The sequence below is a fragment of the Antechinus flavipes genome, chromosome 4 (genome assembly GCF_016432865.1).
Source record: "Antechinus flavipes isolate AdamAnt ecotype Samford, QLD, Australia chromosome 4, AdamAnt_v2, whole genome shotgun sequence".
In the NCBI taxonomy this organism is placed as follows: domain Eukaryota; kingdom Metazoa; phylum Chordata; class Mammalia; order Dasyuromorphia; family Dasyuridae; genus Antechinus; species Antechinus flavipes.
The window spans coordinates 95,258,316-95,762,138 of NC_067401.1; the positions used below are offsets into that span (position 1 = coordinate 95,258,316).

Below are 503,823 nucleotides of genomic sequence, written 5' to 3' on the forward strand. Positions count from 1 at the left end.
CCAGGTCTTTCATACAACGAACTCTCCAAGGGAGGAAACTCCCTCTCTTAAGCAAGCGAACAGTCTCTGAAACTTAAAGAGAGCTCCTGATGACCTGCTCAGCTAATGACGTTAGAAGTAAGGCTAGAAATAAGGTCTTTTAGATTCTATCCACTCACAGTCTATTCCATGACAATCATGTGAGACACTGCTAAAGCAAATAGCTAGCAGGACTCAGAGAATCTGGGCTAAAGTCCTGCCCCAGGACAAAAGACTGGATTACACTGAGATCAATAAACCTCCTAGTGTTTTAGGGGATTCTGGAAAAAGAGTGCTGATCTACATCTGTAAAGCAAGTTTCTTTATCCAAGATCTCCCTACAGCTAGGAAATTCCAGATCCATTCCCTAACTCTACAAAAATGTACAGCAAATTTATTTATCTATTCCCCAGTCTACAGGTATCTATCTTCCTTACTAAGCTTCGTGTTCAGACCTTCAACTTTGTCTTAGAACTTAGAACTGAGAGACAGCAAGATCAGTCATTTTTGTAACTCAATCCTAAATCTTAATAGATAATAAAATGTAGTGACTAAACCACCCTTCCTCCCTCACTACCTTCCTTCCTTTCTTCCTTCCTTCCTCCCTTCCTCCCTCTTTTCCTTCCTTCCTTCCTTTTATCCTTCTGAGGAGGGGACTCAGAAACTCTAAAGCTCCTTGAAGGAGAGATTCTTCTTGAATGCTGCCTCTGTGGGACCTGCCCCAGGGAACCAAGATAAAGTAGTTTATCTAGGTGGGGCTAGTTGAGTCCAGAGCTAGAGAATTCTAACCCTATTGAATTAAAGAAAAATGTATTCAATTCTATTCAATTCCAAGTCAAGCTGTGCTGAACAGCCCCCATCAAGAGCAACCTCCAGCTTGTAGCCAAGGCTTATAAAATGAGCCAACTTGGGACTCAGTCCTTGCAGAGGACCTAATATGCCATCCCAAGGAAACTCTCTCTCCCTGGCATAGACACAAACCTCTGCCCACTGAAATGATATTCTCTTTCAGCATTACCCTCTCTTTATTTCCCTCACCTATTTCCCTAACAAGACTTTATACCTCTCTGTCGGAATTTATCTACTGGAAACTTTACTTCTCTGCCAGGACCTTACCACTAAGGAATTCAGTCTTTCTATTCATGCATAGTAAAGGCTGACGTCCCAATGTCAATAATAAACTTCTTTTTATCAGTCTAGCTTTTAGGGTTCATAAATTTCTTTACGAAGGACCTCTGTGCAGCCTGAAGGGGTTCCCACAACTCCCTACCCTGTGTCGAATTCAGAGGGGATTGAAGGGAGCCAAACCTCTTCATTCGGTTCCCTGAGCCCCAAACCTGACACTAATCTCATTTCTTTCTTCCTTCCTTCCTCCCTCCCTCCCTCTTTCCTTCCTTCTTCCTTCCTTGCTTCCTTTCTTCCTTCCTTCCTTCTTTTCTTCCTTCCTTCTTTTCTTCCTTCCTTCCTTCCTTCTTCCTCCCTCCCTCCCTTCCTTCTTTTCTTCCTCCCTCCCTCCCTCCTTTCTTTCTTTCTTTCTTTCTTCCTTCCTTCTTTTCTTCCTTCCTTGCTTTCTTTCTTCTTTCCTTCCTTCCTTCTTCCTTCCTTCTTCCTTCCTTCCTTCCTCCCTCTTTCCTTCCTTCCACTCTCCCTTTTTTCATTCCTAACAACCTCAGAGCTAGAAGAGAACTCACAAGTTATATAGTCCCCAGCTTCTTAAACTGTAGTTTATAACCCCATATAGAATCTCAGAACTGATAAGGACATCACAAAATTATAATCTATTATCAGTAAATGTTTGATTTGTATACCTCTTTTGTATCCCTATTTACCCAGGATCACAATATAAAGATCTCTCTGATGAAAAGGAGTGAAGAATGGGAAAAGTTTAAGAAGACCTGATTTAATCTATCCTATACCTGAATAATAATTATACCTCTAACAACCCTGAGGGAGAAGGCATTACTTCCCAAGTCTGCTCCTTTGCTCTTTTGAACAGCTCTAATTGTTAGAAAGTATTCTTTTCATCAAGGTTAAATCTGGCTTTCTGCAACTTCTATTCATTAAGCCCAGTTTTATGGAACTAAATGTATTCCAATCCTTTTCCCATAAAAGAGCTCTTCAAATTCTTGAAGATAATAATCAAGTAAGATCTACTATGAGCAAAGGCCAAAAATGAAAGTCCTTGTCCTCAAGAAGTTTATGTTTTTCTGGGGATGGGGAAGAACATAGCATGTAGAAGATAAATAAAAATTAGATTTGAAGGGGGAGGGAGTGTTAACAATAGGGAAGATCAGAAAAAGCTTTTAATAGGAGATTGAATCCTAAAGGAGTCTTGAGAAGTTAACAATTTCAAGACTCAAAGGCTGTGAATTTAAAACATAGGGGAACAACCTATGTAAAACCATGGAGATCAGAGTTGGAATAGATCAAAACTTCTTAAATTGTGGGTGATGAGTTTATATGGGTCTTGTAACTGAATGTGAGGACTGCAAAGTTATGATTTAGGTTCAGCAAATGTTTGATTTGTATACCTATTTTATATACCTATCTACCCAGTCTCTCTGGTGAAAAGGGATCACGAGCAGGAAAAGTTTAAGAACTCTTGGAACAGATAATGGAACAATTTAATTGGAAAATAGGATATATATAAGGGAGTAAAGCAAAAATAAATTTGAAGACTCAGGTTGGAGTCCAGTTATGGTATGTTAAGACCTTATTGAAGTCATGTTTTCCCTGACCTTTTCCCCTCAAATTAAACATTTCCAGATGCTTATATGATAAGATGTCCATTCTTCGCCTGCTTGCCATTCTCTGACATGCAGCCCATTGAGAGAAAAGAAAGTAGGTTGGAGCCAGATTGTAGGAAGTCTTGAATTATAGGCTAAAGGGCTTGGATTTTATCTTCTACGCAATGCAATGCTATTTAAGATTTTTGGTGAGTGGAATGATACAATAAAAGCAGAAGTTAGGAAACTTTAGCTATGGTGGGGGAGAGGGGGAAAGAATTATTTCTCCCATCCCTACTATAATGTACTATAGTGATTATTCTTTTTGAGGACAGGAACTATTTAGTTTTGTGTTTGTATTACCAACACCTAGCATAGTTTCTTGAAAATAGTATGCCATTAATAAATATTTTTAGTTGTTATTGTATTATTGGTGCTGTATTTGAGGGAGTAGGAAATATGCAACAGGGTTGCTATGAAAATCAAAATAAATCATAAAATCTCAGAGTAGGGAGAGACCTCAAGCATCATTTAATTGACTTCATACACCCCAAAATAAATCTACTCTATGATATTCCTGGCAAGAAATCTAGTTCCTAGTACTTAATAAGTGCCTAATAAATATTGTTGATTTATTGATGTAATCTCCAATTTAAGACCTTCAGTGATGGGAAGCTCATTCCTTCTGAGCACATTTTACTTTGACTTAGGCCTAATTGTTCAAAAGATTTTTCTTATGCAAGTATCATTCCTTTTGTGTACTTTCTAAGTTTTATTTTTATTTTGAGCTTAACAAACATCAAATAAAATTGGTATTTTCATATACAAAGTAAAACAAAGAAAAAGAACCAGATATGAAACTATAGATCTCTATCATGTATTGCTTCCTTTTCTTTTAAAATTTAAGTTCAGTTTGTAACTTTCAAAGCTATCTTACTTCTCTGTGTTTCTTTCTGACCTTTTCTTTTGTGTCAGCATTTAACAATTTTTGCTTCAGTGACCTCTTTTTTTTCCTGTCCTATTCTTATTGCTTCTCACCCTCTGACCCCTATCTTGCCCACTATCCCACCTCACAATGGAAAAAAGAAAAAGAAAAAGAAAAACCTTTGTAACAAACAATAGCTGTTCTCTTCTCTCCTACTTGAGGAACAACTTTGGCCCCAGCCACTGAACAGGAAAAACTAGAAGAATGAGGCATGTCATTGCTTGGTGGCTGCTCAGTCAAGGAAGACATTTCAGCAAATCATGAGATAGCAAACTGATTTTCGCCCTGATTCGTTGAGCTCCATTGGGAAATGACCTGATTAAAGTAACATGTCTGTACAGTTGAGAGGAGAATGGACTCTTAAAAAAAAACACTCATTTGTTAAGTTAGGGATGAACTGATGGGATGTGATTAAACTTTCAGTTTAAGGATGATTGCACAATGTTTAATTATGTGTTTCATTTATATGCCGATCAACAAGGCATGGTAGGGATGAACTCCCTACGCTAGTTATTAACAATGAAATTGCCCTATTCTACTATAGAGCCTGGAGAAACACAGAGAAAAACTGAAGAGAAATATCTCAGATTTTTATTATCAGAGGGTCATTCAGGCCCCATGATAATGGAGACTGAGATGGGTTCTTATGGTGAGTATTAGCTCATTCTGATTTTCTCTCTTGTGCTTCTCTGTCTGTCTGTCTCTCTCTGTGTGTCTCTCCCTCCCTCTGTCTCCTGTCTGTCTTGTTCTCTGTCTGTCTGTCTGTCTTGTCTTTTTCTGTCTCTGTCTCTCTGTCTGTCTCTCTGTCTCTTCTCTCTCTCTCTATCTATCTCACTAATTTTTTCCAGTCTTGGGCATCATCCCAATACTGATTGGTATGGAGCCTCCATTATTCCAGCCTTAGCTGATTTGCCCTTCCTTAGGAAGTCTGGTAGACTTCTACTTCTAGGCACTCACCATATTGATCCTGGGTTTAGGGCAGACACCCACTTGACTTTAACCTACTATTGCTTAGAGTTCCCAAACTCTATTAATCTACCAACCTCAGCAGGAACTACAAACTACAAGCACCATCATGCTTCATTCTCTAACAACTCTTCTGAGGGGGTTAAGGGATAGAATGATGGGAAGAAATAGATTCAACTACTATTCCATCATCAAATGGTCTCATAATTATTAATGTGTTCAGGGTTCTCAGAATTGTAAAATTTTGGCACCAATTCATCTGAGTCAGTGGATGATGCTCAAAGACCAGAAACACTAGTGATTTACTTCTCTGAACTTAGTGGTCCCTAGATGACAGGAGTCAAACCCACTTGGTAGACCCATACTCAAATTCTTTTCAGCTTGGTAGTATCTGCTAGGGTGTGTAATACACTTACATAGCATATTATAAAACTAGATCATTTCTTGGCCACAATGAATAAAAACTTGTGTGTGTGTGTGTGTGTGTGTGTGTGTGTGTGTGTTTAGCAAATAAATCCTTTTATCCAAATCAATATTAAAACAGAAATCACATAAAGTATACATAGTAGCAAAGATATTAAACTCATGGTAAGTATGTTTTTAAAAATTGGCCATAAAACTCCCCACTAAAATCCATCCCAGATTAAAACATAATTGGGAAATGTTTAGCAAAACAAATAAAAATATGTAAGACAACATAGATAATGTTGATTTGTGGTTTTCTAAGTCAACATGTAGACTGAACAGATCCATTTCTACTTGAGTGTGATACCATCGCATAGAAAGATATTAAGACTGTACTATATTTTTTTAAAAAGACATAACTTAATTATAGGCGCTGACATTTATATAGTGCTTTAAAATTTACAGAGTTCTTTATATATATAATTTCATTTGAACCTCACAATAATTCTGTGAGGTGGATGTTGCAAATATCATTATCCCTATTTTATAGGTGAGGAAATACAGGTTGGAAGAATTGACTAGGGTTACACAGCTAGTGTCAGAGGTGAGATATTTTTAACTCAGATTTGTAGACCTCAAAACCAAGTTGCTGTACCACTAAAATTTCAGAATGCCATTAGGAAAGGACCAAAAATTAGAATTTGTATTTACTATTGCTATAGTTAACTATCTCTTCTGTTTGCCAATAGATACACTCATCCATGAAAGATTTTCTTTGTCAATAGAAGAAAAACATGAGGAAAAACTAAGGCATGATTTGACCCTCTAAATAATCAATATATGCTATTTCCCTCCAGAATTGTGGTTTTCTTGAGGGCAAAAGTTTCAGCTCTAACCCTCTAGCATTTAAAAGATTCCCAGTTCATATGATGTTAGAGCCAGAAATGACCTTAGATATCACTTTGATCAAGTACTAATTTTATAGATGAGTAATTTCTGCTCCCACTTGTTATCCTACAGAACAAGCTTGTCAAAAGGTGAAACTGGGCAATGATGCATATTATGGGATATTTGGAGATGGCAGATGATGTAAATTAGGCAATAGGAACTAGGAAACCAGGAAATCTTAGTGTGTTATCTACAGGCAGCATTTTCCCCATTTCCCCAGTAAGGTAACTAAGGCAAGAATCAGGTCTGTATTTCATTTCTGACAATTGGATATTACTTCTTGGTGCTTGTTTCTTTTGTGACAGAAGAAACACCTGAATGAACATTTTATGAGTAATGGCATCTTAGAATATATGAACTAGATTTCATTCACTTCTTCAAATCAGTCATTTAATTCTTCTTAATTTCCTCATCTGTAAAATTGAGATAGTAATACCTGTTTTACTTGCCTTGGGTAGGATGATATTGGGGACAAAATGAGGGAATGTGTTTGAGAATGCTTTAGAAAGCAAAAAGCTATATAGGTCTGTTGTTGTTGGCTAGTCATTTTTCAATCTTATCTAATTCTCATGACTCATTTTGGAGTTTTTTGGCAAAGACTAGTTTGTCATTTCCTTCTATAGCTTATTTTTGCAGATGAGGAAACCGAGGCAAACAGTGCTCACTGATATGCCCAGAGTCACAAAGCTAGGAAGCATCTGAGGCCAGATTTGAATTCAGAAAGATGAATCTTCCTGATTCCAGGTTGACACTCAACTGTGCCACAGAGCTTCGCAATCATGTAGAGCTGAGGCATTGATATTGCTCAGTATTATTATTCAGAGAAAATATGGCAAAACAGATAGAATGCTGGGCTCAGACTTAGAAGGATCTGTGTACAAATTTTGCCTCTGGCATTTGTTGTGTAACAGTAGGTAAATCATAAAAACTCTGTGTATTTCAGGCAAATCTCTAGAATTTAGCTATTCAGTAGTAGGCTAGTTGGGAATCTGCTTTGAGAGAGGGAGGACCCACACTGGAAATTTACCCTAAACTGATGAAATTGTAGTTCTTTGCATATTATATATTCAGGGGAAAAAAAAAGAAGAAGAGAAAAGGTAATATGCTCCAGAGGGCTAGTAGCATAGACCCTCAGGACAAAATAGTGGAAGTCACAAAAAGGACTGCTTGAACTTGATGGCAAGAATTCCCTATCAATTAGAATAGTCCAAAAGCAAAACAGGCTACTTCAAGATGGGTTGTTCCTCCTTTGGGATCCTCAAATAAAAACTGGATGATAATTTGTCATCCATGTTATATGTTTTCTTTATACCACTAAGTTTGGCAAAGCTCTTTCCTCATAAAAAAAAAAAATTAAAAAAAAAAAACAAACCTTGTGAGGTAACTGGTGGAAGTAATCTTCTCCCTGCTATACAGATGAAGAAACTGAGAGAATGTCTCAGAGATTTGATCAGAATCATAAAGTTAGGTAGCAATAATGTAATGGTCTCATTAGCAGTTAACATTTATCCAGCTCTTTATGGTTTGTAAAGTGCTTGGCATATATTATCATTTGATTTCAGGCTCTCAACAACCATATAAGAATAGGTCTTACTATTTCCCCCATTTTACCAGTGAAGAAACTGAGAAATAAGTTCAGAAGCAAATAGTAGTTGAGTGGTTCTGACCCTAGGAGTAAAATGAGATCTGAGTTCCGGGTTCTAACATAGTCAGAATAACTACAAAGGGGAGCTTGCAGTTCTGCTGCTGTACACCAGCAAAATATTTTAGCTGATTAATAATGGTTGAGTCCAGCAAGTCTAATGGAACTTCAAATAGGGTAAGCCCACAGACCTGAAGCTACAAACCCAAAGATAGAGCTCAGACCAATGGGATGGAGATTAGACTTTGTCCTGGAGACTTTGCACTTTGGGAGCCCCAAAAGCATTCAGGTTCCTAGCCTAAACCATCCCCTAGATCCTGAATAAACACAATTGTCAATACAATAAGAAAGAAGCCAATCCAACCATTTTCTCCAGAAGTATAGAGTTAGGCCTTAACATCAAGTCTGAAATCAGGAAGTAGGCTGGAAGAATAAGCAAAGAAAAGAATCCCACCATTGAAAGCTATTATAGTGACAGGGATGCTCAAGACATAATCCCAAAAAAGGAAATAGAAACAAAAAAGAAACAAAAAAAGAGTATCTCAACAATACCTAAAAGCAAAGTATCAAATAAAAAATACAGTTTGGTTACAAATTCAGCTAGAATTTTTTCAAGAGATGAAACTAATTTTTTTTTAATTTTAAAAATATTTTTATAAATTAAAATATAGCATTAGAGAGGAAAATGGAAAAAACATACTATAACCTATTTAACATGTAAAGGACTGCTTGCCATTTGGGGGAGGGGGTAGAGGAAGGGAGGGAAAAAATTGGAACAGAAGTGAGTGCTGTAAAAAAATTACCCCTATCAATAAAAAGTTATTAAAAAAAGAAAAGAAAGAAAATGGAAAAAAAATGAAAGTTACATAAAAAGGAATTAAGACCTTGGCACAACTCCTTAAAGATTAAAGATGGGTCAAATAAACGTTAATAATTTCAGGAGACAACAAGAAATAGTAAAGTCAAAAGAATAAAAAAATAGAAGAAAATATAAGATATTTCACAGAAAAATAAACAGAAAACAAATCAAGGAGATAATTCAAGAATCCTTAGACTACCTAAAAGGCATAACTGAAATAAGTAAATAAAAGAGCCTACACATCATATTTCAAGAAATCTTAGAAAGAAACTTCCTAGAATTAATAAAAACCAAAATGGCAAAATGGAAATAAAAAGAATCAAGAAAGAAACCCCAGAATGAAGAATCCCAAGTACATTATGGAAAAAATTCAGCATTTACAGATTAAAACAAAACCCTACAAACAATAAGAAAGAAAAACATGAACCACATACAACTTAGCAGCCAGTATTGTAAAGAAATAGAGATTTTAAAATATGATATTCCAGAACAAAAGAACATAACCTTACAATCATGAATATACTCAGGAAAACCTGAGTACAATCCTATTTGTAATAATAGGGCACAGTGGATAGAGGGCATGGTCTAGAGTCAGGAACACTCATTTTTCTGAATTCAAATCTAGCCGCAGATGCTTACAAACTATGAGACCCTAAACAAGTCACTTATCCCTGCCTTAGTTTCCTCACCTGTAAAAATGAGCTAGAGAAGGAAATGTTGCAGCATCTTTGCCAACAACAACAGCAAAACAACTCAAGATAAGTGTAAATAAAATTAATATTTTATTAAAAAATTAATGTATTTTGAACTAAAGGGACCTTCAAAATTTTCCTGTTGAAACACCAGAGTTGTGTAGAAACTGAAGTGAAAAAACAGGAATTGGGAGAAATGTTAAAAGATAAACATGAACAATCAATCTTAGGGGACTAAAAAGAAAAAAAAAAAGAATGGATGAAATAAAAAAAAAGAATAAATTGCCTAATTCAAGTATGGAAAGATGATACTTGTGTCTCTTGTAAATTTATCATCATAGAGAGATCATAGAGAGAGTCTAATTAGACAGGAGGCTCAAGAGTGGTTCTATTATACTGTAATCTTAAAAGAACAATATAAAAGGAAGAGAATACACAAAGGAAAGAAAAGATGAGAAAAATTAGGGGAAATTAGCTCACATAATTGGGGTAGTCAAGTAGAAGTCTATACAAATAAAGAGGAAATGGGTTCAATATTTGAACTTCACTCACATCTAAACTGGTCAAAGGAGAAAAGAATACAAACACACAGTTGGGTACATAAATATAGTTGACTCAATAGGGAAATGAAAGAGAAAAGCAGGAATCAGAAAAAAAGCTAGATAAATTAGGAGAGATTAGTAGTAAGCAAAACAAATTTTAAATAAGGATGTACTTTTTTTCATTGACAAAGAATAAGAAACTAGAGTTGCCACCGATTGGAAAATGGCCAAACAATATAGAAAATATAAATGTGATGGAATATCATTATTCTGTAAGAAATGATGAAAGAGATGGTTTCAGAAAAATCATGAGAATACAAGTAGTATACTATCATTAGTAGTAGTATATTAGCAAATACTAGTAAAATACTAATAGTATGACTTGATGCAGAGTGAAATAAGAAGAATCAGGAAAACATTTTATATAATGACAATATTGTAAAGTGCTGCAGTTGATAGAGCACTGGGCCTGGAAAAGGAAGACCTGAATTCAAATTTGATCTCAGTGACTTTCTGCTATGAGGAACTTTAATCAGCATAATGATACTAGAGGTCTACAGATAATACATCCTCCCTACTTCACGAAAGCACGACTTAGAATTCAGAGTAATGCTTACCTTGAGTTGTTTTGCTGTTGTTGTTGGCAAAGATGCTGCAACGGTTTGACATTTCCTTCTCTAGCTCATTTTTACAGGTGAGGAAACTAAGGCAGGAATAAATGACTTGTTTAGGGTCTCATAGCTTGTAAGCATCTGCTGCTAGATTTGAATTCAGAAAGATGAGTCTTCCTGACTCTACACCATGCCCTCTATCCACTGTGCCCTAGCTAGCCATAGTGAGCACTTAATTCTTGTTGATTAGTTTATGGAAACTACCCAACATCATTTCCATTCCACAAATTTGTATTTGTGTTGTCTCGGTTAAGGTATCTTAAAAATTCGTCTCCCAATTTCTTTAAGGTTTTGTTGCCTCCAGCATGGCTTTCTTATGCATTTGTTCTGGTCTAGCTTTTTCTCCAATGATAAGACTAACTATTTGTATTTTTATACTACATGGGTTAGGGCCACAATTCCTCCTTCCCTCCAGTCTTAGAGATTAACTTTCCCTTTAAGGAGACAAAGTGGTCCCTATGATTGGCCCTGGCTTCAGAAAACATCTCAGTAAATATGACTTGAGTTAAAAAATGAGGATATAATGATCATCAATAATCAGTATTCTCCCAGTTCCCCATACTATTGTGCATACACACACACACACACACACACACACACACACACACATTCACTGGTCAGCTAAAGGCATAACACATCTCACCTGCTTGTCCTCTCAGTCTTGATGGACACCTGAGATTGTGCAAATTGCCATATTATGTAAGCCCTGATGACCTGCTGATGAGATATATTTCCATAAAGAGTTTAGGGAGACTGTGTCTACCAAAACTATGGATAAATGGCACTGAATCCTAGCTGTATATCTTTGCTGAGTTAAAATAGCACATAATGTAAATCCCTTTTTTCCTAACTATTCTGTAATTTATGAGTGCCTCTTTTCATCCTAAAATTGAACCTGAACTAAGAGAATGCTGGTGTCAGGCCCACTTCTAATACCTCCCAACTTCATATTCTTAAATTTCATTTCTACTTCCCTACATCACAGGCTAGAGTCAGAACTGGTGAAATTCAAATGTAGATGCTGACATTGTTGATGAGATCATTGTCACTGGCAAATCTACTTCATTTATTATCTTCTTTCTTCTAGTTTTACCTAAAAATGCTTTCAGGATGATTTTGGTTTGGCTAGATTCTTCTTCAATGCTTTTTACTGTTCTCTTCTGTCATCTGTCTCCATAATATTTTGCTTATATACTTTAAATTGGTTTTCTCCTGAAATCCTATATCTTTCCATTTGGAAAGAAAATCTAGTGTTAGCTGAAATATGATTCTTTCTTGGATTTTTTGGCCTCCTTAATGGGGATTGTTATACACTGTCTAAAATCCTATAAGAAAGTGAGAATCAGAATCATGTTCTGATTTATTATTCTACTTTAATGACAAATTATGTATGAGTATGCTTGTATGCACAGACACAAATGGTGTGGGGAATGGGAGAGTACTGATATTTTCTTGAGTTCACCTTTGAATTCAAGACATATTTATTGAGATGTTTTCTAAATTAGTGTCTTGTCATGTTTATGATAAAATTTCTCTTTTTATTTTCTGCAATGCATGCTGCTGTCCAGGCAGGGCTTATTTTCATGGTGGTATGTTTAACCATGTTTATGTTCTTCACACTAAGATTAAAAAAAAAAAAAAAACTTGCCGGCAGGATCACACTAGAACCCTTTTTAACTTTGTAGAATACTATGGAGACTGAATTTTACTGGCACAGACTTTGAGAACATAAGTGTCTCAGGAACAGGGGAGGGTCAAGATGAAGGGACAGATAGAACATGGAATTCAAAACTTTCTTTTATGATAATAGCTTTTTATTTTTCAAAATACATGAAAAGATAATTTTCAACATTCACCCTTGCAAAACTTTGTGTTCCAAATTTTTCTCCCTGCTCTAGATTGTAAGTATCCAACACAGGTTAAACATGTACAATTTTTCTAAACACATTTCCACCTTTATCATGCTGCACAAGAAAAATCAGATTAAAAAAGAAAAAAATAATAAGAAAGAAAAAAACAAGCAAGCAAACAACAATACCAACAAAAAAGGTGGAAATGCTATGTTGTGATCTACATTCAGTCCCCATAGTCCTCTCTCTGGGGGCATATGGCTCTCATCATCACAAGTCCAATGGAATTGGTCTGAATCACCTCATTGCTGAAAAGAGCCACATTCCTCAGAATTGATCATCTCATAAACTTGTTGTTGCTGTTTACAATGTTCTCTTAGTTCTGCTCATTTCACTTAACACCAGTTCATATAAGTCTCTCCAGGTCTTTCTGAAATCATCTCTCTGGTCATTTCTTACAGAACAATAATATTCCATAACATTCATCTACCACGATTTCATTTAGCCATTCTCCAATTGATGGACATCCACTCAGTTTCCAGTTCCTTGCCACTACAAAAAGGGCTGCCCCAAACATTTTACACATGTGAGTCTTTCTCCTTTTTACAATTTCTTTGAGATACAGACCCTGAGGAAACACCACTGGACTATGGTTTGGGCATAGTTTCAAACTGCTCTCCAGAATGGTTGAATCAGTTCACAACTCCACCAACAATGCATTAGTGCCTCAGTTTTCCCACATTCCCTCTAACATTTATCATTATCTTTTTCCTGTCATCTTAGCTAACCTGAGAAGTGTGAAAAGGAACTCAAAACTTTTTAAAAAATGTTTTAGAAATTGTTTTAACATGTAATTAAGAGAAAAATAAAATATTACATTAAAAAAAACCTAGAATTTCTACTACAACATAATGAAGCATCACTTTTATAGTGGTACAACTTTCATATTACTCATAAATTTATTTATTTATTCATAAGTAAATATTTAAGTATCTGCTATGTCTCTAACCTAATGCTAGTTGCATGAGGCATTATAGACAAAAGACAATATGACCTCTAAAAGAAATTGCAAAACTATTTGAGGAGACAAGATATGCATACATGGGACAACCAGAGAACTAACATAAGTACATGGTAACATACTACAAACTAAATTTATTCTATTATGGCTAAAACATCCCCTTTAACTCAGCCTCCCACTTTGTACTGTCCTGACAGGTTAAGTTCTCAGAAAGTAAAATATTCCATACACACGATCTCAACCTCGCAAAGGAGGAGCTAGGAGTGTCTTCTCATTTCTTTTCTCTGAGGCTGAACCTGTTTTTATAATTTCACAACATTCAGTTTCAATTGTTTTGTTGCTGCTGATTTACATAGTTATAATTATAGTGTATGCTATTTTTTCTGGCTTTACTTCCTTTATTTTTCATTAGTTCATATAAGCCATTCATCTCTTCTGATTATTAAAGCTGTCATTTATTGTAATCAGACTTTATGCCTCCCTCACAGATACTTGTATGTTGTGAAGACTTTGAATGAACTTGACTCTGGTTTTCAAGCCAAAATTCAAAGTTCAAAATTACATTAAGTATTATCCTCATCATCAGCAAGATATGGATTCAAGGCTGACACATTCTGATGGTGTGATCCTGGATAAATAACTTGATCTCTTAGCACTCCAGGCAATTCTCTGGGAATATAAATTTCATAGCAAGTTCTGTTCTGCAATTGATAGAGGCAGTTACTTAGCCAGAGTTTCCAATGAAATCATTGGTCTGATTAGAAAAAAAAAAAGTCATCCCCAATTTATAGATGAGGAAACTAAAGATCTAAGAGATTAAAATAGAATCTCACAGATTCCATAGAGAACTCTGACTACTGATGGCTATATTTGTATTTTCTGTTGAAGTACAAATAGAAGATAATTTGTGAATTTTCTCATTATTCATTGCTCTACCCCTGCCTTAGTCCATAGTCTTAATTTAGTATATACTAAAGAAATCAAGGTAAAGAAGGTAAATATGTGAAATTAATCAGAAAAAGCTTCTTGGAAGATCTGAAACCTCTATCGCTGAGTCATAGTTCATGCTGACTGCTCTCCAGGATATGTTCCAAGTGCTTTCACTTAATTCTTTGATGCAGAATGTACTTGAAAATAAAGGTTTTCTTCTATTTCAGAACTTTGTTGGATACAGATAGGTGGAATGTAATAGGGAAAAATAATGTTCCTGTCAGGTTGTAAGATGAGCAATTTCATTCCAGGGTATTTAAAGAAAGAGGTGGAGCAGCAAGATTTTAATCTGCAGAAGTCTGGGAGAAGTGAAGTACATCTATTGACCAGGTCCAATTCTTATCAGCAAAGAATAAGTAAATTCAGATATGTGCAATCAACATACTTGTTGGGGTTGCTTAGCAACTGCTTTTAAATTTAACTGACACACCTGAGACATTTATGTAGGTGACTTGCTTTAAATACAGACTTGCAAAGAAAGAAGCCCCCAGACCCTCAGAGACTACTAGAAAGAAGAGATTAAAAAAAGAAACCTGATAGCCAGGGGAAGTCTTCCTAGACAGAAGACTGAACTGTTGAAACTTCTGATCAAAATCTTACAGGAAACTTTGTGCCATATTTTACATTGATTGCCAATTTTGTACAGAACACTCTAGGTGTTATTGTGGAGTACAGAGAATATAGAAACTACCTAAGTTGTTTACAATTTAACTGGGGAAATCCTCCCATACACACACATACACTCAAGAAAAACCAACCAAAGATTATTCTTTCAAAGGAATATTTCAAAAAAATGCATATTTTGTACACTTTACTGCTGGCTAAATATAGCAATACCAAGGAGACAGAGTCCACTATTTCTTATTTTTACATATAAATTTTATTTTAATGAAGTAAGAAGCCACTGCCTTGACTTTCCTTCTATATAGGCTTTCTTCTAAATAACATTTCCCACGAAGAGGCTGTAATTCTTGAAAGGACTAGCTACAACTATACTCAAGATTCTAGGGTTTCATGATAGGTGGCTACTTTCCCAACATTGTCATTCCTAAGTCTCCACTGATATGTTTCTTGTTAGCACATCAGCCAGCTGACTCAACTCTTTAAAAAAAAATTTATTCAACAAGCAAAGCAAGAACAATAATCATACAACATTCTATCCCTAAACTCAGAGAACAATTCCCTACCAATGGACATAGTGTCCACTGGTGAGAGTGGTCACCCGCTTAAAGTACCACGCTAGTTACACATTTGGCCAGGGCATCCACACCTTTGGAAGTGCAGGATGTTTTTCTTTTTTGAAGTGGTTATCCTTAGTAAACTTAGTAAAGTTTACTGATGGGTGTGATCTGTGTTGAACAGGTGGTTCTGCTGCTAAACTGGAATGTTCTGCACTGGGCAGGGCTGGGCTGTACTACTACAAAGCTGTTCTGCTAGTGGGGTAAGGTAGCCTTGTTACTGGGCCAGTACTCTCCACTGACTGAATAGGGCTGCAGTTTTTCAAAAAAGGCAGAGATTCTTAGCCTGGGATCTGCAGAAGCTTCTTAGTTCTGCTCCATTCTTTGTTCTGAGGAGCTTCTATGTCCCAGCAACAAATAGGAGGGCAGGAAAGTGTTGTCTCTTTTGACAAGTTGTGCTTACAGGTCGTAACACAGAGAGGTATTAATTCTTTCACCTAATTCTGAGACATTTTCTTAGATCAATCCTTCCTGAATCAGATTTGGATATTTATAAACAAGAAATTTGATTTTAACTTATAGCCTTACCCTCATCTCTGTAATGTACATTCGTTCAATAAAAAATGTGCATTTATTCAATTATCACAAAAATAGCTATAGAATTCAGTATTTTCCAGTTGGTAATAAACAAATAAGCAGCAGAAAGATAGTTCACTGAGGCAGATTTTACCCTGGATAAGTATTCTCTCTCTTGATTGCCTTCTTAGAATTTTTTTGTACAAAGTGTCATATTCATTTTTATTTTTGTCCCTTTCAAATAATAAAGTTAACAAAGGGGCATGGTTTACTACCATTGGTAAGACCATGTATTCAAACATGTAAGTGAAAGCACAAGAAAAGGAAACAAAAAAGGACCCATAATGAAACAAAAAAGAGAATAAGTGATTGTATATATGATTGTAAACATCTGCTATTTACTTATTCTTAATCCCAATAAAAAAGCTGGGTATACTGACTTTTAATACTTGAGCCTGCTAATTTTTGCAATCTCTTAAAAATGTTTCTTTTGTGAGTAGTTATAAATTTGTTGTGTTATTTTCTTTATATAGTCAGTGGATCATTAATCTTTTGTTTCTTCTCTATGCATTTATTTATATGTCTTTCCATAGTTCTTTGATTCCTTGGTTTTTATGATTAAAAACATATTACATTCATAAACAATTCTTTGTTCAACCATTCCTTAATCATTGGACCCCTGGTTTGCTTCCTGTTTTTCTATTATAAATAGGAATATTTTATATTATTAAGACTATTAGGACTATATTGGTACATATAGTCCTTTTCTTCCAATCAATAAGCTATTTTACAATCCCAGAACTGGCATGTTTAGATCAAAAGGGATATACATTTTAGTAGTTTTGTTTTTTTTTTGTTTTTGTTTTTGCTTAGTTCCATACTTATTTTGTAGCATTCTTCTTAAGTATGTTCATTGAGGATTTTAGTAACTCTAACTTTAGCCTGTTTCTACCTAGTATGTTTTTCTATTGTAAGGCAAGCCAAATATATAGTTAATATTTATGAACAGTCTTGATCATAACTACTAAATCTTTGATGTCTACCACAATTCCGAAACATGAAAATGAAATGACTCTGGGTTCTTGAAAGATCTCAGTGTGTCTCAAGTTCTATCACAATGTACAAAGCTGAAATTGCTTATTGAAAATTTTGAACTGTATGTCCCATAGGCATTTCAAACTTAACATGTCAAAAACAGAACTTATTATTTCCTCCAAAAAACTCACACCATTCTCCCAAATTTCTCTATTTCTATTAAGAGCACCATTTCATTCTAGGTACCAAGATTCAAATCCTCAGTGTTATTCTCTACTAACTCTTTGTCATTACATAAACTCAGTTGGTTACCAAATCTTTTTATGTCTATCTCTATAATACCTATCATATCTGTCCCTTCCTCTCTATTCATAGCCACCAATTTGGGTTGACATCTCTTTCCCAGACTACTTCAACTACTGCTTCCAATTTTGTTTTCTTAACTCAAGATTCTCTCTATTCCAAACCAGCTTCCTTCTATATATCTGAAAAAGTTATTTTCCTTAAGTACAGATCCCCTACTCAGCAAATTCCAATGACTTCCTATTGCCTTTAAGAAGAATGTAAACTCCTTTATCTGGTTTTTTAAATCCTTCAGAAAATTAGAAGAGAAATAGATAAGCTGGGGTCAGGGGAAAAACTTATAAAAATTATAAACAAAACTGAAGTCTAGTTCTTTGAAAAGACTGACAAAATTAAGAAATAAAAAAGAAATATCAGAACTTACTATATACAGTTATTTACTAACAAAAATGAGAAACACACATATACACACTAATACAAAATAGAAGAATGCCTTAAAGAATATAAACTATCCAAACAAACAGAAACCTAAGTTAAATTTTAAAATAATCTAATCTCAGAAAAGGAAATAGAACTAGCTGTAAAGTAAATACCATAAGGAGGAAAATTCCTGGTCCTGATGAATTCATAGACGAATCTTCTCAAATAAAAAATATTCTTTAAAACTGAGAAATAAAATATTATATTAAGCTTATTTTATGAAACAAATATAGTCCTAATACCTAAACCAGGGAAGAATAAAGAAAAGAATGAGAATACTAGGCCAATGTCATTAATGAATACCAATTTTTAAAATTTCAATAAAATTCTTTCAGATAGATTATATTGATTTATCTTAGAAATCATCCATTATGACAAAGTTTGATTTAATAAATTTATTATGCCTTTCAGAGTTATGTATAATAGAGGTATTCTTAACAAAAGGATAGAGACAATTACTTAAGATGAAATAGATAAATTTGATTCCATTAAACTCAAAAGCTTCTCTACAAATAGAATTAATGTACCTAGTTTAAGAAGAGAAGCAATCAAATAGAGGAAAAGGGAGAGAAATCCTTTGTATCAAATTTCTCAAATAAGGACTTGGTGTTCAAGATATATATACATATACATTCTTTAATATTGTTCTTTTCCATCTCTTTAGGATAGAAGTGAGCATTGGAAAAAATTTTGGAAAACATTTAATCCAACTACCCTCCTTGTATAGATGAGTAAAGCTCAGAGAGCTTAAAGTCACTATAAACTATGTTGTGGAGCTAAGCCTATAATGCCTCCTTCAGAGTTATGCTATACCCATGACAGAGAAAAGAGATAGAGTAGAACAGGGAAGATGGAAAGTGAAAAATAATAAGAGAGGGGGAAAAATAATAGAAAAAGAAAAGAATTTTTAAAAAGAAATGGAATCAGGATGGTTTCAGAAAAGCCTGGAGAAAATTGATGCTAAGTGAAGTGAGTAGAACCAAGAAAACACTACACAGCAACAACAAGATTATGTGATGATCAATTCTGACGAACTTAGCTCTTTTCTATAATGAGGTGTTCAGGCCATTTCCAACAGACTTGGTGGAGAGCAATCTGCATCCAAAGAGAGGCCTATGGGGACTGATTGTAGATCACAATGTAGTATTTTTACTTTTTTTTTTTTTTGTTTGCTTGCTTTTTGTTTTCTTTCTCATTTTTTTCTTTTTCAACTTGATTCTTCTTGTGCAGCATGATAAATATGGAAATATGTTTAGAAGAATTACACATATTTAATATATATTGGATTACTTGCTAAGGGAGGGGGTGGGGAGAGGGAGAAAAAATTTAGATTAGGTTTTACAGGGATAAATATTGAAAACTATGCATATATTTTGAAAATAAAAAAGCTTTTAAAAAAAAGAAATGGAATGTTTAGCCTAGAGAAAATGCAGAAGAAATGTGACAACTGTCTTCAGCTATTTGACATTGACAATAGAGAGAAAATGCCAGAAGGAAATTAATTTTTATTAGAAAGACATCCCTAACCCTCAGAACTACTTCTAGAACTCTATGAGGAAGATATAATCACTCATCTTTGCAAGTGGAAATTGGGATAAGGATCCCCAGAGTTTTTATAAAGTTTGTGTAAATTATATACTTTGTTGGATTCAAAGGAATATGTAAAATGGAGAATAATTTCAGAAATGAGTGTACTCATTTATTTTGTGTATTATTAGGTGTACGTATTCTCATATATTTACTTTCTTTTTCTGTTTTGCTATCAATTTAGATAATGTTTTTATTTGCTATTTGCTATGTGCGTTCAGTTGTTGGAACTCTCATCCAATGGGAAGAGAGTGTGGAGCACTTTGCCATTAAAGTGGTGAGGAAAATAGCTAGAATCTAAAAATAATTTTCCCCAGACTAACAATATTTAAAGAAACAGACTGATATAATTCTAGCCCAGTACTCCTTCCTTCTAAGATAAGGTAGCAGGGTGGATGTTCCCTTCCTTGAAGAAGGAGGTAATGGGATGAGATTTTAGAGGTATTTCTTCTTCTCACATCTTGATATATCCATGTAGTCATACATAACATACATGGACACAGCACACTAGAGCAGCACTCCTTAGACTTTTTCCACCCATTTTGCCTGAGAAATTTTTACATGACCCCAGGTATATAAGTATACAAATCTAATATTTACTAGTAATAAATCATAATTTTGTGACCTCCACATTCAGTCATGTGAAACTCTAATCCATGTTTGAATTTTCATCAGGCAGTTAATAGAAAAATACTAGTCACTAACTGAGATTTTTGCTTAAAAATCACAGAATACCAGGACTAGAAGGAATTATTTAACTTTTTAGATGAGTGAACCAAGACATTTTAGAAACTTTGTGAAAACATGTGTTATTCAACACTATGAACTCTCTTCATATAAATATTTCCTGATTCTGGGGGAAGAGTTGGCAGATCCATTCAAAACCATAAGCATTGTGTGTGTGTGTGTGTGTGTGTGTGTGTGTGTGTGTGTGAAAAGAAGAGAAGAGAAGAGAAGGGAGAAGAGAAGGGAGGAGAAGAGAGAGAGAAAAGAGAGAGAGAGGCTGAGGACCTGAAACTAGGGGATCAATTAAAAAAGGCCAAAAGAGTCTATTTCCCAGAATGGTAGTCAAGATAATAAACATACTAGAACAATCTTCCCTCCATTTTTTACCTGGTAACAAAAAAAGAAAGTAGCTGATGGTCCCTGTATAGCAGATTCTACTGCTGGTGCAACAAAACCTAGTGCAAACTATCACATTGCATAAGACACTTCCTCCAAATTAAAAATAGTGAAAAGTCTAAAGACCACAATAGAGGAAAGAGAACAAAAGCTTGTTGCAAATGGAGTGCAAATGTGGCTCTCCAAAGCAGTCCCATTGTACTCCTTGTACATATCTGTAGATAACAATTTCTAATAAAAAGCAGGAGAACTTGTTCTAAATCCCATTTTCTCTTTGAAAACTTATACTGACCCTCCCAATTAGCCTTCTGGGGAAGTTCCAAAGCTATCATTTGATCTTAGCAGAAATGCCTTTAATTAACACGTGTTCTAATGATTCATTGGGTGGCAGATAGCATCAATGTTCTGAAACAGTATTAAGACTCAATGCCATACTGTTACTGTGTTTCACTTGTTACTTAGCCTCAAACTTCCTTTTAAGGAACTGAGAGAAAAGGGAAATGACTTACATTCATGACTACTTCTCCAGCATATCTATGATTTCCATCATCAGCACCTCTTAACTCTCTTCTTTTTTAAACCTGCTGAAAATAAAGTAGAAGGTTTGGCCCATTGGTCAGTCAGTCAGTAAGCGTTTTTTTAAGTGCCTACTATGTGCCAGGAACTGTGCTAAGTGCTGAGGAGACAAAGAAAGGCAAAAGGCAGTCCTTGCCTTATGGAAGTTTACAATCTAATTACAATCTAAAATCAATAGAGGCAAGGCACTAGAATGAAGGATTGGGAAAGGATGGAATTTTAGTTGGGGCTTGAAGGAAGCCATGGCAACCAAGAGACAGAGATGAGGAGGAAGAGCATTCCAGTCTTGGGGATGAGCCAGAAGTAATGTTCAATGGTCCATCCCATTGGTGGTGTAGAAGTCTTGCCTGAAGCTACTTCCTACTAGCAAGGAAATGCACATAGCATAGGGAATGGGATGACTGGTTTAAAATGAGGAATAGCAGCAGGTGATCAAAAAAAAAATCTTAGAATTGAGCTAGAAGAGAAGTTAAAAGTCATTCTAGTCCAGATGTTCTTAATCTTTTTTCATGTCTTTCCTCCATTAATTATTTCCTATTTACTGTATAAATAACTTGTTTGTACATAATTGTTTTCATGTTACTTTCTGCATTAGACTGCAAGTTTCTTAGGAGCTTGGGATTATCTTTTGCCTTTCTTTTTATTCCCAAAGCTTAGGAAAGTGCCTAACACCTAGAAAGTTCTTAATAAATGTTTATTAGCTAACTGTAAATTTTTTTTTAATTCACTGACTTCAAGATAAAAGCAGATATTTAATCTGTACACCTGATTTTATAGAATGCTCCAAAAAGCTAAAGGATCTTCCCCGGTTCTAACAGATTTTATACAAAGATCTTGGTCTTTTGAACAGTGGTCTCAGATAAGGTAGAAACAAAAAACTCATGCTCAGAGGCCAAAGAATAAAAGTCAAAGGAGTCTGGGCAGCAAGAGGTAAGACTCTTGGCAACAGGTCAGACTCTTTCAGGAAATGATGATTATAGAAACAGTGAACCAGCAAGAATGACAGAGCTCCTTTTTGTGGTGGCAAAGAATTGGAAAATTAGTAGATGCCCATCAATTGGGGAATGGTTGAATTAAGTTATGATATATGAAAATAATGGAATATTATTGTTTTATGAGAAATGATGAACAGGTTGATTTTAGAAAAGCCTGGAAAGATTTACATGGACTGATGCTGAGCTAAACAAGCAGAACCAGAAAACATTACACAGCACACAGTAACAGCAAGATTGTGTGATGATCAACTATGAAAAACTTGGTTTTTAGCAGTTCAGTGATCCAAGAAAATCCCAATAAACTTTGAATGGAAAGTGCCATTTAATCTAGAGAGAGAAATATGGACACTGAATGCAAATCAACACATACTATGTTCACTCTTTTTCTAATTTTTTTTTCTCTCCTGGTTTTTTCCTTTTGTTCTGATTTTTCTATCCCAACATGATTCATAAAGAAATGTTTTTAAACATGAATGTACATATGTAACCAGAAAAAAAAAGAAAAAAAAAGAATGATAGAGCTTAGTATTCAGATCATTGCTTTCTACAGCAGGGGCTTCTTCAATGCATTGACCTAAACTCAAAGTGTCAGCAGGAATAAAACTGAAAGGTAAAAACAAGTCCAAATATCTAGCTCCATGAGGAAATTGCAGAAGCAGAGAAAGGAAGTCTGCCACCTCCAGAGACAAGGCTGATGAAAGTCACACTGTAAAAGATACCACATAAAAGAAATTACATTCTTCTTCCCTTATATTTATCGGGACTCCAGAGGAGTTTTGTTGAGGCTACCTCAACCTCAGACTTCTAGCTAGTTAAAATTACTCTGTAGATATCAAGATGATAAATTCCTTCTTGGCTCATGAGTTTTAAGGTTTGGGGTTTTGGCTGTTTTTTTTTTCTTCTTTTTGTCTCAATAGGGAGTCAATACAAGGCTCAGTCATGTGATATAGCTGCTATTGCAAATGTACTCTCTCAGCTGTTCCCCATGACTATTGAAAAGCAATGTACAAAGCCTGGCTTCTGACCAAACACAATGCCAGTTAGTTTCTCATTGGCTCACTAAATGTATTTTTAGCTCCCTGTATAGATCAGGGTTCTTTGTGTATGTCTTCTTTACTTAAAATCTCCCATATTAAGTTTTTTTGAAATCCATCCATCTCAAGACTTTTGCCTTCTTTTTAGTTAGTTTGCTTTTCTGTGGCATGAGAAGTCATGGTTTGGGGGAAATGTGGCAATGTATTTGTTTTCTCCTTTCAAAAGGCATTCTTTCCACTCAGAATGAATTGCTTAATAAGCCATCACTTCACAGAAACTGAACAAAGAAGCACTGGCACAATCTCAACTGCTGCTGCGCACATGGCACCCAAATGATTACGTTGTGTTTGTTTTTGGCAAATACAATGGATAGGAAGAGGAATGATCAGCTGCAGTATTTGAGTTGCAGTTAGGTGCATTAGTCCTCTTAAGCCTAGGTGACTAACAAACTATGTTTAAAATTAATTTGGCATTAAAACACCCAGTTTATAGAATCATAGGATCATAGTTTTAGAGTTGGGAAGGAAACATAGTGGTCAAATGGAGTAAGAGATAAAAAACAGATCATAGGATCTTAGATAAGAGATGGAAAGTAATCAACCTTCCCATTTTACAGATGAGAAAAAGAAGGCCCAAGGAAGTTAAATAAATTGCTTAGAATCACAGACCTAGTATATTTGAGGTAGGATCTGAACTTGAGTCTTCTTGATTCCAAGTCCAATGCCCCATTCATATTGCCAAACTTCCTTTTCATTCAGAACAAATCGTGACAGTACAGTGATTTGAAATGTCTATTCAATGAAAGGAGTGAACATAGACAGATGGCATAATTTGTCCCACACTAGTTCTTCCTTACTCATTTTCTCTTTCCCATCCCTTAATTTGTTTTTTTCCTAGCTATCATTCCATCATATTCAACTCACACTCACACTCCCCCTTTTTTGAATACAACGAAATAGAAATCTTTCAATTACTTGATAAAAAAGATAAGAGCTGAATTTTGAATTTCAAATGCAAAACTCAAGAAAAGGATATGTTGAATATGACCAACTCCGCCTCCCCCAAAACAAACAAAATTAAGGGGTGAGAAAAATAATGCATGGGGAAAAGAAAGGGAAAAGTAGAATGGAGTAAATTGTCACACATAAAAGAGGCATAAAAATTTTTTTACAGTAAAGGGGAAGATGGGGGAGGTGGAACAGAGTCCTTGAACCATACTGTTGTTGGAACTGGCACGCAGAGAGAATAATATTTACACAAAGTTGGGTATAGAAATCTATCTAACTCTAAATAGAAGGGGGAGGGAATAAGAGAAGGAAGAGGTAAAACTGAAAGAAGAAAGGACAGATTGGGAGAGGCAATAGTTAGAAGCAAACTACTCTTGAGGATGGACAGGCAGGAGAGAGATAATAGGATAAACAAAGGAAAAGCAGGAAGAAGAAAAACACACAGTAATCATAAGACAATGTTTACAGCAAGTTTCTCTGATAACGGTCTCATTTCTCAAATACATAGAAAACTGAGTCAAATTTATAAGAATACAAGTCATTCTCCAACTGATAAGTGGTCAAAAGATGTAAGCAAACAACTTTCAGATGAAGTTATCAAAATTTTTTATGTAATACATAAATAAAATGAGGTATACCTATACTCTGTTGTGCCTAGATCACATTTAGAATATTGTATTCAGTTTTAGACACCACATTTAGGAAAGACATTGATAAACTCAAGAATATCTAGCAGGGTGTCCAGAATGCTAATGAGATTGTGATCTCATTTTAAGAATCAGGAAATATTTAGCCTAAAGGAGATAGGACTTTAGGGTAGAGTAGCATATGATGACTGTCTTCAAATATTTGATCAGGTTGCCATAGAGAAGAAAGATTGAACTTCTGCTGGGTCCTAGAAGGTAGAATAAAAGCAATGGTTAGAAATTCCAGAGAACAGTGGATAAAACAACAACCCTGAAGTCAGGAGGACCTGAGTTCAAATTGGCCTCAGATATTTAACACTTCCTAGCTGTGTGACCCTGGGCAAGTCCCAATTGACTCAGGAATAAAAAAAAAGAAAAAAAGAAAAGAAATTCCAGAGAAGCAAGTTTAGTTTTAATGTGAAAAAAAATTGCCTATGTGAAAATGAAACTATCTCAGAGATAATGGGTCCTTCTCTTCTATCCCTCCATCATCATTGTGATTCGTATAGAGAAGATTCCCAACTATATATGCGTTAGATTAAATAACTTCAGAGATCACTTTTGCCTCTTGAGATTTTATTATTTAGTGAAATCACAGAGTGAATCAGTTAATAGCAGAATAGACTTCTTGCTTCTTATCTCCATGTCCTTTCCACCATACCTCACTGTCTCTGAATTCTCTTTTTGTATTTGTTCAATTGAGTTTTTAAATGAGTTGTTTTGTTCTATGGAATTTTTTTTCCATTTCACAAATTCTGTTCTTCAGGGATTTGTTTTGTTTTTTTTTCATTTCACAAATTCTGTTTTTTAAGAAGTTATTTTCTTTTTTTATTTCACAAATTCTGTTTTTACTGGGAGTTGGTTTCTTTTTCCATTTCATCAAATCTATCTTTTAATGTTTCTCTGAATTCTCAAGAAAAATCAGTGTTTCTCATTTACTATACAGAAATATTCTTTCTTTAAATCCTGAAGACATATTGCTTCCCTTGAATACTGTCATAGTGAATAAAGGTAAACTTACAGCATTTCAGAATCATTTATGTTAAGAATGAAGCAATGAGCCATGATTTTAAAAAGATGAGTTTTGCTCTACAAAGAATATTTTTTCAAAGAGCAATTTGTCCTTAATTCTCAGTGTTGGGTGGCATCTAAAAACCTTCCACTTTTAAAGTATTCATGGCAGAAGCAAATTGCTCAATGGATAGAGCACTGGCCCTAAAGTCCTAAAGAACCTGAGTTCAAATGTGGCCTTAGACACTTAATACTTACTAGCTATATGACCTTGTTAAGTCACATAACCCCAATTGCCTCAGCAAAAAATAATTTTAAAAATAAAGTATTCATGAAGATTAGTATATCAAAAATCCTAGAGGGTTTATATAGAGAAATGTGGCTAAGTTGGAGAGGAAGACAAATGGATTCAGAAGAAAGGAAAAACAGATGTTTAGAAAAGAATGGACCTTCATTTTCATCTTTTTTGCCTTTTTTTTAGACTACACTACTACCTCATTCATCCTGAAGCTTTTCCCCAAAGCTTTTATATATCTTCATAGCTTATATATATTACACAATCCTGCTTCTCCTCCTTCCTTTATAGCAGCTCTTGCTTTTCTTTTTTTCTTTTCTTGTCCCTCATACTCAGAGAATTAATTACTTTATACAACTGACATCATATTTTACTTTGTATTATGGTCTTGGTGAAGTAGCTTGGTACAATGTAAAAAGCACTAGATCCAGACTCAAGGAATCCAAGTTCTAATTCTATTTCTGACTCTTCCTCCCTGAGTGACTTTAGCCAAATCACTTATCCACCACTGACCTTAGTTTCCTCATTTGTAAAAGGAGCTCAGACTAGATAGTGTCTAAAAATCCCTTCCAGCTCTAGATCTTAAAGAGTTTTGATCTATTTATGTATTATATTTTCCTATCTACCCCATCCCAATTATATGCTTCCTGAGGGCAGGGCTATGTCTAATTTAAGTTTGATATTTCAACACCACCAACAAAATCCAAGAGCAAGAGATACAAAGAGAAATTCCATTCAAAATAACTGTTGAGAGCATAAAATATTTGGGAATCTACCTACCAAAGGAAAGTCAGGAATTATTTGAGCAAAATTACAAAAAAGTTTTCACACAAATAAAGTCAGACTTAAATAATTGGAAAAATATTAAGTGCTCTTGGATAGGCCGAGCGAACATAATAAAGATGACAATACTCCCTAAACTAATCTATTTATTTAGTGCTATACCAATCAGACTTCCAAGAAAATATTTTATTGATCTAGAAAAAATAACAACAAAATTCATATGGAACAATAAAAAGTCGAGAATCTCAAGGGAATTAATGAAAAAAAATCAAATGAAGGTGGCCTAGCTGTACCTGATCTAAAATTATATTATAAAGCAGCAGTCACCAAAACCATTTGGTATTGGCTAAGAAATAGATTAGTGGATCAGTGGAAAAGGCTAGGTTCACAAGACAGAATAGTCAATTATAGCAATCTAGTGTTTGACAAACCCAAAGCCCCTAACTTCTGGGAAAAGAATTCATTATTTGATAAAAACTGATGGGATAATTGGAAATTAGTATGGCAGAAATTAGGCATGGACCCACACTTAACACCATATACCAAGATAAGATCAAAATGGGTCTATGACCTAGGCATAAAGAACGAGATTATAAATAAATTAGAGGAACATAGAATAGTTTATCTCTCAGACTTGTGGAGGAGAAAGAAATTTGTGACCAAAGATGAACTAGAGACCATTACTGATCACAAAATAGAAAATTTCGATTACATCAAATTAAAAAGCCTTTGTACAAATAAAACTAATGCAAACAAGATTAGAAGGGAAGCAACAAACTGGGAAAACATTTTCACAGTTAAAGGTTCTGATAAAGGCCTCATTTCCAAAATATATAGAGAACTGACTCAAATTTATAAGAAATCAAGCCATTCTCCAATTGATAAATGGTCAAAGGATATGAACAGACAATTTTCAGAGGATGAAATTGAAACTATTACCACTCATATGAAAGAGTGTTCCAAATCATTATTGATCAGAGAAATGCAAATTAAGACAACTCTGAGATAGCACTACACACCTGTCAGATTGGCTAAGATGATAGGAAAAAATAATGATGAATGTTGGAGGGGATGCGGGAAAACTGGGACACTAATGCATTGTTGGTGGAGTTGTGAACGAATCCAACCATTCTGGAGAGCAATCTGGAATTATGCCCAAAAAATTATCAAACTGTGCATACCCTTTGATCCAGCAGTGTTTCTATTGGGCTTATATCCCAAAGAAATACTAAAGAAGGGAAAGGGACCTGTATGTGCCAAAATGTTTGTAGCAGCCCTGTTTGTAGTGGCTAGAAACTGGAAAATGAATGGATGCCCATCAATTGGAGAATGGCTGGGTAAATTGTGGTATATGAATGTTATGGAATATTATTGTTCTGTAAGAAATGACCAGCAGGATGAATACAGAGAGGACTGGCGAGACTTACATGAACTGATGCTAAGTGAAATGAGCAGAACCAGGAGATCATTATACACTTCGACAACGATATTGTATGAGGACATATTTTGATGGAAATGGATTTCTTTGACAAAGAGACCTGAGTTTCAATTGATAAATGACGGACAAAAGCAGCTACACCCAAAGAAAGAACACTGGGAAACGAATGTGAACTATCTGCATTTTTGTTTTTCTTCCCGGGTTATTTATACCTTCTGAATCCAATTCTCCCTATGCAACAAGAGAACTGTTCAGTTCTGCAAACATATATTGTATCTAGGATATACTGTAACATATCCAACATATAAAGGACTGCTTGCCATCTAGGGGAGGGGGTGGAGGGAGGGAGGGAAAAAAAATTAGAACAGAAACGAGTGTCAATATAAAGTAATTATTAAATAAAAAAAAAAGAAGAAAAACAAAACAAAACAAAACAAATAAATAAATAAATAAATGGGGAAAAAAAAAAAAACAAGACTATTACACAATCCTGCTTCTCCTCCTTCCTTTATAGCAGCTCTTGCTTTTCTTTTTTTCTTTTCTTGTCCCTCAAACTCAGAGAATTAATTACTTTATACAACTGACATCATATTTTACTTTGTATTATGGTCTTGGTGAAGTAGCTTGGTACAATGTAAAAAGCACTAGATCCAGACTCAAGGAATCCAAGTTCTAATTCTATTTCTGACTCTTCCTCCCTGAGTGACTTTAGCCAAATCACTTATCCACCACTGACCTTAGTTTCCTCATTTGTAAAAGGAGCTCAGACTAGATAGTGTCTAAAAATCCCTTCCAGCTCTAGATCTTAAAGAGTTTTGATCTATTTATGTATTATATTTTCCTATCTACCCCATCCCAATTATATGCTTCCTGAGGGCAGGGCTATGTCTAATTTAAGTTTGATATTTCAACACCACCAACAAAATCCAAGAGCAAGAGATACAAAGAGAAATTCCATTCAAAATAACTGTTGAGAGCATAAAATATTTGGGAATCTACCTACCAAAGGAAAGTCAGGAATTATTTGAGCAAAATTACAAAAAAGTTTTCACACAAATAAAGTCAGACTTAAATAATTGGAAAAATATTAAGTGCTCTTGGATAGGCCGAGCGAACATAATAAAGATGACAATACTCCCTAAACTAATCTATTTATTTAGTGCTATACCAATCAGACTTCCAAGAAAATATTTTATTGATCTAGAAAAAATAACAACAAAATTCATATGGAACAATAAAAAGTCGAGAATCTCAAGGGAATTAATGAAAAAAAATCAAATGAAGGTGGCCTAGCTGTACCTGATCTAAAATTATATTATAAAGCAGCAGTCACCAAAACCATTTGGTATTGGCTAAGAAATAGATTAGTGGATCAGTGGAAAAGGCTAGGTTCACAAGACAGAATAGTCAATTATAGCAATCTAGTGTTTGACAAACCCAAAGCCCCTAACTTCTGGGAAAAGAATTCATTATTTGATAAAAACTGATGGGATAATTGGAAATTAGTATGGCAGAAATTAGGCATGGACCCACACTTAACACCATATACCAAGATAAGATCAAAATGGGTCTATGACCTAGGCATAAAGAACGAGATTATAAATAAATTAGAGGAACATAGAATAGTTTATCTCTCAGACTTGTGGAGGAGAAAGAAATTTGTGACCAAAGATGAACTAGAGACCATTACTGATCACAAAATAGAAAATTTCGATTACATCAAATTAAAAAGCCTTTGTACAAATAAAACTAATGCAAACAAGATTAGAAGGGAAGCAACAAACTGGGAAAACATTTTCACAGTTAAAGGTTCTGATAAAGGCCTCATTTCCAAAATATATAGAGAACTGACTCAAATTTATAAGAAATCAAGCCATTCTCCAATTGATAAATGGTCAAAGGATATGAACAGACAATTTTCAGAGGATGAAATTGAAACTATTACCACTCATATGAAAGAGTGTTCCAAATCATTATTGATCAGAGAAATGCAAATTAAGACAACTCTGAGATAGCACTACACACCTGTCAGATTGGCTAAGATGATAGGAAAAAATAATGATGAATGTTGGAGGGGATGCGGGAAAACTGGGACACTAATGCATTGTTGGTGGAGTTGTGAACGAATCCAACCATTCTGGAGAGCAATCTGGAATTATGCCCAAAAAATTATCAAACTGTGCATACCCTTTGATCCAGCAGTGTTTCTATTGGGCTTATATCCCAAAGAAATACTAAAGAAGGGAAAGGGACCTGTATGTGCCAAAATGTTTGTAGCAGCCCTGTTTGTAGTGGCTAGAAACTGGAAAATGAATGGATGCCCATCAATTGGAGAATGGCTGGGTAAATTGTGGTATATGAATGTTATGGAATATTATTGTTCTGTAAGAAATGACCAGCAGGATGAATACAGAGAGGACTGGCGAGACTTACATGAACTGATGCTAAGTGAAATGAGCAGAACCAGGAGATCATTATACACTTCGACAACGATATTGTATGAGGACATATTTTGATGGAAATGGATTTCTTTGACAAAGAGACCTGAGTTTCAATTGATAAATGACGGACAAAAGCAGCTACACCCAAAGAAAGAACACTGGGAAACGAATGTGAACTATCTGCATTTTTGTTTTTCTTCCGGGTTATTTATACCTTCTGAATCCAATTCTCCCTATGCAACAAGAGAACTGTTCAGTTCTGCAAACATATATTGTATCTAGGATATACTGTAACATATCCAACATATAAAGGACTGCTTGCCATCTAGGGGAAGGGGTGGAGGGAAGGAGGGAAAAAAAATTAGAACAGAAACGAGTGTCAATATAAAGTAATTATTAAATAAAAAAAAAAGAAGAAAAACAAAACAAAACAAAACAAATAAATAAATAAATAAATGGGGGGAAAAAAAAAAAAACAAGACAGAATAGTCAACTATAGCAATCTAGTGTTTGACAAACCCAAAGATTCTAAATTTTGGGGTAAGATTTCATTATTTGATAAAAACTGCTGGGATAACTGGAAATTAGTATGGCAGAAATTAGGCAAGGACCCACACTTAACACCACATATGAAGATAAGATCAAAATGGGTCCATGACCTAGGCTTAAAGAACGAGATTACAAATAAATTAGAGGAACATAGGATAGTTTATCTCTCAGACTTGTGGAGGAGAAAGAAATTTGTGACCAAAGATGAACTAGAGACCATTATCGATCACAAAATAGAAAATTTTGATTATATCAAATTAAAAAGCCTTTGTACAAACAGAACGAATGCAAACAAGATTAGTAGGGAAGCAACAAACTGGGAAAACATCTTTACAATTAAAGGTTCTGATAAAGGCCTCATTTCTAAAATATATAGAGAACTGACTCAAATTTATAAGAAATCAAGCCATTCTCCAATTGATAAATGGTCAAAGGATATGAACAGACAATTTTCAGATGAAGAAATTGAAACTATTACCACTCACATGAAAGAGTGTTCCAAATCACTATTGATCAGAGAAATGCAAATTAAGACAACTCTGAGATATCACTACACACCTGTCAGATTGGCTAAGATGACAGGAAAAAATAATGATGAATGTTGGAGGGGATGCGGGAAAACTGGGACACTGATGCATTGTTGGTGGAGTTGTGAACGAATCCAACCATTCTGGAGAGCAATCTGGAATTATGCCCAAAAAGTTATCAAACTGTGCATACCCTTTGATCCAGCAGTGTTTCTATTGGGCTTATACCCCAAAGAGATACTAAAAAAGGGAAAGGGACCTGTATGTGCCAAAATGTTTGTAGCAGCCCTGTTTGTAGTGGCTAGAAACTGGAAAATGAATGGATGCCCATCAATTGGAGAATGGCTGGGTAAATTGTGGTATATGAATGTTATGGAATATTATTGTTCTGTAAGAAATGACCAACAGAATGAATACAGAGAGGCTTGGAGAGACCTACAAGGACTGATGCTAAGTGAGATGAGCAGAACCAGGAGATCATTATACACTTCGACAACGATATTGTATGAGGATGTATTCTGATGGAAGTGGATTTCTATGACAAAGAGACTTAACTGAGTTTCAATGGATAAATGATGGACAGAAACAGCTACACCCAAAGAAGGAATACTGGGAAATGAATGTGAACTATTTGCATTTTTGATTTTCTTCCCGAGTTATTTTTACCTTCTGAATCCAATTCTCCCTGTGCAGCGGGAGAACTGTTCGGTTCTGCAAATATATATTGTATCTAGGATATACTGCAACATATTTAACATATATAGGACTGCTTGCCATCTTGGGGGGGGTGGAGGGAGGGAGGGGAAAAAACAAAACATAAGCGAGTGCAAGGGATAATGTTGTATACAAATTATCCTGGCATGGATTCTGTCAATACAAAGTTATTATTAAATAAAATAAAATTAAAAAAAAGTTTGATATTTCATCTAGCAGCTGCCATAATGATCTGAACTGAGGAGCTACTTAATAAATGCTAATTGAATTACTTGAATGTATCATGCAAGAGGCAAGTGAGATAATGACAGGGATTAGAAACCATATGATCAATTGAAGGAATAGGGTCATTAGTCTAAGTAAACTAAGGCTTAAGGGGATAATAGTTATTTCCAAATATTTAAAAGATTATGTGGAAGAGAGTTTGGTTTAGTATAGGTTTTTTAAAAATTATGAATCAGTAAAATTGATTAAAAAATCAAGAATGTTCAGTGTTGGAAATGCTGCAGGAAAACAGATATCCATGCATTTTTGATAGAATTGTGAACTGATCCACCCAATCAGGAAAGGCAAAAACTATACCTCAACATTTACTTAACTTTGACCAAGGGATATGACTACTATGGTGGTATAGAATTCAAAGAGAGAGAGGGAGGAGAGAGAGGTGGGTGGGGGTGGCAGGGGGAGAGAGATGGAGGGAGAGATGTCAGGAGGGATGGAGGGAGGGAGGGAGACAGAGACAGAAAGAGAGAGAGAGAGAGAGAGAGAGAGAGAGAGAGAGAGAGAGAGAGAGAGAGAGAGAGAGAGAATGTTTATAGCAGCTTTTTTGTGGTGTCCATTAACTGGAAACATCTGAACAAATTATGGTATCTGAAGGTGATGAAATACTATTGTGCTACAAGAAATGAAAGGAATGTTTTCAGAGCATTGGGAAGACTAGTTTGAATTGATGCAGAATGAAATGATCAGAATCAAGAGAACAATTTATACAACAATAACAATACTGTAAAGATATAAGAACTCTGATTAATACAGTGACCAACCATAATTACAGAGCAACAGTGATGAAGAATGTTACCACTTCCTGACAGAAAGGTAAAATGAGATACAATTTTAGATATAGACACCATGAGAATTTATTTTGTTTTATTATGCATATTTGTTATGAGGATTAAATGTCTTTTACTCATCAATAGTATCATTTTTACCATGATAAGAATAAAAAACAGATTGTATTCATCAGAAAATCCCCACATATTAAGAAAATTGCAAAATAATAATTAAAAGAAGACCAATCATGGGAAGATAGACAAATTTTGCCACAATATGGGGAGAACTTCTTAACAAAATCACCCCAAATAAAATGAAGTACTAGGTAAATCTTTTGGTAAAAGCTGTACACCTACTTGCGGAAGAATTTTTTTTTTTAATACAAGAAGTGTTTTATTTTTAATTAACCAAATTATTGTTGTATCTGTAGTTCATTCTTTTTAAAATAGCTTTTTATTTCATTTTAAAAATATATGTAAAGATAGTTTTCAGCATTCACTCTTTTTAAAAAAAATTTTTTCCCAAATTTTTAAATCTCCTGTCAAGTATTTTTTTAAATTAAAGCTTTTTTTTTTTCCAAACATATGTGTGGATAATTTTCAGCATTCACCTTTGCAAAACCTTGTGTTCCACATTTTTCCCTTCCTTCTTTTCATCTTTTCCTTTAGATGGCAAATAATCCAATATATGCTAAACATGTGCAATTCTTCTATACATATTTATATAATTATCTTGCTGCACAAGAAAAATCAGATCAAAAAAGAAAAAAAGAGAAAGAAAACAAAATATAAGCAAACAACAACAAAAAGAATGACAATACTATGTTGTGATCCACACTCAGTCCTCTCTCTGGGTGTAAATGGTTCTCTTCATCACAAGACCATTGCAACTGACCTGAATCATCTCATTGTTGAAGAGAGCCATGTCTGTCAGAATCAATCATCCTATAATATTGCTGTTGCCATGTATAATGATCTCCTGATTCTGCTCATTTCACTCAGCATCAGTTCGTGTAAGTCTCTCCAGGCCTTTCTGAAATCATCCTGCTGGTCATTTCTTATGAACAATATTATTCCATTACATTCATATACTATAACTTATTCAGCCATCCTCCAACTAATGGGCATCCACTTAGTTTTTAGTTTCTTGACACTACAAAAAGGGCTGCCACAAACATTTTTACACATATGGGTCCCTTCTCTTCCTTTAGGATCTCTTTGTAATACAAGCCCAGAAGAAATACTGCTGGACCAAAGGATACAGCATTCACTCTTGCAAAACCTTGTGTTCTAAATTTTTTCTCCCTCCCTTCCCCCCATCCCCTTCCCTAGACAACAAATAATCTAATATATGTTAAACATGTGCAATTCTCCTATACACATTTTTGGGGAGAAATTTTAAAGGTAATTCCTGTTTCTGTTCCAGCAATGTGTGTGGTGGAGAGAATAGGGATTTATAGTGATAAATCCTCACTTTGAACTCTGACTTGTTACAATCTATATAACCTTGAACAAATTACTTCACCACAGTTTCCTCATCTATAAAATGTAATATAAAATCACTTAATAAAGCTCTCTTTCAGCTCTGAATCCAACTAATAACTTATATTGTAACTTATATAACTTATGTTATATAACTAATAATGTACTTTCTGACAGCCAGAAAAGTCAGAGGTGATTAAAAAAAAAAGAGAGAGAGAGAGACCTGTGCATATCTAAAATGCTTTATTCAGGGAACCATATGCTGTCCAATTCCTCTTATTTGTCCTTTAATTTCCTTTTTTTCTTCCTTCTCTTTCCCCCTTGTTCTTTGGAGTCCTTCTCTAGTTGGAGGCAAGAGTAACAGTATCTTCTTGAGAAGTTCATTTTTAACATCCTGCCACACCTATTTTGTTCACAGCTATTTTCTTTCTCAACTGAAGTAATTAGTTTCTGATTGGTCCTTGTGACACTGCTGGTGGCTACATACTTCAAAACCCATAGACATGCAGGTGCTAAATATCTTCAAAGTAGCCTTTGACACTCTGTGAATAAAACCTCATCTACATTGAATTTTAGAAAGGATATAATTAGATATAAGAAGGTAGGAGTTAGAGACCAAAAATAGATCCTTGTTTTCAAGGTTCATTCAGCAAACATCTCATTTTAACCTCTTTTTCCCCATTTAGTTTGTTGGGTAGTGTCATCATGTAGCACAGGATCCGTATTCACTATTTCAACTACCAGGAGCATTGACAGAGGGATTGTAGGGGGAAGAGTTCTCTATTATTTAAGATTCTTCACTGATGAACTTCCTCTTTATTATCCACTTGATAGCAATTAACCAGGCCAAATTAATTAGCTTCTAATTAAAGAAATTTACTAAATAGCGTAATAATATTTGGTACAAAATATCCCTCCACCTAAAGTCTGACACCCATTCTCCCACAAGTACATAGAGCATTCAAGGGAAAGTGGCTTCAAGCTTAAAGAGCATATCCTGCATGAATAAATCAAGGAGGGGCAAGGAAGTGGTACTGAGGACAGAGATCCAGCCCTGGAGTCAGGGGCCTGAGTTCAAATGTAGACTCAGACATGTACTAGCTGTGTGATCCTGGTCAAGTCACAACCATAACTGCCAAAAATCAAATGGATAAACCAATAGATTATTGGGATTCCTTTTCCCCTTTTATGGAGTCCTCATGAAGGTCCCTTTAGGTATAACTTTCTGCTGGGCTCTTTTATAGAATCCTGAAGCTGACTTCCCTCAGACTCTACTTGGTTCTCCAGGTATACATTCAGCAATCATTTCGGAAATCCTGCTAGGATGATAATGGAAGTGCAAATAGTCTGACTTTTCTAAATTCACAAGGTCAAAGGAGAGTGCTAGAGATTCTCACTTCTCCCTCCAAGGAAGTTCATCTCAGAAGCTTGGCTGTAGCTACTGTATTTCTGGGCTGGGCCACTATTGGAAACCCTAAATTTCAAACAGGCTAGCAGTTTTTATCAGAGCCCCATAGGGTGTGACTGACTCTTCCCAACTAACCACAAGTAATTTCCTGTGTGACACCATGAGATTTTATCTATGGCTCAAAAAGGTTTAACTCCTCTTTTGATTTTTTTTTTAGTATTGAGTTTAGAATTTGCTTATTTATTTAATTCAATAGAAATGTCTAAACATGTTCACACCAATTCATACCTCTGCTTGACAGATTCAATTAAGAAGTCTGGGTCCTTTGTAATTTCTTTCTCTGACAAATTTAACATTTTTTATCCAGCAAAATTGTAGTAATTTTGGCAATTTTAGTTCCAAATCTTGATGTCTCTGTAATGACATGAAAAGTTTCAACAGTATCCTTTTTTTGATGCTTTCCCCAGTGCCTTGTACTAAAGTGTTTCAAAAAGAGTTTATGTGATGGCAGAGCTCATAATTTAATCCAATAATTGACATTCTTCCATCCTTTCAAATGGATGGCAATATAATTTAGCAAACATAATACAAATCTCATTCTACAAAGTTCTCATAGTTTATTGTCTGTCTTGATGCATGCAAAAAGCCATTCCCAACTCAAAAACAACAAAGAAAAGAAGCAGGCAAAAAAACCCAAATTGCCCTTTTCTAAAGGAAATCCTCTAAAGGATATCCTCTTGAACTTTTAAGAACATGTGGGCCTCTTCTCATAAGGTTCATGGCCCTGGGGTTGACTGGAAGGTACTCATCCTCTCAGCTGAGAAACCAAAACCATTTGTCTTGGTGTTTAGGTAGTAATACACCAAACCACTGTCTCTGGGAGCGTTCCATCTTTCTCTTTCTCACTGATTGCCCCTTCCACTGCTCTGGACTCAGTTGGATACCAAGTGCTACAACAAAGTCCCCTGGGAAGAGGAATTGGATGGAGTAAGGGTAGAATTGCAAAGTTGTGAACTGATTCAGCCATTCAGGAGAACAGTTTGGAACTATACCCAAAGGACTATAAAACTGTATATACCCTTTGAATCAGGGCTACTGGGTCTATATCCCAAAGAGATCATAAGAGAGGAAAGGACCCACATGTACAAAGATGATTGTAGCACTTCGATTGTGGTGGCAAGGAATTGGAAAATGAATGAATGCCCATCATTTGGGGAATGGCTGAATAAATGATGGTATATGAATGTAATGGAATATTATTGTTCTGTAAGAAATGATGAGCAGGTTGTTTTCAGGAAAGACTTACATAAACATGCTGAGTGAAGTGAGCAGAACTAGAACATTGTACACAGTAACAGTAACATTATGTGATGATCAACTAGGATAGACTTAGCCATTCTCAGCAATACATTTCCAATAGACTTGGGACAAAAAATGCTACTTGCATCCAAAAAGAGACTATGGAGATTGAATACAGATTGAAGCATGCTATTTTCACCTTTTTTTGTTTGCTTTTTCTTTCTTGTGGCTTTCCACTTTTCTTCTGATTTTTCTTTTACAACATGACTAATATGGAAATATGATTAAAAGGATTGTACATGTATAACTTGTATCAGATTGCTTGCTATCTTGGGAAGGGAAGGGAGGGAAGGAGGGCGAAAAGAATTAGAACTCAACATCTTACAAAAATGAATGTCTAAAACTATCTTTACATACAATTGAAAAAAAAGCTATTAAAAATTAAAAATAAAATATATTCCATGGTTTGCAGGTCACTTCTGGAAAGGAACTATTTCTTATTTCCATGTTGTCTACCCACAAGGTGTGTAGTTCAGTGCACATTTAATAATGAATGCTGGGGAAATATTTACTCACTGACTGATTAAATAAAAAGGTGAAAAATTATAATCTGCCCAAGGGAAATATTCCATGAGTTTCCTGGAGGGCTGTACAATGTTTGCCTCAGGTAGTAGGAACAGAAAACTCTCTGTAGTGAGGGATAGGTGCCACAGTAGCTTTGTGACTCATCTTTAGGAGAAAATGTTTGTCCATTGAAATTCTTTTGTATAGGTTGCTGTCCTATACAAGGCAGCAAGGTCAACAATAATTTATGGCATAATTTGGGAAGAAAGATAGAAACAGAGACAGAGACAAGACAGAGAGATAGGAACAAAGGAGAGAGGAAAGGAGAAGAAAAAGGAGGAGGAAGGAGAGGAAGAGGAGGAAGAGGAAAAGAAGAGGAGGAGAAAGAGAAGAAGGAAGAGAGAGACGCAGAGGCAGAGACAGAGAAGAGAGGAAGGGAGAAGAAGAAGGAAAAGGAGGAGGAGGAGAAGGAGAGGAAGAAGAAGGAAGAGGAGGAGGAAGAGGATGAGTGAAAAAAAGGAGAAAGGAGAACAGAGAGACAGAGACAGAGGAGAGAGGAAATGGAGGAAAAGAAGAGGAGAAGGAGGAAAGGGAGGAGGGGAAAGAAGAAGCAAACATTTATATATTGCCTTCTATGTGCCAGGGACTTTTTTTTTTAAACAAATATTGTCGTACCTGATATAGCAACCTTGCAAGGTAGGTGCTATAATTATCATCATTTTATAGTTACAAAAACTGGGACAGAGATTAAGTGACCTAACCAGGACTGTGCAGCTGGTAAGTGTCTAGTACAGGATCTAAACTCAGGTTTTCCTGTCTCCAAGCCCAACACTATCTACTGCATCACTAGTTGACCTGTATTTATTTGTAATATACATTTCCTTTAAGCAAAGATGACTCAGGCAATGACAATCAACAGCCCAACATGGAAGCAGTTTGATCTGTCTTAGGACCTGAAAAAAAGATGATCTTGTGGGCTCCTAATTGCCATGATTTTGGAGAGGAAAAGACTGACTCAAAAGACTGGCCAAGTGACTACTCAAATCAGCAAGTGGTTGGAGGGTAAGGGGACAATAGAAAGCACTTAATAACAAAGAAAGTGTGCCCTTGAGAAAGCAAAGCTCCCAAGAGGTTCATATCAGGCAAAAACAAGTACAGAGACTTCCCTTGTATCAAATGCTACCATCAGTCCCTGGAGAAAACTATCTTTTTGTTGTAATGTGAACAGGAGATCAAATATAGTGTCAGTGCCACACTAGTCAACTAGGCTCAATTGCCTTCATTAATTTTCTAAAGTTTCCAATAGTTCCTTGACATCAAAGGTCAAAGGCCACTCATTGGTCTGAAGTGTCTATTTACTCTCTCCTTCAACCTGCCCCCATCAAAAATGGCTAGAATGGGACCACATACCAGGACGGGCATCCAAGCAAATACCCGGGGCTAAAAAAATCTCCTGAGATTTCCCTCACAGTGGGAAAAGAATATAAGCCTGTTAAATTTGAGTCCAAGAAAATAGCTTTTAAAATTTCATCTGGGCAAAAAAAAAAGTCTTAAAGACTTATGTAGGAAGAACACAGTTGCCATACATTAGTCTATTCGATAACATTCATACATGTTTATTTAGGAAATAGAGATTTAATTATTGTGGCTCTTAATTTTATTCAATTCAATACCTCCCAACCCCTCCCTGAGAGAATGTAAATTCTTTGCAGGCAAGAATTCTCATGATGTTTCTCTCTTTGTCTCTCTATGTCTGTCTACTTGGCTGTCTTTTTCTGTCTCTCTTTATGTGTGTGTGTATGTATATACAAATATATATAGTGTAGGTATGTGTACATATATATACATAATATATATGTATATATGTATATCTGTCTTTTCTTTGTCTTGTCTGTCTCTCTCTCCATATATATATATATATATATATATATATATATATATGTCTCTCTGTCTCTCTGTTTCTCTTTCACTTTCTGTCTCTGTCTATCTCTCCCCTCTCTCCTTCTTCCTCCCTCCTTTTGTAACCCCAGTACTTAATATAACATTAATACTGCATTGGACCTCCTGTTCAAATGACAACAAAGATAATCTCCTGGGACCAATGGTAGCATTTGATACAAGTGGCACCTCTGGACCTATGTTGCCAGAAATGACCCTTAAGAGAGCTTTGCTTTATTTGTACTGAGACTCTCACTAGTCAGGTTTCACCTATAATAAGCACATTGGAGTAAGAGCTGAATAAACTCTTATTAAATTTCATTAAATTGAACTCAGTTCAATTCAATTCAAAGTATGCACTGAACACCAATTAGAATCCAACGCTGCAAATGATGATATAACCTTTATGGAACAGTCACCTTATATCTTTGTTTGTCTATATTTGTTCTTTTAAAATATGTGGAGAGGACGGGATCAATTCTTCCTCTGAAGGTAGCTAACATGCTTTATCATGAGTTATCAGATTACTTACTATCACAGGAGAGTGGAAGAGATAGAATTTGGAACAAAACTGTTTTTTAAAAATGTTTTTAAATGTTTTAACATGTACTTGGAGAAAAATAAAGTATAATATTAAAAATAAACAATTTGGGGAGGAAGAAGGATATAAACCTCATAATTGTGACTTGCTCCTTAAAGGTTTTTTCCTTAATAATAAACAGGTGTCTACATGTTGTCCATGTCTCAGTTAGGTGCTGGGCACTAACAAAATGATCATAGATATAATTGGGGGCCAGGAGGAATTTTTAACAAAATCTCTCTTCTTTATACCATTTTAGAATAATAAACCTCCTGAAAATGTTTCATTTCAGTTTTTCAAAAATGCCCATAGACTAGTAAAGCATGGGCTATAGGATAAATTTTACTTGATCTCAAAGCAGTGCAGAATGGATTTATACCTGAGTGTTTCAACAATCAGGAAAATTCCTTTCCCCTTTATGAAGGGTATCAAGCAATCTTCTCTTGGGCCCCACCTTCTCTAGTTACTGATACTATTTTATTCACATTTCCAGCAAAAGACCAAGTTGGTGCCCTCATTGTAGTTCTCTGTTACTTTATCTTACTTTGCTTATAAGCAATTCCTTGATGTGCTGATTTCTCTAGTGCAAGATCCCCAATATTTACTCCTTCCTATCATATATATATCATCATTTCATCATCTCCATCTGATTCTTTAGTTCTTATGGTAGTTTCTTCAAGAGACCTATTGAATATTCAGTCCTTTACCTAGATCCTATATACAACTTGACCTCTATGTCTCCCACTCTCCTCTTCAGGTTTCATGTTCTCTTATGTCCAGATCCTTTTAAGAATTAAAAACAGGTTGCATAAGTTATCTATGTAAAGGCTCAGCTTTTTAAAATTTCTTGAAGTTTCCTAAGTTGGGAAAGAAAACAGATTCAGCAGAGTATAGTGGAAAGAGCATTGAATTTGTAGTCTGAAGAGTTTTATCCAAATTCTACTTCTACTTATTATCTGTTAATAAATATTATCTACTTATTATTTATTATCAAGCCATTAAACTTCTCTGGACCTCAGTTCATTCTCCTGTTAAATGTGGGTTTTAAACTACTTAATGCGCAAGACTTGCCAGGTCTAAATCCTAGGAAATACTAATTTTAAGTGATTTCTTAGGAAGCAGCATTTAATGAATCAGAATCTGACAGATAGCAAAACTATTCTTTTCTTATTGGAAAAGGATCATTTCTGAAGATTTATACTGACCATGTACCTATACAGAGGGTTATATTTTCTCACTTTTTTTGGTTTCTTTTCCCAAGAATTATGGTGCATAAAATCAGGTTCTCTCATGTGCAAAGAAATAGATATGACAGTTAAATAGCAAGATTGCTTTTGAGGGAATGATTTTTAAAATAGCTTAATATTTTCACTTTAATAAGTAGTAAGAAAGCTATAGCATTCTCATGAAAGGTTAGACAAAAATTAATTGCAAGATGTTTTGTTGTCATGCTTCTCCAAAGCTCTAAAATTTCAGAACAAAAGACCTATTATCTATATGGTCTAAAGAACTTTTGATTATAATCTTAATTGCTGGGGTTTTAAAATATGGGTTTTTGTGCCACTGCTAATTGTGGCTATTTGGGTAGATCAATGTCAATCACTCTGGGTATGATGATGAGATAATAAACATGAAAATAGCCTTGTATTTGTAGTTAGAAATATTTGGATTTGGATTTATTTTTAGTGATTCGGATCTTTAGTATGTCATGTGTTACCAACTGCTAAAACTAATGGTTCCTGGTTCCTGAAAATTATCACGGCATTTACAAATAAGAAACAGTACAGCAAAATTAAAAATAAAACAATCATTAAAGCAAAAAAAAATATGATGAACTGAAACAATCTAGTTTGTTAAAGAGGAAATGAAAATGATTGACAAACATTTTATAAAAGAAATTATCAATCAAACATTATTGTTAATTATAAAACTCTTGCTTATATCAAACAATAATATCTTCCTGCCAGGTGGCTTCTACCCTTTCAATCATATTTCCAGCTCTTCTGGAGCTGTGCAGATTGGTGAGCACTCAGATCATCTCACTGGCATCAGCCATCCAATCGTTCAATCTTTGTACCATGTCAAATACCCTCTCTATCCCTTTCACCTCATCCTGGAAAGAGAAATGAAATCAATACTATAACTGCTTTTGGAAAAGGCATATTCAGTTGCCTTGGGGTTTCACTTACCATCCATGTTATTAGACCCTTCCCTGTCCATAATTTCCATATATGTCTTGTCTACTCGTTAGAATATAAGCTTCTTCAAAAAACTGGGAAAACATTTGTACCATCAAACGTTCTGATAAAGTTCTCATTTCCAAAATATATAGAGAATTGGCTCTATAAGAAATCAAGCCATGCTCCAAATGATAAATGGTCAAAGGATACGAACAGACAATTTTCAAACGAAGAAATTGAAACTATTTATAGCCATATGAAAAGATGCTCCAAATAATTATCAATCAGAGAAATGCAAATTAAGACAACTCTGAGATACCACTACACACCTGTCAGATTGGCTAGAATGACAGGGAAAGATAATGCTGAATGTTGATGAGATTGTGGGAAAACTGGGACATTAATATATTGTTGGTGGAATTGTGAACACATCCAGCCATTCTGGAGAGCAATTTGGAACTATGATCAAAAAGTTATCAAACTGCGCATATTCTTTGATCCAGCAGTGACTGGTATATCCCAAAGAGAGTTTAAAGAAGGGTAAGGGACTTATATGTGCAAGAATGTTTGTGGCAGCCCTGTTTGTAGTGGCCAGAAACTGGAAATTGAATGGATGCCCATCAATTGGAGAATGGCTGAATAAATTGTGGTATATGAATGTTATGGAATATTATTGTTCTGTAAGAAATGACCAACAGGATTATTTCAGAAAGGCCTGGGATGACTTACACGAACTGATGCTGAGTGAAACAAGCAGGACCAGATCACTTCAACAACAATACTATATGATGATCAATTCTGATGGACATGGCCCTCTTCAACAACAAGATGAACCAAATCAGTTCCATTTGTTCAGTAATGAATAGAACCAGCTATACCCAACGAAAGAATTCTGGGAAATGAGTGTGAACCACTTCATAAAATTCCCAATCACTTTGTTTTTGTCCACCTGCATTTTTGATTTCCTTCACAGGTTAATTGTACATTATTTCAAAGTCCAATTCTTCTTGTGCAGCAAAATAATTGTATGGACATGTATACATATATTATATTTAACATATACTTTAACATATTTAATGTGTATTGGTCTACCTGCTATCTGGGGGAGGGAGTGGGGGAAAGAGGGGAAAAATTGGAACAAAAGGTTTTGCAATATTTATCTCATACCCACAAACTGGCAGAGGTGACAAAATATGGGAATGTTGAAGGAATTGTGGAAAGAAAGGCACACTATTGAATTGTTAGTGGAATTGGCTTTTGATTCCATTCTGGAAAACAGAACTTCCAAACTTTTTCATCCATCCTCAAATCTCCCTGCTCCTTCTCCCTGTTCTCTCAGTTGAGAACATTTCCTCATATTTTACAGAAAGAATTGAAGTCTTTGTGAATTCCCTTTCTTCTCGTCTTCCTCATCTCCTATCACTCAGTTGCCTTCTGCTATTATCTTTTCCTTTACTGCCATATGTCACATGATGAAGTGACATTGCTCCTTACCAAGGCTAACCCCTTTACCTGGTCAAGCAATCCCATTTCATCTCTACCTACAACATGCCTATGACTCCCCTGTTCTGAAAATATCCTCTCTTCATCCTTCCATCTCCATGAACAATCACCTTCTATCTCTTCCATCCTTTGTTTCTAAACTCCTCAAAAAGGCTCTCTATAATGGATGCTTCTACTTTCTTTCCTCTTTTAACCCTTTTATCCAGCTTCTGATCATATCATTCCATAGAAACTACCTTTTTCAAGGTTACTAATCATCTCTTACTTACTAAGTCCAATGGCTCTTTCTCCATCCTCATTCCCCTTGATTTTAACCTTTGACACTATTGATCACACTTAATATCCTTAATACATTAGTGGAGGGGCCATTTATAGCAACTTACCTTGGATTGTGCCCTGGACTCTTTTTATAAAATTTATCATAAATGCTCTATTAACCTCCAGCTTCTAAACACAATTCCACTTTCTTGTCTCACTTGATGAACATCCAGCAAAGAACAGAAGATCTTAGAGAGGTCTTTTCACTTCTTCAAGGGACAATATGGCTTTAATAACTTGCTAATCCATTAGCATCTGTAATTGTGCCCTATATGTGCTTTTCTCCATGTGTAGCAGATGTGTAGGATGGAAGGGAAAGTGAGGGCCCACAACAGATAAAGTGCCAGTCCTGAAGTCAAGAAGATTCATTTTCCTGAATTTAAATCTGGCCTCAGACATTTATTAGTTGTGTGACCATCAGTAAGTCAATTTTTCATCTGTAAAATGAGCTGAAGAGGGAAATGGCAAACCACTCCCATTATCTTTGCCAAGAAAACCCCAAATGAGATCATGAAGAGTTGGACACAATTGAACAAGAGGGAATGCTAATCAGATAAAAGCTATCAAAGCAAACATTCACTAACAGATACAGTTTATTTAGAGAAAAAGAAAGAGAAAATATAGATCTGAATGATCTGAAATACATCTAAACTTAAGAATCACAGGTAGGCTCAATAAAACATAGGCATTTTAGCCTGGGAAAAAATAAAATATTGTAAAGAGTTCACTCAAGAAAGGAGTATTAACACTTTGGTGCCATTTCAATATCAAATAAGCCCTTCAGTACATCAGCCATAAAAGGACAACAGTTATCAATATATATTTAAAGGAACGAAGTCACTTTCAAATGACTTCTAGTAGGCCTGAATGAACCAAATTAGAGATGAGGAATTTTAGAGAAAAATCTAGTTTCATTTAAAAAGCAAAGAGAATAAAGAAGATCACAGAAAATAAAATTGAGAATTTTGATGATATCGAATTTTAAAATGTTTGCATAAAAAACCAATGCAGCAAAATTAGAAGAGAAACTGTTAACTATGGAGGGAAACTCTTTGCAGCAAATTGCCCTGATAAAGATCTCATTTCTTATATAGTGAACTGATTCAAATTTATATAGAACATGAACCATTCTCCAAATAATAAGTGGCAAAGTATATGGATAGTTGTTAGAGGGAAAACTTTATAATCTCCAAATTCCCAAATATTATACTGCTTTTAAACTTCTTTGACCTTCTCCATTCTGCCTTCCTTCTTCAGGAAACTCTCATCATTGGGGGTCCTCTGATCAGATCCTCTGGAGAGCAGAGCCATGGTCTCCAGGGCCTCTATTTAAGGAGGTCTTTACACAATTTTCCACTTGGTATATAACTTTCGGACTTCTTTGAATTCTTCCATCATGTAAACTTTCCCCAGTAAATTCTTCACCAGGAAATTTCATCATCCTGATAAATCATAAGCCTTGGTACACTTGGTACACTCAACTCATCAATATCTTCAATTCTGGGCCTGAAAATTGGAGGGCATAGTAGAATCCCAGAACCACTATTTATATCCCCTTGCAGCTGTCTCTTCATGTCTCATAACCCTGCTGTGTTCTTTTGGGCTTTATCATGCCCCTGTACTTTTTCTACCTTTTACCCTTTTCAACATCCTTTTGCTTGTTATTTTTCTCCATTAGATTGTAAGCTGCTTAAGAAAAGGCGCTATCCTTTTTTTTTTTTTTGGTATTTGTATCCATAGCACATAGCACAGTACTAAGCAAATAGTAGGCACTATTTATTATTTGTTTGTCTATTTATTTATAAATATTATAATATTGATATATGTATTTATTTATATGCTTATATTATATATATTTATTATTTGTTAATTAAGCTACCATTGACTATAAACAAATACTCTAGATCACTAATAATAAGAGAGATACAAATTAAAGTAACTCTGAGATTCCATTTGACACCCATCAGTTTGACATATAATAGAAAAGGAAAATGATAACTGGTGGAAGGGTTGCAGTTAGAAGAATAGTAAACTGATCTAGCCATTCTGGAAAACTATTTGAACTGTGCCCCCAAAGTTATTAAATTTACTTTTTTTGCCCCAGCAACATCATTATTCGTTTTAGACTTTAAAGAAATAAAAAAAAGAGGAAAAGAATCCATATGTACAAAAATATTTATAGCATCTCTTTTTGTGATGTCAAAAACTGGAAATTAAAAGAATGCCCATCAACTGGAGGATGGCTGAATATAGAAGAATATATCAACATAATGGAATGCTATTGTGCTGTGAGAAATGTTGAAAGAAATAGTTTTAGAGAAACCTGGAAAAACATGTGAGAAATGATGCAGATTGAAATGAATAGAGCCAGAGAACAAGTTACATAATGACATCGTTGTAAAGACAAACAATTTTGAAAGAAATTAGAACTATGACTATTGAAATTACCAACCACAATTCCAGAGAATTCATGATGAAATATACTAGTCATCTGCTGACAGAGAAATAATGATCTTCGAATACAAATTAAGACATATTTTTTAGCCAAGGCCAATGCAGAAAATTGTTTTGCTTAACTCCACCTTTTGTCACAAAGGTTTTGTTTTCCTTTCTTTTTTTTATTGAGGGAGGAAGATGGATTTATGTGAATTTTTTCAAAATAAAATTTAATAAATAAATAAATGTCCTGAAATGATAAAAAATAAGAGAAGCAAGGAAAGAGAATGGTGCCTTTGGGTTAGTTTAGGAAAAGGCTAGAAAAGTCTTGAAGCAGAGATAGAATGATACTCTCTTTTATTGCTTTAAACCCACCCAATACAGACTTCCTCCTGGTGACTCAGGGATATCCAGAAGACAGAACTCTGGCTTTTTCCATCTGTAAAAAGTAGAAGTAGGGAAAAATTGAGCAAATTAAAGGCATCTTGAAAATGCACACAGGAGATAAAAATGCTAGCCAGTTACTCAGCTAAGCCAGAGATAACTTTCCTATAAATTGTCCAGGAAGTTCCTACGAAAACCCTTCTGCTGCCTAAAAAAATAAAATAAAAACTAGAAGCCAGAGCCTGAAATTAGTAGACAGCATTCATTCAAGGCAGGGACTTCACCAAAACCAGAAGAAATGACAGGTCCTATTTTTATAGTATCTTTTGAAGTTCTGACTGGGGAAAAAAAATATTCTGTTTGTTTTTCCCTTTCACTAAAGATATCCAGAAGAATAATTTTCTGGTTGACACAAAGCCTTTCCCTCCACTCTTCCAAGGACCTTAAGCCATCCACTCCACTTCCTTACACACACACACACACACACACACACACACACACACACACACACGAATAGATGGAATTATTTTTCTAGTCACTGCCACAGTTGAAACTATAAGAATCTGCTCTACCCTCAGTCCCTGGTAAAATTCTGCATTCTCTTATTTTTGTTGTCAGACAAAAATCCAATGCTAATGCTGCTTTCTGCTAAATTTAGAACATAAGACGCTAGTCATAATTTTTGCCAAAGGATCTCTGCCTGCAGAAGGTACAAACAATATTTGAAATACTCAGTCTGGGATTTCTCTAGTGCAGGTACTGTTAAGTCAAAATTTGAGACCTGAACAAAGTAATAAACAAGAGACTTCCCTTCTGTGGGCCTCAGTTTCTCATCATTAAAAAATAAGTGATTGCATTTTTTGTCCCCTAAGGTTCTTTTCAGCTATAATAGTCTTTTGTTCTCTGAGTCTGTGGGAGGACAAATCATTTCACTGGTGTCTTAATCCAACTTGTGACTCATTCTGAAGGTTCCTACAACCAAAGTTGTCCTCGAGGAAAATACATTGGAAAAAAATGATAGTGATTCAATAGCTAACAAAAGAAGAAAGAGATCATTGGGGCCATATTTGATTCCTTGATTTTTTGCAGAACTAAGGCTTGTAATAAGAGTTTCCACCCTGCCTCATACCTCAGTTGACTATAAAGAAAAGAGGAAGAGATGGTCCTTGTAATTTCTGCTGGACACGTGGTCAAGCATACTCCTGAACCTGCCCTAAAATATGTAGATTGATTTCTTTGTTTTTCTTCAATAGTATTTTATTTTTCCAAATACACATAAAGATATTCATTTTTGTAATATTTTCTGTTTTCCCTCCCTTATCATCCCCATCCCAAAAGACAGCATAGGTTAAACCTATACAATCTTTTAAAACATATTTCCGTATTTATCATATTGTACAAGAAAAATTAGACCAGAAGAGAAAAAACCACGAGAAAGAAAAGGCAAGCGAACAAACAGGTAAAAATACAATGCTTCAATCAACATTCAGTCTTCATATTTCTCTCTGGATAAGGATGGCATTTTCTATCCCAAGTCTATTGAAATTGTCTTGAATCACTATATTTCTGAGAAGAGTTAAGTCCATCACAGTTGTTCATCTATATAGATTAATTTCAAGGAACTTAGAAAGCTACTGTTTCTGGACACATGGTGAAAAACCCTGTGATTCAAGCCAAAAATACTCCTTTGTAAACTTCCAGCTTCTTCCTTCCTGACCCTGAAGCCTCTTTGGTACTCTTCCTGTAATGCCGGAGAAACTGAGCAAGACAGAGATTAGAGAACAATTTAACAGTTTATTAAATCGAGAGATTTACTGGGACCAATGGATCCATGTTTGGTCCCAGGGCCGAATGAGACTATCGTCTCAAAGAATCTAGCCCTGAATGTCGGATAGCAAGATTCTTTTATAGGATAACAAGAACAATGACATAATGGGGGAGGTACCTGGATGGGGATGACCTTATGGGGGGAGGCACCTAGGATGACATAATGGAGGGAGGTACTGGAGAGGTTACTGATATTCTAATGATGTCTAAAATGGATAAAGACCTTTATCCTGTCAAACATTAAGAAGGAATGATTATAGCCTAAAGATATAAGACCTTTATCTCATCAAACATTAAGAGGGAAAGGTTATAACCTGAGGCAGAGTAACTAAATAGGACAATTAGAGAAACTGGGTCAGGACATTAAAAGGGAACTGTGGGACAACATTCCCCTGATTGGCTGATGCAACTGAGGGGAAAGAAGTTAGGGAAATGGAGGAAAAAAAAGAGATGGATTTGGGGACCTCATATTGCTCCATTACCATGGATTATGGCACTCAGGGGTGAAAGGAAGGAATACGCACAGTTATGGGGTTGTTTTCCCATTTTTTGCAGAGAATCGTGTATTTTCTTTCAAAGGAACTGCTGAGGAGAGAAGAAAGGAAGAAAGAAAAGAAGGAAGAGGGAAGAATGGGAAATTACTATTATTTCTATAGCAATCATTTATTAAGTGTCTATTATATACAAGATGTTGTGTCAGATAGTGGGACATATTGTTTGACCAGGAATATAACATGGATGGATGGATTTATGTGGTCACTAACTTTCTTTGGGTAGTGGATTGCTAACCATTTTGTTTAAGCCTATCAGATGCTCTTAATACCTCTGAGGCATGAAAAAATGGAGTTACCAAGGCAGACAAGATTGGATTTCTGAGTGATCTAGTTACTATCAAGCTGATAGGTTAGAACATAAGACGTTAGTCATAATTTTTGCCAAAGGATCTCAAGCTATTTCCTGAACCTAATCAGTATAATGAGGGTGGAGTGGGGGAGGGTGACACACAAAGAAATTTGAGAAACTTTGATCTTTAAGTGACTCAGGCACACACACTTACACTCACACTCACACATCCAGTGCTCTAGTGATAGGGTCCTGGATGGCTGGGTGCAGTTGGTAGAGAAAGAATGAAATATTTCCCTGAGGCTGAGAAGGACACTGATGGAGATCACTTTAACCTTATAGCCCCACCTTGCTGTATCCAGTCAAGAAATTCAAGTAATGTCAAAACCCTGAGGTCCATCCTTCCTGGAGGTTGTGAGCAGCCCAGCTTTGTCCCGTCAGAAATTTCCTCCTCTAAAGTGGCTCTTTAACAATGATTCAGACCAGTTCCAATGGTCTTATGATGAAGAGAGCCATCTGCACTCAGAAAAAGGACTGTGGGAACTGACTGTGGACCACAATATAGTATTTTTATTCTTTTTGTTGTTGTTTGCTTGCATTTTTTTCTTTTTGATCTGATTTTTCTTGTGCAGCACGATAATTGTATAAATATGTGTGCATGTATTGGATTTAACATATGTTTTTTGACATGTTTAACACATATTGGATTATTTTCCATCTAGGGAAGGGAATAGGAGGAAAGGGAGAAACTGAAACATGTAATGGGCTGAGGCTTGAGTTGATGCACTGAGGTCCCAAGCACATGAGGCTAAATAGTAATTGGACCATACTCTATTAATATATATGCTTGGAGAAAGAATGGCCCCCGCCCACTCTTTGTGCAAGTCCTGATATGTTGTATAGGAAATGACGTGTTTGGTGCGTGGAGGAAAGGGAGTGGAAAGGGAAGCAGAAAGAGAGACTGCTGGCTGGCATCTTGACACAGCTGCTTGCATTGCTATCTCAATCTTCATCTCCAATCCCCCTCTGCTAGCTGGCTTCCTGTCACAGCTGCCCATATTGTTATCGCAATCCTTCTTGCCCATATTGCTATTGCAATCCTTTTTCACCTCTTCACTTCAATAAAGAGTGAAGATTTTTCCCTTAACCTGAATTCCTGACTCTGGCTGATTTTAAATATGCAGTCATCATAGAAACACAAGATTTTGCAAGGGTCAATGTTGAAAAATTATCCATTCATGTGTTTTGAAAATAAAAAGCTTTAATAAAAAGAAAAGAAAAGAAAAGAAATCTCCCCTATAAAATCTGTCTATGACCCACACCATCTTTGCTGAATGGCCTAGGTCAGCCCATCACTCCCTCATACCTCTGGGTATCTCTCTTCTTATCCCTCCACTATGCTCTCCTATCAACCCCCACCATGCTTTATGGTATTTTTCTAACTAAATAACTCTTTTAGGGTGCTGCCAGCTAAGGGCACGCCCCAACCTCATGGTGTTTCCTGGCTAATTGTGGGTTCCACTAGGGAACTTGCCTCTTCCTTCATTAATTATTAAAACCCCTTTCTTGCTAACTATATGCTCTCCCACTCTATTTCATATTTACCATTCCTGGTGTCTATTATATCCCTTCATTTTTTTTCTGTAACCTCTCTTCCTAAATAGACCTATCTTTTGCTGAAGAGAATGGCTGTAGAATTCTTCGCATGACTGAACCCCAACATTTGGTGCTTCTCCTAAAGCACCTCACCAAGAGCCACATCATTTGCCACATCAGTCACTTCACTAGTACAATGGTAAAAACATTGGATCTGGAGTCAGGGAAGCTTCCTGTGTGGCCTTGACAAGTAGATTTCTTATTTGTAAAATGAATGATGAGCTCAAACAGAAAGAGATGAGATGACCTTCAGGTTTCCCTAATGCTTGACAAGTTGGGAACCTAGAAAAAAGAGGTTCACACTATTATCCCCCAAAAAATCATAAAAAGGGAAAAGGACATGTGCAAAAATGTTTATAACAATTCTTTTTGTGGTGGCAAAGATTTGGAAAATATATATAGAAGCCCATCAATTGGGGAATGGTTACATAAGTTATGACATATGACACTAATGAAATATTATTGCTCTCTTAAAAAAAAAAAAAAAAAGATGAGCAAGCATTTTAGAAAGGCCTGGAAAGATTTACATGAACTGATGCTAAGTGAAGTAGGTAGAACCAGGAAAACATTGTACATAGCAACAACAAGATTGTGATGAGCAACTATGACAGACTTGGTTTTTCTCAGTGGTTCAGTGATCCAAGGCAATCCAATAAAGTTTGTAAAGAAAATGCCATCTGCAGCCAGAGAAAACTATGGAGACTAAATATAGATCAACACGTACTATGTTCACTTTTTTTCCCCGCTTCTGTTGTTTTTCTGTCATAGTTTTTCTCTTTTGTTCTGATTTTGTTCTCTACCACATGTTTCAAATGGAAATACAGATAAAATGAATGTATATATATATATATATATATATATATATATATAATCAAAAATTATTTTTACAAGTAATTGCAGACAAACGGGGGAAAGGGAGAGAGAGAAAGAGAAAGAGAGTGAGAGAGAGAGAGAGAGAGAGAGAGTGCAAAAGGAAAGAAGGAAGGAAGAGAAAGAGAAAGAAAGAAAGAAAGTAAAAAAAAGAAAGAAAGAAAGAAAGAAAGAAAAAAGAAAGAAAGAAAGAAGAAAGAAAGAAAGAAAGAAAAAAGAAAGAAAGAAAGAAAGAAAGAAAGAAAGAAAGAAAGAAAGAAAGAAAGAAAGAAAGAAAGAAAAAGTTTGTTTGAAATTCATAAGAGAGCAGACTGGTAAAAGAATGGGGGGTTGGCTGGTTAAGGCAGTAGGAAGAAAGTGCATAGGGAACCATCTTTGTGTTACAAGAAATTGTCCTTTTTCATTGAGGTTTGGAGATTCTGAGTCCTTCAAGATCCTGAATTGCTTCTGGAATCTCAACAGTCGTCATTTGCATTAAGTGCTCACTATAAACACAGGGTGGGTGCAATCTTAGAAGGAAATAACTGACCAAGCTTAGGACTCTTGTCACAGCAGTCTACTGTCTTTACCATCTATAGCAAGGCTTCTTAAACTTTTTTCACTAATGATCCCTTTTCACTCAAAAAATTTTTATGTGACCCCAAGCATATAATCAGCATATAAACTAGATATACAAAGCAAACATTTACTAATACCAAATCATCATTTCTCATCCCCCACATTCAGTCAGAGGACCCCATATGGGATTGTGACCCACAGTTTAAGACACTAGTATCTATAGGTTCAGTTGCTTCAAGAGAATATCAGGTGGAACTAGCCTTAGAGTCAGATAAGGAGTAAAAAATATATATATTTTTTGTTAAACACAATATACCAGGCACTTTCCTAAGTTCCTAAATGTATTATAACTTTTTATATACAAAATATGTGCATGGGTAATTTTTCAACATTGTCCCTTGCAAACACTTCTGTTTCAACTTTTCCCTTCCTTCCCTCCACCCCTTCCCCCAGACGGCAGGTAGTCCCATACATGTTAAATATATTAAAGTTTATGTTAAATACAGTATATATATAATATATATACACACACACACACACATATTTATAGTTATCTTGCTGCACAAGAAAAATCAGATTTAGAAAGAAGTTAAAATAACCTGAGAAGAAAAAAAATGCAAGCAAACGATAACAGAAAGAGTAGAAATGCTATGTTGTGGTCCATACTCATTTCCCAGTGTTTTTTTGGCTGGGTGTAGCTGGTTCTGTTCGTTACAGATCATTTGGAACTGATTTGGTTCATCTCATTGTTGAAGAGAGCCACTTCCATCAGGATTGATCATCATATAGTGTTGTTGTTGAAGTACATAATGATCTTCTGGTCCTGCTCATTTCACTCAGCATCAGTTCATCTAAGTTTCTCCAGGCCTCTTGTATTCATCTTGTTGGTCATTTCTTACACAACAATAGTATTCCATGGTATTCATATACCATAATTTATTGAGCCATTCCCCACTTGGTTTCCAGTTTCTTGCTACTACAAAAAAGGCTGCCATAAACATTCTTGCAAATATGGGTCCCTTTCTCTTCTTTAAGACCTCTGTGGGATATAAGCCCAGTAGAAACACTGCTGGATCAAAGGGTATGCACAGTTTGATAACTTTTTGAGCATAGTTCCAAATTGCTCTCCAGAATGGCTGGATGTATTCACAATTCCACCAACAATGCATCAGTGTCCCAGTTTTCCCACATCCCCTCCAATATTCGTCATTATCTTTTCCTGTCACTCTAGGCAATCTGACAGGTGTGTAGTGGTATCTCAGAGTTGTCTTAATTTGCATTTATTTGGAGCCCCTTTTCATAGGACTACAAATCATTTAATTTTCTTCATCTGAAAATTGTCTGTTCATATCTTTTGATCATTTATCAATTGGAGAATGGACAACCCCTACTCTTAAGATGCATACAATCTAAAGGGGGAAGAACAGCCAAGCAACTATGTACAAACAAGTTCTGTGCAAGATAAGTAATATTCAAGAAAAAGAAGAAAAGAATTGATTTGGGGGAAGATGGAGAGTAGGGAAAGGCCACTTGTAGAAAGTGGGATTTTAGTTGGAACTTAAGCAAGCCAAGAGGCAAAGCATTTCAGGCCTGGGAGAACGCTAGGTAGGGGGAAGCTTCTGCTGGTAAAGAATATCCAGGTTCTGCAGCTAGAGGGCAGGGGATAAGGTGCAGGGCCTTGAGTCAGGAAATCCTGAGTTCAAATCCAGCCTCAGACATTAGCTGTGTGATCTTAGGCAAGCTCTTTAACCTCTGTCTGCCTCAGCTTCCTCATCTGTAAAATGAGGATGATAATAGCACCTTCTTTGGAAGATTGTTGTGAAGATCAAACTAGATAATAATCATAAAATGTTTAACACAGTCAGTGTCTGTGTATAGTAAATGCAATATAACTGTTATCTATTATTGTCATCTACTACTACCACTACTACCATTACAACTAATATTACCACTACTACCACTATTACTACTATTACCACTATCACTACTATTACCACTGTCACTATTACTACTACTATTAATTTTGTTAACTACTACTACTATTATTACCACTGTCACTACTATTACTACTATTATTAATTTTAACTACTACTACTACTATTACCACTGTCACTACTATTACTACTATTATTAATTTTAACTACTACTACTACTACTACTACTACTATTACCACTTTCACTACTATTACTACCACTATTATTAATTTTAACAACTACTACTACTACTATTACCACTTTCACCACTATTACTACTACTACTACTACTATTAATTTTATTTACTACTATTACTTTTATCACTATGACTACTATTACTATTAACACTGTCACTACTATTACTCTACTACTATTATTTTTATTACTATGACTACTATTACCACTACTACTATTACTACAACTACTACTACCACTCCTATTACTATTATCACTCCTATTACTACTACTACTACTGCTACTACTACTACTACAATTACCACTACTATTACTATTTCTACTATTACCATTGTCACTACTATTACTTTTATTATTGCTACTACTACCACTCCTATTACTATTATATTACTACTACTACTATTACTACTACTCCTCTACTACTACTATTTCTACTACTATTATCACTGTCACTACTGTTACTTTTATTATTGCTACTACTACCATTCCTATTACTATTATCACTCTTATTACTACCACTACTATTACTACTACTGCTATTACCACTGTCACTACTATCACTACTACTACTATTACTACTATTACCACTATCACTACTATCACTACTACTACTACTACTACTATTACTACTATTACCACTATCACTACTATTACTAGTACTACTACTACCACTACCACTCCAATGTTGTTAGCGTGAAGCGTACAGCAGGCTCTCACAAGACTCTGGAGTCTGCATGGCTTCTCAGTATGATACTGGCTCTCTGTGCCACTGGTTTTCAGATGATGCTGGTCAGATCTGACTGGAACAAGACCAGATCTTCTTCTCAGAGTACTTGCAGAGTAGCTCTGACACTCCAGGGGCTGGCCCAGCTTATGTTGCCTGAGCCTGTATAAAGCTTGGGCATGTCTGGAGATGCTTTGTGCTTCAGAGAATAGTTCCCTAACTGTTTTTAATCCTGGCTCACTATCTTTTGGAGATAGACACAAAAGTTTTTAAATTGGTGAGCCCTGAACTAAGAGAACAATCTATAATGTACCAATAACATTGTAAAGACAAACTTGAAAAATATAAGAATTCTGATCAACACAGCGATCCACAGAAATGGAAAATGTTCCCTCCAGAGGTCCAATGAAAAATGTTCCCTCCCTCCTGACAATACTCAATATGCAGAATGAGATATGATTTTGGACATAGTCAATTATAGAATTTTTTTTACTTCTCTATGCAATATTTGTCACAAGGGTTTTATTTTTCTTTTCAGGACTAAAGAGAAGGAAAGGAGAGAGAGAGGAAAAATAAGTGCTTAATTGATGAAATACATTAACTTTTAAAACGAATGGAGGCCACACACAAGAAAAATAAATCAGTCGGCCCAAGGTAATTTCTAGGATTGTAATAAGCCCATAATAGCTCACTTTTCTCTTTATTATTACTACTTTAATCTTTAGTACTTTAATCAGAGACCCCATTCATCTCATTTCCATAGCCCTAAGTAATATACAGTTTTTGCTTTTTAATCTAAAAAATAAATGAAATAAAATGGTGTTGACATCTCTACACTCCAAAAGGAGACAAAAACACACAAAATGAACAAAAAGTAGTTTGTGTGACTGGAAGTCTGACCTGCTTTTCACTGCAAATAGTAATCCTGCCCATGAATACCATCTGTCCATTCAAAGCTGCCGTGCCAAATCATATCTTCAGGGTTTACAGTTTTAATACTCACATGATCGGGTGCCTCATGCCTCTGAATCACAACATCAAATGATTTATTCAATGGCATGTGGTTTGGGTTTTTGAAAAAAATTTCCTACTCCCTACCACTCCTTTTCAAGTTTCTCAGGGCCCTGAAGCAACTGAGCTCAGTATCTTCTGCTGCTTTTTGTGGGGCAGGTGTCTCATTCTAGAAGCTGGATTTCTTGTTCTGAGCATTGGACACTTCTTACCAAGGACACTATAGTAGTGAAGATGGGAGTTGTGGACTGCAACCCAAATTAAAATTGCTTCACCTTAGTCAGAGAGGTACATGGTGTGCCAGTGTATAGGTTAGGTATCTTAACTAATCTCTGTTTTAATATTGTTATTGTGTATTTGGGAGGGAGGTGCAGAGAGAGTCAGGAGACAAAGGGCAAAATTGGTCTCTATATATTTTATATCCATTCATCTATCTATCTTGTAGATCTTCCCTTGAGAATGTAAGCTTCTTGAGGGCAGGGAGTATTTTGTTTTTCTTTCTGTTTTCCCAGCTATTTATTGGCTAGGGACTGCATACTATTTACCGGAATACAGTCTAGATTAGAAGCAAAACAATAAACTGGGAAAAAATGTTATATTTTGATAAAGGCCTCATTTCTAAAATATAGAGAATTGACTCAAATTTATAAAATTCAAGCTATTGTCCAATTGATAAATGGTCAAAGGATATGAATAGACAATTTTCAGATAAAGAAATTAAAACCATTTCTAGTTATATGAAAAGGTGCTCTGAATCACTATTGATCAGAGAAATGCAAATTAAGACAATTCTGAAGTACCACTACATACCTCTCAGAATGGCTAAGATGACAGGAAAAAATAATGATGAATATTGGAGGGGATGTGGGAAACCTGGGACACTGAGATATTATTGGTAGGACTGTGAACTGATCCAACCATTCTGGAGAGCAATTTGGAACTATGCTCAAAAAGTTATCAAACTGCATACCCTTTGACCCAGCAGTGTTACTACTGGGCTTATATCCCAAATATGTCTTAAAGGAGGGAAGAGACCCATATGTGCAAAAATGTTTGTAGCAGCTCTCTTTGTAGTGGCCAGAAACTGAAAACTGAGTGGATACCCATCAATTGGAGAATGGTTGAATGAAATTGTGGTATATGAATATTATGGAATATTATTGTTCATAAAAAATGACTAGCAGGATGATTTCAGAGAGACCTGGAGAGACTTACATGAACTTATGCTGAGTGAAATGAGCAGAACCAGGAGATCATTATACATGGCAACAACAAGACTATATGACAATCAATTCTGATTAATGTGGCTCCTTTCAACAAGGAGATGATTCAGAACAGTTCCAATAATCTTGTGATAAAGAGATCCATCTATACCCAGAGAAAGCACTGTGGGAACTGAATATGGATCACAATATAACATTTTCACTCTTTTTCTGTTGTTTGCTTGCATTTTGTTTTCATTCTCATTTTTTTCCTTTTTGATTTGATTTTTCTTGTGCAGCATGATATTTGTGGAAATATGTATGGAAGAATTGCACATTCTAAGCTAAAGTAGATTTAAGCTAATTGGTGTCCCCACTAAGTCTGGCACCAACCCAGGTCTGAGCCCCCAGAAGAAGAATAGTAATATGTATCAATAAAGATTTATTTTTTCATTCTATTCAAGAATGCTGAAAGAATACCCTCCTGCATATGTGTCCTGGTCTGCTGGTGACCTAGGTTCCTTTTGTGAGCATATCCTAAGTGGGGGGACCTCCTTTGAGCATAGAAAGGAGAAGGCTGGTGGGAACCTCTAGCCACTTATGACTCCCTGAGAGCAGAAGTGATGCCATTTCAACTTGGCAGCAGCAATAGCCAAGGCACAGGAAGAAGGATGTAATGGTGTTGACAAAAGCCTTCCTGCATGTACAACAGGTCATTTATAAGTGAAGTGTTCATAATCAGGAAACAGCCTGTACCAAAAAAGTCTGATAAGATGGTTAGTTTATAGGATAAGATTAAGCACTATTTCACAGCTCTAGGGTGATAAAGAACTTCCAAAGTATATTATCTTTACCATCTATGGGACATATAATACCTTTTTTTTCTTCATGCTTTTAAAAAACCTTTCAACAATTTATTTGTTTTAATTTAAATAATATTTTATTTTTCCTAATTACATGTAATAATACTTTTTAACATTTGGATTAAAAAAAAAATTGAGTTCCAAATTCTATCACTCCCTCTCTTCCCTCTCTGTTCCTGAGAAGGTAAGCAATTTGATATAGGTTATTTCTTTTATACTTTTTTTTTTTCCTGAGGCAGTTGGGGTTTAGTGACTTGCCCAGAGTCACATAGCTAGGAAGTGGTAAGTGTCTAAAGTCAGATTTGAATGCAGGTTTTCCTGACTTCAGGACTGGCACTCTATCCACTGCACCACCTAGCTGCCCCTATTTCTTTTATGCTTTAAAAAATGTAATGGGGAGGGAAGAATGTTGGACTCAAAGTCAATAGATCTGTATTATAGGTCTGGTTCTATCCCTCTTTCATCAAGACTTTTATTCCCTATTTCAACTATGACTTTGGACATGTAATTTTATTTCTCTGTTAAAAAAAAAAAAAAAAAGGGAGGGGAGATGTGATGACTGCATATTTAAAATCAGCCAGAGTCAGGAATTCAGGTTAAGGGGAAAATCTTCAATCTTTATTCTCAGTAGAGGTGAGGGGGGATTGCAATAGCAATATGGGCAGCTGCAACAGGAAGCCAGCTAGCAGAGGGGGATGGGAGATGAAGGGCCATTGCGATAGCAATGCAAGCAGCTGTGTCAAGATGCCAGCCAGCAGTCTCTCCTTCCACTTCCCTTTCCACTCCCCTACCTCCACCCACCAAAAACGTCATTTCCTATACAACACGTGAGGACTTGCACAAAGAGTGGGCGGGGGCCATTCTTTCTCCAAGCATATATATTAATAGAGTATGGTCCAATTACTATTTAGCCTCATGTGCTTGGGACCTCAGTGCATCAACTCAAGCCTCAGCCCATTACATCTCCCGCTTTCTTTTGTTTTAGAACACAGGTGGTCATGCCATCCCCGACTCCTCAGGGAGGTCAGAGCCCCCAAGGGGAGGTGATCACACTCTCCCTGACTTCTCAGGAAAGGAGGTGAAAGCACCGAAAAGGAGGTGATCACAATGCCCCTGATTTCTCAGGAAGGGAGGTGAAAGCACTAAAAAGAAGATAATCATGCCCTCCCTGACATCTCAGGAAGGGAGATGAAAAGCACCAAAGGGAAGTGGGGGTTGTTAGCGGGTTTCTGGGCTGAAGGGTCTTATTATGCACAAACCCATCAGTATGGGAAGTATTACACAAACACATAGCAATAACACAGAGGCTATTAGTGATGATCCTCCCCTCAGTCAGTGCAGGCTTGACGTGGTGTAACAAACATGAATTGTACACGCAAGTGACGGTATAACAAACAATATAAATCAACATGGTGTTGTAAAAGATTGCCAGAAGTCCTAGAAGGAGAGTATGTAAACAGCAGTCACACATACGCCTTCTTCAGCAGCCAAGAGATAGTCCAAAACCAATCTATTGTCCATTGCTTCACATGTCAGGGAATCCAATGATCCTCCCAACTTTTTGAAGTCCTGCAAAAGTCTTTTTATGTGTTAGGGAATCCAATGATTCCTGAGAGTTTTCAAGTCCTACAACAATCTTATCATGTCTCAGAGAATCCAATGATTCCTGAGGGTTTTCAAGTCCAACAATTTTCTATGTCCATGAGTCAAACGCCATAACTGTCACACTCTTTCAATGGTGAGCACAATCAGCAATAGGACCACCTGATATTTCTTGAGTCTTCTCCTTCATTTCAAGGGCCTGCTCCATCTCTCTGTGATGGACAAGGCAAATATGGCTCACTGGCACCCATCTGATTCCTTCTCCTCCTGTAAAAATATAAGCAAACCCTCTTCCCCAGGTAGTTAACCTATTTAATTCCCTTCTATTTACCACTTTCTGGATCTCTCCACATCACCTGGTGATTATCTAAAGATAGTGGAGCTGTTTGCACTGGACACTGCCCTGTTGTGTTAAAAGGCCTATATTCTCCCCAGCTGTAATCCTAATTGCTTTTCTGTTGGTTGATGACATCAGAGTTCTGAATTTCTAAAGACTCTCTGGGTGTAACCTCAGTTGCTATCATACTCCACCTATCTTTTGATTGATACTTTGGAGCTGGGCCCTACCTCTCATTTCTCTGGGTCAATTTGCACCCAGAGGCCTAGTGAAAGCCTCGGTTACATTTTGGACATGGGGTTTTGGGTTTTATTCTCTCACCCTGTCTTCTCATTCTATCTTCATATCTACAATGAGTTCTCAAATGTCCAACTTTTCCATACTGAAAGCATCTATGAGTTTCTCTAGAATTCCTTCGCCAAGAAGGACCCTGTCTTTCCATATTCAACATAGTTTGGGTATAATAACCGTTTGTGCCCACTCTGGCACAGCGCCTTATGAGCTCCTCTAAAGGAGCATCTTTTATACTGTAACCTATTCAACATGTAAAGGACTGCTTGCCATCTAGGGGAGGGGGTGAAGGGAGGGAGGGGAAAAATCGGAACAGAAGTGAATGCAAGGGATAATGCTGTAAAAAAAATTACCCTGGCATGGGTTCTATCAATAAAAAGTTATTTAAAAAAAAAAAAAGAGCATCCTTGTGCAGTCCTAGTATAATTCTTCTGCAAACCTCATTAGCATTTTCCTTAGCAAGTTGCCTTATCAAAATATCTGTTACTGCATTTTCCCCATTTGTTCTCATGATAGCTATCTGCAAACATCCCACAAAGTCAGCAAAGGGTTCATTCGGCCTTTGTGTTATTTTTGTGAAGGCCCTACCCTTGTCATCTTTATTGTGGAGAGAAGCCCACACTTTGATAGCATTAGCAGCAATTTGCTCATATGCTGCTATAGAATAATTAATCTGTACTGCAATGTCTGCATAGGGACCTACACCTGTTAGTAGGTCACAGGTGATTGCAGCATGAACTCCACTTTGACTATTTTGTTGGGCTTGTATCCTACAGAGCTCACTATATTCAGAAAGCCACAAGTAGTTTTGTCCATGTTCTAGGCATATCCTTGCTATAGATTTCCAGTCATTAGGGGTCAAGATTTCAAAAGCCAAATTCTGTAATAACATCTTAATATAAGCTGATGTAGCCCCATAAAGAGTGCAAGCCATTTTTCAGGTCTTTGAGGATTTCTATATCAAAAGGAACATATCTTCTACTTTCTTGACTTGAAGAATTAAACTGTTGAATTACAGGAAAAATGTAGTGTTAAAATTCTGATACATCTCTCCCTTCCACTTTGGCCTTAATTAGTCCCTTTTGCAATCTAGTCATAGGAGTGGTTGGATGCTGGAGTGGAGGTGCTGGTGCTGTCACTGTCTCCCCTCCCCCCACTACCCCTCCTCCCTCCATCCCGGAGGGTGGAGTTGATGGAGGAGAGTCAATTACCTGCTCCTTAGGTGGGGCTGAAGCTTCCTCAGATTCACCCCACCCTTGAGCCTCACTTAAGTCTCCATGCTCTGTGGGGATATGGTCATTAATCTGTTCTTTGTCTTCCTCCTTTATCTCAGGCTGCCCCATTTGGCTATTCCTAGAGCCTTTTCCTTTTCTTCTATAACTTATACGGTATCTTATGGCCAACTGTATTATATTGTATAAATAGAATGCCTCGATGGAAATTGAATGAGGACCGTTTTTGTTGTAATATGCAGAGAGCTGTTGCCTAATTAATGTCCAATTATCTGGAGAGATTTTCTCTTCCTCTAAGAACCAAGGGAAGGTGCGTTTTAATGTACCAAGAAGTCTAGCTGTCTGTTCCCAAGTTATAAGTAGCCCTTGATCTTCTATCAGCTTAAGTAGGCTTTCTATAACGCCACTCCTGGGTGGGGCTGGGGGTGGGGGAGTTGGGGTGGGGGATGGAGAATCTTTAGCTAGGATCTGTCCCATTTCAGCCAAAAAAGGTTACTAGTTTAGTTTTTAAGAAAATAAGTTCCCTGTTTGTCTATTACAATACTCACCTAAGTTCCTGGTCACTGGAGACTTCTTCAGTGAAAGTAGGGTCCTTGGTTCCCATGCTTGGGCACCAAATGTGATGACCGTGTATTTAAAATTAGCCAGAGTCAGGAATTCAGATTAAGGGAAAAATCTTCAATCTTTATTCTTTTTGAGATGAAGGGGGATTGCAATAGCAATATGGGCAGCTGTGATAGGAAGCCAGCTAGCAGAAGGGGATTGGAGATAAAGGGCCTTAGCGATAGCAATGCAAGCAGCTGTGTCAAGACACCAGCCAGCAGTCTCTCCTTCCCCTTCCTTTTCCACTCCCCTGCCTCCACCCATCAAAAATGTCATTTCCTATACAACACATCAGGACTTGCACAAAGAGTGGGCGGGAGCCATTCTTTCTCCATGCATATATATTAATAGAGTATGGTCCAATTATTATTTAGCCTCACGTGCTTGGGACCTCAGTGCATCAACTCAAGCCTCAGCCCATTCAGGGAAATTGATCTACATCAGAGATTCTTAATCTGGGGTCAATGAACTGTTATTATTCTTGATTTCTTTGTGATCCTATGTATTTTATTTTATGCATTAAAAACCTTATTTGGAGGAGGAATCCAAAGGCTTCACCAGCCTGCAAAGAGGGTCCATAGCACAAAAACAAGGTAAAGAATCTCTGGTCTCAATAATTTCTAGAATCTTTTCCCTAAAATACCTATGAATCTGTAATTTTCTAGCACAATATAATTTGAACATATGAACCTGAAGGTGAAGCTGTAATAGCAATTCCATATATATCAAACTGACTTGAAAGTTCCCTGTATTTTTATGCTCTGTCTCTTTATTCCTTGCTTCATCTTTTCTCCTTTGCCTACCAGAATGTTTATAGAAACCGACTAAGGAACCCTCAGTTCAAAGTTGAACATTACCTAGAGTACTAATGAGCATAGGCCCAAGGAACTATGAGAACTCCCCCACATTCAGTTGCAAAGTCTGCAGTGACAGAAAAACATATTTTGTTCTACTCTGCCATACTCATGCTGGAGGAAGACAATGGAAAATATGAGAGGCACAGTGAAGAACAAAAATAATATTTGAGGATTTGTGCGTATGTCAGGAATATGATTCTGATCATTCTTTCATATGTTTATAAATTCCCTTTTTTTGTTTTCCTTCTTCTAAACTTGCATAGATGCGTGATCTCATTGATGGAATCTATTAGAATATAATCTCCTTAAGGGCAGGACTGTATACCTTTTGTTTGTGTATTGCTAGTACTTAGACAAAAGAGATGTCTTTAATGAATGGGAAACATATACTACTGGGCTCATACCCCAAAGAGATACTAAAGAAGGGAAAGGGACCCACATGTGCCAAAGTGTTTGTGGCAGCCCTGTTTGTAGTGGCTAGAAACTGGAAAATGAATGGATGCTCATCAATTGGAGAATGGCTGAATAAGTTGTGGTATATGAATGTTATGGAATATTATTGTTCTGTAAGAAATGACCAGCAGGATGATTTCAGAGAGGGTTGGAGAGACTTACATGAACTGATGCTAAGTGAAATGAGCAGAAGGAGGAAAGCATTGTACATAGAAACAGCAACATTGTGTGACGATAAATAATAATGATTCAGATCTTCTCAGCAATACAATGATCCAAGGTAGTCAACAAAGGTTTCATGATGGAAAATGCTATCTGCATCTAGATAAAGAGCTGATGGACGCTGAATGCATTTTCACTTTATTATTTTATTTTATTATTTTAGCGAGATTTTTTTCTCCTTTGGGTTTCTTTCTTCTTTCACACCTGTGACTAACATGGAAACAAATTTTACATGATTGTATATACATAATATATATCAAATTGTTTAAAATTTTAGAAAGAGGGGAGGAAGGAAGAAAAATTTGGAACTCAAAAGTCTTGTAAAAGTGAATGCTAAAAATTGTATTTTACATATAATTGAGGGAAATAAAATATAAAATGACCAGGAAAATTGGCCAAAAAAATGAATGGGAAACATAGGAGTTAAGTTAATGAATGCTTGTTGATTAACTGAGTGATTGATGCTGATTCCCATCCAATGATACAAGATCCCAAACCATTTATACCTCTTAATCCAATAAAAATCTTATTCATGTTTATTCAGAAATCCTCCACAAAGAGTCAATTCAAAATGCTAGGGGCTTTCTTCTTGCTCTTCTGACGTCTGATGGATAGGAATGAAGAGAGCATGTAGGATTTCCATGATCATCATCATGATCAACCTACTTCTCTATTTGGGGTCATGTATCTTTCTTATGAAGGAAGTCCTTTTTTCCTCCTTTCCTGAGCAATGCTTTGTTGCAAATAATGTTGCAGTTAACTTACAAAAACCTGAAACCTCTTTATATATCTTCGTATATCTCTAAATTGCCTTGAATTTGTTTTGCATTATGTGCATGTATTTAGGTATTTGTACAAAATATGTTATTTTGTCTGATAGAACATAAGTTCCATAGATAGTCAAACAGGCAGAGCAATTACCAGGCATTGTGCACAAGCAACAGTAATTATGCTAAGCATTAGGGTTATAACACAAATGAGCAAGCAAAACAGTCCCTGTCCTCAAGGAATTTATATACTAGCAGAGGAAAATGACACAAAAAGGGGGAGGTAAAGGGATAAAATGTGCATGGAACAGCATGGTAAGGAGTAGGTAAAAAGTCTCTTGGAATCCTAGGTTGCATCAAGATAAGGCAAAAGCTGACTATCAAAGTCAGGGGACCCTGGGGCAGAGTCCAAATTACAGATTATGAGCTGGTAGTCTGAATAGAAATAGTTTGCTGAAGTAGATTAGGAGATGAGAGAAAGAACTATTTCTTCTTTTTTATTTTGTGACTCATTAGTCACAAACTCTTTTGGGTAATTATAAAACTTATTTTGGAGGCTCTGACATATGCAGGGGCATCAAATTTTCATCATTTTTCTCCATTGGAGTCTTCTTCATAGCTTCAATTCCTTTTCTCCTGGTATTCACATTTTCTGTATGTTTTCTAAATAAATCTTTGTTTTCTGAATTCCTTAAACTCTTCTTCCAAGAAAAAAATTCCTCTAATAAAACCTTCAAATTCTCAGGTACCAGAAAATTATAGGATCTGTCAAACATAGGAACAAAAGATCAAAAGATAACTTTCTTTTTCTGGAGCCATATCAGTATTGAGATTAGTCTAGGAGAGGTATGGAGATCTAACTTCCAGACTTCCTAAATCTTTCTTTGTGCTACTTCTTCTATTCAGTTCTAATTCCTAGTGGTTTTGAAAGTTTTTATGGGACTTCAGAAGTACCAAGAATATGTGATTTTTCATTAGCAATTTTACTCATTTATTTTATTTTTAGAATCTTGGCTGCCAGGGGTTGAGTTTACTTCTCCTCCCACAGCCTACAGCCTGTGCTTCTGATATCTTTTGGTGAAGGGAATACTTCTGAAGTATTAAAAGAAAAATTCATTTTTTCAATATTTCAATTCATTTGGCATACCTGAAATTAAGATTCAAAGTGGGTGTTCCCTATAGGGTAGGATTATTTGAATGGATGGGAGAAGATTGCTCTATCAATGTGTTCTTTTCACACATTCATTGTGAGAAGAGATAGTTTCATTTTTGTGTGTGTGTGTGTTTGTATTCCCAGGATCCAGCACAGTACCTAACACATTAAAGTAGATAAATATTTATTAAATATCTATCTGTTTGATTGGTTGCAATACCACTTGAAATGTCACTATTGGAATCAGAATTTTTAAGCCCTAAAATGAATCTTGAAATGTATCTAGTCCAGAATAACTCTTCTGAGTTAACATGCATCATTTTTTTACTATATAAATTTACCCCTGGGAAGAGATAACACATTAAGCTAGAATTGGAAATTCAAATCTTAGAGCGCACTATCTTACCAGTTTCTTCTTTAGCAGCTAGACTGGAGCAGGGAATGGTACTCATAATGGAAGAGGAAGAAGACATAATTTTGGAACATGGGAAATTGCGCAAGGAGATTCACTTTCAAAGCTCACAGTCTGAGAGTGAGCAGCATGAGAATACTGGATATTTTGGATAAGGATGGAAAGACTACCCAAAGAGGGAAATAGGACACTGTAAGTGGCTTTGGACAGCATTCCTTTTAACAATCCTTGTGTATTTACCATTTTTGACTTTGGTCATGTAATCACCAACTGAATTCTTTATGTAATCCTAGACACACAACTTGCTAACAAGGATCTTAGATTAACTGAACAAAATGAGACAGCTTTGACTAATATATGCCTCTGGCCTCTACCAAGATTTTAAGGGCCTCTTTTTCCGTTTTTATGTCCTAAGATTCTTCCTGTAAGCTTCACAGTCAGGATTTCAGTTCTTTCACAAGACCACCAGACACCACTTCCTTATCTTCTTCCTTTTCCAACTACCATTTTTTGTAAATACCTAACATTTTCCCCAACTACCTTTTGGTTGCAAATTTCTCAGGAAAACCACAATGGTTTGTGATCATACTGGTTATTTAAATGTTATATTCTAGTATCATCAACATCCTCTAGCAGTTAGTTGCATCTATTCATCCATCTAAGTGAAATCAAGTTATAAATCATTTATTAAGGGTCTATTATATGCCTGATACTGTGCTAAACACCGGAGATACAAAGAAAGGGAAAAAAACAGTTTCTGCCTTCCAGGAGTTGACAATCTTATAGGAGTGGTAAAATGCAAACAACTGTGTGCAAACAAGATGCATACCAAATAAAGTAGAAATGATAGCAGAGGGAAGAAACTAGCCAACTTTAAGGAACATTAAGAAAAGCTTCTTCTGGAAGATAGGTGTTTAGATAAGGCAGAAAGGAAGCTATAGAAGAAAAGAAGCAAGAAGGGAGAAAATTCCAGGCTTGGGAAAAGTCAGTGAAAAAGGCATTAAGTCAGAAAATAGAGTATTTTTAATGTGGAACAGCAAGAAAGCCAATGTCACTGTAGAGAACATGAAGGGGACTTCACATCATTCATTAAGCCCATTCTATGTAGAAAGCACTAAAATAGGGCATAGGAGTTAGAAATTAAGACCATTGAGACTTATTTCTTGCCCACCACTATTTCCCAACCATCTCTATTATGTTACTCTCTCTCATTCTATTTTCCAACTCTGAGAGCTATAATCAAATCAAAACTACCATTCCCTGTAAAGACTTGTCTATCAGTTTCCTATTACTCTAAGCGCTACTCTCTTTCCAAAACATTCTTTTATCTCTCAATTCCCTAATCAATGTTATGATCTCTTAGTAGAATACAAATTCCTTGAGGGGAGATTTTCTAGTTTGCTGTTATTTGTACACCCTAACATTTAGCACAGTGTTTGATATATAATAAGAATTTAATAAATTCTGCCTTTTCTTTTTCTTCCTTTTCTTGTTTTTCTTTCTTTCCTTCCTTCTATATCTTCTTCCCCTCTTTCTCTTTTACTTTCTTTTTCTTCCTTTCTTCCTTTCCCTTCAGTGAAATTTTGTAGTCCAGTTATTACCACATGAAAAGCTCAAATTTCCTGTCATCTCTCTACTGTCAATAGTTATATTCAGCTACGATAGCCATTTCAATGACTGAACCATCAAAAGAGTTTTCAAAATAATATGGATTTCCTGGTGGATGATTCTTTGATTTTCTGCTGGGGGGCTGGGGGGTGTGGGGCTCATAGTTTTATCATTCTTAGTAAAGCTAAAAGTATACCTGCCATAGGCATAAAAAAGTCTCTTGTCAAGCACAGCTCCATTCCACTTCCTCTAGGATTTAAGTCTTTTCTGATGATGTCAGTCCACATTTATCTCTTGTTTCTCTGCAGTCCTTTCTGGCTTATTATCTGCACTAAATAATGATGTTTCCCTCTCTAAAGAGAGTTTGAGGTTGCAGGGCAAAGTCTACTCAGTTCTCTTAAGGCACTATTGGACTTGGACAGTTGCCACCAGACAGTCAGTAGTGCCTGAACTTTGTGGCATATGGTGGGGTGGTTTTTAATATTTTTATTTTCTTACAACACTATATAACTACAGTGGGCAGGCTTACATGAATAACTGCGAGAAGCAAGGGTTTAAGGCACTCTAACTATATATGAGCTTTCTATCTTTAAAACTCCTCATTTATGCAGAATGAGACATACATTTTTGGACAAGGCCAATGTGTGGGTTTGTTTTACTTGGCAATATTTAGGTTTTGTGACAAATGCAACAAGGGCTATTCTTTGGAGCTCAGAATTGCTGGTCAACCAGGCAAATTGGCTCAGCACTTGACTACCAAAGGAATGGCACAGTTGTGTGGTTGACTCAATGCTTCTAACTTAACCCAATCAAGTAATTGACCTCCAAACCAGAGAAACATCAAGCAAGAGCAAAGCAAGGTTCTTCTTATCTTTCAGAAGTCACAGACTAGGTTGGAACTCTCTACTGCTTAAACCCAGGGGGATGGTAATCTAATGGGGATGGGGAGGTACATTCACAAATAAGTATGATAGAAAAAATAAATACAGCGAGCATTGAGGATTTAAAGAGTAAGACCTCACTCAGCTAATTTAGGGATGAAGGGGGAAAATGTCATTACAGGGGTTAAAATTTGATCTGGCTCTTGAGGAATGTCTACTAAAGCTCATCCTTGAAGGAATGGTGTAGGCAGGAAGTGAGATCTCTCAGTGAGAGAAGCCATAGAAATACTACTGCTTAAACATTAAATTGATCTTAATCTTTTTTTTTTTTTAATAAAAGCTTTTTATTTTCAAAACATATGCATGGATAATTTTTCAATATTAACCTTTGCAAAACTTTGTATTCCAATTTTCCCTTCCTTTCCCCCATCCATTCCCCTAGAGGGCCAGTAATCCAATATATGAAACATGGGGGAAATATATGCTTAATCCAATATATGCATAGATATTTATACCATTATCTTGCTGCACAAGAAAAGTCAAATCAAACAGGAAAAAATGAGAAAAATAAAATGCAAACAACAACAAAAAGAGTGGGGACTTCCAGCCAAGATGGCAGAGAGGAGGCACACAGCTGCTTAAGCTCCACATTTTCTCTCAGAATCCATTTCATTATAAGCCTCTGAATTAATGCATGACTGAAAAAAAAAACCCACAAATAGTTACCAAGAGAAGACATCCTTGAAATTCTCCAGGAAAGGTCTGTTTTTGCTCGAGGGCAGGGACGGTTTTAGATTGGGCGCAGGCTGAGGGCAGGCAGCTCACAGCCAAGCAGACTGCAGGGGGGTGGGGTGTGATCTCAGCTGTCTCTGTGGGGAGAGCTTTGCTACAGAATTGGATACTTTGCCCCGGCGGCAGGCCAGTAGCCCAACAGAGAAGCTAAACACACACCGGGGCAAAGAAAACAACCTGGAACAGCTGGAGTCTCTCGGGACCTGGCCATCCCTCCCCCACAGTGTCTCAGTAGCTCTAGGAGTCTCAGAACGAAGGCTCAGCACAGTCCTGCTAGTGCCTCACTGCTGCCCTCCTCCCCTTAATCCCTCCCCCCAGCAGTCTGTAGAGGAAGCTCAGTAACACCACCCAGCCCCCCCTCCCCAAAAAAAGCAGATTCCTTTTGAGTTTTTTTCTTTTTTTCTTTGCTAGTTTGTCTTTGATTCTTCTCTGACAAAATGAGCAAAAAATTGAAAAGGACCTTAACCATTGATAGCTTCTATATGGAAAGAGAGCAGACTCTAAACCCTGAGGAGACTAAAAACAAACTGTCTCCATGTGAATCCCCAAAGGAGGAGATCATCTGTTCCTCAGCACAGATGAATCTCATAGAAGAAATTAAAAAGGCTCTCACAAGAGAGCTAGAAGAAAAATGGGAAAAGGAGAAGGAGGCTTGGCAAGAGAGTCTGGAGAAGTCATCGTACTCATTTAAAGATAGAGTGGATAAAGAAATCAAATCCTTGGAAAATAGGATTAGTGAACTGGAGACAGAAAATAGCTCTCTAAAAAATAAAATTGGCGAAATGGAAAAAAATTCCATAGAACAAAACAACTCACTGAAAAACTCAATTGGACAATTAGAAAAAGATATAAAAAAGTGAGTGAAGAAAATACTTCATGGAAAATCAGAATCGAACAAATGGAATTGAATGACTCGAAGAGACAAGAAGAATCAGTCAAGCAAAACCAAAAAAATCAAACAATGGAAAAAAATGTGAAATATCTTCTTGGGAAAACAACAGACCTGGAAAATAGATCCAGGAGAGACAATCTGAGAATTATTGGACTCCCAGGAAAATATGACGAAAAAAAGAGCCTAGACACTATTTTCCAGGAAATTATCAAAGAGAACTGCCCAGAAGTCATAGAAATAGAGGGTAAAATAGACATTGAAAGAATTCATCGATCACCTACTGAAGGGGATCCTAAAATCAAAACAAGAAATATAGTGGCCAAATGCCGGAACTCTCAGATGAAGGAAAAAAATACTGCAAGCGGCTAGAAAAACCCAATTCAAATATAGAGGAGCCACAATAAGGATTACCCAGGATCTAGCAGCATCCACATTAAAAGATCGAAGGGCCTGGAATATGGTATTCTGAAAGGCTAAGGAACTCAGTATGCAACCAAAAATAACTTACCCAGCCAGAATGAGCATCTTTTTCCAGGGAAGAAGATGTTCATTCAATGAAATAAGCAAATTTCACCTATTTTTGATGAAAAAACCAGAACTTAACAAAAAGTTTGATCTACAAATATAGAACTCAAGAGAAATCTAAAAAGGTAAAGATTAACCTTGGGAACTATATTCCTGCTATAAAGATGTATAAAGAATACATATATACCTTGTTCTAGAAACTAGAAGTGGAAAGGACATTGAACCAGAAAAAGGATAAAGTGGGGGTACTACAGCTCACGAAGAGGCAAAGGAAACCTATTTTATCTGAGAGAAAGAATGGAGGGGGATGAATATAGTGGGTATCTTAATGCCATAAAAATTGGTTTAAGAGAAAAATTTTAGACATATTCAATTTATGGTGAAACTTTTCCCACCTCATTGAAAAGTGAGAAGAGAAAAGTGAAAAGGGAAGGAATAAGCTAAGTGGAAGGAAATACAGAAACTGTGAGGGAAAGGTGTAAGATAAGGGGAGGAACTCTAAGGCGGGTGGGAGGGATACTAAAAAGGGAGAGCTGTGAGAAGCAAGTGGTGCTCACAAGCTTAATACTGGGAAGGGGGGTGAGGGGGAAAGAAGGGAGAAAAGCATAAACAGGGGTTAACAAGAAGGCAAGTAATACAGAATTGGTAATTTTAACCATAAATGTGTACGGGATAAACTCTCCTATGAAGAGGAAGTGGTTAGCAGAATGGATTAAAAGCCAGAATCCTACAATATGTCGTTTACAGGAAACACACCTGAAGCAGGGAGATACATGCAGAGTAAAGGTAAAAGGTTGGAGCAAAATCTACTATGCTTCAGGTGAAATCAAAAAAGCAGGGGTAGCCATCCTGATCTCAGATCAAGCAATAGCAAAAATTGATCTAATTAAAAGAGATAAGGAAGGGCACTATATCTTGCTAAAGGGTAGCAGAGATAATGAAGCAATATCAATATTAAATATATATGCACCAAGTGGTGTAGCATCTAAATTCCTAAAAGAGAAATTAAGAGAGCTGCAAGAAGAAATAGATAGCAAAACTATAATAGTGAGAGATCTCAACCTTGCACTCTCAGAATTAGATAAATCAAACCACAAAATAAATAAGAAAGAAGTCAAAGAGGTAAATAGAATACTAGAAAAGTTAGATACAATAGATCTCTGGAGAAAACAAAATGGAGACAGAAAGAAGTACACTTTCTTCTCAGCAGTTCAAGGAACCTATACAAAAATCGACCATATATTAGGACATAAAAACCTCAAACTCAAATGCAGTAAGGCAGAAATAGTAAATGCATCCTTTTCAGACCACGATGCAATGAAAATTACATTCAACAAAAAGCCAGAGGAAAGTAGACCAAAAAATAATTGGAAACTAAATAATCTCATACTAAAGAATGATTGGGTGAAACAGCAAATCATAGACATAATTAATAACTTCACCCAAGAAAATGACAATAATGAGACATCATACCAAAATGTGTGGGATGCAGCCAAAGCGGTAAAGGGGAAATTTCATATCTCTAGAGGCCTACTTGCATAAAATAGAGAAAGAGAAGGTCAATGAATTGGGCTTGCAACTTAAAAAGCTAGAAAAAGACCAAATTAAAAACCCCCAGTCAAACACTAAACTTGAAATTCTCAAAATAAAAGGAGAGATCAATAAAATTGAAAGTAAAAAAAAATTGAATTAATTAATAAAACTAAGAGTTGGTTCTATGAAAAAACCACAAAATAGACAAATCCTTAGTAAATCTGATTTTAAAAAGGAAAGAGGAAAATCAAATTGTTATTCTTAAAAATGAAAAGGGAGAACTCGCCACTAACAAAGAGGAAATTAGAGTAATAATTAGGAATTATTTTGCCCAACTTTATGCCAATACATTCGACAACTTAAATGAAATGGAAGAATACCTTCAAAAATATAGCTTGCCCAGATTAACAGAGGAAGAAGTAAATATCCTAAACAGTCCCATCTTAGAAAAAGAAATAGAACAAGCTATTAGCCAACTCCCTAAGAAAAAAATCTCCAGGACCAGATGGATTTACGTGTGAATTCTACCAAACATTTAAAGAATAATTAACTCCAATGCTATGTAAACTATTTGAAAAAATAGGGATTGAAGGAGTCCTACCAAACTCCTTTTATGACACAGACATGGTACTGATACCTAAACTAGGTAGACTGAACACAGAGAAAGAAAATTATAGACCAATCTCCCTAATGAATATTGATGCTAAAATCTTAAATAAAATATTAGCAAAAAGATTACAGAAAATCATGCCCAGGATAATACACTATGACCAAGTAGGATTTACACCAAGAATGCAGGAAACATTCAACATGAGGAAAACTATTAGCATAATTGATTATATCAATAACCAAATTAACAAAAAAATATGATCACCTCAATAGAGGCAGAAAAAGCATTTGATACAATCCAACATCCATTCCTAATAAAAACACTTAAGAGGATAGGAAGAAATGAACTTTTCCTTAAAATAGCCAGGAGCATATATTTAAAACCGTTAGTAAGCATCATATGCAATGGGGGAAAAATGGAACCTTTCCCAGTAAGATCAGGAGTGAAACAAGGTTGCCTACAATCACCATTATTATTCAATATTGTATTAGAAATGCTAGCCTCTGCAATAAGAGTCAAGAAAGAGATTAAAGGAATTAGAGTAGGCAATGAGGAAACCAAACTATCACTCTTTGCAGATGATATGATGGTATACTTAGAGAACCTCAGAGATTCTATTAAAAAGCTATTAGAAATAATTCATAACTTTAGCAAATTTGCAGGATACAAAATAAATCCCCATAAATCTTCAGTATTTTTTTTCCTCACCAACAAAATCCAACAGCAAGAGATACAAAGAGAAATTCCATTCAAAATAACTGTCGACAGCATAAAATATTTGGGAATCTATCTACCAAAGGAAAGTCAGGAATTATATGAGCAAAATTATAAAAAACTTTCCACACAAATAAAGTCAGACTTAAATAATTGGAAAAATATTAAGTGCTCTTGGATAGGTCGAGCAAATATAATAAAGATGGCAATACTCCCTAAACTAATCTATTTATTTAGTACTATACCAATCAGACTTCCAAGAAAATATTTTAATGATCTAGAAAAAATAACAACAAAATTCATATGGAATAATAAAAGGTCGAGAATCTCAAGGGAATTAATGAAAAAAAATCAAATGAAGGTGGCCTGATCTAAAACTATATTATAAAGCAGCAATCACCAAAACCATTTGGTATTGGCTAAGAAATAGATTAGTTGATCAGTGGAATAGGTTAGGTTCACAAGACAGAATAGTCAACTATAGCAATCTAATGTTTGACAAACTCAAAGATCCCAACTTTTGGGATAAGAAATCATTATTTGACAAAAACTGCTGGGATAACTGGAAATTAGTATGGCAGAAATTAGGCATGGACCCACACTTAACACCGTATTCCAAGATAAGATCAAAATGGGTCCATGATTTAGGCATAAAGAATGAGATTATAAATAAATTATTATTAAAATAATAAATTAATATTAGTAAATACTAATTTATAATATAAATTATAAACATAGGATAGTTTATCTCTCAGACTTGTGGAGGAGGAAGAAATTTGTGACCATAGATGAACTAAAGACCATTACTGATCACAAAATAGAAAATTTTGATTACATCAAATTAAAAAGCCTTTGTACAAACAAAACTAATGTAAACAAGATTAGAAGGGAAGCAACAAACTGGGAAAACATCTTCACAATGAAAGGTTCTGATAAAGGTCTCATTTCCAAAATATATAGAGAATTGACTCTAATTTATAAGAAATCAAGCTATTCTCCAATTGATAAATGGTCAAAGGATATGAACAGACAATTTTCAGAGGATGAAATTGAAACTATTACCACTCATATGAAAGAGTGTTCCAAATCACTATCGATCAGAGAAATGCAAATTAAGACAACTCTGAGATTCCACTACACCCCTGTCAGATTGGCTAAGATGACAGGAAAAAATAATGATCAATGTTAGAGGGGATACAGGAAAACTGGGACACTGATGCATTGTTGATGGAGTTGTGAATGAATCTAACCATTCTTGAGAGCAACTTGGAACTATACTCAAAAACTTATCAAATTGTGCATACCCTTTGATCCAGCAGTGCTACTACTGGGTTTATACCCCAAAGAGATACTAAAGAAGGGAAAGGGACCTGTATGTGCCAAAATGTTTGCGGCAGCCCTGTTTGTAATAGCTAGAAAATGGAAAATGAATGGAAGCCCATCAATTGGAGAATGGTTGGGTAAATTGTGGTATATGAATGTTATGGAATATTATTGTTCTGTAAGAAATGACCAGCAGGATGAATACAGAGAGGCTTGGAGAGATTTACATGAACTGATGCTAAGTGAAATGAGCAGAACCAGGAGATCATTATATACTTCAACAACGATACTGTATGAAGATGTATTCTGATGGAAGTGGATTTTTTTGACAAAGAGACCTAACTCAGTTTCAATTGATCAATGATGGACAGAAGCAGCTACACCCAAAGAAAAAACACTGGAAAATGAATGCAAACTGCTTGCATTTTTGTTTTTCTTCCTGGGTTATTTCTACCTTCTGAATCCAATTCTCCCTGTGCAACAAGAGAACTGTTCGGTTCTGCACACATATATAGTATCTAGGATATACTGCAACATATTTAACATATAGAGGACTGCTTGCCTCTTGGGGAAGGGGGTGGAGAGAGAAGGGGGAAAAATCGGAACAGAAGTGAGTGCAAGGGATAATGTCGTAAAAAAAAAATTACCCTGGCATGGATTCTGTCAATAAAAAGTTATTTTAAAAAAGTGAAAAAATTGGTCTTAATCTTAAATGAGACAGTGGAACTGTGTGCTTCAGACAGCCACTAGTGGCAGGAATAGAAATATTTCTGGTATGACGACTTGCTAACCCCTTTTCAGGGCCACTCTCCACCTTTAGTGCCCATCTACCACCCAATGCTCTGCTGTGGCTCCAAGAAGCTCTAGCATGTGCAGTGGCCACATCCCAGAAAACCAGTTTGGCAGTCAGGCTAAACCAGGGTGAGAGTAACCTATGGGATTTCAAACCATTAGTGAGTTAGGGGAGTATCTATTCCAAGCATGTGAGGACTTCCTCTGGCAAAATGGGTGGATGAGAACTACCTGTTCCAATGGCCATAAAGGCTGCCAAAGCAGGCTCTCTGTAGCACTTGGAGCTTGGTTAAGCACCGAAGATACCCGAGGTCATCTACTGCATCCAAAGTTATCACTGACTATCTTGATTTTTGTCCTGCCACTGTACTGTAAAATAATGTCTGTCTCACTTATGTTCAGTTTGCGGGCTAGTTAAAAGACACCGATCTTCCATATAATTTTACTATTTTACCTACCTCAATGTCCTGTGGTGATAAGCAAAAAGCAGGAGCTGTAGTCACAACACTGCACACAAGCTACCCAGACCATAGGATTGTGTTCCCATTGGGCTGAAGCAGCAGTGGAATTCAGGGCATATTTATTTATTTATTTATTTTTAATTTTTTAATTTTTAATTTTTTTTATAAAAGCTTTTAATTTTCAAAACATATATATAGACAATTTTTCCAATACTGACCCTTGCAAAATCTTGTGTTCCAAATTCCCCCCCTTTCCTCTAACTCCTCCCCTATATGACAAGCAATCCAATATATTAAACAAGCATTTTAAAAGATATTTAAACATCCATTTGCTCACCTCCTGACATTAGGAAAAGGCTAGAAAAAATATCATAAAAATTGTTTGTTTCACCCAATCCTTGCTTGCTTACAGTGGCTGGCAGGGATTCCACCAAAAAATCAACATACAAAAACAAAGCACAAATTGTACAAAATCTTTTAATGAAGATGATTTTGTTCACACATGAAATGTGTGCATGTTTGTGGACAACACAAAATCCAGTAGACCTGAAAGACAAACCGCTCTTGTTGCAAGAGAATTCAACTGGCATCACATTCAAATGGCATCCCAGAGTGAAACAAGGCTGGCAAATAAATGCTAGCTTTTCAAAGTCAGAGCTGGATATATATTTTCCTGGAGTGGCCACAGTGATGGGAATCCCATAAAGTAGATGTGGGTTTCACAATCCAAACTAATCTAGTCAACAAGCATGTATGTGTCCCTAACAGAATGACATGCTCATGATAATGCAATTTCCACTTCTAGAAAAGGCCATCATTGATACTTCTACTTCCATCATAACAAGCCCTGATGAGATCAAAGAAAAATGTTATGAAGACTTGGAGACCCTCATTATCAATGTGAAGTCTTTTTGGTGCTCTTCAAGCACAAAGGGCACCGACCAATCAATGACAGGAATAAATAGAGAAAAACCAAAAGGGATGTGGGAACAAAAGTGGAATTGTTGTACCTAACCTAGTTGAAAACTTTTGATTTTTGAGGCTACAGCCAATTTGAGGCTACAAATTGGATTGCAAATAAGTACTATTATCAGTATGCTACTGATTAACTATAGAGTGGGGGTGTATTCAACCTAGGGCTGTATCCTTTGGTCTTAATACTAACTGGACAGTAAAATTGTAAATTTGGTCTCCTTTATCTTTCTGCCAATGAGCTGCTGCAGGCCATTTTCACAGCTTTCTAGCATCTTGTTTCCACTTATTTTCAAAAACTATTTAAAAGGTTGGTGTTAATTATCTCTTTCACACACCTCTTCAACTCATTTGGAGAACTAAAATGCTTTCTGCAGCTTTTAGCTTCTCCCAATTTAAGAACTTTCTTCTTTAGGCTAGTCTCTTGGAAAGATAATAATAACTAGCATTTGAGGTAGCTAGCTGGTGCAGTGGTTAGAGCACTGGGCTTGGAATCATCATAGACCTGATTGTTGGCAAGTCATTTAACCCCTATTTGTATTAGTTTCTCACATCTAAAATGGAAACACCTGAGAATGAAATAGCAAACTACTCCAGGATCTTTTTCCTACTTATCTGTGCCCTCTTCTGGATTTTCTTCTGCATATTTTAATAAATGTTTCATGCACTCTTTTGTCTTCCCCCACCCCCAAAAAATGTCCTGTCATTTCCTCTTTCACTCCTCTCAACATTTCTGCTGATAAATAATAGAAAAAAATTCTAACTTGTAATAAACCAGTATAGGCAACCAAACACGTTATTACATGAAAATGTGCATCTCATTTTGCAACTCTAGAAGAAGCTTCATATAATAAACAAGCATCTTACCAAGAACTCCACTGATGACTACAGGAAAGATCTTATTATCATCTTGCAATAGTGAATATCTAAACTAGTAGGCACATCTTTAAAGTACAAAAGTTCACAAACTCCAAAGTTTATTGGGATTGTCTTGGATCACTGAACTGCTGAGAAGAACTAAATCTTTTATTACACAACCTTCTGTTATTGTGCACAATGTATTTTTGGTTTTGCTTGTTTCACTCAGCATCAGTTCATGTAAATCTTTCCAGACCTTTCTAAAATTAGTTTGTTCATCATTTTTCATAAAACAGTAATATTCCATTACTTTCATACTGTATAACTTATTCAGCCATTCCCCAATTGATAAATCACATACCCATTTTAACCTTATTTTGGTATGGAGTGTGAGATATAGGTAAACACAGCTTTTTATTCCCTATTCCTTAAACCCTATCCTCTCCCCTCATTACCCCATTGGCTAGGCAGTAAAAATGCTGTAGCCTATCTAAAACATCAAATTCCTCCGAGAGTAAGTCTCCACCCCTGATTACATCTCCCTTTGGCATTTACCTAATTTGGGTATGTAAACATTCCTGTATTTTATTCTAATTCATAGCTTCCCTCCATAAGTTTCATTTCCTTTGCTCTACATCAGCCTAATGTTTAGGTTCTATTTCTTAGGTTTTAGTTTCATTATTGTGAAGTAAGTTTCATTTTTCTGATTTTTTTAAAAACATAACTGTGGATATTAAACCCTCATCCAGTTCTCACACTTCATCATCAGATTTTTAGAGTTGTGATTAGCTTTTGCATTGATTAGAATTTTAAAAATCTTTTGAAGATTATTTTCTTTTTTGATGTTGTAAAAGCTATTTTATTTTCCTTCAATTTCTCTTACATTCCATCTATTCTCCCATAGTACTGGACACTTAGGAAATTTTTTTTTTTCCCAGCATTGGTCAATGTTTGGTTTCAAATTGCATTTCTGGCTTTCTCTCAAACATTGTGCATCTCATCTATGATCCAAGCCAATTGGACTCTCAAAACACCAAACAATGTGCTTCTCACTCCCTTAGCAATTTCCTATTTCCATTTTTTCTTTCTCTAGTCTCTCTACAATTAGGATGCTGGATTATACAAGGACAAATCAGAATGCAAAAAAGCTAATTAGAAAGCCATCACAACAGTAAGAAGTAGTTGAGTACCTGAATTTGGGTAAACTATGCAGAAAGAGAGGAAAGTTAAAAAGATTAACATGAATAATTCACAACATCCTAGTGGAAACTCTGGTGCAATAGCACTATAAATGTTATTAGAGAGTGCAAAGTTAAGAATGATTCTGAAGTTAGAAGGATTAAAAGACTGATGGTGACCTGGACAAAAATAGGTAAAGAAGGAAGAGTTAAGTTAAGGAGGAAAGATAATGAAAACTATTTTGGATGTGTTTGAGATGCCTCAGGAACAATTGAGTACAAACATCCAGGGAAGAGTTGGAGTTATGTAACTAGAGATTAGGACAGAGATTTGAGGATTGCATCTGTCTGAATAGGATGAAGGGAGAAATGAAAAATTTAATCTCTGAGAGATGATAAAATTCATGAGAATAGAAGAGGGACACCCACAACAAGGATGAGGTACTTGGATGATGATCCTGAAAAGGAGACTGAAAGGAAGAGGAAGGAGAGGAAGGGAAGGGAACAGATATTTATTAAGTACCTACTAAGTACCTGGCACTGTGTTAAGCTCTTTTCAAATATGTCATTTGACAAGTCATCAGACAGGTAGGAAAAAGATCGAGAGAACAGTTTCACAAAAACCCAGGTAAAAGATACCAATCAGAAAGAATAAGTGATTAGTCCATCAAAAATATTTATTAGGCATATCTAATAAATGGTGTCAGTCTCCTTAAAGAAGTCAAGAAGGATGGCAACACAAATAAATCACTTTAATAGCTTCCTTACTTAGGGTAGGTCCTGGAGACAGTATCCAGTTTATGTATTAGGGTATAGTATAAGTCTGTGGGTCTGTAATCACTATTTTGTCATGTGAGAGCTCTTTTAAAATGCCTTTTTGAAGCATCTAAAAATATCTTTTTAAAAAGCCACAAAATACGTCACAGCTGGCCCACTCAGATAAATCAGATTCAAAAATAGGACTTTTGTTCCTGTCTTAAAAGTCAATAAATTCAAGCTTAGGATAACTGATCAGGAAGAACTAAGAGAAAATAATGAATTATCTCATTTCCTTTAGACTCATTCATACTTTTTTATTGCCATTTAAAAAAATATTATCTCCTTTTACTTATAGTTTTGCACAGCTATAATTAATAAGGTTTATACTGAATATTACTATATATCAACTATGTGTTCCCAGTGGGCAAAACTGAGAGCGATGAATAGGATTTGCAGAAAGTTGAATCTGGGCATGAAGTCAAGTAAAATTTCCTAATATCTATCTAAAAATAGAACAAGTCATTAAGAATATTTTGACAAACCTCAGCCCTAGATTACAACTGCTACTTACCATCTTCATTCCTATTTACCTGCTGTTTAATGGATCTAGAAGAAATCACAAAACCATGCTGACTGAATGAAAATAAATTTTGCTAGCTAATCCCAACTGAGCCCTCACTGCAGCAAAACAATTCTATTAGTTCTCCCTAATCGACTCCCTATCCCAAGACACTACAGTGGCTTTTCTAAACCTCACTCTTCCTCTCCTACTCTCTTCTCCATCCTCATTGTTCCTTCTACCTCACTGAGAAAAATTAAGGCCATTTGAAGGTAGGTCCTTTTTTCTTCCTTTCTTTACCACATGGGTTTCCAATACTATCCCCCAGTAGCTTTTCCTTCACTGAAATCTCTCATGAAAAGTTGTCCCTTCTGCCCAAGGTCAACTTCTCTACATGTTTCTTTGATTCTACTCAAGATTTTCTCTATCATTATCCCTACACTCTCTAATTTTTAGTCTGTCTATCTATTGTCTCCTTCCCAGAAACTTATACAAATAGCTGGAATTTTTTATTGTGAGTTAGCAAAATGCTTTATATTAGATCTGTACAATGAGTATTTGAAGTTGGTGCTGTTTTATCCCTCTTTTAAAGGGGAGGAAAATGAGACTAAGAAAGCTTAAGTGCCCAGACCGCACAACTAAGCAGGATTTGAACTTATCTTGCTAACCCCAAATCCTCTCTGTTTTTACTTTTTATTACCCTATCTTTACATTGTTGTTTGTCCTTGGTTCTTGAAGAGGATCCTGACATCAGAGAGGGGATGCTATGACATGCAAGTGAATTGGATTTAAGTGAGGGAAGTCTGTGCAAGATCACCTGCCTCACTTTTCCCTCCAGAGGAGGGGTCCAGTGGCAGAATATACATCAAGACAACTAGAAATGGCCATCGATGAAATGGGAAACCTTGACATTCTGAAGCAAAGATCTTCAATAAGTCTCAGGCTGATCAAAGTTGCACCCATTTAGTGATTAAGGGTAAGTAAAAAATGTGGCAAAGAATCTCCTCTTTTACTTGGTCTAAAAAAAATCTTGCTTCTCCCCTCCTCAGCTAAATTCCTGGAAAAAGCCATCCATAATCATTTCATCAATTTCCTATCTTCTTGGCTCTCTTCCAAATCCTAGGTAATATGGCTTCCAACATCACCCTTCAATGAAAACCATTTCTTCCAAAATTATTAATGATATATTGATTGCCCAATTTAATAAGCATTCATCTATTTCATCCTTCTTCACTATACTATGCAATCTGACATTATTGATTACTTTCTCCTACTAAGATGTCCTCTCCTCTGTAGATTTTGATCAATGTTCACTTTTAACTACTATCTAACCTCTTTTCAGTCTTTCTTTGTCTTTTCAGTCATTCCTACAATTCCCTTTAGTTATGGATGACCTGAGTCTTTGTACTGAACCCTCTTCTCTTCTCTCTGTTCTCTCATTAGTGATCTCCCCAGCTCCTATGAGTTCATTTATCATCTCTCTGCAGATAACAGATCTATATTTATGCAGCTAAAGTATCTCTCCTGAGCCCCACTTCTACATCACCAAATGCCTATTGGGTATTTCAAACTGGAAGTACTTCACCTCTTTTGAACTTGCCTATTACAGTCAAAGACATCACCATCCTTCCAATCACCCAAGTTTGCAACCTTGCTGTCATGTTTGACTCAGCTCTCTCACTCTTTCCACAAACACAATTAGCTGCCAAGTCTTTCTTACAACAACTTTTCTTACAGCATCTCATTAGTATGGAAGTAGCATTGTTAGGTTATTGGTGTTGGGAAGTACTTTTAAAAATTAAAAAAGAGGATTAAGTGTTTTCATTAACCAACATTGCTCTCAACTCGGAGAACATATTATAATCATTTTTAAGCTCCAGGACTGCTTTCACTTAGCAAATTGGCATGTAGCTTAAGCACACATTGAGACAACCTTGAACTTAGTATTCTGTGACTGAAAGATCTTTTGCAAATGAACCAGATCTTATTTCAAGTCATTATTTCAGGCTCAGCTATTGGATGAAAGTGAATAATATCATTTCCTGAGCTATCAATCCAACACCAGCAATAAATTCTATTTAATGAGAGAATTTGCAAGATAAGAGTGTTTCTTTCAAATCCCCTGGATGTCAAATAATTTATATGATTGATTTTTCCAGATGGTCTGTAACACAGTGAACTACTGGTGATCATATCTGCTTACCCTTAAAATATTATCTTAGGCATCTCTGGCTGATTTTAGAGAAGAGAGGTGCTTTTTTTCCCCTCCATGGTAAATAATAAATGATTTGGCAAATAAGTGTCTGAGACTGACATCCAATTAAGTGTTTGGATGTTTGGGCCCACAAAAAGAAGGGTATACAGCAAGGTATATCTTGAAGAGAGATTCTAATAACTGATTAACCCACATAAGTCTTTATAAATTTAACTGATGTCAAAATGTTTTAGCACTTGAATATTAAAAACATGAAAAAAGAATGAGCATTTTGTTAGGGTGGATGGCTTAAACAAGGCATATAAATAAAATATCTATCATACCAGTCCTCTTCTGCCTTTCTTTCTAGCTTGGTGACTGTGAAAAAATCTCATTTTTCCAGTCATAGATCAAGTGTTCCAATTTCCTTCTGAGGCAGACTGTCAGGCTTTATGTGTTTCACTTGTATCTACAATTTGATCTATACAAAAATTCATACATGCCAAAATTATTGTTGAGGCTAATTTGCAGAAGCTCTTGGCCAAGTTGCTATTGCCACTGTAGTCTCCTCCTTTCTGACTGAATGAGCCAATTGCCCCTGACGTCTTTCCCTGTCACAAAAGTATGAACACTGGCATAACAGTCAAACAAGTCTGATAATTTTATTATCTTGCTCCAAAATCTCCTATCTAAAAAAGTAGGTGGCTCACTAGTCTCTTCTCTATCTTTTTAAAAAATAAATGGTCAACCATCTGTGCTCCTTCCCTGTAGCACATTGGACCTGACATTGATTATAGACCAGTGGTTGAGAGCTTTTGGAATATCATATTTATTTTAAAAGTGAAGGTCTGCTTACTGTTTTAATACAAGTTTGTAATCATAAGTTCAGTAAATGGAGCACATCACAAACTGTAAAGCATGATAGCTTTATTGATGGGACATATTTATAGTAAATAGGGATAGGAAGAGAGGAATAAAGCAGGTCAAATCCGATGGAACCTTAGGTGGAATAAGACATTCTGCTGGGTTTCCAAATGAAATAGGGCTCCAAAACCAGTAAAGTTAGGTAGGTTTTTATAGTATTCTTCTCTGGGTTGAACAGAATCAGACAATGGAATCAGAGTTGGGATTCTGGACTTAGGATGCAGGTCAAAGTTCCAGCCAGAGTGATACTGACTCATGCTTGGGGGAGGATTACTGAAAAATTGGTGGCTAGCTGAATGTCAAACACTGGAAGGAAAGGGGGCTTTTGACTATCATACTCTCACTAAGTGACTCAAGGATTTTGAGCTTCCTTAGGGCTTTGTTTAGTTGGAGGGAAGAAAGAAGAGGCCCCTGTAGTCTATATATGGACTTTGCTAATTTGGCAAGAGAAGAATGGAATGATAAATAGGGAATCAAAGAACTTGTTGAGTTCATGATTTTGCCACCGACTTGACTTGGTGGTTGATCTTAATGAGTTTCCTCTCATTTCTGCATCTATAAAATGGGTATAATAATATTTGCCTCTCACCTTAAAGTTATCATGACTCTAGAAGACTTTGTCATTAAAAATTTTACATGAAAGATGCAGCATTAATGTAATAAAACAAAATAAGCTTTCATTTCATTTTAAAGCTTAGGGTGACTATGTAGCAGGTGATCTTCTGTTAAAACTTGAAAGTGTATTGCTGATTTAAGTAGGCTTCTCTGCTACAGGATTTAAACAAGGGTTCAATAACTTTTTAAATATCAAGTCATATGCTCCCCTGTGACAGCATAAGTTTATTAAGCTACATTTTTGTAATCGGTAAAAATTAATTTACTAAAGGAAGTTTTATACTTGCTGCTGTGAGGAGATGTAAAGAAAGGAGGAGACACAATCCTTGCTGACCTTGAGGATCTTATCTATTAGCAATAAGGATGTGTGGGGAAACTATAACTAGAAATTAGTGCAAAACATACAAATACACACACACACACACACAAGCACATGAACAGTCAGTTGAGTGGGAATAAGTTTGAAGGAATTAGGAATTAAGTGGATGCCCATTAACTGAATAAGTTATGGTATATTAATTAATTAATTAATTAACATATACTTAGCTCCTCTCAGCCATACAATGATCCAAGACAAGTCTAATAGACTTGTGATGGAATTAAGAGAATATTACTCCATAAGATTTTTTAAAATTTCTGGTTCATTACTATGAACTTTATAAATATCAATAAGCAGGAATATTTCCCCAGAAAAAGAACAGAAAAAGAAGATTATGAAACTGAATCTTTACTATATTAAGCTTTCTTTTTTTTTTTTAAGAAAAGAAAAAATAAAACCCTAAGTGCTATCCACATTCAGAAAAAGACCTATGGAGACTGTATGCAGATGGAAGCATACTGTTTTTACTTTGTTTTTGTTTTTTTTTTTTCCTTCTGGAGAGTTCCCCCTTTTGTTCTGACTAATATGGAAATATGTTAAAAATGATTATACATGTATAACCTATATCATCCATTTTGAGGAGGGAGGAGAAAAGGGAAGAGAAGGAGAAAAATCTGGAATTCAAAATCTTACAAAAATGAATGTTGAACATTATTTCCACATGTAACTGAAAAAATAAAATATTATTAACAAAAAAGTGAGGCATAGAAAGATAATCAATGTAAAATATAAATCAGGGAGAATGAAGCAGGTTATTTCCTCAATGCTAAAGAAATGCTAGACACAAAAATTCACAAGCTTTCTTTGATAGAGATGTAAAACTGTATAGTAGTGAAGTGGAAAAGCATCCCAGATGGTCAGTAGCTTATAAATACTATTATACTTTCCCAGGAAGTTTATATTTAAAATATTAAGACCTGATACAGTTTAAGTAGGAATTTTACATTTCACTTTTGTCTTGTGCTGTCTAAATAATTCCCTCCAGGTCCATCTCTTCTGGCAAGCCAAGGCAGTGCTTGAGTTTCTCCCTTTCAATATGGTGTTCCCTCTGATGCATCATACCAAAGTGTTGAGTCCTTCAGGACTGAGTCATACATGTCTCCAAAAGTTATCTAAGGAAACCAGAAACATATTCTTTGGAACTCAATTCCTGTTATATAGATAAACTCACTCATTCTAAGCAGTTAAGGAAATAAATCTGTTACTCCATAAGGATCTGATAATTTTTTTTCATTATTATGAACTTGGTAAATATTAACAGATAGAAAAATTTCCCCAGAAAAATAATAGAAAAATAGGATTTAATATAAAATTCAATATCCACTGGATTTTTAAAGTAGCTTCAAATTTAACATTTTCATTACATTTTCCTGCTTATCTGTGCCCCCTTCCAAGTCTCATTATGTGTATTTTTAAATGATTCATGAATACTTTTTTTTAATTCCTGTTTTTGGAATCACTATCAGCAGGCACCATCATTACCTCCCATCTCCATCACTATCATCCAAGAGAACAAGAGTTGCAAACCCATCTTCTCTATAACTTCTAGTTTGGGGATTGACTCCTGAATCTGTGGACAGCTCTCTACTTTCCTCAACCCATCTGAGGAAATTTCTGCCTAATGATCTAATCTCCAAACACTACAAAACCCAAACTAAATTCCATTTCTGTGTAAGTAAAAGAGCTCTTCATTCTAAAAAAAAATGACAGAAATCTCATGTTTTCTTATACAGGTTGCCTAAGAGAATAGAATAAGAGTTAGAAGTTAGCAAGGATGTAGCTATCATCAACTTTGTGACACTAAGTCATGATTCAGACATTTGGTGTGTTGTACACCTAACACACACACACATATACATATACACACACTCTTATCCTAGATAATTTATAGTTGTGTGACTCTGGGCAAGCCACCTCTCTGTACCTCAGTTCTTTTATCTATTAATTGAGGGAGCTGAACTCAATGATTTCTAATATCCCTTCTCAATCTATTATCAATAATACTCCTCTGGTCTATCTTAAAGAAGCCTCACTTGACTCTAATTCTTCTTTCTTTTACAAGTATCCTCTAATGCCCTTTGTATTTTCCTCTGATGTACTATTGGAATCATCTGATGCCTTCCTATCCTCACAAATCAATTAACTTGCTACCTTAAAGTTTTAACAGCAGAGGCTATTTCAATTAAAAGGAAATAGAGATTTCATCAAAATTGTTCATCTTTGTTTTCTAGCTACTTTAATCAGCATTACTTTAGTTTCTCCCACTCATTTTTTTTTTTTTTTTTTTTTAGTTAAAGATCTACATACGTTATAGAGACTTTGGGTCTTTGAATAGAAGATAATTAAATATGCCTCATAGCAAAAACAATAGGAAAACATCATTCTTCAGATGAAAAGAGAAAATAAATCAGAAAGAAAAATAACCTACAGGGATGTTGGCATAGAAAGAGAGTGCAAGAAATTCTCCCTGAGAAACTAACTAGTGATACCAATAATGGGAAAGGATTGACTAAGATCATTGCCCATACTGGAGGAGGAAAAGATGTATCAGTCTTATACCTAAGGATAGAAAGAAGAAAATATTAAAATAGATTCAGAGTCACTTGGATTTCATTATCAAAAACAAGGAAATAGAGAACAGGCTGTTTAGCAACCATCACTGGGCTCTGAATAACCCTGACAGAAAGTTGCATAGCAACTGAAAGTGCATATCCGATTCCAGAGTGTCTGAAAAAAACACTGAGCAAGGGACATTATGTCAATTTACAATCAAATATTGAACATCAGTACATATCTAGAAGCAAGTGGATTCCTAACAAGTGAAGCTTTAAAGATATCAATAATAAATCTAAAAGGGCAAATTTTATTGAATTGTTGAATTTTTCCAGCACCCATTTTTAGAGTGCTTAAGAAATTTATGCATAAAGGAAAGGAAAGACATCAATCTTCTTTTCTGAAAATAGCAAAACATTCCATGACTAGTGTAATGAGCTTCCCAAACCACTTTGAGTTAATTTTTAGATTATTACATGTACTAACTAACTTTATCTTGAATAAACATCTGCTATCTACGACATATAGGGAATCAATGCAAATGTATGATACCAATACCTATTCCTCAATAGACTATAAGCCCATAAATTACAATGAGGTTATGCTTCAAAAAAGCTTTTGTCTGGTTATCTTATTAATCAAAATATCTATTCTTTGCTTTGTATTTTTTCCCTAAAAATTAAAACCAATATTTGATGTCTTTAGTGATCTTAAAGAAGTATCTTAGAGTACAATAATAATACCAAGATCCCTTGTGAGGTGATAGACCAATAAATTTCAGAAAACTGATGCAAAATGAAGTCCAATAAGTAATATATAAATGGACATTTGAGTGAAAATAAGAGTAAACTCAGACATTCAGTGAAAAGAATACTGGATCTAGAGTCAAAATGTGCTGGATTTAAATCCCATTTACTCTATATGTGACCCTAATCAAGTTAATTTCTTTGGGATTTCACTTCTCTCATACAATGAAAGAATTTACTAGCATCTTTCAGTATGGAACACAATATCCCAAATACACACACACACACACACACACACACACACACACACACACACATATACACACACACAATAAAAGATAGACTCATTAAGTACCCAGTTCAGAGCCTCCCTATTATTCTGGAAATCACCACCATCCTCCCAGTCCCTCAGTTTTATCTTTAACTCCTCACTTTGACCATATACCCAATGTGTTGTCAAGACTTGTTATTTCAATCTTCACCACATTTCAGGTATAAGTCCCATTCTCTCCATTCACATAGCCACTACCCAGTTTCAAGTATTCATCACCTCTTCCCTGGAACATTGCAGTATTCTTCTAATTGATCTCTCTGCCCCAAATCTCTCTTCTCCACTACTCTACTCTTGACACCTTTCTACTCTTGACATACCCCATTTAGCTTCCAAGGTGTTTTTTTCCCCCTAACGCTCAAGATTAAAGTCATCTTCTTACTTAGTAAGTTCCAGTGGTTCCCTATTACCTTCAGAATAAAATATAAAATCCTTTGTTTGGCACTTAGCATATGATCACTGCCTATATTTCTCTTCAGACACTCCAAAATCCTGTCTGGAATGTCCTCTCTCTCTCTTAGTTTCCCTGTCTTCCCACCAGGCAGATTCTACATTCTACACAAATCTCTTCTTAGCCTCTGCAGCTGCCGGTGTCTACCATTCTTTGATATCTTCCCATCTATCTTATCTGTCTTATACCTAGTCATTTATATATTGCCTCCCCCTTGGAGTCAGAAAGTGACTGTTTTTCTTTTGACAGTGTCTGGCACATAGTAAACATTTAAGAAATGCTTGTTGACTGATTAAATAAAAGGAGACACCATTAAAAATATCAAATGAAAATTAGAAGAATTATATTTTACAGCTGTGGTTAGGAGGAGAATTCTTAACTAAACAAAAAGAAATGTTCACAAAAGATAAAAAAGATCATTTAAATTGAATGAAGTTGAAAGACTTTTGCTCAAACAAAAAATAGATTGAATTAGAAGAGAAATATTAATTGACCAAAAATTGCATCAAATATCTATAATAAATGTCTGATATCAAGATTAAATTAATAAGACCAAAAGAAATTCCTAAGTAGATAACTGAAAAAAAATACATACTTCTCCAAAGATTTTACCTCACCCTCTTTAAGTTGATGGGGCGGGGGGGGGGGGGGGGGGGGGGAGAGGGGGGGGAACAGTAGTCAATATTGGAGGGGTTGTTGGTGCATAGGTACAGTAATATAGAGAGCATAAGCACAGTAATACATTATTAATGGAATTGTGAAATGATTCAACCATTCATTCTGGAAAATGATTTCGAATTATGTGATGGGGGTGGGGTGGGAAATGACCAAACTGTTCATATCCTTTGACCCAGAGAGCTTCCAGCTGGGCATACATTCTGAGTAGATCTAAGATAAAAAACTTTCCTATTTACCAAAACATTTATAGCAAGCATTCTTTTTCAACTACCAAGAAATAAACAAAATAGATATTTGGGGAATGCCTTGACAACCTGAGTATACTGTACTAGATCCTGATTTTTACCTAAGAAACAATTATGAGAAGTTCAATCATAGAGAAATATATTAATTAAATCCAGTAACATTAGCAGAAGCAGGAAAATAATATACATGATTATATAAGCAATATACTTAATGGCAATGTAAACAAAAAGAGAAATTAAGTAAAACTGAACAGCTATATAATGATCATATCCAACAGAGGTTATAAAAGAAGATGAAGAAATGTATATCCTTTCTTTTCATGAAGAGAAAGGGGACAATGGTGAATTGTTAAGATGGAATAAATATGTTAGATTTATTATATTATATTATATTTATATTTATATTTTATTTATTCAGCTGAGGCAATTGGGGTTAAGTGACTTGCCCAGGGTCACACAGCTAGAAAGTATTGTATCTGAGGTCAAATTTGAACTCAGGTTCTACTGAATTCAGGACTGGTGCTCTATCCAAGTTTTTGAATGGATATGGAAGAGAAACAAAAAGTGTCTTTAAAGAAAGAAGGATAAGTATCCTGGAGAATTTATTAGTAATCTAGGATTGTGAGATACCTATTTAAGGGAAGAGATCAACCAGGAAACCTCTGAGTATTACTATAACATAACTCGATAGATTTTCCTTTTTTTGCTATTATTTCCATTCCTGTCTCAGTTTACACTTTTAATCAACTAGAATTTTGAAAATTGTGTCTATTGTAGCAAAAAAAAAAAATTGCCATTTTTATTTTGCATTTTAGCTGGGGTTTGCCATTGACAAAATTGTGAGATTTATCTTTGTGACATATGTGTGTGTGTGTGTGTGTGTGTGTGTATTTACCTGTGCCTGTGATCCTTGGTGCTTAGGCCTTGGCATTTGCAGCCACTGTATCCTTACTTCTCCCCACCCATCTTGTCTTAATAGTCACTGCAATCAAACTTCTCTAGTTACACTTTTGTTTTGGAGGATTCAGAGCTCCTTAAATACTTCCCATTGCCGTTGGCTTCTAATTTCCTGTTTAAATGTTCACATAAAAAAGCAAGAGTATCTAGATGCTGATTCAGGGTTGTTGCCTGCAGCATTCTGTGCCTTTGACTAGGCTAGAGTTTTTCTCAATCAAAACTAACACACTTAATTTAAAACAAAGACATTTAGAAATTGCAAAGTAATATAGCACACATAGATTGTGATGATGTGCTTTTGATTGATTTGATTCAAATCTAAAGATTTCAAATTCAAATATGATCAATCCATGTTCACATCTGGTTATTTTATCACATTTTATAGGAAGATGGGAGTAATTTGATCATCCCCTACCCTTACATTGTATCTCCAATGCCTGGCTTAGTACATGGTCCATTTATTGAATTCAATTGAATCCAGCCTCCTCACCAACTTCAAATATGATTTTCCCCTATAAGATGTCTACAGTGTCTTTAGATAGCCCCGCCCTCAGGTTGGTGATTTGAAAACTCTTTCTATTGCTTATTTTTTAGTCTGAGACTAGTGACCTAAAGATCAGCTTCCAGGTATTCTACCCAGTTGTTTAATCACCATAAATTTTAGCATAGTCTCTTGATTCAGATCATTTACAGAAAACAAACATGACCTGATTTGTTTCCTCATTTTGCTATTAACTACTTCACATCTCTCCAAAATAATTGCTTCATCTTGTAAGGTACTTTCATTGTCTTTTTCATTCATTTTATAAAATACTCCTTTAAATAACAGGACTATACTCCTGTGAAACTAGAAGCATTACTGTACATCAGTTTTCCAAGATATTTCATATCCTTTTTAATGTCATCATAGCAATAATGAACTCATTTCAAACTTAGCTTGATATAGAGTGTGAGATGTGGGCCAATGTCGAGTTTCTGCTATACTATTTTCTAGTTTTCCCAGCAATTTTTGACAAATAATGAGTTCTTGGCCCAGAAGCTGGAATATTTGGGCTTCTCAAACACTAGTTTACTGTAATCATTGACCATTATGTTTTGTATACCTAATCTATTCCACTAGTGCACTACTCTATTTCTTAGCCAGTAGCAATTTTTTTTTTAATTAAAGCTTTTTAGTTTTCAAAAGACATGCATGGATAATTTTTTTCAACATTAACCCTTGCAAAGCCTTGTGTTCCAATTCCCCCCTTCTCCTCCCTTCCCGTAGATAGCTAGTAATCCAATATATGTTAAATCCAATATGTGCATACATATTTATACAATTATCTTGCTGCACAAGAAAAATCAAATCAGAAAGGGAAAAAAATCAAGCAAACAAGAATAAAAAGATTGAAAATGCCATGTTGTGATCCACACTCAGTTCCCACAGTTCCCTCTCTGGATATAGATGACTTTCTTCATCACAACATCATTGGAACTGGTTTGAATTGGGTTTTTGCCTGCAAAAAGATCTTAAAGGAGGGAAAGGGACCCCTATGTGCAAAAATGTTTGTGGCACCCCTTCTTCTAGTGGCAAGAAACTGGAAACTGAGTGGATGCCCATCAATTGGAGAATGGCTGAATAAGTTATGGTATATGAATGTGATGGAATATTATTGTTCATAAGAAATGACCAGCAGGATGATTTCAGAGAGGCCTGGAGAGACTTACATGAACTGATGGTAAGTGAAATGATCAGGACCAGGAGATCATTATACACGGCAACAGCAAGATTATACAATGATCAATTCTGATGGATGCGGCACTTCTCATCAATGAGACAATTAAAACCACTTCCAATGATCTTGTGATGAAGAGAGCCATCTACACGCAGAGAGAGGACTGCGGGAACCGAGTATGGACCACAACATAGCATTTTCACTTTTTCTATTATTGTTTATTTGCACTTTGTTTTCTTAGCTTTTTTTTTTCCTTCTTGATCAAATTTTTCTTGTGCAGCAAGATAACTGTATAAATATGTGTGTATACATATATATTATATTTAATATATTTTAACATATTTAACATGTATTAGATTACCTGCCATGTAGGGGAAGGGCAGGAGGGAAGGAGGGGAAATTTTGAAACACAAGGTTTTGCAAGGGTTAGTGTTGAAAAATTACCCATGCATATGTTTTGTAAATAAAAAGCTTTAATAAAAAAATGAAAAAGAAAAAAAAATAGATCTCTTTGGGATATAAGCTCAATAGAAACACTGCTAGATAAAAGGGTATGTACAGTTTAGAAATTGGTTTTGTTGACTGCTGCTTTATCATATTGTTTTAGTCTGGTATGGCTAGACTACTTTCCTTTGTGTTTGTTTTCATTAATTCCCTTGATATATATATATTTTTACCTTTTTTTTCCAGATGAATTTTGTTACTTTTTTAGTTCTATAAAATAATTTTGTCAGTTTTATTGGTATGACACTGAATAAATAGATTAATTTAGGTAGAATTGCCATTTTTATAATATTAATTTGACCTACTCATGAGCAATTGATATTTTCCCAATTGTTTAGATTTGATATTTGTGTGAAAAGTGTTTTGTAATAGTGTTCATAAAGTTCCTGGTTTGTCTTGGCAAACATAGTTCCTGGATTTGCCCCAAATATTTTATATTATCTACACTTATTTTAAATGGAATTTCTTTTGCTGCAGGGCTTTGTTGCTAATATATAGAAATGCTGATGATTTATGTGGGTTTGAATATTTTATAACTTACAGCCATAAGCTTCAATATTTCAATGGCACATAAATACACAATAGTAAAATAATGATTTTAAAGCAACTAGCCAAAGTTGTAAAATACACAGGTATCCAAAAAAAACCTATTGTCCAATCATAGCTTGGAAAAATAATAACAATCATAAATGGGAATATTCTCTAATAGTCTCCTATAACACTATTCAAAATAGAAATCCTGAATTATCCCTTATAGTATACTATACAGGTCTACTTTCATCTGTATGTCCCCAGAAAGTTACCTATAGGTTTTAGATATACTGTAGATGAGAACCCTCTTCAAATACCCCTCATTGGTGTGTTTTCTTTTATTAATTAACCAGATGATACACTTTGTTCAAAATAAAGATATTTAAAAATAGCATAGTAATAAAAACCACAATAAAACATTTTCCACAAGCCTAAAGATCATTTCTCTCCAAAAACAAATGCCTTTGGGGAAAGAATAGACGTGGTTAGGTTTCACATGTGGGGCATAAAGACGTGGGCAACAGATGTGGCCAGAACACATTTGTGAAGGAGTAATTCACACTTCTTATGCTACAAAGTTACTTATGTCTTTAGGTGATGTCATTACTCTACTTTCTGCTGAATCTGCTACCCACTGAACATCCTGTCTTTTGTACTCTCGACTGGGTTCATTTTCCTTTCCTCTCTTCCAGTTATCATGTCTTTGCTTGATTGCTGACTATTTTCTCTCTGTTCCAGCTAGTTTTCAGTTCCAGCTCCAGCTAAACTGCTAAGTTTGGGGCCATTTGTTATTCTAGCCGCTATACTTTGGGATTGTTGTGATTAATAAGCATCATACTGACAGAAGAAGGTTATTTTCTTTCAGCCAATGGCTATGTACTACTTCCCCTTAAATAGCCTGCATCCAAGGTTAGAATATGCCAGGGCTAAGGTTATGTCTGCTTTTTAAAACTTTCTCCTCTAATTTCTCCTCTGATTTTTTTATTCAGCTGTCATCTGAGTTACCATCAGAAATCCATTTTAGTTGTCCCTCCTTATCTATCTTTCAGCTGGGTCAAGTATTCCCAGGACTCTATTTCCTTAAACAGAAAAAGAACAGACTGAATCTATAGTGGAGGTGGGGGAGAGAAAAAAACTGTGCTTGATCTCTCCTTTCCTCCAACCCAATCTCTGTAATGGGCTGAGGCTTGAGTTGATGCACTGAGGTCCCAAGCACGGGAGGCTAAATAATAATTGGACCATACTCTATTAATATATAAGCTTGGAGAAAGAATGGCCCCCGCCCACTCTTTGTGCAAGTCCTGATGTGTTGTATAGGAAATGACGTATTTGGTGGGTGGAGGCACCAGACTGGAAATGGAGGTGGAAGGAAAGACTGCTGGCTGGCATCTTGACACAGCTGCTCGCATTGCTATCGCGATGGCCCTTCATCTCCGATCTCTCTCTGCTAGTTGGCTTCCTGTCGCAGCTGCCGATATTGCTATCACAATCTGTCTTGCCCATATTGCTATTGCAATCCCCCCTCACCTCTACTAAGAATAAAGATTGAAGATTTTTCCCTTAACCTGAATTCCTGACTCCAGCTGATTTTAAATACGCGGTCATCACAAACCTCCAATCAGAAAATTATAAGGGATGGAATGCTTGGGGAAGATGAATCTGGTGATTTTTGTTGCTTTTTTTCCTCATCAGCACAGCCTGACATCTTAACTAATATTAACACAAGAATCTTTAGATTGTTGATGGACGTTGTAAAATTTCATTTTCTAGAAATTTTTAAAAACTGAGAATATGAATTCATCCATCTGGAATGACAAATGCCTAATAAGCTGGAAGTTGGATTAACTACATAATAAAATAATGATAGAACTGGAAAGGAAAGTATGTAATCCAACTTATTCAATTCAATGCTTTAAATACTTAACCATGTGCAAAGCATGACATGCATGCTGAGAGATACAGAGATAGGTGAGATAATCTGTAAAGTTAAAGAGGATGAAATCTAATAGAAAAAAAATTAAAATATTTACACAACTATAATACAAGATAAAACCCTGCTTTGGGATATTATTTATAAAATGCTTAGCATAGTTTCTGACACACAGTAGGCATTTAAATGCTTGTTCCCGTTCTCCTTTCCCATTGGATAAATTAATGTCCTATGAAATTTTGTAGTAGACCATTTTCAGGTGGGGGAAAAAGGAAAGTTGGTGATTTCTAACTTGGGCCTTGAAATATAGGTGAGATTTAACTCAGCATACATAGGGAAAAACATTGCAAGTATAGGAGGTATAGATGAGAACAGACATCCCCTTTACTACCTGTCTTGAAACTAATGTAAAGTATGAAATAGCCTAGCTAAGGAAGGGTTAAAGGCATTGCTAATAAGGGAATATCTGGAGAATGATATAGAAAGAGAGGAGATGTGTTTTAGTGGAGACTTAAAGGAAGCCAGGGAAGCTACTAAATAAAGATGAGAAGGGAGAACATTCAAAGCAGGGGAGATAGCTAAAGAAAATGCCCGGAGCCAAGAGATAGAGTGTCTTATTTATAGTTCAGCAAGGAGGCCACTGTAACTGGATCAAAGAGTATAGTGTGTTTGGAGGAAAATATAGTGGGAAATAAGTCCTTAGAAGAGTGAAAAGATAGGAGGGGGCTAGGTTATGAAGGACTTTGAAAATCATACAGCATTTTGCATTTGGTCCTAGAGGCAATGGGGAGATATTAGAATTCATTGAGTGGAGGAAGAGGGAAGTGACATGATACAGACTGCAATTTAGGGAAATGATTGAAGTGACTAAATGAAGGATAGATTGGAATAGGGAGACACTTGGGGCAGGCAGACTCACCAATAGGCTATTTGCAATAGTACAGTAATAAGGCAATGATGAATTGTAGTAGAGGGGTAGTAGTGTCAAAAGAGAGACTAGAATTAAATGTTACAAAGGTATTTGGTAACAATTTGGATATGATGGGGATAGGAGGAGATAGTTGAGAGATATTGAACAGATTGGGGCAATATGTAAGTTGTGAGCCTTAGGGACTGGGAAAATGATGTTCTCTTGATATTATTTGAGAAATTAAGGGGGAGGGGAAAGAGTTCAGGGAGAAAAATGATGAGTTCAGTTTTAGAATATTGAATTTAAGATGTGTCTAAGGGACACCCAGTTCTAAATGTCTGAAAGGCATGTAGAAATGCAAGATTGGAAATCAGTACCAAGTTCAGGGTGGGATAGTAGATTTGACAATGGTCAGCATAGAGATGGTAGTCAAATCCATGGGGGCTGGCAAGATCATCGAATGAAGTAATATAGAAGGAGAAGAGAAGAGATCCCAGGACAGAGTTCTGTGCAATACTTAAGTGCAACACTTAGAAGACATGATCTAGACAAATATCCAGAAAATAATCCTGAGGAGTGATCTCTTAGATAGAAGGAGATGAACAAGAGAGTGATGTTTTGAAAAAGTAAAGAGAAATGTATCAAGAAGAGAGTGATTAACAAAAAGCTGCAGAAAAGTTGAGAATGAAGATGGAGAAAAGTCTATTGAATTTGGCAATTAGATCATTAATAATGTTATAAAAAGCAGTTTTAGTGGAATGATGAGGTCAGAAGCTTGATTGTAGGGAGGTAAGAAGAGAGAGGAGAAAGTGGTGGAACCTATTATAAATCACCTTTTAAAAGTGTTTAGTCATAAAAAGCAAAAGATATTGTAAGATAGTGGAGTTGGAAGGATCAAGTTAGAGTTTTTTGAGGATGGGAAAGACACTGACATATTTGTAGGTAGCAAGGCAGGTGCTAGAATACAGGAAGAGACTGAAAATAAATGAAAGACTAAGGATAATGAGGGGGCAACCTGTTGGAAGCTACATGATGGAATGGAATTTGTATGTATGATAAATTTCTATACCCAGCTGAATGTGTATGTTATTCCCTCTCTGAGTCAAAACTTATGAGATTAAGCTTCAGACAAAGCTCATCCCTCTCCCTTCTTTTCTCAACTGGAATAAATCTTTTGTGGCTCTTCATGTGATCTAATTTACCCCCCATTTTACTTCTCCTTTCTTCTTCCACTACAAACCTTTTCCCATCCCTTAATGCCTCTTTTATTTAATATTGTCACATTTGAGTCAATTTATATTATTACATTATATATATATATATATATATATATATATATATATGCACCCAATTTACACTCACACCCTCTGCCTATGCATGCCCCCTCTAACTGCCCTAATAAGAGTCAGTTCTCAAGAGTTATAAGTATCATCTTCCCATGTAGTAGTGTAAATAATTTAACCTTTAAATATTTTTTCTTTCCTGTTTATCTTTCTATGCTTCTCTTAGGTTTTATCTTTGTAGATCAAATTTTCTATTTAGTTTTGGGTCTTTTCAATAGAAATATTTGAAATTTTCTTATTTCATTGAAGGTCCATCTTCTCCCCTGAAAGTCTCACTGGGCAGTTGATTCTTGGTTGTAATCCAAGATCTTTTGCTTTCCATAATATGGTATTCCAAGTCCTCCAATCCTTTATTGTAGAGGCTGCCAAATCCTGGGTAATCCTGATTGTGGTTCCTTGATAGTTGAAATGTTTTATTTTCTGGCAGTCTGCAGTGTTTTTCCCCTTGAAATTACAGTTTTAGAGTTTTGTAATGAAGTTTTTTGGAGTTTTTCTTGTGGGATCTCTTTCCAGAGGTGAGTGGATTCTTTCAATGACTATTTTGCCCTCTGGTTCTACTATATTAAGGCAGTTTTCTTTGATGATTTCTTGAAGAATGAAATCCAGATTCTTTTTTTTTTTTTTTTTTTGGTGATGACCTTCAAGTAGTCAAATAACTTTTAAAGTATCTTTCCTGGATCTGTTTTCCAGGCTCAGATTTCTAGTAAGGTATTTTACATTTTCTTCCAGTTTTTCATTCTTTTTAGTTTGTTTGATTCTTAATGTCTCATAGAGTAGTTTTTATTTACCCAGTTCTAGTTTTTAATGTTTTTAAAGATTTTAATTCCTTCCTCTTCCTCTCTCTCTCTCTCTTTTCTCTCTCTCTTTCTCTCTGTCTCTCTCTTTTTCTTTCTCTCTCTTTCTGTCTCTCTCCCTCCATCTCCATTTTCTTCTCTCTCTCCCTCTCCCTCTCCTTCCCCTCTCTTATTTTGTGACATTTAAGGTTGAACTCTGCTGTTGGGGTACCAGGGGACACTATTTCAAGCTTCTTGTGGTACTCTCAGCCTTGGCTTTGAGCACAGGGGCCCCTTGTGTTTGGTGTCTTGCTCACCACAGTGGATAGCTTAACCTAGTCCCACCTGTTGCTTGGTTTCCTAACCTGGCAATTTGCCTTCTGCACTGGGACTAGAGACTGCTCTGCTAGTCTGTTTCACTATTATTTTACTAAGCCAGAATTTACTGATCTACTGTGATTAAAACTCTGTCACTGGCTTTCCCAGATAAAGTCTGAACTGGGCTGTGAACCCCCTTTACCCCAGTGAGACTGACTTTTCTGAAGTTCCTCCAACCTATCCTGAGCTAGGAAGTTGTTTCATTCCATCTCTTCATACTCTCTATCATTCTAGATTCTGTTTGAGACTTTGTTTCATGTAATTTTTGAGGAAAACTGGGAGAGTTCAAAGAGCTTTCTGGCTTCATTCTGTCATCTTGGCCCCACCCTCATAACTCTGGAATCCATGTGTTTGAAGAAGAAGGCTTAGCCTTGGTAAGGAGTAAAGCCATTTCTTCAAGTGAGACAAAGATGGAGGAGATGGTGGCAGAAGGCATACTTAGGGTTACACAGCCTTACATGTCAGTTAGAATTTGAGCCAGGTATTATTGACTCTGAGATCAACTCTCTATGCATTTGGCTATATTACACCACCTTTTAATAGAATATTTATGCATTCCTGCTTTCATCACTCCATAACTCCACCTCCCAGTGCTCACTTTATTTAATGAGTGGAGGGGAAATTATATAAAAATCAAATGTTAAATGGATGTATAGTGACATTACAAAATTTTTAAAATAGAGAACTTTGTAGAAGTGCCATGAATATAAAATAGTTTAGTATTCAATCAAAAAATAATCAATTAATATTTATTAAACGTCAGGCACTGTGCTAAGTGTAAGGGATGCAAAGAAAGGAGGAAAAAAATGATCCCTGCACTTACAAAGCTCATAATCTAATGAAGGTAAGTCTACCATAAAAAAGAAGCTTAAAAAGGGGAAGCTCAAAAAAGAGATGGGGAAGGGCCCCAGCACTGAATCATAATGAAGTCTAAGGGGATGCAGCAAATGGGAAATAAAAAGATTTCTGCCCTAGGTCCTTAAAGGAAGGATTTGGGAGGAGCTATCAATTATCCATCCTCTATCCTCTCCACTTAGTAAAAGGAAAAACCCCAGTAATCTCAAATGTTTACTTTAACATCAACACAATATCCTTGTGTTTACTTATTACTTATTATAGACAGCTGGGTTATAGAAAAGGACAATTTAATCTATATCACTTCTCATACTATTTCTCCTTCATCTTTCAAAGAGCACTGTATTTGGGAATTAGTATGTGGGTTCTTTCTATTCCTGGCTCATTCTCTATCTGTGTGACATTTAACAAGAAGAGTCTTTGAACCCAACTTTCCCTTCTCAACAACTCAAATTAAAGTATATTTTGCATGTTGTTTTTTGGTAGTGATTTACTAAGTGTTACATTGCATGAGAAAAATTTAAGAGAGCATTTCCATAGGAAGTCAGGGTTTACTCACTCCAATTATTGTTCAGGAACATCAGAGCTGGGAGGGTCTATTTATTTTTTCCTAATCTTACAAAAGAACAATAGCAAAGAACAAAAGATAGGCCTTTTTTTCTCCTCAAAAGACTTTAGTCTGACCAACCAATTGGTGCCATTCCTTACTAAATTCACAGTAGGAGAGGGAAAAAAAAAAAGAAGATAGCTTCTCATGTGTTATATAGACCCAGCTTTCTTTCAGGCTATATATCTGACTTCATCTCTGTTATGAAGGGAGGGCCAAAAAAATTTAAGCAAATTTTCTAGATTGTGGGGGTACCTCTAATTACCAAAATGTAGAAGGGATTAATTGTATATACATGCTTTTATCTCCACTAACAAACAGGGAGAAAAATTTAAACAAATATATGAATAAATTTCTGGTTACTATTACCATAATCATAAGAAAAATAAGTTGGGCTTTAAGAACAACTACAATTCTGAGAACAGAGCAGGAAAGGAATTCATCCCTTTCTGGGTTTTGCATTTGCATTGCAAATCTAACTGTACATTGTGAGAGAAATGTATGTTGTTATTGCTTCTGCCTCTGCTGCTTTCTCAATCAAGAACAAAAGATTGAGTGAGGAGAGATGCCTTGGTGAAATTGCAGCCTTGTACTAGGAAGACATAGTAAATATGTAGTGTTAGTATTATTTGGAGCAAACCTCGGATATAAAAGTTGGGGTACTCTTCTCCCATAGTTGAAATGGTGACCAAAAGTTAGATTAAATCTGAAAATCATATTTCCAAAAGGAAGCATATCAATATAATTTTAGCTCCATAATCCTTCCCCCTGAGGAGAAGCAGAGTGGCCAAGTTGACCCTAACTTTCTTCTTCCCCTCCTAGCAGGAATTAAAGTTTCCCTAGGAGAAGGGCACAGAGAGACTAGAAATGTCTATTCAACCTCCCTTCTGGCTATATGATGACATGAATTGAATGGAAAAGGATTTTCCTCCTGAATTTTGTGGAGAGTTTGATGAATTTAGGATAAGATGGCCTCTGTTCTGTCAGTATTTGTATGATTTTAGAAAATTTATTTATCCTCTTTAAACCCTGTTTTCTGCACTTATGAAATGGAGGAAGGTCATACCAGATTATTAAATTCTAGAGAGAAGATAATAGATAGGAATTCAAATCTATGGTCCTAGAATGATGTGAATTTCTGAGCTCATGGACCAGTTTTCCTTGCTTACCGTCATCTGTTGGGGTGTACATGAGAGTTCCCCTTTGGGAGAAAAGAGAAGGGACAACTATCTTTCATACTTTGTCCAATCCTGATTGGATTCTTCTCTTGTTCTATAGGATTTCAGGAACACACAAACACCGTGAGCTTTTGGATGTTATCACTGTGGTCTTGTATTCCCATTATCAGATCGTCTACATCCATTTTCCTCTCCTTTCCAGCAACCCGTACATGAATCCAATGGGAATGGAATACTGGGGGACTTCTTCCAAATAGCACTTGCTTCCAAAGAATTTGAACACAAAAAACTCAGGTAATCTGAGAAATATGGTTTCTCTTGAGTTCTATAACGCTATAAGAAATGGGCATTCACCTTAGCAAAGACTAAAAAAAAAAAAAAAGAGAGAGAGACTACCTACTAGGCAATGATTCAGAAACTTCCATTTAAAGTGAGGAAGTCTTGGGTAAAGTTAATAAATATTCCAAATAGGAAAAAAGGATTGAATTTAGTGGCAACACCTTTCCTGCATAGACTGTCAGCTACAGAGCCCTCCAGAGACTACATTTGCAAGTTATAGAGCAAGGTAACATTTGCTAGCCAAAAACCTGTATAAATTCAGTTTTAGAGATCCAGGACTATAGTTTTGAAAAAGACTAAAAAAGGCCCATATCATTAAGTAGTTCAGGTAACAGTAGATAAGTCATCAGGTCATGGGATATCTAGGTCTATTCTATTTGTGAAAAGACCAATTTATAAGGTTACAAGTGAAGTTGGGAAAGAGGCAACACATTGTGCCATATAACAATAATAGTTATATTTAAGTATGTACAATGTGCCTTGTATGTAATTTGCACATGCCCACGGAAGTATGTAGTAATTGTTACCTATACATACATTATAGATACATTTGTATATATGTGACCATAGGTATGTATACATAGATATATAGCCTATTAAGTATGTATTTTACTATTTGTGATTTATGATATTCTGTTATGTAAACCTACTGGTGTTATATTGAATTGATTTGTATGCATTTTATTCATATGAATATGCATTTATTGTTGTGAATGTGTATGCAATATTTCCTATCTTCAATTTAGGTTTGTAATTACTAGAAACTATATAGACTTGGAAACTATGAACAAATGTGTTTAATTTCACAGGAGCTGATTTCCAAGAACAGCAAATATTTAAGTTCAGGGGAACATAGGAGAGTTGGTCTTTCACAGACCAAATCACAAAAAGGGGGGTGTATTTCTGAATTTTTAAAATGTGACCTTGTAAAGGTATTATTTCTTGAGTGAATCAGAAATGGAGCAACATGATAGAGGACCTCCAGGTGACCTTTAAAAATTAAGTCACTAAGTCCAAGACACATACTCAAAGAGGAAACAAGTGCTTGCAGGATGAATAGAAGACTTGTGGAGCTGGAGAAAGGGAAGCTGTATGAAGCTACATGGATTCTGAAAGAGTGGAAGCTGATGCAGCTGCTATTGCTATAATTGGGCCTAATAATCATATCTGGAAATATGAATGGAATAAATTCACTCATAAAATAGAAGCAGATAGAATGAATTAAAATCAGAATCCAATAAGATATTGCTTATAAGAGACACACAAAAGAGAAAGATACACAGAATTGAAATAAAAGGCTAGAGCAAAATGAACTCTGAATGCAAATTAAAATATAATTTTCTCATTTTCCTTGTTTTTCCTGTTCATTTTAGAAATATGATTATTTTACATGATTTCACATGTATAATTGATATCATATTGCTTGCTCCTCAGTGCAAACACTGAGGGAAGGAGGTACAGGATTTGGAACTCAAATTTTGAAAAAAAAAAAAAAAAGCATGTTAAGAATAAATAAATAATAAGCTTTTAAAACATAAGAAATAATTTTATTGATATCTTCTTTATGACATCACTTACATTTACCAAATTCCCTTTCCTCATTCCCTCCAAAGAGTCATCCCTTCACAAAGAATAAAAAAAAAGAGGAACAGAAAAAAAGCCCAATAAAACCAAACAATTTGAAAAAGTCTAACATCTATAGGGTTCCATAATTCTCCAGTTTTCAAGGAAGTGGTAAGGTAGTTCTTCATATCTCTTCTTTGAGGGCAACCATGGACATTCTTATTTTGCAACATTTAGTTTCAACTCTTTTTTGTTCTTTTTCACTTACATTATTCTAATCATTGTGAATATGGTTTTCTTCATACTTTTTCACATTGCATCTCTTTATATAAATCTTTCTGTGATAATTCTATATTCATTATATCAACTATTTCTTACAGCATGACTTTTGGGTCCTATCCTGCTGGCAAAATTCTCCAGATTTGCCTGAACCAGATTAAAATGTAATTGGAAAATATTTTATCAAATAATAATATAAATAAAATATATAATACAAATAAAAACATAATACAATAAATATGTTAATTCATAATTTTATAAGTCAATTTATGACTTGAATAGATCCATTTATATTTGAAATTGGCATAATTGTCTTCCAAAACATAATATTAAATTACATGTATGTGTCATCGTTTGATTAGTCATTCCCCAAACATTGGATGTCTACTGTTTCTAGTCCTTTGCTACTACTAAAAGTGTTGCGTAAATACTTGGTGTCTGTGGGGCCATTTTGTTGTTGTTGTTATTGTTGTTAACCTTCTCTGGGGTATATTCCTCGCTCTGGAATATCTGGGTCAAAAGGTATGGACATTTTTTGTCATTTTGCATAATTTCAAAGAGAGAAAAGCACTTTGAAAATCTTACAATACTATATATCTGTGAACCTAGTTAATATATATTTGCCATTAAATTTCTATTGTAATAGGACTAATTTATATTTTTCAAAAAAAGTTATCAAAAGGGAAATAACAAAAGCAGTAGGACAAATTCTGTGTTCAAAAACTGATTTGACATTCCATCTAATTTCACAATCATTGATTAAGTGTCTGATCCTTGCAAGTCAATCTTCTGGCTCTGGGGGTCCAAAGACAAATGTAATAATCATTCCAGCTCTCAAGAGGTTTCCACTGTATTGAACTGATTAAATGAAAAATAGTGAATGGAGGCAGGATGTAGCATAGAGTGTATATATTGCATCATGATGCTAATTCTTCACAAGGATTAAATATACTTTATAACCAGTTTGCTGGGTAAGAACCTAAAATGTGGAAGCAGAACATTTCAAAACAGAATAGCTCCTGGGGCTTTTTCTCCCTCAAATGCACTGATAGTGATTTTATCAGCTACAGCATTCAGGGAGTTTTTCCTGTTGTAAAAATAATATACTTTCTCTTAGGACTTTTGGACCTTCTTTCTTAGTATTAGATTCACTAAGTTAACTTATTGCTGATGAGAGGAGGAGGCAATTAACCTTTTACCCTACTCTGTTCCACAGCTTTTACCTGAGTAAAAGGCAGAATCAAGGCAGAAACACAAACTATGACTACAAGGATTATTCATTCAATTGAGTTTCATAAAATCATAGATTTAGAGTGGGATGGGACCTTAAGGGCATCTAGTTTTTTATAGTGGAGGAAACTAGGACCAAAAGAGGCAACTAAGTGAAATCAGATCCTCTGATTTCAAACATAGTACTCTTTCTACTGTAACACATCTCTTTTCTTTTTTTTTTTTTAATAACTTTTTATTGACAGAATCCATGTCAGGGTAATTTTTTACAACATTATCCCTTGCACTCACTTCTGTTCTGATTTTTCCCCTCCCTCCTTCCATCCCCTCTCCCAGATGACAAGCAGTCCTATATATCTTAAATATGGCACAATATATCCTAGATACAATATATTGTACAGAACTGAACAGTTCTCTTATTGCACAGGGAGAATTGGATTCAGAAGGTAGAAATAACCCAGGAAGAAAAACAAAAACGCAAACAGTTTACATTCATTTCCCAGTGTTCTTTCTTTAGGAGTAGCTGCTTCTGTCCATCATTGATCAATTGAACACATTGCTTTTCAAAGAATTATAATCAATCAAAGAGTCTTATCAACAAGCATTTTTGAAGCAGTTAGTATGAGCCAAGCACTGTGCTAAATATTGGGGATACAAAGGAAGACAAAAGACAATCCTTGATCTGAAGGATCTTACAGTATAATGTGGGAGACAAAGTGTATGTAAAAATGAAATATATGCAGGATAATTTGAAGATAGTCCACGAAGGGACTTATTTTAAGGGTATATCAGGAAAGACTTCTTGCATAATGTGGGCCTGTAGCTGAGATTAGAAGGAAGCCAGGGAAGCCAGAAAGTGGAGATATGGAGAGAGAGAGAGTTCTAGACATGGGAGATAGCAAATAAAAATACTTCAAGTCAGGAGATGGAATGTCAAGTGGAAAAGACAGGAAGGAGACCAGTATTATTCCACTGAAGGGCAAGAGAAAGGATGTAAGCTACAAGAAGACTTGAAAAATAGGAAAGGATCAGATTATGAAGGACTTAAAAAAAGCAAAGGATTATCAGGGGATTGCTACATAACCAGCAGTGCGCTAGATGCTTTAAGATATCTCTTAAGTAGCTTTCTATGGATACATGAAATGAGTGAAGATAATAACTAATTATAAGCATGACACTGTAGTACCAAGTGGAATTTTCTCTGAGTATCCTCAATTTTCCAGCTTTATATTCTGTGCAGAGAGAACATGGTGAACAGTAACCTCATCTAATGTATAGTACTATTATATCAAAATGAAGTATTGGACTATGTAAGGAACACACAAACACATACATACACACATTTTGTATTTGTGTGTGTGTGCGAGAGAGAGAGAGACAGAGAGAGAGAGACAGAGAGAGAAAGAGAGACAGAGAGAGACAGAGAAATATAGAAACAGTGTGTAATATATAATACTTAGAGCCACATCCCACATGAATTGTCTAATGTATGAATTGCATCTGTAAAGAAAGCTAAAGGCAGTGTCTGTACTGCTGCCATGTTAGCTTGAGGTGTGGAAGGAGGAGGCAGATCCTAGGAGCACACAGTGACTTGATATTCTTTCCTCTAGTCTCTGAAAGGGATATCTGAAAGGGAATTACATATATATCTGCTCTAGTCAAATATTAACAGTCTAGAGTTGAAAAGTTCAGAAGAAAAGCCACTTCCCTATTTTTTTTGTGTGTGAGGCAGTTGGGGTTAAGTATTTTGCCTGGTCACATAGCTAGTAGGTGTTAAGTGTTTAATATCAAATTTGAGTACAAGCCTTCCTGATTCCAGGAGCATTGCTCTCTATCCACTGTACCATTTAACAGTTCCCCTAATCATTAGTCCTTATGTTATACTTGCCACTCCTCATCAAACATTGGTTACATAAAATTGTACTATAAATAGTGAATACTGAATAAACTCATTTAAAATGATTCCAGTATGCTCTCTGATGAAGAAGCAAAAAAACCTGCTAAAATCTTCTTGGTTATCCTATTAAAGTAAGGACTTAGGTTAGTCAATAAACATTTATTAAGCACTTATTATATGCCAGGAACTATGCTAAATTCTGGGGATACAAAAAGAGGAAAAAGATATTCCCTTTCCTCAAGGAACTTACAAGTTAATAGGGGAAAACAATAAGCAAACAAATATGTACAAACAAGTTATAGATAGGACAAATAAAAGTATATGAGAAAGGAAAGACACTAGAATTAAGAAGGGTAGGATATTGTTGTGGAAGATAGGATTTTAGTTGGGACTTAAAGAAATACAGGGAAGCCAAGAAAGGGAAATCCCTCCGGGCATGGAAAATAGCATGGAAAATGCCCATGGTGGAGAGATAAAGGTTTATAAAACAGCAAAGAGACCAGTATCATTGTATGAGATAGTATCTGACAGGGCAAAAGAAATAAGATATAGAAAAAGCAAGAGGGTGATAGTCTATGAAGGCCTTTGGATATCAAACAGAAGATTTTGTATTTGATTCGTAAGCCATAGGGAAACACTGGAGTTCATTGATTGGGGAGAGAGTAGTGACATGATTGGATCCTGATTTAAGAAAATGACTTTGGTGAGGAAATGGAGGATGGATTGGAATTAAGAGTTGACGCAGGTAGACTCACTAATGGGCTATTGAAATAATGCAGGGGTAAGGTGATAAGAGCCTGCAATAGGGTAGTAGTGGTGACAGAGGAGAGAAGGGGAATTATATGAAATGTTATGAAAATAAAATTCACAGAACATGACATCAAATTGAATCTTGGCAGGGAATAGGTGGAGAAGAACCAGTAAGAAGTTGAAGATGACATCTGGATTCTGAGTCTGTGGAACTGGGAGGGTAGTGTTGTTTACATTAATAAAGAAGGTAGAGAGGGAAATGAAAAGAGGTTTGTGGGAAAAGATAATGAGTTCAGTTTTGGACATGCTGAGTTTTTTTTTAATAACTTTTTATTGATAGAACCCATGCCAGGGTAATTTTTTACAGCATTATCCCTTGCATTCACTTCTGTTCCGATTTTCCCCCTCCCTCCTTCTACCCCCTCCCCCAGATGGCAAGCAGTCCTTTACATGTTGAATAGGTTACAGTATAGCCTAGATACAATATATGTGTGCAGAACTGAACAGTTTTCTTGTTGCACAGGGAGAATTGAATTCAGAAGGTATAAATAACCTGGGAAGAAAAACAAAAATGCAAGCAGTTTATATTCATTTCCCAGTGTTCTTTCTTTGGGTGTAGCTGCTTCTGTTGGACATGCTGAATTTAAGATGTCTAATGGATATCAAGTTCATGATATCTAAAAGGCAGTTAGAAGTGCAAGGTCAGCAGAGAAAATGTCTCTGGACAGGAGGATTTAAAAGTGTTCTGCATAAAATGGTAATTAAATCCATGGAAACTGATAAGATTACCAAATAAAGGATGAACTAGAGAGAGAAGAGAAGAGAGCCCAGGATAAACCCTGTGGGACACCTATGATGATGAGGATCCAGGCGAGGAGGGTGAGAAGCAATAATAGTCAGGCAGGAGAAGAACCTTGAGAGAGTTGTGTCCCAAAAACCTAGAGAGAAGAGTATCAAAGCAAAAAGAGTGATCAAGTGAATTTAATTTATAGATTCACTTTTTAAGGATTTTAGCTACAAAGGGCAGAAGAGATATAGAGCAATAATTAATGACAATAGATCAAATGATGTATTTTTTTCATAATATAGGAGACATGAATATGTTTGTAGGCAGAAGGGAATAAACCAGTAAATAAAGATTGAAAATAAGTGATAAAGTAAGGATGACAGAGGGGGAAATCTGTTGAAGGAAAAAAGATGGAAGGTGATCATTTGAGAAGTTAGAAGGATTAGCTTTGGTAAAGATTTAAAGTCACCGTAATATGTGAAATGAGAATGAAGGAGAAAATAGTGGCAGAAGACACATGAGTGATATGAGATGAAGAGGGAGCTATTGGTAACTGGTCTTAATTTTTTTGGTAATCTATGAGGCAAAGTTTTCAGCTGAGAGAGTGAAGGTAGAGGGAACCATGGAAGTTCTTAGGAGGAATGAAAAATTTGGTGGAGCCACTTAGATTATATAATAGTGAGTTGATGAGGAAGACAGAGTAGGATTGCCTAGAAGCAGTGCCTAGAAGTTATATGCCACTTGAGGCATATAACATAAATTTGTATTGGATCCAGTCAGAATAGTTGTATGATTGTTCATCTGCATATGTGTAGGAATGAAGACAGTAGATGGTGGGAGTTATTCAAGCCTGAGGCTTGTCAAGATACAATGGATTTAATGACAAGAGGGTTAGAAGACTCAAGAAAAGATGTTAGTGTAGTGTTGAATTAGTTCACCAAAGCACAAGATAAGGAAAAGAGGAGAGAGTGTTTAGTGCAGGTGAGATGGCCTGGGTTTGAGGGTTCAGGGAATTGGATGCCAAGTACAGATGAAGATGAAGAATAAATAAGGGAAGGCAGATGGAGAGGTGGAAAGCCAATAGATTATAGTTAGATGAGGGAATCTCTAATTCTTGAACATGGAAGTGGTACATCTGTGGGTGATGGAAAGATAAAAAATGACCATTTTGTGTATGGTCGAGGCAGAATGAAAAGGGAGGAAAATGAATGGATTGTATGTTTGAGTGAGTATCAGCAAATATGCTGAAGTATGAAGAAAATAGTGTGAGGAAAAAAGTCAGGAAGGAAAGAAAAATTTTGAGCCATGCATGAAACTAATTGAAGAAAGAAGAGAGTAACCTGGAGATCTGGAGACAGCTTCTACCAGGTTTTTGATTAAGGGGTACACGAATAGCATGAACCTTAATTGAGGAAAGATTACTATAGGATGGAAATAAGGAGAGAATCTGGAAGCAGTAATAAGGAAGTAGCAGAAAGTATTCCAACTCCCTCTCTTTAACCAGTGAGTCAAGGGGAAAGAATCAGTACTGGAAAGTGTGGCCAAAGAGATGGTGTCATGGTGCAGAGATAGAAGTTAATTTTTATTTTAATGGTCAGACCATTATAATGATTAGAATATCAACTAGCTACCAGTTCCCTAGAAGCCTCTCTCTTCACTTCTATTTTGAATCAGTACCAGTCCTCAGATTTAGGTTCCCAATTTCCTTCTCCCAATCCTTAATTTTGCTTGACCCCAAATAAGAACACTATTAAAAACTCACCAATTTTTTTCCAATGCTAACATGCTTCCTTCCACACTGAACTGCTTCCATCATCTCTTACTGCTCCTTGCATATATGTCATTCTAATATCTGCCTCTCTTTCTATTCTGCTCCCTAGAGAGTAATTTTTCTAACTGCATCTCCAAAGTATCTCTGGAACCAATTCAGTAAGTCCTTTATATACATCATCATGTTCAGCATTCTCTCCACCATTAAAAGTCACATCTTTCTCTGCAAACAGGACCAAACACAGGATCACCCACAGATGTACCGCTTCCATGTTCAAGAATTAGAAATTCCCTCTTCCCCATCCTGCTTGAGAAGAATATGAGTTACATAAACATGTACACACTGAAAACTATTATAAATTGAGCAGACAATCTGTTGAAGAATGGAAGCTACCACATCATTAGATCAAAGAATCCCTTAATATGTATCTTGTAGACAGAACTCATGATCTGAGGAGAAATTGGATTCAGCCTTCTATTATTCTATGAGGAGCATTTAGTTAATATAAACCCTTCGTTGAAGAAGCCAGAGAAATTCATTCAGGAAGGAAAGATGTGAAGTCAGCTTTTGTTTTAATTTTTCAGATGAAGAAACAATAGGAAGAATGAGTGGGAGAGAGCTGAAATATGGGGGGGAAAGTAAGAAATTAGATTGGTAAAAGTGTATATCCATATGCCTGAATCATAGTGACCCAGTTCAAGAAACAGAATTTTAATGCCTTATGCAGGACTGTGCTATATTCATTCTTTAATTAAGAACAATTTTCTGTACGTGAATGATCTTAGATGTCTCCCCTACTGCAGAATAATCAGGAAGATATGAATCACCAATAAGAGTCGTGATGGGAATTATCTACTTGAAATCCTTGTTGCTGCTTTCACTGCAAAGGCATTGGAGTGGATTTGTCAACTTGCTGCCCATGTGACTAATGCTTGGCTGCCTTCCAAAAAGCAAAGACTTTTGGTCTTTGAAATGATCATTTTCCTTTCTCAGTGACCCTGAGATTTCCTGACATCATCCTGACATGAAAACTCTGTTGAAGACTGATAAAATGTAATTGCCAACAATCATTTTTTTCCTTTTGTTCTTAGGCTTTGGTACGAGTAAGCTGACTTATTGTGGATGGTATTGACAGTTAACCCATCACAATTTTTGAGGGTGCCTTTCTCTCTTTTTGTATCATTGAGGCATTTGTAAAAAGCGTTGGCTTGACTTTGCCCCATGTCAGTATAAGTGAGGGGGAAAGCTTTTATTCTGTTGCTTCACCATGTAGAGTTATTTCTCTGGCTTTCAGCCTTGCCTTTTAACACAGTTGCATCATAAGGATGCTGCAAAATTTGTCGTTGCAGTTCAACAGTAGTTCAGGCTGTTTAACTGAACTGTGGGCATTTCTAAAATGGTTAGAGAATAATATAATCCCGACTCAGCTGAACAGACACAAGAAGTTAACTACTAGCAAACTGCTGATCTTGTTTAATAGCATGATGACAGCAAATTTCACTGCTAATTGCATCTTCTCTGCTAATTGTCCTGCAGTGAAGGCAACACAAAGTGGCAATCAGAAAGGAGAAATCCCTGGCAATGTTAGAAGAACTTCTACTTGCTCAGGATTGTCCAGGTAACTTAAAATATAATCACAGTGAAGGTTTGGTGAAGAGTTTTTAAAATTTCATTTTAAAAGTCCTAATTCTTCTCAAAAGTGCCAGCAGGGAACTTTGGTAGCTTTGTGGAATAGATAGGACAGAGGAGACACAAAATGCTAATTAGAGTGAGGCAATAGGGTATTTGTCCCAGACTACTAAAATTTAAATGATTCTGACTTCAGTTATACTTTCTGCAGCCTAGAAACAACTGAGGTTGGTATATGTTTAGTGAGATTGATTAGTTTAAATAAGTAGCTACTAAACTGAATGCTTTGCCTCAGTTGAGTTCCTTGCCACATAAACTTTTCCCCATGATCTCAGTAACATTGGTTTTAAAAGGTATTTTGGGCTCTTCCCTCTTCTCCCTTCAATTGGATCGCTCTAAGGAATCATGGGTAAATTTGGCACCAAGTGAACTAGTTTGCTTGCCTGGTTGTAGAATGAAGTATCCATTTTGAGACATCTTAGATCAAGGCTTTTGGGAAAAGGAAAAAGTTAAGGCCGTGATCTAAGAGTTTATTTGGTAGATTCTGCCACTAGGTCTTATAAATTTGTAAAATCAATAGTTAACAACAAGGAGAGACAATGAAGACTCCCCAGATTAGTTTGAGATGATTGTGTGAGAGGCTATTAAACAAGAATACCCACTTAAAACAAATACCACTAGAACTCCATTATAACTGACTTCATTATTTGAATTCAATTAGTTGATTGGACAAATTGTGTCTTTCTAATTATAACAATTAGTCACAACAAAAATCTGATGAGATGAAGAATGATATGTAGTGAGTTGGCCTTGGAGTCAAGAAACCTTGAGGTCAAGTGCAACCTCAGAGACATAGTGGCTTTATAAGCCTGGGCAAGTCACTTAAACTCTCGGTTTTGTTATGGCATACAGTTTAAGACTATATAAATTATAGAGGAGGTAGGAACCTTCATTGATAGGAGTTTCCTCATGTAGTAATTCTCTATTCCAATGAAATCACAGGCTCAGTCCCTATCTCTATCATAACCTCATAACATGTGTGGTTCTCTTTAGTCCTGTCCCCAATACAAAAATTGAAAAGTTCCACTGTATTTACTTTCCAATGCTATTTAACAAAAACAAGAAAATTTTTTTAAAAAAATATTTTATTTTTCATTAAATTACATGCAAAAAGAATTTTTTACATTCATTGGTTTTTTTTTTAAGTTTTGAGTTCCAAATTCTATCTTTTCTTCCCTTCCCCCTCCTTTCCTGAGATGGTAAGAAATTTAATATAAGTAATACGTATGAATTATGTAAAACTTTTCCATATTAGTGATTTTGAGCAAGAAGACTCAAACAAAAAGAAAATGAAAAATAGTATGGTTCAGTCTGTATTCAGAAAATGTCACTTCTTTCTCTAAAGGAGGATAATATTTTTCATTAGGTCCTTTGGGATTGTATTGGGTTACTGCACTGCTGAGAACTAAGTCTACCATAGTTGATCCTCACATCATCTTGCTGTTACTACATACATTTATTTCCTAGCTTTGCTCACTTCACTTTGTACCAGTTCATGTAAGTCTTTCCAGGTTTTTCTAAAATCATCCTGCTAGTCATTTTCTATAGCACAATAATATAAAATTATATACCACAATGTGTTTAGCTATTCCCCAATTGATGGGTATCACCTCAATGTCCAATTCTTAGCTACCACAAAAAGAGCTCTTATAAATATTTTTGTAGAAATAGGTCCTCTCCCCACATTAAAAAAAATCTTTTTGGGATACAAACCTAGCAGTGGTAATCCTAAATGAAAGAAGAACAAAAATATTATCCTGAATGCTTTCTAGGAACACAGTAAAAAAAAAAATAGTATCTTACAGAGTAAGTGGAAGGAGAGTAACAATTTGACTGAATTATTTAATCCTATAATACACTTATTAAAGATAAGCTGGTAGTGGTAATTAGTAGTGCGTAGAAAATTGGACTTGGAGATTGGAAGCCCTAGATTCAGGTCCTGCCTTTGACTTTTACTAGTTATATGACCCTGGGCAGATCACCTAACCTCAAAAGGCTTCAGTTTTCTCATCTGTAAAGTATGGAGAGCCAACTAGATTGCCTCTGAAATCCATTCCAGTTCTAAAGCTATAGTCACATAATTATAATGTCTATATGCCTCAGAAGCAAAAATCCTATAGATGAGATCTATACTAGCAAAAAGAATTCCCAAAGCTGATGAAATCAGTCTTTTTTTTCTTGGACAATGTAGGCATGTTAATTTGTGATTTTGTACCATCAGATCAAAGTAGAAATATCTCTTTTAAAATACACTACAATCATAGTAGATAAATTTTCTTTCAGAAAATCCAACTTTTAAATTGAATCAATACTTCTAACCAAGGATCTGATAAATACAAAGATGTCTTGTGTTCCTGCAATGATTGATGTACTCTGTGACTCCTAAATGTGTAAATAGCATCAACACTGACCATACAAAGTTTATCTTCCAAAATTAATCACATATCTCAAATACATGTGTCCACTTAAAAAACTACAATCTAATTCCTTTGGTGGTTGGAATGAAGTTGGATACTTCTGACAGAAAAAAGATTCTGGAAGGAGCATGTAATAATAACTAACACCTACATAGCCTTTTGAGGTTTATTAAGAACTTTTTTAGAAGTTATCATATTTGATTCAGATAACAACCTTGTGAGGTAGAGACTCATTATCCCCATTTTGCAAATGAGCAAACTAAATCTGGGAGAATCTGGGAGAGATTAAATGATTTATCCCAGCTTACATAACTAGTAAGCATTTAGGAAGGATTTAAACTCACATATTCCAAATATAATATTCTATCTATTGTACCATCTAAAAGAAAAGAACATTTTTCTGGCAGAACAGAAGGAGTAGTTTCAAACTGAGTAACTATAACCATATGGTATAACAATTGAAAACAAAAACTAGGCTGTCGCTAAAATCTTTTCACTAAAAAAATGATTCTCAGCAATCCAGAAGAAATTTGTATTATTATTATTTTCTTTTTCTATTTTTGTAAGCACTTTATGCAATATTGGGATTGATTTTTCCTTGAATGTTGGGTAGAATTCACTTATAAATCTATATGGTCCTAAGTTTTTTTTTTTTCTTTGAGAGTTCATTTATGTTGTCCAATTTCCATTTCTGATGGTGTTTTAAATTTCTCATTTCTTGTTCTGTTTAATTGCTTTGTTTCTCGATTTATATTTCATCTCTCCCAAAATCTATTCATCAAAATTCATTAAAGTTCAAAGTTTTGACAGAGAACTGGACAAAATATTTTTAATAATCCTCCTTATTTTCTCTTCATTAATTATTTTATATTGACTTTCATTTTTTCTCTTTTTAAATCAGTCTAGCTAACAAGTTGGTTATTTTAATACATTTATTTTAAAAAGCTTCTAATTTTATTTACCAAGTCATTTTTGCTATCAATTTCATTAATCTCTTCCTTATCAGAAGTTATACCTTTGTATTTAGCTAGTTTATTAGTTGCATCTTTCTAGTTTATTAGCTAAACAACTAATTCATCAATCTATTGTTTCTTTTGCTGATGAAAGTTTAGAGCCGGGATTCTGAAAGTCTTTGTGGCATGAATCCTATTTTGTAGTCCAATGGATCCTATGGAATCCTTCTCAGAATAATATTTTAAATACATAAAATACAAAAAATAAAATAATAATATTTTAAATACATAAAATAAAAAAGGATGACAAAGAAATATGATTATATTGAAATAGTTCACAAAATATTTTTTCAGTTCCTAGACCCCATGGTTTAGAGATGTAAACATTATTTTAATAACTCTTTAGTTATATCCTTAAAAGTCTGGATTGATTTAAAAAATTTTTTTGAGAAAATCATCTATTATATTTATGATTTGTTTTTTGACTCATTAGTTCTTTAGGATTCAATTATTTAGTCTTTATTTTACTTTTAGTACTTTCTTTAAAGAATCTTATTAAATATGCATGTTGTATTGAGTTTTATAAAGAATGAATCTAATTGTTTTCGGTTTTCTGGATTTTTAATGCCCTAACACATGGCAAATATTTGTAAAAGTGTCATTCACAGCTGTGAAATATAAATATTCATTTTTATTCCAATTCAATAATTGCCATAGAATTATCAATCTGGTATTAAGCATCATGCCTAAGTGAAGTGTTAATCATAACACCTGAAGGAGTTGCAAAGCAGCCTTTACCAATGAAGATGTTCCATGTGGATTGGGAATGAAATAAATTGGAAGCAAGAGGAAAGAGTATAGAGGCCAGAGAACTCAACTGCCTTTCAGTCTCCTTGTATCATTTTCCTCTCACATGAAGAGTTCTACAGGTCTGAGTTAGACCTCCAGCAGCCACTGGCAAGTGGCTCCCATATCATAACATTCTGGTTTTCTAGAATTCCTTTAAGGGGCTTTTTAAAGATGACCTCTTTCTTGTTTTTTTTTTTTTTTTTGTTAAATTTGGCTAGGTGTAAAAAGGGTACATTAAATTGTGTAATCACTATTATTCCCACAATCTAAGAACTTTTCCTTTACTTAGATGTTGTGTGGCAATTACTGCATATGTATTAAGTACCAATATTATCTTTTACTGACTTATTTTTAAACATGTTTAATTATTTATTTACCTTTTTTTTTTGTTGTGGGCTGTGGATCATGATTGCTAATTTTCCTTTTTTGAATTTTACTGAAATATAATAAGTTCTCTTCTGGAACTTTGTTTAAATTGTTTCAGTTCAACAACTTTGATCCTTGCAATGACTAACTATGAATTCAGAGGATAGCTAATAATATATGACATCCCTTTGCTGAAAGAGAGATGATGGACTTAAGAGTGCTGAATGAGAAATACACTCCCACACACAAAAACACATACGTATATGACATAGAAAATATTGGAATTAATTTTGCTTGACAGTCCCTATTTGTTACAGGAGTTTTGTTTTTCCTTTCCTTTTTTCCTTTGGAGCGAGAGAATTTTTTTTTTAATTTAAATTAAATTTACAAGAAGAATATAAAAAATAAAGTCAATTATTTTATTGTATTTGATGTCTAATTTTACCCTAGACGAAGAATACTCAGTTTTTCATGGTAGTTACTCTTTTAAAAGCCTTTTTATTTTATCTTTTTGGAATATCCTATTCCAAGATTTTCTATCTTTTTAAGTAGTTACAGTAGAATCTTATGTGATCCTGACTGGGTTCCTTGGTGCTTGAACTTTTTGTTTCTGGTTACTTGGAGTATACTTTTTTTTTTTTAAACTCATGAGCTCTGGGTTTTGGCTAGGACATTCCTGATTATCTCCAACTTTAGGTTGAAAGTCTAAAACTTTTTTTTTTCTGGATGTGATTAAATGGATTCTTCCTATTTTCAGTTTGCTTTATAATCCTTATAGAGATTATTTTTCCTTTATGACTTTTGAAATATGGCATCCATGTGTGTTTTGTTTGTTTGGAAATAGTTATGGGGGGGTGTAAGATATGTCTTAAATGATCTCTTCTCAATTTGTTGTTTTGTTAGAAGATACCTACATTTTCTTTTTTATTTCTTTCTAAATTTTTTTAGTCTCATGGAATCATTGACTTCTGTTTAATCCATTAGAATTTCCAGGAAGTCTGACACATATGTAAAGTTTTTCATCTTTTCTAGATTATTTATTATCTTTCCATTTTTTCCCCTCTAGAGCTCAGTATATTTATGAATTCTCTTTTCTTCTCTTGTTTAAGTACATCCAAGTATACTTATAGTCTCTGTAATCAAGTTTTTTTCCCCCTCTGAGATTCTGCTTAAGTTTTAAAGAGTTACTTTTTTCTTTGGGTTTCTCACTTAGGAATCTTTTGACTCATAACATTTCTTCACAGCATTTAATATCTTTTGTTCACATTCATGGTCATATTTCCTAATTTGGGACTTTGTGCCACAGCCAGGTTCTACCCACTCTTGCATTCTTGGATTGAGTGATCAGGCTCATTTTGGAGTTGACTTCAGTTTCTTTAGTCCCTACTGCTGATTTATACCTCCCCTGAGTGGCTAGTCTTAGAGAACTAGAAGCTTTCTGATCTCCATGGATTATCCAGGTTCATGATACTGGGGTCTTCAGGAGCCTCTAGAGATTCTTAAGTCAGTGTGATTTAATTTTATGACTCCACTGACATCTTTTCATCTGGACACTACAGATTTCCTGCCCATCAGGAATGATCAAGCAAGATTCAGATTTCCCTAAAGTATCTTTGGACTATATGATGGTTGGCTTCTGGTTTGTTTGCTTATGCTTGAGCTGGCTTTTCCAGTGCTAATTGGCTAGAACTATTTATACATGAACGTTTTAATACTTTCAGTATCTATTATTCTACAATGTTAATAATGGCTTCAGATCATAACCCTTCTACCCCTTAAAAGATGTTCTTGAAAGCTGCTACTACAAAAAGTTCATTTCCCTGTGATCAACCTGATGACATGAATAATAACAGCTGGTAATGTTTATAGTGCACCTCATAATTATCTCATTTGATTATGACAAAAACCTTATGGGGTAACTACTAGAGGATCGTAAACCCTGTTTTTCAGATGAGCAAATTGAGGAACAGAGAGATAGACTCTTAACCTTGATGTAACTCAGTTTGTTCACCTCTAAAATGAAAGGCTTGTACTAGAAAGAGCCCTTTTAGGTCTAAATCTATGATTCTAAAGTGTTTTGACCACAATTATATAATTAGTATAGTAATCTTTGAATTTGGGAAGGGGAAAATACTTTTGATATAGTTTCATTTTGTGACAGCAATAGTAAGAAATGTGTATTCTACTGACACTAGGCTGACAACACATTTGATCTTGATGAGATGAAACCATTTGGAGATGGTTTTACTTAGTTCTGTACTAAGTTGAGTGCGAGATTTTGTGCCATATTAGTATTCCATTTCTTCTTTTGTTGTTTTCTTAAGAATGGAATGGATGTTACTCCAAGGAAATAGGCAGTGGTTGTCATTTTTAATTATGGTAGAGATACTGAAACAATTGTTGGTATAGGGAAATCAAGAATTTCAACAATCGATCAAAATCACAATGAAACAAATTCACTCATATTAAAGCACAAAGGAAATCATAAATAAAAATAAACAAAAAAGAGAAAATATGCAAAGAACTTACAAATTACTAATGCAAAAAATTGTAATCAATCCTTAGAAAACAATAAAAAACCTTTAGATAGACCTAGCAGTTGAAATAGCTAACAGCTATTATTATTAAATGCTTGTCATGGCAAGGCAATACAAAGACTGAAGGGGAATAGCAGTAGATAATGTGTTGCACTCAGAAAGACCTGAGTTTGAATCTTATATCAGATGGTTACTAGCAATGGGATCCTGGGCAAGTCACTTAACTTTTCTCATCCTAAATTTCCTCATCTTTAAATAGATAGTAGTATCTTCCTACAAGACGTGTTGTAAGGACTGAATGAGGCAACAGATGGAAGGTGACATGTAAATCTTAAACTTTTTTACATATGCCAGTTATTATTTATTACTGAAGATTGGGGAAAAGGTCATTTTTTTTTTACTTATGATACTTAGTTTTTTAAGATTATTCCAAAACTATTGTCAGTAGTTTTGGGTCTAAAGTTTAATTGAGCTTGTAAAGTTTTATAGCCTTTATTATATTATAAAACAATCAACCCAAAAGGTTCAGGATTTTTTACTTTGAGTGGGCTGAGAAATCTAGCCCCCATTGAGGGAAAAATGAACTCTGATAAATATGTCAACATATTGCAAAGCAAAATTATTCTGGAATTAAAGAAATTCCAGAATGGACAGAGAATAACACTACATAGTCTTTTTTCATGCCTTATGTCCAAAAGGTTAAAAAGTTTGTCCAACAGATAGAGATAAATGTGCTTCAGTGGTCTGAGAATTCATCTGATTTAAATCCCACTGAAAATATGTGGGTCAAAATTAAAGCTAGACTTGGAAAAATGTTTATGAAATATATATTTATTAACCATTATGTAAGAAGTATGACTTCATGATAAAGTATTAGATATATTGTCAAAATCTCGTGAATGTAATGCCAAATCATGTAGAAAAAGTAGTTAAAGAAAAGGAAGGCATTTTATATGAAAGGTTTTTTTAGAGTTATAAAAAGTTATAAAATGTACTATAAAATTAATTAGTAAATGTTATAAATTGATCACAATTCTCTCTATAATGGAGGCAGCTAGGTATACCACCTAGATAGAATGGTGGATAGAATGCCAGGTCTGGAGTCAAAGACTCATCTTATGTAAAAGATATTTAGAAACTTAATTTGAGGCTTGATCCATCAATCAGCAAACATTTATTAAGACCCTACTGTAGGCCAGCGAGGTGATACAGTGATAAAGTATGAGTCTAACTCAGAAAAACTCATCTTTCTCAGTTCAAGCTGTGTGATTTTGGGCAAGTCAAATTTGCCCACCTGAATTTAGATTTTCTTGATTCCAGTTCCAATCTTCTGCTTTTCACCATATAATGCTGTTTCTCTGAATTTATCTGTTAGTCCTTGGATAATGTGAGTCTATTGACAAGCAAATACTTGAAACCTATCCATCTTGCTAAAATCCTCCAGAATGTGTGTTCTCTTGGCATAGCCTTTAAGAAGCCCGGGTTATGTCCAGTGGAGTATGAAATAATCTCAATTTCATATACCGTATACATAAGTAATTATGTAAAAACAGGAATCTATATTTCTATCAGAGAGAAATAAATCTGAAAAGATACAATGTTTTGTATAGTTACATCAATACTTACAAAAATAAAGTAATGGAACAATATATGCTTTCTCTTTTTCTATTCAAGAATTAATAAAAGAAAACCCCAACCCAACCCAATACCAGATAATTCTGGATGCAGGTTCAAGGCATAGGACTGTCTTGGATCATAACACTTGTTATGTAGTATTAGATTAGTATTGCTTCATGAATAACCACTCTCTAAGGCCAATATTCCAGGCAATATATTACCAAACTATTGTTGAGTATATTGTATAATACAAAATCAATTGCCTTATTAATGTAAAGAAAAAACCCAAATTCAATTTATTACTCTGGATATAGTAGATTTATATCTTTATCATATCTAGATTACAAAGACAGAATATGTTCTTTACAAAGTCATGCTGTCATTAGTCTTTTTTTCTTTTAATGTAATAATAGCTTTTCATTTTCAAAATACATGCAAAGATAGTTTTCAACATTCACCCTTGTAAGTCCTTTTTTCTTAAAGGAAATAGTTATCATCAAGACATATTTTTTGAATGCTACAACCAACTATGTTAGGTTCTGTGAAAGTTTTTAAAGTGTCCATAATCTACTGTCCCTGTCTTTATGAAGCTAGATACTACGTAAAGCAAAGTAGATACATAGATATGACCTTCTGCTTAGGATTCCATAGAACATTTTGTTTTGAAACTCTCTAATTCACTTATATTATGCATCATAGTATTGGTAATTTTGTTTTATTCCCCCTATAGACTGTGGGGGTCAGGAACTTATCTAAAATTTCTATTTTTCTAAGCTCTACTATAGTGTTCCCTATGCAATAGGAATTTAAATGTTTTTCAAAGGGATGATAATTTCTGTCTTCTGGGAGCTTTCATATAATGAAATGACACCTGAATATATGTATGTGTGTTTGTATATACATATATACAGGAAGATATATGTGGTTATACAATATACATACTGCTATAATATACAAATATATATGTAACATATGTATACATATTTGTATATATGTATCTATACATAATACTATCAATAGAATTTTTAATATATCTGTATATACATGACAATGTGGTATAAATGATCACAGTACTTAATGTCAGAGAATCCTGATTCTGTTACCCATATGACTTTAAGCAAGTTATTTAATCTCTTTGAACCTTCTTAAGGATTTAAAAAAAGGCTCTGACAATGTTGGTATTTATGGAACCAGAATGATAGCATACTCTGGTCTTTGATTTTGGCTTACTACACTTACTGGGTGTGGCAGAGGTTATATTTACAGACACTGATGATTAAAAAAATAAATACAAAAGCACTGGTGTCAAATGGTGACATTTTATTGAGAAATAAAACAACATAGATTGTTTGGGAAGGATCCGCCTGGTGGTTTATTTCTAGCTGTCATACTTTCGCTGAAGTCCTACTCTTAAGCTTCATTGTAGAGTTCCAAGGACCCTAAGTTCTTAAAAAAGTTTTTTAGTGGAATACAACCTCTGGAAAGATTTTGAGTATGGGCCTAGTTATGTACTATCTTTCTATCCCTGGAAGACTTGCCTAATTAATTTTGAAGAGATTTTCACCAGACTTATTCCTCAGAGATATATACATATTTTTAAACTACAACAGAGAGGTTATAATCTGTGTCAATGGAGGAAGAATCAATTTGCATTCAAATCATAGTTTCTAAAAATATGGAGCTAGCCATCATAAAATGTGGATAGTCAGCCTCAGAGCCAGGGTAACCTGGGTTCAAGTTCTACCTCTGTTCTGTCCTTTTGATCCTAGACAAGTCACTTAATCTCTGTGTCAGAGCCAATTTTCTTAATATCCTAAGTTATAAAACAGGGGCTAACCTGCATTAGGAGAGAGAGAGAGTTCTCTCTTCTGGAAGTTCCCTATACTAATTAAATCACAGTCATAATTTATCTGAGATGTTAACCAAAGAGGTAACCTCTGGATAGGGAAACAAGATAACTTTGTCAATTTGCATATTATTTTTTCTAAAATGTGAATGTTATCAGCAATGCCAAAAGCTAGAGGATATCCTCTTTCATTTCTTATTCTTAACATGGCAGAAGTGGTCAAGAATAAATAGAGTAAAATTGCCAGGAAAAAGTATAGTTCTTGGGAGGAAGGACCCACTCTTAAAAATAGACAGAATAACAGAATTTATATGCCCATAATAGCAACTGATTTTCTCTCTCCTCCCAATTGGCCCCAAACTATTTTGCTTATTAATTGATTGATTTCTCTTCATTAAAAGTTGGAAACTACAAGAAGAAGGCCCATATTACAATAGTCCTCAGTGTTTAAGAAACCAATTTAGATACTTACAAAGTAAAATGAAATGCTCCCAACATTTTGCAAACATACGTCTGAATCCTTTGTGATAGATGGCAAACTTAGGGTTAAAAGCCTGCTTTCTGACAATCAGCAGAGGCCCAGCTGCCAGTAAATGGGATATTGCCTAGATTGCCTCAGGAAACTCTTGTTCTCTTATTAAGTCTAATTATCAGTCAGCAGCTGAGTCCCTGAAAGGAGCTAGAGGCTCAATAGAAAACGGGTTAAAAGAGGTTATCTTGAGTGGTAAGAAGCTTAAAGAGGATGTTTTTCTGTCCAATTCCATCACCTCTTCCCCTCATTTAGTGACCTTAATGTGGCAAGGAAACAAGGTCATGGGTTCAATAATAATAATAATACCATTCTCAACTTAACCCCTTGTTTCAAAGGAAACCTAATAGATTTCTCTAGACTAAAAGAGGCTTTCTTTTTATTTGGGGTATCAAACAAATACAAAGGACATAGCAAAGAGCTACTTTTTCACTTGAAATCAAGAAGGTGGATGGAGGTACTAACCTCATGGGAAGTGGATGACTAGGATTGTCGCTGTTGTTTTCCTTGAAAGTATTATGATGGATACCAGGAAAAATTGTTAACATACAAAATATCCTTATTAAATGCAATACTGAAACCGTACATTTATATATAGTACTTTAAGCTTTATGGAATTGTTCCTATTTTTTCCCTTGTGTGTTCCCTTTGTTTCATCAGTATAGGGAATTCCTAGAGACGAAACTTCTTCTACCAATGTAGATCAATCACTATTATACATCTCATAGCTTTAGAAAGTTGTCCTGGTCATTGAGAGAGAAATGGCTTTCTCAGAACCATACAGGCAGCATCTGTCAGAGGCAGGCCTTGCTTTTTTTCTACTCTGAAAACAAGCTTTCTATTCACTATAACATAGTGAATCCCTCAATTTAAAAGTTAAATCTCACACCCACTAGATATAACATAACAAAAAATCTTATAAATGTTGGCGGGCCAGTGAGAGGGCAGGTATTAATATACTGTTGGTAGAACTGTGAACTAACTCAGCCATTCTGGAAAGCAATTTGGAAGTATAACCCAAAAGTACTTAAATTGTTCATATCCATACACTAAGCAATACTTATTGCTTATATTATTGTGGCAGAGGTTATATTTACAGTCATTGATGATTAAAAAATAAATACAAAATCTATTAGACATTTACTCCAAATATCTAATATTAGACATATTATTATTAATATGTTAGACATAGACTATTAGACATATACTCCAAAGAGAACAAAGAAGAAAAACATCCATGTGCATAAAAATATATATAGCAATACTTTTGCTATGGCAAAGAAAAAAAAAAGCAACTAATGGACTGGCTGATTATTAATTATTTGGAGCATTTTTCATGCTACTGTTTATAGCTTAGATTTTTTTTTTTACAGGTTTTTCTGTCCATATTCTTTGACCATTTATCTATAGGGGATTGGTTAATTGCCCTAATCTAGACTTCAATATAGATATCATACCGGAGTGAGGTAACAGCCCTCTACTTTGACCTTAATGATACTACAAGTGTAAAAAAAAAAGGGAAATTTCTGTATCAGCTGTTTGTATTTCTCTAGTGCCCTAATAAAATACATAGAGCTAACATATTTTGTTTGTTCCTGGAAGAATTTCATTACTATCCTATACTATTCAGTCTATTAGGAGAATAGGCCAAATTAATTTTCCGTGTTTCTACATACATTGTGGTGAATTAATATACATTGAATCTCTATGTTTTGCTATATAAATTCGGACCTATTTAAGCAATGTACCAATTTTATGGTAGTGCTTTGTCTTTCAAAATACTTGGATTAGCCCAGTGCTTGTAAGCGTAGTAAGCACTTAATAAATGCATATCGACTAATTTCCATCCCCACCACTCTACTGAAATTGCTCTTCCAGTGGTCACCTCTGATTGCCAAATTTGATGTCAGTCCTTTTCCTCTTTTTCCTCTCTAAATATTGACACTGTCTACCACTATACATCACTGCATAATTGTTCCTCTCTTGGCTTCAAAAATGCCAGCTCTCCTGTTTTCCTGCTTTCTCTTTACCTATTCCTTTACTTTCTCTTTTCCTGATCCTTTGATTTCTTCAAAACTTCCCTTTCTCTCCTGGGTCCCCTTTCTCCTTAATATGTTTCCTTTGCAATATTAATCATTTTGATGGTTTCAGTGATTACTCCATGAAGATGATACTTAAATCTCTGCCTCGACTTTTGACATTTCTTGTGAGTTATAGGTTTTCATCTTTAACTGACTATAGGAACAATCAAAATGCTTGTCCCATTAGTATCGTACATTCCATATATGTGAGACTAAATTTATTATTATTCTCCAGAAATTCAGTAGAAACAGATTTAAAGAACAAAGGGGTCTAAAATGACACCTTCCCTTTACAGATGAAGAAATGGTGGACCAGAGAGATTATTTGTCAAAGATCATACAACTTAAGAGTGGCAATCCTATCCCTCCATAGGATGAGTAGGGAAAGCTCAAGCCATCTTTGATTCTTCTTTTTCATATTCAATTGCTATGTCCAGTCAAATCTATCTTTACATCTTTTGCTTTTACCTCTGACTCTCAATTCTCACTTCTATTGTCTTCATAGTGATTCTCCTAGATTTTACTCCCTTTTCTATCTTTTATTAGGTAGCTAGATTTTTTTTTTTAATACATAGCTTTGGTCAAATCATTGCTTTGTTTGAAAAACTTTACTGTTTTCCTATTGTCTACTAAAAAAAGTACAAATGATTTTCTGTTCTTCAAGGTTCCAAGCATGGCATGACTACCAATTTTACCAAATACTTTCCTCCATACATTCTACTCTACTCCCAAATTATACTTGTTATCCAAACAGGAGTATCCTTTGTCTTATGAGAACGTGAGTTACTTGAGAGCAGGGACTATCTCACTTTTTTATTTGTATCTCCAGCACTTAGCACAGAGTTTGACACTTTAATAAATGTCTTTTCTTTTTTTTTCATTCATTCACACCCTGTGCTTTCTCATATTCATGCCTTTCTCTTATACTGTTTCTATTGCTTATAATGTCATCCTTCCTTCTCTTTTATCTGTTAAATGTTTCAGTATCCTTTAAAGGCCTCCTCAAATGTTCTTTTTCCTGTAGTCTTTCCTGATCTCCACAATTAAGAACAACTTTCACCCCATATTCACATAGTTCATTTAGCAATCCTATAATTCACTTAAAATGTACTATTATATATTATCATTCTTTTTGTGTGTGATTTATCCCCATACTAGATCATAAGATCCATCTTTGTACAGGATAGATACAATAAGCATCAAATGAATGAATATTTTATATTTTCTGATTCTATTTTTCCTCTTTGCAATAGATCTTAGATTAATATCAATACATTTAAAAGATATCTCTTGAGACTAAACCAAGTAAGTCTGGTTTTGCTGAAATACACTTAGTCCCAATCCTCTATACATATTTTCGTACCATATAATCTCAAGAGATTAAACCAAGTAAGACTGGTTTTGTTGAAATTCATTCATATTTTTGTACCATATATTTAGATTTCCTCTTTTGCTCCCAATTTATTGAATTGTCCCAAATCACAAGTTATTTCAGTCATTTTTTTCTAATTGTCTTAACTTTTGGTCAAACATGGAAAGCATTGAAAAAAATCTGCTGTTCCTATATTAACCAAGACAAAGGAAATTTGGCACATAATATCTCAGAATGGTTACTAGCCAGTTTAGGATAAATTTTTTAAAATGTATTTTTACATTAAAATCTTTGAGACTGTTTTATCTATCTAATTTGAACTTTTTTTTCCTTTTTATTCTTCAGTTGAAGTCTAGGTTAGCAATAAGGGGAATTAAGGTAACTTGCTATTGTGCCATGTGAATTAGAATGAAATCACTTTCCTTTGAAGTGAAATCATAAAAAGATATTTTTTTTTGTTAACTGCCAGCTTCTGATCTAGACAGCAGTGAAGAACAAAAGGGAAAAGAAAAATACAGAAATTTATTCAAATGGTTAAGTTTTTGTTCTGATACTTCTTTCACAACATGACCAATGTGGAAATTAATTTTGGAAAAAGAGTTAAAAAATAATCTGAATTGAAATCACACAGTACTCACGATAGGAACACAACAACAAACATATATATTTTGTTCAGAGACAGATTAGTGAATCACAGATGAGGACTGGAAGGAACCTCCAAGGTAATGAAGTTCAATTCTCTTATTTTCACATGAGGAAACTTTGGCACAAAGAGGTTAAATGACTTGCTAAGGTTATTTTTCACAAAAAATCAAGTGGCAAAACTGGGAATTTGAAGTTTGTCCATTGATATGAATCCAGTTTTATTTTTACTTTACCATGACCTACGAGGGTTCAAGAGAAACTCTGTATATCAGAAAGATAGATACTTTAATAAAAATCCATGAACTAGAGAGTGAATGGGGTAAGGGAAACTATAAAAGAAAGGAACAATGGCAACAAGGGAGTAGTCAGTCAATAAACATTTATTTAGCACTTACATTTTAGGCATTATGCTAAATTCTGGGATTAAAAAAAATAAGCAAAAGACAGTCCCTACCTTTAAGATGCTCAAAACTTAATGGGGGTGTCAAAAAAAGCAAACAAATGTGAGCAATTCAAACTATATACAGAATGAATAGGAAATAATTAAGAGAGAAGGCACGAGCATTAAGAGGGGTTGAAAACTTTTTACAGGAAACTTCCTATAGAAAATAGGATTTTAGATAGGATTTAAAGGACATAGTAGTGATAGTGTTTTCTAATTCTACTGAAAATCTTGACTTATTCTGATGGCATTATATTCCTGAAAAGATAGAAGAAACGCGGAAAGGGTCATCATTTTGACCAACAAAGAAGAACTGGTTGGTGATAGGGAAGTGTGGAGGAAAAGTGATTAGGTCATCTTGGAGTTCATAACAGGAACAAAAGAGAACTGACATAGTCAGAAATTAGTAATATATTTTAGGAATAATTGTTTTTATTTTAGAGAAAAATAAGTGAGACCATAATGAAAAAGATTTTTAATAAAAAACAATGAGGTACTAAAAATAAATTTCTGACAAGAATAAGAACTGACATTTATATAGAAATTTTGACATTTGAAGGCTACTTTACATATATTATTTCATTTGTCATTGTACAAAAATATAACTGCAAAAAAAGAGGAAGGTGAACATTGATAAAGATACATACCAAAAGTAGCATGCTAAAGTATTTTGTATGTTGAATAAAAGAAAAAAAGCAAAATATAATATTCTCCATTTATTAGATACCTAGTGTGACAATAATCTAGAAACACAACTATAAACCTATAAATGAATGAAAAAAGATCTTTGAGTTACAAGGAAAATATATACAGCCTGCCAAATAATTCTCAGGTTAGACCACATTGAACTAATAAAATCTACAGTTATTGACTTAAGAATTCCTGACAGCCTTCAGTTATACCCTTGTTTATCATTGACAGTGAGAGCAAATAGAAGTAGTAGTGACATTGAATATGAGACAAAAGCAACATTAATTAGATAATCATAATTGCTCAGGGTTTCTTAGCATAGGAGTAAACCATCATTTTTACTTCAGTAACAACAAAGGCCAGCACTATATGATGCCATATAATAACAAGTGAGTGAATGGATATAACTAGAGAGTAGATAATTCTTTGTTAAGAATGTTGCATGGAAGAATCATTTCTAAGACCCATTCCAATTCTTTTTTTATTATTAAATTTTATTTTTAATTTATGTAATAAAACAATCATTCCCATAACATAATGCAACAAAAAAAGATGATTACACATAAAAATACACATGAAATCTACCTGGTACAACATGCCATTCCTTTTAAAGATATAACAAAGTTATCATGTAAATTTCTTTTTTTTTTTCCTTTTCCCTAACCCCATCTGGGGTTTACCTAACCCCATCTGGTAGAGATGTCCACAGACACCTCTCATTGTTTTTCATTTCATTATTTCCTTTGATATTCTTGACTTTTTGTTTTTCCCAATGAATTTTGTCATTTTTTCTATTCAGTTAAAAATTGATCATTTGAATTAAATTGAGGGCATTGAATATATAAACTGGTTTGAGTAAAATTGTCATTTTGATTATAAGAACCTTGACTACCCACGAACAATTAGTACTTCTCCAGTTATGTAGATCTGATTTAATTTGTATAAAAAGTTTTTTAAAATAATTTTATCTGGTTCCCCAGCTCTCTTGGAGACTAGAGGACTATACCTGAATCATCCCAGATCTTCCCTGTTCCCTTCCCCCCAACTTTTGTGTTAGCAGTGCAAGTATGAACTTTCAAAATAATTGTGTGAAAGATCCATTTATTCCAATGTTAAAAAAAAAAACCAACTATATGGGCATTGTATTTTGGCAAAACAGTTTTCTATATCATATGATGTTTCCTTTTTTGAAATTAACACTATGATATTTAAATTTTTCCTAATATTCAATGAGCCATGAATTTCCAGCAAAATCTAATCTCTACATAAGATACAATCCTTTAACATGTTGCAGTAGTCACTTTTGCATTGATAATCAATAGAGACATTGGTCTATAGATTTCCCGTAATTTTTCTCAATGCATGTGGTTTGGGTATCAAGACCATATTTATCTCAAAGAAGGAATTTGCTATTTGCTTTTTCCCCTCTTTTTGCAAATAATATATACAATATTGGAGTTAATTATTTTGAGTGTTTGATACAACTCCATTGATTATAAAACCTTTTGGTATCCAGATTTTTTTTTTATGGTAGTTCTTTTTTTTTTTTTTCTTTGTTTAGTCAATTTCTCTGTCTAGTGACTTGCCCAGGGTGACACAGATTTAAGTGTTAAATGTCTGGGGTTGGATTTAAATTCTGGTCCTCCTGAATCCAGGATAGTGCTCTGTCCACTGGACTATCTAGTTGCCCCTTATGGGAGTTCATTTTTGACTTGTTCAACTTTTTTTTGGAGACTGGATAGTTTTTCTATTTTTTGTTCCGTTAAGAACATTGTATTTTGTCCCCCATAGATTGGAAACAAAAACAACACTGAAGCTGATGTATCTATCCCACGGCTACTAGGATCAGTTGCTGCAAATGTGATAAAATCCACATTTGAAGCGTCAGCTTTTTAAGAAAAGAGATTGCATTCTGATCTTGGTTCATATACTTTTTGCCATGGGGAAATGGCTATTTGCAAGACTCCATTAAATTTCCTTAATATAGCACAAATCACAAAGAGTTGTAATAGACTTATTATTCCTGCTTATACCAGTAACAGACTTGAAATGATTCATAAATACATGGTAGAGGTAGATTTGGGCTAAATATATGAAAGAAATGTTTGTGTAAAATAAAAAATAATAAGAAGAAATGTAGGTAAAACTTGCTGATTCCTGACAATGGAAGTCTTTTCTTTCACTAATTAGTGATCTCCTTGCCTTTGACAACGAGATTTTTTTTCTAGGTCTAAAAACCAATTTCTCTTATTTCCCCTCTAGTCTAATTATTTTTACTTTAATAAGTTTTTCTTTCCATTATTCCTTTTATTAAAAAGAGCCACTAGATTAAAATAGTATTATCAATTATTAACAACAATGCTGAAATATTAAAGTTTTTCCTTTAAGAAAAAATTGATATGGGAATAGTACCAAGAAATTCTCTTAATAATACTAAAATGTTTTTTAAAAGATCAGTCCATGCAACAAAAGATTATGCAAGGGTCAATGTTGGAAAAATTACCCATGCATATGCTTTGTAAATAAAAAGCTTCAAAAAAAAAAAAAAAATCAGCCCAGCTCCCAGTGTCCTGTCAGAAACAAAATAGCCTTACATTTTGCTGAGAAGACAGCTCTGGAGTCTGTGAATACTTGATTATGTTGTCTAAATAATAATTGATATTCTTTGGGGAAATTATTTTCCTTATAACTGGTAAAAATATGAAAAAGAAAATTGTACAGATATTATCATTTAATCCTGAATAACCAATGCCATGAAGTCTTAGCTTGTGTATCTCTTGTATGCTTGGTGTACTTCCTGGTACTACATGGGTGTGGTATAAATAATAATTTAGACATTTAGACAATTTTAATAAGACAATATTTTCTCAATGGAAAGCAACAACACTCCAGCTAAAGACATGTCTTCATCTTTCAATACTCTAACCCTTTTTAAAATAGAAGACTATCTATTTTGATTTCTCTGAAGTGTCAGTGGAACCTATTATTAGAGTTTCAAAATACTTATTAATTTTCCCCATGAGGTACATATGGTACATATAAAACAAAGTGTACTTTAGAAGAATTCAAAACCAGTGTCTTTTATGGTATTCCTGTGGCACAGAATTGTCCATTTTAGTTTGGCGAGACATAAGGGAGAAGTGGAACCAAGATGCACTCCTCTCCAAAATTCCTACAAATAGATCTAGAAAATGCGCCAGACCAAATACTGATGAGAAAATCTAGAAAAAGTCCTACTCAGCCATTTGTCCAATTTAGCTCAGTATAGGGAAGATAGAAAGATCTGTTGACACTAGGAATTGCACTCCAGGACCCAAAGAGATTCTGTTCACCAGGGCAAGAAGATGTCCCAAACCCCTTACAGGATACCATCAGACATGGGGACACTGTAATAGGCATAGGTGCCAAAAACTGATAATTCTGTTACTCACTATTTGATTGGACCAAGAAAGGGATATAAGCAGAAGATAGCATTATTGATAAGGAGGCCTTGCATGCTAAACCAAAAAAGGAAGAAATTCAAAGGCAAGCAGTAGTGGTGTAGTTCAGACCTAGATCATGGTTCTGGCACCACGCTTAGCATTCAGACAAATAATCAGGGCAGGAATCAATTCCCCTCTCTCCCCCCACTTAAAAATTATATATTTCCTAAACTAATTCCCAATAAGACCATCTGCTTCAGGGAATTGCAACAGTGATTAAAGTCATATCTATTTTTTTTCCATTCATCCATTATAAATTAATGAATTGTCAATGAGAATTTTCATTCACTTCAAAGGTTGCCTAATTCCAATACAAATTAATAACTAATTGTATATTCAAATATACAACTGAATTTTAATCAACTGTGTCTGTGTTTATTTACATATTAAAATATTCAAACAGTAGAATTAAGTTTAAAGTACCTTGGAGTCATTAAAGTTTGTGCTTATATGAATCTTTTTTAAATGAAGTAGAATCATATAATTTTATGGGAACTTAAAGAGGTGAAGTTTAAGAATTGAAGAAGTAGGCCCAGAGTAGTTAATTCTACTGTTCAAATATATTCAAACCTTTATACTTATAACCTATTTTTAGAGGCAAATTATGTTAATTTCCATTTATATTTTCCAGTGTAAGAAGTTTATGATTTGAATTTTCATACTCCAATTTTTCATTTCCTTGCTGAAGAATTTTTTCAAGTAAAGTATTTTTAATAGCTGGTCATTTGAAAATATTTTTAAGATACTAGATCTAAAAGAGACTTCAGAAGTCATCTAGTTGAACCTTCTTTACAGATGAAGAAACTGAGGCTGGGGACTCTCTCAAAGACACTAGGTGGCACAGTGGAAGGAATACAAGGTCTGGAATCAGTAATCAAATCCAATCTTAGATACTTACTTGCTGTATGACGTTAGGTAAATCAATCTGCCTGCCTCTTTTTCCTCAATTAAAAAATGGGAATAATAATGGTATCTATTTCTCAGGGTTGTTGTAAGGATCAAGTGAAATAATATTTGTAAGGTGCTTAGCATAGCATAAAAGACTTAGTATAGTGCCATATAATAGGTACTTAATAAGTATTTGCTTCCTACTATCTCCCTTCCTTCTTCAAGATTACACAGATGATAAACATCCAAAAAAGGAATTATAATTCTGACACACTGAATTCAGAATTAATATTCTTTCCATTATATTGTGCAGCTTTATTTTTTCACTATTTATGAAATAATTAATATTTGTGGATCTCTGAAAACCATCTGTACTATTATATATCTTGATAATGAAATTAATGATAACAAAATAAGCAATTTACACAACATATTAAGATTTATAGAAAGCACTTTCCATACTACTACCCTATAGAAATATTTGCAAGTTATAGCAGTTGTATTGTTATCAAAAACATTGAAGTTATTGAAGAACAACTATGTGCTTTCTTTTTTGTACTTTATTTTTAAGGAAAATTTAAAGGTATTTTTTTCTTTTCCATTCAAAAGAAACCCAGAGACTGACTTAGATCAACATTTAACTTTTGTACCACTTAATTTCTTCATTTGTAAATATAGGCAGGCATCCACAACATAAATGAGTTGCATTTAAAAACTGCATAGAGCCAGCCTTTGATAATATGAAGATAGCCAATGCCTCTATATCCTTCTGGATTGTATATATGAATATATATATTCTGCATATATGAATATGAGAGTTGAAATTTGGAAGGTCTAAATTATCTGCCCAAGATCATACAATTGGTACTCAAGCAGTGGCAAGCTGTTTCCTTGTTGCTTTTTTTTGGTGGTCTGATCCTTTACAGACAAGAAGAAATTCAGCCTCATTTAACCAGCCTTAATTGTTCTTAAGGCCAGGGCCAGAAATCTTTTAAGAGAGAATAACATTTCTGGGGGAGCAAAGGGATAAAATCTTTGAAATAATACCTTTTAAAGGTCATATTATACTATAGATATGAATTTTCATTTGATGTAAAAAAAAACCCATCAAAATGCTATAGTGACTCCTTTTCTAGCATGAAATATAAACTTATTATCTATTACTTGACTTCAAGATACAATCAATTACATTGATGTTATCACTGTTGTTCTAATTATCTTTTTCCTTATTCTATATCACTTCATACAAATAATATCATATTTTCTTCCTATTTATTATTTTTTACTATGCAATTAAATTCCATTACATTCTTATAATAGAGTTGCCTTTCTTCTATTGATGGGTACCAATTTGTTTCCAATTCTTTGCTATTAAAAAAAGTGCTACTATGAGGATATGATAAACCTTAGGATTTCTATTCTTTTTAAAATCTAGACGTATATAGTCAGTAGTGGAGCTGTTGGGTTAATAGAAATGAACAATTACTTTTCTTATTGGCAGTATAATGGATAGAGTATTACATTTAGAGTCAGGAAGATATGAGTTTCAATCCTCTCTCAGACATTTACCAATTGTATGAACTTTGGCAAATCGTTTCATGTTTATTAGCCCTAGCTTTCTCATCTGTAAAGGGGGATTATAGTAACTCCTATTTCAAAGAGGTTGTTGAGAGGATCAAATGAGATAATATATAACATTGCTTTGCAAACTTTAAATTATTAAGTGCTATTATGTTCTTGCCTAATTCTAAATTGTTTCCTTAATGCATGAATCTCCTATATTAGAATCACTATCTTCTCATGTTATCTTTAACATTGATTCTGCTTTTCTGTCACTTTTACAATTTAAAAATTGCATGCAATACCCATGGTCTATACCAGCTCTTGTTTCATATTGGATTGTAGTAGTTTGTGAAAGGGCTAACACTGATTGTACAGCAATTCTGAATTAATCAGAAATACAGGAGGGGACACAAGGGATGAACAGGGGTGGTATTAACGTTTATTGCCCAAGCTAGAGAGTAACAATTCTTGGAAATTTTGACAAACATATGTTGATTTTGATTGGCAATTGATCCCTAGCATGTTGCTTAACTTTTATATTCTTGGGACCTCTCTCAGACAATCCCCATCCAGACTCTGCCTTCTCTGGCAACGGCAACAATGGGTGAACTATTGGGAGTTGTCTCAAAGGATTAGAGGATAGGGTAGAAATGCTGTAAATGCTTATCTATTACATCATCTAGCATTTTGGGTTCCAAACACAAATAGCTATACCAGTAATAATACATTTATTTAGTGCTTTAAGGTTTGCATAGCACTTTCCTTAATATTGCAAGGAAATCATGCATCTTATTTTATATATAAGGGAGATCTGACTGAAATATACCCCATAGAGCATATATGGATCTAAATTGAACTTCCTTGGCCACTCTCCAGGACAAATGTGCCCAGATCTAAAGGATTCTGAGGTTATGCTGCAGGCTGCTGGTTACTATGCTAGAAGCAAGAGAGAAGGAGCTTGGGTTAAAGAAGATTAGTCACTGTCAAGAAGAGCTGACTATTAAGTAGATTTTTAAGGAAGCCACTACCCTCTGGCACTCTCCTGCAATATGTTGTTCAATCGTTTTCATTCATGTGCAACTTTTCATCACCCCATTTTGAGGTTTTCTTGGCAGAGATACTCGAGTGGTCTGCCATTTCCTTCTCTAGCTCATTTGACAAATGAGGAAACAGGCAAATGGGTTAAGTGACTCGTCCAGGATCATAGCTAGAAAGTGCCTGAGGCCAGTTCTGAACTCAGGAAGCTGAGTTTTCCCCCACTCTAGGCCAGGCTTCTCCATGGTGGACAGTGAGAAGGAGGAATCTGTCCATCTAGTTATACTGTGGAATTGCACATGACATTGAGAACAATTGTGCTGAGGTGGACAGTTTTGAGACTTGACCTCAAGCCTTGGGCTGTCTCTTCGGTTTTGTGTTTCTTTCTATGTTGATAGAACATAATGTGGTGGCCAGTGTAGGTAGCCAAACAGCAATCATTAGAGATGGACTTTTCATGGTGACTACTTTTGGAGTTTGGGAGTTCTTGGGCTCCTCAGCCTTAGGTGATTGGTAGCTGGATGTGGTTTTTGGTTAGCTATACTCTTCTCCAAAAAAATGACTACTGACAAGAAGATGAGCCCAAACCATGCCCTGGCTTGCCAGGAGATATATAACAAAGATGATACGACTGGTCAGGAATCTTATGAAATGTTTCATGTTTAGATATTTTAAGTATCAACCTTCAAGGATAGTAAAATAGGAGTTACTGGTTACTGTTTCATAATTTAAGTTTTTTCTTTGTCAATGTTCATGTCAAAACCTTTTTGTTTTGTAGGCATGTATGTGTAGGAAATAAAAAGCTTTTACTCTGATTTTTGTGTGTGTGTGTTTAGGAAATAAAAAGTTTTATTCTAACTGAATTTTGTGTATGTGTGTGATTTTAGAAAATAAAAAGCTTTATTATAACTGAATTTTGTATGTGGGTGCATGACTTTGTTTAGGAAATTAAAAAGGTTTACTCTGAATTCCTGTGTGTGTATGTTTGTGTGTTTAGGAAATTAAAAGCTTTATTCTGACTGCATTTCCTGTTTGTGTGTGTTTAGGAAATAAACTTCAACTGAATTTCATATGTGTGTATTCTAGGAAATAAAAAGCTTTACTATAACTGAATTTCATTATATATTGAGTACCTTCACATGAAGTTATTTTTGAGAAGATCCTAAACGTGGGCCAAATCTAAGTTTTGTGATTTTTCCTTTGGGGTTTTGGGATGACTGGCATACAAAACCAGAGAGAAGAAAGATCTTGAATCCCCTCCCTTCTCTCTACCTGTCTCCCTTTCCACCCTTCCTCTCAAGGCCAGCCTCTCCCAGGACTGAGCTCAGAGATAGGGTGCCTTTAGTGGGTAAAACCAGGGCTTCTTAAACTTTTTTGCACTGGAGACCCCTTTTCACCGGAGAAATTTTTACATGACCCCGGGGTTTTTAGGTATATAAAACAGGTCAATAAATCAAACATTTGCTAATAATAAATCATAATTTCACGACCCCCACATTCAATTATGAAAGGGATTGGAACCATCGTTTAAGAAGCTGGGTTTGTGAAACCTATCCGCAGGCCCAACTGCAATCTGGTGTCACATCCAGATGAAGAATGGTCAAGCGATTTGTAATCTCACATTTAAGAATAGGTTTAAGGGGAAAGGCCTGGAAATCAACTGTAGCCGATGGGGTCTATGTCCTTCTAAGCCCCGGCGGTTCTGGGTGGCTTCATTTTAAGTTTCATGCTCAAAGTTTTTGCTCTTCGTTCATAGTAGGACAGAGATTGCAAACACTCCGCAGCCCTCGCCCAGAACGCCACAGGCTGCTTTGCAAACTCCTCCTCCTAGAGGATCTCGGCTTTCTTTTCCCGATCTCTCAAGCCCCTCATGCAGTGCCACGCTTGGAAGAGAAGGAGCCGAGGTCTGAAGGGGATGGCTCGCTTCAGTCTCTGGGATGGAAACTCCAAGACCGGAAACGCTCCTCCACATAGCGTTTCTCACCTCTTCAGGCCCCCCCACTCCGCGGCGCTGCATTCAGTGAGCCCCCGTTATAATCCCTCCTCCCTCGGCGCTCAGGCTCCGTGCGTCACGTCGCGAAGACGTCAGCTTGGATCTCCTCCGGGGGAGCCAAAGGAGGAAGAAGGGGGTGGGAGGGGTAGGGAAAGAGGTGGAGCCTCTTGCGCAGGCGCAGGAAAGTGGCTTTGGGCTAAGGAAGGGGGTAGCGAGGAGGAGGGGCTGGTGTTCCCGGTTTCCTGGGTTACTGGAGGGGGCGGAGGGATTGGGAGTCCGGCGGCGGCTGCAGCGGCTGAAGCACAGCTACGATTCCAGCGACAACAACGACGACGACGACGACGACGCGGGATTCTCCCAGCCTGGGGGAGGGGGAGCGCGCGGCGGCGGCGACGGCGGCGGCAGGCGCAGGTAAAAGCCGCTGTGCAGGCCCCCTACCCTGGCGTCCCTGGCCGCGGCAGCCCGTGTGCCCGTCGCTCTCTGGAGCCGGGGAGGGCTCCTGGGGCTGTAGCCGCGCGCGGCCGGCCCGGGATGGGGATCGGCCCCGACTCCACGGGGAGCTGCGGGAGCCCCGGCGTGGGAAGGGCGTCTTCCTGCCAACGCGGAGCCGCCTTAGGACGTTAAGCGCCCCGGCAGCATGGGGCGCACCGAGCTCTGGCTCTGGTCGGCTCTGGCTTGGTTTTCTTTGCCTTGCCACGGTCGCCACCCGGACTCTGGTTCGGTTTTTCCTATTTGCAAGGGAGGAGGTGGGATTTAGGGACGTGCTTTGGTGCCTTTCTTTTCGAGGGATTTGCATTGGCGAAGGGCGTCCAGCATCTTTCCCTTCCCTTCCCAGGGCCTTGGCTGGGGAGCTCGTGGCTGTAGGCAGAGGTCGAGAGGGAATTCTGACCCTGACCCCAAAGCTGGTGGGTCAGTCACCGCCCTCCCCCTTTCACTTCTCCTTTTCCCGGCAAGATCTTATCTACCTGTCATGTCTTTGACCTCCCCTCCACCCCCTGTCGTGTGACCGGCTTTGGCCATGGCACAAGGCTGCATCCCTTCCTTCTTCCCCGATGTTGCCCAGGGGAATCTCTCCTGAAAAGCCTTGGGAGCCGCGGTGGAGATGCTGCGGGTCCAGCGCACAACTAAGGGCCGAGGAAATCTTGCCGTGGGTGGGCAGGAGACTAGAGGTGGGGTTTCCACAGGACAACTCTGAAAAGTGTTTCCAAAGGGAGAAAAAACACACACACACACTTCTCATATGTTTCCCAGTTTCAGTTGTCACTGCTAAGCCATTCCCAGTATTCTCTTAAGTAACAAAACTTAGTAGCAGATGCATTTTTTTTTTTAAAAGCAGATTGGAAATTTGTATAGAACTGAAAGATTGACAGGCAGTTCTTGGCTATTTAACAGAATGGTCACAACGGAATGAGTTTTCTGGAAGTCATATAATTTTAGAGTTTAGAGTTTAAAGTTTGAAATTTAAAGTTTATCATTTTTCCAATCTCTTTTCCCTCTGTTTCTTTCAGATAAGGAAAACTAAGGCTCAATTTAGGGTGAGGAAAAAGCTTTGTAAATATATTCTTGTTTCAGTTCAACAGCTAATTAACATCAGAGCCAGAATAGAATACAGATCTCTTATCTTCTGTACAGTGTTCTTTTGGTCATACCCTCGTTCTCATTTTCAACATCTTAGATATCCGGATAGTCAGTGATTCTTGGCGTCTGTTTTAGTAATGTACTATTTTAGTAGCATCTTCTGAAATTATTTCTGTAATGTTTTGGAGAGCTTTAATTAAGTCAAGTAACATTTAATTAAGCACTTACTATGTGCCAGGCACTGTGCTAAGGGCTGGTAATACACAGAAAACTGAAAAATAGCCTCTGTTCACCACCAGTTTACTGTCTTTTTCAGTTGTCTAATAGTAATATTACTCTTGTTACCACAACCACTACTACTGTTACTACTCCTCTACTGCAATCACTAGTCCAGTGAGGTTAAAAATTTATTAGGTGGTTAAGCTTTATTTAGAGGGTAGTAAATAGAATACCAGACCTGGAATCAGGAAGACCTGATTCAAATGAGGTCTCAGACCTTAGCTGTGTGATCCTGGGCAAGTCATTTTAACACTGTTTAATTTCCTCATCTGTAAAATGAGTTGGAGAAGGAAATGGTGAACCATTTCAGTTATCTCTACCGAAAAAAACTCCCCCCAAACCAATGAAGTCATTAAGAATCTAAAATGACTGAAACAACTAAATAACAATTCTCTGCTGCAAATTTATATGCTCCTCCCCCCCCCCCCTTTTTTTTCCCTGGACATCTAAGTGGTTTTAGTGGATAAAGCACTGGGCCTGAAGTTAGGAAGATCTGGATTCAAATTTGGCTTTAGACACTTACTAGTTGTGTGAACTGGGCAAGTCACTTAACACTGTTTGCTTAAATTTCCTCACATGTAAAATGAGCTGGAGAAGGAAATGGTGAACCACTTCAGTTATCTCTCCAAAAAAGCCTCCCAAATAAATCATTAACTGAACTGAAATGACTAAATAACAATTCTCTGCTGCAAATTTATATATTTTTTCCCTCCTGGGAATCTAGGTGGTTTTAGTGGCTATAACACTGGGCCTAAAGTTAAGAAGATTTGAATTCAAATTTGATCTCAGATACTTACTAGCTATGTGACCCTGTGCAAGTCATTTAACTGTTTGCCTCAGTTTCTTCATGTGTAGAGTAAGCTGTAGAAAGAAATAGCAAATCATTCTAATATCTTAACTAAGAAAAGTCTGACATGACTGTTTATTTGACATGGTATTTTAAAAGTTTTATTGGTGTCTTTCCCCCAAGTACCCTTCAGAAAAACAATTAAGTTGAAATTAGGCTCAGGATAAGTAAAAGTTGAGTACTTTCATTCCCCTTTCTTGTCTCTCCTCTCTCACTCCTTTTGGGATGAGAAGTGTGTTCCAGCCTTTGTTTTCTGAACCAAGAAGTTTATTTGAGCTCACCTGTTTTTTCAGTGTTAATATTTTTATTATTATAATCATGAGCATGTTCTATTTGCTCTAGTTTCTTTTCTCTGCCTCATTTTAAGCAAGTAGTTGATAGTATTGATATGTAGCACTTTTCCAGTTATGTGGCTGTTGTACAATTGAGGCATTTAATCCAGATGTGTTTGTTTTTTTCATCTTGTCCATCTTATCCCTGTGTTTTTGCTGTTACTTCATTTTGGACAAACTAATGATCTCTTCTATATTTTAATGTTGTATTTTTTCTCTTAACATAAACATGAAATCTTGTGCTAACTTCAAGCTTTTGAAAATATCATCTGTGATACCAAAAGCTATAACATATTTTTGTACTCTTTATATACACACAAACATATACATAAAGTTATTTTTGAGAATCTTTTTATTCAACTTTATGTAAATTATTTCTATATTTATCAAGTTTGTTTGTTTTTGCTTTGAAATTATTTATTTTAACATAGGCTTCAGAATTCATGTTTCTTGTCCCAATAGTGTAGCTTTACTTATCCATTTAATAAATATGTAATAATATTTGTAAATGAGGTCTAGCAATTAATAATGATTTACTTAAATCAGATCTAGCTAATTGTAATGAGATATGATCAATTTGATTTCATGGAATGTTGCTTGAAATAAGTACCTGGATTTTTTTTTTTGGCAGTAACTTTTGCTATAAATCTATTTGGGAATACAGAATTTGACCTTGAGAAGTCAGCTCAAAATAATACAGTATCTGTCTTTGCCTTTTATAATGCAAAAAATGGTAAAGAGGCTAATATATTAAAGTAAACCTTCAATTAAAATACATTTTATTAACCATATTAGCATCTCAGCTTATGAACTGATAATTAGGTGATTTTAAATTGATTGTGGTTAGTCTAACCCCCCCCCCCCCCTTCCGATTCATTTGTAATTCCTATAATTTGTATATCACTTATATTTCCCAGCATAACTTTCTGGCACTACTTCTCAGGGAGCTGTCCCTTTAAACGGACTGTCAAAAAGAGCAAGAAAACAGTTAAGTAAAAATACCTAATATCTGTAAAGTCAGCTATATGCCACATTGATTCACTATTCCATTGCCCCTCCTTATTTTTTCTTTGTTTTTTTGTTATTTAATATTTTATTTTTTTTTCAATTACATGTAAAAACAATTTTTAACCTTCCCGTTTCCTTTCCCCCGTAACTCCCTCCAAATTTTGAGTTCTAAATTCTCTATCTGCCCCCCTCCTCGCTTTTTGAGAAGGTAGGCACTTTGACATAGGTTATAAATGTTTAATCATGCAAAATACATTTCCTTGTAAGTCATTCTATGAAAGAATCCCTAAGTTATTCATAGCAAATAGACATACAGTGTACAATGTTCAGGTTCTGCCCATTTCATTTTGTATCAGTTCATGCAAATCTTTCCAGGTTTTTCTGAAATCATTCTGCATGTCATTACTTAAAGCATAATAGTATTCCATCACAATCATGTAGAACAATTTGTTCAGCCATTACTCGAGTAATTGATGGACTTCCACTTAATTTCCAATTTTTTGCTACCACTAAAAGAGCTGCTATAAATATTTTTGAACATATGGGTCCTTTGCCTTTTTGGCTTTTTTAATTTCTTTGGGATATAGATTCAGCAGTCATGGTATTGTTTGATTAAAGTGTTTTAAAGCCCTTTTGGCATAGTTCCAAATTGCTCTTTGGAATGGTTTAATCGGCCAGTTTCACCAGCAATACATTGGTATTGCTCTCTAGAATGCTTGAATCAGCCAGTTTCACCATTGGTATTTTAGTTTTCCTACATTTCTTCCAACATTTGTCATTTTCCTTTTTTTTCATATTATCTAGTTTGACAGGTATGAGGTAGTAACTCAGTTGTTTTAATTTGCATTTCTTTCATTAGTAGTGATTTAGAGCACTTTTTTTTATATGATTATAGCTTTCTTTGATTATTTTGTTTGAATTTGCCTGTTCACATCTATCTTTGATTATCAATTGAGGAATGGCTCTTATTTCTATAAATTTAACTCAGTTTTCTATGTTTGAAAAATAAACTGTCAGAGAAATTCACTGTAAAAACTTTTTCATAATAATGATTTATTTCCAACTATGTATTTCCCTCCATCCTATTTTCCTATTTATCCTACTCTCCCTCTTTTTATTTTAATTATTCTCAAAAGTGTTTTGCTGCTGACCTTTATCTCCCCCAAACTATCCTTTCTTCTTTCAACTCTATTCCCCTTTCCTCCTCATCTCCTTCCCTTTCTACTTTTTTGCATAATAAGATAGATTTTTACACCTGATAATGTGTATATTATTCCCTCTTTGAGCTAGTTCCAATGAGAGTAAGGTTCTGTGTGCTCCTTTTCCCACTACATTGTAAAAATTTCATCCAAGTCTTTTTTTATGTCAGATAATTTATCCCAATTCACCTCTCCCTCTCCTCTTCTCCCAGAATATTCTTTCTTATTCCTTAATTTTTTTTTAAAATAATCATACCATTATATTCAGTTTATGCCTCTGCTTTCTGTGTATGTATACACCTTTTAACTGACCTAATAATGAGAAAGTTTTTAGTAGTCATATCATTATTCCAGATCGGAATATAAACAATTTAACCTTATTGAATCCCTTATGATTTTTCTTTCCTTTTTACCTTTTTACGCTTATTTTGCATCTTGCATTGAAAAGTTAAGTTTTCTATGTAGTGCTGGTCTTTGTTCAGGAATGCTTGAAAGTCCTCTATTTCGTTGAATGTATATTTTCCCCTCCCAGAAAGATTAGACTCAGTTTTGCTAGTTAGGTCATTCTTGGTTGTAACCCTAGCTTCTTTGCCCTCTGGAAAAATCATATTCCAAGCCCTTAATCCTTAAGGTAAAAGCTGCCGAATCTTGTAATGTCTTAATTATGGATCCATGATATTTGAATTATTTTTTTTAGCTACTTGCAATATTTTCTCCTTGGCCTTGGAGGTCTGGAATTTGGCTATTATAATATTCCTGAGAGTTATCATTTTGAGACCTTTTTCAGGAGGGGATCTGTGAAGTTTTTATTTTTCTACTTTATCCTCTAGTAAATAGCAGGGCTCCTTTTTTGATCATGAGTTTCAAATAGTTCAATAATTCTTAAATTATATCTCCTTGATCTATTTTTCAGGGCAGTTGTTCTTCCAATAATAGATAGTTTACATTTTTTATTTTTTTCATTCTTCTGATTTTGTTTCTTGATGTCTCATGAAGTCATTAGCTTCTACCTAACCAATTGTAACTTTTGAAGAAAATAATTTCTTCAGTGAGCTTTTGTTTCTCTTTTTCCTTTTGGCCAATTTTGCTTTTTAAAGAGAACTTCTCTTCAGTGAATTTTTGTGCATCTTTTTCTTTTTTTTTTTTCCTTTTTGGTTTTTCAAGGCATTCTTGTCTTCATTAGATTTTTGTGCCTCTTTTACCATTTAGCCTATTCAATTTTTTAAAGTGTTATTTTATTGAATATTTCTTTGTGCCTTCTTTACTAAGCTGTTGACTTTTTTTTTTCATCATTTTCTTGTATCACTCTCATTTTTCCTTCTAATTTTGACTCTGCTTCCCATATTTGATTTTAAAATAGTCTTTGAGTTGTTTCATGGCCTGAGATCAATTCATATTTTTCTTGGAGGCTTTGGATACAGGAATACTGACTTTTTTATTTTCTTCTGTGTGTTTTTTGATCTTTTTTGTCACCATAAAACTTTCTATGGTTCAAATTTTTTTCCTTTTGTGTACTTACTGTTTTGCAACCTATTTTTTTTTTTTTTACTCTTAATTCTATGTTAAAGTGGAGCTCTGCTTCCTGAGTGGAGGGGCCATTGTCCCAAGCTTCAGGTTTTTTGTGCAGCTATTTTCATAGGTATTTCTGGGAGCCTGTGAGTTTTTGGTTCTTCCAATGTGGTATGATCTAGGGAGAAGTGTGTTGACTACTCACATGAACTGTGCACTGGTTGGTAAGAGACCATAAACACAAATTTTTTTTTTTTGTTAATAGTTTATTTTTCAAAGTACATGAAAAGATAGTTTTCAACATTCACCTTTGCAAAACCTTGCATTATAATTTTTTCTCCCTCCCTCTGCCTCTCTCTCCTCTCCTAGATAGCAAGTAATCCAGTATAGAGTAAACACAGCATAAAAATTTTCAACCCTGGAACTGTGACCAAGATCCCTGCTATCCTCCAGCTGAAAGTTCTGTTCTGCTAGTGCTTCTTTTCATAGACCCAGGATTGCAACCCAGATCCAAATATAGACAATGCAAGAGTGTTCTGTCTCTAGCGCCAGCAAAGGGACCCTTAATAAATCTTCTTTTGACCTATTACCTGATCTCCTTACCACTGTGGGTGGAAAATGCTACTGATGCCACTGATTCAGTCACCCTGAGACTTGTTCGGTTTTTTTTGTTGTTGTTTTGCTGAGGGCTAGTCTATATTGGACTGTGCTTCATTCTTACTCAGGTACAACAGAACTTTCCTGTCACCCTCTAAGTTGTCTTGGGCTAGAAAATTGTTTCTCTTCATTGTTTTGTAGGTTCCAACACTCTAGAATTTGTTAAGTCTCATTATTTAAAGAAATTTTGAAGGGGTTTAGTGGAGAACTCATGCAAGCCCCTGCTTTTATTCTGCTTTCTTGGCTCTGCCTGCCTCCCTCCCCTTTTCAAGGAAGGGTAGAAGAAAATACTTTCCTTCTCATAGATCTTTTCAGCTAGGCTTGGGAATAGTTTCACAAGCATTCAGTTTTGATTACTTGTTGTTGTATTCATTTACATTATAATCATTGCATATATTATTTTATTTGCTCTTTCTACTTGCATTTTGTTTATATGTCTTCCCATGCTTCTATATACTCATAGTTTCTAGTAATAATCTGTTATGTTCACACACTAAAGTCAAAATTGTTGATCCATTCCCTATTTAATGGGAGTCTAGTTTGTAAGTTTGTTTCCAGTTATTTGTTTCCATACAAAATGCTGCTATAAATAATTTGGTTTACATGTGATCTTGATTTATCATTAATTTCCTGTGAATTTTACTGATGTTTATTATATACTTTTAGTGATCCTGCTTCTTAGGACCATAAATAAGAATGGAAAATGTTGATTAAAATTTTTTTTATTACAAGCTTAATTTTCTACCTGGCTGCACTCTTTTGGATTTCTCCATAACATTCCATCCAAGAATTTCTTCATTTTACAAGATCACAGTTCTGAAATTCACACCTCATCAGTACCCTGTACTCCTAGGGCTTGTCTGATTGGAAGTCAGAGGACATGCTTCTCCTAGAATCTCTGTTTAAGAAGGATGCCCAGAGCAGCCATCTCTTCATTTATCATAGTACCTCCTCTCTGGACTTCTCCATCATACCCCAAATTAGGTACTTTTTATCTCCTCACTTTTATTACTCCTTTTGTTTTCTATCTTCTTAGAATATAAGCTCCTTGAAGGAAAGAACTGGCTTCTTGTGATTTGTATTCTCATCATTTAGTACAGGACTTTGACAAATGTCCTTAAACAGAGAAACTGTTATTGCCTTTGGACTTTACTACTACTGCCCTAGATGTAATCTATGAAAAATGGCACTGAAGAAAAAGGAATAGGAAGACCAGATGAATTAGACTAATTATACGCAGAGTAGGTGATACAATTTTAAGGATTCTCAATTCTCAGTGTATCTGAAATAAGAGGAAAATAACAAAGACAAGGAAAAATCTTGATTCTTTTTGTTACCCTAAATCTCATTTTCTCATTTCTTCAAAAAAAGTATGAGAATAACCTACAGAGACATTGAGGGCATCTCTGATGAAGGTATGAGAAAAAATTAGGCAGTCTTTCTAAAATGATAGTCTATAGCAGACCACATATATCTTTATATCTTTCCACTTAGACAATTGGCTGAATGGTATGGAGAATACAAAATACCATCATATTACTGTTTGTTGACTATTAAGAATGTTATAGTTGGAAGGAACCCCAGTAACTAACTATCTAGTCCAACTTGAAAGAAATCCCTCATTTATCATCCAGTCTCTGAAGACATAGTATCTTTCTACTTTTGGATAGTTCTAATTGTTAGGTAGTTTTTTCCTGTCAAGCAACTCTCACTCATTGTTTCTAGTTCTACCTTTGGATAATTTAAGATCAGGTCCCTCTTGGAGCCTTCCACATGATAGACCTTCAGTGAGTTCCATCATAAGTTCCCTGAATCTTTTCTTCTCTGGGATAAATATCCTCAGTTCTTTCACCTGGTTTATGGGGCTTCAGAGCTTACAGGAATTATTAGATTCCTGGCACATGAACTAATAGACAATGGATTCCTTAAGGACTATTTCTAGGACTTATGGACATGTGTAAATTTTCAGGATGATTCTTGTTATTTGTTACATTACTACTAGCCTGTGTTATATTGCTATGTGCTATTGTAAATTATGTATAATGCCTCCCATATTGATGGATTTATGTGTACCCGTTTCAAGTGAGCCCCTTCAGAAACCCGCTAATCTGATTTGACTTCCTATTTCCTTTGGTGTTTTCATCTCCCTTCCTGAGGTGTCAAGGAAGGCATGATCACCTTTTTTGGAGGGTTCTCACCTCCTTGAGAAGTCAGGGAGGTCATGACCACCCTATGTTCTAAAACAAAAGAATTACATTGGGCTCTTAGATGTCCAACTTTTCCACACTGAAAACATCGACGAGTTTCTCTAGAATTCCTTTGCTAAGGAGGACCTTGTCTTTCCATGTTCATCATAGTTTGGGCATAATAAGCATTTGTGCCCATTGTGGCACAGCATCTTATGATCTCCTCTAAAGGAGCATTTTTGTCTAGCCCCCATATAATTCTCTTGCAAACCTCATTGGCATTTTCCTTAGCCAAATGTCTAGTCATTATTTCTGTTGCTGCATTGCCTCCAATGGTTCTTATTACAGCTGTTTGCAAACGTCCCACAAAATCTGCAAAAGGTTCATTGGGACCTTGCTCTATTTTTGTGAAAGCATTATTTCCATTTTTCTGTCCAGGGAGAGAATTCCAAGCTTTTATTGCAGCCTTAGAAATTTGCTCATACACTGTTATGGGATAAATCTGTTCTGAACTCTCTGCATACTGACCTTGACCAGCTAGTTGGTCAAAAGTGATTTGTCCAATAGTGCCTGTTTATCTATTGTGTTGGGCTTGAATCCTACATAATTCATGAAACTCCGAAAGCCACAATAAATTTCGTCCCGGTTCTAGACATGTTTTCGCTATGGATTTCCAGTCATTTGGGGTTAGGATTTCATAAGACAAATTATCTAGTAACATCTTCACATAAGATGATGTAGCCCCATAAGAGCTAAAAACTCTTCACCATCCTGGTTGCCCTTTTTTGAGCATTCTTCAGATTTGTTTGAGATAGAATGTCAGTTCCAAAGGCCTAGAGAAGAAAGATGAAGTGCTATGTGAAAGGAACAGTAAAGAGGCCAGTCTGGTTGGATCTTAGGATTTGGGAAAGGGAATAATATATAATAAGCAAAACAAGAGGTATGGCGCCAAGATGACAGAGAGTAGACAGGACTTTGTCTTAGCTCTTCCTGGCTTCCCTCAGAATCAACACTAGATCAAGCCTCTGAACAGATTTTGGAATGTAACAAATTTCCAGCATAAGTTATCTTAAAAGGACTTCAGAAAAAGCCTGGGGGTGGGGTGGGGGAAGGGAAGAAGAGACACAGTCCAACACAGGTACAATGCAGGGAGGCCCAGGGCAAGGAGAGGAAGGGGGAGGGGAGAAGGAGGAAGGAATGGGGAGGGAAGTCTAGTAGGAGGCTCTTAGTGGCTATTCTGTCTTGGTCAGAAGGCTAGGGAATCAGCAGACTAACTGTGAGACCTCTGACGTAACTACAGAAAGCAAATAGTGAGCCCCCAAACCCTCCCCCTTTCCCCTGCAAAATAGGCAGGACTAAGCCAGCCCACCCAGCATAGAGGGGAAGCCTGTAGCACCACTGACCCCAGGGCAGCTTGAAGTCCTTGTTGCCCTGTAGCTGAAGCTTGGGACAATTTCCCCTATGCTCTAGGACCAGCCCTCAATCTTTAAAAATGAGCAAAAAAGCAAAAAAGAACTCTTGACTGTTGATAGTTATTTCAGAGATAGGGAAGAACAGAACCCTAGTCCTGAGAACACTAAAGGCAAAGCACCTCCTGATGAAGTCTCAAAGGGGGATATGAATTAGTCTCCAACTCAAAAGGTTCTCTTGGAAGAATGCAAAAAGTGTCTTAAAAGAGAAGTAGAAGAAAAATGGGAAAAGAAAATGAGAGCTTTGCAAGAGAATTTAGGAAAGGCAACAGTAATTGAAGAAAACAACTTCTTAAAAATACATTTGGTGAAATGGAAAAATGTACTGAAGAAAACCACCTTTTTAAAAAAAATAGATTTGGTGAAATGGAAAAAGAGAACAACTTGAAAAATAGTATTGGTAAAATAGGGGAAAAAAAATCTAACAAACAAAATAGTCCCTTTAAAAGTACATTTGCAAAATGCAAAAGGAAATAAAAAGCTAACCGAGGAAAATAATTCATTAAAAATTAGAATTGGAAAATGGAAATGAATTATTCAATGAGACACCAAAAATCATTCAAACAAAACCAAAAAACAAATGAAAAAATAGAAGAAAATGTAAAATACCTCATTGAAAAAACAACTGATCTGGAAAATAGATCTAGGAGAGATAATCTAAGAATTATTGAACTACTTGGAAACTACAATATTAAAAACAAAAAAAAAAAAAAGCCTGGACAACATCTTTCAAGAAATCATCATGGAAAACTGTCCCTGTCCTATTATGCTAGAACTGGATAGTAAAAACAGCCATTGAAAGAATCCACCAATCATTTCCTTAAAGAGATCACCAAAATGAAAGCTCTAAGAAATAGTGTAGCTAAATTCCAGAATTATCATATCAAGGAGAAAATACTGCAAGCAGACAGAAACAATTCAAATATTGAAGAGCTATAATCAGGATTACCCAGGATTTTATCACATTCTACTTTGAAGGATCAGAGGACCTGGACATAGGTAGACATCGGTCCTTCTATGCCACAGTGCAAAGGAACTTGGACTGCAAGAATCAACTACCCAGCAAAACTAAACATTGTCTTTCAGGAAAAGATGGACATTTAATGAAATAGGGGGATTTCATTTATTTTTTATGAAAAGACCAGGACTGAACAGAAAATTTGATCTTCAAGCATAAAACTCAAGAGAAGCATAAGAAGGTAAAAAAGGTAGGGGGAAAAAAAAACTTTGTTTTTTAAAGGTTAAAATGTTTTCATCCCTACATAGGAGGATGATATATGTAACTCTTGAAAACTATATCTTTGTTAAGGGTATGCTTAGAGAATGTAGGTATACGTTGACTTTAATGTGATGATATAAAAAGGAAACTAGGGGTGGAAAAGGGATTGTACTGGAAGAGAAGGAGAGAAGAGGTAAAATGGGATAAATTACATCACATGAAGAGGCTAAAAAGACCTATTATAGTTGAGGGAGGTAAGAGAGGGGGATGAGTATTGTTTGAACCTCAATCTCATTTGGCTCAGAGGGAATATTATACATATTTAATTTGATATAAAACCTTTTCTCTCTCTAGAAAAGTAGCAGGGGGGAAAGGGAGCTAATAGAAGGGGGAAAAGATAAGGAGAGGGAGGGGCTGAAAAAAAGGAAGGCAGATTGAGGAAGGTGGTGTTCAGAAACTAAACAGTGGTGAGGAGAGAAAGGGGGAAAGGGAAAAAAGTATAATGAGAAAAATAGGGTGGTGGGAAATACAGAATTAGTGATATTAACTATGACTTTGAATGAGATGAACTCTCATAAAATGGAAACAGATAGCAGTCTGGATTAAAAGCCAGCATCCTACAATGTGTTGTTTCCAAGAAATACATTTGAAGCAGAGAGAACATACAGAGTAAAGGTAAAAGGGTGGAGCAAAATCTATTATGCTTCAGCTGAAGTTAAAAAAAAAAAAAGCAGGAGTAGTAATTCTGATTTCAGATCAAGCAAAAGCAAAAATTTAATTAAAGAATACCATTCTGCAACTTAAAAAAAATAAACAAAGCAGGAAAGTAAATTGGATCAAGGCTGTGGAGGGTTTTAAATACCAAATAAGAGTTTGATACTAGAGACTACTCAACATTGAATAGTTAACAAGGTCAGACTTTAGAAAAACTACTTTAGTTAATATGTAGAGGTTCTTTATCTTTTTCTCAGGTAACATTTTACTGATTGCAACAATCCCTAGAACATTATCCTGTTGTACAGTAAAAATCAAATCAAAAAGAAAAAAATGAGAAAGAAAATAAAATGCAAGCAAACAACAAAAAGAGTGAAAATGCTATGTTGTGATCCACACTCAGTTCCACAGTTCTATCTCTGGATGTAGATGGCTCTCTTCATCTCAAGATCATTGGAACTGGCCTTGATCATCTCATTGTTGAAAAGAGCCATGTCCATCAGAATTGATCATCATACAATCTTGTTGCCTTGTGCAATGATCTCCTGGTTCTGATCATTTCACTTAGCATCAGGTCATGTAAGTCTCTCCAGGCCTCTCTGAAATCATCCTACTGGTCGTTTCTTAGAACCATAATATTCATTATTGAACAATAATATTCCATAACATTCATACACCATAACTTATTCAGGCTTTCTCCAATTGATGGGCATCCACTCAGTTTTCAGTTTCTTGCCATTCACTACAAACAGGCTTGCCACAAACATTTTTGCACATGTGAGTCCTTTTCCCTTCTTTAAGATCTGTTTGGGATATAAGCCCAGTGTAAACATTCAAAAGATATGCACAGTTTTATAGCTCTTTGGGCATAGTGCCAAATTGTTCTCCAGAATGGAGAGCACAACTCTACCAACAATTTATCAGTGTCCCAGTTTTCCCACATTCCCTCCAATATTCGTCATTATTACTTTTCCTTTCATCTTAGCCAATCTGAGAGGTGTGTAGTGGTACCTTAGAGTTGTCTTATTTTGCGTTTCTCTGATTAATAGTGATTTAGAGCACCATATGACTAAAAATGGTTTTAATTTCTTAATCTGAAAATTGTCTATTTGTATCCTTTGACCATTTGGCAATTGGAAAATGGCTTGAATTCTTATAAATTTGAGTCAATTCTCTATTTTAAAAATGAGGAAAGACCCACCTTTTTTTTTTTTTTTTTTTTTTTTTAGCTGAGGCAAATTTTAGTTGTGCCCAGGGTCACACAGCCAGGAAGTGTTAAGTGTCTGAGACCAGATATGTACTCAGTCCTCCTGACTTCAGGACTGGTGCTCTATCAAGCCCATCTTTTTAGTGCTGGTATTTTTCTGATGATCTATAACTGTGAGTCACATTATACCATTGACTTTGAAGAACTGAAATTGAGGAGAGACATGTAGTGTAGGTATAAGCAGGCTATCACTATTACACATAAGAAGTAGAAGTAGCACTATGAAGGATGATAACTAAGGGAAAAAAGAGCTGATCACATAATGAGATTAGATAATTGATAAGTAGTCTGCATGCTGTTGTGTATACATCGGCACCACTCTAGTAGAGTGAATCTGAGGGGGTTTAGCAGTAGATAAAGCTACCCTCACCTGATTCTTCGCATTCCACTTTATTCTCCCTTTCATCATCATAGCACTAGCCATTGTCCACCTCCTTTTCCTCCATGAAACAGGTTCCAACAACCCTTCAGGCATCAACCCAGACTCAAACAAAATCCCCTTCCATTCATAATATACCATTAAGGACGCCCTAGGCCTAATCCTACTACTCCTTGTACTCCTCCTTTTAGCCCTATTCTCACCAGACTTGCTGGGAGACCCAGACAGCTTCTCACTAGCCAACCCACTAAACACCCCTCCCCACATCAAATCAGAATGATACTTCCTATTTGCATACACAATCCTCCCAACAAACTAGGCGGAGTCCTGCCCAATGACTTTAGAAGACACATTTTTGGGGGATGGGGTGGGGGTTATTAATAAAAATGGCAAAGAATGAATTGGCATGGATTAGTTTTGATTTTCTATGTTGAGTTCACTGGACTTTTGGATAATGGAAATAGTTTAAAATAGTGTGAGAAAGCTAGAAACATTAGACATATTGAATAACATTCAACATTAATTTCAGAAGAATTCAAGGGAAAATTCTCTTTTATTAAGAACAATATTAATGTCTCAAAATTATTTCAATTAACCAAAACGGAATAAAATCATTACCTAAGATAGTCATTTTAATTTTACAGTGTTTACTAGAATAGATGAGAAAAGATAAAAAGGGCACTTAGTCTCTAAGTAAAGTCAAAGCTTTTTTGATAACTAAATTATGTATAGAATAGACAAAAATATTTAAAATCAAGAATCATTCTCTAATAAGTAGTCAAAAGATCATGGAAGAGTTCTGAAAAGAATTGCAGACTTAATAAACTCCTGAAAGATTATTCATTAATCATATTTATTGGGAGTCAAATCAAGTCAAATCAACTCTGAGGTGTTACCTTTCATCTAGCAAACTGGTAAAGATGACAAAAGATAAGAAAAATCATTGCTGAAGGGACTGCAAGAAGACAGGTATACTAACACATCAGTAGAACTTTGGTAGACTTATTCTGGTTCAACTTGGATTTACTCTGAGAATATGACCACACTGATTCAGAGGGCCCATTGCTAGGGATATATGGAAAGGAGATCAGAGATAGAAAGTTCCTATATTCATCAGAAGATTCATAGCTGCACTTTTTTTTTTTTTTTTGGTAACAGAACAAAGTAGCTATTCATTGATTAAGGAGTAGCTAAGTAAAATGTGGTTTATGAATGCAATTATGTTATAAATATATGTGTTATATATGTATAAATTATGTTATAGTGATGCACATGATGAAGATGGGAAGTTATAACTGATACAAAGAAAATTAAACAAATCTAGGAAAATAGTATACACAATGATAATTACAATGGAAGTGGAACAAACGATAAATAAAACTGAGCAATATAATGACCAGACTTGGCCCTAGAGTTGGAGTTGAGAAAAGGTTCTTTGCAGTGGTAGGGGATTATGAACATGGAAAATTAACTATACTGTGAGATATGATTGATGTGCTGTTTTTGCTGAACTTTTTTTTTCTTTGTCAAATCTTTGTTGCAAGAGATGGTTCACGAAATAGGAGATGAAAAGGAGAGATATATTCAGAAATTATATTTTTAAAAATACCAGTGGAAAAATTTAAAAATTTGGACAAATTAGTTATATCATATAATTCATAGTAATAATATTACTTGTATTGTTAAGCTTAATATAAGATTAAAGTAGTGGATAAGACGGCTAGCATGAATAACCAGTTCAAGGTCTACCTCTGACACAACCTGACTGTGTAACATTAGGTAAATAACTTGAACTTTGAATGCCCCAGACAACTCTTTGAGATGATAAATTTCAGAATAGTTTTCTAATTTGTATTGATAAAGGCAATTTTCTTACTGGGAATTCACTATGCTTTGGGTCATGTGTTATGGATTTGATTTAATTAATCAATTTAATTAATAAACATGTTTGTGATGATCTTGCTGGTTGCAAAAAGCTTTTATGTATATCATCTCATTTATTCCTTACAACAACTTTGTGAGATAGGTATACTAATTTTATAGATGGGGAAATAAAGTCTCTTGCTAAACCTCTTGCAGTTGGTAGTGTGAGCTGGAATTAAAACCAGTACTTCTGGTTTCAAGTCCATTGCTCTTTATGAAAGAAATTGCAAATGTAATGAAGTGTTTTGGATAATTCTTTAAGGAATTTGTGGAAGATAGGAAAAAGAGTAGAGATGAGTAAATATCCTGGTTTTCTAAAAAAAGAAAAAAAAATGGATTATTTAAACTGAGACCTGTAGTCTTGAGATCATTGCATTTCAAAATTCCAGAACAGATTATTAGACCAAGTGTTGATCTCTTACTAAGTCTTGCTCACTAGGTTGTACAAACCTAGAACCTAGAATTATTGATTCCCTTTCAGCTTCCTTTTAATTATAAGATATATGATTTTTTTTCTCCTTTTCTTGACCATCCTCGCTGTTTTTGTCTTTATTTTTTTAAACTTTTTGTTTTCAAAACATATGCATTGTTTTCAATATTCATCCTTGCAAAACCTTGTGTTCCAGTTTTTTTTCTAGCAGCTCCTCAAATTTCCACTCATTTTCTCTATTGTATATAGCCATGAATGTCTGCCATGCAAAAGTGAAAATGAAGTTACTAATAATATCACATGAATGTTCAATTGTTGAAACTAAATTGTATGTACAAACAAGCTCTGTACAGGATAGATAGGAAATACTTTAGAGAGGTAAGGCACTAAAATTAGGAAGTATTGGTAAAAACTTCCAGTAAAAGATAGTATTTTAGTTGAGACTTAAAGGAAACCAGTAATAGGAGATTAGGAGGGAGAGCATTCCAGACCTGGAGGACAGTCAGAAAACATGCCTAAATCCTAGAGGTATGGAGTGTCTTATTCATGGGACCGTTCAGAGGCCAGGGTCATTGTTTGAGTGTATGGTGAGAAGTAAAGTGTAAGAAAAGCAGAAAGGTCAGAGGAGGAATAGGCTATGGAAGACTTGGAACACCAAGCAGCATTTTGTATTTGATTCTGGTAGTGATTGTATTTGTCATGTTGTGTGAGAAAAATCAAACCAAAAAGGAAAATAAAACCATGATAAAGAAAAAAACCAACAAGCAAAAGATGAAAATACTGTGCTGTGATCTACCTTCAGTCTCCATAATTCTCTCTCTGAATGCAGAAGGCACTTTCCATCACGAGTCTATGGGAATTGCCTTGAATCACCATCTTGTTGAAAAGAGCCAAGTCCATTACAGTTGATCACATAACTTTGTTGTTACTGTGTACAGTGTTCTGGTTCTGCTCACTCCACTCATCATCAATTCATGTAGGTCTTTGCAGGTTTTTCTAAAATCAGTCTGCTCTTCATTTCTTATAGAGCATTAATCCATTACTTTTATATACTATACTTTATGTAATCATTCCTCAACTCAGGGTTATCCACTCAATTTCTAGTTCCTTGCTACTTCAAAAAGAACTGCCACAAACAAACAAATTTCCATCCAGTCTTCCTGGCTAATAAACCTTGGCAATATCCTCTGCTGCTCATTTTGTTTAACTCTTCACATATAATCATTTGATAAATAAATCTTCTACCATTTTTACCTATAGCTTTCTTTGTATGATATCTAATTTTTAGTGGGATTTGATAGAGAAAAAGAAGATTGTCTCTTTAATCCTTTGTGTGTGTGTGTGTGTGTGTGTGTGTGTATCTTATCACAAGTCTTCCATTACTCTAGGGCTTTCAGATAAATCACTTGCCTTTTGGAAGCTATAGTTGTCTTTAGCAAAAATGAAAGTATTGGAGAGGGTGATGTCTTAAAAGTCCCTTCTATCATTCTGATTCTGAATTACTCATTTTTTTTCCCTTTATAGTCATTATTTACAAAAATATAGTTAAAGGAATGGCTGCCTCAAGGTAATGGTGGGTTGGCCCTCATTTGAAGTCTTCCAATTTCTCCTCAGCCCAATTTATCTTTCCATTACTTTTAGAATCAGATATAAAATGCTCTTTGGCTTATAAAATCCTTCATATTTTGATCTGTTCTTGCCTTTTGAGTCTTATTAGTCTTTGGTCAGTAGTATGGTGATGTACTGACTGAGATTCCTTTTAATTCTGAAGTTTTATGATACTATGAATTTTTTTTTTTGGGAAAAAAAAAAAGAGATCTGTTCTAAGCATGTTAAATTTAAGAATGACAGGAGAAATTAAGTTGTAAATGTTAGATAGGCAGTTGGTGATGCAGGACTGTATCAGTCTGTCAACAGATTGTCTATTGTGTCCCAGTATTGGAGATAAGTATAAAAAGAATTAACAAATCTTTACTCTCAAAGGAGCTCTCATTTTAAATCTGAGAACCATTTATGGAGAAGTAATAAACCAGAACCCTGAGAATACATGTAGCACTGAATTCATTTTTTGGTGAGGCAGGGTAAAGCTAAAATATGCAGAGAGAAAAATGTGAAATTACAAAATATTGGTTTATATCAAGGTAAATTAGATGTAAAAAATGTTTCATTTTTCTTACCTATGTGTCGTGGACAAAGCCTGTAACTATACATTTTGTTACCACTAGATGGAGTTCTTGTATCAGAAAGCTTAAATGTTAATTAGCTAAGTAGATTAAAATTGTTTAAAAATAGTTTCTGTTATTGAGTTTTTTGATTTTATATATCTTTAAGGTACTTAAGGCCAAGTATTAGTAAGTGAAATATATATGTTCTTTTAGGTGGTATCCTGAGTATTAGTCAAGAAATATTTATTAAATGCAATGTGCATTCTGTTAAGCCTTTTCCTCCCCTTCCTCACCCCCCAACCAAACTTAAACAAACTCCCCCCCCCCCCCCCCAGAACTAACCTAAACAAAACAAGAACTAGTCTCAGCTCTCAAGGAGCTTACGGTCTAATGGGGGAGATACAAACAAAAACAGGGTACAAACACCTTATACAGAGGTCAAATTAGAGATAATTTCTAAGGGAAAGCATTAAGATAAAAGAGAACTGGGAAAGGCTACACTTGGAAGATAGGAGGAAGCCATGGAATCCAGGAAGTAGAAATGAAGGGAGAAAGGGTTCCAGGCATGGAAAGTAGCTGTTGAAACTGCCTAGAGTTTGAAGTAGCTAGTTGGTATAGTGGGTAAAACACCAGCCCTGAAGTCAGGAGGACCTGAGTTCAAATGTGGCCTTAGACACTTAACACTTACTGGCTGTGTGAAAGAAAATGCCTAGAGTCAGGAGAATGGCAAGTGCAAGAGCCAGCAAGGAGGCCAGTGTCACTGTGTCACAGGGGATGATAAAGGGAATAAAGCAAGAGTGCAGAGGAAATGAAAGAGCTACATGAGGGAGGGCTTTAAAACTCAGACTGATCCTAAAGGTTATAGGGACCTACCGGAATTTATTGAATACAGGTGGGTGACCTGGTTAGATGTGCACTTGTGATCATTTGAACAGCTGAATGGGGGGTTGAACTAAGGGAAGGGGGGAGAGACATTTAGCAGGCCATTGTAATCCAGATGGCAGATAGTGAGGGTTGGTGCCAGACAGAAAACAGAAGGAACATAGGGAGAAATGTGAGAGCTAAAAATGACAGGATAATGAACGCTGTTTTGTGATCGTCTTGTGACCAGTCAATGCATTTAAAAAGTCTGAAAAATGTTCAGTACCACAATCTTGGTTCTCCCACCTCTGCAAAAGAAAGGAATGGTGGATAGCTTCTCAAATGCTATGGAGAGAAGACAACCAGCCGGAAGTCAGGAAGGCATGAATTCAAATCCAGACTTATTAGCTGTGTGACTGCTGGGCAAATTACTTAAACCTGTTTGCTTCAGTTTCCTCCTGGGTAAAGTGGAAATAATATCACCTACGTCCCAGAATGTTATGAAGATCAGATGAAAAATTATTGGTAAATCACTTAGTACCCAACACAGTTCTGTAGAAATGTTAACTACATTTTCTTGTGAACTTGTCTTTTGTCATTTTGCAACATTTCACTTTTGATTGGTTTGTGCTTGTTCTTTTGATTTATATTGTAGTCATACTGTTTTCTTGTCATTAACTTACCCTGCAACAGATCATGTAAATCTGTGATATTCTATATTCAATATATTGATTGTTTCTTGTAGCATGTTGTTCAGTCATTTTTTTCTGTCATGTCTGACACTTTATGATCCCATTTGTTATTTTCATGGCAGGGATACAAGAGTGGTTTACCATTTCCTTCTCCAGTTCATTTTGTAGATGAAGCAAATAGGATTAAGTGACTTGCTCAGTCACATAGCTACTACATGTCTGAGGCTAGATTTGAACTCAGGAGGATGTCTTCCTAACTTTAAGTCCAGCAATCTTATCTACTGTGTCATCTATTTGCTTCTTATAGCATTGTAATATTTGTTGCATTCAGGTACCACAGCTGATTTAGACATATCCCATTCAATGAACACCTATTTTATTTCCAATTTTCTATTATAATAAAAATACTGCAAATAAAAGTTTTTGTCAGGACTCTCATTAGGGTATACGTCTAGTAGTAGAATCTTTGAGTCCTATTATAAATTGCTTTTCATAATGGTTGTATTGATTCACCTCAAATAATTGTGTGCCTCTCTTTTCCCATAACCTCTCCAACATGTCTCTTGTTTGTCATCTTTGCCAAGTTGCAGGATATGGTATGGAATCTCAAGGGTTTTTTTGGTTTTCATTTATCTAACCATTGGAGATTGTTTTTTGATCTTGTCTATATATAGGATATATGCCTCATATATATGTATATATACATATAAATATAATGTTACTTATACATCATAGTTACCAAACCATTATCAAAGATATTTGATACAAATATTTTTCCCCATTATGACTTAATTTTCTTGCTTTAGGTACATGAGTTTTGTTTGTGCTGAAGCTTTTTAGTTTCATTTAATCAGTTATGTATTTTATCTTTTGTAATTGTCCTATCATTTGATTGGTTAAGAATATATTATAACTGTGAAAGATATATCATCTTTATTTTCTAAAAATTTTAATGTTACGATCTTTAATATTATAGTTATATAACTCTTCAAAATTTAGTATTGTGACACAAGGTGTTGACCCAAGCTTAATTTTTCCTAGACTGCATTCCAAATTTTCCAGCAATTTTTATCAAATAAGGAATTAAAAAATTTTTTTTTGGTTTATTGTGCTTTTGGATTATTGAATTCCATTGTTTCTGAGTCTCCCCTGTCTAGACTGTTTTATTACATCTTTATTTTTTAATCACTACCAAATGGTTTTGATGACTGTTGCTTTATAATAATGTCAGAATTTTTCATTTTTGCTTCAATTCATTATTTTCCTTAATATTCTCAAACTTTTGTTTCTCTAAATGAATTGTTACTGAGTTTTAGAAAGTGTTCTTTTGAGAATATGATTGGTATAGTATTAAGACTATAATTTAATTTGGTAGTATTATCATTTTTATTATATTGCCATGACTTAGCCAAAACTATTGAATACTATATTCCTTCATTTATTTATGATATTCTTTATTTCTTTAAGGAAACACTTAGTAATTGAATCACCTTTTCCTCTTGCCCTCATGTTTTTGTCTGAATTTAGAAGATTTTTATAACTTTTCATATATATATAAATATGTTGTTTCTTGTTGGAATACATGGGAGAGCTGCTGAAATACACGGGAGCCACCTAATAGTGGCTACTGGAGATCCAACCCAGAATGGATCTCCTCTTGTGAGAGGATGTTGTTGTTCTCTGATGTCTGTAATATTCTCTTCTCTAAAGTATAATCCTTCTCTGGGAGCAGGTTTCTTTGGGGGCTTCTGGAGGCAGCCTTAGCCTTCAGAGTAGTAATAATCACCTCAAATGTAGCCAGCTGTTAAAGTCCAGTCCTTTATTGTCTCTTTCAAAATAGCCCAATTAGTTTTCTTAGAGGCCTATCTCTCTCCTTGGTTCCAAGAGCTCTTGTTGCTAGACCTTTAGCTCTTTCAGCTTCTGCCTCTAGCTCAACTCCAACTTCAAAGCCTCCAGCCAGCACAAAGGTGATACATGGAATGAATCTGACTCCGCCTCTGAGAGTGGGCTTGTCCTTCCTGACTTTGAATCTCCTGGACTCCTTGTGAATTTTGTAGAACTCCAGTGTTCTACATGAAGATGTATTTAGAGATAAATACATTAGAGAGCTTGAGAACTGTTAAGTACCATGCTAAATTAGATAACTGACTTAGCACCTTGTAAGAATTTTTTTTTTAAATAGCTTTTTATTTACAAATTATATGCATGGGTAATTTTACAGCATTAACAATTGCCAAACTTTTTGTTTCAATTTTTCCCCTCCTTCCCCTCACCCCCTTCCCTAGATGGCAGGATGACCAGTAGATGTTAAATATATTAAAGTATAAATTAGATACACAATAAGTATACATGACCAAACCGTTATTTTACCGTACAAAAAGAATCGGACTCTGAAATATTGTACAATTAGCCTGTGAAGGAAATCCAAAATGCAGGCAGGCAGTAATATAGGGATTGGGAATTCAATGTAATGGTTCTTAGTCATCTCCCAGAGTTCTATCGCTAGGTGTAACTGGTTCAGTTCATTACTGCTCCATTGGAACTACCTTGTAAGAATTCTAATAGACCTCTCTGACTGAGAGGCCATTGTGTTATCTGACCTCTCTCCTCTTTGCTCTGCCTCCAATTTATTCCATTCCTAGTCCACATCATCTGTGTCAGCAAAGGCTGTCTTGCAAACCCTTAAGATCCACAGCTGTGGAGGCTCTCGGGAATTGACTTGTCCCTTAACAGTTTCTTCTTTATCCCATTCTTTATCCCTCCTGTCCAGAGGGTAAAAATTCCTGTGGATGCGATGGAGACTACCTTCCAACCCAACTAGAGACAAGGGTTGCCACTTTTATGTTTCAAGGGAGCTAATCTTGACATGTTTATATTTTATTGAGACCATACCTCCATTCTGGAATTTTTCATCCAGTCTTCTCTGGTTGTCCCAGAAGGACCAATGTTCTGCCTGAACTTTTATTTTTATCTGCTCTACAATTGCCCTGAGCTACTCTTTTGTCTCATTTGTGGAGAGCTTGAAAATTTTCTACTTACCTCTGCCTTCTTCCTTGAATGCTCTCCCGTATTTCCTTCTCCCTACCAAATATAGAAATTAAAGCAAACCCCAGTAGTCAAAGTCTTATTCATATGCTACCTCTTTTGTGAAGCATTTTCTTCCTTTTTGTCCCTTCATTGAGAAGTATATCTTATTAAATTTTTTTGTGGTATTCTTTGTATTTTATAGGATTTTAGGTAGTGACATATCTCAGGGTATTTGGTCTTATACTCTCTTGAAGTTTTGGATTAATATAAAAACTGGGAAGAATTTGCCAAATATTGGGATCCTCGTAGTAACCACTTGGCACAAAGTAGAGTACCATAAGCAATGTACTACTAAAAGATGAGATTAGATTGCTGTGAAAGAGGAGGATTGTTCCTCAGGGAGGAAGTACATTTACATTGGATTACTAGACTAGTTCATCAAAGTAATCCTTTCAATAAAGTTTACCAAGATTTGAACAAATTATTCCATAAAATTCCATGTTATTCCTGTTGAAGAAATGCACCAGCTGGACCAGACATGTCAAATACATGGGCCAGTAACATTTATGAGTGCAGCCTGAACCAAATTAATATGTATCCAGAAAATTGTTAATAAATAACATAGATAATATTAATTTTAAAATTAAAACATGCAGCCAAAGGATTCCTTATATACAGATTAGGAACTTCCATTGCTATTGGACTTTGACCCCACTGGGCTAAGTGAGAGTCTCAGTAGATAGATTCAGAACAAGATGAATAGTAATTTACAAAGAGTATTCATTTGTGGTAGTATGTCAACTTGGAAAGAATGGAAAACCTCAAAGCTCTCTAGTGTTTGTGCTTTGTGCTGCTTCACATTTTTATTGGTGGTTTGGATGTAGTCAAAGAAGCTGAGAGGGATAGTCAACATATTATATTTCAGAGATAGCATTCAAAAATCTTGATGGCCCATTGGCTGAATTGAAATTTAATAGGATTAAAAACAGTTTTACACTTGGCTTAAAAAATTTCCTTCAGAAGTACAAGATGGGTGAAGGATAGTTAATAGCTACTGTAAAAAAGATCTGAGGCCCAGAAAGGGTTAGTGATGTGCTTAAGAACACAGATGGGTTTCAAAGTAAACTAGAGTAAAGGCTCTTTCCATTGTGCTATTTTGGCACTTTTGATTCTTATAATAACCTTTTGAAGATAGGTACAATAGATATTATTTTTCTGTATTTTCTGATAAGGAAATAGGCAACAAGTGATAAAGTGAGGATGTCAAAGGCTGAGTTGAACCTGCATTGAGTGTTCTTTCCTTTGTATATTACTTAATTTTGCCTTCATTGTTCAAGTTTTAGAATTAATGTTTCTCTATATACAACCACATGTAAATAATTATAATTTTATATAATTTAGGTTGTAAGAATAGGCAATGGCAGAAGTGGTAAAGGCAGCTTTAAAAAATAAGATTTTAGGTGGCAGGCAAGTGGCTTGGTGGATAGACTGCTGGGTATGGCATTAGGAAGACGTGTTCAGATCCAGCCTCAGGTACTGTTTGTGTGACCCTGGGCAAGTAATCTCTGTCTGCCTCAGGATCCTCAATCCGTAAACATTTATTAAATACCTGCTATATTCCAGGCACTATGCTAATAAGCATTGGATATACCAAAGGAGTCAAAATACAGTATCTGCCCTTAAGGATTTTACACTTTAATTTGTAATATGGGTATCATAATTGTATCTACCCTTTTGTTGTGAGGATGACATGAGGTAATAGAAGTACTTATTTGCAAACCTGAATGGGTGCTTAATAAGTTTTGTTTTCTTCTTCCCTTCAAATAAGGATGATGTAGTATTTTAAAATTTAGGTACCACTCTATGTACATTTTTAAAATTTAAGCCTTATGACATTGCTTCTATCATATGCAATATCCATCTGATGTTAAATTTCCTTTTAGATTTCTCAGTAATTGTAATCATGAAGTGGTTTCCATGACTTATTGAAAGAAAAACTCTGGGGAGTGAACTAGATGAGCATTGATAGAGAAGTTTTCTAAAAGGAAGAACTTTAAAATTGAAATCTCATCATATATTAGGGAAAGCCTTGGTTGTGTTAAAAATGTGGAAATTATTGATTGGGGACTTGAAAATAGATTCCTTTTGAAAAACTATAATTCAACAGAAGCTTGAAGTATTTTTTAAAATGCACAAAAAGTGTTTGAGAGAGAAATACAGTCATTAAGAATAGCTTTTGCTGAATTTATATATTTTTTAAAAATAATTTAAAAAATACAAGCTATACTTAATAAGATTTGAGGTTTCATATATGGTACTCCTGTTATACTTAGAGAACATGTTGATTGATTGTTTTAAATTATCTTTTATACACCTCCTCCCCCCCTTTTTAAAGAAAAGATTCCTTTTAGAAATTGGGAAAAATTATGTGAATAAAATGATAATTGTTATTGGAAGCTTTCTCCTTGAAACATTTTTTAAAAATATGCTGTTAAAAGCATATTTTAAAGTGTCTATTTTGTGTATGAAATGTGATAGTGACTATGCTAAACTTTTAACACTGTTAAATAGTACAACGAAATGCTTGTGCCAATGATTATTATTAATTTGTTCTTTTATTTCAGGTGAAGACTCAGTCCAAGAATAATTCTTTATTTCTTTACCTAAGGAGTTCATTAAAAAAAAAAAAAGAATATAAATGTTACTGAAGTGTTGAAAATACCGGTTAGTATCTCATAATAATGTTATGTGTTTGTTGAATAGAATGTTAGTGGACCCTACTGAGATTTTGATGAGAGAAATTGGACTATGCAGTGTCACATGTAGATGTTTTCAGTAATATTTGAAACAAAAGGGGACCTTTTGAAGCATTCAAAGAGTTAATCACTCAGTATAAGAAGTTCCCTCCCCCAATTGTTTGTTTTAAGTCAGGCACTATAAGAACCTTAAAGGACTAAGGCTTGACAAGCTAAAGATATAAGAAAGGTAAAATTGGAATGGAGGGAGTGTAATTAGTAGTCATTGAAAACTTTTCTCTCAAGGCTTAAATTGGAACTCTCATCACCATCATTTTATATTTTCCCCTTGTTAAAGTTCTTTCCTCACTTGGGAAGGTGTTTAAGCTGACAAGTAGATAGATAGTTTTGTGATGATTTGTTTTGGGGAAATGTGCTTGTTTAAACTTTTTTTGAGTATTGTGAGCTCCCAAGATTCAGCTATAAAGTCCTGTCATATAGTGAAGAAAACCCTAGTTAATGATGTGATATTTATTGGAAAAAGTCATTTGTGAAGTAGAAACCTGAAAGTCCTGGTACATATTAAAAAAATGTATAGAAGAGAACCAAAGAGAGCATCTACAGGGTGCAGTGGATAGATTACCAGCCCTGAAGTCAGGAGGACCTGAATTCAAATTTGGCCTTAGACACTTAACACTTCCTAGCTGTGTGAACCTGAGCAGGTCACTTAACCCAATTGTCTCAGAGGAAAAAAAAAAGAAGAAGAAGAGAACCAGAGGTTCAGAGAGAATCACAGACAAGTAGGCAAGCTCATAGAAGTAATATGCTAAATTTAGTACATATTTTTAAACAAGAAAAAACTGAAAATAATGAGATTTGTGTTTTCAAATACAACACTTTAATGTTCTTTGTATTTGAAGATGTCCTTGTTTGTTGATATCTTTCAAGTTAAAATTAGTACTTATTTATAAATTACATTTTTAGAAAAAATTTAAAAATAATGTATATACAGGTTCCACATAGTTTTAAGGTAGGAGTAGGTGGAAATAATAAATCACAGGTTTTTAAAATATGGGGAAAAGATATAAATTGTAGGCAGCCCTAGCATGTTAATAGAATAGTATTTGCTTAAACTATTTCTGGTCATTTCCAGAAAAATATATGAACATTTAACACTTCTATTTATTTTTGGAATTGTAATTTAGGCTATGTATATATCTTAGTGAATTTGATCCGTTTTGTTGTTGATATCATTAGATATCGCCATACTAAAATAAATCTATATTCTTTTTCCTTATGTCTTGTGAAATCTTTTTTTATTTCCATTCTTTTTATGACCCATTTTATTTCTGAATTTTACCTTTTTTTTTACTCTTTATTATTTGAATTTCCTTTTTTCTTTTTTTTTCTTTACCATGTTATTTGCCCTAATGTGATAATCTTGCTACTTTTCTTCTAATTTTGATCTAGTTATAATGTTACAGATAAAATTGGTGCAGTTCTCACTACTGAAAACCTTTGCTTTTCTTTGAAACAGGAAAAACCTTCAGGTGTGTAGCTTAACCATTCCATGTTTTAAGGTCTCCCCCCTTTTGAGAAGTAACTCTTCTTTTGATCTGTGTCGGTTACAATATGGCTTTCTTTTTTGAATAAAGAAAGTTAAGATGAAGAGAAAGAAGGAGTTTCAGTTTAGTTAGAAATAAGCATAGTATATAAGCAGGAGTAATTACTCAAATGAAGATCTCAAGGAGGAGTTCAACAGTTAAGAGGAGGGGGCCTTAGAGGATGAGGTATCACCAGAAAGGGAAGGCTCCTGGGGTACAGGTGAAGTTGGCGGTAGAGTAGAGACTGAGCTGGGTGTGAGCATGACGGATGTGGGTACTTTCTCAACTAAAGATTCTCATAGGAACTCACCATCAAAACTCATTCTTCAGAGTGTAATGACAAGTGGTTGAGGGCAGATTGACAGGATGAGAAAGCTATTAGGGAATGGAGAAAGTAATAAACTTGTTTGTAAAATATTACATAAAGGTAGTGGTTATGAGCAGCATTATCTCATAACAGAGAAGAAAGCAATAAAGAGTAATGAAATGCCTTAGGACATTTACATATGAAAATGAAAGAATATCAAAGAAGGAAAATGGGGAAAATCTGCAAAGATTTTTTATAGAAGATTTTCAGCATATTTGTAACTTCCAAATGTGGTTTTAGTGGATGATGGTTGCTTGTTTGTCCATCATTCTCAGAGAGTTTGGCCCATTTTGGCCCAACTGTCCATTTTGGTACTCAATTGCAATTTTTCTGATATGGCTATATTCCATGTTCGATAGCTGGATAGCAACAGTCATAAATTTGCATAAATGTGCAAACTCAGACACTTATCTTTTTTAGCTTATTCTAAATTTTATAATGAAATGAGACACTAATAGGCATTTCAGCAACTAACAAAAGCTAATTTACTTAGCGATCACAGGAGGATATTCAATAAGAATATGCACTTTTCCCTTTATTATAAAGGATAGCTCTCTTCAGGGAAAAAGAGGACTGTATTAGAAAATGAAAGTTACATAAAAACAAAATATTAATAAAAAGAAAACAAAATTTTTATGAATAAAAATGCACTTTAAAAAGTATCTGTTTACCAATTTTCATATGGTACAAACTTAATAAATCCTTTAGTCATTTGGGTTTTTTTTTTAAATTCATGAACCAAAGATACTTCTGAGTGAGGTATTAGAGAAGAAACAGGCTTTCACATATTCTAGTGAACTACATTTTTTCCATTTCCCCTTTTCTTTTTCCTTTCCCCTTTTTTTTCTCTTTCCCTTTCCCCTTTTCCCCTTTTTCCTTCTCCTTTTCCCCTTTTGCCTTCCCTTTTCCCTTCTCCTTTCCCTTTTTTCTTTCTCCTTCCTTTTATCCTTTCTCCTTTCTCTTTTCCTTCTTTCCTCTTTTTTCATTCCTTCCCATTCTTTTCCTTCTTTTTTGAAATTGACTAAAAGATATGGATAATATAAAAATTTACTTTTCTTTATTGCTTGTTATGAAAAAAGCATTTGATTTAATTGAGCAAAATACCACCTTAAAGGTTCTCTTCTAATAAAATATCTTCTATAAATGCATCAAAATCATTCAAGATTTTTAAAAAGATTGTATCAATAATCCTCTTCAATAATCCTGTAATCTGATCACATAAGGCATAAAAAAGAGAGTTCTATATGGTAGCCAAAAATGTTAGTTGTCAGTGACTAATTTCCAGTGAATCCCAAGATCTTCCAGATGCTCCTATTTGCATATGACATTTGCATCAAACCCCAGAATATTTTAGGGCCTCTTGGAAGAGATCCATAACTAAGAGTTTGACCTGATCAATCATCCTTCTGGATGAATAGCCTGTAGAGCTATTATATCCATGTCTATACAGTATCTGGGATGGACAGCACAAATAGATAATTATTTGATCCTGGAGTTGAATAGGAGGGAATGTGGGTGGAATTTACTTCTAGAATGGTAAAACCCCATTAATAATTACAAGCTTTTCCTAAAGACAAAGGTCTGTCCTTTTAATACCAGAGTTCACTGGTAATGCCAGTAGATAGAATGCTGGACCTAGAGTCAGAATTGAGTTCAAATTTGTCTCAGACACTTAATAGCTGTGTGAGCTTGGACAGGTCACGTAACCTTTGCCTTAATTTATTCAGCTGCATAATGGTAATAATAATAGCATCTACCTTAAAGAATTGTTGTGGGGATCAGATGAGATTTATTTGTAAAAATGTTTAATGCAGGACCTGACACATAATAAGTACTATATAAATATTCATCCTTTCTCCCCTCTCCCCCCAAAAAAATTGTGATTGTTCCTGTTTGATTATGGGACATAGAATATAATTGTCTCAGAAAAATTGCAATTGAGTACCCAGTGGAGAGTGTTTTGGACTGGACCAAACTCAGACTCATACCCTCTTAGCTTATGCTAGATTTTTGGAATGAAATGAGACACTTTCTATTATTTCTGCAACTAACAAAAGCTAATTTACTTATTTATTACAAGAGATTATTATGTTTTTTTTTCCCTTTATTATAATGGACAGCTCTCTGTAAGGAAAAGGAGGGATATATTGGTAAATGAAAGTAATGTAAAAATAAAAAGTGTTAATAAAGATAAAAATTTTTATGAATAAAAATGAACTTTTAAAAAGTTCATTTACCATTTCAGCTTCCTAATAGCATCTTCTTTATATGTTTTCCAATCTGAAGATTTTCATTCTGTTGTCCCTCATAGTTATTCCATTTACTCCCAAGTGTCAGCTATGTTTTTTTAGCTTTCTCAATACTATCAGTCCTATTTCTCGGTGTGTTTCTGTTATGTCATTACTCTTTTATAAAAATTTCATTAATCTAATTTAAATTTTTCCTAATATTCTTTATATTGTGATTAAAATTTTTTTAAATTTTTCATAGCTCAGTCATGAGCAGCGACAGTAATTCACTGGCACGTGAATTCCTGACCGATGTTAATCGGCTTTGTAATGCGGTGGTCCAGCGGGCTGAGTCCAAAGAGGAGGAAGAAGAGGAGACTCATATGGCAGCACTTGGACAATATCTTGTCCAAGGTCGTGGCTTTATTTTGCTTACAAAGCTAAACATTCTCATTGATCAGGTAATGGTTTTCAACCAAACATTTTCATAAATGTGTGGTAATTAAAGGGGATGTACCCAGAGTGTCTTTAAGATGACGTCTACCCTTCACTGAAAAAAATTCCTAAAAGATTTTGGGAATAAGATTCTAATATCTGTGATTTCTCCAGGGTATTTTGCAGTTTTCATGTTTTATATTATTTAACTTCAGTTGTGATAGTGATGTTGATACATTTAGTAAATGTACATAAAAAGGATAATTTTTTTTTTTGCATTATGAATCTTGCTTTATACTCACAAATGTATATATTTTAAGAAATGCATAAACTTATAAGTTAATTTTAATGGTATTAGAAAGTTTTATGTTTTAAGAAAATAACAAACACCTCATTTATATTGTATAAATTCAGATTTTAATGTATAGTTTGTGTGTGGCAGATAAACCTCATCATAATTTTGTGGAACCTTTCTTATTACATTATTTACTCAGTTCCTTATTTTTAATATTCCTATTAGAATAAAGACTTTATCTTCATTTTTTTTAATAATAACTTTCTGTTTTTCAAAATACATGCAAAGATAGTTTTCAGCATTCACCCTTGTAAAACCTCATGTTCCATATATTTCTCCCTCCTTTCCCACTTCCCTCCTAGACAGCAGGTAATTCGATATAGGATAAACATGTGCAACTTATTCTAAACATTTCCACATTTATCATGATGCACAAGAAAAATGAGATTAAAAAACTAAAAGATGAGAGAAAAAAAACAAGCATAGCTTCATATTTTTACAGAAAGTTAATGTAAGTTAGGTGAATATGACAATATAATTATGTTACTATTTGTCATAGAAGCACTAAATTTTTTAAAACCTGGAAAGCACCTTGGAATTCATCTGATTTAAATTCCCCTCTTTTACAAGTGAGGAATCTTAGGTTCAAAGAGATGATGTGATTTGTCCAAGGTCACATTTAAATTTAGTCTTTCTTTTTTTAATGAAATAGTTTTTTAAAAAGTTATTCATGTGAAAAAAAGAAATCTCATAAACTATTTCCTTGCAACTATTTTATGTAATCAAATAATTATATTTCTTTTGCTAAAAGATAAATTGCAAATCAAATAACTTAATTCTTTTAAAAAATAATACCACCAAACTATATTTATATCAGTAAAAATAGGAGAATCTTTTATGTGTAGCATTTATACTAAAATCTGTAAAAAGTACAAGACAAAAAAGAACTATTGTTGGTGTGATTTTTAAAACTCTCTAAAACCAGTAGCTAGCATTGTTTGCAGTGAATAAATGTAAAAGCATCCAATGTCATATTTAAATTTAGTCACTTTTTTAATGAATTAAAGAAAGTTATTCATGTGAAAAAAAGAAAACTCAAACTATCTATTTCCTTGCCACTATTTTATGTAATCAAATAATTTTAGCATTTCTTTTGCTAAAAGAGAAATTGAAAACTAAATAACTTAACTCTTTTAAAAATAATACTCCCAAACTACATTTATATCAGTAAAAATAGGAGAATCTTTATGTGCAACATTTATTTATGCTGAAATCTCTAAAAAGTACAAAGAAGAACCATTTTATTGTGGTTTTTCTCTAAAACCAGTAGCTACCATTATTTGCAATGAATAAATATAATAGCATTTACTATGTACAAAAACATTTGCTATTGTGTTAAGCAATGGCAGTACAAATGGAAAAAGTGGGACATCTCTGCTTTCATTAACTTACTTTCAAATAAACATAGGAGACAAAATATAGGAGCTTCAGCAAAAAGCTTCCCCAGTTAATATGAAATGAAGAAAGGATGCAGTTATTTGACATAGTTCTAGATATGCTCTAGATATGAGAAAAATTAAAGGAGTAAATATTGTCTAAAAGTAGAAAAAATTAGCCTTATTTGCAGACAGTATGGTGTTTTAATGAAAATCTTAGAATCTGAGATAAATTAAGATAACAGGTTAAATAAAATAGCAGGATATTAAAAAATTTACAAAAGCATTAATATTTATGCTTAGCAACCAGAAAATCCAAGAGGAAATCACAGAAAGAGAAGTTCTATTTAGCATAACTACAAAATACATAAAATATCTGGAAGTTAGTAGATTAAGACACTCAGAAATTGTTCAGATACTATTACAAAACACTCAAAATAAAAAATTACTTAACCAATTGAGCATTTTCATTTCTCATGTTTGACCAATCAGTATAATAAAAATCATGATCCTAAATGCAAATAAAAATTGTGATACCTAAAAGATAGTAGAGGAAGAAGTACTTTATAGAGTGAGGCAAAGTAATGACAGAATTCCCTGAAAAAAGATCCTTAATCTTAGGGATATAATGAAAAATATAGCACTGAAAAGAGAAATAATACTTTTGACTTCAGTTATTTTGTAAAGTAAAAATGAAGTAATAAAGTAAAAATAATTTTGTAAAGTGAAATTATTTGGATTGAGAAATTTAAAAAGTACATCAGTTGAATAGTTCAGATTAGCAAAAATCAAAAATAATTGGATATAACCCAATGTTAATAAACCTGAGAACATAAACTTATGGAGGAACTCCATAAGTGACAAAAACTGTTAGAAAAACTGGAAAGCAGTTTTGTAGACATTAGTTTTAGACCTACATTTTGTACCATATCTTCCAGTAAGCTCAAAATGGAGATGTGGCTTAAATACACTATTAAAAAATTAGAGCTTAAGATGAGGGATCTTTTACAACTTATCCATCTCTATGTCTTGGGTCTTTTCTCCTCTCCAATCCATCTTGCATACTGTTGCCAGTGATTTTCTTAAATGCCAGTGACTTCTTCTTGCCTCAAAAATCAATGCAAATATCTACGTATAACTTTTTAAAGTCCTTCACCATCTGAATTTAATTTACCTTTGCAGTGTTGTGCAATAATTCCCTTCCTGTACTGTCCACTCCAGTGAAATTAACTTTGTTTTTGTTCTTCACATGTTGTCCCATGCTTCATGTCATAAGTTTTTGCACTGGTCATCCTGCTTCCCTAAAGTACACATTGTTCCCTCCTTTGACTCACAGAATCAATATATGAAGGAAGCCTTCAAGAGAGCTCATATGAGCTTGTTCTGTATGAAGCCTCTCCTGATTCTTCCATTTGCTAGTCCTTGCCTCAGAATACCTTGTACTCAACTACTTTGTGTTTATTCTTTCTATTTATTCTATATGGCTATGATTTGTTTTTTTCTCTAAGTATAAAGTACTTGCCAGTAAGGATTGATTTCTCTTTGGGTTTGTTATCTCCAGCACCTAGCATTGTTCTTGACACAGAAAACCCATTGAAATGAAAGATAGAGAGGATCACAAAAAATAAAATAAGTAATTTGTTACCTAAAAAAATTGCAGAAACAAAAGTTGGAAAAAAAATTTTTTTGAATTAAACATCTCTGAAAAGGGTCTAATATCCAAAATATATAGGAAACAAACACAAATATTTAAGACCAAGAGCCATTCTCCAATGCCTATCTATGTAATCAAGATATGGACACACTCTTCTAAAAAAAAAAAAAGAAAAGAAAAACAATAATCAGAAGAAAAATTGCTCTGAATCACAAATAATTTCAGTAATACAATTTGAAGAAACTGTTTGACTTCACACTATGCATATTAACAAAAATGATAAAATTTGGTAAAAGTCACTGGATGAACTATAAGAAGGGAGACACTAATAATACCCCACAGTTAGAACTATGAATTAATCTAACTCTTGTGGGAAAAAAATTGGAATTAAGTTTAAAAAATAACTAAAATGTCCATGTTCTTTGAGTCAGAGATCCCTAGGCAGACATGTATTCCAAGGAAATCAAATACAGGATCAATAAAATAACAAATTATTTATAGCATTAATTTTTATGGTTGCAAGAATTAAAAAACAAGAGGTACCCATTGATTGGAAATGCTAAACAAATTGTGATATATAAATGTAATAGAATATTACTGTGCTGTAACAAATAATGAATATAAGGAATTCAAAGTATCATGGGAAGACTAAATAACAACAGAATCTTCAAGCAGGACATTAGTATACACAGTGATTGTATCACTGTATTCACTGTAAAGGAGAGAACAATATATTTTTTTTTAATTTAATTTTATTTAATAATAACTTTGTATTGACAGAATCCATGCCAAGATAATTTTTACACAACATTATCCCTTGCAATCACTTATGTTTCGTTTTTTCCCCTCCCTCCCTCCTCCCCCCCCCAAAGATGGCAAGCAGTCCTATATATGTTAAATATGTTGCAGTATATCCTAGATACAATACATATTTGCAGAACCGAACAGTTCTCCCGCTGCACAGGGAGAATTGGATTCAGAAGGTAAAAATAACTCGGGAAGAAAATCAAAAATCAAATAGTTCACATTCATTTCCCAGTATTCCTTCTTTGGGTGTAGCTGTTTCTGTCCATCATTTATCCAATGAAACTCAGTTAAGTCTCTTTGTCAGAGAAATCCACTTCCATCAGAATACATCCTCACACAATATCGTTGTCGAAGTGTATAATGATCTCCTGGTTCTGCTCATCTCACTTAGCATCAGTCCATGTAGGTCTCTCCAAGCCTCTCTGTATTTATCCTGCTGGTCATTCCTTACAGAACAATAACATTCCATAACATTCATATATCACAATTTACCCAGCCATTCTCCAATTGATGGGCATCCATTCATTTTCCAGTTTCTAGCCACTACAAACAGGGCTGCTACAAACATATTGGCACATACAGGTCCCTTTCCCTTTTTTAGTATCTCTTTGGGGTATAAGCCCAATAGAAACACTGCTGGATCAAAGGGTATGCACAGTTGGATAACTTTTTGGGCATAATTCCAGATTGCTCTCCAGAATGGCTGGATTCGTTCACAACTCCACCAACAATGCATCAGTGTCCCCGTTTTCCCGCATCCCCTCCAACATTCATCATTATTTTTTCCTGTTATCTTAGCCAATCTGACAGGTGTGTAGTGATATCTCAGAGTTGTCTTAATTTGCATTTCTCTGATCAATAGTGATTTGGAACACTCTTTCATGTGAGTGGTAATAGTTTCAATTTCTTCATCTGAAAATTGTCTGTTCATATCCTTTGACCATTTATCAATTGGAGAATGGCTTGATTTTTTATAAATTTGAGTCAGTTCTCTATATATTTTGGAAATGAGGCCTTTATCAGAACCTTTAATTGTAAAGATGTTTTCCCAGTTTGTTGCTTCCCTACTAATCTTGTTTGCATTCGTTCTGTTTGTACAAAGGCTTTTTAATTTGATATAATCAAAATTTTCTATTTTGTGATCGGTAATGGTCTCTAGTTCATCTTTGGTCACAAATTTCTTTCTCCTCCACAAGTCTGAGAGATAAACTATCCTATGTTCCTCTAATTTATTTATAATCTCGGAGAACAATAAAATTAAACTAAACACTGTATAATTATAGTGACTTAAGTTGCCCCCAGTAAACTGAATTTAGATGTTCCTTTGTTGCCAATGAAAAATGGGGGGGGGGGAGATTGGGAACAGAATGTACTTTTAAAAGGCATGATCAATGTTTTGGGTGGTATTGATTAACTACTTTTGTTGCCTTTTAAAATCTTTATTATTTTAATTAACAGTTTCACTATTGTGAATTTTTCTTAAAAGGATTGACTCATTGGATAATCTTTTGGGAAGCATATATTTGGAAAAAAATGTGAAGTTACAATACATAGTGTTGATAAGAATTTACATATATTAAATGAGAGAACTTAAATTAGACAATTTTAAGCTTCAATTATTCTAATTATGATGACCACTTCTGTCTTCGTTGCTGGATGCTCTTCCACATCATGCCCTTTAATTGTAGGTGTCCTTTAGAGTTCCCTCCTAGGCTGTCTTCTTTTCTCCCTCTATACAAGTAGATCATTTTATCAGCTTATATAGATTTCCATTCATGCTTTCCCTTACTGTTCCAACCTTGATGAGACTTCAGTCTCACAACTCCATCTGTCTTTCACACATTTCTAATTGGATGGATGTCTAGTACACATCTTAAACTCAACATGTCCAAAACAGAATTCATTATTTTTCTCCTTAAACTGTCCCCTTCCTACTTTCTCTACTATTATAGAAAAATGTGATTCTCTCATTTCCTCAGGCTCACAATCTAGGAGATTCTGTACCTCTCATTCTCTTATCATCCTTCCATATAAACTTTGTTGTCAAAAGCCTGTTTATTTTCTGACATTGTTACCACTGTAGTGCAAATGCTTTGTTTCTATAAAGTTAATACAAGGAATAAATAGATAATAAAAAAGAAAAATTTAGATATATTCTTAATATTAATATTTTTTAAGTTTTAAAATTTATTTTGAACTTAAGTACAAAATAAGAAAAGAAAAAAATGTTGCTATGTACAAAACAGAACATAAAAGCGGATTCAATATAATACACTAAATTTCCATTTCAAGAAAACCTATATAATAAATACTTCAAAGTATTTTCAAAGCTGCCTAGCTTTTCTTTACTTTCTTGTAGGTTTTCTTTTGTTTTCTGTTGTGCATTTTTTTACTTTATTTCCCCCACCTTTTGAAACCTCCTCCCCCAAGAAAGCCACAATTAAATGCAGATACACATACACATAACATGTATACATGCATATATACATATGGATACTAAGCATACACATATATATTAAATTATATTTGCATATTTATGTTTGTTCTCTGTTTCTCAGAAGGTGAATAACATTTTATTTCATAAATTCAAGTCTCTTCATGTTTTTCTAAGTCAACCAGCAATCATTTCCTATACACAGCAATATCCCAACCCAATTATAGTCTGCCTAAGAGAATGTCTATAAAAGTTCTTTCCCCAATATTCTGCCTTCCTTCTGTTCTTGGCTGCATAGATTTTATTTATATAAGAAATTTTTTACTTAAAATAATCAAAATTGTCCATTTTATACTTCAATAATGCTCTCACTTTATAATATGGTTTAAGATCTGAGACTATTAAATCTGCTCCCTTTTTCATCTTTTTTTTCTCCTAGTTTCTTTGAACTTCCTGATCTTTTATTCTTCTAAATGAAGTTCATTATTATTTTTTCCAAATCATTAAGATAATTTTTTAAATAATTTAATTGGGATGACATTACATAAATAGATTAGTTAGGTAAAATTATCTTTTTAAAAATTATACTAGCTTTACCTACCAATGAACAATAAATATTACTTCAGTTATTTAGATCTAATTTTATTTATATAAAATGTATTTTATATTTATATTTATGTAGTGCCTGTGTCTGTTTTGGCAGCTATATTGTATTTTATGCTGTCTGGTTATTTTAAATGGTCTAAAACAGTATTGAATAATATGGCTGACAGTATCGTTTTCTTGTTTTTCTCTTTTGATTAAATGTATTTTAACTTTAACTTTGAAATCATGATTTCTTATCCTTTTTATGTAAAAATATTTTCATATAAATTTTTATATAATAAATTCTACTCCTGACCTTTATTTTGTGTTTGTGTGTCTCATTTTATAGCATTTCCTGAAGACAAAATATTGTTGAACTCAAATTTTTTATCTGTGATCAATTTCCATTGTATGGGTAAATTCATCCCATTCAATTCTAAGCAGATTACTTGTATATTTTTCTCCTTTTTTTTCTCCCTATTCTCTTCACCCTATTCCTATTCCTCTTTTCTCCTCTGCTTTATTTTAACCTGCTACTTGCCCTCCTATTCCTTAAGTTATTCATCCCTCCAAGAATCCCTTCTTTATCCTCTCCTCCCATCCTATCCCCTTGCATTATTATTTTGAATTTAGAACACTTTTATACCCTTATAATATTATATACCTCATATATTATACTCTCATATATATATTATGTGAACTTAAATGTATATATATGCATATATATATATATAATATGTTTTTTCCTTCTTTAACCCAGTCTTGATGTGAATAAGGTTTCAGCACTATCTGCTCTCCCCCTATTAAAAGTCAGTATTTTCATATATAAGAAGAAAATAATTTGGCCTTATTGAGTCCTTTGTAATTGGTCCTTAATGTTTATATTTCTCCTGTATCTTATTTTCCTTCATGTTCTGCTGTTTTTGTCACAAATACCTGAAAAGCCTTTCAGTTCATTAAATATCCACTTTCTTTCATTCAGGATCATATTTAACATTGTTGGGTAAGTTAGTTTCAGAGGAGATCAAAGTTGAGGTAGGGAAGAAGAACTCGGTGGGAAGGAAGAAATTAGGAAAGGGGAGAGGAAAGAACTTTTCATGTAATAATTGGCTTCTATCATGGGAGCACTAGATAGGCATACACAACGTGGTCAGGATACATTGATGAGTTGCCTGTTTTCCTTTTGTAAAATAAGACCTAACTGGCAAGCTGGAGAACAGCTTGCCTACATTATGACTTCACAGGGACTTGAGGTTTCTGAAAATTCTGTGTTATATTTTACCATGTCCTCTAGTTCTTAGTCTCCTTAGTTTTTTACCAGACCTCAAATCAGGTAGAATTTCACAGAATTTCATATCAGGAATTGTCATAGATTTGGAGGCTGCTTTTTGCTTTTTAAGGATTCAGGTATATTCTTAGTGGGCTCTAGTTCAAAGTTTATGAGGCATTCATGAATATATCCTTTTCATTGGTGATTTGCAATATTAATGATACTGTTTTGGAAATTTCTGTTCTCAAGGGTCCAGAATTTAAAGTTTTGTTGGGTTGAGGAATTGAAGATTTTTGCTTATTACTAAAAAAAAAAAAAAAAAACAACAAACAAAAAACCAACCCAACAATTTATACATAACCAATAAATTCTTCAGTTTCACTTTGAATTGGAGGAAAATTGCTTAGTAATTAGGAGTTGTCCTCTTGGTAAATAGTAGATTGTTGGTTGTATAACCACTCGTTGGACATGTTATTGTAAAGATTTTTGATTAAGTTATAGTTCAGACTAGGAAGACTTCAAGGTCCCTTTTTCTCTTGAGATTCCATAAAGGTGTTCCTGTGATGTTAACTCATATTATTCTTGTAGATTCAATCTTAGGGGTTCCAAGAGTTCACATAATAAGCTTTAATTGAATTCACAGTGGTAGTTATTGTCCTTATTGACAAATAATTTATTATATTACTATTATTACCTTCTTCTTAAAAAGATTCAAAGTGGAAATATTTATTTGACACATTTAAAAATATTTAATTCTTGAGTTTGGTTTTCTTTTAATTGTATGAATGTGATGAACTTTTTCTCATTTACATGATATTATTGGTCTGCGTAGTTAGCAAGGCTTAGTTAACTTTTAATTTTCACCTAATGAATTCTACCATTGGTGAAGAATTCTTTTGGCTGGTGAGGTGGCAATATCTGATGTTTGTGAAAACACCAGCAGGAATGTGCTAAATAAGTTTTTTGCCTTCTCAATGTGGTTTATATATTGAAACGCTTTCTTGGAGTAGTATTCAACAAACAGGACAGCTGTCTTGGATGGATTTAAATTGAAAGATTTGAGAGAGTTCATTTCTCCTCCACTATAGCTGGAAAGAAAGACTTTTTTTGGATCTACTTAAAGAAATTAAAGAATGATGTTTCTGGGGGGGTGTTTTCATAAAACTTCATAACTTGAAGAATTCTCCTGTTTCTGATACAGGCACTGACATGTAGAGAAGAACTTCTTACCCTACTTTTATCCCTCCTTCCACTAGTATGGAAGATACCTGTTCAAGAAGAAAAAGCAATAGGTATGTTTCTTTTCTTTGCTAAACCACTTATGTTCAAAGTTCCTGTTAAGATGATTGTTTCTGTATGAATGCTTATTAAAAAAAAAAAAGCACCAAGAAGATATTCTAAATAGGTTTGTAGATACAATTATTTTTTGCTTTAACATGATGAGAATTTTTCCTTTTGAGATAAATAGATTTCCCTTGGGCAAGAAAAGAACATTGAGACTACTTAAAATCAGTATAAGTTTAAGAATACTTAAATAAATTAGAAAACATAGTGAAAATGCTTTAGATGAAGTAAGTAAATCTAGATGTGTGTATGACATGAACCAATGGAAGAAGCACTTTTTGAAGAGAGAAATCAGAGATCCTTATACTCTTTTAAATATTGTTTTTTCTAACTCATGACTTAAAGATGCTTTTACTTGAATTACAGGTGAATTTGCTTTAATAATCTGTATACTTTACTTTTAAAAGATTTATGTGCATTAATATTATTTTAGTTCTGAAAATAAAAACTGTGAAGCCTGAGATGTTTTGGGTTTTTTTTTTTTTTTTTTTGAGTTTTGGAAAATCTTTCCAGTACAGATTTTGTGATAACTGAATAGAAATTTTATATCTAATTTTAAAGTTGCCCAACAATTTTCCACTTTCTTCCTCAGTGAATTATGAGTCTCTGTTTAAGTATCTCAAATATTTTAAGTGTACCATATTATATCTTAAATGTGCTCATTTTAAATATAGTAAGCCAATATATGATTGTTGATTGACACTAGTTGTTTTTAGCCCATAATATGAGTTCTAGAGATAATCTTTTACTCATTGATATGCTAACTTTTGATTAAAAAACAAATTAGAAAGACCTATACATAAGTAATTGCTAACTTGAATACTTAAATGAGCATTTAAAGAATTATATCTGATAACTACTGTTCCAGTTGTGAGTTAGACTTTCTGCATTTTTTAACCCATCTTAGGTTTGTCAGGCTCCAAATTTGCTGCTTTCCAACCTTTTTCTTCTGGGGAAAAAAAAGCCAGTCTTTTATTTTCTGATTTATGTTTCTTTCCAAATTACAACTCACATTCAAGTAAGAAAGTTTTTAAAAAGTTATACTAAAAGTGACTTACAAAAGAAAGGCTAGTAATTTTTTGGTTTTTATATGTTAAGCGTTTGGCAAATCTCAATGCTTCATATACATATCATCTATTAATAAGCTCATTAGTGTGGAGAGAGAAGACTAGAGGTGCTATGTTTAAATAGTTTATGATAAATAACCATTGAGATCTTATGTTGAAAGCATTTAGTATTATATATGTTAAATGACTACACAGGGTATGTAAATATTCAAATGGTAAAATTTTAAAATGACATATTTCTAAATAAAACATAGGGAGCCTAAAAAATGGAAGAAAACTGCTAGGGCTGAAAAATAGTAAATATTAATCAATAAAAAATTCATCTTCATTTGGCTTTGGAATACAGTATCCAATTTTAAAATTGGATATAAATATCCCTTTTCATATATCCTGAACCCAGCTGGTGTTTGGGCAGAATTTGTTTCAAAAGCTTGTATGACTAGAAGTAGCCAGCCCAAGATATAAAATGTATGGGAAATAAATCTTTAAGTTTTTTAAAGAAATTTCTGTAGAATTCTGTGATTTAAAGAAACTCACTACGCAAGTAATACTTTTCTAGATAATCTAGTGTTGACTAGAAAATATTTAAATTTAAGGTGTTTTGCATCTTTTTCCTTCCATTAGATTTTAATCTACCATTCTCAGCTGATATTATCTGGACCAAAGAAACAAATTCAAGTTCACTAAGATATACTCAGGAAAAAATACATTTAGAAGGAAGTACCCAAACTGGTCAGGTTTGCACAAAAGCAAGTATATCTCGAAAAAGTAGACGTCATCGTAAACCCAACCATCGCTATGCTGTAAGGGATGAAAGAAAATCTCAACTGTCCACCTCAGATTCAGAAGCCAATTCTGATGACAAAAGCATAGCAATGATTAAGCACAGGCGATCCAATCTACTGCAATGTTTTTTATCATCTTCACCTAAAGAACACCAATCTCTATCCAGAGAGACACCGAGACCTGATACTATGACATTAGAAAATGCACCCCCAATTATTCCAAGACATGAAGCAAACAGTGAAATATTAAATGAATCAGCTGCCTCTTCTATTATTAGCAATATGAACAACTCTCCATTTGACTTATGCCATGTTTTGCTGTCTCTGTTAGAAAAAGTATGTAAGTTTGATATTACCTTGAATCACAATTCTGCTCTGGCAGCCAGCGTAGTGCCCACATTAACTGAATTCTTAGCAAGCTTTGGGGACTGTTGTAGTCTTAGTGGTAATTTGGAAAGTGAAGTAGTTTCTACAAGTTGGACAGAAGAACCCATTGCTTTGGTTCAAAGAATGCTCTTTAGAACTGTGTTACATCTTATGTCAGTAGATATAAACACTGCAGAGACTATGCCAGAAAGTCTTAGAAAAAATTTAATTGATTTACTTAGGGCAGCTTTAAAAATTAGAGCTTGTTTGGAAAAACAATCTGACCCTTTTGCACCAAGGCCAAAGAAAACACTACAAGAAGTTCAGGATGATTTTGTATTTTCAAGGTATCGTCATAGAGCACTTCTTCTGCCTGAGCTTCTGGAAGGGGTTCTGCAGATTCTGATTTGTTGCCTTCAAAGTGCAGCTTCAAATCCTTTTTATTTCAGTCAAGCCATGGACTTAGTTCAAGAATTTATTCAGCATCATGGATTTAAATTATTTGAAACATCAATTCTTCAGATGGAATGGTTGGTTTCAAGAAACGAAGTTTCCATTGGGGCTTCAGAACATTTGAAAACATTAATAAATAGTGTTATGAAAATAATCAGCACTGTCAAAAAAGTGAAATCTGAGCAACTTCATCAGTCAATGTGTACAAGAAAGAGACATAGACGATGTGAATATTCTCACTTTATGCATCATCATCGAGATCTTTCAGGTCTTCTAGTTTCTGCTTTCAAAAACCAGATTTCCAAAAATCCATTTGAAGAGATGGCAGATGGAGAAGTTTATTATCCTGAACGGTGCTGTTGTATTGCAGTATGTGCTCATCAGTGCTTATGTTTATTAAAAAAAGTTTCATTGAACACTACTTGTGTCCAGATTCTATCAGGGGTTAATAATGTTGGAATATGCTGTTGTATGGATCCCAAATCTGTAATCATTCCATTGCTTCATGCTTTTAAATTGCCAAAGTTAAAACATTTTCAACAGCCCATATTGAACATCCTTAACAAACTCATTTTGGATCAGTTAGGAGGAGGAGAGATATCTCAAAAGACTAAATACGCAACTTGTAATATTTGTACTTTTGACCAGGATCAGCTAGCCCAATTAGAAGAGATAATGCACACACACTCATGTAAAGCCGATTTTGCTTCAGCTTTATCTAGTCCATCGTACAGATTTCAAGGAATACTGCCTAGTAGTGGATCTGAAGACCTCTTATGGAAATGGGATGCTTTAGAGGCTTATCAAAGCCTTGTTTTTGAAGATGACAGATTACACAGTGTACATATTGCAAGTCATGTTTGCAATTTAATCCAGAAAGGCAATGCAGTTGTTCAATGGAAATTGTATAATTACATATTTAATCCTGTGCTCCAAAGAGGAGTTGAATTAGCACATCATTCTCAACAGCTAGGTGTTACTTCATCATGTACTCATGCATATAACTATCATAGCCAGTATTTATCTCTAGAAGTACTTCAGATTTATCTACAGACTCTGCCTACATTGTTGAAATCCAGGTTTGTATATATTTTTTCTTATTGGCATAATTTCAGTCTTCTGTTAACTGAATGACTTAACCTACTGGACCTAATAATAAATGAAAACCTTCAGTAATTGTAGTTTACTAATGAGTACTCAGTAGTATATCAGCATTTATGTCAGTAAATGTCAACTCAGTAGAATAATCATCATTTATGTCAGTAAATGTCATTTTGACAGGTCCCTTAGCCTAAACATTTTTTACTTCATTCAGAAAATATTGTTATTGATGTTTTGTTTTTAACATCACTTCCATTTCCAAATGTCATCCCTTTCAAACCCCCTGGTTATATCTCATAACAAAGAATAAAAAAAGAAAGAGAAGGGAGAAAAGAAAGGTAGTTCAGTAAAATTAACCAAAATATCAATTAAGTCCCACATTAAATGCAGCTTTCCACATACGTCATCTTTCCTCAATGGAAAATAAAGGTGATGTTACATTTCTTCTACTCATTTTCTTTTTTTTGACAAGCTCAAAATTACACAGTATTTAGTTCATTTTTTTGTTTTCTTTACATTGTTATAAATTGTTTTACATTGTTGCTTTTTTCTAGACGCTTGCTTTTTTCAGTTCATATAAGTCTATTCATTTTTCTCTGTATTCAACATTTTTATAGTGTAGCAATATGCCATTATATTCTTGTATTATAATTTGTTTAGCCATTCCTCAGTCATCAGGTCCCTATTTTGTTTGCTGTTCTTTGCCACCTTAAAAACATACAGTATTTAACTTAAAAAGGTAAGCTTACAATTCAATTCTCTATCATTTAACAACATTAGCAATTTTTGACTTATAAAAACTCAAATGATTCGTATGTACAGTCATATCCCAGGGATAGAAATCCCACAGTTGATGACTCATTGTAAGAATAAGTAGCCTATGATAGTTATTAAATCATTTAGATTGGCATCCTAGCACACATTTAAGAATTCTTTTATTCAGGAAATGGAAATATTGATAAGAGGGTGGAGTAAATAATTTAGGAGTATGGAAAACTTTGGTGTGGGGGGGGGAGTGTAAATCAGGGCTGATAGAATGCCACAATGAAGGAGAAAATATTAGAAAAATGGTCATCTAAGAAGAAAGGGCACTAGGATATAAGAAAAGAAGTATGGAAAGGGAGATAGGAAAGTAACAAAGACAAATTTTGAGTACTTACAAAATGATTTGTAGCACAAGCTTGACATCCATGAAAGAGGGTTAGGAAATTTTCTTTTCCTTGTTATTTCATGGTCAGCTAGGATCCAGAACTCAAATTAATGCCATTCATATTATAGCTAAACTTTATTATGAACTGGACTTTTGTGGGCTACCCTAGATAGTTTTAACACCATTTCAAAATCATTTCTATGAGAGGAAAAAAGTGTTCCCAATTCCAAACAACTAACTTATAAGCATTCTTTTTGAACATAGCTCATTGGCATTTGGAGCTACCAGCATAAAATTTGGATTCCTTAATACCTTCAATTTTGGAATGGGCTCTTTTCGGCAACAGGATTATTCTTTTTAATTTCTAACCAACTTTTTTTTTTTTTTGTTGTTAAAAAGATATCACTTCAGAAGGTTAGTCTTAAAATCAGGAACACTTGGGTTCCACTTGTAGGCCTTTAACTTAACTTTTTAGTGATCCAGGCAGTTTTCTAAAACCAAAAGTTGCAAATAAGATTTCCATTTTATGTCAGTGGGAGTTCCCTACAATAAGTTATCCACTTATATCTCCTTCAATTTTGGAATATTAGCTACATAGATAATTCTAGATAACTGTCTATTTAATATATTAGTGCTTTAAAAAAATATATTTTATAATTATATGGGATGAGTGTTCCGGATGGTACTGATACAGCTTAATAGATGGTTTTTGAAATTCCCTGTGGTCAACCTCATGATAAAACTCTCCAGAGAGATGAGATTAGTACTTAGACAAATTATAAGTTCATCATTAGGTCCAATTTTGAAACCTTTCTGGGTCTACAAGAGCTTTGACTTGGTAAGAACCCAGTGACACCAATATGTTAGGAAGAAGTAGAATTTAGAAAACTAATATGGTTATAAATGCTATCAATTTTTGATTGCTTAATATGCCAATATAGTCCTTTGAATTAATGACACCTCTTATTTGCTCTGTCTTGCTATTGCTGTGAAGAAAAGTGTGTGTGTGTGTGTATATATATACATATACACATCATTTAATTTTAGAAAATAATATATATAGTGTAGTTAAAATTTTGAGAACAGTTCAAGATCATGAACAACTTGCTAAGTTAGAATATATTTAGTCTTCTGATTATATTGATCTAAATATGATATATGCATAAAGACAAATAGATATACAAAAACTTAAATTGCTGATGTTTTCAGGGTGCATCTTTGCTAATTGCTGTGAAATCTTATGTTTTTGTAAAATTTATTTTAAAAAACTGGGAAAGGAACCATTTTATATTTTGTGGGAAATATTTTTAAACTATACACCAATTTGAATTAATTTGATTAGTCATCTGTATGTTAGGGATAATAATAAGCACAATAATTTCATTTGCATAAGGAATTCTTAAATGAGAGAACTTCCTTGACCATTGCAGATTGGTAGTTTCTCTGCAACTTAGAGTCTTAGTATCAGTGTTTAATAAGAACATAAGTATTTAATTTTATTCTACATCATTATGCCAAGTTTTCAGCCTGCTTACTCCAGAGTTCTAATGTAAATAGTCTTCTAACAATAGGAAGTTAAATATAAATAGAAAGCTAAAAGACTAGAATCAAACAATCATATGTGTCAGAGGTGGTACTCTGAATCCAAGTTTTCCTTATCTAAACCAGCTCTCTCTTCATTGTGTAACACTGTCTTTTTTGGACGCTTACAGATCATTAAAAATTAAACTGAATACTCAGCACTTAAAAGAAAATGGTATTTGAGATTTAGGTTGCTTAGTTGTTGTTGGGTTTTTTTTTTAATCTCTAATGATATTTCTTGGTATTTTAATTATTTTTCCCTTTTAAGAATGTTTTTATTCTATAAAAATATTTTAATTGTTTATTCAATAAGCAATTAACAAGGTAGTTATTTAGAATGAAGTAATGTGTAATTTAATGTGGAAGCATGAAATTTTGCATATGTAACATTTTTGTGTATACTTTTTTTTATAGGGTTATAAGAGACTTATTTCTAAGTTGTAATGGAGTAAATCAAATGATTGAATTAAATTACTTAGATGGTATTCGAAATCATTCCCTAAAAGCATTTGAAACTCTAATAACCAGCTTTGGAGAGCAGCAGAAAGATGAAGTGATTCCAGAAATTGATGGAATAGACCATGAAAAGAAGATTTCATCTTTAGTTACTTCTTCACTTAAACAACAAGTATGCTCAGATTCTTCTCAAAGTCTTAGCAAATTTTATGCTGGCCTTAAAGAAATTTGTCCGAAGAAACAGAAGACCATTGGTCAGGATATACATATCAACATGATAAATCTATTCCTCTGTGTGGCATTTTTGTGTGTTAGTAAAGAAGCTGAATGTGATCGGGACTCCACCAATGATTCAGAAGATACTTCTGGCTATGATAGTACAGCTAGTGAGCCTCTGAGTCGTATGTTACCATATTTATCTCCAGAGATACTTATCTTACCTTCTCCAGAACATATCCACAGGGCAGCAGACATTTGGTCTATGTGTCGTTGGATCTATATGTTGAATTCAGTTTTTCAGAAACAGTTTCACAAACTTGGAGGTTTTCAAGTGTGTTATAAGTTAATTATTATGATAATTCAAAAACTCTCAAGGGACAAAGAACAACAAAGAAAAGAGAAAGGTCTTTTACATGTAAATGAAAACAAAGATTTAGAGAAAAATTTTCAATCTGAAATGGCAGTGGATGAGGATGCATTACATTTAAGTGTCACTAGTGAGTTAAGTTCTTTAGTGTCAGATAGTTTAGAGGAGAATACTAAAAGTTTAAGTCAACTAGATTCACAGGAAATTGTTTCTGAACCTTTAAGTGTAAGACAAATCTCAGCTTCTGTAGCAGCTCTTGAACCTAAAGTACCTTCAAGTCAAGAACATGAGTGCACACTTCAAAGTATAAGACTATTAGAAGCTCTTCTGACTATTTGTCTTCACAGTACAAAGACTAAAGATCAACAAAAGATGGAAGTAGAATTACCTAACCAGGTAATAACCATTTTTTTTTCAGTTATTTTGCCATGTAATCTTTTTATTTTTTTATTTTTTAATTTATTCTTTAAATAACTTTTTATTGACAGAACCCATGCCAGAGTAATTATTTTACAGCATTATCCCTTGCACTCACTTCTGTTCCGATTTTTCCCCTCCCTTCCTCCACCCCCTCCCCCAGATGGCAAGCAGTCCTTTACATGTTAAATAGGTTACAGTATATCCTAGATACAATATATGTGTGCAGAACCGAACAGTTTTCTTGTTGCACAGGGAGAATTGGATTCAGAAGGTATAAATATCCCGGGAAGAAAAACAAAAACGCAAGCAGTTTATATTCATTTCCCAGTGTTCTTTCTTTGGGTGTAGCTGCTTCTGCCCATCCTTGATCAATTGAAACTGAATTAGCTCTCTTTATCGAAGAGATCCACTTCCATCAGAATACATCCTCAAACAGTATCGTTGTTGAGGTATATAATGATCTCCTGGTTCTGCTCATTTCACTCAGCATCAGTTCATGTAAGTCTTGCCAGTCCTCTCTGTATTCATCCTGCTGGTCATTCCTTATAGAACAATAATATTCCATAACGTTCATATACCACAATTTACTCAACCATTCTCCAATTGATGGGCATCCATTCATTTTCCAGCTTCTAGCCACTACAAACAGGACTGCCACAAACATTTTGGCACATACAGGTCCCTTTCCCTTCTTTAGTATCACTTTTGGGTATAAGCCCAGTAGAAACACTGCTGGATCAAAGGGTATGCATAATTTAATAACTTTTTGAGCATAGTTCCAAATTGCTCTACAGAATGGCTGAATGTATTCACAATTCTACCAACAATGTATCAGTGTCCCAGTTTTCCCACATCCCCTGCAACATTCCACATTATCTTTCCCTGTCACTCTAGCCAATCTGACAGGTGTGTACTGGTATCTCAGAGTTGTCTTAATTTGCATTTCTCTGATTAATAATGATTTGAAGCATATTTTCATATGTCTATAAATAGTTTCAATTTCTTCATCTGAGAATTGTCTGTTCATATCCTTTGACCATTTATCAATTGGAGAATGGCTTGATTTCTTATAAATTAGAGTCAATTCTCTATATATTTTGGAAATGAGGCCTTTATCAGAACTTTTGACTGTAAAAATGTTTTCCCAGTTTATTGTTTCCCTTCTAATCTTGTCTGCATTTGTTTTGTTTGTACAAAAACTTTTCAATTTGATATAATCAAAATTTTCTATTTTGTGGTCAGTAGTGATGACTAGTTCTTCTTTGGTCATAAATTTCTCCCTCTTCCACAGGTCTGAGGGGTAAACTATCCCATGCTCTTCCAATTTATTTATAATCTCATTCTTTATGACTAGGTCATGAACCCATTTTGACCTTATCTTGGTGTACGGTGTTAAGTGTGGGTCAATGCCTAGTTTCTGCCATACTAATTTCCAATTTTCCCAGCAATTTTTGTCAAATAATGCATTCTTATCCCAAAAACTGGGGTCTTTGGGTTTGTCAAACACTATATTATTAAAGTTATTGGCTGTTTTGTCCTTTGAACCTAACCTATTCCATTGATCAATTAGTCTATTTCTTAGCCAATACCAGATGGTTTTAGTAATTGCTGTTTTATAATACAATTTTAGATCTGGTACAGGTAGGCCACCTTCATTTGATTAATTTTTTTATTAATTCCCTTGAAATTCTTGACCTTTTGTTTTTCCATATGAACTTTGTTGTTGTTTTTTCTAGGTCAACAAAGTAGTTTTTTGGGAGTCTGGTATAGCGCTAAATAAATAGATTAGTTTAGATAGTATTGTCTTCTTTATTTTATTTGCTCACCCAATCCAAGAGCATTTAATATTTTTCCAGTTGGTTAGATCAAACTTAATTTGTGTGGAAAGTGTTTTGTAGTTTTGCTCATAAAGTTTCTGATTTTCCCTTGTTTGCCATGTAATCTTAAGAAAAATAATTGATTTAACAATTTTATGAAAATTCCCTTTCTTCTGGGTATTGACAGTTATCAAGTGTGTGCTATGTACATAGCATTGTGTTTGGCACTGTGGAACAGAGTGAGAAGTGTGATATATAGGTTTTTTGCTCTAAAAAAATTTTAAATATAGATGGAAAAGCTATATATAATGATCATATATATGTTCATAATTCGGAAATCTATCAATCAGTCCCAACATCTCTCTTGACCTGTAGTTTCTCTTGACTTCAGATTGCCTATTGGGCATTTCAGACTGGATGTCCCCATACTTATCTTAAATTCCTGTCCAAAATGGAATTATTTTTTCCTTAACTCCCCTTCTACTGGGGACACAGTATTCTCCCAGGCTCATGATTTAGGTATCATCATTTCTTATTCTCTCTCACTGTACCCTGACATTCTATCTTTTGACAAGTTCTGTCCATTTTAATTTGTAACATCTCTTTACTACTTGTCCTCTTCTCTGACGCTGCCATCGCCTTGGTATAGATCCTTATACCTGGACTATTGCAATTGATCTCCCTGCTTCGATTTCCCCTCCCACTTCAGTCCATCTTCTACTCAGCTATCAAATTAATTAAAGCATATCACCATGTCATCTCCTATTTAGTAAATTACAGTGACTTTTGCCTTTGGGATCAAATATGAAATTATCTATTTGGGTTTTAAAGACTTTTATAAACTATCCCCTTCTCCCTGATCTTCTTATCCCACACTCCCTACAATGAGTTCTTTGATCCTGGGATCTGGTCTGCTTGAGGTTTTTCAGACAAACAGTATTTCTCAATTTCAGGCATTTTCCCTAGATGTATCTGTGTCTGGGATTTTCTCCCTTGTTAGCTGAGTTTGTCCCTTATTAACTCTGCCTCCTGGTTTTAAGTTCCACCTAAAATCGGCTCACTCTTTGTACATAGTTCTCTTCTCCATTTGAATGTGAGCTTGTGAAGAGCAGGAACTGCTTTTTGCCTTTCTTTATTTGGCAGTACTTAGTCTAGTGCTTAGCATATAGTAAGCTCTTAATAAATGCTTTTGACCTTAACACATGACAAAATAGGTAATAGTATCAAACAATGTACTACTGACAAATGATAGAGAAGTATAATCATTTAGTCCCTTGAATATTTATAGGAGTTACCTATAGGAAAATCTATAGAATATCCCAGGACAACAATGAAATTTCTAAAAAGGTTCAAGAAAATGATATTTGAATATTTGAACAGAAGTAATTCTTAATATTTTAAGGAGCTTTGAGAGAAGAGATTAGAATGATTTAAAGGGAGGTTAATTAAAGCCCCAATTGTGAAAATAATTTGAAGCCTAATATTTATAGAAAATGTTTTATGATAAACTGAAATTTATAAATAAAGATGATTAATAAAGTGATAGATTTTTCAAAGTTCAATATAAAGTATAGCAGAAGATATTTATCCATTTGTGATTTTTTTATCTTAATTGGTTAAGAAGTAAATCAGAATTAATTCTAATTTAATTTAATTGTAATTAAATGATTAAAAACATGCATACTTGATGTTCTATTTTTTTCCCTCCCTCTTAGAACTTGTCTGTGGAAAGTATATTATTTGAAATACAAGACCATCTTTCGCAGTCAAAGGTGGTTGAAACTGATTTAGCTAAACCTTTATTGGATGCACTGCTTCGAGTAGCTTTGGGGAATTATTCAGCAGATTTGAATCATTCTGAAGAGAAATTTGAAAAGGTATGAGTGGTTTTCGTTTTGCCAAGGTGAAGACCAACTATGAAGGTGAGGTATAATTACATACATGTTCAGGGCAATGATTTGGAGTGGAGGCAAGGCTAGGTTCTGTACAAGTAATATGATTAGGACCAAGTAATATGATATATAATATGCTAAGAAAAAAGGGCAGAATTTGCCTCTTTAAAAAATATTTTGTATAATGCAGAAGAATTGCCTTTAAACAAAGTAAAATTATCTTTTTGTATCTTATAACATAGAAAACTCTGCAGAAAAGTTAATTATCTTGGAATTCCTAATTTCTGTGTCCTTTGGCTTAGTCAATTTACTTCTTATAATACTTTAAGGATTTGTGGTTTCATTTGGTAGATGTTATTCATTAATTATCTATTATATATAATCATAGGTAGTTTTTCATGAAAATTGATTAACTTAAATCAGTTAACTAAATATGTACACCTGTACATATGCATATGTGATTGTTAAATTATAAAAATTTCACTTAATATCTTTCATTTTTAATAATTTCATGCTATGTGGCAAGGATGAATAAGTTTCCTATACAATTGTGTGTGTGTGTGTGTGTGTGTGTGTGTGTGTGTGTTATTTTTAATAATTCTTGGTTAACTAATGCTCCATTGTAGTGTTCTGGTTGGTTTTCTGGAGGTCTCTGGACTAGCCTTTCTTTCAGTAGAGTAATCCCCATGAAAATAGCCAGGTGCTAAAGTCCAAATTCTTTATTATCTACTTGCCTGGGTCCCGAGCTAGGTTGGTTTCAGTGGAGGAAATGCAGGAGGACAGGCCAGCCACTATGGCGGTGTGAGATGGAGTGAATCTCTCTTCTTGGCTCTGAGAGCTTGAGCTCCTGCTTCTAGTCCTCTGTCTTCTCCAAGTCTCACCCTGGCTGAGTTTGTCCCAGCTTATATGCTCTATTATAATTAGATTATTTATAGTATACTGAGTATAAACCAATCATTATATCACTAGGGAACCATTATTTGTGGTAAGATTAAATCAACCATACTGAATTAGCGAACTCACATGCTAAACTAGATAACCATTGTCTTATCAATTCTACTGAGTTAGCACCTTGTAAGAATCCTTGTTTCAAGTACAGAGTTCTGGCCCATAACACTCCATCATCTATTAAACCCATTTTTGGAGAAGTACTAATTCAGTTACATAGATTATATAATTTGTATTATTATATCTAGTTTTATTATGACAGATGAAGATTTGCTATGAGTTTTCCATAATTCTATGTTTATAAAGAACTATAACATTTTAGAGCATTAAGGGACCATAGAGATTATTTAGTTTAACTTAAGTTTAATTAATAGATGAAGTAATTGAATCCCTAAAAGTGAGAAATGACTTCTTACCCAATAAGTAAACAAGAATTTAAATCCAAATCATCTGATTATAAGTCTAGTTTGTTTTTCCCTCTGATATGTTACCTCCTACCATTGAATACAAGATCTTATTTCCTTGCTTTGCCAAAATTTCATAATAAGTTTTATAGTCCCTTTTCCTTAATTAACTTATTAAAGTATTACAGTGATGTTTTAATAACTTTTTCTTATGGTATATATTCTACATAGGACATGTAATATATAATTATGTTACATAATATAATATCACAGTATGCTGTTAAAGATGTTTTTTTTCAAAATCAGTATATTAATTTTGTTCAAATAAATGTAAACTTTTTTCAATAGTGAATAAATTATGTGCTGCATGTTTTTTAACAGCACATTCATCTTACAGATGCACCAGACTGAGTCAGATTCAGTATCTCAGCAAGGTGATCTCTCAGAAGAAACCGAGGAAAGCCATGGTACTTTTAAATTTTTTGATGAAGAAGAAGGTTATGAAGCAGACAGTGAAAGTGACACCGAAGATAGTGAAAGCCAAGATGAAGGTAGGGTAGGATTGAATTTGAAAGTCAATTTATATAACTTGTGTGAAAGTTCATAAATGATATATTATCTGACTTATCTAAGAATAAATAATTTAGGTAACTACATATGCTTAAATTTTACTATAATTATTTTCTGTAAAGGAGAATTTGGTGACTTCCTATATTGGAAAATTTTTTGCTAACATAGACATTTATTATCCACTAAAATTTTGCATTTGTGCAGGTGGTTGGCTATAAATGAGCCTGTATAAGAGGACCAGCTTTGAAATAGGAAACTTTAAGATACTATTCTCTTAATCCAAACTTTCTATGCTGCTTAAGTCTTTTATTTACAGTAATCTTATTTTCAGCATCATGGTTACATTGGATGCCTTTATTATTTAAATACATGAAACAATTTGGCAGTGGCATAGATCTTGATAATATTTTTTTTAAGTTTCAAAGGAAATATGTACCTACTAAATGGCAGACAGTGTTCTAAGTGCATGTAAATATTATCTAATTTGATCCTCACAACAGTCCTGAAAGTTAGGTGCTATTATCATCTTTAAGTTATAGTTAAGGAAACTGAGGCAGAAGTTAAATCACTTGCTCAGGGTCATACAACTGGTAAGTTTCTGGGGCTGGATTTGAATTAAGGTTTTTCTGATTCTGTGCCCGGCACTTTAATTCACTGCACTGCTTAACTTCTTTAGTAGTTTGCCTATATTTTAGAACTGATTTTTAAAAATTTTCTATTGAAGTTAATTTATGTAGACTTTTAGGGTTTTTTTCCTTTGAAGATGAAAATTTAGAGAGAAATTGGGAATTAATAGTTTAGTCTTCTGATTTTTTTTTCCTATTTTTTCTCATTGCTTATTGATTTTAGCTTTTTTAGCTCCCATTGAGTCTCAGCTTAAAATCTCACTTTCACAAGAAGCCATTCCTCATCTCACTTAAATGCTTTCCTCTGAGATTATTTTCAAGTTATCTTGTTTGGATGTCACTGTTTACATGTTGTCTCCCTTATTAGACTAAGAGCTTCTTGTAGACAGAAACTGTCTTTTGCATTTCTTTATATCCTCAGGGCTTAGCATGTAGTAGGTCCTGAGTAAATATTTTATGACTTGAATTTATACTAAGTTTCCAATTCTCATATGAATTTTACTTCTTTATTCACTATTTGTCATAGGATCAATGCATTTTTTTAAAAATACATGCTGAGATTTAAAAAAAATTTTTTTTTTAGTCAGTGTTTTTCCAGGGATACTTGTAACTGAAAAAATTCAGAATCATTCTATTTCACTTCAGTTTGAAAGTTTTTAAGTGCTTAATATGCACCAGATATATAATATCTTTGATACTAAAGATACAAAGATAAAATCAAAAGAAGACCCTGCTCCCAAAGAGTTTATGTTCAGTTTGGGACAAAAGACTTGTATACATATGAGTAAATACAAAATATATACATACAGAGTTCAGGATCCTGGAAAGGTGGGAAGCATAGCCAACGTAGCTGAAAGTATCTGGAAAGTCCAGAATAAGATACGCTTTGGAAAAAGCTTGGAATCTAAAGCAGAAGTGGAGGAAAAGTATGCATATTAGACACGAAGGTCAGTTTTTGGAAGGACACAAAAATTCAAGCTACACCGGCATGAAGAGCAGTTTATCTTGAAGTCAAGTAATAGATGATAAGTTTATATTTCATGCTAGAAAAGGAGTCACTGTAGCATTTTGATGTTTTTTTCCCTGAGGCAATTGGGGTTAAGTGACTTGCCTTGGGTCACACAACTAGGAAGTATCTGAAGTCAAAATTGAACTCAGGTCCTCTTGACTTCAGGGATGTTCCTATGTTCACTGTGCTACCTAACTGCCCCTCACTATAGCACTTAGAACAAGGCATTGACATGGTCAGATCTATGCTTTAGGAAAAGAACATTGGTAATTATGTAAGGGATGCATCGAAGAGGAAAGCATCTTCAGGCAGGGAGACCAATTAAGCAGCTCTTGCAGTAATCAAAGTGAGAGGTGATGAGGGCTGAATCTAGGATGATAATTACCAGAATGGAAGCTAACTTGCTGTTGTGGAGGTGATATTCATAAGCTTTTACCAATTGATAATATATGTGGGGTATGAGGGACTGAAGAATTGAATATGATTTTATTTCTTTATATATATATTAACAATCTTAGATGAGCTTTCTAGAACTTTGGACTCATGAGGATTTACAGTCTGGATAGTATACATAGGAAATGTTTATTGAAATCAAAAGGTTTCAGTATAGGCTGTAATTCAGCAGTACTGATTTTACATATGTAACAATATTGTCAAGTTTTTTGGTGCCCCAAAGCCCATGTTTTCTTTCATGTCTAGATGGCAGAAAAAATTTTGGTTTTATGATTTATAAAGATTTATGAGAGGTGTAATGATGGCTTTTCAATAGAAACATTCTCATATTTTCATGTCTTCCAGGAAAATTTTATTTTTAAAAACTTTGCTAGAAATGTATTTTATGAGTTCAGACATTTTTATAAATATCTTAGATTTAAAATCTATTGTTTAGAAGTTGGGCCAATTTAAATTGGATTAAACATTTATTAAGTATGTGCTATATACTAAACTATGCATTGAAATAGATATAAAATTTAGATAAAGACACAGACCTGCCCTCATGGAACTGAAAGCTTTAATTTGAGGATATAATATATATATATACATATAACTAAAAAACAAACTAATATCCAGTGAGTGCATGAGAAAAATGTAAACAATTTTAAGGAAAGTTAAAAGAGATCAAAGGTAATTATTTATTTTAAAGAAAGGGAATATTTTCCAGAAGAGTTGGTATTTGACATGTTCTATAAAGCATTCATCTTCAAAGCTCTAAGTATTCAAAGAAAATATCGAAACTGAAGAGAGCAGCACAAATAGTCATTGTGTTTGCCTTGATGCTTTCCTCAGTTAATGTAGTCAGTAGACATTCAACTACCTTGTGCTCCTTTCCAAAAAACCTGGAGGTCATTTTCCAACAGGCCCTAGCCTTTTCCCTCTTTCTATCATATGGGCTGTGCCATTAAACCATTGGAGTTCCATTCCAGGTAGTCAGAAAGGTGGACAGGCAATCACTCCTTGCTTGGCATCTTGTGCTTCTATCCTCCCCTTTTATTTTGACCATAACCTTAGTCACATCATCTATTTCCCCTAGTCTGGGCTTTCTACATTTTCTGGATGAATAGTATTTCCTAGGAAATTGTTTCACAGCCTGAATTTAAGGAAGAATAGAAGTTGGATGGGATGGATGCTTTATAGCCTTTGACATATGGGGGGGAAAAGAATCCCAGAAGTGGAAAAAGTGCTTCCCAAAGGTGCAGGTGTTAGCTCTTTGATGATTGCTCGAATTCTTCCTTCCTTTCCTTCTCTCTCTCCCCACCTTCCAGAAGAATAAAGATTCCCAATGAAGTAGGAGGAACTAGAGCAAAGAGAAAATGAGAATATTAGTAGCAGCTTATAAGCTCGTAAGTAGTGAGCAGTTAGTGGGTTTGAGGTTTAATGACAACTACATAACTCTCAAGTCTGCACCTCTAATCCCAAGATCCCACAAAACCCATTGCACAGGTTGGAAGGAAACGGTGAAGGCTATCCATCACCAGGAAATGATGGCCCAACTAACTGTTTTGCATCTTCTTGCTTCAGTCTTCTTCCTTTTCTTTTTCCACCAGCTACCTTTCAGATCTGGGAAGTGGGGAAAGAATTTGAGCAGTCAGCAAGGAGGTAACATCTCTACCTTTGGAAAGCATTTTTTCTACTCCTAGGATTCCCTCATCCCCTTGTCAAAGGCTGTAAAGCATGTCCCTTGCATTTTGCTCCCACAAGAGAGGAAATTTTCCTAGTCAAATTGTAATAAAAACCTTTGCAAAAAAATTTTAATGGGTTGAATTTTAAAAATGAGTATCTTGATTTAATAATAAGTATAGTCTATGATGTATCTTTTCTACTTGTTGCTACATACCTTTGTAAAGTATTATGTTCAACGAGGTTAGTTATTAAAACCAGGTGTCAAAATTAACTAACTTAAAACCAGACCTTCAAACTGTCGTATTACAAAATGTTAAAGCAAGATTTTAAAAAATAATGAAACATTCAGTCACATCTAATAAAAATACTTTAATGAGATCAAAGTTTTTTATATTATTAATACAAAGTTATTTTGTTTCATTTTATTCCATTGTTATTTATTTCTATTTTTATATGTTTTATAAAATATATTTTATATTGATATTTTATAATCAATACAGTAACAAGTATAAATAAATTTATATATAATTTAAACACATTTAAGGGATTACTTGCTCAAACTTTTTATTTGTAGATGTGTGCTAACAAAAAAAAAGTTGGAGGCAGCTATTCTGATTCATAGGAATTCAAAAGGCAGAGGAAAAAAAATAGGGAAGTGATTGTAGGTTTAAGGAATAACTTGTACAGGGACTTGAAGAAAGGAAGTTACATAGGGTTAATGAGTAGTCTGTTTTCATTGGAGCATAAAGGTACTTAAGAATTTTTGAAATAAGTCTGGAAAGATTAATTAGTGTGAGGTGTTAAGAACCTTGAAGGCCAGCTAGAGTTAATTGCTAGGAAGTAATAGACTTGTGATGTTGTGATGAGATCATGTTGTGAGTATGTATAATAGCAGTAGTATAAAGGAAGAATTTGATGGAGCATCAAGTGGAGCTGAGGATGTCTATGAAGAGGATGCTGCAGGTGGGGTAGGAAAGACACTTTGTCTAAGATCTGAAAGTTTGAAATTTTACTTTCCTAACCTACTTCTCCAGTGTTTATTTTCATACTAAGTCTATTCTTATTTCCCCTCATAATCTTTTTTGAATCTCTGTTTATTCCAGTCTATTTGCTGTGCTAACCTCCATACTCAGCCTTAATTCCATGATCGGATACTTTGATACTTTTCACTAGAACTTCTTTTCTTACTGACTTTCTTCCATTCTCAAGCTTTAACTCTGCATCTCTTAGTAAATCTACCCATGTAATTCATCTATTCCTGCTATAAGGCTTGAAATGTCCCTAGCAAAAGTTGCAGGCCAATCTGATTTCATCTGCTACAAATTCATGATCTATATATCATGGACTTGCTTACTTGTCGTGTTACTTTTTTCTACTCTTTATCTTAATTCCTCTAGGTGTTTCTTTGAAAACTCGCCTGTCACATTTAGATTAGATGACCAAATCTGTTATTTGACTAAAAAGATTGAGACTATCCAATGTAATCTTGTTAGTCTCCCTCCCACCCTGATTCTGAACATTATCATCTGTTTTTTTTCCTCTACTCATGGGTCACACAAATTTCCTTATTTCTAACTAAAGAGTCATTTTTTCCCTTGGGACTTTACCCTATGTAAGTAACTATAGCCTTGGATCACCCACACTATCTGCTGCCTTTGCTTCTTCACATGATTCTAACTTGTTGATTCTAACTGTGCAGGGCAATCCTTTTTCTACTTCTTTCATTAGCATGGTGTTCCATATAAAACAGTAGCTCTTCTAAACATCTTCCATCTCATACTTTCTATGGTTTCCTTTTTATGACCATCCTCTCTGTTAAGAATCTTGCCTCTTATTTTACCAAAAAAAAAAAAAAATTGTCCCACAAGGTTCTGTCCTGTACTTTCTTATCTCCTTTATGTAATTTCACTTGATTTTATCGATTCCTACAGATTGAGTTACCATTTTGCTCCCATGGTTCTCTCAGATCTGTTTGTTCAGCTCGAACTTCTGATCTCTAGTCTTGGATTTCCAGTTTCTTTTTTTAATAACTTTTTATTGATAGAACTCATGCCAGGGTAATTTTTTACAGCATTATCCCTTGCATTCACTTCTGTTCTGATTTTTCTCCTCCCTCTCTCCACCCCCTCCCCCAGATGGCAAGCAGTCCTTTACATGTTGAATAGGTTTCAGTATATCCTGGATACAATATATGTTTGCAGAACCGAACAGTTTTCTTGTTGCACAGGGAGAATTGAATTCAGAAGGCATAAATAATCCGGGAAGAAAAACAAAAATGCAAGCAATTTATATTCATTTCCCAGTGTTCTTTCTTTGGGTGAAGGATTTCCAGTTTCTTACTGGACATTGTGAACTAAGAGTCATCTTAAACTCAATATGTCTAAAACCAAACTCACTATTTTTCTTGCCAGACTCTTTCAAACTTTCCTATTTCTGTTGAGAGTACCACCATCCTCCCAATCCCAGGCTCATAACCTAAGTATCATTTTCAATTCCTCACACACACACACACACACCCTTAACCCCATATCCAATCTATTGATAAAGCTTGTCAATTTTACCTTTGTAACATCTCTTGAATATGCTTCTCTCCTCTGACACTGACACCACCCTGGTGCAAACAGGCTCTTATGTTGTTACTCCTAGACAATTATTGTAATATCCTATTAGTTGTTCTTTCTGCCACAAATGTCTTTACTTTAGTCCATCTTCCACTAGATTGTCAAAATGATCTTCCTAATGTGGATTGTCAAAATGATCTTTGTGCATGTCTAACCATGTCATCCCGTCACAAGAAACTGCATTGATTAGTTTGCTATCATCAAAAAGATGAAATAGAGAATCCTCAGTCTGGATTTTAAAATCCTTTAAAAATTCCTCACCCAAAAAAGAGATTATGCCACAGTGAAATTAATAGGTCTTTAGCAAATCAGAACTGAAAATTAAGGAGAAAAGAAAGTGAAAGATACCCCAAATTTCAAGTATAAGAGACTACATAGATGGTAGTGTCTCTAAGCCACTGATAGAAATGAAGTCATGAGTTGGAGATTTTGGCAAAGAAAAAAATATTTGCATTGGTATAGGAACTCCCAATGAGGAAATACCATCTACCCAAGACCCTGAAAAGTTAAGTGAATTGCCCAAGGTTTTTCACTCAGTGAAAGTTCTGAAGCAGAACTTTAATTCAGATGTTCCTGATTATAAAATCACCCTTCTTTCTACTGTACTGCGCTGGCTTTCACTGAAGAGTAGGTAAACTAGGTTTTTCACAGGCTGATTTTGAAATATTGGCTAAATGGTTAGGTTGAGAAATATTATGGACATTGAAAAAATTTAATTGTTTTACAAATATTAACTTTTCTTTCTTTGGGCCTTTAAATTGTTTTTATTTTATGTAAATATCATATTTTAACAAAGAATCACCTAGAAGTAAAATTAGTAAACACCTGAAATGTTCATAATGTTACTAGTAGTTCTGAAATAATAGTCAATATTAAAATTATATTTGTTACATTATGAATGAAAATTAACTTTTTTTAATTTTAGAGGACATAAGGGCTGAAATAGAATACATCAGTTCTTCAAGTTGTTTAAATGATGTGATTGAAAACCTTGCACAAGGAGAATTGGTGTATCCTGAGATTTGTATACTGGAATTAAATTTGCTTTCAGCCAGTAAAGTCAGATTTGATGTGCTTGGCCATGTCTTTGAGAGCTTTTTGAAGATCATCAGACAGAAAGAAAAAAATGTGTCTTTACTCATGCAAAAGGTAAGGTTTTCGTATGGTTAATATCAGATAAATATTGCTTATATTAATAATTCTTTATTTTCCATTCTTGTTTGTTATATTCTAATAATAATCATTATTATTAAGATTTGCAAAGCATTTTATGTGTTATTTTATTTTATCTTCACAACAACTATTATGATCATCATTTTACAGAGTATGTGAGGTTGTTAGATGGCACAGTAGAGAAAGTCTCTTGGGTCCGGACTCAGAAAACTAAAGTCCAAATCTAGCTTCAGACATTTACTGGGTGGCGAGTCCCTTAACTTTTGTTTGATTCAGTTTGCTTAACTATAAAATGGGGAATAATGAGATCCCAGAGTTGTGAGGTTGTAATCTGATAATATTTGTAAAGTATTTAGCACAATGCCTGCCACATAGTAGATAACTAGAGAAATTATTATCTTAAGTATTATTATCCCCATTCTGTGGACTCCTTTAGCTGGGAAGTGTTAGTGTCAGAACTTGATTATAAATAATTATTAAAATAGTAATTGTACTGAATAATTAAATATTTTTGCACTACTGCTTCTTAAAAATTTAGGTCAGATTTCTGATGACTTTTTTTTTCCCCTCCCACAAGCCACACAAAAACAAAATTGGTCATCTATTAGTGCAGATTAACAACTTCTCTGTAATTTATTTTATTACAGGACTCTCCTGTATTTGTCTCTGTAGTTGTTTTGTTTAATCAGGGGAAATGGGAAACATAATATTATATTTCTTTAGATTCCACAGAATTCTTCAGTACTTATTCTGGATAGATTTTAGCTATTCTGCTTGTCACTCAACAAAGGAAGTTAATTTAACAATATTTGCTATCTGGCAAATCTGACAAGCACGTTCTTTTTTTTTTTTTTTTTTTTAATGACTGACTCTAAAATAACCAACTTAAATCATATCTCTATTGAAAATATCAAAATGGGTGTCCCACATAAAACTCACTCAGTATGTTTAAAACTAAACTCATTATCTGTCCCCCACAAGCCCTTCTCTTTTTCTTTCCTTCTTATTTATTACTGTGGAAAGCACTGCCATCTTCCCAGTCACATACTAGCCTAGATAACTACATTCTTGACTCTTCCTTCTCTTTCACACATATGATCTCCAATATCCAAACAGTTACCAAGTCCTGTTTTTTCTTCCTATATAACATCTCTTCCATATGCTCCCTCTTCTTCTCCAAAACTGGCACCATATTGATGCAGGCTCCCATCATCTCCCACTTAGTTTTTTGGTTGGTCTCCCTGTCTCAATTCTGTCCCCATTTCAGTACTCAAATAGACCTCCCTAAAGTGCAGATCTGACTGTTTCCCCTATTCAATAAACTCATGTTGCTCTTTGTCATCTCCAGTAATAAAATATAAAATGCTCTGTTTGTCTTTCAAAGCCCTTTATTACCTGGCTCCCTGCTACATTTCCAGTCTTTTTATCCTTTATTCCTCTCTCTGCCCCCAACATACTCTGTTATTCAGTGACATTGACATTCTTGCTATTTTTCAAACATGATACTTCATCTCCTGACTGCATTGTTTGTGACTGCCTCCCCAAATTTGGAATGTTCTCCTCCCTCATCCCTGCTTCTTGGCTACCCTGAATTACTTTAAGTTCTTGTTAAAATTTCATTTTCAGCAAAAAGCTTTTCTTCCCTTCAATTTCATGCTTTTCCTTTGTGATTACTTATAATTTACCATGTACAAGTCATGTTTTTATTTGTCTTCCCCATTAGATTGTGACTTTCTTTAGAGCAAAGGCCACCTTTTGCTTTTATATCATTGTATCCTCAGCACTCAGCCTAGTGCCTGGCACATAAGTAAGGGATTAATAAGTGCTTGTCAATTTGACTTTTGATTTATATAATATTAAAGACACCTTTATGTAGGAAAGTCTACTATGCAATTATTATCCTATTTAAATATTTGTAACCAAAATGTCAGTTAACTCAATAAAGTAGCATAATTGTTTAGTGTATTTTTTTTTTTTTGCAAATTTCTGCATTGATAGCAGTTGTTTCATTTTAAACATTTTTTTTTTTTTTTTATGTTTTAATTCACAGAAAATTGTTAGAAATATCTTAGGAGGGTTCCTAAAAATATTTACTCGGAATGATTCTAGTTTACAAGGTAAGTTTGGCTATTTCATTTTCATAAACAATTTTCATCTTATCCTAATGTAATAACATTATAGCTCTGTATCAATGTGATAATAGAGACAATCAAGCAAAAAGTGCCACTTATCTGCTTCATGGTTAGCATTGTACTTGTGCAGTTCTGTAGGAGACACAGCAAGTGTGTTTCCATATATAACTCTTACAGTTTAGTTAGATTCTACAGCATTAATGCAAAGAACAACTGAAAAATTTCAGGAGTATGGCGGCAGGTAGGTGGTGCAGTGGGTAGAATACCAGCCCTGAAGTCAGGTGGACCTGAGTTCAAATGTGGTCTCAAACACTTAACACTTCCTGGCTGTGTGACCCTGGGCAAGTCATTTAACCCCAGTTGCCTCAGGGAGAAAAATTCAGGAGTATGTAATGGAGTTCTAAGTTATTTAGTAGAAAAACTATAGACACTAAAAAGAAGTCCTAATTCTTTATTAGATGACTATGGAATTACTTCCAAATTTAATATTGTATGTGCCTATGGAATGAAAATCAGTTAGAACTAGTAGTCATGAAATGCTTCATGACTTAAATTGAAAGATGATAAAATTGGGGCAGCTAAATGGCGCAGTGGCTAGAACACCAAACTTAATTTGCCTTTCAAGAAAAAAGAAAGGTGGTAAAATTTATATTTGGAAATTGGGAAGGCATTTCAGGTGAGTGAAACAACATAAATAAAAACAGGAAGATAATGTAAGAATAAATAAAGGGTGTGTCTTCAAAAGTAGAAGAAATAAGATTTTATAGGCATGGTTAGACTAGGTTATCTTGAGAAATAACAAGAAGAATTCAGAGTTGATGTGAAAGTAAATAAGAAACCCTCAAAGGTTTCTTTGAAGAGTGGAATAATCTTTTATGATGAGAATTTTATTTAAGATTATTTAAGATGTCTTGGAGGGGAAAAACCTAGAATCAGGGAAGCCAACTTAGGAGACTCTCATAGTATCAGGGGTGAGTCTGGATTGGAGATAGGATTGGAGAGGAAGAAATGTTGTTTTCACAACGCATTTCAAAAGAAAAATCATGCTAAATGGACTTTGCAACTAACAAGTTAAAGGGATTTAGGGGAAATGATGAGTAAAAGATTAATCCAAGAATTAAGTTTCTGGGAAAATTATGGTGACACTAATAGAGATAGGAGAACTAGTTTCATATAGTTTGTTTTTTAATGATTAAAGTTGAAGGAATTCATATTTAAGTTAGTTTTTGTTTGTTTTTTCCCTCTCTTCTATTGCCTTTCTGGCCTTTTCCTTCATCTTTTACTTTCCTAGGGATTTCGGAGATAGGGATTTGGATTAATATGGTTCTAAGACTCAGGAAATCTGGGTTTTGTTCTTAGTTCTATAAAAAAGGCACATGGAATCCTATTTTACTGAAGACCATTTTAACTTCTACCTTTATGTAAATGATTCTATTTTCATGTCTAGTCTGTAGCAAGGATCTCTTAATTTTAAGGGAGGGAGCTGTACTTTTCATTTTTTTGAAATCTTGACATTATTGGCAAGCAGTGTTAAAGATAATAATGTTACTTAGAGGGTTAGAATGAATAGCTTACCTTATGTACTGTGAGACAGATACAGAGGAAGGCTTTTATGGATATTATCATCTTCTGGTCACACAAATTTATTTCACATAAAAGATCTTGCCATGTAGAAGTCTTCCTCACTTTGAGATGACTTAGTGTTCCTTTAGAAAAAGAACAGTTAATAGTTGAAACTTCAAACATTTTTTATAACACATCCAACCCTGACCTCCAAATGTCTCAATAGTTTTTACAGTGATGCTTTTCTACTTCTATACTTCTCCATTTCTATTATATATTTGCTTTTTATGCCTTATACTTTATTTTTTAAACTTATTTATTTAAAATGAATACAAATTAGAAAATTGTCATGCACAGCAGAACATAAGATTCAAAATAGAAACAATATATTTATATTTCAAGAAAGCTGATATAATAAATATTATACATTATATTCAGAAATGTCCATCTTTTCTTTGTTTCCTTTGTTCTTAGCAGAGTTCTTTCCAATTTCCTGACTTAGATGTCTTGATTCCCCACACTGTCCAGAAGGCGAGAGTTCCTATGGCTGGGGCTAAAGCTACTTCCCAACCCAGCTAACTCTTGGGCTGGCAGCCTGTTGTTTCACAGGAGCTAACCTGAAGGTGCTTAGATTTCACTGGGGCCAGGCCTTCAAGTCATTCTGATCTTCTTTGATGGTCTCAGCAGAAGTACTCTTACTTGTTTTTAACAAAATTTTTAACCAAAATTCTCCCCGAGGCATAATCTGTTTGTGGGAGAAATTTAGAGAACTTGGAGCTTTCTGACTTTGCACCATCTTTCCAGAATCTTCTGTATGCCTGATATTTTGAGATTCCTCACATTTCTTGCTTTCCTCTTGCTCTGTCTTCACACCCTTATCTGAGATTCTCCATTCTTAAGTTGACTGAAGCCCCCTAGTCTTTATTTCACATTTCTTGCTTTTGCACTAGTCATTTTATTTCCTACCCTGACTTCAACCCTGTTACTCTCCCTGGCCCTGGCTGTCATCTGGAGCTGAGTTGGAGGATGGACATTCCAATATAATTGCCAGCTTGTGTGATTCACTGTTATGTAATATCAAGAGAGGTCAGGGAAAGCCTTGACTATGTTAAATAGCACCCCTATGTTGAATTTATAGGAGGTTGTGGTCAAGATTTACCTAGAATAAGCAAGTATTAATGGGTTGTGGTTTGAGTTACAGGAGGGAACATCAAATCTATGAGATTATAGGTCCATTTGAGTATTTCTGTTTTAATACCCCTGTGGTTCTCTTTTAAGCATTTTGTTATCTCAAAATCCACTCACCTGCAGTTTGAAAAAAAAAAAAATCTCCAATAGACCCTAACAGAATCTTTTGAAAACTTCATATTTTCATAATTTTAAAAATTCCATTCAGGATAAATTTGCTCTTTCAGACTTACCAAGCATTTATTAAGCACCTGCTATAAATTAAGTATTCTTAATTCTGAATCCAATACTCCCTGTGCAACAAGAGAACTGTTTAGTTCTGCACACATATATTGTATCTAGGATATACTGTGGCATATTTAACATGTAAAGGACTGTTTGCCATCTGGGGGAGGGGCCGGAGGGAGGGAGGGGTAACATCGGAACAGAAGTGAGTGCAAGGGATAATGTTGTAAAAAATTACCCTGGCATGTTGTAAAAAATTATCTGTCAATAAAAAGTTATTAAAAAAAAAACTATGGATATCTACTATTATAGTAGTCCAAGGGTCTACTACTTATTGAGTTTTTATGTAAACTTAAAGTAAAACGTGAACCATGTTGTTTGTGGGATTTTTCTCAGCAAAAATACTGGCATGGTTTGCCATTTCCTTCTCCATTGGATTAAGGCAAACAAAAATTAAGCGATTTGCCAGGATCACATAGCTAATAGGTGTCTCAGACTAGATTTAGACTCGAGTCTTCCTGCCTCTAGGCCCAGTGTACTATCCATTGAAACATCTAGTTGCCTCTATATCTGTATATACAGATACAGAAAGATAATGCTATATTTATTTGTATAGATTCACATAGATGTATAAATGTCTGTTTAGCACTATAGACTAGTTCTATATTTATTTTCATCTATTTATAGTATAATATTTTTAAAAGCTTAAACAAGTTTTGGTGAATTAAAATGATTACCACTTATACATAGTAATATTTTTAAAAAACATTTAATTTGTAAAATGATTTTTTTAAATAATTATAGTTATAAGCTAAATATTTGTGAGGTACTAAGAGAACAAAATGTTTTTTAGAATTAAAATTATTGTTAAGTTTTAAGTTTCAGTTATCAAATGTTACATTTATATTTTAAAAAATATCTTTGGTGTGTATATGATGCTAATGTTCTTTTTAAAAAATGTTACAGTTGAATTCTCTTAGTTACCTCTTTGTTTCTTTAATGAATTTATTAATGCACATTATGATAGTGATGGATTTGATTTTACTTGGATTTTATGGATGGATGGATGGATTTGAAATTACTTATATAGAACTCTTAATTTAGTGGTGTCTTTTTTCCCCTTTTCTTTGACTAATGTAGCATGTCAAATGGTACTGATGGATCTCTTGGTGTCCCTGATGAGTTCAAGAACATGTTCAGAAGAACTAACCCTTCTATTGAGAATATTTCTGGAGAAATCTCCTTCTACAGTAAATATGCTATAATTATTAAATGACTTGTGAGCTATTTACCAGAATGCATTATTTTGATATCAATCATCCATAGGCATTCAATAGTTATTTATATTGAATTTTGGATAATTTTGTCTGAATTATACAATACCATTGGAACTTCTCTACTTACATAGTTATGCTACATTTTCATACTACCATAAACCTGTGTCAAAGAAATTCAAACATTTCATATCAGCCTAAAGAACATAATTAGGAGCTTAACCATGACTTTAAAATTATCATGGTGAATTCTATAGCTAAATATAATTGACTTTTGAATTAGACATGGTTAAGATTATCCATATCACTATCCTTTTTTACTTTTTAGATAATCATTAATTGATTATATAACTATTAGATGTGCTTCTCACTTTTCCTCGCTTCTTTATTTAGTATCATTAACCACATCACCAATCATAACTATTTATAGAATTTTTATTAAAATATTATGTTAGCCATTAAAGATACAAATGTATAAAAGATATATTCTGTACCTGTACTCAGAAAGTGCAAATTCTGGCATATCATTATAATTATAGTGTTCTACATTTTCTCCTTCCCAGTGGTTTCCTTTGTTTTTCTTCTCCCATTTATTTATGTGATCTAAAGGAAGGATTCATTGATATTTTAAACCAAAGTTTTATTATAGACAGAGCTGGGATTTTGGTGTAAATATACCAGTTGGTTTTTATGAGGTGTGACTCATTAGATAAAAGATTCAACATTGAAAACTTTCTAATAATGCTTTTTAATAAGTGTGTATTATCATGTTTATTGTCAGAAAATTCTGTCCTCTGATACACATGAATATTTATTTCATATTATTTGAAATTTCATGTGTTAGAGTAAGAAGGCTCAAAAACTTCCATATGAGATCCAATTTTTGAAACTTGTTTATAGGAGTTCATATACTTTGTCTCAGCTCTGAATCTGTCTATTCCCCTTATGTTGCACATAGATATATTTAACCATCTCAGATGTGGAGTAAATTGAAAAGTCAGAATATAATTTTTAAAATGTTAATAATTATGTTATGAACTTAGCTAAGTTTTACTACTAGAAATGTTTCTTTATATTATAAATTCTTAAATTCTTAAGCTGGTTTATCACAAAGTTATGGGGTTATGTAATTTATAATCAATTTCTTTTTAAAGAATTAATTATATTTAAAAATATAAACATGTGCTCTATATTTCATACTAACCAAAATAATTACATAATGGGATAGCAGGTAATTCAGTAAGATTTCTGATTTGCATGCTGGCTTTTATTTCTTTAGTTGTAAATTTTTGTTTCTAAAGAATTTTTATATATGTGATAATATCAATTATAAATGCTCATTTCTTTTTTCTCTAGGAAATTCTTCTTAAGGGTGTCCTGAAAATTATTGAGACTGGTATTAATATGAGTCCATTACAATATCTAACCTTCCCTTTACTTCATATACCAAATATAAGCAGCAACTCCTTTTCACAAAAATATAGCAGTATTCTCAACAATAAGGCTATTGGGTTGCTAAAAAGGGCAAAATTTCCTCAAAGTAAGAAAGAAGTTGATAGTGAGATTTTCCCCCATCAACTTCTTTCGTCTTGGCATGTAGCCCCAATTCACTTGCCTTTGGTTGGGCAAAATTGTTGGCCACATATGTCAGAAGGATTCAGTATTTCCTTGTGGTTTAATATGGAAAGTATTCATGAAACAGAAAGTATCTTAGAAAAAGTAAAGAAGATAAAGAAAAGAAAAAAATCATCATTTATTCAAGATGACAGTCTTGATGATACAGGTATGAAATTCTTTGCTTTTATTTCTTTTATAAGATGAATGACATATGACTTGCATGCTAAAGAAATTTTTGAGGATTTTAGAAAAGTAATATGAAACATTCTGACTTTGCTGTTAACATGTTCTTAATATTTTTTCCTTATACAAGCAGTCTCTGACTTATGCGTACTCATCTTAAAAACAGATGTCCTTGCCAACTAACCATAAGAATTCTTTTCCCTTTCTATTTCATGACATTTTCTTACTCATTTTCTGTTTTTCTTTATTTCTGTATGTCCTGTTGCTGCCCTAAACTTTTCTCTCTTCCTCACTTTCCATTAGTCTCAGGACTAATTGAATGAACTGGTCTAGGTGTGATCTTTGTGGGAATGGTGCAGAAAAAAAGCACTTGGGGACAAGGGATGGATAAACCTCTGAAAATACTCGCTCTTATTCTGTCTTTAACTGTTGTTCCAGAATCAGGTTGCATCCATTTTGAAAATCATTTATAGCAGAGAAATTCCCTCCATAATATCTCTCGACAATCCATCTTTTGAAGACCTTTAGTAATAAGGAACCTATGGCCCTCTTAGATAGTTTGTTCTCCAGTCAAGTTACATAATTTGTTAGGAACGATTTTTTGGTTTGTTTTTAGCTCTTTATTTTAAAAAATGTGTTAAGCCCAAATCTGCCTCTGCAGCTTCTAGTTCTGCCCTCTTGTTCTTAACCAAAATAAGTTCATTCCTTTTCTACAGGATAATTTTTCAAATATTAAGCGATTATTTCCCCCCCAAAGTCTTTTTCAGTGTAAATACCCCCAGTTCCTTAAATCTGTCAATTCACTGCAGCACTCACCGCAGCAACTATTCCAAATCTTTTCATTCTTCCTCAAACTTCTTATAGTACTTCTTCCATCAGAAAAGTTGAGACCATTCACTGAGTCCTCTTTCTCTCTCTCTCTCTCTCTCTCTCTCTCTCTCTCTCTCCTACTCTTTCATCTCCCATCTCTCCTGTATCTTCCTCCATTATTTCTTCCTTCACTCCTGTCTCACACAAAGAAGTGAACTTTCTCTTTCCTAAGACATTTCCCTCAACATGGCTCCCCCCAGATCCCATTTTATCCCATTTTTTCCGGTAAATATTCTTCTGTATCATCAACTTCAGTCTTTTCCTGTCTACTGGTTGCTTCCCTGTTGCCCACGAATACACTATCTGTCTGTCTGTCTCTCACTCTCTGTATCTCTTGTCTCTCCCTGTCTTTCTCTGTTACTCTTTGTCTTTCTGTCTCTGTCTCTCTCTGTTTCTCTCTCTCTCTCTCTCTCTCTCTCTCTCTCTCTCACACACACACACACACACACACACACACACACACTCCAACTTAAAAATCCTTTATTTGATGTTTTCATCCCCACTACCTGTTTTATATTTTGTCTTCCTTCAGAGGCTAAATTCCTTGAGGAGGCCATCTATCACAGTAGTCTCCACTTTTCTCACTCTCCATAATTCTCCAAGTCCAGCTAGTGATCTCATCATTCACTGAAATGTTTCTCTCCTAAATTACCAGTAGAGATCTTGTAATTAACTAACCTAATGTTCTTTACAAAATCCTCTTTCTTCTTGATGTCTTTGTGTCCTTTGATACTGTTTATCAACTTCTCCTTGATAGGAGAACTATCAAAGAGAAGTTGATAGTCTTCTCTCTAGGTTTTCATAATACTGCTCTCTCCTTGTTCTCCTCCTTTCTCACTGACAAATTCTTAGTTTTTTTTGTTGAATCTTCATGCAGGTTACTCCCCTTAATTGTAAGTATCTTTCAAGACTCTTGATGATTTCAAAATCTATCATAGCTTACTGAAGAGTTTGTGACCTTTTAGTTATAATAGTTCAGACCTGATATTTGAAATTTCATCTGAATCTTAAATTATATCCACAAATCCTTCAGCAATACTTCCACAAGTACAGGGCACATATTTATAATTCTCTTTCAAGCCATGGTACTTCATTTATGAAAGGCAGAAATATTAAAATTCACAAATTACTTTAAAGGACTTACTTCTTTTTGTTAAAAGATAAGTATTTACTATATATAATATTCTGTAGGGAAAAAATAGTATTTTTAGAGTTTCAAAGCTCCTTTTATTAGTGATTTAAATGGTTGGATGATAAAGGCATTAGGTTTAAAATAATTTATTTTTAAATTTTTGTTTTCTAATTATTTTAATTAAATAATTTCTAATATCTGCTTATTGTTTTAGAAGGAAGCAAATCAGAAAGTTTGGAATATATGAATCCTGGGGAGAAACTTGTAGAAGAAGGTTGTATTCATATGATTTCATTAGGTTCCAAAGCATTGATGATACAAGTGTGGGCTGATTTGAGTACTGGAACTTTCATCTTTCGGTATTGATTTTTTTCCCTTTCATTATTAACATATTTAAATAGATTATTTTAAAATTTCATATTAAAAGCTACCATAAATTATTATTAGAATGACAGGAAAAAATCTAGAAACAGAGGGAAGTTCTACTCTCCTAGTTATGAATGTAACATTCCATAAAAATAATCTTGATGTTAAATTATTCTAGCTACATTTTACAAAGACCAGATATTAATGGAAGTATTATTTTATAGTCTAGGAAAATTCTTTTTCGAACAACTATTGGGATACTATTAAATACTTTTCCTATGTAGATTATCTTAAATTATCGCATAAGTTATATAAATTGGGGGTTTCCTATTTAAATATGGAAACAAAAACCAAATAGTTCATTAGAAAATAAATTAATTATTTCTACTATTGAAATATTCCTAAAGGAAGCCTAAAAATGAAAGGTAACTAGTATAAATTAAATACTGTATTAAAAATAATTTATGTATGAACAAAATGTGTACATCATTTAATAACTGGATTATACAAATTTTGCTTGTTTTAACAAAATTGATGAATGAAATTTATGAGTAGCCTAAGATAACATGATAGGATTTAAGATATTTAATTCCATTTACTTGTTAAAAAATATTTACTTGTAACTATTAAATTCATCTTTTTTTACATTGTCATTCTTTGCTTTATTTGTTTTTTTGGAGTATGTGCATGGATCCAAACGATGATATGAAAGCTGGATTGCTAGCACAAGTTGAATCACAGGAGAATATTTTCCGTTTGGGAAAATGGCAACATTTAGCATTAACATATATACAGCAGCCTGAAGGAAAAAAGAATATCCATGGGACATTCTCTATATGGGTCTCTGGTCAGAGGTATGATGTGTTTTAGAGAATGGCTTATTAAATGTGATTTTAATTTAAAACTTAATCTTTCATGTTTTCTGAAATATATTTTAAAATGAATTTGTTACAATTAACTTTTTTAATAAGCTAGGAATTCATCCTTGTAACTTTTTTTTTCCCTCTTCCTTTCATATTAGAAAGAAAAGTATCTTAGAGAATAAATCTTTGAAATATTTTGTTGAAAAACATTATTCTTTCCCATTTTATTGTTAGAGATATTTTATTTTGGAGGAGATTGTATTTTTTTTAAAAACAGTTGAACCACTTAGAAACTTAAACTGGAAATCAATATAAAAGAAACAGGAGACCCTGTCTTTGTCCTTTAGGATGTTAAAATTGAGAAAAATATTTAATATCTATGGGCATCCATTTATTCTTACATAATAACAATAAAAACAGCTTCTGATGTTACATTGTCCTATTATAGGTACAACTCTGTGACCTTGCAAATGGCAGCAATAATAGTAACAGTTCTTATTTATGTGATGCTTTTAAGTTTTAAAAAGTAGTTTGTATATCATATTTGATCTTCAAAAAATCCTATGAGGTAAATGCCCCAGATGTATGAATAATAAGGGTTAGAGGAAATATTTAAATCTAGTAAGTCTCTCCTGGCTTCTCACATTTTGCTTTTTCATTATACTGTATTACCACTTATTGAAAGTGAGAGATTTGAACTAGATGATCTCTGAGATTCCTTTGAACTCTGAATCTTACAATTCTCTAGAAGGAAAAAACAAGCTCAAATTAAAAATTTATTCATCATGATTGTGAACATTTCTTGGAATGTAGTAGAAGCAGAGATTAGGAGGGGAAATGAAGGATTATAGCATGGAGGAGTTAGATGAATATTCTCAGGGATGTTTTCAATGATTAGACCTTTAGCAGTTATCTGCCTTGACTCAAATGGATTTTATAAGAAAACACTAACTTGGGTAGGAATTTCCTTTGTTTCTTCTGGCTAGAGAAAGGAAAAGTGAAAGGATTACTCAGAATGATAGTCATGATGAGTTTTGTCAGCAGAAGGGGATGGTTATAAGAGGTGGGAAGAATTGAGGAATAAGAAAATTAAGAGGACTATACTATCATAGAGGGGAAGAGAAAGTGATGGACAATAGGGATACAGGCTAAAAGGACATATATAGATCAGTATGTGTTCAGTAAACATAGAAACACTTATCTCCTTTTCTTGCATCATGAGCTTTCCAGTCACTGCATTCAAAATCCCAAAGCTCTGTTTTCCTCTTTCTTTTTCTTTACCATCCCTATGCATCTGATTCTGTTTTTGCCACATCTCTCCATGTTCTTTGCCTCCATCTCAGGAATGCTCTCACCTGGACTTTTATGACAACCTCTCTCCACTTGCTCAATTACTAAGCATTTATTAAGTGCTTATCTTAATTTAAAAAAATTAAGATATAAAGAAAGGTATGAACAGTGCTTGCCCTCAAGGAGCTCTTGTTCTAATGGGAGATACAGTATGCAAAAAAGTCATACACATGAGATGAATGCAGTGTAAGTGTAAGATAATCTCAAATAGAAATGGAGAGGGTTTATGTTCACGTTCAGAGATGAGGAAGGGACTGATGTGGCCTACCCACACTTACCAAAAAAAAAAAAAAATCTCCTTAACAACTCTGTGGAGGATAAATTGGAGGGGGGATGAGATGTTAGAGCCATCTCAAACTAGCTTGTGACAGCCAGTTATTTCAGATTTTCATTATGAGTAATTATCCTCACAATAAATGAAATCAACAAATACGACACATCAGGGGTTTTGATGATTGTGTAGAAATAAGAAAATGATGGAGAAAATGAAAATAATGTAGGTTAAATTTGAGACTGGGAAGGTAGGTGGTAGAGGGGATAGAGTGCTTGACCTGGAGTCAAGATACCAAATCTGGTCTTAGAAGCTTAGTAGCTGTGTAATCCTAGGCAAAGCACTTAACCTTGTTAGCCTCAGTTTCCTCACCTGTAAAATAGACCGGAGAAGGAAATGGCAAATCTCTCTAGTATCCCTATCAAGAAATTCTGAAATGAGGTCATGAAGAACTGGACACAATTGAAAATAATTAGACAACAATGACAAATTAAAAGTGTGTTATAGGTCCTTTTCTTTTTCCCCAGAAAGCCAGTTGTATACCAGCATACTCTTGATTGGGAGCAGTTTGAAGCAGGGAGACAAAAGTTAGAAAGTTGTTGCAGTGGTTCAAAGAAAGTGGTTGAGATAAGATATGAGGAGGGCCTGGACTAAGGTTGTGAGAGACAGTGCAGAGAGAGAAATATAAGTAAGAGATGTTTAAAAAAAAGGCACAAGTGACAAAATTTGGTTACAGATTGGAGAGGAATAAGAGAAGAGTTTGTGAGCCTCTGTGCTCAATAGGATGGTGGATTTCTTGACAGTAATGGCAAAATTGGTAAGAAGAGTATGAAAGACTGTGTTCTATTTTTGATATATTGAATTTGAGATGAATATGGGACATTCTGCTTGAGATGTCCAGTAAAAGTTGAAGATTTAAAACTGGAGCTCAGGAGAGAGATATGGTCTGATTATATAGATATGATAATCTGCATAGAAATGGTAATTTATAATACAGAGGTAGTATTAAGTCAAGGAACCAGATTAAAATGCAATTTGGAAATGTTTAACAAAATAAACAAAAATATAACAACACAAATATGTTAATTTATGGCTAAGTCAGTATGCTGTCCATAGGAATCCTTTTCTGTTTGAGTTTGACACTACCGCATAAATACATGGGAGCTAATGAAATCAATAAGTAAGATAATGTTGCTGAAAAAGAAGAGGGCTCAGGGCAGACCTTGGGAGATATTATGGATGTGATATGGAAAAAGAACCAGTCAAGAAGAATGAGAAGAGAATCAGGAGAAGAGTGTCATGGAAGCCTAGAGAGGAGAAAATGTATAGGAGTAGGAGAAAGTGATCACCAGTGTCCAGTGCTACAGAGAGATCAGAAAGATCAGTATTGAAGATAAATCATTACATTTTGTGATTAAAAATAATTAGTAAGTATGGAGAAAAGTTTTCAGTTGAATGACAAGGTTAGAAGTCTATGGATTCCATAGGCTTAGAAGACTTATGGAATCCATAGAAGATTCCATAGAAGAGAATATGAGAAGAAGTGAAGGCAATGAGTGACTTTCTCAGTTTTAGTCAAGATCATCTAAGTAGATGTACCTTATAAGCTAGGTAATATGGAAATCTTCAACTTGAAAAAACTTTTGGAAATAAAGATATGTAATAATCTATATATAAAGATGATCGTCACCTTCAAGGTGTAGATAGGTAAAACAAGAGATTTAGACTAGTACCTTATCATTACAATATTTGATTGCAAAGAGGATCAGGAGCTACTGAATTAAAATGAAAGAAGGAAATTTCAAAATATAAAAAGAACAACTGACTTTTGACCACAGAAGAGTAATAGAAAAGGAAGCAAATTACAAGGAACTGAGGAGGTATTAAATGGTAAGGAAGTGAAAGTATTGGTTGTAAAATAGTGTGATGGTAAAAGGGAGAAAAGATAAGAATAATAATTTAATTGGCGGGAGAGGGAGGTAGAAAAATTTAAAAAATGCTCTTTCATGATTGAACAGATAATCCTGAAACCAGCTTTTATATTCACAAATGAGAGAATGAGGACTTGAACTAATGTTGTGGCTGTGTGAAGACAGGGGGGCCTAAACAAAATTTGATAAGATTGGCAGCATTGAATATTTAGAGTGAGAGTGAATACAGAATCAAGGATGACACTACAGTTTCCATTTTAGTACAAAGTTTAATGAACTGGGTCCTAGAACCTTATGTTAAGTGTTTGATCATAGATGAGGGAAGATACAGACACTATAAATGGCTTTCCTTTCTTTGAAATGGCTATATGTTCCCTGTCATATAAGTTACTAAGCCAAAAAATGTTGGTACACAAGTTTCTAAGTGTTTGCCTTTATTTAATTTCTACTCCCCTTTCTTCCCCATACAGTCCTATCTCTGAATTACTTCAAAATACACATTGTACACTTTACCATGAATGATTTTTAACTTTATACAACAGCCTCTAGAGTGTTAGAGCCATTTCAAACTAGCTTGTGACAGCCAGTTGTTTCAGATTTTCATTATGAGTAATTATCCTCACAATAAATGAAATCAACAAATAAGGACACATCAGGGGTTTTGATGATTGTGTAGAAATAAGAAAATGATGGAGAAAATGAAAATAATGTAGGTTAAATTTGAGACTGGGAAGGTAGGTGGTAGAGGGGATAGAGTGCTTGACCTGGAGTCAAGATACCAAATCTGGTCTTAGAAGCTTAGTAGCTGTGTGATCCTAGGCAAAGCAACTCTTAATTAGTTTCCCAATCTCCAGTCACTCCCTTCAACAAGCCATAATACCCAGATATGCTAAAATAATTCTTATTAAAACATACACCATTACCTGGTCAAGAAGGTACAGTGACTTCCTAATGCTTTCCTAATTCTAAGCTTTTATTAATTTGTGACTACTTTTATCAACTGATGATAGTTATTGGTTAAGATTTCCCAAATAAGGCATTTCATTGGGCAATATAAATGTCATCCTAAAGAATAATTGACATCATCAAAAATGTGTTGTCCATACTGTACAAGGTATTGTTTTATTGTTTTATATTATAGGACTAAAACAACACCAATAGCTGCCTGTGCTCTCAAGGAATTTATATTCTTCTTGGGGATATAACCTGTATACAGTGAAACAGATAGAAAACAAATGCAAAATAATTTTTGAGGGGAGAATTAACTAAGAGAGGAATTAAGAAAGACAACTTGTAGGTGATACTCTTCCATATACCGCTTAGCAACCCATTTAGCTAAAAGTTCAAGAAAATGAGGGACTCCAGGAGGTAGAAATTAGGTAGTGTTTTCTAAATGTTAAGGCACAATGTGGAATCTCAGATATGGTGAATAGCAAATAGGGGAGATTGTTTAGATACTGGTGTGTGAGGTACAATAGACAAATCTAAGTCTATATTGTTAGAGACTTTAAATATCAAACAAAGAAATTTATACTTTATCCTAGAAGCATTAGGAAGTCACTGTACCTTCTTGACCAGGTAATGGTGTATGTTTTAATAAGAATTATTTTAGCATATCTGGGTATTATGGCTTGTTGAAGGGAGTGACTGGAGATTGGGAAACTAATTAAGAGGTGATGAAGGCTAGAACTGAGGTACTAGTAATAAGAAAGAGAAAAGGATAAGTGGGAAAGATTTTTTTTTTTTTTTTTTTTTTTTGCTGAGACAATTGGAGTGCCCAGGGGTCACACAGCTAGGAAGTGTTAAGTGTTTGAAACCAGATATGAATTCAGGTCCTCCTAACTTCAGGGCTGGTACTCTATCCACTGTATCACCTAGTTGCTCCTAAATGTGAAAGATTTTATGTTAGAATTGGTAAGACTAATGTGAAGGAAAGACTGATGATGTGAATAGGGATGACTTTTTTAGAAATAGGAAAGTTAGGGTGAAAGGTGATTAGGAGAAATTCAGAACGAGTTTGTAGTTTTAGATATGATGTATTTAAAATGGAAATGAAACATTTTGATGAAGAGGTCCTGCAAGCAGTAGTAATATCTATGCTAGAGCTTATGAGAGAAATAAAAGCCAAAGACCTAGATTCAAAAGTCGTCTGTATAAAAATAATAACTGAAGTCATGGGAGCTGATAAGATTATTAGGAAAGAGCTGTAGGTAGGCTGAAGGACCCAGGGCAAAGTCTAAGCATGCCTGTTCATGGCTTAGGAGGTAGATTATGATTCAGTAGAAGACTAGAATGTAAACAAAAAAAGGTCATTAGGGAAAAAAAAATCATTGATTAAATACAGATTATAAGTATTCACATTATATAAATGAGGGTAAAAAATAAGAATTTTGTTACTGTTGTTGGAGGGAGCACTTAATGAACAAGTATTTAACAATCCTATTTCATGGTTTGCACTATATGAGGCACAATGACTTTGGGCCTAATCACATTGTTTTTATGGTGGAAATTATCTGTAAACAAAATAAATTACATACATAAAAACGGACAGAGTTTTAGAAGAGTTTTTCAACTTTGATTTTTCATATTACTAAATACTTGCTTTAATACTTGGAACTTTGTACTAATGGGCTAATTTAACTGACTTAATTTTAATTTTAGGAAGTCTGATGTAGTTTTGGATTACACACTTCCCAGGAGAACAAGTTTATCATCTGACAGCAATAAAACATTTTGCATGATTGGCCATTGCTCATCATCCCAAGAAGAATTTTTACGATTGACTGGAAGATGGGATCTAGGAAATTTACTTCTCTTCAATGGTATGTTCTTACTCTTTGAAGAATTTCTAAGAAAGTTTGGTAATTAGGGTCTATTTGTCTTATTTAAAAAAAATTTTTTTTTGGTGTCTTTGCTTTTATGCCATCTAAAATGCTGTCTTGTCATTTTTACCTTTCCCCAGCATCTTTCATATACATTGCTTTCTCTGCAGTCATTCAGCTAGTGTTGGTTCTTATCACTTTTTTAAAAAGATGAATGTATTTATTTAAAACTAAAATACAAAATAGAAAAAAGAAAAACAGAAAAAGAACATTGTTATGTACCCAGCAGAACATGAGAGGATTCAAAATGTGTAACAATAAATTTCTATTTCAAGAAAGCATATATAATAAAACACATTATATTCAGAAGTGTCCATCTATCTTTTGCTTCCTTATAGGTTTTCTTTTGTTCTTTGTGGTACACTTTTTACTTTATTCTTTTTTTTTCCTTTTCTGACACTTCCCTCAACCAGGTACAATTAAACACAGATATATTTATGTTTGTATGTATATATACACACATATATACAAATACATCTACATAGATACCTATAATCATACACGTATATGCACTGATACATGCACATACAGTCTATAGGAGGTTGTACTACACTTGTTTGACCTCTTGTTTTTTGAATGTGGATAATATCATCCTTCTTAGAGCTGAGTCTTTCCCTATTTTTCTATATTCACCAACACATCATCATTTCATCACCATCTCATTCATCATACCACAGCAATATTCCAATCTTACTCTATCTAGTTATTGTAAATGGTTTAAAACAAAATTAATATGGCTTACATATAGTGAAGTTTCCCTAATTTTTTGTCTTTTGATTTGAGATCAAAGATTACTGCCCCTAATTTTTTTGTCTAATAAATTTTAACACTGATCACATTTTTTGTTTGTGTGTGTTTCTTACTTCCTATCCCTGTCTATCTGGCTATTACTTGTTTGTGTATATCTCTTACTTCCTATCCCTGCTAATTCTTCTATTTCTACCTAATAACCTACCTGGCTATTCTTAACCTCTCCCCTCCAAGGATTCCATTTATTTCTCCCCTCATCCTTTCCTTGCCTCTTTATCTCGTTCCCATTAATCTGTTTTACCTTATCCCACTCCAATTAATCTACACATCTTTTTATCCCCCCCTTTTTTATTTTCCCTCTCCTTAATTCTTAAAAAATTTAGAAAACTTTTATACTTTTCTAGATATATATGTATTGTTCTCCCATTCTTAATGACAGTAGGGTTCCAGAACTACCAACCCTTCTCCTACAACTAATTCCTGTGTCAGTTCTTGCTCTTGCACTTCATTCATAAAATCTTACTAGTCTTTTTTGACCTGGTTTTGCTATTTAGAATCATATCATACTCCTTTCTACCCCAATATTTCTTTCAAAGTATCCATTTACTTGTGATAGTCTTAGACATATGATTTACATTTCCACATATAAAGCATAAAGTATGATGTTTGATATGATGAATATTTGATGTTTATCTGATAATTCTCTTAGATCTTATATGTCAGATTTTCATTTGAGTTCAGGTGTTTTATAGCAAAATCCTGAAAGTCTGACAATCCATTGAAAATCCTTTTTTTTTTTTTTTTTTCATTCAGGATTATATTTAATTTGTGGTATGATATTTTTGGCTACAATTCTAGTTCTTTGGCTCTTTGATCTATAGAATATCAAGATCTGTCGTCTTTTAATGGAGTCACTGCTAGGTCTTGTGTTACTTTAATTATGGCTCCAGTGTATTTTAATTTTTTTCTTATTGCTTGTAGTATTTTCTCCTTGATCTGGCAGATTCAAAATTTATCTATGATATCCTTATGGGATTTTCTTGTAGGATCTCTTTCAGGTGGTGATTGGATTTTGTTGTTGTTGTTTTTATTTTCTTCTTGTTTTAACACTTGGTGATACTTTTTAAAAATTATATTGGGTTTTAATATATCTATATGCTTTTTATTTGTTATAGCTTTCAGATAGTCCAGTTATTCTTATATTTTTTCTATTTGATCTGTTCTCCAGATATGTTGTTTTTCTTATGATATGTTTCACATTCTCTTCTATTTTTTTTCATTCTTTATATTTTATTTTATTAGTTCTTGATCTCTTGTAATTTGAGCAGCTTTCCCTTGCCCAGTTTAGTTTACAAGGAATCATTTTTTCCCTTAGAAATCTGAATCTCTTTTTCTACTTGGTTGAATTTCTTTTCATAATCTCCTTATTTTTTTTGAATTGTTCTCTATTTTTAAAAAAGTTTTTCCTCAGTCTCATTTGATTTTTAAAGTCTTTTTTAAAGTTCTTCTGTGAGTTCTTTTGAGATGGGGGTCCATTTGATGTTACTCTTTGGGATAAGAGGAGTTTTTTAAGTTTCAGTATCCTTTTCTAAATATGAACCCCATTTTTTCTTATTCCCATAGTAACTTTCTATGGTTGGGTTGTCTCACTTTTATTTTACCCTTTTTGAAAAAATAAGCTTGTTAGTGTCATGTGTCTCATTACTGTTACTGTTCTTTTTAAAATATATTTTTATTAATATCTTTTGGTTTTATGGCATCTGTTTCTTACCATACTCCCATTTAACTCTTCCCAAAGAACCATTCCTTATAATAATTTTTTTAAAAGAAAGAAGAAATACAAAATAATTCAGCAAAACCAACATTTTAAAAATTTGGTGTTATATATAGCATTTTATAAGGGGAAGATGTTTTTTCTCTTTTATTTTTCTTTTCCTGAGGCAGTTGGGGTTAAGTGATTTGCCCAGGGTCACACAGCTAGGAAGTGTTAAGTGTCTGAGATCAAATTTGAACTCAGGCCTTCCTGGCTTCAGGGCTTGTGCTCTATCCACTGCACCACCCACCTGCCCCTAAGGGTAAATGTTTTCTCAAAATTCTTCTCTAAGCTTTATATCAAAACATTCAGTTTAGATTTTTTTGTTGTTTTTTTCCATTTGATTTGTTTTCGTCATTATGATTTTCCTGGTTTTCCTTCACTTTGTAGTAGTTCATATAAATCTGTCTATGCTTCTCTGAATCTTTATGCCCATTGTTTCTTACAGCACAATAATGTTTCCTTACTTTTATGTCAGCCAGCAGACATTTATTAAACATTTACAGTGTACACATGGAGTTCCAAAGAAAGACAAAATCATTATTGCTGCCCTCAAGGAGTTCACAGTATTAATGGGGAAACAGCATATAAGCAATCATGTACATACAAAATACAGAGAGAGAAGGAATTAATTGTGTTATGATTCGTGATCATAACCCTTCCCCCCAAAAAAAAACTTAAAAAAACAAAAACAAAAGAAAATACTGTAACTTTCAGATTCATGCTTTTTATGAATAATTGTGGCTGGCACATTTTGAAGAACTAACTACTTGTTTTCCTCCAATGTAGGAGCCAAGATTGGTTCACAAGAGGCCTTTTATCTCTATGCTTGTGGACCTGACTACACTTCTCTAATGCCTTGTAAATATGGCAAATCAGGAAACTATTACTCCAAATATATTAATAAAGAAATTCTGCAGTGTGAACAAATTAGAGAACTCTTTATGACACAGAAAGATGTGGACATTGACCTCTTAATTGTAAGTTTGAAAAGTGATTAGAGAATTTCATAGTACTGTGTGTGTTTGTGTTTGTTTTGTTATAACCCAGAATTCTTTGTTTAAATAAGCTTTGGGAATCTTTCTCTTTTGTTTTCTTGATTTTTCATTGTTTAAATATGATTTCTATTGAAAAATGATACATTCTGATATTCAGCCCATTGCCTCTGTAGAATTTTTATTACTTGGGCTATTGGAATCATAATAACATTATTCTAGCACTTTGCAGTTTTGCAGGTCACTTATGAATTTGGGGGATAAATATGAGTCATTTATTAATGAGGCAATATTAATCAGGAAAAGTTTCATTTTGCATGTTAACCTTATTCTTTTTTTTCCTTGTGTATCTACTGTAGCTGGTGCAATTCCCTGTGTATAGTAGGTACTTAATATTTGTCATATTGACTCATTCTACCATAGGTCCCAAATTTTGCTGTTAAAATAGCTTTTCCTATATAAAAATGTTTATTTTTATTTTTGTGTTGTGAATAGATGTATATATAAACCACATTAATGAAACCTTTTGCTTTTTTAATTTAATATTTTATTTTTAACATTAAATTTTGAGTTCCAGATTCTCCCCCTTCCTCCCTCTGAGAAGGCACATATGAAATTATGCAAAATATTTTCACGAAAGTCATGTTGCAAAACAAAGTATAGATCTCCCTCCCCTCTCCCTGAAAAAAAAAATACCTAAAGAAAAACAAATTAAAAAAAAAAAAGAATACACTTCAATCTGTATTCAGACACATCAGTTCTTTCTCTGGTTATGGATAGTAGTCTTAGATCATTGTATTGCTGAAAATAGCAAAGTCATTCATGGCTGATCATCCCATAGCATTGCTGTTGTTTTGTACACAGTACGTTCTAATTTGCATGAACTTATGGAAGACTTTGCAGGTTTTTCTGAGAACATCCTGATCATCATTTCTCCCAGACCAATAGTATTCCATCACATTCACATACCACAACTTATTCAGCCATTCCCCAATTGATGGACATCCCCTCAGTTTCCCATTCTTTGTCCAGAAAAAGAATTGCTGTATTTTTGCATTTATAGATTCTTTTCCTTTTTTAAAAAAAAGTATCTTTGGGGAGATATATGTCTAGTAGTAGCTTTAAGTCAAAGGGTATGATTGATTTTTATGCCTTTAGGAATAGTTCCAATGTGCTTTACAGAATGGTTGAATCAGTTCACAATTCCACCAACAATGCTCTAATGTCTCATTTTCCCCACTTTCTCTCCAACATTTGTCATATTCCTTTTCTGCTTCATTAGTTAATCTAATAGGTGTGAGGTGGTAGCTCAGAATTGTAATTTCTCCAGTTAATAGTAAGTTATTTTTTTCATGTAGCTATAAATAGTTTTATTAGTTTATCTCAAAACTGTTCATGTCTTTTGGTCATTTTCAATTGGGGAATGGCTCATATTTTTTATAAATTTGACTCAGTTTGAGAAATTAGAGAAATTGAGGTCTTCATCATTGGAGAAATTTGCTTCAAAATGCTTTTTACAATTACTATTATTAACTGTATTTCCCCACATTTATTCTATTCTCTCTCTTCTTTCACTTTGTCCCTCCTTAAAAATGCTTTGTTTCTAACCACTCCTCTCCTGATATGCCCTCTCTTCTATCACTCACCTCCTCCTTTTCCTAATCTTTTCTCATCCTATTTTACTATAGAAAATAGATTTCTATACCCATATTGAGTATGACTGTTATTATTTTTTTGAATCAATTCTGATGAGAATAAGATTAATTCCTTCACTCTCCCCTTCACTGTAAAAGCTTTTTCTTATTTCTTTTATGCCATTCCACCTTTCCTTTTCCCTTTCTTCCAGTACATTCCTCTCATTCCATAATTTTTTTTACATATAATCCTTTCATATTCACACCTATACCTTCTGTCTATGTCTATTCTAACTGCCCTAAAAATGAGAACAATTTTATGAACTATACGTATCATCCTCTCATGTAGGAATGTAAACAAATTAACCTTATTGAATCCCTTATGATTTTCCCATCTTGATTATATTCTTATGTTACTTTTGATACCTATATTTGAAAATCAAATTTTCTATTCAGCTCTGGTCTTTTCATTACAAATGCTTGAAAGTGTTCTACTTCATTGAACATCCACCTTTTCCTTGGAAGGATTATACTGAGTTTTGCTAAGTAGGTACTTGGTTTTAATCTTAGCTTCAAAATATCTTATTCCAAGCCCTCAGTTCTTTTAATATACAAGCTTCTAAATCTTGTGTTATCCTGACTGTGGCTCCACTATACTTAAATTGTTTCTTTCTGGATGCTTGCAGTATTTTTCCTTGACCTGGGAGTTCTAGAATTTAACTATAACATTCCAAGGAGTTTTCATCTTGGGGTATCTATTAGGAGGGATTGATGGATTCTTTCCACTTTTCTTTTACTCTCTGGTTCTAGAATATCAGGACAGTTTTCCATGGTAATTTTTAAAAGATGATATCTAGGCTTGTTTTTTTGATCATGATTTTCAGGTAGACCAATAATTGGATCTGTTTTCCAGGTCACTTGTTTTTCCAGTGAGATTTCATATTGTTTTCTAATTTTTCATTCTTTTGGGGTTTTTAAAATTGTACTTTGCTTGTTTTTATTATTTATTGATTTCTTACAAAGTCATTAACTTCCATTTGTTCAGTTCTAATTTTTAAGGAATTACTTTCCTCAGTGAGCTTTTGTACCCTCTTTGCCATGTGGCCAATTTTGTTTTTTAAGGCATTCTTCTTATTGGTTTTTTTGTACTACTTTATGTCATTCTCACTTCTCCTTTCAGTTTTTTCTCTATCTCTTTTACTTGATTTTCAAAATCCTTTTTGAGCTCTTTCATGGCCTGAAATCAATTCTTATTTTGACTGTAGGAGATTTAACTTTGTTTTCTTATTCTGAGTGTGTGTTTTGATCTTCCTTGTCATTATAGTAATTTTCTATGGTCTGAATCTCTTTCTATTGTTTGCTCATTTCCTCAGCCTATTACTTGGCGATAATTCTTAAAGTAGGGCCCTGTTCCAGGATGGAGGGTTCAATGTCCCAAGCTTCTGGGATTTTGTACAACTATTTTCAGAGATGTTTTTAGGAATATATAATTTCTCAATTCTTCGAGGGTGATGTGAGCCAAGGAGAGGTATGTTTACTTTCCTTGGTCTATATTCTGGTCTGTGAGTGACCACAAAAACTCTTTTCTAATTTGAAACTGTGAGGAGGGTCCCTGATCCACGGTGGCTATAAGTTCTAGTGTGCTATTGCTTCTCCTTCCCCTGGAACTATGAGTTCCCAGAACTGAGTATGGGCAGAGTAAAAGTCTTGTTTCAGTGCTAGCAAAGAGAGCCCATAATATCCTTCTGATCTGTTCGGTCCCCTTAACATCTGTGGTTTAAGACTTCTGCCACTGCTGCTGCTGCTACTACTGCAGATTCAGTGGCTTATAAGGCCCACTCCTGGTTTGCTGTGTCTCCCCTCGAACCCTAATGTGACAAACCTTTCCTGCCACATTTCCAACTAATCTTTGGTGTCTGTAGGCTGAGAGGTCTGCAAACCACCCCTGCCGCCACTGATTCATGGTCCTAAGACCCACTTCTGGTTTACTGGTACTGGGGCTGAGATATACTCTCACCCTGGTGCAACAGACCTTTCTTGCTGACCTTTTAAGTAGTCTTTGCTGGAAAATTGTTTTGCTTCATCTTTTTATGGGTTCTGATGCTCTGAAATTTGTTGAGTTATTATTTAAAGGTATTTGAAGGCTTTAGGAGAGAGCTCAGACAAGTCCCTATCTTTATTCCTCCATCTTGTCTTCACTTCCGTAATGAAGCCTTTCTTAAAAGATTAATATTGCTTTGATAATTAATGTCTATAAAAATTTAATGAAATTAATATTTTGATTACCTTCTTATTGATGGTTTTGATTACTTCATTTTTTCATTATACTCACAAATTTTGATAAGGATATTCTTTTAAAAATTGTCCTATTTATTTCACATGTTTCTAGCACCATCGGTATAGCACCCTTCCTTACCTTAGTAGACTTTCTGCAGCTAAATACACTTCTCCCAAAAGAATCAAACAAAATTGAATCTTCTGAGATGAATCTTTCCAAGTTTATTTAGGCTGTTCCTCCATTGACAGATATATATTCTTTTCCTTTGCCTTTAAATTAAAGCCTTTTAACGTTGACAGAAACTTCTGTACTCTGCTATGATTCTATAAACCCAGAGTTAACGCCATACAATAATGGAGTGCTATGTTAGTATTTTAGTGGAAGAACATTAATATTACATGAGAAACAGAGAAAGGGAATCATGAGATGGAACTTGAAATAGAGTTTCTATAATTTGTAATGGAAAATTCTCAAGAATTAAAAAAATATTATTCACATATTGACTATACATTAATAATTCAAGAGAACTAGTTGGTATTTTGGATAGAGCTTTGTACCTGAAATCAGGAAGAGCTGAATGCAAATCTGGCCTTAGACATTTACTAGCTATGTGACCCTGATCAGTTCACTTAACCTTTATCTGTCTGGGTCTTCATCTGTAAAATAATGGCATCTCTTTGCCAGGGTTGTTGTGAGGATCAAACTAGATAATATTTTTGAATAAAGTAACCTTACAAACCTTAAAGCACTTATATAAATGCTAACTATTAATGTAATTAAGTATTAATATTTTGCTTTCATCTGTTTGTTTGTTTGTTTGTTTTTGAGAAAGAATAATGCCTTGGATTTATTTATTGTATGTTGTGCGGTGTCCCCAAAATTCCCAAAATCTTAGTGTAGTATTTATAAAGATTTTGTCGTCCATTCTGAATTCTCTCTTACCTTTTCACCTTTTTCTCTCCAATTGAGAAAGCATGAAATACTATATCTATTATACCTGTGAAATCATGATAAAATATATTTCCACATTAGTCATATTTCAAAAAGAAAAAAAAAACAAAAATAAAGAAAGTGAAAGAAAATATCCTTAAATTAGTACAATTTAAAGCTCTAAAAACTTGAAACTTTTTGGGATATTTCATATGATTTTAAAATAACTACCTTTTTGATGTTATATTGTGGAACTAGTAGGAAATGAAAATCTATCAAGTAGGGTGGATTCTGTTTTATATTATTTAACATATTTTTCATATATATACTTTTTCTTTTTTTTGCTGAGGCATTTGGGATTAAATGACTTACCCAGGGTTACACAGCTAGAAAGCATTGTGTCTGAGGCCAGATTTGAACTCAGGTCCTCTTGACTTCAGGGCTGGTATTCTACCCCATTGCACCATCTAGCTGCCCTTATTTTTCCTATATTTTTTATTTTAAAATGACTTTGAACTAAAACTTTAACATCCTCTTGCATTAGGAAAAAATAAATCTCTATTTTATTATAGTTAGGTTTGGCTACTTTTCATATTTTATTATAGTAAAAAGAATGAGGTATTTTGAAATAATCTTTAATTTGGTTGAACAACTCTAAAACAAAGGAATAGCTTTTTCTAAATTTATCACCATGTTCTTATTATTGTTTTAATTCCAACTAGGCTTTGGTTTTTTAATGTTTCTAGATGTGGTTGATTTTGTAGTCTTTGCCTCTCATTTCAAAGGTTGGTGTGCCTTGAGTGAAATAATTTTCTTCCCTTTATAGAAAAAAAATGGAAAGATTAATTAGAAATTTTATCACTGTTAAAAAGATTTGTCACTGAAGAAAATATAATTTATTTTTCAGGAAGCTCTTGCTGTAGTTTATACGACTTGCCATCCTACCCAGTACACAATCTATGAACCAGTTATTAGACTTAAAGGGCAAGTAAAAGCTGTACAATCTCAAAGACCATTCAGTTTAAAAGAGGCTCAAAGCTTCTTGTTGGAACCTCATCATTTAAAGTGTCTCCAGCCTACTGAATACAAATCTCTTCAGGGAATTCTGCATGAGATTGGTGGGACAGGTGCATTTGTCTTTCTCTTTGCTCGGGTAAGAATTAGAGATTGTAGAGTTACAAACTCATTTTCAAACTATATTCATCTCTTATTAAAGATGAAACTTGATGTTACTTTGTATGAACAAATTAAAGTGGACAAAAATCATATAATGATAAAAATGATCAGAACACAGATTTTGCCACAACTTAACTATTGACCCGTTAGATGATCGTCTAGTATCAAAACACTATTTAAACTGTTCTCTTATTATTCTATTAGCCTTAAAGGCTAAGTGAAATATTGAAAATGTTCGAGATAGTGAAATTTTTTTTGGCAGTGTAAAAAAACAACAGGCATGTATTATTATTAGAACTGGTATTATTTTCTATAAATATTCCTTCATCTAAACAAGAAATATCAATTTTCTTGATAAAGTATTTTAAATCAAGTGTTCAGATCTGAAAATCTTAATATGTTTTGGCTTTGAGTGAATAGAGTTCTTTGATTAATCAAGCAAAACAACACAAATTTTGCTATGTGACACATTTTGTGTAATGTGCGGGTTTCTTCTGTATTTGTTATAAAGGCAAAAATATATGTCTCAATTAGTAATTGAAAAAAGAGTCATAGGCAGCAGTGTCATCAGTAAGACCAGGTTTTGGGAAAGTACCTCCAAAATACTATTATAGTTATTTCATAATGTATAAGTATGCAATTTTAAAGAATATTACCAGTAATTAGGTACTTGGCTATGTTATTTTAATTTTATGTTTAGAACTTTTGTGTTTTTATAAGATTTTAATAAATTCTTAATTTTTAAAAAATAAAATCTGAGAGATAAGGAAAAAATACCAATAAAAGCAACTTAGTATTATTATGAATAGATTATTGGTCTTGGAATCGGGAACACTTGGAATTAAATTCCTTTAACACTTACTAATTTTGTGACTCTGGAGCAGTCATTCTTTTATGTGCTTTAGGATTTATCTACTAAGTCATAGATTGCAGAGATATAGTTAGAAAGGAAGATAATATATAAGTAAAGGCTATAGATAAAACATAAAAATAGGAAAATTAATTCAAGTCAGAATTAAAATTCAAGAATTTCTTTGTTCTTATTTTAATTTTTACTAAAAATAGAATTAGTACTCTCATACTTTCACAATACTACTTACAAGAACCTCCTGGGATTTGTAAAATTATCACTTTGGCACTTGAATGTAGGCTTACTTAATTTTTGTTTTGTATTGAGGAACTCAGGTTTTTTACCTTCAATTAAATATAATCAAGATTTGATAAAAAGTTATAGGTAGAATATAAATATCAGAATACATTTTCAAATTATGTTATATATTGTTTGGAAATTTTCCTCGTTAAAATATATTCTTAACAAAACATTTTTACCTACTTTACTTTTAGGTTGTTGATATCAGTAGTCGTGAGGAAACTCAGGCTTTAGCACTACAAGTAATACTTTCATTAACAAAATACAACCAGCAAAGAATGCAAGAGATGGAGAATTGTAACGGACTTTCCATGATCCATCAGGTGTTGATCAAACAAAAATGTATCGTTGGCTTTCACATTTTGAAGGTATGAGTCATTAAACTGTTTTCATACTTTTGAGTGTAGTTAAATCCATTTCTTCAAAAACTTTATATCAGTATTCAATTTTGTGTCCAATTGTAATTATTCTTATAGAAAAAGGGAAAGAATGTAAATGTTTTTTCTCTATTCAGAAGTAATCATCAGAATCCACTTATTTGTAATAAATTATTACATATGGGAATTTGGGTTTGAAATATCCATAAAAAAGTTTCTGATTTTTATAATGGTTGAATTTTTATATGTTTAATACCTTTCCAGCAACTTTTGTATGTTTTGAAAGAATCTTTCTTTAAAAAACTGGTTTAATAAGTGAATGATATTTAACATGCAATATTTTCTCCTTATCTTACTAAATTATTCAAAAGCTATTATTTTTGGCTGATCAGTGATTCTGGTAGAATGGAATAAATTACTATTGTTTCTTTGAAATTTCTTTAGAAATCCAAAGATAGAATGAACTATCTGTTCATTAGATTTAAGACAAGATTGACTTTTGGTTTGGTCTATTTAACATTTGGAAACTCGAATATATATATAGAGCTAGAAAATATTTTAAAGCTTTCATTTTTAAAAATTATTTACAAGCATTTTGTATAATGCTCTTAGATTGTCACTAATATTTTGAATTTAATATTATAAGTACCAATTTTCCTACTATGGCAAAGAACCAAACCTTTTTTAAAATAAAAAAAAAAATCAAGTAAATAATTGTAGTTAAGCTTTTTACAAAATACTTCTGGATTAAATTTTTCGATTGGATAATAAGTTCGTCTTTTTGCCTTTTCCATAGACCCTTCTTGAAGGTTGTTGTGGTGAAGAAATTCTCAGCATAAATGAGAATGGGCACTTTAAGCTGGATATAGAATCCACTGCAGTAATCCAAGATGTTAAGTTATTAGAAGAACTGCTACTTGATTGGAAGATATGGTCTAAAGCAGAGGCATGTACTTTTTAAAATTTGTCCTTTTTCTAAGAAGGAGTTCAGTGTGATATCTTATAAAGAAAAATATGTAGGTTATTTCTAGTTGTGAATCATGGACAGCTGTGGTCTGGGGCAGGTCTGAAAACTGGGCAGGATAGGTATGCACAGTAATTAGATCTATGTACAATTTAAAGATGAATGATGGTAGGAGTTAAGGAATGGGGCATGAAGTTCCTAAGTACTGAAAAATTACAATTTATAGCATCATATAAAACCAGAAGACATGAAACATATTATAAAGTTTATGATGCAGGGTATAGGTTGGTGTTTAGAGCTCAAAGCCAGAGTAATGAATGTATGGTCAAGGTATCTACCCTCTGGTTTAAAGATTAAAGGGTTAAAGTAGGATTGTAAAGGTAGGATATGAGTTGAAGTATCTAGGTGCTGATCAATGTTAAGACAAGTGTAAAGGTCAGGTAAGGAATTGAAATCAGATTGGCAATTAGAATCAGCATCTCAGTATGTGGAAAAGATTTTAAGGCAATATTTCTGGGCATTTTAGTGCTCAGATGACTGGGCATTCTGAAGAGACCATAAAGTTCCACTCCACAGTCACCATCAGAATCTACTGTGAGATCATAGGATGCATAACTCAAGGGTATCTGCATAATATTAATAGCTGGAGCTTTTTTATATCATTAGGAGACAAACCAGGTAAAGGTATGCTTGAAGTGAATAAACCAAAGTAGTAACATATAATAACATAATTATTTTATTCAACAAAGGTTAAGAGCTTACAGAACATTTTGTAGATGGATTATCTCATTTGATTTTCACTAAGCTCTGTGGTATAAACATCATTTTCCATTTTTATATATTGGGGAGGAAAAGGGAGTTACCTAAAGTCAAAGAGCTTACTAAGTTCTAACCATGCGTTTTCTGTTACTTTGTTGCTTCTGAGGAAGGTGCTGTGCTGAAGAAGATTCACATACAGTATTTGAGGCCCAGTTTATATTGTAAAGGAGGAAATGAGCCATACAAAATAGAAAATGAATACATTAAATGGTATTTAAAAAGATAGTGTGAGAGTGTATAATGAGCTGTTGTTTTTTTTTTTTAATGAGCTGGCAATTGTCTTGAACATTAATGAAAGATTTTGACAAACTAAAGGGAGGGTTATCTTCTAGACACAAAGAATGATCAGTGTATATTTAAGCTGCTTCATCTGCATATTGGCATATAGGAATCAGTCCAAATATAAAATATATTGAATATCAATTCAAGGCTTCATCTATCAGTAAACATTTATTAAGCATCTATTAGGGGCCGCTAGGTGGCACCATAGTGCACAGAGTTCTGGTTCTGGAGTCAAGAAGATTCAACTTCTTGAGTTCAAATCTGGCCTTAGACACTTACCAGCTGTGTGACCCTGGGCAAGTCACTTACCCCTATTTGCCTTAGTTTCCCCATCTGTAAAATGAGCTAGAGAAGAACATGGCAAATCATTCCATTGTCTCTGTCAAGAAAGCCCCAAATAGGTCATAAAAAGTTAGGTAGGGTTGAAAATGTCTGAACAACAATAACTGTTTCTCTGTACCAGGCGTTGTGCTGCACACAAGGGTTACAAAAAGAGGAAAAATAAATTCTCTGTATTCAAGGAGCTTTTAATATAATGGAAGAGACAACATGTTAAGCAAATATATACAAAGGAAACTATGGGCAGGTAAATAGGAAATAATTAATAGAAAGAAGGTGTAGAACTAAGAGTGATTGGGGAAGCTTTCCAGTAAAAAAAAAGAAATTTTATTTGGAAATTAAAAGGAAACCAAAGAAGTCATCAGTCATTGTAGTAGAGGATGAAAAACATTCCAGACATGGGAGAAAAGCAGAGAAAATGCCATGATGTAGGGCTTTGAATGCCAGACAGAGCATTTTGTATTTGATCTTGCAAATAATAAGAAGCATTGGATTCAATTCCTTGAGACAAGGTGGGAGATGGGAGGCTGTGATATGATCAGACCTTCACTTTATGAAAATCACATTGAGAACTGAATGGGGAAAGGCTTGAGACAGCAGTTCCCCCAGCAGGCTTTTGCAGTCATCAGAGTGTAAGGTGATAAAGGCCTGCCTTAGAGTGGTGACAATGTCCAAGGAAAGAGGGGGAAGGAAAGAGAAATTTGTGAATCGTTATAGAGATGATAATTAAATCCATAAAAGCTGATGAAATCTCCAGGTAAAAGGAGGAGATGAGAAGAAGGTCCAGGACAGAATCCTGAGGAACATCTGTGGCTAGGAGGCCTGATCTAGAAGATCCCACAAAGGAGGAGGAGGAGTTGTTAGGGAGCCAGTGGATTTTTTCAGTGGATGTTGGAAGCAGATGCTCAGATAGAAAGCCCTGCTTCTCAAATTCTCTTCCCTCCAAAGCGAAGGAGCACAGCTGGAGATAGAAGATGAGCCTGCACAGTTGGAGAAAGAATTCCCATTCCCCCCCAGGCTTCCTGTTTGACTTCCATCAGAGGAGAGGCCAGTGGTTTAGGGAAGGCCTGAAGTCAGGTTTTCACTTTCACCTTGTTTTGTTGTGTTTGAGACTGGTTCTTTCTATCATACCCATGCAGTACAGTAGATGCTTATAGAAGAGATCTTACCCTTGATTGGCACAGGAGCTTTAACCTGTTCTGTTTCTTACCTGTTCTGGTTTGCCCCTCCTTAACTAGAATGCTGCTCCTCTTTTCCCTTTTCCATTATTCTGGGAGGCTTACCAGATTGGTGTTGGACTGAGTGCAGTCACCTGATTAGTTTAGTATAGTGTGTCTCAGAACTTATGAGCTCAGTCAGTCCATCAGCTTTAGCCTCTCCATTTGCAGGAATTACAAGAATTCACCATCTTATATGGCCTAGCTTTTTTTCTTTTCTTTGAAGGCACATTTCTTAAATTCAACAGCAGTTAATTAATTAAAATTACTTAGAATCAGTTTCAGTAACATTTTCTCACTTTCTCAAGTGTTTTTTGAAAAGTGCTTTTATTGCTCAGAATATCTTTGAATCAAAACTTCTCCTATCCTTGGCATACACCTTTTGTTAATTTTCTCATAGTATGGGACCTTCATTTGAACAAATAGTTTTTAAATGGTGATTTTTAAGTTCAACAGATTTAAGCTTTTTTTTTTTCCCTGGTTACTTTTAAAGTCAACAAATGTTAGTATTCACCATGTGCAGTGTTTACTATAATTAATACTGGGAGAGTTAAAAAAAAAAAAAAAAAAAGCATGACAATCCCTACTATCAAGTTGTTTATATTCTCATTGGGAATTAAGAAAATTAGAATATGTGACAAGTGCACATAATTATTTTAGTGGACACAATGCTATAAATATTTCAAAGGGGGAGATATCACACACAGTTGGAAGAAGGATCAAGAAAGATTTCATTAAAGCTGTGGCATTTAAATTGAGCCTGGAAATAATGTGTTTATGACAAGTATAAATATGGAAAGATAACATTTTTCACTCAGAATACAGCAGGAGAATAGTCAAGGAGATGTAAAGATATTGAAATATATTGGGAGTAATTCTATTTTGTAAAGGTAGGAGGAGGAAGAAAGGCTGGAAAGATAATTTGGAATTCTGGTATAAAGAAACTTGGACTATGTAGACATTGAAGTTTTTTGAGAAGGGGAATGATAAGCTTTGAATTGTATTTTGCTGAATTTACTTTGACATGAATATATAGGATGATTAAGAGGAGGAAAGAGGGATGTGTTAGATGATTTGCATCAGTACATTTTAAAAGCAATGAAACTTAAGTGGCAATGACAGTGGGAAAAGTCATGAATTCAAGATAAAGCAACATGATAGAATTAATAATACTTAGCAACTAATTGAATAACAGCAAATTCAAAGAGAAATAGAAAAAAAATTTGACACGTTATAGTAGACTTGTTTATCTTTACTTTCAGATAAATTTGATCATTGTCATTAAGAATATGGCTAATTTGGTATGTAGAATGTATTTTTAGAAAGCCATTTACCATATTTTATCTTGTTCATTGGCTAATTGCTGTTGCTTATTTTTCCAGCAAGGTGTTTGGGGAACTCTTTTGGCAGCACTTGAAGTCCTTATTAGAGCTAATCACCACCTACAGATGTTTAATATCAAGCAATTATTAAAAGCTCGAGTGGTGCATCACTTTCTACTAACTTGTCAGATTTTACAGGTACTTTTACGAAATTTAAATGCTTTAAAAAACAGTTTTTCTTGCCACTTTCTTTAGTATTTAGGAATATAAGCTTTTGTAGAGAGATTAAAGTTGTTCTGCTTATACCTCAAAGGCAGAACTAGGTGATTTGTATGGGAATTATAGAAAAGCAAATATGGGCTCAGGATAAGGGAAAACTTTCTAAGAATTAAACAATCTAAAAGGAGAATGAGGGAAGCAAAGTGGCACATAATAACAAATGTGCCTGCTATTAGGAAGGCTCATTGTCCTGAGCTCAAATCTAGCCCCAGACAGGCAGTATCTGTGTGACTCTGAGCAAGTCATTTAACCCTGCTACCTTCAGTTTCCTCATCTGTAAGATGAGCTGGAGAAGGAAATGGAAAACTACTCCAGGATCTCTGCCAAGGAAACTCCATTTGGGCTCTTAAAACAGAACAACCGCCACAGGAGAATGACTTGCCTCAGCCAGTATTTGGTTTCATATTATAAATACTCACTAACATTTGCATAGCACTTTTGGTTTGCAAAGTTATTTCATATAATCCTGTTTTTAAAGTATTGTTATGTCCTCTATCCCCTTGTACTTTAGAAACTAGAATACTGTATCACTCCAAATCTCCTAGGAGAAGCTGAGAGGAAGGCTTAGGATACTTGCTGCTCTCCTCTCTTCTATTTCTAGATCATTCTTCTGTGAAAGTCTCCAAATGATCTTTTCTCTGTAGAACTTCATGCATTCCAGTAATACCATCATTTCCTTATAATCAATCATTCCATTATTACTTTCCAATAATTAATTAAATTCTCTTCCCTCCCCCTTGACCTTTTACCTATTTCTGCCTTGTTAATTCTCATTCCTAGTAATCCTTGATCCCCTTTCCCTTTCAGTCTTGCTTCCTGTGTGCTGTGCATAATGATGATCATCAGATCCTGATTAGCAGTTCTCCATTTTGCTTCCTTTATATTTCAAAGAAGAAATTAGCCCTAAAACAAGCCAAGAAATTATTTAACCACTTTGATTTTGGCAGAACGAGCTTTAGCAGCTTATATATAAGCCTGTAAGGCTTACATCATCCTGGATTACATGACAGAACGTTAGAATTGGAAAAGAATATAGAAATCATGTAATCCAGCTGGCTCATTTTGCAAATGAGAAAACTGATACTAACATGGTTAATTGATTTGCCTAAAGTTACACATCATGTTTATGGGGATAGAACTTAGGTATTCTTACTATCAATCCATTGCTCTTTCCATTATGTCATCAGTGAATTCTAAATTTGGGACCATATATATACATTGAGACAGGCAGCAAATATTTAGTAATGGTAATTATTCAATATAATCCAATTCTATATGTGTACTTTATGGTAGCCAGTAAATTCCTATTTGCAAAAGTTCCTTGATTTTTGTCAGCTTGAGGACCTCTTTTCACACAGGATTCCTGTTTTGGAACCCCTATATAACCTGTGAGTATCATGACAGGTTTTGAACCCAGTTCTCCTTTATTCCAAGCATTTATCTCCTCCATCATGCTCTCTCTAAGATAAATATTCTCCTTTTAAAGAAATGTACTATGAAGTGAAGATTGTTGTTATTTGACAGTTCTTTTTTAAAATAATGTTGTTGTTTCCAGGAACACAAAGAGGGGCACCTGACTTCCATTCCTCAGGAGGTTTGTAACTCCTTTGTGAAAATAATTGAAGAAGTTCTTGGTTCGCCCCCAGATTTGGAATTATTGACACTTATTTTCAACTTCCTCTTAGCAGTTCACCCTCCTACTAATACTTATGTTTGTCATAATCCCACCAACTTCTACTTTTCCTTGCATATAGGTAGGTATATTCAATGTTAGAGTATATTTAATTATCTGATTTTTTCCCCCACTTTGTTCAAAATAAAAGAGGGAAAAAAGAAATTCACATGATAATTTTATTTTATCTTTAAAAGAAATAGCAAGTTCTATATGATAGATGTGCAATTTCATGGGCAGTCTTTAATATACTGTGTTATGGAAATGCTTGTTTTATCCCATAAATTAAAAATAAAATAAATTTTTAAAAAAGATAACGTTAGTGTTCATTAAGTAGTTTTGTGGAAGGCACTGTGTAAGCAAAACATTCTCCAGTTCAAAAATTGTCATTAATGCCTCACAGCTTTTTGAATGAATTATACTTTAAAGCATATCCTTATTTTGCTATCCAAAGCCCTCCACAATTTCTTTCTTTCCAGTGGTATTTCTCCAGTCTTTCCCCTTACCTGTACACAACAGCTTTCAAAGTTTACAGGGAAAATCTGGTTTATCCTGCATGTTATAATGGGACATGGACGTGGGATTTTATAGATTTTACCCATACAATACAAAAGAATAAGCACATGCGCTTTTGCTGCATGCCAAGCACTGTGCCAGACTCTAGGGAAGATAGAAAATCTAAATAACACATGATTCCTTCTCAAGGGACTCATTCTAGCGGAGGAAATAATTACATCAGCAGAGATACATATAATGTACAATAAAATATGGTTAAGTGCATTGAAGAAGTACAAAACAGTGCTGTGTGAAGTCTGATGAGAAAAGTTGATAAGCATAGGGATCATGGAAGATTTCTTATAGAAGATGGCATTTAAGTTGAGCTTTTAAGGAGTGACAAATTCAATTCAGAGAGAAAAAGGGACATTCTATAGGAAACAACAGTAGCTTAGGCATAGATTAGCAAGAATTCAGTGTGTATTCAGGGTCAAATAGTAGAATATTTTAGCTTGGAGCATGGAATGTGTAAATAGGATTAATATGAGATAAAGCTAGTTGCCAGATTATTGAAATTCTTGTATGCCAAACCAAAGGCTTAAACTTCACTTGGAGAGAATAGTTATTCACTAATGCTTTTTGAGGAGCTGGCATGCAGGCAGAGAAGTGACATAAACAGATCCGCTTTTAAATTTAAAAATGTTATTTTGGCAGAGATGTGAAGATTGGGTTGGAAACAGAAGAGAATTGAGTATATGAAACACAATAAGAAGGCAATTTTAAGAGTACAAACCACTAGAAATGTGAATCTGTAGAGTGGTAGCAGTAGGAATTGATATTAGAAATTCTGTGAAGGCAGAGTTTGTAGGAGTTTGTAATTGCTTAGATATGAAGGGTAAAAAAGTAGAAACAATGAAAGCTACCAAAACATTGCAGACATAGATTTAATAAATGATTATCCCACTCAATAACATTTTAAAAAGAGAAATGTATATAGCAGGAGAGATGATGAGCTTAGTTTAACCTGCTTATATTTGAAGTATTAATGGGACATTCTACTAGAGATGACCTGTGAACAGAAAAGTAGATCTGGAATTCCAAAGAAAAGACAGAACTACAGAAAGTCATTTAGATGTCATCTTCATTGAGTTGGTAATTGTAATTAATCAGTGTTTGTTAAAGTAACTGTTTTAGGGATAGTTTAGGTCCCTTCTGGAAGGGGGGATGGGTTGTAATGATTAAATGATGAATGAGTAGTAAGGAAATAATACCAGTGAAGGTGGACTCCTTTTTCAGAGTTTAACTAGTAAAGAAAGGAGAGAATGTGTTGGTTTGAGAAGATAGCAGGATTGAGAAAAGGATGTTTAGGATTTTAGGATGTTTAAGAACTAATCAGATTCTTAGAGGAGAAAGATCCAATTAGAGAGAGTTGAACATATAATAAGAAATGATTAATAGTTCAAGGTCTGCAGGAAACAGGAGATCAAGTGTAGTGTAGTTAGTGTGGTCAGCTCTGGTAAGGAGACTAAGAAAACACTTGCTCTTAGAGAGAAAAGGAGAATACATAAAACATTTTGAGGTAGAGAGAAGAGTATGTAACAGCAGAGATGTGGGATAAGTAACCATGAAAGTTGAGATAATAGTGCATAATTGTCAGTCATCAGTGTTTCCTCCCTTATGAGAAGTACAGTAGAAAAGATAACCCAAGGTTGTTATTATTATGAAAAGAATAGATTGCTTGTGAAGGCATCAGGTGCCAAGTATTATTGATGTTCTTTCCACATTTCTTGACTCTATCCACTCATAGAATTACTACTCTAGTTTATCACCTCATCCCTACTCCCCAGTTAATCTTCTGAGTTCTGTTTATTTACTTCCATCATTCTGTCTTTTGCATTACATAAAATAATCTTCCTAAAGTATAAGTATGATTATGTCATTCCCTTTGTTGATAATCTTCAGTAACTTCCTGTTGCACCAAGGATCATTTATTTTGGAACTTGGCAGATGATCCTGTTGAGGATATGGAGAGGATTACATAAATTGAAAGTTTCCAAAGATATATTAAAATAACTAAACTAAAACAGTGGTCTCAATGATATTGTGGAAACACAGTAGGCTATCTTTGCTTACTTTCCTATTAATTACTTCCTCCATAATCTTTAAATAGAAATTTATTAAGCATCTGCCATTTATCCACCACTGTGAAAGGTCTTTGTGAAGAATATGAGAGAAATAGAAAATAGAATAATTTCTTCAGAATAAAGACTATATGTTTAGGTACATATTGAAATAGGTATGTAAATATCATTTTGGATGTTCCATCCAAAAGTGCAGATCCTAATCTATCCATGCCTGCCCATATGTGCAATAGGTCTGTATCCCTCCATAAATTAAGTATATCAGATGAATAAATAAGGGCTTTATCTTGAAAAGAAGTGCTAATCTGTAATTGTAACTATAAATGCAATAAAAAATTCTGTGTAAAAAAAAAAGAATAATATAATTAGCTCATATGTTCCCCTCAAATTTATATTTTTATTTCTAAGATTTATTGTAAATTTTAGATCCTTTATTAAAAATTAAATTTAAGGCATCGAGTTAAATGATTTCATTTAATGAATTCCCCTTTTTTATGATTCTTTTAAAGAAAAAATTTCTTAATGATTGAATTGTTCCTCTTGTTTTATTCTAGACGGCAAAATATTTCAGGAAAAAGTACAATCAATCATGTACCTGAGGCATTCCAGCAATGGAGGAAAGAGTATTACTAGTCCTGGATTTATGATTATAAGTCCATCTGGTTTTACAGCTTCAGTATCTGAAGGTAACATTGGCCACAACACTACTTCCTTCCCTTCCCTCTACTCCTTGCAAAAAACAAAACAAAACCAAAAAAAACTAGAATTACCTTATTTTTAGCCTTTGGTATATATGTAATATAATTTGAATAATTCCTAATAATTGAAGGCTAAATTGGTGAAGATTAAGAATATTTTTATGGAAGAGTACTTTTATTATATTCCACATGAAAAAGTAACTCAAAAATAGCCTACCAAATTTTTGTTCAAGTTAAATCCTCAGAACATCTGATAAAATGAGTAAACAAGAAGTAAATATTACAAATAGAGGTAAATTCAAATAATCTAGAGTTTTTGCCCTCACTCTGATCTCATCTATGCTCATTTACCTTAATTCTAAGTCCATTTCTCTTTCTTGTCTTGCCACTATCATTGCATCTTTCCTCTTCTACTTTTGACTTAGCCCTGTATTGATTGCTTTCCCTGTCTCTGGTTCTGTTCTAGTCCACTCCAGTTCTTTCATTACCTATAAATCCCCAAACCATAAATTAGAATAGATGTACAGTTGTTATTACTCACGTTTTTAGTTTATATGAGATTCCACTTTTGCTATACCACCAAAATACCTGAACAGTTTTTAACAGTTTCCATAGCTTGTAGTTAAAAAAATTAGTTTTAAAGCCATATTATATTAGTTTTATTAGTAATTTTTCAATAGCATGCATTTTTAAAAATTGTAGAACTTGGAACTTGTGAAGGATATCAGTGCTTATCTTGTCCTGCCTAAATACAAAAGACTCCTCAGTGCAATATAGCTAACAAGTGGTTTTCTAACCTTTTCTTAAAGATTCCAGAGGAGACCTCACCACTTATCTAGGCAGTTCATTCCACTTTTGAATACCTCCAGTTCTTTGAAAATTTTTTCTCTCAGTAAGACTAAATTTGCTTCTTTGCAACCTCTAAACAATACTTTTGATTATTCCTTCTTGAGCCAAACAGAGTAAGTCTCATCTCCCTTCCATGTGACAGCCCTTCTTAATATATCATGGACTCTAGGCCTTTCACAGTCCTGATTAACTTCATCTGGATACTCTTCTACTTTTATTATTTTAAATGTGGTAGCCTGACCTAAACACAGTACTCCTGATAAAATATGAAAAGAGTAGAACAGTAGCATTTCTTTATTCCTAGAAATTATGCCACAATTAATGTAGTCTTAGACAAAGTTTCTTACACTGTGGGTTTCAATTCCATATTGTGAATGTGAAGGTCTCAAAAAAATTTGACAATAGTAAAAGTATAAAATATTCCACCAGGATTTAAAGGCTTGATTTGCATACTAGTTTTTTCTATCTACATGCCCAGGGTTGTGTAAAAAATTCTCAGGCAAAAAAGCATTATAAGTGGAAAAAGTTTAAGAAGCCCTGTTCTAAGATTCCATTAATATTTTTATCTGATATAGCTCATTGGTAAGTCAGCCAATAAACATTTATTAAGTACTTGCTATGTGCCAGGCACTGTTATAAGCTTTATGGATACAAAAAGTGGCAAAAGATGATCCCTATCCTCTAGAAGGGAGGCAAGAAGCAAATATACATGATAAAAAGGAAATAATTAAGAAAGGCAAAGCCCCAGAATTAACACAGATTTGGAAAGGCTTCCTGTAGGAATTGAGATTTTAATCGGAACTTAAAAGAAATCATGGAAGCCAATAATTGGAGATGAGGAGGAAAAGCATTCTAGGCTTGGGAGATAGCTAGATAAAATGCCTAAGGTTGAGAGAATGGGATATCTTATTTATGGAGCAACAAGAAGACTGGATAGAAAAATATATGGTAGGAAGTAAAATATAGGAAAACTGGAAAGGTAGTAAGAAGCTACTGATAAGAAGATTATGAATGCCAGAGTATAGTAGGGAGTATCGCCTAAAGGTGATAAGGAATCACTGGGGTTTATTTGGGGGGTAGGGAGTTAGGAAAGGAAGGAGTGACATAATTAGACCATAGGAAGATCACTTTGGTGGCTGAATGGAAGATGGATTGGAATCAATAGAAACTTGTTGACTTATATTAACTAATTACTAGTAATTATACTGACTTATCTTAAACTTGAAGTCTACTACAAAACCTATATCTTTTTCAGAACAACTGCTATATACTATGCCTCCATCATCTTATGCTTGTGATGTTAATATTTTATTGTACCCAATATAAAATTTTACATTTTATATCTATTGAATTTCATCTTAGTAGGTTCAGCCGCATGTGGAATTATTCAGTGTCTTTCTTATAAGCATCATTTTAGATATTTTGTTGTTTTTATCCAAACTGTCACTAATTTTTAAATTTTAAAATTTTTTTAATCTAGTTATATTTAATGTTAGTAGATCCAGGTTTATATTTTCTTCTGTTTGTTTCTAACCTTTTTTCTGAATTAGGATTTTTAAAAACTCCTCTTCCTCTACAAAGAAATTACTTTGTCTCTTTTAATTTTTGCTCAATTTACTTTGACAACTCTTCTAAACAGGCTTTCTTTCCTGTTCCCAAATATCTCCATTTGTCACCTCTCTCTCTTGTTTTGGATCTTTGATCAATTTATTAATTCTTATATCTTTTTTTTCCCTTTTATCTAGTTATCGAGTTCTTTCCTTCCTTTTTTTTTCCCCCTTCAGTTAAGTCAGATAAAATTTTGGGTCCTTTTTGTGTCAAAGCAAGCATCCCTACAAGTAAGTCGGTAGCACAATTCCACAACACTACTTTATTTAGTAGTATAAACGCTGAGTAATCCAGAAAAGGTTAACTTAGATGCATGCTAAACCAGGGAAGGACAGAATTTAAAAATGGAAAAATAACGAGATTTGTGCTCAGAATTCCCTGGATGACAAAGCACTTAATTACCAGGCCTTTTTTCCCTCATCTCTAAAATGAAAACTTAGAGTGCATATACTCTAAAGTTCTAATCAGTTCTTAAATAATTCTCATAATGAACTGTAACATAGTCATGCATGTAATATATTTTAGAAAGAATTCCATCTTGGTTTTTAAGTGTTTTGGTACTTAAAAGTAATAAGCAGCAGATATCTAGAAAATTCCTTTATTCATCTCTTACTTAAATGAATCATTTTATTCTATTAAGGCAGCTGGGCAGATGAAGTGTTCTAGGTATAATCTAAAATGTTATTTCTTATTTGATCTTGTTAGGAAGCAGTCCTCCAAGCATTATTCCACAGCAGAATATAGTTCAAATGCTGCGCTCTAAAAGTGTACCAGCGTCACCTGCTTCTTCACCATTGGTGCATCAACGTAAGCTGTCAGGAAGTTTCGACAATTTACAAAATATTCCAGATAATGACATTTCTACTCAACCAGAGAAAGTTAACTCTGGGAGGAGTGCTGATATATTGAAAAAAGTCCATGAGGAGATATTCATCAGTAGTTGTGAATCAGCAAAAACTGTGTGTGAATCAGAAGAATCACCTTCCCCACAAATTTTTGTCAATGACGTTCCAAAACCAGAGTCAGAAGAATACCCATCGACTGTGTTGAGCAACAAAGATCCAAATGCAAATCTGAAATTAGATGGTAATAGTCCTGGAGATGAGTTCTCCTTACGTCGTCCTGATAACCTAACGGTTCTTTCTTCATTTCAGAGAAGCCATAGTATTATTGCAAGTTTGGGGCTAGCTTTTCCTTCTCAGAATGGATCTTCAGCTGTTGCACGATGGCCAAGTCTTGCTGACAAGAACATTGTTCCTGAAGATTGGGAAAACTTTACTTTTACTCCAGGTTATGAACAAACTTATAAGCAAACTACAAGTACTGATAGGTATGCAAATAATAAATTTTTCTGTGAGAACATTAATATTTCTTGAAATTAAATATGTCTTCTTTTGTTCCTTATATTTAGGATACATTTTAGTGACCAAAAAATTCTCTTATAATGATAGATAGTATTTATTTCTATTTAATCATTGGATTATTAGAAAATTCTTTCATTAGAGAAATCTTTTAAAAAATAGTTACGTATATTTAAACAATGATATTTCTATTAATTAAACTTGTGAATAAATATTAAGTCAGAAAACTTATAAATGTTAGAGACTCTATTCAATATTATAGGAATACACCGCTGTGTGATAAATATCTTTCTTACTGTGTAAATAATTTCTTTTTCTTATTTTTTAGTTCAGCTGAGGACTGCCTGGTTCTGATATGCTGTGGGTTATATGACCTGTTACGTGGAGTTCTTCTGATACTACCTGATATTATGCTTGAACATGTGATGGACAAACTTATTCAAACCGACACACTTATAGTTCTTCTCAACCACCCATCACCTCTTATACAGCAAGGAGTTATTAAAGTAAGAACAAATGTTACATGTGACTTTTAATTTAGAAAATATCTGTAAAATGAAATTGGATTTCAAATATGATTGTAAAATAACTCTAAAGCTTAATTCAGGAGTAGTAATAAATTAACAAAAAAACATAAGTCTTCTTTTACTCCATTTTCATTCAATTGTCAACCTCCATTTTCTCAAAATTCTAGGTCCGTGAAATATTTTTGACAACAAATTCATGGATCTGATTACTTTCAAATCATTTGCAATAGATTGGGGAAAACAGGAAATTTGTATATGGAATTCTAAATTAATTTTGTCATTGAGTGTTTCTCAGAAACATTACAAAATGAATATATCTGTTTACCTTTCACAAAATCACAGATTTTTCTAGAGTTAGAAATAACTTGAGGAACCATCTAGTTCTTCTAAAAAGAATCCCTACTATAAAAACAACAGTCATCATCCATTCTTTGAAAATTGATGTTTAAAACAAAAAAGCTTTTTTTTTTCAGCTTTCATTTTTCATATTTGGAATAAGATTTTATGGCTCACTTCCAAAGTTTATTATATGATTTAAAGCAATTATCTGATTGTTTTCTTCAGAGATAAAGAATGGATGTTCAACTTTTAGCTTTGCCTAAAGTTGTGATGGGGCAAAAATCATTTTCCCAGACAAAGGAAAAAGTGCTGTTTTTTTTTTTTTTTTCTGAGATCTACGTAAATCTGTCATTAGAAGTAAATTTTAATAGTAGTTTAGTTTGATGGCAGTGTTTTAGTGTTTCTCAGCTACATAACAAAATGAGCAGAAAGATTTATCTTTCACAGAATCACAAATTTTATAGAGTTGGAAAGAATCTCAGGAATCCTCTAGGTCTAAAAGGAATCCATTTTATAAAAATGCTTGTCAAGGCATCATCCATTATTTGAAACATAGTGCTTAAAATATTTTACATTTCTCAGCTTTTTAGGATAGGATTTAGTGACTCACTTCCAAAAAGTTTCATCATATTAAAGTAATTATATGATTGTTTTCTTCCATGATAAAGAATAGAGAGTCTATTTAGTATTATATTATACTTTGTTACTAACTCTGAATTCTAAAAATCATAGCAAATTTCTTTCTTACTATAGTGATGATATTTTCTCTTTAAGTTAATTTCTTTTTCTAATGAAGTTAATCAGAATAAACTGGAAATATATTTTTAATAACAAACATAAGCGACTAAATTGTCATAATCATTTTTTTGCTTAGCTTTTGGCTGCATATTTTAGTAGAGCATCTAAGGAGCAGAAAGATAAATTCTTGAAGAACCGTGGTTTTGCCTTGCTAGCCAATCAGTTATATCTTCATCAGGGAACTCAGAAACTTTTGGAATGTTTCATGGAAATGTTCTTTGGCCATCCTATTATCCTTGATGATGAGTAAGTGTGCTTATTTTTTCCCCCTTGATGATCTCTTGCCTTTTAGATTTAACAAGAATTTAGGAAATAAGTTAGAAGGCCACCTTCAGATAAATTAACTAATTTTTGTGGATATGATGTGCTTTAAGAGGTAACATAATGAAATCGCAAGAGAGCTGGAAGATTATCAGCTGCAGAACGATTGTTGATCTCCATTAATAGAATCAATTTCTTCGCCAGTTCTCTACACCAAGAAATCACAGGTCCAGACCATCTTGCCAGAATCACATTTTGATGTATTTTAATGTATTGTTAATATAATTTCTGTTCATTTTATCTGTTAATCAAAGAGCAAATATTGGCTAGCTACCAAACATTTATTAATCACATGCTGTGTATGTGCCAGGCAGTGTTGAGAAAATATTGGACCTTGAGTCAGGAAGATTGCACCCAAGTTCAAATCCGGCCTCAGAAAGTATTTACCCTGGAGTAAGAAAGATTCCTCTTCCTGAATTCAAACCTGGTCTCAAACCCTTACAGCTAGGATCCTAGACAAATCACTTCACCCTGTTTGCCTCAGTTTCCTCATCTGGAAAATGAGCTAGAGAAGGAAATGGCAAACCCCTAAAATATCTATGCCAAGAAAACCCTAAATGGATCATAAAGAGTTGGGCACAACTGAAAAATAAATAAACAACAAAAATAATAGTACCGGCCTCTCAGGATTCTTGTGAGGGTCAAATGAGATAATAATTTTAAAGAGCTTAGCAGAGTTCCTGGCACATAGTAAGTGCTATGTACAAGTTGAACATGATTGTTCTGTCTCTCAATGCTGCTTCTTTAACATTATATATAAAGTTGTCTTAGGTATTAGTGGCATAGACCCTTTAAAAATATATAGTCATTAAAATAGAGGAAATGTCAGATGTGTTACAGATATTTTTCTCACTTTATACTTTATTTCTAACTAAATGATGTTCATCATGTATTTTTTTTAAATAGACTTGATCTTGAAGAAGTGAAAAACATGGAACTTTTTCAGAAATGGTGTATCATTCCAGTCCTTGGACTAATAGAGACCTCTCTCTGTGACAACACACTCTTACACAACTCTCTTTTTCTTCTTCTTCAAATTTTAAACTCTTGTTCTAAGGTGGCAGATATGTTGCTGGATAATGGCCTCTTATATGTATTATGTAATACCATTGCTGCCTTAAATGGACTAGAAACAAAGTAAGTATTGTATTAATATATTTTTAATTGTACTTTAATAAATTGGAAAGAGGAAAATTGAATTTGTAGTTGGTCCTAGAAGTATTAGGGAACCACTGGAGTTTATTGAACAGGAAAGTGACATGGTTATACCTGTTCTTTAGGAGAATCGCTTTAGATACTTATGTGGAGAAGGTGGTAAAGAAGTGATACTGAAGATAGAATAATTAGGAAGATATTTAAGTAATGCCAGTGAGAGTTGATAAAGTCCTTAACTGGGGTGATGTGAATACAGTCAAGGGGATTGATATATAAGAAATTTTGAAAAAGGATAAATTAGCCAGACTGAGCAACTTAGTGACAAGACTGCATTGGAAGCATGGGATGATGGAGTTGAAGATTCAGGATAATATTGGATGATGGGAAGGACAATGATAACTTTAGTAGAAATATTACAGTTCAGAAGAGGGATAAATTTCAAGATTCCTTAAAAGATATAAATATAAAGAAAACTTTGATCTCCTAATTTTAAATATTAGATAAGGCTTAAGGCAGGGAGATGTATGTTCATTAAAAGTACTTGCAAGTATCAGGGAGAATGTGCAATACAAAATCCAAATGGAGTAGAAATTCCTTATAGATGATCAGTTCCTCCAGATAATTGCTATTTGTAAATGACATTTTGTTTTATCAACTGCTAGAACATTGAAAAACCTCCTAAACCACACAACATAGTTTGTCCCAACAACTACATGGGGAAAAACTAAGTGGATGAAAAGTGCCTATTATGATATGCAGCTATATAAAGTCTATACAGCTGGTTCATCAATATGTGTATCTTGAAAATAGCCAGTAAAATAGTCTCAAAATTGAGTAGAATGAAGACCATAACTTCTTAAAGCTGTCAGAGATCCTTATTATGGATGAAGAAACTGAAAAACAGAGAGATGAATGAACTGTATTATTGGGAAATTAATCACCCCAAGCTTCTTCCTGAAACAAATGCCCATCTTTTTAACATCAATATTTTTGCAGTGAAATCTCAGTCTTTGAAAAATTAATGTTGTGGATCACTTAAAGAACAGTGGAGAGATGCATGTGGGAGTGAGTAGGCTGTAACATGTTACCAAAGAATTGCATAGGAAAGTGGCATAAAAGATAACATTCAAGATGTGCAACTAGAAAAGTTAATAATCCAGGAAGGATAACTAATGGATAGGTTATGGTTTCCAGTGGTATTTACATAATTGCAAGACATCTAGAAAGGGACTACTAGCTTATTGGACAAACCTCTATATAAGAGTTATGGGAATGCACAAAACAGTGTTGCCTAGATTGAGAAAGCATGAATAAGAGTTTTCTACAACATTAGACTGCATAACTAATACTACTAAGTGTTGTGAGATTACAGATCCAATTAAAATATTGAGAAACCGTAGTACGTTGAAAGAACGATGGCCAAAATTGCAAGAGTCCTTGCAACTGTTATGTGAAGATTACTGAGAACATAGGTCAATCTCACTCAGATAAGAAAAAAGGTTAATAAGGAGGATAATCATTACCTTCAAAATTTTAAGCATTCTAGTATAATTCACAACTCAAAAATTTGTGTTTAAAGCTTATATCACTTTTCTCACAACATCCTTCAAGCCATGTGTAGTATTGAAGCCAAGAATTATCTTCACCTTTTACACTAAGAACCTGGGGCTCAGAGGGATCAGTGGCTCGCCACACAATTCTCATGTCTTGAAGTATTAAAATCCATGTTTCAAGACTTGAGGTTCAACACTCTTTACATGATGCCATGTTCCCTGTCAACGTAGAATTGAAATTGGACCTTGTCTGCTTGGTCTCAGATGATATAAATGAATGTAAGGGAAGATGGATTTCAGTTCAGCACAAGAAAGAAATTATGAAGAACTGGCTAAAAAAGGGATTGGCTGTCCTGCAGCACCATAGATTTCAGATTCAAAATTGTATTTTGAGAGACCTTAGAGATCATTGCCTGACCCCTTCATTTTATAGATAAGGAAACCAAAGCTCTGAGGAGTTATCACTTGTCAAGTGTGTCACAGGTGAGAGAACTGGGATCATGGTCAAGGACTTAGATCTGATTATATCCAGTGCTCCAGCTATGCCTTCACAGCTGAATGAGGCAGTTTCCTATATGAGAAAGAATCCAATATAAGTAGGGAAATGGAAAAGAAAAAGAGCGAGCAAAGCTGATGGAAAAATTAGAAGATCCTCTTGGACATTTCAGAGAGGTGAAGTCGTGTACCCACATTCACCCAGTTAGGTTGTGATAACCTGGGTCTTAGACATCAAATCTCTCTGGAAAGAGTATTTCAATTTAAAACTTCATCTTGGACCTTGTTTTACTTTTGATGCATCAAACTAACTCATCCCAGTTTATATTTTGTACAGTATTTTAAGGCATGCAAAGCATTTTTAAATCACAATACTTTTAATAGCCTAAGATATTTGTAAGAGGCAGATTGGCAAAGTAGACATCAAACTAGCCTCTCTCAAAAAACTTGAGCTTTGCTTTTGCCTCTGACACACACATGTAGCTGTGGAAGCGTGGGTGAATCTGTTAGTGTCCCTAGACAATTCTCCAAGACACTCAAGAGAATGTCCTAATGCATTTTGGCGGAAAGAGCTCTTCCCAGGTAGCTGTGGAAATCACAGGTCATATACATACACATAGATATTTTAGTAAATAAAATTCCATGTTACCCAATTTCAAAAATTTTATCCATATTCTTAAGGTAAACAATGGAGAATAGCCATATAAACTCTTCAGGCAACCTAGGAACTCACTCTAGGTTTTTTTTTACTTTTATTGAATTAATATAGGAATGGTAGAATTGGGGAAGAATTAATAGGATGCCAGAAGAAAGGCTTATTTATGATACCTTTGGGAAACTTAATGTTATCTTTTTTTTTTTTTTTTTTTTTTTGGTAAATCATGCTAAGTAGAAGTCCATAATGAGTCCTAAGAAGAAGAGTACTATAATAATTAACCCCAAATATTTGCTACTTCTTTTCCTTGCTTTTTCTTTTGATTAAAACATAATGGAGAAAAATGAGGTGGACTAAAGAATAATACTGGGACTACTGTGTGGCATAATAGATAGAGGACCAGGCCTGGGGTCAAGAAGATTCCCCTTCCTGAGTTCAAATCTGACCCCATAACACTTACTACCTGTGATCCTGGGAAAATCAGTTAATACTTTTTGCCTTAGTTTCCTCATTGGTAAAGTGAGCTGAAGAAGGAAATGACAAATCACGGCAGTATCTTTGCTGAGAGACTCTAAATGGGGTCACAAAAAGCTGAACACAACTGAAACAACTGAATGGCAGCAACAACAAAAAAAAAATGATATTTTATTTGGACAATGGTTGTCTGAAGAAAACTGACCTGGGCTAATGGAGTGGGACAGGCTGAGGACAGTGGATCACTTGGGTTGGGGCTTCCGAGTTATAACACTAAAGCCAACCAAGTTTCCACGCTAAGTCTGAATGAGAGAGGGGATGGGAGCGAGGGGAACTTGATTTTATAGTTGAGATAGCTTATCATTGATAGGAGTTCTTTCTAAAAATGTTCTGACACTTCTTTCTATTGGGGTTTTTGTTTGTTTTTTAGCATTCCTTTGAATGACTACAAATTACTTGTTTGTGAAATACAACAACTTCTTGTAGCTGTTACAATTCATGCTTGCAGTTCTTCAGGTTCACAGTACTTTAGGGTTATTGAAGATCTTATTATACTGCTTGGATATGTTCAAAGCAGCAAAAACAAACGGACACGAAGTAAGACTTAAATTTTACAAGAGTTATTCAGTATAAATGTTGAAAATATTTCATTTTGTAATCTTTTAAATTTCTTTTTGGAGATAAGTTTACTTAAGATTAATTTCATAGTTATATTAATTAGTTTTGAAATGGGGTTTTTTCAGGCAAAAATAAGAGTACTAGTGGCAACTGAGAGATCTTAATATGTCAATGAGAATAAAAATACCAATTTCCCTCATAAATCTGAAATTTAAATTCTTAGGTTTACTGCAGAAAATTTGATGCCCTTTCATTTTCTTTTGATGCCTTTTTTGGCGGGGAAAGAATAAGAAGTGAAGGCAACAGACCTGTAATTTTATTTCTTTATAACATCAAAAAACAATTTGTTCATTTAAAATAAGTTCTTTAATTATAAAATATCCTTTATTATAACACATTTACATAAAGAAAGCACTTTGTTGCAGTGAATAATTTTATCACAACTTATTTTTTGAAATTTGGTTTTAGTCTAAAAGTTATATTCAACAGAAATTCTTTGTTCACTAATATTTAAAAATATTTTTTACTTTAAATCTCACATTTTAATTTTAAAATTTATATATACTAAAATCTGAGTGGCACTTTCTTATGTTGCCTAGAAATAAAATTGATTCAGTAAGAATAAATTATTAATTATATAGCTTAAATATTTCACAGAAAGAACAATTCTTATTTAGTATTGTTTGTTTTTCTCAGATATGGCTATTGCACTACAATTCAGAGTTCTTCAGGCAGCTATTGAATTTATAAGGACGACTGCAAACCAAGATACTCAAAACCTGACAAATTCATTCCAATTTCCTTCTATTTCTCATCATGCAATATTTCAAAAGAGAAAAAGTATTGCTGGTGAGTAATGAAATAAAATTTTTCTAAACATTTTAAATAGAAAAGATAGCTCTATTTTCCCCTATAATAGTACCCTTTATAATTTTTTCCAGATTTGTTGATTAAGGAAGTAGATGGTTAATAAAATATTTTTAGAAATTTAAACTTATAAATTTTAAGAATATTTCTTTTTCTTAATGTTAGTTATTTTGCTTCTTTTTAACATTGCAGATTTTAGTATCAAATCATAGGTACAATATAAGTAATTTTTGAATTGTTACACATTAGTAAATATTGCTAGATTTCCCTGACATAAAATTCTAAAGCTGAATTGACATCATACCTATCTTTAGTCAAGATAAAGATAAAATTATAAATGTAGCTCCAAATACAAAGACTCCACAAGCTTAATTGATAAATAATTTTTTTTAAAGCTTTTTATTTTTCAAAACATTTGCCTAAACAATTCTTCAACATGAGCTCTTGCAAAATCTTGTATTCCAATTTCCCCAGTCTCCCCTCACGCCCTTCCCTAGATGGCAAGTTGTCCAATAAATGTTAAACATGATAGAAATGTATGTTAAATCCAATATATGCATACATGTTTATATAATTATCATGCCACACCAAAAAAATCAAAAACCAGTAAAAAGAGAAAGAAAGAGAGAGAGAGAGAAGCAAAATAAAATGCAAGCAAACAATCACAAATAGAGTGAGAATGTTATTTTGTGAACCACACTCAAGTCTTCTCTTTAGGTGTAAATGGCTCTCTTCATCACAAGACCATTGGAACTGCTCTGGATCATCTCATTGTTGAAGAGAGCCATGTCCATCAGAATTGATCATCATATAATCTTCTTTCCCTGTATAATGATCTCCCAGTTCTGCTCATTTCACTCAGCATCAATTCATGTAGGTCTCTCCAAGCCTCTCTGAAATCATCCTGCTAATTGTTTCTTACAGAACAATAATATTCCATAGCATTCATATATCACAACTTCTTCAGCCATTCTCCAGTTGATGGGCAACCATTCAGTTTCCAGTTTCTTGCCACTACCAGAAGGGCTGCCACAAACATTTTTGTACATGTGGGTCCCTTTCTTTCCTTTAAGATCTCTTTGGGATATAATCCCAGTAGAAACATTGCTGGGTCAAAGGGAGGGTAGACACAGTTTGATAACTTTTTGAGCATAATTCCAAATTGCTCTGCAGAATGGTTGAATCCATTCACTGTTCCACCAACAGTGTATAAATTTCCCAGTTTTCCCACATCCCCTCCAAAATTTGTCATTATCTTTTCCTGTCATGTTAGCCAATCTGACAGGTATGTAGAGGTATCTCAGAGTTGTCTTAATTTGCATTTCTCTGATCAATAGTGATTTAGAGCACCTTTTCATATGACTAGAAATAGTTTCAATTTCTTCATCTGAAAATTGTCTATTCCTATACTTTAACCATTTATTAATTGGAGAATAGTTTGACTATTATAAATTTGAGTCAATTCTGTAGATATTTTAGAAATGAGGCCTTTTTGATTTATATAATGTAATCAATCATTGTAGTCTAGAAATATGTTCATGTTTAACCTGAATTTATTTTTTTTATATATTACATACTGCTCTTTTCAGTAAACAAACCTTAAAAGCCATGTGAAATCACATTCTTAGATCAAAAACATAGACATTTATATTTTGGGGCCCATCCAAAACATTTTAGTCACTTCTACATATACATCCTTTTATCTCCCATGACACTTCAAAACTTCCATTTTCATTGGTTTGAGGATTCCTGTGTCTCTGAATAATCCCTAAAATGTCTATGCCTTTATGAGTTGCTACACACATTAATAACTTGAGAATCTGCTTTCTCATTATGAAATGCTCAGAATTTAGCCAAATTGACAGACGGATTAGCTACTGAGCTAAAACTTGTAAACTACCATTTTTGTTGGACTTTCCTGAACTTTCGTTCTATTGACATAGCCTTTAAGATCCTAGGGTTACCTCCATTCCACAGTAAAACATCAGAATTGAACATTAGTGGAGTGTTACATGTTCTTTCCTCCCACGTCTCCTCTCAAATTATAGTACTTCCAGTAGAATGTAGTTAATTTATCCAATCAAGCACAACATTTCTTTCTGAAGTCCTAGAAACCAATGGTTTTTGAGTATTTTCATTAATGTATCTTCCTGCCAAGTAAGGATTTGGTAGAATTTGCCTTTCTACTTATGTGGAAAGAGAATGAATACTCTTAAAACACTCTTAAAATTAGGCTTTTATTGGAACAAAAGTGAGTGCAAGGGATAATGTTGTAAAAAATTACCCTGGCATGGGTTCTGTCAATAAAAAGTTATAATTATTAAAAAAAAAAATTAGGCTTTTAGCTAGCCTTGCTGATTGTTCATTATAAATATTCATTAGTTATGTTCTTTCTTAAGATCACTACACAACAAGATCACTAATACAACCTTTTGTTTAAACCAAGAGAATACATTTTTACTTTCTCCCCTGTATAATTTTCCCACACACAGCAGCAAAAATTAGGTTTCTAAAAAATGTAAATTTGATCATATTCACATTGTCTAAGCTCTCCATGTTTTTTTGAATCGTATTACAATTTAATATGGACTTTGATTCTCTTCCTCAGTAAGCTATTCTTATCTTTTATTTCATTTAGATGTGTTCTCCTCAGTCTAACTGCTTTTACATGCTTCTATAAGGAAATTAGTATAAATTATAAAATCCTACTTAGAAATTTTTGCTAAGTAATCTTAACTGGACTTTCACTGCAGCAAGGCAATCAATCCTTTTTTACCTCCTTAATTGATTTCCTTGCTCATTAACCAAAACAACTATTCCAAATCTTTTCTTTTTTCCTCAAGCACTCCCATAACCTCTCAGATGAAGATCTTGCTTCATATTTCATTAAAAACAAGGACATTCACTGAGAGCTTTCTCTTCTCCCCTTCTCTTTCTCTAATTTTACTCAAATCCCTCTATCTACTATTTCTTTCTTTATCATCTCACAGAAAGAAAGGGTGTTTTCTCCTCTTTTCTAATTCCTCTGCAATTGACTTCTGACCTCATCATTCACATGAAATTTGTTTCTCAAAGTTACCAATAACTTTAAAATTGCCAAATATAACAGTTTGTTCAATTCTCATCTTTCTTGACTTGCCTGTAACCTTTGACACTATCCACCTTTCCCTTATAGTCTTTCCTCTCTGCATCCTCTCTGCAAGTTTCTCTCTTGGTTCTTCTACCAATTTGACCAATCCTCAGTCTCTTTTGCTTGATCTTCTTCCAGGTCACATCATCTAGTCATGGTTGTCTCCCTCTTGTTGCACTAATAGCCAGGGGTACTGGAAAAGAACTTTTGGGGAAGTGGGGATTGAGCTGAGTCTTGAAAAAAGCCAAAGAAGCCAGGAGGTGGAAAATAAGGAGTCAGAGCTTTCCAGGCATGAGATAATAGTGAAGGACACAAAAAGTGGTAGGTCTAGGAGTGTGTTGATGAAATTATTAGTAGGCCAGAGGAGTTAGATCAAAGTCCATATACTAGGGAGTAAAGTGCAAAAAGAAAGGAAGGAAGGTAGGAAGTAGCCAATTGATAAAGACTTTTCAGGAGGTCATATGGAGCTACCAGAGCTCTTTAAATAGAGCTGGGAGGCAATAAGGGGTTGGAATTAACTTTAAGAAAAATCATCCTAAGCAATAAATTGGAAAAACATTTTTACATTCAAAGGTTAGGATAAAGGCCTCATTTCTAAAATATAGAGAGAATTAATTCAAATTTATAAGAATTCAAGCCATTTTCCAATTGATAAATGAAAAGATGCTCCAAATCATTATTGATCAGAGAAATGCAAATTAAGACAACTCTGAGATACCACTACACATCTCTCAGATTGGCTAGAATGACAGGAAAAGATAATGACAAATGTTGGAGGGGATGTGGGAAAACTGGGACACTAATGCATTGCTGGTGGAGTTGTGAACGGATCCAACCATTCTGGACAATAGTTCAAAACTATGCTCAAAAAGTAATCAAACTGTGCATACCCTTTGACCCAGCAATGTTTCTACTGGACTTATATCCCAAAGAAATCTTAAAGGAAGGAAAGGGACCTACATGTACAAAAATGTGGGAAGAAACTGGAAATTGAATGGATGCCCATCAATTGGAGAATGGCTAAAGAAGTTGTGGCATGTGAATGCTATGGAATATTATTGTTCTTTAAGAAACAATTAGCAGGGTGATTTCAGAGAAACTTGGAGAGACTTATATAAACTAATGCTGAGTGAAATGAGCAGAACCGGGTGATCATTGTACAAGAAAAGAAGACTATACAATGATCAATTCTGATGGACATGGCTCTCTTCAACAATGAGATGATTCAAACCTATTCCAATTTTTCAGTGATAAAGAGAGCCATCTACACCCAGAGAGAGGTCTGTGGGAACTGAGTGTTGTTCACAACATAGCATTTTCACTTTTTTTGTTGTTTACTTGCATTTTATTTTGCTTCTCTTTTTTTGTATAGCATGATAATTATATAAATATGTATGCATATATTGGATTTAACATATTTCTACCATGTTTAACATTTATTGGACTACTTGCCATCTAATGGAGGACATTGGGGAAGAAGGGTAAAATTGGAACAAAGGGTTTTACAAGGGCTAATGTTGAAGAATTATGTTTTGAAAAATATGTTTTGAAAAATAAAAAGCTTTAATTAATAAAAAATAACACCCTAGCACCTCAATAGAGAAATTGTAATGGGGAGAAAGCTGCAAGTCTACTCTTATAGTAGTCTGGGGCAGAGGAGACCAACAAACTATTAAATCCATGTGAGAGATATTGTGAATATAGAAATGAAGGTAGATAGAAAATGTAACAGGTTGTATATGGGAGATTGAGAATTTAAAGATAATAACAAAATGGTGAGCTTGGGTGACTAAAAGGATGATGGTGCTCTTGAGAGTATTAGCGAAACTAAGGGATGATCTTGGGGATAAAGATGAATTTTGTTTTAAACTTATGAAGTTTTGTGGGGCAGGGAGTTGAGATGCCTATGGGATATCCAGTCTGAAGTATTTAAGAGGCACTTAGCAATGTATTTGTAGCACAAGAGAGAGAGAGAGTAGGATTGGATGTATAGATACAAGAATCATCAGCACAGATATAATTGAAATTGTAAATGCTAATGAAATCACCAAGTAAGATAAAGCAAAAAAAAGAAGAGGCCCAGGACAGAGCCTTGGCCTTCATCCACAGTTAGGGCTTGTGATTTGTAAGGGGATGCAGCAAAGGAGACTGAGAAATGTGGTCAGACAGATGGGAGATAAACCAGGAGAGAGTGGGATGACCAAATGCCTTTGAGCAGGGACTATTCAGGAGGAAAAGGTCATTAACAGGGTTTGATTCTGTAGACAAGTCAAGATAAAGGACTAAGAAAAGATTTAGTGATCAAGATTTTTGGTAACTTTTAGTAGAGCTTTTCATTTGAATGATGAATTCAGAAACCAAATCCTAGAAAGTTTAGAAGAGAGTAAAAAGAGAAGTGGTGGTTCTTATTGTAGAGAAATGCCAAAATGTTTTTTCTTAAAGTGTAGCTGTGATCATATCTCATTAAAATATAAGAACTCTGTTCAGAACAAAATATAAAGTCCTCCTTTGCTTTTAAAACCTTTCACAACTGATCTCTACCTTACTTTGCCAGAATTTTTATATGATTTCTTTTTCTATACTCTGTTCTAGTCAGACTGACTATCTTGCTGCTATTCCTTACATACCATTTGGCATCTATGTTTTTGGCATTGGCTGTCCACTGTTCCTCAGATATTCACTCAGTTCAGACACCACACAGAATCCTTTCCTGTTTCTCCCAGCTGCTAGTGTGTCATCCCTCTCAACTATCTTTTATTTTCTGTATATTTATATAAATTTATTTTTTTCCCTGATAAAATGTAAGTTACTTGAAGTCAAGGATTGTTTAATTTTTGAATGGGACATAATAGGTACTTAATAATTGCTTATTGATATATTAATTGATAAGATCCTATTTCATGATGCAGTAGAGTGATACTCGTATTTCAAATAAATTTCTTGATAATTTCAATGTTGAGGGCTAATTAGTTGGCAGATCTAATTAGATAATCATTGTTTGACTTCATGATGTGGCTGAAGAAGCTCTCATATTGGGAGTAGAAGGATCAACTCTGCCATTTTCCAGTTTGCTTTTTGTTCACATTCATATTCTTTATTTCCTGATATGTTCACTAGAATATTTTAAAACTTCTTACCCATTTTATGAGTTCATTTCCTTAAAACTAGATAATATAATCTATAAATTCACTTAATCCACAAGTAAATTATAATTCATTATGAATCTTGGAAAGTGAATGAATAAAAAGAGGGCATTGTCAACCTTTCTGTGTTGTGAATTTCCCACCCTTAGTTCAGAATACTTCAAAGTGACACATTAGTATGTGATATAATGACTGAATGAAGACACCAGTGACCAACTGAATTTTAAATAATAATAATTTTTTTAGATAATATATATAAAAGTTCTGATATTTTCTTCTTGCATTCCAGTGGGCTATCTTACACACACCCTTGGATATGCATCCTACTTAGAAAATCACTGTTAGAGACAATAAAGCAATATTGTTTTAAGTATCAATGACCTTGGTCTGTTAAGAATGCAGGCATTCCTTTTATGTAAACTCATTGTATATAATTTCTTTGGAAACAGTTTTATATAATAAGAGCTTAAGGAATTTTCAATGTTTATTTTTTTTTATTTTTTTATTTTTTTTGAGTGCCAAGTCTTTTTCTCTTTAGCCCCCTCCCTCATTGAAAAAAGCAAACAAATATAATACCCATTATCATGTGATGTCATGCAAAACATTTCCATATCATCCATATTGCAAAAAAACGCAAGAAAAATAAAAAGGCAAAAAATTGCTTCAATTTTTCTCATTAGTTCTCTCTCTGAACATGTACAGCATTTTTCATCATTCTTTGAAATTTTCATAGATTATTGTATTGATCAGAGTAGCGAAATTTTCTACACATGATCATCTGTACAATTTTATTTTACTTTGCATTAGTTCATATAAGTCTACTCAAGTTTTCTAATATTAAGGATTTTTTTTAAGCTGGAGTATATAATGCAAAACAGTATCTAGTGATAAAATGTATTTTAGAAGTCTAGTTCTTCTTTTTTTGACTTGAAAATTTTTATGTAAATCATTATATCCAGATTGAGTTTTTGCAAGAATATGCACACCTTTAAGAGGGGTACTTCAGAATCCTATTTCATCCAGAATAGGGTTAAAATGGACATATGCTGTGATGAAGAGATATAGTTATGTAATTTGATATATGATTACGATCATAGTATTATTATATTATATATAATAATTAATATGATATTTATAATTATAAAGTCATAAATGAAGTACTTTATTCTAATGTAAGGATAGAAACTAATTTATTCAGCAAAAGGATCTCAATCTGGAATTCTCAAACTTTTTTGTATCCCTATTTCAGTCTATGTACCCCTTCTGAGAATGATGTTTATTGCCTACATTCATATTTGAAGATGTAATTTTTTTCCCTACCAAATTCTAAAATCTATCCATGAATCTCTTTAGAACGCCTACATTAACCAAAAATTCAGACAAGTTGGAAGTAGGTTAAAAAGTAATACATACTACCTAAAAAAGTGTTTGCTTCCTACAAATGGTGGTCTTTAGAGCAAACAGGTTGGCCCCTCAAGAATAAGGGTATGATTCTGCATTTCCTTGCATCCCTTCCACTTCGCACAGTGTCTGGCAGATGATGCTTAGTAAATGCTTAATGATTGACTGATTAAAAACAATTCTGCCTAAAAGAATGATTCAGATATATGTTTAAAATGTATTTTATCATATCAAATCATTGAAATGATTTATGTACAGTCAACTTCATAAATACAATATTTGGGAAATTAGTATGATAAATTTTCATTTTTCTTTTTTCAATTTCTTTTTTTTCTTTATTCTTTAGGCAATAAGGATTAAATGATTTGACCAGGATCACACAGCTAGGAAGTGATATATATCTGAGGCTAATCACTGTGCCTCCCATTAATTTTCTTATAATTTAAAGCTTACCAAGAAAACCTTTCAGGACTCATTGAAAATCTTTCTTAAACATGAATATCCTTTCCTGTCTTAGTATAATACGTTATAATTTTGTCCTTGATGATTTAGGATATCATGGATTACCATACAGTCTTGTGTATAACAGAAGTTATAGAAAATTAGTCTGAGAGCACATTTTGGACATTTTTCTTCTGACATAGGTCATATATTTGCTTTCTAAAACATTTTTTCCTTAAAGGCAACTAGATTCAAAAGAGTTTTAATCAATTGAAGTATTGTGTGTATTTTACATTGGATAGTTCTGATCAGTCCAATTTGTTGGCTCTTGGCAGCCAGGAAATAGAGATCTGGACCTGAAGTCAGGAAGAGCCAGGTTCAGATATTGTTGGGAGTTCAAATGTGGGGTTCTTGTTCTTCTCAAAATATTATAAAAGTTCTCTCTGGGTGCCTTCCCTGGAATCAGGATTTTGTCGGTCCCTGTTCGGGCGCCAAAATGTTGTGATCTTTTTCTTCTCAAAACGCAGCCAGGAGATAAAAGTTCAGATCTTTTATTATCTCCAATATAGCCCGGTTAGCTTAGAGGCCTATCTCTCTGCTTGGTTCCAAGAGCTCTTGCCGCTTTGTCCTTTGCTTCTGCCTCTGCTTTCCTCAGCCTCCAGAGCCAGTACCAAGTTGAATCTGTCTTGCCTTGAAGAGAGGGCTTCTGGCGTAATTCTGCTGAAATCCCGACTTGTAGCTCCTTCACTCTGAAGAACTTCTTTGACTGGCCCATTGAAGCTCTATTTATGCTAGTGCTCTCTGGCCCAAAGAGCTTCAAGGGAGGTGTGAACTCATTGAACTCCAATGAGTAAAGGTGTGAACACAAGCCTTGTATTAATTAGTTCTACTTAGTACCTTGTTTCAGGTTCTGCCCAAAACATCTTCTTGTAAGATTAGATCAACTCTAATTAGTTAGCAGTTAGTAAGGATTCCAACAAGATATGACCTTGGACAAGTGATTTAATCTTCTTTTGCCTCAGGTTCTTCTGATATGAAGTGGGATTAACAGCACCTACCTTGCAAAACTGTTGTGAGGATAGTGCTTAGTACAGTGAGAGTGACATGATAGGTGGTATGCAGATGTTTCCTTCCTTCTTCATGTTTCACCAAGATTGTTACATATAAGTACCCAAACATATGTAATATGCAATATACAATGATATATGAGTATTTTAAAGGCATTTATAAAAATTGATGTATATTTAAAAATTATTTTTAAAAAAGGTTCAATTGCAATGAAAGGTTTCATTATTCCTCATCTACCAAGACGTCATTTTAGTTCCTATGGTCAACTTCCGATGCCCCTCTCCTTGAATTTGTTAAATCAGGAATCAACCCCTACTGGATTCACTTCATGTTTGTTTCCCACAGAAGCAGGTGCAGTAATAGTGGTTTCTCCTACCTATTCAAATTGAGAAATTCTCTCAAGAAATTCTTTTATAATATTGAATAAACAATGCATGTGTTCAAAGTTATTTTGATTACAGATAATTGGGATTGTAATCATTTTTCTGGTCTCTTCTATGTCAGTGATTTCTACTTTGTTACTAAATATTGTGCAAGAAAAAACCTTTATTGCAATTGTTATATTATGACTAGAGCACAGAAAAGTTGAAAATCTTTTGGTAAAGGTGAATATGAGGAAGTGAAACAGTAATTTTGTGAGAACTTTTTTGTTACCCTATTCAGCCCTAGTTTAATATTGACTTATAAACTCATTTTTTAAAAGAATCAAACTTTCCAAACCACTCTCTATTCTGCAGATTTAAAACTACATTTCTATTTAAAACGGGTTTTTATTAAACTTTTAAATTAAAAATACTGTTACACTTCTTCAAATACAGGAAAAGGATTACTTTCTTTTAATCACTTTTTAAATACTATTTAAATAAACCATTAAGTAAGCTTTTTTTTTTTTTTTTTTGGTTCTGGCATTATGTTTTTTAAAAGTTTTGGTAAAAGTAGTTTCATTGCTAAGAGTTTTAAATGTTTCCTTCCTTACCAACATTAGCATTTTCTCTTTTTCTTTTATGCATGAAGATCCCCGAAAATCTTCTCTTGTTCAGTCTGAATCTCTTCTGATGAAAATGCGTTCAGTGGCAAGTGACGAGCTCAATATGATGATGCAACGAAGAATGAGCCAAGAAAATCCTATTCGGGCATCTGAAACAGAACTCACACAGAGACTTCAGAGACTCACTGTGTTAGCAGTTAATAGGCTCATTTATCAAGGTAGCTACACAATATAAAGAATACTAGATGAATTCCTGAAATTATTTAAAAATGGTATTTTAATAAATTTGAATCATGTTAAAGGCTGGAGAAGTTCTTTAATGCCTAAGTAAACATTTATTTAAGCATTTTATATGCTGAAGTGCTAAGTTTTTCTTAAAGAAATCCTACAGTAAAATATTTTATAGGATGAAAGTTCTTTAATATAAAAGATTGTTCTTTAGTTTATCTGTTTCATAAATTGAAATTTCCCTGTGTGAACTTATAAGAAAAATAGCATAGCAGATTTCTATGTAGAAAATGAATAAAAAGTTCAAAAACAATAACTGTTGTACATTAATGCTATAGAATATTTTGATCATAACCTTAAAATATTCAGTTGAACCAATATCTCTTGAAGGTATATTATATAATGAGTCCTTGCTCTCAAGTAGCTTCCAGTCTAGTACAGAATGTAAAATTAATATACCTCACATAGTATAAAAGCTGCTGCTTGAGATAGAAGCCCAAGTGAAAATTAGATCATATTTGGATATTCTATTTATGAGATTTTAAAGCATTATTCTCCAGTAAGCCATGCTGTAAAGCAAACTGCGAGTTATGATCCCACAGGGGGTCTTGTAACCAAATATGGAGGGGGTCTCAAAAAATTTGGCAACAGTGAAAAGTATCAGATATTCCACCAAGATTTAATTCTTTATGTAAAAATAAACAAGCATATATATCTCATTAATGGGCAAATTTGCCTTTATCTTTAATTATATGTGTATCAAAGAATTGTTTAAAATAAATTTTTTGATGATTAATTATCAGTAAATGTTTGATTTCTATACCTATTTTTATATATCTATCTACCTCGGTCACACAAAAATTTCCCAGACAAAAAGGGAATGTGAGCGGGAAAAGTTTAAAAAGCCCTACTTCACTCAGATTTTGCAGAATTGTAAACTGCTTCCAAACTGAAAGAATGAAGAATTTTTTTATAGTTTACCATCTTGATTTTAATAGTTTCCTTACAAATAATTCTCTAGAAAGTTTTACTCTGTGGAGTTTTATTATAACAATTTTAATTTATATTGTGATAGTTTCTTTAAACAGTGTACCTTTTTTTTTTAAACCACTCACAGCATTACTTAATTTGATAGTGCTTTTGAAAATTAATGTGCCGTGTAAAGCTAGGGAAATACATTTATTGAAATTTATCAAGTACTCTTTGTAGTCTGTAAGCTTGATTTATACTATAATCATATGAATTCAACCATTTTAGTATTTAGCACATTTGAATAAGTTTAATTATATTTTAAATCAGAATTGTGACTTAAAAGAAATAAAATTTTTATTTAATATAACTTTAAATGAATCAGTTTCTAATTATTTAGCTTCATAGAAATGCTTTATTAAGTAAATTTCTAACCCAGCTAGAATATTCTAATACTAGCACTACATCTCATTAATATAGATTAGGTGTCAATGACTTAATTAATTTTTATTTTCTCTTTATGTTTATTTTTCTATTAAAAGAATTGAGTCCAGATTTTATTGATATTCTGAGTACACCAGGGACTACAGCTCAAAGCAGAACCTCAAATTCTGAGGCTGGAATTTCTGAAGAGGAAATTCATCATGAACACCTTTCCAATTTGAACCCATTTCAGAAAGAAATGTTAATGATTATGGTAGAAGGAATGAGAATAGCACTTGTAAGTAATTGTGGGGAAGGTTTCCATTAATTCTTAAGGAATGGAGGTTTTATCTTTATTATGTTTTCAGAACTTATTTCTTTTGGGATTCTCTTCCCTTATGCCTTCTGATTCTGAAGTTGGCTAGCTATAAAAGTAATAGGTACCTTGAGTTTCCATGCTCATTTACTCTCCTCTAAAAGAATATTACTAATGATTATTCAGGGAATTGTTTTCCCAAATTGTAGTTGAATGGGATCAGCAAAGTATGAAATAGCTGATCACTAATATAAGTATGATAATATGCCCCTCCTTTTTTCCTTAACTTTTCTTTTAAAAGTAGTTAAAAGCTATAACTGAAAATTCTATTCTTAAATCTTTTTTTTTTTTAATGTTAGTGATAAGAATGAGCTATTATTATACAAAGTAATTCACTGGTAAATTCTTCTCTTAAGGGCTCAACTAGAACCAGTGCTCCCAGACAACAGTGGAATAAGATTCTGTTGTCTTGTAAAGAAACCTTCCGCATGCAGCTTGGGAGACTCTTAGTACATTTATTGTCACCAGCCCGACCTCCCCAAGAGAGAAAACAAGCTTTTGAAATAATGCATCAACCAAATCATCAGGAAATACTGCGAGACTGCCTCAGCCCATCTTTACAAGTAAGTGTCTCAGTAATTAACATTCACAGAAAATTTCACAGTGAAATTACTGAAATCAAAAATGCATTGTCTAATATAGTAAATGGCTATTTTTTTAAATAAATAAAGACTTGAGATTAAATCTTGCTCATATATTTGCTAACAAATCATATTACTTCTCTGAGTTTTGATTTCCTTCTCTATAAAATGGGGATAATTATAGTGCCTACTTTGTAAGGTCATTGTGAGATCAAATGAAATATGTGTAAAATACTTTGTTAACTTTGAAGACCTGTATGAATGTTAACTAGTTTTATAATTATCATAATTCTTATTATTATTAAAGTTGAATTTTTAAGATTACAGGTACCCTAGGTAATATGTAGCAGGCTAAAAAATATGTATATGTGGATATATATGTTATTTTAGTAAAATTATTTTAATGTTAAATCATGTACTAGACAGCATTCTGCTTACATAACCCCTTCCTATGCCCAGTTAAGATTTGGGAATTTTTTAAGTACTAAATCTGAATTCTGTGAAAACTTATTTTATTCTGGAGATTTCTCTGAAAAAAGTTTTCATTTTTAACATTTGTTACCCAAGTATCTATTATACATAATTTATATTAACACTAAAATTGTGGCATATGAAATAGATTTTTATTGAATGTGTTCTTAAATATAGCCTGAAGTAGAATACTTGAAAGAATTTTAAGTTTACACATTCTAGTGAATGTCTTTATACAGTTTCCTGGAATTAAAACATACTTGAAAAGACATTGGAGAAGATTTGAACATAAAAACATTTCATCATATTTTATATCTGGGAACAACATGTTCTATATTAAAAGCCATGAATCAGCAATAATAGTAGTAGTCGCAGTCATAGTAATAATAGTTGTAATGGTAGTAATTATAAGAATGGTGGTGGTGATGTTTATTATAAAGATTGTTATAACAGTAGCAATGATAATAACAATAATAATAAGTTTACATTTAGGTAGCTCTTTTTAGGTTTTTTGAAGTTTTTCTTATAGAGACTCATTGACAAATATTAACATTTTAATGTTTAAAGAAATCCAATAAGAGAAGATTAAAAATGAAATCACATTAAATATGCCTCTTTACAATGTAAGCTTATTGAGAGGAGAGATTGTCCTTTTTAAAATAAAATTCCTAAAGACAGTACAGTTCTTGGCACATAAAATACTTTAAAATCTAATTATTTTTAAAGGTCTTTATTAAAATTATAACTGCCTTCTGTTCTTTTTTGTGTAGTCCTAAAAATGTTTCCTTGCTGTTTTTTTTCCTTCCTTTGTTTTTGCATGACTATCACTCTTCCTCTCTCTCTTTAAGCAAGAGGGAATGGCTTAGATTAGAATGCTGGACCTGGAATTAGGAAGATCTGAGTTCCAATCTCAGCTAGCCTGGGCAAGTTTCCTCAACCTTAAAATGGGGATCATTAGCCCTCATCTTACAAGGTAGTTGAGAGTAAAATGAAAAGTATGTGTAACCTATTTAATAGTGCCTGGCACATAGTTAGCATTTCACTCTGTCATTTCATATCTTCCTAGATTTCTCTAAATCTATCTTTTTTGTTATTTCTTCTGGTCCATTAGTATTCCATTTTATTCATATATCATAGGTTTTTTTTTAAACTGCTCCCCAATTGATAGACAACTACTTTGTTTCCAGTTGTTTGCTGCTCACCAGAAAATTCTACTATAAAATATATGAATTTTTCCTTCTACTCTTGATCTCTTTGGTGATACATGCTTTAAAGTGGTATCAATTGGTCATAGGGTATCATATCACTATTTGGAGATATATTTCCAAATTGATTTCATATGCTGCAGAATCAACTCAAAACTTTAACAACAAGGAATTAGGGTGCCTGTTCTCACACTACCTCTCCAAACAGTAGCTACTTTCTTGTTGTCATCTCTGCCAATCTGTGTAATAGTGAGCCTCAGGCTTATTTTAATTTTCATATCTCATATTGTTAGAGGTATGAAACATTTTTAATATGTATTTTTTTAGGTTGTACATGTACATTCGTTTTTTTACATATTTCAGCCTTGAGAGAGAAAAATCAGAATAAAAGGGAAGAATCAGGAGAAAGAAAAAAAAAATATGCTTCGATTTGCATACAGTCCCTATATGCTGGATGCAGATGGCATTTCCCATCTAGTTTTATTGAAATTATCTTAGATCACTGAATTGATAAAAAGAGATAAAGTTTCTTCATAGTTGATCATCACACACTTTTGGCTATTTCTTTGTACAGAATGTTCTTGTTTCTGCTCACTTCAGTTAGCATCAGTTCATGTAAGTCTTTCCAGACTTTTCTGAAATCAGCCTACTCATCATTTCTTATACAATAATAATATTCCTTTACTTTAATATGCTGTAACTTATTCAAGCATTCCAACTCTTTGCCAGTACAAAAAGGCTGCTACAAACATTTTTGCACATGTGAATCCTTTCCTCTCTTTTATGAGCTCTCTGGGATACAGACCTATTAATGGCATTGCTACATCAAAGGGTATGTACAGTTTGATAGCCCTTTGGGCCTAGTTCTAAATTGCTCTCCAGAATGGTTGGATCAGTTCACAATTTCACCAGCAATGCATTAATGTACCACTTTTCCCACATCCCCTCCAACCTTTATTATCTTTTTCTTTCATCTTAGGCAATGTCATAGGTGTGAGGTAATACCTCAAAATTGTTTAAATTTGTATTGCTTTAATCAATAGTAATTTAGAACATTTTTTCGTATAATTATTGATGCCTTTAATTTCATCTAAAAATTGTCTGTTTATATCCTTTGACCATTCACCAATTAGGGAATGATTTCTATTATTATCAATTTGACCCAGTTCTCTATGTATTTTAGAAATGAGGTCTTTATCAGAAACATTGACTGTGTAAAAATTGTCAGCTTTCTATATCCCTTCTAATCTTGGTTGCATTGATTTTATGTGTGCAAAAACTTAAATTTAATATAATCAAAATTATTCACTTTGCATTTCATAATGTTCTCTTTTTATTATTTGGTCATAAATTCTTCCCTTCTCTAAAGATCTTACAGGTAAATTAGGCATGAAACATTTTTAATGTGGTTGTTGAAGACTTGAGTTTCTTCCATAGAAAACTATCTGGTCAGTGTTCAAGAATTTTTTTTTTTTAATACGCAGAAGAGAATAGAAAAAGGTTTAAAATAATATACAAAGAGAATAACTGTGAAAATAGCATATTGGACTTATTAGATATTTGAAAAGAAGAGCAAGCTATATGTAATAATGTAATAGAAAGTCACAGTTTCACATGTGATCCCATTATCCTATTTTTATTTTGTGTAAGGAAATGTCCTCTGGGATATTAAAAGCAAAATTTTGACAATAAAGATAATAAAGAAGGAAGAAGGTAGTAGGGGATAGAGCGTATTGGGTGATGGGTTTTGAAGAGGGTCAAGGGAAGGGACAGGAAGAAAAAAAAGAGAATAGAATAAATGGGGTGTGGGGGGGGAGATACAGTTATCATTAGTAATTGTGAAAAGAATTTTGAAGCAAGTTCCTCATCAGATATATAGGGCCCTCAAATTTATTTTAAAAAATTGGGATCCAATCATCAATTGATGAATGATCAAAAGATATGAACCATGCCCAAAAGACTATAAAATCATGAATATCATTTGACCTAACAATACCACTAGCAGACATGAATCCCAAAAGAGATTTTTTTTTTTTAAGGGGAAAGAACTTATATGTACAACAATATTTATAGCATCTCTTTTCTCAGGTAAAGAATTAGAAATTGAGGGAATGCCCATCAATTGGGTAATGACTGAATAAATTGTGGTATGTAATTATGATGGAATATTATTGTTCTAAAAGAAATGATAAGTAGTCAGAAAAACTTCCATGTACTTCATGAGCTCAAGCAAAATGAAATGTGCTGCATACAAAGCAACAGCAATGTTGTAGGATGATCAATTATAAATGACTTTGGTGTTCTTAGCAATTCTCAGATAATTTTAAGGCTTAAAAGCCTAAATGCTATTATTTTGCATTGCTCTGGGGAGAAACTTTTTGGTCTTATACAGGGTAGAGTTACTCTCCAGGTTACCAAAAAATGAAAAAATATTTGAAGTGCTTTGTGCTATCCTTAAAACCCTGTATAAATGCAACCTATTAAATGCAAGTTAGTAACAGGTTTTGCTCCAAACATTCATTTGTAAGTTAGTTATTTGGTACTCAGAATAAATTTCCCCAAAGTAAAATTAAAATTGATGATTTTATTATGAGTCCTTCAAAGACTGCTTAATATGTAATTTAAGAGAAATACATTTTGCAGTGGTATTATTTTCTGTCACTAAAGTTTTAATGGGAAATATACAGTATTCCAACTACATTAAATAATCTTGTAAACTAGCCTGGGAATGTATCAGATATTACATCAATAATACTGATTTCTTTTATACACTTCACTATTAGCATCTGAACTTTTTCTTTGAACTTTACCCCACTGTTGGTGAATAGAGATAATAGCCATTTAGAATGTGAAAATTGTAACTTAGGTGTTAATGTCTCAATAGTTATGCATTTAATTTGAAAATTATTGGTATTTTCTTCATGACTCATTATGATAATTACAAACATTATTATACTTAGAACTATAGATTTAAAGCTACTACAGAAATATTCCAGAGGTAACTTAGTGCAATCCCATCATTTATATAAAAAAACTAAGGTCACTTAGTCTAATCCCATCATTTACATAAAAATAAGTCTTATTAAGTAGAAGTGATTTTTATATGCGGAGTAAGTAAAAGAATGGGGTCTGGTGGCTTTGTGCCATCCTACAGTATAATACTCTATGTTACTTACATTAATGTGTACTTAGCTCTCATTTCTCCCAGTGCTTGGAAGAACTGCTTGGACTTTGAGGTTGGAAACAAAAGTTCAGTATTACTTCAGAAGTTACTAGATGGTAACCATGAATTGGTCATTTAACCACTCAGAGCCTTAGTTTCAAACTCTGTGAAATGAGGTAATACTACATTATTATGAGTAGTTAACACTTGGTTATTTTTTTTCATCTGTTTACTCATTTGTCATCCTCATTATTGTGCCAGTTTTAATCTGCTGTCCATTATAACTAGGCGAGAGCTCAATGAAATAACTACATTTTTTATCCTGCAAAGTCGGACTCTAAAGACTTCTTTCCTCAAGAATGGAGTAAAGTTTATAGATTTCATGAAAGGTATTTTCCTGGCAGTGTAGTGTTATTTTTACTTCCTACTTATAATCTCTTTGCTGATGATTGATGTGGTGAGTGGTTTGAATTATAGAAAAATGAGTGTTTCTTTCTATAATTTTAGATTAATGTTTCAGTAGTATGGCAAAATAAAAATAAAAACTGATGCTTTAAGATTTTTAAAAATTATTTTTTAAATGTAGAATTTAGACTGAACTTAAAATTTTCTTTTTCAAGTTAAAAAATGTTTTTTTAAGAGACACATAGCTGAAAATATTCTAGTCATTTAACATTTTCTTAATTTGCCAACTTGGCAGGGCTTCTGCTCATAGTCCATGTGTCTCTGTTGGTCAGGTAGCAGCTGTCTTTTGCTTAATTCATAGTATTCTGTTAAACACTCATCTTTGCTGTTTTCACCATTACATATGCTATCTTATGCTTTGGAAGAATGACACAATATGATTTAAATTTTTAATTTAAAGATCAGTAAAAAGTGTAGTGGTCTGTTGTTTTCATATTAGATTGTTGACATTTCATAGAATCATAGCATTTTAGAATTGGAAGAAATCTCAATGTCCATCTAGACCAGTTTGTATTTATTGTTGTTGTTGTTGTTTTAAAATCCTTTACAATGTACTTGACAAGTAAGCATTCATTCAACTTTTGCTTGAATTTAGTGAGAAAGGAACGAGTTACTTCCCAAAGCAACTCATTTCACTTTTGGTTTGCTCTATTCATTAGAAAATTTTTCCTTATTTCATACCTAAGTTTTCTTCTGTATAACTTTTACCTTAAAACTGAACAAGTAGATTTATAATATAACTAGAAGAGATCTTAGAGGTCATCTTATTCTGGGCATCAAATTCATAAATGTATGCACTAAAGTGTAATTGGGAAATGTTGAACAAAATAAATAAAAATATAATACAGCATAGATAATATTATTATTTCTAACTCAGAATGCTTAGTAACTTATCCTCTAGGGATCTGTTTCTGTTTGGGTTTGATATCACCAATCTAGTGTAACACTCTCACTTTACAGATGAGGAAACTTAGGTCAGGTCAGGTTAAGTGCCTTCTATAAGCTAACATGGGTAATAATGACAGAGCTGGAGCTTGAAATTGATATCCTCTAGCTATTAACTATGCTTTCTTTCACTGGGCTATATACCGCTTCTAATCTCCTACTTATACAGTCCTACTTACAGTGCTTTTGTGGCTCCCCTGAATCTTCCCTAGGACAGACATCCCCAATTCATTAAATCAGTAATCGCATGGCTCTTCACAACCCTTTTTCTCCTTCTCTGAGCACTCCTAAAACTCCTTTAACTAACTCCTTCCTAAAATGTATTATGAAAAGCTAGAGAAAAACATGTCAGCTACCAAAGGAAGGTCAGAATACAGGCATAAAAGCCCTGAAGTACATTGATAGTTGTATGAGTGGAGAATTGGAGACATAGACCCAAGATAATATGAAGTTGATACCATACGTTTTTGTTGACCAAGTAGGTAACCCCAGAGAGCTCACAATTTAATATAGAGCCAAAATTGGATGATAGGGAAAGGAGAGGGAGGGAGAAAGATTTGAGGAATAGAGGATGACAAGTAGATTGTTAACCTGAGTGGCAGGTTTTCTTAACAGTAATAGGGAAATTGGGAAGAAAAGATTTGAGGAAAACATCATGAGCTCAGTATGTTGAGTTTAAGTAGTCAACAAGATAATCTAATTTGGGGTGTCAAAAAGATTGTTGGAAATGTGAGACTAGGGGGTCAAGAGAGAGATTAGGACCAGATAACTAGATCTGAGATTAGATGGGAGGTAATGAGATAACTAAGTAAAATTGCACATAAAGACAAGAGGGTTCAGAACAAAATCTTGGAGGGACAGCCTGTTAGTGGGCATGATCTGGGGGAAAGTCCATCCAAAGATACTGAGACATGTTCAGATTGGTTAGAACAGGGGTCCTCAGACTTTTTAAATAGGGGGCCAGTTCATTGCCCTTCAGACTGTTGGAGGGCTGGACTATAGTAAAAACAAAGACTATGAAAAAAAATATACATGTTGCATATATCTTATTTTGAAGTGAAGAAACAAAATGGAAACAAATACAATATTTAAAATGAAGTAAAGTTAAATTAACAAACTTGCCAGTATTTCAATGGGAACTGTGGGCCTGCTTTTGGCTAATGAGATGGTTCCATGTTTGTCACTGCTAGTAGTAACAAGTGATGGAAGTGTGCATCTGTTAGTCTTGATCTGATTGGAGATTTTAAATGTTTCATTCTAGAAAAAGTCTGTTCACAGACATAATTGCTGTCAAAGATGGTTGCCATTTTGAGTGCATGGTTCCTGAGATGAGGATATGTCTCAGAGGGGAGAGATGCATAGAAATTATGAAGGCTGCTTGACTTGAATGTGTCTTTCAGAGTCACAATTCTGCAATTCAGCCAGTTCCATTTGGTAAATTGTATCCACATTTTCAGTGACAATAGAAAATGGATTATGGAAAAGCTGTATGTCCTGTTCATGGAGATGAAGCTTTTTAAATCTAAGTTGGAATTCCTTTTGCGATTTTTCCAGTGAATCCACACATGTTTTGTTTGGGAATGCAATCAGCGGTTTTTCCTCTAACAGATTTTGAGTTGTGGGGAGATGGCAGAAGTTTTCCTCTTTCACTTGTTTGATGAGGAGGCTTAATTTTACTTCAAATGCTTTGACATGTGATTGCATATCACAGATGAGCTTGCCCTTTCCTTGAAGTTGATAGTGAAATTGTTGAGTAGCTCTGTTACAGATGTCAGAAAGGCAAGGTGCCATTTCCATTCTGCATCATTGAGCTCTGGTTCTTCTTTGTTTTTTGAAAGCAGAAAAGTTGTAATCTGTGGAAGTAAGTCACAGAAACGTTTCAAAACTCTCCCTTGACTCAGCCAAGGGACTTCTGTGTGATATAGAACATCTTCACACTCAACATTTAGCTCATTCAGAAATTCCTGAAATTGTCTGTGATTTAGTGCATTATCTCTAATGAAGTTAACACAAGATACCACAATTTTCATAACAGAGTCCCACTTCAGTGACTTACTACACAGTGCCTGTCGGTGGATGAGGCAGTTTGTGGCTATTGAATGAGAATGGTTATGTTTGCCCATCTCTTGGTTAATGTGAGCAATTACTCCTTTCTTAGACCCCACCGTGCTAGGAGCACCATCAGTTGTCACACTGGCTAGTTTAGCCCAGTCCAGCTCCAAACCATTCATAGTTTGGCAAACCTTTTTCATAGATAATCTCTCCTGTAGTTGTTCCTTTGATGCTTTGCAGTGCAGCAAGCTCTTCTATGACTTAAAAATAATCATTTGTGCCACGAATAAAAATTAGAAGTTGTGCAGAATCACGAACATCATTGCTTTCGTCGAGTGCCAAGGAAAAATAAGATATTTTTTAATGGAGTTTTGCAAATGCTGATGCAGATTGTCTCCCATTTCTTCAGTCCTCCGTGTAATTGTAGGTCCTGAAAGACTCACTGTACTAAATAAATCGGCCTTCTCTGGACACATCTCTTTGGCAACAGAAAGAGGTCATTCTTTAACAAATTCTCCCTCCATGAATGGTCTGCCAGTGCGTGCTATTAGCTTGGCAACTTGAAAACTTGCTTGCAGTGATGAAATATTTAGCTGCTTCTGCTTCACAAAAGTATTTTGCTGAGTTGTCAATGTATTTTTCAGTTTTAATATTTTATCTTTTCTCACTTCTCCAACCAAACAATCATATTTATCTTTATGTTGAGTTTCATAGTGTCGACGCAAATTATATTCTTTGAACACAGAATATAATGTCTGGCATATCAGACATACAGCTCTTTCCTTGTACTGCATGAAAAAGTGATCATAAGTCCACTGTTCTCTGAATATCCTACACTCTGAGTCCATTTTTCTTTTTCTTGACATCATTATTTCCTAGGGAGTCCAAATTGCTATTAATAAAATACCAACACACACACACACACACACACACACACACACACACACACACACACACACATATATACACATACAGCGCTACAAAAACAATATACCAGCAATAACTTTGCCCACACAGAGACATACAGACTGCAATGCCCAACTTCCTCCAAGCTGCCTCTGCGCTGTGACGCCTCCGTTTCCCGCACTCTTTCCCGCTCTTCGTAAAGCTTCCGACCTTCACTGCTGCAGTGAATTCCCCCTGCAGTGGTCGGGACATGTGCAGCATGCACTGTACATCCCCCGCAACTGTCTGTTGTGGTGGCTGCTGTTACTGTACAAGGCCGCAGGCTGTCAGTTCTCCATCTTCTGCATCTCTCTCCCTTCTCCATACCACACACTCCGTATCACCTCACACTCTGTCTCTGCCGCCTCAGCCCAGATCCGGAAGTGTGCATTGCTAACCGAGTTTAGGTCGAACATCACTTCTGGTCTGATTTTGCCATAACCAGGTGGGCTGCATAAATGTCCTCAGCAGACCACATCTGGCCCGAGGGCCGTAGTTTGAGGACCGCTGGGTCAGAAGAATCAGTAGAAAGCAGTGTTGTGAAAATCTGAGTATCAAGAAGGAAGATGTAGTCAGCTTGTCAAACTGCAGAAAGGTCAAAAAGAGTCATTGGTAAAGCAGAGAGAGCAATTTCATTTGAAGCTGTCACTGATAGTTGAAAAATTTTGTACAATGAGAGAGGTGCCAAATATTGTAGATGGTCAGATATCCAAATATTCTTGTGGATATCACATCTATAGATGCAATTTATAAACATTCCATAATCTGACAGGTGATACTGATTATTTCTTTGGCTGAGAATCACCCCATGCCCAATTTACAATTGAACTTTTAAAATATAGCTTGGCTAGTCCTGGTGATAACAGATATACAATCTATCACTAAATCCATACTGAAAGGCTTTTTAGGATCTTCTAAAGCTTGTGCCCTGCTGAAATAGAGAAGAGGGAATGAAGCTGTGCTTTTCTTCATATAGAAAACTCCCCAGAGATGAAACTGCCTTTAGGAAAAGAAGTCAGCATCTTGATTGGTGATGTCAAATTGAAATAGTGATAAATCCTTGCTTTGCATATTGACTCAGAAAAACCACACTTTGGCATTGTCTGTATTACATTTTTATTTATTTTGTTAAGTATTTACCTACTGGTTCCTACAGATATTTTAAGTGATTGGCTCAGCATTACATAATCTGTGTGTGTCTGTGATTATGTATATGTACATATATGTGTTTATGTCTGTGTGTGTGTGTGTGTGTGTGTGTGTGTATACATACAGATATGTGTATTCATGTGTATGTATGAGAGGACAGACAGACATGGAATTTAATGGCAGCCTTTCCTGACCTCAAAACTGGCTCTCTGCTATTTTATGTTGCCTTTTGGGCATAGCCTTTGAAAACCCATAGCCATCAACACAAGATATGAGACATTGCAATATAAGACTGTGGTTCTGTTTAAATTATTAATTTTTAGTTAGCAAGATTGACCTTCGAGACAATGAAGCATTTTCATTGTTTTTGCTAACTTCAGAAAATCCTTTCTCTTCCTTTTTTCAATTTAGGATATTTTAAATATAAATTTTATTGGCATATTTTGCTTCCCTCTTTTCTACCCCTCTTTGAGAGTCATCTATTAAGACATAAAATTTTTTAAAAAGGAAAAAGAGTTCAGCAAAACTAAACAATACATAAAAAAACCTCTGATATTATATGAAGTATTGCGATCTATATTCTCCTCTCTGCTTGAAGGGGGATAGAGGCTTTCTCTCTGGAACAAAGAGGGTTATTATCATTTCATAACATTCAATTTCCATTGTTTTATTATTGTTGTTCTTTTGAGTTACATTGTAGTCATTGTGAATTTTTTTTCTATTTTCACTTCAGAAAAGCCTTCCCATTCTTCTAACCATATTCATTTTTTCCTTACAGTTATTTTATTATTTTACCACATTTTTTTAGTCTTTACCCATTTGATAGTCATGTACATTGTATCTAGTCCTTTGCCTACAATAAAAGATACCATTTTAAATATTATTTAATTAACAGGTTAATTTAAATAATTACATGGAATGAGCTTTTATAAGGTTGCTAAGAATTTACATTTCTTTTGTGAACCCTCAGGTTTAAATTAGTTTTAAAAATGTGGAAACACATGCCAGTTGTTCCAAGCTTCAATACAATTTAAGTTTTCTACTTTGTACCCATTTTCACTTTGTTCAAATAATGAATGACTTTGCAGAATATAGTCTGTTAAATTCTAATTTCATTTGTTGTTTTTCTTTTCTTTTTTTGGGAGGGAGTGAGGCAGTTAGGATAAAGTGACTTACCCAAGGTCATACAGCTAGGAAGTGTTAAATATCTGAGGACAGATTTGAAATCAGGTCTTCCTGACTTCAGGGCTGGTTCTCTATCCGCTACATCACTTAGCTGACCCTCATTTGTTATTTTTCTAGGAGATTTGACTCATATTGAGATTGATTGAATAGCACATTTGTAAAAAAAAAAAAAATGGTTCCATTACTGTATTATGTATCATATTTGCTGTCATTTTTTTAGATTTCTTAATGCAAAAAACTTTCATTATTCAGCAATTTTGCCAGTACTCAAGTTCTGCTGACATAGATCTCAGCAGATGGCAACCTTTTTTTAATATTCTTTTTTTTTTTTAAAGAATAATAGCTTTTTACCCAAAGACCCCAGTTTTGGGGATAAGAACTCACTATTTGACAAAAATTGCTGAGAAAATTGAAAATTAGTATGGCAGAAACTAGGCATTGACCCACACTTAACAACGTACATCATGATAAGTACACCATGGACTCAAAATGAGTCCATGACCTAGGCAAAAAGAATGAGATTATAAATAAATTGGAAGAGCATAGGATAGTTTACCTCTCAGACCTGTGGAAGAGGAAGGAACTTGTGATCAAAGAAGAACTAGAGATCATTATTGGTTACAGAATAGAAAATTTTGATTATATCAAATTGAAAAGATTTTATATAAACAAAACTAATGCAGACAAGATTAGAAGGGAAGCAATAAACTGGGAAAACATTTTTACAGTTAAAGGTTCTGATAAAAGCCTCACTTCCAAAAATATATAGAGAATTGTCTCTAATTTATAAGAAACCAAGCCATTCTCCAATTGATAAATGGTCAAAGGATATGAACAGACAATTCTCAGATGAAGAAATTGAAACTATTTCTAACCATATGAAAATATGCTCCAAGTCATTATTAATCAGAGAAATGCAAATTAAGACAACTCTGAGATATCACTATACACCTGTCACATTGGCTAGAATGACAGGGAAAGACAATGCGGAATGTTGCAGGGGATGTGGGAAAACTGGGACACTAATACATTGTTGGTGGAACTGTGAACACATCCAGCCATTCTGGAGAGTAATTTGGAACCATGCTCAAAAAGTTATCAAACTGTGCATACCCTTTGATCCAGCAGTGCTACTACTGGGCTTATACCCTAAAGAGATACTAAATAAAGGAAAGGGACCTGTATGTGCCAAAATGTTTGTGGCAGCCCTGTTTGTAGTGGCTAGAAATTGGAAAATGAATGGATGCCCATCAATTGGAGAATGGCTGGGTAAATTGTGGTATATGAATGTTATGGAACATTATTGTTCTGTAAGGAATGACCAGCAGGATGAATACAGAGAGGCTTGGAGAGACTTACATGAATCGATGCTAAGTGAAATGAGCAGAACCAGGAGATCATTATATACTTCAACAATAATGCTGTATGAGGATGTATTCTGATGGAAGTGGATTTCTTTGACAAAGAGAAAGATCTAACTCAGTTTCAATTGATCAAGGATGGACAGAAGCAGCTACACCCAAAGAAAGAACACTGGGAAATGAATGTAAACTGTTTGTATTTTTGTTTTTCTTCCTGGGTTATTTATACCTTCTGAATCCAATTCTTCCTGTGTAACAAGAGAACTGTTCGGTTCTGCACATATATATTGTATCTAGGATATACTGTGACATATTTAACATGTATAGGACTGCTTGCCATCTGGGAGAGGGAGTGGAGGGAGGGAGGGGAAAAATCGGAACAGAAGTGAGTGCAAGGATAATGTTGTAAAAATAATTACCCAGGCATGGGTTCTGTCAATAAAAAGATATAATTATGAAAAAAAGAATAATAGCTTTTCATTTTTCAAAACACATGCAAAGATAAGTTTCAACATTCACCCTTGCAAAACCTGTGTTCCAAATTTTTCTCCTACTCTCCCTTCCTTGCTCCTCCCCTAGACAAGAAGTATTCTAGTATAGGTTAAACATGTACATTTCTTCTAAACATATTTTCACATGTATCATTCTGCACAAGGAAAATCAGCTCAAAAAGTGAGGGGAGGAGGGAAGAAAAAAAAAAAAGCAAACATCAGCAACAACAAAAATGTGAAAATACTATGTTGTGATTGACATTCAGTTCCCATAGTCCTCTTTCTGGATACAGATGGCTCTCTCCATCAAAAGTCTATTAAAAGGGGCAACTAATTGATGTAGTGGACAAAGCAGTCCTGAAATCAGGAGGACCCAAGTTCAAATCTGGTCTCAGCTACTTAACACTTTCTGGCTGTGTGACCTTGAACAAGTCACTAAACCCCAATTGCCTCAGCCAAGAAAAGAAAAGTTGTTCTGTACAATGATCTCTTGGTTCTACTCATTTTATTTAGCATCAGTTCATATAAGTCTTTCCAAACCTTTCTAAAATCAGTCTGCTTATCATTTCTTATAGAAAAATACTATTCTGTTATATTCATATGCCATAACATATCCAGCAATTCCCGAACTGATAACATCCACTCAGTTTCCAGTTCCTGGCCACTTCAAAAGTGCTGCTACAACTATTTTTGCACATTTGGGTTCTTTTCCCTTTTTATTGATCTCTTTGAATTACAGACAAAAAAGAGATATCGATGGCAACTTTTTTTCAGAGTAAATTTTGAAAGATATATCTAACCATAATTTGACATTTTTCTTTCTAAGTTTTATGTATTTTCAGTCATCTTGGCTTAATTTAACTTAATATTATGCCCAGAACTTATTCAGATAATCTATTTTTGTTGGTAATCTCTATCTATCCTTGGGTAATCATGATTCAGGACCTCTGTGGTCTCATTTGATTCTCACTATCTGCATTTTTAATGAAAACAAAGCTAATAAAAGAGCTGAAAAATGATTCCCCTTTAGAATTCCAGACCAGCCTACAACTTTTACAGCTTTCCTTGTTCATGTACAATAAACTTTAGAAAGAATGTTTTTTCAGAGCTTTTAAAAGAACTTATATTCTTATCATAGGGAAAACAATTAATTAGATCTTAATAAAATTTTAAAGAAAAGGGTAAAAAGTCTTTATTACACAGAGAAATTACACAAAAAATGCTTTTTGTGGGTTATTTTTTATGTGTTCTTTGTAATCCAATTCAGTTCAGCAAATATTTAAGTATCTGTTTTTTTCTTTTTATCCTATCCCTTCCTTTTGTAGCATGGAGCCAAGTTAGTCCTTTATTTAAATGAGTTTTTGCATAATCATGAAGAAGAATTAACTGAAGAAGAACTTGCCACAGCAAGATTATTCATGAATATTTTAAAATTATCTGGTCATAAATGCACTCTTCCCAGTCTTCCAACAAAATCAGACTTCTTAAAAGTAATCAAAGAGGTGAGTCAATATAAATAATATATTGTAGTGTCCTCCTTTATAGTATCCCATGTTGGGTGCCAAAATGTAGTGTGCTTTCTAGAGCCCCCAAATTGGGATGCCAAAATATACATATTTTATCTGATTTGATCTTCCAAAAAGAGATTAATGTAGTGTCCGGACTAGCTCTCTGGAGGATCTTAGGACCAGCCTTACTCTTAGTGGAGGAGTGAATTAGGCAGGAGAGTCATGAGGATGGTCAAAGATGAAGCCCTTACTTCAAGTCCTTAAATACTTTGGTATGATTACCACTAAGCACACTAAGTATGTGCCAACTAGAGAACTATTATATCATCACATTATACTGAGCAAGTGCTAGCTATAAGCACCCTGCTATTGATAAGAAAATGCCTCTCTTTACTCTAAGTCTCTCTTACTTCAAGTAAAATACAGGTGGTCATACCCTCTCTGACTTCTCAGGAAAAGTGAGAACACCAAAGGGAAGTGGGGAGCCGAACCAGACATTGTCAGCTGGCTCCCTATGGGCTGAAGAGTCTTATATCTTACCCAGAGTTCTCCCACTCTCCCACTATCTGTGGCCCTCTACACTATATTTGTAATTTAAATAGATTTAATGTAACATAAAAAATATACATAGATATCTACATGTGATATATAGATTTTTTTTAAAACCTATCACAAGTAGTTTCACATATGATAAAAAAAAATTGTTACCTTATGCAATATAAAAATGTCATCACTTCACCTCAGTGTTGCTTCATTTTACAAGAAGAAAAATATGATTTTCAGTAATTCTTTATGGTGATCATTTTTAAAAAAGTACACTTTTATGCTGTGATGGAAAACATTTTTTGAAGCATTAACTTTCAGCTTCAGACCTCATATAACAAAAGAGCAAAAATAGTATAAGCACTTTTGTAAAATCCAATAAAAACTGTTTCCTGACATCTCAAAAAAGGGGGAGAAACTTATCTTTTTTCCTATAATATAAGCCTAGTTTCCCTTAACCATTCTTCATGGCATTTGTGTCCAAAAGAATTGCTGTGTGATGTCTCTTAATGTTCAAAGGATGAATAAACATGAATTCCATATTCTGGTTTCCAAAGCAATATTGTTTTTTTCTTGTTTAACCTTTATTTCATATTTAATTATTAATATCTTATTCATAGCTAAATAATCCATACTTGTTAGAAAATTATCATTCAAAAAATTTTTTTAGGAGTTAACGAAGTGTGAGATTGAAGACTCTGTGAATAAAGCTGCCTGGCAAAAAACAGTCAATAATAATCAACAAAGGTAAAGCTACTTCGTTTTTTTTTTTTTTAAGTTTTACTTTTGAGGAAATTATAGACTCAATATGCATTTTTGCCAACTAATATGACCTATCCATTCTTTGTTTATATGGAGATACATAATTTCACTGGTAATAGTGATAAGGTTTAGATTTAGGGACCTAAAACGAGATTAGGGTTTCTGGTGGTCAGGGAGTTAAATGATAAGGTCTAGTGACAGGTGCGGGGTTCAGGGAACCAAATTGAGAGGTTTGGCTCCCCTATAACCTCGTGGAATTCAGCACAAGGGTAGGGAGTTTTGGGGACTCCCTTCTGGTAGTGCAGGGATTCTCTGTAAAAGAATTTACAGACCCAAAAACCTAGATTGATAAAAGAGATTTATTATAGGGGTTGGAAGTAATGTTAGAAATCTTGACAGAGAAGTATGAAGTCTGGTTAGGAAATAGGTGAGGATAAAGAGAGGATGGCATTGGAAAGAGTATTCCAGTGGACAGAGGCTCCTTGGCATAACATGGCATAGCATGGCATATTTGGAACTTCTGCAAAGAGAATGTTTTAGTTTGGCTCTTTTATAATGGGAGCTTTGGCTATAAGCTGAAGGGGATTCGTGGGTAGAGTCCCAAGTTGGCTCATCTACTAGCTGGGTTTCAGCTTGAGCTGGAATTTGAATTGAATTCAGCAGTTTCAGGACTGAGCTGACTCCACCCAGATAACAAGGTTGAAACTGTTTGTCCCTTGGGGCAAGGTCCCTCACTGAGGCAGAGTTGAAGGAGATATTCTCCTTTAAGGATTTTAGAGTTTCGGGGTCCCCTCTTCAATAGGGAGCTCCTAAGTAAAGAAGCTTTTTCTGCCAGTACAAGTTGGCTTCTTCTCTGCAATTTTTATAGTCTTAGAGAGTTGCTGGGAGCATTGAGAGGTTAAGTGGCTTGCCCTTGTAGATCCCAGAACTCACATGTGAAAGAGCTAAGCCTTAAGCACAGAATCTTAGGCATCATACCATGCTGTCTATATATGTTTTTAATCATATAAGCATAGCAGACAGGAAACATGTTTATTTAAATTATAGGGGCATTTATGCATCTGTGTATTTGAGTAAAAATTATATGGATGAATGAAAAAATATCTATTTACTATGAGCAAAGCACCATGCTAATTAAGTGCTGGGGATAGTAATAGACAAGTCAGTCTTTCTCTCATAGAGTTTATATTTCAATGAGTTTCATATGAAAGGTTTCAGCTGCAAGTCAAATGGGAAAGGTCTCCTGGTCCTTAGAGTATAGCAGCAAATCATATAATAATTCTTTAATAATTTTCACTGATAATATTGTAGTAGCTTCTGATCAGTCTACAATGCCAAAGGCTTTGGTGGCAAAAGTTTTCTTTTTTGGCTCTTCAGTAGATATGCACCTGCAGGAATAGTTGCCAAGTTGCAGGTTGTTATTCTTAAGGCTCTTGGATTCATCAGTTGGGCTGTCTCCATTAACAGCTAGGAGAGATAATGGTCAAGGTGATTCTTGTGGTTTGGCTTGATTGACACACTCTGTGTCCTGCCTCTTCCTCAGGTTATCCTGTGAGTGACTGTTACTGGCAGTGGCTCTTCTCAGAAGTTCCCCAAATGCTGTCTGTGAATGTTGGGCTGATAGGAGCAGCATCAATGGTCCCAGATTGGGAGAAGGATTCCCTTGTGCTTATCTACCTGTTGGGAACTGCTGAATAGCAGTTACTGCAGATAGACCCATTGTCTGCATTCATCTTACTGATGGCTGTGGGGACTGTGCTTAAAATATGTCTGGTGATTTGAAGATCCTACTGTTAACCAAGATCCTTGGGTTCAGAAATTCATGTTACAAATAATATTGTCATTAGGAAATTTCAAAAATGTATATCCATTCAAAGTGCCAATTCAGTATAAGTTGCAAGTTTTAGATAATTTATAATTGCATTTATCAAAGTGTATTTTTTGTATTTCTGTTCATTTAGTCTCTTTCAGCGCCTAGATATGAAATCAAAGGACATTTCTAAAATAGCTGCAGATATCACCCAGGCAGTGTCACTTTCTCAGGGAATTGAAAGAAAGAAGATAATTCAGCATATCAGGGGAATGTATAAAGTAGACTTGAGTTCCAGTAGACGCTGGCAAGAACTTGTTCAACAACTTACACATGACAGGTAAGCAAAAGTTATGATTGGTTTTTCTTGACATACTTCTCCATTTTTAACATATTTTTGAATATGTTCAGAGGTGACAGCATTATTTTACATCTTTACAATATAAATATTTTGTGTTTAAAATGTTTTTTTTTTTAAGTTAAAAAAATTTATATATGAGAATGTCAATTAATTTGACTTCTTGTTTTCTTTTGGAAAACCAAATTAAATCTATTATATCTAGTCAATTTCACATATGTAATTTATCACATTAAGTGTTACCTTTAAATAAATCAGAGAGATCAATGAGAATTCATCCAGCATCCAGAAAAGCATGACCTGTCCAGTCCTGTCTTGACAATTTCTTTGGAATTATGTGACCACAGACTATTTCAGAAAGAGTGGTTCTATCCTATATTTAGATGTTTTGTAGATACTCTGTGCTTTGATGCCATTTTTATGTGTTTTAGAAAATATTTTAATAGAGAGAATTAATATCCGGTTTTTTATATTATTATTGAGAAGGAAAGGCAGGCAAGTAGAAACATTCTCATTTTTCAAATTATAAAATAAGACTTAGGAAATTTTAAGGTTGACAAGTCAGCATTTGAAGTGAAGTCTAAACTCAGGTGATCTGTCTTCCATTTCTATCCTATTTTTCATGAACCGTGTTTTAGTAATATACCTTACCTCATGTGTTACAAAACACCTAAGATTATGTGTTTAATATAAATTGCTACTATTAAGAGCCATCATACTAATTTTATAATAGTTAATTATAAATTATGCTACTATTAATATTCCTCTTTATTCACTTGTAGAGCACTGTGGTATGATCCCATCTCTTATCCAACTTCTTGGCAGTTGGATCCAACAGAAGGTCCAAATAGAGAGAGACGCCGTTTACAGAGATGTTACTTAACTATTCCAAATAAATACCTTCTTAAAGACAGGCAAAAATCAGAAGGTAATATTAGTTTCTTTCATATTTGTCTTTTATATAGCCAATATTGAAGATATAAAAATAATGTGTTTTCCTTTTCCTCCCCCAACAGAAATCATTAAACCCCCCCTTTCTTACTTATTTGAAGATAAAACACATTCTTCTTTCTCTTCTACTGTAAAAGATAAAGCAGCAAGTGAATCTATAAGGTAAAAAATTATAAATATAACTAAAAAATTGTATTTGTTTTTTTCCTAAATTTGATGCTGTCAGAAATGTCTAACATTCTAATAATTGCAGTATGTATACAGTAGCTATTAAAATAATATTTTTATAAAAGATCATTGATATTTTAATGTGTATCCATGTGAAATATTCCATATTGTCTAATCCAAAGAAACCAGAAATAGGAAATGAAAGTAGCATTTCATAGAGAGATTTATTGGACCGTGGAAATAATGACAATATAAATAGTGAAGAGGTATGCTTTTCTTCTTAGCACTTTGTTCTTAGAATATTCAGGGATGTTGTAACATTGAAAGAAGTAGAGCTGTGTTATGCAAATGGGTTCTCTCATGGGTTATCTTATTTGTTTCGAGAGCACAAAATGAAAGATTACATCTGGACATTGTGTATGAAAAGTATACAGAGGGAAAAAAATAATGAATTTGGATTAAAGAGATGAATCTGGGGGCAGCTAGGTTGTGCAGTGGACAGAGCAGCAGTCCTGAAGTCAAGGAGAACCCGAGTTCAAATCTGATCTCAGATACTTAAAATTTCCTAGCTATGTGACCGTGGGCAAGTCACTTAACCCCAATTGCCTCAGCAAAAACAAACAAATAAAAAAGAAATGAATCTGAAGGAAAAACAACAAGATTATTAATGACTTGTAAGGGAAAAGAAAATACAAATAAACTTGTCCATCATCCATGACATTTAAGAATAAATGTGCCTGTGAAAAAAACAAAAAGCATAAATATTGTAAAATTAGAATTTAATCAGGTAACAAAAGGAAGAAAAGATAACTACTGCAGACCCAGTAAAAATGGGTTCTCCAAAGTCACTAATGATCTCTTATTTGCCAAATTTAATGGCCCTTTGTCAATCCTCATTCTTCCTGACCTGCCTGCAGCATTTAGTGTTACTGATCATCATCTCTTTATTAAAGTTTTCATCATACTATTCTTTCCCCGGTTTCCTCCTTCTATGTCCAACTACTCATTCTTGATCTCCTTTAATAATCTTATTCTATGTCATGCCTAATGAAATATGTCATTCATGGCTCTGCCCTGGACTACCTTAAAATTTCACTATATTCTTTCTCACTGGTAAGCTTATGAACACTCATGGCTCCATGTATATTCTTTATACGGATGATTCCCAGATGTATGCGTTTGACCTAGTATCTCTCCTCAGCTACATTCACATATCATCAATTGCCTCTTAGACATCTTGAAGTTTTGGACATCTCAAACTCTAAATTATCTTTCCTTCAGAACATTTCCTCTGCTAAATTTTCTTGTTAGTATTGAGAATACTACAAACCTACCAGCCACCCACTGTCACAATCTATCTGTCATCCTTTACTCCTCATTCTCTTTCACCATATATATCCAAGTCTGTTGCCAGATCTTACTACTTCTGTCTTCTCATCTGTTTTCTTCTCCCCATTCTTCTGATAAATCAAAAGATTTTAGTTACCTAAAGGTTTTTTTTAATTCTTCATCGCAGACTACAAGAGAGTAGAATCAGTGTTAATCAAATGTTCCTGCAACTGAATACAATATTATGTAAGTGAAATTTGTTTCAATAAGAGTACCATTTTTTGTTGGTATGACAAATATGCCAATTAAACACAATGAAGTTTTCTAAAATGATCCATCTAGCTGTTTATAGCTCATTTACATAAAAAATTTGAAAATTAAACAGATTTTTTAAGAAAATGGAAATTATAAAACATAGGAAGTCTTTTTGAAAACTTCAAAAACTTCTCTTACCTTGCTGAAGTCTATAGCCAGATGAGGGGAAGATACACTGTAAAATGGGTCAAAAAAAATGAATCATGATCATTTTATTTTTACTTTTTGACAGAGTCAATCGAAGATGTATCAGTGTTGCACCATCTAGAGAGACTGCTGGCGAACTATTATTAGGTAAATTAGCATTTTGTAGAACAAAGCACTCAGACTCTTCTTTCCCTCCTTATCTGAAAATATTCTGATATTAAATTTATATTGGCTTTCTGAAAGTTATTCCAATTAAATCAAATTCCTCTGAGTTGATATCCATCATTTTGCCTTTGAAAGCATGATAGTAACACTGGAATTTTAAGTTCTGTGACCACAGTTTTGTGCACATGTGGTAGGTATGTACTTCAATTTTTAGTCATTCCATTATTGCATACCAAATTAAATCTTGAATGCCAAATATTAATGGCATGCTTGTTTATTTACCTACTCTATTCAAAAACAAATAATGTGATTTCTTCTCCATACTTCTTGTCAAATTTGTATATGAGGCTTCTGAAATTATCAGTATATCAATAGCATTTTATGTTGTCTTTGGGCAGCTAGATGGTGTAGTGGCTAGAGCACTGGCCTCAGACACTTAATACTCCCTAGCTTCGTGACTTGGGCAAGTCACATAACCCCAATTGCCTTACCAAAAAAAAAAAAAAAAAAACCAAAGAACATTCTGAATTATCTGGGCATTAAGGAAATTAATTTCTTCACTGATACAGCCTCACAATGTCAAGGAATAGGAATGCATTATTTAATTTTAATACTCATATACACCCAAAGGGATTGCTGCCCATTCTTATGATCCCTAGTTCTGAGATTATTATGATTTTGTCTGTAAGTTTTCCAGGAACTCACAGGTTATACAGTATTTAAGGGCTAATACTATCTTGCTTTCCCTTATGTTTATTACCTCTGTTCTTTATAGTCAATCTGGATCTCAAGAATAGCCAGTGTTTATTTGGAAGACTCCAACAATATTTCTTAGCATGTGGAAAATTTTGTAATAGGGACTATATTATAAAAGTAGTAATTGCACTCCTGAGTCTATTTTGGCAGTCTTGTAGTCAAATATGTTGGAATTAGCAAAGTACTTAAATGAGGAGAATGGATAGAGTGCTAAATTTGAGGTAAAAATTACCTCGGTTCATATATGTCTCTGCAATTCTGCAACCATGGCCAAGTCGCTTAAGGCCTCAACATCGTCATCTATAAAATGTCATTAATAATGTTTCTAAATCAATTTCATAAGATTATTGTGAGACTCAACTGAAATAAATACTTTGCAAACCTTAAAAGTACTACATAAATAATATAACATATGATAATATAAATGACAGCCCTTATCACAATTCACTTTTGATAGAAAACACTATAATTAACTATATAGGTAATTGATTTTTAACAAATTTATTTGTAATCTTGCCATAGTCAGCTCAAACTCAGTAATAAAGCAAATACTTTCTTTGTTAATTCTGTATTAAATGGTTTTCTGCAGGTAAATGTGGAATGTATTTTGTTGAAGACAATGCTTCTGATACAATTGAAAGTTCGGTGAGTACAGGTTTCAGTTTGCATAAGTAGAAATATAGCTAAATGTTGCTTGTCCTGTCCTGTCCCCCTTCTGTGAACATCATTGTATGATCAAACAATGGCCACTATTTGTCCCATCAAGGCATTTTGAATTTTCCTGCCTCTACTCCTTTGATAACAATGTATATTCTGTGCCCAGAATATCTTCCTTTCTCTTGTTTATCTTCTGATTTCATATTGATCCTTTAAAATTTCAGCTCAGATTCCATAATTTTCCCTAAATTCCTTCCTTTAGACTCTACTGTCCCAATAACAGTTTTATCCTTTGGGTCTCACAGAACATTTGTTTTGTACTTTTTTAATGCATTTAAGACATGTTATTTTGTTTTATTTTTCTTTTCCTGACTCTCAAATTAATAAATATTTATGAATTGTTGTACAAGAGATTGAGATCCTAGGATTTCATATTTGCATTTCCAGAATGATATGCATTCAAATCATCCCTTAGGAAAATCTAAAAAACAAACAAACAAACAAACAAAAAACCTTCCCTTTTATAAGTTACAAGTTCTTGTTTTAATTCATCCTAAATTATTATTCTTGCATTTTCCTTTATTCAGATGAACTTAGTGCTGAAATTATGCTGTTGCTTGTTCATTTGTAGAATATGGTTATATTATGAGTATGTAATGACTTCAAAGGAGTTCATGAGAAAAATCATGAGACTTGCTTACCAACAATGTGAATGATTCTAACACGAATAATTTTGGGGACATTGATTCACTTTATTTTAAATAATCAAAGAAATTTAATAGGAATTCTTTTCTAATGTGTAGCAATTAGCACAGAATTGTCCTTTAATGTAAACAGAGTTAAGAGTTAAAGCATTTTAAAAATCTGTTGCTTTTTATTAGCTAAGGCAATTGCTACTTTATAGGTTCATTATTTTCTTAGAATTCCAAAATGAGTTTTTAGTCTCAGAAAGTTCCTAAAAATTCTGCCAATTTTTATAAGCTGAAGAAAACATAGTTCCGAGGAGTTCATTCTGAATCAGATATTTATTAAAATGCAATGAATAAAATATTAAGTTAAACTATAATCTTTTGAAAGTGTCCTGAAAACTCCGTGTGTTTGAAAAGTATGTACCTTTGACACAGCTACTACCTCCAGCTACTGTTGTAGAAAATTATGAGAATCAAATGAGATTATAATTTTAAATCATTTAACAGTGCATGGCTTATAGTAGGTGCTGTGCTTATAAGCTAATAACATAACAAGCTAATGTTTATTCCATTCCTTTCCCTTCTCTTTTAAAAATATAGTACTTATTCTAACCAGATGAATGGAAAATCAGAAGAGTTCAGATGTGAGATTTACTTGAATTCTGTCAGCAACAAGTTTTTCCTCAACAGAAATTATATGGGACTCAGTTTGCCTAGGTAGTTGCCATCTTTGCAGCTACTGTGTTACCCTATAAAACCCCTGAAGGCTTATGGAGTATTTCATTACTGAATGAAATATTTTTCTTCTTTCTTTCTATCTTTATGCCCACTCCCTTGGCACATTTTCATTCACTTATACAGGTTCATTTTTCACCTTTTCACAGATGACTGCTTAGTCCCTATCTCTACCCCGAGTTCTCTCCCAAATTCCTGGCTTAATGTATTTGAAAATGATTTGAAAATTAGCAAAGCATTTGATAGTTCTCTATAACTTGTGAGAAAGATGACAAGTTAAGGATTGAATGATGTTGCATATAAATAGATCCAGAATAGGTTACAAGTAGCTTGGTTAGGTAGAAAGAGCATTGGACTTAGAGATGGAAGAAAGTTTCAGACTCTGATCTGTTACTAACTACATGATTATGGGCAAATTGGCTAAATTTTATGAGCCTGGTTTTTTGAATAGTAAACTAGGGATATTGCTATAATCCCCACCTCATGAGATAGTTGTAAGGATCAAAGGAAATAGCATGTAAAATGACTTTTAAACCTTCAGTGCTATAAGAACAGCATCTGTTTCCTCAAAGACAACCAAAAGAAATAGTGACAAATGGATCAGTTTTAAGCAGAGATAGAGGATGTTGTTGTTGTTCTACACGTAGATTCAAAAATGTCATTTGCCTAGAATATATGAGTTATTTCTGGACAAATCATGTAAATATAGATCAGGGAATTGTGATGAACTCCAAGCTCAACATGAATACAAACTGTGAAATAGCAACTAGAAAAACTAGTACAGTCTTTGTCCATATTATCTTCTTGGAATGAGCAGAGTATTATAGAACTGTGGCTTCATTGGTGTACAGACTGTGCTAGGAGGATTATTTGATGGAAATGGTGGATAATTATTTTGTCAATTAGTCATGTCCAACTCTTTATGATCCCATTTGGGATTTTCTTGATTAGATAGTGGAATGAGTTAACCATTTTCATCTCCAGCTCATTGTATAGAGGAGAAAACTGAGGCAAACAGGGCTAAGTGACTTGCCCAGGGTCACACTATTAACGTCTGAGCTAGATTTGATCTTAAGAAGATAATTCATGACTTTAAGTCTGGCACCCTATCCATTGTACCTCCTACTCCTGAGAAAAAAAGATGATTGAGTGGAGCCTGCCTGTTATGTTGACCTGTGATGTGGAAAAGGAATTTGAATTGTTTTGCTTGGCTCCAGAGATGATTATATAAAAAACCTTTGACACAGCTACTACCTCCAACTACTGTTGTTAGCTTTTTCCTTTCCTTTGTAGTGTTCTCTGTTTACTGCTTCTTTTTCTCTGACATTTTTCCCTTATATGTAAATCTTGTTTCCAGACCAATAACTTGCCTGAAACTATAGTTTGTATGTTTATTTATTTATTTTTAAAGAAATAGATATAAGTGTTTTTGCTATCAAAAAAAGCAAAATAGTGTGCTGGGTCTGGAGCTAGCAGGACCTGAGTGCAAATCAGGCCTCAGACATTTATTAGCTGTGACCCTAAATTTAAACACTATTTTATTTAAACTCTTATTTGCTTCAGTTTCCCCATATGTAAAACTGGATTATTAGGCTTATTGTGTGGCTCAAATGAGATAATTGTCAAGTATTTAGTATGGTGTCTTGATCATAGTAAGCAAAATATAAATGTCAGATATTATTATTAAAAACACTTTGAAAAATTGACTTCGTATTTTATATGAAACATTACCCAAAATGGAATCATATTTTTAAACTTTTCATTGAAGCTAGTTTCTCATGAAATCTCTTAGTTTTTGCTTCCTTTTAAAAACTAGTATAGGAAGGGCCTAATCAGGAGTTATATAACTTATTGGAAGCTCTGATGTTTTTACTTTTATTATTTTTTGCTGCCAAATCCAATTGAATTCTCCGAGTTTCTTTTACTTCCCTCTTAAAACTTATGAGAATACTATTTCTTTTTTTAAATACCTCCTTTCCTGGACTTCTCTGGCATTGAACTGTTCTAATTCTCTTTCCTATGTTGTTCTTCTTTATTCTCACTTATTACCTGAATGTAGTTATCCCCCAAATCTCTCTCTTGGTCTTTTACCCTTCTTAATATATTTCTTATTCCTGTGACTTTAACTGTCAGTTCTCTCTGGCAATGTCTGTGCTACCCTAGTCTGTCTCCTGAGTTATGTGACATTTCTAATGGCCTGTTGAAAAATTAGATATCTTGAAGACCCCTCAAAGTATAGTATGAACAAAACTGAGTCTTTTATCTTCTTAATTTCTAGAAAGTTCGAAATAAAATGTGACTCACCTGTCTTCTCACACCTCATTCTTCTTAATCCTTCCTTTGAAATATCTCTTCTATCTGTCACTTTCTTTCCTTTTTTTTTTTTTTTTTTTTGATATTCCACCAATTCAGGTCCTTATTACCATATGCCTACAGCTTTTCTATAATTTAATTGACTTTCATAAGTCTATTATTTTTACCATTATCTGAAATCTTGCATAGTACCATGGTACTATTAAAAACACCACTAAAGCATATTATTTCCTTGTTGTAAAGCCACAAGCAAATCCTTGTTGCCTCCATGCTATATAATCCCTACTTCATAGAGTAATGTTCAAGATTTACACAATTTAGTTCCAACCCTCCCCTTCCAGACATCCTCTAATTATGGTTTTAGAGCTAGAAAAAACTCAAGCAGCACTATTGAGTCTACTCCCTTCATTTTACAGATGAGGAAACTGAGGCTCAAAGAGATTAACTGACTTGTCCAGAATAACAACTAGTAAGTGTCTGAGGTGCATTTGTAACTAGATTTTCCAGTCTCTAAGGCCCTGTTCACTGTAACCCCTACTTCCCTACGTTATTGTGAAGATAAAAAGAATTAACATTTATAAAATGTTTGTAAACCTATTAAAGTAACTATATTTATTATATTAGCTATTACTGTCCTTCTCATAATCATCATCATTATACCCTGCTGCCTTTGAATACACCTTGCTTACCATTGGCTTGATAAATATTGTGCTTTCCCACCCTCAAGCTTTTCTTTTTGCCATGTTCTCTTCCTAGTGATTCAGGTTTGAAAACTGGGTTATAGAAAGGTAATGAAATATTGAAAGAAATATTTCAACAGAAATAAAGAAGTTTGAAGGTGTTATGTTTGGGGGAAGGAAACTTCAAAAGTTTTATTTGATTTTTGTGCAAAAGATGATTTTTTTTTCCAATTTTAACTTTTCTTTCTTATTTTAACTTATTTTTCTTTCTTATTTTAACTTATTTTTCCTTCTTTTTTTATACCAAGTAGCATGTCTAATGCCTGGTATAAAAAAAAAAATACAATTAGAATAATCTCTGCATTGCATCTTAGGCATTCCATAAAGAAAACTGTCTTTTTCTACTTTTTTCCTTAGAGTCTTCAGGGAGAAACAGAACCAGCTTCATTTTCGTGGACATATGAAGAAATTAAAGAAGTTCATAAGCGTTGGTGGCAGTTGAGAGACAATGCTGTGGAAATATTTTTAACAAATGGCAGGACTCTACTGTTAGCTTTTGATAACACTAAGGTAGATTTAGTACTGTTGGATATGTATGTGGGGGGATGAATACATATGTGTGTGTATGCGTTTATGCAAACTCTTTAGATAAAGTAATCTATGTAATAGATTGTATCTATGTAAAGTTTTTGTTTAAGTGTTTTAATGTTGATTTTAAGAATTACATTTAAAGTAATGAGTCTGCAATGAGTCTTAACCCCATTTGGTTTTTTTACATTCCAAAAGTGTTATAAGCTGTCTCAAAGGCATTTGGAAGTTTTGTAAATAATTGTTATTTGTCCAGTCACTTTCACCTCTTAGTGACCCCTGTGGATCACAGATGCCTTTATGGTTTTGTTGGTAAGGACACTGGGGTGGGCTTGCCATTTCCTTCTCTAGAGGCAGTCAGAAGTTAACTGACTTGCCCAGTGTCATACAGCCAGAAAATATCTGAAGTCGGGTTTGAACTCAGGGTTTCCTGACTCCTGGCCAGCATTTGATCCTTTGAGCCATCTAGCTGTGAGGAATAGAAAAAGCAAAAGACTTCACTTACTCCATGCCTTCCTTATCTCCTTAAAGTTGGAGCATAAACTTGTTCAAATTTCTTTGGAACCAACCTTCAACTCAGTAGCTAAAAATTAAATTAGCTAAAGCTAAATTCAGGAGTGTCAGTCAACACTCATAGAAGGTTAATGCAAATTTTGTGGTCTCATTTATTTCTGTTTCTAAAGACATGTTTTCTTGGTCTTTTACCATATTCTCCTAAATATATCCCTAATTATCTAAATGGCTGTGGAGCTTTTCTCCTCTTCCTGCTGTTAAAATTTTACATGAAGTATCTTCATGCTTATATTGGATGTTTAATATTTATTCTTTGTAAAGACCTAGTTATTGAATTGCAAAATTATATCAAATTTATTATCAGCTGCTTAGTAAAAACTGAATAGCAACACTTCCAAAAGCTCCTTTTCTATATTAAAAATCATTTAAAAATATATGTATCTATCAATTCTTTGTAACAAAAAACATATTTTTAAGTCCTCTTACTTTGGTATTTTTCAAATCATCATTAATTTTGACTTTTATTTAAAAAACAAAAACAAATTGTTTCTTGAAATTTGACAGATAAAGATTCCAGATACCCAGTTACTTCAGATTGTTTTTTAGTTTTAATGAAATATTATTGCTGCTAACCAACATTGCTTTAAATTTGTAAAAACTTCTATAAAAGTATTAATTTAGATATTAAACTATGTAGACATTTCTTTTGTTTGTGTATGTAGCCAGAATATGGTGAAGGGTAGAAGAAGTAGTAAGCTTTTTCAATATTTGGAAGCATCTAAGTGACCCAGTGTATAGAACATTAGACCAAGAGTCAGAAAAACCTGAGTTTGAATTCAGCCTCAGGTGCCAAACAGGTGTGTAATCCTGGACAAGTCACTTTCCCTCTATTTGCTTTACTCCAGTGGAAAAGAAAATGGCAAACCAGTCCTGTATCTTTAGCAAAGAAACCTCATAAACAGTATTAATATGTAATGGTCCACAAAGTCAGATGTGACTAAAAAACTAAACAGCATTTACTCCGTCAAAGTCTGCAAATTATCAAAACAAACTTTTAAGTATTTATTAATCCAGGTTGAAATGAGTGAAGAAATAAAATCATACTCCATTCCCCCTTGCACATGAAATAACTTTTTTTCCTCCTTTTTTCCACTTAATAGTATTTTTCTTCAATTAAATATAAAGTTTTGTGAAGTACTTTGGAGAAAACTCATTTTTATCACTGTATTCTGTGTTTGTAGTTATTTAATTGAGATATTCTTTTTTGGCATTAATTTTTTTATTATAGCTTTTTATTTACAAATTTTATGCATAGGTAATTTTACAGCATTGTCAATTGCCAGAATTTCCAATTTTTCCCCTCCTTCTCCTCATCCCCTCCCCCCAATGGCAGGTTGACCAATACATGTTAAGTATGTGCTAACAGTTATTTTGCTGTACAAGAAGAATCGGAGTTTGAAATAGTGTACTATTAGCCTGTAAGAGATATAACATTTCAAAATAATTATCACATTGTTCATAAAGGGCTGTTTGTTATCTGTGTGTGTGTGTGTGTGTGTGTGTGTGCACGTATTCTGTGAAGATCATGGACTTTTCTTACATTAATTAGTATCTGAAATTACATAAAACAATGTATGGTACAAGATAGGTAATTAATAAGCACATTCATTTATTTATACCTTTTACCTTGATGGTTCCATAATTAAAACATTAGACAAAAACCAATAAGGATACCTGATTTACCACTGACTCTGCTACTGAATTTCAATCTGACATGAATAAAATAAAGTCTAAGACATGTTTTCTCCTCTCACATGGCATACACCTTTATTGAGGGAATTAACGTCTAACCAGACAAAAAAATTAAATAGTAGGAGATTTATTTAATAGATTGGTGCAACAATGGAAGAGATAGAGCTATGAAATTAATTTGATGAATTGTACGGAGCTTTATTGTTGGTAACAGATCTGAGGAGGGAAATCACACTGTCAGATTAGAATCATTAGGATAATCTCATCCTTGAAGAGTAGGTAAAATTTAGATTGATTTTTAAAAGATATGATTAAGATAAGTTCAGAGGACATATAAGAAACCCGTGAAGCAGTGAGAACAAAGATAGCCACAGATACAGGTGTTTGATCCTGGAGGTAATAGGGAATCTTTGGAGTTTATTGAATAAGGGGGTGAGAAAGGGCATACATGTTTAGACCTTTATTCTAGGAAGATCAATTTGTCAGTGGAATGGATGGTAGGCTTGAAGTGGAGAGAGACTTGAGATAGGGAGCACAATCAGTAGACTTTAGGAGTAACCCAGATATGAGATGTTTTAGATATGACAGTGTCAGAATAGAAAAGTAGACATATATGAAAGAGGTTATAAAGATAGAATCAGTATATTTGGGCTGAAAGCTATGAAATAAATTGGGTATAGAAAGTGAGAAGGAATGAGGAGCTGAGGATGGATTTCCAAATTATGAGCATGGGTGACTAAGAGGATAGTGGTGCATTCATCAGTTTGGTAGAAGAGAAAGCATGGAAACAAAAAAAAATTAGTGAGTTCAGTTTTAAAATGCCTACAGGACATCAAACTCAAGATGTCCAAGAGGCTGCTGAAGATGAGAAAGTGGATGTCAGGAGGAGGATCAGGGCTGAAGAATTAAGTTCTTCATTAGCATTGGCATTTGCTAGATAAATTAAGAGAACAGAGAGTAAGCAGAAGTCCTTGAAGCAATGAGAACAAAAATAGGCATAGATGCCCAAAGGTCCATTGTATTTGATCTTGGAGGTGAACATCATCAACATAAAAATAATCAAATCCATGGGTTTTCCAAAAACCTAAAGAGAGAAGAACATCAAAGAGAGAAATGAAACAATTATTGGTCTTGTTTTTCTCTCCCATTAGAACATTTATTGCTTGATAACAAAAACTGTTTTTTTGACATTCTCTATAAAAGTGCCTGGCACATAGAAGGGCTTTTTGGATTTAATTGATAGGAATATATCAAAATGAAATGGTCATTGATGTTAAAAATAGTAATTCATATTTATATCATGCTTTACAGTCTTCTACACACTTTCCTTAACTCCTTACTATGTCCCCACCTTATAGATGAAGAAACTGAAGTTAAAAAAATTTAAATGATGTACCCCAATTTTTTAAAAGTTAACTTGAATTCATCTCAGCATAACTTGGTGATTTTTATCACTTCTCACAGAATTTTAGAACTTAAAAAATTTGGAAGTATTTTCATTGAAAAAAACATAAATTTTTTAACCTAGACAAACTCTGTCTAAAATACATTCAAGAAAAATAACCAAACAAAGCTAAAAACTAAAATTTCTCCTTACCTTTTTTGTTGTTTTAGGTTCGTGATGACGTTTACCACAATATACTTACAAACAACCTGCCTAATCTTTTGGAATACGGGAACATCACAGCTTTGACAAACTTGTGGTACACAGGACAAATTACTAACTTTGAATATTTGACCCACCTAAACAAACATGCTGGCGATCCTTCAATGACCTTATGCAGTATCCCGTTTTTCCATTCATACTTTCTGACTATATTAGTGAAACACTTGATCTGAATGAGCCTTCTATATATAGGTGAGTACCTCTATGTAGGTAGGAGGAAGTTGAAAGGATTTGATACCATTTTTAAAAAACTGACCAGATATTTTATCTTCTATGATAGAGGTCATTTATCATTCTTATCCAAAATCTTTACTGATCCTCTCTATCCCATCCATGCTGCCATCATTTTTGTATTGGTACGTTTTCTATTGATATTATTCTATATCAATTTGTATATATTTTATACTTGTGTAAATATGAAAGATTTACTGTATATTTTATAAATATAAAATGTGTTTTCTGTTTTCTTGTATAAGACTTTTTATCTCCTCAATACATTGCCTTGATTCTGCTGTCCCTTACTGGAAAGTATCTGCTCTTTTTCTTCTCCCTGTTCTAGTCCAACTCAAATAACTATAATGATTTCTTGGGATATATCTATAACTACCATTTGGGTAGGCAAGAGAGTGATGGGAAAATAATCATTACAGTTTTCTTTAGGCCATTAAGCACACTTAAATTTTTATCTTTGGCCTTGTACTAGAACTTGCCCAGCTCCTGTTCTCTCTATCCACTCAGCTATAATAAAAAAAAAGCTCTGAATCTGAAATCAAAGGACATAAGCTGGAAGCTCCAGGCCACATCCTGGTTCCTATGTGACATTGTCTCACAGGTCATAAAAGAAAAACTTTTGTTGTATAAATGAGGAAAGTTAGGCTCAATTGAAGCAACTGGCATACAATTGCCAAGTACTAGAAATACAACTAGATCACAAAGTACAGCCCTATGCACAACTCTGAGCCCCATCTGACTCATTTAGAATCTTTATATTACAGTGTCCTCATCGCTAAAATGAAGAGTTTGCACTATCAGGTTCTCTGAGGTTTCTTTAGGTCTAAATACTGTGATTATTTTAATTTTTCATAGTTTTAATCATATAGATTTCAATTCTGGATATTTTGCCTATATATTTATAAAACTGAAAGGAGTTCAGGTTCTTTGATGAGATGAAAAATACTCAGTGTATTTTTGGTTAAAATAGATTATTGAAAAAGATTAGAAATAGATTATAATAAAAAAAAATTTTAATCATCCCCTTCAACCATTTTCTTTTATTCCACTTCTTCCTCCTAGGTAAATATATACATTTCTTTGTTTCCTTCCCTTTTTTATACACATGTTAAGGTGGTTATAGAAGTGTTATTGTAAAACAAATAAACAAGTATTTGCTGAGTCCTTAGCCTATGCTAGAATATCTAGCATACAAATAGGTGAAGACATGACCCCAGACTAAAAGGGACTAATAAAAAGTTAGGCATATACAATACATACATGCAAAAATAGTGAGCAAAATGGCATAAACTGACTATTCAAACTATTAAATCATATCAAATATAACTAGAAAATAAATCCATATATAATCAAGTGCTAATTATGTGAAAAAAAAAAAGCAAAATAAATTAGAAAAATATAGATTGAAATAATTGTGGAAGTCTTCATTATTAAGGAAAATTCTGGAAAAGTCAGAAGGAAGCTTTACTAGAAGAGAACATTAAGGATTTTGACCAATAGTTGTCAGTCATCATTAGAATGTATGGGTCATTCATAAGACCAGTATCAATGATTATTTTGGCATAGCAAATAGAAAAATTATACATTCATATGTTCTTGATTTTTCTTGTTTTTGTAAATCTTTTAAATTTTTGAAAAAAAAATGAAATTATTTCAATTTTAAACTTAAAATACAAAAGCAGAAAAAATTGCCATGCACACAGCAGACCACAAGAGAGAATTTAATATAGAACAATATATTTCCATATTAAAAAAAAGGTATTATATAGTGTTTTCAAAGTTGTATTTTCAAAGCTTTCCAGCTTTGCTTCCTTGTTGGGTTTTTTTTTTTTTTTTTTGGTTCTCTTTTCTGTGCTTTTTACTTTATTTCCTCCCTCCCTTCCTACAAAGAAGACTACAATTAAGTGTGAATATATATATATATACACACACACACAGATATGTATGTGCATATATGCATACATGTACATATTTATCTATAAACATATATACATACACTCATGCCTATATATGTAAGACCACATGTTTGTGAATATTCTCAAACAGTCTTAGGAGGACAATTGCTTCATCCCATGTTTATTTCTGCTTCTCTGAGGCGAGGATCATCTTCTATTGTTTTTTGTAGAGGAAATTTGGAGAGCCAAAAGTTTTCATACCTACTCCATCATCTTCCTAGATTTTCTAAATTAATTTTATTTGGAGAAAATTAATTGAGATTTGACTTAAATTAGTTCTACCTCTATAGACAAGACAAATTTTTCTTCTGGAGTAGTTCTGGAGAGTACTGTGGAAAGATGATGAATAATTAAAAAGTATTCAAAACTATTTTCTCTATTATTATTTTTATTATAGAAATTTGGCCAAACCTATAGCTGTACAATATAAAGAAAAAGAAGATCGTTATGTAGACACCTACAAGGTGAGACTTTGGTGTGAAATTACATTTAAATTTTTAAATTTCTTCATTCTCTAATCCGAGTATGTTGCATAAACTTAAGCATTTACATTTATTTTATGTACAGGTGTTTTTCTTCTAATTTCATCATTTTATAAATATGCTATATTGAATCCAAATGTTTCAATTATCAGAAAGTACACAGTGAAGATGTTCATTGTGACATCAAGTAAATCTTGTTGAACAGTTATTAGACCCAAATGAGTTACTGTAATCTCTGAAATTCACTATGAAAATTGTAGAGAACAAATAAAAAACTGCCTTATTATTTGCAGTTCTTAAATAGTTTTTTATTTTAATGCAATGATATAAATATATGTATAATACATATAAGTATGTACACATGCTATATGTGTACCATATATGTATTTATGTGTTTAAATGTAAACAACAAAAAAAATCCTGTCCTTAAGGTGCTTACAGTCTCTTAAAGAAAGATAACACACAAAAGGAAATTGAAAGGTCCAGAAAAGTGAGGGACATCTGGGACTACCCACACAGCAGCATCTTGCTCCTTGGAATTAAAAACCAGGCAGAGTTGTAAATGGAGATGGGATGGAAGTTCAGTTTCTTCTGATGGAGTAGGAAGAGCAGGGAATACAGAATAGGTAAATTTTGAGGGAGAAGAAAAGCCAGAGAAAAACAGTGAATGTAGACATATATAAATAGGAGCCTGGGATGTCCTGGATTGTGTGAAGGGTAACCTCACTGGGTGCTTGAGGTGGGTTTGCTGAGAAGACTCTGAAAAGGGATGTGGAAGGGTTGCATTATATACACGTGCACATGCACGCACGCACACACATACACACACACACACACACACACACACACACACACACCACACACACACACACTTTTGTGCCTGCACTCATGCCACACTTTCTGACTTTTTTTCTTTCAATCTTAGTATTTGGAAGAGGAATATCGCAAAGGGGCTCGAGAAGATGACCCCATGCCTCCTGTGCAACCTTATCACTATGGGTCACATTATTCAAACAGTGGAACTGTGCTTCATTTCCTGGTTAGAATGCCTCCTTTTACAAAAATGTTTTTAGCCTATCAAGGTAATTTTTTTGGTTACTATTTTTAAAAAGTACATAGGTGTAGCAGTACTATTAATGCAAAAAAATTAATATTTTTACTGACCACCTGCAACATTATGGTTCATCTCTAGAACTAATATAAAATAATGCCTTTCTTGATTTTATGACACTTGATAATACGCTGTATTATAATTCCTTCATGTTTCCAGAGTGAAGAACTCTAATCTCTTTATTCTTTCAGAATACTTGTCTTATTACTATAGCTGTTCTATTTCTGAAAATTGTCACACATAGCCTCTTTCAGTATTGTGTGATTTTTGGCTATATCTTATGATGAATCTGTCAGAGGATCAACACAGTGCCCTGGATGCCATCCTTAGATCCTTTAAACCAGGGGTCCTCAAACTATGGCCTGCGGGCCAGATGTAGCAGCTGAGGACAATTATCCCCCTCAGCCAGGGCTATGAAGTTTCTTTATTTAAAGGCCCACAAAACAATGTTTTTATTTTTACTATAGTCCGGCCCTCCAACACTGTGAGGGACAGTGAACTGGCCTCCTATTTAAAAAGTTTGAGGACCTCTGCGTTTAAACATTCCATAAGTCACATTATAGAACTAGAATAGTTCATCACTATATATATATGTATATATATGCATATATATATATATATATATATATATATTTCATCACTATACATATATATATATATATATATATTTATTATTTAAGGATAACTACAATTTCATGCTGGTTGTTCAACTTCTACTTCATTCTTCTTGTTTCTTCAATAAGCTTAGTGCCTGGCTCATAATCTTTCTTTCTTTGCCAACTCCTGTCCTCATACTAGGGCTCATGTATTGATATCCTCAGCATGTACACTAATTTTTCCTCAATTACTCATTTCCTTTGACATAGTCCATCATTATGCCTCAGCTATAGACAAAGATTGTCACCCTTTGATATAGCCATTACTCACAAGAGTTGTTCTTCCATGTTTATGATCTTTGAATCATAATTGGATATTGTCATTCCCTCTCTCCCTGTTTTTTGCAACCTCTAATCTTTTACTTCATCCTTATTCTATCCACCAATCCCTTCTCTTTATTAACTTGTAGAGAATCTCTACACTCACTTCTCTTGAATCCTTTGTTCTCCTACACTTTTTGCTGATTTTGCTTTTCCAAGGGTCAGCCTTGGAGTCCTCCTACCATCTGCTGTGCTTTCTTTGCTCCTACTTATTTCCTGCTGAATGAAAGTGGAGAAAAACATTAAACTGGGCTGACTGGATCCACTATAAATTTAATCTCAACTGGACCCTCACTATATCAAAGCAATGCTTTGATACTTCCCTAGTTTACTTATTCACCCACTCGCTACAATGGTTTTTCTAGACTTTTTCACCCTTCCTTAAACCTCTCATCTGAGAAACATGTCTTATGATTAATTCACTAAAAAATTTTTTTGCTATTTGTTAAAAATTCCCTTATTTCCCTTCTTATACCACTCATATGCTTTCTGCCACTATTCCTATTTCACACAAAGAGGTGTGCCAAAGCAAGGTCTTGCCAAAACAGACCCTCTTTACATGAGCAAATCATCCCATTTTATCTTCTCCAGACTGTTGCCATGTCTGTCGTCATTACTCTCACTAATTTTCAGTCTCCCTCTGTGTTATCATTGTTTTTCTACTGCCTATAAACATGCCCTTGTCTCCCCTTTATCCTTAAAAAATTGTCACTTAATCCCTTTATCTCTGCTAGCTTTCATTCTAAATAATTCCTTCCTCTTGTGATTAAAATACTTGAAGTGGGTATCTTCAATCAGTGCTTCTATTTCCTTTCTTCTCACTCTCTTCTTTATATTCCAGCCTCCTCCTCACCATTCAAATGAAATTGCTTTCTCCAAAGTTACCAATTGTCTCTTAATCCCCAAGTCTAACCACCTTTTCCTACTTAATATCTTCCTTGACCTATGTGCATCTATAAACATATTCAACCACCCTCTTTTTCCTTAATAAGCTCTTTTTTTCTAGATTTAAAAAAATAGCTTTTTATTTTTCAAAATATATGCAAAGATAAATTTCAGCATTCACCCTTGCAAAACTTTGTGTTCCAAATTTTTCTCCCTCCTTCCCCTATCTTTCTTCCCTAGATAGCAAGTAACCCAATATAGGTTAAACATATGCAGCATGCTATACAAAGAAAAGTCAAATCAAAAGGGGAAAAATGAGAAAGAAAAAAAAAAAAACAAAGCAAACCAATAACAAAATGAAAATGCTATGCTATGAATCCACATTCAGTCTCCATAGTCTTCTCTCTGGATGCAGATGGTTCTTTCCATCACAAGTCTGTTGAAATAGCTTTGTATCATTTCATTGTTGAATCCATCCATCACAGTTGATCATCATGTGATCTTGTTACTTTGTACAATGTTCTCTTGATTTTACTCACTTTACTTAGCATCAGTTCATGAAAGTCTCTCTAGGCCTTTCTGAAATCATCCTGTTCATCATTTCTTATAGAACAATAATATGCCATTATGTTAACATATCACAACTTACTCGGCCATTCCCCAGTTGATGGGCATCTACTCATTTTACAATTCCTTGCCACATTTTTGCACATATAGTTTCTTTTCTCTTTTTGGGGGGGATCTCCTTGGGATACAGACCCAGTAGAGACATTGACAAATCAAAGGGTATGCACAGTTTCATAGCCCTTTGGATATAGTGCTAAAATGCTCTCCAGAATGGTTGGATCAGTTCACAGCTCCACCAACAATTTATTAGTGTCCCAGTTTTCCCACCCTCCCTACAACATTTATCATTATCTTTTCCAGTCATCTTAGCCAGTTGGAGAGGTGTAAAATGATATTTCAGAGTTATTTTAATTTGCATTTCTCTAATCAATAATGATTAAGAACATTTTTTCATTTGACAAGAAATGGCTTTAATTTCTTTGTCTGAAAATTGTTTGTTTATATCTTTTGACTATTTATCAGTTGGGGAGTCTCTAGATTTTCATGACACTATTCTCTCCTGATTTTTATCCTACTTGTCTGACTCTTATGAGTGTCCCTTGCTGCACCTTTAACATACAACTAACTGTGATTATCCCAATGCTCTCTCCCAGTCCTTTTTCTTCTTTTCCTCTACTTAATAATTTTTTTACTTGATAATTTTTTATTCGATAATTTTACTTGATAATTTCATCACTTTCCATGGATTAGCACAAGATATGTGCTAATGATTCTCAGATGTGCTTTAGGTTTCTTAAACTAAACTTGTCAAAAACTGAACTCATTTTATTTGCCCTGAAGATTCCTATTCACTGCTGAGGGCGCTCTCATCCTTTCAATTTTACAGGTTTCTAATCTAGGTGTTTTCTTCAATTCTTTACTCATTACTCATATGCAGTAAGTTGCCAAGCCAATTCTACCTTATAACATCTCTACTTTGTGCCTACTTTTCTCTTCTGCCATTGCCACCACCTTGTTATGTACCCTCGTCTCCTTATATCCTGACTAATCAAGTTCCCATGCCTCAAGTCTCTCCTCAGTTCAGTACAAATACCACTCAATAGTCAAATGGATATTCCTAAAGTGCAGGTCTGATCATGTCATCCCTATTCAATTTATTCCAGTGGCTCCCTGTTATCTTCAGGTCAAGTATAAAAAAATCCTCTTTGACTTTAAATCCTTCATAACCTAACCCTTTCCTACCTCTCTCAGTCTCCTCCAAACTCTTCAATCCAGTGACACTATTCTCCTTGCTATTGCTTACATAGACCTTTTAATCCTTCCTCAAACCTTTTTCCTCCCATCTTTCATCTGAGAAACTTGTCTTATAATTAATTCACTGAAAAGTGTCATGCTATTTGCTGAACCGATTATTCTTTTATTTAGGTCTAATGATCACTACTGGATTTTGTCTTACTAGATTTTCTCCAATACTATAGCTTGTCAAAAATATTTTTGAATCCTAACTCTTATTATCTAGATTATCAACTATCCCATCCAAATCTGTCATCTGCAAATTTGAGAAGCAAATATGTATACATTTAACAAATCATTGATTAAAAATGTCACATAGCACAGAACTCGCCTCAGAACCCAGGAGCATTTTACTGAAGACCTTCCATCATGATACCATCAAGGAATGACCATTCTTTGTTACTGCTCACTCACTTAATTTAAAATCCAGCTAACTATACTTTGTTTTATTCATATCTCTCCATAATTTCCATAAGATTAGCATAAGCATTATTGCCAAATGCTTGCTAAAATAAAAAGTAAATTTCATCTACAGCATTCCCCTGGTTTATCAATTTTGCATCTTTGTAAAAAATAGAAAGTAAGGTTAGTCTGATTTAACCTGTTATTGATGAAACCATGTAGTTTCTTTGTAATCATTGCTACCTTTTCTGGATGATTACTAGCTATTCCTTCAATAATAGTTTCAAATTTTATCATTCTTTGCTTGTAGTTTTCAAATTCTGTTCTTAACTTTTTCAAAAATTGGAATAGTTGTCTTTCTTTAATCATGTTTTTCATTCTCCATAGTTTTTCAGATGTCAGTGACAGTATGAGCAATCAGTCACATCTACCATATTTCGGCATGTATAAATGTGTACTTCAGACAGGTGGTAACCTCATTGAAGGCACTAAGTTGATATCTTACAATATCCCTACTTTTGGTATGAACTGTTTGTTACTCATTTTTGTTGTGCTATATCCAACAGAAAGTTGATTTTGTATGTTAGAGAAAACAGAAGAAAATTAAAAATTGAGTATCTCTCCCTATTCTTGGTCATCCATTGTCAAAATTAGTAGTCCTACTCCTTTTTTGATCCTTTTCAAAAATAGCAAAAATAAAAATGAAAGGAAGAACAAAAAATAGATTTTTGTTATCCTTAGCTTTCTTCACTTAGCCTCAATGAATTCTGAATTTAAAATTATTACCATACTTCTTCTTTGTTTCCTTTATTCCTCTCATATATGTGGTACTCATCCCCTCTTAGCTATCTTGTTTCTTTCTGAGTAATCTAAACCTATGATCTATAGATAATAGGGTCTGTCTTATTCACAAAATCTCACTATGCCATTTCCTTTTTAGATCTTACATTTCCTGGACCATATAATCAGTAGTATAAGATACTGATCTGTATCTAGTTTCAACCAGACTGTTTTCCATTTTCCCAACTATTTTTGTCAAATAGTCTTTGTCCCAATAGCTAAGAACTTTAGGTTTATCATATATTAGGCTATTGTGTTCATTTTTAAAATATTATGTATCTAATCTAGTCCTCTGGTCAATCTATTTCTTACCCAATCCCAAATTCTTTTGATGAATACAGCTTTTTAGTATAATTTGAGAGTAAATACTACTAAGCCTCCCTTCCTTCTTCTTTTTTTTTTTTTTATTATTTCTCTTGATATTCTTGACCTTTTATTCCTCCAGATTAATTCAGAAAATTTTTCTAGCTCTATGAAATAATCCTTTGATACTGTGATTGGTCTAGCACTGAATAAGTTAGCATAGGTAGGATTGTAATTTTTATTATATTAGTTTAGGCTTAAACATAAATGATTAACATTTCTCCACCTATTGAGAATTGTTTGTGTAAAGAGCATTTGTAGTTGTTGTTCATAGAATCCTTGTATATATTTTCACAGGTAGACTCCTAAATATTTTATGTTTTCTGTAAATTTTATTGATAATGTACTAAAATACTGATAAATGTATATTATTATATGTTATAGCCTACAAATTTGCTGATGTTTAACTCTCTAGTTTTCATAAGAAATATCATGTTTTTAAAATGGTAGTTTTGTTTCCTCTTTGTTTTTACTTATTCTTTGAATTTCTTAGTCATGTCTTTTTATTGTAGCTAGCATTTCTAACACTATATTCAATAGTAATAGTGATAATGAACACTTTTATTTTACCTCTGATATTAATGGAAAGATGTTTAGTTTTATCTCCGTTACAGAAAATGCTGGCTCTTAAGTTTTAAATAGATATTATTTATCAAATTAAGGAATCCTCCATCTATTCCTATTCTAATGGTTTTAGCAGACATTGATATTGTGTCTTGTCAAAAAAATTTTTCCACATCTATTGATATAATAATATAATTTCATTGTTGTACTTGCTAATAAGGTTATGTTTATTATTTCCCTAAAATTGAACTAGCTTCATTCCTAGTGTAAATGAAATATAAATGAAATAATATATAATATAATCTTTGTAATATGTTGCCGTATTCTCATTGGTAAATTATTTTATTGAGAATTTTTACATCAATATTCATTATTAATTTTGACCTTTTTAAGTCCTCTATTTTTAGTTTTATTAATCTGGGCATGTTAAGTAAATAGTAATCATCTTTGTTTAGTTTGTCAAGTTTGTTGCCATGTACTTGGGAAAAAATAGCTTCTAGCTTCTCATCATTATTTCTCTTATTTCTTCATTGTTTGTGAATTCACATTTTTTCATTTTTGTCATTGGTAATTTGGCCCTGATAATTCCAGCAAGAAAGAAAGATTCTTTGTTTTTAAAAAATCAAATTAGCTAATAGTTGATTCCTCTCCCTCTCCCCATACAAAATAGTTTCTAGTTTTATTTAAATTTAGTGTTCTTTTTTTAATATTTCTTCTTTGATTTTCAAGATTTCTATGTTGGTATTTGATTGGAGACTTGTAATTTTTATTTTGGCAGGTTTTTTTTTTTTTATGTCCCATTGATTAATTTTTTAATTCTTTTATTGATTTAAGTGTTTAGAGTTATAAAATTTTCCCTACCTTTCACTTTGGCTTCATCTCATAGAAGATATATTTTCTCCCAGTACATTCCTTTCTCACCACATAATTTATTTCTTTTAGATATTATCCCTTCATATTCAACTCACACTTATGCCCTGTGTCTTTATCTACTTCTCCTAACCACTCTAATAATGAAAAAGTTTTTATGAGTTACAAATATCCTTCTCCCATGTAGAAGTGTAAATAAATTAACCCTATTGAGTCCCTTATGATTTTCCTTTCTTTATTATTTCCTTATGCTACTCTTGAGACCTGTATTTGAAAATCAAATTTCCTATTCAGCTCTGTTGTTCTCATTACAAATGCTTGAAAGTCCTCTGTTTCATTGAATGTTGACAGTTTTTATGCTCAGTTTTGCTGCGTAGGTGCTTGGTTATAATCCTAGCTCCAGAATATCTGATGAGAATGATATTTATTCACTCCTCCTGCTCTCCCTTTTCCTCACTCCACTATAAAAGGTTTTATTTCCCCTTTTTCATGGCAAATAATTTATATCATTCTACCTCTCCTAATCCCTTTCTTCCAGTACATTTCTTTCTCATTCCTTCATTTTATTTTTAAAAAGATATTATCTCTTTATATTCATAGGAATGTATACAGATTAACCTTATTAAGTTCCTTATATAATTTCCTTTTCCTGATTATCCCCTTATGCATTTCCTGAGACCTATATTTGAAAGTCAGATTTTCTATTCAGCTCTGATATTTTTATCATGAATATCTGAAAGTCTTCCATTTCCTTGAATGTCCAGCTTGTCCTCAGAAGGATTATACTCAATTTTGCTGAGGATAGGTTATAATCCTAGCCTTCCGATTCTTTAATATGGAAGCTGCTAAATCTTGTTCACTATACTTGAATTGTTTCGAAAGAAACAATTTTTGCAATTGGATATTTGCATTATGTTCTCCTTGACTTGGGAGTTCCAGAATTTAACTATAATATTTTTGGGAGTTTTCATCTTGAGATCTCTTTTAGAAGGTGATCAGTTGATTCTTTTAATTTCTACTTTACTTTTTAGTTCTGGAATATCAGGACAGTTTTCCTTGATAATTTCTTGAAAAGTGATGTCTAGGCCTCCTTCCCCCTTCCCTCCTTCTTTTATCATGGTTTTCAAGTAAACCAATAATTTTTCAATGGTCTCTCCTGGATCTATTTTCCAAGTCAGTTTTTCCAGTAAGATGTTTCATATTGTTTTCTATGTTTTCATTCTTTTAGTTTTGTTTTATTGTTTCTTGATTTTTCATAAAGTCATTAGCTTCCATTTGCTCAAATTTAATTTTTAAGGAATTTTTTTTCCCCAATGAGTTTTTTAATTTCATTTTCTATTTGGCCAGTTTTACTTTTTAAAGCATTCTCTCCTCATTAGCTTTTTATACTTCCTTTTGCATTTTTCTTCCCAGTTTTTCCTCTATCTCCCTAAAAATTCCTTTTCCATGGCCTAAGACCAATTCTTATTTTTCTTGGAAGCTTTGGATATAAAAGCTTTGACTTTATCTTCTTCTGGGTGTGTTTTTTTATCTTCTTTGTCATAGTAACCTTATATGGTTAAAATATTTTTCTGATGTTTGCTCATTTTCCCAGCCTATTATTTGAGTTTTAACTTTTTATTAAGGTAGATCTCTGTTTTCTAGAGTGGAGGGCACACTGTCTGAAGCTTCACTAATTTTAATACAGCGGTCTTCAGAGATTCTTCTAGGGATCTTTTCAGTACTTCCAAGGTAGTATGATCCAAGGAGAGGTGTGTTTACTATTCTCTTGGTCTATACTCTGTTCTATGACTGACCACAAGTATACTTTTCTGCCTTGGGTCTGTGAGGAGGCTTCCTGATCTACTTTGGCCGTAAGTTCTAGTGTGATGGTGTTCTTTCTCACCTGGGATTCTCACCTCTCCAGGACTATATCCCAAATATAAGTATGGACAAAGCAATAGAATCCTGCCTCAATGCTAGTAAAAACACCTTCTTTGGATCAGCTGTTCAGTCCTCTCATCCTGTGGTTGGTACTTTTAGAAGTATCTCATGGGCTCCCAAGGCTTGCTCCTACTTTGCTGGGGCCAGGATTGTACTAGTGAGCTTGCATCAGATCCACACTGCTTTCCTACCCTAGCTTTCCCTGCTGACCCCCAAAATTATTTTTGACTGGAAAATTATTCCATTCCATTTTTGTGAGTTCTGATGATCTAAAGTTTGTGTGGAGTTATTATTCAAAGGTGTTTGGAGGGGTTTGGAAGAGAGCTCAGATGAGCCCCTGCCTTTTACTTGTCATCTTGGCTCCACCTCTGCAGCATTTCATAGAATGCACTTTAAATAAAATTTGGTCAAGAAGTTAGTTTCCTTATAAAGAACAATAAATAGAGCCTTAGTGAGTCAAATTAATATATTTAGGAATGTTGTGAAATTTTTTCCATATAAAGTAACATCATTATTTCTTTGAGTTTATTATGACTAAAATTATGATAGATTTCTTTTTCCTAAGGAAAGATTGTTAAACTGAGAGCAAACTAAAATTCTTGGTTTTCATTTGTAATCAGCATGAAATAAATGTGTGACTGTATAAAATTTGGGAATTTAAATTATAAGCAATAATCTGAAGCCAAAAATATTAGATTTTCAAAAAGAATGCAGACAACAATGGACAGTCCAGTTCATTGCTCCAAAGTAAAAATAAAAAAATAAGGATTTGACTTAACTACAATTTTTCTTTTTAATTTTCAGTTCAGTTTTTCATTATGTAAGTAGCAAAATAGAGGTTAAAAACTAACTCATGCAGGGCTCCCAAAGTTCCATTTATATGCAAACATTATTATATTTTCAAAAATAGGAAATGTTTAATGATGAGAAATTAATCCTTTTTTTTTTTTAAAGAATTGTCGACTAAGCTAGAAGAATATATTTTTCTTTAACAATTTGAAGTAATAAAACTACATATATTAGAAATGGCCTACAAGTGAAAACAGTACTTTGTAATTAAAACTAAATTTCTTTAATTTCCTTTGTAGACCAAAGTTTTGATATACCTGACAGGACCTTTCATTCTACAAATACAACTTGGCGTCTCTCATCTTTTGAGTCCATGACTGATGTAAAAGAACTAATCCCAGAGTTTTTCTACTTACCAGAGTTCCTGCTTAATCGAGAAGGTAAAGTATCAAGTAATTTCAAATTGGCATTTTTGTAAGAGTATTCCCTGGTTGGGTGTTGGCAAATTGTAGTTAGCTGTAGAACAAATGGGAAAGACATTTAAAAGGAAAAGATAATGTAGAGTTATATTTGTTCACTAAGGAGTTGAAGTATAGAAGAAAATAGATTATAACTAATGTAGAGTTATTGACCTGGAAAAGACCTGAGGATTGATGGGATGGAAGTCATGGTGAAGATAAATAATAGATTTAGAGATTGTATGGTAGAATAGAAGACAGAATAATATAATTTTATGATAAAATAAACTAGTTTTAGAATTCTTGAACATGGCAATGGAGCACTTATAGTAATAACAAGATGAATGATAATTAATATGTTAATTATATGTCAAGTTATATAAGGATATAATTATTTCCATGGATAGTAGAGGGGGAGTGAAAGAGTAGGTCATGCAAAAGCAGGAGCTGAGAAGTTAAGGTAGCTGAGGGAATATTGATTAGGTATATTGGAGTCCCCTAGTATAGGGACAAAAGAAATTGTGAGCCAGGCAATGAAATCATTGAGAAAAGAAAGAGAATGTTTTAGGACTTGGTAGCTGATAGCCATGAGAATCTGAATTAGTGATGAATTTTTATTGAATGATCGTTAGAGGAAGAGAAGTACTAAGCAGTGGTAATAATGGGAGGGTATGGAAGTGGCAATGGAAGGAGCAAATAATATGAGTCCTTCACTGTGACTGTTGATTTGAGGAATGGAAAGAGGTATAAATGAAAAATGCAACTAGTACAGGAAAGGGTGGCCAAGAACAATGCAATGTTGTCAAGAGAGGTCCAGGTCTTAGGAAAGGCCAGAAGATGGAAGAAGTGAAAAAGAAACAAATTTAAGATGGAACGAAGTTTATTGATTCTGGAGCAGGCATTTCAGAGAGCTTGGAGGTTACAGATCTGGAGTGGGACATTTGGGGGTAAGCTTAAGGGAGAGGGGGATAAAAGACTGAACGATTGTGGTAGGAAACAAAGTTTATACACCACCAGCTTGGGATTCAGAAAGACTAGAATGAGGATGAGTATAAGTGAATGAGTTGTTCTATTGAGGAATAACTTCAGAGAAAGCATCATTAGCTAAAGAGAGATCTATTGAAGAAGGCATACAATTAGACTGCTGAAAGCCCTTTTTAAGGTCCATCCTTAGGGAAGTGGTATCATGTCCTGGGAGACCCACCTTACAGCATTTAGGAGCACAAAGGGATACACATGTGCCCAGAGACAAGTTTGGAGACAGAAGATGATAGAATGAGTTAGGCAAACTAAAGAGAATTCTGAAGCTGGTGACTTGGGTGTCCCTGCTATAGCAGCAGGAACATTGATGAAGGCCCAAAAGGCAAAGTTAAAAGGCAAGTTACACATTATTTTTTTAACCTTAAAAATTAGAAATTTTGTGAGTTATTTTAGACAGACTTTTAATGTTCCTTTGAAACTGCAATTCTTAAAAATATATCTAATATCAAGAAAGTAACTTTAGAATGTTTTAAATAATAACATTAATAAACTCTGAGATACCTTACAGCTGGAAGCTGAAAGAGGAATCAGTGTACATTTCACAAATGAGTATCTATCCCATTACTTTCTATATTTGAAAATCTGACTGGTGAAATTGTTACACTATCTCTTTATATTTGTTCTCCAGTGTGAGTGCAAAGTAGTAAAAAGATAAGGCTACAAATCTCTCAATATATTATGATGCCATTTGTTCATATAACATTGTATAAGGTAGTTGGGTGACCAGTATGATAATTAATATTTCTTATTCACAAATAACTTATTTGTCTTAGCCTTTTTGAGAGGTAGTAGCAGAAAAACTTGGAGTAGATGTTCAGATTCTTGACATGGAGGATATGGATTTGATAATACATGCTTTCCTATAAATGGATGTCATTAGTATAAAATAACTTACTTTCTTCTTTAGGTTTTGATTTTGGTGTCCGTCAGAATGGTGAACGAGTTAATCATGTCAACCTTCCCCCATGGGCTCGTAATGATCCTCGTCTTTTTATCCTCATACATCGACAGGCTCTGGAGTCTGACCATGTGTCCCAGAACATTTGTCAGTGGATTGATTTAGTGTTTGGGTTTAAGCAAAAGGGCAAGTCTTCTGTTCAGGCCATCAATGTATTCCATCCAGCTGTAAGTGTCATCTGTTTCTGTTACCCAAAAGTGAACTCTTTTGTTAATTTTAGTTATTGGGTATATTCCTTTTAAATATTTAAGTTAGCCCAAAAAAAGAAAAACATTTGTGGTTCACTTAGATTTTTGACCAAGATTTTTTCAGGTTTTATATATTCAAATGTTTGAGACAAAGAATATACAAACCTGAAAAAATGTAAACATCACTCATTTTCTTGTGTATATCTCTAGGTAAATCATTTTATATACATACATTTCCCAAAATAATAGAAACAAATTCGACATGGTTTTTATAACAAGCCTGCCTAAAATGTGAATAAACATGAAGACATTTATAATGTTGAACTTTTTTTAGTATTAAAAAGCCAACATTAACAGAGAGAATAAGATTTGTTTTTTTTAAATTGGTCTTCATTATTATTTTAGTGATAGAGAAAATTGACTCTAAAATGTAATTTTTTTCAATGATACATTTAAGAATTCTCACATTATCTTCCAAAACAGATCAGAAACTTTATTAAAGCATAAATCTCTCCATTCAGTTCTCTGTAACTTTAGAATTTATTCATGTAGTAATTCAACTGAAAATTTCATCTTATTTTGAAGTATAACTTACAACTAATTCCAATTTCAGTGAGCATGTTCCCTGTTAGCTTAGGCTAAAAATCAGTTGTCTGAAAGAGACATATGAAATGTTTTTCTTGGTAGAAAGTATCTGTTCAGTGGTATCTATCATACTGCACTCATTTATCAAATGCTTAACGTGGTACATCAAAACAAATTGAATTTTGCTCAGATGGTACTTAATTTCAGACCATGGTAAACCAAGAAAACACAAAAAAGATAGAAGTTAGATATAAATTTTTTTGACTGATAATTCTTTTTTTTTTTTAATAACTTTTTATTGACAGAATCCATGCCAGGGTAATTTTTTACAACATTATCCCTTGCACTCATTTCTGTTCCGATTTTTCCCTTTCCTCCCTCCACTCCCTCCCCCAGATGGTAAGCAGTCCTATACATGTTATATAGGTTACAGTATATCCTAGATACAATATATGTGTGCAGAACCGAACAGTTCTCTTGTTGCACAGGGAGAATTAGATTCAGAAGGTATAAATAACCCGGGAAGAAAAACAAAAATGCAAGCAGTTTATATTCATTTCCCAGTGTTCTTTCTTTGGGTGTAGCTGCTTCTGTCCATCCTTGATCAATTGAAACTGAGTTAGATTTCTTTCTGACTGATAATTCTAAAGTAGATGTTTGAAGGTAATTTAATTTTTGAAACTGCTTTAAAATTTTGTTTAGAAACCAAAGAAAAATATATATGAATTATATATATAAATGAATTATATATTTATTAAATACTGCATTAGCCTTTACTGCCAGGGTAACATACTTAAATGAAATTGACATGTACTCACTATATCTGTTCTGCTTTATCTTTAAACATATACATATGAACATAATAGATTATAATATCAGAAAATAAAATTTAATATTGCTTTACATTAAAGAACTCAAATTTGTCATTAAAATTCTTCCATTGGATGCCAGTTTACACCTCCATTAGTTATCCACATGCACTTCATTTAATTACACTATAATATATTTATCTGTTTGTAAACTACATTTAAAGAAGATAATGAAATGTTTTCCAGATTTTTAATAATGGTACATGGAAAGATATCCTTTTAGTCAAATCTCTAGTTATGCATTAAGAAATATTTTTATGCCAACATTACATATAACATTCCTTAAAGAGGATTATTCTTTCTGATTTTGTTGAGGCAACTGGTGATTAATGAAATGATTAAAAGAACTTCAGTTTTGGATCATGAATAGGTCAGGATTAAACTATCACCTAAAGAATACTTTAATGGATACTTAATGTGAATATTTTTCTATTTTGTTTTATGAACTATTTGTCTCTTCTTTAGACGTATTTTGGAATGGATGTGTCAGCTGTTGAGGATCCAGTTCAAAGAAGAGCACTAGAAACCATGATAAAAACCTATGGTCAGACCCCTCGACAATTATTCCACACAGCACATGCAAGCAGGCCCGGATCCAAACTTAGCATTGAAGGAGAACTTCCTGCTGCTGTGGGATTGTTTGTACAGCTTGCTTTCAGGGAAACCCGAGAACCTGTCAAAGAAGTTATCTATCCAGTATGGTTTTTTTAAAATGTTTTGATCTCTATTCCAATTTTGCATGCAGTGAGTTAGTGTTGAATAGCTAACATTTATCTGTATATATAATATAATATTACATATTATCAAATACTTCTGCTATTTTAAACTATATTATTGCATCAGACAAAATATTTCACAAAGAATGGGGCAAAATTCTACGGGGAAAAAGGTAAATGGTAAGGAATAATTATATATCAACCACTTATATTTTTCTAAATTTAACATCTCTGGTTTTAAGAATCCCTTTAGTATTTTATAGAAGTAAGTATATAATAGTTTACATCAAGGACTTGGTTGCAAAAGTTCTGAGTCTTAACCACATATGTGTTTCTTGAAAAAAATTTCAGTGATCTTCAGACACTAGAATGACATTTAGACTAATACAACTGAGCCCCAAGTAACCTAAAAGAATAGGTATTGATCCATCCATATTCAAGGGAATTTTAAATAGGTTCTAGTTCAGTAATTCTTATTTCTAATTCACTTTGAAAATAATATGGATAAGCTTCACTGAAAATCGCCATGGAAGTTCTTTTGGATATAGCTGAAAAATTGCTTGTTAGTTTATCAGTTTTTAAGTAGATGTACATAATTTCTTTCCTGAAGATCTGGAAATACTATAGCTAAATATTTAAACTTTAAATATTAAGAGACTCAAGTGGAATCATAAAAGAAAGATAAGTTAGAAATAAAAATGAAGATAAAAAGAACAGAAAGGTAGACATAGGGCAAGAGCCACCAAATTTAGTTCCTAACAGCATTTCTCAGGGAGTAAAGGAACTTTCTCTTCTATGTTCAGTTATCTCTGTTTAAATGTGTTTCTGTACCTTCCTCCATGCTATTCCTTTTGCCTAGAAAGTCCTCCCCTCTCTTCTAGATCTTACTCTTATCCATTCTTCAATGTCCTGTTTAAATTTTATGTTCCTCATGAAGCCTTTCCTAACAACTTCAGCCCACGTTGAACACTTTTTCCTGACTCCTGCTGCACTTAATTTTGGTACTGCACATCTAACAATATATTAAATTCATTTTTCTGTACTGCAGATTGGCACATTAGCTCATTATATACCATTTTACAGTATAATGATTTCAATTTAGTGTCCCCCAACAGAGTTATTACAGGTTTATTTTGTCTTTGTATTACCCATGGTGCCTAGCATAATGATAGGCATAAAGATATTGATTAATAAAGCCTAAAATTTTTTACATTCACTAGCCCAAAACCAGTTTAAAAAGTACAAATCAAAAGTTTTAGAATACCAGATTTATTTTATTATCTATTACATGCAAAACTAATGTTCTAGGTACCATGCAAAGAAATGTAAGAGTCCCTTCTCTCAGTAATCTATCTAATTGTATTATATTACAGTTTAGATTGTAATTTGAGGATAAATTATCTGTTTTTTAGAGTCTTTCATTTTTCCTTCTTTTATGTTTTTTAGAGTCCTTTGTCATGGATAAAAGGTTTAAAATGGGGTGAATATGTGGGTTCCCCAAGTGCTCCTGTACCTGTTGTCTGCTTCAGCCAGCCACATGGAGAGAGATTTGGTTCTCTTCAGGCTCTTCCCACCAAAGCTATCTGTGGTTTGTCCCAAAAATTCTGCCTTCTGATGATATACAGCAAAGAGCAAGGTAAAAATAAACAATCTGGAAAAGTTGTTCTTCACATAATTATTCAAGAGATCTAAATTCTTCTAGCATAAATATACTTTTAGTCCATTCATCTAAGTCTTTGGTAAACTGTTTAACTTGACAGTTATTTAATGTTGAGTAGGAATTAGAAGAAAGTGTTAACTGTCATTTGTAAAATGAGGAAATTACAAAAGAAAAGAATAGTTATATTTATTAGAATGAAGGTAATTGTCATTTTAATGGAAACAGGTTTTTTTTTTTTAACCTTCTTTATCCTTGTAATAGCACACACAACAGATCTAATAATCTTGAGATTAAGTCAAAAAGGAGGGATTCATTTATGAAAAAATAGGTACTGGGTAATTTTTTAAGCATTTTTCCCCACTTTATATTCAAATATCTTACCCTAAAAACAATTTAACCTGGTAAAAAACAACTTGTGAATCCCTGTAGCATTAATTATAGGGGGATAATCATAGAGTAATACAATTTTTATAAAAAGGAAATATACCTGCATTAGAAAAAATATAGTTCTTATTTGCTGAAATTGGAAACTGGGAATATTTATTGTATGTATAATTTTATATGCTATATATTTTGTATCATAATAATCAGCATTTGGAATTATGCTCAGCAATATATTATGTATATTTATTTAATATGCTATTACACGCTTCCCTAATTTACCATTCAAAGAAGTTTTAGGATTAGCTCTGGACACAGTGAAATTCTCACCAGGAATGTTTCTAAATCTTTTTTTCTAAAAACATATGAAGGATTATGCTGAAGGTTTTGTTTTTTTTAAATTAGCAGTTGTGAAGTAAGAAATATAGTTAATAGACCTTCGTATTTTAGGATGTTAAAGCTATCCCTTCCCGAAGTAGAAATTGTTTTTATTTTTACATTAATTTTGTCTATGCTGTTTGTCCTCTATTATTCAGGAAGGCATTCTTGGAAAGTTATTTATGTACATTATCTGGTTCATATAAAAGACAAATACAAAAAAAAAAGAGTTAGATAATGAATGAAATGCTCTTAAGTTTATAAATTTTTTTTTACTAAAAAATATATTGACTTGAGAAAAAAAGACAAATGCAACCAAATATAAAAAAAAAAATCACTAATGGAGTGAAAATCATATTACTATTGCTGTGTAAAAACTTGTGTTAAAATCTTATCACTGTTGCTTGTGCAAGAAAAAAAAAAACTTTCTAGTTCTGAATCATATTCCTCTCTAAATATTACAGAATTTGGAGTGGCACAACATAAATATTTTAATCTGCTTCATTTTCTTAAGTGTGTCGTTATTGTGCTGAAGTATTTAATCTTCTTATGTCTTCTAAATCAAATATACAATGACAATTTGATATGTGTATTATCCTTGTTTAAGGTGTGAGAAGCATGAACAGTACTGACATTCAGTGGTCTGCCATTTTGAGCTGGGGATATGCAGATAACATTTTAAGACTGAAAAGCAAACAGAGTGAACCGCCAGTGAACTTCATACAGAGCTCTCAACAGCACCAAGTAAAAACTGTTCAATGAAAAAATGTTAATGTTTTTTCATGTAATGCTTTTCAAATTGCTCATTAAGAGCAATAGTTATTAATTTTATTTCATTTAATTGAATTCTAAAAACTGATGATACACCTTAACATTGATGGTATTATTTCCTGTCTCCATTCTTACTGTATCCTTTAAATGTTTATTTTTACCAACTTTTCATGAATTATTATCATAATTTTCATTCTTTTATTCAGTGTCAGTAGTGATTCTTAAGCAATCAGTTATTCTCTTTTGAATGAATACTTACGATGGTGACAAACATTATTTGTTAATAATTATAATTCAGTATTTAATGCTTTTCTTTTCTCAGATGATTTATATTCATCTTTGCATTAATGTCCACATATAAATGAACCATAAATCTGGGTTTCTTTAATGATACTTTCCACAGCAACTTCCTATCACATTTTCCCAAATTCTAGGATATGCAAAATACAGTACTTCCCAATCTTTTCATTAATATTAAATGTGTCCCTAATCATTTTAGCACTTTGAAAACAAATGAAGTTTTAAAAAATCTTTGTTATCATAAATTAATCCTCTGAAATTCTGTCTGAGTTTACTATCTTTATTTCTGTTGTTTTGCTTACCTAGAAAAACTAATATTTAATTTCCAGTGTCCTTCTCTTCAAGCAAGAGTACAATTAAAAGACAACTTTATTTCCTTTAGAATTTACTTCACCACTCTAATGATAAATCTGATGATAGCATGTTGTCAGCTTATTGATGTACTTTGAGACTTTAAGACAGTTGATGTACCTACTACTACTGCTTTCACTATTCGTTTTTCAAGGGATTTTGGTGTTTCTTTTTTAAAGCTATCCTTATAACTTACTTTCCCCTGTGGTACCACTTATTAATTCTTTGGAACTATTGTTTATAATAAATTGAGGTGCTCTTTGTCAAAAAGAATGCATTTTAACACATTTTTCCATTATTACAATTTTATGGAAATGTTATTAAATTTTTAGATATATATATATATATATATATATATATATATATATATATATATATATAATATATATATATATATATATATATATATATATAATTTTATGAAATGTTATTAAATTTTTAGATATATATATATATATATATATTTAATCCAAGATAAAATTCATCCAGTTTCACTGGTACTAAGTGCCTACAAGGTTTAGAAAAATTTGTGTATGTATTAAAAAATGTAGTCTAATTTCAATCAATAAGCACTTTTTAAGTATCTACTATGTTCCAAGCACAATGTTAAATATTGATAATTCAGAGAAAGACAAGACTACAGTGTCTAATCTCAGGGAGCTCAGAATCTAATGGGGGAATTAACACCCAAACAACTTTCTTCATACAAGATATATGCAAGATAAATGGGAAGTAATTTCAGAGGAAATGCACTAAGAAGGGAAAGAAAACGATAGAGAAGTTGCCCAGAAAAGGCCTCTTATCAAAAGTGAAATCTACAAGCCTTTGACCAACTTGCACCAAACTTGTTTTCTAATTTAAAATGGTTTGCCTTCTATTATCACATGAGAATATATATATTATTGAAATTAGTAAAGTGGTATTCATTATCAAGAAAAATAGCTTTACAAGAAGTATTGAAAGGCATACATGGATAAAATCACATAGTTGTAAGAAAAAATAATTGAATTACAGAAAATTATATTCATAAAATAATTCTTTTTGTATTACTTTTAAGGTAACTAGTTGTGCTTGGGTACCAGACAGTTGCCAACTATTTACTGGGAGCAAATGTGGTGTCATCACAGTGTATATGAACAGATTCACAAGCAGTACGGTATGTATCTTTTGAGAAATATTTTGTTCAATGTGGCTTATTTAGCATATAACACTTAAAGGAGAAACTAAGTGTTTAATGATGAAAAGTTTTTGAATCTAGCTCCTTTAAAATGAGGAAAACAGTCTTTAGATTTAGTTTGTGAAACTATTACCACATTTACAAAGCATAAAATGCTCCTTTTAGGAGAGAAAAATCCCTTGAATTGTCTTATTTTATGTCTTCATTGAATGAAGGAATGATTGGATAAATGAATGAAAACCATTTTTAAGCATTTGCTTTCTGCCAAGCACTATGCTGACTATAAGGATACAAATACAAAAGTAAGATAGTGCTCAGTCAAGAGGCGCTTACATTCTATTGGAATTCTGAATTCTGAATTCTGAAGCAGAAGAGTGGTCAGGACCATTGACTTGCTTTTTGCAGACACTGTGGTAGTGATGACTTTATTATAGATTTCAAGGTAAGAGGTAAAGTGGAGGGAAGTGTGTGTTCAACAAAAGGGTAGGAAAGAGCTGGGAAGAAGCTGAGCCAAAGAGGGAAAAACCCAGTGGCTTAGATTCTTTAGGGCATTGTCTCTGATCATTCATTTGGAGGGTAGAGTTGTAACAGGGCAGAAATGACCTAGGTGAAGATCCCTTTCTCTCATACATCTACATTCTTATTCTCTCTGTGTGTGTGTCTCTCTCTCTGTCTCTCTCTCTCTCTGTCTCTCTCTCTGTCTCTCTCTCTCTGTCTTTCTGTGTCTGTCTGTCTGTCTCTTTCTCCTTCCCTCCTCCCACTACCCTTAGATCCTAATTGACTGTTAAGTATAGTTCAATTTAACAAGTGTTAAATCCTTACCCCCATGCTGTGTGCTTGCAATGTTTGTGTGTCTGTGTGTGCATGTATTTCACAAAAGTGAAGCAGTTTCTACTTTCATAGAATATCTGCTCTTTTGAGCAATAGGAAGGGAGTATACTAGGCAATTTAAGGAAGAAGATGGAATAGCACTAGCACCTAAGGATATCAGGAAGATCATATCAGAGGAAGAAATGTATGAGCTAAACATTAAAGAAAAATGAGGATTAAGAAAGGTAAAGATGGGAGTGTCTGAGTGAAGCAGGATATGGTGTTGCTTAACAACAAGAGCCGAAACACCATTCTGACTGGAGTGTAGAGTAAATAAAAGCAAGTAATGTGAAATAAGAGTGGAAGAAAGATAGGGAGAACCTGGCATGTAGATAGAGGCTTTTTGATGCCAATTTAAGAAAGGCATATTTTATAATGGAAGCAATAGGGAAGAACTGAGGGTTATTTCAGGCTGGAAGTGTCATAATCAGATCTATGCTTTGAGAAGATTGTTTTGACATCTTGGTGAATGATTAGATTGGAGGAGGGGAGAGATCAAAGGCAAGGAAATCCTTGGCAATGTGAGATGAGAGGACAGGAAAGAATCTAGGCCGTCTTTGAGGTTACTTTCTTGCCAAGTATATTCTCTTCTCTTCCTCACTTCCCTATCACTGGCAAGGGCGTCAGCATCTTCCTGGTTATCCAGTCTCACAACATGGGTGTCATCCTTGACCCCACTCCCATTTCTCATATAACAGCCAAGTCCTAATAGTTTTACTTTCATAACCATCTCTCAAATGTACTCCATAATACCCAATCATCCCATTTTTCTTAAGACAAAGATGTTTGGCCACGAATAACAAAAAATAATCATGTACCTAACTTCTGTTTAGGAGAGAAAAATCCCTTGAATTGTCTTATTTTATGTCTTCATTGAATGAAGGAATGATTGGATAAATGAATGAAAACCATTTTTAAGCATTTGCTTTCTGCCAAGCTAACTAAACTGATAACTACTCAAAGCCATTGTAGAGAGGAAGTCCTGTATTCAGTGGAAAACTGAACTAAATGATTATCTCTAAGGTTCTTCCCAAAACACTGAAGCTACAACAACAATGCATTGTGAAAGAGGAGACCTTTTTTATTGGGATCAGACACTACATATGACAGGTTGAGGAGAAGGACATGTTTTTTTGGATAAGAAGCTCTGCCATTTCGCCTGGAGTTGCCACTTCTGGCAGATCATGGTGAGAGATTGATAGGGAAAATCACAGTATCTGATAATAATTATGTGGTATCTTTTATTAACATAACTTTCCCATATGATCTTTGGGAGAAGAAGCATCAGATCTCAACTTGTGTGAGCTCACAGTTCACTACAAGACATTTGAGTCAGAAAGACTCAAAAGACTTTTTGCATCTTACCCTTGAAGACTGTCAGTTCAAGTTATCTGTTGTTATTAGTGAAGCAAATTTCTTTGTTTGTAGTTCTTCAGTCTTATAAAATCACAAGTCCAAACTTTTGCCTCTTCTCCATGAAAAACAACTAATAAATATTACCTGTTATCATTTATAATAGGAGATGCCTTCCCTTATGATGATGGCCCACTGTAACTTTGGAAGTCTGGCTGAGTAATCTAAATCTTTATTTTCCAAGCAATATCTGCATTTTAGTTCCCTATTATCATACAGACTTGCTCACCTCCTAATTCAGTTCAGACCCCAGGATTTTGATATATTGATGACACTAAACTGGTACTAACCTGGCCTGACTTTTTGACTGATTCTTGATCTCCACCATCTCTTAAATCTCTTAAATACTGTGTAGGAAGGATGTACAAAGAAGAATAGCAGATGCCCAATTCATAGGAAACAAAATCCAAGACTGCAACAAAATTCAGGTTTTAAATGACTATATATTAATAGCATAAAGTATGAATAACAACAATGTAAAATTCGAGAACTTTGCACATAGAGAGAAGTTTTACCTCATAGATATGACTAAAACTTATGCCTAGAATATGGTACTTGATGAATATATGCTTCTCAAAATGAATAGGATAATTAAAGAAAGATGGGAGAATCATATTACATTATCTGTTAAGAAGATATATTTTTATGTGAAGAAATTCAGGAATCAGAGGGAAGAAGAAATATGATGGGATTTTGATGAAGATTAGCAGAGGCAGAAATAGTCATTCTTTCTATTCTCTTGAAAGAGCAAAATAAATGAGGACTTTGAAAAACAGCTCACAAGCCTGGCAGAATGACATAATACAATAGCGAAAGAGAACTTTAAATTATCCAGGCATCTACAGAGCTCTCCTGCCAAATAATTGGCATTAATTAGCAATTTCTTGACTTTAGGTTTGAAGAAAGCAACAAATGGGAATTTCTGTACTTGACATGATGTTTATCAACATGGAGGATCTTATTTCTAAAATACAAATAATGGGGTATGTGGGTGTAATTAACTTGGAGAAAGCCAGTCTTTTCCAACATGCATCCTGTGTTGGAGAGTAAAAATGATTCTGTTGGGGAAGTTAGCCCTGAGATGAAGAGTTCTCAAGAATGAAATTCTAAAAACACAAAAAGAATTAATTCTAATGAAAAGAGGACAAGTTTCTTAGATACACAAGGAATTCATTAATCAAGTAAAATTTTTAAAACTTATGTACAGAAAAAAAGGAATTGGCAGAAAGAACAAGAACAAGTGACAGAGGATATGTAGAGAAATATGACAACATCTTATAAGAATCATGGCAGGAATGCTACAATTCAGACTGGGCTATGATTGTCAAGAAATATTAAGAAAAACAAATAGTGGAAGGGGGAAATACCAAAAAAAAAATGGATTATTACTAAATATGGATGGAATGATAATGATGATAATAGACAATAGAAACAAGGCAGGATAATTTAACCCTTAGTTTGCTTTTGTTTTCTCGGCTGAATAGAGTAATCTTAAACCTTTAAAGAAAAAAACAAAAATTATTACAATGCCATGGATATTTAAGCAGGAAAATAGTACAAAAAGATAACCCAGCTTTCTTTGATTAGTTCTAGTCACCATGTTCAGAGGAAATGCTGAAAAAAGCTTTCAGACATTAAAGAATGCAAAGAATAAGACAAGCCATGGAGCAGAGCCAGTATCCTGAAATTCAAAAAAAGAATGAAATAGATAAATGAAGTTGGAAATAACAGACAGGAGCCAAGTTTTTAAGGCCTTCAACAGCCAAAGAGAGGAATCAGTATTTTTTCTTCAAAGCAAGAGAGAGCAGAAAATGAAGAGGTGGCAATCACTCTCTTTCAATGGAGGTTCGAGGAGGAAACCTCCAATGATCCAATAGACAGCATTCATTAGATCAAACTGTGTACTAGTGCATGTTTCTAGGGAGGACAGATTGCTAAGTTGCAGTGGCAAAGGGAGAGACAAAGTGGAGAGCAAGGAGCATTATAACTTTACCTTCGGGACCAGTAAGACTAGAGCAAGAAGGGAAGGGGCTAAACATTCCAGAAAGGATAGCCACCTGGGTCTCTGTGATCATTTACAAATTATGAAGAAGAGTTTCAAAAGGAAGTTTGTTTGAATGGAGAGACAGACAAAAGGTAGCATGGTCCAATAAAGGCAGACCACCACCATCATCTCCTCTCAGACTATATTGGAAATAACCTGGGAGTCTGAACCTAAAAGCTTTGGAAGTAGTAATCCTCCCTTTCCTCCAGACCACCAGCCCTGCTTTCAGTTCCAACCCTACAGCTAAGAGATCTCCAGAATGAGCTGATTAACTGAAGGTAAAACCAAGAAGCCCAAGAGTAGCAGCACTCATAGACTAGCCCATGATAGCCACCATCCTAGAAAGAAACCATCTGAAATGTGAACAGGTAACAGGTTTTGGACAGTGTAACCATAGCCACTGAAGACCCAAAAAAATAAAGTTTTCACACCCAAACCCTTGGAATTGTCAAATGGTTTAAATGCAAAATTTGCTAACATTTTATCAGTGGAAATGACTGATGTATCTGCTTTGTCACACCCTAAGGACCATGGGATCTTTCCATCTTACCTGCAGTCAAAACTTTTCTATGTATTCTTCTATAACAAAAGTACCTCATGAGACCAAGGAACAGTCTTATTTTTCATTTGTATCCTCAGCATTTGCCACAGTATTTATACATAGTAAGACTTTAATAAATGTTTTTTCATTCATGGATTCATTCATTCATGCATTCAATCGTTATTGAATAGAAATTCATATAACATTGTATTATTCTCCTTATGTGAGAGAGAGATACCAAAGAGCTATATGATTTAAGCATAAAGATGATAACATCAGAAGATAAAATACTAAAGTTACAAAACCATTATTTTTTTTCACTGTAACTAATTTATTAAAAAGAAAGGGAAGTCATGTATCTTTTACATAAACAATCTTGGAAGTCTAATATAAAGATTATATTATTTCTTAGTCTGAGTCACCATTCTAAGGATCTGTCAAAGGTCTTTTGTTCCAGCTCAGCAAATGCTAAAGATTCTTTAGCTTGATAGAAAGTAAACTATAGCTTTCGATGTCTTTATTAAGAAAAACATTTTTGCATGGAAAAGGAGCTTTTGATTTGCTCGTTAGTGAAGAATTGCACTCTTAGACTGAATATACAAGTTATATTTTTCTTTTGGTGATTATAGCTTAAGTAATCTTAATATTAATGTTCAAAATTATCACTTGGCTTTTTCCTTATGTGTTATCATAACTATAATTTTTTTTAAAGAACTCATAGTCTTATGGTTTTTTAATAGGACATCCTATAAGATTTCATATATATTTTATTAGCCCACTAATTCCTCATCCATGAGTTCCATCCCCTTGTATCAGTAGTTCTTCAGTAATTAACTATTTTCTTTTTACTTATGTTTCTTATTTTATGACAAATTACAGCCTGAATTAATATGGCAATTTTTCTCAGAATCCCAGAATTTGGGCATGTGTAGAGAACCGTGACCATCTAGCACAAATCATATATGAAAGGAATCCCTAGCATAAAAAGCCCAAAAAGTCAAAAACACTATTTGAAGATTTCTAAAAGTCAGAGAAGCTACTCCTTTCAGAATAGCCCATTACTGTTAGATAACTCTAATTGTTAAAAAATTTTTCTGAACTCAGTCTTGAAACTGACCTTTCTGATTTTCAACCATTGTTCTTGGTTCTAACTTCTGGAGCCAAACAGAATTAATTTCTCTTATACATGACACTTCTTCAGAAACCTGAAGATTGGCAACTATCATGTGTTCTTTGAATCTTCTCTTGTTCAAGCTAAATATCCCCAGTTCCTTCAGACAGTTCTCATGTGACATGAACTCAAGGCTTTTCACATTCTAATTGTCCTTCTCTGGACATTCTACAGCTTATCAATATCCTTCTTAAATCATGCTACCAAGAAGTCATATCCCCATATGAGGTATGAGAAAGGATGAATATAATGGGACCATTATCCTCCCATTCCTACAAACTCTGCTTCTCTTACTGGAGCCCAAGATCAGATTCATGTTTTTGGCTATCACATGATATTTCTGACTGACTGAGCTTATAGTTAATTAAAATTCCCAAATCTTTTTAAAGAACGATTGTTACCTAAACTATGACTTGCCATTTTTTACTTGTGAAATTGATTTATTTTTTACTCAAGAGCAAAATATTATATTTGTTTTTATTAAATTTCATTTTATTAGATTTAGCTAAATGTTCTTTTTGTATCATGCCTTATTTACTGTAGGAGTTATCCCTCTCATCTTTGGGTCTTCTATAAATTTAATGAGTATACCTTCTTTGTCTTTATGTAATTGTTTAAAATGTTAGCCAACAGAAGGCCAAGCAAAGACTCCTGGGCTATTTCACTGAGTCCTTTGACTCAGGCTGTCCATTCAGTGCTGAATTTCTCTAACTATTCTTGTCTAATCTCTCTCTCTTTTCTACCAATAATAGTATAAGATATTGTGTAGGGGGGGAAAAAAGCTTTGCAGCTTTTGCAGAAAAGCCTAATCTACAGCATTGCCCTCCCTTATTAATTTAGTAATTCTACCAAAAGAAATTAATGTAGTCTAGTATGACTAGTTCTTAAAGCCAGATTGGTTCTTGGTGATAGTATTCCCCTGGCCAGATGTTCATCAACTGTCCCTTTAATGATCCATTCTAGAATTTTCCTAGGAATCAAAATTTAGCTCACTGGCCTGTGGTGTGCAAAACACTTCTCTTTTCAGAAAATAGGAACAATAGTTTCAAGTATCTATCTAAAGAATGGATTTGGGCCATTTTTTTTTTTTTTGCCAGTTTCATCATGCTAAAAACTTTCTTTACACATTTATTTTTTCAGGATTTTTCAGTGTGTAAATTTTTTGTCTCAAATTTTGGCTTTTTCAGAATTCTTTTTTAAAAATTTAATTAATAAATTTGATATTTTTGTTGCTTTATTCTTACTAATACAAAAAGATACATGTTCTTGTAAAACAGTAAATTTTAAAAATTAAGTAGATTTAAGATCATTTTGAGAAGTTAGATTTTATGCCTTCCCACCACTTGCCTTCCCACCCACACAAAACTATTATGAAATAGATGCTTTTTCTTATCTAAGTAAACTACTATATAAAGTACTGTTTTGGGGATTTCTGAAATTATCAAGTTCTGGTCACACTTTTCAAAAGAATTTTATTTTAAAAACATTTGACTTTACTTTCACATTGTTAATGCACTAAATTGTACATTTCGGGGTCAGTAATTTTGATGGAGACAATTTACAATCATGAAAGTTTTCAAAGCTGTATTTCTATTATTTAAGTAGTTGAAGATAGTTTTTTAATCTGTTTGTGCCAAATCTTCAAAATTTCATCACTTGGAGGTACAGCTTTTAAGAATGGGAGATAGGACTTTTGATCTTTAGATAATCTAGATGAATTTTTTTTTCTCATTTAGATTAAAGTATTCTGATAGCATATAAAAGTAGAAACTTATTTCCACTAAGTTTCCACTGTTTTTAGTCTTTTTAAACTAATAATCTAAACTAACATTTCCATTGTTTTAAAACTTTTTTAGAATCACAGAATGTCAAATCTCAGAAAGATCTTATAAATTTTTTTGTCCAGCCTACACATTTTATAAGAGGATAATTAGGCTTAATGAAATATATTGATGCCATGGACTTAGAGCTCAGTTGGTTTCAAAACTAAGATTAAGTCTTATGCCCAATCAAGCCCTTATCCATTATACCATAGATTCTATACTGACTTATTAGATTAAGATCATGTGCATACTATTAAAGTCTAAAGGAAAAATATAGATTATTTGTTCTGGAAGAGTTTTTTTCTATAAAAAAAATCCATATTTTTAAGAAATACATTTTGATCTCTTTTAAGTATTCTCACTTGAAATTATTATTCCTGTATATATATATATATATTCACATGTGTATCATTAACTGAAATCTTTAATCACTTTATTCACTTTTTTTTTTTTTGGCTGAGACAGTTAGGGTTAAGTGACTTGCCCAAGGTCACACAGCTAGGAAATGTTAAGTGTCCGAGGCCAGATTTGAACTCAGGTCCTTCTGATTTCAGGGCTGGTGCTCTATCCACTGTACCACCTAGCTAACTCAAGACACATTTACTTGAAGGAAAAATTAGCCCTTCCATTACTTACTTTTCTTTTGTTCCATCATGTTAAACAAAATACACCGAAAGTATAAAATAATAAAATTCTTCAGAGAACAAATAATGCCACTTGCTTGACACAGTTCAAATTCATTATTAGGTCTCAACTATTTCTGCTTCCTCCTTTTCGACCTTGAAAGGTCAGGTCTACATTAATCTAAGCAAGTAAAAATAAGATAAAATATCAAGCTATTTTTTTGAAGGGGACTAGACTATGAAAAGTATGATCTTAAAACCTTTGAATTGTTTCTAATCACCTCTACTTATCCACACTTCTTCACCTCAAATAGCCAAAGCTATCTTTAGTCATAACAAATTGAAAATGGTCTGGTTACTCTTTGTAACCGATGCAAATAAAATAAGTTTTGTTTATTAAAATATCTATAAATATGCTAAGAATTTGATTTGATGATGCTGCCTGCTGCTGAGGAGTATTATTATTAAAATATTTGGGAACATATTTTTATCTCTTTAGATAGCTTCTAGAGCAAGTTTTTGTAATGGTTATTATTACCTTTTTCCTCATTTAATTTTATTTCAGCCATCAGAAATAGAAATGGAATCTCAGGTACATCTATATGGCCATACAGAAGAGATAACCAGCTTATTTGTTTGTAAACCATACAGTATAATGATAAGTGTAAGCAAAGATGGAACCTGCATCATATGGGATTTGAACAGGTACTCACAAATTTTCCAGTTTAAAAACAAGCATTTGTAAATTTTTTTTATCAGATTAAAAGGTATTTCATTCTAATTTTTCTTGAGATGAATCCTGATTTTTTTTTTATGTCTGCATTCATGAAATACATACTAATCTCATCTGAAAATTTTACTTAAAAAATATATATATATAATATGCTTAAAATTCAACATAGAGAGGAAAAAGGCAGAAGTGAAGGAGGAGTGAGTGAACCTTACTCTCATCAGAATTGGCTCAAAGCTGGAATAATATACACACTCAATTAGGTATAGAAAGAGTCATTTTGAAGCAGGTTTTTTTTTTTTTTTAATAAAAGCTTCATTTCTAAAACATAGAATTGAGTCAAATCTATAAAAATAAGAGCCATTCCCCAATTGATAAATGATTAAATTTTATGAATAGTTTTCAGATGAAGCAGTTATAGCTATTGATAGCTATATGGAAAAAAAAAGAAAAGAAAAAAGCTCTAACTCACTATTGATTGGAGAAATGCTAATTAAAACAATTCTGAACTATTACCACATACCTATTAGGTTGGCTAATAGAACACAAAAAGAAAATAACAAGTGTTGGTGTAGATATTGAAAAAAATGAGACATTATTACATTGTTGGTGGCATTATGAATTGATTCAACAATTCTGTTGATCAATTTGGAACTATGCCCAACAAGCTATAAAACTATGCATACTCTTTGACCTAGCAATATCACTGCTAAGACTGTATCCCAAAAACAATTAAAAAGAAAAAGGATCTATATGTACAAAAAATACTTATAGCAGCTCTTTTCTTAGGGCAAAGAATTGGAAATTGATATGATTCTTATATATTGGGGAATGGCTTAATAAATTGGCTACTTAATTATGATGGAATATTAATTGTTCTATAAGAAATGATGAGCAGGATGCCCTCAGAAAAACCTAAAAAGACTTCCATGAGCCAAGACAAAATGAAGTGTACTATGTACAAAGTTACAGCAATATTACAAGATGATAAGCTGTGAATGACATATTCTCAGCAATACAATAATCCAGAACAACTCTGAAGGACTTATAATGAAAAATGCCCAGAGAAAAATACTAGTGGTATCTGAATGTAGATTGAAACATTTTAAAAGTTTTCTTTATTTTTCTTGAGAATTTTTTTCTTTTTTGGTTTGTGTTTTCTTTTATAACATGACTGTAATAGAAATGTTTTGCACAACTAAAAGAAAACAACAAATATATGTTTAATACATATTCTGTGTAAAATAACTTTCCTAATTACAGGGGGTAAAAAAAAAATTACATAATTTATGCATTCAAATTTTCAATCTGTTAGCTTTACTTATAGCATATTCTGTTAATTAAGGATAAACCTAGTAGACTATAGGTTATATTTACATTTAATTATCATGAAAAAAATTTTTTTAATTCATCTGTCAGGTTGTGCTATGTACAAAGTCTAGCTGGACATAAGAGCCCTGTAACAGCTGTATCTGCTAGTGAAACCACAGGTGATATTGCTACTGTTTGTGATTCAGGTAAGTAATACACCAAAATCAAAGCCTTATGAATAAAGAAAAACTACATTTCAAAGGTCATGGTTATTTTTGTTGTTTATTATCATAAAACACTTTTCTCTGCATCCTTCTATTGTAGTACTGTATGTATAAAAAATTCATTATGTGTCTGTTGAACTCATGATACAATCATAAGCAAAGATTGCAATCTTAATATATAAAGTATGGATAAATGCAAAATTGGTTTTATTTTTAAAATTTAGTTCCTTTGTGTTAAATATAAAATTATTTAAATAGGTATAATTTGAATAAATTAGTTTTTATTGACTCATCTCAATTTTTAAATAATTTTTCTCATTTTTCCAACTTCTTGAGTTTTCTCTTCTTTAATATAATCTTGGTTAGTCTCTGTGCCTTACCAATTAAGAATAAATGGTCTATGGTAGATTTTTTAAAAATATAACTATAAAATGAGAAGCTTGGACTTGTAGGATGCCGTTACTTTGAGCTCTGAATCATAACCCTAAATAATACCATGACCCTTAATCAAAGGTTCCAAAGCAAGAAAGTACTTACTAAAAATGATTCCTATGGATACAGAATTAGAAATTTGTAGAATTCATACTTACTTGTAATATTCCAGTTCACTTTTACTTACTTAATGGCTGTCACCAAAAAAACTCACTCTTATAAAATCACTTGACTTTGGAAATGAAACTATAAATGAACAATATGTTAATTGCTCTTTATTGATTTGTACTACAGCTATGTATCACTTAGAGCTGGTACAAGTTCCAGTGGTTTATAGAACTCTCACTCCTCTGCAAGATTGGAATGATCCTAAGAGATCTGAATTTTGTAAAGTTAATTACTTTGCTGCTACCAGGAGTGATTTATTAGCTATGATATTGTATCCATTATACTTTTGGGGATAGAAACAAAATTACTTCTCTTACACCATTAGAGTATTCAGGTGTCCCTTGGTGATCCATATTATAATAGAGTTGGTGTAGAAATTTTCTCCCCATTAAAAAAGTCACCAATAAAAAATTTAAGGGTCTCTATGCATAAATAAAAGAAATTGCAAAAAGCATTTATAATACTGAGGTGATATAACTGAAAAACCACAGAAGAAAGGCCCCCAAACATTCCAATTCTAGACCAGTTTTTGTCATCTGTCCAGACTTTCTGAAATTGGGAAAGAAAGAAAATATGGGCCCCTAAAATATTATTTATTTATTTATTTATGTGTTTGTTGAAGGGTGCTTACTTTCTCTCCTTTCACCCATTACAGTCTAGCTTCCAAACTAAACTATTCCACCAAAACTATTCTTTAAAAGTTGTAAATGATCTCTTAGTTACTAAATCCAAAAGCTTTTCCTCAGTTCTCCCTGACTTCTCGGTAATGTTTTACACTATTTATCATTTCCTCCTCCTTGATTCTCTTTTATCTTTAGGTTTTTGGGACATTGCTCTCTTCTAACTATCTGACCTCTCTTTCTCTGTTTCTTTTGTTGGATTCTCCTCCAGATCATACTCTCTTATTTTAGGAGTCCCTAGAACTTTGTCCTGGGTTTTCTTGTTCCCCTATATTACTTCACTTGGTGATCTCATCAGCTCTCATGGATTTAATTATTATTTCTCTGCTGATGATTCTCAGATCTGCCTTTCCTGCCCCAGCCTTTTTGCTGACCTCCAATCTCACATCTCCAACTGCCTTTCAGAGAGTTCAAAATGGTTTCCAGTAAATATCTTGCACTATCTTATCTTTGCATTACTTTCTATCTTCTACCTTCCCTATTATTATAAAGGTTAATATCTTCCTAATCCCTCAGACTTGAAAACTAGAAGTTGTCAGCAATTTTCGTCTCCCATTCCTCATATCCAATCTGTGGCCAGGTTTATTGATTTCACCTTTGCCCTATCTCTGGATTTTGTCCCTTCTGCTCTTTGACAGTGCCATTCCTATGGTACAGGCCTGCATCATTTCACTCTTAGATTATGGCAGTCACTTCCTCGTGGGTCTGTCTACAAGTCTCCTGTTGCCTCCAGGATCAAGGATAAAATGATCCATTTGGCACGCAGAGTCCTTCCTAATCTAGTTCCCTCCTACTCTTTTTTTCAAACTTTATTCCCTAAAACATGCTCTTCGATCCAGTGACAGCCATCTCTTGTTTCACTGATAAGATACTCTAACACTGGCCCCAGGCCTAGAATGCTCTCCTTTCTCCTTCTGACTACTGACCTCCTGTTAAATCTCAACTAAAATCCTGACTTTTATTGAAGCATTCTCCAACCCCTCTCAATCCTAGTGCCTTTTTTTTTATCCCAAGATAGCTTGCTTTATATAGATTTGTTTTTATTTTGTCTTTCTCATTGATTGTAAACTTCTCGAGGATAGGGACTGAATTTTGTCTCCATTTGTGTCCCCAGTGCTTAGCACAGTGATCAGCACATAATAGGGGCTTAATAAATGCTGACTAAGTGATTGAATATACGTGACATTATGCTAAGCACTACTTAAAATAAATGCAACCTGTGACATTAAAATGAAAATAATTCAACCATTAAAAGAAATTCTCCTATTCATCATAATTATCTTGAAGCAACAGTCAGAACTGAATATTGCAATGAATGCTCAGTCTTCACAGATCATTAAGAGCTAACACAACTGTTATAATCAGAAGCAGATTGGGAATCTTAGGTCTCTAGTTCACACCACTGGCAGAAGGGCAGGACTGCTACAAGATAACAGATCTAACTCTTCAAAAACCTGAAGACCAGCAGCTATTGTGTGCCCTCCAAGTCTTCTCTAGGCTAAATATCTTCAATCCTCATGTGACCTTAAAGCAAAGCCCAGTAGCCTTGCCCTGGACACTCTTTAGCTTAGCAATGTCCTCTCAAATTAAACCATGGCACCCAGACCCAACTCTCCATGATATAGGACAAGGGCTGAGTACAGCCTTCACTTCTCTTCATGGAGCCCTCACTCATGTTCGCACTTTTTATCTACCACATCACACCGTAGACCCACAAGTTTGCAGTCCAGTAAAAGTCCCAGATCTTTTTCATAACAACTGCCTTTTTATCTTTTATGTACTTTATATAATTTTACTTAACATTTGTCTCTTTATCTTCAGCTCAGTTCTTTAGCCTAACAACAACAATAATAATAATAGCTAATATTTATATAGCACACTTAGGGTATGCAGAACACTCTACAGATCTTATTTCATTTGATCATCACAACAGCCCAATGAGGGAGGTTGTTAAGGAAATTGAAGCAGACAGGCAGTATAACTTGTCTAGAATCATATGACCAATAAGTGTCAGAGGTCAAACATGAATATGGGTCTTCAAAACTCTACACTGTACCACCAGTTGCCAATATTCTTTTGGATCTCAACTCTTATTCACTCTTAGTTATTCTTTCCAGTTATGCCCTCAAGGAATTTACATTCTAATGGGAAAGAGAACATACTTACATCAGTACCTACAAAATAAATCCAGAGTAAAGGGAAGGTAATCTTAAGGGGCAAGACATTAAATGGACAGAAAAGAGAAAGGACCTTCTGCTGAGGATGGATGACACTTGGACTGAGGCTTACAGGAAGCCAGAATTCTGAGAGGTTAGGTGCAGGTTAGGAGGTAAAGCATTTGGGAACTTCCAGTGCAAAAGCTTTGAGATGAGAGGTTAGTCTTCATGTGTAAGAAACAGCAAGGAGAAAAGTTTGGCCAAACTAGAGCTGGGAAGATAGGAATAAATTTTGTTGTAAAAAGCTTTAAATGCTGTCAACATTTCTAGTTAACTGTAGGAGGCACAGATGTTTATTGATTGGGTGGAAAGAAGGAGGACATGACCAAAGTTACACATTGGGAATGTTTCTATAAAAGTTTTCTGGAGGACAGAACAGAATGGAGACTTGAGGCAGAAGCTAAGATGAAGACTCCTCTTAAGAATCTAGCTTGGCGATGGTGAGAGCCTGAACTAGGCTGGTGGCTGTTTGAGACCAGAAAAGGACATGTGCGGGAAATATTGTAGATAAAGAAAGGGTTGTGTTTGGCAATGGATTAGACAGATGGGGAAAGGAAGAGAGGACAACTGGAACTGGGTTGATGGATTATAATGATACTGAAGGATGGAGTGATGAGAGGTCATATTGAGGATGAATGCCAGGTTTTGGAGAAGAGATATGGAAAATAAAATTATGATTGAATAGAGGAACCTTAGAGTTCTTGAATATGGAAGCAAAAGAATTGTGGGTGATATCAAGATCAAGGGCATAACTATCTCTGTAGGTAACTGAAGTAAAGTGGAGAAGTAGGGTTAGAAGCTGAGGAAATGGAAGAACAAGTAAGTTATGCTACTTAAAACGAACATCAGCATACGTGTGTTAAAAAAAACTTTTCCCTAGAATGAGGGCAGAAGATTGAGATGGAAAACAGTGAATATTTTGAGAAAGGAGTATTAAGTTTCTAGGGATTGGTAGATAACAGCCATCAGCATCTAGATTGGTTAACAAATTTGGATAACATGAATTCCAAAGGACAGTTGCTGAGTGATGGCAACAGAAGATGACTTTAGTAGAAGATGAGTGAAAGTGCATTTAATATTGGAGGTCTAGTGTTATCGAGATGAAAACAAGTCTCTGACAAAAGTTGGACTAGACAAGAGAGAAATGGTACAAGATTAAGTCTGATACTTGAAAAATAGGCATTAACTCATTCTGCCATTGTTGCTGTGTTTTAGAATGCTAGCTGGCAAAATGAATAGAATTTACATCCAGCCTAAAATACTTAATATTGAGTGAGCTTGGAAAAGTCATTTCATCTTTATCTACCTCTGTTTTCCTCATTTGTAAAATAGGAGTAATAATAATAGTACTTATTGTTATAAGAGTTGTTATAAGGATTACATATAAGAATATAAGGATGTGATATTTGTAAAGTGCTTTGCAACCCAGAAGGCACTATATAAATAACAGTTAGGATCAGCTGAGACACTAATGTACTATTTGTACATTATTTATTTGCAAAGGTCCTGACACATTACAGACCTATAAATGTGAATGCCCTTTCCTTTTTTATGGCTGTTATTCATTAGCTCCTGCTCAAAACTGCTGTGATCAACCTTATTCATGACACATGAATAAGAAAGGTGTTTCCAGCCAAGATCCTACAGTGTTGTAGACTAATCAGGAGAAGCTTGGTAATATTTTGACCCTTGTCTAGTGAAGAAATGGAAGAGAATGTATACATCAGACCATATCAGAATTTTTGAAGAAAAGCTGAAAGGAAGATTGCTACCAAGATATTTATCCCTCATCCATAGTAATCTAACTCCTACTTTTGTTCCCATTTTTAAATCTCTGCATAAATGAATGATTGGAGTGAAGGAATGAATTAAATTGTGAAACTATAAAGTGCTTTATCTGTGTGAAGTACTCTGCTAAATACTAGGGATACAGATGCAAAAGTGAAACAACCTCTATCTTCAAGAAGCTTACAGAAGCTCTTTTTAGACATTTTGTGTTTGAGTGTTACTAGAAATAGTTAGAAGTACCTGTGGTGAATTTTAGTTAGTTTTTTTTTTTTTTTTTTTTACTTATCTTTACATTTAAAAACAACAATCACTTTGTTTATTGTTTGAGTAATAATGTTCAGAATCTTCTGGTGCATTTTATCTTTGTGAATTCTTTTTATATTTCAGTAGGGGGAGGTAGTGATCTCAGACTTTGGACAGTAAATGGCGATCTTGTTGGACATGTCCACTGCAGAGAAATCATTTGCTCTGTTGCTTTTTCTAACCAGCCTGAGGGTATATCTATCAATGTAATTGCAGGAGGACTAGAAAATGGAATTGTAAGGTAAGAGAATTTAGAGCCCTTTGTTTTTTCCATTCTTCTCAAATATGTTGCAATTCTAAATGTTATTTTTTTTTCCAGATATATTAATGTGTATAGAACATAAAGTCTTTCAAAAATTTAAAATGTTTAGATGTAGATAGTTTATTCCTATTTAAGTTATAATTATTCATTTTAATATGTGAATTCTATTGAATATTAATTTTTTTTTCAGGTTATGGAGTACATGGGATTTAAAGCCTGTTCGGGAAATTACATTTCCTAAATCAAATAGACCTATTGTCAGGTAAAATTTTTATTTATTTCTTCATTATTGGTGATGCAGGTTTGTTTTTATGAATCCTAAATGTTATACTTAGGTAATTTCAGAAACAAAGTAAGGCATATAATTTATGATCGAAATAAACATACGTATATATGCACAAATATGCACATATGCACATGTATAATACATATATACATGCAAACATATTGATAGATATCTCAGTACACGAGAGGTTATATCAAAAATATCTGTTGATCTATATTAATTATTTTTTCCTTATTTGATTATCATTTGTGTTGTTAATCTCTTTGAGAACATAATTGGAAAAAAATCAATAAACTTCCAGCAGAAATTTAATTGGAAATATGATTCTACTTTTTATTTAAAAAGCCCTTTTCAATAATAATGTATTCTTTAAAATATTACACTTGGATCAAAAGTTTTATTAACTAGCAATTTATTTTAATGGTATTTCTCCCTTGTCCCAGGAATTTAAAAAGAACTATTGATTTATAGTTATGTGAATATGTGTGTGGTAGGTGTGTGTGTGTGTGTGTGTGTGTATGTATGTATAAGTATGAATGTGTACATACATAATTTTTATTAGAGGAGTAAGGGAGAGGATTTGGAAATCAAAATTGTTTAAAATGATTGTTTAAAAACTTTCACATGTAATTTGGAAGTATTTAACAAAATAAATATATATATTTTAAAAATAAATTAAACCATATTAGGAATTTCTTTTTTTAACTAGTAAATTTCACTTGTTTTCTGATTTTGCCTTTTGAAAAAAAAAGAATTTCTTAACTTATTTGCAATGAAGTCTTTAATAACAAATAATTGTAATCTTGAATTGGTCATTAACTTCTAGAAATGTTAACAAAAACATTTGATTTCTTGTTTGTTGTCTGTTTTTATAGCCTTACATTTTCCTGTGATGGCCATCATTTGTATACAGCAAATAGTGATGGAACTGTAATTGCCTGGTGTCGCAAGGACCAGCAACGCTTGAAACAACCCATGTTCTACTCATTTCTTAGTAGCTATGCAGCAGGCTGAATGTGAAAAAACTGTTGAATTCTCTAAAGCACTAAACTAAACTACAAACTAGATTAATTCATCTTACTGATTTGAGCAGACTGAACCCAAACAAATGGATGACTAGAACAAAAAGTCTAATGATTATTAAATCCACATATGTCTTCACCAAATTATGAATCATCATAGTCATGAAAAAAAAAATGTTTGTTCTTAAGTGTGTGGTTATATCCAGAGAGTTGTATCACAAAACTCTGAGTTTCAGATGCTGCATCTTTCACAATTATATTTTTAAACTTTTTTTTTTTTTAACAAAGGCTTTCCCAAAACACTAGGTTCTTTTTTTTTCCCCTTTTCTTCCTGAAAGTGCCAATAACATTTAAATTAACATATTTATAATGTGATTGTCACAGTGTGTATAATATTAGAACAGTTATCTACTCTGGGAAAACCCAAAATATAATAAATTCAGGACTCAATTATTGCTTTCTTTGAGAAGCAAATTATTTAGTAGGTGCCTTTTGCACCAAGCATTTTATAGTGTCTGAATACTCAAATTGAAGTTCTCCTAAATCTCACTGTTAGGTATTTTTTTGCCATTTGCCTTCTTAGCTTGAGGTAGAACAAGGATCTTTCAACAACCACAAATAGGAATTTTTATATCTTAACACAGATGTATCATGTTTCTTCATAAAATAACATTCAAAGTATATAACACTGGCTTTTGCAGAATATATCTGGCTAGCATCTTAAGGTTCAGCTATGTACAAGTTATGTTTTTTAAATACCTAAAAAGCAGAGTACATAAATATTTAATAATTTGGAATGAGAACCCTATTCTGTGCAGAAAGTTTGAATAGATGTTAATGATAGAATTACATAGTATGGATTTTAAAGTGGAATTTCCCAAAAACATCATTGTAAAAGGATAAAAGAAATCTTTGTCATTTTCATAAATAAGAGGCAAAAGGATAGCATTCTTAGAGGGAGCATCGCATTTTCTATTTCTTTTAAGTTGTTCTTACTCAAGATCTCTATCATTTACCATCTAGAGCATTAAAGAGCATTCCCAGCTGCTTTGACAATGAACAATTGCCTTGTCTTACTTAGAAAGAATGATCTAAGTTCTGATGTCTATTTTTCTTCACTAGGAAAAGATATAGTAACTTAAACATGTATCCCAGCAACCTTACATACTTCAGAGACTGAATCCAAAAGTCTTTGAATATTGTATCTCCACCATCAAATTTTGATTCTGTTTTTATTTACTTGGGGTGCTGTTTTATTGGTTTTGAAACCAATGTACAGTAAGCTCAGTACTTTGTTAACATGTGATAAAGATATGCATTCCTGCCCATAAATATCTTGTGCATTTGTTATGAAAATTCATTTTGTATGGTGTTATGTTTACGAAATTTCTTTTGTACTTTCCAGACTTTCTTAAACATTCTGCTTAAAGACTTATGTAAATTATAATTCCTTATTCTCTGCCTTGAAAAAAAAAAAATCAAAATGTGTGTATATACATACATATATATGCATACTAGTGAGATAAAAAAAGGTTACATATGCATTTATTTTAAACTGCATATACTTGTAAGTATATTAAATAAGCTGGCACAGCCTGACTATTACCTTTGAGGTCCAAATGCAGCAGGGATAAGATTATTCCAATTCATGTTGAAATGACATGTTTGGTTTAAAAATTATAAATATTGTCTGGCTTCCTTTTTTGATTGAAGACTATGAGTTATTCCGCAATTAAGAATAGGGATATACTCAGTCTTATTTTTTAAGAAAATGGCCTAACAAAAATATATGCAAAATAACTGGTCTTCATAAGAGTGCAATATTATATTTTTACATAAAAATATAAATCTTTGGGATGACTATTTATTCAGCATGGAACTTGGTAGTAATGTTTAAAATACTTAATAATAACATGTGCATGTTGTAGCAAAAAAAAAAATTTTTGTAAATAACCATATGCTCTATTGTCTTTGTATACACTGCCACCTCTATTGGGGAATAAATTTGATTAAAAAAAAACAACAGAGAAGACCTGTTCTTCACAAAATGAGAATGTTTGAGGTTTGATTATAATCCAGGTCTTTTGTGCCAGTGTTAAGTTCTGCTTTTCTGTTTATTGTCAATTAATTTCATGACAAAGGGGCAGCTTTTTCTTTCTTGAATCTGGAGCTTCGTAGATATTTTGAGACTTAACCTCATTATACTTCAGAGAAGTGGATACAACAGTTCCAAGATCAAATAGTAACTTATGGAATTTAGCAACATCTACTGCAATCAATAAATCTTCCTGGCAACTTAGACTACCCATATCTACCATTATCGATAAATGACCACTGAATCAGGTTAATGCATAAAATAGTGGTTTCATTCGGCAACTTCCTGTCTTGTATATTCATTGGTCTATATCTACTTGATGAATTTTTCAAGAGGACTCAAGCATAAATTAGACCTCTTTTTTTTTTTAAACACATCTGCCATCAAAAGATTTTATCGGGCTTTTACCCATATAGATTTGCAAAACAGAAACCAACTTCATCTGTAAGTTTCAGTCATTCAACTAACATATTTTTGTTGAATGTGTTTTATCTTTGGGTCATCTAATGAAAGCTAAAAGAGACTTTAAAGGCTATGTAATTGTGGCTCATACCTGAAGAGAATTTCATATACTATGTGGCCAACAAGTGGTCATCTAGCCTTAGCCTTTGCATGATCCAGTGAAGGGAACTTTTTTTTTCTCCAAGGCAAGCCATTCCACTGTGGGATACTTCTAATTGACAGGTACTTCTTTCTTTATGTCAAGTCTAAATTTGTTCTTTTCCAGTATCTATACATTGTTCTCCATTCTTCCCCCCTTGGCCTAAGCTAACCAAGGCTGCACCATGTGACAGCTCTTCACATAGCTAAAGATAACCATCACGGCTGCCCTAAGTCTTGTTTTCTCCTGGGTATAAATTTTTACTTTGTCAGCCCACCTTCCTGTAGCATGATCTTGAGGCACTTTACTAGGCTGGCTACTATGCTCCTCCTGTATTATTGGACGTTTTCCTAAACTGTGATGTGCAGAGCTAAACAGACTATTGCAGATGTGACCAAGAAATGAATGATTGTCACCTCCCTCAATCTGCCTGAGAATGGAATAGAAGATGGATCACTTTTTTTTTTTTTGACTACTATACTAGTTTTGAAAACTATCCTTTTTCATATAGCCCTTCAAGTGCAGTATTTGAGGATAGCTATTATATTCTCCCAAGAGATTACCATAGCACAGTGGATGAGAAAGCTGGCCTCAGAACCAAGAAGAGCCAGTCTTTAGTCTCTCTCTTAATACGTTGGCTGAATGACCTTGGATAAGACTGATTTGGTAGTCCATGAAAATCCCCAGGTCTTTCCCAGATAAAATGATGTCTGGCCATTCATTCTCCTGTCTTGGACTTGTGAAGCTTTTTTTAAAAATTCAGTTATAAAACTTTAGATTTATTATATTTATATTAATTTTATGTTATATATGAATATAAAATATTCATTTTATAAGATTTAATCCTTTTGGAATCTATTATCTAATATGTTAGGTTTATCTTCCAGCTTTACCACTGTACTAGACGCAAAAGATACAAATGTAAAAAATAAATTGTGCCCTTGAAAGCTTTCAATTTAGACATTTGTTACCTTTTATTTGGGCAAGATAATTCATAAAGACAAAAAATGTTGAAAGGAAATAGAAAGATTATTACAAATTCAGTATATAAAGAAGTAAAATGTAAGTAATGTCTTAATCCTGATAAAAGAATAAGAGCTGGAGTTTGAAACTCCTGGAGTTTTGGATTATCTCTTTTAACCAAGGTCCCCACAGATACCAAAGCCAGTATATTGTGCCATGTACAATCTCCTACATATAGACTAGAGCTAATATATCTTTTTTTTTTAACATTTTGAATTTCAAATTCTTTTTTTTTTAATTTTTATTTAATAATTACTTTATATTGACAGAACCCATGCCAGGGTAATTTTTTTACAGCATTATCCCTTGCACTCGTTTCTGTTCCGATTTTTCCCCTCCCTCCCTCCACCCCCTCCCCTAGATGGCAAGCAGTCCTATATATGTTGGATATGTTGCAGTTTATCCTAGATACAATATATGTTTGCAGAACCGAACAGTTCTCTTGTTGCACAGGAAGAATTGGATTCAGAAGGTAAAAATAACCCGGGAAGAAAAACAAAAATGCAGATAGTTCACATTCGTTTCCCAGTGTTCTTTCTTTGGGTGTAGCTGCTTCTGTCCAACATTTATCAATTGGAGCTAATATATCTTTGGAATAAATAGCTACCTATTTCTCCCCAAGTGATCTACTCTTTTTGAAGAGTGTTTAAAATATTCCTTATCTTAGAATAAATTATATCTATATTATCCATGAAGGGAGGGAAGAACCTTAAAATCCTTTGACCTTCATTAAAATCAAAAGTAAAAGGAGAGGGATCTCCCCCTCTCCTGCTAAAAATCCAAATTTGCAATACTAACATACTGGAAAAATGGAAGCAGGGCAGAATTTAGGCTCACTAGATAAATCTCAAAATGTCAGTGTTGCAGAATTTCTTAGAGGTCATCTGATCCAACCTGTATTTTATTAGAGATCTCAACTGAAATACTCTTTTGTTAGTGTTGATTGTTAGGAATTTCTTCCTTAGATTGACCCTAAAACTATCCTTTTTCATATAGCCCTTCAAGTGCAGTATTTGAGGATAGCTATTATATTCTCCCAAGAGATTACCATAGCACAGTGGATGAGAAAGCTGGCCTCAGAACCAGGAAGAGCCAGTTTTTAGTCTCTCTCTTAATACGTTGGCTGAATGACCTTGGATAAGACACTTAAAGAATTAAGTGTCCTAGGCCAGAGGAGTCAAACTCAAATAGAAACTGATACCCAGTGAGATGCATATTGATTTAGAAAACCACAAAATCACATTATCTTATGTTGTATTTTTATTTATTAAACATTTTCCAATGACATTTTAATCTGGTTCCATTTGCACTCGGAATTTTTGCAAGTTCCTTCCCAAGAGCTCCCTAAAGGCAGTGAAATCACAGATCTGGTCCCTATCCCAAGAATGTCTCTGAAGATTTTTATTTTTTTTCTTCAATTTAAACATCCCCAGTTTTATTCTCCCGGTAATCTTCTTCGGGATGCCCTCCAGCTTGTCAATACCCTCTTTAAAATATCTCCTTGAATACAGTACTTTAGCTGTGGAATAGCCAGGTAGAGTAGCATTCCTCCTTCATTCCAGACACTATACGTTCCTTTTTTCATGTTGCCAAATGGGTCATATTAGATTTTGAGGCTTTTGTTGTGTTTTTCACACTTTAAAAAGCTTATTCCTATCAAAAATTTTAGATCCTTCTTATGTGAACTATTGTCTAATCATATCTTCCTCACACTATATTTAATGCAATTAGGTCTTAAAAAAAAAAAAAAAAAGGACTTTACATTTGTCCCTATTAAATTGTTGGGTGATATACAAAATTATATACCCAAACATTTACTAAAGTAGCTTATCGATTTGTAAGCTCTACAATTAAAAGAGCAGTTACATCTGCCATAAATAGATGCCATTCAACACCTACTGGGTTGGAAAAGCAATACCACCTTCTTTGTGTATTGTATTTAACCAAAAAAAAAAAAAAAATGGAAATGCAGGACCAGCAACTCAGCTAAGAGAAATTAAATAATAAAATGTGTCCTTGGAGGCCAAAATAAAGAGAAGATAATTTGACATTGGGGCATAATCCTTCTCAAGTGCCGAACTTGTTATTTTGTTCATGAACAAAGTTAATGAGAAATATGTTTAGAAAATAGTTTTTTGACAAAGGTTAGTTCACTTCCTAATTCCAAGACAAACTAAACTAGTCCTATTAGAATATTTAACATAAAAGTTTAACTTTCTTTTTCATTCACTGTAATTTGGAATAACTTAATAAACTTTCCGAATCCAATTTCTAGCATTACAGAGGTTAGCCACTCGTATTGAGTTTTGTTTTTTTTAAGTTGACAATTGTTTTTCAACGTTAACATTACCCAAGCACAAATGGTTAACTCAGTGTTCTCCCCATGGTCTCTATGAATTTTAGTACAATTAAGTAAAAAAAAAAAAAAACAAAAATTATCTCCTACTCATCCATGCATCAGCTTCATCACAATTAAGAATTAATTAAGCAGCTTTTATGTATTGTGATATAAGCATGTGATCTTGGATGACCCACATGCCTAATTATATGCATGTGTATATAATAATTATCCTTCATATTTAAGAGTAATAATTATTATCTTTGCTTATAGATGTAGCTGAAAGGAGAGATTCATGATATATACTCCTTTCGACTACAATTGGCAAAGCCAGTTCTTGATGACATTCTTTTTCTTTTTAAGTTTTTGTTCAGTCATACAGATTCTTTGTAATCCCAAGTTATTTTTAAAAATAATTCTGCTTTAAAAAGTCACCTTGATCCTGATTATTGTATATTTGACTAGTCTCTCTGCCACAACTGTTTCCTAGCATTCTTGTTCCATTTTGTACCATTAGAGAAATCCGAAGAAATAATTAATGACTTTCATTAAAAAATATATTAGTGTAAATTACCCCAAAAAACTCTTCCTGTTCACTTCATTTAAAGAATATTTATTGTGTTTTTCTGTTCTGAAGACATCCTAAATTCTATGACAGAAATAAAGTGGATGGGAGTATCTACTCGTAATTAATGAAATGTGATCATTAAGTTCCAGATTTTATATCTCCAAATAAAGATTGTTCTCCAAAGTAGATACCTTAAAAGACTTTACACACACACACACACACAAATGTCATTTTTTCAATCTTGGTGAGTTTTACTAGACAGGGAATTTTTTCCGTTTTCTTCTTTATTCTAAGGAAATGATCTCTAGGAGATCTAGGAGGACAATGGGAAAGTTTACATTAGGAAATTTAAGTGATATCAATAAAAGTTATTTTTAAAAGAAGAATACTTCTAGAAATGCACTCATGACTCGGATTTGTTTTTTTGAAAACTCTTGGAAGAACTTTCAGAGCACATTCTTCTAAATATCCCCAATAGAGACCTAGTTCAAGACAAATATTTCTGGGAACAGCTAAAATTAATACTGGGTCAAATGTCAAATTTAGTGAACAAGGTGAGTGATTCAAATGGGTTGGAGGAGTTGAGAGTGTGTACGTGTGTGTGTATGAGAGAGAGAGAGAGAAAGATACCACAAAGTAACAGGATGTGTGTGGAGTGTGTTGGTATATAAAGGATGTTGTGCAAAGAAAAGCACATTTCATCAACTTGTTCTAAAGATCAAAAAGATGCAAAGTTGCTGTTAACCAATGGCATATAGTCTTCCCAAAGTAACTTATTTCAGAGGACAATCTATTAGGTGTAAGGGTTCGGAATAAAGTGTACTTATTTTTCTACATCATCTTACATTCTAGTCCATTCTTGATACTTTCTGGTCACTTTTGCCAGCAGTATTTGCACTTCATTCCCCAGCTCATTGGGAAAAGCCATTCCTGGCTCCTCCTTGCCACTTTAGGTTCTAATTCTATTACCATCATAAAGTAATCGCTTTTTTGGAGTTCATTCAATCAAAATTCCAACTGTTATCTACTGACCTCATGGACACTCCTGTTTTTTTTTACTCATTGAATTCAGTACCTAGTCTTTTTCTTCTCCCCAACTTCTTCCTCATATGAGGGGACTTCTGTATGCATATTGATCCTTCGTCAAACACCCTTTTCTTCCCAATTCTTTAATTTATTCATTCAACCCTACCATGTCTACATACAGGGATGATCATATCCTCAATCTTGCCATCACCCATAAATGTTCCACTTCCATATTCATAAACTGAGATTCCTTTATTTAGTCATATTGTATAGTTATTCCACTTTTCCCTCTGCCCTTCTACCCCAAACCATATTCTTTGTCCTCATCATGACCTCCAGAATGGACCCTTGCACTGGCTACACTTCCCTCCCTTTCTCATATCCATCTCTTGATAAACTAGTTCTCGCTTTTTCTCCTCTCCGTTCCTTTTGTGTATTTATCCTTTCCTGCCAAGTCTCAACTTTGGATTACTCTCACCAACCACTCTATTCACTCCTACTCACAAGTTGCAGAATGAAACCAGAGAAAAATGTCAAAATTGGTCTAAGTCCACTACAATTTTGTATTATACAATCTCAACTGGGTCCTCACTAAAAGGCAATCCTTTGACCTCTCCCTGACTCACCACAGTGACTTTTCCAAAGTTTTTCATCCTTCCATGGCTCCCCTTCCTCCTGTCCTCTCAGCTGAGGGCCTGAAAAAAATTTGATACTATTCACTGAGTTTCCTTTTCTCCTCCTCACCTCACATCACTCTGATACCTTCTTTCTATTGTGTCCTTTACCTTTGTCTCTCAAAAGAGAGACCCTTCTCTTTGCACAAACTATATGAGCAAGTGATCCCATTCTATTCTGTCTTTTTCAACAGATTGTCACCCTTCTTCCCCAACCTATCATCCCCATCCTTTCCCTTCAATATCTCCTGCTCTACTGACTGCTCCTTTGCTGCCTATAAACATGTCCATGTCTCCTCCATCTTCAAAAAAACGCTCACCTGATCTGTCCATCCCTGCTGGATGTTGTCCTTTATCTCTACTTTCTATTTGGGCAGACTCCTTGAGGCCATCTACAACCAATGCTTCCACTTCCTTTCTTCTTGTTCTCAATTCTCTTCCTCCCCCCCAGTTCCATCTGATATATTCTGGGCTGACACTCTTCTCCTTGCTGTTTCTTCCACAAAACACTCCCTTTCTCAATTTGGGCATTTTCATTGTCTTTCCCCATGCCTAGAGTTCCCTCCTTCATCTCCACCTCCAGACTTTCCTGGCTCCATTCAAGTCCTTGTTAAAATTCTGAGCCCTTTAATTTTAATGCCTTCATTCTGTTGGTTATTTCCAATTCTATTGTATATCATGTGTGTGTGTCATCTCCCCCATTAGACTTTTAACTCCTTGAAAACAAGGACTGGATCTCCAGCACAGTGCCTGGCATAAAGTTAGCCCTTAATAAATACCTGTTGACTGAATTACTCTAATATTTCATATGCCCTTCTTCCTCAAACCTAAGAAATAAACATCCTGGAACAAATTCCAGATTGTTACTTTTGATATTTTTCATCCTGCATCATAGTCCCCACTTGAGGACCACTTATCAAAATACTTCTTCCATCCAAAGATATCTCTTGATGGAAATTTCTGCCTGTTTTATTCTTGAAACCCTGAGACACTTCAACTATGAAAAAGCCTTTCCTATATTATTGATCTTTAGATCCTCAACTGAATAGAACAGAAATTCTATTGAATCATAGTTTTTTATATCTCAAAAATCTATACAGTCCTTAAAAGAAAATAAGAATTAATGTAAAGGTTGCTCTAAGGTGCGTATTAGACATATGCTTTCACAAAACATAATTTTTGGTAAATTCCACTGAAGGATATATTGAGGCTTTATTTAGGACTACACATGAGTTGAGCATCAAGAAAACTCTCTAAATATGATTTCTTAAAAATAAACAGGCTTTCCATAAATCTGGAAAAGTCTCAACATCATTGCATGCAGTAAAATCATTTTACTAAGCAAAATATTTTGCAATTTTGAATCATCCTTCAACCTTGTCATAACCTATAAGTTTTTCTTGCTCTGAAAAAAAATTTTTTAATTCAGGAATTCTAATATTCCACTTTGTTTGAATTGTCACATAAAATTATCTATTGTCCAACAAATATCTTTTATATATAAAAGTCAAAGCACAAAATTTACTTTGATCCTTATAGTCACTTGGACTCATAATCTCCATGTCATCATCCTTCATTCACCACAATATCCATTCTTTTGTCAAATTTTGTCATTTCTACCTTTAAAATATCACCTGGATATGTCTCCTTTCCTCCTCAATAGCCACCATCCTAATACAAAACCTCAGCATCTCTCACCTGGTCTACCTGCCTCAGTTCTCAGCTACCTACTCTTCTCCGAGCTGCCAAAATAGCTACTCTCCATACCTTGAAGTGTTTTCCTTCCTCATCTCACTCCTAATGGCCCTGGCTTCAATTATGACTCAGCTCAAATTCTACCCTCAGAAGGCCTTTCCTGGTCCTCTTTTACCCTCTTATTCCACCCCCTCCCCACCTCTCCAGGTGCTTTCTGAGATCACATTTTATTTGCTCTGTATATGTCACGTACAGAAAGTTGCTTCCCCCACTGGAACTGACCAGAGACCTTGTTTTTGCCTTTCTTTGTGTACTGTATATATAGAAACTAGTAAACACCTAATAGATGCTTGTTTATGGATTTCTAAACATAGTTTGTGTATGGATTTCTCATTATTCAGCCAAAAATGTCACTGCACCTACACTTCTTTAACCAAATTTATTTCTTACCTCAAATATGCACCTTAGAGACCTGAAGACATCAATGTGAGATGTTTCTGGGCCCCAGGTGAACCTTTCTGACCTCACAGATCTTATTAGAATTCTGGACTCAACTAAGATGTGCGTTGTCTGGGGCAAATGTCAAATCAATAAAGATCAGACATTTCAGAAACAAGTACTCTGACATTTAAAGGCTGTTGCTAGGAGTAGGATGAGAAAAGGCTTCCAGAAATTGTCTTCTAATCATCAACCCTAATGTCTTGTGCAAAGGATTCCAAAATACTGAGTTATTTCTCCAAAATAGTAGTTGAGCTGGAAAAAATGCTTTTGTATTATTTTAATTGGCATATTCTATAATATCTAATCTCGAAAAAGGAAAATGCATCATCCTTGAGAATTTCTAGATAAAGAAACATAGTTATACTAGTAGTAAACATAAAATAATCTCTTATCGACAAACCCTTTCCATTTAGTAATTAAGATAGAGTCTAAGGTTAACCATACTTTCCAGAACAGTCTATTCTCCACAGGTATTAATTTGTGAATTGCCAGCCCCAGAAACTGTAACTTTTCTGCATTGTACTACTCTTTCTTACTTGAAGTAATAAGCACCCTATCTCTCGATGCAGCTACCATACTTTCTCTCCCCGGTATAGCCTTACCTCGTCTACTTCATAGCTCCCGAAATTAAGGGATTGGGTTGGCTGGGCACATTAGTTAACCCCTTTTTCCCTCCCTCAACCCAAGTTCAGGTGCAACTCTCCCTTTTTTTATTTTCTGTGCCTTATCTGTTTTAAGTGCAACTGCCACGAAGCATGCGAAGGGAAATATATTCACCACTTAAAGATCCACTTTAATTATTCGATGGCTAGGGTGGAAGCATTCGCGAACTGGACGCGCCCTGATCCAACAAACCAGCTAGGCGAGAACAAGGCGGGCGACGCCGAAACACTCTAGCTCTCTTCTCTGGCCGGCTTTAGAGGCCTCCTGACCGCCTGCCCGGGAACCCGGGGCACGTGCGTTCTGCGCCCAGAACGCGGAGACTTCAGTGCGGGAGCCCCGAGTGACGCATCATCTGACGTCAGCAGCAGGCGGGGATTTCCCCCCGGCTCCTTTTCCTCCCCAACTCCTCTAGAGAAAGGCAAAGACCCTGCCGCAAAGTGGGCGCGACCATCGAGGGCCAAAGGAGCCAGAGGGATGAGGGTAGAAGCAAAGGTTACATCTCTCCCTATTTCATAACCAAGCCTTGAGAAACAGAGGGAACTGGATATTGAGGAAGGATGGAGAGGATCCCCAATGTTGTAGAGATTCTTCCTAAAGACAGTTATGGGGGACACAGGGTGGAGTGGGGGAAATGAGCATGGAGAGGGTCTCAGCAGTGTACACTCCCATCCGCCCCCCCCCAACACACCCCCTTTCTGCGTGGTCTTTCCCTAGCCTCCCTCCCCTTCCCCTGGCCTCTGAAGGCGCGTGGGCGGCGCGCGCCGCAGGGACTGGGGCTGGGGGGACTTTGGGAGCGGGGCCAGAGCCGCGGAGGCGGCAGATACGGCCTTGGGGGTTGGGCTGCCAGAGGGAGGGTCGGGGTGCGAAGGGCGTGCGCGTTTCCATAGTGAATCCATTAGAGGCTAAGGCGTTATTGGAGCCCGGGAGCTGCCGATCCTGCCCCTGCTCTGTCTCTGTGTGTCTGCCTGCCTCTCATTATGTGCCAGGGGAGGCTCGGCTGCATCCAGCCTGCGCGCCTCCCACTTCTGCTGTTGCAGTGATGCTGTTGCCGCTGCCGCCGCCGCCGCCGCTACTGCTGCTGCTGCTTCCGTAGCTGCTGCTTGCTGAGCCCCACTTCCAAATGAAGAGCGATGCCACAGTGTCTGGCCACCACCCTAGTGATCTGCTTTGGAGACAAAGCCCGTGCGTGAGCGTCTCCCCTCTCTCCTAGTTCTCTCCAGCGGCCCCAGGTACCCAGCACCGGGTAAGTTGAGGCAGTGCTATGTTCTGTAGGCAGGGATAGATTTGGGGAGGGGACAAGAGGTGGGATGCAACCTGGAGCCCTGGTCATCAGCATTGGAAAGAAAAGGAGACCTCCTAGCTAAATTACAAGGGCTCTGAGATCGGCAAAGCATGAATGCGTGCAATTTAAAAAAGAAACGCGAAACCTTTTCCGACTTTTTATGTGGGGGATGGTGATCAAGATAAGGGAGGATGAGCAAGGCAAGAACAAAAGAAAAACTCCAACTGGAAAGTATGTATGTCTCTGGAACTACAGAAAGGATCTCTAGCTTTTTTGTCGCCCAAAGGACATAAATGGAAACATGGGGTGGGGGGTGGGGGGAAGAGAAATGTTTTGTATTTTCAGAAAAGCGTTGTCTTAACTGCTTAGCTATGCTGGAATGCTTTTAGGGTAAAATAAATATTTATTTCATTGAGAGTATCCGTAAAGATATATGTATATACACATACACACATAATCCAAATATATTTGTGAAAGATAGGAAGCCTTTTATTTGCACAGCACTGAGAAATGTATTGTTCTTGATATTTCTCTTTGCCAAACACTCCCTCTCCGAACTTCCAACCAAAATACACAGCCCTGAAGAAAACCAAATTATATGGCACATGAGTATATTTGAAAATCGTGAGGAAAAGCACATTGAGAATTCGTGGAACAAATGCTTTTTTGGAAAAATCTCTGCTACTTCTCAGCCAGAGAATTTTACTTGGGGACCCTTCTCTCTATATGTAGGTCAAAGATATTTGCTATTGGCAAAGCCAAGATATTTTTCCCTGTCATCTAAAGAGAGGTTTATTAAGTGGATATTCGATGGTTGTTTATACTTTAAATTGACAAATGAATTTGACAAATACCTTATAAATCTGACTTTTCTCCTTAGTCCTTTTAGAACACACACGAACTCGAGCGCACACACACACACACACATACACGCGGTGGTGAATTTGTCAATTGAAAAAGGGGATTTGGTTTATGACGTCTCTGTCCATAGGTCCGGTGCTGAACCAAAATGAGTTTGCAGTCTTTGAATTCAGCAGAATTGAAGAGTGTTGGGATTCTGTTTTCCAAATAATCTCAACGCTAATTATAAAGAATATTAGAGGGGTAGGTATGTATGCAAGGCTATGAATACATTTCACACCTTCAGGAAGATGAATTTCTTTCATTTTCAGAGTGTATTCTGAGTTTAAGTGTGAAGAAACTTATGGAGGTTAAAGTTTGATCGAATAATGAAGTTGAGCCAATGCTTACACACTACCTCAGCTACCTAAATGTTTCCATTTTATTATCCTTTTTTTGACCACCTAGGACCACATATGGTATACAAGACCAGGAATCAGTTTCAGACAGGGCATCAAGCCACCAGACTGTGCCTGCTTTTGTCTATAAAAATGTGTCAGTCAGATTAGTTATTCATGAGTAAAGAGTGATGCTTCCTACAAAGAGCAAAATCTCCCAAGGCAGAATGCATTAGACTGGTAGGCAAATGAGCCAGGTTCAAGTCCAGGTCCCGACATTAATTCCTGTGAGCAATTATTTCTTCATTTTTTTTAAAACTAGCTGATCCTGTTTATGTCAAGGCTTTATTGTGGAAAGATTGAGATAATAAATATGTGCTTTGAGGGTTCTGGAAATAAGATGCTACATACATTTTAAATGTGAATTTAGAGAGTGGAACTAATTATGTATCATAGAAAAAATAAACATAGAAGCTAATAAATACTAAGAATTCATGTATAATAGATGTTTCCTTGTGTGGTCCCAAATGTCATATTGCCTCACCATGGATTGTTAAATTGAAATAACTCTTTAATAATACCTGTAATAGCTGAATTAGATCTCTCATCTTCCTTCACCCCCATACACAACTCCACACCTCCTGCTCCTTAAAAGCATGTTGCTCCAGTGGAAACCTATAGCAAGGTCCTAGGCTTCCTGGCTAGCCTAGCCAGAGCTAGTTAGCATGGAGAATGACATAAGAAGAGAAAATTCCCACCATTGTTCTGTGGATTTGTTTTCTGACCATACTACTTATTTTCCGGGCTTTCAGTGGGGAAACTAGAGATTATTCTTCTGTGCCATCAAATCTTATTCTTTTGCAGATTTAAATATTTTAACAGCCCTCTATCTTTCTCAAACCTTAGATACTTCTTAGGAAAAGAGGAAGATAAGGGAATAAGCAATTGTATAATATCTGTTATGTGCCAGGCACTATACTAACTCCTTTACAAATATTATCTCATTTGATCCTCATAATAACCCTGAAAATAGGTGCTATTTAATATTGTCCCCATTTTATAATTGAAGAAACTGAAGCAAAGAGAAGGGATTTGCCCAAGGACCACACAATTAGTAAGAGTCTCAGGATAAGTTTGAACTTATGTCTTCCTGATTCTGAACCTATTGCATTATCCTCTGAGCTACTTAAATACTTTCTAAGAAAAGAAAGAAAGACAAGTATAGGAGGATTAAGAGACACTGTTTTTTTTCCTATTACTAGTGAAGGATTTTTTCCACAGTAGGCTTTCACCACATGGTTTGAGAACCATTTTTAGAAGGGATTATATAGGATTCTCTACCACTTCTACTTCTTTCTAGCCAATTATTTACTGCGTAACCTGAGTAACACAGTCAAATGGCTAAGAGAGAATTGATAACTCTTCTTTATTGTTAAATGTATTGCACTATCCGACTCTTACTTATATTTCTTATTCTTTTTTTTCTGAGCTGATTGGGATTAAGTGATTTGCCCAGGGACACAACAACTAAAAAATATTAGGTGTCTGAGGTCAGATTTGAACTCAGGTCCTCCTGACATCAGGGTCAGTACTCTATCCACTGTGCCATCTATCTGCCCCATCTCTTATTCTTTTTAGGGCATGAAATGCATATTTGTATATTGCTCTTTTCAGAAACTAAGAGATTTTCTTTTAAAATATTAACTGCTCAATTTTCATAATGCTGTTGTGAGGCATGTACTATTAATCCAATCTTGCACATTGTCTCTTTCATTTGATATTCTTATTCACTCTAGTCATTCATGCATAACAGAATTTCTACTAATCATGTGAAAAGGATTACTTACTCATTTTTTGCAGGTCAGAAAATGAAATTAACTCCTTTAATATGTAAAAAGCTACATCCAGGGGGAAAAACCCTTATACAACTCTGGTTTGCAAGGACATTTTAATTGAAAGTCATAGAAACTAAATGAATGTAAAGGGAGAAAAAAGGAAGGTAAATTATAGTATCAAAATTTTGCATAATGTTTCTGAAAGGATAAGTGGTTGAACCATGTAGCCAAAAAAAAAAAAAAAAAAAAAAAAAAAAAAAAACACTGACAAATAATCAGAATCAAGGACTAAATAAATGCTTATCCTCTTTTTCCCAGCTCAAGGAAAAGCCAGACAAAACAACCTGCTTATAGGAATGAAATGCTGCAAAGAAAATGACTGAAATATCTCTCTTCCTTCTCCATAAAAAACCCCACCACCAGTGAAAAAATGCAGAATGCTTAAGAAGAGATCAATTTAATAAGCTCGTAAGCTTATTATGTGACTCATTCTAATTTCCAAACAACTTTAATTGGGTTATCTAGCAGGAATTAATATGCAGTCGTTTTTCCAGGTAGAAATTAAGCAAGTAAAATTGTTACTGGTTGGTATTGAATCCTCATGAAGGGACTATGTTCTCAGTTCTGGGAATGGGGACATGGGTGTGTCCTAAGGTTTCAGTGACGAAGAAGCTAGAGTTAGAAATTATTTGTTGCCATTGATGGACTAATACAAATAGCAATCAATATGGGAGAAGAGGATAAGCATTTATTTAGTGCCTACTATGTGTCAGCCACTGTGCTAAGCACTTTACAAATATCTCTTTTGATTCTCACAACAACACAATGAGATAGGAAGTATTATGATCCCCATTTTGCAGTTGAAGGAACTGAGGCAGATAGACATTAAGTGACTTAACCAGGGAGCACATAGCTAATAAGTATTTGGGACTGGATTTGAACTCCAATTTTCCTGACTCCAGAACCAACAATCTATCCATATAGTAAAGACTTCAAATTAGTAAAGCATTTTAGTTTACAGAGTATTTCCACACATTATATCACTTGATCTTCACAACAACTCTGTGAGATAGAGAAGATGAGATAGAGGTTCCTAGAGGTTAAGTGACAGAAGTTAAAATTACAGAGCTAGTTAAAATTACACAGTCTGCAGAGTGCTAAAGTCCTCTGACTCGAAGTGGCCTCTTTTCATGAAATCATCAATTTTAGACTTGGAAGGGTTCTTTAGGGCCTTCTGAGCCCACTCATTCCCACAAAAGAATAAGTGCTATGTGTATTGGTCCATCTAACTTCTGCTTGAAGCTTTTCAATAATAGGGAAGACTTCCCAAAGCAGTCCATTCCACTAACAGAGAAGTCTTAATTGTCAGGAAAATTTTCCTAATTATCAAGCTGAAATTTGCAACTTTGAGACTTTCACTCATACTGTTTCTGCTTTCTGTGACCAACTAGAATAAATGTAAACCTTTTTCAAATGCCAGAGGACCACCATTATGTCCTCCCTGAATTTTCTCTTCTCCAGGCTAAATACCCACAGTTTTATCAGTTAATCATCATATAACATGGATGCAAGAACTTTCACTTCACTGTCTAGATTGCTGTATAAATCACTGAAGATACAGCCCAAGAAAACCAAGGCTAATTGTATAACAAATGAGAGAAGGATTGTGACATAATGCATATGTAGTTGATTGGCGTCAGAAGACCAGGTTAAAATTCTGCCTCAGACACATAATAATAGTATGATCATGGCTAAGTCACTTAAATTCTCAGATTTTTCTCAATTTTCTCATTTGAAAAACAGGGATAATAATACTTTAACTACTTTATAAGGAATGTGTTTTGCAAGTCAAATATAAAATACATATTATGATTTTTGGAGGAGGCAGTGTGATCCAGTAGCTACCTGGAGTTGATACACGATTAATCACTTTTGTTTACTATGTCACATTAAGTGAATGTCAACTCTTTCTGGCTTCTGTTTCCTCTGAAGAAAAGAGGAATTTCTCTCTGAAAGAAAATAGGATTGACTTATGTGACACTTATAAGGCCCCTTCCAATTCTAATTATTTGATCCATACTCCAGGAACCTTGAAGAAATAAAAATCGCAAAATGATATATATAAATACAATGTATTAACCTATTAACTATTATCCACAATAGAACCCTTGGTGAGGAGGATTTAGATCCAACAAATTATGAACCCAAAAAATTAGATAATCTCAGAATTCAAACAGATTTCTGAGGTCATCTAGACCAACCTGCATCTTAGCAGGGATTTCTTCTACAGCAATCAGAGGTCTTTAGCCTCTGCTTAGCACCCCCTTTGGATGTGAGAATCTCCAACTCCTTTGTTGTAGTACTTCCCACTTTATCCCACTTGTTACTCCCACATTCTAAACCATGCCCCAGTCTTCAGATCAGGATTGATTTTAAAAAACATTTAGAAAGCACTTGTTAGAAAGATCAAAAACCTTTCTTTCCTCTACCCTGAGGCCATACAATCTAGGCATCCCATCACTGTATCAGAATGGGTGCAGAATTTTGAGAAGGAAAGTAGCTAAGCAAGACTTTCAAATCTTGGAAGACACAAGCATTCCTATCTTGCCCTCCATTATTTTGATTCTCATCAGGATTTTAAAGACCTCTAGTAAGCAGAAAAAAGTAATTGACTACTGGTTATGAAATGGACTGGATTCCCCTTCTTTTTATACAAGATGTACAGTATAGCATGATGTTTGGGTCATCTACACACTGTACAATGGAGCAGCACAAAGGGAGAAACAGGGGTGGGACAGGTTATACTTTAGGATCTAGTTCCAAAGCATCCACTATTGGGGGGGAAATTTCATTCTGTTCCCCAATCTGAGAGAGAAGAGAGAGAGACAGAGACAGAGACAGACAGAGACAGAGAAGTAGAGAGACAAATAGACAGAGAAACAGACAGAAAGAGAGAGGAGGAGGAGAGGGGGAAAGAGGGAGGAGAAAAGGAGGAGGGGAGGAGAGACAGAGACAGAGAATGAGGTAGGGAGGGGGGAAATGGGAAGGGAGGGAAGAAGTAAGGGGGGAAAGGGGAAGGAGGGAAAGAGAAAGAGAGGAGAGAGAGAGAGAGAGAGAGAAGAGAGGAGAGAGAGAGAGAGAGAGAGAGAGAGAGAGAGAGAGAGAGAGAGAGAGAGAGAGAGGCAGGAAAGGAAGGAAAGGAGAAAAAGAGTTGCGTGTATTTAAAATTGTACTAAAAAAAGTTGATAGCCAAGTTGAATACAATATTATGACTTCATAAGAAACAAGAAAGATGAGGAACATAGAAACATGAGAAAACAAGTATGAACTGATGTAGAACCAAAACAGAACCAAGAGAACAATGAAAATAATGACTGCATTAAAGGAAAACAACATTAAATGTTACCAGAATTCATAATAACCAATTTTTATTCTAAAGGACTGAAGATGAAACATTATTTTCTCCTCCCAGTAAAGACTTAGTAGATTATAGGTATGGAATGATTCATATGATCTGGGATACGTTTGATGTGTTTGTTCATTTTACTTAACTCCTTTTAAGAGGAAGGAAATTGTGATGCAACTGATATGTATAAAACATGAATCATCAATAAATCCTTTAAAAAATAAAATAGCATTTTGTAGGTAGAAGAAGGAACAATGACAGGTTACAGTTAGAAGAAAAAAAGCAGTGAAGAGTTCCAGAAAGAACTTAAGCCAAGCCTCAGGAAATCACAAATGGACAGCAAATCATTCCACTAATTCAGATAGTAATATGTTTAGGATCTAGTTCCAGAGCATCACTAGTGGGGGAAAAAATCATTCTTGTTCCACTATCTATGTGTGAGAGAGACAGAGAGACAAACAGAAACTACAAGATATATTTTCCTTGTTTTTTATGCTTTCTGAATACAATTCTTCCTGAATTGCTATGTTGGCTGATTCTAGATGGACTTTTGTTACCAGAAGCCAAGACCCTGGACATTAAAGAAATGTTTTAAGCATTTCCTAGGGTCTTGCCAAGCATTTGTTGCTTCCAGTGGAAACCAAAGAAATGGAAGGGGGAATTCAGGAAAACAGTCCCCAAATCCATTAAGTGACATTTTGCCAGTGTTATGCCTTCTACTTTAGACTTTCATCTCTATGAAGGAGTTATTCTCATTTCTTAAAAGAGTGAGACAGACAGATAGACACACACACACACACACACACACACACACACACACACACACCAGAAGGAAAGATAGAAAATCAAAAGACTTTGAACAAGCAGATATCTAAAGCAAAGGAACTGTAACAGAAATAGTAATCAACAAACACATTTGAAGAGGAAGAGTATTGAGATAAAAAAAGGAACAATTTAAAGAAAACACTAAAAAACTGTGTTCTTGTTAAGAACACAGAAACTAAGACACAAGAGTACCACACTCTCTCCTGGAGCCTGACAACCAGCAGAACACTACCATGTTTCATTCTGCATAGTAGAGCTAGGACCCAGAGACGGTGATATAGGGACAGGAAATATTATACCCTGGCTTCAAGTGTCATTTCAATCATACTGAAAAAATTTTTTTCTTCACTGTCCCAGAATATGTTATTTACAATGACATCAATAATGCTACCTGTAAGTCACCAAGTACACCAACTTTCTACTATGTTACTGTTATTCAACAGCATGCTATTATTATTGAAGATATTGTTGCACAGTTGGGGAACTCACACAAACTAAAGGAAATAAGTTTTTTAAACATTTGCAAAGTGACAGGTAAATAAATAGGTTTTTTGGTTGGCATAATGCCAACAAAGGTACCCTAGATGCAGAGCCAATATAGGGACAAAGTAGGGCAGAGTTCTTTCTCAGCAATGGTTTCCTGAAGGTGAATTTTGAACTAGGTTGTTGAATCTGGAGTTTAATGGGAATTGTTGCAAAGGAGAATAAAAGCAGGGTGTGTCTCAGGGTAGAACCCAGAGAAACATATTCATAACAACCAACCAATAATCGCACTGGATAACTCAGTTCCTACAACTCACTTCTGTCTAATAGTAGGAGACCTTAACCATTTTTTGGTGTCTTGAATCCTTTTGGACATCTGGCAAAACCTAGAGATCCTTTTTCAGAATAATGCTTGTAAATGCATTAAATAAAACACATAGGATTACAGAGGACGCAATGTTTTTTTTAAATTACAGCCAGAAACACATTTTTAAATGATAACTTTTTATTTTTAAAATATATGCAAAGATATTTTACAACTTTCACCCTTGCAAAACCTTACATTCCAAAATTTTCTCCTTTCCTTCTCTCCACCCCCTTCCCTAAACAACAAGTAATCTAATGTATGTTAAACATGTGCAATTCTTCTATACAAATGTCCACATTTATCATAGCTAGCAACATATTTTAAAAACAAGTTCATGGACCTTAAGATAAGAGCCCTTAGTTCTTGGTAGGAACCAGTGTTACAGAAGTTCTTGTAGAGGCCATTTATTAAACCCCTGACTGAATATTTCAATCAAAACTTATTACTGAGCAAATTATTTAACTTCTATGAGCCTCAGTTTCTTCTTCTGCAAAGTGAAGGACTCATCCCCAAGATTTCTTCCGATTCCAAAACTGTATGCCTTCTAGATATTCAAAACAGAGCTCAATTTTTTTTCACAGTTCAGAATAGCTTTACTCCAAAGTCCAGCTGTTCTGAATGTGCTTTTTGTCACTACTGACTGGAACCTCCTTTCACTCTGCTTGGGTTATTCTTAATAACTAAATCTCCTTTTGCTCTTTCCTGTAGGTGATTGAAATAATTGTTCTTTCCACATTGCAGTGCTTCACAGTGAGCATCGCCTAAAAATCCTTCCATCCTTTTTGCAACTTTTCTAAATAGACTTAGAACCTTTTCCTAAGGTTTAGACACATATAAAGCCAAGGAATAAGTTATATTCTATTACACTAACCCCCCAAAGAATGTCCCTGTTGCTGCATTGAATAGTGTTGGCAGGGAGTTAGGGCTTTAATAGCTCTTTATTATGCAGAAATTTTTCCTATAATGGAATTTAGCATCAAAATTTGAGCAATTTTAACTAATCATGATGTTCACTCAGTATCAGACCACTTGGACAGATGGAGGAAATAGATGAGTTTGGGAAATATGTAAAGTCTGGCATGGAGGCAGTATATTACTATAGTATAACAATAATAGTGGACTTTTACTGTCTGGAACATCCTACTAGCACACACTTTCTCTCAAAAGTAGAACAACTAAAAGTAGCTGAATGGCACAGTTATTAGAGCACTAGCCCTGGAGTTGGGAGGACCCAAGTTCAAATTATCTGAGACATTTAAAATTAGCTGTATGATCCTGGGCAAGTCACTTAACCGCACTTACCTCATGGGAAAAAAAATGGAGCAACTAATAAAATTTTAGTTTATTTTAGGATTCCTTTATTTGAAAGGGAGAGGAACTGGAATAAGGAGAATTCCAAAAAGGAGGAATTTAAGTAGAAATCGTTGTTGTTCAGTGTGTCTGACTTTTTGTGAATGAGGGTTTTCTTGGCAAATATAATGGAGTTGTTTGTCATTTCCTTCTCCAGCTCATTCTATGGATGAAGAAACTGGGGCAAACAAGGTTATGTTACTTATTCAGGGTCACACAGCTAGTAAGGATCTGAGGTCAGATTTGAACTCCCACCTAGTGCTCTATCAAATGCATCACCTAACTGCCTCTGTGCAGAAATGCTAATGTAGAAATAATGAGAAGTTTATGAGGAACTTACCACTTCATCTTAGAATTTGTGGTAGAGAAATAAGAAAACTTAGAATAAAGTAGTTTGCATCCTAGATTTGGGGAAAACATATTTCAAAGAACTCAGAGAAAAGATCCTACAGCCTAAATTAATTTAGAAGACTTCAACCCAGGATGGTTGAGAGGCCCTGAAGAATGAAATTCTGATAATTCAAAGGAGAGAATTTCAAAAAGAAGGAAAAAGATTTGTCCAAAGAAACAAAGGTAGGTGCTCAAGAGATGCACCTGCAAAGGCAAATAACAGAATTAATACAAATATATCTTATAAAAATAGGTACCTTAAAGCTTGAATAAACTGAGAGTGTTAAGGAATGGCAAGATGGAGAAAAGGTGATTTTAGGATAGAAACTAAATTGGAGGAAAATGGGACAAAGAATAAGGGAGGTGATGGACCTATTGTACTTTAGCCTCATCAGACCACATCTTTTTATCTTGGAAGAGACATTAATAAGCTGGAAAGCATCCCATCTGCCAAAGAAGGCTGGTGATGACCATTCCTTCTCAATACTCTTTGCTGAATCATCATCCTTATGCCATCCCAAGGTCTTATCCTGGGCCCTTTCCTCTCACTCTGTACTTTCTTTCTCAATGATCTCATAGGCTCCCACAGGTTCAATTTATTATTTCCATGCAGCTGACAGACATAATGCTATCAACAGCTGTCTGTTGTACATTGAGATTTGGATATTACTTAGGCATCTCAAACCCAATGTGTTCAAAACAAAATTCATTATTTTTCCAAAATCTTACCCTAATTTCCCTCCTTCTGTCAAGGGTTCCACCATTCTTGAAGTCATCCAGGTCAGTAAGTCAGTGAGCATTTATTAAGCATTTACTATATGCCAGTCACTGTGCTAAGCACTATGAATACAAAAATAATCTCTGCCTCCAAGGAGGTCACAGTCCAATGGGGAAGATTCCATGTAAATAACTAAGTACATACAAGATAGAGACAATAGTCAGAAGGTAATCCCAGAAGCGAAAGCAGTAGCATCTAGAGGGACTAGGGAAATCCTCCTACAATAGATGGGTTTTCAGCTAAGTCTTAAAAGAATTTCAGGCAAACTAAAAGGTGAAGATGAAGAGGCATGGGGAACAGCTAGTGAAAAGTCATCAAGACTGAACTTGGGGTGAATTGCTCAAGGAATAGCAAGTAGATCAGTATTACTGATGCAGGTCTAGTGGTAGAGAATTGATGTGAGAATCCCCTCTGGTTGGAGACGCACAAGTCCAGTGTGAAAGAATTCACGAACCCGAAAAGTCTGAATGGCAAAAGGGATTTTTATTGGCACTGAGAAACCGGCTTTGCTAGGAAGACTGACTCCTCGGTGGCAAGAGGTCCTCTTAGGGAAATAACAAAGCTTATCACTGAGAAGAGGGTATCTTTACAGCAGACAGGAGTCCTGGTCGGCAGCTGTGCCAAGAAGAGAGGTTCCTTGGCATGGCATGATCCACTTTGGATTTCTGCAGGATTTGGAGTTTGGAATTGTCTTTTATAGCAGTTGAGCTAAGGCTTCCATTGAATAAAATTCCCTCAATGTTGTCAGTGCCCCCTAAGCCTAGATACTTAGCTTGCAGTTTCAAGCCACTCAACAGGCACAGATCTCCAACTGAATAAAATCATTTTGAAGGCTTTTTTCCCAGAGCCTGGAATTTACTGAAGAGGATCCGGCCACCCCCAAAAGATCAATGGAGAGTGATTTTAACCAAGATCTCCAATTGAATGAAGCCACTTAACTTAGAAAAGGCTTGTCTGGAAAATATACTTTATTCCCCGACTTTTTGGAGTCTGAGACTCTGAATCTCCCTTCTTTTACAGATCAAAGAGGTCACAATTTCAGAGTTCACCCCCGTTGCTTCCCCCCAGCAGTCAAGGGGGACAGTTTCAGGGTTTACCCCCATCATTTCTGTATTCCGTGTGTGAAGAAGAGACGAGTATAACATTAGAAAAGTGGGAAACAGCATCATAAAAAGTTTTAAATGCTAGAGGATTTTCTATTTGATGAGGTTATAGGGAGCCCTTGGAATTTGCTGAGTAAACATGTTATTGTATCTTATCTATGCTTTAGAAAAAATTGAGTTTAATTGAGAAGAAATTAGAGTGAGGAGCGGTTCGAGACAGGAATACTAGTAATGGTAGTGGCTATGGATGAAGAAATGGGACATGTCCAAAAGAAGGTATGGAAAAATAAAATGACAAACAATGGCAACTAATTGGCTATGTGGAATGGGTGAGAGGGAAGAATTGGCGATGACATCAAAAATTGAGCATGGAAGGCTTGGGGTCACACATCTCTTAGGACCACTGAATTAAACCATATTTTATATCTGCCTGCTGCCAGGTGACCTTGGACAAATAAAATGAGGTTGACCTAGAACCATTAATTCCTAACTTTTAAAGATCTCATTGTTATCTTTTTTGTTCTCTTGATGATCCTTACTATTCAAATTTGATTAGAATTCTCATGGAAAAATTGTTATTCTTAACCCTAAATGGATTCATCAGTATATATACACATGAATATCAGATGGGTAAGGATAAGGGAGGAAAAACTGCTATATTAAGTTAGAAAGGAGCCCCAGGCACTATCCTAGCTCTAGCATCACCACACTTAGGGACCTGAGCAGATAGGTCACTGGATCTCTTGGTAGCTTAGTTTTTTCACATGCAAGGATAGCACATAATAAAAAGGAGAATCTTTTAAGGGCTGGAGGGATTTGAGGGATATTTTTAGGGAGTTTTGACCTATAGATTCATCTTTTATGGGAAGTCTGTGGTTTAAAAAAACTCCTTCCACCAATTCAAATTGGCAAGTTATCTGACAGATAAAAATCTTAAAGAGTTGCTTGAAGCACTGAGGCATTAAGTAATTTACCCAATATTCCATTGCTAATAGGTAATAGGTGTAGTGTGTAAGCCAAAGGCTTCCTCATCCAAGATAGCCCCACCATCCATTATGTCACAATGGCTCTCCATGGTACTATTATGGGACTAGTGGAAATATGAGAAGTTGGTGAATCCACAGCCATTTTTTAATATCTGTCAATAAACCAGTTTTGACTACCCTATTCCTCTTTTTGGAAAAACTGTACAACTCTACTTATTTTCTCCATCCAGGTATGGTGAGCAATGCAGAGACTTCCATGACCAGCCACTCTAAGTCAGGGAAAAAACGGGAAACCAATTCTCCCACATAGTCCTTGTAAAAGTCCTTCTCAGCAGCTCTGCCCCTAAGGCATCTGTACTCAGAGCTTTGGCTCCAAAATAGCCTCCCTTTTATTCAGGAAATCACACCCATGTATGTGAGCAAAATCTTCCAGAGCATCCAACAAGAACCTAGAAAAATAAATTATTGATCCCTGACCTTCCTTCCTCACCTTCATACACAACGATGGGCTCATAATCAACATCTGTTGGTCAAGTGGTTTGTGGATATCTACTCCTATGAATAAGTTGCTTGGAACTTAATTCTCACCCATGTTTACTAGAATCTAAATTAACAGGAAGGAAATGCAGTTGGGTGGGGAAGAGAGAAGTGTAAGCTTATGTGTATATATACATACACACATATAGACATATACATAGACACATGCGTACATAGAAAGAAGGGAGAAAGTGGAAAGAATTATGCTAAACACAGTTTAATGTTTTCTTTCTCCCTTCTTTCTCTCCCCCACCTCATACTTCCATGACCAGCCACTCTAAGTCCTTTATTCACCCTTATTCTTTTGTTCTTTAAATCTGGCACCTATTCCATTTCCACCCTCATTCTTTATCTAGTCAAGGGATAGAGGAGATTTTTATTCACAGTTCTCAATGGTTCTTCACATTAAAAGTGATAAATAACAGCCTGAAACAGCTTCTCCAGGTGTATCAGCTTAATTTATATGCTAATTGACACTTTCCAGGATGCTCTTTATTGACTCACTAGGGGTGGCAAAAAGCCATATAAGAAGCACCCCCCCCAAAAGAACACACACATTCATGCACATTCACACAGCAAATAAACAGAAAGGGAATTAGAAATTAGAAATAATTAGCAATGTCCTCAGAAAATCGTCACTTCCAGATGTATCCCAGATCTGTTTGCTTTTCTCTTGTTTTTTTATTCACTCATCCAAAAATCATTTATTCAACACTTACTGTTTGCCCAGAACTCTGGGAATACCCGGTGCTCAAATGAATCTTGTGATTTCATTGATTCAGGGAGTTCTTACCAGCAGTGCAACGTGGAGCTCATGCATGTCTGCTCATCCTACCTCAAAATTGTCTTTGTTTTCCTAAGAATTCTCCCAATAGATTGATGGCTTTCTTCTCTTTCTCCTGTGATTTTAAGAATATGAATGAAACACTTCAGATGCCCATCTGTCTTACTTCATTCTTGCCAAATGACCCTTTCCCCTTCCTATCATTTAGTCTTATTCTTTTTTGGACTTCCTTATTGATTATATGATGCAGCTTGCTTACAACTATCATGTATTGCTCTCTGTCGTGGTATTCATTTTTAGTTGTTTAGAAATAGTTTAATTACAACACTGGTAGAATATTAGTATTGAAAAGATGGGTCTTTCATGAGGAGCTTGGAACTTTGTAATTTCCCAAAAGCACATCAGCCCATTCTCCTCCTATTTAAATCTGGGCCCACCCCTTTATCTCTGTGTACTCTCTGTCCCAGATATATATTCTGTTAGACAAGTTCTATGAAATATAAATTTAGAAGCATGTTTGAAACCTGGCCTATAGTCACTTTCCACCACTTGATCATTCTTTTATGGATGGTCAGGCCAAACTCATTTGAGTGATTACTGATCTCCCGGAGGTTTTCCAGTGCTCTGGGGCTTGATGCAATTTGAAAACTGTTAACCCAAAACAATAACATCTGAAAGACATCACCATTCACAGAGAATTCTTCCTTAACCTATAGTCTACATTGGATCTCCACTGGGAGATGAATGCCTTTGGTAAACAGACACCTTATTTACTATTTATTTGGTTTTTTGTTTTTGTTTATCCTGACCTGATGTTATTATCAGTCATTCAATACTCATTATTTATGCTATGTCTTCTAAAGAATCTTGAATAATTTTGGTATATCAATGGGAGACAGCTTTTCATAAAAGAGCCTGTAAAGCAATGCTTAGTGCTATCAAATAAATTTTTTTTCATTACCAGCAAACAATAAGCACAATGAGAGCCTATATTTTCTACAACTTTTAGTTAATTGTGAAATGGCAAATATATGGTCCATGACTGAATATTATTTTGGAAAGCCTGATTACTCTCTACTAATGCTTTCATTGAGTATGTTGATGAAAACCAGAAAGATTTTGGATATATAAGAAAGAAGGCTTGTGTGTGTGTGTGTGTGTGTATCTAGGACTGGGACAGTAGTGATGGATGTTCTCTTGATTGTTTTATTTTCAGTGTTTAAAAAGGTACAACATTGCACACACACACACACATGTTTGCTATTGTTCTTTCCTTCAGATACCTTGCATTTTGATCCCCTGGTGCCTCCAGCATAGATCTTTCCTGAATATGAATGGTCAAATAGATAATTCTTCTCATCATTTTTCTTTTTAATGCCATTTCTGCTTCCTCTATACACATATGTGAAACTGTATTATGAGTATATGTGGTGGCTCCAATGTTCTTGATAGAGAGAAATGTTTGTTAAAATAGTCTTTGTAAATATTTTTTCCATTTTCCTAATGTCCACTTTCCCATATCAACCTTGGGATGACTTTGTTTAATGGGATGTCTTGCCAAGATTTTTAAAAACTAGTTTTATCCTCCACTGATTCTATTTTATAAGATGATACTACTAATATTCTTCCGTCATCCTTCTTCATGAAATTTCATTTTCTTATTTGTTGACTTTGGCAACCTTCTTTCTTTAATAATTCATGTTTGTATATTTTAACATGTTTAACATATTTTGGATTACTTGCTCCCTGGGAAGGAGGTGGGGGGAAGGAGGTGAAAATTTGAAACACAAGGTTTTAAAAGGGTCTGTTGAAAAATTATCCATGCATATGTTTTGAAAATAAAAAGCTTTAATAAAAAAAGCTAAAAAATTTTAAATCTAAAAGAAATTTAAAAAATAATTCATATTTGCTAGATCCATTCTAGGATTGTCAGATCTCTTTATCATAGCAATTAACTTACCTTGGTTAAATTTCTAGAAAAAGTGATTATAATCAGTTAAAAAAATGTTAAATCCCTACTGTCTGCCAACTACTTTGCTAGTGCTGAGGATACCCCCCAAAAAAGGTAAAAGACAGTCCATGTTCTAAAAGAGCTCACAATCAGATGGGGGAGGCACCATGTAAATAAATGGATAAACAAGATATATAGAAGATAAATTGTAAGTCAGTATTGTTATCATTTTTCATCTTTTATTTAAGTAGTTGATAGTTAATTTGTTTCAATTATTTTTCTAGTTTTATGCTAATTCTAACATTAGGTTTGACAAGATAATACATTGACTATAAATAGTCAACTGATTCAGGGAAAACTCCCACATAAATAATAAGTAATAATAATTTCCTGTTTGTTAAAATAAATCTATTATTTGGTATTTCATGGTTTTATTCATTAGAAGCCATGCCTACTTTCTACCCATTCATTTTTCAAAGAACTAGCTATGTCTGTAAAATCTACAGATTGATATCTCTAATTTCTTCCTTCTTTTCCTTTATCATGTTTTTCTCTCCTCACTTTTTCTTGCTTTTGCATTGACATCATCAAACACTCTAGAATGGATGTTGATTTGATTTGCACAGTAAATCCAGGAGACTTTCTCTTATCACTTCATCCTATATACCCACTGTTGGTATATAAAGTGTCATTATTTTTATGATAATCTTTTTGGAAATACTTTTTCTTAGTCTTGCAATATGCAATAGCCAAATATCCCTTGAAATAATAAATATTGCCTTACAAAAAATCCATTATACCAGTTCATTCCATCACCTCTTCAAAGAGTATCTGTGAGACATCTTTCCAGACGTCTTACTTCTGATGCAATTTATAACAAGAATATCAAGAGTGATGTAATTCAGGCCCTGGAGCAATATGTTCGCTTCTAGATCAGTGGACAGAGATCTCACATTTGAAGTTCCTACAGTCTAGTTAAAGTTTATGGGCATTCTAAAAACTGTGTGAGCTCTGTCTCCTTACTCAGTACTCTGCCATCATCATGGCAGATGTGCCAAGGAAACTACTGATCCTGGAATATTGCATTTTGTTTCCTGTGTTGTTATGACCTCTTCCCCCAAAAATATTGGGAGATGGCCAACCTCCTATTTGCTGGTCACAGAAAACAAGGTATGAGATAGACAGTTCTTGAAATCTTTCCAGATGATAAAATCTAGCACTATATTTGCTTGATTATCTAGGACTTATGGTCACCTCCATGACAAAAATATGGGATAGGACTCTCCCAGGAAAAGGAAATGCTTGGCAGAAATGGGGGCCACTTGTCCAAGGGAGAGACTAACCAATTTTAAATGGTAGAATACTAACATGACTTCCCTAGTCTCTCCTCTGATCCCATGTTGCTGTTCTTCAAACCCCAAGTAAACACCCCACAAATGCATACTTTGGGCTCTGGGACAAGGCTCCTGCCATGGAAGGCAAGTTCACTCCCCTGCACAGTGAAGCCCTGCCTCAACTACACAAATTCATAATCCCTAAATGGACAACAGGATAGATATGAGGAGAGCCAGCAGGACTCAAAGGGCCTAGTACCAGGCTAGGAGAAAGGCCCTTTGTATGTGCAAATATCATTCTATGCCAGAGTAGCTAGAAATCTCCTCAGCATGCTTCCCTCAATAAGGCTGGACAGACACACAGAGTCACTGATGCCGGATCCCTTCCATACCAGCCAGGGACATGGAGGCACTAGCCCAAATTTCTGTGGAGACTTCCTTTGTATCCTCTTAAAGCTGGTAACTACCATGAATGTACAAGAAAAAAAAAGTGTTCCTTCCCTCAAAGAGATTACATTTCCTGGAAGACAAAATCAACGACAGTGTTAAATATATTAGATGGGAAGAGAGGGAGAGAGAGAGGAGGGTTAGAGAAAGAGAGATCGAGAGACACACTCAGAGAGAGAGAAGCAGGGAGAAAGAAAGAGGGGGAGGAGGCAGGGAGGCAGACAGAGGGAAGAAGGGAAGGGAAGGAGGGGAAAGAGAGAGAGAGAGGGAAGGAAGAAGAGAATGGAGGAGGGAGGGAAAAAAATAGGGGGAGAGAGGAATGGGGAGACAAAGGGTAAGGAGACAGACACACAGATCTAAAGAGAAAGACAGAGAGAGAGAGAGAGAGGACCACAGACAGAAAGAATCACAGACATAAAGAGAGAAACAAAAACAGAGAAAAAGAATGGATGGTTGGATGGATATGTGAATATATGGATGGATGTATGAAACTAGAGATAGAGTTAGAAATAAAGTTTTATCACCAGGTTTCTCCATGGATCCTGTGACATACTGGTTTTTATGAGTCAGACACTTGAGTTACATTGCAAAATCACAGGATAAATTTATTGTAGAGGAGATAAAAAGACCCAGTTCTGCCCTTGAGAGTTGGTTATAAAACATTTGCAGTTCGTGATTATGCCCCAGGTGGGAAGAAAGAACAACTTTCTAACAATAGGCTGGAGTTAGGATGCCAGCCCTGTTCTGGGAAGTCACTATGTCCCGTGTGGCTTCCAGAGCTGTCCCCACACCTTCATGTCATTAGCCAATATACACAAGGAAATACAAATGCCGTGGTCAGTTACAGTGCTTTATGGGGAGTAAAACGAATTCTGTGAGACACAGTTTATTACAGAATAATGGAAAATTCTTAGAAAAAAGCACCAGTTGTACCTATTTGAAGGAGTAGGGAATAAGACTAGGTTTGCCATCAGCCATCATCTCCTGGAGCAGCCTCTACCCCTGGCCATCTTCCATCCTTTGAAATGGCTCAGGCCACTCTTCCCCTCTCCCCATTTCACCTCTAGAGGAGTCTTTACATATCCAGTCACTTCAGGGAGTGGGGGAGGGAATCGAGAAAGGCATCATGTAGGAGGTGACACTTTGGGCTTTGAAGGAAGTTGGGGATTCTAAGAGGAGGAGGTGAGAAAGAAGAATATTCTAGGCATAAAAAACAGCTTGTGTGAAGGCCATCCCAATGCAATATGCATATAAGGCACGAATAACCTTTTAGAGGTAGATTTGGACTTCTTTCCAGTAGTCTGGCCCATTCCCAAAAAGTCAGGATGTTGGGTGGAGGCAGGAAGGACAGGTCTTCCAGGTTCTCCAAGAATTGGAGATGCCCTACAACAGAGTAGTGAGGGAATTCACCTCCGAGATCAGGCAGAGATAGAGTTTTAAAATTAGTAACTACCTAGTTTGAAAAGGTGGGGTCTGAGTCATGGGCCAGATGCCTGATTTCTTGTCTTGTTCTGGGTCTCGTGTCTCTGAGAAGTCTACTAGTGCATTCCTCAATCATCAAGTTGAACCAAGACCTAAATCCTCTAAATCCTTCCTGTTTTCTAAATGTATGCTTCCCCTATAGCATTTCTTCCTACTGGGCATTATGTTCAGTCATGCTTTTAGCCTTGAATTTAACTATGTTTCCACATGTTTTTCCAATTTAGTCACTAGTATAGCACTCTGCTTATCACTGACTCTCAGAACACGAGAGCCATCTAGTCCAGCCCAATAATGAAAGAAATCTCTGCTATAATACATTTGACAAGTGGTCATCTAAACTCTTGGATTCCACAAAGGGGTCCCACAATTTCTTGAAGCAGCCCATTCAGCATTAGGACAGCTCTCATAAAACAGGAAGCTTTTTCTGATATCTAACCAAATTTTGTTTCTTTGTACCCCTAGTTCTGTCTTTTGGGTTCAAATAAAGCAAGTCCAATCCCTTTCCACTGGACAATCATTCAAATATTTGAAGAGAGAGATATTGAGTTGCCCTGAGTTTTTTCTTCTCTAGGATAAATATTCTCAGGTTTTCTATAAATTGGGTTGTCCAGTCCAATAAACTATTATTATTAAGACATATGGGATAAAAAATCTAAAAAAAAATTCACATTTATTTCCCTCAAACAACTACCATTCTTCTAGAAAAAATACATGTAAACAGATAAGTACAGAAATAATAAGAATGAGGGAGTAAGTACTAACAAGTAATTAAATAAATATTTATAAAGGGCTTAGCACAGTGTCTGGCAATAGTCAGGTGCTTGCTTAGTAATTTACCCTAAGGTGATCTTTTTCTTTTCTTTCTTTTTGCTGAGGCAATTGGGGTTAAATGACTTGCCCAGGGTCACACAGCTGGGAAGTGTTAAGTGTCTGAGGGTAGATTTGAACTCAGGTCCTCCTGACTTCAGGCCTGGTGCTCTATGCACTGCACCACCTAGCTGCCCCCAAGGTTATCTTTTTCTTTCCTTTCTTCCCCTCTTCCCTCTTTCCTTCTTCTCTCCCTCTTTCCTTCCTCCCTCTCTCTTTCCTTACTCCCTCTTTCTTTCCTCCCTTCCTTTCTTCCTCTACTCTTTCTCCCTCATTCCCTTTCTTCCTTCTTGCTTTCCTTTCTCCCTTCCTTCTTTCCCTCTTTCCCTCTTCCTCTCCTTTCCTGTTTAACTTTTGGAACACAAGGTTTGTGAGAGTGAATGTTTAAAACAATCTTTGCATGTATTTTAAAAATAAAAAGGTATTAGTATAAAAATTTGAATAGTGGGGGGGAGGAAGAGTTTTCCCTCAGACCCTGGTCCTCCCATGTACTTTGTTACCAGCAAACATATAGAGGAACTATTTGGGCAGATTGGCTCAATGCCTGCTTGTTTATATTTCTTCCACTATCCAAACATAAAATTGCAAAATACTTGTTACAGGAAACTATTTTTAATAGTTTCCCTTTGGGAAAGTGCATGGGCCATACTTACACATCTCCAGCCTTCCACAGAATCATAGAATCTTGGAATTGGAAAAGATCCTAGAGGATGTCCATTCCATTTCGCTGCCCAGAGCATGAATGGGTAACCAGCATAATGCCCCTCAACCAATGACTATCTAACTTTTATCTGAAAATCTTTAAGGAATAAGGAATTTGTGACTTTACAAGCTCATTGGTGGACAGGTCTAATTGGGAAGCAGAAAGTTCATATTCTCATTGAGCCTCAAATTTGCTCTGTACAACTTTCACCCATTAATCCTTCTAGAGCTACACAGAATAATTCTAAACCCAATTTGTCGACTACCACATTATTCCATGCTACCACCTCTGCTTTTTTAGAAACAATCCTCACGGTGACAACTATATTGCCGTGATGTGTGAAAGCTTGCCACACTTTAAAGAAAAACATATCATATTATGGCTAAAACATTTTCTCTTGGAATACAGTCAAATTACCAGGATCCTGCTTCAAAGCTCTATTCTTTAATTCTTCTCAAACTGTAGTGTAGGTGGCAAAGTGGAAATAGTATTGCCTCTAATCGTTGAAGAATCTGGATTCAGATCCTGCTTCTGATACTTATTTACCTGTATTATCTTAAGCAAGCCACTTAAGTGTCCTGTCTATGTTCCCTCATCTGTATGACGAACAAATAGTCTCTCAGGTTCCTTCCAGTTTTGTAATTTTGAGAATATATTTCTTCCATTTATAGCATATTTGAGCTTTATGACTCAGTCTATCTTTGTTATTCAATCATCTCAGTCATGTCTGATTCTTCATGATCCCATTTGAATTTTTCTTGGCAAAGATGCTGGAGTAGTTTGCCATTTCCTTTTCCAGCCCATTTTACAGATGAAGAACTTGAAGCAGAGAGGCTTAAGTGATTTGTCCAGGGTAACATACCCAGTAAGTATCTGAAGTCAGATTTGAACTCAGATTTTTCTGATTCCAGGCTTGGGTTGGACTAGAACAGAAGTGTCAAACATGGGGCCCAAAAAACTTCCAAGTACAGCTAAAACCATATTAAAATGTAGTTGGGAAAAGTTTAGCAAAACAGATAAAATGACACATAGATAATATTAATGTGTATTTTCTAATCCAAAAATTCCATTTCTCTTTGAGTTAGACACAACTGGACTAGATGCCCCCTAATGTCTCTTCTAGTTCTTAATCTATGATCCTTTGAGCTCCAATCAATGTGACTTTAGAATTTTTAAATTCATCAGTGGTTAGACTAATAGTAGTCCCAGCTTTTTCCAAAGCAGAAGTATCTGATCATTAATCAAATGATGTCATAGGGAAGTATCGTGATTAAACTATAAGTTTTTTCATGAGACATTCGCAAATTGAAAACTTTGTCCCAATCTCATCACTATTCCAACTATACTACAAATTCTAACCAATATTTCTCCTCATTTTCTCATTCATATTCTATTCCTTTAAGTTCTTAGTGGTCAAGAATCATGGGTATTTGTACCAAAATACAGTGAACTTCCAGGCATGGTCAGGGAATGAGTGAGTATGATTTTAAAAAAATACTAAATTTTAGTTAATGGAGTATTCATATATGTAATAAACGATTTGCCAATTTGTAGGTAATTTACATATAATAGAATACACTAAACATCAAAACTCTACTAGCCATAATTCAATCTTCCTTTCCTATTTCAGTATCCTAAAAGAGCCATTAATAGCCATTAAAAGAATGGTAGAGATAGAAGAAGCCTCAAGATGATCTAATTCAACCACTTTGTTTTGTATATCAGGAAAAGAGTTCTAGAAAGAACAAGTAATTTCCTAATGTTACATAGCTAATTGGTGCAACTAGCACCCAGGTTCCCAATTCCCACTAAAGTAAAAATGCTTCTCTGTCATTTTTCATTGTTCTGATAACATGGGGAATGGGGGGGAGGGGGATAGGCAGTCTTTAATTGATGAAGAAACACTAGATGAATCAGCATTTCCTTCTGTATATCAATAACCAGCAATTTTGTCAGTATGTATTGATCCATCAATCAGCAAACATTTATTAAGTATCTGCAGTCAATTAACAAACATTTGTTAAGTATCCACCATGTGCCAAGCATTGTTCTGGGGATATAGATGTAAAAATAAAACAGTTTCTGCCCTCAAGAAGCTACATTTCTATCAAGATTAGTGCCAGGGTTGGGAGGGTCTTAGAACTTTATATCTTCTGCTTCCTTTCTTGGTCATTTTCCCACTTGAGCCTCACCTCATTGTTGTCCTCTGCAGAAATGAAGAGATGACTTCTTTGTACCTTTCCCTCTCTAATAGTGTAAGATTCTAGGATGCATATTTTGTAGATGAGAAAAATGAGGCTAAGAAATCATGTGACTTACCTATGTTCACACAGCTGGTAAGTGTCAGAAACAGTATTCAAATGAAGGTCTTTCTGACCCTGTACTTTGCCCTGGATCAGACCATATCTGGAATATAGTTCTGAGCACACCAAAAAGGACATTGATGAATTGGAGAGTATTTATGGGATGGCAATTAGGTTGATGAAGAGTTATGCATATGAGAATTGATCAAAGGAAGTGGGCGTGTTTAACCTGAAGGAGAGAAGACTCAGAAAAGACTTGATAGCTGTCTTCAAATAACTGGAACTGCCATGTAGAGAAGAGCTTGAATTTGATCAATTTGACTCTAGAGGTCAGAGCCAGGATCCACTTTTGGAAATGTCAAAAATGTAAATTCAGGCTGAATGTTAGCTTAACCAATGTTAGTCTACCATCTAAAGTTGTCCAAAGGTGAAATGTATCCAAAGAGTACATATGTAGTGGGTTCCTACTAATTAGAAGTCTTTGAGTACATACTGTGTATTATTGCAGTAATTATTTTGGGCTATGCATTAGAGTAAATAGTTTCTTCTAGTTCTAAAATTTGGTGATTCCTCTCTTATTTTCAGCTCCTAGAATTGAATTCTTGAACTTTCATGCCTTCCCTCTGAAAATACTCAAATTTATTGTGTATATCATGTTCTTTCATACTCATTTGCATTGTTTTCTTTTTTTTTAGACTTTATTTTTTTATTTTTTTTCAATTCCACATCTAATTTTCTTTTTTTTTTAAATTTTTATTTAATAATTACTTTATATTGACACTCGTTTCTGTTCCGATTTTTTTTCCCTCCCTCCCTCCACCCCCTCCCCTAGATGGCAAGCAGTCCTTTATATGTTGGATATGTTGCAGTATATCCTAGATACAATATATGTTTGCAGAACCGAACAGTTCTCTTGTTGCATAGGGAGAATTGGATTCAGAAGGTATAAATAACCTGGGAAGAAAAAACAAAAATGCAGATAGTTCACATTCGTTTCCCAGTGTTCTTTCTTTGGGTGTAGCTGCTTTTGTCCATCGTTTATCAATTGAAACTCAGGTTTCTTTGTCAAAGAAATCCACTTCCATCAAAATATGTCCTCATACAATATCGTTGTCGAAGTGTATAATGATCTCCTGGTTCTGCTCATTTCACTTAGCATCAGTTCATGTAAGTCTCACCAAGCCTCTCTGTATTCATCCTGCTGGTCATTTCTTACAGAACAATAATATTCCATAACATTCATATACCACAATTTACCCAGCCATTCTCCAATTGATGAGCATCCATTCATTTTCCAGTTTCTAGCCACTACAAACAGGGCTGCTACAAACATTTTGGCACATGCAGGTCCCTTTCCCTTCTTTAGTATTTCTTTGGGATATAAGCCCAATAGAAACACTGCTGGATCAAAGGGTATGCACAATTTGATATTTTTTTGGGCATATGCATTGTTTTCTCTATTAGAGGTAGGCACTTGCTTTTGGTGTTTGGATTCCCAGTATGTAGCACAATATCTTCACATAATAGGTGTTTTATAAATATTAGTTGATCGACAGCCTGATTCTGTGATCAAGAGTTAGCCCTCTAATTGTTTCTTCATGCTGCAGCATCACATGTGGTAGACATTAAATATTTGTTGGTGCTGGTAATTACATGAATCATGTAATAGACCACATTCCTGTTTATTCTCATCATTCAGACCAGTTCCCTGGTCTTTCTGAATTAAATAGTACTTCAAAGATTTTCTGTTCTGTCCCAAAATTACCATGGCAAAAAGAAATCCCTTGATTCTCCTCACTCTGCCTTGAAGAGGGCTTCTATTATGATATAAGATTTGCTTTCTTGTGATTATCCAAGTGGTTGAGCTCAAGCCTCCTGTCCTTAACAGCAAGGGTTCAAGTGCTTACAGTGCTTTGAAGAAATGTTTGTGACAACTTTTAAGACTCCAAAGAGTTGAGAATTTTCTGTAATATCCCAGCTACAGGATTCTGGTTTCATTCTCCTACTATATTTTCAGAAATGATTGGTCACATTTCAGAGTTTATATTCAGATTATTAGTAAGCATGAAGACTTTGTGGGAGAGATCAGAGAGGGTCCAAAGATTTATGATCTTTCAATGCATTTCCTCATCTGTAAGTTTAAGAAATATGACTATGGAATTTCTTAAAAGTTTCTCTGGCATATACTTGGCATTTTGGCCCACCCACACAAATATCACCCTCCTTCAAAACCTCATTACTCTTTCCTGTACTACTGCCATGGCCTCATAATTGGTCTCCTTACTTGGTCTCTCCCCTCTTCAATCCATTCTCCACATAGCTGCAAAGTAGACATTCCTAAAGTACAGATCTAGCCAGCTCATTGCTTTGCTCAAGATACTCTTTCTTGCATCTACAAAAAAAACCCAAATTCTGTTTGGCATTTCAGTCCCTTCACAGTCTGTCAAGAGCCTTCAAATGCAGACATGCTATATGTTATTCCTCCTTCACAGATTCTACATCCCAGCCAAACTGGCCTCCTTGTTCATCCTGTATATGACTTTTCCTCCTCATCTCTGTGATTTTGTACAAGTTATCTTCCAACTTGGAGTTCATCCCCTTCTTCCTTCAGCAACTCAGAATCTCCACCTTCCAAAACCACTTAATTCAGGTGCTGCCTTTTAGACAGGAAATCTTTCCTGTTGCCAGTTATTGGAGTCCTGCCCATCCCTACAAAAGCAATTGCTTTGTATTCACATTTTCTCCTCTTGTAATTGTTATATACACACAGTATAAGAATATTAGTTCTTTGAGGGCAGACTTTCGTTTTTTTTTTTGTCTTGGTACCCCAAGCAATTAGCCTAGTAATCTGGACACAGAATAGATGCTCTAATGAATCAAAGAATGAACGCATATTCTGCTTAAATGAGAGGAGATGATAAAGGGCATAAGAAAGCCATCCCAACTAAATTTTTATTTCTTGTTGTCTTAAATAGCATAGGCAATTTTCAACTTACAAGTAGATTATGTTTTGTTTTTAATACTGGAATTAAATGCATTCTCTCAGAGAACCTTTATGACATGAAAGTTCCAACACTAGTTCACAAATATAATCTATGCTGGTAAAATACATTTATGCTGGTATTGAAAATTAAACTACTTCAGCTTGAGGTCCCTCAAGCAAGAGGCATTTTTATATCTCTTCCAACTGCTTGTCTTCTAATGCAAAGTTCAATGCCCTTTTCTCCCCTTTATAGCATATCAAATATCTCTCACTAGATCTCTCACATTTTCTAATCTTAGTGTAAAAGAATAGGACTTCCACTTGTTTTTTAAACTAACCATATTACAATAAGGCTACAACTGTATTTGTCATATTTCTTATGTTCCAGAAGACATCTTATACACATTTATTTTGTATATACTTATATGTAGATATATTTTCTCCCCCAACAGAATCTAAACTCTTTGAGGACAAGGTCTGTTTCACATTTGTTTTCATACCTCTAGTATCTAGCACAAAGATTTGCACATAGCAGGCATATGATAAGTGCACTTTTATTGAATGTTATAGGTCACATTACAATCATAGCATCTTAGAGTCCGTAGGAACTTCCAAGGTCGTATTATTCATTGCCCCCAAACCCATTGATATAGGACTCTCTCCTTTTTGGTGGAGATAAATTCTTTGCCATTGATGGTAAGAAAGGACAGAGTCCCATACCAATGCACTTTGAAAAAGCAGTAACATCCTTTTAAGCAAAAATGCTATTATAAATTTCTGTCCAAAGTGAAGCTCTGATTGAGAAGAATTGACACTGTGTTGTATATAGAGTGCTGTGGCATAAGTAGGAAATAGTATGACATTTTAAAAGTGCAATCTATTCAGAGTCCTGGATTGGAGTCTCAGCTTAGCCACTTACAATGTGACCATGGACAAGTTGAGCAACCTAAGCTTCCAGCTTCTTGCCTGTAAAATGGAGATACAAAAAACATATGTGATAGCTACTTGCTTCACAGGATTGTTATGTGGAAAATACCTTGTGAATCATCAAGCCTTATTAAAATGTGAATGATTAAAAGCTTACTCAATTGATGTTCAGCACTAGCAAAGTTTTCTTTTTCTGAGATGTCCTTCCTATTTTTCTTGCTCCCCCTGCCCCTCACAACATGGCAAATGTGAAAATATGTTTTGTATGACTTCATATCTATAAATGTATCATATTTCTTGCCTTCTTAGTGAGTGAGTAAATGGCTAGAAGAAAGAGAATTTGGATTCAAAAATATTTTTTTAAAAAGAAAACAATTTAGAAGCTATATGTCATATGTATCATAAATTCATTTTATTTTCCATGATCTTATTATGACTCAAAGTAAAATGAGACAATTAAATTGAAAGTGAGATTTTAGTAGACTTAGACTGTGAACTCCAACCCTTACTTTGAGTAACTTCATTTTAAATGCCATCAATATTATACAGTGAAAGTTTGCTGTCAACTTTTTTCAGTCTCTCAGAAACATACTTAACATTTGAGAAGGGTTATTGCAATCACTGAGTTTTTTAACTTCTGTGGTAGGGGAAAATATTAATAATTTTTATCTAGATTCATACTTTCTTCACGCCTTCCACAGGACTATCACTTTCACCTGACTGCTAATTAACTCTCTGCTTGACAGATTAAACAAGTGTTTCACCTTGTTACTGCCGAATAGAACAGTTTTGATCAAAGAGAAACTACCTATCAAAAATGTCCCAAATATGTACCAATTTGATAGGGATCAACAGTTTAATTAATTTGGAGGAGATTTTTTTTTTAACAAAGAGTAGTCAGGGATGCTGCAAACTTTCAAAGAAGAAGCCTTTTAATAAAAGATCTAGATTAACTTAGGGGAGGCTGACATAGGATCTCCTGGATGGAGGTGGAGGATATAGAATTTATTGTGGAGCAAATTCACAGTGCAGCAAAGGAGGCTGAAAGGAGACATAGTTGTCTGACTCCAAAAACAAAAATGAGAACCTTGAAATGTGAAAACGAGAGGCACTGAACTCAGAAGCAAAGCATGACATGATCCTGAAAAGCCAAGCTCTCACTACAAAGTCATGAAGATACCCCTAAATGTCAAAGTTATTTGAAAGTTTTGTCTCCATCTGTCCCAAATTTCCCCATGAAATGGAAAGAATTTTTTTTTCTTTTCTGCCAAAGGTTTTACTGTATTATAGAAGTCAGACTGGTCTTCCACACTGAAAGTGCTAATTCACGTATAACAGTATTCATTTCCCATGAAAATCCTGAAAGAAAGGTGTTGTAAACATAAGAAAGCTGTTTTGTTTTCATCTACAGGATGTATACAAATGACTGAAATAAATGTTTCCCAACCATACACTCCAATCCCACTTTCCTACATTATATTCTATGGAAAAGTCTTCTGAAGCCCCATATATTATGTTGTTTGTGTCTGATTCTTCATGACCTGATTTGGGGATTTTGGACAGAAGACTAATCTTTTTCATCAGCTCACTTGACAGATGTAGAAACTGAGACAACCAGACTGAGCACTCTATCTACTGCGCCACCTAACTATCCTCACCATGTAATATATCCCTTCACAATAATATACATTTTGCTACTCTAATCTAGGTCTTTCTCATCCCACAGCTAACTTAACTGAAAAGCCTGCTATCTACTGTTCCTCTTTCTGTTCTGTTCCCCCTCCAATCCATCTTATTTGTTACTATCAGACTTATTTAAATATTTCTACAGCTCTGTAGTTTCATCCATGTGGATGTCCCAGTTTTAGCTTAGTGCCTGAACACAGGTGCTTAATAAAAGTTTGTTGGTTTGATTTGTCTTCCCTAGACCATAGAACTAGATGACATCACCCTCCCCCACTAACACACACACACGCACACACATACACACACACACACACACACACACACACCTTAGCAGTATTTCACAAGCTGTTGTGGCCAATCTTCTGATGATAAGATCCTCTAAATTTAATTAGCTTCTTCTCAGACAACAGAGCTACAACAGAACACCAAGCCTGTACTCAAATAATAAGAGCTCATATTGATAAAGTACTTTGAGATCTTCAAAGTGATTTATATTCATTATCTCATTTTATCCTCATAACCAAACTCTGAGCCAAAATGAAATTTAAAGGAGCTTTAATTATAATATTTAGATCTGGATCTAAAAAGGGCTTTATAAGCCATCTATTCCAATCCCCTTCATTTACAAATATGGAAACTGAGGCCCAGGTAACATAAATGATTTGCCCTAGTTCACATAGAAAATCTCATGGGTAGGACTTAAGTCAAGATTGATTCCAGACTCAACACTCTTTGCACTATGCTATACTGACACAAATATGTCTTATACCATTAGGCTCACAGTAAGCATTCAGTAAACATTTATCCAATTTAAATCTTTAAATATCAAATTAAAATTTTTTTCACATTTTGCTGCTCATTATTTTTTACTGACTTGGGGCAGCTAATGATATTTGTCAGATGGCACCAACGACTACTGTTAACCCACAGTACCCCTTTCATTCCCTTTTCCACAAATTATTCATAATGTGTCCCAATTTCATCAAACTAAATTCTTATAGTGATGCTCCAGTGAGTTTCAGGGATACTTGGGCTCTGGCTTTGAGATAAGTAAATTGTAAATTATAACTCTAGATTAGATCCTTAAAGCATTCTTCAGTGACTAGAAGATTTTCCTATAAAGTTCCCTGATCAATGCCTTGTCCATCAGCTTTACTGGGTCACCAGAGGAGATAGCACTAACCCTGCTGACTCCTCACCATCCTGACAGAGAGGAAAGAGGAGGACTATACTTGCAGCTGAGGCCAAGTTTAGTCATCCATTGTTTGTTTGCAGCATATTTGGACTTGCTCTGGATTTAGACCTGCTTCCCTCCTCCTTGTTAACCAAGAAAAGAGCAGACGGTGCCTCGAGAGAGGCAGGAGCGTATGGAGGTGGGTGGAAGTTTGTGATTGCCAGGGAAGGTATCTCTGGAAGTCATCAGAAGCATAGGAGTCCAAAAAAACTTAGGAATCCTCAAGGGACAGAATTCCCCTGCTTAGGCCATCTTTGGAAACTATTCTTTTTCACCTTTTTAGTCATGTTATGATGTGGCTATCGTTAAAAATAGCAGATTCAAATTGAAACTCAAAATTTAGAAAAATAAATGTTATAATTTTTAAATTTAATTGGGAAATATTTAACAAAATAAATTAATATGTACTAAAGGTTAAAAAATCCCAAAGAAATAACAGATTCTCCTATTCCAAATCATCTGATGGTATGAGATACTTGTAGTACTTCTCCTTTCCATTTTTAATCAAAGAAGATACTTCTTCCATCCCATTCCTGAGAACACTCATCTTTTTTTGAAGGTTCAACTCATGCTGGCACAGGCAAGAGCCTTTGATTATCAGTGTGAGTCAAGAAGAAATAATGTTACTCAAATCTGGCCATGCTGATGATGGAGTACCATTTGTTATTAGTTGAAGTTCCCCATCTCCAAAATCCTGGATTTGTTTCAATTTGTTCTTCTTCATGAAGATACTTGTCCATTTCTGGAGATTACCTGGGGAGCTGTTGGAGGTAAAAAGGATCATTAGAATGTCTGAGTCCTCTCAAGCTGCTTCCTGGCTCCCAAAGCATGGCAATTATCCTGGGGGAAGTATTGGAGTAGATGAGAGGCAGTATAAATTAAAGGCATCTAGCCAGATTCTGTCTGGAAAGTATGATGCATGCAGAAAAATTGTCAGAAAATGGGCTTGATTGAGTAAATCAGTCAAGTCATTCCAGATCTCTTAAAATAAGTGACAGAGTATCCTGATGCCAATCAACCCATCAATCAAACACATTAAATTAAACATGAAATGTCCTAGTATTAACTAAGTAAGAATGACTAGAAGAATGTTTGATCTGGCTAAAGAGCCTTAGTCATGGTATTAAGACCAGATCAGAAGCTAAGTATTTTGAGTATTTGGTGAAGATCTGGATTGCATTGAATAACAAATGAGGAGACATGATCCCTGGTAACCCCCTGAAAAAAAAAGAACCATCAGGAAAGAGGAGAAAATTTCAGAATGACTTTGGTCTCCTCTTCCACTCTTTGACAGAGGAGGACTTTGTAAATTTCTTAGTGTTCAAAGGATTTGAGACTTCCTACTGGTGCCCAAGCATGATCCCTCAGGATAGCAGTGGTTGGTGGCAATAGCTTCATCAGAGCCAAGGATACACTGGGCACAAATTCACAGATATACAAGGTGTCCAGCACCCATACCTAAGGGAAATTTGTTGAGCACCTCCATAAAATGGAGAAAAGGACTTCCAGTAGCTAGGAAATGAGAATTAGCCTTTGGCCACATGTACTGTCCAAGCTTCAGCCCATGATCCTTCAGGGCTGTTAAATAAAGCTCTTTATGGATTCCATACATAATGATGGAAGAATGTGTTACAGACTTTTGGTAGGGATGATGTTTTGTGGCAACTGTTATTACTATTCCACCCATAAATTCCACCAAGGTAAATATTCCTGCCTAAATGACATTTAATTCTAGTAAACTAAATTATCCTTTACTGATAATCTTGAGGAGAATCACAGCAGTGGAAGCTTGTGTACTAAATATGTAGTGTTAGAAAACCTTCCCATAATCTACATGGCTAACCCTAAAACCATGAGGCTTTATAATAGCTGACTCTAAGGACCCTTCTGCTCAGGAAAAGTAAGCCTTCAGATCATTACCAAGTATTAGAGTGTTCATTCTATAGGGTTATAACAACCCTGAAGAATCATGGGAGGCATCCCACTACCAGTTATTTGGAAGGATGGATAGAAGTAAAAGGAAACACCAAGGTCAGAGAGAAAAGGAAAGAAAAAAAAAGTGAACTATAAGTACAAATAGATTCGGAAATATTTTGAGTTCTTCCTCTATTAGTCATGAGCAGGGAGAGGTTTTGATTTCTTATTCCCCTCATCTAAATTTATTTTCCTCTTCCCATATATCAGGGTGCATGAGATATGTGGGGCATTTGTTATCAGTCTCTTTTTATAATTTCTTTTCTCTTATCAACAGTTCTAATTTACTTGGACCATTCTCAATACACTAATCCTTTAACAAGCTTCTCTGCTTGTTCCCTGATGCCAGTTTCTAGAGCTCCTTATTCAGCAAGCAAGAAAATTCCGATTTCTCAAAGGCATTTGTTCTCAGTGGACATGGGGCTGTAACTTCTCAAGAACACTATGCCATTCTTGATTATTTTGGGGGCACTTTGAAAGCAGCATCTTGCAGGGTAGCTAATAGGTGCAGTAGATAGAGCACCAACCCTGAAGTCAGGAGGACCTGAGTTCAGATCTGTCCTCAGAACCTAACATATCCTAGCTGTGTGATCCTGGGCAAGTCACTTAATCCCAATTGCCTCAGCAAAAAGAAAGAAAATAGTGTCTTTCTTAGAGTTAGCAACAAGTTAAGATGGGGTATTAAGGAAAGTTTAATTCATGTATTACCTGTGATCTTCAGAAGAAAAGAAAATATAAGATCCATCTTAGAGTTTTTTTGGGGTTTTTTTTGTGTGTGTTTAAACTGAAAGTAAAATCTGGATAAGTTAGGACATGAAGCCATTTTTTAAAAAATGTTTTTGAAAATATGAGAAATGGCTTTGTTTATTTTTTCCAATTAAAAAAGCAATTATTTTACTTTCCTCTCCATTGGGAAAATTTGAGGGAGGGGAAGAAAAACAAAGCCCTTGTAGCTAATATTTATAATCAAGCAAAACAAATTCACAGAACAATTTTGGTCATCTCAAAAAATGTGTTCCATTATGCATACTTAATTTATCTATAATTTGAGGTTAAATTCTGGTGCATTTTCATAAGGCGTTATTGGTAGGAAGAATTTTTTTTGGGGGGGGGGGGTTGTTGTTGCTCCATTCCTAAGTAGAATTGGAGAGAGCTTAGAAGCAAAGAAAAAAGAAAATTTTTCTGACTTCCAGCTTTTGAGACAAGCTATGCTCTTCTTCAGGCCTGAGGAGGGAGAAAAAGGCTTTAGGAATAAACACATAAATGAAGGAACCAGTGGTTTGTCTTTGATTTCTAATTTGTTGTATTGGAGACTTTGGGGACTTTCCCCTTGGGTGGGATCAGGGATTCTGTCTCTAATTTTATCTGAGATATCCTATTTACAACACGATAATCCATTGCTTGGAAAAGTGGGTGTATTTGCTAGTCACTATTTGTGATGGTCTTTTTGTAACTGACATTTGATTGGAAGAGAGTCAGAATTTCAGATTTTAGCTTGGAGTACTACTTCTCAGTTAAGGGGTAGAAATCGGGAAAGTGGCTCAAACCTAAACATTTTAGTTCAATTTCCCTTTGGGGAGGAAAGAGCAGTATGGGCTAAAATCATGGTCCCAATTTTTTGCTCCCCTACAGGCAAGAATCAGAGTCTCTCTTGGAGATAGTTAGGTGAGATTTCAGATTTCGTGCCTCCCCAAAGTTGCATTTGGACAAAACCATGAGAACATACATGTCCCTGTATGGGCAATACATAATCTACATATCACATCTCTGGAAAGAGATGGATAGCTTTTTTCATCATCAGTTCTCTTGAAACATGATTAATAAAAGCACTACTCAGTTGTTTGATATCATCCCACCTGTTAAGAGGCACCTCTTTAATGTTGTATAGTAGTCATTCAGGCAAATAGGACTTTTAGTAAACATTATCTTTTATTAAACACTATGTGCCAGGTATTGTGCTAAGGACTGAGAATGCAAGGGAAAAAAATCAAAACCAATATGCAGTCCTTGATTACAAGGAAAAGACAACATGCAAACAACCATACACATATAAGATCTCAAGATACATTCAGAGTATATGGAAAGTAACTGCAGAGGGAAGTTACTTACAGTGGGAGTTGGAGTAGGGTGGAAAAGAAGGTCTCCTGAAAGAGGTGGAAGTTGAGCTTAGTCTTGAAGGAACCCAATAGATGGAGGTGAGGAGAGAGAGAGAGAACATTCCAAACCTGGGAGACAACCAATAATTGTCACAGAGTGGAGAGATAGAGTGTTATATCTGAGGAAATGCAGCAAGGTCAATGTCATTGTATCATAGAATACATGGAGTGAAATAAACTTGAAGGAGAATGGAAAGGGAGCAAGGGGACATGAGTAGATAAGCATCCTGGAAGCAAGAAAAATTTCTGACACATAAGGTTATGTAATTAACCTCTCATTGTAAATCTCTAAGACTTTAAGTTGCAATCTACTTTGGTAAAGGGAGTTCCCTTATCTCAACAGTCCCTATACTAATAAAATCACAGATCTGATCCCTATTCTTTTAATAAAGTTAAGTGATGATGAATCATGAAATCTCAAGATCTTAGGGAGAAAAGTCTAAATTATAAGTGAACAAGCAGACTGGTCATGGAAAGACACATGGTGGGGGTGAGTAGGCTATAGCATGTTAAACCGAGAGAGTCTAGTGAGTATGAGGTGGCCAAAGAGCTAAGTATACATTTGGCCAGAAGTATCAGAAATGCTAAAGCCATTTAATCTACCATCATCATTTTGTAAATGAAAGAACTGAAACCCAAAGGACTCCCGTAGTAAGCACTAGAGGCAAGACATGAACCTGGGATCTCTGACTGCAAACCCAGTGATCTTTCTTTTAAACCACAAAATACATTTTAAAAAATACTGGTATTGAAACCAGAGGACCTAGGTTACAATCCTACCCTTTGATGCTCGATACTGGTGACCCTCAGCAGGTTAACCTCTCTGGGTATTCACTGGACGAGATGTCCTCCGAGATCCTTTCCAGTCCTAGACCTACAATCCTATGAGCAAAGGAGAGAGATCAGAATGAATAGTGACACATTATCAATGTTATTATTATCTGTCTTTGTTACTGTTACTATAGTTATTATCAGTGTAGTTAATTATTAATATATATTAATAGATTAATATTATTTGTTGTTAATGATGATAGCAATAATAAATGATAGCTGATATTTAAATAATGCTTTAAGATTTGCAAAGCACTTTACAAATATTATCTCATTTTATTTTTCAAAGATCCTTGGATGTAGATGTCATTATTTTACATTTAGGAACCTGAAAGGCAATTAAGCTACCTACCCAAGATCATACTGCTAATAAGTGTCTGGGAGTCCATTTTGAACAAAAATCTTCCTGGACTTCAGATTCAACATTCTATCTGTTGTGCTTGAAGAACACAAGGAAGACTCTTTGTGCTTTATTTAGTTACTCAATTGAAAACATATGAAAGATAAGAATATGTCAGAGGGATTGGTACCAGTGGAGAAAGCATCCAAACTTACAAGTTCAAAGATCCATCAAAGATCCCAAGCCTAGAAATTGGAACTTGGCCTAAGAGTTCAATTGGAGAAAGAGCCTATTTTAATTGGATAATTCTGGATGAAAAAAAGAGGTCACTGTTCATCCTTTTCTCCCTAATTAACAAATTAGGACATGGAATATCTCAATTACAAACTGTATGAAAGCCTGTCTGAAAATCTCAAAAAACATCACTTACCTCTTATTTATCTATCAGTCTTATTTTGTAAAAACAACACTTCTATTGAAAAATTATTAAGTAAACTTGGAATGTTACCCCCCTTTCAAGCTTCAGTTTGATTTTTTAGTCTATTGCAGCAGCAGTTCCAAAAGTTTTTGATTGTAGAAACACTCTGGTCAGGCAGATGGGCTACCTGACCATCTGTTCAACTTCCTCCCATTTGACAGCATGGAAAAGAAAAAAAAAATCTCTTGAGACTTTTACCTTCATGAAATAATCAGTATTCTAAGTATGTTTTAAAATGCTAATTGTAAGATATTATTTTTAAAAGAAAAAAAGAAATGGAACCAAAGTAAGATAAAATGCCAATTTTAATTTCTACAATAGCAATGATATTTAAAGATATGCAACTTTGAAAGATTTAAGAATTCTGATCAGCTCTTCTGACAGAGGTGATAAACCTAAGAATGAAACCTATTTTAGGGGTATGACCAGTGTGAAAATTTGTCTGGCTTGACTATGCATTATTTGTGACTTTTTCACTGGGCATGGGTAGGTAGGAAAGGTACAAAATTAAAACTTGATCACTAGTGTCTGTATTCTATTTTCATCTAATCACCTGTTTTCACCTAATCAAAACAAAGATAATAAGTGGCAGAGCAGGGATTCAAACTCAGGACCCCTTTACCAAATGTAGTGCTTTTTCTGTACTACACTGTCTTTCTTCTCCCCTATCCATAGCCCTCCAAAATTCTCTTTCTTCCAGTCCTGCTTCATGTTCCCCTTCAAAAGGAACTATTGTTGGACTGGTCCCTACTCCTCAAGCCTCATGTTGGTCAGACAAGCTCACTAGCAGGACAGGAACAAATCTATTATTGATATTTAGTTTTCTTTCTACCCTATCTATCCAAATCTTCCTTGCTGGTTCATGAACTTTATCTCACATTTTAAGTATGCATCTTCAAACCTTTTCCCTCTATACAGTACCAGGTCCCATTATTTAATTATTATCTCCACTGCTATGAAGCATTAGCTAGTGCAGTAGTTAGGGTGCTAGTGTTGAAATCAGAGACCAACATTCTACCTGCCTGAGATATTTGGTAGCTGTGGGACTCCAAGAAAATCATTTAACTTCAATTTCTTCATCTGTAAAATGGAGCTAATAATAGTACCCATCTCACAGGTAACAATCAAATGAATCAAGTCAAATCAAAGGATATATGTAAAGTGCTTTGTAAATCTTAAAGCACTTTACAAATGTTAAATTGTCATTATTATCTACTCCACACAGACAATTCAAATATCTATAAAACCAGCCCCAATTTCTCCTCTGAACTCTAGACCTATATTTTCTTTTGCCTGCTAGACATTTCTACCTTGATGTTCTACTAGTGTCTCAAGCTCATTGTATCCAAAATAGAGTTCACTCAACCCCTAGGACAAACCTGCCTCTTTCCCCAAATTTCCTCTCTTTGGATTCCATCACCACCACTCATTCCTAATGGTTTAAGACCTCACAATCATCTTTTACTATTTGTTTTCCCCCTGAAGCCCATACCCAATCAGTCTGAGGGTACTGTGCCTAGAGAGGATAGAGCAAAAATTAATGACAAAAGAAAATAGAATGTTAAGTCTAGTAATTTTAGCACTGGAAAAAAAACAGGTTTTCATTTGTTTGAAAAACTATCTGAGATATATAAATATGCCCAGAACTGTACAGTTAGAACAGTATTTCAGGGAGCTTCTCTTATTTTTTGTTACAGCTTTTTATTTTCAAAACATATGCATGGATAACTTTTCAACATTAATCCTTACAAAACCTGGTGTTCCAGTTTTTTCCTGTCTTCCCTCCAATGCCTCCCCTAGACAGTAAGGGGAGTCTTGCTGGGTAAGCCAGTCTCTGGTTTTATATATACACTTACAATTATACAATTATCATGCTACACAAGATCAAAAAGGAAAAAAATGAGAAAGAAAACAAAAAGAGTGAAAATGCTATGTTGTGATCTATACTTAGTTCCTACACTCCTCTCTCTAGTGTAAAAGACTCTCTTCATCACAAGAGCATTAGTACTGGCCTGAATTATTTCATTGTTGAAGAGAGTGACATCCATCAGAGTTGATCATTGTATAATCTTGCTTTTGCTGTGTACAGTGATCTCCGGGTTCTGCTCATTTCACTTAGCATCAGTTCATGTAAGTCTCTCCAGGCCTTTCTGAAATCATCCTGCTGGTCATTTTTTACAGAGCAATAATATTCCATAACATTCATATACCATAACTTATTCAGCCATTCTCTAATTGATGGGCATCCATTCAATTTCCAGTTTCTTGCCACTACAACGAGGGCTGCCACAAACATTTTTGCACGTGTGGGTTCTTTTCCCTCCTCTAAAATCTCTTTGGGATATAACCCCAGTAGAGACACTGCTGGATCAAAAGGCATGCACAGTCTGATAGACTTTTGGGTATAGTCCTAAATTGCTCTCCAGAATGGCTGGATCAGTTCACAACTCAGGAAGCTTCTCTTAGAGAAAAGAATCAACATGTCTTTCTTACAAGTAGCCAGGCTGCTAGCTCTGTTTTCATTCTTTCTTGGGATGGCAGTGGGGGGAACCTTCCTATGTCCTGGTGCTCCAAATAGGAAGTCAATCGTTTCTTTTCTACCTTTGCCTATATCACTATGGCAGCAGCTTAACCACTGTTACCCCTTTCTTTGTACCTGCCCCCCATTTTTTTACACTGGTAACATAATTCAGTCAGGGTTCCATAACTGGGCTCTATTCTCACCTGAGCTCACTAGTTTTGTCCCCTTTCATGGTCAAAGACTGCTCCTTAACCTTTTCCAGCTGTTTTATAAATGCATGCTGTTAATCTTTCTAAACCTGATTCTTCTTCCTATAAAATGAAGATAATGTTTGTACTACCTATCTAATAGGGATAGGATCAGAGGGTCAGAGGTAAAGAGCTGTAAAGACCCTAGAGATCATTATGCCCAATACCCATTATGAAGTTTCCAAGAGATGATGTACACACAGATGATGTACACATGATGTACACACATGATTACAAAATCAGAAATTGTATGTAAATGGCATTTTGTTAGTATTACTTATCAGCATATACTCTTAGGACTGAAAGGGATTTAAAAGAATATCTATTTTATTTCCTCCTTGAAGCATGAATCCTCTGTAAAAGGAGTCCACTTAGTAGGGGACATATGAATAGACCGGCATCAATTTAACACTCCTGGAAAAACTCAAGACATTATTTTTTCATATGAAGTTTAGTGTTATTAAAATTACAAAACACAATTGATACAGGCTTCATTGTCTCCATTGCAGACTATAAATTTTCTGAGGGCAGAGACTGGCTTACCCATATTCTGATCTGAATTATGATGTGAATTCTTATAGAGAACCTATCTTCAAAGGTAAATTAATAACTAATATTTGGCAAAAAAAAGGGGGGGGAGGGGGAAGATAAAGAGTGAAAAAGATTGAAAAAGAAAATGATTAAAATAGGAAAAGTGGTGGAAGGAGATTAAGAAAAAAGTAGATTATGAGTCATTTAGGTCGTATAGTGGATGGAGCATTAAACCTGAGTCAGAGAGATATGTTCAAATCCAGCATCGGACACTTGCTAGTTGTATGGCCTGGGAAAGTCATTTAACCTCAGTTTCATCCTTAGTAAAATGGGGATAATAATATCACCAAGGCTGTCATGAGAATAAATTGAAATAATATTTGTAAAGGGTTCAAAGCACTACATAAATTAGCTACATTATTGGACAAATGGCTGTACTTGTAGCCAAAAAGACCTACATTCAAATACCACCTTTGATATTTACTGGCTGTGTAACCATTGGCAAATTGTTTAACTTCATTGAGTCTCAGTTTTCCTTATCTTAAAATGGAGGCACCTATAGTACCTGTCTCAGAAGGAGAATATAAATGAGATAATGGGTGAGAGTACTTTGCAAATCTTAAAAGGTATTGCATAAATTATTGATTCTATTGAGATTAGAGGCAATTATTACAATTTTTTTTAAAAAAGAAAGTAGATCTTTATTGTGTTTCCTAAATCTGCTAATAATTTGCCTTCTGCTCTTGAAAAAAAAATGCAACCCTTATTTAAATCATCTCCAGTTTTCTCACCCATCAGGGGAGACCATCAAAGAGGTCTGCCTCATGAGTTGGCATTAGAATATCAAGCTTCAGAAACTCAAGGATGAATCTCACTCCTGGACCTTTGACAGGCTGAAATCATACAGACAAAGTGCTTCCTGGCACATTCCATGTTTCAAGCGCTTCATCCTTGCTCTTGTTTAGCATCTGTGTGATTAGATGTTATTAGATCAGGCAGATGCTATCAGGCAATCAAGATGCAAATTGAGTAATTGAGACCCAAATTGCAAAATGCCTCATGCTTTACTAGCACCAGTATTTAATTTGTGCAATGATTCAAGTATGGATGGAAATGTGCTATTATCAATAAGGGTTTCTTCTGAGCTACTCTGGTCTCCAATCTATATCCAAGATATGTATAAAGCCCAAATATTATACCTGCTTCCCCTGGACCACTAAAGCCTCCTTTTCCTCCAGGTCTGTCTATACAAGTAGCATCTGGTCTCAGAACAAAAAATGATGATTTTGTAAAAATAACATTTTTAGACTTCCTCTGTAAAAATGGACTGCTAGGTGATGCAGTAGATAGAGCACCAGGCCTGGAGTCAGGAAGACTCCTCTTTTTGAGTTAAAATCTGACATTGGATATTTCCTAAATATGTGATCCTAGACAAGCCATTTAATCCTGTTTGCCTCAGTTTTCTTATCTGTAAAATGAATGGAAAAGGAAATGGCAAATTACTCCAATATCTTTGCCAAGAAAACCCCAAGGTGTCACACACACACAAAAAAAGGATATGACTAAAAAACAATTAAACAGCACTATCTATAAATAGGCAATGATAAGGCTCCTTGTCTCTTTAAGGGTGTTGCCATAAGGGGAGCACTTTGTAAACCTTAAAATTTAAACCCCCTGAAGCAGGATGCTTTTAAAATAAGTTTTAATTGATATCTTCTGTTTCTTACATCTTTCTAGTTATCCCAAGCATTTTTCCCTTTTTCCTTCCCCTCCTCCTCCCAGAAAGTTAATCCATGTACCAATTAGTATTTTTTTATAGAGGAAAAAAAATCAACAGAATTAAATAATACATTTCTAAAAGTCCCAAGATATATGCAATGCATAACACCTGTGATTTTCCCACCTCTATGAAGGGGTAACTGAGGATCCTAGAGCAGGGATTCTTAACTTTTGTGTCATGGGCTCCTTTGGCAACCTAGTGAAGACCTCTTTCAGAATAAAATGTTTTCAAATGGGGTAGCCATATGCCATGGTATATAGAGCACTGCAACCTTGAGTTCAAATGCCACCTCAGGTACTAACTAGCTGTAGGACCCTTAGCAAGTTACTTAACCTCTATTTGTTCAACTGTAAATGGTGCCTTTAGCATCTACCTCCTAGGATTATTGTGAGCATCAAATGAGATTATTTTGTAAAGCATAGTGCCTGACACAGAGCAGTACTTTAATAATTTCCTGTGCTTAACATGGTACCTAGTAGGTGCCATATAAATGTTAGCTATTATTAATATCAAATACATAAGATTAAAGACAATATAAGTCAATTATATTGAAAAACTATAGACAAAAAGAGTGCAATCACATATGAACTAGAGATGGGCCTAATTATAGTAATTTCAAATTAGTGAAGATAATGTGTTAGGAAATATGATATGATTTCTATTGGTGACAGTGTCGCAGGCAATGCTAATATTATTGTGATCTGTTGTCTGTGTTCATGACTGAGTGAAATGGCAAATTTCAATGAGAGGTTAATGAAAAAGAAAGGTACATTTTTTTTCTCATGCAAGTTCACAGACTCTTGAATATCTATCCTTTAACCCAGGTTAAGAGCTCCTCCTCTGTAGAAATGGAAACTACTATTATTATTTACTATGCATTTTGTCAGTTCATTCTAGAAATTTAAAAAGCAATTAAAAGGGTTAGAGACCCACAAGGCTTAATTTTGCAAAAATACAAAAGAAGACTTAACATTACTTCTACCATATATGGGTAAAGCCTTCCCCGATCTTTTCCAGATCTTATCGAGCTCTCTGGTTTCCTTGAATATTACTAATTTGGTTATGCCTTCATTCACAGTGGAATGCAAGGTCCTTGAAGGTAGGAACTATTTTTATTTTTGTTTTCATGTTCCCAAGACCTACCAAAATGCCTTGCACATAGTAGGCACTGAATAAATGCTAATTGAATTGATAATAAACACCTCTCTCTAAACTATTAGTGTTTTCCCTTTCTGATTGCCTTCCATCTCTATTTGATATGTAGTATGTATATATTTATTTCCACGTTCTCTCCCTTAGAGTTTGAATACCTTGAGGATAGTTCTTGCCTTCATATTCTCCATTAATTGTATGTAGTAGGTGTTTAATAAATGTATGTTGAATGACTGACTAGACATACACATACACAAACAAATATATACACATATAGACACAAATACAAACACACATATAAACTAAAATCCTGGCTAAATAACATCTAAAGTCTGTATTAGGAAAGTATGATTACAAATTAATTATGGTTTCCTTTTCCTCCCCACCCAAACTTCTCTTATCTGTATCCAACCCAATCTATTCCCTTAGCAAAAATTGCAAATTACCAATTGCCTTTTAGATATTTCCATATGAATGTCCTAGAGTTATGTCAAATTCAATGTTATACAAAACACAACTCTTTTTTTGCCCCTCCAATCCTATGCTTCATCAAAATTTCCCTATTTCTGATAAAGGTGTCACACTCCTTCCAAGGTCTTAGGGTCATAATCTCAGCATTATCTTCGACTCTTTGCTCTACCTTATCCCACATATCCAATCAGTTGCCATATCTATTTGTACCTCTACAACATCTCAAATCTAAGTCCTCTTTACTCAAACAATTGCCATTTTAATTTAACGATTATCACCCCTCACCTAGATTATTGCAATATCTTCCTATGATATCTCCCTGCCTAAGTCTTACTGAGTCCTAGCCATTTTCCACATGGCTGGCCAAGGTTTTTTCCTTAATCGCTGATCTAATCATAGGATTCTGCCTTCTCTATCAAGCCTAATGGCTTCCTACTGTCTCTACCATAAGAAATAAATTTATCTATTTAGTTTTTAAAGCCCTTTGGTCTCTGGCCCAAATCTACTTTTCTAGTCTCATTGTTTCTTATGCTTCTCTTTTACTCTGCTATCCAGCAAAACTAACCTTGTCTCTGTTCCTCATACATGATTATCCCATGGCTAGGCTGTTGATTTGATGGCCCCTGTACCCAGAATGCACTCCTTCCTCGCCTCTGCATCATGGAATCTCCTTTTCCCTTCAAGGTGCATCTCAAGAATCAGTTTCTAAAATATCAAACTTTTCCTGATCCTCATACTTGCTAGTGCCCTCCTTTCACAAACTATCTCATATTTAATTATGTTGTATTTATTTCTCTTTATTCTTTATATATTTACTCAGAATACACTTAGGTCATCCCTATTAGGATATAAGTTTCTTGAGAATAGGAATTGGTTCATTTATAACATCTGTAGATGCAGCATATAGGATAGGGCCTGGTAGAATAGGTGTTTAATAAACGCTTGCTGACTGATTCTCTTATCAAGATAATTGATAAATTTTCAACAATGGTATGCAGGGATAATTTCTCCAAGGCAGACTTGTCTGGGAACAGAGACTGAGTCACAAAAATATAGACCATGATGAAAAGGGCCTGTTCAAGTTCATTTGTCTCTCTGTAGACAGACTAGAGGATTGCCTATAGATCAGCATTATCAGCCATTAGTGTTAAATGAAAAAAATGGGGAGTAAGCCACTGAAGAGTTGGTACTATTCAGAATTCCAAAGAAATGAAGAGGTAGTTGGGAAAATCTTAAAAGAGACTCCTGGAGTCTCATTTCAAAGTCTCACCCTAGGAAGTGTTGTCCCCAAAGCAGCAAATAATCCTTCTCCATCCCAAGAATAGGCAGTCTTTTCTGTGGTTTCTGTCACTTGAACTGCATCACCTAACTCCCACTCTTCTTTCATGGAAATGAAGATGGTAGAAAAGGAGAAGCAATGACTTAAGGAAATGTGAAGAAATCTTCCACATATTTTCCTTATTATTCATGTGATTATATTACACACAATCCAGTGTGCATCACTGGAAATACTCCCCCCAAAAAACACAACCCACTCATAGATAGAAAGGAATTTTAAGAAAATGAAAGGGAAGAAAAAATAAATAAATGAGTCAAAAATGGTTTTTAAAACCGGCAGTCCAAAAGCTAAAATTCAAAGATCATAGAGAAGGAATAAAAACAACACAAAATAAAGGCTGTGTAGATAACTACTTCTCCTCTCCCATCCTGCCCACCACAAAAATAGAAAAAGCAATGAAATCCCACAAGCTTAACAAGGAGGAATTTCTAACAAAAAGTACATAAAAATATGTTCCAGATGTCCCAGGCAATAGATAGGCAGGTCAATTAGGGAAAGTGAGAAGTCAAACATATCCCTTGATGTTGAAAACCAAAGTCAATTTGGACCAACACAAATAAAGCAAAATGAATCTTTGTTGTTACATTTAATGTGTCTTTGTTGTTGCTTTTTTTTTCAAGTAAGATAATGAATTATAAAGGGTATTCTAAATTATAAAGTGAATATCATTTTAAGGCTTTTAAAAATTATTGTTTTATAAAGAAAATACAAGAAATGTCATAAGGTATAATGTGGATTATTTCTGAATCAGATATTGCACAGACTTCTGTGGCCCAAAATGTCATTACCTGATGGCCAACCTTTAATGGTTCCCTCTCATTAGAATTGTTTAAACAAAGATTCATGACTACTTGCAAGGCATGTTGTACTGAGAATGATAATTCTGTATGGGTATAGATGACAACCGAAATCACTTTCAGCTCTAAAATTTAATTCTGTGATGCTGGTGATGAGTTGTCCTGTCCTTAGATGGCAAAATAGATCAGTAGGATCTGAGTTCAAATTTGAAGTCAGAAACTAACTGTGTGCTCTCAGGAAAGTTCCTTACATTATCTGCCTCAGTTTCATAATATGTAAAAATGGGAATAATAATCAGTTTTTGTATTTAAATTCTGATTGAGACAGAAGAAGATAAGGCACTTGCAGATACTCCTAAAAACCTTTTGATAGGGATTGGGACTGGACCTATGATTTCAGATGAGGAAACTCCTTTCAGTACCAATGCACACCTTCTCTGTATAACTTATTATCTTAAAAATCTGCCTAGAGAACTGAAAAGTGATTGGTCCAAGATCACACAGCCAGTTTGACAAGACTTAAACCTAGGACTTCCTGATTTCAAGCTAGGATCCTGATTACTGCATCACATTGCCTCTCAAAAACAAAGGGTAGAATAGGTGGCGCAGTGGAAAGAGCACCAGCCCTGAAGTCAGGAGGACCAGAGTTCAAATTTGGCCTCAGACACTTAACACTTCCTAGTTGTGTGACCCTGAGCAAGTCACTTAACCCCAATTGCCTCAGCAAAAACAAATAAATAAATAAATAAACCCTTAAAGACATGAATAATTGTTTAGATGGCAGGTGATAAAGAATGTTTAAAATGATGTTAAAATTGCCTTCCATTCAGAATTGTTATTTCCTCTCTGGGCAATGGTTAAGTGGATGATGATCCAGGAATAGAAATGATGCTTGGTACTTTTTTAGTCAATTAGCGTTAAATGACTTGCTCAGGGTCACACAGCCAGTAAGTGTCTGGGCTCCAATTTGAATTCAGGTCCTACTGACTCCAGGTCCTGTTGTTCTATCTACTGCACCACCTAGTTGCCTCCATATTTTTTTTTGAATGGCTGGCATTTTTAAAGCATTTGGAATTATGCAAATAAAATGACTAAACTATACTCTTGAAATTTATAGACTATACCCAATGCCCTTTATACAAAGATTCCATTATTAGATTTATAACAACCCAGGGAGATTATTGATAAGAAGAAAATATGCCAAAATATCTATAGCAGCACTGTAAGAATTATAGCAAAGAATTAAAAACAAAGGAGATGTCTATTGACTCCACAAACTATGATATACAATTATAATGTAATGTTACTGTTCTGTAAGAAATTATGGATGTGATGAATACAAAGAAGCATAATGCACAAACTGATACAGAGTGAAATAAGCACAGCCAAGAAAAAAACATACACTATAAATGTAAAAATGTAAATGGAAAGAACAACCACACACAGAGAAAAATCAAAAGTTAATGTTACAAAATTATAAAGACTAAGCCTGGCTTGGAAGAAAAGAGATGAGGAGACATCCTCTCCACACTCTTTAGCAGAGGTGAAACATGTGCAAGTGTTTTACACTGCCTATAATTTTTAGACTTTTTCAATATGTTGATCAGTTATAATGATCTTTTTCCTCTTTCTCTTTTTTAATATTAAATATTATTTGATATGGCTCTCTGGGAATGAGAGAGGGAAGGATACTAATAGAAATTATGATGATGCAAAAAACAAAAGATATGAATAAAAACATTATTTTTAAAATTGATAGTTGGAGTACCACATGGATAGAGGAGAATATTGCAGTAGACATGGGTTCCTCCACTTTGCATGCACAATTTCAATACTAAATAATAATAATAATAATAGCTATATATGATAAATAATGATAGCTACATTTTGCTTTTATCATTTTACAAAACACTTTCCAGTCAACAATTTTCATAGCTAAGGAATGTGAATATTTGACATTTGACAGACAAGAAAATGAAACTCAGAAAGGTTAAGACCACATAGTGAATGAGCTGGGATGGGGTGGTTGTATGTTGTAGTGTCAGAACTCTCTTTCCTACACCATGGCATGCTGCCTGTAGGAGAAAGAGTACTTTTAATAAGGTTTTGAAAAAAAGGAAATATTCCTTGTTAGATATGATTTTGGATTTGGTCATTGTAGCTAAGATTCTAATAAATTCCAGAGGCAGTCACTCAATAAGCATTTTTAAGTACCTACTGTGTCAGGTATTATGCTAAGCCTGGGCATACAAAAAAAGGCAAAAAACAGTTCCTGCTCTTAAGGAGATCATGGAAAAGACAACATGATAATAACTATGTATACAGAGGATATATACATGATAAATTGGAGACAATCAATAGAGGGAAGGTAGTAACAAGGGGAATTGAGACATGCTTCCTGTAGAAAGTGGGATTTTAGCTGGAATTTGAAGGAAACCATTAGGAAGTAGAGAATTCCAGGCATGGAAGACTGCTAGGGAAAATACATGGAAGTAGGATAATGAAACTTCTTGTGTAAGGAACAGTAAGGGGGAGGGGAGTGTCACCAGATTCTGGATATGTAGATATATGTCAAGTTGAAGGTGGTGAGAAAGGTAGGAAGGGGCCAGGTTATAAAAGGTTTTAAACATCAGAGGATTTTATTTTTTATCATGGAGATAAGAGGGAGCCAATGGAGTTTATGGAATGAAGCAGGGGGTAGGGAATAGGAATGACATACTCAGATCTGAACTTATGAAGATTAACTTGACAGCTGAATGGAGAATGGACTGGAATGGAGAGAGACCAACCATCAGTTTACTGAAATAATCCAAGCATAAAATGATGGATGCCTGTTTCAGGATAATCACAGTCTCAGAGGAGAAAAGATCATTATATAGAAGAGATGTAGTGAATGTAGAAGGGGTAGTTAGGTGGCACAGTGGATAGCATCAGACCTAGAGTCAGCAAGAGTTCAAATCCAATCTCAGATATTTACTTGAGCAAATCACTTACTCCCATCTAAGAGGAAACCCCAGTTTCCTCATTTATAGAAAGAATGGAGAAGGAAATGGCAAACCACTCAATTGTCTTTGCCAAGAAAACTACAATTAGGGTCACAAAAAGTCATACACAATTGAAACAATGAAACAACAAAAATGGATGTGGACTTGACAAATGATTAGATATAGGGATTGAGAAAGAATGAGGACTTGAGGATGATACCTTATTTGAGTACCCTGAATAGTAATAAGGAAGTTTGGAAGTTGAGAGCTTTTAAAAGAAAAGACAGTTATTTCTGTTGTGAACATTATGAGGTTAAGATGTCTATGAGACATCCATTAGTGATATCCAATAGGCATTCAGAGGCAAGAAACATTTAATGAAATTACTCCTGTGTGTACAGAACTGTGGAAAATTGGAAGGAGATAAAAGATGGGATCCTAGGAGCTTTATTTATTTATTTGTTTATTTATTTATTTTTGCAATCCAGTTATGGTGACAGAACTTGTATATACAAATGCATAAAGAGATAAGTCTGGAGGTTAGAAGAGAGATTGAGAATGAATGAATAGATTTGAGAATCGGCTTAGAGATTATAATTAAAAATGTGGGAGCTGATGAGATTGCCAAATGACATAAAGGAAGAAGAGAAGAGGGCTCAGGACAGAACCCTGAAAAATAAGGTTAGCAAGCATGACATGGATGAAGACTGAGAGTTATCAGAGAGGTAGGAGAAAAATCCAGACTGATTAGTGTCACAAAAACCTAGAGAGAAAAGGGTAATTGACAGTGTCAAAGGTCAAGAAGATTGAGAAAAACCAAGAGGATTGAGAAAAATCATTAAATTGGTTTGGCAGTCAAGAGACCATTGCAGTTCTATGGAGGGGATCCCATGTGTGATTTTTGATCTCTCTAGGCTCTACCTGCTTCCATAACCCTCCACATCTCATCTTTCTGTGGAAAAGTGGAGTAGCTTGTGGGATGTTTGTTTTGTTTTTTGATACTTTCAGAAAGGCAAAGTTTTTCTGCCCATTTCTAGTCCTTACTTTGGTTATTATTTCAGATGAGACTCCTGTTTGGAGCCCTGATTCAGTGCTGGTCATAGACGGGTTCAAGCATCACCTGCTAACCTGTGGATCTGCTTAGTAACTTCTGTACTTCCAGCTTCTTGTGATCCATTTGCTCCAGGTCCCTGGGCCTACCCCGACAACAGGTAAAAAAGCTGACTTGTTGGTGACTCTGTGGTTATTCTGGCCACAGAATTGTCCTTAAGGTCTATGTATTTCTTGACAGTGTGTACAGAATGTGAGGAAGAAGCCAATTCAATTTCATTTGCTTTATTCTTCTTTTGGCCATTGGTCTCAAGCCTAGTGAGTGTCCAAATCACGACCCCTACTCCAGGTTCCTGAGCAGCCAGAGCCATCTTTTTATGACATTTCAGTCTCCCTCCTCCTTTGGGTAGAGGCTTCCCTTTGGAACATTTGTTCCACTTAATATTATGCCACTTCACAATGTGAATGTTGGGGGAGGATGGTAGAGAAGGACCTATGGGCAAAGCCAATCCATACTAAAATTTGGAGCTTACTTCAGAAAAATCCTAGTCTGTACTCCCACCAATCCTGTTAAGTAGTGACTTCTGGTTAGAATAAAAATCAAAAGAAACCTTAAATGAGAAAAGCAAATTAGAAGTGCCAGGAAAGGACAAAACGCAAGCTGAAGGATGTATTTGGAAGGGAGAAGATGGGAAGAGTCTCAGATCTTTTTTAGACCAAGACTCACCTGGTTTTCTTTTTTCTCCACTCCCCAACATTCCATTTATCAGTCCAAAACAAAAGGTAAGAGGGGCCCATACCACTATGAAGTCCTCTCAGTAGAGCTGAAATGGCGGAGTAGGGAGAGCAGAGGAAGAGATGGAATGAAGACTAGGATCCCTCTGATAATTCAGCAGAGTAGGCTTTCTTGCATTCTCCCATATGTATATGCATGCTGCATGCATCCCTAGAAGGGTAGAGATCCTTGAGTATGGTAGTAAGAAACCAATGGACGTGAGTCCTGGTCTGGGCTCTGCTATTAAATATCTGTGTGATCTGGAACAAATCATTTCATGTCTCTGAGCCTAAATATCATTTATAAAAATGATTTGCTTATATTTGTTTATCCCTATGCTCCTTTCTAAATCTTAAATTCTATGATCCTAGGCAAGAAACATTTAATTAAATTCCTCCTGTGTGCAAAGGACTGTGGAAAATTGGAAGGAGATAAAAGATGGGATTCAAGGAGCTTTATTTTTTTTCAGTCCAATTATGGTGACAGAACTTGTATATACAAATTCATGAAAACAGCTAAAGAAAAAGTTAGATCGTAATATAACAAAAATAAGGAAATTAACATCCAACAAAGAAAGTTTGATGAGTTGGCAGTGATAAGTGTTTAAATTTTTGCAAACTGTGCATAGGCAGAGTTGGGCTTTTCAGTTTAATCTTTGTAATCTTCACTCTTTAAGAAAAATTATAGCATCACAGAGTTAGAAAGGACTTCAAAAGTCATCTACTGGACCCCCATATTGAAGTCTCTTCAACAAGTACAGTAAGAGCCTTTGCTTAAAGAACTACAATGAAAGGAAACTCACTGACTACCATTATAACCTATTATACTGTAGGCAGTTCAAAATGTTAGGAAGTTTCTGTCTTCTAGGGCCAAAAACCCTCACAAAAATCTAATCCTTCTTCCACATGACAGCCTTACAGATACTTGAAGAGAACTTTGATAACCACCTTCCATGAAATACCAAGACAATTAAATGGTGCAATGGATAGAATACTAGATCTGGATTCAGGAAGACTCAAGTTCAAATTCAGGCTCAGATATTAGCTGTTTTAACTTCTATTTCTTAGCTTTAGTTTTACATATATATATATATATATATATATAATAACAGCTCCTATTTCCCAGAGTTAAAATGAGATAATGTTTACAAAGTGCTTAGAAAACATCGTTATTATGTTTGTCATTATTATTATTATCATTATTATTACAATAACTTCTCATCTCTAGGTTTAAAGATGCCTACTCCCTTAGATAGAATGTTATCTCATATAATGTGAGCTTGAAGTCTTTCACAACCCTACTTTTCATTCTCTGGAAATTGTGTATTTTATCAATAACTATCCTAACCTGTGATGCCCAAGGCTAAATACAGTAGTCCAAATGTTGTCTAAAACACACCTAAGTCACTTTTTTCTTTAAAAAAAAAACCCTTATTAGATTCTAGCTTTTCTCAATCTATCATCCTAAGCTCTTCTTCTCTTATCAGCTACATTCCTTTAAAAAAAAAAAGCATCTGTAATCAATTTCTCCATTTCCTCCCCCTACTAGATGCTTAGCAATCTGGCTTCCAACTACATTTAACTAAAATGTTTTTTTTTTTTCAAAATTATCACTGTCTTTTAGTTGCCAAATCCATCAATCCTCCTCATTCTTGACTTCTGTATAGCATCTGACACTAGTGATTACTATTCCTGGATTTTGTGTCACTTCTCTCCTTTGGTTTTCTTCCTACCTATCTGACTACTTCTCAGTTTCCTTTGATGAATCTTCATCCATATCAAAACTTACCTATTGATATTTCTAAAGGCTCTGTCCTGTTTCCTCTTCCCTTTTCTCCCTATGCTTTCTCATTTGATCGTCTTCTCAGTATCAATGGGTTCAAGCATCATCTCTGTGCAAATGATTCCCATATCAATATATCCAGCTGGCTCTGGTCCCTCTCCTAAAGTGAGAGAGAGAGAGAGAGAGAGAGAGAGAGAGAGAGAGAGAGAGAGAGAGAGAGAGAGAGAGAGAGAGAGAGAGTCAGAGACAGAGAGAAAGAGATGAGAGAGCAATTAGAGACAGAGAGAAATTAAGATTAGAGACATAGAGAGAGATTGAGAAAGATTAAAGTCACCAACTGCTTATTGGACATTTCAAACAGAAGTTCTGGTAAGAAGCTCAAACTCAACACATTCAAAATAGAACTCATCTTTTTTCTAAAGCCTGCCATCATTTATATGTCCCTATTGTTGTCAAAGGCATCACCATCTTTCCAGAACCCAGGCTTTTCACTATCACTTACCCCACAAAACCTATTATTTGACAAATCTCACGGTTTTTTCCTCCATTATTTATTTCACATATAAACCTATTTCTCCACTCATGTGACCACCACCCTAGTTTAAGTCTTAATCATTTCTCACATTAACTAGTTCAATAGCCTCTTCTTGCCTCAAATTTCTCCCTACTCTAATCCATCCTTCTCAGAACTGATAAAGTGCTTTTTCTAAAGTATAAATCTGATTCTTTCACTCTCTCCCCCATATCTCAATAAACTTTAACAGTTCCCTTTCACCTGTCTTTTAAAATTCGTCATAATATGCCTCCTTCCTGTTTTTGCACTCCTCTCTCCTCTATGGTCCAGCTACACTGGTCTCTTTCCTGTTCTTCACACAAGATGCTTTATCTCCCATCATGGTGAATTTTTAATTGGGTTATCCTCCATGCTTGGAACAGTGTCCTTTCCTTGGTCTGCCTCTTAGAATCCCTGACTTTTTTGCCCCAGAGCTCAACCTCTGAGGACTGGTAAAGCCAGATATTCAGACATCAACTTCTGCTGCTAGGACAAGGAAAAAATAATATGCCCGGGGCAAATGGCAATGTGACCTCATTTCGGTTGTGAAGAAAGGGCAATGGAAGTTCTAGGAAAACTTGAGGCCACTGCCTTCCCTTTGGGAGTCTGAAGCAGGGTTAGGTCTAGACTGGGAAGAAGCACACTTGAGGTAAAGATGCTGAGGGGATAGGGCTGCTAAAGAGGAAAGAAGCATCAGTGACTTCCTATTGAAATTAATTATTCTTTGAGTTAGAGAAGGGACTGATCAAGGGAGAAAATTTTGGAACTCAAAATTTTACAAATGAATGTTTAAAAAATATTTGTACGTAATTGGGAAATGTTTAATGAAATAAAAACATATCTTTTTAAAAGTAAGAAATTAATGATTCTTGCTAACTGGGTGCTAAGTTTAGTTGTTGCTATGTTACTGAGGGTTGTCACTGACCCCTCTGAATCTAGGCCCTCTCAGGCAAAGCTTAATCATCACACAGTGCTAAACAAAGCAGTTGCCTGAAAATGAAAAATCCAGAGGAAAAAGACTGAATACTGGGATAATATCTTCCTACCCCTTGCTGAGCAGTGATTAGAAATTATTTTTGTTCCTCACACAACATTGCAAGGATTTGTCTTTGGTCAGCTTCCTACTCTATCTGAGTCTTTAATTATGATGGCTTTCTCCAAATGGTTCTCATTAGATGCAATAAGTACAAGTCAGAGCATATGCTTTATAAATATGCCACCACGGAGCACTTGGCATTGTATTCATCTGTTTGGGGGCCAGGAAAGTATGGTAACTCTGAAGCCAAGATAGGAGAGATTATCCCGAAGGACTGGGCAAAGAAATCAAGAAGATAAGAACTAAAAAAAAGTCATTGAACTTGGTAACTAATAAGTCTTGATCTAACAATTTTAATGTACAGGAGATGGGAGAGAGAGAGAGAGAGAGAGAGAGAGAGAGAGAGAGAGAGAGAGAGAGAGAGAGAGAGAGACAAAGACAGAGAGAGACAGAGACAGAGACAGAGAGAGAGAGACAGAAAAAGAGAGAGAGAGAGAGACAGAAAGAGACAGAGACAGACAGAGAGAGAGAGAGAGAGAGAGACAGAGACAGAGACAGAGAGAGAGACAGAGAGACAGAGAGAGAGACAGAGAGACAGAGAGAGAGACAGAGACAGAGAGAGAGAAAGAGAGAAAGACAGAGACAGAGAGAGACAGAGACAGAGAGAGAGAGAAAGAGAGACAGAGACAGAGAGAGACAGAGACAGAGAGAGAGACAGACAGACAGACAGAGACAGAGAGAGAGAGAGAAAGACAGAGACAGAGAGATTCAGAGACAGAGACAGAGAGACAGAGACAGAGAGACAGAGATAGAGAGACAGAGAGACAGAAACAAACAGAGACAGAGAGAAAGAGAGAGAGAGAAACAGAGACACAGAGAGAGATAGACAGACAGCATTCAGACAGACAGACACTTAGAAAGAAAAAGAAACAGTGAGAGAGAGAGAGACTGAGATTAGAGACTGAGTGAGACAGAGACAGAGACATAGCGAGAGAGACAGAGAGACTGAGATTAGAGACTGAGAAAGACAAAGAGAGAGAGGCTCTCAGAGAGACTTAGAGATAAGAGACAGAGATTTAGAGAGACTTAGATTAGAGACAAAGAGATTTATTAGATTAGAGATAGAGATTTAGAAAGACTGAGAGAGATTAGAGAGAGATAATTTTAATAAGATTCCCCCATGCATCCACTAACCAGTATTTGTCTTGTAACCTCAACCTGTAATTTAGATCTTTCTAATTCTCTGACTTTGACAGTTTCTGAGGAAACAGAATGAAAGAAGGCATGTCGAATAACAGCACAACCAGTATCTCTCAAGCGCGAAAAGCTGTGGAGCAACTCAAAATGGAAGCCTGTATGGACAGGATAAAGGTAAGTGAGAGCCCATCTTTTTGAACAAACTAACTGAACTAACGCTCTGTTTTCAGCCTTAAAAAAACGAAATCTTTCCCTGATCTGGCTGTTGCCAAAAGTAATCATGTGAGATGAAAAAACGTCACCCTGCAAAACACCCACCCAAGCTTGGCAGGCTGTAACATTTACAAACGAGTGTTTGCCTCAGACTCCTTAGTATGCCCAAGTATTAAAATGATGCAAAATACACAGTGTGCGTGAAATCCTAGAGGAGGCACCAAAAATAGCCTCGCATTCATCTCAGCTCTATTTAGCTCAGTTGTCATGCCAATAAGTAAGGGAGAGTTTTTAACAATGAGACCAATCACAATTTCTCAGCCCGCGCTGTGTATTCTAAGTTAGACAACATCTGATATCTTGACAAGGGCATCTTTGAGGGGTAAAGCATCAAAATTTACAACATGTTTATCAAATGTTCCTTTGGGAAAAGAGGGGAAGGGAGCGAGAGAATCCTTCATGTGCTCATTTAGCTGAGTGTGGAATTCTCCATGCTGGGAGAACTGAAGCAGGAAAAAGCCAGCTATTAACCAGATGCTATCTAGGGATGCATGGGAGGCCAGGCAAAGCCCATTGCATTAAAAATGCATTGAGGTTTTGATGACTGGGTTGGTGTCAGTAATCTGTAATAAATATGGCCAGAATAGTAAACATTCATAGTGTCCTAGGTAGGTACCAAACTTAAGAGCTCTTGCTTATCCAAGTATCTAGAGCCTAGCAAGGTTAGGTGTCCATCTTCCTCCTCACCTTCACTGTTAAATTTCTTAGGGGGAAAAAAAGTTGTTTATACCTGATGTTTCCAATTGCTCACCATCCACTTTCTACTTAATTCCTTGTCTGATTTCTCATTGTCTCTGTCTTCTGTCTGACTGTATTTCTCTGTCTCTGTCTCTCTCTCTCTCTTCCCACCCCAGCATTCTCCTGAAACAAATCAAAGGTCTCTGTTGACAAAGTTCAGTGGTCTTTTTTTCAGTCCTCATCCTCCTTGATTTGTTTATCCAATTCTTAGTGACATCCTCTCCAACTTCGGCTTCCAAAACAGCACACTGTCCTGGTTTTTCTCCTTTTAGCCATTCCTTCTTTGTTTACTTCACTGGCTTTCTCATTCTCTTCCTGAAGCCTTTGGGTACACACTTTCTGAGCTCTGTCCATTACCCTCTTCCTTTCTCTTGCCAATCTCTACTATTTTATAATCTTTCAGTTATGCTTGTAGTCCTAATTACAGTATAAATATACACCTCCAACTCTGTCCTCTCTTCCAAGCTTCACATGTGACATTTAACTACTTGAAAGAAACATCCAACCTGGAAATCTCTTAAACATTTCAAACTGAGTTTGCTATCTTATTCCAAAAGTCCTTTCCTCCTTCTGACTTAACTTTTTTGCCAATGGTACCATCATTCAACCTTTCTCCTGTGTTAGAAATATATTGTTTTCTTTGGTTTCTTCTCCCTTCCTTGTCATATCCAATCAATTGTGAAACTCTTATCAATTTGGCCTCTTCAGCATCACTCCTATATGTATGTCCCTTTCTCTCTTTCCTCACTTCCTAGTGAGACTTTCATCACAATTATATTGAATTATTGTTAATACCTTCCTAATAGATCTTCTACTTTCCTTCTCCTCCATGTCCAATTCATCCTCCAGAGTGCTACATGAATCATATTCCCAATATATTGAAAAATGTCCAGGCCATTCATATTACCTATTGAGTAGTTTAAATTCCTTGTGTTGGCCTTGAATGCCAGTTCCAATCTATCAGCCTTATCTTCAAGTGTTTCTCTTCACTTCTTATATGTCTCAGCCAATTTGAGCTATTATCTCCTAATTCCATCTTCCCCTTGTTGCATCTCTAAGCCTTTGCTTCTGCTATCTCCAGTGCTTAAAATGAGCTCTGCCTTCCCAACCCTACTCTTCCTGACCTCTCTAACACAATCTCAGCTGAAGTACTTCCAATTCTTCCAGACCCAATTAAGGTCTAATATCTTCCGTGAAGAATATCTTCCTGATTTCCTCCCTCCTCCAGCCTCCCTGATGAAAATAATCTCTTTCTCCTCAAAAAAAATTTTTAACACTTGGCCTGAGCTTCTCCTTTGCATGTGTACTACTCTTAATTGTGTTATATTGTTTGTGTTCTTGTCTTTCCCGCATTATTTGTCAATTCCTTGAGAACTGGGATTATTGCGTGACTGTAAACAATAGAGAGCCACTTTAAGTCCCTGAAGAGTAGGCTGAGAATACTACTTGAGATAAATTAATCCTGCATCACTGTGCAGAATGGACTCAGTGGGGTGAGGTGGAAATCTGAAAAGCAATTAGGATGCTGTTGATGTCATTAATATGAGAAAAGAAGATATTAAAACAGAGGAAGAGTAGAGTTTTAGGATATATATTTATCTAACCATTAGGAATCACTGGTGGGCCCATAGGGACTGGAGCTCCATGTCCACTCTCAATTCTATACTCTGCTATGTTAGGACTTCAAGGTGAACTTATCCCTCAAAAGAGGGCTGAGACTTCCTTTTCTTACATTCTTTGCCTTACATTCACCACTCTGGTGCAATGGAGAAAAATTGCTGTGTCACATATATGACCTCCCTAAAAAGAATGAGTAAAGTACTCAATGTAGAATAAAAATGAAATATGGGACAAATAATTTATTCCTACACAGAAGAGAAAAGATTAAAAAATAAAAGATTCTTGGGAAAATTTTTAAAGGATTCAATAATTTAAAACAACTGTTAAAATCTACTGAAAGATATATTTATTTCATAAGAACATAAAAGCAGTTTGCAAGTCTACTAATTACTCATTTTTTGCTAATTACTCGCTTTGGCTTGGCACTATCCAAATAGCTCTTGGTTTGCCTACTGAAAAATGATCAAATTGGGGCCCTCTTGTTGGAAGTCATCTTCTCCAAGAGAATTTGAGTATTTGCCTGGCACTTCTCTCTCCCTTGATAACCCATTGATGGGACCTAGGACTCTGGATCTCTCAAACTCACAAGTTCATCTCTGTGTCTAGATATGTTCTTCTCAGGGGAAGCACTATTTTTCATAAAATCAGAAAAGGACAAACACAAAACAAATAGCTGAACACAAAGGAAAGAGCCCGGGTTAAGGCTCAGGCTTGTCAATGGAGGACATATACTGTAAACTCCATGTACACGATTTTATGGAGGAAGAAGATGGAGTTAGAGTGAACCATTCCTCCACCCACCTGACTCTTAGGAAGCAGTTTGAAACAGAGTTAGCTTATTTTGAACTATTATACAAACTACTAATACTTCAGTTCTTCAAGCTTCTCAAGCCCCTCAATGATGAGTTAATATGGCTAGAAGCAAGACCTCCAAAGTTTCTTTAAATCCACCCAAAATCAGGAATGGTATATGCATGAAATATGTAGATGCTTTTCTATTTTAATTCATAATTGATATGGTGACTGAAGGTGAGAGGTAAAGAAGGAGAGGGAGTTGAAAACAACTACAATTATTTCAAGACCAGGCCCCTGGAAAGATAGTGGTGTTATTGATGATGACAGAAATGTGAAAGGTTTAGAATTGATGAGAAATTCAGCAACCTACCCACTCCAACTTGGCAGTAACATTAAAGAGATTATTTCTTGGGATTATTTCTCTAGGGCACAGACTTTTAAGCAGGGTCCATGAAAAGAAGAAAAATAATAATAGCTCACATCTGTGTAGTGACTTAAAGTTATATTTTCCTTTTAATTCTTCCCTTACTTTCTCTTCTGGGGAGAGGAAGCTTTAGAGAGACACAGAAACTGACAATATATTTGAAAGATCATTGTACTGAATGCAATTTAGATTTGTTCCACTGTTATGTCTATATCCCAAAAAAAGATAAAAAAGAAAAAGAAAAAAGACCTATATGTACAAAAATATCTATAGCAACTCTTTTAGTGTTGATAAACAATTGGAAATTAAAAGGATGCCCATCAATTGGGGAATGGCTATGTAGTTGTGATGGTATGTGATTGTGATAGAATATTATTATACTATAAGCAATGACAAGTAGAATACTCTCAGAAAAACCTAGACTTGCATGAACTGAGAGAAAGTGAAATGAGCAGAACCAGAAGAACATTGTAGATATTAACAGCAATATTATATGATGATCAACTATTTTTAGTAATACAATAATCCAAGACAATTTTAAAGGACTTATGATGAAAAATGTTATTCATCTGTGGAGAAAGAACTGATGGAACCTGAATGCAGAAAGCAACTTTTTTTTTAAACTTTCTTTGTTTTTCTTGGTTTTTTTGTCAGGGTTTTCTTTCACACCATAACTAATACAGAAATACATTTTGCATGACTGTATATGTATAAACTATATCATATTTCTACCTTTTTAATGAAAGGGAAAGGGGAGAAGGGAGAGAGAATTTGGAAATCAAAAATGTTTTAAATGAATTATAAAAATTGTTTTAATATGTAACTGGGAAAAAATAAAATATTAAATAAAAATAGATTTGTTCTGCTTGGCCCCAGAGAACAACTGAGAATAACAAATGGAAATTGCAAGTGGGCAGATTAAGGTTTGACGTAAAGGGAATTGATCAATGAGAGTTTTTCAAAATCGGAATGAGCTATCTTGAAATATAAGTAGTAGTTTCTTCTTCTCTGGAGAGCATCAAGCGGAGGCAAGATAACCATCTGATTATGCTTCCCATGTATCAGGAAGGCTCCTCCAACCCTCTTGCCTCCAAATGAGTAGTAATAGAGTACACAGGTTATCCCATTAGTTATCCCTCACTCCTTAATGTATGATCATTCCACCTCTTTAACTTTGTACATTGGTTTGATGACATCCTTCATACTGATTTTCTGTGGAATTCTTCATTGATATACAGCCTATTCATGTCTACCATGTCTTTCAATGGTGTCCTTTGACTACTTTAACTCTTAGAGACTCAAGTATAGCATATGGCATCAGCAAATAATGTTGATATTTAAAAAAAAAAAGATGGGCCTTTGTTTCTGAGAAACATTTAGGATCATTAAAATGATGGCACAATTTGCCAAATATAATCCATCCTACCCTTGTTCTTTTAAATTATAAGTCCAGTTCATTGTTCCTTTGTAGACTATCCATCCAAACACATATACTCTGGATGATAGACCTTCTTCAGACACTAGACTTTTCCTTTGTAGATAGGTAAGCTAAAATCTTTTGAGTGATCATAGATTATAGGCTCTTCAATATTTTCAATATTTGGTGTCATCAGCACAATGTCATCCATAAGCAAGAACATTTGAAAGATTTACCATCTCTAGGGCATCCTTCCTCCATTTAGACTCTTTACTGAATATCCTCTCTAACAGTGACAGACTCTTATGGCAAACATAGGAATCAAATTTTATGCCTCATTAGATCATCTTGAATAAAGTTACCTCTTGTTACATCTTTCAAAAAATCATCTATAATTTTAATATAATTATAAGAGACACTTACTAGGGAAGATTCTTAGTGACAGTATTTCGCTCTACCAAATTAAAGACTTTTACAGTCAAAAATAATAAGCACAGTGAGAATTTATATTCCCTCAACTTTTCCATCAATTAATTGAATGGCTATCAACATGTAAAGTGCTATCAAATAACATCTGCAAGGTTTTGCCTGTTCCATTCCCAAATCTTCAATAAAGATGTCATCAATGTGTCTATATATTCTTATAAAGAATTGGTAGAAAAGGGATACATGAGTTGAGAATCAATACATTGACAATTTCAAAATTGTGTTATTTCTAGAATAGACTTCCTATGTGTATACTTAGTATAGTTCAGTTGCTCTTCTCCTATTTCTTTTTTCTTTTTGGTGCCTTTTCTGCTTCCTCACAAACCATATCAGAGACTGGGATTTTAGACTCAAACAATAATGGCTCTACTGTCAGATATGAAGAGAAGAGTCTGATACAGAAATCTTGACATATTTTTCATTATTTGTTTGATCATTGTCCTCCTTCCAGTTTCATCCTTAAATTCTTTAGAATAATCTAATTATTGGTCTTTTACCAAGTTTTCTAAAAATTTCTTTTTCTCTATCCTGCTTCTTGATGTTTTATGAACCATCACCTCTCATAATGGCAGGAATGTTCTGTTTAGTTCTTTCTTTTTTTTGTGAGTGATAACACTGATCTTCATTTAAGAGTTTCTGTGGAAGCACAAGTAAAGATAAAGAGGGATAAGCATGAGAAACAACCAGGAGAGGGTGGTTTGAAGTGGAGAGGGACGTGGGACAAAGAGACTAAATAGGAAGATATTTTAACAATTCAGATGAGAGATAATTGAGGGCTTGAATTGAGGGCAGTATGATTGGAGAGACAGAGACATCTATTTAATTATAATTAATCATAAATTAGCTATAAAGGACATATGAAGAAAGATGCTATCTATGCCCAGAAAAAGAATAGATAAATAGAAATATATAAAGAATAATTTATACATACATGTATACATGCATATACATAAACACACATATATATGTTTTATATATACATGCATACATACATACATACACACATCTATTTGTGCCTAATAGTAGCTATCTCTAGAGCAGGAGGAGGAAAAGGAAGAAAAACGAGAAATTTATATGACAATTTGCTCCATATTTGAAAAGAATAGCAAATTGTACATAGTAGATTTGCAATTTCATGTGTAATCGTCATCTTTTTTATTGTACTTTGTTATGCTCATTTTATTCTATAAATTTAAAATAAAATTTAAGAGGGGGAGTAGCTGAGACAAGTTGTGGAGAAAGGAACAGAAAAAATTGTCAATTGATGAGATGTGTGGGTTGAGTATGAGTAAGGAGTCAAAGACAACATTAATGTTGGAAACATGGGTAAGTAGGATAGTAATAACTTTGACTATGACAGGAACATTAAGAAAATGGGTGGGTGTGGGGGAAAAGATAATGAATTCTGTTTCAAATGTGTTGAATTTGAGCTACTCATGGGACCTCCAGTTTGAAATGTCCAACTATCCTTAAGCAATATGGCCTTGGAGTGCAGGAGAGAAATTATGACTGGATGTGATCTAGGAATCATTGCATAGAGACAAACAGAAAGAAATGGGAACAGATGAAATCACCAAGTGAGAAAGAAAAGAGAAGAGGGACCAGAGCAGAGATTTGAGATACCTAGATAAGTATGACATGGCTGAAGATCAGAAACTGAGAAGTAGTCATTTGAGTAGGAGAAGAAAACTGAGTGACAAAACAAGTGTCACAAACCCAGAGATAAGGGGAAAATAATCAGCAGCAAATGAAGAGAGATCAAGAAAAATGAGGACTGAGAAAAGGCCCTTCGATTTAGCAATTAAGAGACTACTACACTGGTTAACTTTGAAAAGAGTAATTTCAATTGAATGAGGTTGGAAGTCAAATTTTCTGAAGCTTTAAGGAGAAACTGAGAGCAGAGGAAGTAAAGACATTGATCTGAAATTACTTTTTAAAGGAGTATAGGTGAAAGGAGTGGAATGAGTAGATGTGAGATAATAGTTTGCAGGGATAAGATCAAGTGAGAGTTTCTAAGGTTGGGAAAACAGAGAAACAGGGACATGTTTGTAGGCAGCTAAGAAAGAATAAGTAGAAATAGTTGTTCATCTTTCTCCTGAAAGAGGGCCAGAGAAGAAATTGAAGATAAGAGGGAGATAGAGTAGGAATGATAAAAGCAATCTTCTGGAGAAAACTCATAAGATAGGCAAGAAGAGCCTCCTCTTTATCAAAGCCTGGAGATAATCAAGGAAAAGGTGATTTCATAAGTATGAGACATAAGATGGAAAGTATTAGACAATGTTCTCAACCAAGTGAAGGAAGGGTTACCCTGGGAGAAAAAAAAAGGGTTGGAATGCCATTGAGGAAATGAGATAAATGAATCTAAGGTTTCTTTACTACAGTGAAGCCCTAGTTGAGATAAGAAAACACTACAATGAATCTAGTCAGCACGACTTTTTAATTCTCTCTAGCTTATTGTAGCTCATAAGAGTAAGAGCTAAAGTTTAGACTTTAGATGGTGGGAGTAACCCAGAGCTAAGGTTTGGCAAGTCTTGGTTTGTGAATCAGAAAAAGGGGCAAAGGATTTGAGCAAATATGATAGTGTAGAATAGAACTAGTTCACCAAAAGTTTAAGTCTGGGGAAGTTAAAAAATACAGCCAGTGGAGCCCTAAAATAGATTGAAGATCTACTGATTGATAGATTGAAGGATTAAGGAACAAAAGATCATGACAAAGATAAATAGGTATAAGAGGAATAAGGATGAAAAAGAAGAAGAAATAAGCATTTATTAAGCACTTATAATATTATGTTCTATAAGCTTATAGACTCCCTTAAGGGGAGATTGTCATGATGACTTCAAGACTGCCAAGCTCAATCCAAATCTGGATTAGAGGTTTGGGAATGGGAGAACAGATAGCAAGAATCAGGAGTTCAGGGTCACTGAGATGGGCAAAATAAGAGGTAGGGAGAATAAATGAACTAATAGGAGATTAACCTAGGCAGAAAATCAGTAGATAGGAGTATGTACATTGAGGAACTCAGATGATTAAAACATTCATGGATGTACCCAAAGATCCCCTCCTCATAGTAGCTGGTGTAGCTGGGAAACTGAGGTCCAGAGGTGTTTCCTGAACAAAATGACACAACAACATTAGTTTTAGAGTCAGGATTTAAACTCATTTTCTATCACTCATAATGTTTTGTGCTATTACCACATCATCTTTTTGACCATAAGACTTAGTTGGTAAGGCTTACATGTGGGATTCCTGCCAATGTGGCTTCCACAAATATAATCAACTATAGGACCAATTTTAAGTTTTCTATTTAGGTCATGAATGAGTGAAATGTTCTTTATTTGGGTTGGGGGGGGCGATTTTTTTTTAATAGGGAATGAAAAAAGGAAAGAGAAAAAAATAATAATTTGAAATAAGTTCTATAATGGAGCCTTGTTCAAAGGGTAAAAGCAAACAATGTGAAAACCCAGGGATAGTTAAAAATAAAAGCTTCAAGACCAAAAATACTTGAAGCAAAATTTATGTGACTTTCAAAAAAGGAAAGTCTAGACATGATATTCTATTTCCAAGAATAAATAGATAGTGTCATAAAGGAATGAATTTAGCAATTGTATTCTTTTGGGTCCTTGGTAAAAGAAAGCTGTGTGAACAGACATTCATTCTTTAACTCAGTGAACACAGAATTGAATTATTCAAAATTCTATCAGAAAAATCTATGAAACTATGATAGTGAAAGGTTAACTTTCATAGATAGTACAACCCAAGTTTGATCATATCACTAGTCCCACCATTTCTTTCCTTTCAGATAATACACAGGTACTACAGTTGATCCTTATACCTGCTCCCAATATAGAACTCTTGTGGTCTGTTCCTCACTTCTTAAGATGTCAATGTTCAGCCTCCAATTTCTTGATCAGAAAACCATACCCAACACTAAACTATTTTAAATGGCACAGTAATAAATTAGCATTGACTCCAAAGTCAAAAGAATTAGATTCAGAATCCACCTCTGACACTTATATGTATAATATTGAACAAGTCATCTATCTCCCCTGAGGCTCAGTTTCTTTATCTGTCAAATAAGATATTGGATTAGATGGCCTCTGTCATGCTTTCTAGCTCCAAATCTATTACCCCATGATCCAGATCTCAGGTAAGAGAGGTGACGAACTAGTGGTATATGATGTCACTTTATGGCATAGAGATAAACTCCAATACTCAGACCTTGGTGATTTGGCAATGTCAATTCCATTCTTTTTTGTGGGGTGCACTTTGCCAAATCCTTAACCTTATCTATCAAGCTATGTCTACTCATTATAAGAGCGGTCCATCCCTTTGATTCCTTTTCCCAGGCTTTGATTTTTATTGACTTTTGAGGGGAAAGGAAGAGGGAGTAGGAGAAGTTGCTGATTCAGTAGATATACAGGACAGAAGACTTTTCCTACTCTGCTTGGGAGAAGCTGTCCCCAGCAGCTCCTCAAGCTGAACTCCCATCATCAAGGAATGTCTAGTCTCCTCTTGTATGAGTACTTAGGAAATCTGGAATTTAGGAAGCTCATCCAGAAAAAAAGGACTCATTAGAACTATTCCATACCTTTCTCTTCCTCTACTTTGAGCTCTATATTTACTCTACACATTTGTGCAATTGCACTGGTATTATTGGTATTGACATTTTTACTGTTATTGTTCTGGCAAACTCTAGATTATCCACTAAGTAGATTATTCATGACATTTTAAAATCTTAAACCAAAGTGCTTCTGTCACCCAACTTATCCCCAGCCTTTCTCTCCTTGCTACCAAACTCTGTGCGCACAAGAAATGCTAATATCAAATTTAATATCAGCCTTGAGCAAAACATAGCTAGGAAAGCAGATTTGCTGCATAAAAATCATATAATGAATCCAATTTAAATATAAATTGATTTTGGATTATCTGGACCACTAGTTCTCTCCAAGCTGATGAGCTTGTATCGTGGAGAGTTGATTGTAGAGAAAATGAGAAAAATCACTGGAATGAATTTTTGGTGGAAAAAAAAAACCAAGGAAAGAATTAAACTCAAGCAGCTTAAAGTCAAGACCCCAGTTCAAATTCTGCTCTGTCATGTGATCTTAGGCCTGTTATATGCTGTTATTCTGTCATTTCAGTCATGTCCAACTCTTTGTTACCCCATTTGGGATGGTTTTTTGGGCAGATATTGGAATCTTTGCCATTTCCTTTTCTAGCTCATTTTGCATTTGAGGAAACTAAGTGACTTTTTGAGGTCAAACAGCTGGTATCTAAGACTGGATTTGGAACTCAGGTCTTTCTGACTATAGGCCTGATGCTCTTTCCTTTGAGCTACCTAGTTGCCCCGAAAAGTGCTACATAAATGTTAGCTGTTGTTATCATCATCATCTTAAAATAAGGAGGTTGTACTAGGTGATTTCTGAGGTTCCTTCCAACTTTCACATTCTGTGAAGATATTGAAGAGCCATATAGTTTTCTTAACCAGTGACTCAATCCTCCTAGCTGTTATTTAAGGTTTATATTTGAATCACTGTTTTCTCTGTGATAACCTAACTTCTGAACAGCTCTTATAGGAGCTGTGTCTTTAACACTTCTCTTACCTTTAACTTTGGCAGTCTGAATCTAGGAATTTTTCTTGCACTTCTCAGAAGTGACAAGAAGCATTGCCAATTGGTGACTTTTTTTGAGAGAACAAAATGTTTGTGTTAGTTTTTTAGGTTTTTCTTTAAGAGAAAAAAAAAAGAAAAATAACCAGTTTATTTTGGAAACTACAAACCAGCAGCAGCTGCCGAAGCAGCTAAAATATGAGTGAGGCTCAAATGTTACGTCTGCCTTTGTGGAGAAGTGAGAAATAGCAGAACTCACGATAGGATCACAGACAGAAGAAAGGAGATTCAAAAATAGCCAGCTTGAAAGGGCTAACAAGTTAAGGTCCAGAAGTCTAAGATGGTGAGTGTAACTGAAGTTAAAGGACCCCATGACAACCAACAAAGAAAATCTAACCAGTCAGAAGAGTAAGGATACTTATAGACTTTGCCTTCCAAATTTTTCCATTTAAATCCTTATGGCCTTTGTCATAAGGCAATGTACTATAGTAGATAAAATGGTGAACTTGGACTTGGGAAGAAAAAGTTAATATCCCATCCCTAATAGTTCCTTGCTCTGTGACCATGAGTCACATAACCTTTATGAAGGTCAACTTTTCCATTTGCACATAATAAATACTCTGTTATGACTATTAGTTCATTTTAAGACAGGGGCCATATACAATAGTCCTTCGGGTCCATATGGTTCCTTCCACTATTGCATTAGAAAGTTATGTTATTTTGACATTTGCTTTAAATGGGATTAAGGTAATTTAATTAATTATTTGATCCACACACACCCCACCCTTGCATGTAAAATTAGAACATTATTTATAGTACCTATAGGAAGTCAGTGTGTTTCCCTGGGAAAAGATGATCCTAGAGTCAGGTTCAAATACCATTTTTTCATTTATCCTGAATTTTTCACGATGGACAAAGTACCCTATCTCTAACTTTTCAGTGCCCCTAAGGAATTTAGTAAGACTATAAATTACAAATTGTTAACCTGCATTGGATCTTCCCCTGAAGTTCCCCTCACTGATGAAATAAATCCCAGATCCCACAATATGTTGGAGCCAGCTCTAACTTACTTCCAAGAGCCAATAGTAAAATATTCAGCAGGATCATTTACACCTCAGACATCTGTAAATGCTATAAGCCACAGATTTACTTATTGTTTTATTGATTGTCTAAATTTAAGAAAATGGAGAAAATGTTAAAATGCAAATTAAACTTAAAAGTGTACCATCCATAGATATTTTTTGAAGTCCATTGTTAAATACTTGCCAGCACACTCTTGAAATCACCCCACAACTGCTACTTGATAGAATTCTTGTAAGGATCAAATGAGATGATATATGTAAAGTACTTTGTAAATTGCAAAGCTCCATATAAATGATCTTTACTATTTGTAAATGGGAGTGCCTCAGTTCTCCAATCTCAACACACATACTTGGTCCCTTAGTTCAATAATTAAAAGTTAAATCTTATTCTTCAGGATTACACTAATCACTGATTTGAAAATCAAAAAAATAAATAGAACACCTCCCCCCCACCGAAAAGTCCATTATTTAAAAAAAAAAAAAAGCCTCATTGGGCAGAAAATGGAAGTGAAGGATGAGTTCTGCAGTCCAAATGCAGAAGTGATGACAACTTCAGTTATCCAGATGTCTATCCAAGGTGTCCATTTGCTATTTGTTTTCCCAATCATTTCTTAAGAAATGAGAGTAACCACTATTCTAGAACTAATTCTGATTTCTTACCAGTGAGAAGGAATTGGTTTACAAAGCAGAAATGAAGGAGACCTTGGGGCTAAAAGATTGTGCCGTCTTGAAATCTGTGATAGATAAAGCAAAATCAAAACAAAACAAAAAACCCAGATATAGTATGATGCCCACTTTAGATTTTGCAAGAGCAAATTTCAAAGAATTGAGAGAAAAGGATAGGCCTACAATTCCACAGGAGAAATTGGCTCAAGAGGGACAGGAAACTCTCATTGAAATTTTGATGACCCATAAAATATTGCAAAGAAAAAGAAATTGAGGAACTTCCAGAAAAGTTCAGTGTGACTTTGAGTGAGAAAATTCATTGACCAAGTTAGATTTTTAAAAGAACATGCAGAGTAGGTAAAGAAGGAAATAAGCATGTATTAAATGCCTACCATATGCCAAGTTTTATGCTAAGCTCTTTACAAATACCATCTGACCGAGGAAGTTCAAAGAAACAGGATTGCTGTTTGCTACAAAGATTATAGATATAACAAGATGAAGAGAAGGTAACTGTGACCAATATCTATTTTTTGTCTATGTTTTTTGCCCAGGAGAATAATCTTGATATTGGGAAGACAAAATCGTGAGTCATTGAGACCCAATTTAAAGTGAAGAGATAATGAAAGAGTCCATAGTCCCCTTCAATGTGTTCTGATCATCAGACTCAGATTCAATATATCCTAGTTATTAAAAGTACTCAGGGAAATGATTGCTGAGGAAAAGAATAAGGATGTAAGAGGGCTGAAGCTCTTATTAGATGAGGATCAATTGAACAAAATGGTTATATTTCATTTGGGGGAAAAAAGAAACATGATAGCCATTCTCTCTATCTCTTTTTTTTTTAAGAAATGTTTATTATGTTTTACTAGATAGTAACGAATAACTATTTATGTCCAGTTCTGCAGTTCAGTCTTATGTTCATTTAAAAAATATTTAGTTGATCTTTTTTTATATGTATCATTACCTACTAATCCAATTCCCTACATTAACTATAGAAGCAGTCCCTTGTAGAAAATACAAGGGGCCGCTAGGTAGTGCAGTGGATAGAGTACTAACCCTGAAGTCAGGAGGACCTGAGTTCAAATCTGGCCTCAGATACTTGCCCACTTCCTGGCGGGGTGACCCTGGGCAAGTCACTTAACCCCAACTGTCTCAGGGGAAAGAAAGAAAGAAATTTCTTCAATTTCCTTATCTATAAAATGGGAATTAACAATAGTACCTACTTTTTATAGCAATGTTGTAAAAAGAAAATGAGAAAACATCTGTAAAGCACTTTACAAATCATCAGGAAGTCATAATTTGTTGTCACTACTTTGGTCAGGTCAGGTCTGAGGTCTTTCAGAGTTCTGTCTCTGATTTATGATTGTGGTCATCACATACATGGTTCTGGTTATACCCCTTTCATTTTGCATTGATCTACGACATCCTTTTTCAAGGATATGAGGGGCTCTTACATGGAAGAAGAATTAACCTTGTTCTGCTGGTTGTATAGAACAGAACTAGGAGTAATAGGTAGAAGTTGTAGAAAGAGTTCAATTCATTGTAAAGAAGAATTTCCTAAAAAAAAAAAAAAACTTGCACTGTCTAAAAACATGATGAACAATGAGAGGCACTTGGGGTATAATGGCAAAGGTATGGGATTTTGGCATCTGATTAACTGGCATCTATTTACTTCCTGCCCAAACCTGGGCAAATCAAAACTGCTCTAGACCTCAATTATCTCACATCTAAAACAAAGAAATTAAACTAGATGATCATTAAAATCTATTCTAGATTTCAATCTCATGATCTTAAGAGAAATAAGAAATTCCCTATTAATGGAGGTCTTTGTCTGTACATCTGCAGATGTTATTTGAATTAAATGGCTTTTGAGATCGTTTCCAAATATGAGATTCTATAATTCTAGATAGATCCCCTTCCTCTGCTAAGGCACATATCAAATTTCATCTCATTTCTATACTATTAGCAAAATGAAATGAATTTGTTCAAATTCAAAGCCTTTTCATTTTCCCAGCTCCTCCTCGGCTTGGCAGGTTGGGGTTATCCAGAAAGTCCATGATGACTTCCAGAGTTCTAGGAATAACTCTAAGATTTTGTGGTGTTTCTGATACTCTCTTTCATGAATCACATCTGGTGTGTTCTCCTTAGTGGTAATCAACCAGCTCACATCAACTAACATTTACAAAGGGGTATTTTTTTGAGAAAGGATAGTTGGGGCAGAAATCACCAAAAGACACCCAAATTAGGGGCTCCTCTCTGTACACAGTCACAGGGGAAAATGGGTTCAACCACCCATTTAAAGCACACACAGTAAAGCACAGATTTAGGGAGCACATGCACTCAAGGTATATCCCAAGTTATAGCTCCTGGGACTCCTTTTCTCCCTTCTGAGAATCCCTACCAAGTTTACTTAAGGCTTTTTAATGAGTCATTCCATTGCATAGCTGGTCTGGCTCTTTGCTGGGTAAGGTTTCATGACTGATGAGTCAGTGCACTTGCTGGATTGGGTCAAACAGATCATTTGGCTGCTGACCTGACCACTCACCAAACGTGGCTGCGCTATTGACTCCAATTGTCAATTAGAATTCTCTGAAGGCTTTGATGGATCTCTCAGTCTCACAAGTCACCTAGGTCTTCATTCTCTTGGAATACTCATTCACCTAAGACAAAGAATAAACACAAGAGAAACAAGAATTACCTTTATTTCCCTACAAGTGGCAAAAATGTACAAGATGGAAGCCCAATACCTCTCCCCAGCCTATGGACTCTTAGCATATCTTGGCTTGATTTCTGCCAGAAAAGAAAATACAGCTCAGGAAGGTTTCTTTGGTATATAAACTCAGTTCAGATATGTATCTTTTCAGTCCTTAGTCTGTCTTCTGGCTCTGAGGCCAATTGGAAGTGTTTCCATCATCAAACAGTACAAATTGTTGAGTCATCATAGTTGAAACCTCCCTTCCATGGTTCCACATGTTAGATTAGCAACACACAGATAAATAATGTCGATATATATTTCAAGGAGAGGACTCCAGTCTCCACTACAATTCTTTTTTTTTAATTAAGACTTGGGAAAGTGTAACAAAAAAAATAGCGATTGTTAATATTAGACATCAGAGAAGAATAAGTTTTTTGGTCCAAATCAACGAGCATTAGTGAAACTGTGAAAGGATAATGAAATAAAACTTAAAATACATAAACCCTTTTTGTTTTCTTATCTATTAGCATATTTTAACAACAAAACAACTGTGGGAGTTTATTATTGTTGTTATAATTATCCACATTATCAAATGAGAAAGTACCTTCACCATGGTAACAGAGCTAGTTAGTGGTCAAATCCATGTTCCCTTAAATGAGCCTATAACTTACTTTAATAAACCTTGCTGACTTCCTAATGTTACTAAGGACTGGGAACAAAAAGTGGGATCTATTTTTGGCTAATCATTCACTTAACTGAAATAATTTGCAACAACCCTGCAATCCATATCACTAAACTGAATTATATTTTCATAGGATTTTTGAAACAATCCTTTAAGATTATAAATCGTAAAGCACTTGCATTAACAGAGGGAGTTTCTATATTAAAGGTAGAACCAGATTAAACCAATAGTCGAGTTGATTATATAATTGAAGATATGATCACTTAAATCAGAACTCAGCAAATGCTATCCATCAAGGCTTGATTTATTATTTTGTTGGAGTCCAGAAATGGACAACATGATAATAGTACAGATTAAATTTAAGGGTAAGGTTTCCCTCAGGAAGCTGATTGTTAAACATTTACTAGCACACTTCTCCAAAATCACGAGTCCAAACTCTTCTCCCCCAGATAACATGATAGGATCATAAATTAAAGATTAAAAGAAGCCTTAACTCCTCAACTCCTTTCTTTTGCATATAAGGAAAATGAGGTCTATAGAAGCTTAGCTTATTAAGACACAATAAATGTTTTCTGACTATTAACAAAGACCCCCATGACTTCCTTATTTCTGGAAGTTATGCCTCCATTACTTCAATCCAGATAGATATTAGTTTTTTCTTCACCACATCATTCTTTGAACTTATATTGAGCTTGTAATCCACAATGACCCCCAGAACTTTTTGGCCATCTGCTATTTTAACAATGCCTCCTTTCATTTTGTACTTGTAAAGCTAATTTAATCCAAATATGAGATTTTTACATTTATCCCTGTTGACTTCCATCAACCTTATGACTGTCTAGCTCTTTTTGGATCCTGACTTTGTCATCTAATGTGTTAGTTCTCCTTCTCAGCTTTGTGTCACCCACACGGTCAAAAAACATGACAAATGTGACTTTCTCCAAATTGCTTATTTAAAAAAGTAAACTCTTGGAAAACCATGCTAGGATAGTATGGAGGAAAAAAGAATACCAAGTGATAGATAATCCAAAATTACTTAGATTGGTGTCTAGAATACAGTCAGAGATATATTCTCACAGGCACATTATTTTTACTCATCACTGAAATCTCTAGTTTCATCTTCTTGTCTAAATTCAATACAGCTACATTTATTTGCAGCTTGGAACCCACTATATAAGAGTACAGGTATATTTATGTCCATGGAAATAACCTATGGAATGGACATGTATTTGCACAGAATCAAGAATTATGCAGCACATTTAACCTATATTGGATTATTTGCTATCAAGGGGAAGAGGAAGGGAGAAAAATTTGGAACACAAGGTTTTTCAAAGATGAATGTTGAAAACTATCTTTGCATGTATTTTGAAAAATAACTGTTATTATGAAAAAATAACTATGCAGACCTAAATCCAGAAGGATCAGTGGCAAGTATCTCTGGCATCTATGTTCATATTAGACTTGATAGCTTGCACTACAGAATTATCTTTGGGCTCCAACTGGGTACTAGTGACCAACAATTTATCCAATGGATTCCATTTCTAAAATGTGGTTTATCTAGGAACAAGATGGACTCCTACCTATCCTTAATGTATCTGTAACATTTCGGGAATCTTGACTTCAAATCAAGCATATGCCCTTTTCTCCCCAGTGGGAACAGGGATCAAATCCCACTTTAAATCACTGTAGAAGATAGTTTTCTTCTTCCATATTTATGGTTCCAAAATGGACATGCTCAAGGCCTTTACTCCTCCTGCCTAATTCTTTCTAAAGAAAACAAGGCCAAAGAAAATGTCTTTAACTGATTCCCAGAGTGTTGTGAGACAAAGCACCGGATTTTCTGAGAAATAGGTGTGGGTCCCTTCCTTTTAGATGCTGAGGATAAATCGAGTGGGTGTCACAGCAAGAATAGTAATTATGTCATCTGTCTTGTCATGGAATGAGACTATGGTAATTGCTGCGTTTTCTCCTGTCATTGAAGCTTATAATTATAGTGCAACTAACAGGATTATGTGCTAACTTGGGCTGTTTTAATCACCTCCTTTACTCCTGTAATATAATGGTAAAATTCCACCATTCTTTTAGGGATGTAGATTCTTTTTGATCTTTTCTATTAAATCTGACAGGTTGCTACCAAGAAGGGGAGGTACAGGAGCTCCATGCATTCAATAATATTAGATCTTGAGTAAATCGTACTTTAGACTTAAGGCAGAAAAGAAGAGGAGAAGGTTGTTCTTAATTTTCCAATCAAAATAAGGAATTCTCTTTTAGAAGGATGATTATCATCCAATGTTTCACATTTGTTCAGAGGGATTCAGAAACATCTATAATATGAGTTTTATTTGCCCAAAGTCTTCAAACATTGGTGAAACGCAACCTTGAGTTGAGCTTTACAAATCTTATGCCACAAATTGAGAAATTTGATGAATTGTTCTGGAGAGTTAGTAATATATGGAAATGCACTAGACTTGATTCTGCCATTGACATTATATGGCCCTAGATAAGCCTCTTAATCTCTCTGGGTCTGTTTCCTCATTTGTAAAATAGGGACAATAGTAACCCTACTTTTCAGCATAATAAGATAATGTATGTCAAGTTCTTTGTAAACTTTGAAACAGTATAAAAATATTAGCTGATTGCTAACAACAGAGTAGATTAGTGAAAAGAACATTGCTCCCAAGTCTCCTACTCTTCAGCTTACCAGCTGTGGTAGTATTGGGTCAGCCATTTATATTTTCTTTCTGGGTCTCAGTTTTCTCTGGTGATATTAGGTCAGACATTTATTTTTTTTCTGGATCTCAGTTTTCTCTGTGGTAATATTGAGTCAGCCTTTTATACTTTTTTCTGGACCTCAATTTTCTCATTTCTGAAATAAAGATAGAAAAAATGTCCCTGTATCCTTCACATGCTTGTTGTTTGCTTAAAGCAAGATAATATATGTGTGAAAATGTACATGCAAAGAGCTGCCTGAATATAAAGCATTACTATATATGGGATTCATGCAACAAGATATGAGCCTTGTTGCTCATTATGTATTTAGATGGCTTTTCCATGTCTATATGTGAATACTAAATGGTCAGGCATAGTGAATAGGTGACTGTTCTTAGAATTGAAAAGACCTGGGTTCAAGTTCTATATTTAATAGCTGGGAAACAGTGGTCAATTTATGTGACCTTTAACGGACACAGGCAACTTTGCATAGACTGTAAGATCAGGTGAATTGCTAATCCACATTGGTAGAGAGAATTTCCACACCAAGATATTCCCCACACTCGTGAAATCAACTTGTGAAATAAGCTTAACAAGCCTGGATTCTAGCATCCTCCTTGAAAAGTGAATATTATAATATTTATTATTTATAAATATTCATAAAAATCAAATTATATATATGTAAATGTTAATTGAAATATATTTATTATAATTTATATTTATAAAGATCAAATTGCTTTACAACAAACTCCAGAAGACTGTCCAAAAGTCTTTAATTTTACTGGAATAAATAGGAGTTAACTCTTGCTTGTAATAAGTGGGGCTTCAGTTGAGGTGTAGAAATCCTTTGCTGATACAGACATTTTTGTTATAATCTAACCTGCACAGTATGTACTAAATAGAGGTGCCATTAAGTGGGCCACCCAGCATAGCACAAATTCTGAAATAATGCTGAGTGTACTTAGGAAAATTAATATTGCATGGAACCAAACCAGCTTCATGCATTTGGTCTTAAGCTGGGCACTTATTGCTTGGCAATATCATCTAGCCCATTGTGTATTACATGCCACTGGCCAGGTGCAAAAAGAAAGTTCAGCAATTTCTTAGGTTTTAGTTTGCAGTTAAATAATTTCTGTAAATTAAGCTACTCCCCTCTTCAATTGCCCAGGGTCCCTCCAAGATACATCATATCATCCTGGCTTCCAATCCTAGTCATTGGTCTTCAAAAGCAAAGGAAAAACAACCATCTTAATCACACCATCACCAATTAGGTTCAATATGTTTGCCGCTAATTCTTGCACTCTCATCTCTATTCAATTCAGCCTACAAATCATCCCCATGTGGATGGGGCACTAGTCTCTCAAACTCAATTTGTCCAAAATCAAGCCCAATATCTTTCCCCAAAACCACTTGCTTTTTTCCCAATGGCATCCAATGTTCATGTTCAAAATTTTAATATTGGCTCAGACTCTTTCTTCTCCCTCCCTTCTCTTGAGATATTACCAAGTTACAAAGTTTTGGCAATTCTACTTCTGCTGTATCTCTTACATCTATTTTCTGTTTATTCTAGCTGCCAGCACACTAATACAAGGCTTTATTGCCATCCACGTATATCTTTGAAATAGCTTTCACAACAGATCATAGAAGACAAAAGGAACAGAAACCTAAGTCAGGAATGTCTCTCTTTAAGTCTCAGTTATGAGACAAAGTGACTGGGTGACCCTGGAAGTCACTTAATGCGTAAGGCAACTTTCTAGTGTCAGAAAAGGTACTGATCTGCAGTAAAAGAGAAAGACTCTTGCCTCATCGATATAGAAATATGGATGAAATCAGATCCAGGTGAAAAAAAAATTCCACAGCACAAGTGTGCTGGTCAGTTTAACACTGGTTTGCCAAAAAAAAAATTTCTTTTAAAGTATGTAGAGCAAACTTTTTTTTTTTCAGGGCAAAAAGGCAATCATGGTTAAGTGGCTTGCCCAAGGTCACCCATCTAGTAAGTATCTGAGACTGGATTTGAACTCAGGTTCTCCTGATTCCAGTTCCACATACTGTATCTTAGAGGTGGTCTTGAATCAAAGTGATCCTCTAGTCTAGCTAAAAGATTTATCTGCTATACCAGTTTGACTCCAAGTCCCTTACTGTATATTATTTAATATCATAATTCAATATCATATCCCTTTACTAAACTGCAATCTCCCAAGGGCAGTTTTTTCCTAAATATTCAACAAATCAAAGCTCTGCATTTAGAGCAAAATAAACATTTGTTCAATAACTGAACTTCAGCTCTAACATCTTTAAAAGTAAAACAAGTTGGTTATTTTTTTGAAAAATACAAATCTATGACACTGTCTGGGACAAAATCTATCACCTTTTAAAAGGTGATAGAAAAATTCTTAGATTCAACCCATTTAGAGCCAAGGCTGGAAAAATATATTAATGGCTTACTTGTGCTGATAAATATTAATATTTGATTTTTTAAGCTGATTATTTTCCCCTTAGTCCATTTTTCAATAAATTCCAGTGGCTCCGTATGGCTTCCAGGATCAAATATAAAAATCCTGTTTGGTTTTTAAAGCCCTTCATAACCTGACCCTTCTCCCTTCCCTTTTCTTGTCCCCTTACACCTTGTAATACTCCACGTATTTGGCAGTCCAACGATACTGGTCTCTTAAATACTCCTCGTGTACAACACTCCATCTCCCAAATTCTGAATCCTAGCATTTTCACTAGCTTCTGCCCACCATCTGCCAGAATCATTTCCCAGTTTTCTTCAATCTTAATTCCTTCCCTTTTACTCTCCCCAATTTATCATATGGTTGTTGTCCTTTGTAATCAAAGACCTAAGTGACAATACTACGTTGAGATCAAGGTAAAATGTGTTTGTGATTAATTTAGACTGCTACAAGCTCAGAAGGCTATACCACTGGTCAGGACAAATAGTCCCTGTAATATTTGGAGTGAAGGTGTCTCTAAATTTATTCATTTTGTGTTTCTTTTGAGCTCCTTCAATTCAAAAATATACACAGGACATAGCTTCAAGGGGTGAAGGTTGCTACAGATTTTTAGGGACCTTTATAGAATGATATGCACTATGAAATAGTGCAGCAGAGTTCCTGGCACATAGCAGCCTCTTTATAAATACTAGTTGACTGCTTTCCTTATATTGAAATACGAAGACAGAAAATAAATCATATACAAGAAAGTAATACAGGATCCAACTCAAGTTGAATATACATTGGAATATTTTTATGTACTTTTAAAAATTGTAGTCCAAGAAAAGAAGATTAAAGTGTTGTAATATGTCAAGTCTTAGTAGTGATGTGTTTATATTTGAAATCAGGTATTAATTAAGGTGAGACCTGGATCAATCTATCATCAATTTATAGTTTTCACCTAGGTACCTACTACATGCAAGTCATTAAGTACAAAGACAATAATGAAAAAGTTGGGGTTTTTCCCCCTCAAGAAATTTGTATTATATCAGGAGAGACAGCTTTCACAGATACATATGCTAGATGGTGCAGTGGATAGAGCACCTGCCCTGGAATCAGGAATCTAAACCCGGTCTCAGACATTCAAGACTTTACTACTAGCTGTGTGACCTTGGGCAAGTCACTTAACCCCAATTGCCTCACCAAAAAAGCAAAGCAAAGCAAAACAAAACATAGATATAGGCTGGGAGAGACAGTAGTAACTGAGGTATAAGGAAAGGCTTCATAGCAAAAGAAACAATTGACCTTAGCCTTGAAGGGGACTAAGGATTCTAAGAGACAGGTGAATATGAAGCATGTTTATGGCACGAAGCACATTATTTCCATGGCATAGGGGAGAGCAGAAACAATAAGAAGCATAGTTTGGCTAGATTGTAGATTGCAAAAAGAGAATAATATCTAAGTCTAGAATTAAATTCCAACCAAAAAGGTTTATATTTAATCCTAGAGGTCATAGGGAATGATTGGAGTTTATTGAGAAGAGTGATTTGGTTAGACCTGAATAAGGAAAATACTTTTGACCACTATATAGGTGATAAATTGAAATGGGGAGAATGTATAGACTGGAGTGCAGAGAAATTTGAGGCAGGAAACCCAATTAGATAGATATGCAATATTACAGGGTGATGAACACCTGGATAAGGCAAAGTTATGGATTTTGGGGAAGTAGAAATAGATAAAGAATTAAGAATAACTCTGTAATGCAAACCTGTATAATTTGCAAACAAATATGGTGGTACTGCAGAAGAAACAGGGATATTAGGAAAAAAAAAAAAGGTGGGTTGGGGTCGAAGAGAATAAGTGCTGTTTGGCATATGTTAAGTTTAAGAGGCATGTGGGACATTCAGGTGGAAATGTCCAAAAAGTAGTTAGTGATGCAGAATCGAAGCTTCAGAAATTATCCAGATGAGCAAAAGTTAATATGAAAAGAAGAAGATGGGCAGTCAATTTCAGGACTGCAGCTAAATGAGCAATTTCTAAGTTCAGGTCAGGAGGTATTTGAACCTAGCTCTTTCTGGCTCCAATTCCTATTTCGCTTATCATGTTGCCTGAGTTGTGATATGCAATGTCCATTGCAGTGGGAAAAAATGTATAGACAATAGCTTTGAGTGGGGAGAAATTTGAGGAAGGAAACCCAGTTAGGTAGCTATTCAATATTACAGGCAAAGGGGAATAAGAACTTGGACAATGTGGAAATAGAAACAGATAAAGAAGGATAACACTATAATGCAAACCTGTATGGTTTACAAATAAAGATGGCAGAAACAGGGATATTAGAAAGAAGGGTGGGTCCCATTCTCCAGCTTCACTAGTCTCCAAGACTCCCTCTCCCCATACCGTCCTCCAAGGGATCTGTGATGACTTCATCAACATTACTCTTGTCCCCCTAACCCCCATGCCCTTTTAATTTTTAGGGGAAATTCACCTCTGCACCAGGCATAGGTTAAACTATAGTGGCGAGGAGTGTGACCTAGAGACTCTATAGTTGACATATTCACTTAGCTAAGTTCAGGTCCTAAAGAACAAAGCTTAGGGTGGGTCCACATGACTTAATAATTGTTTTGATGGAACTGTGACTAGTGACCTCTTTCCCTGCATGCTGTCATGGAAAGAGTACTGAAAGAGGAATCAAGAGATGTGGTTTCTAATCTAACTTTTCCTCAAACTAACTGTGTGACTTTACCATGGATAAATTGATTAGTCACTCTGTGGCTCAGTTTCTCCTTCTGTAAAATAAGATGGCTATTTATACTAGCCCCTTTCCAATTTTAAAATTATCAGAAGCTTTTTGGAAAAAGAAAACTCACATCATAAAGGTGCATAATTCAGAAAAAAAAAAAAAATCCCCACCTTGGCCGTAACTGAAAATGCACATCTCTTTCTCTGCATTTCAAGTCCTTCTTCTCTACAGGAAAGATTGGATGGTATATTTCCTCCACTTTTGGAATCATGTTTTATCATTGCATTGATTAGAGTTCTAAGGCCTTTCAGAGCTGTTTTTTCCTAAAATGTAATTGTAAGGATTATTCTCTTGCTCTGTATCACTTCCCAGAGGTTTTCCCAATTTTCTCTAAAATTAACCACTTATGATACAATAATATTCTACTACATTCATATGCCACAATTTGTTTAGTCATTCCCCAATAGGATACCTACTTAGTTTCTAATTTTTGAAAATTGAAAAAACCTGCCATAAATAATATTTATACATATGTAAGTCCTTTCCTTCTTTCTTTGATCTCTTTGAGGTATGTTTCATAGTAGTATAACTGGATCAAAGGACAGACATAGTTTAATAATTCCGGGGCATAGCTACAAACTGTTTTCTGGAACACTTGGACCAATTTACAATTACACCAACAATGAATTAGTGTACCTTCCCCCAACCCAACTCTTCTAATATCTGTCATTTTTCTCTTCTGTCATCTTTGATAGTCTGATGAGTATGAGGTAATACCTTAAAACTGGTTTAATTTATTTTCCTCTATTAGTAATTTAGAGTATTTTTCATATGATTGTTGATAGCCTGTGTTATCTCCTTTGAAAAATACCTGTTCATATCTTTAAATCTATGGTTCTAATTAAAACACTTACAGAGGGAACTCCAGAATACATCTTTTCTAGAATTACTTGTATGAATTTAATCATTAACAGGGTTTTGGCCTGGATAAAAATTAGAAATAGAATTACTATAAATTTTGGAAGATGAACAAATTAAAAATGGGATATCCTAGGAAGCTTTCAAAAATAAGTAGATATTCTTTCTTTGTGGCATTTGTATCATTCTGAAGAAGATTTGGACACAAAAATATACTAAAAAGATTTCATTTGACTGCTATATACTTATCCCTGCCTGTAAGCCTCTAATAAGCACTTACAGTTAGAACAATCTAATTGGCAGGATGGGTTAATGTTCAAGCCATTCATTTGCCAAACACGTTTCATTTCACAGACAGCAAGTGAAATGAAGTTGATCTCCTTCTCCCATGTCTTAGTGAATGTTGGCCCATGGCCTAACCTCCTGCTACCTGGCTGTTCCTGGGGAAAGGGAAGGGAATGGCATAGACTTTCAGTGGGAATCCTATTGTGCTGCATAATTGAGACATGCCAGAAAGACTGAGAGAGGTGGAGGGGAAATTTACAGCATGGAACACTAGTCTCTGTTACCTAGTTATTAGTCCTTCTCTTTTGTAAGCTTTCATAATCTTCAGCTGATACAAGGCAAATCCCCTGTAAGTTCTTTCTCTCCTTAGTAAAGAACATAGGGACCCTTCCATATGAGGGCTTGGTGATTCCAGCTTGTGGTATTTTTTTTAAGGTTCTATCGGTAGAGATAAATTGCCTAGCTACGTTGGTATTCAGTGGATTTTTATGGCACCAACAATAAACTGGGAACCCAGTTTGGCCACCCTATGCCCCTAGAATGACTGGTTTATGAGAAAAACCTTATCTCTCCCAACATATACACTAAAGTAACTTTTCCAAACTCGGGATAAATCCTTATTTCCACTATTCATAATTGGTATTTTCACAAGATGCTAGGTATCTGTTGATACATTTGGAAAAACAAACAAATAAACAAAAACAACCAAAAATCTCTAGCTGCCTTTGACCTGCTGAATATAAAACAGTACTACTTCTAACTTAAATACATAACAACAGTAGCTAACATTTGTAAGGGTTTTGAGGTTTGCAAAGCATTTTACATATGTTAGATTTTTTTGATCTAACACCCGTGAGATAGTTGTTGTTATTCCCTTTTTTAGGTAAGGAAACTGAGAGAGACTGTTAGGGTTAGTTACTTACTTAGGTTGCTTAGGGTTATATAGTACATATCTGCATTTGTATGTGAACTTAGGTATTTCTGAGTTGACCCACACTCTGTCCATTAGACTACCAGCTACTTCTTTATGTATATAAATAGTTTAAATACATATGACAATGAGCAATTTGGAGCTATGGTCAAAAGTTATCAAACTGTCCAAACCCTTTGATCCAGCTGTATCTCTACTGATCTGTATCCCAAAGAGACATGCAAAAATGTTTATGGCAGCCCTTCTTGTAGTGTCAAGGAACTGGAAACTGAGTGGATGCCCATAAATTAGAAAATGGCTGATATGAATGTTATAGAATATTATTGTTCTATAAGAAACGATCAGCAGGATGATTTCAGAGAGGCCTGGAGAGACTTTCATGAACTGATGCTGAGTGAAATGAGCAGCACCAGGAGAATATTATACACAGCAACAACAAGATTATGTGATGATCAACTGTGATAGACTTGGCTCTTTTCAACAATGACATGATTCAGCCCAATTCAATAGACTTGTGATAGAGAGAGCCATCTTTATGCAGAAAAAAGATTATGGGGACTAAATGTGGATCACAACATAGTATTTTCACCTTCTGTTGTTATTGTTTGCTTGCTTTTTCTTTCTTTCTCATTTTCCCTCTTTTGATCTGGTTTTTCTTGTGCAGATAATAAATGTGGAATTGTGTTTAGAAGAATTGCCCATGTTTAACCTATAGTGGAATACTTGCTATCTAGGGGAAGAGGAAGGAGGAAGGGAAAGAGAAAAATTTGGAACACAAGGTTTTGCAAGGATGAATGTTGAAAACTATCTTTGCATGTATTTGAAAATAAAAAGCTGTTACTAATTTTTTTAAAAAATAAAAAGTAATCCCTCCTACAAAATTCCTGAAAAGTTGTCATTCAGATCTGGAAGGAAATCAATAACCACTCTCAGCTGTCTTCCTCCAAAGGAGGAAATAGAATCAAAGAACTCTTAATAATTCCTGTCCTGGGGATCTTCCACAATTTATTAGGTGGAAATTAGGGAAAAGAGAGTTTCTGATCTTTTGGTTTGAATTCCAGTCTTTGAAATTCCACTATTTGAATTTTATATGTAAAATGAAATAATCTTATTTGTCCAAAATCATGGAACTCAACCAAATAATCTCATGAAGTCTATTGTAGCTCTATAATCTCTAAACTTGTTCAATTTAATAGCCACTTATTAATATCCAGCAAAGTGTTAGATACTGGGTTAGAAAGACAAAAATGAAGTACACAAACGTCTACACAAAACAAAATAACTTGAAGAAAGGGGAGAAATCAGGTCTCATCTAAGAATTAATACTAGACATTAAGCCTATCTGATACACTTTCTCTCCATTCTCATAGCCATCACCCAAGCCTAAATCCTAATCACCTCTCCCTTAAAATATTCAATTTGTCAGTAAACATATTTACTCATCTACACTGTGCTGAGTGCAAGAAATACAAAAGAAGAAAGACAGTTCCTGACTTCAAGAAGTTTACAATGTAGATAGGGAGAATAAAACATAAATCTTAGTTGGAAAGGGGGTGGGATGGAGGAACACCCAGATAGCATCTTGTTCTGTGAAGGTCAAACAAAGCAGAATTGAAAAGAGACTATTGCAATATTATCCTTATTAGTTTTCCTGCCTTAAGTCTCTCCTTATTCCAATCTATTTTCCACCAATTTCCAAGGTGATTTTTCTAAAGATCAGAATTTTCTATATCACTCACACCACCAAGATCAAATAAAGTCTTCTTGTATTTAAAGTTCTTCCTTCATATTCTGATTTCTTCTTACTTTTCAAATCTTCTTGAATTTTTATAGCATCTTCCCCCTTCCTCATTTCCCCTATTCACATAACACTAATGGTTAGGGTTCCAAGAGAACAGATGCCTACTTCTTAATGTTCTGGGGCTAACCACAAGGGATTATAGCTTTTAATATTTCTCACAAACTACCATTCTATTATGCTGCCTCCTCCCAATATCAATTAGCAAGACATTAACTTAAAGACTGTTTTCTGAAAAAAAAAATATATATATATATATATATATATATATCAAGGACAAAAGTTACAAAACATCCTCTAAACCAGGGGTACACTATTCTCTATGCACATTTCTATGCACATCCCTGGGGAGAGTAGGCTCAAACTTAAAGCACAGGGCACTAAAGCATAAATTTAGTCCTGAATAAATTAGGCATTCTCTTGGTCATCTGGGTTAGTTCCTTGCATGTGTCTCATCAGATACATTTACTTCTGGTAGATCAAGAAGATCATTCCTAGGGTTAGTTCCTCATTGAACTCAGCTACTGCAGTTACTTCCCATAATTATAAATGGTCTTTGTTAATGACCCTGTTTGTTAAGGGATCTCTTAATGATTCTTCCAACCTCTTGAAACTCACCTGGTCATAATGTGCTCTCTTCCTTCTACAGATACTCATTCATTCAAGACTAGGAAAGAGGAAATAAAAAAGAAATGGATATCATGCACTCAGGGACACATGGTAGCTGGGTGAGAAATAAATCAACCTGCTCTGCTCCTACCTAGGGACTCACAATCTTTCAAGCTGTTAGGAAAAAGACAATTCTCCCCCTACTGCTTCCTGGATTCCTTTAAAACTCAAACTTCAAAACTTAAATACCATCTCCTGAAAAAGGATTTACCTGATCCCATCAGCTACTCATGCCTTTCCTTCCAACTTGCCTTGTATTTCATTAGCATATGACTTGTGTGTGTGTATATATACACACACATATACCTTATGTATATAATATATACTCACACATATACATTATATACATACACACACCTACATCTCCTTTATCAGGATATAAACTTCCTAAAGAAAAGACTATTTTTTGTCTTTATAGTCTCAGTTTCTGGCACATAGTAGGTATTTAATAAATACTTGTTCTTTGATTGGTTTATCCCAACAGGTAGAAGAAAAGTGAGAACATTCCAAGCCTGCTCAACCCAAAGCCAAAAGTCAGAAAATAGAAAATAATGTTTGTTTGACTCTATCATAGAATAAAGGAAAAGGGAGATATAAAAGAGAGGGCACCATCAGATTGTGAAGGACTTTATATTCAAAATAAAGAAGTTTGTTATCTTAAAGCTTCTTAAGTAAGGAAAAGACATATTCAAATCTATGTTTTAGAAATAGGATCTTGAGATGGCTCATTCCAACAATGAGATGATTCAGATAAGTTCTAATAAACTTGTGCTGAAGAGAGTCACCTATACCCAGAGAGAGGACTGTGGGAACTGAGTGTGGACCACAACATAGCATTTTCATTTTTTTTTCTTATTGTTTGCATGCATTTTGTTTGCTTTCTCAGTTTTTTTTCCTTTTTGATCTGATTTTTCTTGTGCAGCAAGCTAACTGTATAAATATGTATACATATTTAAAATATATTTTAAATTAAACATTAAATATTTTTATTTTAACAAATTTAACATGTATTAGATTACCTGTCATCTAGGGCAGAAGGAGGGGAAAATTTGGAACACAAAGTTTTGCAAGAGTCTTTGTTGAAAAATTACCTATGCATATGTTTTGTAAATTAAAAGTGTTAATTAAAAAAAAAAAAAGAAATAGTGCTTTGGCTGTACAGGAGATGATTTAAAGAGTAGGTAGACTAGAATAGAAAGATGAATTAAAAGATTACACTAATCCTTAAAAAAAGATATGGAAGCAGAACCAGTGATGTTTGGTATTTGATTATGGCTTTTACCATGTAATGTTTTTAACCATTTTTTTTTTTTTTACCAATAATCATTTCCTTTAGATCAAGGATGAGTGAGATGATAAACCTATGTGATTGGAAGGATGTACAATTAGCAGATGGAGGGAAACTAGGAAGAGAAAGAGACTTCAGGAGAAAAATAAAGTTTTGTGCTAATCATATTATGTTTGAGATTCCTGTGAGATATCCAGGAAAATGTTGTGCCAAGATATATAGAGACAAATTGAGAAGTATTAAATTTTAATTGGAGAATTTATTAAAGTTAACTGGTGCACGGGATTCATATCCAAAGTACATGGTGCTGAACAAAAGGACATAGGGCTTTTTATATAGTTTGACAGAAACCAGCAAACAGTTTAACTTGATTTCTTATCGGATATATTTGCAATTGTTTGTTAAGGGAATACATAAAAGATAGAGGCAGAAGTCTTACATGAGATTCCTGCTACTAATGTTATGCAGGAGAAAAGGAGACAAGGGTGCATGCAAAATGGGTTTGGGATTGCTGGGTCATTTTAAATTCTCAAACTCAGTTTTCCTGGGGAATTGGGACTATGATTGTAACATAAAGAGATCTAAGAGCAGTGGATGATGCAAGTATGTCTATGAGGAGAGAGGTGATATATAGCCTGCATGGAATAAGACATGAAATCCAAAGTGACTGATGAGATCACCAAAAGAAAATGTGGAGAAAAAGCAAGATCAGAAGGGAAGCAATAAATTGGGAAATCATTTTTACATTTAGGGGTTCTGATAAAGCCTCATTTCTAAAATATATAAAGAACTGACTCAAATTTATTAGAATTCAAGCCATTTTCCAATTGATAAATGGTCAAAGGATATGAACAGACAATTTTCAGATAAAGAAACTAAAACCATTTCTAATCATATGAGAAAGTGCTCTAAATCACTATTAATCAGAGAAATGCAAATTAAGACAACTCTGAGACACCACTACACACCTGTTCGGTTGGCTAAGATGACAGGAAAAGATAATGATGAATGTGGGAGGGAATGTGGGACAATTGGGACACTGATACATTGTTGGTGGAATTGTGAATGGATCCAACTATTCTGGAGAGTGATGTGGAACTATGCTCAAAAAGTTATCAAACTGTGCATACCCTTTGATCCAGCAGTGTCTCTACTGGGCTTATACTCCAAAGAAATCTTAAAGAAGGGAAAGGGACCTGTATGTGCCAAAATGTTTGTGGCAGCCCTGTTTGTAGTGGCTAGAAGCTGAAAATTGAATGGATGCCCATCAATTGGAGAATGGTTGAGTAAATTGTGGTATATGAACGTTATAGAGTATTATTGTTCTGTAAGGAATGATCAGGAGGATGATTTATTTCAGAAAGGCCTGGAGAGACTTACATGAACTCATGCTGAGGGAAATAAGAGAACCAGGAGATCATTATACAAGGAAACAATAATATTATATGATGATTATTCTGATGGACGTGGCTCTCTTCAACAATGAGATGACTGAGGCCTGTTCCAATCATCTTGTGACAAAGAGAGCCATCTGCACCCAGAGAAAAAAGCCTGGAAAGACTTACATGAACTGATGCTAAGTGAAGTGAATAAAAACTAGAGGAAACTATACACAGTAACAAAATTATTTGATCATCAACTGTGATGGACTTGGTTCTTTTCAACAATGAAGGGAACCAAAATAATTCTAATAGACTTGTAATGGAAAGTGCCATCAGCATCCAGAGAGAGAACTATGGAGACTGAATGTGGATCAAAGGATAGTATTTTCACTTTTTGTGTTGTTATAGTTTATTTGTTTGTTTGTTTGTTTTTTGCTTTCTCATGTTTTTCTCCCTTTTGATCAAATTTTTCTTGTGTAGCATGACAAATATGAAAATATCTTTAGAAGAGTTGTACATTTTTAACCTATATCAGATTGCTTGCTGTTTTTGGGAAAAAAAGAGAAAGGGAGAGAGGGAGAAAAACTTGAAACACAAGGTTTTGCAAAGGTGAATGTTGAAAACTATCTTTGCGTGCATTTGGAAATATAAAATACTATTTAAAAAATTTAAATTGTCTTAATTCTCAGAGAGCTGACACTCTAACTGAGGAGTAATACACATGTTTTTAAAAGTTCAATCAAATGACAGATGGAAAGGCCTGAAAATTGTAAGGGTTCAGTGGGCAGATAGCAAGCATTAGAAGTCCTAACATTTTGTTAGAAGATCAAGTGACAGAGCCTGGGATCTATAGGTAAAGCTGAAAGGCCTCAGAGGCAGTAACAGGGGAAAGAGTAAGGCATAAATAGTCACAGAACCATTGTAAGTGTCTCTTATTCTTATTTGGAAATGTTCCTTCCTTGAGTATTTATTCTAACTGAATCATATTTTCTACATGCCATAATATCTACTTTTCTTTGCAGAGAATCCAGCAGCAAAATGATAGTTTGAAGGGGAGGTAGATTCTAGAGAAGGTTTTTTTGTGTTTTGTTTTGTTTTTATTAAGAATTGAAGAGATCTGGCATGATTATAAGCAGCAGAAAAAGAGCCCATGGGTAAAGAGAGAATGAAGATTAAAAAAAAGGCAATGATTGAAGGGGAGAGTTCTAAAAGGAGACAGGAGGAGATGAGATATCTTATAAAAATGTTTTAAAGCATATAACATGCCAGGTTTGCATATGTATTGTCCATCCTAGAAAACTTTTTTTAGTTTATGGAATAAAACAAGCATTTCCATAGCATAATATGATTTTTTTTAAACTATGATTGTGTGTGAAATTGCAAATCTATTATGTACAATTTGCTATTCCTTTTAAATATATAATAAATGTAAATTTCCTCTTTTTTTCTTCCCCCCATATTCTCTTACCTTAGAGATGGCTACCATTAAATACACATACATATAAAATGCAAAATCATTCTATACATATTTCTTTTTATCAGTTCCTTCTCTAGATGCAGTTAGCACTTTATTTTTTTGTCCTTTGTAGTTAATTTGGGTATTTTTAATAGTCAAAATGACTTATTTGCTCAAAGTTATTCTTTAAAAAAATCACAGCTACTATTTACAACCTTCTCTTGGTTTTGTGCATTTTGCTCTTCATCATTTCATGTAAATCTGTCTTTTTCTCAGATCACTGAGCTTTTCATTTCTTATAACACAGTAGTATCCCATCACAATCATATACCATAATTTGTCCAGCTATTTTCCAATTGCAGGCATCCCTGAAATTTAGCTTTCTTATTTATCATGTATAAATATCTCCTTGTCACCTGACCTCCTTCCAAATGGCTAGTTTCTTCTTACACTGCTTCTGACTTCAATACCATACAACTACACTGGTCACTTCATTCTCCTCTCCCTTTTGTACATTGTCTTTTGTCATTAGAATAGTACCATAGAATATTTCCATAGAAGAGTCCCAACAGAATAGTGGTCATTGTCAATTGTCCTGGAAGAGATCCAAAATGACATCATAATATTGGGGTCAAAGTATTGTGTCTGACTGTGGTTGATCAGATAAATCACACACAAATAGTCCATTGGAAAAATTGGGGAAGATTCTCTAAATTTGCACATCTCCCATTTCTTTTGAGCTGTTACAATTCTACTTTGCTTATAGAGCACAGCACCTTCTTTGATGGAAACACACCATGCTAGGCAGTCTTGTACCAGTGTCTCCCATGTCTCCCAATCAATTAACAGAGTTCTTCAGAGATACTTTGAGAGTATCTTTGTATCACTTCTGACCTCCATGTGAATGCTTGCCTTGTGTAAGCTCTCCATAAAATAGTCTTTTAGCCAAATATATGTTTCCTCTCAAATAATGTAACTTGTTTATCAGAGTTACACTCTCTGCAGTAGAGTTTGGATGCTTAGCAGTTCAGCTCCAGAGAGGATCCCAATGGGGCTCTTTTTAATAGTGATTCAGGCCAGTTCCGATGGTCTTGTGATGGAGAGAGCCATCTGCCCCCAGAGAGAGAGATGTGGAAACTGAGTGTGGATCACAACATAGTATTTTCACTTATTTTATGTTGTTTGCTTGCATTTTGTTTTCTTTCACATTTTTCCCCTTTTGATCATATTTTTCTTGTGCAGCAAGATAATTGTGGAAAAATGTATAGAAGAATTGTGCATGTTTAACATATATTGGATTGTTTGCTCTTTGGGAGAGGAGGTAGGGGGAAAAGAGAAAAAAAAAGAAGAGAGAAACAAAGGTTTTACAAGGATAAATGTTGAAAGCTTTGCATATGTTTTACAAGGATAAATGTTGAAAGCTTTGCATATGTTTTGAAAATAAAAGGCTTTATTTTAAGAGAGAGGGAGACAGACATACAGAGAAAGAGAGGGAGAGAGACAGAGAGACAGAGAGAAACAGAGACAGAGAGAGAGAACCTCAGTGTCAAGTACCTTATCTTGCCAAGTGATCTTAGAATCTCTCCAAGACAATGCAAATGGAAGCAGTTCGATTTTCTGGCATGGTGCTGTTATATGTCTGTGAAACCTGGACAGTCTACCAGCACCATGCCAGAAAACTGAGTCAATTCCCATTAGAATTTAAGCTCCTAAAGGGTAAAACTGGCTTTCTTTTTGCCTTTATTTGTATATGCAACACTTAACACAGAAAATTACAGTCAAGAATCATTAACTTAACTTAGCAAAGCTTATTCCCTTGCCTAGATGAGTACCCAAACAGTTTCAGTGCTTACCTCACAAGGCTGTATGTGAGGAAAACATTTTACAGCTATAAAATCACTATAGAAATATAAATTATGATTGGATTGTACCCAGTGAACTAGTTTTTTAAAAAAAGCTTCTTATTTCCAAAACATACGCAGGAATAATTTTTCAACATTGACCCTGCAAAACCTTGTGTTCCAAATTTCCCCCCTTTTCCCCACTCCCTCCCCTAGATGACAAGTACTATAATATATGTTAAACATGTGAAAAATATATTAAATCCAATATATGCATACATATTTATACAATTATCATGCTGCACAAAAAATCATATCAAAAAGGAAAAATGAGAAAGAAAACAAAATGCAAGCAAACAACAACAAAAAGAGTGAAAATATTATATATTATGATCCACCCTCAGTTCCCACAGTCCTCTCTCTGGGTGCAGATGACTTCTCTCCATCCCAAGATCATCGGAACTGGTCTGAATCATCTCATTGTTGAGAAGAGCATGTCCATCAGAATTGATCTTCATATAATCTCGTTGCTGCAGTGTACCATGATCTCCTGGTTCTGCTCGTTTCACTTTGCATCAGAGTGAACTAGTTCTAACAAATACTTTTCATCTTGTTTTCCATGCAGGTCTCCAAGGCTGCAGCAGACCTCCTGGCTTACTGTGATGCCCACATCCGAGAAGACCCCCTTATTATACCAGTGCCTGCATCAGAAAACCCCTTCAGAGAGAAAAAGTTCTTTTGTACCATTCTCTGAGTCCATTTGTAATGCAACTGTCCCCTTTTCTGTCTGTGAAAGCCTCCCATAGAAATTATGCATGCCTTTAGCATTAGAGAATAATAGAGAATATGACTCTTCCTGCTGCCTAACTAAAAATGGCCAGGGTGCTGTGCTTTTTAAATTTACTTATTAAAAAAGCAGTGTACCTTTTTACAGCAAATGAAACATGTGCCAAGTAGAATTAAACATGGGGTTAGGGGTTGGGGTTTTTTTAATTATTATAAATCCCAAAATTTAAATGCATTAAGTTAATTCATTTCAGTGAATATATTTATTGGGGATGAGCACTGATTTTTCATGGAGGAAGGAAAATTGCAGCCAGTAATCATTAATATATCCAATTAAAGACCGTTTGACTAATTATACCATTATTATGTCCTTTCCTGGAGAGATACTAAGTCCTAGCTAATTTAGAGCATCTCTATTTCCTACTTTCCCATCCTCCTCTTTAAGAGAGAAGAGAAATGAGGATTGGCTTGTTCTCCCTCATTTGCACCCTAGGGAGGCTCCATGCCTTCCTGCAGTTACATACCCTATGTGGAGCGACCTTTGTCTTTCCTGTAGCACTGCCTGCTGTTAGTTGTTCTGTAAATTCCCCTTCTGCAACTGTGGAATGTTGAGTGAACACTATAGTAAATTTGCCTATAAATCCAAGCTGTGATTCTGCTGTTTTTATTTTGAATCGACCTAATTACCCAGAGTTCTTTTTCCCTCAAAACAGACATGCAAGAGGTATACAGGAAGCTAAGGAAACCATATTTCATTCCCATCTATTACTCTGCCTCCTACTCTAGTCTATTGAGAGTGATTTTCTTGCAGATCCAAAGATCAGTTATAATGGATTGTCAGCATTTATCAAATGAACACCATGGGCAAGCACTATACAAGAAGATATAGCCCAGGCTGCCCTTGAAGAGATCATAATCTAGTTGGAGAAAACAGGCTTGAAAAACATACAAAGAGTAGGTGCTAAATAAATGTTTATTGACTGACAAATTTAATAGTCTGCAGTGAAACAGTCACTTATCTTGCCACCTTCCCATCACTACTGTTGATGGGGAAGGGACTCCAAAAGGCTGGGGGTCACAGACCAGTGTCGTGAGGTGTCTCAAAAGAATTTGCAGGCTTGAACCCATATTCAAGTCAAGGGGCAAAATTTGTTGTAATAGTAACACCAATTGAAGTGGCTAAAGTCCAAAGAATTTAGCAAAGAACCAGAAACAAGGAAACACATTTATCTATGCCTTCATGTTATCAGTATGCTGATTTTATGGCCTAGAGGTAGAATAGAAGTGGTCTCAGAATTTGGTTATCACTGACCAGCAGATCTAGGATTATTCTAAAGCAAAAAGACTTTAGAATCATTGACAGACAAGATTGTCAGAACAATAGTATTCTAAGTTAAAGAGTCTCAGGGTCACTAATATATCTTCCCTAAAGTCTAAAGGACTTCCTAGGTCACAGAACTTTTATAATCATTGACAGAACAATGGCATTCTTAGATCAGAGGCCCTCAAGATCACAGATTCCAAAGCTAGAAGATTTAGAATCACTGACAGATTGTTAGAACAGAAACACCCTAAAATTATTGCAGTCTCCCCTAGAAGCTATATTCCATCACTACCTGAATTAGGAGGAGGCTAGCTCCCCACAATCTACCAGAAGAAACCTTCTCGAAAATTAACTTTGTTTAGGCTAAATCCTTTAGCGCTCCTCTAGTTCTCTTTAGTCTGTCCTTGAATTAAATCTATAGAATGAGGACTGGATGCAAACCAAAATGGTGCCTGGAGATGAGGAAAATAAATCTTGGGATAAAGAAACACTTGTTTTAGGTTCTCTTTCAGTCTTTTTGGAGATTGGAGCCCCATCCTTACTGTAGGACACTAGACAAATGATTGTCTTATTTTTTTACAATTTAGATATATTCCAAAGATCTATTATTTTATCACAGTAGATACTCCCTCCCACAGTGACAAATCATAGTATCTCCACACTTCAGTGGACAATTTTGAAAAGCAACATGGTATTGCTGAAGATTTGAAATCAGGATGTCCTGAGTTTGAATCTTGCATCAGATGCCTACTATCTATGTGAATCTCAGTTTCCTCATCTGTAAAGTGGGAATAAGGATACTTAAAATACTTGTGAAATACAGTGAGTGGTGAGTGCATAGAGAATCGACCTCAAGATTCAAGACTTGCCTCTTATTTATCCTGGCTAAATGACCTTGAACAAGTCACTTTATATATCAGTGCTTCAGGATATTCTCCAAGGCTGTTACAGAACATGTACCAGTGTGCATTGGGGGCAGGGAGGGGGAGAAGAGAGATATTCCTTATTGGGAGTTCCTCATGTCAATGAAATCAAAAGTCTAGTTCAATATACTTACTTCACAAATTTTTGTTTAAAGTATCATACCATCTATCACCATTGTCATTATCACCATTATTAATTATCATCATTTTTATTATCTTCATGAATTGCTGTGGCCAAAAAATTTTCACTTGGTGATAAACCCGTCCACTCTTAACCAGGATATATTCCCTGATGGAAATGCACCATTTCTCTCTAGAAATCATTTTTATCTTTCTATGTATACTTAGTGTTCAGAACAATACTTCCACCTTCTAAGATGCTTAATAAATGCTTGTTGACTGACTGACTTTTCTGTCTGTCAGAATTTTATCACCTACAAGCCACAACTGAACTAGGACTTCAGAGAAGGCCAATCTGTAAATAGGAGAGGAAGGTGTCCCTTCCTTTTCCTTTGATATGTCCTTAAAAAAAATGCAAGATGAGATTATTATTTGGGTAACCAGAAAATGTTGTTTGGGAGCACAAAGGAGATCCATGCTGTCCTTGCTTTCCACTCTCAACCAGAAAACGGCAAGGTTGAATTCCTCAATGATCCTACCTACTTGATTAGTTAGAAGGCAAGACTGTCTCCTCTAGTCCCTTCTAGCTGTTTCCTCTTCTGTTTGGGTAAAAGAATGGAGTTATTTCTCCAGGATGGATGCTAACACTCCAGGTAAACTATGGCTTATCAGTTTATTCTTTTAGGGGCAATCTAAGTGAACCCCAAGTTCAGACTTCAGGGTTTTGCTTGACAGAATTATAGGGTTATTAATAACAAAACTAAATTGTAATACAGTAACCACTAGGGTGGTCTTTTTTGCTTCTGCACCACAATTGCAGGATCCTAGTATAGAGAATCTGTGAAATACAAAATCCCTCAAGATCACTTCCATGCATACTCAAGTAACCTTATGTCAAAAGACATTAGGAACCAACTCATTTATAAAAAAGAGAATTTGTTTTGCAATCTGCCATCGGCAAGGGGATAGAAAAAATAGTATATTGTAGGGGCACTGTTTTGTTTAAACAAATAGAGAAATGAGAAAGAAAACAGCCCTTGGGATCCACAGTTGATTAAGGAAAGTCCAGGACTGTTTAGATTCTTCTTCCAAACTGCTTGATATTATCTCATTTGCTTTGCTATGGACAATGACACTGACCATCCCCGGGAGGAGCCCTATTGCTTTCCACCCCATTGAACAATCTCTGCTCTGCTCTCCATGGATATGGCTACTACTTCCACTCTGCCTTTCCAAGGGAGCCCTTCCTTTGTTCAGGTTCCACGTGTTGCCAAATCTTATACACACCTAATCTACATCACATGCTGTGTTACCTCAGTCCAGGGAAATTAAAAATTCTGAATAGGTATAGTTCACTCCTACCAGCAAGAGAGGCAGAATCTGTCCCCTGTTCCACATAAGCCATTACATACATGCTTCCCTAGAGTTTGGAATTTTGCAGTCCCTTACAAAATCAGATACAGTAGAGTTTGGGCATTAGTAATTTACACAACATAGCATCAAATACACATCAGTGCATAACAAAACAAGTCTGATTAGCCCAGTGTTTCAGGTAATCACTTCAATGCACTGTGCACTGCAAAATATAACAATTAATCTGTATCTCCCCCTTCACCGATCAAGAGGGTTATTACATTTAAATAAGTGCAAATTTATGCATTGTATGAGAATAATAAAGGGAAGCTAGATATCATCAAAGTTCATTTAATTTGACTGAAGAAACAATGTAAAATTTCTTACAAAGAAGTATTTCGCACAGCGACTAACATATAATAGGCATTTAATAAATGTTTATTGATTGATTAATATTGATTTTTAATAGACTAAAGACTTGATAGCTTTTAAATGACTCTGGGTCATCTCAGTGTTTTGAGATGTTATTAAAAGTTCTTTTAGTTCTAAAGTCCCATTAGTGTGTACTCATAATATCAATGTTAGGTACCTGAGAGTATATTATTTGTCAAGTAAATACAGATAAATTGCCTACTGTGTATGATAAAGTGACTCTAGAGTTCAGCTTATCTTCAGTCCTTTGGGATTTATGGCCAGGTATCTTTACTTTGCTGTTCCTAGCAACATAATTGACCTAAGAAAGCTGCAATACATAAAACGTATCAAGCAAAGGGGCAGAGGCTATGCTGGGGCACAGAATCTTTAGAGTTCAAATCTTTAGAGAACAAATTCCTTCATTTGTTCCAGGGAGACTGGAAGAAAGTCAAGACAAAAAAAAAAAAAAAAAGCCGGACACATCCCTCCTATCCTTATTCCTTTTGCTTATCCATCTCCAGGCTGCTTAGGGACACAGTGCTGGAATCAGGAGGAGGACCTGAGTTCAAACTTGACCTCAGAAGTTTACTAGCTATCTAGTAAGTCACCTAACCCAACAAGTCACTTACCTCCATTTGCCTCAGTTTCCTCATGTGTAAAATGAGCTGAAGAAGAAAATAGCAAAGTATTCCAGTATCTTTGCCAACAAAACCCCAAGTAGGGTCAATAGGAATAAGGAACAACAAGCTTCCCTCCCTCCCCTCACTACTTTTTCCTAGTTCTCTTTTGTTTTCTCTGTAATAACCAAGTTTTGGGTTTTTTTTTTCTTTAAACTGGGCAAAAGAGACCATTTTGGGGGGGCTCATTTCTTACTTAGTTTTAATCACTGATTGAGCCAGACTGAGACTTTAACTTAAAAAGGTCAAGGTCTCTCACTGCATCTAGGGCCATTCTCTAGTCATCCTGATCTCTATCTTGCCACTAGACCCAGATGCCTCTGGAGGAGACTGAGACTTTGGTGAGACTTGCAAGCCCTCCCTTCCTTAAATCCAATTCACTTGCAAGTCTATGGCATTACTTTTATCATTGGTTCTCTTTGAGAACAAAGGGAAAACAACAACAACAACTAGGAGGAGGAGGAGGAGGAGGAGATTGTATCTGGAGTCAGGAAGACATGAATTCAAATATTCCCTCAGATACTAGGTAAGTGACATTGACCAAATCCCTTAACTTCAGCCTGCCTCAATTTCCTGATTTTTAAAATAAAGATAATAATAACATCTACTTTACAGGATTGCTGTGAAGTCAAATGAGGGAATTAGGAAAACACTAAGGGGAGTGCCTTGCACATAGTTGGTACTTAATAAATAGTGGTTTCTATCCTTCATTTGTGGATGCACGAGTCTGCCTATCATTCCCGTTTCACATACTCTTCACCAGTAGTTCGATGGTGTTTTCTGGTTCAACTTTCTTTTTTGACTCTAGCTGTTTTGGATTCTCCACTGCATAAAGGGTTATCTGAAGCATAGAGCGAGGAAACAAATGATTGACCCCTTGGAAGTGAGCAGCAGGGAATCTTTCTGTACTGTGCTGTTCTCACCATGGGCAATCAAGAAAAGTCAGTTGTTCAGAAGAGGACGTCCATGGCTTCTAACTCCCTAGGCATTCAGCTCAGAGCTCTCCCTTCACAAGAGTCCCTGTTTCTCAAACCACTAATTTGCCTCAGTAATGTACCAATCCTGTCACTCATTCATCCTGCCAGAGATGAACCTGGCTTTTTAAGAAATATACTTTGACTCCAACTGGCTTATTGTACATTGTCCTTTGTGAATAGAGGTTGTTATTGTTGTTCATCCTATATTTTCAAAGAGGATCAATGTCATCTTAAGTGTGAATTCCTGACTTCTCCATCAAGAGGAACTGCCAATTTGGCCTATTTGCTATTTCTCCACACTATCTTCCAAATTCCAGACTTTTTTGAGGTTGTCCCCCAGGCCTAGAATGCCTTCTCTCATCATCCCCACCTTCTTGGAAGAAGGAACCTCCTTCTACAAGTACCTTCTTCCAGAGCCTTTCCTAATCCTCCTGCTCCAAGTTAGTGACCTTTTCCATTGCCTTATGTTTACTTTACATAGATTTGTTTATATATTGTTCCCCCAGTAGAGCATAAACTCCTAAAGATTAGGGACTGTTTCAGTTTCAGCCTTTCCTAATCCTCCTGTCTCAAATTAGCGACCTTTTCAATTGTCTTATATTTACTTTGTATAGATTTGTTTATATATTGTTTCCTCAGTAGAGCATAAACCCCTAAAGATTAGGAACTGTTTCATTTTTAAATAATTGATTGAAAAGACAGTAGTATATTCAGGGTTTATGACTTAGCAGAGTATCTGGAACAGAGTAAGCGCTTAATAAATGTTGATTGATTGATTTGGTGTCATGGCCACTATGATTTGCCTTCCTGATATATCCACCAAGCACTTGAACCTCTAGCAAAGAGAGTACATAATTAAAGGCAGAAAGAAGGAAAAGAAGCAGCACTGAATCAGTTTCCTCACTATATGCTCTAAGTGATTATGAATATCACTAAAAACTAAAGTGGCCATAAACACTGTGGTTGATGAGAGAAAAGGGAACCAGAAGATAGGTGATCTGGACTTCTGCTCCAATTCTGTTACTTGCTAACTATCTGACTTTCAGAAAAGTATTCAATCTCTCTCACTCTCAGTCTCTTCATCTACAAATGGAGATAATAGTTTGTTTTGTGACCCAGAAGTGATCATGACAATAAGTGCTTTGGTAGCATTCAGCGCTATGTTAACTATTCCCAAAATAATAAGGGTTATGTATAAATGTCAACTATTACTAATGGCATTATTTAGGGAAGAAAGCATTAGATGTAAATTGGCTCATCAAGAACTATAGATATGCAAGTGGTAATTATTGTTATTGTCAATATTAGTTATTTTTGTATTACGATAAATGAAGAAGCTTTTTCTTTCAAGACTAAATTAAAGCTATATCAGGAATTTGGATTAGAGGAAACTAAAAGTTCCTTTTAGTGACAAGATCCTAGGATTCTTTAATTACTTGTAGATGATTCCTTCATAGTGATTGTCCCAAAAGATTAGCCTAATCACATTTGATTTATTTGAGTCATTCACAGAATCACAGAGATGGAAGGGACCCCAGAGACCAACTAGTACTACCTGTCCTGGAACAGGAATTCTCTTGAAAACATCTCTGATGGGTGGCCATCTGCCCTTTGCCAGAAATCTAGTGAGGGCCGACAGGTTCTCCCCCTTGGGGCCAAGTAGGACAAATCTAACTCCTTTTTCATGTGACAAATCTTTGAAGGTAGCTATCATAACCCCTCTAACTCTTGTCTCCTTCTGTCTCAGGAGCCCTACTTCTTTCAACTGAACCTTATATGGCATGACTTTGTGACTTTTCACCTTACTGGTCATCCTTTTTCTGAATCCTCTCCCACTAATCAGTGTCTTTTCACCCAAGAAAAAGCTAGCTGACAAATTGGCTAGAGTGATGAACTTGGAAAAGGAAGTTGTTGCTTTTGAGTTGTTTCACTCAAATATGACTCTTCCTGATCCCCTTTGGGATTTTTCTTGACAGAGATACTGGAATGGTTTTCCATTTCCTTTTCTAACTCACTTCCCAGATTAGGAACTGAGGCAAACAGGGTTAAATGGTTTGCCCATTGTTACACATGTAGTACATGTCTGAGGCCAGACTTGAACTCTTGAAGATTAAATTAATTATAATTAATATTCCTCTAAAATAAGAAAAGTTGTAATTTGGCCTTGGTCAAGCTATAGCTGGAATATAGTATTCAGTTCTTGATTCCTAGCCTCATACGAATTAGCAGTGCAATATAACAGACAAAAAGAGCAAACATACTCAAGGTACATTAGTAAATCTCTAGCTTTTGAAGTAACAGAAGATAATAATTCTTTTATATTCTGCAGTGGGGCAGCCACATGGCTCAGTGAATACAGCACCTGGTCTGAAGTCAGGAAATTAAATCTTCCTGAGTTCAAATCTGGTCTCAAATTAATTGTGTGACCCTCAGCAAGTTGTTTGATTCAACTTCCTTATCTATAAAATGAGCTGGAGATGGAAATGGAAAACCACTCCAGTATCTTTCCCAAAAAAACTTCAAATGGGATCATGAAGAGTCAGACATGACTGAAAAATGATTGAAAAAATAGAAAAAGAAAAATGCTGTGTCCTGGTCAGACCATACCTACTCAGTTCTGCATATTACACTTTAAGTAGGATCTTGAGAAGTAAAAGTGTATCTGGAGAAGGGAAATCTCACAGTACAAGGATTGGAGACCATATGAAGATGGCTTAAATGGCTAGGAATACTTAGCTTTGAAAAGAGAAAGCTTAACCTGATAACTGTCTTCAAAAATATAAATAGGTTACTATACAAAGACTTCAAAGGAAAAATAAAAACAATGTATATAAGCAACAAAGGAGTATATTTGGATTTCATATAAAAACAAAATCTCTAAGAATTAGGACTTTGCAAAAGTAAAATGGATGGTCTCAGGAAACATTGTATTCCTTATCATTAGGAGTCTTTAAGTAAAGGTTCAATGATGACTTGTTGATGATGTTGGGAAATTTAGATTCAGGTACAGATTGAATTACATGGTGCATTAGAAGCCCATCCAGATGGACTTGAAAAACCGAGTTCCTTTAAAACAGGACTTATAACACTCTGCTCTTTAATTGCAGTAATGGAGAGAATGAAATCACTACCTCCCTTCCTGATATTTTCCCAATTTTTCTCACTTCCTCTGGAAATGCAAATATTGAAAATGAATCCAAAAAAAAGTAGGTTCATTCTGGAGTGCAATTTGGAACTCTGCCCAAATGGCAATCAAACTGTGTATATCCTTTGATCTAGCAATACCATTACTAGGTCTCTATCTCAAAAAGATTTTAAAAAGTGGGGAGGAGGGAAAAATTTACTTATACGAAAGTATTTATAGCAGCTCTTTTTGTGGTGACACAGAATTGGAAATTGAGGGGATATCCACCACTTGAGGAATGGCTGAACAAATTGTAGTATATGAATGTAATAGAATAATAATTGTGCTCTAAGAAATGATGAACAGATAGATTTCAGAAAAACCTGGAAAACTTACATGAATTGATGCTGAATGAAGTGAACAAGACCAGGAGAATGTTGTAACAGTAACAATAACACTATACAATGATCAACTATGATTGACTTAGCTCTGCTCAGCAATACAAGAATCCAAGATAATTCCAAATGACTCATGATTAAAAAAAAAAATGCTATCCACATTTTCAGAAAGTACTAATGGAGTCTGAATGCAAATCAAATCATACTGTTTACACTTTTTTTGGGGGGGAAGGGGGATGAGGGTGTTGTGCTTTTTTTTATTTTGTCCTATTTCTTCTTTCACAACATGTCTAATGTATATTGTTTAACATGATTGCACATGTATAACCTATATCACATTGATTGTCACCTTGGGGAGGAGAGGACAAATTCAAAACTCAGAATTTTTCAGAAAATAATTGTTGAAAATTGTCTTTACATGTAACTGGAAAAAACACTATTAAACTTAAAAAAGATGTTCACACAAATTTCTTCTTTGAGATATAAAACTTACCTAAGATTGATCAAACAGTTCTAGATTTCTCTTCTTTTTCTCTCCCTGATGATGAATATTACAAATTATTTGCCAAAGTTAGATATTGTTGATCTAGGTTTTCTGAATGTGAGCATGAGCATCTTAAGTCAGCATTCTCTAAAATGCTTGGTATAAACTCTCCCTTCAGCCTCTGATTAGCATCTATACGTGTCTGCATTGTTGGCAATTGTAATTACAGGGAGTGAATACACATTACCCAAGTCACAAAAATCTTTGTTCTGATGTCATCTTCAATTTGGGGTTATTATAGTGTCCTAAGAAAGTAAGATGTGGGAACAGATTAGATAGAATTGAGTATCACTTTTATCTCCTTGAGAGGCAAAGTGGATAAAGAACTGGCTTCAAAGGCAGGAATCAGGTACAAGTGAGACTTGTGATAGACATTGGCTGTGGTTCTCTGGGCAAGTCATTTAATTTCTCAGCACTACAGTCAACTCTCTGAGATTATAAACTGTTGAGATGGCAACTTGAAATGGTAAAAGTTTCCTGATCTGGTAAAGCTCCTATGAAGCTAACAGATCCATTCCTAATCCCCATTTCTATCTCTACCTCCTTCAGCTTCCTGCAGGATGATGCGAAGGTTCAAGTCACAAACAATTCTTTAGGCGAGAATAGGTTTGAATATATTAAATAAACCATATATCTATTTTGAGCCCTGGGATGTGTTTCAGAGTCCCTTTTCTTCTTATTTCTGAGTGAGGATGATAAAAGAAGGGGAAGGTATTGCAGAGAAATCATGAAAAAAAGAAATTATGAAAACAAAAACAAAACACCCAAGCTCTGTGAATGGAGCAATATCAACTTCCATTAGCCACTGCCTGACATAATAACCACATCTTACCTATTATACAGCACTTTGCAATTACAAAGCATTTTCATATCCATTATCTGATTTCAGCCTCACAACAACCCTGAGAGGTAGCTGGTGCAGGTTTTATCATTCCCACTTCACAGATGAGAAAATTTAGGTTCAGGGACTTGAAGTACCTTGTCCAAGATGCCAAGTAAAGAACAAAACTGGAATTTAGATCTTTCGATGCCGAGTTCTGGACTCTTTCTATAATTCTTTTTTCCATAGCTCCTCTCCTGTCTGGTTTATATGCAAGGTTTTTTTTCTTTTGGGGAGGGGTTCATGATAGCTTTATTATATATTTAAAAGGAATGAGCAAGTTGTTCTATATACAAGCTTTAGTCATACATGTGTAAAGAGTTCTCCCTTTCATATTTAAACAATTTATTTATGGAAAGGGACAGAAACACAAAGGGTCTGAGAGAAAACCTTTAAGAAAGCAGCCCCTCAGATGAAGGCTAAGATAATCAAAATGTCTTGTTTCTCAGCAACTAGTTTATATATAACTATTGAGCATTTGGGAGTGAATTACTAGAAGCCCTGAAAAATATGACATTTTGATGACTATGAGACAAGTGTATATTACCTCCTTGTGGCATATAGAGCAGAAATGTGAAGTTTGTCTTTTCACTCTAAGGTGGAAGTGAGTCACTTAGCAGAAAGAGAGCCTGCTTTAAGGTCAGTCTGTTAGCATCTAAAGAAGCAGAAAAGGCAAAAAAGCCAAAAAAAATACTGGAAAAAGAAATGGAGAAAAAAATAAAACTATCCCTTTGCTATTTGAAAGATTTAAAGCCAAGCCCAGCTGTGCAGATGAACTGAGAGAGTTGAGGGAAGAGCTTAGAGCTTTCAATGCTTCTATGCTGAGTTGACTGAAGAAAAACTAGTTTTGCATTTATTGTTGGGGGCTGACCTTGAAAAAGAAGATTTGTTTCTGCAAGCATGAGAAGACAAGAAACCCCATTGCAGTTTGACAGAGTGGGTTAAGGAAAGGAAAAGCTCTTTTACCTTGCTCTTTTTTGCCATCCATGACTTGAAAGGGAGAAACTCCTTAGAGCCCAAGAGAATAGCTCTGCAGACCTGAGGTTTAGGAGCACTACTTTGGCTTGAAAAAGATTAATATTGCCTTAGAGTGCTGTTCAAATGGAATATCCATAAGCAGCCCACCCGGCAGATGACTTTTGGGGACAGATCACTCCCTAAGAAGATCAATGATACCAAAATCAGCAGTCCAGAATATCAATTGTTCCAAGAGCATGAGTTTTCCTACTCACAGGATTTCTGTAACTTTGTGCCCCCTCCACTCATGAACATTGTTGGAGAAATATGACTCAGGTTAATGGGTCTATGTCATGTTATATTTATTTTTTCTTTGCATTGTGTTTAGTAAATGTTTTATGATTAAGGTTAATGGTATCATTTTATTGGCTGACCTATTTAAATGAGAAGGATACCAGTAGCTTTTAAAGCTACCTTTCAATCAGCCAGAAAATATTTAGATACTCTGTTCCCTCAAGCAGCTTACAATCTAATAGGAGAAGACAATATGTGAAAGAAAGTTGAAAATCAGGGGGCAATGTGTATAAGGGGGTAATAATAGAGAAGACCAGAAGAGTTAATCTCATGTGAAATAGTTGGCTTGGGAGCCCTAACTTAAATGATCTTTACCCTGGGAGAAAGGAGGGCAGAGGAAGAGGGCATTGATTAGATATGTGTTCCAGGGTTAATGTGATTTTGAAAGTTGAATCAAAAGGTTCCTAGAGCATGAGAGGAAATTTAGAGTGGGAAATGAAGAGGAGCTGTCATAGATATATAGCTCTCCACCAAGGAAACTCCAGGACTCTAAGAGCTTGACCAGCCACTCTATAATTCCCTCTCCCCTGGCCTGATGACAAGAGTACAGGTTGGATGCGTGACCTAGCTCAAAGAGCTGGAATTCAGAAGACATGTCCAGACCATTTCAAAGTTACCAACAAAAATGGTCATAAAATAACATTCACTGTATAGGAGACTCCCAGTCTGAGAACTCCTCTTTAGACTTGCCTGAAGTTACTTGCCTAAAGTACACAGAGGTTAAATTATTTTTTTATACTTATATAGTCAGAGACAGGATTTGAATCCATATCTTCTCAACAACAAGCTCAGGACACTGTCCATTATGCCACAATGTCCTTCTTTCTCTGTCATACATAGCTACCCACAAATGATTTTTCCCTTCCTCTTCAAGTCCTGTAGCCAGTTAAGCATGTCGGAAGTTATTATTACTATTTATGACTAATAACTTGGTGCCTGATCTCATCTCTTCAAGGGGCTGCCTCTAAACTGCTAGCTAATTTGCATAAATCTTTAAAAGACCCCTGAGAAGCAATATACAAATAAGATTTTTTCAAAAGCCTCTGCAACCACCATCTTTTAAAAAATATCCTAAGAAATGATATAGTTGCACATCGCTGATGGTTTTTGTATTACTTTGACCCACCATTTACAAAATTACAAAGACCTAGTTCACTATAAATACACCTGAATACTAGGGAAATTATAGTGAACAGGATTTGTGGTGATAAGGGAATGGAGAGGATGACAAACAAAAGAACAGCTTGGAGGCAAGAAAAACATTGTCCCAAGCACAAAAGCAATGTTAACATGGGGTCTTTTTCCCCTTTGGAATTAGAGATGCCTGATGCCCACGATTTGAAGTAGGGGGTAGTTAAGTGTCTCCTGGAGGAAACACCCCTCTTATTACATGGCAAGATTGGCTGGGTGACTAGTAATTCTCTGATTTTCTTTTATATCCTGCAGTAAAACCCTGATTGTGTAATTGGAGTGCTGTGTTCCTGAGCTTTTTACTTTTTGTTAAATAGACTTCAACTCAGTTTCAAGATTATCCTATTATCCTGGGATGGAATCAGGGCAAATCGTTGTGTTGATCCACTGTTCTGGACAGCAATTTGATAATACCCATTGGAGAAAAATAGCCATTTGGGTGCATTATTGGTCTTTAACGTACCAAAGAGAAATTCTATAGTGTTACATAATAGAACTGGAATAAAGATACCTGCATTGTGGGTCAGATGCTTCCAATTGTGCCTTGACTGTATACCCTCATCTGTAAAATAGTGTGATATTTATTAAACTGTCTGCCTCAAAGAGTTGTTGTAAGATTCAGTGAGATGGAATGTAAGCCTCACTTGCTAATTATTTTAATTTTTAAAAATTGGAGGGGGGCAGCTAGATGGCTCAGTGGATAGAGCATCAGTCCTGGAGTCTAGAGGATCTGAGTTCCAATGTGACATTACACATTTTACCCTAGCTGTGTGACCCTAGGCAAGTCACTTAATCCCAATTGCCTCAGCAAAAAAAAAAAAAAATCTGTTTAAAAAAACTATATAAGCAGAAAGACAAATACAAAACAAATGGTTCAGATTCAACTTTACAAAGTGATATTTACGGAGCCAAATTCCTATAGATAATGAGGCGCTCCAGATGCTCATGCTGGTGGATAATGTACTGATTGTAAAACATCCCAAGGATCCAAGACATCACAATGTAGCTATTCACCATCTATCATCATCTGTCTGTTATCTATCTATGCCTATTAATTATCTATTATCTATTTGTGTCTATCTATTCCTCATTTATCATCTATTTACCTATTTATCTTTCTTTCAACAGATATTGTTTAAGTATCTACTATGAGTCAAAAACTGGGCTAGGTAGATGCTAGAAATATAAAGACAAAAACTAAACAGTCTTTTCCCTCAAAAATCTTACATTCTGGGGAGGAAACAATATGAAACATATATATATGAATATAAAATACAAGCTTTTTTTAATGGGGAGGAGGAAGTAGAGACTAGTACCTGAGGAATCGGGTAGGCCTCATGCAGGAGGTAGCAATGGAGCTGAGCTTTGAAGGAAAAAAGAGATTCTAAGAACAGAAGAGAGAGCCTTCCTTCCAGCCATGAGCACAGCCTATGCAAAGGCCCAGTGGGAGAAAATGGAATGGTGTGTATGAGGAAAATCAGATGAGATGGTTGGCTGGATAGTAGAGGGGAGTAATGTGTACCAAGACTGAAGAGTAGCTTACAGCCAGACTGTAAATGGCTCTAAAAGGGGAATTTATGTTTTATTGAGCAATAAGGAAGCAACTCATAAATGAGAGCCAAAACAATTCAAATGAATTTGTCTTGATAGGAAAACTCAAGTAAGTGAAGAATGTCTGTTGTCTAGATTATGGCATGTAGTTGGATGGAAATTCCATAAAGGAGCTCATTCATACTGAATATATATACTTGCTTATGCACATATCCATGTATACATGTACATTAAGACATAGTGTGGGGGCTGTTAGATGGCTCAGTGGCTAGATCACCAGCCCTGAAGTCAGGAGAACCTGAGTTCAAATCTAGTCTCAGACACTTAACACTTCCTAGCTGAGTGACCCTGGGCAAGTCCCTTAACCCAAATTGCCTCAGCAAAAAAGTTAAAAAAAAAAAAGACACAATGTGCATTCATTTATTAATGTATACAGATATATTAACACATTGTCTTCCTGCATTGCTTTGTGTGCATGTGCTCATGATACACATACAAATTTGACGTTGCCAAAAGAACGTTTTAGTTTTCCAAAAGTGATCCAGACTGCTCTTCTTCTCAATTCTGGGTCCTGCTTATTGTCCCTGCATAATGTGTGTGTGTGACATAGATTCAATAATAACTTGCAAAATTTTTTTGTATTATTTAACTTGTACTATTAAACCTTTTTTAAACTATCAACCTCTACCCTCTTTTGGGTAAAATTCATATAAAGAAATCATAACCTTTTTTCAGATGTTAGCAGCCCTTTCAAAGATTTTTCAGGATTTTAAACATCTTGATTGAATAGTTCCCAATATAAAACCATCTCTTATTCATAATCTAATTGTTTTGTAGTGATGATGTGGGTATTAAAAGCATTTTCATTTGCTAAGATTTAAATGTTGATGCCAGCTCATGAAAATAAACATGTTCCATTCATCACCATGACTAATAAAAAATGAGATGCTGAAACCCATTGAAAATAAATCAGGGACTTATTTCAAAGTACCTAGACTAGATCAATATAAAAATTGCTTTTAAATACACATACATGATTATTTTCCACTGAAGAACTGAGATGAGTCAGATATTGATAATATATCACTACATTTTAGTAGTCTGATAATAAGTTACCAGAGTTTACTGATTCAACAAAACTTTTATTGACTTGCATAAAATTAATTGAGCTTCAAAACAACTATTTGACTTTAAAACAAGGCAACTCTCAGGATATCCAATTGTCCTCAATTTCAGATCATTGAAATTTTCTTTGCCTTAATTAGAAGCAAACTATATAAACTCCAAAGGAAATACTATGCCAAGCAAAGGGAATATCAGCTAAATTTAATTTATAGAAAAAAAGTCAACTAAATAGGAACTTAAATTTTAAAAATATTTATTTCAACACATGTTATTTTCATTATAATAGCTCTATCCTTTAGATCATTCATTTCTTATTGGGTATCTAAGGACCTGTATTTGTACGATTAATAATGATCATTCACATTTACAGAGCCTTTTAAAGTTTACAAAGCATTTTTATTATGACTATCCTGTAAGATAGTGAAAAAATGCTATTATTCCTGTTTTATAGATAAGAACACTAAGGTTCATAAAGATTGTATCTTACTTATAGTTATATATCTAATTCTAGACCTGGGTTTCCAATGCAGATCTCTTCTAACTATATATATCCAATATTCCTTATGCTATGCTGCTTTTTAATATAGCTTTATTTTTTACCAATGTAAGGATAGATATCATCTGGTATCTGGCCCACCTTTTTGTAAAATTAATGGTAAGCTGGATCTTCACTGCCGGCAGCTTGGCTGGGGGAAGAGGCAGGCAAATTTCAGGACCACTAAAGTTAGTGATGTTCTTCAATCTCTAAGAGGTTTATCAGACTAGAATTACATCAGTCTACCACATCTCAAATATCTCTAATCTAGAGATACAGGTCTAGGTTCAGAACAAAAGCATTTTACTAATCTCAAGAGTGAAGACAAATCTTAACTTATGCTCACCAATATAGCCCTTTCCCACCAAAAGCTGCTTATCCAAAAGACTATCATAAATAACCAATATATGATTTATCAAATAAAGTAACAATCAGAAATCAAAGAAGTTATACAGTTGTAATATCCTTGGTGAAAACATACAAGAAATAAGTTCTATAGGGGAGGGAAGATAAGATATCATCTCAATCAAGAAGAAAGGGAATGATCTCGCCAAAGGAAATTGGCTCTTTAGGACAAAGGTGCTAGAAGTCTAGAAACATGATGAAAGCTGACTCCACTGAATCTCTGTTGCTCTGGGGTTCTAATCTATCTTTCAAAATCTGTGCCTCCCCTCCTTCTTTGAACCTATCTATTTTGAGATTCTCTCTTGAACCAACAACCATTCTCTCTCTTCTCCATTGATGCAATGTCATAATTTAGTATTCTCTCAGCTAGTCAGGAGTCACATCACAGGGTCATCCCTAAAGGAAAACCATTCACTCCAAAAGGGTAGATGAGGGTATTACACTAATATTACACATTTGCATCCAGCTGGTAGTAGTGATTTAAAGTTATAGCATAAGATAACTTAGGATGGAATTGGCAAAAACAAAGCTTAAAAAAGTATCAGAAGTTGCAACATGAATGGTGAGCATTTCAACTGATTTTAATCTAGCTATTTTAAGGTTTGATCAATCTTGTTAATAAACTTCATGCTCTTAGATGATCACCTAGGTGTCCAAATATATAAATTAGATAGTGTCAGGATCTGACTTTCAATGCCTCCTTCATTCAAGTCATTGATAAATGTTGAATAACATGGGGCTAAGGAGAGAATACTAAAGATTTCTACTAAAGACAAGTTAAGATTTAATCAATAGTTTAGGACCTGTGCTAGTCCTGACAAGTACCTGCTAGTCAATCTTATAGATACAAGACATTCCATAAAACATATAAAGTACTAAACAAAGAGTTCTGAGAGAATGTTAGCCTATTCATTATATCTATAGTATGCTTTAGGCCAAGGATTCTTCAATTCTTTTGTGTGTTATATACCCCTCTGTAAGTGTAATGAAGCCTAACGACCCTTTTTTCAAGATAAGGTTTTAAGTGCACAACATAAAACACACAGGACTACAAAGGAAATGTGAAAATTAAATCAATATAAATTAATTGCTAAAAAGGGACCAAGAGATCCCAAAAAGCACTTTAGTCAACCAACATTTGACTTACTTGCCAAGCCGAGAGATATGACTGCCAAAGAAAACATCCGTTTAGAATATGAACTCATCTGTAAAATTTTATGAAGAAGGATGATGAACAATCATAAGCAGTATTGTCACATAAAAAATGAGAAGCAGCAGAGGATAAAACCAATCTAATTAAAGTCTGGCAAGATATTCAACTAAGCAAAGTCATCCCAAGGACATTCAAAGGTGAAAACAGAAAAATGATTATAAAGCAAAGAAAAGTGTAAAAGTTTTTAAAAGTTTTACAATAAAATATTTTCTGAGATCTAGAACACTACTGCCTCCAAAATACTATCTAAAGATGGTAATCATAAGAAGAGCAATGGAAAGGCTCATGGCGGATAGGAATGGCTCCAACATATAATCAACAAGGAACCTAGAAGAAAAACGGGTAAAGGATGTCACCTAAGAATTCCTTAACAGAAAGAAAAAATGAGATGATCACATAGTGAGAGTGAATGATGAATGGTAGATAACCACACTTAAGCAATTTTTGTATTAGCAGAAATCTAGAAGGGCCTCCATCTTGTTGGGTTTCTAATACACTTTGGGGAATATGTGGATGAGAATTGTACAAATGGCTTCTCAGTTGCACCAATGAAGGTTATTCCAAATTGAGGAATACTTATATTCCATTGAATATTTGAGTAGCTATTTCTTTCCTACTTTCAGAATGATTTTTTTGTGCCTTTAGAATTTCATTCTTAAAAACCTTCTTTTCTATCTTGGATCAAATTCCCCTGTAGACAAAACCTTCTGTTTGACCTTCAAAGTCCTTTATAACTTAGTCCCCCCTTTCCAATCTTCTTATACCATAGTCCCCAATACAGTGTATTCTTTAATCTACCTCCTGATTATTCTACAAATAAGATACTTCATCTCTAGGTTCCAGGAATTTTTTCTGGCTGCCTCCATTCCTGGAATGAATTAATTCTCTCTCTCTCTGTCTCTCTCTCTCTGTCTCTCTCTCTCCCCTCTCCCCCATGATCTCACAAACTTTCTTAAGTCTCAACTAAAATCTCACCTTTTACAGAAAGTCTTTCCTCACCTCTTTTAAGTATGTATAACACTTTTAAACTTACTATGCATTGTTAACATTGTCTGAAGTCTAGGAAAATCGACAAAGCAATAAATCAAGCTCTTTGGGTATTTGCCTGTTGGAGTTAACTCCAGCACATCCCTGACTCTGAGATCAAATTTGCCTCCTCAAGATAAGATCTCTAGTTTGATCTCATTATTATCTGTACTTTATGCATTTTTAAGTCAAATCATGAAGGACTTTAAATTCTAAACTAAGGAAGTTTTCTTTCCATCCTAGAAGTAGCAGGAAGCCACTCAAGTTTTTTGATAAGGGGAGTGATATGGGTTACTTGTTAGGGGATCTTCCATACATTTTGTGGGCTTAAATTTTCTGCACCACCAGTGGACAAATTTAGACAACACAAATCCTGTAAGCACTGAGGAAGATATTATCCCAAGAAGCTTAATACAGCATGTATTAGGAATAAATGGAAACAATGGTTAGTCAATTATTTGGAGCACAGTGACATTGTACAACATCTACTTACATGGAGATATGTTGGCCCATGTGTTCCTTTTCTAAAAATGATATAAAACTTTACTGAAGAAATAATAATTTCTGGTAGCAGGTTAGAAAAGTGACAGAAACTCCAAGTCTCGATGAGAATAAAAATCCAGGTAAAACATATTGGCACATGGATTGGAGTGAAAAAAAAGTCATCTGGCTATTGAAGCAAGAGCAACAGAGAAACAGAGTCCCAAAGAAGGAAGAAATTGTTTTGCACATAAAAGACATTTAATAAATGTTTGAATTTGACAGAAATAGGAATTGCAGACCTGTGGACGAGAGTAGGAGTCAGGACCAAAAAAGCAAAGAGGTACTGATACATTGTGGAAGAACAAACCTGAAAAAAATCACTGAGTTATATGAACTATGAAAAAATAATTATTGACTCTTTGATGACTCTAATTTCCTTCCCCATTTAGGGAGACAACCTCAACCCCACAACAGTGAGATTAATCATGAAGGGAAGACAAATAGTGGTATTATAATGAGAAAGAAATTACTCACAATTGATTTAGGATGAGACTATCTAGGCTAACATACCCTATATCCAATCTGTTTTGTCATTTCTCTGACATAAACTCTTCGTCTCTTCTCCTGCTGTATCACCCTGGTACAGCAATGACTCAGCACATGGACGATTACCTTTAGTCATATGGTTGTTCTCCCTGTCTCCAGTCTTTCTTCACTCCAGTCCATTTTCCACCCACTTAATCTTCCTAAAGCCCATCTAATGTTGTCACTTTTTCAGGAAACTCTATTGGTTTCTGTTATCTTCAAAATCAAATACAAAATCCTCTGACTTTTAAAGCCTTCCATAACTTGGCCCCCTCCAACCATCCCAGTCTTCTTAAGACCTTACCTTCTGCTCTAGGAAGTCTACAATCCAGTCATACTGACCTCCTTGCTGTTTCTCTCACTCCATGTCTCCAAACTTCAGGCATATTCCCTGGTTCTCCCGGATGCCTGAAATCCCTCATCTCTGCCTCCTACTTACCTCAACTTTCCTCAAATCCCAACTAACATCTTTTAAAAATATAAAACATTTCTATGTTAGTCGTTTTATACAAAAAACCTGGAATAAAAAAAAAGAAAGCAAAAAACGGCATGCTTCAGTCTATTCAATCAATATCCATTCTTTCTTTGGAAACAAATAGCATGTTTCATCATTAATCCCTTGGGATTGTCTTGGATCATTGTATTGCTGAGAATAACTAAATTGTTCACAAATGTTCATTGAATGATATTCCCATCTAAAAATCTTACTGTCTAAAAAAAAGCATTTCTCAATCCTCCCTAATATTCTCTCCCTCTGTGATCAACTCTGGTTTATCCTGTATATATCTTTTATTCATCGTTCTTTTCATGCCGTCTCTCTGATTAGATTGTGATCTTCTTGAGAGCAGGAATTTTCCTCCCCTTTTTTGTATTCCCAGTGTTTAGTGTAGTAACTAAAACACTAAGTAGGTACTTAAATACTTCTTTAAAAAATACTTGGGGAACCATTTTTTTTTCATACTTGCCATTTGAGAGAGACAGACAGACAGACAAGAGACAGAGAGACAGAGAGAGAAAATTTATATCTATCCAATTTCAGGAAGTCATCCACTGATATTTTGGATTTATTGCATTAAACATGCTAATTAATATCAGAAAAGTGAACATTTTTATTAGCTTTCTTAATTATATATAGCTGATAGAATTCCAGTTGAGTTCCTCCTTTATGTTAAAAAAAATTTTAAGGTTGTGTTCCTAGAGGTGTGTAACATGTCTTGATTCATTAATGACTACATATATTAGATTTTTGTCATCCTGAGAGATAATTTGACATAAAAGTAAAGTAGCAAACTTGAAGTCATAAGAGCTGTGTTATAATCCTGCCTTAGATACTTACTAACTTTGTGATCATGGCCCTCTCAGTTTCAGTTTCTTCACCTGTAAAAACCAAGATAATAATAATTGCTCTATCTCTCAAAGTTATGAGAAAAGCTCTTTGAAAAGCCTAAAAGTGCTATATAAATGTGAGTTATTATTATAAATAGCATTTTCCTCTCTCTCACTTTGCTCTGGGTTTTATTGGTTATATATAAAATTAAGGATTTTGTGGGTTTCTCTTATAACTTATTGACTTCTAATGTCTCCTATTAGTTCAATTAATTATCTTGTTCAATTTTTTAGATGTTTTAGATATGCCAATCATTTTGCTAATCTGAGGATATAAAGAAAAAAGTGAATTAATCCATACCCTCAATGATAATATATAATAATATATTATGGCATATCATATCACATATAATGTAATAATATAATAAAACAATAATATAATATTCATGTAGCACTTTAAAGCTTGTAAAACACTTAACAAATATCATCTCACTTTATCTTTACAACAATTCTGACAGGTACATTCTATTATTATCACCCCCATTTTACAGGTAAAGAAACTGAAGCATGTAGAAGTCAAGTGATTTGTCTATGATCCCATGACTATCAGGTTTCTGAGGCTAGCTATGAACTCAGGTCTTCCTGATTCCAGGACCAGTACTTTATCCACTGCATCACCTAGTTATCTTATACAAAGTGTCCCAAAAATCTTAGTGCATCTTTAAGTTGAAGTTTACTTTAAACTTATTTTAAAACTATTTTAATCTTACTTTAAGTTATTTTAAATCAAGTTTTCTTGATAATATACCTAAAACTATTAAACTTCCATCTGCAAGAAGAGTTTTGGGACATCTTTACCTATAAAACCATGTCATCCTCAAATAGTGAAATTTTAGTCTCATTTTTAAAAAGCTTATTTCTTTCATTTCTTGTTGTTATAATTTTTCTTTCTATAATTCTTTTTATCTGCTTATTTTTATAGGACCTTGAAATGTGCTTGCTTCATGTCAAAATAGCAATCACATACTTTTCCTTTAAATTGTTTTCTGGGACTTTCATATTTTTACAATTTCTTCTCCCTAATCTATCTTTCACATCTACTATTTTTTTCAATTGTTTTTTAATGGTGTCCAATTCTTCATGACCCCATTGGGGGTTTTCTTGGCAAACATTCTGGTGATTTGCCATTTCCTTCTTTAGCTCATTTTACAGATGAGGAAATTGACTTTCTCAATATTAGTTCACATCTGAGACTATATTTGAACTCAGGAACAGAAGTCTTCCTGACTTTAAGCTCAGCACTATATCCACTATGTCATGTGCTGACCACTTTCACATCTATAACACTCCTCAAGTCTCTTTTCCAATTGAGTTACTAGAGTCCTGAGTTTCCACATTCCATCTAACTATATTTATTACTTGCCATTCTTTGCTTCACTGCACTAATTCTCTAACATTGTAATTCACTGTCTTATTGTGAATCTGTGTAAGATTTTCTATTATCTTCTCCTGAGCTTTCTTAGCTCTATTCAGTCCTTTAATTTCTCCTGTGATTTGGTGGATAATTTGATTCCTCAAATGTGTCTCTTATTCGTTTTAGTGTATCTCTCAGGAGTTCTTCAGTGTTGTTGTTGTTGTTCAGTATTTTGTAATGCAACTTCTGATAATAGCAATAGCACCTTCCTATAGGACCTTTGAAAAAGTGCTTTACACATTATCTCATTTATTTAGAACTACTACTCTAACAGTAGATAACTACAAACATTATTATCCCCCTTTTAAAAATTAATTAACAAGCTTCAAAGAGCTTATATGATTTACCCATAATCACAGAGTTGTCAGAGGCTGGATTGGACCCAATCTCTCTACTAATCATTTCACTGAATATCTCTTCTGAGATTTTTCCTTTGTTTCTCATGTCACCATTATTGTTGTTATATGAGAGTTTGAGGGTTTTTTTTGTTTTATATTTTAAAATTATTCTTTATATATATGTGTGTGTATATTATATATATGTATATATATTGTACATTATATATATATATATATATATATATATATATATATATATATATAGTATAATAATAAGCTAAGGTTATATCTTTTTTTTGGGTTAGGCAATCAAGATTAAGTCACTTACCCAAGGTCACACAACTAATAAGTATCAAGCATGTCTGAAAGTAGATCTGAACTGAGGTCCTCCTGACTCTAGGGCTGATGTTCTATCTATTGCATCACCTCGCTGCCTCTCATTGCCTTTTTGGTAAGTTTTAGTTTTGTTGTTTAAAAAAAAAATTGTTTCATTTTAATATTTTTGATGGGTTTTTTTTAAGGAGACCATGAGGAGGGAGGTTCCTTTAGAGCATCTCTCTTAGTCATCTTCCCAAAAGTACTATCTCTTGGTATTTTTAAGAACATTAAGTAATTAAGAACATTATTAAGTGAGACTGCATGCTATCAGACCTTGAGAGAACAGGGGCCCTGAGCTTATGTTCCTCAATTATCTCTTCCAGGGTAAATGAATACCAGAGATCTTCTATTTTGGCCTTTCTAGGCTCAGAGTCTAACCCTATATCAGAGAAATTTGTAACCTTTAATTGTCCTGTAATCCTTTGGCAATATGGCAAGAATGTGGACATAAGGTTTTTAAATACATGAAAGAAAAAAAAAATCAGAAGTGTATAAAGAAAATCAATTAAATTGAAATATATCAAGTGTTTTTTTTTTTTTTAAAAAACCAGGTCCATGGATCCCAACTTAAGAATTCCTAATCTACAGGATCATTTCTGAAAAATTTGTGAAGACTCACATGAACTAATGCAAAATGAAGTGGGCAGAACCAGAACATTGTACACAGTAACAGCAACATTGTACAAGAATCAATTTGACTCTTCTTAGCAATACAGTGATCCAAAACAGTCCTGAAGGACTTATAATGAAAAATGTTATCTTCCTTCAGAGAAAGAGCTGATGAAGTTTGAATATAGATCAAAGCAAACTCTTTTTTTCACTTTTTTTTTAGTTTTTTGTTCTGTTTTTTCTTTCATAACAGGATTAATATGGAAATATGCTTTTTATGATTGCACATGTATAACCTATATTAAATTGCTTACTATCTCAGGAAGAGTAAGAAGGAAGGGTAAGAAGGAAGGGAAGAATTTGGAACTCAAAATTTTAAAAAATGAATGTTAAAAATTGTTTCATATGCAACTGAGAAAAATAAAATATAATTTTCTAAAATTCTGTTCAAGAAAAAAGTTTAAAAGGCAATTATAGGAAATAGAGATCCACCCTCATAGGAATGTCTGGGTTCAAATGTTGTTTCTGACACATATTAGCTGTGTGACCTCCAACAAGTTATTATTCCTCTCAGTGATACAGATAATTTTCTAATCCTATAATTAGAACATGCACATAATTAATAGTAGAGAAAGTTTTTCAGTGAAGGTTCCTATACTAATAAAATCACAGATTCAATCAAAAAATAATTTTAGTCTGGTAGCATTACCCCTCATCCCCTTGACTAATGTTGGAAATTCTTCCAATGAACCAATAGGCATATGGTTCTGTTAATAATCATAGGTTAAATAATGGCAACCTTTATCCCTCTGTGGAAGCAACATATCAGGGCATCCAACTGATCAATAAGTTAAAATTAATTTGCAAATAAGGTTTAAATAGAAATTTATTAGGCATCTAAATTTATCAATTGGTAATCAAGACAAAATAGACTTAATGTGAGGGGTTCAGCTTTACTCCAAGCCTATACCACCTCTTTATTCACACTACTCATAGAGGAAATCATAAATATGTTCATATGACAAGCAGCCAGAAATTTTCTAATAGCTATCACAAAAGGACATAATTTCTGGATGCAAGATCTGACTTTATTCAATGGCCAGGTAAATTTTGTGGTCTGAAGGGAATCATGTGCTTCTTGGATGGTAGATTCCTTAGACGTATCAAAACAAACTGAGTTACATGCAAATACTAGAATATACTATAAGATAGCAAAAAATGACAATATTGCATATATGTAATAAAATATAATTTAATTTTTCTTTTAAAATATTCTTGTTTGAATTAGTGAATTGTAATATTTTTTAATTTTGGAAGTCCTTGAAACTGTATGATACCAACTAATATGATTTAGTCTGTCAAATTCTAACTTTGGTTTGTTTTCCCTTTCCTTCTGACAAATACTTTGTTCTGAAATTGTAATTTGTAACCTGTAACTAACTAGTAACTTGTATAATGTAAAACTACAAAAATGACATAATTTCTACAACTTTCTATGAGAATTTTTCACAATAGTATATAAAACCCACACTTTTGTATCACAAAAGGGGCACTTAGTTGATAAAGAGTTATCTCTATCAGTTAAAACGGCTTCAAATAATGATTTCAATATTTGCTAATAAAAATCTTGTTTCTAATAGAACTGAGCACAAAACATAAAGCTGAATGACTGTTTAATTTGCTTTTACACATCTAAGGAACCTACCATCCCAGAAGCACATGGTTCCCTTTAGACTACAAGGTTTATCCATTAAGTAAAGTCAGACCATAGATCCAGAAATTATATCCTTTTGTAATAGTTGGTGGGAAATTTCTTGCTCCTTGTCATATGGACGCACATAAACAGAAATGATAATTATTATCCACTTTCTATTACCCAATTTCTTCCATGAGAGCAGAGATAATAGGGAAGCGGCATTCCACTTCCCTATCTCCAGTATCCCCAGTGAACAAAACTGAATTCTATTAAGTTCTTTCATAATCATTTAAATGCATTCTTAATTAGATTACAATTAGATTTACTATATAACAGAGGTGTTTGTTGGTTGTATCTAATGTTCCAAGATTATTGTATTTACTTGAGTCTAGATGATTATAAGTTAAATTAACTGTATAGTGTTCATTTGATTACTTCTTACCTTATCCCCCCTACTAGCTATACAAAGCATGGTTCCCAATTATCTCTCCTTAGCTTATAGACCCAACATTCACTTTATTCCATCATAGGTCAAGTAAAGTTTCTCATCACTTTTGCTAAGTTCAGTTCATTTTTCCTCCATCTCCTACAATTTGCTGTGAATTCCCCAGTCTCTCTCTTCCCTAAACCCACTATTAATTTACAATGAATTTCTCAAAAGATAGCTATGTTCACCTTAAACCCTATAGCAAACTCATAATATCTTTAATCATCCTGATAGATCAAAAGAGATAACATATGTGCTTTACAAATCTTAAAACACTATATATAATTATATTACAATGTATTGTTATATATTTACATTATAGCACTTCTACGATAGCACAGTAAGTTTATAGTTTAACACAACATATGTAGTTTATTTTTTGTCCTGTCTAATTTCCAAATAACCAATTTTCAGATAATGTCTATTCTAAACTTATTAGAACTTTGAAAGTGTTCACTAATCATCCAGCCATTCTGGAGAGCAATTTGGAACTATGCTCAAAAAGTTATCAAACTGTGCATACCCTTTGATCCAGCAGTGTTTCTACTGCACTTATACCCCAAAGAGACACTAAAGAAGGGAAAGGGGCCTGTATGTGCCAAAATGTTTATGGCAGCCCTGTTTGTAGTGGCTAGAAACTGGAAAATGAATGGATGCCCATCAATTGGAGAATGGTTGAGTAAATTGTGGTATATGAATGTTATGGGATATTATTGTTCTGTAAGAAATGACCAGCAGGATGAATACAGAGAGGACTGGCGAGACTTACATGAACTGATGCTAAGTGAAATGAGCAGAACCAGAAGATCATTATATACCTCAATGATGATACTGTTTGAGGATGTATTCTAATGGAAGTGGATCTCTTCGATAAAGAGAGCTAATTCAGTTTCAATTGATCAAGGATGGACAGAAGCAGCTACACCCAAAGAAAGAACACTGGGAAATGAATATAAACTGCTTGCATTTTTGTTTTTCTTCCCAGGTTATTTATACCTTCTGAATCCAATTCTCTCTGTGCAACAAGAGAACCGTTCGGTTCTGCACACGTATATTGTATCTAGGATATACTGTAACCTATTTAACATGTAAAGGACTGCTTGCCATCTGGGGGAGGGGGTGAAGGGAGGGAGGGAAAAAATCAGAACAGAAGGGAGTGCAAGGGATAATGTTGTAAAAAAAAATTACCCTGGCATGGATTCTGTCAATAAAAAGTTATTTAAAAAAAAACCAATTAAGCTTTCATCTTAAAAAAAAAAAGATAACTGAAACCACTGGAACAGACAAAATTACTGAGTGAAAAACAAGACACAGCCTTAGCACAGAGCCTTGGGGCTCACTCATACTTAAGAGGTAGGATATTTATGGTGATCAAGCAAAGGAGATTGAGAAATAGTTGTCAGACAGAAAGAGCAGTGTCAGGAGAGAGAAGTGTCATGAAAGCAAAAGATACTTCTGAAAGAATATACAGGAAGAAAGGATGATAGATGGGGTCAAAAGTTTCAAGTCAAGATAGGTGAGAATTAAGACAAAGGGATTTTATTTGATAAGCATTTTGAAAAGAGTGATGGAGTCAGATGCCAGATTGCAGTTTAAAAAAAAAAATGGGTTAGTAAGGAAGCAGAGGCAGAAATAAGTCTTCTAGGAATTTGGCATTAAAAAACAGGAGAGATATGAGGCAATAGTTTGGGGTGTTTTAAAAGTGAAGTAAATAGAGGCAGTTATATGGGTCAGTGAATAGAGCACCAGCCCTGAAGTCATGAGGACCCGAGTTCAGATTTGATCTCAGACACTTAACACTTCTTAGCTGTGTGACCTGGGGAAGTCACTTAACCCTAATTGCCTCAGGAAAAAAAAAAGTGAAGTAAATGTATTTTAAGTGTAATAGGTATTCATGGACCCTAGAGAGGCAAGATGATACTGAAAACATCATAAGGAAAAATAGCTTAGACCCTATCTAAACGTGTTGGGAATTATAGTCTTGAACTACTTGAGTCATAATGGAGAATGAATTGAAGGACTATAGATTGCAACAATAAGGTTCTAATTAGGGTTATGTACCTAGATGATGTGAGCCTTCCCTTCTCCCCATCCCATCCTTCCTCCCCACCATCACCCCTAAACATAAAATAAAATAAAAAAGCAAAATGCTGAGTGACTTGGTCCCAGGCAGGGGTGTTCTAGACCCAGCTCTTAATGTCTAGGGAAATCTATTATTAAATTTTCAGTATGAGCATTTATATAAAGACTAAAAAGAAGAGCTCTATTTTTGTGGATTAGAAAAAAATAAAAAGAATTTTAATAATGTGGGTTAAATTTTAAAGTATATCAGGCATACAAGTTGTTTTTTTCCTTTACAGAAAGCTGATTGTTAAATAGAGGTCAAAAGTAGGAGCAAATGAATGGCAGTTTTAAAAAATGTACATTTAAGCTTGATGTATGGAGAAACTTTCCCAACCATTAGACTGAGATGCCTTAGGGATTCCTTTTTTTGTCATCCTGCAAAGGTGGGACTTCTCAGTTATGTGCTACAGATTCTTGTTTAGGTATGGGTTGGATCAGTTGGTTCCTTGGGCCTCTCCAATTCAGATTCTGTGATTCTGAGGGAGGGTCTAGAAATGATAGTGAGGATGAAGGGGTCTTCTGTTCGGTGGGGTGCAAGGCTTGAGAAAAAGAGTAGCCAGCCCTGAAGACTGAGGTAAATGAAAAAAAAAGTTAAAAATAAATTTAAATATTAAAAAAGAGTGAGGTGAATGATTCAATATCTGCCAGAGAAAACTAGAGTGCTCTAAGTGCCAGAAGATGGATAGTATATGAGAGAAGAGCAGCTAAAATGAATACATTTCATAAGAACTTTCTCATTTATTAGGGCAGTTGGAAGGAATATAGAGAAAGAGCACAGGTGTGAGTTGAATATGAAGGGATAATTTCTTTAAAATAAAATTAAAGGGTGAGAGAGAAATGTGATTGGTGAAAGGAAAAGGGAGAGGTAGAATGGCATAAATTATTTGCCATAAAAGAGGCAAGAAAAAGCTTTTACAGTAGAGGGGAAGAAAGGAAGGGGGGGGAATGAGTGAACCTTACTCTCATCAGAATTGATTCAAAGAGGAAATAACATACACATTCAATCTGGATATAGAAATCTATCTTACCTTACGGCAAAGTAGGAAGGGAAGGGGTAATGAGAAGGGGGGAGGGTGATAGAAGGGAGGGAATATTGGAAGAAGAGGTGGTCAGAAGCTTGAGGAGGGACAGGGGTGAAAGGAAATAGACAATAGAATAAATGGGAGAAATATAGTTAGCAATATTAATTGTGAAAAGAATTTTGTAGCAATTTTCTCTGATGAAGGCCTCATTTCTCAAATGTACAGCATATTGAGTCAAATTTATAAAAAATAAGAACCTTTCCTCAAAGATATAAACAATTTTCAGATGAACTAATCAAGCTATTTATAGGCATATAAAAATGCTCTCACTATTGATTAGAAAAATACAAATTAAAACAATTCTGAGATACTACCTTATACCTATTAGATTGGAGAGTGGGCCAGAGGGAGGAAATGACAAATATTGGTAGGAATATGGAAAAATCTGAGTCATTAATGCATTGTTGGTAGAGTTGTGAACTCATTCAGCCATTCTATAGAGCAGTTTGAAACTATGTCCAAAGGGCTATAAAATTATATATATCCTTTGACTTAACAATACTACTCTACGCACATATCCCAAAAAGGGGGCGGGGGGAGGACCCATGTGTACAAAAATATTTATTTGCCTTTTTCTCAGGCAAAGAGCTGGAAATTGAGGAGATGCTCATCAATTGGAGAATGGTTGAATACATTGTGGTATGTTATTATAATGAAATATCATTGTCTATGGGAAATGATGAACAGGATGCTCTCAGAAAACCCAGGAAAGTCCTCCATGAGTTCATGCAAAGTGAAATGTACTATGTAAAAAATAATAGCAATGTGGTAGGATGATCAGTTGTGAATGACTTTGCTGATCTCAGTAAAGCAATGATCCAGGACTATTCTGATGGATTTATGATGAAAATATCTATCCATACCCAGAGAAATAATTGACTGTATCTGCACACACATTGAAGCATATTTTTTTAAAACTTTATTTTTCTTGAGGGTTTTTTGAGGGAGGAAAGATTTATATTTTCTTTTGCAACATGACTTTTATAGAAAATTTTTGCATGACTTCATATATGCCTTCTCAGTGGATGGGGGGATGAAGGAGGAAAAGAGAGAATAAAATTTTAAAATGAAAGAAAATGAATGAGCTTGTTTATGATGCAATAAAGATCTTGAAGCAAATTGGAAGATTAGGCTGAGAAAAATAAAGACTAGGAAAGGATAAGAAAAATGAATTGAAGAAGGATAGCAAGAGAAAGCATCTTTTTTTTCCCTCAAGAGAAAGCAAATCAGATCATAGGGATTAACGGAGCTAGAAACAGAAATTTGCTAACCACAGGACAGGTGATATATCAAGAAGACTGAATGGTAAAGATACACAATGGTAATGGCAGCTGGGCGGGGCCTATGGTGGAAAAGCCTTTTTGCTTTGGTCAACCTGCTTACAAATCACTTAGGTGGCTCAGCTTTGAATTCAGATCTCTAATGCACAGATTCTTAACCTTTTTTGCATCATGGACCCATTTGGCAATCTAGTGAAAGCTATGGACCCCTTTTTTGAATAATGTTTTTTAAATGCATAAAGTAAAATACTTAGGATTACAAAGGAAACCAACCATAGTAAATGCAGTCATCAAAATAATTCTTTAAAAAAGTTCATCAGGTTACCAGGTTAAAAGCATCCATTCTTATGAATTTGCATTTTTCCCCATCATCCAATTTGAATCATTGTAAATTTCTCTCTCTCTCTCTCTCTCTCTCTCTCTCTCTCTCTCTCTCTCTCTCTCTACTTCTCTCTCTCTCTCTCTCTCTCTCTCTCTCTCTCTCTCTCTCTCTCTCTCTCTCCCTCTCTTTCTCTCTCTCTTTTTTTCTCTCTCTCTCCCCCCATATTGCCATATGTATAATCACATACCAATACACTCAGGAACATAGACACAGCACAGCACAAGTGATACTATTTCTGTCTAAAATTATAAATGCCCTGTCAGCATTGAAACTATGCACAAATTTCCTGAAAGTATTCTATATTTCTAAATTGTCATTCATCCTCATGAGCCTTAAAGAGTTAAGTGCACTATTAACTACAGTCAGAAAAATTCTAAAGTTTCAAAAGGCTCCAAAAGAGTTAAATACTTGACATTAATGTTTTATCAGGATCTTCAAATTAATCTATTTGCCTTTGTCATCTGAGAAGAGGTTAATAGAAAATGAAAATCATTTTGAGAGAAGGCAGAAGACAAAGGGCTCTATATTATATAAAGCACTCTTCTAAATTATCTCTCACAGACATAAGTGCATTGTAAATACAGTTTTATCTGTTCGTGCAACCTTTGTTCCAAAAACTAAGATATCATTTTCTTGATATAATGTCAACTCATGAATTTAACTCATCAATTCACTCTGCATAGTAAGAACAGTAATGACCTTAGAGCCTTATTCTAGGTAAAAGGTAATTCAATGGGAATCAATTTAGCTTTGTCCTATTTACATCATTTAAGAATGAAAAATAAAGTAAAAAAATACTTTACAATGGAAATTTTGTTATCTTGGCTAATTATACCAACAGTACTAAGTAGCAACCCATCTGTGGGGCTAAGTGCAATTAGATTGATTTATTGATATATTTGTAAGGTTGGGTCAAAATCATCCCATTGCATTTTACTTTAGCTGTCTTAACTGGATGGAAGCATGTCTCAATCAATGATAGCTGTCATTTATGTAGTAGTTAAAGGTTTGCAAGGTACTTATTATCACAAAGGTTTTTCACAAATCCGTATTTAATCATTTACTTGTAGACTTTGGACTAAGCAGGGAAAATATATGAAAACTATCTGATAAAATGAAATGTCACAACAGACAAGAAGTCTGTTTCTATTGGCTGGGGTGGGGTGAAGTACAGAGTCTATGTAAAAGCATCCAAAATGGAGGGTTTCCAAAAATGTGTTAGTTCTCAGTAAAAACTCCAGAGACGAAACCACTTGGAGATGGGAGAATGTGGTTTTTGACCTCAGCCCAATCTTCTCCCATCTTCCCTTTTGAGGAGGGGCTTCAAAAAGCCCAAAGGATGCTGGACTTCCCATCTTTCCACTGGCATCCTATCTTTTTCCCAAGGACAATTTTGGAAAGTACTTTATCCACTTATCAACCAGTGACAATGTCTGTGTTGGGAATCATGGACAGACGAATGTAAAAACAATATGCTTAAGTGGAATTTCTTGAGCATCCCATAATTGAGAGGAAAAAAAGACTTCCAGAAAATAGTATCTGGGGATTATTCTTTGCCACATATGCTAAAATTGAGCCCACTTTCCCTTGGACTCTATACTATCTTATAACACTGTGCTGTTATCTCATTTGATCTACATGTTTTTATTGTGTTGACTTAGTAAATATTCCTTTCTAAAAGTAAATTAAGATTGGCCAAATAAATTGATTCTCAAATTAGAATCTTGTAGGAAAATGGGCAAGGGCTTGCACCAATAGTTACCCCTGATGACATGGTTACCCTTGGAGCATTGGCAAACCAACTTGTCTGTGAAAATGGAAGTTAGGATAAGGATGCCCCAGAAGTTATATGTGTGGTATTTGTTAGCCTTTCTTCCAGATAATAACTCACATTTATGTAGCATTTTGAGGATTGTGAGATATTTTTCTTAAATCATCCTGCATTATCATCCCTACTTCATTCATATTTTTCAAATGACAGAGGGCTTAAATGACTTGTCCAAAATCATAAACTTGGCACACAACAAAGTCAGCTTTTTGAACCCACATCTTCTGATTTCTAGTTATTTTTTTCTTCCCTTTCCCTCTTTGAAAGTTCCTAAGGCCCTGGGGGAGGGGGGAGGGGAAACTGATATTAAACAATTTTTTATCTCCCATTATAGGGAGAGACTCAAGCCAAATTGGTGATTTCGTTGATTAATGGGATCTTCAGATAAGGGACTTCCTTCTACCAATTCAGATATCTGAAACTATTGTAGGAGAGAGACAGTCAGAATAATGAAGAGAATAGGTGACTTATTTTCAGGTAGATAATAAAGCTAGTGTATATATGAGAGGCAGTACCTAAACTCAGGGTCTCCAAGGAATATTTTTTATCCACTAGATCATGCTACCTCTCCCATTATAATGCTAATTATAAATCTGGATTTTTAGAACAAATTAAGCATTTTTCATATAAAATCAACAAAGATATTCTAATGTACTATTTATAGATTGGGAAGAGAATTTACTCCTTAAAGACTACATTTGACTTTATAATAAATTTGCAAGAAAGTGTATCCTACAGTAAGGAAACAGAACCTGTTTTGATATCCAAAACTATCAATACAATTCACATAAAACCTTTGAAAATAAAGAAACTGCTTAAACCTCTTCCTACCACCTCATTCCCATTCAGGTCTAAACGACAGCCTCATTGGACAGAGGGATCAGCACACATGTTGCTATGGTAACTAGAGCAACCTTGTTAAAGTTAACAAATAAAATTATCTTGCCGAAGGGATGTCCCCAAAGGATCTTATTAAATCAAATGGAAATAATATCCCAAGGCTCTTTTTTTCTTCCAAAAACCACTTTTCTTTGGTTTTCCAAAACGTGTATCTTAGAGATGACAAAGAGCTATGATTGTTATAAAACCTTAGTTGGCTATGTGATTCTATGCAGGTGAAAGCTCAGGTTTGGTTTGTTCCTTTAGGTGAGATCATACAGTAACTGCTTGGCTGCTGCAATTAGTTTACAATTGTCTTTTTATTGTGGGGATAGAAAGAAGGTCCAAAATAAAATCCTAATTCTTAAGGGAATTTTTAAAAAGTGCCTTGGATCCTCTCCCCACCCAAACCTGTCACCCTTGGTAAAAGATGAACATAAGATGTTTCAAGCAAGGTAAACATTTTCTTTCTCCCTATTTCACACATACACACACACACACACACACACACACACACCCACACACCCACACAAGCTTTCTCAATAAGAAGCAGGGAACCTGGGGTTTCTGTGTATAGCTAGATACTCCCTGCCAAGCCAAACAATGCTATATGCTCAAGACACCCAGTGGGAACTTACAGGAGCAGCAGGAAAACTGGCTAGTCCTTCATTCATTCATTTATTTATTTATTTTAGGTGAAAGCTTGTACACTTGTTTTCTTTTTTGCAGGATCAAGGTTAATATACCTCATTTACCAGTGTGAGTAACAAAACTTATCAGGACATAGGGCAAAGAAAGTAGTGTATTTTTACATCATTTTACCCATCTCCCTCCTACCTTCATCATCTACCTGCTGATGATGCACAGAACTGGACTACTGATAATCTTGACGTAAAAGGAGAATCACCAGTACTATAGATGTGTTACTAGCACCCCATCTTGAACCCCACATCTGCTGCTTGACACTGTGGTTCAAGTGCATGAATTTCGTAGGTAAGCTGTCTTTGACATGATAAATATATTTCTGTATAAAAATACATCAATCCTTTTTGAGTAGAAACAGGTTAAGAAGGAAATGAATCACAGAATCACGAATTTATGTGAGGAAGTTATACTTAGGCATAGAGGCAAGGCTTTTTATGTGTTAGACAAGTAGGCATAGAAATATTTATTTCTCTCATCATCATATGGGTTATAATGGGTGGAAAGGGCTTAAAGAAATTGACACAGGCAAGAAATGAGAAGGGACTGGCTGGAAAAATGCGGACCCTTTACAACAGCCTTAAGATCCAGGCTTCTTGAAGGATTAGCTAGAGGAGATTATCCCGGATTGATAATACTGCCAACTCATTTATTTATCCTTACAGAAGAATCATATACCCACCACCTCTGCCACCACTGCTGGAGGACTGCAAATTCAGCTTATTCATCAGGGTTCAGCCAAACAAGCATCTTATTGTCTAATGACTAAAGATCAGAAGTTTCTATCTAGAAACGAGATAGATCTCCAAAAAGAGGGGCTGGGTGGGACCACTTCCTTTGGTACTGAGCAGTTTCTATAGGTTCTATAGAAGAGCTACAATCCAAACATCCACCCACCCATATATTTACAATTTCTCAATGTTCTTAACAAATCTAGTGGAGACCCCTAGTGTTTGCTTTTAAATTACAGCTTAGTTAAAAAACAAACAAAAAAATTAAAAAAAAACAAGTCATTCCAGGAGAGGTTACATTGGCATTTGCAAACGTGATAGACTCTGGCTGAATCTCATTACAAATAATTTTTTTTTTGGGAGATCGAGGTTCCTCATCCCCCACTTACCCAAATGGCTTATTGCTGAGCAATAAACAAGTAGATAAAAAGGAGTTTTGAATTGCTTTAGCTTTAGCTATCTTTTATTTCTTTAACATTTTGTCCTAGACAGTTCCTTTATTTAATTTTTATTTTTCTTCTTCCTAGATGGATTCACTCTAACAAGGACAGTAGCTGCCATCTTTCAGGTTCAAAACCATCCTTGGAAATGTGCTTTGAACAAGGCATTGGTTTTCTCCTTTGAAAATGTAAAATTGACCTTTGTGTAAAGAAAAACAAACATTTACAGTAGCTCTTTTTGCGGTGGCAAAGAATTGAAAATTGAAGGAGATGCCCATTAATCTTGGAATGCCTAAATAAGTTGTGGTATATGGTTGGAATACTATTGGTATATGTAGAATACTATTATAATGAACAGGATGCTTTCAGAAAAACCTGGAAAGTTACATGAACTGAAACAAAGTGAAGTGAGCAGAACAAGGAAAATATTGTACATAGTAAGAGGGATATTTTAAAAATATATTTTATTTTTAATTTATGGTATAAGACAAAGTTTTCAACAATAAAGTAATAAAAAATACATGAATGCAAATATACTATGTACAATTTGCTATTCCTTTTAAAGTTATCATCTCTTTTTCCCCTTTTTTCTTCCTTACCTTTTCTCCTCCCTAGAACACAATTGTTAGACACAAATTGTGTATGTGTGTGTGTATGTATACAAAATCATTCTATAAATATTTCTATTTATCAGTTCTTTCCTGGATGCAGATAAAATCTTCCTTCATATGCTTTGGTAGTTAATTTAGGTGTTTATAATAGTCAAAATGACTTATTAGCTCAAAGTTGTTCTTTTTTTCAAAGTTGTTCTTAAAACAACATTGATATTATGTAATGATCAACTTAGTTGTTCTCAGCAATACAAAGAACCAAGACAATTCTGAAGGACTTAATATGAAAAATGCTATCTACCTCCAGAGAAAGAACTGATAGAGTCTGAGTGCAGATGAAAGCATATTTTTAAATTTTATTTTTGAGAGGTGATTGTTGATCTGTGTTTTCTTTCACAATGTTATTAATATGAAAATATGTTTTATATGACCATACATATGTAACTTACATAAAAAGAAAATGTAAAATTGTAGTTTTACCTTTTAGGTAACTGCAATGGAAATACTTAGATATTTATTTTGGTTAAGTATCAGAGAGTATGACTTGCTCAAAAGATTTGTCTAAAGTGGATTGTTTCTCAAAAAATTATATACAGGTCTGGTTGTAAAACACTGGCAATGGAATTTGAAATAGCTTAATAAAATTAGAAATAAGCAGAGAGATAAAGAACTACTACTATACAACTGTTGGCAGGAAAATCTAGGATCACAATTAAGCAAAAGACCAAACTGGAAAATGGCTTAGGAGGAAGATAAATTGTGCTTGGCAATGAGGTAGTTGTACATTTGATGTCCTAGAACCAAATTATATGAAGAATTTTTTTTAATGCATAGACCTTAAGCCATGTGGAATTCGAGATGAAACTTGCATAAATTGGACATTGAAGTTCACATATCTTGACATAAAACATTTTTAACTCATTATAAGAAGAAATAAATTAACTTACAAGACAAACAAACAGAAGGGGAAAGAAGACATAATAGAATTAAATGTAAAAACTAATGAGGTAACCTAATTAGAGATGGAGAGGAAAGGCCTAGCAACATAATATAAAATAATGAAATATGATTTAGAGACAGAAAAACATAGGATTAAATTATCAGAAGTAGACCAGAAGGAAAATGATTAAATCAAGGCAAGGAGGATCCCCTAACTTGCAGCAGAGATTATCTAAGTCATAAGAGATATACTAAGAATTGTAGAAAATGGAATTGTAATGTCAAAGGAAGGAACTAAAATTAGAATTAGGATTAAATGTGATTTTGACTTGCAACAGCAAAAATTGAAAAAAGAAGTACTGGGCACTAGAAGATAAAGCCATAGGGGATTAAAAAAAAAAAAAACAGAGAGAAAGGAAAAGTCAGCTATGCAATCACCATCCCTTAACTGCTACTAGGCCAACAAAATACTACATTGCACTGATATGCCAAGATTTTGTGGCCGAGTACTTAACTGACCTCCATCCCAGCCCACTGGCTCCGGTTTCCAATACTGACAGTTTGTCAGTAGCAAAAAGAACATCTAGACAATCTTTGCCAATAAATACCAGATACCATATAAATACAAAAATCAATACCAAGTCCTCTGTGGGAGGCTCTAGCAAAAGCCTTCAAAAAAACTAATAAGATACTGGATGAGCAAGCCCAGGTGGTGAAAATAGAAATCCTTTAGGTCTCTTAGGATTTAGGAAAAAGAGAGACAGAGAGATACTCAAGAGATTGGGGTTGCTAGAAGAATAGAACCTCTCAATTTTGCCTGAAGAATAAATATCATGGTCTTTATCACAGGAGAAGGGGCAAGCTCAATCTATACTAAGGGCTCACTCTCCATTCAGAACAAGCTTCTCTAGGGGCCAAAAGTCCCATGGGGGTGAGTGGTGGGAATCTAGAAATAGATTAGAAAAGTAATTAAACTAGTTTTTTTTAAGTATAAGAAATTTCTTTAGGGCTATGGATCTAGTGCTGGAAAGGACCTCAGGAGTCATCTCTTATTCAATCTCTTCATTTACAGATGTGGAAAACAGAAGTTAAGAAGTTGTCCATTCATGGTCCCTCAGGTACTTAGCTTCCTATCTGAACCTAGAGCCTCTGATTCCAGAGCCAGGGTTCTGGATAATGTTATTGTATACATAATAGAAATTGTGAAAGGGTCCAAATTGCAAGTTGCTGTTTTTGTTTGTTTGTTTGTTTGTTTGAATGGGGACTGGAACCTCTCACAGAGAGTTTAGATACCCCCCAAACTCTTAAGGATACTGGGGAAGAGTAACATATACTAGACCTGGCTTTCTAGGTAGTTAAGGCCAAGGGTAATCAGTGTCATATTAGTATTGGCAACAGTAAAGACAATCTGAAAATCAGTCCAGTGAATAAAATTCTCTGCAGAGAGAAATCTTCTCCTGGATTTGGAGAGATTTTGAAAGACTTTAAAGTTTGATTTATTAAATGCTAGCATCTAGATATTGATTTAGAAAAGAAATACTTGTTTGAGGGACTTGATAGAACTCCTTGGCAAATGAATAATTTAGCATTTTAGTCTAAAATTTACAGATACTGTGGAATTGGTGGATTTCAAAATTAAACAAAAACAGGAAAGATACACCATTGCAAAGCAAAACCTGTCTATGCAAACTCAAAGACCCCAGCTTTTGGGATAAGAACTCACTGTTTGACAAAAACTGCTGGGAAAATTGGAAATTAGTATGGCAGAAACTAGGCATTGACCCACACTTAACACCATACACCAAGATAAGGTCAAAATGGGTTCGTGACCTAGGCATAAAGAATGAGATAATAAATAAATTAGAAGAACATAGGATAGTGTACCTCTCAGACTGTGGAAGAGGAAGGAATTTATGACCAAAGAAGAACTAGAGATCATTATTGATCACAAAATAGAAAATTTTGATTATATCAAATTGAAAAGTTTCTGTACAAACAAAACTAATACAAACAAGATCAGAAGGGAAGCAATAAATTGGGAAATCATTTTTACTTTTAAGGGTTCTGATAAAGCCCCATTTCTAAAATATATAAAGAATTGACTCAAATTTATTAGAATTCAAGCCATTCTCCAATTGATAAATCACCATTTATAAATTTATCATTGAAAGGACATGAACAGACAATTCTCAGACAAAGAAATTGAAGCTATTTCTAACCATATGAAAAGATGTTCCAAGTCATTATTAATCAGAGAAATGCAAATTAAGACAACTCTGAGATACCACTACACACCTGTCAGATTGGCTAGAGTGACAGGGAAAGATAATGGGGAATGCTGGAAGGGATGTGGGAAAACTGGGACACTGATGCATTGTTGGTGGAATTGTGATACATCCAACCATTCTGGAGAGTGATTTGAAACTATGCTCAAAAAGTTATCAAACTGTGCATACCCTTTGATCCATCTGGGCTTATATCCCAAAAAGATTTTAAAGAAGGGAAAGGGACCTGTATGTGCAAGAATGTTTGTGGCAGGTTTCTTTGTAGTAGACAGAAACTGGAAACTGAGTGGATACCCATCAATTAGAGAATGGCTGAATAAATTGTGGTATATGAATAAATGACCAGCAGGATGATTTCAGAAAGGCCTGGAGAGACTTACATGAACTGATGCTGAGTGAAATGAGCAAGACCAGGAGATCATTATATACTTCAACAACAATACTATATGATGATCAATACTATATGATGGACGTGGCCCTCTTCAACAATAAGATGAACCAAATCAGTTCCAATAGAGCAGTAATGAACTGAACCAGCTACACCCAGCAAAAGAACTCTGGAAGATGACTATGAACCATTACATAGAATTCGCAATCCCTCTATTTTTGTCTGCCTGCATTTTTTATTTCTTTCACAGGTTAATTGTACACTATTTCAAAGTCTGATTCTTTTTGTACACCAAATAACTGTATGAACATGTATACATATATTGTATTTAACTTACACTTTAATATATTTAACATGTATTGGTCAACCTGACATCTGGGGGAGAGAATAGGGGGAAGGAGGGGAAAAAATGGAACAAAAGATTTTGCAATTGTCAATGCTGAAAAATTACCCATGCATATATCTTGTAAATAAAAAGCTATAATAATAATAAAAAAATCTGTCTATGACTTAGTAGTTAAATCATAAAGAATTACCAAAGGTTCACAAAGTTTAAATTACTTATACATAGTTGTGCAGAGCTGATGTTCAAATTTGAGTTTTCAGTTGAACACTCTATTCTCTATATCATGCTGCCCCTTGAAAATTATAATTAGATAGAAAAATAAAATCTAACTCAGTATATTCTACCAGTTGTTAATAATTGTGAAGCCTGCCTTAAAGTTGTCTCCATTGTCTTCTCAGTCTACATTAAATTTGGGCACATAGGGTTTGAAATAAAATTATTCACCTATAAACTATTTCAATGAAAACAAAAATTAGTGAGCAACAATATCCAACTTTTGAAGCTGTGACAAACATCAGTGTTGAATACCATATATTGTGTGTGTATATATATGTAAAATAGAACCACAATGGAGTATCAAAATTGGAAAACAGATACATGTACTATTTCATCCACTGGAAAATGTATCCAATAATTCAATAATACTTTATACTATATACTTATCATATATTTACTACAATATTATTTTGAAAACCTAACACCTTTCTCTCCTCAACAACTTGAAATAAACCTATAGAGCATCTTTATAGTTTAGCATAAGAATTCTCTGCATATATTTTAAAGATCTAAAATTCTGGAACCATTTTATCTGAGAACCTCAGGCAAATGAAAATGATAATGTGGATTTTTAGCTAAACAGGTATCAAAAGTATGTAGAAGAATTTTATGTTTTTGCTTTGATCTCCTGTAAGCAAGAATCTAATAGCTATAGAGAATTTATAAGGATAAGAAGCAAAAATTGCCCAGGGAAGATGAAATAAAAACCAACATTTCTTATGTGCATAAAATCAAATTTCTATGGAATATATGAGGCATTATATTTCATTATGAGTAAGCAGATGTTGAATACTAAGGAAAATTCAGTAGAGTGTGCATAATGTAGAATTAGGGAAACTAGGGAATGAAAACTAGAACTACATTATACATTTTCAAGTGCACAAAAATGAAAGGAAATGACTTAAAAACACAAATAGATATAATCGTTTAATATGCCTTCATACAAAACTCTCAGTCAAAACAAGATGCTGAACTTAAAATTCCATTTTCTAAGTTTATTTTAAGGTGCTGTTCTTTGTGCAGAAACACTATCTATATAAACCTTCCCTTGTTAAGACAGTCATGGAAAAATTATTGTGGGGGAAAAATCTAATGATGGATTTGAAAAATGCAATGTAGAAAATTAATTTAGTGATATACTAATTTTCTTGTGATAAAAGACTAAGAAAATTTTGCCCCTGGGGCTAAATAGTTGAATTTTTAAAAACTGAAGAGATAAATATTAAATATGGCACCAGAAAAGGGACTTAGGTTCCTCTTAAATCACTAGCAAAGTTACTGCTCTAGGCAAAATAATTATTTTTTAAATTTAATTAAAAATAAAATCCTATTCATTCATTTTATCATTTTACCAAATAAAAAACAACTGAAAAAAAGCTAGAATGTAATCTGGTAAAAATTAGATTTAGACCAAAACCTTATACAGTATTCCAAAATACATTCTAAATCTATATGTGACTTGATATTAGAGATCATCCTATTTAAAAAATTTAGAAGAGAAGTTCATATATCTCTCACAATTATGGGTAGGTAATATATTCTTAACCAAACAAGAAATAGAGACAATTACGAAAGAGAAAACAAATAACCTTAATTATATAAAACTGAAAAGCTCCTTAGCAAGCAAAATATACCAAGGAAAACAAGGGAAGAGATCAAAAAAGAAAAACATCTTTATATGATATTTCTCTGATAAGAGTTTGATATCTAAGACATATTAACAATTAATAAATATATGTAAATATAAGGTTATATAATACACACACACATACATATATACTATTTGTTAAATTGGATGACTTTTTGGGAAGGGGAGGGATACTAGGGGAAATTATATGATATAAAAAACCAAAAGACATTAATAAAAAAAACTTATTTAAAACAAAAAATATGAGAAGTGGCCTTCTAAGGTTTGTCAAATAAGAGGTTCTTTTGGTTATATGTAAGTTTAGGAAGTTGAGGTAACAACTTACTTGAGATAAGTTACCTCAACTGCTAATTCTTGTTTTTCCCCAATAATAGATTAAGTGGAGAGAGAGGACAGATATGTTAACATGGATAAAGTTAAATTTAACAAATGTAAAGAGTATTTGCTATGGTTCACCACTCATACTAATATTATCACAGGGTAACTGGAATATGAAACAAGGGAACATGTTCTTGAGGCAAGCCTGTGACAAGAGAACCACTTTGGATCTTTAAAAGGATGGAAAATTGTAGGCTTGGAGAAATCACTCCAATCCATAGTACCTACTATGTGGCAGGCAATGCCTCGATAGATAGATAGATAGATAGATAGATAGATAGATAGATAGATAGATAGATGATAGATAGATAGATAGATAGATGGCATAATTAATAAAAATAAAGTCTCTGACTGCAACAATCTAAAGGGGGAAATAACACATAAAAGGAGAAAGGAAAGTGGGGGGGGGGCACAATTGGGGGAATAGTGAGGGATGGAACACCAGGAAGCGTATTGTTTGGTAGAACTGAAACTAAGTTGGGCAGGAGATGCAAAATGGGATGAGCTGAGACTTTAGTTCCTATCTTCTAGTCTAGAAAAGGACTTTGGTACTCTACCCTCCAGTAACCCAGAGGGGAGAGAAGATTGAGGGAAGTGGAGTCATATCTTGAGTTAGCACTCTGGTGGTGAGTTTGGGAGTGATGAGCTTATCCTGGGAGAGACATCTGATTCTGTTGAATTGAAACAAGGGTCAATTAGAATTGAGCCTAAATATGCCCCTTCTCTAGCAATGATTAAATAATGGAAGACTGGGAGTCCCAAACAGCTCAGATGATAAGCATAAGAGCAGCAAGCTAGGGAGAAGCTGCCTTTGAGTAGGGTCAAGTTGTTGACACTTCGTTTTGCTAGCAGTGTCAGGAGGCTTGAATTAAGCCTCTGTACTGCATTGTAGATTTAGGAGTGGTAGGGAACCTTAGAGGCCATCTAGTTCAATTCCCTTATTTTACAGATGAAGAACTAAGGCTAAGAAGAGCTGATTAATTTGCCCAAAGTCATTCAGCTGGTAAGTGTTTGAGGTTAATTTGTACCCAGACCTTCTTAATTCAAAGCACGATATTCTATCCACTGTGTCTTTCTCCCTCTAAGATCAAGGAGACAACAAGAACAACATTTTGCCTCTGAGAGAAGCTACAGTCCTTTTTTTAATGTAAGCTCATTAAACATGGTATTTATATAATGATGTTCTGTTCACAAATATTTGATCAACATCAATGAAGGGAAGGAGGTTGGAGCTAGTTGGAGAGAGGCTGAATCCTTAAGACCTATATACAAAAATACCCAAGATTAAAGAGACAAACACTATCTTCTTTGTTGTGTGTGAGTCAGAAAACATAAATATGTGACTACTCCCCAAAAAAAGTATGGAGTGTATAAAGCCATGTGCTTGATCTGGTCTTTACTACCAAATAGGAAATTATCTGTGCCCTAAATTCTGCACCTCAAGTTGTGATATGTGCTTGTTTAGGATAATTTGGTTTTTTCCACTTTGAATTTTAAGTCTGCTGGAATTTTCATTTTTTTTAAGTTTTTTGTTGTTGTTGTTGCTCTTTCTCAAATGTAGTTCTGTACAGAATTGCAACATATATTTGAATCTCTAATTTTATTCTGTGTAGAAGGCTGGAATTCTGAAAAGATGTATTTGAATCTAAGACAGCAGAGCACTTAAGGCTAATTACCTACTCAAGGTGTGATAATGGTTCTATAAACATATGGTGATGTGATGGCTTCCTCAGGATTGGCACTTGCTGAATGTGTTGTGATGAGATAATCAGAGGCAAGGGCTGAGGGAAAGGGTCCGAACTTCTCTAAAGCAGCATGCTGAGGAGAGAGGACTTCAGGTTCCAGACTCCAGGGACCAGGATTCATCTTTGGCAAGCTGTGTGGCAGCTTGCCTGCCTCCTTCACTTCTCCTCCTAAAGACCAAGGACTTTGACTAATCCTGACTCTGACTGATCCTGAGGCCCTCCAGAGAGCTAACTCGGACATTGTAATGCTGAAAATGGGTCTTCTTTATTACTTTGCATATTGCTGTGGCTAAGTATTGGTTGTGATTGTCATTTAAACTGAACAAAATGGGTGTTAAATTTTTGGAGCTTGGTGAAATGCATTAATCTCCATAAAAGGATTTAGATATTTGAGAAACTCCTATGTGAAAGGGTGATTTCAGAGGACAAAATGTAAACTATTAGTCATATTGAAAAAGGTTCTAAATCACTAATTGTTATTTTTCAGTTGTTTCAACTGTGATCCCATTTGGGATTTTCCTGACAAAGATACTGGAGTGGTTTGCCATTTCCTTCTCCAGCTCATTTTACATATGAGGAAACTGAGGGAAACAGTGAGTTGCCTAAGGTCTGCATGGCTAGGAAGTGTCTGAGGTCAGATTTGTAGTCAGGAAGATGAGTCTTGCTGACTTTCAGGTCTGGCATTCTACTCACTGTGCCATCTAGCCATCCTTAATAGAGAAATGCAAATTGAAATGATTCTGAGGTCCTACCTCATAACCATTAGATTGGGGGGAGGGAGAAGAATGACAAAAAAGGGAAATGACAAATGGAAGAACCTCAAGAAAACTGTTTTGTTTAGACCCAATTGGTAGATTTGTGAATTGGTTCAACCAATCTTCATAGCAACTTGGAATTATCCCCAAAAATCATTAAACTACACATACTCTTTGATCCTGAAATATCTCTACTAGACCTATACTAATGGAATCAATGAAAGAGTAAAGGGCCCATGTGCACAAAAATATTTATAGCAATTCATTTTGTAGTGTCAAAGAATTGAAAAGCAAGGAAGTGCCATCAACTGGGGAATGCATGAACAAGAATATGAATATATTCATATGTAATATATGAATATAATATAGTACAGACAACCCTAAAAAGATTTGAATGAACTGTTACATAATGGAATGAGCAGAAATATGAAACAAGTTATGCAATAATAGCAAAACTGTAAGAACAACTTTGAAAAACTTTGGAACTCTACTCAATATAATGACCAGTCATGATTCTATAAGAGCAATGAAAAAGCATGCTAATGTCAAATACCCAAAGAGCCACAGCAGTTCTGCAACTGCTGTTATCCCATGTGAGCTTTCTAATTTTTAGAGTTATACAAATGACCTTTCTGATTTTTTAGAATTATAAAAACTGCTTCTAACTCTAAAATTGAAACAAAACAAAATCAAAAAACTTTCTTTATTTTGTTGGAAGAGGGAAACTTGACATACATATACCCTTCCCCCTAGCCTAATAGGAGACCCACTTTAGTGGGGACAAATCTCAATACCAATGGCTATTCAGTGAACTATAGACCTGACATCGAGCAACAATGAGACCAGTTTGATTCATAACAGGACTTCATGACCTGAACACAATCACGTCAGCTGCTTGTCCCAGTTTAGGGACAATCCTGATATGAAACAATTCTGGATTTTTGCTGTGGTTGAGATCATCCAGAGGGTAAGCCTCAAAAGCTCAAACACCAAGCTCAGGACACACCTTTCTTGCTGAGCCTTCTCTCTATAAAACAAAGTGTCTCCTAATAAGAAAAAAAGAAGTGAGTAAAAAGAGAAAAGTGATCTTCCTGATACTACCCACCTCCCAAAAAGAAGGTTCTGAACTTAGGGTTCAAATTAAGAAATCTATGATATGGCTAATAAGGGAATTTGTTTTGCTTGACAGCATATTTGTTCCAAAGATTTGTTCTTTTTTTTTTTTTCCAAGAGCATGTAAGGTAAAGTATGAGGGAGAGAAAATACAAATTTATTAATTTAAAAAAAGAAAAGAAAAGTTCTTTAATTTTTTAAGGCATTCTTAAGGTACTGAAGAAAAAGTCACTATGGATATCTTTCTTGGTTCTGTGAATAATATGGAGAAAAATCAGATATTTATCAATGTTAAAGAGAGGCAGAATCCTTTCGATGGCCTATATATTAACTGAATCCATAGTATATTCCAGCATCCTTAGAGATATAAAAATTGAGAATAGGACCTGAAATTGGTCACAAGAGGAATAAAATTCAAGACTCTCTTACAAAGCAAGAGATTATCTGAAGATATTATAACATGCATTTGGAAAAAGCCATCTAAGAAATTTCTACATTAAGAAAATTGCTTTCTCAGAAGGAGCTATTCGCTTAATAGTATTTTTTTTAAGTCTTTAAAAATAGCTTCTCTCCTTTCCTCTGATCATCCTCTTCCATCTGGAAACTTCATTTGCTTCTAGCCAACTATGATTGAGAGACCAGAGGTCCCTGGGTCTCTAGAAATCACAAAATCACCTCCAAGGCTGGAAATATCCATGTCATAAATGGTGTTCAAATAACTCAGGAAACAAATGAAGAACAGAAGTACCTGCTAGAGTTTTGAGATCTAATCTCAAGCTCACCTAGGCTAATTCAGGTACTAGCTGCCAAATGCGTGTAGTTGATGCCATTTCTGTCTTGATGGGAAAAGGTATACCTCGTCCCCATACCCTCTCCTTGGAAGTCTGAGTTATGTAAAGCCACATATTCCACAATGGGAATCAATATTAGAAAGGACATTGAGAGCAACCAGAATAAGAAAGGGCCTCAATTCTATGATAATTGGTTAAAAGAAATGTGGCCGTTTAATGCAGAGAAGAAAAGACTCAAAGTACATAAGATCATAGGATCATAGATTTTGAGCTGAGATGGACCTTCCAGATCATTGTGTCAAAGTCATACAGCTAATAAGTATAGCCATATGTTATATTAGATAAACACTGAGGGCCCTTCAATGTCTGAAATTTGTTGGTTTCTGAAATTTCTTCTGATAAATCCTCCACACGAGTACCACTCACCATTGCTAAAGCCTTTTTGATCTCTTGACATTGTGTGACATTTCTGCAAGATAATTCCTTTGTTTCACTGGTTATTTCTTCTTCTCCATACATGGCCAACACATCTCTTTTTGTGATCATACTTTTAAAAATATGTCTTTTAAGCTATATGTAGTTCTTTGTAAGTAATATGCTATGACTCATAATTTTAATACTACAGACACTGTGGTATGACCACAGCATGACCAGTAGAGTATACTACTCTTTAAAAAATATATTTTATTTTACCCCAATTACATGTTTAAAAAAATTTAATATTAAAAAAAAACTTTTGAGTTCAAAATTATATCCCTCCTTTCCCTCCTTCTCTTATTCCTTCCCTAGTAAGAAATCGAATATAGGTTATACACATGCAATGATGTAAAACATTACTATATTATTCATTTTGTACAAGATTCAAACAAAAACAAAGTGAATAGTATGCTTCAGTCTTCATTCAGACAACATGAGTTCTGCTTAAGGCAGATAGCATTTGGGATCATCTTGTATCAGCGTATTGCTGAGAATAGCTGTCATTCCCAATTGTTCTTTGTACAATATTGCTGTTACTATATACAGTGTTTTCCTGGTTCTGCTCATTTCACTCTGCATCAGTTCATGTGAGTCTTTCTGAAATCATCCTGCTCATTATTTCTTGTAACACAATAATATTCCATTATGTTCATATACCACAACTTGTTTGTCCTTCCCAGTTAATGCACATCCCTTTAATTTCCAATTCTTTGCCAACATACAAAAAAAAGCTGCTATAAATAATTTGTACAGGTAGATACTTTCTCCGTTTTAAAATCTCTTTAGGATATAGACTCGGTCATGTTTTTGCTGGATCAAAGGGTATGCACAGTTTTATAGTCCTTTTGGACAGTGTTCTAACTTGTTCTTCAGAATGGTTATTTCAGCTTATAATTTCACCAGCAATGTATTTGTGTCCTAGTTTTCCCCTACCTTTTCCAATATTCACCATTTTCCTTTCTGTCATATTAGTCAATCTGATATGTATGAGTTGGTATCTCAGAGTTATTTTAATTTGCACTTTTCTAATTGATGGTGATTTAGAACACTTTTGCATGATTATAGATGGCATTGATTTCTTCATCTGAAAACTGCCTATTCATATCCTTTTAGCATTTACCATTTAGGGAATGAATTTGCATTCTTACAAATTTAACTCAATTTTCTAGATATTTGAGAAATGATGTCTTTATCAGAGACACTTGCAGCATAAATTGTTTCCCAGCTTTCTGCTTTCCTTTTAATCTTGGTTGTATTGGTTTTGTTTGTGCAAAAATTTATATTTTATATCTCATAATGTTATTTATATTTTGTTTGGTCATAAATTCTTCCCTTCTCCACAGACCTGACAGATAAACTATTCCACATTCTCCTAATTTGGTTACAATATCGCTCTTTACATCTAAACAATGTATTTATTTTTATCTTATCTTGATATACAATATAAGATGTTGACCTACATCTAGTTTCTGCCAAACTAGTTTCCAGTTTTCCCAGCAATTTATATTAAATAGTGAGAGCTTATCACAGAAGTTAGGATCCTTGAGTTTATCAAACACTAGATAGCTAAGGTAATTCACTAATGTATCTTCTGCACCTTATCTATTGATCTTTTTAACTCGATTTTTTAAAACCAGTACCAGGTAGTTTTTATGATTGAGACGTTATAATATAATATTAGATCACAGTATGGCTAGGCTACCCTCCTTTGCATTTTTTCAGTAATTCACTTAATATTCTTGACCTTTGTTTTTCCAGATGAATTTTATTATTGTTTCTAGTTCTATAACATTATTTTTGGTAGTTCAATTGGTATGACATTGAATAAACACATTAATTTAGGTAGAATTGTCATTTTTATTATATTAGTTTGGCCCATTCATGGGCAAATGATAGTTTTCTAAATGTTTAGCTCTAACTTAATTTGCATGAAAAGTGATTTGTAATTGTGTTTCATATAGTTGAGTTTGTCCTAGTAGGTAGACTCCCAAATATTTTATATTGTCTACAATTATTTTAAATGGAATTTCTCTATCTCTTGCTGCTGGACTTTGTTGGTAATATATAAAAGTGCTGATGATAAATTTATGTGAGTTCATTTTATTTCCTTAAACTTTGCTAAAATTATCAATTACTTCAACTAGTTTAGTAGATTTTCTAGGATTCTCTAAGTATACCATCACATAATCTGCAGAAGGATAATTTTGTTTCCTCATTGCCTATTTTAATTCCTTCATTTTTAAATTAGTTTATTACTAAAGCTAACATTTCTATTGCAGTACTAAATAATAGTGCTAATAACAGACATCCTTGTTTTACCTCTCATATTATTGGGAAGGATTTTAGCTTGTCCCCACTATAGTTAAGAATTACTAGAGGCTTTAGACAGATATTATTTATTTTAAGTAATATTCCATTTATTCCTAGGCTCTCTAGTTTTATTTTTTAAATAGGAATTGGCCATTTTAATCGGATTGTTCAATTTCTTTTTTCTAGAATGGGGTTATTTAAGAATTCTATTTCATATTCTGTTAATCTTGGCAATTTATATTTTTGTAAGTATTCATCCATTTTGCTTGGATTATCAAATTTACTGGCATATATTTGGGCAAAATTGCTTTATTTTTCTCTTTAATGGTAAATTCACCATTTTCATTTTTGATACTAGTAATTTAATTTTTTTCCTTTTTTAAAAAATCGGATTAACCAATGGTTTATCTAATTTATTGTGTTTTTTCCTATAAAATTAGCTTCTGGGCTTATTAATTCAATTGTTTTATTTTCAATTTCATTAGTCTCTCCTTTGATTGTCAGGATTTCTAATTTGGTATTTAAAGGTACTTCTAAATTGTTTTTTTCTAGTTTTTTAGTTGCATGCCCAGTTCACTGATCTGCTCTTTCTCTATTTTATTGATGTGTTTAAAGATATGTTTTCCCCTAAAAACCTCTCTGCCTTCATCTCATAAATGGTTATATTGTCTCATTGTTATTCTCCTTAATGAAATTATAATTTCTGTAATTTTTTCTTTGACCCAGTTATTCTTTGGATTAAATTATTTAATTTCCAATCAATTTTTAATCTATCTTTTCACTGCCCCTTATCAAATGTCATTTTTATTGCAATATAATCTGGAAAGAATGCATTTAATATTTCTGCTTTTCTGCATTTAGTTCTGATATTTTATGCCCTAAAATACATAGTTAATTTTTGTACAGGTGACATGTGCCATTGAGAAAAAAGTTTATTCCTTTCCATTCCCACTTAGTTTTCTCCAGAAGTCTGTTATATGTAATTTTTCTAAAATTCTATTTACCTCCTTAACTTCTTTCTTGTTTATTTTGGGGTTAGGTTAATCTAGTTCTGAGAGGGGGAAGTTGAAGTTGGCCTCTAGTATAGTTTTGTTGTTTATTTCCTCCTTTCACTCATTTAACTTCTCCTTTAAAAATTTCAGTTATATCATTTGGTGCATGTATGTTCAGTATTGATATTACTTTGTTATCTTTGGCACCATTTTAGCAACCCATAGTTTCCTTCCTTATCTCTTTTAATTAGATCTCATTTTGCTTTTGCTTTACTCATATGTGTCTCTGTACTTCAAATACGTTTCTTGTAATTAGCATATTGTAGGACTTGGGTTTTTAATCCATCCTGTTATCTGTTTCATTTTTATGGAAACATCTAATTTACATTTTCAGTTATAACTATTTCCTTTCTTCCTTTCATCCTATTTTCCTGCTCTCCTCCTCTCTTCCTCTCCCCATTGGGGACCCCTCAGATTCCTTCTCCATCTATAGAGACATAAGGCAAATCCTCTGCCACAACTGCCAGGAAGGAGAAATGAGGGTAGGGTTTTTTTTTTTCACCCCCCAACAGATCAGATCAAAGAAGCTTCTTTTCTCTAGCAATGCTATTGAGGCTGGCCCTTGAAATATGGAAATTGGCTGTGTACATGAGCCGGGAATCTTTCAGAAGACAATGGTGAAAGGGGTTTTGCCATAAGAGGTGTGTGTCTGAGATTTTCGCACTGAATCTGGGATTGCCTCCCTCTTCTACTGCTCTCTTCAAGTTTTCCTAAGTCAGAGTTAGCTGCCCATGCAAGGTACAGGGCTATGCTTTTAAAAGTAAGTCACTTGATACTTAAAGGGACAGCTTCTTCTGAGAGGGAAATGGAGATTTTTCATGTAATTTTGAAAGTTTCTTCTGATCCCTGAGGCCATGGCTTTGGGCCCTGCCTACTCTCCCTTTCAGAAGGAGAGGCTGGGAGGAAGCTCTGGGGCTAGCGAGTAAAGCATGCTTGAGGGCTAAACTAACCTCCATTTGGATTCTTTGAGTGTTTTCTCAAGATGTTCTTTGTCTGTCAACAACACAATCAATTGAGTTCTGTTTAATTCAACTCAACACTGGACCTAGCACTGGAAGTCCTGAAGATACCTGTTTTCTTTTGTATCTCCAGCAGGGTCTTGGTCCTGCCAGCTTGTAGTTATTAATTTTCCTAAACTAAATTTTGCAAGAGAAGATTTCAAAAGGGCCTTCTGAGATGAGGCCTCCAATACAGTGTGAGATAATTTTGGATTGGGATGCCTAGCAAGTGTCTTGAACCAGAAAAGTTGTAGGGGTAAGAGTGGCCCTCATAGCAACATTCCTGCCATCAAGTGATTCTTAGTTGGATGCAGAAGTCTGACTCACAGGGCCTCTGGAAACCCTAGGCTTGAATGACAGGTTCCTCCACCAGTAAGAAAGAACAAAGAACAGACTTGTGCCAAATTGGCTTTTAACAGTTTTTTGCCCCACATGCATTGTTTTCCATAGAAGACCAATTAATGCAAGCCACTCAAGTTATTGTTGCCATCTACTGTTAGAAAATATAACTGCTTCCTAAATTTGGAAGCAAGATAAAGGATGTGTTGCTATACAAAGTAATTTTCAATTTTAGGAAATAATAAACAAGGGAAACAAAAAATATCTTTTGGTATTTTCCTTAAATCTAAACCATCCCCTTTTCCATTATTCAGATTTTGTTTCTATAGATTTGTGTATCTGGGAATCAATTTACAATTAATATAGTCAGCTGATTAGTTGGGCTGAAATGATATCCATACAGTGTTAGATATGCAAGCAATTGTTTTTTTTTTAATTAAAGCTTTTTATTTTCAAAAATATGTATGGATAATTTTCAACATTCACCTTTGCAAAACTTTGTCCTCCAATTTTTTTCCCTCATTTCCCCCCTACCCTCTTCCCTAGACAGCAAGAAATGCAATGTATGTTAAACATTTGCAATTCTTCTATACAGGTTTTCATACATATCATGCGATGCAATAAAAATCAGAACAAAACGGGAAAATATGAGAAAGAAAACAAAATGCAAGCAAACAACAATAAAAAGTGGAAATGCTATGTTGTGGTCCACACTCAGTTCCCACGGTCTTCTCTCTGCGTACAGATGGCTCTTTTCATCACTGAAAATTGGAACTTATAGAGGGTTACAGTCAGTGGGGAAACTCTGGGTGAGGTATAAAATCCTTCAGCCAGAGAGAACCTGCTGACAATGTCTGGTTCGGCTCCTCATCTCCTCTAAGGGCTTTTGGCCTTCCTGAGAAGTCAAGGGCAGTGACAACCTGTGTTGTGATTGAAGCAGAGTGATACCAGGTAGAAGAGTGATATTAGGTGGCAAGCTACATACAATAACAAGTTGTTTATGTGGTCCTACATACTCAGAGTTGTTTTTGTTACATTATAAAAAGGGGAAATCTCTTGAAATAAACAGACTCCATTTTTCTATCCTCATCAGGAGTCCTGCCTCATTACTTCTCCACTAAGAAGGTATATTTTAATCACCCTGGTGTGAGGGCTCTAGAAAGCAACAATACATTTTGTCACCCCAGCTTGGGGGCTCTAGAAAGCAGGACACAACAGGAACTGGTCTGAATCATCTCATTTTTGAATAGAGCCACGTTCATCAGAACTGATCATTGTATAATCTTGCTGTTACTGTATATAATGATCTCCTGGTTCTGCTCGTTTCACATGTAAATCTCTCTAGGCCTTTCTGAAATCCTCCTCCTGATTGTTTCTTATAAAACAATAATATTCCGTAATATTCACATACCATAACTTATTCAACCATTCTCCAACTGATAGATCCACTCAGTTTCCAGTTTCTTGCCACTACAAAAAGGGCTGCCACAAACATTTTTGTATCTGTGAGTCCCTTTCCCTCCTTTAAGATCTCTTTGGGATATATGCCCAATAGAAATACTGCTGGGTCAAAGGATATACACAGTTTTACAGTCCTTTGGGCATAGTTCCAAATTGCTTTCCAGAATGGTTGGATCAATTCACAACTCCACCAATAATGTATTAGTGTCCCAGTTTTCCCACATTCCTTCCAACATTCATCATTACCTTTTCCTGTCATCTTAGCCAATATGAGAGATGTGTAGTGGTATCTCAGAGTTGTCTAATTTGCATTTTGTTATGAGGTCAAATGTTGGAGTTCTTGTTCTTCTCAAAACACAGGGCTTAGAGGCTTAGAGCCCTTCAGATGTTTCCAAATCCAAAGGTTCTGTCCTTCAGCCTCTACCTCTGCTTTCTTCAGCCTCCAACCAACACAGAGATGGAATGTCTCTCTTGTCTCCTTCTGGGGAGCCCAGCCAACAACTACAGTGGTGTGAGATGAAGATGAATCTGGTTGTCCACTGAACTCTCACTCGTAGCTTTATCCTCTGAAAGCTCTTCGTCCGCCACCAGCCAGCCAAATGGAAAAAATGTATTCTTTGTGAAGCTAGCATACTTGTGGACTCCAATGAGTAAAGGTGTGAACACAAGCTTTGTATTAATTAGTTCTACTTAATACCTTGTTTCAGGTTCTGGCCAAAATCTTCTTGTAAGATTAGATCAACTCTAATTAGTTAGCAGTTAGTAAGGATTCCAACATCTCCCCCTTTCTTTTGTTAGATGAAAACACCAAAGGAAATAGGAAATCTAATCAGATTAGTGGGTTTCTGAAGGGGTACACATAAATCCATCAATATGGGCCAGAACTTTGTAACAGATATACATGGTATACATAAATCCATCAATATGGGAGGCATTATACATAATTTACATAAGCACATAGCAATATAACACAGGCTAGTAGTAATGTAACAACATGAATCAACCTGAAAATTTACACATGTCCATAAGTCCTAGAAATAGTCCATAAGGAATCCATTGTCCATTAGTTCATGTGCCAGGAATCCAATAGTTCCTGTAAGCCCTGAAGTACTGCAAAAGTCTCATCAACAATTTTTCATCTTAAGAATCCAATGATTCTCGCTGGTTTTTCAAGAACTAAAACAGTTTCATCTTGTGTTAGGAAATCCAATGATCCCTGAAGATTTTAAAAGTCTTTTTAACAGTCTCCTTGTCAGCTATGCTCTTTCAATGGTGAGCACAATCAGCAACAGAACCACCCGATATTTCTTGGGTCTTCTCCTTTGTTTTAAGGGTCTGCTCCATCTCTCTGCGATGGACAAGGCGAATGCGGCTCGTCGGCACCCATCTGATTCCTTCTCCACATGTAGAGATGCAAGCAAATCCTCTCCCCCAAGCAGTTAGCCTATCTGGTCCCTTCCATTCACCACTTTCTGGATCTCTCCACATCACCTGGCGATTATCTAAAGATAGTGGAGCTGCTCGCACTGGACACTGCTCTTCTGGTGGGTTATAAAACCTGTCTGCTGGAGCCAGTGCATCTTTATCAAAGATTAAAAAATAATGGTATAGAGAACTAAATTTAGAAGTTCTCTAGGGTTACCCATGGCTCCCCCTTTCTTTTGTTTTTGGAGGAGTGTCTTAATGTCCCTGTTTCTTCTTTCTACTATTGCTTGACCTTGGTGTGAACTCATTGAACTCCAATGAGTAAAGGTGTGAACACAAGCCTTGTATTAATTAGTTCTACTTAGTACCTTGTTTCAGGTTCTGGCCAAAATCTTCTTGTAAGATTAGATCAACTCTAATTAGTTAGCAGTTAGTAAGGATTCCAACAGCATTTCTCTGATCAATAGTGATTTAAAGCATCTTTCCAGATGGCTAGAAATGGCTTAAATCTCATCTGAAAAATTTGACCCTTTCTCAATTGCAAAATGGCTTGAATTCTTATAAATTTGAGTCAATTCTCTATATATTTTAGAAATGAATAGGCTGGAGATTCTTAATATTTTCTGTGCCATCATAGAGTTGGTAATCTAGTAAAGTCTTATCAAAAAAAAGTTTCTAAATATATAAAATAATTATTATAACATAATATATGATATAACGTGATGAGGGCAATGAAGTAGTACAGTGGATAGAGTGCCAACCTGGAGTCAGGAAGATCCACAAATATAAATAGTAGCAAAATGAATAACAGTCCCTGCCTTCAAGGAGATTACATTCTAAAGGGAGAAGACAACACATAAAATGAAGCAACTGAAAAAAGTGGAGAGACATGCTACAGAAAAATCTGGATAGCCAGAATCAGAGCCTAGAGAGGAATGAAAGTGTGAACATGGATGGCCTGGATCCTTCTTTGAAATGGAGAAGAAACTAATAAAAAGAAAAAAAAGTAGAATTCAAGAAATACCTGTTAGCTTTGGATAGTAGTATCAGAAATAATAGGATCAGAGGCCAGATTGCAATGATTTGAGAAGTGAGTAGGTTTTATGAAGAAATTAGACAGTGATTGAAGCGATAGCTAACTAGCATTTTATTTATATAGCACTTGAAGGTTTGCAAAGCACTTAACAAATCTTATTTCATTGGATTCTCACAGCCCTTGCAGAGAGATACTACTACTCCCCATTTTATAATTGAGGAAATTGAGGCAGATAGTACTTAAATGGCTTCTTTAGGATCACCTGGCCTATAAGGGTTTGAGGTCACAGTTGAATTCTTATCTAACTGCAAATCTAATTCTGTTATCAACTGGGCCAACTATCTGCCCTTACAACTCTTTTTTGGGAATTTAGCATTGAAAAAAGAGGTGACATATGGTAATTTGAAGGAATGGAGAGGTCATGTGAAGGATTTTTGAAATTTTAACCTTTAAAAATTTCATTGGTACCTTTTGTTTTATATTGCCTTCCTTTCACACTATATGCTATTCCTCTTTCTCACTAAAGAACATAACCAAAAAAAGAAAAAGAAAAAAAGTCCTTTAAATATAACCAATATACAGGCCTAAGATTTATGTACACCTTTCTGCACATACCCATAGTTCTTTATCTCTACAAAGGAGAGAGGAAAAGTGTCATCTCTCTTTTTTGGAGCCAAGTTTGATCATTATAATTCCATACCATTCAATTTACATTGTCTTGGGTATACTTTTTGAGTCTTTGCTGAAGTAGACTCAAAATATATGTGGCATTCCCCCCAGTAAACTTTGGGTAGAAGCAAAGACCCAAAGAAAAGATTATTTTGTATCTGAACCTAAAATTGAATCTGGTTAGTAGGAGCCCAGAGTTTGGAGGATTCTAGGATAACAGTATGATTATGTGACTTCTTCAAATAGGTTTCTTTCAACAGCATAGAAGCCAGAAATAAAAAAAAAAATTATGGGAATGACCCAACTTTGAGGATTGTTAGGTTATAAGTAGCAGTAGGAAAAGACAGCAAGGTAGTGAAGTGTGGAAATGGGAGCCACAGCGTTATTTAGGTTCCAGCTTCTTAAATCATGGTACATGATTCCATATGGGTCTCATAATTAAATATGGCATCACAAAATTATGATTTATTATCAGTAAATGTTTGATTTGTATATCTATTTTATATATCAATATACCCAGGAACATATAAAAAATTCTCAGGTAAAAAGGGGTGGCGAGTAGAAAAAGTTTAAGCAGCCTTGATTTTGGGGAATGGGGAAAAGAGAAAAATATTGAGGATCTTGAAATCATGGTGAAAGTCAATGAGGATGAAGAAATCGAGTAGTGACCTAAAGCTAGGAAAGTCCAGGAAATTATTTTTATCACAGACAAATATTTCAGAATTCAAGATCCTAAAATTGGCAGTTATAGGCAATGGTGACATTAAACAATCAATCAACAAACATTTACTAAGCATATGCTATATGCCCACACCTGCTGTTTCCTGGAAACACAAAGACAAAAAATGAAACAGACCTTGCTCTAAAGGAAGACATAGTCAACAAGAGTGCTAGACTGGGAATCAAGAAGACTTGAGTTGAATCCTAACTTAGGGGAAATGTGCATTAGTAAGTATATACAGAATAAATGCAAGATACTAAGGAAAAGCTATTAGTTTTGGGGAGGATTGGGAAAAGAATGTGGGACTCCTAGCACAAAAGTACAGAATGGGTAAGTATCTTGTGTGAGAAACAGACAAATTAATTTGGCTAGGTTATAGACTATATAAAGTAGTACAAAATGGTACTGAAAAGAAAGATAATGATCAGATTGTGAAATATTTAAAAACAAAGTTTTTTTTTTTCTCTTCCACTTAGGTTATTTTTAATACATAGTGCTTTATGAATCATATTGGGAGAAAATTCAGAGCAAAAGGAAAGAATCATGGTAGAAAAAAAAGTGAACATAGCATGTGTTACATAATTCTTTTTCTGGATACAGATGATATGTTCTGCCCAAAGTCTATTAAGATTGCTTTGGATCATTGAACCAACCACTGAAAAGAACCAAGTTTTTCATAGTTGATCATCTCACATTCTTGGTATTCTGTATAATGTATTCCAGGTACTGCTTGTTTTATTCAGCATCAGTTCAGTAAGTTTTTTAAGCCTTTCTAAAATCAGCTTGTTCATCAATTTCTATAGAACCCATTATCTTCATAAAACACAACGTATTCAGCCATTTCCTAATTGAAACTATTCATTTTCTAATTCTTTGCTACCACAAAACGAGCTGCTACAAACATTTTTGCACATGTGGATCATTTCCCCTTCTTTATGATTTCCTTAGGATCTAATGTGGCATTGCTGGATCAAAGAGTATACAGTGTTTGATTGCCCTTTAGGCATAGTTTCAGATTGCTCTCCAGAATGATTGGATCATTTCACAACTCCATCAACAAATAAGTGAACATTCTGCATGTGTCCCAATTTTCCCATATCCCCTCCAATATTTTTCATTATCTTTTCCTGTCATTTTAGCCAATCTGAGATGTGAGGTTGTACCACAGAGTTATTTTAATTTGCATTTCTCTATGTGATTTAGAACATTTTTTCATATGGCTTTAATTTTGTCATCTGAAAATTATCTGTTCATATTCTTTGACCATTTATCAATTGAGAAATTAGTGGTATTCTTATAAATTTGACACAGTTCTTTATATATTTTATAAAGGAGACCTTTATCAGAAACACTAGCTATAAAGATTATTTCACAGTTTTGTACTTCCTTTTTAATGTAATCAAAGTTGTTCATTCTTCCTTTTATAATGTTTTCTAGTTCTTCTTTGGTCTTAAATTCCTCACCTCTTCAAAGATCTGATAGATAAATTGTCTGAATCTGCTCATGGGAGGACATTGTTATCAACCCATGTCCGATCTTGGGTGAGGAGTGAAAAGGCAGAACTCAAGAGGATAGTCAATCTGCAAACATATATTGTATCTAGGATATACTGCAACATATCCAACATATAAAGGACTGCTTGCCATCCAGGGGAGGGGGTGGAGGGAGGGAGGGGGAAAAAAATCGGAAAAGAAACGAGTGCAAGGAATAATGTTGTCATTATAAAGTAATCATTAAATAAAAAAAAAAGATATACACATTAAAAAAAAAAAAAAGAGGATAGTCAAGCAGGAGTCAGTTTATTCAAAGAAACCCTCAGCCTTATATATCCTATGCTTATGTAATACACTTGCATAACTACAGGATACTGCACATAAGGGACCACATAAAAAACTTGCTGTTGTGTGCAGATGTCTCCTTGCCACATCAGCATAACTCTGCTTCAAGTACAACACAAGTAGTAATGCCCCCTGACTTCTCAGAAAGGTCAAGATGTCCCTAGGGGGGATGGAGAGCCAAACCAGATACATCAGCATGGTTCCTTACTGGACTAAAGGGTCTTATACCTTGCCCAGGGTTCCCCACTATCTGCAGCCCTCAACATCTTCCCCTTTCTTTTGTTTTAATTGAAGCAAGTATACATCACTGGTTAAATCCATAAAATGGTGGATAACAAGTTTTAGCATGGGGGGAATCATATAGGCAAATAGTAATATGACAAGCAATATGAGTAAACAAGATTCTATAAAGAACTTCCAATTGTCGCAGAAGGAAGGTATAGAAAATAACTATTGTCTTGCATCTCTTATCCATTGAGCTGCCTCATGTAGGTAGTATACATTTGTGGTCACCTGCTGTAAGATATTGATATACATACAACAAAAGGAATTCACAACCACACATACGCCTCTTTCAGCAGCCAAGAAATAATCCAAAGTCAATCTATTCTCCATCACTTCATATGTCAGGGAATCCAGTGATTCCAGTTGGTTTTGAAATCCTGCATCAGTTTCATTAACAATTATTTTTAGGGTCATGGTAATATTGGTTAGTCAATTGCCATACACATAGGACTAACTGTCATGCTTTTTCAGGGGCAGATATAGTCAGAGGTGGAACCATCCGATGTTTCCTAAGTCTTCTTCATTTCAAGAGTCTTCTCTTTTTCTATCTCTGATGGACAAGGTGGATGCAACATGTTGGACCCATCAAATTCCTCCTCCATCTGTAGAGACATAAGCAAACCCTCTGCCACAAGCTGTTAATCTATCCCTTCTATTCACCATTTTCTAGATCTCTTCACATCACCTGGCTATTATTGGAAGATACCAGAGCTGCTTACGCTTCTGAACACTGCCCTTCCAGTGGATTATGAAACCTGTCTGCCAGAGACAATGCATCCTCATTAAAAAAAACCCAAATTAATAGTATATAAGGTTAAGTTTAGGAATTCTTTGGGGTTACCTGTGGCTCCCCCTCTCTTTTGTTTTTGGAAGAAAGTCTTGATATCTCTGTTCCTTTTTACTATTGGCTGTTCTTGAGGATTGAAGTGGTGAGTGAAATCTGATACTGTGTACAAAAATGTGTGAAATGTTTAGAAGTATATGCAAGTGCATTATTTGTTTTTATTGCTTGAGGCACACTCATAACTGCAAAGACCTGTGTAAGAAATTCAGTGACCAACCAGGCCATTTCTTTTGCTGGGTACTGCAAAAATAAATCCTGAGGTATCCATGGCAACATGGATAAAAGACAGACAGCCAAAGGATTTATTATGGGTCATACCCATCTGCCATATTTCAATGGACCTCAAACCACAGGGTTTTTCCCTGGAGGGAGCGTAGGAGCATAGAAAGGAAGGCAAATTGTATAGGCTTTTAGTATGCTCCTAGCTTCCTCTTTTGTTATCTCAAACTGCAGACTTAAAGCTCGTGCAGCCTGATATTTAGAATGAGATTCTTGGGCAGCCTGGAGCAGGGGAGTGTTGGCTAACATGGTAAAAAGGCAATCTGTCTTTGAGTTTCCATAAAATAATAGGTCCTGGAAGACCAGTATGAGAAGGGATATGCAAAAAAATTTCTGGATGGCTCCTGAAATTTTTTAAAAAGCTGAAATAGGTTAGAGGCTACAAATTTTATCTGGACTGTGGCAATTCTTTGTACTACACCTACTGAATAAGCTGAATCAAACATTATATTTACATCTCCTGGGTAATAAGTAAGGGCTAGCAAAATTGCATACAACTCATTCTGCTGTGTGGACTGAAAGGAAGTTCTGATTACTCCTTTTATAGCTAAGACAAAAGAATGTACAGCACAGAAGTTATGTTTGGATGCATCTGTAAAAATGGTTGGTCCTTTAAAAGTAACCTTAGAAACATTTTCTTCAAAAACCCATGGCCAATTATATTGTAGCCAGAATAACCTTAAAGGAGACCCAGGTGTGAAATTTGGAGCTGTGGCCAATAAAATTTGACTTTCTGGGATGTCTCATGGCATACTTTAATTTGTACATTGATGTAAAAGATGTATATCTTGTTAGTTCCGATCTCAAATAATTGTATTACTCATTTAATGGCCTTTACCAAAATTCTAGCCACAAGTACTGGATAAGAGCTAAATCTTTGATTTGGTTGTGCTGAGGAGGTTACCCACTCAATTACAGCTTCCTTGATGAAGGACTGTTAGGTCTCTTTTGCAGCAAAAACCATTTCCAATGGTTTTTAAGTGATTCAACCACATTGGATAAAGCCTCTCTTGGACTTCCTTTGTAAGCTGGTGGGATGAATCCAAAGCAGTGCCTCCTTTTAAGATGTCACACAATGTTTGTAGTTGATGAGTAGTTAAGTTTAACATTGGACACATCCATTGGATATCTCCTATCAATTTCTGAAAGTCACTTAAAGTGTTCATCTTCTCTGTTCTTAAACAGAGTTTTTGTACAGTAAGTACTTTGGGGTATACTTCATGTCCTAAATATGAGGAGCCTGCCTTTGAATTTTTTCTGGGGCTATATATAATAGGCAGTTCCTTGGTATTTCTGTGGTCTTCTGTAGACATGCTTCTAACATTTGCTCCCCAGGGGCACACCCTAAGATATCATCCATGTAATGTAATAGCATAATCTGTAGAAACACTTTCTTACTGGGGCAAGAACAGCAGCCACATATATCTGACATATGGTGGAGTTATTTTTCATTCCTTGTGGTAAAACTGTCCATTCAAATCTTTTATAAGGTTGGCTAAATTCATGCTGGGTACTGAAAAGGCAAATCTTTTCATGTCCTCCCTATCCAGAGTGATGGAGTAGAAAAAATTCTTAATGTCTTTAACCCAAAGAGGCCATTCCCTAGGCAATTGACTAGCAACTTGTCTTATTATAATTTAAATTGCTTCATTTTCCCCCATAATCCATGTGATGGTGGTCTATCTTTATTCAATGTGCCTCACCCTTTAGAATTGTCGGTATCTTCTTTTTGTTTGTCTTCCTCATCCTCCTTTGTTTGGCATCCCATAATGAAAGCTCTTTTTTCTTGATAATATGTGGGATTTCTCAAAGCCAATTTTATCACATTGTACACAGGAAAGGTGTGCTCAGGGATTGAGCCAGGGGACATGGAGTAATATTCAGTTAGTTGTTCTTGCCCAGGATTCCCCAGTATCTGTGGCCCTCATTAGGAACTTGCTCTCTTAATTTCTTCATGACATCATCCTTTATGACCGAATCATGTACCCATTTTGAATTCATTATGGTATGGGGTATGAGATGCAAGTCTATGCTGAATTACTGACGTGTTTTTTTCCAGTTTTCCCAGCAATTTTTGTCAAAGAGTGAATTCTTACTCACTAGAAAAGTTGGACTAAAAGTCCAACTTTTTTCCATTACAAATAATGCTTGCTGTTGGTTTTAGATACTGATTATTTTAAGGAAAGCTCCCTTTTATCCTATGCTCTCTAAAGTTTTTAATAGGAATGGGTGCTGTATTTTGTCAAAAGAGTTTTCTCTATCTATTCAGATTATCATATGATTTCTGCTGGGATTTTTATTGATATGGTCGATAATGTTAAATGTTTTCCTGACACTGAATCAACCTTGCATTCCTGGTATAAATCCCACTTGGTCATAGTGTATTATTTTGCTGATAAATTGCTGTAATCTCTTTGCTAATATTTTATTTAAAATTTTGCATTAATATTCATTAGGGAAATTGGTCTATAATTTTTTGTTTTGGCTCTTCCTGGTTTAGGTATCAGTACCATATTTGTGTCATAGAGAGAATTTGGCAGGACTTCTTTACCTATTTCCCCAAATAGTCTACATAGTATTGGAATTAATTGTTCTTTAAATGCTTGGTAGAATTCTCTTGTGAATCCATCTGGTCTTGAGATTTTTTCTTGGAGAGTTAGTTCATTAATGGCTTGTTCGATTACTTTTTCCAGAGTAATTTATTTTCTCTTCTGTTCATCTGGAAAATGGATGAATTCATCCAATTGCAGAATTTGCTGCCTACAATGGTATGGGCAAATAGGGGAAAGTTGAGGTCCTCCAGTGATATAATTTTGCTGTGTTTCTTCCTGTAACTGTCTTGAAATCTTCTCTAGGAATTTCATTGCTCTCTCACCAGCTGCATATATTTAGTATCATTACTACTTCATATTTGCAGTAATTTTTATCAAGATGCACTTTCCTTCTTTATCTTTTAATAAGATCTATTTTTACTTTTGCTTTATTTGAGATCAGAATTGCTACCCCTGCTTTTTTAAAACTTTAACAGAAGCACAATAAATTCTGTTCCAGCCTTTTACCTCTACTCTATATATGTCTCTTTGTCAAATGTATTTCTTAGAAACAATATATTATAGGATTCTATTTTTTAATCTATTCTGCCATTTGCATCTGTTTTATGGGAGATTTCATCCCATTCACAAAACAAAGTTTTTATAAAAAACAGAGCCATGGGAGTTTATTAGTAGAGTGACATGGTCATACCTAAGCTTAAGGAAAATATTTTTGCAGCTGTATGAAGAATGAATTGGGATTGGGGGAATTTTGAGGCAGACCATTTGGAGGCCACCTCAATAAGACAGAAGTGCCCTATTAAGGATTAAATGGCTGCGTGAACAGTGAGATCTGAGTCCAAAAACCCATTTATTTGCATAGAATTCTTTTTTCACTGATGGAGATAAATGCTCTAGATACACATGAAGGACAGAGTAGACTTGGTGAGAAAGAGAGAGAGAACAAACACGAGAAAACGAACTCCAGTGTGTTCAGGTTTCTTCCACTCTCTTGGAATGAGACTCTGGGACAAAGCCAACATGAAATAGAGCTGTAGATATCACCCAAAGAGAAGTTCTCTAAAGTCTCTTATAGCAAATTGGTGATAGAGACATCATAAAGTCAGCTCCTCTCTTGTTGGTTTCTTTCCAGACTTGGCTTATTTTTTCTTCAGCAACCTAAAGTATAGTTGTCAACATCAATCTTCTCTTTCCAAAATCTGTTTTAGTGATAAATGGTCCTAGGCAACTAGATAGATAGGTTTGGAATCAGGAAGAACTAAATTTGAATCCTGCCTCTTAAAAATCTCTCAATCTCTTTCCTTATGTGTCACATGGGAATAAAAATAGGGGCTAATTAGCAATGCTGTTAAGATAAATATTAAGATATATGTGTGGGTATATATGTGTGTATGTACA

The 503,823-nt window shown here is 34.6% G+C and overlaps 2 protein-coding genes across 2 annotated transcripts; both read left to right on the top strand.

The window, feature by feature from the left end:
- The first annotated feature begins 138,458 nt into the window (after positions 1–138,458).
- On the top strand, positions 138,459–340,425 carry LYST (lysosomal trafficking regulator). The gene is given in 54 exon segments (XM_051993556.1): positions 138,459–138,725; positions 164,680–164,779; positions 169,252–169,450; positions 179,107–179,197; positions 180,941–182,999; positions 186,167–187,190; positions 190,747–190,908; positions 192,673–192,826; positions 200,148–200,371; positions 202,446–202,512; positions 206,644–206,753; positions 208,134–208,560; positions 210,794–210,938; positions 211,626–211,799; positions 218,022–218,182; positions 221,595–221,785; positions 227,550–227,795; positions 229,163–229,336; positions 230,142–230,291; positions 234,349–234,486; positions 236,123–236,321; positions 239,430–239,561; positions 242,736–243,360; positions 243,720–243,897; positions 245,132–245,301; positions 246,283–246,513; positions 250,139–250,305; positions 251,023–251,175; positions 261,391–261,582; positions 263,104–263,282; positions 263,717–263,923; positions 278,699–278,875; positions 280,095–280,171; positions 282,148–282,336; positions 283,137–283,282; positions 283,371–283,467; positions 285,350–285,411; positions 286,775–286,830; positions 291,677–291,829; positions 295,727–295,871; positions 295,874–295,970; positions 298,362–298,428; positions 299,372–299,528; positions 309,330–309,470; positions 311,437–311,654; positions 313,595–313,825; positions 315,292–315,481; positions 316,872–317,008; positions 318,744–318,842; positions 327,914–328,053; positions 329,498–329,595; positions 335,285–335,441; positions 335,653–335,724; positions 336,624–340,425. Coding segments are annotated over 52 exon segments (11,367 nt in total). The 5' UTR covers positions 138,459–138,725; positions 164,680–164,779; positions 169,252–169,258; the 3' UTR covers positions 336,763–340,425.
- An 8,434-nt stretch (positions 340,426–348,859) lies between these two features.
- On the top strand, positions 348,860–439,595 carry GNG4 (G protein subunit gamma 4). Its single transcript, XM_051993557.1, has 4 exons — positions 348,860–349,197; positions 397,899–398,048; positions 403,290–403,404; positions 438,789–439,595. Exons 3-4 carry the CDS (start codon positions 403,306–403,308, stop codon positions 438,915–438,917), a joined length of 228 nt encoding a protein of 75 aa, XP_051849517.1. The 5' UTR covers positions 348,860–349,197; positions 397,899–398,048; positions 403,290–403,305; the 3' UTR covers positions 438,918–439,595.
- Positions 439,596–503,823: the final 64,228 nt, after the last annotated feature.

Coding starts and splice junctions, on each gene's coding strand:
- GNG4 (XM_051993557.1), top strand. CDS start 403,306: ATGAAAGAAGGCATGTCGAATAACAGCACAACCAGTATCTCTCAAGCG. Junction 403,405..438,788: donor CCTGTATGGACAGGATAAAG/GTAAGTGAGAGC, acceptor TTTTCCATGCAG/GTCTCCAAGGCTGCAGCAGA.